The sequence below is a fragment of the Melozone crissalis genome, unplaced genomic scaffold (assembly GCF_028551555.1).
Source record: "Melozone crissalis strain CALT ecotype California unplaced genomic scaffold, PUWL_Pcris_2 ptg000042l_1, whole genome shotgun sequence".
Classification (NCBI taxonomy): Eukaryota; Metazoa; Chordata; class Aves; order Passeriformes; family Passerellidae; genus Melozone; species Melozone crissalis.
In genome coordinates, this window is record NW_026535820.1 from 31,218,143 (window position 1) to 31,746,605 (window position 528,463).

The 528,463-nt window shown below is 40.0% G+C and overlaps 7 protein-coding genes across 12 annotated transcripts; 4 read left to right on the top strand and 3 right to left on the bottom strand.

Annotated features, from left to right (window-relative positions):
• The first annotated feature begins 170,047 nt into the window (after nt 1–170,047).
• NR4A3 (nuclear receptor subfamily 4 group A member 3) lies at nt 170,048–201,387 on the top strand. The gene is made up of 8 exons (XM_054284594.1): nt 170,048–170,447; nt 172,912–173,061; nt 175,622–176,508; nt 178,711–178,840; nt 179,815–179,987; nt 185,266–185,465; nt 186,628–186,806; nt 196,177–201,387. The coding sequence occupies exons 3-8, from the start codon at nt 175,624–175,626 to the stop codon at nt 196,437–196,439; spliced, it is 1,830 nt and encodes a 609-aa protein (XP_054140569.1). The 5' UTR covers nt 170,048–170,447; nt 172,912–173,061; nt 175,622–175,623; the 3' UTR covers nt 196,440–201,387.
• A 26,218-nt stretch (nt 201,388–227,605) lies between these two features.
• On the top strand, nt 227,606–256,032 carry STX17 (syntaxin 17). Of its 2 annotated transcripts, none has more exons than XM_054284656.1 (8): nt 227,606–227,656; nt 233,106–233,287; nt 237,318–237,383; nt 243,526–243,745; nt 248,827–248,945; nt 249,028–249,078; nt 250,624–250,710; nt 251,395–256,032. In XM_054284656.1, the coding sequence occupies exons 2-8, from the start codon at nt 233,165–233,167 to the stop codon at nt 251,632–251,634; spliced, it is 906 nt and encodes a 301-aa protein (XP_054140631.1). In that variant the 5' UTR covers nt 227,606–227,656; nt 233,106–233,164; the 3' UTR covers nt 251,635–256,032. The 2 variants fall into 2 exon arrangements, with proteins under 2 accessions (XP_054140631.1, XP_054140632.1); XM_054284657.1 differs by lacking the exon at nt 227,606–227,656 and adding an exon at nt 227,783–227,853.
• Nucleotides 256,033–256,358: 326 nt separating this feature from the next.
• Nucleotides 256,359–303,861, bottom strand: ERP44 (endoplasmic reticulum protein 44). The gene is made up of 12 exons (XM_054284659.1): nt 303,654–303,861; nt 284,497–284,569; nt 282,661–282,700; nt 281,125–281,240; nt 272,125–272,309; nt 271,603–271,718; nt 267,736–267,793; nt 266,299–266,415; nt 262,631–262,742; nt 262,023–262,164; nt 259,001–259,103; nt 256,359–256,945 (listed from the first exon to the last, which is right to left on the bottom strand). The coding sequence occupies exons 1-12, from the start codon at nt 303,708–303,710 to the stop codon at nt 256,844–256,846; spliced, it is 1,221 nt and encodes a 406-aa protein (XP_054140634.1). The 5' UTR covers nt 303,711–303,861; the 3' UTR covers nt 256,359–256,843.
• Nucleotides 303,862–303,959: 98 nt separating this feature from the next.
• On the top strand, nt 303,960–386,788 carry INVS (inversin). 2 transcript variants are annotated; one of them, XM_054284895.1, is made up of 17 exons: nt 303,960–304,038; nt 307,558–307,727; nt 313,482–313,648; nt 339,921–340,094; nt 342,291–342,458; nt 350,567–350,747; nt 354,316–354,425; nt 358,891–359,062; nt 363,149–363,304; nt 364,766–364,995; nt 365,997–366,103; nt 369,118–369,330; nt 376,026–376,327; nt 377,635–378,442; nt 382,515–382,747; nt 383,726–383,806; nt 385,938–386,788. In XM_054284895.1, the coding sequence occupies exons 2-17, from the start codon at nt 307,622–307,624 to the stop codon at nt 386,051–386,053; spliced, it is 3,324 nt and encodes a 1,107-aa protein (XP_054140870.1). In that variant the 5' UTR covers nt 303,960–304,038; nt 307,558–307,621; the 3' UTR covers nt 386,054–386,788. The 2 variants fall into 2 exon arrangements, with proteins under 2 accessions (XP_054140870.1, XP_054140871.1); XM_054284896.1 differs by lacking the exons at nt 303,960–304,038; nt 307,558–307,727; nt 313,482–313,648; nt 339,921–340,094; nt 342,291–342,458 and adding an exon at nt 347,317–347,376.
• A 287-nt stretch (nt 386,789–387,075) lies between these two features.
• On the bottom strand, nt 387,076–441,211 carry TEX10 (testis expressed 10). 3 transcript variants are annotated; one of them, XM_054284706.1, is made up of 15 exons: nt 441,132–441,211; nt 438,302–438,490; nt 437,006–437,712; nt 431,294–431,537; nt 429,337–429,449; nt 428,238–428,476; nt 423,721–423,856; nt 420,741–420,916; nt 419,835–420,012; nt 404,620–404,708; nt 403,321–403,454; nt 391,785–391,865; nt 389,151–389,332; nt 387,981–388,191; nt 387,076–387,312 (listed from the first exon to the last, which is right to left on the bottom strand). In XM_054284706.1, exons 2-15 carry the CDS (start codon nt 438,479–438,481, stop codon nt 387,199–387,201), a joined length of 2,784 nt encoding a protein of 927 aa, XP_054140681.1. In that variant the 5' UTR covers nt 438,482–438,490; nt 441,132–441,211; the 3' UTR covers nt 387,076–387,198. The 3 variants fall into 3 exon arrangements, with proteins under 3 accessions (XP_054140681.1, XP_054140683.1, XP_054140680.1); XM_054284708.1 differs by lacking the exon at nt 441,132–441,211 and adding an exon at nt 439,002–439,077 and having other exon boundaries at nt 423,721–423,853; XM_054284705.1 differs by lacking the exon at nt 441,132–441,211 and adding an exon at nt 439,002–439,077.
• Nucleotides 441,212–443,819: 2,608 nt separating this feature from the next.
• Nucleotides 443,820–464,458, bottom strand: LOC128942685 (uncharacterized). The gene is made up of 18 exons (XM_054285293.1): nt 464,373–464,458; nt 463,618–463,693; nt 462,683–462,751; nt 462,181–462,211; nt 461,008–461,067; nt 460,381–460,440; nt 459,995–460,075; nt 459,299–459,435; nt 457,347–457,469; nt 455,861–455,903; nt 454,813–454,926; nt 454,343–454,457; nt 451,883–451,928; nt 451,531–451,590; nt 449,537–449,644; nt 448,421–448,517; nt 447,273–447,470; nt 443,820–446,459 (listed from the first exon to the last, which is right to left on the bottom strand). The coding sequence occupies exons 2-18, from the start codon at nt 463,666–463,668 to the stop codon at nt 446,368–446,370; spliced, it is 1,485 nt and encodes a 494-aa protein (XP_054141268.1). The 5' UTR covers nt 463,669–463,693; nt 464,373–464,458; the 3' UTR covers nt 443,820–446,367.
• Nucleotides 464,459–464,639: 181 nt separating this feature from the next.
• MSANTD3 (Myb/SANT DNA binding domain containing 3) lies at nt 464,640–476,982 on the top strand. Of its 2 annotated transcripts, none has more exons than XM_054284903.1 (3): nt 464,640–464,658; nt 470,848–471,293; nt 472,600–476,982. In XM_054284903.1, exons 2-3 carry the CDS (start codon nt 470,879–470,881, stop codon nt 473,007–473,009), a joined length of 825 nt encoding a protein of 274 aa, XP_054140878.1. In that variant the 5' UTR covers nt 464,640–464,658; nt 470,848–470,878; the 3' UTR covers nt 473,010–476,982. The 2 variants fall into 2 exon arrangements, with proteins under 2 accessions (XP_054140878.1, XP_054140877.1); XM_054284902.1 differs by lacking the exon at nt 464,640–464,658 and adding an exon at nt 465,299–465,437.
• Nucleotides 476,983–528,463: the final 51,481 nt, after the last annotated feature.

Genomic DNA, 528,463 nt, shown 5'->3' on the forward strand with positions numbered 1-528,463 from the left:
TTGGTAGTTAACAGACATTTTAAACATCTTCATTTCTTTAGAAACCTACAATGGAAATATTACGATAATTGTTGCACACATTATGTAACACTAGTTACATAAACCCAGAAATAATAGAGTAGCAACCAAGAGTAGTAGAGAATAAAACCAACTATGCTTTCTCTTTTTTTCCTTCCTTTTGGATAATGGGTGGTGCAGAAACATAAATAAAAATGCTCTTCAGAAACCTGAACATAAATAATTTTGCTAAATCTCCAAAGTCTTGGTAGGATTTTCTGTACTGCAGTCTTGTAACATTGATAGTGAAGTCAGTAGAATGGTATTAACTGCATTTAGAATACAGTAGTGATACCCCCATCTCATTTATGGTATCCATTTAGGATTTTTTATGGTATCCAGACCTCTCACTGTGAAATATTATGACTTAATAATTCTGCAGTCCACTTTAGTGCATTTCTTTTTGCACTAAAGAAAACAAGTAAGCAGTGTAAAATATGAAAAATATCAATGAGTTTTACAAATGCAATTATAACCAATGATGTGAATACATTGTATTTTTAGGTGAGAAGATGAACAAAACATTTGAAAATGTGATTGTCATTCAGATGTTAGATGGTTGAATACAATATTCTTTCCAGAAGCTGCTATTACTTGGTTTTGTTAAAAGCCCCTTTTACCTTTAATTCCTTAGTCATGATAATCCAGAGCTGGGAATTTAGGGCCGTGTAGCAAAGGTTGCTTCCAACTGACTTGATCTTTTGAAGTGGAAGGAGGAGTCAGCCTGGGATGCCATCAGCTACAGTGGGTGTCTGGGCCACATTTGTTTTAATTCAGCAGGAGAGATTGGGGGTGTGGGAAGGAAGGAAGGAAGGAAGGAAGGAAGGAAGGAAGGAAGGAAGGAAGGAAGGAAGGAAGGAAGGAAGGAAGGAAGGGAGGGAGGGAAGAGAAGAGGGGAAGAGGGGAAGGAGTAAGGAAGAAAATGGGGAGGGAATGAGGAATGGAAAGGAAAGGAAAACAAGGGAGGAAAGGAAGGGAAAGAAAGAAGGGAGGGAAATATCAAAGGAGATGGGCATAGGTAACAGACTGCAGCAGGAATGAAGTTTTCAACTTAGCAGCCACAACTGACAAAATGAACTTTTTCAGGCAGCCCCACAGTATGAAAATTAGACTACAGGTTGGAGCCAATAAGTCCAAGGAAGAATATGACAAATAAAGTACAGCTGCACTTCGTATTTGTAATAACACAGCTTAATTAGAAAGTGATTAGAAGGCATAATGGTTATCAAATGATGCTTATGCCGGAGATGCATTGCAACTCAGCTGCAAGTGCTATGAGACCCTTTGCTTCCGCACAAAAACCTAGATGAGATTCCTCTGTTACAGGCAAGCTGCCAGTTATTATTTTTTACTGTGGTAAAATGCTCAAAATTTCAGCACTGAAAACTTCCTTACTGTTCAGTGCATAAAATTATTCTGCTTTTATATATAGCATTGTATAAATCTCTTTGCTCCAGTCCGTGACTAATAATTCCACTTGAGTGCTTTCCAAGTAAGTTTTTGAAGCACTTTATTCTTTTTAGCAGGATCTTTGGGATTACTTGATTGCTGACCTTTTTGGTCCAACACCTGAAAACACTTGCAAACTCAGAACTCCTGACTGAGGTGCAATACAACTTTTATAATATATCCAGTATTGGCTTAACGATTTCATGTGACAGAAGCAAGGTTCATGTCTAGGTAAGTAGCTTCCAGGGGTCAACTGACCACGCCAAGAAGTAGGCACATAATTTCTAGCTTGATTTTCTACATTTACTTTCCAGAAATAGAAGTCTCATTTCTGCCATTTTCTTTGGTGTTCAACAGCTCTTTTCTGGCATGACTCTTCTTTTAAGTTTTTTCTTAATAGCATATTGCACCCATTACACTTATGTAGGTTTTCCAGACTTGTTGCTCTCTTCTGAACCCTTTCCTAAAGACAGGACTAGATAGGATTTTAGTGGCAGTTTCTTCAAGGCAGTACCACCTTCTATTTTTACTATGATATGAGGCTGCTCTGTTTCTGCATGGATCATCTGAGCAGACACAGCCCAGACATCCATATTGTTATAACTGCTGTAATAACTGGTCAGTGCCGGCTTCTGTTATTTTCTTCTAGTCTGTATCTGCAAAATGGACTTACACCACACTCACATTTTTGTCCAGATGAATGCACTGTAGCTACTCAAGACAGCCAATGTTTCACTGTGGTGAGTTCTCCCTGATGATTTTGATTACCCATTGGCAGGATTTGGATGAAAATAGCAGCAGTGATGCAGCCTGTGCAGGTGTTGGGAGCAACAAACTATATTTGCTGTATTCCAGAGGGTCCTTTACAGGACCACTTTTGTCCATCTATTCTTCTGATGGCTGCTAAGTGGCACTCACACATTTCACACCTAATTTCTTAAGTGGACAAAGGCAGTTGTTCACAAACTGAAAAACTTCTTATTTCTCAGTCTTTTTAATTAATTATTTAGTATTTTCCTGCATTAAAATCTTTAATAACCTTTAAAATATTTTTTAGACAGTCACATAAAAGAACATATTAGAAATAATTCCTCAACAGTCAGAGGGAATGCATCATGAGTGGCTCCTGCATGTTTACAGGAACTACCCATCAGACAGCAACCTGCAGCCAACAAACAGGTCAGCCTGTCACAAACAATATTAATTTATACGTTGCTGATGAATGTTTGTGATTCTCAAGCAATAGAACAGGTAATTTTTGTGCTAATGGATAATTGAACTAACCTTGCAACCTTCAGTACAGACTTAGTTTGAAGCAACCACATTCAGCTGGAACGAGAGTACTTAATGGAACAGACATTGCTGCTTCATAGCTCGCCCAGCCAAAATTGTCTTCTGCTTGAATTGGCCAGTGTGTATACCACAGAGATGCAATGCCAACTACCTTCTGGTGGAATCCCTAGAAAGGTTTTGCAAGATCTGAGAATGCACACAAGTTGCAGTGAAAGCAAAGTAACCATGAAGTCATTCTTGTAGCTAAAATACTGTGCAGTTTTACTGTACCTTTTTTAATGTTCCAAAGCATTAAGGAAATTCCAGCTTAAAACTCTCTGTAAACAGCCTGCCTGTCTGTGAGAGGGATAGTGTGGTGAATTTGACTTTCCACTGTTTATTACAGTGAAGAGTAAGAACAGTAAGTATAAGGTTATGCACCCTGGTAACTGGAGGCACCAGAAAGATGCAGAGGAACAAACCCATCAAAGAATATAGGGTGAGCTTGAGGGAATCACATGGGTGCAGCTGGACCTCCCCTATCTAATCCCATCAAGATTTCACACCTTCCTCTCCCGTCCCTGACCATGAATACTAAAACCGCTAGGAAAAATATTTGGTGTCAAGAATGGTTAGCAACTAAATAGAGCAGAAGTAGTTATTCAATATCATATGTGAATTAATTGGATCATATTGTAAACAAACTTGAGAAGTTTGCAGATTTTGTTTGTCTTCACTGTGTAACATGAACAAAAGCTCGTACATTGCAAAGAAATCACAAGGATACTTTCCTACAGCTTCATGCATCAGATAAACAATTGGTTTGGCATTTTCAAAGGAACTTAACTGGTTGCCATGCCTCTTCAATGTATCTGTATTAAAAATATACTTATCTATATTTATAATGTGTTAAATACTTTCATCTTTCATGTTACATTTGGATCTTTTCTCTGTGATATTGCCAATGTCAGAGAAGGATGGATTTCAGTAAACTGTCTGGTGCTCTTGGATGTAGATAAAATATATGTAACTGAAAATGAAATCTCAGATTTGTTTCATGAAGACAAGATGCATTTCAGTTTTAAATCTTAATGTTAATGCTATAGCAAAAAATGGATTATTTTTTCCCCAATGTCATAAAATACCAATGAATAAAGTGGTCAGTCTCCTTGCTCAGTTGACATAGCAAAGAGAGAGGGATCCTTCAGAAATATTGATAGGTCAAGAGTTTATATATGGAATTTACTTTTTAAAAAGAGACATATTTTTCTCTGTAGAAAATCATATTTCACTGCAGAAAATAACAGTTGGTTTCTATGCAGTTGCCTTGAGACTTGCTCTCATTATCTTCAATGGAGATGAATATGTATATCTGAGGAAATATTTTGGCCTTGAGAGAAAGAAAGAGGGAGCATTTGGACTTGAGTGTCTACATAACTCCAACTTTTCTTGGTACAGTTTAATCTACTGTGACTCTGGAGAGAAGTTGGCTTTTCTCACACTGAATACACAGCCCCAAAAGAGACTTTCATCTGGTGCTTGGTGTATGACAGAAATCATGGAATCAAAAGACTTTGTTCTCTAGAACATTGTCTGGTGGGTGGAAAGGTAGAAGAGAGATACTTTATCCTCAGTTTGTTGTTTATTTACAGTTTGGGGTTTTTTGAATGTCCTGAGCTAACAAGCTCTTTTCTGGTCACGTGTCAATTCTGCCTCCTCAGAGGGCTTAAGATTTCCAGTCTACTAGGGAAGGAAAGATGAAAAAGATAAAAAGAGTTATTTCTCAAGAATGCCCTCTCAATTATTTTTTGTTGATATGGCACTCAGCAGAAGATTCTCTGTAGCAAAGTGCTGCCTTCTTCACTCCTGTCCACTTTTCCAGTTAAAGCAATATTGCATCCAAACTCCTGCTTCACTTCTCAGCTAAATCTGCACCTATGTATCAGCAGTAAGTATAATTAAAAGAACAGGCAAATGTGTTGACTCTCTTCTCTTCGACATTTCTTTTTCAAATCTCTCTAGATAGTTTCCTCCCAGAAAGAGAGCGAGGAGTGTGTGCAAACACTTGTTCTTCACATCAAGCCTGACTGAACAATTTCTCTGCTATTCTGAGTTTCTGGTGAACTGAAAATTACCAGCTGTGCTGAATTGTGACAAACACTGTGTATGTGTATCTCTGTGTGTGGAAGAAAATATATAAACAGAAATTATCATATCTAATGGCAGCAAAATAGGTTTCACATTTATGACCCAATCTACCATTTTAATTCTATAAAATACAAATGCAGCTTTAATTTCTAACTAAAGCTTATTTCTTCAAGCCCTCACAGAAGACCATATCAAACTCTCATATATAGAGCACATGCAGAACAAGAATTTTCTAATGCCTTTCCTGGTTGAGGCATAGTCATTGAATAGGACAGCAACTACGTAAATGCAGTCATCATTGCACAGATTTAAAAAAGAAAATGAGATTGCACTAGGAAAGAAGACAGGTATTTTAGAGGTGTGCAGCATCCACTTCATACTTCAGGATGGCTGATCCACATCCAGATATACTCAAAGCTAATCAATATCAAGCTGATTTGCAATGACAATAGAAACTCATTGAACTGCAGTAACACATTTGCCACCCTTTGATGTCTATATTCTTTGCATTAGCATGGTAACAATCTAAGCTGTCTGTGTGTGTGCCACGTCACTCCCTCCATGTCAAAATAAACCACAGTAGCTATATAAAAAGTGTGGTCACAACCCAGCTAGCTAAATTCTTGCCAAAAATTGACTTCAATAGCTGTCTACAGAGTCTGCCACATTAGTGTTGGCCAACTCATACCATGTGTGCCTTTTAGGGTCATGGCTTTAAAAGAACAGCAGAATTGCTAAAATCTATCCATCTTTTCAGTTGGAACCCTCTCCATCCCTCATGAATTTTAGTCACACCTAATAGGAAGGAAATAGACAAAAGCCATCTGCACAGAGCACACCTAGAAGAAAGTAAATAATGCTTTCAGACTCTGAATGGGAGCACTTAGTGTTGGCAAAATTGGACTACCCAGACCGAGATGCATAGTTGCATCCTAAAAATAACATTTTTTAAATCACTTTCTATGAATTGCACTTACCTGAGAACCTGGGGGACAACAATTCTTCCTGGGTATTCAGTTAACTGAAACCCATACCTGATTTTCTCCAAGGACACTGTAAAAAATGCCACTTTTCTGAACATCATGGTCTGGCCAATCTGCTCCCTTGACTTGACTGCTGTGGCAGAAGGCATCTTCACAGAACCTTTTCAATCAAATATGGTCCCTCTTTCTCTAAAAGTTTGCAGTTCTGGGGAGGGATATGAGCAAGAACAGCAGAATTTAAAAGTCAAAGGCATGACTTTAATTTCATCATAATCATGACTATTTAACCACTACATCTGCACAGAAAAGTGCTACATTGTAAGTGCAGCAAGGCCACTACAGGTGGCCTGACAGGTGATCTGTGCTATTCAGGCACAGCAGCATTGCAGTGAGACTGTGGGAAACGAGACCCCTCCAATATTTAAGTGTGGAAACTGGGGGTTTTTGTTTTACCCAGCAGAGCTGGCAGGGACACAGACCAACACTATGCTCACAGGTCCAGCAGACTGCAGGAGAGGTGGATTGCCACAGAATTCATTCTGGTGGATTTAAGGGATACAGTCCTTAGGTCTCTTTCACAACCTCAGAATCTCAGGATTATGGGCTAGAAGGAGGTCACTGATGAGCTAAAAAATGAGACAACCTCTGATTGCCCCCACTGCCACTGCTGTTTGTTCTTCTCTGAGTATTTGCCATATCCACGCTTGCATGAAGATTTGCATGCAATGTCTGTGTGCCCAGGATTACCCTTATTCACACGGCATGAAGGTACAGTGCTCTGATCTGGCAAGATGAAGGGCAAACACTGCAGACCTGCATTTTGTGCAGAATGGATAAAGTAAGATAAGCTAAAGAAGATGCAAGTTGAAAAAGGAAAAGAAAAAAATGGTCCAGAAGGATCAGAAAGAAAAGGAATAACAAGAGACGGCAAAGAAGAGAAGGACCAAGAGTGGACAAAGAGAAGCAGCTGTAAAAGAAGTAAAAGCAGATGAAAACACCTAGGGAGACTGAAGTATCCAGCTCCAAAGATCTGGGCTATGACTGAACATGAGCTCATTTCACAGTAAACTCCAACAGCAGGAAACTCTGCATGCCCACGTGCAAGGGGAATGGTGGCGACATTGAAGTCAGTGGTGGCACTAGCTTTACTCACCCTCTGCGAGATGGGAGATGGCACAAGGCAAGGGGATGCAAACAGCTTCAGCAGAACACTTCCAGGAGAAGAGAAAGTGACTGGTAGAAAACTCCCCCATTCTCCATCTTCCGTCCATGAAGATTGATGAAGTTCTCTGCAGCTCTGTCCTCGTCTTTACAGTGAAAGAATCCTGCTAGCTTTCTCATAATGGCAGAAATAATTAAAAAGAGGATCAACTTCAGAAGAACATAAACACACACCAAAAGTCTGTCTCTTTAATGAAATCCCCTCCATACTTCACTGGCAGGCATTCTGCTAATCTAATACCTGTTAATTCTATTTCTAATTAGGGCTATAGCTTACCAGAGGCTGTTTTATACTTAATTTGTTGGGGTTTTATTATATGGCTCAACAGTCAGCCAACCACTGTATGCATCATGTGATCCTGGTTGAGATCTTTCAGGCATTACTGCACACTGAAGCCCTTGGAGAGAACGTGCCACTACAATTTGTGAGTCACGCGTTCCTGCTCTGCCTAGGTCTTGTCATGTGTGTGCTTGTCAGGATTCATCTCCATCTCCATTACCCCTGGGGCAGAAGTCATAGTTTGTTTCTGCTCACTTGTCTGATTTTTAGCAGATCATATTCCCATCTTCAGAACCTTAAGCAAGTGCCATCTTTGTAGAATTTAAGGTGGAATTCTAAGCGGTGATTTAATTCAACTCAAACACATCTTCTAATTGACAGGAAATATCCTTAGTTCAACCATTTTCCAAGGCTGATGTAGACTGCTGTATAAAGAAAAATAATTAAGGTAAAAGCATTCTTCACTGTTACCAAAATGAAAACTAATTTTCTTAGGTGTTTTTCTTGTAATTCTGTCCTTTTAAAAGTACTTTCTTTTAGGAGTTTGAAATGAAGATCTGAGGCAAATTTTAATTGTTTGAAACACATATCTGAGAGACACATCTTCATTAATCCAATTTTTGCCAAAAGGATTGCAATCAAGATATGAACCAGTTAAAGAATTAGCTGGGAAATTACAAGGAGAAAAATAAGAGCTCACAGAGAAGCGAAGTCCATGGGGCTTTATTGATCGGAACAGAATATAGGCCAATGAAGAAACATTTTATTAAGCCACTGGAAGCCAGCCCAGGGGACTGACCAAACTTTGATTTGCCTCTAGAACACCAGCTGCCAGGTAAATAAGGATATTAGAACATCATTGACTCCAAACTGGTGAGCAAAGAAGGTCACCAACAGCTGTTAAATAGTAAACCTCATCCTCCATCTCTGTGGGTGCCAGGAAGGACGACACTTAAAAGTTGTTCAGTCACACACTGAGAGTGAGGGTAGCGCTTGTTATGTCACCCTAAAAACCATATTGGTTCTAGAGAACCACTGTCCTTATCTGAATACACAATGGGCTTGACAGTCACACAAGCAATTCCCATGACTGGAAATTGCAGATCTTACAGAAACAACATAATGGAACTTCTTGCCTATCTCCAGACAGTAGAAAATAACCTCAGAAAAATCCTCCTTTCTCCACTATCCTCTGGTAGGGTTTTACTGGAAGAGGTGGAGAGTACAAATCAAGGTAACACTGGTTGTTGTAGAAAACCTTCAGAAACAGTATGTTAAATAAAAATAATAAACAAAATAATAAAGAATTTATAAATCCATATATAAGGATAACTAAGTCAGCCCATCTATCCATTAATCTAGTAACTTTAAAGATGTGACCTAACTCCAGCCTGCTCAAAAAAGCAGTTGTTCTGGATCTGGTTTTGTCTACAGAAGCATGGTTAGCCAGATGATCTTGTGTGGTATTTCAGTGGGAAAACTACAGAAATCAGAGCTCCTAGATTGGGAAGTTCATGGCAAAGTGAAACAACAAAGGAAGCTGGGCTTCTACCCTCTGTGTGTGTAGCTGAACAAGTCACAGCTGGCAACTCAGAAGTGCAGTCAAGCTACCTCCATGAGCTGTGGAAGATTAATTGTTCCAGATAGATCTGTAGAAGGGAAGATCTTGCATGGAAGTATAAAATAGAAAGGATAGATTTGCACAATGCATATTGAAATTATGCATATTGGTGTTACCCTGTGCTAGGCAAGCATAATAAACTTCTCTGAAAGACAATGAACACAAAATCATAGAATCATAAAATGGCCTGGGTTAGAAGGGACATTAAATGTCATCTAGTTTCAAGGCCTCTGCCATGGGCAGGGACACCTTCCACTAGACCAGGTTGCTCACAGCTCCATCTAACCTGGCCTTGAACACTTCCAGGGATGAGGCACCCACAATTTCTCTGGGCAACCTGTTCCAGTGCCTCACCACCCTCAGGGCAACAAATTTCTTCGTAAGATCTAATATAACCTACTCTCTTTCAGTTTGAAACTATTCCCCCTTGTCCTGCCACTACATGCTCATGTAAAAGGTCCTTCTCCATCTTTATTGTAGGCTTCCTTCAGGTACTGGAAGGCTGAAATTAGGTTGCCCCAAAGCATAGGAATGATGGTCATGTCCACGGGGAGTCTTCAGACAGAACAACTTGGATTCTTGACCAGTAAGTCTCTAGCCCAGGGACTGCTGGAGATAGGAAGGAAGGATGTAGCAAGGGAGGAGTCACTCCAGAAATGACCAGTTCCTTACTTCTTCTGCAGGATCTGCTGCTGGCTCGGATAAAAAGTGCTAGGCTGGACAGAACTTCTCCTCACACAGAGCAGCTCTTCTGCTCTCTGCTCACCTGTCACCACTGTTCCTTCCTGCTTTCAGCCCCGTTTCCATGCAGTGCTACCACCCCTGGACTCCTTAAGAAGGATTGCAAGCATCAAGGGACATTACTGCTGATGCGATCATCAATGACTGCTGCTGGAAATCCATGCAGAAATAGGTGCTGTGCACAGGGAAGCAGGCAGCAACAATACTCAGCTCTCCTTCCCTCTCTCCTTTCCTCCCCCTGTAATTGAAATTCAGGGACTGTGAGTCCCACTATCTCCTGTCAGGATAGTTCCATTCCTTGGGGAAGGGGTTAGCAATAGCAAGCCATGCCTTAGCAGCAGTGTGCCATCCCACATGTGTAAAAGCCAGTACGTGCAGGTGTACTCTGATTTTAGCCAAGATTTTTTGGATGTGCAGGAATGAGGGATAAGAGCAAATCCATGTGCACAGGCTGACCAAAATAGCAATGTTTTGCTTGATCTAATTTTGAGGCAAATTTTCCTCACAGAAGGGGCAGAGAAGTCAGATTGTGGAAACACCCCAATCCATTTAAGACAAGTCACAGCTGTGTACCTTTGAGGAGTGAGGCTTCCTGTAGTCTCAAGCATTTTGTAGTGACATCTGTATGCAAATCATCAGGCCAGGTCTGACAGCAGTAGCCAAACACATTCTCATGATCAGCAGACAAGTCCATAGTGCCAGGGCAGGTCCCATGTCAATCTAGGAGCAGGGGCCATGGCCAGGCATGACTGAAACACAGTTGGAGCCAGAGCAGAGCTCAGCAGAGACCGAGATGCAGTGGAGGCCCTGAGCAGAACATATGGGTTGAAGCCCTATGGGAGCTTGATGAGAGCAGCTAAGTTTCATTAATGCACTTAGGACCCTGACACAATTTTTCTAGGATATATGCAACAGGAGAGGTGAAAAAGTACCAAGGAACTTTGGACTGAGCTGAAGATGTTTATTTACTATTAGATATTTGTCTGTTGTTAGATATTTATTGTTGTTAGATGTTTATTATTACTGTTAGTTACTTACTATTGTTATATATTTAGCTGTTATTAAATACCTATAATTAGTGGATGTTTAGAATGGAGACTCGACAAGGTAAAGGCCTTGTCAAGCCTCTAAAGGAGGGAAATGATGTCTTAATCTTTAGCTTTCATATTTTTTAGATTCTGTACTGCCTTAGTGTATGACTCTGAACTTCATATAAAGTGTTAGCAAGTTCTCTTCACAGGGTAGTTAGACAAAACAATCCTTTTCCAGCCTGACAACCAAGGACACCATTGCAGGTTCAGGCCCAGAAGGTACAAATAACAGCAAATTGATAACGGCAATCTGGGAGGATGGGACTTCATAACCTGAAGGTGTAATTGGACAATTAACCCCAATATGTAAATGGACCAAAACTTGTATAACTGTGAAAACTTGTGACTGGTTGTCCACCTTGGGCAGAGCTGCGGCTGGACTCTTGTACTGCCCAAGGTGTATCCTTTAAAGGCGTTTTAATAAATACCCACTTTGGTCCTTTAACTCTGTCTAGCTTCTGTTCCAGGTCAGCCTCTTTAGGCATCAATTCACCCCACAAAATAAGAAATCCCAGCTGTTCCAGTGTGGTCCATGCCACAGGAGTGTCAGACAGAATCAGATGTGTCCTGTCTCATTGTTTTGCCCAGAACACTTGAAAAATAAGGAAGTAATGGTTAGCACCAGTCTGCAGTGACCATGCCCAAGAGAAGAGGCCCAAGAGAAGAGGCAGCCACCCAACTGACTTTTGCTTTCCTGACACCCAGAAAAGCCAGCAAGAAACAAACTCTAAAGGGAAGTTAGGAGGAATATTAAAGGCATTCAGTTGCAATAGATATTTAAAACAGTCATGATAAAATTTAGCACAAAGTACTACATTTTTAGTGTTTTCATAATATATGGTTTATATGCAAAATTACAGAGACCTACCTTTGGATTTCTCCATTTTTGCTGTTTTCAAATTCACTCATAGGATTCTGATCATTACTTTTTTTTAACTGAGTTTCTTCACAAGAATCAGATCTCATGGAAAGGAAGGCAGGAAGGCAGGAAGGCAGGCAGGAAGGCAGGCAGGAAGGCAGGCAGGCAGGCAGGAAGAAAGAAAAAGAAAGAAAGAAAGAAAGAAAGAAAGAAAGAAAGAAAGAAAGAAAGAAAGAAAGAAAGAAAGAAAGAAAGAAAGAAAGAAAGAAAGAAAGAAAGAAAGAAAGAAAGAAAGAAAGAAAGAAAAAGAAAGAAAGAAAGAAAGAAAGAAAGAAAGAAAGAAAGAAAGAAAGAAAGAAAGAAAGAAAGAAAGAAAGAAAGAAAGAAAGAAAGATTGGAGAAGTGCCATTTCATAGGAAAGCAGGTAAATTTTGACATACTGGTTGTAAAAGCTCTATTAGAAAAAGCAAAACCAGGAAAACAGAGGAGGGTTTAGGGGATACTTAAAAATACCAGTAAGTAAGATAATAATATCTTATATTTTCTTGAAATACATAGATCGAACTGTATTGAATAGCTTATGCCTCATCTGTAAGGCAGAACATCATCACAAATGTTTTGAATCTTGCACAAGATCAGAATGCAGATCATTGCTGGATTGACAACATTACCTGAGTGTTATCAGAGTTATTTAGTGTTAATACCTAAAACTACTAGAAGATAAATATTATAACTTTATTCAATTGCTCTTTCAGTAGCAGAGCAAGGACAGAGATAATAACAGGGCTATCTATTCGCCACATTTGTCAAAAGAGACGAGCAGACAGCTACTTTTTGAAATCTTCATGTATCAGGGAAGATACAAGTAATTCCTTTACTTTTTATATGTAGTATTTGCCAATAAAGGAATAATGTGAAAGATCATAATCTTTGGATGTTTCTTCAGGTTTCATCTCCAAACTTTTCTCCTTCCCTACTTCCAAAACATATTATAGAAAACATGGCTGGAAGTGTTCTCAAAAATCAGCTTAGTTCCTCCTTTTAACCCACATCCAGACATAACTGAGAAATACTTGCCTAAAACAACAGCAACTATCTCCCTAATGATGGAGATTTACAGCTTTCTCAGGCAATATAATGCAGTGCTAGGGTACCCTTTCATACTTCAGCCCTTGATTTGGCCATGAATCTCCTTTACTGCAGTTTAGGTCCATTGTCTTTTGTGTATGCATTGTGAATGCTCTGACAACGAGCTATTACTTCCCAGCAAGCACTTGCATACCAAAGGAATATTTCTCCTGCCTTCCTTTGGAGTTCTCTTTTTCAGACTAAATAAACCTAATTCTGCTTTTGTTTTCCTTGATGATCACAGTTTCCAGTTATTCTTTTTAATCTCTGCAGAGTATATCCATTTGGACCACATATTTTCTGAAGTATGGTATCCAAAACGCTATGGAACAATCCAGCTGAGACTTCCATTCATCCACATTTTGACATGTCCAGATGTTTTCTTTTGGCTTGATTTGATCTTGTGCAAGCTCTGTCAGTGTAAAAAGACATGAATATTTGGAAAAAAATTAAGGCACCAAATTAAAAACTGAAGGGTTAAAGCATATAGTACAGAAATTTGAGAGACCCAAACTGTGAGAATTTCATGATACTGTGATAAATACATGAATGTGCTCCAGCTACAGTCCTTGGAAGCCAACTCCAGGATTTGCAGGACCTTCTGTCATGGGGCACCTTGCAGCTTTCAGAGCTTCCTTCCCCCAAGAGCCTTCAGGCTTACAGCTTTGGGAAAGTTCAGACTCCACTGAGGTTTCCACTGAAGTACCCAAAATTTTGCAATATGCCTCTTGGATCTCCCTTGAACCAGAGTGATGAGTAACCTCCTTTGCCAGGAATCCAGCAACTCAGACAGGAATTCTATGGGACACCTGTGTCACAAAATAATGAAAAATACTTGTAAAATACTCTCAACTAAATAATAATTGATCAAACCCTATTTAATTGGAGAATTTCAGCCTAACTTTGAAGATGTACATTTGGCCTCAAAAGAGGCAATACACACAGATACATATATAGTTGCTCTTCAGAGATTTTCTTTCCCCAGCAGCCAGGTGTTGTCTTTGCCTCACTATGGTCATGGATGGGCACTGGGAAGTGAGAATGATTCATAATTCCATCCTGCCAACAGCATTGTGGCCCTAATTTTCTGAGTTTTCAAACATTGCAGGAAACCTAGCTGTAGTGAAAGTTAATATACTTATGACTACGTTGAACTGTCTCTCTATAAAATCCACTGCTGTTCAAAGTAGTGGAGTTCCACGCATCTTCCATGGTGGTTTTGAGCAAAGATAAAAAATCACTGAACTTCCAGTATCTTGTGTGCCGTGTCTTCCAGTCTTTTCTAAAATCTCTTTCCATAGCCCCAGACTCATTCCCCAGACAAGGATTAAAACCATTAAATGTACCTGTGTTAGATATAAAATATCCTTTAGTGAGCTATAGACCTGATTAGAAATAGAATTAGCAGGTATTAGCAGAATGCCTGCCACTGGTGAAGTATGGAGGGAATACCATTAAAGAGACAGACTTTTGGTGTGGTTTATGTTCCTCTGAAGTTGATTCCCTTTTTAATTAATTTTGCCACTATGAGAAAGCTGGCAGGGTTCTTTCACTGAAAAGACCAGGACAGAGATGCAGAGAGGTTCATCAGTCTTCATGGTGTTGCCCGATTGATAAATGACACAAAACTCGAATAAGTTTTGTGGGTGCTTTATTAAGGGCCCAGGGAGCTGGGGGGACTCACGTCCCAAAAAAACCCGAGCCCCCGATTTCACGTATGGGTGCTTCCCTCTTATACATGCGATTCACAACAAAGTCTCCAAGAAACAGTTTCCCTTGCCTAGTCACAGTCCCCTTGTGATACATTCCTTAGTTCACAAGCAAGATCATAAATCTTCTGCTTATCTTATTCTAAGAGCATTGTATGCTGCCTTCAGACAGGTTAGCATTCTTACTTTCCTGCACTAGTTTAATTATTTATTAAATTCCTAAGACTACCTGCTAGGTTACACACAAACCCAACACACACACTATCAACGGCTACAAAACTGCAAAACTGCTTTTAACAAACCAATTCACACACAACTCATAACTAAACTATAATTACACATTTTGCTAAATTTCATTTCTTTTCCAACAATGGGTGACAGATGGACAACAGAGGAGTTTTCTAACAGTCACTTTCTCTTCTCCTGGAAGTGTTCTGCTCAAGCTGTTTGCATCACCTTGCCTTGTGCCCTCTCCCACCTCCCAAAAAAGCTAGTGCCACCACTGATGTCACTGTCACCAGCATTCACATGGACACACAGAAATTACTGTGAAATGAGCTCCCACCCATCCTCATCCCAGGTCTCTGAGGCTGAGTATTTCTTCATTCATTTCCCTTCCCAAAATTTCATCTACACAAATCAATCTGATTCTCTGTAGAAATTTGATCTATAAAACTGTAAATTTTTTTTTTGTCTCCCAGCATCACAAGTTTTCCCTTCCTTTTGCCTCAAATTATTTTTGAAGACCTTCAAGGTCCAAGTGGAGTGAGACACTGAATTCTACAATTTGATTCCTGCAGACAGTAGTTCTGTCTTCTTTTCATTCTGTCTGCTAAACTAAAGATGCAAAAACTAGCAAGTTATATTGGGGCATTCTTCTACAAGAAGGTGGTTTCCTACAATACTTCCCATTTAAAGGTCTTTCAGACTCTTTTGACATTTTTTATGTGAATCAGATCCTTCAACTTCACTGCAGTTTCATTTGTCTTCTCCAAAACACGTGCTCAGAACATCATCTGATCCTGACTTTACCAACACCAGAAACCAGTATCTCCGTGTAGACATGACCTTCTAACCATGGCCTCCAGTCAGAGAACCAGACTAGGGAGATGGTGGCAAACAAAAGTGAGCACACCCCAACCATTAAGCAAAGCAAACTGAAACATACATCAACTGGACCTACACAATTGCATGTATTCCTCTCACAGCATAGAAGAAATTGTGCAGAGCAGTAGAAAGAACGAACAGTGGGCAAGTAGTTGATGCACAGGGAGGGGCAGTGTTGGGAATTAGATGAGCAAGGTGCTTTGATTCAGGCCTTTATCTACAGGCCTGTGGGAGATAGGGTACCACAAGACTGAGTAAGAAAGCACTGCCAGCCTTGAAATATGCAGGATAGGGCTTAGAATACCATTTTCCTCCCCAGTCAGCACAGTGCCAATGCAAATGTTTTCTTCCTTGGAAAAATAAACCATAGAGCTAGGTAGAGAAAAAAGAATATTCCAAACCCAAGTAACTCCTATTTTATTTTCTTTTTAATTTTTAAATTTTTTTTTAGATTTTATCCTTTTCCCTCCTGATTATATGACATTAAGGAGTTAAGATAGCACTTCTGCAAAATGCCTTAGTCTATTAGGTTCTTTGTAACCCAACATTTTACTGAAAATTATAATCCTGTCCATTGTTCCCATACTTGTACCAGAAAACATCAGTAGCCTCCAGAGCCTAGCTGACACAAGATGGGTTCTTGAATAGATCAATACTCAATGGAAACTGGTAGAAAGCAACAGCTATTGTCAAAAGGTGGCTGCAGTGTTCTGATAGATATCTAATGATTCAGTGCCAGCAATCTTTAGCAAATGTAGCTTAGACTGCCTATCAGTAAAGACATTGAGGCCAGACGGGCAAATTTTTAAACACCCCTTACCAATGCCACCTACTAACAGAGGAGAATTGATCACAGAGTCACTCCTCTCTTCCTTGTATATTATTGCCAAGAGAATACAAACCAATCCAAAAAGTCCAACAGGTATCACGATATGGATAAATTTCCATGCACACTACAGCTCTCACTTCAGAAGACAAAGTGCTTGGTTGAGGTCCAAGATCCATGCCAAGACCGATCTCCCTTCACAAGGGAGACAGGGTCATACATTGTTCATTTCTGTTCATTTCTTTGTTTCACTATCCTGTGGTAAAATCCTTGACCCAGTGAAGTCATTACAACCTTTGTCAAGGATTTTAATCTTGCCCTATATTAAGTGTCTACTTATAACTAAGGGAAGCTTTCTTGTGCAAGGACAGAGTGTTCTCAAAGTGCCATCTAAGGCTTAAATAATTCCCCAAAGAACTGGGAATCATCACAAATCTCATTACCTTCTTGTACAGGGCACATTGAATTTGCTCTCAGTAACATGAATAGCAACACATATTTTAAAACAAAACACATTTGAACATAATGAACATTAAAAACAAAAGTTATGGCAGTGAAGCCTTAGTAAAGCCAATGGTAATACCAGATAGTGCTGCAGCAAAAATCTTAATTAAAAATAGAATAAAATGAAATAAAGTACACTGCTCCATTTGTAAAAAGGCCAACCCCCCATTTAGGAAGGGCTTTTCATCTTAAACAAGCTACATGGAGCAGTGACTTTACAGTTGGCAAAGACTTTGAAGCAGCAAAACCCTGCTGCATGTGACGAGATGCAGGACAAAATGGTGATGCAAAAATAGAAGGATAAATATAACTAAATGTGCCATGCAGAACCCAGAAAGCTGAGGCAGGTGTTGTCATAGCTGTCAGCTTTCAGGTTCCTTCTTTCTTCAATTTTTTCAAATCATGTCTTGATTCTTCCATAAAAACCATGGAAAAGGACCAGATATGAGATTTTTTCATTCAAATCCTTAATTCCAAGTGTTTTGAAAAGCCATCAGTTGCATATCCTCTAAAATAACCCAAAAAACTGCAACCCAATAATCTTGATTTTTGTTTCAAAACTTTGTTTCTGAGAAATTAGGAAAGACAAGTTTTTGCAGAGGAAAAAAATAATAGTTTTAAAATATTAAAGCCTCAGATAAAACACATAAAATACAATTAATTTTATAAACATTAAAGTAAGAAGTACTTCTTCAAGTTACCCAGGAGAAATTACAAATTGAAAATACTGAGTTTGCACTTCTTAATGAAGTCTCAGAGGCAAAAGTATCCCAAGTTGTGTCACTTCTGTGACCTGGTCCCAAATGAGAAAATCCCCAGCACTGTGACACTGTTACAAAAATAGCCAACACTGGCAAGGGAGCATCAAGTGACTTCAGTAAAGGAGGGAAACACTGGCAAGCTCAGGCCTTGACCTCTAGCAGTGATATTCTTGTTTCAAGACTTGGAGGTCTACACACATATCCACCTATTTCTGTCGGAGTCTACCCTAGCTGCAATCTATCCCTGGGCAGAGAGCCAGTGCAGAATCTCTCCAGCACAGAATCCCCACTTGAGCCATGGGTTTAACTGGAACATAATGAAGGGAGTGGCTGAAAATAACCTGCCCTTACAAGGCAATCACATTTCAGGATTCCCAGGCCATAGGGAAAAAGTATCTGTAAACAGCAGGGTCTCTGGGTCCTGCCTTTCCCATCACCTTCTTCTCCTTGGAAAAGGAAACCTTGAGAAACTTCTGTGAAAGCAGCAGTCCCAATGTGGGAAAGAGAACTTTTAGTGGCTTTGTTCTCCCTTGAACTGCCCCTCTGTGGCCATGCCAACTGCAGGCGAGCAGTGGAGTGCACTTTTTCCCAGTTCTGTACAATGTGAGAGCAGGGGAATGTGTGCTCCAGGAGCCTCTTTGCAGACGGTGAGTTTTTTTCTGTATGCGTTCGTCTTTTCCGCTAGCTCGTAATCTGCCCCCTAGCTTCCCTGGGGCCAAGGGGAGCAGGATGATCTTTATATAGCTGTCCTCAGGGACTGGGTGAATCACAGAGTAGCATCTAATCCCTCTTGCACTCCGCAACTGTAAAACATCCCAGCTGAATTTCAAGCCAGGGAAAATAAGTTGCAGTTTTACGTACAAAAATCAGGGAGAGAGATCACAAGCACAGTTAGAGGAGTTATCAGTTTCCAACATAAAACTCAAACTGAAAAATTAAACAAAGGGAAAACAACCGGAGACCAGGAAGGGTGCAGAAACCACCTAGAAAGGCCAAGATACCATGCTCTTTATCTTGGCACTTAATTTTTCATAATTTTTTTAAAAATAATATTCAGTAGTCATTGGGTGAATCTATTGCAATTTTTTTTTTTTTTTTTTTTTTTTCAATTGAGAGGGCAAGGAGCCATGTTTTTGCAAAAGCTTGGCCACCATGTTTGGTATCTGAGCTGTATATCATGCACTGTTTGTCATTTCACGCCACTTAGAACAAATCCCAGCTGGCTGGAATCCTAGTCCTGTGGACTGTGAGTCATGGATATTAAGTGACCATCATGTGAGCTCCTGCATGCTGCTGCGTTTAGTGTGTGGCACTGTAAAGTTGTACAGTATCTTATCACAGAAGATCATCAGCATGCATACACAGTTTGAGCAGGAGCACTTTCATAACAACACAAATTATTCGTTTTAGCAAGAGGCAAGAAAGCTGAAGCAAAGGTACAACATTTATGTGATTTTTGGAAGACCAGTAAGAAACAGAAAATCACTTGCTGGTTCTGTAGCAGCAGATCTGGGGCAAGAATGGAAAAGGTACTGTCCATAGTAGAAGGCTTTGAAAGAACATTTAAAACTGCTTGAGGAAATCCTGTAGCAGGATTTTTGATGCATAATTATAGTCCTGTCCAGTCTCACCCAGGATATCCATTATCCTACCCAGGATAAGAAAATGAAGACAAGCATTTAAGTATTTGACTCATGGGAACCAGAACAAATTTTTTGATTGACTAAAACATCAGTCTCAATTCAGAATTTTAAAACAAGCAATGAGATCTTTTTCACTGATGTGATATGGACAATCCTTGAAGTGGATGGTTTTAGTCTAGCAGAAGCCCAAATCAGAAGATTTACTCAGCAACCCATTTTATGAAAATGAAATGCAGGAAATCTGTACTACAAATCAGACTGCAAAAAACTAAGTGCTAGGGGAAAACATTTTCAAAGGATGCCATTTCATACCTGGATTAGGTAAGTTTATTCCATCCTAGTTGTGAGCTGGGCAATTTTCTGCCATCGGTGATAAAATGAAAATCCATTTTAAACAACATACAGGAGAACCCAGTAAGAGTTGGATGTGAAAGCCCATTTCCATCTTCGTTAGCATGGCTAAGGCATTCAGGTTAGAGATTGCTGTTATCCAGTCCCCAGTGTGATCCAGTTCCTGCAGGCTCCTATGAGTTCACGTACTGCTATCAGAGGTTCTTAGGAGTCTCTAATGTTTCAGCTTTCAGTCCCGGCTCCAACAAAACTACTTCTCTTGCTGCTGGTTACAGCTTAGATCTGTTTTTCTGTCTTTGCATATGATTTTCTTCCTGGTAGCAGCTACCAGCTTCTTCCCACTATCCCAGCAGTTTCCCCTACCTTTGCTTATGTTTCTACCACGTCATAGCAGTGTAGTTAGCTCTCCTTAGGTCAGCACAGCCAGGCGTTCATAGCTTGCACTTTCTAACACTTTTCAAGCACTGAGTCTTTTAAAATGTATTATATTTCTTGAATTAAGCATCAAAAACATTGCACTTGAAGTCTGCTCACGGGCCAAAAGAGACAGTTAAAACTCACTACTGATTTTTTGTGCAGAAGCCCAGGATTTTAGAGAAATAAATATGACTTGAATCAAATGAGGAAAATTTATTCACATTGATCCAGACGTAATCAAAATCACCATTATAAGGACATCAGTAAGTTATATAAGAGGAAGATTAAAACTATTAATGCACTGAACTCAAGTTACTCTGACTGCCAGGGAGAAGTCAAACACTATGTTGGGAAGTGTTAATAAAAACAGCATGTTAAATTACACTATGTCACTACAGCTAGCTCCAATCTTCCTTTATTTTTTTCATTCCTTTGTTAATATAGGGGCAAAAATTAAAAATGCTGTTGAATTTGGAAGAGTTTAAGAGCAAACATCTTCAAATATGGAGAAGCTTTCATGGAAAGAGAAGAGGAAGCAGGGTTATTCACAGACATATGAATGGATATCAGATAAAACATAAATCAGTCCCATCAACCCACTGGGAAGATCAGGAAGTACTATAATAAAGCATTAACAAGGAGAAGACCAGATTAAAAATTAGAGAAATTTTCATAACTATGTGAAGGCAAAATAAACACAGATGCAAATGCAGAAACAAGGTGCCAGGAAAAGCTATCAAATTAACTTCACAGGGGATATTCAAGACATTGGTCTGTGGGGAGTCACTTCAGAATAATGAAATCAGAGCTTTCAAGATGCAAAGACATGAACTGGAGAATCCATTCACCACCATCTAACCCAAATAATCAGAAATAGCTCTGGTGAGCTAAACATTATGTTGTCACAAGTTGTCCTCGTTTATTACAACCTGGTTTTCTTGAAATGCGTGGAATGGACAAGTATGCTGACAATGGCCTCATAACCTGAATGTGACAGCAAGGCCAGACATGGGTATCTGACTAAAAGTCATTGCTATTTTTCCAGGTAAAATCTTTCTTTTCATTTAACCTGCTTTAGTGAAATAATTTCAGAACTGTCACTTGAAAGCATACTGAGATAAATTCTCAAGGAATTTTAATGACTAGATGTGCCTGCTTTGTTTCTAAGCAAAGATTAATGCTTTTGCATAAGGGTTGGAAAGCAGTTTTACAGTCAGAGGAAAACAGAAGTCCCCGCTGCTCCCTCAAAGAGAGCACAGGCCTGTCAGCCTGATTCTGGTGTTTGGAAATAGAAATATTTTCTTATTTTCTTTACACAACTGTGATAACAATCTGTAACCCAATGTACAACTAAAGTGTCTCCAGGAATTACACTGTTTGCAAGAATTGCATTTTAAACTTATTATAATAGTGTACTCAAGAGCTTGAAATTTCCATGCCCACGGGGCAATATAGCACAACATTTGTGATTTGATGTCACAAGCATGTAGACTTCAGCTTTACAAATACTCTCCAAGAAAACATTTAATTTTTCTCTCCGGGGAAAACATTAAACCCTACCTCAGAAAACTGTACAGAAGGAAGGAAATTTGGTTTGAGATGGCCATGTTTTGGCTTCCAGTCACCAAAATCAAATCTCCTCCCCATATGTATTCCAGATTTAGCTTCATAGCCCTGCTGCTCTGAACCTAAATAATAAAACTAGAACATATTTTACCCTTTATACTATGTTCCCATTTGTACCATTCCAGAGAGTTTTTCTTATTTTCCAGAATTCTGGAGGTCCACGATTACTTATGGTTTCTAAGGAAATATGGTTTAGATGATCACAATCTGCCCACTCATACATTTATCTTTCCTTCTTCTTTTGAAAAAACAGGGTATTTTTATTCACATTTGACTGGATGATGAAGATATTGAAGGTAAAGCACTTCTTTGGGTAAAGCAAAAAGAACCAAGCTGGATCTGCCAAAGGGATCCAGCCACTGTGTGGCCATGGATGGGAGCCAGCTGCCCAGTCTGCATGTGTGTATTGACAGGGCAACCAGCACCTTGCTTGGCTTTGCCCTTGTCACACCATGTGCTGCCACTCACCCATCTGGTTAGGTAAAATTTCCTTCACAAAGCTAGGACATCAGAAATTATCCACTAAAAACCTGCTTCCCTTTTTGGAGAGTCTTGTGGATCCCAGCCTCTGGAAGTACACTGCTGTGCAAGATAACACAGATCCCAGCACTGCTAGGATTGCACAAGGGATGAGCCCTCAGGATTGCCAGAACAGAGGCAGATATCCATAACTATCTAATATCCAGCATTACTTAGGTCCTGCACCAAGTGCTCACCCAGAGCACATGCAGGGGCATGGCTTCAGATCTCTGTTTCTCGGCCAGAATTCATCCTGGTGTGCTCAGCAAGGGACTGCTCAGCTTGGGCTGCAAGATCAAGATGTGAGTACCCCCAGAAGTGTCCTGCCCAGTGCTGGGCAGGTCAGCACCGTGGGAAGCCCACCCAGTGTTCTGTGTTGGCAAAGAGGCTGAACGGCGGCTTTGCTGCCTCAGCTGTCATGCTCTGTTTAAAGGGAGTTCGGGTGTGAATTGCCCCTGCTTCAAATGCATCCAGCTCATCATAACATCAATGCATACACAGAATTTATTTGTGCCTCATTCTAATCAGCCTCAGGTTGTGCTGGGGGAGGCTTAGACTGGATATTGGGAAAAACTTGTTCACTGAGAGGGGGGAACAGGCTGCACAGGGATGTGGTGGCATCATGGTCCCTGCAAGTGTTCAGGCATCATGTGTATATGGGCCTTAGGCAGATGATTTAGTTGTGGGCCTGACACTGTTAGACTGCTCCTTGGCCTTTTGCAACCAAAACAAGAGTAGGATTGTGTGATTCTATAGGATCTAGAAAGATTTAAATCAGTTGAGCAAACACGAACAGAGAGCATTTAGAGAACAAAATTCCAAAAGCATTAAAAGTGCTATCTAGCCAATCGTCTAATTAAAACAGCAAGATATTTATGTTCACATTTGCCCTGTTAGGTTACAAACCACTGCAATTCTCACGTTTTACACACATAACATTGAAACACTATCTGCAGTGTAGGTACCACACATGAACCCTACAAATTCAGAGGAGGAGAGTGGGCACTTAAGAGGACAAGAGCTGCCTAAGCAATTTCAGCCTCTGCCATGTGATGGGATCAGCTCCTTTCTGGGAAACTGGCAGCACATTAACACCATGCAGTGAATCTGGAGCTGGCTCTGGCATCCAGAGTGTAGGCACAGCCTTGGTCACAGGGCTCAGAGGAGAGGGGGAGCTGAGACTGACAGCTGCACTGCTGGGAGCTGAAGTGAGAAAGGCTAAAGGTGAGGGTCAAATTGCTGCAGGAGCAAGTGTCATGGTATCTGGTTTCAGCCAAGCAAACTACCTACCTGCACCTAACTCCCTTACATATCCAGCATGTTTGTTAACATACTCATTTCTATCTGCTTCACATACAAACATGCCTAAAAGACACCAAAGTCAAAGGATAGGAGGTAATTTTTTCAGTCAGGAGAACTGTGCAGAAAGCTTAACAGAGAGTGATTTGGAGATCCAAAGGATTAGTATCTAATTTAGCCAAGAAGAATGCCAAGAGATAATCCAGAGTGAGCTTTGTGGTGAAATAAAGTGTTTAACAAGAGCATCTTCAAGAATCTTGCTCTAAAAGTTATTGTGTTTCATTAAGGTAGGTGCTACATGTGTTTCATTAAGGTAGGGACTGAATGGGATGACCATTTCAGTGAAAGCAAGTTAACTCCATCAAGTTAAATGGGCAGGGTTAATGTGCTGGCCCTGGCTGAGCTGGAGCTCATTTCCCCACAGCAGCCCTCACCAAGCTCTGCTCTGCAAGGTGTTGATAACTCACGAGTGCTTTGGGTGCTGCTGAGCAGGGCTGGCACAGCAACATCCCTCTCTAACCTTCCCCCTCCATCCAAAGGCTGATCCTGGGAGGGAACACAGCTGGGCTAGCTGGTCCAAATTAACCAAATGGATATTCCATACCATACAATGTCAGCTCAGATATAAAAGCTAAGTAAAAGAGAAGGAAGGGGAGGCATTCCTTATTTACGATGTTTGCCTTATGGAGCAACCACTCCAAGTGCTGATGCCTTGCTTCCCAGAAGGTGGCCAGGCATCATTTGCTGATGAGAAGCAGAGGATAAAACTTTTTTTTTCTCTTTGATTGTGCACGCTCTAACTTCCACTTTTCCTTTGGTACACTGTCTTATCTCAACCTATGAGTTGTTTTCCATTTTATTTTCTATCTCCTGCCCAGCTGAGAATGGGGAATGATAGAGTGGTTTGGTGATCATCTGGCATCCCACCACAGGGAAGAAAGAGGAGAAAAAAGCAACCTTTATGATTTTTAAATTTTAATGACTAAGCCTGAGTTTTCTTCCCTGTGTATTTTAAAATATATTGTAAGAGAATTATGTACATTGCATAAATGTATGAGTCATGTAACCCTAACCTGACCTGACATTAGTGAGTTATGATTTTATATGGATATCACCAGTACATTCCTGACCAACAAATGTGGCAAATCCCTAAGCAGGGCCCCAAGGCACCTCATCATGTGAAATTGCTGCCCAACACACCTTCCAGAGTAGCCAAAGAGCAGCAGAATAGATTATGTCAGGAGCTATTCAGGTAGGTAACACTGGAAATATATGGAAGTGTCTTCTACTGTCTGGTGATAACCAGGAACGCGCTCTGACACGCAGCAAGGTGCCAGGGAGGCCCTGGGAGCAAGATACCCTGACAAGCTGACAAGAGACTCTGTGCAGAGAAGGATATTTACAAACGTCCCACCTTTGTGGTCCTGAGGAACTTGAGAGGAAAATCATCCCAAGGGGTCCAACTTAACAGCACAGCCTCAGTTACCATGTGAGAGATGGTGGTGAACAGAGGGGAGTCTGAACAGCCAAAACAAACACACCTGGTTTGTTCTGAGGAGCTTGGCCCAGGAAAAAAAATGGATTGTCCTTAGAGAAAGCTGTTGATAAATAAACAGAATCCAGCCATCGGTCTCACCATGAGCTTAAGTGCAAAGGCAGAAAAGGACACTGAAGTGAGAGATGTATCTGGCACACACCACGTGCCCCTGAGGCCGCCCCAGATAAATGAAAGGTACTCCAGACTGAGACACTCAGCTGAATTTCAATTCACATATCAACATCAGTGAAAGCAGATCAGATGCACAGACGGTGGGAGAGTTTCTGTGGCAGAACTGGATTGCAGCAGAGATGGAAACAACCAGGAATGAGGAGAAAAGAGGCCAACCACCACACAGTAGTACCATCACATCTGCCTTATATGTGATCTGAAAAAGGTGATTCCAGACTGGCTTATGGCTTTTTTCAGCTGTCTAGAAATGTGTATGAGTTGCTGTCCAGGGCTGCTGGCAGAAGGTTCTGCAGAGCAGCCTCTGTGAGGAGCAGCCAGGCTGCTTCAGTCAGACACAGCCCATTCCAGATGGCTCCAATGGCCCCACCACAGGGCATGGCTGAGCCCAGGAACCAGGATTGTGACACCTTGGGGAAGAAGGGGCCCCTTCAAAGATGAGCCATTCTGTGATTTTATAATTCTAATGCTAGGAAACAACTTTAACAAATATGAATTTAATATCAGTCATGAATGACAGTAGTTTCAGACAAGCTGAAGTGTGAATTGTGGAGTTTTGTGGGTCACATTTGGCCACAGCAATTCCCATGTATCAGGTGAAAGAAATAGTGCTGAGTGTATCCTAGACAATTAGGGAATGCATTTGAAGGCCATTTGTGACCATGTCTGTATCTAAGTTGTCTTCAGACTGAAATACAGAGGGGGTAACACAAATGAGTTACTAGAAAACTGCTAGAAACAAAGCTAACCACGGAGCTCTCCAAATAACGTTTTATTTTGCTTTTGGTCAACTTTATGTAGTCTCAGAGTAAAATTGTGTACTTACATATACTTATCTACATTTGTTTCAAATTCCCTTTCATATTCAACACAGATATTAATGCTTGTGGAATACACAAAGCTTAGGATGCTTCTTAGGTGACATGAGTGCCTTCTTACATCTAAATGCATACACATTTTGGAGAAAATTTCAGACAGAACTGCATAAAAATATTTCTAAGGTATAGAGAAACTTTCAGCACTTACATGTATTTACTGCACTCCCATGAGAAGCAGGAGTTCAAGACACACTAATGCTCCCATGGGAGAATGTAACACAACTGCGACACTTCTGTACAGAGGTAGGCAGCAAGCACAGTTGGCCTGCCAGTAAAATCCCAGTTTATGAGTTAAAATCCCTTGAGCAGGTATTGCCTATGAGGCCCTTTGCCAAGCCAAACAACAGCATCTGAAAGCTGTTATTTACATTCTGTGTGGGAAAGAAGGAGGATCACACAGAGGGAGGTTCCAACAAGAATGGGAAAGGAATAAAATTATTTGCAATGTTGAGTTGAAAAGTTGGAAAGGGAGAATATCACATAAATAGTTAAACATTTGTAATTACATTTGTGACAGTAAGGATGTTGTTTGACTTAAGTTGACTTGATTTCTTACCTAATGTATTTAACACAGTATAAAATTACACAAGGATTAAGAGAAATTAAATAGAATGGACAAAGCAAGCAACTATGCAAAGGATCATCACAGGTAAAAGCAATTACATGAGCTAGCTCAGGGATGTACAGATGATCTGGAAGGAGAGGGGAGTGTTTAGGTTCAGGAAGGTAACAGCTTCCCGGTGTCTTCCACATCCTGAGTTGTGACAGCTCTGCAACTTACACTTCTGCAGAGGAGAATAAAAGCATTCCTAAGTGTCCAGCCCAAAGCCATGACTCCACCCAGAGCTAAGAGGATTTTTGAGATTCTGGATTCAGGGACATCTAACAAGGCTGGGAATGAGGAAAGCAGTTAAATGTCAGAGGATAAAGGAATTGAGGCAGAAAGAGACAGATGTTTCTCTGGCACATGGCTAAACTGTCTGGTGGGAGACTTTGGCAAAAGCTCCTGGTCTGCATGTTCTTATGCTGTTGAGACGAACTGGGCTTTGTGTACAGTTACGTAAACAAACAAATGATCTCGAGACTTTCCAGCTTAGAACCCATTTTTCATCCAGATATACCCTCTTTCCTGCAAAGCCTCAGTGTTCAGTTTGCTATGAAACCAAAAAGGCAATGAGGCTATCATCCCCCAGGTTCACATAGTGAAGTAGCCCAGCAACAAGCAATGTAAAACCAAACTACACATTGCCCCGTCCATTAATCTGTGCCTTGTGTTTCTCTTTTAACAGTGATGAGCCACAGGGAAAACAAAGAGCTGTTCTTGTCAGATTTTGGACTAACACATTCCTATTTTAATCACAAGAAAATTAGATTGGAATTAACAAGGTTTGTGTTTTCAGATGATTTGGGAAATGCTTTAAATGACATTTCTTCATATATTTTTTCAGTTTCAGGACACAGTACGGAAGAATGCAAAATGAAAATAACAATAGTTGTCTTGCTATTTTGAACCGAAAGATACAATTCATTTGCAACCTGAAAGAAACCTCTGACCTTATTGGTGTCATTTTGTTGTACTCATACTAGAAAGGGTGGGGAATTCAAACAGATTAAAAATCTTCTAAATTCTGCTGCAAAAAGCTGGCTTGAAGAGAAGGTTTTCATAGGCAAACACATTTTCTTGATTTGCTTTCCATCCAACAGTGTTCTAAGGCCGAGGTTAATAGCAGCAAAATAGAGTGACTTGCAATAGAAATACTTAATGGTCCTGTAGCATATGTGATAACTACACAGCAGGGGCTCACAGGAGCTGGCTGACAAAAATTGCAGTGCTCTGCTAGGTTAATCTAATTAGAGCTCTTCCTTGCAGCTTCGATTGACAGTTTGGAAACCTGTAAACTTCTCTAAACATAGACAGCCTTCCATTTGCTGCAGTTCAAGAGAGGACCCTCTTATTGCACTCTTCCCTTGAACTGTTTCCATGGAATGCTGTCCATATTCAGAAAAATGTACAGGTTGCCAAACTGTCAACTAAAGCTGTAATGAATGGCTCTAATTACATTCAAGTAGCAGAGAGCATTGCCATTTTAATCAAATCTGAGCCTTGTGAGATATTTGGCACAAATACAAGAGAAAGCCTGAGGAAAACATTGCCAAAATGTTAGCAACCTTTTATTCTAAATTCTGCCTGTCGGAGAACTGAATACCAACTGCTTTGCAAAGGTTTTTGTTTTATGGGATTTTTTATTGTTGCCTATATGGTCTCATCATGAATTATTATCCTGTTCTCTAACAACAATGCAAAACAAAACAAAAACCACAGCCCCGCAATTTCAAGACTAAAAATGATGATCAAAAATTTCACTAATCAGTCAGCTACAATCACGTTGCCAGTCACAGAGGCAAGGGGGATCTAATAATGTCCTTTTACTCAGACAGTTTCTGCCAGTGCTCAGCTTCATGTTGTGTACAGCAAGAGATATACAAACAAACGGCTTTGTCAAATATCCTGTCAGATGCTGCCCCAGCCCCTTTCCAAATGGCACCACTTTATGTTCTGCAGCCCTTTATTACCCTAATAGTGTGAAAGAGTTATCCTTACCAGAGTCTGGTGGTCTTGATGTTCTGTCCCTTTTCACAAATCACAAATTTGGAACCAACTCCAAAGTTATAGCTTTTTGTTTATTGATTTATTTGTCACACCTTCAAGACCTCACAATGATTCAAATGTAAAGTATCAAAACTAGTTAGTGCCTGAAACAAAAAAGATAAGGAGTTATTCAATTATTCTTTAAGTTAAATGGACAAGAAGGAAAGCAAAATTTCTAGAATTGTACAAAATCTACACTGGAGGTTAAATGAAGGCAACAAAGGAACTCTCTTCTTTGTCTTCTTCTTCTTCTTCTTCTTCTTCTTCTTCTTCTTTTTCTTCTTCTTCTTCTTCTTCTTCTTCTTCTTCTTCTTCTTCTCCTTCTCCTTCTTCTCCTTCTCCCTCTCCTTCTCCTTCTTCTTCTTCTCCTTCTTCTTCTTCTCCTCCTTCTTCTTCCTCCAGAGGAATTAATTTGATAACATAAGGTTTTCAATTGCATTCCACTTCCCTCTCATGAAAGCATCTACAACAAGAGCATTATAGATGAAATGATAAAAGAGGAAGGATTCACATCTCAGATATTTTGTGTGTGCACAATCCTTCTCAGTCCACCACCATTCTTCATTTCAGGAGATGGCTTTCATTTATTTCACAAGGCATTTTGCTGGACTTGTCCTGCCAGTTGTCACACAGAAGTCCTGCTGCTTCATGTCCCAGCAGACAGGCAAATGCCAGCCATGCCTCACTGCTTACTGTTGCATTACTGGAGTGCTCTTCCTCCAGCTCCCCTCCCAGCAACAAAGATCCTCAGAAGAAGCCTTCTTCTAAGTCCCAAGAAGTTTCCTTATTCATATTTTTTCATTTGCATGACCTATGTTCACTCAGTATGGTTTTTAAATGGGCAAAACCTAAAAGAGGGGCAACCCAGGCCCTTTGCAACAATCTAAGAACTAATTTTGAAGCAGCCTTCAATACATCACTACTCAGCTTCCTGAATAGTGACAGGGGCTGTAGAGAGGTTATGGAAAGCCTCACATGATGTCCCTTGGTGACAGAGCTTAGCAGCCCTCAGGAAACAGCCTCTTGATTTCTAGACCTAATCTCTACTGCACGCGGAGTTGAATTATTAGAGTAGCAAATCAATGGGTTTTCTTTGCTTTTTGGTGAACTTGTTTCTAAAGAAGCATTCTTTACTTATCTTGAAGCTTTTTTTTTTCATGTGGTAAGAACTTTTGTGTCTTCTTGTATAAAGATAATTTTACTGTTATCTTTTTCTGGAAGCTGCATGTTTTGAAGCTGCTAGTGAATTACTTTTCAGGTGCATGGGATATATCATTGACAATTTCACTGTTGATGCAACTGAAATATCAGATTAGCTAATGTAAGGGGAAAAAGAGTTTTAAAAAAAATTTTAATGCTGGTTGTGTTCTCTATTCTTTAAATATATTCATTAAGTACATGCATAGGTCTTTCTGGCTTCAGCTAATAACAGATGTTTTAAACATGATGTAGAAGCTCCACACAGAAGGATATTTCTCTCCTATCAACTTCAGTTTGAAGCATGAAATATAATTATCCTTATATCATTATCTTAGCCTGCATAGTTCAAAGAAATAAGACACAATCTGGAAGTGTTTCTGTGCCAAAAAATGTGCTAGCCTTTTCTTCTTCGAAAATCTGAGTAGCAGCTAGGAGAGAGGAAAGAGAATCCTTCATTCGGGGTAATAAAAATGGGAGTGCTTTCTTTACTTGATGTTCCAACACAAAGCCCAGTGTCACAACTGTCCTTCCTTCACAGCTAAAGCCTGGGACAAGAGCATTCAAACTGCATGGAAGACACCTAAGTCAAAATAATTTGCTCTTCAGGCATGTTGAGTGCTTTCTGCAATTGATGCACCCCTGATGCCAAAGGACAGCACAGCCTTGGGAAACCAGAACCAAGTTTCCTGGGAGAAGTAATGTGCCCTGTTCTGTTCTATGTGCCCTAACACATATGTTCCATGTTACTCCAATGGAAAGCAGCAATGGCGGCAGTAGAAGAAGTAAAATAGGTCAGAAGTAGGACTACCAAGCAAAATAAGAGCTATTTTATACAAATACTTGGATTCTCTAAGTTTCCCCTGAAACCTTGATAAATCAAGGTGGAATCAGCTACTTTGTGTATTAGGAACACCATTTGCCTGATGGTTGAAAGGTACAGTGTGGACATTTACACAGGAGTTAATCACTGTAAATTGTTCTTAGAGTCAATGGGCATCTAGTCAGTCTAATTAACATAAAATAAGGAGACACTGTTCTTCACCTTAGGCAGATATTTAAGATATTTAAGTGGATCCCATGCTAATAGTTCTCATTGCTTTCCACTGCCAGCATGGATGACAGTTGTGCCTCCCCTGGCACAACCTGAGGCCATCTCCTCTTGTTCTCCTATTGCTTGTTACTTGGGGGAAGAGACCAGAGAACATGACAGTCAGAATGGACAAGAAGAAGCCAGAAGCTTCTGTTACAGCATAATGCGAAGATCCAAATGGTACAGGTTATTTACTCTAACAGGCAGCTGTTTTCCCAGAGTTTTATTGCTGGAGTGTCCAAGCTGGTATATCATAAGGTCCATTGTACAATCTACTGATGCCAGCCCTCTTCATTATACAGTGTATGCAAACCTTATGGCAGCTCCATTTAGGACTGATGCAGTGCCTGGGCAAGATGATGATGAGTCCATGGTGAAGCAACCCAATCCCAGAGAACTGCTGTGGAAATTTAGTGGTCCAAAGGATTTGCAGAAAGGATTGGTAATACATCAGTGTGTCTCATTATCCTTCCTAGAAGTCATTGCCAATGACTACTCCCAGTGTCAAAAGCCAGGAAGCCGTGAATGCTGCTCTGCCTGAGGTAATTTTTAAATAGAAAGTGGAGGTGAAGCATGGGCAAGGTTCCACCACTCCCAGCTCAGTGATAGGGTTTTTTGTTTCTTTCATTTTGTTTCACTATGTTTGTAGGTAACATTTGTAGACAATACAGCCTGTTATTCCAGATTTTCCAACATATTTGAACACTCAAGGATAGATCAAAGCATAGATGGCACTCACTGCAAAGTGTCTCAGATATATATTTATATATTTGGAACCTTAACATAGCTAATTATGATACCTAGCAGAAGCAGCATGACTCGGGTGGAGCAGGTTGCCCAGAGGCAGCAGCAGGGCATGTGTGACTCAGATGCCAACAGATGATACTCAGTTTCACATAGAGCTTATCATCATATTGCTGCCCTCTACTTTATGAACAGCATGGGTCAGCATCATACTTAGAATTCCAGGGGACCAGACTGGAGCTCCCACCACATTTCAAGCAGCAGATTTTACTTGAATGTTTCAAGAGTGAATTGTAACTCGTGAAGAATAAGCGCAGCTTCCTCAGTAAACCACAAGTTTGCTAAAGCACCTTCTCTTATTTTTCTCATAATATAACACACTGAATGATCATGAAAATAAAGTCATGGGATAGCACACAATTACCCAAGATGGAGTCTTAATGTGTATTTAGTTGGTACACAAAAGAAACTGGTTAATTTCTCTTGGTTAAAATTAAATTTATCAGTTAAACCACTCAAATGATGGCAAGAACTCAATGATCACGAGTGAACCATGTTATCCAGAAAATGAAATGCAGTTGTGGCATTTTCATCTCACTGCTGAAGTGAAAGTAATGGCAAGATATCAGCTATAGGCATAACCAGTTATATTGTATTGGAGGCTGACTAAGCAATCAGGAAAGGACTTCATGCTGCAACACTGAATGCATAAGAACTTGTAGAGAAGACTAAGAATGACTGTGGTGGTGATGAAAGTTGTGTCTTTGCATGTATCCTCATGTACACACACACTTTCCCTGTCTGATGGGCCATGTGGTTTGCCTCAAGATAAGAACACCAGGTGAGTATTTCAGGATGAGCTGTCTGGATAGATCCCCATCTCTGGAAGGGACATCTGCAGTGTATATCCAGCACAAAAATGGGAACACTCATTTCTGGATGGTAAGTAAAAAGCACTAAATCTGATCAAATAGGGAGATAGAATCCTAAAGTAGTTACATAGATGCTTGGTTGTCTTATAATTGCCAATCTGCAAGGCCAAAAACTTTAAACCTGTACATTTCTAGCTGGATCTTCTTATAATACAACCCTTAAAACATAAGTTGTTGATCAAAACTGAGACTAAATGGATCTAACCACACCTAGGCATGTCTGTGAAATTTAGAAAGCAAGGGGTCTCTGTGAAGCTTGTGACACAACGACCTACTAAAATCCTTTCTAATGCTTGATAGAGCTGTTATTTAGATACAGCAGGGGCACTAGTTAGATATAGTAGCAGCAAAAATCTAATCATAATCATCCCCAAAATCACTCAAGCCTGGCCAAGGGCCTTCTCTTTACTATTCTGCCACAGTGACAAGATCTTTTACATGAAGATTTTTCTGTGTTAAAGCCGATATTTCTGGAGATATTTAAAGTTGTGATAGAAGATTTGCTTTTAAGAAATTATGGACTAGCCAGCCTAAGATGCCTACAGATGAAATCTGCAAAGAATCATGGAAAGAGGTCTGAGCCAGTAGGATTTGGACTATAGCTAGACCTGAAAATGTTCTGTTCAGATTGCATTAAGATGTCCTTTGAAGTCTGGTCTATTCTGGGATTTTATTGCCATATCTTAACATATATTAACACATCTTACATAAATGAAAATACAAGTCATTGCCTTCACATGAAGATTTATGGTCATTAAGTCCTGGCAACCAGAATCACAAGCAACAATGAGCAATTGAAAAAATTGAAATGTTACAAAGGATATTATTTCTTTCCAATTGTATGATAACCAGAGATTCACTCATAGTCATTCAAAACCTTCTCAGAAGTATTTGTTCCCTTTTGACTGGCCCACACAACTCATCAGAAACTCTACAAAATGGACTTTTTATTCCTTGCCCCATCGCTTCCTGAAGCTGAAAGATCCCCAGGAAGGAGACAGAAAGTGACTGCTGCATGCAGTGATAGACCTTAGCCTTAATAAAGATCTTCATCATCTGAATCAATGATCTGATGCAGAGGCCAGTCAACTGATGAAATCAGTATTTTATGTATTTATATAATGTATTCAGTATTTCTTTTATTTATTTATATTATGTATTCAGTATTTGTATCAACTGCTAAATGAGTAATTCCCCCTTGAAGAACCCTAGGAGGACCACTTTCAACAGCCTGAGCTATTCCTCTTTTCAAAGTCACTCTTCTGAAAGGCACCACACACAACTTGTTTGTTGCAGCAGGGAAGGCTCCAATCTGCCAGGCCCTCCTTTGTTCCCCAAGATCTTCACAGCTCTTACCGAATCCCATGCTTTGCCATCGTGGCTACCGTGTGAAGTGGTGGGTTGATCAGGGCATTCACATATCTCTCTGGTGCCAGCACTTTGAACACAAACCATCTGGATGGACCTTCTGTTTGGCTTAGCCCAGACACAGGAAGCAGGAGGCTGAGCTAGAGGACGTGCCATGTAGGCCGCGCAACCAACAAAAACCGAGGAGGCTTGGGCATATCTGAGGAGAACTTCTTGATGGCAAGGCAAGATAAGTCTGTTTGGGAAGTAGTCCTGTTGCCAAAGTCACTTTTGGTGCTGACACTCTTATAATCACTCTCAGAGCAGAAAGTTCTGGGTATATAAATAAAAAGAATACGTGTGGCCTAATTCTCCTGGAACTTTCACCAAAGACACTGCCACTACCATCACGCATTATTTCACATTGATTAAAAGCATTAGAGGAGAATTAGACCCAAAAGCAGGGAGTGCGATAAATGCGTCAAAGTTTTTTGGGCACTGAATCTTTCAGTAGATACTACTAAGCAAATGTACAGCTCTTAGAAAATCAGTCAGAGAACAAAGCAAAAGTTTGCAGCTGGAAAAGACTGCAAAACCATGGAAAACCTTGGAAAACCATGGACTGCAGTACCACGGAAAAAGTGTAAATAGTATCAAATGGCACACTCTCCACGGATGGCGCTTCACCCATTTATGGTAGAAGAGGACTGGGCCCAGCAACTTGGTCTGTGTTCAGCTAAAGCTTCCTCTCACAAACTTTCAGCATTCCAGTTCTGCTGGTTCAAGAAACGTGATACTTCCCAACATGAAGGATTCATTGAAGTTAGAAGGCGGGACAGGAAACTTGTCTTTTCTTTCATTTGTTTCACCCAGTTGCATGCTTTGGTACTTTGCCCTGGAAAGACACATTTCATGAAAGAATTTTACAGATGCTCCTGCTGCTTAGAAGATCCTACAATTCATTTTGCTAGCAACAACCAAAAGTGACCAGCTCAATTTCCTACAAAGAGCTGGCAGCAGACACTCCAACAGCTACAGCCAATGCAGGGACCAACACAGATAAAATAACTGTCTTACTAAACATATTCTTTGATTGTAAAATGGGCAAATAAAAGTGAACTAGGGGAAAAAAAAAACCAGTTTTGACAAGAACTGTGCTCAAATTGGCAGATTTCAGAGAGAAAGACTATAATGCTACTTCACAAAATTCTGACTGATGTGATGATTTGTAGCTCCCATGCATATCAAGAGGCAGTTTAGGCATTTGTAGATTTATTTATTTATTTATAATATTATTATAATTATATTATATATAATATATTATATTTAGTCAGTTACAAATCACAGAGGAGCTTTCATCCATTAAAGAAAAAATTAAAGCAAGGGAGTGGAGTGACTGTAGCACAGGTATGGAAACAGAATCATGCCAAAGTGTGTTTTACTTTAATAGAACTCTCAAATTTGTCTTTGATGATAGTCTGATAAACAAGCATGGAAAACATGCACACACATCACATAGTTTGCCACAACAGGAGTAGACACAACTAGAGGCCTGTGTTCAAAGACACCAAAAGAACAAATCATTAGTTTGCACTCCACCAGTCTCTGCACAGATTTGCAGAGCTTTTTTTATATGTCTGGAGTCAAAATCCAGATTTAGCTTCATCTTAAAGGAGTCTAGGTGACACAATCCAAAACCTCCATAAAACTAAATCAACACGCATCAGCAGGACAAAGAGACTGCTTCTCCGAGTCAAATCATGTGTGTAGACAGAGACAGCACAGTTTGCACACAGAGTAGTTAATAATGGTTCACCATCAGCCTGAAGACAGCATTGAATGGAGATCTATGAAAGGCTCTTCTGGGTTTAAAAGTGTTTGGTATTTTCATTAGCATCTTATATGAAGAAACTGATTAGAGGATGCTTACATTAATTAGTCAATGACACAAAAGAGTGCTGGATGTCTACAAACTGGAGAATTGAGCTGAAAAAATAGTCTGAAATTCATGAAAGATACCAAATTTAATTAATTATCTTCATCATTATAGGACATGGACCTTCTGGGTTAGCACCAGTCCATTAACAATGAGTATAGGAAGACGGCGCATCAGAAGTTTGCCAGTTTTTGTCAGAAGTAAAACCACAGAGATTTCATAAGATCTGATGGCCATTTCTTTGGGCCTTATCTATGATAATCTATTTGAGGGGTTGGGTGGGGCCATGAAATGTATGAAGAATTCATTCATAAAATCCCTTACATGCTTGAAGCAGAGCTATTAACTAAAAAAAAAAGCAAATTATTTATTAATATCTAGCATGAAAATTTGAGTTCTAATGTGACAGTACAAATTCATATGTTGTGTTCACATTTAAGGAAAAAAGTGCAAGTGATCGTTCTTAAAAGCCAATTGCTTTCTGTTTAAATGGGGGCTTCCTTTGTGAACACTTTGGAATTTTCATGAGAAATAACAAGAACCTTTTTTTAGCAGGAACTATGAATGAACTTTTATATAAACAATGCCAGTTTCTTTGTGCATAATAATTTTTTTTTTCTTCATGCCCTAGCAGACAGTTTTGGTCTCAGCTTTGGTCAGGGTGGCTGCATAGTAGTTGTGTCCAGTCCTGGCCAGGGTATCCTGGTGATTTGCACCTTAACCCTCATGTCCTGAGTTGATTCTCTGGCTTGATCATGGACCTGCCTCACACTTTGACCCACAAAGGGCAGTGTCCAACCCTTGCAGGTGCATCCAAGCACAGACTGATCCCATCACTGACTCGCTGACCTGCTGCTGACCTGACCTGCTTGCTTGCCCTTGGGCCTTCCATGCCACTGGGGGCTTCTCTGGCAGTCTGGACTCTCTCTGGTCTGAAGGTGTTTGCATAAAACATGCTCCACTTGCCAGGTTCAGGTGCCTCTCCTTCCTGCTAAAACTTGTGATACTGTGTTTTTCCTGCTACTGGGGTTAAAACCACATCTATGGGCAGATTCAAAGAAGCAGGATGAAATCGTCATGGTCAGGTTGGGGAACATATAACAGAGCATCTTGACATTACAAAAAAAGCCAAGTCTGGTGAAAATGGAAGGTATGTTTCACATTTAAATTTCAGGCTTGGAACTATCATCCTCAGATGAGCATGAATTCCATTTTAAATGGTCTTTTCTTCAGAAGCTACATTTAACATGACCCAGACTTGTGATAGATATAACTATAGGTGTCTCCTAATTTTTCCTCAAGCTTCATTCTTGTCTCACAAGCCCCTGTGATGCAGGGTAGAAGGACTGCAGTATAGGAAAAAGACGACACTTTTGATAACTAAGTTATATATGTAGTGTAATTTGCCATTTGTTTACAGTCGATTTCGACATGGAAACCATCTGATCAGAAGAGAAATCTCCTAAACAAAACTAAACAAAATGAAGGACATTCAGTTAAACAGTGAAAAGGAGGGTGTTAGGAGGAAAATTGATGGCTCCTAAGGGGAATTTCCTCTCTGTATAAAGTAGTTGGCCAGATGAGAATGCAGATAAGTCAACAGCAATAGGTTCATCTCATTCCTATAGTTACATTTGCTATGAACAATGTAAGTTATGTTACCAGCTCTACATGGTGAATAAAAAAAACTGCCTGACATCCCCCTGTACCTGTTAATGCTGACAGGTCCATTGCATCCCCTGATTCCTTGTGTACTAATGCTGGGTAGACATGGATTCAATACACCATGGCATGGTGTCTGCCTAGCAAGTAGCTTGTAGGCTTCTTTGAACTGAAACCTCTGAAGGTTAAGAACGTCTGAGGAAAAAGTTATATCACACTACAGCATGTGATTTATTTCAGTGTGAAGTTTAGACACTTCTGTGAGTTGGTAGCAAGTAAGCAGAGGTTTTTTGGATTGCAGTTTTAAATTTGGGCACCTACTTCTTTTTCTGGATTGAATTCCAGGGCACTAGAAGGAGCGAAGGAAACAGACTCCATCAAGACCTCCCAGTCTGAACAGGAGACTTGCACTGCAGGTGCAGTGATATTTATTTAAATTTATTTAAATTCCATAAACTTTGGACAGTCTCCAGTTCTCAAGTTAGGATCTTTTATTTGATGTTGGTGGGCAGTTACAGCCAACAAGGATGACCCAAGATAAATCCTAAGCAAAAGAACACAAAAAGCCCTTCTGTGAAAATTGAAATCACTGGAGTTTTCTCTCTTCCCTGCCCCCTCAAAAGTTGTTGATTCATTGCCCTGAATCAAAGCATGTAATTCAAAACCAAGAAGTTAAATAGACATTGAATTAATTATTTGTGTAGGACAGCTTGCATCTAGAAATTATTGTAAAAATTTAGAGTACATTGCAAAAGGAGAAAATAGCTTTGTAAGAGGAAGACTTACTAAACTCACAAGCTAGTAAAAAATGTTGAATCAAACATTTCTCCTCTGCCCCATTAGCATTTATTTCTCCAGATTTTACTAATATGAAGTTCATCATTCTCCTTATGCAATAAAAGTCTGCACATTCAAAATGGACACTTTACTTATTGCTAGAAAACATTTAGTTAAAACTCTATCCTGAGACATGCCAGTGGAGTCTTCATGCATCAGTATTTGCCCAGGCAAAACTCATATTTGTTCATGCAAATGTCCAGCTAGGACACATAAATATTGATTTGTTTGCATAAGAAAGATATTTTTGCTGGCAAAAGTTTTTGAAACTGTGGCCTGACATCTAGGCCCAGACTATTTAATGGCCTTTGAAGACACAATGTTAGCAGGCAAAATTTTTTTGAAGTTCGCAAAAATATAACAAATTTGAAAAACATATGTTCAAATATTCAGGTTCAACCATTATGAATTTTGAATACAGCATTTCAGACAGAATAAGGTTTCACAGAAGGAAAGAGGGTCTCTATTTAAAGCAGGAGCCTGGGAAAATGAAGACATATGTTCAATTCCTGTTACTGCAATAAACTTTACTGACACTGGGCAAGTATCCTAATCATTCAGTCCCTTAGCGCCCAGCTGGAAAAAGCAGGAACACTGGTGCTTATTTTTCCTGTCTTGCTTCATTTGCCTTGAAGGTCTTGGAAACAGGATTGCTTCTGATTTTGTACAGTTAGTGCTTGCAGGAGCAGGGCCCAGATCTCAACTGGATGCTCCAGGAACCACAAAGAGCAGGACTGGACAGTGTGCAATTAAAAGGGTGAAAACTTTCAGTGTGGCATTTCTAAACACATTTCCTTAAGTGCTCCTTAGAAAAGGGGGAGGGAAATGTATTTCTTTTTTTTCTAATTTAAGTTTGAATTAATGAAAATATTCATACTGAAAAATAAATCAATACTTTAAGGATGCTATAAGTAAAATCCAAGTATTTAAAATTTAGGCAGCACTTCAGCAATTTTACTGAAAACAAGGCCAGCAAGTTAGCATTGAGAACTAAAACACTAACACCAATTTCTGCTGATACTCCTCAAACTAGTGGTAGGGAAAATTACTTTTTTTCACATGAAATTCTGGAAAGTTGTGTTAGATGGGGAAAGCAGGTACAGGTAGTTCTCTCTTTTGCAAAAATTTGCTCATGAAAATGGGCAAACACAGTGTGATGTAAGACAGAAAATGTCAAAGAATGTTGTTATCCCTTTGCAGCCAGGACTGAGTATTAATCACTTTCATGGATGCACACAGCCTTCCACAGCAAACCAGCAACCATGTGTCACTGGGAAGAAATACCACTTTTGTTCACAGTTTCAAATTTAATACTTGTAATTAAGCATCTTTGTCATTATTAAAAAAATTTACACAGTCTGAGGTCATGAATAGTATTTATTTTTTCAGTAAAGATGGGCTGTAAGAAAAAGAACATCAAACATCATGCAAATTGTCTTCAATTGTCACAGAACTGAAAGGTGGTTATAACTAGGGCAGCACAAACATCTGACTTATGCCATTTGACTATCAGCCACTGGCTATTTTTTTCCACAGTAAAATAGAAGAGTGAAAGCTGTTCCATTTCTGATCAAATGAAATTGTTAAGCTTGGGTGTGGTTTTTGTTTGTTGTGGGTTTATTTAATATTTTTATAATTTTTCATCTAGTTCACTATTAAATGTAATTAACTTCCAAGACTGAATTTTTTGAATAAAAAAATAATTTCTGTTTGGAAAGCATAAAGTTCATATCTTTTGAGTTAAAACAACCTAGGTTTAACAAATATTTTTATTTATTCTCTGTAGAAAGAAAGCAGTAAAAAGTGTTTCACTCCACTTAGCAACACTAGACATCTCTTGGTTCATGTTACTGGCATAGAAAAGATTTGCCAGCTTCCAGGAAACTCCTGAGACTTACTGCACACCATCAGTGTTAATACATATGGAAAAAAATTACAGCTGTTTGAAATCAAAGAAAATCTGGCCATACTCTACTTGAGGGTGATATAACTTCAAAATGACCAAGCCTCACTGAATTTCAGGATATACCTGGGCTAGCAATAATCTGTACTCACCTACAGGTAGCTTTGCAAATCTGCAAGACACAAAAATGAGTAAGAATTTGGTAACAAACAGCGTTTTCAGGTCGCTTCAGCTGCATGACTTTCACTGGAGTGAAGATCCATGCTCTACCCAGATGTGTTATCTCCTTGGGAGCAAAAAAAGGTGACTGAGAAACACACACATATTGCAGTGTGGGATCACCAGCATCCTCCATTTTGGCCAATGAAATGTTCCAGTGTATCTTTTGAGGTCCAAAAACTTCTCTCTAAGTAGTGGCATCTATATGAGCATTGCTGAGAAATCGTGGTGATAATGTACCTTTTTCTTTACAGCTCTGCTCTTTCCTGGCCTTCTTTATTAATATCATTATCAAAATAAGACCTAGATTTTGAGAAAAGAAAGGGATGTTTTCATTTTTCTATGCATACCCAGAAAACAAATCCTTGTTCCAATAAATTGAAAATCAGCTCCCATGGCTATTTCACTGCAGAACCAGAACAATTTTGAAACTGCTATTCAGCTTCCCACATGTAACTCCCCCCTAAATTATCCTGGTGAAAGCCCTGTTGATCTGTTTCCTTAGCAAGAGTCAACAAAGAGCTGAATTAAGTGATTCTCAAGTCCGCAAAAGCTTTTGAAGCAACCATATCATTCTTTTTCTTTCTTTCCCCCTTTTCCTTCCAAAAGGGGACAAGTAGCACCAGTCCTGAAACTTTGGGCAAATGATGGAAGCCTGATAGACCCCATACCAGGGAAAAAGTCCTGTGTGATAACACTCATCCCTTATTTCAGAGGGGTCATATTTTGCTTCCTATGGAAAGATCTGTGCCATTTCCAGCCAGATGTTACAGAAAAAAACCTCCAGGTTCCACATGTTTCTGGGAGTCTTCTACATGACTAGGTTATACCCTTAATTTATTTGTTCTTTTATAGGGCTTTCTCTCACACAGCAATTCCTATCATGCTACCCAGCACTTAGCATTGATCCCAGCCAAGCTCAGACATCCCTTGGGTGGAAATGCAGAGACAGAGCTGATGCATCAGTTTAATGGCACCCACATATCCTTCGTGTCATGAGGATCTCTGTGTAACCCCTTGGGAGCATCTCCCTGTCCCATTTTTGCTACAGGGCCATACAAAAGGTCAGAGACAGAGTCAGCAGGATGTGTCCTGAAGGGTCATCCTCTGATCTTAATTATTCTGATGTAGCTCCTTTGAGTTATAGGTACCATTTTTGCCTGTGAAAAGATGATCTAAGGTTTGCCCTGAACCCTGACTCTATAAATATGGCTTTCTTATTTCCCCTTTCTCTTTGTCTAACAGATGGCTTTACAGAACTTCAAACACCAAGGAAATTTGATGTGCTATAAAGAGTGGAACATCATAGAATTTACTTTCTTATTTTTTTACTGAGGAAGCAATATGAAGCCTAGTGCTAGCTAGCAATGTTCAAATACGATGATCTCTGAATCCCATGAATTGCAGTAACTCCGTGTGTCTGGTGAATGATGCAGAGCTTATTTTATCCACAATATAGGGGTCAACCACAGGGAATAGAATTTTTTAGAATATTTAAGAAAATTCTCACACAAGTGTATTAATAGCAGATGTATGAAAATATGCCACCAGGGAAAATAGAGATTGAAATATTGTTTAAATGTAATAGTACGTATATAGTAAATATAACAGCATACATTAACAGTTAAATATAATTTTAAAATTTTTTTGTCTTTTCAGTGAAAAAAATAGTAGATTATTAATTTCTGGTGATATCTTCTGAGATCAAAAGAAATCAAAAATATTTACCTGAGAAATAGCTCTTTTAAGAAATAAAAATAGATATATTCCTTCTTAGTGCATTAGACTGGCTAAAGCAGAGAGAGTATGTACGATTCTTTCACATGGACTTTACTGGTTCCTTCTTTGTTTCATGTACAAACTCATTGGCTTCAAATGCTTCCTTACAGCTGAATTCTAAGCTGAACTGTATCCATGTTATCCATGTTTCACTGTACTCAAGAAGTGCATGTCCCTGTATCTACAGCAAACATTCTTGGGCCACTGGTCATCCCCAGTCCCAAATCATGTGAGTCCTTTTTTCCAGAGTCTCTTCCCTCAGATTAATCTGGAATCATATCACAAAAAGCACTGAGAGTTTACAGTCAATTTACTAGTTTGCAGTAATTCAGAAATCTGATGGTTTGGTTGGTTCAGATAGACATCTGGAATGTGTACTAATCCATTGGATATTTTTTTATTTTTAAAAAGTTAAAAATTAATGGAAATGTAATTATAATATATCTGTTTGTGCACAGTGGTCCTACCAAAAAATTCACATTCAAACACTGACTGTTGTTACATCTGCAACAACAACTATTTCAAAAGAATTTTATGTAAAGATGTAGTGTGTGTTCTGTAGATGCCAACTGCCCACTAATTAATTGGATTTATCAAGAAGTTCTAACCTCCATACAGAGTAAGCGAAGTTCAAGGCCCAGAAAGAGAGAGAAAATCAAAAATAAATTAGAGCAAAAGAAATAAAATACTGCAAATATCTAAGACAGAAAACTCCATTCACTTTACCTTGTATGACCCTGTGGGGTCTGTTTTCCACATCTATTCATGACAAGTATATTCTAGGAACTTGCTTTGCAAAATAGCAAATTCAGTGAAAATTGTGAGCAGTTTTAGTGTGCAGATACTAGGCATACATGCAGGCAGCATGGTTCACAGATTTTCCTTAGCTGGATATAACCGCTGTCATCTTCTTCCTTTAGCTGGGTCTGCATCTAGGAGCAGAAATGTTATTAAATTCTCCATATCACATACTTAAAAAGAATAATTATCAGGGCTGACAGTGAAGCAGAAAGGGTGCTAGGCATCCTGGACCACTCTAACAACTTACCACAGTCACATTCTTCCTGCTGCAGGTATTTCACATGAAACCTCTCAGGCTTGGTTCCCTCTGTGTTATTCTTTTTTACTGTGGTGAGCCACACAGTTAAAAAATACATAAAAAGCCCACCACGAGATATTCAATCAACTTTTATTCTAACACCACAGCACTTCAGCCCACATAAATTATCAGATATCACTACTTAATCTTCATTAACCCTCCTGAAATCTTTATCAAAGATTTCTTTTTATGTACCAGCTGTCCTTCCTCACCAAAAAGTGGGTCTCAACATCAAGTATTTCTCACCCGTATTGTATGCGCTCATCATAAATCCTGATAAAAAATGTGTAGACCAAGAAACAGACGTGCAGCATTGCTTCTCCCCAGTGGTTGTTGGTGCCTAAATATGCTCATTAGAGAAATAGAAAATCATGCTTCTGCTGCACATCATACACAAGCCATTACTAGCAAGAAATGTTTCCAAGTATTACATTGTTTGATTTCTTGGTATTATCAGATTATTACTAAGCAAGCTTGCTCAGCATCCACTCATAGTTTTAGATTTATTTGGAGTTTCTTGCCACTTCAAGCACAACTTATAAACAGTCATTTATATCCTGTTTTTCATCTAATGAATGGTAAATTGACCACCAGCACAAATTAGAAGTCAATAAAGGCCACCTAAAACAAGGAGAGATTTTTGGAAGTACCATAACACCTTTCCTCTTCCTATTATAGCAATAATTATAATAATTACTTCCTATCTTATTGTGGCACAGAATCATAGAATCATTTAAGACTGTTAAGGTCATGAAGGCCAGCTGTTCATCCAGCACTGCCAAGTCCACAACTAAACCATGTCCCAGTGCCCCACCCACACCTTTCAATATTTCCAGGCATGGTGACCCACCACTTCCCTGGACAGCCTGTTCCAATGTCCAACAGCCCTTCCAGTGAATAAAGCTTTCATAATATCCATTCTAAATCTCTCCTGGTGCAACCTGAGGACATATTCTCTTGCCCCATCCCTTGTTACTTCAGAGAAGAGGCCAATAACCTCTTCATTACAACCTCCTTTTGGTCAGTTGTAGACTCTGAATTAGCATCACTTCATAACAAATTAGACAGAGATCTTATTCCCTTGTTACATCCTGCAAAGATAAAGTTTAGTACTTTTCCTGGGAATCCAAATTTTTCATTGTGACCACAGTACTCTCTTGAGCTATATCACCACATATCTTGCAAAATCATGTATTTCCATCTCTTATCAAGCAGTTGACAAACCAAAAATATTTAAGCCACTTGTTTTTCTGTATTACCTTCATATTTTCTAGCTAAAAACTCTGTGTAACTCTTAAGCATATATAAAACTGTAAAAATCAGATGGGATCTTGTGAGGTAAAAAGTTCCTGTACATAGTAAAATACTACTTTGGATCAATTGTATTTTTTTCAGAATTCCTGACATAGAAATAACTTAGACTTAATTTACACCTTCTTATGTTTTAATAGTTCATTTGAAATTTTGTTGTACTTTTCTTAGCTGGTTGCTTTCTTATGTTCTTTCAAAAAATATTGCTTCCACAAGTGGTTCTGCTGCCCAGAAAATGTCTCTGAATCTGTGTCTGTACCCACTTCACCACGATGATACTCATTAAAACTGTTTTCTTAATATGACTGTACATCTTATAGCTACAATACCAATGCTGTCTGTATACTTCAATAAATGCTTTTTTAAAGCCAACTCTAGGTGACCAACATCATTGTGTTCTTCACAATGTTCTTCTTCATCCTGCCTGTTTTGGGTTCTCTGTTTCAGCTGTGCCTTATCTCTTATTTTCACATCTTTAAAGGAGCTCTTTTCTCTCTTGCACAACAGTGGCCTGAATCACAACTGGGCTCCCTTAGGCTCTGTGTTAATCTGTTGTCTTAAGGCAGCTCATGGTTGATCTAGTAGGTAAAAATTCCATTTCTGAAGATTAACATATTCTTGCAAATGCCATTGTGAGTGCAGTGAGCTAATTATTCTGATTCCCATTGTAGGCACCTGTGTTACAGGTAGAGTTCTTTCTTATTTTCCTACTATAATGCCTTAGTGTAAGGATCATTTTAATGTCACTACTGAGAGCTGCTATGGGCTCCTTCAAGTTCTCTGTAGACTCAATTTGTGTTTCTTCAGTGAGAACAGACATGCCGGTAGCAAGTTTGCTCACTGCTTGTTTCAAAGACAGGAACTGCACCAGCAGATTTTTGTACTTAAGAGGTTCCAATTTTTTCCATTCTGCTGAGATTAGGATGTGCTTTAGAGATGGTTGCTCTACCTTATTTGGCTGAGATTTTTGCCTTTGATGAGATCAGGACATTCCACGTTCTCAGTCTGTTTTCTATACCTGGGTAATGTATCTGTATTATCATATATCAGTAATATTTATTTGGCTTTATATCAAAAGGAGATCAATATTCAGGCTTTGCCCAAAGACTGAGCTAAGACAACCAGATCCTCACTCTGGCCCATCCCCTCCAGCCTGTTCAGAGGGCTCTGCTTGCAGCAGAACATGTTTGGCATTGCTCCCAGGGCCGTGGGAACACACAAGAGCTGCCACCATGGCTGGAGGCTAATTTAGAGTAACAAACGGATTCAAGGAAGACCAAAGCAGCTCCCAAACAAGCGGCAGTCAGAGGCAGAGCTAAATTTATCATCAACACATTCTGTCCACTCACTGCTCATTCATGTCTAACGACTCTGTTTGTGAGCATAATTATGTTTTTCTGCAGTGGTTGTTTGAGAACATTTTTCTGACTATATCATGGAGCAACATTCTAACTAACCCAAAATAAAGCTTTTTTTTGTTTCTTTGTTTGTTTGTTTGAATAATTAAATCCCAGCTGAAAGATTTTGCTTCTCCAAGGAGGGCACAGAAAATCCTTTCCAATAGCCATGAAAAAATATTTTAAATCAGATTTGTTCCTAAGTCACAACATGCATAAAATCATTCTTAATATAGTTTTCTGGGATTTTTTTAGTACTAAAATGAACTTCAAAACAAATTCATGGTATCTATGAATGATAACTTACTGTAGCAGGAAACAAGCAGGGCACTTAAGTCCTTTGAAAAGCAGAACCATATTAATTTACTCTTTTTATTTATATCTGCTAAATCACTCTTAAGCCAGTCATTATTCCAAACCCCAGAATAATACTTTACTAGATATGCTGCAAGCCATTTAAAAAAAAAGTTGCAATATTAGAATGGAATATTTTTGGAAGGTAGTAAGTATAGCTCAGAAAGCCTGAAAACATACATTTGTTAACCTAAAAAACCAAAAAGGATGATTGGATACATCTGAATAAAAGAAAGCTGAAGTTTTAATTGGCCAATGAAATATCATAAGTAGCTAATGGGTGATGTCCCATTTAGTTTAACATTTGCTGTAGGAAAACTGACTCAAATCTTCTATATTCACATTAATATTAAAAAATCATAAATTGCTCATTGATATATTTTTAACGGATCTGTGGTCATGCTGTGTGAATTTCATGCACCAGATTATATTTGAAAATTTCTTGCAAGCCTACTGAAATTGGCAGGGCTACAGATGTCCTCAAGTTTGGAATACTGTTCCCCCATCGTGTCCCAATATATAACTTTAAACGTGAGAATCAAGTACAGAATTATTATTATGGAATACAATTAAAAGAAAATTCATCAGCAGGGCATACAGCCAACAACTCTCTTTCACTCTGCACTTGAGGGATTAGAGTCCTGTAAAATACTGGCTTGTTCAGTGGTGCAAATTGGACGCACCGAGCTCCTTCTGAAAACCAATGTCTGTTTTGAAACACTGGGCTTTTGTGAATCTCTCTCAAACTTTACCTGATCTCATTCTGGGTTATCCAGAAGAATATTTTCCCCTCCAAAGTCTCAGATGCCTGTGTGTCTTTGCTGCTCACCAGCACCAAAACTATCAACTCGTGTGCTTAAATGAAATGGGAATTTACAGAGAGCCAGGCAAGCACTGAAAGCTCACCCTTAGTTCACAACAACGAGAATTTGTGAAACATGCTGTGCAATGAAATTAATACATTTAGAGCCTGGGTTTTGATTGTGGCTATTTGAGACCATAAGAAAACACATGTATCAGATATTAGTCTTTTGACTTTGACATTCATGCTGCAATGGTGAGAGAAGAACATTACCCTCCAGACCCTGTTCACACCACCCTTGAAGCAAATGGCAACAGTCCAGCAGTCATAAAAGAGGCCAAGATGTGTCAAGAACATTTTTCAACTACATGATGACCTTTATGTTTTCTTTCACATGCTTCTCATTACAAAGCAATTAACAAAAGAAAGGGGGCTTCATGAAATGGTTGGAAAAGAACTTACAAATTAAATGGTAATTAAATACATAACAAGAAACTATCAATTCATGAAGAAAACAACAGACAGGATTAAATAGCACCAATGCCTTTAAATCACAGCCTCATAAAGTGTTAAAAATAAAAATAGAGTTCATAAACATATGTTTGAATTCAGGAGCAAGACTGCATCTGCAATGAGAGAGTTACTGGATGAGCAGACATTGTTTGAGCAAATTCAAATTTGCCTCAAGAACAATATTTGGGTACTAAAATTTAGGTTTACCACAAAACATTGTTTCTACAGCTTTTCTTCATGTGGCAGCACAAAACCTGTCAGAATAGTACCTGGTTTAAATATAAACCATATTGAAATCTGGAGAAGTAAGAAAAAGTAGTATGATGGGAAATAAAAAAAAAAACAAAGAAAGAAAAATAACTTTCTCCAAAATACCTCTAAAAATGACAACAGGCAAAAATCCTATATGTAATGAAAGACAGAGAGCAGGGAAAAAAACAGCATAAGACAAGGGAAAAGGAAATATGCATGTAGTACTTTGAAGCATATTGAAGTGGGTACTGATAGAGAAATAATAAAATTTTGTCACTTAATAGGATTTCAGCAGGCAAGTTTAGTGACATCCTAGGAAAAACAATGAAGGATTTCTCAAACAGAAAAGAAATAAAGCAAGCAATGGTGTGAAGGGCTACTAAACAAACCCACAATATTAAAAAAAGTTATTTAAAAAAAGCTTTCTCAGGAAAAGAAGAGAAAAAGAGAAAAAGACTCCATTAAAAAGATTGCATCTAAAAACCTTACAGCTGAAGAACACTGTAGCAGAGGACCAAGCTGCTGATATCTCAGAAGGTGCAGTGTTGGTAAATTGGAAAAAATGTGGAAATCCATCACAGGTACACATTCCTTGTAAGGAAATACTTCAGAAAAATGCTTGTAGTGAATAGGATACATTTCTAATTGAGTGTTAAGAGTTGCCCCAGAATTCAACTTTTTGTTGCTTTAAATGCTATCCATTTAAAAATAGATAGATAGATAGATAGATAGATAGATAGATAGATAGATAGATGTCAAATTTCAAAGAAAATCCTGAAAGGAAAACCCATTAGTGGGTTGAAGTGTAGCTCTGTAAGACAGCACTGAGGGGGAGTTTATGGACTTTATAGCAAGGGTCATGCCAGAAGCAACACTGGACACACAGGTGTAACAGAGCTACCTTTGTGCCCCTGGCTGTGTCATAGCAGCATGGAAAATTTTCTACATGCTAGAACATTCACCTTCTGTGCAGATGAAATCTATATGATTTTTTTTTTGTGTGTCATGACAGCATTTCTTCAGGAAAAATTGAAACAACTAACAGCTTTCCTAACTTTTGCACACCTCTGTTTTGGTGTGTATAAGATAATGATACAATATATGTCATTAAAAAAAATTAACTTATTGGACTTGAGGTTGCTGTATTCCTGAAGATTGAAATCAAACTCTTGAGAACAGGTGGCAGTGGAATCAATGTCTTTCTTTAAAAGCAGATTCACCTTTAGCTCAGTGTATCATTCTTGCTTCTTTTCAGATGCAAAGGTCTAGGACTACATCACCCACAGGGATGGGATTTGTTACAAATGGAATACTCATTTAGTTATCTTCCTATATTATGTATCTTACATATGAGTTGAGCAATTTTACCTCTTCTTATCAGAGCTTTACACATGAAAAAGGTCTTTCAATTTATATTTGATTGAAATTTTGCATATTAATCAAGCACTGTATGTGTTAGGTAATGTCCAGAACACAGTGTTTAGGCACATACTTGATTTTTGACATCCATTAGTGGCATCATTAAATTTGACTGGCTTCCTTAGTTATTAAATGTTACTGTGTACCAAGTTACCTGTTGAACTGGAGTCACAAAGATGTGCTTTATGAACAAAAACAGCACAAGATGAAGGTAGAATTCTCATTCTCTGTGGAATATAAGATTCCGTATCAGGTGAAAAAAAGAAGACCGAGAGTAAAATTTTTTCATTAAATCATTTCAGCTCTCTTCTCTATATGTTTGCTTTAACACATTAGATCTTTAAACTGTAACCTTGTTCTTTTCTTAAAATAAAAATTGCTTGCAAACATCTTTTTATGCTAAGGTTTAGGGAAACAACATTTTGCGCACACAGTTGCAAACCTTCATGCAACAGTATTTTAAGTGGGCATTGCAGAAGTTGATGGAGATCCACAATAAACATATTTTTATAGAGGGAAATGGCCACATGGCTTTCCAGGATGTGACCTAAAGAATATTGACAGTATTAGTTGTCATTGTTAATGAGTGTAATTGAGGTAAGAAAAAAGAACCAGTTACTACACATAATAAAGTATCAATTCCTTTATATAAAGCATTATAAGAATGCTTACATTGTGTTGCAAACCACCAAATATCTGCATTAGGAGAATAATAAATTTGCAGAGTAAACTTTTTAGGAAGTATGTAATGTAGAAATTTAAATTGCTGTGCAACTTTAACTGACTTTCATTGCGCTTTCATACAGCACTTGGTAAGAGAACTAATTAATTTTGTACCATCTTTCTTTGGGATTCCTACCTCAGTTCAAAACTGAGTCAGTCAGTAAGTGAAGAAATCTGCAACATTTTGCAATTCATTTTCCATAAGCTCACAAATGGGATTCATCACTGCAGCTTCTGCATGAAAGTTATTTGAAAATGTCGACTAATTTATGTTTGTAGCATTCCTGTGAAGACACAAGGTTGACTATCCCCAAGCTGTGGAGTTAGAGCAGAAACAAAGGGCAATTAAAGGCAAAAATATGGATGTCCATTTTGGAATGCCTTATAGTTGGGTTTTTAAGAGCTCTTAATGATATGCAGCATTTTATGTATCCAACATTAGGATCCCGTTGATTCTGTGCCATCAGCAGGCAAAAGTGTAAAGTGGTGCCGAACAACTTTTAAGAGATCATCCATAAAACAATTGATTTAGGGAATTCTCACATGTCTACAACAAATAAAATTCACTTATCTGAACAGCATCCAAAAAGGGACTTTTGTTTTCCAGCCTACTCCATGCCCCAGCGTCCTTGTGCATCCTCCAATTTCTGCAGCTAATGAAGGCAGCCTACAGAGAACTGCTCCTTGGCTGTGCAAGCCTTCTCCACTGAGGGCACAGACCATCCTAGGTAAAAACAGGGAGGGGAGCAAAGAATGGGCACAACATATAATTGGATACTCTTTCGTATTTCACAATGAAGAAGGAGATTTTATTTTTAATAATAATATTAACAACAATGTGATTTTGCTTAGAATTATGCTCTTGTGGAGCTTTGAGGCCTGTAAGAATACAATATGCTTAATTATCTTTGTAGGACTAGATTATGCTGTTAAACTATATTTTAAGGACAGTAATTCATTAATAAAACAAATGCTATATTAAACACATTTCAGAAATATCTCAACAGATAAGGTATGTTGTTGTCATAACCTGTAAAATAAATTAAGCACAGATTCTCTGTTATTGTACAGGAAAATAAGGGCTAGTTTACTTTCTTCTACTTACTCTTAAATTCCTAAATGGAAAATTTAGGTCCTTTCAATAATGACCCAACAAGTGGCTTCTGCCTTCTGGAAGGAAGAAGACTGATAGAATATACCTCTTCAGAATGTTTTTTTTTTAAACTACAATATAGTCTAATTATACTTTAAAACATTTAGGAGACTTTTTTGGATTGTACAAAAATAATAGACTTAATATATCAAAAATGTGATCTAGGATGATAAATGGTGATTTTATAAATCTTCCCTTCCCTTCCCTTTATTTTAAAAATAGGTTTTATATAGCTATTTTGGCTGATGGGAGCAAAAACTGGGTATTACTTACCAACACTATAGCTGCCTTTTCAAATCTACATTTAAGGATAGATTCTAGCATTTTTTTCACAGGTAGATTTTGCATACAGGAAGCAACTGAAAGCTTATGAGAGCAATATGTACTTCAAAAATGACTTTGCTCATCTAGCTGGTTAAATTAACGAGCAGAATGGATGGTAGAATCAAGAATAAGCCCCTTGATTTTAATTCATTTCCCTCATCATAGGTTAACACTGTGGTTTCTTCATAATTCACTTCTGAGCACATTCTTTTTGAGATCCACTTCAGGTCTGTAGTGCAGAATTAAAATTTCTTCATTATTCTCTTCTGGAGACTGTACAGCAGCTCTCCATTGAACAATTGCTCATGGCTGCTTTTCATACTGTTAGGTCAGGCTGTGACTTCTAGAATATGGTAACAAGAAATCAGCTTCCAAGGGCAAGAGGCAAAGGGGCTGTTTTAGCTATGTCCCCTCTATGGCTTGTATTGGGGTGGTAAGGGTACAGAAAAAGAGCACCAAAGGATCAAAAATAGCAAGACCAAGTGAGAATCCATTTCTATTTCTCCTTCTGCCTCTCCAACTGTGATGTTTTCTACTTTCTGATTACTTAAAAATGTCTAGAAAAGTTTTGGCTGCAAATGTACCATGCAGAAAATATTCTCATGGCAATACCAAATAAGCAGAAAATTTGGGCTACCTTGAGGAAAAAAGGTTGTGTGCTGGTATTACAGAAGCATCTTTTAACCAGTAAGCAGATAGCACGACCTTTGAGAGATCACTAAACATGAAGGTCTTAGATATCATTCTCACTTATCTGCTTTAAAGAGTAGAACTGCACTTTAATAAACAAAGTTTGAGTGTTTGTAATCCAGCAGAGGTCCACATATTTAAAATTTCCCCATGGGTAAAAGAACTATGTGGTTTGAGTACCAGATGAGTTGATCTGGAATATTTTATTATTCTTATCTAGCCTGGTGGTCTCTAGAAGACGACAATTCTATTTTCAGCTTGCTTTTTTCTTTCTTAATTTTCCCATAACCATTTAAATAAAAATTTCCATTAAATCATGCCTCACTGTTACTGAACGCAGTTCTGGGATTTAATGTTCCTTTATCTCAACAGTTGTATTCAGATATTTCTCTGCTGTCCCAGTTCTGCATGTTTATAAGTTTCCACATGAGCAGGAGTTATCTACATCTTCATATTGTTTCCTATCCTTGACAAAGCCTTAGACAGATTGCTGACAGATTGGTTCGGAGCCAACATGTAAGCAACAGTGCTAAATGGAGCAACAAACTCTCTATTACTTGCCTCTATCATAAATTTAAAAACCTTGTTGGTTTTGGGCTGCATATGTCACTGAACTCCTGACAGAGCAGTTACATTACAGGATTTAGTTAAAGTCACTTTTCTTAAAGAAGTCCTTAAGCCTAACCAGGAAGACAGTCCAGTCAGTTGTAGGCTCAGTTGTGAAGACTGAGGGGGTCCAGAGAATTTCTTTATTTGGGAAGAAAGAAGCCCTTTGGCTCTCTTTCTCTTAACTGTATTAAATGTTAAATTACCTCTGGGTGTACATTAAAAACAAAAGCAGGGTGGAGAAAAAAGCTCTTTTCGGGTACTATCTGAGTATTCTGTTTCTTAGCCTCCCCACTGTTTTGAGCAGGAGTCTAGAGCAATGACTGTGCAAATGTCAAGGAAATCCATAACCTTGCCTGTGCACCTAGGAAGGGAAAAAATGAATACAGGAATACTATGTGTCTGTCATAGCAGAAGGGAAAATGTGAAAGTAAAGGAAATATGAACAAAGAGCTCCTATCTGCTATACTCCTATCTTCAAAGAAACCAAATGTTATTGTAGGAAGGACAAAAAGGAAAATCTGGGGAACTGCAGGCTGGTCAGCCTCACATCAGTCCCTGTGAAGATTATGGAGCAACTAATTCTGGAAGCCTTTTCCAAACTCATGAAAGACAAGGTGATCAGAAGAAGTCCATGTGGCTTTACCTAGCGGAGCTCAAGCTTAACGAAGCAGATACCTTCCCACAATGAAATCACCTTGTCAGATAATGGGAAGAACAATGACTATTGTTTGCTTTAGCTTTATTAAGGCCTGTGGCACAGACTCCTATAACAATCTGGAAGGTGACATTGTATGGGTTTGGTAAAAGGACGGAGGGGGGGATTAAATGTGGTTGAACAGCCAAGCCCAGGGGGTCATGATCAATAGCACAAGGTGCAATTGGAGGCACCTCACTGGTGGTGTACCCCAGGGGTTAACAGGGAGGCCCAAATTGTTTAACCTCTACATTAAAAACCTTGACAATAAGGCAAAGTGAACCCTCAGCATGTTCAGAGATATAAAATTGAAGGAAGCGAACATTGGCACAGGGTGGAACTGGGCAGAGAGGAATATGAAAAGGGAAATGCAAAGTTCTGCCAATGCAGAGCAATAACCCCATGCACCAGCACACACTGAGTTTCTGAGGAACAGCTCCACAGAGCTTGGGATCCTGGGGGGATAACAAGTTGAAAGTTAACCAGCAATACACCATAGTGACAGAGATGACTGGCAGCATCAGGAAGAGCATTACTGAAGCAAATGAAGGGTCTTACCTTTTCTTTCTACCCAATACTGTTGAGGCCATGTCTGAAATACCAAGCCCAGTTCTGGGCTCCCCAGTACTGGAGAGATATGGGCTTACTGGAACAAACCCAGAGAAGGGCTGTGCAGGTGACTGAGGGACTGGATCACCTCATACAAGGAGAGCTGAGACTCTTCTGTCTGGAGAAGATTCAGGGGAGAATCTCATAAATGTGTGTAGATATCTGATGAGAGGTAATGAAGAAAACCAGGTTGTTCTCAGTAGTGCCCAATGACAGGACTCAAATATTCAAATATTGGTTTGGACATTTAGAAAAATCTTTTCAATAACTTAATACATTAAAAATCCCAATTTTTAAAAATATGTAAATAAATAAATCCAAAAATTTTTTCTACTCATTTAACTACATGTTTAATTTGTTTTGAAAACTGTAAAACTTTCCTTTTTAAACAATGAGAGATAGACTTCTGTCAGCTACTCTTCATGAAATTAGAATTTTCATTTTCTGGAAAGCACTGACACATTAAAATTTCACCTGTCCTAAACTGAAGCAAAGTAAATACTAGGACTATTTTTTAAATTCACCTAAGGCAAACTTAGATGAAAAGTTTTAATTCTGACTCTTTTTTCCCCCCAATTTATAATATTGAACACAATCCTGAATGAAATGTCTTCTAAAATGAAGCATCCAAATATTCTGTCATGACAAGATTATAAAAAAGTTATCAGAATGCTTTGTTTTGATTGAAAGCAAAACAAACAAAGTATAGTCAATCCTGACACATTCCCACATAACATTTACAACTGAACTAATTGGCATTTTCGGAAAAACATTCTGCTCAAAATTTCTGAGCCCCTCCAGTGACAAGTGTACAAAATCACTGCTCTGTCCCAGGCAACCCGCCACCCATGCACACATCCTGTTGCACTGACAAGATATCTATTGAGAATGCTGGCCTTTTTAAGGAGGAATTGCATTGCTGTGTTTGTATCACCAAGGCAGAATAAGGAGGAAAAGCAGGGAAATCATACTCAGAAGGATGTTTCAAATGGATAGGTTCTCCTTGTGCTTCCCCTGAGAAAGTCTTTGATCCATTGGTTTTGCTTCAGACCATACCTGGAAGAAGCATCTACTCCTTTTATGGGTCATTCAATATATTGCATGTTTACAAGAAAGAATTTGTATGTTTTTACTTCATAAAACTAACCTCGTTGGGAAAAAAAAATCCAAACCAAAATGCAGTTAATGGGGTTCTTTTAAAACATTATCTTTAAAAACGTTCCAAACCAGTCCCAAAGTGTTCTACCAGAGGGATTTGAATTAACCACTAAAGCTTGTTGGTTAATACCTGCCTTCAGTTAACCATGTTAAAGTATCAAACATGTTTTACCATGATTTTTATGATTTGGTGCTCTTGATTCTCAGAAGCACCTTAGCATTTGAAAGGTGATCTGCTTTTAAAATCTATTGTTGGTTTTGTTTTAGTCCTTTCAGATGTATTAAATTTTTTAAGTAGACAGTACTTCCCTCCTTTCTTCTTCATTCAACTCATCAGAGAATTTATAAGGACAGAAATTTTCTTTTTTTTCTCCCCACTTCCTTTGGTACAGTGACTTGCTGTAAAGATCTCTGCCTTTACCCTGAGACACAAAATTTCCTGCAAAGAATTCTTGAAAACTGAATGGTAAACACTCAAAGGGAATCTCTTTAACTGATTCACTTAGTAGTTGTCTGTGGTCTTAAATGCCTTGTTGATGGGAAGTTTTAGTTTTTTGTATGACTATGTCAGAAAGAAGAGTCTCAGAGGAGCAGTAAGACTGAGGATACCTATACATCATATATACCATTTACACACAGTGAACTGTAATGGGCACAAGCAGAAAACTTTAGTCACAACTGAACCCAAACAGAAAACTAAAGCAAAACATGTGTTATTTGGACTCAGTTATGTGTAATTTTGCATGAACTACATCAGTTTGTTCAAGCAGAAGGACATCTACAAATCTGCAGATCTGAACAGATATGACAGGAAGAACTGAATGTACACTGGTGACCACTATTCGTAAATATCCTGAATACAGTGAACACACATTTACAACTGAGATACAGGTTTCAGAAAATGCTGGGCATATGATCTTGCATCCCATTAAACAGAAACTTTTGACTTAATATTGACTTTTTAATGACAAGTAGCGAGATAGAAAACAAGAGTATTGACAAAAGAGCTTTTATTTTCCCCTGATGTCATCTGGTCATGTCACTCACTGCAGTTAAATCCAATCTCTAATTGCAACAAGCATTATGAACAACATTTGTTAATTTATTATGTGGTGCTATGCCAAGCCTGCATTTGAGTGCATACTACAGTATTTCTACATCTATAATTTTCTCTGTCTAAAGTCGTCTTCATATTGAAAGGGCTGGGCTTGTTAAAAGTGCGTGCATTTTTAATACATAATGTCCTTAAAAACATAAGCACAGACATTTTCTTGTCTGCATGCGTACCCTCATCTTTTATTATGTCTTAAAATTTCATCTATGGGAAGGGATAAAGTTTGAAAACACAGGGATCTTACACCTGTTGCTCCATTTACATGTGTGGAAGATGACTGCAAAATGCAAGCAAAACACATTATTGTGGATATGAAAATGTTTCACAGCCACATCGCACGAGTAGAGGCAAGTGTAGGAAATGACAGTAAATGAACCACTGCCTTTTGTTCTGCATCACTCACATATTGGGCACTATAAGTCATTATGAACTCATCAAGGCTGCCATATCTATGAAAGCCCCTGCCAAATCTGCAGCTCTTTTACACAACCAGACTCTTAGAAAGGACCAGAAATACAAATGAGAATGAGTCCATAATATTTTAGTGCTAAATAAAAGGATTGGATGCAAAAATGCATATCCAAGACCAGTAAAGACACAAAATATCTACCGGTTATATGAGATGTAGCTTTATTATGATTGTATGTCAGGAATATTGTTCTGAAATATAAAAACACAGGCTACCAGATGCTGAAGTGCACATGACTTTTTAATGTGTCTCTTTAATGCTGATAAACTAAAAACTGAGGCAGTGAATGTTTATATTTGCAATGATTGGTATCAGTCTAGTTTAGAAAATTCAGTTCCAGATTTTTTCCTCCATTTGCTCACATTTTTCTACTTGGATGCATTGCAAAATCCCCAATTAAATTCCATTTTATTAATCTTAGCTCAGGAGGTAGAAGATAATTTCAGTCTCAAAGTTCATTCACATACTTTGCACACACAAGGCTAAGAATTTGATTTTTGACACCAAAATGAGCTCTGATTTCTCATTCTTCTAATTCATTTTCTATGTGAATTATTCAAAAATGCTCAGGTGAAACACTATTAAACAACATGTAGTGACACCATTTATTAAAATTAAAAAGCAGTTTTCAATGCTTCTTAGGAGGTGGGGATCTCAACAGAATCCTTTCGAGTAGGGGTGCAGAAGTATGTGCATAAATGATGTTTAGGAGAGCCATTTCTTATAGAACATGAGTAACACAGATCCTAAAATATTTAAGTCAAAATGTTAACTTGAATATGTTAGAAAAGTAAGCATTTACAGAAAGTCTTTTACCACAAGTTACAACACAGTGGTGGCTATAAGGTGTAGTCTTTAGTGAGTTTTTTGCTGGCTCATAGTGTCAGACATGGCAATTCTGCTGAGGAAAAAAATAGCATGTATCTGGAAAATTATACACATATGCATATGAAAAGTTATAAAGTCTTTTAAAAGACCATGGCCTGTTTTTTCCTCTTTTGTGAAGTATGGGAGCTAAATAGTTTCAACTTCTTCATAATGGTTTTTACAATGAATAACCTATAGTTCTGTTGATTTTTCCAATATTGTCTCTTAAATCTCCCTTCTGCAATGCCACTACTACAGCTCAGTATAAGAAAAATTAAGGAAAAGGTTGAAATGATAATATCAGTATCTTCTGCAGCTCTTAGCAATATTTTCCTTTTCTGGAAAAGAAATTTTCCAATCACCTTATACTAGGTATACTTATAAAGTCCATACAGACAATATAACGTACATACAGGCAGAGACTGCAGGCACTTTTCCATAAGTAATTATTTCTTATTTCAATTTTCCTCACGCAGTAAATATTTCCATAACAAAGGAAATAAAACCTGAGAAAATATTTCATTAGGGCTTCATTATTTGACCAACTAATAGTAAATAAATGACTGTTGACAGATTTGTGTGAGTGCATTTTTCACCTGATGTCTTCTTTATCATTCCTGCTAAATACCATTTTTAATTTATTCTACACACATGAAACAAGGATGCAACCAATGCTCTCAGAAATACTTTTCAGTACCCTGTTGCTCCCATTAGTCTGTATCTTGGCATGAATTTTTAAAGGGTTCCTTATAATTTTAAACCCTATTCCTCCCATTCAACTTGAAAGGGATGCCTACGTTGCCAACAGTTAATATTCTCATAAATGTTTCTCATAAACATTCACTTCCTTGCTTTCAACTCAGCATTTCTGGGATCTTTTAAAATTATTTCTTCCTCATGTCTACTGTGATCTTGCAAGCTGTTAACAGACTAACTGTGGGCAGAAAGAAAGATCATCTTTGTCCGTGCAGCGTAAATTCTCCTGCGCCTTTCCTGGCACAGTTCCATTCAGCAGCTCCTTTGGCACACACTGTTCTCCCTCCTTACACCAGATCCTGATCTCCACCTCAACTGTCCTTCCCCTCGTGCCACATACATTTTATTTTCTTGGTATTTCTGATATGTGATTTCTTAATCCTTCAAGAAATAGGCATTAATTGAATGAAGCAATGATTTTTAAGCATGCATCCTTTAGTGAGTATATTCACACAAACATTTCCACAAAAATCAATAAAGACTTATGCACATTTGCACCTAAGGCTGCCCTACAGGCTGTTGAGCTGCTGATTTATCTTAGACAAACAAAACTGAATGAACTCAAAGGATCTTAGACCTCCCTTCACTTTGACTCTCAGTTCTGGGCATCTGTCTGGGTTAGTCTTCACCTCATTCTCCATGTGTTAAATCTTTTAAAACAAGCCGCTTTCCTGCCTTTCTACTACCTTATAATTGGCATTTACTTTTCATTTGCAGCAAGAAAAGCACTACACAGTTTCTTTAACTGCATTTAACACCGATCACTTCCCCTAGGCATGCAAGTTGCCACTTTTGTTGTCACCCTGAGCCCTTTCCTGTAGCACTGCTTTGGTTTTTGAGAAAGGTACCTGTGATGAAAAAGACAGAATTCCTTGACACAATTTCTCTTTCCTTTAAAAAGTCTTCAGTTTTCCTTGTCAAGAGCTCCTGTGCTTCAGATACCTCAACCCTCCTCCTCCCATTCTTGCTGTAGGTTGCAGTATTTCTTCAGTGACCTCTTTTCCTTGTTACCCTAGGGATGGTTGCCCAGGCTTTTCCAAACAGGGATATAATCATGTTCAGCTGTTTTTTGGTTTTCTTTGTTTAAGACCGTGTCCTCCCTCAAGTTAAAAAGTATCCATGAACATTAAACCAGCTCAGGCCTGACATACCCAGCTGACATACGCAGAATACAAAGATTTTGAGACTGCAAAAAGGCACTGTCATGCAAGTTTGGAGAGATATGTGGAGACATAGACTCAGAGGGAGTAAGTTCCTCTGGTGCTGCACCACGTGTGACTGCTCTGTGCCTCTGCAGTCCCACAGATACTGGGGCCAGCTGGGCAGCGCTGTCAGGTCACAATGAGGGAGGAGATGCCACCATGGGACCCTAAGCTCACAGTAGTTCCAAAGCAAGAGAGAGATGAGAAGAGCAGGGAAGAGGCATGAAGTGCTACCAGTCCATGCAGCACATATGGCATGTGAGGAACATGTTGGGAGCAGAGTAGGAATCTACAGCTGGCAGGATGCAGCACAGACAGCAGGACAGTGCTGTCCCTGGGCAGGTCCCTGCTCACTACCTCCTTCCAACCCAGGTATGCCACATTTCCTTTGGGAAAAGAGCTGCTGTCTAATGTTTTATTGCTTAGAAAGGATGGACAGTAGACTGTGACATTCTTGATTTTCCTTATTTTACTGTTCTCTGCTTTTACTTTGAAATTGGTATGTGCTTCCTTCTGCTGCTACGCTGAATCCATTACAATCTAAATTTTTCCTTTCTCCTTGGCTCTTACATGAGCCTTTCTACTGCTTCCCCCTGCTCAAAGCAGAGTCACTTACAGCAGTTTGCTCCCGGCTCTGTCCAGTTAGATTTTGAATTCCACCCAAGATGGAGATCCCACAAATTTACTGGGCAACTGCCAGAAATTGACCATCCCCACAGTAAAAAAAAGTGGTGTTTCTTGTATTACAATTTGTGCCATTGCTTCTTCTTTTACAGGGAACCACTGAGAAGAAGCTTCCCTGAACTTTTCATCATCAATCAGTTTTCTTTTTTGTAAGTACAAAATGCAGAGGAGTGCCTCCTTTTGTCATCTCCTTTACCACCTGGGTTAGAAAACTATCATTAGTGCACTCCACTGACCTCCTGGACCATTTGTGGTCATTTGTGCCCTTCTCTGTTGTCCCTGCAGAAGTTATTGTGGTGGCTGAAGTTCCCTTGTGAGCAACAGGGCCTGTGAACATGAGGCTTCTTCCTGAAGAAGTCGTCATCTTCTTCTTCCTTATAGGTACTTCTGGCAACTAGGAGAAGTGATTTCACTGGTCAGGATTTGCAGCAGACATGTCTGTGCAAGTTAATATGTTTAATATGTGTAAGTTATTATGTTTATGTGCTCCTGAGAATGGCCAGGAGGAGAAGTGGTTCTCCAGATCAGAAAGACAAAGGTAATGCACTGTGATGCATATGTATACCCATAATCATGAGGAAATGAAAACAAGGTCCGTGGATGAGAGTCTGATGCAAAAACAAACCCACACCAGAGAGAGAACTACAGAGGGCTGCATGTGTCAGCCCTTTGTGAGGTCTGTTCCAGACCCTTGGCTCTGGAGGAGAAGACAAAATGGGGAGGAGACAAAGGAGTGGGAATACAAGTGAAACCAAGGGCAGATAGATAGACATACCAAAAGATAAATGCTATGACCAATTTTTTTCCCACTGACATGGTGTCTCTGTCAGCAGTTAGCCTACAAGTGGAGTTTAGAATGAGCTCCTTTTACCATAAAATTGCCAAATATGCCTAATCTATCCCACTCATTTTAGCACCTTCAGAAATAGAGCAGATGTGGTGCATGCCCTGCAGGCCAAGGAAATTGTTCACATGTCATGTTTTGCTCAAGGATACAATTTGATTGTCAGTGATTTCTTATGCAAACATAAAAACATACAGAACATAATGGCTATTTTGTTGGAAGGCTGCAGTGGGTGAAGCAGTTTCTTCACAACCTGACATACTTGGCAAAAAATTTCAGCCACAAAATTTCAAAACACAAATCACAAGGGATTTCTCACCCGCAAAAAGCATTAGTGATGGTTTCTACAGCTGAACCATAGAATGGTTTGGGTTGGAAGGGACTTCAAAGACCATCAGGCCTCAAACATTTCCAGAGATGGGGCATCCACAGCTTCTCTGGGTGAACCAGTAAGGGCATTTTAGTGGCAACAAGCAGAGTACACTGTTTGTACACTGAGTGCACTTCTTAGAGAAACCTCCAGGTAGAGTAATTCTTACACGACCTTTCAAGGAAAGGGTAATAATAGTGAGTTCAAGTATTTTATGTGGGCCACATCATCCTCTTTGTTTTCATGGTCAAAGAACAAAATGCCTGAGATTACAGCTGCATTGTTCCATTTGGTGGACACATGACTAGTTGAACCATACAATGAATTACTCATGGCTTTATTTTTAGACCTTCATTTCAGGTACTCCTGCAACTATCCTTGTCTGTGGCACGACAGTGCATGGCACAGGGAGTCAGACCTCCAAAAATAGTAAGCATTATACATTTTTGGTGGGAGAACACATTGCAGAGCACTCACACTGTCACACCCAATATAATCCTGCCTCTTGCTGCTCCAGATACCATCTTTGACACCTCTGTTTGCTCCTAAAATGGAACCAAAACTATGGAATCAGCTTCTCTGTAAGAGCAACTCATAACTGGCAGAGGACAGTTAAAGCAGCCTTTAAATTATCAATGCACAGAAGAATCCCTTATTAACTCCTCCACAAATCTTCTTTTTTTTTTTATCCCTTTTCCCTGTAAGTAGATCTCTGTCTCAGTGATTGTTTCTGGATGACTGCAATCCTCAGATTTTCACTAACTACTTTTGGGTAACTAGAGAGATCATCTTTGGGCTAGGGTGTCCAAAAATGTCCTTAACAGTGGCACCTCAGTCACTTGGGAAATCAAAGACATTTGTGGCTTCATTCAAATATTTTCCTGGAAAAATATACTGCCTTTCTATCAGCTCTGGAAAGGAGTAATACATGATGTATGCCTTGCCATACCATCTGTGCAAACTTACCACAACATATAGCAGTTTTCACATCTGTAGTTCCAATTATTCATTTTAAAACAAATACATTTTCGGTTAAATCCAAAACTTCTGTTTTGTCCAATCAGAATTCTTTCCCTGGTAAGGCAAGGAATGCCTGCATGCCTAACCAAAACACGTAAGCAGTCCCACTCCTTTTCATGGGGATCTTTACATGTATGGGAGCTGGTACCTTGGTAACTGGAATTTGAGGGTCAAATTCTCTGCTAGTGTTGTCCTGTAAAAACCATGTCCTCCAATTCAGCTCCACTGATTTATATGCCCAAACTGCATAATGAAATTTAGCCAACTGGAAAGTGGAATATAAAAGCATGTCAGGCTTTACAGTAGAAAGCCTTGTAGCTAGCATTTGTTTGGACAAATAACAAGCCCTGAAGATGTTAGCTAGATTTCCTTAACAAGTAGTTTTATTAATGTCAATCCCCTGTATGGGGAACACTGCGTTAATCCCAGGAGTTTAAAAAGAAACAAAATTATACTTTTTTTTCATTTATAAATAAATGACTAAAATTAAGGTCACAATGACAGGATCAGCAAGTAGGTCCATGGTTCCCTCACAACCTGCAGCTCCCCACTGTACTTCTCTGTTCTTACAAAGCCTCAGGATCAAGAGCGTGAAAATGCAATTCCTCATTAGTTATCCAAGAAACTACTCAGCCTATGCCCAGGTAATTGTTTCAAGGAACATTATTTAGAAGTCAAAACAGCAACTGTCTTGAAAGACCTAGAGAGCTGAAGTCACCCTATGGCTTGCTTTCTGCTAGTTTCATTCAGCAGTGTTCTCTTTGTTCCCTTTGGCTCCATTTCTTGCTTATTTGTTTTCTGTTGTATAACTTTTGTCCAGTAAAGCTTCAGACTGACTAGAGCTCTGCAATGTCCACAGGAAGGTGGGGGGTAATGTTTTGACATGTTTTGGGCTGTGCCAGAAGTGCTGTGTGGAATGGTATTTGTGCTGGTGGCTCCCCACAGGTTAGGCACGAACGTAGACGGCTTGCCTTGTTGGTAAACCCATCCAGCCCTCACACGTTCTCCTTTTCCACAGGTGACTCCAATGTTTAATGTAACTCTAACGTAAAGAATAGCAGAGTTAGTTAAACAGAGATGAGTACCACTCCAAAACAAAATCTGTTTGTATTTATATTTAAAAACAGGAGGTGTATCCTCTAGCAGATATTCCAGTCTGCCTGGAAAGCGTATATGCGCTATTAAGGGAGGCTTACAAAGGCTTTGACGATTCCTATGGTAACCCAGTAGAAAGGCTGTTTCCATGGGGACTAGCCAAGCCTATAAAAACCTTCTGTCTTCATTAGAGTATCTCTGACACTGAATGCTTTAACAGTTACTGTTCTGGAATAGTTAACAACAATCTCTGCTCTGGGGAGAGAATAAATTCTTTCCTTCCGGTGGAAGTCCAGTTATTTTGTCAGCTTTCGGTAATACTCAACTGAATACCTGTCATGTATCAATATAAGGGACATAGTAAACAGTGGTATACACTTTAAAAAGCACTCTGATTTACCCTCCCCAGCATTACAGTATATGCACATTATGCATTTAGAAATGCAGTTAATTTAAGCATAAGGACAGAATAAATCATACTCTTTAAGTCTCACAAGCATTAAATATATCTGGGTGTCTGTGTAGTTGATTATCTGTCAAAGTAGTGTTCTGGTTCCCATTCAGATTCCCCTTCTCAGTCACTCACAACTCCTTCTAATATACTCTACCAAAACAAAACAAAACAAAATTATTTCTTTTGAATGTAAATCTTTCATGCTTGATCTCAGACAAATTTGCTTTTCTCCTTACTTTTTTCCTTTTCTTCTTTTTCTGTTCCTATAAACTCAACAGTTTTTGAGTTATGCAAGTAGAAATAAAGCTTTATTTCTTCCCTATGTTCTACACAAAATATTTATACATTCAGAACTCAAAAATGCCTGAAGGAACAAACTTAAAATTTCATCTCAGCAATGTCTCCATCATCATTAATATTGCCACCTCTTTCCTATATATTAATGTGACTAATTTCTATTTTCCATTCTCTTTTCCTTTAGTATAAGAGCATTTCTTAGTGCTCTCCCTCCCATGTCTCTGGAATATTATTCTGCATGTAAAGACATGCTGTCTAAGCTATAATATGCAGACCTCAGAGTAAATAAATCAAAGAAATATACACATTAAAATCTCTGAATAATTTTCAAAGAGTTTAAAAATATTCCCCAAATTTCCTTTTTCTTCAGATGCAGCCCCACATACGCCAGTGCAGTATGAGTTCTTCACTGGAATTTTAGAATCAGCTTAAGTAGACTAAAATTCTTTCTCTCTGTCTTAAAAAAAACAAATGTCTAGGTGCCCTTTATGACAATATTTGAGATCTTTCCTTAAAACGTCATAGCTATGGTCCCTTGCTGTTCATAAAAACCTTAATAAAGATTTTCTTCTCTATTTAATATATTTAATAATGGAAAGTTCTCTTCAGAGTAGGGATTCAGCATTTTTCAGGGAAAAATCCCAAAAACATGAGGACTTTTTTATGGCATAACTTTGTTCAACACTTTCAGATTTAAATTCAACAAAGAATTAAATATCAAAACACCCCTCCATTTTGGATGGATAATGACAGAGATGATGATTGATGCACCCAGCCAGGACCACTGTATCTCTGCTCATTTCATAAACTGTTGCTGAGCAGCATCCTCCAGCCTGGGAGGTTTAGAGAGCTCAAAGCCTTCATGTATCTGTCTCTGAGGCCAAGCCTAGCTCAGCCTCAGCAGTTGTACAGGCTTAGGTTCTTCAAACAAGACACTGCTTAGATTAATCTGTCACTCATGGAGCACATGTGACAAAGCCAAAAAGTAACATCACACTTCACAGCCTTGCTTTCTGTAAAGTTCCTTGGTTTCCCCCTTGAAGTTCAGAAACTGAAAATTGTTCTGATGTGGAAAGAAACTGAAAATTGTTCTGCCATCTCTCATATTTATGATTCTTTTCCATGTACTAGCATGCTCTGAAAAGCACCATACACACACCACCTGAAAGACACATATCTTGTCATTTGATCATAACTGCTTATTTTCCAATATGTGTTTAGACACATTGCCAAAGACAGTTTCTGAATTATACACTTGATTCCAAGTATCACTTGATTACAGATTGCAGGGTGTGAATGCACCTTCTGGCATGGTATAATCTGATGAAGTTCCTGGATCAGTCAGAGCACTTTGGGTCATGATGGTTTTCTTCCTCATGTTAATGCTGAGGTCTGACCTTGTCTTAACTACCCAAACTGAGAACAAAGCTTCACGTACTTACTTGAAGTCAGAGCAGCAACAGGGGGATAAAGAAGGCTTACCTACTTAATAACTTTCTGATTGAGGATATGCAGTGCCTTTTTGAAAATAAATGGTATCTGATTAGGAAAAATTAAATAAGAAAGAAAAAGAGGGAATACTATCTAACATATACCGTAATTCTAGTTTATGCCTCAGTCCATGTGAGGATCTAAGTTTTTAGAATTGCAATGGGATTAAAATCCAATTTCATGTGGGTGCCCTACTCACTGAATCTCTTTAGGCACACGGGCCCATAGATATATATTCTGTCCCTTAAGTTTACTTATTACTGAAATTGCTATATATTCATGGCTACTGCATATGCCAGCTGGACACATCACCAAATGCTTCCACATTCTGAAAAACCTGAGTCCTAACCTGTTGTGAAACAGGACACAATACTAGCCAGAATTCTGTGAACCCACAGTGCACTGCTGGGCAAGCAGATTCTATCTATCCCTGTCTCCCTGCCACCATAGTCTACATCTTCACAGGCATCAGAATTAAAAAGAAATTACACTCAATAGGCACCGTAACACCTGTCAATCTGAACAATGAAAGCAATTCTCTTCAGGATGACCTCTTCTAAGGAGAAGCCTTAAAATTACACAGCTTTTAAAATTCCAGTGTTTGCATGTTGCTCAGCTCAAACACTAACATTTAGACGGTGACAATATCACCAGCACCCCTTCAAGCAGAGCCCAGGGAATGCCCCTGAATCAGCAGTGTACGTGCCAGCTGGACAGAATAAGGTCACTTCTCTCCCTTACATCTCTTTCACAGCAAGAAATTGCTGAGAGGAGTAAGCCTCACTTGATGTTCTTGTAGTCAGGAAATCGTTGCCAATTATTGCAGCTGTGAAGGATCCCTGACGAGAGCAGGGATGGCTCCTGAAGCCAGTCCCATGGGGCACAGTGTGCAGACATCATAATACCGAGGGCCTGAGTGCTGTAAAGGGAGAAGCCTGGGTGATGAGCGAGCTCGTTCCTTCTGCGTGGTGAGACTTACAGTTCAGGATGATTCAGTTAGGGAGTATGTCAGCAGAGAGTTTTTAATCTTGTTAAAGAAAGCAGTCTTCCTTCCTATTGGATACCTACTGGCAGTCTCTAGAGAGATGACTTCTTCCCAGTGCTGCACAGGATCCCACTGCTTGCTGTGCTGGAAGGAATGTGTCAGAACTAATCTTACAATAACAAGTTGCACTAACTGCTGACATGAATCTTGGCACTGACGTAAGCCTGAGTTGTTTAATTAGTATTTATGAAAGATGAAGTGATACGGTTCTTCAAAAAACGGTTACATTCTGTTACCATAATCTGTTATCATAAACTGATATAAAGATTTCAACCAAACTGAGATTACTTGGGAAGGGGAACAGTTATCTACGGTTTAATAAAGCAGAAAAGGAATTTGGGGAGCACAGCATTATGAGGAAGTAAATACATAAGCTTTGGCCTCATTTCCTATCTAGCAGCTCATTTAAAAAAATAATTTTGAGTGAAAAACACAGCTTCTTATCATGAATGCATTCTGAAAAATAGGTGACCACCACAAATGTTTTAAATAGCAGGGATGTGTTAATTGATCACATTGGCAAAATCAGGATCAGAATTTAGTATCTCCCTAATTAAAAAAGAAACACTTCCATGATTCATAGAGCACTATTCAGAATGCAGAACCTCATGGGCAGCAAAACTTATAAAAATAAATCCAATTAGTGTTTGGTAGATTTCTTTAGATTGTTAATTAATGTTCAATTTCTATAGATTAATAATAACATACATATACACAGACACAGCATGTTCTTCCATCTTCAAAAAAGAAATCCATTAAGAAATTGTTATTAAAAATTTCCTGGGGATATTTTCAGGTGTTTTTCCACTGTGATAGCATTAGCTCATGATAAATTCTTCTCATAGCTCCAAAAGTGTTTCATTTCCCACAATCAGATTTCTTTCTCCCATTGCAAATCCAATGGGAAGTTGCTTGAATAAAAGGATACTCAGTAACATTCCTCTGTATTTTTCAAGCCAATTTGTGCATATCTCTAGGGAATGACCAGGGACTTAGGGCTACCCACAGGGGTGGGAAACATTTAAGCATGAATATTCAGCATGGTGATACTCCATGTTAGCATTTCTATGAATTTACATTGGGAATGAAACAAACAGCTCCCAAGTGTTGGACTAGCTCTTCCTTCAAAGCCCCTTCCCATACACATATTTAAGTTCAACAGAGGGCTGATGCAGGACTTGCAAAAGGAAGTCTGATGTTGTCAAGGTAAATTACTTTCTTTCCATGCCTCTCATTTTCCTTCCATACAGAGAGAGGGAAATCTGTGGTGTCTGGTTTTTAAAAGCCTCTTTCAGGAGACTTTCCTCGTGTCTTCACTACCGGGATCAGTCTCAGTTCTTTGCATTCAAGATTCTGCACAATTCGTAAAATATCTGTCTCTCTTGTCACCATTCTCCACATCTTTAGTGCTTTATTTAATTTATCATGTGCTGAATTTTGCTTCCAGATAAAGACTTTACATTCACCAAGAGACTGTTTTTGCTGCAATATGCGTCCACAATAAACAGTATATATACAACATTGTTTAGATCTTTATCCTAACTACATATCACAGGGTAAAGATCATAGAATATATTGAGTGGAAAGGGACCTTTAAAGACCATCTAGTTCAACTGCCTCAACATGAGCATGGACACCTCCTACTAGAGCAGGTTTCTCAGAGTCCCATCCAACGTGGCCTTGAACATCATATCTTGCTTTCCTCTGAAAGACCCTCTGCTTCCCTGAGTCTCTTTTATCCCATTACTGTGCAGTGGGTTTCTCAGTAAAAGTCACTATCTGCTCTGCAGCTTGCCTAGGTGGGCTGGAAACCACAATGCTCTTATGATTCATCTATTCTCCATCTTTTAGTCCAGATCCTTCCCTTTCATATACACACTCACATCAACACTGTCCACTTCACTCTTTCAACCTCTTCAGGGTGATCCCTAGCCTACTCAACCAGTCCAGCACTGTCCATTTCCATTCCTTTCAGTGACTTTAAAATGCCTCAGAGCCATATGGATACCTACACACTGTGGTGGTTTGACCAGGAAGAAGTGGGAATTCTGGGATGCTGTGGTCAAACCAATGGGTGCTTGGATTTTGATATTGGCACCTGATGTGGCCAGTGGGATCTGGACACACCTCCGAGAACACACAGGGGTTAAAAGCAGAGCTTCGGCCCTGAGCGGCTCTCTTTCTCTTGGGACTTCGAGGGACGGAGGTCGAGGTCGGAGTTCCCTTCCCTCGTCCAGCCGCTGCTGCTGGGCGGGGGAGGGGCAGCCATGTGGCAGGCCTGGGCCTGGACAGAGATGGGGGCTGAGGAGGCCCTTGAGGATGGAAGGGTGGAGGAGCCCCAAGAGACATCGGGCAGCCATTCCCCCCCCAGGAGAGAGAGAGGAGAACCTGCGACGACGAATGTGATAGCAGCCGGCCCAGGAGGAGAAAGGGGGGGGGGGGGGAATGCAGCGAGGGAGGAGATGCCGGCCAGCGAGTGTGGGAGCGCCGGAATTCTGGGACAGGCAGAGACTGAATTTTTAACCCCTTTCTTTCATGATTGGGACCTCGCAAAAATGCTGATCCTCCTCAGAGCTGAATAAGAAGAGAAATAAGAGATGAGATAACCAAGGACCTGGCCCGAAGGACGTGGAGAAGGCTTGCTGAGTGGAGAGAGAGATGATTGGAGTGGCCTTTTGGCTGGACTTTTCTTGTGTAGCCATAGACTCACCCAGTTTTATTCCTGTGACACAGAGACTGCATTTAGGGGGAGGCAGTGCCTCAGAACCAGGAGGGTTCATTGTGGGGATCCCTCGGCCCCAGGGGGTTGGAAAAAAATGGGGGGGACAGATGTCCCAAAGCAGAGACTGTGCCTTTTTGGAGTGAGACAAGGCATCCTTAAAAGACAACCCTAAAAGCAGCTCTGGTCCGTGCACAGTGGTGAGAGCACTGGGCATGGAAGGAAGATGTCACAAAATGGCAAAAGGACTTTCCGGGCGGTGCTGAGTGACATGGAAGCACACGAGGTTTCAGCGTGTTTCCAGGAGAAGCCTATGGTGCAAGAAAGACTCCTCTCCTCTTCATGGACTGAAGTTTGAATATCCTAAAGGGTGGTGCCAGACTGGGCAGTTGGTGATTTGGGGGGAATGTATTGGATTGGGAAATTTTGGTGGTGGGGAGGAGGAAAGTGTTTTTTGTAAGGTTTTCAATTTTTTTTTCCCTTAGAGGTTTTTTTCCTTCTTTTCTTGTAGTTTAGGTAATAAAGTTTTCTTTATGTTTAAGCTGGAGCCTGCTCTGCTTATTCCTGGTCACATCTCACAGCAGACACCAGGGAGAAGGTATTCTCATGGGGGCACTGGCTCTGTGCCAGGCCCAAACCATGACACACACACATATACATGTCTTAGATATGCCATTAGAGCACAACAGCGCACAGAGTTGAGTATGGCCCCTTTTTCTCTTTATTGAGATCTATGTGTACCTGAGGAATGAGATTCAGCTCTTTAGCTAGGAAGAGAACACCAAAGGGCTAAGGAGAGAACACCAATGGGCTAAGGAGAGAACACCTACATCAAGGTAGTGATGTGACACTCTTCCCTGCCACTTGCTGATAAACTGATACGGAGGGAAGAGGGACTAGCACTGAACATATCCCATCCAGATTTTCCTCACCAGAAGGCACGAAATGTTTAAGACAAATGCATAGAGGAAAAGCCTTCCATTGATCACTGAAAGAAACTATTGAGTGCAGCAGCATCAGTAGGCCTAGACACTATCTGTGTATATATGTAATTGTGCCCTGCACTATTTCTTCAGACTCTCTCCCATCTCTGATTCACAGAGGACAAAAATCCATCAGAGCCCTGAATTTTAAAACATTTTCTGGCATTTCAGGGATTTAGCTGTAGTATCTTGTTCAATCCAAAATGCTGAGGAAGAGACTGTAAGATGGCAGTGGACTAGCTAGAACCCCCTCTAGCTGTGGGGTTGGGAGCCTGTTTCACCAGTCTGACAGCCTTCCTCACCAGGACTCGGAGTGTCAAGAGCTTCTCAAAGTCCTCCTGGGTCGGTACAGCTTTCTGCCACCCCCAAACAGGCGGGTGGTTGTCAGGCACAATCTGGCCTGGACTGTTTTTCATTGTATAAAGTTGCTATGGTATCACCAATTAAAAATTCTAAAAAATAATCTGCATCTGTACAGCATGCTAAAATAACCTACCAAATGACACGTCCTTTCGTAGAAAGCGAGTCTACTAATTGCTGAGGGGCAGATTCCTCCACCCTTCCTCTCGCTGAACAGTGCCTTCAAGCTGCAAATACTCCCACTGCTTTCAGCATTTGCCAAGCCTAAGTTTTCCACAGAAACCATGAGTCAGGCTCCAAAAATCAGGAGACAAGCTTAAAAAATCATGAGATTTAATTACAGCAGGTGAAGCATTTTGCCTTGACGATGGATTTGGCAGAGTGGGCATTTAGCATAAGAGTCAACCTCGCAGCTAAAAGCAGGTGATCAGCAGCTTTAGCAGAGTGATCCCATCTGAAAATATGTGGTCTAACACTTCAAAGCTTTTTGTTAGTGTCTAGCAGGAGATTGTTAAAGCTTTTGTTAGTGATCTAGCAGGAAACTGAGATCTGTGTTTCCATAATGTTCATTTTCATCTTTCTCTCTTTTCCCTTTTTCTGACCCTTCACCTTATTTCCACATGCATTTCAGTAGATAGGTCATTGCAGGAAGAAGGTGAAAGTCAAGACTCAGGTAGAAAAGATGGTTTTGGCAGCCAGGGCTCTGATAAAGTCATGGATGACAGAGCTGGCCTGTGAAGACAGCACCAGGCTCCCTGGAAGAGTTGGGCTTACTGACCACAAGGTAGAATCTAGCAGTGACCTGGTAGACATGAGCAGCAGGCAGAGTGTCTGGTTTCACAAAACTTTGGTTTCCCCACAGTAACCCATGGGCTTAATACCAAAGACTTGAGATCAAATGACTTAAAGACTAAGCTTCAGACAGTGGTATGTGAGATCATGAACTCAAGACCTGTATTCCCTCTTCCATCTCACAAGCTCCTCTTTCATGGTCAAGAACTCAAGCTCATGTCCCCAGCTGAGCACCACAGACAGGTGCTGGGGCCCTGGGCACACCAACATGCCATACTGGCTCTGACTGACCTCTCTGGCCCTTCCCTCTTGGCTGGTGGCTCCATGTACCCCTCGCTGCTGCCCAAGCTGTGTCCTTTGGAAGGCTGGTCCTTAGCTGCCCTTCTGACCCTGGCATGCTGACTGGCCCTCCTCAGTGAGGAGCTCGGTGTTCATCCTCAGGGATGCCATTATGCTGCCCACCTCCAGGTCAGTTGTGTGATAGAACAGCTCATGTCATGCCATGGAGCCACCTGAATTTAACCCTGGGCTGGCCTCATGTTGGGAGTGCAAAGGAGGCTCTGTGGCAAACGTGGACAGCAGAGCTGAGGGCCATCACTCTTCCCCTGATGACAGGAACAAACGTGAGGGCAAGGGCTACATGCTGAACATGCAGACAAGTCAAAGGGCAGATTTAGACCTGGTCAGATCTGATGCAATGAGAACCTCCTGATTCACTTACTTGCTCCCACTGTCGTGAGCCTTTTCACATCCCTACCAGCAATTTCTTTCACGTATTACCAGCAAACTCTTATGCCTTCCACCGGAACAGTGAACTGGAAAATCATAGTGCACAAGAAAAAGAGACCTTGCCACATTCCCCCTTCAACTCAGAACTTTCATCCTCCCCACACAGAAAACACCTCAGAGATCTGCAGCATCATCTTGTCAATGAGGAACAACTTAGATTCCAGCAATTATCACCAAGAATTAATTTTATGAAGTCTGAAAGCAAAGCCCAGAGACAAGCCTGATCACATGAGTTTTACAAGGTTCTATTAATTGAAAATACATGCATTTATGTATGTTCATGTTAAAAGCTACTTATTAATTTGACTAATTAAATGCATATTTTATTTTCTAGGAGTTTATTACAGTTTGGCCGCAAACAGGCTGATAGTAGCATTTGCACAGAAGAATAAACAAGTTCAGAAAGTTGCAATTCTTGGAATTTGGCAAGAAAAACATGGATTTGTAAAGTCAAAAGATCAAAAAGCTGTTGATGGAAAAGAAAGACTTTGCTAACTTACAAAAAGAAAATATTAGTTCTTATATTTTTCAAAATGGGTGTTAGGAAGAGCTAAGTGAATAACTGTCTGTCTGGGTGCTGCAAGTGGGAACATGTCTAGATGCTATAAATTTAGAGATGAATAATCTTTCTTTATAACAAGTGTAAGAAAAAGTATAGAAAAGATGCTCCATCTCAAGAAAAGTCCATATAAGCGGAATCAGCTTCCCTATGAGGAAATAATTACAGCAAGCTGCAAAAATAGAAATAAAATCTCTGACGAATTGCTGGTGTATGAATTCCTGTTACAGTTTATTTATGCAGACAATATAGTGTCTGGGATGAAACAGCTCTGTTGGCAGAACAAGCATGAGCCACTGTATGTGGGCTCTCAGAGCACTGCATGGGAGTGTTTACTTCAGCTCTCCTGGAACCATGCAGAAGTGACGTTACCATGCTGGAGCCTGAAATTAGCAGTGATACCACCAGCACCAAGAGAGAGCTGAGTGTGTGGCTGACATCTTCGTCATCTGACAAAGAAAAAGAAGTAAAACAAAAACCAAACCCTAAACAAGCTAAGAGGATGTATTTGAAGTATTTGAAGCCTCTTCCTAAACAGATCTCACTGATCACAAAGAGAAGTTGCATTTTGCCACTGTGATCACTTACCTGCAGTGTTTTCTGCAGGACAGGGCAAATGACAACTACCTGCCTCTTCATGTTTGCATGTTTATATTGATTTACTTTTCTAAATAAGAGTTCAAATTGTACTGGATGTTGTCAGAAACCCCAGTGACCTCTGATCTAGAGGATAAATCTGAAATTAAAATGTATTTATTAAATATAACCAGCTTTATGTATGGAAGACATGCTAATCTATTCTGTGACAAGACACCATCAGCAGGCATTTTCGTAGCCCTATTGATGAGAACAGTCCCAAATGAAAAAGAGGAGGAAGTCCTTGTACAGGAGAGCCAGTGAAGCCGTGGCACACAATTGAAGGAGCAGGCCCTGGGGAGGCTGTCAGCACAGCCTGCTCTGGCTGCCCTGCATCACCCATCCCAGTGAGCTCTGTGTGCCCTCTCTGCACCTCTGGACTTGTGGATAGGAAGGGGTTAAGACCACCCTTGGAAGAAAAGCATGAACACCCACCCCAGGGAGACTATGGCAGCGAGAAAGCGACAGAGCAAAGAGGGACAGACAGACAAAGGGATGCTGTGAGAGCACAAAGAGCACTTCTGTGCTGTCCCTTCATGAGAGGAATTCCCCATCAGTCATCATGCAAGTTTTAGAAACCAATGGATCAGCACGAAGACCAAGCTCCAACTCATGGCCCACCTGTTTGGTCCAGCATCCCTTGAAGTAAATGCGGGAAGATCCATTGGCTTCAGGGAGAGAGGATCACACCCTGCCATCAGCTGTTTCCTCAGACACTAAGTTTCCTCAAAACCACGATTTTGTTTTGCCCTTAGTGTTCAGCTGTTGGGAGATTTTTCTGTGCTTCCCAGTAACATAAGCCAGTTCCATGCAAGGCCTGAGCATGGACAGAGGGCAGTCACTGCTGCGGTATCCAGAGGTGGGCTCAGCAGTGGTGCAGCTGGAGGAAGAGAGCTATCTAAACCATTTAAATCTTACAGGTTCATTGAGGTGATGTTTCATTCCCTTCTGCTGAAGTTGGTGGGAGCCTTCCCATTGATTGCATCCCAGGACTGGCCTTTGGGGTTTGCTCAGGCTATTTATCCCTATGAAATATATGGTTTGGTAAAGCGTATTCTAAGGGGCAGGTGACTGAAATAGGCACACCTGAGGAGAGCACATTTCACCTGCTCACAAATTGCCAGTGTTGAGCAGTACAGCAGAAAATTATCAAAAACGCATGCATTGAATTGAAGAGGAAGGAAGGAACAAGACGTGCAAACAAACATTCTGATGCAGAATGTATTATTCTGCCTCCAGATTCTACCAAACAAAAACAAGTGGAGGTGTCTCCTTTTTCTGAAAGGAAAAAGAAGAAAATAAAAAGAAAAATCAACAATAAAAACAAAAAAAACCCCAAAATTAACCAGAACCATGGGGAGGGATCATTTAATACATTTTCAAATTCAAACATTTTTATGGTCTTGGTTTAGCATCTCTATAAGTTTTCTGAGGACTGCTTTTATATGATACGAATTTCTGGTTGTAGCAACATGTGCCCTGGATATTATTTTTCTTTAAATACTCTGATTTGTCTTTGTTTGAAGATAGAAGGAATCTTTGCTTGGGTAAAACCTAGGATTTATATTCATCCTCAATTTATTGAGACTTAGAAAAAGATGAAAACATGCAGAACATTTTCTCTATCATAGGAAAATATAAGTTGCTGTGTTCTTCTCAAATTTATCTACATCTTTAAACAGTGTCCTCTCTAGTAAAGGAGGAAATTCTGAAACAATATCTTCCCTGGTAAAAGAGGAAATTCTTTGAGGCTATATACTATGGACATGCTGAAACAGATGTCAGTAACTATTGTAAAAGCTTTTTTCTACCTCTTGGAGATCCAAAACAGAACTATTTTTTGGAGAGTGAAAGATCTTTGTAGTATCTACAGTGAGCATAAAAGCAGTGGCAGATGACAGCATCAGCCCAAGCAGTTTGTGGAAATGAATGGGTAGAGTCTGTGAATGTTAAGTAATTATTCACAGTCATTTACAGTAAATTTGATGTAACTGCAGTCTAAAACCTATAAGAAGGAAAGATAAAGGTCACTTCTCAATCATCTAGGTGCCTATTTTCTTAGTTCTACGTATAGATATCTAATTACGTGCACACAAATAGATGGCAGCATTAAGATACTGTGCTTATTTCAGGATATCATGCAGAGATCCTTTTCAGGCACTTGACTACCGTTTCTTCTTCTCCAAGTGCTCCTACTGAGTGTCAGTACTGTTGAAACTACTCAGGGAGTTTTTAAAATTTCCAAATTCATCTATTTGTAAAGCATGGGATTTGGAATATATCCACTTTTGAGCCTTTTTGTCATGTATTGATTTTATGTATATATAGTCATTATGTATTAAAGAAAAATATATTTTTGTGTACATATCTATTATAAAAATTCATTTGACTCTGCAGTACTGCATTTGCTCTGTATTTTTCATGACGTTACAGATGTGTAGTCTTAATTTGTTTGCTTATTTTTAACAACATTCACTAACAGAAAAGGCTGGGGCATAATGAGCATGTGAAGTGCTGTGTCAAGCATAAGCCATTGCTTTTCACAATATGAGTACAGTGTTCCCTAAGGCATCGCTTGGTAAATTGCATTAGTATTAAAAACAATGCCTTCAGACAGGAAGACTGGATTGATCCCTTCTTTTTACTCTTATCCTTACCTTAAGAACCTGATCCATTTCCAAAGGGCTTACCTTAACCACTGAGTAGTTTCACATTTTTCTAAGACAATTGTTATAAATATGCAACAATTGACAGGGCCAGTAAGAGAAATTACAGATGTAGGTGTCAACTGGCAAGAGACAAAACAACAAGACCACAGCAAGCTATTTGGAAACCCATCCAGGTCGGACTGCTTTAGAGCATTTTAGGGTATTATAAGACACCACAGAATAAGAAGAATGTCAGCATGCCCTTTGTTAACAAAAGAGGGCCCAAGGGAATAGCTGACACTTTTCCCATTGCCTGTCCCAGCCCAAAACAGGTTGTGCATCTCATTATCTGAGTTGCACCCACTCTCTGAGACAAAAGGTTTGAAGCTGTCAGTACTGCTAAAACTGAGTGCATCATCCTACCTGTGGTGGATCCTTGGATCCTCCAAGTCACTCGCCTGCCCAGCAGGGGTTGGATGTTTCATGGTTCTATAAAGGGACTGCAATGATCTATTAAAAATTATCTATATGAATGAAATGATAAAAATTATCTATAAAGGGACTGCAATGATCTATTTGGAAATTGGAGAAATATAAAAGTCTTCAAGACTCTATGGAGACTGATTAAGGGACAGGCTCCTGTGCATTGGAAATAGCTCCAGATGACTTAAAGATTTACTGAAAAATTCCAAGAGTTGTGGACAATTTGTGAGATAACGGATGGCTGGTATAGTAACATTATTTGCACTTTCACAGATGCCTGTAGCATTACGCTCATACAGCAAAATCATAAGGACTAGAAAACTAGAAGGACCTTTTCACTTTCATCAAACCTTTTCAGTGATTCCAAAACACAGACCTTTTTCTTCCTGGAAGCGTAGAGTTATTTTACTTGACCCTAAAAGCTGAGATTTTGTTGCTGCATGCTGCCACACAGGGCAGTATAGGAAACAAGTCGATGCCTGGAGATAACAGTAAAGTAGTCACAATCCAGAGGTTTTTTCCCATCTTTTATTTTTAGATGACAGTGTAGTAAGTGGGAGAAATGGTGAAAAGGTGTAGGATGTAGCTGGGAGCTAAGGCCACACAGGCTGGAACAGTGGGGTGGTACAAAGCAGTTGAGGAGTGAAAATATTTCTTGGAAAGGTAATTTTAAGCACTGACCTTATGTAATACATGGAATGTGAGTAGGCGCTGAAGCCATCTAAAAGAATCTAGCACAAAACAGGAAAAAAGTACTTTTTTTTTCTTAAATAACTTTTCGTGTTTTAGGCATAGGAGTCTATCAAGATCAGAGCAATTTGAGGATGATGCTAGTTGCTCACTGTGAAAGGAGCAGAATGTTCTTTTAACAGGTATAAGGAAAATTTAGAAGGATCTGAGGGTCTGTCTATCCTTATGCAGAGGATAGACACTGCAGGGCTATGGCATAAATTAGACCAGAGATGAGGTTGTATACTCTTTTCTTCATGATTCATGCTTTCCTGCTAGCTGCATGTCCTACGAGATGTCTTGTCATCAGAGCCTTGTTTACTCCATTCATTTAGAGTTTCACAAAGTCCAGTCCAGTTGGCTGAAATTGGAGGTGTCCATGTAAAAAGGGTACAAACACTAAAGGCTTAGATATGAGCATAGATTAGCTATGGGCAACAATTCTGAGAACTATAAAAGGGAACACTGCATCACCGGATGAGCTCTGAATGGAACAAAAGGATTAGCTTAAACACATGCTCAAAATAGAAAATAATTTTAGCAATGTTGTTCAACTAGGAGGCTTTTTTTTCCCCCTCAGAACTGATCTGCAAGGGAAAAACTACAGCAAAGCAACTTCTCTTTGAGCTCTCAGGGCTAAATTCTCTTTCAGTACAAGTTCTACAAACTAATTTAAGAATCTCAAACAATGAGCTGGATGATTTGAAACAGTCACATTATCATGAGTATTGTGAATGTTGCCTTTTTGGTTGGAAAGCTTGCCAATTCACCTGCCATTCTCACGCTGCCCAGAGGCCTGGGTGGCCTCTCAAGCAATGACTAAGCCTTTGGGCAAAGTTCAGAATTTGGAGAAGTGAAAGCACAGTTTAACTGTGTGTATGCCTTTCCTTTTCAGAAGGCATGTCACAATCAAGGCTGTAAAAATCACATCCATTCCTTCATTTCTTGCTAGTGCTGATTTGGACAAGAAGACAACCATGGTTATGAAAGCAAATTACAGTCTGATATGATACAAGCTGCAGTTCAGAGTCCAGAACAAAAACATTGCCCAGTAGATTGACCATATTTCTCCTACAGAATCTTGTTTCACTGTTAGCCTGCTTCAGAAAAAGTCCCAGGCACATGCAACTAGGCAAAGCTTACTGGAGCTGCTGTATTTATCCTACATAGATACAGGACGCTAACCACTGGCTGCCAAATGTATGTAATGAACGCAACACCTGCTCCTATAACACACACAGGTTGGGGAATAACATTTGATATTGTTAATAAATAAAATAAGAATGCAATATAATTTTCTCTCACACCCATTTTGCCGTATTGTCTGTCTTTAGGAGATGGGCAAGTCTTCACAGCCTAATCCATTCATTTAAGCTAGTTAGAAACTCATCTTCCCTTTCCAGACTTTCAGTAGCTGTTGAAATATGGCTGAAAACTCTTTAATCAAGCCAAATAATTTCCATAAGAGGATACCTAGCAGCAGATGTGCATGTTACCAGCATGTGTTACCAGCACTTTGCCTGTGTTACTCAAGTACCTGGCAGTTCAACCAGCCTTTAGAAAGAGGAGAGCATTAATTGCTTTCAGCACCTCAATACAACTTCTTGGATAGCTTTTAAGATGACAGCAACTTGAATGGCTAAATGTGGGAAGTTTTCCTCTAAAAGCCCAGCATGCCTAGGACCAATGTTAAAAGATTAGAGGCTAGATTTCATGGATACTGAACATTGATCAGATTTTTTTCAAATCTCAGTAAATTCACATTTTGTTGCAGCCTTTGTCTGCAATTACTCAACTTAGTTCAGTTTGAAAGGATGTCTGAGAAGGCCCCACTAGGCCCCATTCAAATATTTTAGGTCAAAGAACTCCCTGAACTAGGGATGTAAATTCATCCTTTCCACTTTTTTTCAAGTAAAACTCAGTCCACCATCACTTCTGGTTTAGATAGAGTTTCCTCTTCTGATTTTACTCTTCACAGCAGCAGGAAGGATTTTAAAGCTGAGCTGTTTATAGCCTTAACCCATTGAATTACTTTCTGGTGAAGTGGTTGAAAAAGTCTTCCATTGGAAGAACAAGTGACAGTGTGCAAGTATTCCAAATCATAATGAATTCACCAATAAGTTTCTGGGTTTAAAAATGCTTTCCTTCACTTGTGTAGCACAAATGAAGTCAGTGGGGTTTCAAATTAAATAAAACTTGGCACTTCTTCTCAAAAAGCCATATTTTGTTTTGCTAGATCTGCATAACTCAAAATTGCTTAAGTGAAAGTTTCTTGCACATAAGAGAGATGAATTTAGCACAAGAAAGAAATTCAATCTTAATTTAAATCTCTAAGGCAAACAGGTGTTAGTCTGTGCAGAATTTGGCCCTCTGGGTCCTTTTATTCTACCTCTACATTTATGTTCTCTCTAAAACAATTGCGTAATTTCACCATTCACTCAAATATAAAATACAACCTGTCACTCTGAGACCAAGGCATGGATCTCCCATCTCTGAACAATGTCAGTCCCAATAAATGAAAGAAATAGAGAAAAAATGCAATGTCAAAATAGCACTGGAGAAAGCCATCTTCTTTTATTCTGATTTTTCAATTTTGCCTAAGATATGAAGAAAAGCATAGAAGTGTTGCAGATTTTTTTACTTACTGCTCAAATATATCTAGAAAAAAAAGCAATAAGGATTAGTCACCCTGTTATCATGCCTTTTGTTGTTATTTTATGATCTTGGAGTTCTCAAGTAAGAGAATGTTTGCAATGTTTGCAATTAGATCATCTTCTCTGAAAATTTTTATTTGTGTTTGCCTTAAAATAATGGGTTAAGAGTAATTCCAAGCTAGGTAAGTACTGACAATATATTTATTACTCAAGTATATGGAACATAAGTAAAGTTGTAGTACACAGGCACCCCAATTGAACCGCAGTTCTGTTCAAGTATTTAAAGCACTTTGGGCTGTTTTGACACTCCTGGGTTTCTTTTGAAGGAAACAAGCAGAAATCTTAGTTCTGGACCACACGAGTCTGGAGACGTGTAAGCATCTCCTGGAGGACAGCAGTAACCAAGGAGGCTCTCTGGCTGTCTCTGCGAAAAGATTGTGGGGAGCAGATGCTCAAACTCAAGGCTCCCCAGGGAGTTTGTCACAGCCACCAGTTATTACATTCAAAGAAGTGGGCTAAAAATAAATCTTATTTCTTTCCTGTCCTCTGGTTGAACATGAGAGCAAAATGGTCTATATGAAGAGCCAAAACCCCTCAAAATCACAAAAACCATTAACCTCATTCTCACTGCTGCGTCATTAAAGTACCATGTAGATATGAAGGAAGAGAGGGTATTCCTTGGCAAATATTTCGTTTTCTTTGTGAGTTCAAGGGAATACACTCCTTGCATGTTCTTGAAGTCCAGGGAAATGGGCTGGGATCTGGTGGGATTTGGCACACCAAAGAATTGACTTTGTTTCTGCCAGCGGCCAGCAGGAGACAATGTTGCAGTGTTAATAAACCACGATTAATTCCAATTCCTGAAAAACAGTGAGCTCTGCTGACTACCTAGCAATCCTCTAATGGTCAGTATAGAAATGTGAACAATATTTTTAAATCTTTAGAAAGGACTGAAGCATAGACAGCATTAAGGTGGGCCTTCTGGGGAGCTGTACTAATTTACCTTTCCTAGCACAGACCTAAGCAAATTACTTCAATTTTTGGAAGCCTTTCAGGAATTTGTAAGAATTATTTTGCAGAGCTGGCTTCTCTGGGTGCTCTGGTACCCCTGATGACACAAGGTTGCATCATCCTAAATGAAAGTTTTTGAAGATATTTTCAGACTAATTTTTTGAAAGAGATCAATTTACAAACTGCTTCATAGGGAGTTTTATCAGTTTGAACACAGAAAGAATTCTGATAGCCTGTTTATGTGCAGGGATGTGACAGATACACCCACACATAGTCTATGTACAGAGAGAAAGAGGGACAAAAACATAGGTGCTCTACCCTGGTGGTGGCTCTGTCATCACCTGAATGGTCCAATGGTTTTGCCAGACATTGATCCAGAAAACAGGTATACCAAAACAAAAATATTAATTCCTTGGTCTTCTAAGAACTTTAAGAAGAAGAATAGCCTCCATTTTTGGACTTCATAATACACAGTCCTTTGGATCCAACAAAATTGGATTTGATCCAGTGTCTTCATAACTTTTATGAGTCCAATATTTCTCCTTTTATTATCTGCACACAAGACAGGCCATGAAGAGAAACTAATGCACCACCTTATTCTCAGTTGTCCCTCTCTGCCATCCCCCTCTATCTGATGTTACAATGCTGAGACATGCTAGCAGTGGGAGTGGGAAGCCATGAGGTGACCTATCAGCAGTCCAAGTGAAAAAGCAGAGGAACAGAGGGAACAGCTAGACTTCAGGAAAAACTGTGTCATTTGACACTGCATGTTACTCTGTCAATTTGCCTTCCTGATTGTTTCCTTTCTTTTACAAACTGGTGTTTGTTATTCACTTGAATCATGCATGTCAAGGGAAAAATAGCACTGAACAACAGATGGGTCAATTTCATTTCTCAGGGTTTTTTTTTAGTTGGTGGGATGGGGACAGAGGTTCAAGCTCGTATTTCTTTAGTATTTCCTCAAATATAAGCCCAGCCCATAAAGTGGCAAATTAGGACTTATCAGGATAGTTGTAACTAAATGAAGAAAAGCTGCAAGGAGGACAAAGTAGCCTACATATTCTTTTCCTCCTTTTTTCCCCCAGTGAAAGTAGAATGCTGTCACATTCCTACTCTGAAGTCCGGGTCGGAATACCATGTTTCAGAGTTTGATAGAGAACAGCCATTAAATCAAAAATATGCTTAGAGAGTAAGACCTGTCAGGGGAAATGCTATCATGCACCCTTCAGGAAGATTCATCTTTCCTGTGATTGAGCATGTCTTTAATAAGAGTCTGGCTGCAGAAGAGGGACACTGGTGCAGCTATTCTTAGAGATCAGCCAACAGAACCAACAGGCTTGTATGTCATTCTTTATGGCTCAGGAGGGGTTTGGATGCTGAGCTTATCAGTTCTGACAGAGACTCTATGATCTGTGTCAATGTGAGGAGCATTCCTCCTGTATCTGAAGGCAAAGCAAAGGGGAAATGCAATGATGGTTAACTGCTGTTCACAGCTGAGCTGCAGGCACAGACACCAAGCTTTACCTTCAACAAGAGCCCAATGGTCGTAGGAAAGAGCAGGGCTGGTGTCTACAGAAATCTGCCTAAATTCCAAGATGTGTTGATTTCTTGGCTGTGGAACTTGGTTTTTTATGAAAAAGCAGGCAACAAACAACTCAGAGTGGGTTTAAAACACACAGTTGTTATTATTGGCTATGCCAAGACTAACCTTGAGAGTCCTTACACTTACACTATGGCAATGCCCAGCAGAAGCAGTTACAGAGCTTTTGGCTAAGTAGTGAGCAGTCAGTATTTCTGGATGACTACTTGCTACATTATAAAAATGTCAGCATAGTAGATATTTATTTGCAGAGAAAAATACTGTCATAAAGGGTCACTCTTAGCATCCAGGTGTCTGTACTTACATTGCAACAAAGGTTTTTGCTAGAAAAGAATTAATAGTTCATTTCTCTTTGTCCTGAATCATCAGTGACAAGCAATTTTGGAAAAGGATTCATACCTAGGGGACAAAAAATGACAACTCCTGATTGCCAGCATGATCCACATATCCTGCAAACTCTACAGTGAAAACAAATTTCAGTCTTCAGTGGATGCACTTTTCAAATCAATAGATCCCCTTACCTCTGACAGAAAGGGAGGAGATTTATCTATATAAAACTGTAAAATGTTGCACTGAACAGTAAGACATCCTCCATTAAAAGCAAATTGGACAATATTTGCATGGGCTACCATGAGTAAGGCTATGCAGAAAATGCTAATATTTGACCATGCATTTCATGTAGTAGTTACATGGGTATTGATCAATGCTAAGACTGCCTCAACTAGTTCTTCGATTGTTTAAAAGGATATTTTTGCTCTTGTCAATTAAGACAATTAGGGCTTTCTTCATAGACACTAACTTGCTAAGTTCATCTGTGCTAACTGCTCTGAGGACCAGTTTTGTCTTCTCTATTATATATATCTCCACCGTGCCCCAGGCTTTATTGATCTTTTTTTTTCAGGCTGACTAGCTATATCTTTATGGTATCTCCCTCTTTCTCCTTGTTCCTCATTGCCCAAGTTGCATTATGCACAATCCTTTCTTGGTACCTTATGAGTGATCCTTCGCTTTCTCACTGTGTGCCGAATGATACTACACTGAACCAAACATATCTGTCACTGTCATATTTTCTGGAAAAATCCCTTCACCAGGATTTCTTCTCCTGGGAAGCTGAGAAGGCTCAGAGAGGAATGAAAACAATAATTATCTGATTGCTTCTCCCTGTTTTGCTGCTCTGGAATGTGGTCTGGAGATTGTTTATCCAACAGGTGGTTGTTTGATTGGCTTCATGTGAATTGCTTTAACTTAATGACCAATCACCATCCAGCTATGTCGGGACTCGAAGCAGTCACGAGATTTCATTATCATTCTTTGTAACCTTCTGTCTGTATCCTTTCTCTATTCTTTAGTACAGTTTTAGTACAGCATTCTTTAATATAATATCGATCATAAAGTAATAAATTAGCCTTCTAAGAACATGGAGTCAGATTCTCAATTCCTCCTTCATCCTGGGGACACTGAAAATACCACACATATCCTCTGTTGGCTTTGCTGTGTCAGAGTTCTCATGATCAGGATATGTCGTGCTCCACAGCTGAGGCCCTTCACTTGGGTGGATTATCTGGACTCAACAAAGAGGATTTTGCCCTCTGTTCATTCAGACTCAAATGCCTGAGGATATAAACAGCTCATTGGTGAAACAACTTCCTACATCACAGCGGTACATGCTGCAAACCACTTCAAGGGATGAGAGGCGCAATTCTTCAGATAATCTTGCACAGTGATGGAAACATCACAGGATTTATTATGTATGCTATCAAGTGTTTTCCAGTTGGCTGCACGGTTGATAGCACAGTTGAGTTTTGTAACACTTCATAGTTCTTTTGTAAGTGTAGTAAGAGACTTAATCTGACTAAAAACCAACCAACTTAAAATGATCTGGATCCTATAAAATACTCTCCATAGCTGTTACTACTGTCTGGTCAACACTTCGAGATCTAACCTCATGTCACCCAAACAAGGAAGCTCCCAGGGAGTCAGGTCTGTTTTACAGCAGCAGGTTTAAGAAATGAGGAACATTTCTTCCCTGGCTGTATCAATAATTCCACAAGATACAGGAAGACCCTCAAGATGTTATCACAATTGCCCAGTTCAGTAACTGAATTCTGAACCACATCCCTCACTTACTTTTGATCCCAAATGTGGCACTACCCAGCAAAAAAATGTAGCCTGCCATTTTATTTATTATAAATTCTGCAGTCTTAACAGAAAATGAAAAGTTTCATCTCAGATAAGTAAAGATTCTTCATGTTTTATCTTCAGGTGACATTCTCCTTAAAGAAGCAATAAACAGAAAAGCAGTATTTACTGACTGAGGTTGAAAATTACATTGCTGGTGTCCACAGATATGTGTTAATCTATCATAGATAAAATCTGTCCCTTTTCCCCCCTTCTACTCTCTACAGGTCAGCCATAATAATTTCACTGCTTTTTAAGACCACAATTTGATTTCATGTATCTGATCGTCAGTTATTAGCTTCTGCATAAACTCTTTTTTGATGCACTGTACTGCACTAGAGATGAAACAAAGGTCGTGGGAGTAGTTCTGGGAAGACAGACAATAAATCCTGGTATGCAGAAAGTGATGCTCATGGTTAGAAGACAGCCATAGAAGTGATTTTCATGGTGTGGGCTAAGGAGATGGGAGAGTCATAGCTACTAATCTTTCTCTAGAAGGCACACTATTCAGTACCATAGGCAGACAGACAAGATGTCTTCAAGGGATTTTTTTTTTAACTCCCTTGAGATTTTTAGTTCTAGAACCACAGAAAGACCACAGAAAGAATTAAAGTGTTAGAAACTAAGGAAATAGTAACGTAAGCAAGAGTAACATAAGGAGCATATGGGACTGATCTCTAGCTAGTCATGGTCAGAAGAATAAGTTGCCTACAGAAGACAAAGGGGAGAAGGGGAGGAGAAGGGACAGAGAAGGAGAGAGTGGGAAAGTGGGAGAGAGACACTCTGTAGTTTGAGGAGAAGGTCTGAGATGCAAAAAATGGTATTCTGGGTGGACTATAGGACTCGTTGAGATGTTATAATCTGATGAGGAAGCTGAGAAATATATGCAGGACATTATTTTTTCCTAATTCTACTGGATAGATTCTATTCATAGAAGATTCTATGAATCTTCTATGCTTCTCACAATGAAAAATAATTGGATTCAGAACTTTCACATCGCTTGTCTGCTTCTTCCATAATACATATGAAAATACAAATGTAATCTTCAAACACCCAGGTGGGTTAGACAGATGAGAAAAAGTGAGAAATGAGAAAAATGAGAATTTTGTCTTGAAATTCTAAGAAAACTTGGTCTATGGATCATCAGTTCCATGCAAAAGTGATAGCCAGAGAGGAGCCATATCACAATGATCAAGGTAAGAGATTCCATGGTTGCCTTTTCCAAACACTAGGAGTTCAAGCAAACATGTCCAGCATGATGGCATTCAACCACAACTGCTTGTTGCTGTCATCTGGAGGGGTCTCTCCCAGGAACGTATGACACAATTGTCTGCATTTGGAACAGGAAGAGGAAGATGATCCTTCCTCTCTGCTCAGCACTGGTGAGGCCACGTCTGGAAACCTGCATCCAGCTCTGGGCTTCACAATACAGGAAAATACAGACTTACAATAGCAAGTACAGAAAAAGATAGAAAAGATGATTATGGGACTGGAGAAAAAGCTGAGACAGCTGCGACTATTAAGCCCAGAGAAGAGAAGGCTCAGGGGGGATCTTATCAAAGATATAAATATCTGATCAGAGGGATGATGAAGGAGCCAGATAGTTCTCACTATAGCCCAGGGATGGGACAAGAGCAATGGACATACAATTAAATACATAATTTCTATCTGAGCACCAGGAAACCCTTGTGACCTGGTGGCTTTTACCGATTGTTTGCTATAGATGAGGTATTAAAGTTAATTCCCAGCCAGGTGAAGACTTTTTCAGACAATGGCACATGCCTAGAGCATCCTTGTAGCACTGACTGCCTGGAAATACTCAGTTTTGCAAATCTAGCTTGACCAGCAGGGAAGAGCAATGTACCTAGCTCTCACCAGCTGCATGTGCCTGTGGAGGAAGAATAGAAGAGAATGTCTTGGAATGCTTGCTCTCAGTTTTTCTGCCTTTTGTTTCTTGGGACTTGATCTAAGTAATTTACTGCCCAGTGATAACTATTGTCCAGAAGTTAAGACCACAAAAATTACTAAACCCTCTACAAGGAGTTACAATTTTATTTATTCCTTATCATGAATGCCTAGCTTTACTACCCAAGATAATCAATTCCACAAGATGAGCACAATGTTGAGTTATAGCTGTTTCACACAAGGGTATTTTGACACAAACACGTTAAAAATTTGATTCAGAGCCTTTAGTACTGAAGGCATTAAATGAGTGGGACAGCCATTTGTTGCTGTTAATTATGAATTAATTATGAATGGATAATTAGAGCTGAACCCAGCATTCTTTGTATTGATTTTGTACTGAGCAGTATGACTAATTTAAGCCCATTGGGGTGGCTCTGCTGTCTTGCAAACACTTTTTGATATCTTGATTGTGGAACCACGTGCTCCCCTCAACTGCTGTACATATGCTGCTCCCACTGGATGGATGACGATGGAGATTCTGTCTATGCCCTGTCCAAGGAAAAGGTACAGAAACCAATGAAGGGATAAAAAAGAAGTGTGATAACATGTCATGCTACAGTCCTCATCACCAGGGGGAAAGAAACAGAGCACACTGGCTACTTTTCTGGAAAAGAAAATATTGTGGCAATGACTTCCCTCACACCTGTGCATGGATTTCCCAGGCTAGAGTTACTCCTCCTCTGGACTAGTACAAATATATAAGTATTAAAAAGAGTATTAATGACAGTGACCTGCTGCTAAAACACTAATGCAGTTTATAGGACAGATCAGCGTCATTCATTTCAGCAGGATGAAAATAGGGGCAGAGGAACTTGCTTAAGGTCTTCCAATATGCCAAGTGGTGGAGAAAGAAATAGAAGCTCTTCTCCCTGAATCTCAGCTTCGTGTTCTCTCTACTGCACCTCAAAAAGGATCCCTCCACATTTAGGAGAGATGTGCAAGAAGTAACTCAAAAAACTTAAAATAGCTATTAAAAAAAAATTGTGGCAGCAGGAGAAGAAACTCTTCTCTAAAGTCGATAACCAAACTGTCATTTCAGGTAAGGGAGACAGTAGATGGCAGTGTCCCCCAATACTTCCTAAGGAGACACAGTTCTCATACTCAATATCCCTGCTACAGAGCACAGACCCACACCCCAGCCAGTGACAGACGCCAGACAGGACAGACTTCACTCCCCACTGCAAGTTAAACCAGGCAATGTCTGGAGGAGTAGTGCTATGCAGGCTCCCAGCTCCTTTCTCCTTAGGAAAGCCTTGTAGCTCTCTTTCCCTGTCCTGCAAGTCAAGCTGCTATATCTGACATCTGACAGATGACAGTAGAAGATGATGACCACTCCTGGACTGAAGGAAACAGCGGTCAGTCAGCTCATCAAATAAGTTCCATAGCAATAAAGCATGACAGCTTTCCTTTCCTAAAGTCCTGACATCTGGCCTTCAAACACAAGGTACTAAAAAGCCAGGAAAAAGGTCCTAGGGCAGAACAGAGATCTGCCTACAAATTGTGTGTTTCCACTGGCTTCCTGTGTCACAATGAACAAGACAGTATGTCCCTCTGCATTCTTGTTCCTGTTGAAATGCAAAAATGTCTGCTTGGGGATATATAGTAAACATTAAAAAGATTCTGCTCTCTCAATCAACAAAAGAATTCAGAAAAAACTCCAATGACTCAAAGAATCAGATTTCTGTGACAGATACATAAATATCTGCTGAAGTCTTCTCACAGGAAATTGTCAAGATTATTCCATTACTGTTTATAAGACAACCACCATACACAAGTTCCTAAGAGAAATCTAGAAGAGATATAAAGAAAATAAATTTGGAAAGAAACAGCATTCTGTAATGTTTTTCCTAAAAACAGATCAAAACTGGGAACTGTTGTAGGGCAGGTACCTTTCAGATTTCTCTGACAGAAGATGAGCACAACAAGTGGAAAGGTCAAGAATTAATACATTGACTACTTCCAGTGTTGCTGGATATTCTGTTCCCTTGTAAAAATCAACATAATTCTGTCAACCACAATATTGGTATGTGCAAGTTCGTCATCTGACCTCTTTCTGAGCTTTGGTATTATCTTGGACTCTGAAGACTTTTATTAGAGGACTTTGCAGCAAAACAACCAGTGCAGAGCACAGCGATGTGAACTTTTAACACCAACCATCAGACTACAGCAGGACATAGACCTCACAACTGGCCCCGGGTTCAGGGTTAAAGAATAATGCCAAAAGAAGCCAACATGACAGGGTATGCCACCAGCATTTAAAATTAGCCTTAGTGAGTCATTCAGACATGTGCTAGAAGAGCAGATCCCAAACCATCCACATTCTTAGCCTTCTTCCTCTACAGCTCCAGAGCGACACCAAACTTTTAACTACAGCATCCCAGTGAGCTGGTTTAGATATACAAAAAGAGATATAAACAATAGTTTTAAATATACTCAGAACACACTCTGATACATGCCATGGTAGTGAAGGTCACAAGGGATCAGGTGGGGGAGACAAGAACTGATTTATAAATCAGTTTTGATCACTAGCTAATTGCAAAGTTCCTTCCAACATGTTGAGGGAAAATTTCCCTGTAGTTACAACAGCACAAGATGAGGCATTTCAAGACTTCTATAGGCAGGATGGGGGAAGATTCTCTTGCAGAAACTGCCAAACTGTTGGATTTGTAGCTATACAAACCTGGGTCCTCCCCAGGTCAGTGGGAGGACCTCTTCACACAGTGCATTTTGCTGCTTAGTTTTCAATGGTCCACTCAGTGGTGCTGTCATTGCTATGGGGAAGGGAGAGAAAAAAGAAAATAAGAGCCAGGCACCTGAAATTCCCTCACACGCTGATTTTAGAATTCTTACAATGTCTGAACTGATTATTCAGATCTTTCAAAAAATGAGAAAGATAGAGTTCCCTTTGTGCTCACAAAGATTGGTTTCTATGATTTTCTCCAAATGAATTCACTTGGTCATATATAGGAATCTGAAATTTTGTGCAGTTAAAAGTTTGCCTGGTTTGTGCGTCCAGAGCTAGAAGTTTCAAGGACTGAGAAACCACTCAGAAATAATCAGTGAAGGACGTAGAAGAAGAGGTTGTTCAGCTAGTTTAGGAAGACAACAAAGAGTATTTGTGTGTGGATCCCTAATTTTAGGGGTCTCCATGGTACACAGGTATCTTTTAAAAAGGCACTTTTCCAGAAGTGGAACGAGGCATGAATGGCAGAAGAAAGCTGTGTTGTCAGAGAAACTTGGAAAATAGACATTAAATTACCTTTGTTTAATGCTTTTAGACCTTCAAGGGCATATTATAGCTATCCTTCCTCTCAAGGCATGCTTCTGTCTTACAATCTCAGTACTATATACCAAGTCAAGAAGACCTTTACACACTTTTAGTAAAGAGCTGCCTGGGCCAGTCCTGCTTCTCTGCACTAGCCACACATACTGCAGCATACCACTCCTCCTGCACCCATTCTGAAATGTCCTCAACATACATTCTGTGGCTGTGATTTTAGCACCAACTTGATGAAAGAATAAGCTTTTCTCAAGGGCATCCATCATCAGCAGTCCCTCAGGAATGTGCTGGCAGGTGTTCGGCATCGCAGACCTTGCGTAACTCCACAAGATGAATTGCCAAGTAATGGCTTGGGCTGGGGTTCAAAAGTTGTTTCTGTTGGCACTTTCAGTTGTGCCACTGGTGACACTAAAGACAGGGAAAGGATCCAAATTTCAATATCTGGCAGATGTTGGCCAAGGATTTGAATAACAGAATTTACACACTTCTCAGACTGCTCAGTTTTCTTTAAGAAAAGCAAGCCTCAGGTTCAACTTGGTGTCACAGAAGCCAGTGACTTTGAAGACTATGAAACTGATAGGCAGTCTCTGAACACAGGGTGAAGCTTCAAAACAATCCACTGCTATAAATCCTTGCCTTCTAGATGTGCCTGTGTTTTCCTTCTCTCCCTGGGCCATCAGGAGAACACCTTGTCACTGTCCACTCCTCTAGGGGACGTGTGCCCAAGTGCCCCTCAGCCAGTGTGGAGCCCCGGCAGAGTCAGAGCAGCGCACGCGATGTGAGCACACGGGAGAGCTGCACCCTCCAGCCCTGTGCTTGCACCCAGCATACCTTGCCATCAGACCCCGTGTCACTTTCTGTCCCAGTCCATGTGCAGGCATGCTTGTGTTTCATGTCACATGTAATAAAGAATAATTTTAAGAGGCATTGTCCTATTCTGTAACAGCTGTGACATGCATACAGCTTGTAGAGCCTCTGGCTGCCAGCTTTCACAGAAGCCTGAATTGAACAGGGCTATGCCAATAATGGATATTTCTTTTAGTTCAGCAATCTAAGCAAACGAAAAACAAAGATTAGGTTATACTCTTATTAACCAGGATATAATTCTTCTGCTTCAATTCCCCTGCTTCCTTCAATAACAAAAGTATCACAGAGTCCTGGAATGAAATGAATTGGAAGGGACCACAAGGATCATCTAGTTCAACTCCTAAGTTTCTATCATATAAGTAGCTGTCATACTTCTTTCCCCCATAGGATAATGCCCTAGAATAACTGACTTCTAGATATTTCATACTTTTCAGTTATCTTTTAAAGAGACAATACACTCCTTGTTTTACTATACGATATGCCAGAAGATCTTGAAGAATGTAAATCACAATTTCAAACTACATTCCTCAAAATACATAAATAGAAAAATTAATCAAATAATTAGGTGATCTACTACTATGGCATCTTTCATTTCATCATTTGGTTCAAACAGCATCCAAAATTTGCTTTACTGGTCTTTTAAGGATCTAGGACAAACACATGTTGAGAAAAATAGTTTGGAGGTTTTCCCATCCTTTTTATCTATTCTCCTAACAAAATTTCAGGATTTACATTAATTGTTTTGCTTTACACTTTCATCCCTAATTAGCAATCTGAGCTATTTTAACAAGGAAACAGAAATTAATATTTGTAGTGCGTAATGTTCCAAAGGCCTCCCAAAAAATTAGTTTCACGTTTTATATGTTCTGGTGAAGCTACTGGCAGAAGCTGCCATCCTAGCTAAGGAGTCCACAACCCTCACAGGCAGGAGAGAGTAGGACTGGAGAATGAGAACAGCATGAGAGGGCAGTTAGGACACTTTCTGCCAGTTCCTGTTATGGGTGCATTCCACTAGAAGTGAAATGCAGGTGAAAACATTCATTATATATACATGTTATAATACATATACATATATATATACACTGCAGTAGCAGCGTGCATTCAACAACAGCCATGGCACTGTGCAATATAAAAGGACTTGACAAACCTCTCTGTCATCCCTACCTGACCCCTGACTCTCAGCAACAGCCTGGTACTACTCCTTGCAGAAGCACATATCCCACCACATGAGTCACAGCTGTACAAAACCCTGACAGGATTAATCTCCTGCAAGGTCTTCCATCTAGAAATCTCTGGAAATGTGAATCTCAAAGTGTTCTATTCCATGGGACCTATTAAAACTATACTAAGAGAAGTTACAGACAGGATCCTCAGGGTATAAAATATCCACCTCTCCCACATATTTATTATCACCAGCTTCTTTAAATCCTGGCAATATCCAAGACCTGGTGTTTCAGAACAAGAATTTTAACTTGATGGCTTGCCTATTTATCTATATTAAATTAAATCAAAGCTAAAGCTCAAAAAGAAATCTAAACATTTTGAAGAAGCTAATCTTTTTGGGTTTTTTCCTTTTTGTTTGATAATCACTATATTCTGTTGAATAACCAATGTATTTCCCAATATAGCTGCAAGGAATTTCACAATAGCATTCATTCATTTAAAAAACAGGAGAGAGTCAAAGCTCTTCTGTCTTACATCACTTTCAATGAATGCTTTAGAGCGAAATGGCAATCATGAGACCTCCAGCCTACACAAGGAGGAAGTGGTTTTGCAGGCTTGCCAGATTAAAGAGTGACATCACATTATCTTCGTCAATGCTGATTCCAGCTCTTCGATAATCAGGCAAACATGGAAAGTGCTGTTCTCGTATCACATGGGCAGACATCACTTTCCATTCATTAGTGGAGCTAGCACTGCCTGCCTCAGCAGAAGCCCTGCCTCCTCTAACGTAGGAAACTTGCAAAAGCTAAGAAAATGTGACAGAAAGAGCAGCCATCTCTACTCTTGGGCTGGCCTATTCAAGATGCACATTCCAAAGCCACTTGCCATTTGTTTATATCGCATATCATGGAAAATTGAAACCCTGTCCTTGTACAGAAGAGACTGTTACGTGCCATCACTTTCAAACAAGTGTTGCAATTTTTGTGTATAAGGGTGAAACCCTCTCAAAGATCCAGGTTTTCAAGTTGCTTATGGAACATGGACTTGTAAACAAGGACTTAAACCATGACAGAAAACATTATTGTGTGTGTAGTACCCCTTTCTGAAAATGTTCTAACACAAATTGCAGATCATGGGCATGATCCCACTGACTAAGAATTCAAGAAGGGCATCACAAAATTTTTGGTGACTATTATGTTTTTCTAGAGTGCCAGTAACTCCCAGACTTATACTTTGCTGTAAGAGTTATGCACTGAAACTTTGTTGAAATACAAGATAGCTTGGGTTCATAGCAAACACTCCAGAGGGTTTTCTGAGGTTATAAATTACACAATGTGTGGTTTCTGTTAACAGAAATTTGGGCTTAACCTGCAGCCTTCTTGAAGTGAAGAGGCAAGAATATCTTTCTATAGCACCTATATATAGTCCTAGCATATTACACAGCACAGCTGATACACGCTCCTGATCTGCCTGGAGAGGAAATTATCTGTCACATATGGTCTCAAAATTACATTCATTGCTGTCCTTTAGCTGAGACTTAATGCTCCTTCTCTACACAGAACACAGAGTAGAGATGTAGTTATTCAACACTTGTCAACAGAACTCCAAAGAACAGGCAAGATCTTTTAAAGCAGAACAGATGTGGTCTGTGCCCCAGGGACACTGTGTGGTCCAAGGCATCCCCATTGCAGAGCTCTTACACCTCCCACATAAGTCAATGTCCCACTGCAGAGCTCTGCAGAGCACCAGCAGCACAGACTGTAGCACAAGGCTTCCTTCAGAAGCCCAAGGGATTCATTCAAAGCACAGTACCAGACAGCAGCCAAGGTGAAGATGAGGCAACAAGCTTCTCTCTTCAGGTCCCTTGTGGGCATCTTCTTCATTCATTTCTACTCTTTGTTCTCAAAGGCTAGAAAACGAATTCCTCCTCATGTGGACTGGGAGAAGAGGACAGGCATGGAGATAGTAAAGGGAAAATCTTCAGCTGAGACTGGGTCTTGAGAGAGCATTAGGCTATGATGCCATTCCATCAACCCAGAGACACATTTTCTGTGGATTTATGCTTGTCTGAGTTTGGAATCCAATTAGGCAAGAGATGCAGATGAAGCTTTTCTCATGGCTAAGGCTTTTAAAAGGTTCTTCTTTTTGACATTCTGGTGTCCATGACGAGACCAGATGACCAAAGTCAACATCTCAATAAGAGCACACATAACATTGTTCTGTTGCGTGTAGCCTCATGATTTCTGCAGGGAAAATCTCTTTAGGACCCCAAACCTTTGCCTGTCTAAGAAGCTATAGAAAGATGAAAAGGAATGGAGAAAGGGGGAAAGCACACTGTAGGACAGGTGTCAGGCCTGAAATATTTCTACTTCATATCAAGAGTTTCCTTGATTGCTAGATGACTTGTAAAACAAACAAAAAAAACCCAAAACAAACAAAAAACCAAATCAAAAAAGCTAAACAAACAAACAAAAAACCAAACAAAACCCCTGAAGTGTTCAGTATTACTTTTTAAATGACAGGTTTAAAAACATAGCTCATCTAAACTCAGTTTATCCTCACTGTTAATCTCTGAGAACTCTGGGTAAGCTTAGAGGTGAAAGGACACCAAAGCTTATCAGACTAGAAGCAAGTTGTTCCCTGAAGTAAACTAAGTTCCCTTTTTCATTTGCACAGCTAAGTCATAAGTGGTAGAGAGAGAAATCTCCCAAGGCTGTCAGACCCAAAAGTGGTATCACACGACAACGCCCACAAGGTTAAATAAGCACCACTCTGATAAACGCTGGTCAAACAAAGGAAAGAATTACTGCTCCCTTTTTGAACTGGAAGCCCCAGTCAAGATTATAATCCCCAGATACTATGCCCCAAAAATAAAAATTTATAAAAAGAAAAAATACACAAGCGTACATTGGAAAAAATCAGCCAAGGAGGTCTGTCATTGGTACTGTTACATACATACTCATATAGTTCACCTGAACTGAAGCACTCTACAAATGAGTGCATCTCCTCAGGAGATTTCATTGTAAGAATGAAATTTCTCAGCTCTCAAGAGGCAGCAGACAGTAAATCATTCAGATCAGGAAACCTGGATAGCAAACAGCAAGTGCACTTTGTAGCAGAAATTCACTTCCTCAAAATAGTGACATCTACGCTGAATTTATAAAAATCCATTTTAGCCACTTCTCTTAATCTAGAATCTTGTGTTGATGATAGATGAAAATGCTCTCACCACAGATATTTCCTAACTGAAAAGGAATCAGGAAGTGATGCCCAGCTTCTTCTGTCATTCAAAGGTTTTGGTTAATAAGCGTCACATTAGATCCATTTGAAAAAGTTTTGCTTATAATCACGGGATGTTTACTTACTGCTTCTGTTATTACTCTCTACTTGGAATCTAAAGGTCTGACAGGAGAAGTAGGCCATTGTGCTACACGCTATACATACTACTGTCACAAGTGGATTCTTCTCTGAAAAACTTAGGTTCTGTCAGACATTCAGGTAGGTATTGATGGGGAAAGACGGGGCTGTGGACCTTAGGAGAGGTGATAGGGATGTGCAATTACACAAATTGGTTTTGCACAGCCTAGGTCTGAGCACAACTCCTCACGTAGAACAGTCAATAATGTGTACCCTGTGATGGCACATTATAGGCAGCTCAGATGCCAGGTGTGAACTCTTTTTTGTTAAAAACATAGCAAAGTAAAATGAAAATATCACAGAGGAAAAGTCAGTCTCATTTTCTTGAGGCTATGTGAGTAACGACAGGTGCCTTTTGGAATAGTTATAGCACACAATGGCTATAGTACTCAATGTCAAAGGATTTCTTGAGGGTGTTGTTTCTTTGTCCATACTGAAATCCTTCTCCCCAACGCTGCCAGTGCCAGAGTCTGTCAGATTCTACAGCTAGCATACCAAACACAACCCACCTAGACCCAGCCTGAGGCAAAGGCAGGGTTGTCTGTGAAGGTAGCCAAGCACTCAACCATAAAAAAAAAAAAAAAGTCACTTTTCCAGAGAGAAATGAAAGTTGGATCTTTTATCTGTTACCTATGGTCAACAAATAAAAAATTCTCTTCAGAAAATCCCTCATAAAATTCTCTTAGCTCACTGTTCTGTCACAAAAAGACAGGCACCCCCAAAATTTTGCCTGGCACAACACATTTTACTGCTCTGACAACAGAAGTGATAAAGAGAGAATCTGCAACCATAAGTATACATCAGAATCACATAGCAGCAAGAAAAGAAAACATAACTAAGAACAGTAAACAGAGCTTAACAAGAGCCCTCTGTTTTCAATCACGAAAGTAGTTAGGAAGTGAACCAGATTTAATCTCCTCCCTTCTTCTGTAAAAGGGTGGTAACTTCACTTGCTCTAAATGTTGGAGCTAGTCACAGAGATAGATAAAGTGCTACAGCAGGACTTTTCTTCTTCCACATTCCAGAAGAAGAATCTTAGCACACACCAGGTTTATCATTTGCACAGGACCAGACAAGGGAATGGAGAATGGTCAGTCCCTCGACATGTGGCTCACAGCAGCCCTCCAGCACAACCACTAAATTAGCAGTTCTCAGTGGCTTTCCTTCGGGCACAGGCCCTTTATCGCTGGGTTGAAAATATTCCCACTAAAAAAGCAAAGGGAAACCTCTGGGTTGTAACAGGAGCAGAAATATAAACATGGTTGTACACTTAGCAAAACTCATTAAGAAATATAGATCAAAGTTCCCAGCCAGAGTAAACTGCCTTCCAAAATAATCTTTGCAGCTGCCATGAAAACCACAGTAACCAATGGCCAAAGGCTCATCTCTTCTGCCTGACATGGAAGCCTAAAAAGAGAGGTGAAGGAAAGAGGGTGCAAAAGAAGTCCCTCTCAACCAGAGGGATTTGCACCCGAGGCTGCCTCCTGCTTCCTTACACCTGCCTCCTTACAAATCAGAAAGGCTATTGTGAACTGGGAACTGATAGCTGCTATCAGATCAGCATCTGTTTGGCACGGTCCAGCTCCTTGGTGTGTGAGGTGATCCTCAAATGAAAATTCATTTAGGAATTGCTACCACTTACAGCAAGACAAATTCTATTCTTGGTTCTACATATTTGAGAGGGAAATGTAGACAGTGTTAAACAGTCTATTCATCCATTAATTACACATACAATAAATTATGAAACACTGTGGGACTATGCATTTGGCCAAACAAACATGATGGGACTAGAGGACACAAAAGTAACATCTGAAAAAGACCATGGGGTGTTTGTCAATCCAGCTTCTCTAACCAGAATGAAATGCTGAAGATGCCCCTACTTGGTGCCCAGAGTTCACAGGTGGAAAAATCCCTACTTTTCTGGCAGGGACTGCAAAGATAATGCAGAACTTGCTAATCATCATGTTGCAGAGAGTTGAACTTCATTCCCACCCAGAACCTGGCAGGTGGAGAAGCAAGAGGAGGGAAATTAAAATGAGAGTCACCAGCTTCTCTGGAACACCAAGCAGCTTCAGAGCAATATCACTTCCACCTGCCCTACAGAGGCCAACCTTGTTCTCTGATGCAAGAGCACCTTGCTCTTAGCTGAGGGATGCTCTACCTTGCACAGGAAATGGTCATCAGGAAAAGAGGAAGCACAGACTCTCCACCTCTCTCCTCTGCTCCACAGTCCACAGAAAACTACCTTCAAAGACTTCTAGTTCCTTAAATGTGAGACTCCATCACCGAAGACACTCACTGACAGAGCAAAATAGGATTCGTGACCAGAGAATGTCACTCATATTTGGACATGTATGGAAGGGAGAGAGAGGATGATGAAAGAAGAGTGACAGAAATTGGGCAGAGCTCTGTGTTGGTATTATGTTCCATTATTTAATGTTCCTAGACTGTTTGTTCAGTTTAGGCTTCTTCCATGGATGAGGTTTTTTGACTTTTTAAGGACTGAAGTCATTAGATCTCCTGAATGCCACATTTGCTCAATCGCTGATCAGCTCCTTTCCTTGCTTGTGTTTTCTGGAAGGTCACACAGATACACTAAAATGGGGTCATTATGCCATATGCTTATTTACTATGTGTATGTTAGACCTTTTGTGTGCTATTTTTTGCTTGTTATCCATCATTATATGTATTTATCTTCAAGTAGCATATGGAGTAGTAGGATGGGGCATATATATGGAGTCAACAGATGGTGAGACTGTGTGTGATTAATATGTTCTCATAACTTTTTATTGTCTCTTGTTCTTATATGTTCTACTTTCAAGTGTCATTACTTTTGTCATCCCTGTTCTCATTTCTTTATTCTTGTGTGCTATTAAACAAAGACAAAAAAATTCAATGTCTGGGTTTGAGATTTGTCTTTTTAGTGTATAGTCTTTTTAGTGTATAAGGTGCTACATTTATTGAGGTGTTTCATAGGTTATTCAGGCCAACAGAGCCCATGTGTTCTGATCTCTTTATATAACTCACACACAGAATTTCATCCTGAACTTCTTGAGCTAAAGGAGTGTTGCTCCCAGCTACTGCAGGAACACCATCAATATTTTACTGTCTGTATTTCACATGGCAGTCATTCTGTAAAAGGATAAAAAATCCTTTAGAAAATTAAACAATAATTCATGCTGTTAATTGTAACTTAAATGCAGACAGAAGAGTGTACCTTGAGTTCAAACAACTTCTGGAGTCACTGCAGAAACCTGGCTAATTTCACATGCACACTGGGACCTGGGGCAGGGAAGCAATTTTGCACATGCTCTGGCCCCACATGTGACACCTCCCAGACAGTGAACAGCTTCACTCTGTTTCATTTTGACTGTCCTTGCTCAAGTAGCACAATGGTTCCTTATGGCACAGGAAGCAAAGGCGTGTTTTCCGACCCAGTGAATAGTTTTCAAGAAGCCTTTCACCTTTCCCTTATCTGAAGGGGTGGCCATGTTATCAAAAGTCTCAACTTAGCTCCATCGCCTTTCCATCCCAGCTTATTACTTTTTTTACATGGAAACTGTGTTTCCAATATTTGTTAAAATCATTCACTAATGTCTATTGATTTTTATTGCCGGTTTAAAATGTTGCTTGAACCCATGATGGTCTCTTCTCCCCTTAAGCCTCATGCATTCTTGAAACAAGGAAGGCTGTTTATCAAACTCTTCAGGAAAGGGCTTTTGCTCTTACAACAGCATGATCAGTTCAGGAATGTGCATGGCAATGAGTGCAAGCAAAAACTTCCATCTTGATCTATAAGTATACAAAGCTTCATGTCCTTGTTTATCTTTCATTTCATTATTCAATGAAATGTAAACTGACGTTGAGAAACTGCTGCTGTGCATGAGATTATGGTGAAAAATCTAAGCACAGGATGATAAGAACAACATACTTCCAGATACTGAACAGGAAAGGAACTGTAACTGTATGCACCCCTGATTTCCCTGAAATATTATTTCTATACGGTTTTTATGTTAGAGTTCTCTCCACATGCACCATGCCTGACACAATATTGTTTAGTAGCAAGCCACCAACTAGTAACAAATGAGTAAGCAGCTTGCAGTGATATATAGGTTGAAGTATATCATTAATAGCCTGTTATTCTCTCACTCAGAAAATTACTACCCAAGTCATAGGGGTTTTGCAAATATTAATAGTGTAGATTAGCAGAAAAACAAGACTCATTTTAATATGAGGTTCTGACGATTACAATTATTCTGTGAAGGTGATTCTATGCCTATTTATAACAAGGCACATCACAGATAATACCAGTGACCCAAGTTGAACACTAACACAATTTCAAACAGTCCCCCAGTAAAGACATCTCAACTATACCCTCTTCAGACCAAATAAAGAAGAAATATATGAGTTTCTTAATTGGCTTTTTTACCTGGACAGGGTGAACACAGACAGCAATCTTAGATGACTATCGATGACTGTCAATATTGTCAACAGCTATCAAAAGTTAAACTCTACTCTCAGGCAATCACCTGAGACAACAGCAATTAGTCATAGATCATTGAATGTTGGGGCTTTAATTTTGGAATGGTTTTGAAACTGTGTTGTGCTCATATTGATCACGATCTTTTGTTGTGTTTGAGTGGTGAAGGAGGATGTGTGGAGCAACACCGGCCTAGCTAGCTAAATGTGCAGGTGTGACCCAGAGTGTTGCATGGACGTTGATATTACACAGCACTGGTCAGCTTGAATAACCTTTGAATCAAACTGTCAGGCTTTGAGTGAAAACCAAACACCCACAAACTGAATGAGAGAAAGTGAAAAAGGCGACCAAAGACATGTCATCAGACTCAGTTCTCCTCATCTGTAACAGCCTGATGACAAACACTTGCTATTTCTTCATCTTTCTAGTAGACAAGGCCCTACTAAAATTAGAGGTGAATTTCACAGCAGATTTATAAATATGGATGACAGTGTGAAAGAACCATGAAATTTGAGTGTATGAGTTACTTGTTGGCTGGCTGATTGCTGTTCCTTCCTGGTGAGTACCAAGATAAAAAAATAAAAGAACAAACCAGTGAAAATGAAGATTTTAAATCCCTTGTTTGATTCAACTGGTTTAAGAAGAAAACATGCTTTGTGGAAATCCAGGAGATCGGTTACTGTCTTTGCTGACACCCCAGAAATATTAACATGTTTACTTCAGGGGACATCCTTGTTGAATCAGATAAAAGAAAATGAAGAAAGTACTAATTTTTAAGAACCCTGAATGCTTTTAATTGCTGAGGTTTTCCCAGCCAGAGTCTTCTGCATGTTCCCATTCAAGAAAGACTTGGCAATAGATCCAGATATATTGCAAATGTCTTTTAACTTCTGGAGGCTCAGGTAATATAAGCACAACCTGTTTATATTGAAGGATGAGTAGTGGTCTCAGATGAAGAAGTGAGGAGAAGAAAAAGACCATACAAATGGTATAAATGTGTGTTAATGATGTGCTGAAAATATGCTGTGATGATAACAGATGTTGCAGCTGTTACTTTCCATAAACACAAAGTACAGGCAACAGCAGGAGTGTGAGCTGGTATGGAAGGATGTTGAATTCAACTTCCTTGGAAATAAATTGCATTTACACCATTGTTTTCAAACTATTTGAGAATGCATGCTTTCATTGCTTATGTGTTCACTACAAATATTTTCCCTGTGAATAATTACGTGGCATCTTTTTGTTAAATAGCATCTGGTTACCTACACAAAAAGACCTGAATGCAGCATTTGAGTTCTGTGTCTGGAATTTTACTCTGTCAGGTATCCCGACATATGCTTCAGCTGACACATCTCCTTCTGATGCTGCAGCAAAAAAAGTACAAAGAGAAACAATGACTGTACATGCCTCATGCCAGTGTTCTACATATATTAAACATATAAACATATATTAAACAACTTTAAGGGCAGAATGTGTGGCACTGATCAATGGGCTCCAGTTTTGAAGGCTTCTTTACTGTCTGTGAATGGCACACTTCATTTTCTGGGACTTCATTTTTAACACTGCTTTCTATAGACAGCTTTGACTATCAACTACATAGCAGCAAGTACTGAAAAATAATAACTTGAATTTCTCAAAACTGTTGATTTTTCTTCCCAAAGATACCCACACCAAACACAGTCTGAGATTAGAAGACTCCTTTTCTGTGTTGTCCATAAGTTTTACCAGGAACATGGCACTGAAAGAAAAAGAAGACACAGTTTGAGTAGGCTAGCAGAAAGATAAAATAAAAAAATGTGGATTTTTTTTCAGAAATCAACTTTGATTTTGCACAGGATACATGTTGACAAAGAGGTACATGCACTGCACATTACATTTTAATGAGACCTCCTCACTGACCTTTAATCAAACCCCAGCTGAGCCCTTCTCTACACTCTTCCTTGATATCTGTACCAGTTTTCAAACTGGAAAATAGGGTATTTTTTTCTCTCCGCATATGCCCAGTTTGATTATTTCTCCACATTGGTTAGTTCTTTGAGTTTCTTTCTGTTCAAGACTTTAAATAGCCTCTTCTAAATACTTATTCATCAACTCTTTCAGATAGAATTGATTTCTGTTCCATGAATGCTCTGTTTTTGCAGAGGAGCACAAAGGTTTCCTGTTGTTGACAGCTGACAAGAAAGAATTCCTGTCAATCAGTTCTGTGCTCAAGATCAGGTAGAAAATTTCAGCTTTCTCTTCAGTACCATACACATTTTAGAATATAGGCTAATATGGTCTTTCCTTAGACAAACCATTTAGAAATAATTGCTTTTAAGTGCTGGACAGGATTGCAGGCTTGCTCACACTGATGTAATACAAAAACAAAGAAGCTCTCTTAGAGATCACATGGTCCAACCCAGGTTGCTTATGATCAGCTTATGACCCATTATCATTTCATGTCTTGACTCTGGCCTTCTTCTGGAGAAAGGAACAAGTCTTGTGGTTTCAGCTACAGAGAGGTTTTGGTTTGCAGCTTGCCTTGTCAGTGAAGGTCACCACCCTGCCTGGAGAGTGTACTTGAAGCCACAGAGTGAGGAGATCCACTTGCTGCCTCTCCACAGTCTCACAAGCACTCCTGTCATTTCCTCTTCAGACAGACCTTGAGCAGAGTCTCTTCACCCCAAGCAGCACTTGTCTCCATAGAATGTGTCCCTGTGTATTTGGAAACATATGTCCCACTGAGTTTCGTGGGAGTTTTGCAGTAATAAAGCACTGTTCACCATCAGGAAGTAGGACAGACACTTATGAAAGTGCTAGCATGAACAGGTTATGAATTATGACAAAGCACATTTGAAATAAAATCAAAATGTTTGCACAGTACAAGCAGCTTCAAATGAGAAAATAAACACCAAATTACATAGGGTATCTTGATTCCATTTGGAAAGACAGAAGTGTGGTGTTAAACAAGAAAATTAAAACATTTCCTTCTCTTATCTTAGCTTTGTCCTGGCATGAGAACAGAGCCTTGCATTTTCTAGACACTACTAGGAAACACATTCATAATGGTACTCAAATATAGCTATTACCATGTTTAAATATTTCCCTGCTGTTTATTACTTACACAGTCAGCTATAGCTGTTTCCAATTCAAGACAATTACGACATGCAGACGAAAAAGCTGAAGGGGAGGAGGGAAAAACTTTTGTTCCTAAACAGCTTACCTCTTCAAAAAAGAACAATGTTTACTGAGATAAATGAAGAGAGGGTGGTTGTTTTAGATCACTATGACTAATGTTAAGAAACAGCTGGTAAGGAATATTAGGTAATCACATACACAGGCTGCACATTGGGAACATTACGCTAACATACCTACTATAATTTTATTCCTTTCCCCACGCATTTATTCAAAGCTGCAGCTGTGATACTGGCTTTTGAGCACTAAAAACTATCAGGAAAAGCAGCATGAATCATCATCTTTTGCTTGTGTTATTTAACTTAGTCACTCAAGAGCAGTTCTTCCAAGAGAATAATAGAAAGAAAATGAGACATTTGAGAGATTTCTGGAGACTGTATTTCCTTTACCTTTCCTTTTACCTTTCCTTCACCTTTCCTTTTTCCTTTCCATTTTCCTTTCATTTTTCCTTCCTTTCTCTTCCCATCTCTCCCCTTTTTTGTTCTTTACTGGAGATAATCACTAGATTCTTCAATTAATTCAGAGTTCTAGCCACCACACAAGTGGTGAGTAATTCATTCAGATATATTTTGAAAATATCACTCAGGATCTCAGACATGCAGTGGGGTTCTGCAGTGAAGTATTTGTGATGGTCCCCATTTCTGAGGACTGACTGGGATTGACCTAAATTTTCAAGGCAGGTAGCACCTTTCAGATGGCAGCACATTTGTTCTACCATTTCACAACAAACCAGCGAGGAAGGAGAGAGACACAGCAAGGTTTATTCTGTGCTGATGGCAGATTCTGTTATATCCTCACTGCCTCTGTTCCCGATCCCTTTAGAACAAATTCTGACAAAGCAATTCCATCTCATGTCAAGATGTTTCTAGTGGCTTTGTGATTAAACACGCTATTGCTCATGAGGTCATCCATTTAACTTAGGCCAGATGACAATTAACTTTATATCCTACTGAAGGCAGCCCTGCAGCCCAAAGCAAGCTCCTCTTTGCTCAGTGCTCACCAGCCTGCTGCTTTTTTATCAAAACTGCCATTCCCTTGCAGTTTTATGCTTCTGTGAGCATGAGTAGGCCACAGAAGTCAATTCACTCAGAGAAGGGTCTCTACTGCTGCTGGGAAATGCAACTACACTCAAGGCCAAGAAATCACCCTAAAGGCAGGAAGGTTCCTGGAAAACTGGGTTAAGTGGACACGCCTGCAAACACCAGCAGGAACCATCCTAAGGACCACTGAGTACTTTTAGAGAGGCATAAGGAATTTACAGGACCAGCGCTTAAAGCTTCAGGTTATTTTGGATGCTCTGTGACACTGAGACCACAGTTCAAGCCATCCTTTCTGTCCACTGTATGGCAAGTAGAGCACTCCTGTCCTAGGTTTTCCCAGTCCTTTATACACACACACATGTGCAGGCAATATCTGCCGATGCTTTGGCATGTTGTCAGTAGCCTTTCAAGCCTCCCTCATCCATATCGCATTTCCCTAGCTAAGACTTTTCTTCTGGGTCACACGTTTGTTAATGCAAACTTACTGAGATTCTGAGAACAGCCTCATGCTGTTGCCACAACAAGATGTGGGAAAGGAAGCCATAAGGAATAAACATGGAGTGTCTTGCATAAAATGAATTGGTGGAAATAGGTCTACCTTACATTTTTAGAGGAAGACACAGAACAGAGCAAGACTTTATTGCTACACATCTGTACATGGCCAAACAGGGCAAGATCCAGCCAGTGACCTCTCTCCAATCTAAAAGTTCTAAAATATGGGAAGGATCAGCACAATTGCTCACCTTATATGTCTAGTTTTCAGCTTCTGTGTCCTCTCCTTGGCATCCAAATGATGGAATCAGTTTCTGTCCCCACAGGATTTAAGGCTGGTCCCTCTGAATTGAAATATATCATCTCCCAGAACTTACTCCTGAAGCTCTCCACTACACCATACAGCACTCCACAAGCACTCAGCAGAGCTAAGTAACAAAAAACCCATCAGGCTTATGGACAAAGATCATTAGGATTCCACCACCACTTACTTCATGCCACAATAAATACATGGATCTATAAAAGAACAAGGCCTTTCTCCTTTTCACCATCCTATCAGAGCCTTCCTTGGAGCTCATTTCCTTGGGAATTTCCAATCAGATCACATCCTTCTCCTGAAACACAACTCCCAAACTAACCATTTTTTTTCTAACCCAACCTGCCCATTAGAGCATCTTATCTGTCTCCAATATTTTTTCCCTGCATTTCCCCATTAATATGCTTTTTTTTTCTATCTCTGATATTTTTCCTTTAATTTAAAGACAAGACAGCCAGAATGGTTCGTTCTAAAAAAAAACCTCAATCCTTGACTCAAATGTTTTATATTTCAATCACTAATCATCAAAATTTAAGAGCTAACAATTGTCCTTCATCTGAAGGGATGTGACAGAATCTCACCTACAAAAATGAATGCCCATGGGCAAAAAAGGTATTTATGATACAAAAATATGTATAGCCAGAGTAAAAAAAGAACTTCATAACAACAACCAAACTCAGGCAGAAGTTTCTCAGATTATGCAGGTCAGTGTGGTAGGGATGTTCAAGAATACCCTGTATCTATTTCAGGAAATTCCTGCTCTGAAGTGTGCCAGTGGTACAGGAGAAGCCAGAAGTGGTTTCCAGCTGGCCCCTGCTCACTACCAGGCTCTCCCTTGATTCTACCTCTTCCAAGATGAGTGGCAGACAAACTCTGGAAGATTTATTTAGCTGAGTCAAAAATATCACTGTAGCTTGTGAATGCTTCTTTTCTGCACCTCCCTGCCACAGATTGCTACCCCAACAGAGCAGGCAGTGGTAGAGTACCTGGGTCTGCCTGTCAGTCCACTACCTAACGCAGTTTTATGAAATACTAGATAGTGACCTTGGGCAGCCAAGGAACTGATGTGAATCCTGCTTTGCTCCCTTTGCAGCAGAAGCAGTAATCCCTGGGAACTGACACAGCTGGGGACCAGCCATCCCTTAAAGCTCCACAGTTAAATCCACCAGTCAGTCCCCAAACCAAGTGGGCAGCTCCAAATATTCTCTGGCACAGTTCCCATCTATTGACCAGTGGATTCTTCTCAGATGGAAATGCATAAACCAGTTTGTAGCTCTCCCTTCTTCCCAGCAAAACCTGCTCCTGCAAAAATCACTATGGAGCCTTATGGGTACACTGACCTCCAAATGATAAGAAGTTTGCTCTCAAGAACCACTATTCCATCAGTCTACTGGGACATCATTTGAGAGCTCAGAGGATAAGCACAACATTCCTGAGTTCACTGCTCCTCTAAGTTGCCTCCCACCATCCTACAAGCCATTAAAGTCTGTCACAACAGTGACAAAAAAGACAGGAGAAGGGAGAATTCCTCCACAAAACTGTCAAGTTCTTTAACTTAGTGAAATTTTGAGAAGTTTGATAATTGATTTTAAAAAGTGGCAGAGAGGGAAAGCTAAGAACTTTGTTAAAGCTGAACACAAATCAAAACTCTAGTTAAATATTTTTTTTAAAAATTAATTTCAGTAAGTTTTTGCCAGAGGTGGCAGAATTCTGGATGGAGAAAGTTTATAAATTTTCCATGCATCTAGGCATATCAGCAAGCATAGTCACTGTGGGTGAGGGCAAGTAGTACTATATTCCAAGTCTTGAAAAATATGTCTGTTAGCCAACAAAGCTATAAATACTTAATTGCAAATAGCATTTATGAGCCTACAGGTGACCACAGACAGGGCTGTTTGATGACTCCCAACTAGGTCCTTTGGAGGGGAAAAACAATCATTCTTCTTCATCCACAGAGGAGAAATACTAATTTTCAAATGATCCATCGCAAACTCTAAAATCTTGTTATTCTGTCTAGTTTTGAGCAAACCAGAACAGAGATATCTCTGGCAATATTAACCATTAGAGATCCCAAATCAATTTGTGCCTAACTTTGTCTTGCTGCCACCACAATCTCCAGCTTTCTTCCCAAAAGTTTAGCAGGGTCTGCCAGGACAGTGTTGCCACATAGCAAACAGAAGTTTCACCCACCTGCACCCTCATCTTTACCATCATTTCCAGACAGGTGAAAGGTGCCTTGTTAGCAGTGAGATTTTCAAAGGACAAATTAATTTAAAGCTGACAGTTCTGTCTCACTATCTAAAACTACGATCTATCTGGACAGGTGCATAGTTCATCAGGAGGTATCAAGTGCATGTTCATGGACACCTCTTACCATTATAGACAGTCCCCATCCTAGAGACATGATCATTTACATAGCAAAAATCAAAACAATGCTGAAAAAGAAATCTCTTACAGTCATTGGTGATAATCTAGAGTGTTCCAAAGTGAAGGGCAGCCTCCCTGTTACTTGTCCCCCACCAGACCAGCTCTGTTTATTGGGGCCATTGGCTCTCAAACTGTGCCTTTTGGCTTGTTGGGAGGACAACACAGGGATGACAAAACTTGCCGAGGCTTCAGATTACAAAAGGTTTTATTTGCATCAACTCTACTGATTATTGCAATGGCTTCTGAGGTTAAAGAAAGAAAGCAATAGATTCATTCTAACAATGCAAAGCTGATTCTTCTACTCATATTTTTCTAAGTGTCACTCCTCTCAGGAGTATTTGCAGCACTCTTTTAATGAATCAGTGCTTTCCAAACATGGCACATTAATGAACCGTCTTAGTTTTAAGGGAATTATATTTAGCCAAAGTGAGGAACAGATGGTGATCAGAGGTCCTTCCCACTATCTCATATAGCTCCTGAAGTTCATTCCCACTATCTCATATAGTTCCTGAAGTTCATTCTACCAGCAGCATGAAAAAACAGGCCCAAAAGCTGCTACTGGGTTTCACCGCACAAAGTTTACACTGGCACCTGTGGATGTTGGCAGGAAGTCTTTAGGGGGATGCCAGTGCCCTCAGGCCTGGCACAGGCACAGTCATACCTTGATGCCTGATCTGACTCAGGTGTTCCCTGGCAGCCTAAGGAAAGCATGCTGCTCTCCCTCATTAGGGAAGCGGGTTTGTTGCATGTGCTACAGTGAGGACAAGAAGTTTGGTTCACGGGCCTAGTTTAGGCCACAATGATAAAGTACAAGACTTCACAACAGGTATTCCCCCACAGCACTAATCACAGCTTGCTACCTACTATATTCCCTTTTCTCCTTCTCACTCTCATTTGTTTCACCATTCTCATTCTCTCCCAAATAAACACCAACCACCCCTGCTTACTTCTCCTCCCACAGGCCCCAGTGTTATGACATAAACAGCCTGACACTCTAATCCAGGTGATTCTGCCATTCCTGATGGTATCAACTGCAGCTTTTGCCAAATTCTTGCTTTATTGCATCATGTTCAGGAATTTCTAATTTGAAGCCCAGTAATCTCTCTTCTGTTCAGGCCAGGACCTTGTCAGTTGCTTACCAAGACAGCTAAATATAATTGCTCTCCCTGGAGCAATACCAATTTTACAAAAACAAAACAAAAAAAAAACCAACAAAACAAACAAACAAACAAACAACAAAAAACCCCACCTCACAATCTTATATTTGCACAAATCTCATCAATAAGAATAGATTTAAATTGTCTTCTATTTTTAGTGATTCCTTGATAGCAAAAACTGATCCTACAAAGAACACTCTTAGATGCATTGTGCACCACTTCTATCTACTCGTGTCTCTTACTGAATGCATCTTCATTGAAACCACTTGCTCCTCTCTTGTTTTAAACTTGAACAGCTTGAATCTGCAATCAACCACCATGTAAAAGCATAAAGAAAATGGTTGGCTTAGAGGTAAGGAACCTTTTTTCTTCAAAAAGCTTAAGGTAATTTCTATAACAACATCACAGGCACAAACTTTTCTGTTACCATGAGCTTCCTGGTTCTTCTAGGTGAAACTTTTCCCCAGGATAACATTTTTCCTTGTTTGAAGCTAGAGGGAAAAATAAAGTGATTTGCCAAGAAACACCAGAAGATCATTGGCAGAGTCAGGAGGAGTGTACTGATTTTTATCGCCCTGCCTGATGTGCCCACAAGCCAGCAGAAGTCAACTCAAGCCTGTGTGCTTTCATTCTGTCTGACATAATAGTCCCATTCCCTAGGACTGGTATCTTCTTCTTTGTGGGATTACTGTCCTGGAAGGTCCAAAACAAATTCAGACTCCTAGCAGATATTACAGGACAAGTTCTTGAGTGCCAGTCAAGCAGGGCACCTTATATGAAGCCAATAAAGTGACCAACAAAGCACTTGATTTAGCTGCTCATCAACTGCACATACTTGTGGGTTTCTGTTGTGTGGGAAGCACACATTCAAAGCTGGTCATGTTCCTTTCTTCCTCTCATGTGATTCTGTGTGGATTTTTTAGCTGTAACAAGTACTGCAATTCAAGAAACATATATTGTGGTCTATTGCTTTATTAACTCATGAATACTAATGGAGAAAAAATCCCAACAAGTAAACGGAAGATAAGTCTCTCTCACAGCCAAAGACACATGTGCAAAGGATTTTTGTGCAGTTGTCATGGTTTAAGGATGGTAGTCCTCAATTCAGTGCCCTCACTGAGACTCTCCCAAACCACCCACTACTCTCTCACTCCCTCTTCTCTTGCCCCTTCTGCTGCAGCAGAAGGGAGTTGAGAACTGGAGGCAGAAAAGATGAAAATCGTGGGCTGAGATAAGAGCAATTTACTGGAAACAGCAATGAGATAAGAAATAAACGGTAACAGCAACAGTATTAATAACAAAATTATGCAAAAGAGAGAATGATTCACATGCAAAAATACTCACTGCAGACCCCAAGGCAATGAGCAATGCTGGATGGCTTCCCCTGTGACAGCTTTGTTCAATCATACTTTCCTGCCCTTACCTTAGGACTGCTGTTTTCACTGAAGTGATTTGGAGATTTCCAAACTGAAGAAAAGTATGAACACATTGATATCATGGAGGTCGACTGCAGAAATTCTTCTTGCCATGCCAAAACACCCTCTGGAACTTCCTCCTCGGACATTTAAGTGCCAGACAAGGCACTTACAACCTTCCATCACACTGGTCCAGCTTTTAGCAGAGATACATGACTCTCAGTGTCCAGAACAGGTCTTTTTGGTGCTGCAGCTAATTCAGATGTCTTTTCGTAAAACAGCAAGAAATAGTATGATAAGGTTCAGGCTAATGTCCAGCTTGCTGAAAAAGAATTAAACCACAGTTTTCACAGGAAGGTGAATTTGCCCTCAGCCTGCAATTCATTAGATCCCAGCCCTTGCCCTCACCCTTTTGCCTTGAGGGAGTAAGAAGAGGAGCCATCACTCCCGACAGTGACACAGCTCTGATTTGGAGAGCTTGAATGATGGTTTCCCAAAGTAGGGCTGAAAAACATCTTCACACCTAAAGCCTTCCCTTCCCTTACAGGATTATTTTTCTCTTTAAAGCAGTTTCCCATTATGGCAAAAACCAGACTACATGTAATGGCTGATAGTCCATTATTTGTACAGTCAGAAAACATCAGCTCTCAGGACCAGTGCTATTTTGAGGCCTATCGATAGAGTTATTACAGGAGAATAACCAACATCATTACTGCAGTCTAGACAGCAGTGGCTAGGCCTTAATTGCAATAAAGAAGTTGGATTTGAGTACCACAGCTCTAGAAGCTGATAATGAAAAAGAATCTGCCCAAAATAGGCCCAAAACCAATTCATTAGAAAATATAACCTATGAAGTTAATCTAGATATATTCAGTGTTGTCCCTGCACATCTAAATGAAGCCTCTGCACATGCCAATACAAGGAAGACAAGACCAGAACAAATAAATGCAATTTGTTTATGAGTAGAAGCTTTCTAAAGAGCAAAAATGTAATAGAACAAGCTTGAAACTACTACCATTTAATATGGATACCTATATGCAAGGTGCAGCTTAAAAATATGAGGTTTTTCATGATTAAAGGCCAGAGCAGCAGTACAGTTACCAGATATACATAAGGGATGCCATACTCTTGACAACATGGGTTTTAATTGCCTTGGAAATTGGGTCATCATCTTTCATGAGAGAAGACATAAAAGAGAAGGGAAATACTGTTTTTATTCCAATTGGCTCTCATTCAGCATTCTTGTTGCCTTCACTCTTATACTATCATATTAAATTTATTGAGATAAATCTACTAGTGAATGCCTTTTTATATATGTAAGTTCTTAAGGTACTTTTTAAAATCAATTTGCACATCCTTTCACTTGTTCAGCTCAAGTTAACATTAATATATAGCTTGGGCTTAACAGAAGAAATATTTCAAAAATTTCCATACCACCTGTTTTTAAAAGGAAAATATTCTCCAGAGTGTGTACTCAAGTCTGCAGAGAGTATATTAAAGTCAATGAATTTAGAAAAATAGAGAGAACAAGAGCTTAAAGATAGAGCCATACACAATTTCTTTACACAAGGCTTGTGCCACAGGTGTACTATCAACATGCTTGCCCTTCCACAGAACTCTTCAGCCAAAGGTTCCTTATCCAGACTTGGAAGCCCAGCCTGCCTCAAACATCTGTGGTTTCCTGAAAGGACAATGCTTTTTCCAGAGGAAGCAACTGGCTCAGTTCAAATTTTGTTTTGCTTGTTGTGGCTTTCATACAAATTCTGGGATTTGAAAGGTGAATGAAATGCTGGCTGTTTTTTCTGCTTCCATGTGAAGTGTATTTAAGAATTAGACTGTGATGCATGAATCAGTTGTCAATTCCTTTCCTAGATTACCCTTCAGAAAAAGTATGACATCATTAACTTCAGCACACAGAAGAGCAGGTTGTTATGATTTTTAAGTGTGTCATTAAAAAAACCTTTTAAGTAGTTATTTAGTCATTGAAAGCATCACTCCCATCCTCCTCATCCTTATAGAATTTTGAAGTCGCAATTAAGCAATCTTCGCCTAACACAGAAAACTAACTTCTAGTACTGAGGAAACTTCAAGATCCCTTCAACCACACAGTTAACACATTTTTCTTAAATTGACAGCAGAGATAATATTTTTGTGGAGTTATGCATCGGTAGTTCCAAATATTCAATCCTGATGAAAAATCTCCTGCAACTCTGGAACTCTTTTGGCCATTGAAGAAAGGTTACTATAAGCATGATTGCACTTTTCTTTTTAATCTGAGTAATAACTTATGTACAGCATACTTTGCTGTGCAAGGGGATCAGGAACCTGCCAGTGCTTCTGCAAAGTCAGTGTTAGATTTATGAGTATAAATATTATATGTTCTCAAAAGACAAATAATTTTCATACACTGTACATTTCCAAATTGCAATTATTCCAAATAAGTGCTTCTTTTTTTAATTAATCAATAGACAGAGGTTGTTTCCCCCCTCGAGGTTGTGTTAATGAACAGCTAGCAACATATCGATATTTTCACAGAGAAATTGTGAGATTGTTGCCAGAAACAAAGTATGTACCCTTTCCAACTTATTTGACTAAATTTTTTCTCATCTGAAAGAGAACACATTATTATAATGTACACAAAGTTGTAGTTCTATCAAGAAGTATTACTTGTGGATAAATCTTGGAAGAGAGGACATTTCAAATTTTGTGTCATATATGAATGGCTCTACACAGCACCAGTATTTCTACAGGAGAAGTTCCACACAGAAAACAAAGTTTAATCAAGAGGATATGTTTTAGCATCACTTTGCAAATATTTAATTCATGTGACAAACTAATGAAATATGGAAACTCCTTTAAAGGACAGAAAAAAGGGTCATCTTCGCCCCCCCCCCCCCCCCCGCCCCCCCAAAAAACCCAGCAGATTTTGTATTCCATTATTAAGCCTCCAAATTAAATCTGCACTCTCATGATGCAGTCAACATGTGATTAAAAAAATTAAAGTTATTAAAAGAAGCAGTTTATGAAAACCACTGTTCAGATGAGCCAAGACTAAACTTCCAGTTGGATAGGAACTGTGAGGCAGATTTGCTTAAAGTTTGCAGGAAGAACTTCCCTTGCTCCTAAAAAAATTGAAATACTTTTCAAGTAAAAAGCTAGGTTCTAGTGAAATGCAAACAAGAAGAGTTAATTTTTAATAATGGATATAAATCAAGTCCTTAGGTAAGAGAGAAATGAAATTTTTAAATGGTTTGCAACAAAAGGTCCCCTGATTCTCTTATTGTCCTGAAGTACTCCTTTCTTCTAGGCTTTCTGGCAGCCCAACAATCTTGGGCTTTTTCTTGAGGTTGGAGCTCAGCTCTCTGCAGTGCCCCTCCAGTCCCGAGAATCCCTTAGACCCAGTTATGTGTTTGCTCCCTGCTCTCCATAGCTATTTCCCTGCTCCTTGGACAGTTTTCAGTCTCAGACATCCCTCCTCTGCCCAACCAAGGTGTATAAAAGCTTTTTTCTCCTCCTCCCTCAAGATGATCTCCAGGAGTGACCTGCCCCTTTCTCAACAGGTCTATGCTTGAATCTGTCATTGTTTTTTTGTGAGGGACCAAAACATCACAGCAGCAGAGTAAAAATAAAACACCATCCATCACTGAGCTTCAGCCTAACTTCCACTTGTATCTCACTGCATAAAATTGATTGTTTTCAAGCACAAAACTAATCCACTAATCCATGTTGATAAAACACATTCATTGCCAAGACAGTGAAAAGAGGAGTCTCTATAAGGCCTTTCAAACCTCTGCGTTCAAAGAAATACTGCTGACTGCTGAAACACTGCCGACTGCCCACTGGCACAGTACAGAAAGCAGGAGATGAAAAGGGCTTTGCAAGAAAGAACTTTCTGAAGTAGTAGGGCTTTGGTCCACAGTTCTGGGCTGTTTGCCTTATTTGTTACAGTGCCCTGGGTTTGAAGATTTAGAAATGCCTACAAGAGAGTGCATTTCGATTTTCCATGGTTGACATCATATTATTCCATCCACAACATGCCAAGACAAGGACTAACATGTCTAGTCCATTAAAGATACAACAGAACATTTATTATTTCCTAAAGTTTAATCCAAATTTCTCAACATCGCCAGGGGTAAGAAAGTATCATAAAACCAGAAAACAATACCATGAGATACAACTAAGCCCTCAAGTTTTCTTCTGAGCATAGATACAATCTTAACTTCACAGGAAAAGGAAGAAAGTTGTGGAGATTTGTCACAAATCCAATCCCAGCTTTCTTTATTAAGTTGAAAGATGAATTGAGAATTAAAATACACTGCCAAAAGAAAGAGGGGAAAAGGGGGGGCTGTTGTTTCATTCTTCCCCACCATTTAGCCTTGTCACCAGCTGCAGCAGCATTTGATCATGCAGAAAAGACAGTGATCCTATTCTTCCACAAACATCGTCAGCAATTAACAGGAGAGTAAAACAGTAGAAAACTTTGATAATCTCCTTCTATCTGCAGGATAAATCAAAGTTCCCAAACTTCTCTGGAGCACTGAACCACTCCTGGAATCTTTTGGACCACCCATGTGGGACTTGTCACATGCTGGGGAGTTAGCAGTCATGTGAGGTCACGCAGCAAGGAAGAAACATTGCAGCAGAAGATAGTGATGGCAGACTCCAACATCCACCATAAGTATAACATCCTACAATGTTATATCATCCACCATAATGAAGTGTGACATCCATCATAATGAACAAACCACATCACTGGTTTGCTCATAAACATTGTATTTCCATGCAGTTTGCTGATCTGCTCCAGAAAACTTAACGTAGCCTTCCAAACCATCAGGGTATTAGAGGTGAAGTATTAAAAATCACCAAATTTCTACCCACTGCATTTTAGAAGTAATATCATACAGTGGACCTGTAAATGTGCTGTATATTATACCTAGCAATGATAGTGAGAACCAGGACTCAGGATACCCGAGCTTCATTCCAAATTTTGCCTCAGATACCTGTACCAGCAATTACTTAACTTATCTATGCATCATGTTCTTTGGAAAAACAGGCTGGACTGCATGGTATCTTCATCATACACCCATTCCTCCTACTGTGACTGGAGGAGACTTTTTGCTTTTCCAGGGTCATTGTGATGTAAGAAGTCCATCAAAGAAATAACAGAAATAATATCTCATAGGTGTATTCAAAATCATAAAATGTAGTGAAGCATTTTGAAGAGTGTGGATCTAAGTCATTTCAGTAATCCAAATATTACATATATTACATATATATACATATACATGCAGTTAGGATTATCCTTATGTACTACCAGTCTAGTCTGATGCAAATTCTTACATTATTTTTGGTTGCTGATAACTTTCCTAAATTAATGTTTTGACTCTTGGTATGTTGAGATCCCATAATTATTTCCACGACTCCAGCATAATTGAGAGAACTGGCTGATTTCTAATGCTTGCTAAGAAGCAACAAAATTTAGGGAGGGAAATGGTGCAGCTGTGCTACAGAAAGCAGGATACTACATAGCAGAGTATCTCCTATCATTTCAGTCACTATGTAAGCTTTCTGTCCCATCCTGATTGAATTTAATTAAAGTTCTTTCTTATAAGTGTAGCTCCCAGGTTTGGCCACTGCAAGAACAGCTTTGCCATTTTTAACTGATGCTGGCTTGCTTCAGAGAGTTCAAAATGCATCAGCCCAATCTTTCAGCCACACCAGTTACCCAGCACCCATCACAGTGACACTCAGGTTAAAACAGAATCAAATTATTCTGCTTTTCCTTTCAGAGCCCTCCATGGGATCTAAGCTCTCAGGTAAAGGAAAATTATTTTACACTGACACTTTCTTAAAAAGAGAAATTCACAGCCTCAGTAGTGACCTAAAGCATGCTGGCAAGCCAAGGAAAAGTTCTTGACTGACTTCTGAAGGTTGCCTGGAGAAGTCTCTGTCCCTACAGAAGAACTGCAAGGGGGACAGCAGGCATGCATCCAAGGATGCCCAGGGACTTTAGAGTGGTCAGAGGCAGCCTGCTGGCACACTAGAGTGGCCAGCTGCACATTGCCTGCAAGACAGCATTGTGTTCTGAGGGCAGCATCCTCATGGTCTCCTGCCAAAAGCCACGCAGACAGGCCTTCTCCAGGGACTCTGTCTTTAGACAGATTCCTCTAGCAGAAATGCCAAATGACCATGACTCCCTGTGACTTCAAGACTGAAGTCCCTTTCTGTCATGCCCTTTGTCATACTAAAGTTAAATATGACTTTTACAAACATGAATGTTCTGTACCTGTAATATAAAATTATCTATATTGCCAGTAGTACTGGAATAACTCACAAAGCTACGGGGCAAACATGTAAAAACAACCCTAATATTTTAGTTATCCCTTGTACTTCACAGTAAATCAGTATAATCTGTCTTTTATTAGGTTACTGGATGCTGTGGCAAGAAAAAATAAAACATATTTGGCTTTTAAGCACTTCAAAGTGAGTACTTTGAAGCCTCAGTAAGTGATAATCAAGAAAAATGGCTCTAACAACTTATGATAAATCTTCTCTACATATTTAAGCAGGATTACTTGTGAAACCTCAGAAATTAAAATTATTATATATAGCCTTACTTAAGACTTGAATTTAATAAAGCATATGATATTGGTTTTCAAAATCCTGTCTTTTGGAGCTCAGGTAGCTATAGCAATGCCATTCAAATGAGCTCTTCTGTGATAAGGAGAACTAATGAAAAATGGTCCCCTTCAACCCATAAAAGAGGCAAGAGATTGTATGCAATGTGGATAGTCCAAAGTTAGACTTTGCCCATTGCTGCCTAGTAAAGAATGGAGTGTGAGCTTTCTGCCCAGCCTTTCCTCAGCAGCACACAAACCTGAGACTCCTTCCTCCATGCAGCCCCTAATTTTTCACATAACTTAAAACAAAGATAGTAGTGTCAAAATGGCAGCTGGACAGACAATACCACAGCACAAGTCTCTTCCATAAACCTTGAAATCAGCTTAAAAATAATTTATTTTAAACAGTCCATTCAACTAGAATTACTACCAGAGATTTTAACATCATAAAAGTAATTTCAATTTTTACTGTGGTGTGATTCCATAATTTCTTGTTTAGTTATTAAAAGAAATAAAATAAAATTTCATGAAATCTCAAACCTCTTGGAAGATAGAAGAATTTTCTATAAACTTCAGCCTCTTGTTCGCCTTGTAAAATCCCGTTATTGAGCAAGAACAAATTCATTTCTCTATAACATTTATTTGTCTTTGAGCACAACTTTCTGATGATCACTGCTAGCCCATGGAATTCAGGTACTCGTGTATAAATACTTCTAAAGTGTAAGTTAATATTCATAACATGATTTAACATTTCTAGAAATTAAAAAAAAAAATTTAAAAGGGGTCCTAAGAAGGCAATGAGACTATGAATTCTAAGTAATAAATAATTTAGTTATTTGACATTTGGGGAATTTCAAGTTTACTGAAGTTTGCAAGAAACAAAGAAGCAATTGTTTTGCAAGTGTACATCTTTCCAAGTATTCTCCAAGTGTTTTCACACAACACAAGGGACATTTTTAGCTCTTCTGTCTGTCAAGCTTACACATCATAGACAAATATTATAACAGCAGTCTTGCATCTAAGAAAAACTGTTCTTGAAGATTACACTGAGTATGTATATAAAGAAGCTGAATTGGATGCCTAATGCTCACAGCTAATTGCTTTGGTTTTTAACACCTCTCATTTAACAATGGCATGTTTCCTTTCCATTCTTCAGGACTGGTAACAGAGCCTAGAGTTATGAGAAATACCTATCAAAAGTACTGAAAAAAGAAGCCCACCTATACCTTTCCAGACAGCTGATCCTTCTATTGAAGTATACTGGGGAAAAGATTTTATAAAATATTTTGAGCAGCACATAAAAATAACACTATAAAGTTACCACACTGGAACTAACACAATGCAGGTAGTCCCTTGGGGGAATCAGTCTACCTCATTTAGGAATTTATCTTGGTTTTTCCAGATCTTTAGATTAAAAATGTAGAAATTCAATATTTTTTTAACAGAGCCAAATTATAAATATCTGTAATACATGCTTTTTGACTAGAGGCCTTTATTTCAGGTCTTGCGTGACAGACTTTTCAAAAAGGAAGCACCTCATTTCAGCATTCATCAGACAACCGTGGTTGCTCACAAGGAGTTTTTGGATGCAGCATTTTCATTAGAACAGCAGCTAATAAATCCCACACCCCAAGCTTCAAGCTCTAACTGAATTACCAAATACATTCGAAAACTTCCTGCTGCAGGTAAGGCTAGGCACAACACCCAAGCAATCAATCTGAACAGAGCCTGTGCACATCTCATGTAATGAGATGGACATTGCAGAAATGCAATGGGCATTTCTGGAGACTGCCAAGGAGCCAACATGGATCCCTTTCCTGGAGAAGCTTCTCTCAGCTCAGGGAGAAAGAGAGACGATAGCATATGCATGTGACTGTAGACAGGAGAAGGCTTTTGTAGACAGACCTTTCCTCAGTCTGGCAGCAAGAACAGCAACACCATCCTGCAACATTCATCAGCCCATTGGCTTCCAGCAGACTGGAGGAGGGTTGAAAGAAAATAGATTTGCTTAATGCAAGGATTTCTTCACCAGGACAGGATAAAAATGGAAGTGTTTCTGCGCAAATATTTTCGGAATGTTCACTAACTTGAATTTGAATGGTAGGACTATATTAAACAAGGTATCAATAAAAGAACACTTCACTTAAAAATAAGACTTTCTGAGCACAGACATACTGTTTGAAATGTTTGGATGCCAGAATAGCTGAATACTGCATTCGCCACCCTGAGCCTTACAAAGCACAAAGGAGGAAACAAAACAATCCTAGAAAATTTAAAGAGGAAATGGAGGATATTCACCATTTTGCAGAAGACTACCCCAAAAGTTGTTTTGTGACAAAGTCCCATTTAAGAACTCAAAACAGTCATTAATAATAGGTCTTACAAAACTGACAGGCCATTTGTTGACACTGTCCAGCAATGCCTTTGATTCATAAATCATTTCCTTTATCAGTTCTGCTATGAGAAATTCCCAGATTTAACAACTGCAACATCTTCTGGGAGACTCTGAAGAAAGCAAAAGGCCACCAAGACAGCCATCAATTTCTGCTCTTCAGAATTAGGGAAAGTAGATTGGTTTTAACCCTCTTACTGTATTTTAACATAATTAATGTGCTTCTGTGATATGGAAATGAAAACATTCAAAACTATAAGTATTTAAGTAAATATTCAAATAGGAAACTCCTTATAGTGCCTACACTCTTCCAGAATGCATGTGTTCCCTTGTTCCTTCACCGTACAACTGTGTGATTTTCAGTGTTTGCAATTTAAATAACAACCAGTAGACATTACAAAAAGAATTTTAGCTGTTGTAAATGCTGGGCAAAACAAATTTGAAGTAATTTGCAGTTCTAGGAATGTCCCACCTATTGCATTTTCTCCACATTCAAAGGCAAGTTTTTGAGCTTACAAAAAGCCAAGAATGAATTGGCCCTAAGTATATATCCTTTTTCATGACAAGGAATGGCAGTTGTGAATAAAAACTGTATAGAATATTTTTTTTAAGAATTCATTATAACTAATATTTTATGTGATTCAGATTATTAGTGAAAACTGTTTATCCATCCCTCCTGCAGACAATGAATGCTTGGAGAGAAATTACAGTAGATTTTAACTTGTTCATAATACCTCTTTAGGATTCATCTATTGGAAAACAGAGGCCACAATTCTGGAGTGTTGAGTTAAATACCAAAATAAACTAGTTTCTTTCACATTGTAAGCCAGAAAATCAATATGTTGGGGGGTTTTACCAACAAATATCTGTGCCTGCTAAGAATGACAGTTCAAGTTCTTCCCACTTCCCTAACACATGTGGCTGATAGCAGTCTGAGAACAGTATCCCAAAAAACAGTGAGAGCAACATTTCACCCACATGTATGAGCCATCTGGATTTGGCAGGAGAAAATGTGGTGCTGTTTATACCAAAATGCCATGTAGCCACCTCAGCTAGACATTCTTGTGGAGTTTCAGGGGCAAGAGAAAGAGTAACAGGAACAACACTCCATGTTTCTTTTTGCCAGGTAAAACTGAGAGGTTAGGGCAATCAGTAGTAATTATGGTTGATAAGGGTTTTATTGGGTAATATGACAGCATTTTCCTCTACAGTGCAAACCAGAAATGTCCATTCTTTTGGAAAACTTTTTAATAGCAGCTATTTTTAATTAATTTTAAATACCTCTGAACAGACATAAAGGTTTCTTGCATATGTTATCTTAAACTAACCAGTAATTCGCAGACAACATTTGGTTTCAGGGTTGGAACAATCCTGTTAAAATTGAACTTTTGCACCTGAAACAGATGTGGACTTGTGCAACAAAATCAAAGCAGCACTTCTACCATCTAATACTTCATCTCTGGCAAATGGTTTTTCAGATTTTTCAGAAAGTTTATTTTATGTTGAAGCTGTATATTTATTTGTGGAGCTGCCACTCCACTTCTGAATTTTAGTGATGTGAAAAGAACACAGCCCAGGCAACATCTTAGGTTATCACAGAATTCAACAGAAAATTACCTAGCAATTCTTATATCTTGGCAGATTTGAGACTATCCTAAGCCAAATAGAACTTCAAATATCCACAAGAAAATATGACTGAGATACAGTTTATGTACCTATCCCCACTATGCTTAATCACTAGGATCTGGCAGAAAGTATTATCACCTAAATCCAGATTAAACAAGTTTGACTGGACATCTTGTGAAAATCTGAAATGATCTTGTGAAATTGGAGGATGATGGCAATGATGATGAGGATGATAACAATAACAATAATACCATCATCTACCACCACATTCATGACTAAAAATCCCATCACCTAGTTGATGTTGATATTATGAATCTTTTTAAGTTATAAAAAATGGATAATATTGCCTGGCTGATGAAGACATGTAAACTAATCCTAAAATGAAATAAGGATTTGAGATTTGAAATACAATCTAACCAGACTAAAGCTCCTGAAATAGCTATCTTGCTCCTTACCAAGTAACTTAAATGATTCTGTCCCAAACTTTCCTAACTTTTACATGTCAAAAATATTAGCCCTTACAGATGTCCTATCAAGACTGATATTATATGACTCCATAATTTTTTTCCTAGACTGTGCCCTCCATCAGGCAGTATCAACTATTCTTTCCATAAACAATGTATTGGTTTCTTAACCTACCTACTAGACTCACCTGTATAGGATGCCAATGCTTTGGAATAATCTCTCTTTTCTTCATTTAGCAAGGTCAAAAATTGATTTAAAAATTCACTGTGATATAAAACTCAAGGTTTGTATATAACTCCCTCTACAGCACTCTTTGTACAAACAGAGTATCAGTGGCTTCCAATAAGCAACACACATCAATCAACATTCTTTTAATTATTCTACAGCAGGCTGAATGATTTCAAGGATACTGCAAAATCCAGTTAACTACTCTAACATGAAACAGAATTAAGGCAAAATATAAAGGTCAAAACAAAGTCCTGCCTAGCCACCTTCTTAGCCTCTTTAGTAGGCCTCCTATTCACTCCTTACTTGTTGTGTATTGATTTCCAGTTGAAACTAAATATTTTGGAAGAATATAATTGCTGTGTTCCTGCTGGAGATGACTGGCTGTTTAGTTTATATTTCCATGCTTGGTTTCATAAACTCACAATTGTTCCCATTTGAAATCAGGTCAGTGTCAAACACCTTCCAAAAACATACAGTGAAATATTTGCCAAATATTGCTTGACATTATTGCAAAGACATTAGTGGTTATTTGGGTTAAGTTTCCATGCTGTGTGTGCCAGAACCAAAATGAACAATAAGTATACCATGTAAAGTAATGACAAAATTAAAATAATTTTGTGGCCAGCATCATTTGGTTACAGGATCAAAGCAAAAATATTACTGGATGCCAAAAGATAGAGTTCTTTCATCATAGCAGGACCATGAGCAATGAACAAATAAATGTGTTAGTGGAACAATCAAGGATGATCAAAATCTACACTGCTAAAAAAAAAAAACTTCAGAACCTCCCCACCCAGTGTTCACAATTACTTGTTAATGAAAAGTTCACAAAATAGAGTACTGGTTTTTGTTTTGTTTTCACAAACCTGATTGAATACAAAATTTTCTCAGTTGTTCTGGCATCCTTCTGTGGCTACAATCTGGAAGGAATAATCTTCCTCAGATACTTCCTTGAACTATCTCACTTTAAATGATAACACAGAACCCTTATGATAGTGTATAGTAGTTAGAGGTTTTGTTTCTTTGTCCAACTACTCTGTGAGAGACCAGTCCTCAACATCTGATTTCTAAATCGTTTCAAATCACCTGCTAATTTTTCCCCCTTTGCCCAGAACCTTGATAATCTTTCATTGAAAGCAAAGCTTTAAGGTGCTTGTCTGACATTTGATAAAATATTATACAGTTTACAATTGTACATATTTGGCTATTACACGATAATCCACTGAGATGAAGGAAATCCCTACCACCTGAGGGAATTACTCTGTTTTTCTTGTGCTCCCCTGGGTCTGACACAGATCACAGAAAGAAGGGTATGTACACACAGACCAGGGCAACCAATAGTCTTGATTCCATCCCCGCTTCATTTTCTACATGGCTTCATGCATTACAGGAGCCTGGCAGAGGGTGAGAGCAGATGTAAAGTTTAAGAAGCAGAAATTAAGACAGGTGAACTCATTTCCAGGCCTGACTCTTCTATAGATTTCACAGAAATTTCCAGATTTCCCTCCCTGCCCACAAGACAGAAATATTTTTCAGTCCTCAGTTTTTCGTGTGTCTTGTTTGTAGTGCTGACTTTCAGGGGTGTGATATGACCATGCCCTTTCTCAAGTGTGCATTCCTAAGCATGCTCACTAGCTCTGAAGAACAGAGCAGTGCTGGGAATTTTCATAGTGACAGACTTTATTCTAATTGCTAGCAGAAGTCTGTTATCTCATAAAAAGTCCTTTCTGACATATTTTCCTTGTCTTTAAAATAAAGATGATACAGCTAAAGGCTAAAGAAGAGATATTAAAGTTTTTTTGTTGCTTGGTTTTACCTATTCGTGCATTTAGTGAGACTGACTCTTGTGTAAAAGAAAAAAAAAGGGTATAATCATCATACAAGTGAGAGAGGTCCAAAATTAGTATTGCCCAGGAAACTGTGACTTCGTTTTTCCTTTAAGATCTTCACTTTGACACACTGACACTATTTCAACAGGTCAACTGTTTGCATAATCATAGATAAAGGTCAAGCATCAACAACCGCCGAAGTTGTTAGGGAATGACTCTATAACTAAATAAATAGTCGAAGCTTAGAGAAAAACAGAGGCAGTTTCTATTGATGAGGAAAGAAAACCACGCTGCTCCGGAAACCACGAACAGAACAAACTTAACTTATTTCCTACACAAAAATAATAAGGCAAGCACTTGGGGAAGTCAAAATAAATGAACCATGAAGGGATTACAGAATGCAAAACTATCACACTACCTGTGGAAAGGTGGCTAGAAATCAAGTGGCTGCTGGTTTTTCAAACTGAGAATTAGGGGCATTAATGAAAGTTAGCAAGACACAGGTTTGAAGAAATAAAAGGAGATGATTCTTCACATAACAGGTGGAATTTATCCAAATGTTCTTCTGCTATCAGCACCTAATTACCAGAAAAGCATAGACAAATTGGATTAAGTTCAAAGAAAAGCTGCAAAAATAATTAGGGGAGACTAAACTAAAAGAAAATACATGTATAGTGTTGATTAAATGACATAAAATTACAATTACATCTACAACAAATATTTAAAATGTGCAAACTCCACACTGGTCCATAAGCAGAATAATTTAGAGAGATACAAGATAGTACTACACAAATATCAAGGAAAAAATAAGTTATGAGCATTGAATTTCAACAGTACAAAAAACCATTTAATTGGTCTCTGAAATGAAACCATTACATATAATAGTAGATTAGATAAACTTTAGCATTGACAAACATTTGGGAATGATCCTGCACTGCAGTAGGCGAACTAGGGAATATAGTAAGAAGTTTCAAGGATTTTTGATCAGCAATTTAAAAAAAAAATCAAACCAAGTTGGTAATTTTTTCATTAAATGCCCATTTATTAAAATTATTTATCTTTGTTGATATTTCAGGTTGCATTATTTTAAGAATTTTGGGGGGTGGTGTATAAAGTACAGCAAGGGGTGTATATAGAGAGTATACAGAAAACTGTATCAATAATTTTTTCAATCCTTTCAAAATTTATGTTGGAAAATAATAAGTACTTAATCTGTGTCCTAACATGTCAAAATTCTGTCACTGTCATTTGCAGTTACAACTTTATTTCTAGATCTCTTCTTCCAGATGTGCTCTTTCCTTGTCCCATGCCTTTCTTTAGTCACTTACCTTTCTGTAGTTGCCCATTCCCTCCAAGTAGCAGCTGAGGGGCATTTTTTGACCAAAAATCCATTGCAACACCCCTACCAACAGGCACTCTGCAAGAGACAAGCAACTGTAGTCAGAAAGGTCTCTTTGCCTCTCTCCCTCCTCAGTATTCTGTCAGCAGGAGACAATAAAACAGCTCTTCACAGACAGGACCTCACCCACAATTCTCATAATTTGGCACTTCTCCACGTTCATCTATCAAAACCACTGAGACTGTGCCATTTTAGTGTCAGTCCTTAAGTCTTTGCAGCTTAATTATGGATTTTTGACAGCAGATGGTGGAGAACTCTCCAAGGCTTCAAAACCTCACCACAATTTTAAGTCTTTCACAAGAAGGCAAAATGAAGGTAAAGAGACCTAGTAAAGTTAAGTTCCTTTGCCAGTCACATCCCAGCTTCCTCAGGATTCAAAAAAACTTCTTCACAGAAACTTTCAGCAGCTGTATTCCCATGCACTCCTAAGCTAAACAGCACCATCCTGGCCATGCTCCCTCCAGGCTTCTTGTGCACCTCCTTGTTGGCAGAGCGAGACAAATTGAAAAAATCCTTGACTTAGGGCAAGCACTTCTTAGCAACAACTAAAACATCACCATGTTATCAACATTACTGTCCTACTAAATCCAAAATACAGCACTGCACCAACTACCACTGTACTAGGAGAAAATTACCCTTATCTCAGCTGAAACCAGGACAGTACCCACCCCTTATTCTATTCCATTTATGTCTGAAAGTCCCACGCTTTCCAATACACTATCACCTTTCCTGTGTTTTGCTAAATACACACAGATTCTGCCACAGGGGACATGTGAATTGGACTTCTGGATCTGTGGGTGGCTGCACATTGTTCAGGTCATAATAAATCATCTCTAGCATGGCTAATTTCCTCAGGTACTGGATACTTCTCTCCATGGCAGTACATTTTCCTGAGTGACATAAATATCTTCCTTGAAGGAATACTTTTCCTTCACCCTTGACAGGAGTTACTTCTAGAGGCTGAGGACTTGCATCGCTTTTCCAAGTGCCTTGCCAATGCCCCCTTCCCTAAAAAAATTATCCCAGCTGTTTGGCTTTCTTCCTCTCTAATTCCTCTCATCACCCCATCACCACGGCAGCCAGATGTGCTCATCTGATTGACAGCTAAATTACTTTGCATATGCTGGAGCTCAGTCAGGGATAGGGATGCAGTGGTTGCCTCCTTTTCTGCCTCTTCCTCAGGTTCTTGTGGTGGTTCTGCTTAGTTCTCCCTTTACTAAAAACAATGGCTCCATTTCTCCCCTGTGTGTAAGGCACAGGCTGCTGCTCTGGTTCAGCTGCAGTGCCTGTCCCAGGGGTTGGAACGGGATGTTGTTTTGTTGTCTGATCCAGAGACCTTTTCCTCCCCTTGAGGGTAATGAATATGGTCAGACAGGGCTTGGAAGGCCTCAGCCACAGCCCAGCACTTTGCTGTGATTCTTGTCTCTCTGGGTTTGCCCGGGTGACATCACATTTTTTCCAAATATTTTACTAGATTTTCCAGATCGTGCACTTGTTCAAGGATGAAGTTCTGAAACACTGGAAGTGCCCATAGCCTTTGGCACTTGCCCATACTCTCCCATATACCCTGCCACCAACAATTATCTGGCTTCAGGGCAGACCACTGGGTGATATTCTTAAAAAGTTTTTTGTTCTTAAACAAGACCTGGAACCCACTCAGGATACATGGCAAAACAATCATGCTGGTTTCATCATCCCAAATATATTCAAAATTCTCAAGAGCTGTTTTAATTAGCCTGGAGGAGAAGGGGAAGATGAAGGGATGTATCTCCACCATGGATTGGGTCTCCAAGAAGGAAAGATAAAAAGTACAACTATTAATTGTTTCTGATAGATTCTTCCAAAGTATAGAGATGATTGCAAGACTGAGCATAAATACCAGATCCATTTCAGAGCCAGCAATTCTACCATATCATAAACCAGAATTACAAAGTACAACACGACATCTTTGGTCCACTTCCCACGGGTGACAAACAGCACAGTGGGGAGCACCTACTGCAAGTCAGGTGTCACATAATGCAACTTTAAGAACAAGCAGACCAACTTTGAGAGAAAATGAATCAATGTTCTGACCAGTGACCATTAAACTGTAAAACCAACTTGTTCTAGCACATTCTGGTCAGATTTTTTGCTACCTCAACCCATCCTCCTTACCCTAAGTCAGGGAGTTTTCAGTGTCCCATGCTCTGCCAGTGAGCAGGCACACAAGAAGCAGGAGGGGAGCACAGCCAGGACTGCTGATCCAAACTAGCCAAAGGGACATAAACTAGGTTGGAGTTTGCTGGAAGGCACCAGTCACTAGCAGACACAGGCTGGGCAGCACTCAGGGGTTAGGGACCAATTGCACTGTGCATCATTCCTTGTTTCTCTTGGGCTTTATTTCTCTCTCCCTTCTTGTTGGGCACTTGGCATCTAGCCAGGGCCAAACCACAACAAGAAGCAAAAAGAAATACATTGGAGCAAGATATGGTTAAAAATGGAAGCACTTATTGTAATCCATGAACTAAACATAAACAAATTAAGCAGGCAATGACGTGGCTTCCAATTTTTAAACCTGAGGAGATTCCACAGGAAACCTTATCTCTAGTTTACAAAGAAGCTTTCTGCTGTTGAATATCATAAGAATCATTTTGGCTATGTACTTCTGAAATATGATAAGGAGCATTTGCAGACCATACAATCATTTAATGAATACACAAAGTACTAGCTTTTTCCAATGTACCAAAGTAGCAAAGTTGTATGATAAGATCATAATGGCAATAGTTCATCCATGAGTCTGGGTTTTACCTGCACAGACTGTTTAATATATTTAGTTTCTATGAAGAATTTGATAACAGTAAATCAACATTGTCATTATTTAATAACATGGCTGCATTCCATCCTGCCGGGTGGAAATAGTCAATTCTGACTTTCCAACACCTTAATTTCAGTGGTCAATTTATCAAATGGGCAGCACTAAATAAAAAACACCCAAATCAGAGCAAACCTAAAGGTCTAACATGATTTTGTTTGGTATGACAAATACGCAGTGATATATCTTTGCCATGCAAATTTATCCAGAACACACAGGGTGAAGAAAGCTGTGTTGTATCATGTTTACCATGCACACAGAGACTCCTATATCACAGAGGCAGAGCCACAGTGTGAAAGGGTAGTCTCCCAAAAGGTGGGTAAGAGCTTCCCAGAGGAGGCATTCCAGTGGTGCAGGGACAACAGCAGGGATCAGCAAAAGTGGAGTGCTGGCTGATCCGTGTAAAAGCACAGCTGGGATCAGCCAGCACTCCACAACAGAAGAAGGCCATAGCTAGGCTGAGGAATGCTCTCCTTGGGCAGGCAACACCCTCTGTTACTGCAATCTGGCTGGATCCTGACCCAAACAAGGGGCACTTCTGAAACACCTCGTGCTTAAGATGCTGTAATTTGTCCCATTACAAACATATCAGAAAAAGTGTTAACCCCAAAAATGCAAACAAGATGCTGCTGCATCCAAAACACTTAGGTACTCAGAATAGTGTCAGACAATTCAACAGGAATTTGGATATACCAGATATTTGGTTCTGCACATGACTACTTTTCACTACTTTTTACAACCTCACAACCAGAAAAAGGGCCTGAGAAAACACAGATCTTTTGTAAATACCTTGCATTGGCAGCAGGGGGATTGTTTCTTTTCTCTGCCTGACCACAGAAATAAAAATTAGTATTATGTCTGCACCAAAACTCCTCTCGGGCTGGTCTAGATCTAGCTAGTGCTTCCCTCTTCCCTTCTAAGGAAAAGACCCTGTTGCCACCTCTACCTGCCAAGAGAAATTGAAGAGGATGCTACTGCTTCAGAGAGGGAACATGGTTTCTGGGAAGTGCTGGAGCACAGATGCCTTCAGCATCAATGACAGGAGATCAGCACTCTTTTCTCACCCGAGCCAATTAGGGGTCACCTTCTGGGTTTCCATCTCACAATGCTCCCAGGCTTAACAGCACCATGCAGTTTTGCTGGATAAGGCTCAGATGCTCAGCCTTTGCAGGATCAAATCCATTACTTAAAATTGAATCCGGGTTACGAAGAACTAAATGGAAATAGTGTTGTTTCCCAGGACAGAGCAGATCTTTCACAATGTACTGGGGTGCATGTTTTTCGTCTCCACTCAGCTATGAACAATAGAAAACTCTCTGCTTTTATTAAAAACTTTGAGGGATTATTATTTTAGTTAAGCCTTTAAGAATTCATACCTATCTGGAAAGGGCAGATTGTGTAATGTGCTTCCTGTTTTCATCATAGCTGGATACTGCTTTTTGCTGTTGCCTGTTATTACCCAGTTAATATGAACTGCTAGAAGTTTATTTTTAGCTCATTTGAGCCTATTGTAAAGTCTGTTCAAGAACTTCCAACCAGAAAATGTAGCTCCTGCATCTAATGCCGAGTTTAGGAATATATTCTTATATCCTTTTAAACAGCCAAAACATAAAGTGAAAATAGATAATGAATAGTTGTTGAATATTAGCAATCTGTTCTACTCAAAGATTACATTTTATTTTCAAATTATACCCTTAATTTCTAAAGTAAGTATTTATTTGATAAAGAAGTCATGCTCCATTCATTTAATTGCCAATTAAAACAGCAGAGATGAATAAATATTTGCCAAAATGAGCAGAGGATTATTTTTATTTGAGGAAAAATATGTAATTATCTACACGTCTTGAAATTACAGAATTAAAAGCTCTGAAGTCTTCTGTGTCAGACACCATTTGTTTCATCTGTATCAAATCACATTCAGCACAAATGAAAAGTACTTAAGGATACTTTTAAAATGAGACTGAATGTAAACTCAGGAAAGGACATCCTTTTACAACAGTCTTTCAACCTCTCACAGGAAAATAATTTTAAAATATAATCATCATCATCATTACAATCAAAAAATATGTTAAGTAGGAAGAGATCGATCAGGATCATCAAGTCCAAGTCCTGGCCCTGCACAGGACATCCCAAGAGTCACACCCTGTGCCCCAGAGCACTGTGCAAACACTTCTTGTACTCTGTCAGGCTGGTGCTGTGACCACTTCCCTGGGGAGCCTCTTCCAGCACCCAATCACCCTCTGGGTGAAGAACCTTTTCTTGATATTCAACCTCCCCTGATATAAACTTCTTGATATAAACCTCCCCTGACACAACCCCAGGCCATTTTTTTGGATCCTGTCAATGGTCACCACAGAGAAAAGATCAGTGCCTGCCCCTCCTCTTCCCCTCATGAGCAAGCTATACACTGCAATGAGGTCTGTCCTCAGTCTCCTCTTCTCCTGAACAGCAGGCTGAACAGACCTGAGGTCACCTGAAGTGACCTCAGGCACTCCTCATACAGCCTCTCCTCGAGGCCCTTCACCATCTTCATTGCTCTCCTTTGGACACTCTCTAAAATTTCATATTTGATATTGTGGCACCCAGAACTGCCCCCAGCACTGGAGGTGAGGCTGCCCCAGTGCAGAGCAGATCAGGACAATCCTCTCCCTTGCCTGGCTGGTGATGCTGTGCCTGATGCCCCCCAGGACACACCTGGCCCTCCTGGCTGCCAGGGCACTGCTCAGATTCAACTTGCCATCAACCAGGTCCGTTTCCCCAGTACTGCTTTCCAGCAACTCAATCCTGAGTTTGTATATCCACAGCTGTCCCACTCCAGGTGCAGAATCTGGCACTTCCCCTTGCTGAGCTTCATACACTGGTGATTATCCAGCTCCCTAACTTGTCAAAGTCTCTCCTCCAATAACATCATCATCACACAAAATCACAGGGTAATTCAAGTTCGAGAAGATCTCAAGTCCAGTATCTTGCTTATAGCAGAACAACAAGTCTCATGGGTCCATTCAATCTGATTTCAAAGTCCTCAAGAGCGGGGAGTAGATAACCTCCTCTGGAAAACATATTCCAGTATCTTGAGTGTCTTTGATGTGAAAATGTTTCTCCTCAGCCATACTGTGAACCTCTCTTGTTTCAACTTCTGCTTGTTGACTGCCACTGCCCCAAATTGTGCCACTGAGATGTGCCGGGCTCTGTCTTTATGACCTCGGCCCATGTAGGGGGATGCTGCTATTAGGGGCCCCCAACACATTCCCCCCTTCTTAGGCTAAACAAACCCCACACTCACAGACTCTCTCCCCTGGGCAAGCGCTCCAGCCCCCAACTGTGGTCCTCCTCTAAACCCACACCAGTTTCCTTCTTGTTAGCAAGGGCCCCAAACTGAACACAGTGTCCAAATGTGGTCTAACAGGTGCTGAGCACACAGGAATCAGAATCACCACTTCCCTCCAGCCACTCACTCCACTCCCATTGCTACAGCCCAGGATGCTGTTGGCCTCCCTTGCTGCCAGGACACATGGCTGGATCCTGCTCAACCTGATGTCCATCAGACTTCCAGGCCCCTTCCACAGAGCTGCTCACTCTGTCACCAGCCTGTGGTCCTCGTGGGGTCCCTCCTTCCCTAGCACAGAGTTTGGCATTTGTCCTTGATGAATTTCTATAAACTTCATTATGACAGATAATTCCATGTATGATTCTTAAACAGAAGCTTAACATTTTCCTCCTTTCTGTTTTACTGTACTACTGCAGACTCATTTTACCACAATTTAGCTGAAAGAGAAGGATCACATAAGTCAGGATAAATGTAAAATCTGTTCAGAAAGGGAGATAAAGAAGTCTGTCCCATTTTTCATGCAGAATTTCTTTTTCACTGTTTCACTTGACATGTATATTTTACATTTGCTGTTGTAACTACTTTGTCTTTGACAGACCCAGAAGAATTACAGAAGCATCATACTAAAAAAAGCCCAAACTTTTTGTTTCTTGAGCTAGTCTGATAAGCCATGAGTCACAGTATTTTCTATGTGCATACACTCTCAACAATTTCAATATTATACCTTAGCTATGATTATCACTACGTTATTTACTTTAAGCCAATTTTATATTAATAGTAGTAAGTATTCTGCAGGAAAAGTGAACATTAGTTGGCAACAAATACTTTGAAAAGGATTTATAGGTGAAGGAGGCAAGTTTGACAAGTTAATTAACAGTAGTTTCTTTAAGTTTCAATTAATTGCATGTATCAGTGATACTAAAGGAATTTTTTGTTTTGTTGTAAAAATAATTTATTTCTGGCCATCTGCTGCCTGAGAAATTTCACAAAGAATAGTGCACTTTAAAAAATGATATAAATTACAAAACTTAATACAGGGTACAAGCCCTATAAGGATGCTTTTCTCTGTCCTTTCAAGAAGACTATAAGTGGCCAAATCAATACCAACTTTAAAATTTTTAAAAGGAAATCCAAAAGCTTCAAGAATTATCAAAGCTAGCTATTACAGGCTGTTGAACAAAGGACACATTTTCATTTTTAAAACTTTGAGGGCTTGGTTGGGGTTCTTTGCTACATATCACTAGCATTGTGATTTTTATTTTTTTTTTACTATTTATTGTCTTTTACTTAAGAAAATTCACCCTGGAGATAAAAATAAAATCAATAAACATTGTCATTACAAATCTTACAAGAAAATTAAGACAATTTGCAGTGAAAGCTACCTGTGTTTGTTTTTCTCTTTGAGTATCTATTCAATATTAGGTCTGCTTTCCTGCTCACCTTTCTTTACATCTCCCTCAAAAACAATTAAACATCAAAGACTTCATCATTAGGAATTACACAGCAAGTATTTGGTTTAATTAGAATATTCATAGTCCCCACATATAACAAAATGCATTTATGGTGGGCTGAACCTGCTCTGCTGCCAGATGCCCCCCCAGCAGCTGCCTTACTCCCCTTCCTCAGCAGGACAGGGGGAGAAAATTAGAAAGGATAAAGACAAGGAGGTCAGTCATCAACTACTGCCACAGGAAAACCAGGACACAGTAAGATGTGAGAAACAAAGACATAAGTAAAACCATCTACTCATCACTTCTGCCTTCTTCCCAGGCAGAAGTGGGACTTTACCCCTGACTCCTTTACCCCTGACTCATTTACCCTCTCCTCACCAAACAGTATAAGGGATGGGGAATGGGGTCTGTGGTCAGTCCATAACAGCTCCTCTCTGCTGCTCCTTCCTCCTCATGCTGTTTTCTCCTCCAGCCTGGGTCCTCTCCATGGGTTGCAGATCTTCATGGACTGTTCCATTTGGGCCCTTCACCTGTGCTACAGTTCCTTCAGGAAAAGACTGCTGCAGCATGAGGTCCTCCATGAGCTGCAGTGTGGATTTCTGCTCCCCATGGGCCACAGGGAGTCAAGCCTCCATCACCATGGTTTTTATCTAAGAACTGAAGGGGAGTCTCTGCTGGGACAACTGGACCACCTCCTCCCCTCCTGCTGCTCTTGCCTCATGGCTCTCAGGGCTGGTTCTCTCATATTATTCCTCACCCCTCACTGCCAGGCAGCATTTGCCATTTCTTACACACATTATTTCTGAAGCACCACCACCTTGACTGCCAAGGGCTCAGCCAAGGGCTGTGGTGGGGCCATTGGATTTGTCTGGAATGGGCTGTGGCCAGCAAAGGGCAGCCCTGGCTGCTTGCAGGGATGATCCCTGCATCATCCCGTCAGCACCTGGGCACCCACAGCTGGTACAGCACAGCCCAGACAAAACTAAACTCTTTGGTCACCCTCTGGTGCCCTATGGTGCATAGGGTGGCTGATTCATCCTGGTCATTCAGAGGGGTCTCTTTTCCCTTCTTCCCAGAGTAGCCTACCTCTAGGGGAGAATCTAGGACCATAAAGAACCAGTCTTGTCATGTCTGTCCTCACTTGTTACAGCCAGAAACATTCAACACCCGTTCTTCCACTGTCTCAGATTCAAACACTGATTCTCTCACATGAGCAGAGTGTGGGAACACACTTGCTCACCTGCAGAAGCTGTCTCCTGGTATTATTTTCCTCTACAGACAAGTCAAGCACATTGAAATTATACGGTTGAAGGCAGAATCTGTCTATCATGCCGCTGGTAGCAAGCCTTCTTCACAGAAGTATACCTAAGGATAAGAGTTTTGTACAGGGACCATAACACTGATTTAATGCCTTTGAAGCACACTGCAGGTTCATTTACTTATCAAACAAAACAATTTTTTTAATCTTACTGGAAAAATTATTTTAAAAATACAAGAAACACTTTAACTACAAGCAACTAACATAAGAAAGGTGAATTTTGACTTAACAGCACTCTGCCTATTTTAATTAATGAAATAAAAATGAGAAGTAAGGGAATATTTGAACTTAACCTTCTAAACCAGTGAGATTGTTTAGGGCAGAGGATAACCTGCCATGAGACGTCATATCACTGAAGCACTGTATTTGCAGGATGAGGAGACAAACAATTAAGGAAAACAGTGCGGCAGCCCAGGCAAGTTCTCTTCCAGCAGTGCAGAGGGAATCCTGGGTCATTTAAAGATAATTTTTCTCTGATATTCTGATGTGTAATCTGTTATGCCCAAATGTAACACCATGTTTCATTAGCCACAGAAAATACTTCCCACACTGGAATCAAATACAATGATGGAACAGCTTTAGATGTTCAGTAAATTGACAACTGTGCACCACAATTCTGGTACGTCAAAACCCAAACTACATAAAACTGCAATATTTATCTCCAAAACCATAACTGTCTAAACATTTACATCAAGTTTCTTCCATAAAACACACATTGAAAGTTTAGAAATGTTGACTGAATCATTTCCTGTGACTCAGTGATTTGCTATTGCATCTGTGCAGAACGCCAGGAGAGCTGGTTTTAGCTTGACAATTTTACAATTCAGTGGAATGTTAATGGCCTCTTAAATTTCATATGAAACAGCTACTTATCGTGTCCTTAATCTTTTATCAGATATTATCTAGAGTAAAAAAAAATCAAGGTAGATTATAACCATGGAGAGAAGAAGCAAGAAAATTCTCCCATGCAACCAAACTCAGATTAAAGATTAGCAAGACTGTGTGCCAGATATTTCCTGTGATTGATCGGATATCTAGAGAACCATTACACTGTTCCCCTGTCATATATTACACAGCACACATGACAAGAATGGGGAGGATGCTGCTGCAGATAAAAGTTGTCAAGTTTTGCTCATAATAGCAGCCAAAAGCCCTGGGGTCACCCTTAGAGCAGTCCATAGACATACAATCTGTGGCAACCATCTCTTCAAAGCCACAGTGAAATCTAACTAATCTAAAGGTGGTATGAAACAGGGCAAATCCCACACCTGTCCTTAAATCTCATGGGATATTTTCTGTGGCTTTGTAGAACCTCTACTTTTTTTAACAGGTTTCACATCCTCCATATTCCATAATCATAGAAATGAAAAGAACTCAGTGCATGTCTGTATAAAACTCTTACGATAAAAGTGAAACTGAATACCCACATTGTGCTGGCACATGGACAGAGTAAACAAACTGCAAAGGGAGAAGGAAGGAAAGAAAGAGCAAGAGATCCTTTTCCTTCCCCCCCACTCCTTCCAACCCTTCTACTTACTCCAAGTTTAAGTTTAAAGTAAGCTTTAAAAGTAGGTTAAAAAATATTGTCAACTTGATTTCTTCTCATTTACACTTGTCTATCAACACCTTTTCAAAGATACCCAGGTTTTAGAATGCACTGTTTGTTTGTATTAGCAGAAGCTCTTGCTGCACGATTGCTTAAAGCAGATAGGACGGAGCAAACCGTGGCTTTTGTTGAGCCTGCCTTTTAGAGCAAGTATCTTTGAGGCACAGCCTACTGAGAAGAACAGCTTTTCACAGGAAACAGAGAAACTACTGTGTGCTTGAGACAAATGGGATTTTCCCCAGGCAAGAGAGATGTAATAAACATCTCAATACTAAATTAGTAAAGAAATATGTAAGTTTGTGGGTTGATCTTTGCTTTTACAAAGACAAAGAATAAAAACATCCATGGCAAAGGACCTACAAGTTCCTCTAGAGCAGATTTCAGATATAAATAAAAAATTTAAATGAATTCTCTGATATATGCCTGCAAACCAGCCAGTGTGACAAGAATGTGAAAGGAACGGCAGAAACGCGGATCCCATTCATACAGTCACACCACACCAACAGACTAAAGCAGCAGAATTGTTGTAACACATCACACTCACATTCTTCCTTTTTCTCATGCTCCTAATGTTCCATGTGCACTTTATACCTGCTTTTCCCATTCTTCATCTTCAGTTAGTGTTCTGTGTTACCCCATGTTTGTTCCCCTGTTCCTGATATGAGGGTCTCTGACTCTGCAGGGCACACATTCACTGCCCCCACATCCAAGTGTTCTAGCACCTTCCCTCCAGTGGGGCTGCCTGCTCCTCATCCCTTCTTGCTGACAGCTGCTGCAGTGTCCACTGGTAATTATTAGTAACCATTTAAAGACAAAAACTCTAGAGTCTAGTCCCATCCAAAGTGCAAGCACAGTTTTGAGTTGGGGAGCAGGGGGAAAAGGAACCCTGAAATACCTGCATCAAAGTTGTATGCAAAACACCACCTAAAGCCAAGGTGAAGGTGCATGCCCAAAGGTCTGAGCTGGCTGCACAGATATGTTATTCTGAACACTTTTTAATAAATATCTCATTTTTTACTTAATGTCATGATAAACAGAAACACTCCCTGACAGACAAGCTAAAGCCTAAATGTAGGATCCTTGAACCACTAATGCTTATGCTTATACTTCTACTGCTGATCCTGCCAAAAAAAGGTCTAATTGTTTCTGCTTTTTATTTTTATTCAACTAACACAATTTTTAAAAGAACAAAGTACCTAGTGTAGCTGAATACTCCCAAATGTAAAATCTAGTTTTTCCCAAGTTTCTATTACAGAGAGAAAGGTCTTCGGTAAAGAAAATTCTACAGTCATCAGTGAAAGGAACAGGTTTGTTCTGGCCAACTGAGTGTTGAAGTTGTCAGTCATTCAAGTTGTCAGTTTGTCAGTGTGTTCACAGAAAACAAGAATTCAGACTTATGAAAATATATTACTTGACTTTGCTCTTCCTAGTGGGCCCTGAACCACATAAAATTCTCTCTGTCCTTAATTATTTTGTCTGAACTTAGGAGAATGATCCTATATTTAGCTGTTAGTGTATAATCCTCATGAGTCTCAGGCTAAAAATGTTGGTTGATATTTGACCTGCCTTTCCCTATTAGTCATTGTTTCTAAAGACCATTGCATTTATGCCCCATCTCTTCTTGCTGCAATCTGAATGTCCAGAGGAACAAAGGACTAGGTAAAGCAGTGAAGTTTACTCCACATTTTAAATTGCAGTTCCATATGTTTGACATTCAGTGTTTTGTTACTGTTTGGCTTATCTATTCTTCCCTTAGCTGGAGATTTTATTAGTGTTAAGTGATTCATGTGAAGAAAAACCTACAGAAGACATGGAACATATCTCATGAAACAAGAGAAGACCAACATCTAGGTCATGGAATTCAGCAAGTTCAGAAAAATTCAGGCATGTGAAGAGCTAAAAATGCAGTTTATCTATCAGTTCCTCATGCAAGTGAAAATAATGGAAAAATGGCATTTGCAAATTTTAGAAAGGAAAACTTTAATTTTAATTGAAAAATTTGCTTTAAGTGGCATAAAGCCACAGCATAAGTTCAATGGGTAGATAAAGCCAATAAATATCTCCTTGCAGCTGAAAATATGAAGTCTGTCCCTTTTCTTTTTTCTTTTCCTCCTTCTCACTTTCTGTGCCCCTCTCTTTCTTGGCCCCTTCAGAAGGCCACCGTAGTCCACTGTCCCATTTTGCAGCTGAAATTTCAGAAGACTGCCCACAACATAGATGACACAAATGGTTCTTTAATTTCAGTGAATTAAATAAGCTCCTGGAGAAATACAAGTGTCAGAGGAAGCACTAAGTAGATGATGGAAAAAGAAAGGGAGAGAAGGATAGAGGATCTCATCTTTTGGTAGTGGTGAGCTGGTGTGCCTGCTCATTCTGTCTCATCCCTTAAAAAGATCCTGCTTGAGCAGACATATCTGTGTCTTTGTACCACACATTCCACACCTGGTCTGGATCCACAATTTATCTCAGTGATGCACTAGCTATCCTGGAACTCCATCAAAAGTAGCTTATTTACTCAGGAATCAAACTTCCTCCTATGGCTTCAGAGCATTCCATTTTGCTTTTCAAGGTGTTTTGGCATGTACTCCGTAATTCAGTGGATCTGTTTTCAATAACAAGGACAGAAAACCTTCTGTCTACGGTTCAGGAGCTCTTTTTCTGACTTTAGAGTAACAAGAATAATCTGCACTTAGTCCCAAGACATCACCCTCTGAAGAAGCTTCTGTCCAATATTCATCCTTCATGGCTTCATGGTTGAGCAGATGCACAAAATTCTTCACTACCTCTCAGCTCAGAAAGGGTTCCACACTCAGCTCCATGTTTGCAAAAGAGATCTGGAAAAAATGTTCTTTGTCTGAAAGTTATTGTTCCTTGGGGGTGGTAGAGCATGCTCCTTCTGCAAGACAGAATAGACTCCAAGGCCCCCCATGGCACACAGCAGCTTCCAGGGAATCTGTGATAGGCCAATACCCCCCATAAGCCTCTAAACCATCCACAATCCCCAACAGCCACCACGTCAAATGACAATAGTGTAGAATCCCCAAAAGAGTTTCAGTCTTCTGACAATGAATTAGGAACTTTATTACAATAAGTAGACTAGAATTCCCCTTAAGAAGGCATTCCCAAAGTATGGTGCAGCAGGCCAGGCTAAATGCTCTAAGGCTGGCCAGCAAATTCTATGAAAACACTGTTTTCAAGAGTGTCTCTTTTAAAGGTTTGATGAGACAGCCCAGTGGTGGTACCAGAGAATGAGGCCAACAAGTATCCATCCATCAGAAACCTTGGCAACTACCAACCTAAACCACATTTCCCCTCGTCCTTCCACTTCTGGCAGTTTTCTCAGACCCCTTCTGCCTGCTACACCTCTACAGATTTAAAGCTCCAGCATGTGCACACCATTACCAGGATTCTCCTCCTCCATCAAGGCTCTGGCTCGTCTGAGGAGCAGCAGGTTCCAGAGCCACACCAATGCTCACCTTGATGACCACCCTGCAGATGTGGGTCACCCTGCCTAGAGAAAAAGTCCGCCTTTTCAGTTGTCTTGGGTATCAAAAGTCACCAAAGTGGGCTTCCTTCAAGAGACCTCTTGCTAGGGCTCCAGCATGACTAACCTTAGCCTTGGCAGCACACCACAGCTCAGTGAAGTTTACATACTTCTGTTGAAGGCAGTCACATACAGGCTGTCTAGAAATAATGATGTCAACAGGTATTGCCCAACATTTTTCCTACTTAGTTTTATTGCCACTAGATTGCCTGATTTCATCTTGCATAAGATTTCTGTGGTTAAGAAAGATAATGATGGATTTTTGACACCTACAAGTCTCCTGTCATTTACAAGAGGGCACTTGAAATTAAAGTGGTGGTGTTCCCTGCTGCTGACTACGCGGCATGCCGGACTATGTGACTGTCCTTTAACCAAGAGGAGCTCACACCAAACAATGTTGCCACAGATGTCTCTCCTCCCCTTTCTTACCAGGCTGCTCCCTCATGGAAGGAGTGACCAGGATGTTCTGCGCTTCAAACCACACTGTGGTTTCTGCAATGCCTGCATCATTACCTAAGAAACTGCTCTTAATCATGGCTATTCCTTCCAAGCACCAAAAGAGAAAAAATGCCTTTCCAAGACACATTCATTGTGGTTTTAGGATAGAAGAAGTGTTTCTACAAATTTGGATAAGCCAGTAATTGTGACACAGGTAGGCCATAGAAGTGCAGTGTCATTCAGCAGATGGTGCTCAGGCATGAGGGTACACCTCACAGTTGGTATTACTCTGACCTCTGCTCTCAACCCAGCCTTCACTTATGGACAAGCCCAAAAACTACTCCCATAAAGGTTATACTTCTTCCTACCACGTGATGCTGTATTTTCTACCCATTTCTGTACTGCAACCAATATGGGGAATCTTTATGTAGTTGATTCACTCATCAAAAGAAAAAATGGGATTATGGAATTACAAATGCCATGTGAGTTGTCTGACAGGATATATAGGATCTTCAATGTTCATTTTGGGTATTTTTTGAGATGGAGATACCACAGGTTATCTCATCTTTTTCGGGCAACAGTTACCATCAAATTTAGATGTAAGTCTGATGCCTGTCTCATGGTTTTACAAATTGCATAATACATGTCATTAACATCTCTAAAAAAAGTAACTTTCTAAAATCCTCTCCTGGATGTGCAGATGGAGACCATATCACCCTCTAATGTCTTCTTAGTCAATACAACACTTGAATCTGACCTTGACCATATCTCCAAGTATATCCTGTTTAGAAGCAGAACAAAGCAAAGCTGCTCCTCAAGTTAGTATTAGAATTTGTTTTGCTATTTCTCTGAGAATTACCACCATACCCAAGATTAGACTTGCTATCTACTACAGTTCCTCACTCATTAGAAATTTTGCCAGTGACACTTAACAAACTAGGAAAACAAGAGACAGATCTTGTATTGAGAAGATAAATCATTGAATGGGGTTTGAAACATCAAAAAGTTTTAGCTTTTCTTAACAGTTAGAGTTTTCTATCCTTTTCCTGTGCTTGGCACTACTATATTCACCTTTCTGCCTTTTCCTATACTTGCCAGGACATTTCTTTGCAGACAGACAGGAAAACTGTCATCAAGAAGCAAGAACAATGTGAAGTACTTGCCCTATATTCTGTGAATTGTCAATAACTTCAAAGAATGTCACTGTTGAAAACTGCTCCATTGGAGGTCCTGAACACCCTTTGAAACAGCCTCTTTCCCTAGCACAGCACAGGGAGTCCATATTCAAACTGTTTTGGTGATATTAGTCACATTAGAAGTGTTCATCAGTGTAGAAAACAGTAGAGAGCAGAGAAGCAGAAGTTGCATCTGTGTTGTAAAAACTGGGGAGAAATGTGTACATAATTTTTTTTTATCTGGAGGATATGATAGCTGTAACCAAAGGTGCAGGACAATCTCCAGCTGCAAGCAAGCAGAGCATGGTCAATATCATCAATATATCCCATGTGTGTATTTCTCCTCACTTACCAGACCCGTCATTACAAACCAAAACTACAATCAAAAGCTCCTCATTGTTTCAAAATCCCCTTCAACTAGGGGGCATGATACTATAAACCCTATCCACTAATCCCATCATCATAGTATTTGTCCTTTTTCCTTACCTTACAAATATTAAAGTACAGTTTCTTCTTTGTTTTGTTGTGTGCTACCTTAATAGCCTTTCATTTATGGCTGTGGATTTAATCTAAATATGTGACACAAAGACATGGACAGTTTTTATTGTACTAATACATTGGCCTTTGAAGCAAGATGTTGTGATTCAAAATAGTCTCTTTATATTAAAATTATTTTGAAATCCCCTTCTACCCCCAATGAGGTATAATCCTTTCAGCATGTGTTATGCAATATATGTATTTATGCATATCTCATGATGTTTTTGCCCTGTATTTTGAAAAGAAAAAAATATATAAATATTACTGAATCCAACAATACGCAAAATAAGAAAAATAGTCTGCAAACTACATTCATTCTGAAGTACACCATTCTCCTAGTCAATAGCCTTGAAGTGCCAAGACAACTCCATTTGCTGATGCTAAACAAGTAAATATACAATTGTCTTTACATAGTATGAAGCTTTCCTTTTCAGAACATTCGTGTTCCCCACAGGCTCCTGCCACAGATGTTGCAATAAGTCTGTCGGAGGTTACAACTAATTCAAGTTGTAAAATACTTCTCACTTCCGTCTCTGAGTCTCTCTTTACAAATTGCAAAACAAAACCAATACACAGTCAACCAAGGATTAATATCCCTTTTAAATATTTGTACTCAACATGTAAAAACAAATACCTATCCTATTTATTCTAATACATTTATTATGAGCAGTCTAGACTATTTAAAAATCCCTCTGACTTAACATTTTAAATTATTTACCTGTGCAGAGCAACATTACTGAGAAACCACAAAAATACTCAACTATATAACTTTTTTTGTTGTTTTTGTAGACACCTGCAGATCTCAGTAAAGGGTGTGATGTCTTAAGCAAAACTGTTAGGAGGAACAGAGATACCAATCTGACATTACACTGGCACAGCTTATAGCTAAAATACAACATTAATTAATACTAGTAATAATTGTGTTTGGAGAAGGGGAAATTGTATTCATTCTCCCATACCAACATAAATTGAAGCTGTAGCACTCTGAGTAAGAACAAGCTCTTCTGCATGCATGCATCCTCTTTCAGATCTAGCTGTGTAGAATGAAATTGCCACCCCTCCTGGTTGCTCCTCATAGCCCATCAGGTGCAGGTTACCATTTGCAGAGCCTCACTATCAAAAGAGCTCTACCTCACTCACATCACTCCAGTCTGCAGGTTATGAGCTGTTTTAATCAGACCTTCTAGATGGGCCTGTAGTCGATAACATAAGCATGCTTATTTCCATTACAGGATTTACCAAGGTGATTCTCTTCAGTAGCAAGATGGGTAATGAATGAAGAGATGGTATTTTAACATCTCCAGCAAGTCCAGCTATTTATGAAGTCAGCAGCTGGTTGTGGAGTGACTGTGCCTCAGAAGAAAACAATGCCTGCTGGGATCCAGCATTTAGCCACGCTCAGCCTTCAAGGCTTCCTCTCCATGGTGAACCTTTAAGGTCTGAAGATAGTGACTGATAACCTCATACCTACATACTTCCTCAAGGATAGGTAATAACCCCTGCCATAAATATACAGATACACATACACTGTTTGCATCACCCATGGAAATCTGGCTTCTGACTCCAACAGTGGTTCCATTTTAGAAGGACTGAAACACACCCTCATGTCCTCAGGTAATGGTCTGAAATATAAGAGAGTGCCTGTGAAAACTTGACTATTCCATTATTGTGCAATTTGATTATGGCAGCCCAGGAGGAAAGTGATGTCATTATGCCAACAGGTAAGAAATCATTCCGTTACATCAGTGATGCCTTTACCTAAAGGCAAAATTTCCATCATCTTCAGTTTTCAAGGTATTCAAAAAATATGTAGTCAAATTTCTCCAGTCAAATGTACAGCCCTGTTGTTTGGTTTGAAACGTTAGCAGCTTATATCATGTCATTTAAATTCTCTGCTGTGAGTCTAGAGAAATAGAAAATCACTAACACTGAAGTGTCAGCTCCAGAAGTGGAGAAGTTCACTAAGAGAAACTTTTTTTTTATAAGTTGCTCTGATACATCATTGCCATTGTGTTTTTAAACTAATGACTCTTCCCCATGGCATCTAATATCATGGCACTCGTTGCTATTGATAGCCAATCTTACTGAGAGCTTTTGAGAATGCTTTAGAGTATAGTGAAACACTACACTTCAAGGCCTTATACTTTGAGTTAAAAGAGATAGTTTTAACCAAGTCCTGTAGTAACAAAGCCAGTGACTGAAACAAGGTAAATTTCGACTGCAAGTGAGGAAGAAATATCTTGATCATGAGGGTGGTGAGGCCCTGGGATGGGTTGCCCAGAGAAGCTGCGGATGTCCCATCCCTGGAAGTGTTCAAAGTCAGAAGGGACGGTGTGGCCGAAGCTCTCTTCACAGAGAGCAGCAGGCACAACTCTCCCAGGCATTGTCCTGGGGAAGGATGTGAGAAGATCAGAGAAAAGAATGATACATTATTCTTATCTTGATTTGCTGCACCTGTTGTTGTGCACATGTGGAATGTGTTATGGAGATTTGTTTACCAAAGGGTGATTTCTTAATTGGACACAGGTGATGGTGTTTGGATCCAATTGACCTATCTGGTCAAAGCTGTATTGGACTGTCTGCATGGGCAATGAGTTTCTTAGAAGTACAATATAGTATAGTAAAATGAAGCAATTGATCATCCTTCTGGAATCATGGATTTAATGCTAATTATTGCCCAGCGGGGACCCATGCTATGATAGGACAGGGCTTCAAGCAACCTGATCTCATGAAGGATATACCTGCCCATGGGACAGGGGGTTGGACTAGATGGTCTTTAAAAGTCCCTTCTAACTCATATTGTTCTATAGTTCTGTAATTCCTTGATTCCATGAAAAGTAGAACACTTGTATTGGCATATTCTGGTGACTTTGTCCAGAGCATGAAGATCTTTCTGCACAGCTCTGCATAAGTAGTCAAATATTTTTTTAAGTAATAATTCTGTTGTTAAATTAACTGTTCTAACCCAAACTTATGGTAATGACATAAATCCTTAGTCACTGATGCAGAAAATGCTTTGAATGTTTGCCTTGAACATGTCAATGGTACCCAATGAACATCAGGTCACCCTTCAGCTCAAAATCATCAGATGAAAGACTGCAGTTAGGTTGCAGAGAAGATTGAATCAGTTCCTTGAAACCAAGGCCCCAAACCCTCATCTTTCTCCAAAATGTAAACATGCTCATGGCCACAAGAAAAAGTCATCATTGCATAGCTTAGGTCTACATTGTGATGAGAAGACACATAATGCCCAATGCACAGAACACACGAGATCATTCTACACGCTATGTTAAAAAATCTTCAGTTAATAAGTAATTGGAATTGTAATTGTGAATAAATCCACAGGCTGCTAAGTTTCAACAACTGCATATGCTTTAGGGTCAACAGCTTTTCCAATGTTATGGAATGACAAATATGTAAAAATAGATTTTGGTTTCATAATAATTCTGTATTTATAAAACTAAATTAGCATTGCATTTAAATATCCTTCTTTCCACAACTTCATAAATGTAGTTACCATTCCAAATCAGGCATGTGAAAATGACTTGCTGAAATTTTCTCCAAATTCCTGCCTTCTCCTTCTGGTGTTTCATCTTATACCCAAAATGTGTTAATGTGCCACCATTACTGATTAAAACATGAGATATTAACTAATAGAAGGTTGCTACTCCCCAGAGCACTGTTTTTCAGAAATGAGTCAGCAGGTATTTCAGAGACTGCTTTCATCTGAACTAAAGGGATTCTTCAAACTCTTTAAACTTTTCCTACACAATGCGGGTGGAATTAAAGTAATTTCAGCATTACGCTAATGTATGCATACCCTCAGGAAAAAGAAAAAAGGACTTGCCAGTTTGAATGCTATATGATACTGTTTTTCTCCTTTTAATTGGCTATTTGGTGAATTGAAACAATGACTGCAAGTGGTTCAATATACTTCATACATATCAAACATAAGGCTACAGTCTACTGTCATATTACAGTAGAAACATATATACATCAGTTTCTGCTGGAGAAATTTGGTTTCAATAAAATGTCTTTGATTATAGGCACAGAGAGTTATTTGTTCACTATTTCATTTTTTCCTCAAAAAGCTTTACTTAATTATACTTCAACAGGGTCCTTAAAACTTCAAACGTACTATGAAAAGTAGCTCTGTGGAAAAAGAAATTAGCTTCTTACCAGCTCTATTTTATTATATTTCAAATCCAGAACCATAACTTTTTATTCCACCATATGGATATCACAGCAAACAACAAACATATTACTGGAATATAACAATTACTGCTCCACAGCTGAGCAGCAGTAACTGACCCCACACATGCTTTTAACAAAATCAGATCCATTATTTTGAACACTGGTAAGGATATACACTATGCTCTTCTCACAGCCCCAACAATGCAGTTATCTTTGTCCAAAATAAAAATTCACTGTAAGACAGCAGTCTAGATTCTGCATTTCTTCCTGAACTATCAGCAAAACCATGTACCGAACTTCACTTCATGTATTTACTGAAGACTAAGTGTCTTCAGCACCACTAAAGGCCAACAGAAAAATTATGTGGCTCAATGTAGATCAATGCCTAAAATATTCTGCAATCTTTTTTACTGTGGACACAGAATAGAAATGTGTGGTGAATTTCATCTGATCCTCAGATCTCAGGCTACAGTAGGAAGTCTCATCCTACTGCTCTCTAGAGACCCAGCAAGTATGGAAACAAAAGATGCCTAGTTTACAGAATCCTTGTTTGATTGTAGGGGGAAGAGTAAGTTTTGCTATGAGGTGTTTGATATAGCTAAGTGGTAAGTTTATCTTACAGCAAAATACAGACTATGTTTTGGTAATTGAAAAGTATTTTTAAAATTTTGTTATCCACAAAGAAAACTACTCAAAGTGTCATCAGCACTTCCAGGACTGCACTGAATGAAAACACCAGTGAGAGATAGAGGCTCAACAACAATGCAGATCCATACATCCCTGGATTCCTGTGTGCACACCTCCACCTGTGGCAAAGAGAGAGCTTGTCTCACGTTTAGTCTATGTAAACTGGCCATCTTTTAAATGAACTCTCAGATTCAGCAATAGTGATTAAGGTTGTACAAATCAAGACAGGAAGAAACTTAGTGGGGGAGCTCCACCTAGCTGGCAAAATTTCTCAATTTGGCCCAGTTTAGTTTCACATGGTGAGCCTACTTCACCGGGCAAGTCGTTAGCACACAAAAGCTCCCTGCAGAAACCACAAAGCCACATGGGTACTTTCCAAATGCAGTCAAACATCACACTAATCAGGCATGAAAGTCCTGAAGCAGAAGGCCCCTTTTCCAGAGATCCTGTTTAGAAGCGAATCGGGGGAAAGCAATCCTGCTGAACACGCTCCTCCTCTACCTTCCTGTTCTCTTGGCTCCTACTCAGAACAGAGGGAAAAAGCAAAGGAGCAAGCAGACCAAAGAGAGAAAGTGTTAGAAACATGGATGCCAAGTGCCTACATCCAAGTGCACATCACAGCTTTGATCCTCTGCCCCTGTAGAAAGGACACAGCAAGTTCATAGTCCTTTGTGATTCAGATTTAAAAAAAACAAACAAACAAACAAAAAAACAGTGGAAGAATTGCAGAAAATTGATGAGCAAAGACAACTTTTACTAAAAAAAAAAAATTTACAGAGAAGTTCAAAATGCTGTGAGGTTAATAAGCATATTCCTTCTTCAACAAGCTGACTACCAGAATGAACTCTGGGAAAAGGAGTCTGGGTCTTTTCTCATGACCTCCCTACATTTTGGATTTATTGGTTGGTTTAAGCTGTGGGGGTTTTACCCTATTTTAATTACAATGTAGTGCAGTTACATTGTTGGAAGCTCTTTATAAGGCCAGTGGAGTTTGAACACTCGGCCAAAAATCTGGAGTCAGCTGAATCTTGTATTGTGACAGGTTAGGACAAAACCAAAGGTGTAGAAGTACTTTTCCCCAAATTGTAAACTATCATGTGTGTCACATAAGTTCAGTCTGTTTCAGTCTATGGAAATGACAGATACTGGACATGAAAGATCTTTAATGAGATCTTTCTCATTAATGAGTTTGTTTAAAGGATCCAACAAACCAAAGACCAGTATGTCTGATCTACTGACCAAACCAGTAGAGGTGTCTAGTAATTGACTAAATTCTGAGAAAAGGAAAGGAAAAGGAAATAGGTAATTTGTAATAGGAATAGGTAATTTGTTTTAACAATAAAGAATTCATGGAGTAATATTTGAACTGGTAAGCTTTCTTACCAGTTCATAACTTTCTTAGTATTGCAGAAAGGAAAACTTAAACAGATTCTATTGGTCCAGAATAACTAAATTTGATTGAATATATTGTAACAGAGTAGTAGAAGAGAATTATCTCAGTCAGGCACCAGAAATACAGCACTGATTACATGGATGATTGTGATTAGATTTATTGCTAATACAATATCTAAATATTGTCTATGAGGTGTAGAATATAAGCAGGCCTAAAGGGTAACAATATAAGCAGGTTGAGCTAGAAATCTACAGGTTTGCAGTCTTTGGCTTTGCAGAACACACAATAACAAAGCACCTGTAGAGCTACTTTATGATTTTATCTCCGCATGTGACCGTATCTTAGCAGTTTTACTCACCTGTCTAAAAGTGAATATATTCCTTATGAGATGATCCAGAGAGTTCCTCCTGGTATCTTGTCTTAGGACAAATCATATTGCCCATCAGAGACAATCACATGAGAGAAGGAGTACATCTGTGGGGTGAAGACTCATACATGGCCAGACCATCTTCCATAGCCAATCACATATATGCCAGCAAGTTACTTGAAAGAAAATCTCTAGTTAATGCATGAGTAAATGTGCCAAGCACGGTAGTGGCAAATTCAGCAACGTACTTGGCATAAACTGTTAGTGTCCATGCAGAGAAGGGGTTTGGAAGACTCATTTATTTATTTTATAAGCATTAGGAATCGAAATAAGTTATTTCAAATTCCAGAGACCCTCAAAGCATTAGTGAACTCACGTACCACAAAATCACCAAGAGAACTCTCACAGGCCTAAATTTGCTCTTCCTTCTACCACTGCACATTTTTCTGGGCCTTCCAATGGAAAAGTCAAAAATCAGTTGTCTGACAAAAATGGACAGGCCTCAGCAAAGACCTACATACAAGAGATAAGTGTGACATTATGTTTAAAGAAAAAAATAAATTCAATCCGGTAACTTGAAGAAATTACTCAAACCAGTACACATACACCAGATACTTTTTACTATTATTTTATGACTTAAAAACCACTTAGCATTGTCTGTTAATTATAAAAAGTACTTGCATGGAGCATCTTTGTTGCTTGTATATGGACTAAACTCCTCATTATCTACTTACTGTGCTTTTTTTGAAGATGGGAGTCTCAACACCAATTCTCAGAACTTGGTTGTAGGCAGTTTTAACCACAGACTCTCTTATTGCCTTCAGTCTGATTCAGGAGACATTTTCCATGGGGACAGCTTCCTGGTATTTTCTAACAGGTGCTGAGCAGGTAGGCACTAGAAAACACATATTCCAGCATTATCTCACTTGCTTCATACTGGTGTTCTTAAAAAAAAAAAAGAGGAAAAAGAACACACTGGTAAGAGTAGTTACTTCCAGTGTGAGTGATTAAATCTTGCAGACAATAAACAATAACTTTATAAGTTTCATTTTCTCTTTTTATTATTAGCCTATGGTCCAGGAAATGCATCTAACACACTATACACACATGCATTCACAAGACTGTCTTTGTTGCTAGGTTCTCCCCTGAGACCATGAAGTTAATATACTATACCCAGAAGGTCAGTAAAAAAAACTTTTTCATTCCTGTCTTGCATTTTAAAGGCTTAGGGATGTAAATGGGTACACTGACAATAAGATGCACCTTAGGCTATGTGGCTTTGGACCATCCCAGTGATCATCTTCCACAGCCAACAGAAAGCTTATAAAATTTTGATATTATAATCACCCATCAAACCAAAGTGTGACAGGTAACAAACCAGGCCATGGTCTTCTGTATGATTCCACATTGAATTTGATTCACTTCCATTTCCTTATATTCAGAAACAAAGCATTCCTTTTCTCAACTGTTACAGGCACACACCACATGCTGTGCACAAGATGCTTCCTCCACTACAGGTCACACTGGGGAGCATCACAGCAACTTTTCCTGATGTCAGGACTGAGTTCCCCACAACAGGCTGCAATTCCACCAACTCTGCCACCCCTGACAGTGGCCAACAGCTTCCCTTTGGGGAAAGCATAGTACCATTCCTGGCCAGAGCCAGTTCAAGGTTTTTCTGAACCAGAAGTGATATCACCACCTTCATTTGTGGAGTTTTTTCCCTTTAGAAGTACCTCCTCCTGCTCGTTTTTAAGCTTTCATCCTGAAGACTTAAATTGAATTTGTGGTTTATTAAAGGGAAAGAAATTGTTTTATGTGTGACCTCCATCCAATAGCTCTCTGTAAAGAGCTATCAACTCCTCTCCCCTGGAATCTATTATTTAAGGGAAAAAACATTTCTGTTCTTATATGAAAAGTATTCCATGATTCTCGTTTCTTTGCTGAGGTTGGATTTTTTTTTTTAATTCTACTCTACCTTCTTTTTGATAAAGTGGCTGAAAATGCATGCAATGTTGAAGATTTCCATGGATTCATACCCCAATTTGATGGAATTTTCTCTTTTTTTCCACTTTTCTTTTTTTTAACTTTTTGCTTTTCTACCTTTTCCTAAAATGGTTCTGCTTGCCTTTTTGACCCCTATTGCTAAAGCTAACATTTTCATATAACTATTCACAGTGAGTCCAGGACAATTTCTGAGTGTTAATAGACAAAACAGAGCACATCTCAGCACACATATAATTAGTGCACATGCATTATTTTACATTTATCAGTTCTGAATTTCCTCTGCCATTCTATCACTCAGTGGTACAAGAACTGCAAGATTTTCTGCACTAAAGCTGCTTTACAGCCAGCTTTAGGTTTGATGTCTCTGTAACCTTAGTCACTCCCCTCACTCTCCTCTTAAAAGATGTTTAAAATACTTCATTTAATGTTTAAAAGAAATTTTAATGTTTAAAAGTTTTTAAACATAAAAATTGCGCCAGATCAGTGATCCCCTAAGCACTCTGTGCAGTATTGACTAAAACCAAAGATGCTTACAGAATGGCATCAGAACACAACCCTGGAACACCTACCACTCCTGACTACTCCTGTCTGCATGCTGTGTTTATAGCTCTGGCTCGATTTTCCGCACTGCTGTCTCCCTGGCCCCAGAGAAACTCGTAGTGTTTGTCATGTCATCGGGTGTAGAATGTCAGAGCTTAGCCACACACTGTGCAAAGAACCACCTCCTCTTGTTCTGAACGTGACACCCACCAGCTTCCTCTGGCACCACTGACACTTGGGCTCTAATCACCCTCTAATGACACCCATTCTTTGGTGGACTTCCGGTTTTGAAGACTAAGCCATTTGTTAGCTATTTGTGAACTGATTCAGAGTTTCTTTAGGCTCCGGCTCAAAACTGAACTATCAAGCAAAAGGACAACAACAGTGAAATGGGCTATCAACATTGTCCAATGCTTTTTTGGAAAAAATTGTAGCAAGTATTTTCTTGTTGATATTTGATCTATAATTTAAATGTAAGCTGAAACAGATCAGTGAGGTTCTTGCCCCAAGAGCAGCTGCAACACTCCTGCAAACAGAGAGTTAATAAATTAGACTCTGGGATCTGGCATGTGAGAGAGACTGAGCTGCTTGTGTATGATGAGATCTGTGCATGCCTTTATGTATCATGGCCTTTTCTACTAGGGAGTAGATCTTCCCCAATTATTTGGTCTGCAACTTGCTTATTCTTCCATGGCAAAGCCAAGACAATTGGAGTAAGAGTTAATAAATTAGTTAATAAATTAGACTCTTGCATTTCAACAATATATAATACAACTGTAAATTTGAAGTATATTAAGAATAGATGTGCAGAGGAAAGAGGGAAGCAGAAAAAAATTAAACAAAAAATTTTAGAAACATTTTTCTGAGCTGTCTTTCTGCTTGACTTTCTATTGTCTCCTCTTCAATTGGGATTTTTCCTCACCCAAAAAACCCAAGCTTAAGTAACACTTTTACTGCTGGCCAGCCAAGTGAAAGTTGTGAGGGGTTGTGAGGAGTTGTGAGGTAGACTACCAAAAACTGCACAGGAGAGCGGACAAAATTTACCCTATTCTTACCCTATACTTTCATATACTTTGTTATTTGGGCTTTTAAAACAGAAACGGAAATCATCCTCATCTATGCCCTAGGGATTTTTCTTCCCCTGGTCATTGTGGAAAGGCGAGGTTGAAGCAAGTGAATTTTCACTTAATTCCGAGGACAGGGAGGTTTATAGTTGCTCTGATGTGTTCCAGGAATCAATCCCTCAGTTGTGGGCTAGCTGCAGAAGCAGTTTGTCTCTCCCATTCATTCCCCATTTCACCAACAAAGCCATTGTTCCAGAGGAATGCAGCTGTCATGAGCGGCCGTGACTGCAGAAGGTGCTCCCTCAGGCAGCCTGGGCTGCTGCCACCAAGCATTGTAAAGTGTAAGACCAAAACCAAAACCTTGAACTTGCCTCGGTGCTCAGCGGGGCTACAGTGCAATGAGAGAACTTCAGGGCAATATGCTTTCAGCAGCCTGTAATAGGGAGGAGATGAATGACTCCATTTTGCGTCAGCTTTGCAAATCTATACCATATGACTGGCTACTAAAAGTCAGTGGCCAACCCGAGCACAAGGATTTGTAGCTTCTAAAGTTATAGTGAAATTATGGAGGGGAGGGAGTGGTTCAGTACTTATACAAGTGACAGGCACAATCTGAATGCAGGAAACTGCTTAAATATAAATAAATCCTTACTGTGTGGAAAATCACGCTGCCAAAGGTCTGTGTCCACAAAGGAGACCGAGGAGCCCTGCAGAAACCAACTTTATTCAAATAATGGGAGAGTCCACTGGGCCATACCCCTGTGGGATCTCTTGAGTTGTTGGAGGACCCAGCCTCCTTTTATCCTAAACTCCTGTTGCCCACTGCCCTCCTCCTCTCCCCATTGGCTGAGGTACTAGGAAGGTACAGCCTTCCCAATCCTATTACTACATATCTCCCCTACCACATCTATCCCCACACCCATTCTTTCAGATCCTTGTTCTCAAGTCATTTGTAAAGACATACACACCCATTTGTCCTATCAGTACAATTATGCATCCATGAATCCGCTGAATCCCACACACTGTTTAGCCAAGAACTTACTTTAGCTTAGCATTTAACTCCTTTCTTCAGTTTTAAAAAACAATTAGGAGAGTTTTCAAAAAGGAAAGTGTTCATGTGAAAATGTACATCGAAGCTCAAATCTTTATATCTATACAATTATTATACCAGGATGCACAAACTGATTTTACAAGGGCAATTCAAGCATCATTCCAAAGTAGTGGTTAACAATCAGGTTTTGTCTACATTGTAAAATTTTGCAAAACACAACCCAAAATCAACCAAAATCTTTACTGGAGTTGCAGAACTTCAGTGTGACAATTCCCATATTTTTCTTCTGGGTCTCCCAATGCAACTTCTCCAGTCCATACAACCTTTAAGAGATCTTGCTCAGTATTTCCAAGACTTCCTTCATTCCATTCTTCCTGCTTTATCACTCCTAGCAAGTTCTATCAACGATTTTCAAATAATTTCTCTTGTACATCTACCCTTCCCCTACCCAACCATGTCCACCAATAATCAGCCCAATGTCCAAATGATCACAGCCAAGACCAATAATTTATATCCTCAATCACCCATTTTCTAGCTTTTCCCTCACCACTGACTGAGGTAATTCAAATGAAATTAGAACAACCTGCAGATGACTGCACTGGTTACCTTCCATTTTTTTTGGTAGAACTTCTTCCACAACTAAAGTGCAAGCAATTAATTAAGAGCATCATGCACTTCTTAAGTATCAAATTAATTCCCAGCAAGCAATAAACTGGCTCAAGCAGTTTATTTACTTCTGTAAATTATTTACTTCTGTAAATATTTATTTACTTCTGTATTTATTTACTTCTGTAAATAAATTACCAAGAATACATACAATATCAAATCACTTTGACACACAGAATTAAAAGGGCCAGCATGATAGCAACCAGTGTGCTTCACACAAAGAAATACCACACTTCCACTCCTCACACAGAGGGGATTAGTCCTTCTCCAAATCAGCTTGGAGGAACAGAAGATGGAAAGCAGTCACCAGTCCTCCGTGACTACTTGCTGCTCTTTGGCCCTAAAAGCCTTAAGAATATCACATCTCGGGCTTGAGTCTTCTTGCCAGAAGTTGCAGACCAAATAAGTGGGGAAGATCTACTCCCTAGTAGAAAAGGCCATGATACATAAAGGCATGCACAGATCTCATCATACATAGGCAGCTCTGTCTCCCTCACATACCAGATCCCAGAGCAGAACTCCTTACTAGTTTTGATTCATGACTGAAGTCAGTTCTGAGCGACAAAGTCAGTAGAAGAGTGCATAATGAAATACAAATGTCAAAAAAATGTTTAGAAAAATGCTGAATGTATTAAAGAAAAAGCCACACATGCTTTAGACATTAGCAGGTTTCATTAGCACTTCTCCCACAAGGAGACCAGCTTGGAAAAAAAAAGGTAAATAAAAGTTATTAAAACCCTAGAAAGTTAACATGAAATCTCTTCTTAATTTTACTACATAAATAAAAAAAATCAGTCAATTAGGGATATGTGAAGCAGGAAAGTCCAGAACTGGCCTACTGTGGAAGCAAGGAGACCCAAAACAGAGACTGGAAACTCTAGAGGTACAAGGCAGAAGAGAGATTAGAGTGAAAAGAAGAACAGAAAACATAGAAACCGAGAAGGCATTTTTACGTGTGACCACAAACATAAGCTGAAGGCTGACATTAACAAACCACATTATCTTGTGCTCGTCTGCTTATGACTTCCCACTCTATCCCATTTTTGCTTCTCATTAAATGCAAAACAAGGGAAGAAAGAAAACAATGCCACTTAAATCTTTTTTAGAACATGGAACCCTTGCATACAGCATTGTTACAATCATATTCAAGAAATGTACCAAGCCACACTTGTTTGTAATTCAGATACCAAACTGGATTTTAATATAATCATGCACGCTGTTATATTCCATCCAAATGTGTTTGTCTAAATTAATTTTCTTCACTTCAACAAATGAAACGTTTCTGGAAAAAAATCAACAAGAATTTGCTCAAAATAAAACTTTGCAAATCTGCTCCTAGACATATATCACAGAAGGAATAGAATGCCTTTCTTTTTTGTATTTAGAATATGTATCTGCCACATTAATTCTGTAAAACAGACTGGAGTGACTTCACTGATAAGTATCGCAGTCTACCTGAAGTTAGAAATCAAACCTTTAGAAAGAATAGATATTAAGAAAAAACCCAATAAATTCAAACCAAAAACAAAACAAAAAAAAAAAAATCAAACCAAACCAAACAAAAAGAAAACCACCAAGAATTTCATTTGAAGTACTCAAAGAATGTACAATATTGTCACATTAATATCTGATATTCTTATTTTAATATCTGACCAATTGTTGTTGCAAATACATTTTTACTGTTTACCATTTGCAATGAAAGAAACACTTCTGATTAGTCTGATCACAGCCAGCATCACTGTAGGGGATTGTTTACTCTCAACACTGAGCATTAAGAAGCATCCAAGCCAGAGTAGACAATTATAAAGGAGACGAGCTTTTTGCTTTATTACACTACAAGTATGACTTTGTGTCAAACTCACCTTTCTTTGCTTTTCCCTAAACTCTGTCTTTGTCCTGGTTGAATTTCTCTTCTATTGGAATGAACCACTACACTGGTAGAATTCTTGTCTGTGCACATGAACGCGAGAGTTGCCGTTTTTTTGTTTTGGGCTGAGCCCCACCAAGATCACCTCTGACTTCCCATTTTTTTTCTTCCTCCTTAATTCAAGACCTTGGGACCCACCATCAAAAACTGACATGATAAAGTTAGCTTTTCTTGGCCCACTCTCAACTATCTCAACTCTAGACTTTCTGCTGGAAGAGAGTTTACTGCACCAAAACACTTAAATTGCCCATCAGTAAAACACTTGAACCTCAAACAAAAAGCTCAAGATGAGTTTAATGGAAGCTTGCTAAGAGTGTTTTTTTGTCAAATACATCTAAAGATCACTTTTCACCCACCAGTGGTACACTGTATGACAGCTCTCACCAAAGTTCTCTTTGAAATTTCAGGGGAAATAGATCCTAAGCCAACACTTCCTGGAAAGAGAGTGCTGTGACTCGACTCCACCATTTTCAGAAAGGTTGGTTGAGAGCTTGTTCATAACTAGATCCTTGCCTCTAGACAGCTGCCAGTGGCTTGGAGTTCATAACTTGGGCATGGCTAGGTAATGGCAATGATACCATCTATCCCACTGATGATGTCACAGGCAATCTCTCCTATTGCAATGGTGGAATATGCCAAAAGAAATCCATCACAGATAACTGAGCTGTTCCTAGTTTAGCTCACCTGTGCAGCCGTCTCAGTGGAGGAAACTTCTCCTCCTTACAGATAAAGTAGCTGCAGAACCACTGAGCTTCTCTTCATGAATGTGATTACTGAAGTTAAACCATTTTGCTTGAGAACTGAAGCTGGCTTAGCATCAAAGATGATGGTAGAAGGCTGACGTAGTCTCTGCATGTTGTTCTAACAGACCATGTACCTCAGAGGAGGGCATACATCCAAAACTGTGAGATTTAAAAATGTTCACACTTGTCCAAGGAATTACTATGTCAAGTATGCCCTAGAAAGTTGACTAGCAATTAGGAATTACAAGTATCACTATTCAACACACTACTAGTTGTAAAGTTTTCACTTTATCTGCAGACAGAAATAAGTTTGTCTGCTCTATCACAGCTAGAAAACACATACAAAACTCCCCACATGCACAGAACTCAGTGGAAGCCCTAAATCACCAAAGTGGCTAATTCCACAAGTGAGAGAAATTGCTATTCTGAACTCCACTGATATAAAAGCAGAAGTCAAGAAAAACGTAACATCAAGTACTTTGTAATTAAAGCAAACATATCAAGTTTTAGATGTTAACCTACAAAAGGAAGCACAAAGAGGGCCAACAAACCACACACTAGAAAGCCATTAAAATGGCTGGATTTCCTGAGACCCCAAGCACTAGAAGAGCTCTATTAAGTAAATCCGCCATTTAAATTTTCTTTGTTGCTGCTTTGCAAAGACTCTCTGGAAGAAACACACACCTTGGTGCTAGCAGCAAGGGGTATGAGAGACAACTGTGATGCTCCTGTACTCAGAAACCTTACAATCAAAACTAGGTAATGATTTAATTTTGACACTATTCAGCAACAGACTAAGCATTAGAATTGAATTTCTTTTTACAGAACTGTTTTCCATTAGATTCTTCAGACAGGCCTATCTTTGAACCTAGCCCTACACACTTAGGATGCAAGTGAGACGGTCAGACAGGAAAGCCAAACACGCTGCCCGTGCCTACACTCTCACCCAAAGGGGTTACCTGGCATACAGCCCTGCTGTGGACAGACCCGGAGGTGTTACCAGCCAGGCTGACCTGAGGATTTGTGTACCCACCCCGAACCCCAGGTACCCCACATACTCACAGGAAAGCTGAGCCATGCCTAAAGTGACAGGAGGCATCTCCTTTTGAGCATCACTGCAATAGGTGCTATTGCCATGCAGTGCTGCCATCACAGACAGCCCTAGAAAACGAGTCCAAACCGCTGTCAGCAAGAGAGATCGCAGGAATCCTCCTTAGGGCGCCTCAGGCAGTATTAGTACAGTTCATCCAGCTGCTCGCTTATCCAACATCAACTCAAGAGCTGTGGGGGCGGTAACTCTGGCACAGGAAAGGCAGCAAATCGCTGGGGGAGAGTTGCATCTTCAGCCAGCACAGCTGCTTGCAAAATGAGTTATCTTGCTACATACACTCCTAGCCCCGAAGGGCCCAGTGCCTGCTGACACACAGAGACTGCTGACACACAGAGACCAGCCATCACAGCCACTTCTACACAGCAGACCACCAGCTAAAGAACTTGCCTAGGCTCTGAGAACATTCCCTTCTCTCCTGGACCAAAAGGGATCCAAAACAACCACTGCCTACCTCTTGGGAGATGGCTGCAGCTGAGCCTATCGAGACACCCGCTCTATAGCTGGGAATACATTGCCTATGTTTATAATAACCAGCTAAAATACACAGAGATTGCCTGTAACCCTGCCTGGGATCTCAGACTAGAGAGAGAACAGCAGCACTGAAGTTACTGCTCCTGCCATGTACTCCCATCTTAGCTGCACATGGACTCAGGCAGTCTGCAGAGTGACTCCTGAATTACTAACTCACGGCCAGCACTTGGGCACATAATGATTTGTGTGTCAGTGAAGACATGCTAAGAATATTGTGGCTGTTCAGCCTGGAAGAGAAAAGGTTGTGTGGAGACCTCATTGCAACTTTCCAGTACCTGAAGTGGGCCTACATGGAAGCCAGAGAAGGATTTTTTTATCAGGAGCTGTAGTGATAGGACAAGGAGTAATGGGTTCAAACTGAAATGAAGGGAATTTTGAGTTATATGTGTCAAACGAATTGTTTACTGTGAGGTTGTGAGAAACTGAAGCAAGTTGCTCAGGACGGACATGGATGCCCCATCCACGGCTGCGTTCACGGCCAGGTTGGATGTGGCAGCGAGTGGCCTGATCTGGTGGGAGATGTGCCTGCCCGTGGCAGTGGGGGTTTGAGGTGGTTGATTTTTAAGGTCCTTTTCCAACCCCTGGAACATTTCACAATGTGGAACTCTGAACAGGCTGCGAACTGCCACCGCTCAGGGCCCCTTACGCCGCCGGGCGAGAGGCGGAGGCAGAGACAGCAGCACCTGCTGCCCGAGCGCACTGCGGCCCTCACGGCGCAGTGGCCTGCCCTGCGTGCCCGGGCTGGGCCTGTGCGCACGCAGCCCAGAGCCCCCCGAGGGAGCGAGGCCGCCGGAACCGGCGGCTCCCACGGGAAGCGGCACCGGGAGCAGCAGCGGCGGCGCGCGCCCGCCACTGGCACCGGCCGCCGGAAGGTTATTTATAGCTTGGCTCGGATACGCGCTGACGTCACGGAGCGCACCGCCCCCGTGCGTCAGCGTAAGGCGTACGTAATGGGAACGTGACACACGCACGGCGCGCAGGAGCTATTTATAGTCGGGAGAAGGCGGAGAGGGGAAAGGGAAAAAAAATAAAAAAAAAAAAAAAGGAAAGGAAAGGGCCGTTTGTTGGCCGTCCGCACGCGCTGGTGGGGGGAGGGCGTGGGCGCCGTCAGGTGACAGGGCCAGGAGCGGGGGGAGCCGCGCGTGACGGGGGCGGGGAGGCGGCGGGCGCGAGGGGATTCCCCCTCCTCCCTCTCCCCCCGACCCGGGGAAACCCCCCCATGGAAAATAAAAAGTGTCAAAGTGGCGGTGCTCGGGTTTCCGGGAAGCGGAGCTGCGCCCGCCCGGCTCTGGCGGTGCCGCTCGGGAGCCGCCGCTCCTCCCGCCGCCTGCGTGGGACGAGCAGCCCCCCGGCAGCTCCCGAACGCCTTCCTGCCACCGCCATGGCCCAGCGTGGCGAGAGCGGGGCTGTCCCGCGGGGCCGGTGAGTCCCCTGGGGGAAGGGACCCCGAGCAGATCCCGCGCTGGGGACGCGCCGTTCCCCGGAGCTGGAGTTGTTCGCGGTGACAGTCCCGTCCCCTCCCAGCTCCCGAAAGTTGCAAAGAGGCTTTTCGGAGTTTTTCCCTGCGCCAAGGACAGACCCGAAAGGGATCTATCTGGAGTTTCTCTTACGAAGAGAGCCTGCGGGAGCTGGACCTGTTTGGTCTGGAGACGACCGAAGAGGGGCTCTCACTAATGCACGTAAATATCTCCAGGGCAGGTGATAAGAGCCTGGGGCCAGGCTCTTTTCAGCGGTGCCCATCAGCAAGACAAGAAGCAATAGCCATATGCTAAATCACAAGAAGTTTCCCATCAGCGTGAGGAACAACTTCCTGACACTGAGGGTGGCAGAGCGCTGGAACGGGCGGCCCGGGGAGATCGTGGAGTCCCCTTCTCTGGAGACGTTCCACACCCACCAGGACGCGCTCCAGTGTAACCTCCTCTAGGTGACCCTGCCTTGGCAGGGCCTTTGGACTCGGTGATCTCCAGCGCTCCCTTCCAGGCCGGGGCCGTCCCGGGTGTCCCGAGAAGCGGCGCGGGGACACCTGCTGGCGCCGCCACCGCCGTCACGCGGCGCTCAGCCGCGCGCGAGCGTCACGGGACCGGGCGCGCGTGCCGCCGCTGTCACCTGCCCGCGCCCCGCGGGGGACAGGCAGGCAGGGAGGGAGAGCCCCGAGGGAACGGGGAAATGGAGAGCTTCACCCCCACCCCAACCTCCGAGGCGGCCCCCGGTAAACGGTGGGAGAAAGGGGTTAAAGCAAATAGTCCCAGCTGGCGTCCTGCGGCCGCTTTTCCTGGGAACGAGCGCTCAACTTAATCCTGGCTGGGTTCCACCCCACGGCGTGGCAAAAGGCTGCGAACTCTTCGGGGAGGTGGGGGAGCGGCAGCGGCTCCGCCGGTGAGGGTTTAAACACAAACCCGAAAGCAGCGCGTGAGCAGAAATGAGGGATCAAGGGAGTTTAGTGGAGTGTGCTGGTGTGACACAAATCCTGCGGGTAACGCGGGGCCCCCCAGAAATGTTTGTAATACGGCAAAGCGATTAAAGAGCCAATCGGGACAGCTAGAAAGAAAGGAATCGTGAAATGGTACAATTTTTAATAAAAGCCTATTTATGAACCGCAGAGTAATCAGGGCTGGAAACGACCTCGGGGATCATCCAGTCCAACCTTCGACCAAGAAGGACTTTCCCGGGCACCAAGAGATATGTGCATATAGACAGAAGAAGATCCATTAAGAAGATCCATCCTAGGTGGAAAAATAGTAAATAGTAAAGGAGTTTGTTGGTGAGACAATCACCAACAATTGATGGGTTTTTTGATGATGCTATAGGAAAAGAGGAAATCCAAAGGCCTCCAGTGCTAGAAAGGACCCAACGGGGGGTTTCAAGTTCTTGTCATTATTTAAATACCATGCTAGGAACAGGTATAATGAATGGTAAAATTGTAAAGCTCAGTGATGTTACTTCTCTGTTGAAAGCATGATGTTATGGCTTAATGTAAGAGCAGCAGCATGGAAAATAAAGGGAATTGCCTAAACTCTGTAGGGTAGAAACACTGAAAATTTAACTGACTACTTCATCAGCAACAAAAACAATAAAACTGGAAAATATAATAGGAAAAGATATCTAATTTAGAACAGATGGCAGGGAGCTTTTTTCCCCCCTTGCATGGAACCACAACTGCGCAGAATGATCAGTGGGGAATTTTGGTAGGGTGAAAACACCACAGTTATTCTTGCACTCAGCACATGAAACTTTGGTGAATGGGAAGAGAAAAAGGGAATGAAATTTGCTTTTTAAATTGCCCAGAACTTCTAATTAGTTTCTATTGCCAATTTTAACTGCAACATGACAAAGCTTTTGCCTCATCATCCACAACGAATTTCTTATAAAAATACAAAACATATCCTAGTACAAAATAGGAGAATAATTCTCTTCATTAGTTCTCTTGCTGTGCAACATTCTGCTCTCTTCCTGTAAGGCAGAGTATTGAGATTGGCCCAAACTATGCAGGACAAGGTCTTTGCAAACACATTTGCTGGTTTTCTTCCTTGGGAACATGCAAAGGTCCTTTTACCAGAGAAACACATACAATCATAGAATGGTTTGGGTTGGAAGGGACCTCAAAGAGCATCTAGTTTCAAGCCCCCTGCCATGATCAGGGACACCTTCCACTAGATCAGGGCCCCATCCAACCCGGCTTTGAACACTGCTCAGGGATGGCTTATCTGTGCAGCAGTGAGCACCTCCACTGATTTTCAGTTCCACTTGGTGCTTCCCATTTGCCTTTGTGAAGCTCAAACACTCAGAGGAGGATTTCTTAAGCAAGCAGAAGACAAGGCATGGAATCTCTTTGCTGAGACATTCTCCCCCTCATTCTGTCATTGAGACACATAGGCTTTCTGTAACTGGATCTCTGCTCTGTGTGCCCCAGAAGCAGTGATGATTGTTCTCTAAGACTATTTAGATGTGTTTGACTTTCACTTCTTGTTACAATATTTCAAACTTTTTGCTATTTGAACCACACCATCATCTCATACATCTCATACAGGACTCCACCTGTAGGTTTTTGTGTAGTTTTTTGCGAACACACACTGATGTTTTGCTTGTTGAGCAGGGCTTACACTAAATTAAGGACTTTTCAGTTTCTCACATCAACCCACCAGTTGGACTGGACATGCAGAAGTTGTGAGGGGACATAACCAGGACAGCTGATCCCAGCTGACCCAAGGGACATTCCATACTATGTGGCATCATGCTGAGTACATAAAGCTGGGGGAAAGCTTGGGAACAGGCTGGGCACTGGTCAGCAGGTGGTGAGCAGTTGCACTGTGCATTGCTTGTTTTGTAAATTCTAACTAGTGGTGGTAGTAGTAGGAGGAATAAGACTTTCCCATCCATTTCTGTGGTATGAAACTGTCTTTATGCCAACCCGTTAATTTTACTTTTTTCCCCCAATTCTCTCCTCTGCTGCTGGATGGGGCGCGTAAGCCAGTGGCTGTGTGGTGCTTAGCTACCTGCCGGGTTAAACGGCGACATCTAAGCAGCACACCTGCACTCAGTGCACTTTGCTCCTTTTGTTCCTAAGTTTGTTTTGGCACTCCTCATTCCCACTATCTCCAGAGGGCTGCACAGAGGAGCACGTGTAACACAGCTCCGGGCATGGCATTCCCAGCCCGCTCTGGGCTGCAGCAGCCCCGACTTGCCAGTTTCATTCAAGTTTGGATTTCGTGATTTTCACAACCCCAAAGACTGGACGCTGAGCTCATCACCCTGCTCCTGGGGTTGGGCTGTAAGTTCAGGTGCATACACCACGACATATATTGCAGGGGGGTGGAAATGGAACTGATTTCATCAGCTCATTCTAGCAGCGTATTTCAGCTGATTCAGAGATGCCAGAAGGTTTAGACATGATTGAAGAAAGCTAATGCTTAAACTCTCTTAACCTGTGACGTGATACTAGTGCCCACTTCTGATCTTTAAGATGTGATAAGCTTGAAAGAAATAGTCCAAATACTCTCAGGTAAATGATTCATTTTTTTTTTATATAAGAGGGGAAAAAAGGAATTACTGTCATTGAGGGGTTTAAGGCCTTGTGCATTAATAAGAAATAAACAATAATAGTAATTAGTCTTCATTTCCGTGCCTTTATTTCCTAAACACTCTGTTGTAATTTTACAGATGGGGAAACAGAGCAGGTAGAAGTAAATGAAACTGTGCACATGTAAATGAAACTGAAAGGCACAAGCCAGGAGAGAGATGAAGCAAAAAGCAAACTTGGAAAGGCAGTTGCCCTGGCAGCTGGGATCTTTCACTTCTGTCCTCAAACCCCTCATCCTACTACAGCTGAAGAACTGCTACCCCTTGGGTCTTGGGAACAGGCAATTCAGATAGCACAGTAGTGACAAGACAAAGAAACAGACAGGGAAATAGTAGGAAACAGAGAAAATGCAGTCCAAGAAGAGGTAAGAGAGTAAATTAAATGCAATGCTGAATAATACAGAAAGATCCATAGGTTTGGAAATCATTAGGAGCAAAACAAACAGGGTAACCAGAAAGTCAGTGTAATAGAAAGCTGGTGAAATTTAGAAGATCTTAGAAAAAGTAAATAAGTAACAAGTTGTTGCTTTTGCCGAGCTATTCTTTATCAACACAAATAGAAAGTCTGCCAAAAAGGCAGTGCCTGTGCCCGCTGAACAAGCCTAAATCATTATCTGGTATAAACTGTTATTTTTTTTTACAACTATAGAGTTGCATTTGTTTAGTATTTCATGTGGTAAGTAAATAGACTCCTTCTTAGGAATAAAGATTGACAATCCAATCAAGAATTAAATGTAGAAATGAATGGCCCAAAAGGAAGCCAGAAAAATAACTGAAAAAAATAATAATTATAATTGCTATAATTTTATTAATTATTAGATAGAGGGGAAAATATTACATTTTGGGGGTTGTAACCAGTCCCATGGCCTTGATCTTTTATTAAAATCTATCTCTTTGTAATAAACATTACAGTCTGTGAGATCTTTGCCTAGGATAAGATAAGCTTGAGCCTTTTTCTTTTCTTACCCACTGTCTCCTTTTTCTTCAAGTGAGCACAATCAAGTAAGATTGTCCTTTTGAAAGTATCAAGGCCAATGCAAAATGTAGTTCTTTTGTATCCATTATAAGTCCATTTTAAAGCTGCTTCATTATTACACAATTAATGTACTTCATTTAAGATCCCTCTGAATGCTCCTTCATCTCCTTGTTTAATAATCTGCTGTGCTTGCATGTCTGAACCTTGTCTGGTCCTGGCTTCTCCCATTCCTAATCAGCTCTTATATTGGCAGTAGGAATTATACTGTCAACAGCCCCTCTGCTTAATATGATCACAGTTCAGTCTGTGGGCTTGTCTAAAAGGCAATCATTCCATTTGTTAATATGTGACCTCCTTTACTTTTAATTTGGATCTCCACAACCAAGGAAGAATTGTCTATTGTCTTGCAAGCCAGGCAAAGTGCACAGGCTGAGTCAGTCCAGGAATATTCAAGCCTCCCCATCTGTGGTATTGCAGAATTCCAGGGCAATTCCACCAGTTGGTGGAGCTTCTGTCTGGGAAAACAGAGCTATTGTGAACAAAGCATACTGTGCATATTTCTAACATTCATAAAAGACTGGGTTTGAATCATTTGAATCTTTCTCAAAATTTCTTCCTTTGGGGCAAAAAAATTCCAATGCATGGCCACAATCCAATTATAGTCATTTGGAAAATCTGAGCATAAACCATGCAACCATGTCTTTAACTAGTTGTGAAAAGAAAAGATAAATGTTTGACTGTAAAAATAGGACAGCAGGCTGGATTATATTGGGACTTCATTTGCTGAAGACTAGGACTTGGTTTTAGCAGGGCACGGCCTGCCAAATACACCACCAAAGACTAAGATAGGCCTTCCCCTCTTCCTCATCATGACCTCTCTATGACAAAGGCTCCTTTCAAGCAAAGGAGGCGGAACAAGTTCCTTTTTCAGTTTGGAAACCCAGCAGTGATAAACTGGATGTCCTGACAACCTTTTGTAGTATGCTACCTCTCATCTAGAAATGTGCTGGCCGAATGTTATAAGGCAGCTGAGGCAGAGCTGCTGTTCTAGGCTATCAAACTCTGCTAAGTGTCATTTTGACCAGGGTCATACCCTATTTTCAAGACTTTAAGTGACCTTGATCAGCACTAGAAGGTGTTACATTTATTTTCTGCACAACAGAATACCTCTGAAGGGCAGGATTCTGACTCAGACTTAAATCCAATGATGTTTTAGATGACAAGATTAAAAACTGCAGTGTTTTTTCTAGTACCCCATGCCCACAAATCCAGAAATCCAAATTAATCATTTAACCCTTCACATGATTGCAGGGTACAAAACAGACAAAGTTCAACACTGTGATAAGGGCTGTATCCCAAATCCCATCTCTCTGGAGCAAGGAGATGTAGCTTAGGACAGCTGGAAGTCTTAGGCTAGTATAACCCTACCTCACCTATGAGATTTTTCAAAGACAGCTGGAAGGAGGCAGGTGCTACTTTCTGTAGCTCTGACAATTACAGCACTCCCTAGAAACAGAAGATCTGTGATTCAGCTCCTTTCTTACCTTAAGAAGACTCAAATCCACACTGACCTTTATCTGAGAGAATGGCCTCGTCACCAGGTTATTGGTTGTCTAGGAAGGTATGGAGGGGATAAAGGAACTTTAACACAGAAATCATGCTCAGTCAGGCAAGAAAGTTCTCTTAAGGCCATGGCAGTATTTTTATACTATAGGTGTGTGATATAAAATAACATAAGCCCTCCTTGGAGCAGGAATGGATAGGATAGGCAGGTCTCCTCCATCCTAGCAGACAGCCTGAAGCACTAGACTACCCTGCTTGCACACAAATGTGAAAGTGGTTTCACCACTTCAAACAAGTGGTTGAGATACCACCCAGAATGATGCAGAGATTACAGCAATCTCCTGGGAGGTGGGGAATGTAGGTTAAGTTTCCTCATTCCCATTCTTGCGTCCCTGCCCCAGACAAACTTGGTGAATCTTAATGTCCTGTTTTCTGTGCTAGTGCTGGAGCTACTGAGCTACTGTGTAATTTGGGTGCACCAGCCAGCTCCTCTTTGGGGTTTCCCTAGAATGACATTTAGGTAGATGTTTTCTTCATCCTGAAGGAAGACAGGAAATTTTATTTAAAATAATGCCAGGGGATACTCTTTGCATAGGAAGTTAGACTAGATGCTGTTTCTGTGGTACTACTGAATCTATCATAGAATGCTCTGGGTTGGAATGGATCCTAAAGATCATCTAGTTCCAACCCCCCTGTCATAGGCAGGGAACCTTCCACTAGACCATGTTGCTCAGAGCCCCATCCAGCCTAGTCTTAAACACCTCCAGGGATAGGGAATTCATAACACCTCTGGGTAACCTCTTCCAGTGCCTCAGCATCCTCACAGTAAAGAATTTCTTCTTAATATCTAATCTAAACCCACCCTCCTTCAGCTTAAGGCCATTCTCTCTTGTTTTATCACTGTCCGATTTAGGTGCCTCTGGATAGGGCAGCCAGTCAGGATTTCAGAAGTTTGACTTGGATATCCTAACCCTAAAAACAGTGACATTTCATTGCCTTGGCCCCAGAAATCTGCAGCCTAAAGACTGGCCCTGGTCTTGGGGCAGCCAAGCAAATTCTGATAATGAGTTGTCATCAAGTTATTTGGCCATAAACGCAAACATGCGTGGGTACTGGAAGCGAATCCCTCATCCTCTCCACAGTGTCTGCTCCCACTGTAACCTTTGGTCTCCCCAGTTCTGGCAGCACCCAGCAAACGTCCCTCAACAACCTTCCCCACTTCCTTGAACTTTATTTCACCCAAGGCCTCCTTCATACTGCTGCAGGCTTCCTCCCGTTGTCGCAGTGCCTGGTTTTATTATTCCGAGTTATCCAATAAGCCCTGGCAATGACATCCTTCTGGCCCTCTCTCCTGCACCGCCGCCTCCAGCGAATCAAGCTATGTACACACCACTTGGACAATTTGACTACTGTTGTTCCTGTCCCCTTATCTCTCCCCCCGCCCCCGCCTCGGTGTTTATGCTTAATGGATTGGGAGTTCCTTGCGCCGTGAACTTCCTTTTCGCCTCATGGGAAGCACACGGAGTATAGTGAGTGACCTCTCATGTCATAAATAACTGCAGGACAGCAGACCATGCTCTCCCTAGAGGGAACCACTGCCTCGGTGAGCAAGTGCCCGGCTCCCTGCACAGCACCCGCATCTGCCCGAAGTACATAGCGCACTCAATGCCACTTTCTAATCATTTTCTCCAAACATCCCATTTCCTGTTCCTTAAATAGCACCTCAAAGATTATTTTAAAGGCTTTCAAAACACTCTTGCCGCCGGTTTTGGGTTTGGAGTGGGTTTTGTTGGTTGGAGTTTTTTTTTAGCCTTCTTGCATGACGATATTTTCACGTCGTGGGAGACAGGAACAGCTCGAGGAAGCTGCGAAGTTGCACGGAGTACCCGGGGGAGGAAAGGCGGGGGGGGCAACTCGGTTTCTAGGACAGTCCACCTGGCACCGACGTTTTGCTCTCGCACACGCTTTCAGCGCGGAGCTGCGAGTTTCGGGATGACTCTGGAACTTTGTAGCCCTCTCGGGGGTAGCCCGCCCGGAGCGGGGCGAGGGGCCCGCAGGAGGGCGGCGGCGCTCCGCGGAGTCCCTTTCCCAGCACAGAGGCCGAGATGCAAAGGAGAAATGACAGCATGGAAAACGGAGTATTTTTATCGGGGCCAGTGCCCGGGGTGAGGGGTGGGCGGAAAGTGCCACCCTCTCTGTCTCTCCTCCCTTGCCCTCAGCCGCCCACGCCGGCAGCGGCATCAAAGGGAATCTCCCTTGTCGCGCCGTGTCAGCACCGGGGATGGGCGCACCGGCCCGTCATGGCATTTTCGCTTCTCTCGGCGCTTACTCAACAGGCGGGAGGGGAGGGAGGGCTGGTTTGGAGGGGGGGCGGGGGGAGGACTCCCAACCAGCGCCGCTTCTGCCATGAGGTCACCGCGGCGCTATGCGCTGTGCCCGCCGCCGCCCCTGCTGCGCTCCGTTGCGTCAGGCAGGGGGTATCCCCGCCGCGGCGGACCGAGCGGGGCATCCCCGCCGCGGAAACACCCGCGCTGCTACGCGCGTCCCTGCCCGCCGGGCCGGGGGGTGAGCCTGCCTCCATCCCCTCCCCGCCTCCGCACCAGCAGCCCCCCGCGCAGGGGGCGCTCGGCCGCGGCTCGGCAATGTCAGCAGTGGTTCGCCGGGGGCCGGGCAGGGATGGCGTGCAATGCGATACGGAGGGAAGGCACCGCGCCGCACCGAGGGAATCGCGCCGAGCCGGCCACGCGGAGGGGAACTCCAGCCACAGCCACCAAGAGACTTTGGGTTTTTTTTTTTTTCAGGAGGAAGACGGGTCTGGCACCCCCCGCCAGCGTGCGATTGCAGCTTTACCCCTCCCCCCCGCCCCACCGTGGGGGCTACCGGGAGGATGGGTGTGCGCGCCGGGGTCCCCGTGCGCTGCCCCGCACTCCACCCCCTGCGCAGAGGAAGCCGGGCGGGGGCGTGGCCCCACGACAATGGGACTCGCCGGCGCTATAAATACCCGCCCGCATCTATATTTGGTTTGGCCGGATCACAACCGGGGGGGCCGGGAGAGGGGTGTCCCAAAAATAGCCCCGCGCTCCCGCCCGCCGCCGCTGCCGCCGCTCAATGGGCTCCGGCCCCGCCCCTCCCTCGCGCGCGATCCCGAGCGCCTCGCGCGGGGCCCGGCGGGGCTAAATTTAGCAACGCCGCTTGCGTCAATGACGCGGCCGCCGTGCGTCAGCCCCGCCGCGCCCCGCCCCTCGGAACGGGGCCCGCCGCGTCCTGTGCGTGGATTGGCCGCGGCGGCGGCACGAGGGCGGTGACGTGGGGGCGCGGGCTGGCCCCCGCCGGGGGCCGGCGGCGTCCGGAGGGGAAGCGCGGCCGCGCGGGGAGCCCGGCGGGTTCCCCCGCGGGGGGAGCGGGGTCTGGCAGCGCCGCGGCCCCGGAGGGAGGGAGCGAGGGAGGGAGCGGGGGACGCCCCGGCGCCCGGGGGAAAACGGCGCGCACCGCCTCGGGAAGGGGATCCCGGGCTCGGACGTGGCCGTCGCGCCGCCGGTCCGCGGCTTCCGCCGAGCCCTGCGCCAGCCCCGGCTTTGCCTCCCCGGGAAGGGAGCACGCTCCGCGGCGGTGCCGGCGGCGGGACGGTGGAGCGAGAGGCAAAGCGAAAGTGCCGCCGCTGCCGCCGGTCCCTCCTCCTCGGGGCAGCAGGCTCCTCGTCCGCCTCGGCTCCCGTCCGGCGGGAGGACTCGCTTGGCGGAGCCCCTCTGTGCGAAGCACAAGCCCAGCTCCGGCCCTCACGGCTGCAGTGACAGTCGCGGACGTCCCGGCCGCCGGCGGTGGATGTAAACACGGCACCGGGCACGGCGGCGGGCGCCTGCTGCCAGCGGAGACAGCGGGGGAGTCGTCCGCCGCCAGCCCGGTGCCCCAGGCAGACACACGGACACCGAAAGACACACGGACACAGACAGTCACAAGCAGGCGGCAGCCCGGACGCTTCTCCGGGCCGCTAGCTCTTGTGCCCGCTCTGTGAGCGGCACCTCCCGCAACCTGCTCCTTGCTCCTGCGCACTGCAAAGTTTCGAAAGAAAAGAAAAAGAGTGAAAAAAAGAAAAAAAAATGAAAAAAATGAAAAAAAAAAGTTGGAGAAGAGAAGATAATTCGGGAAAAAAAAAATAAAAAGCAAAAAGAAAAAACTTTTTAAAAATGAAAAATAAAAAAGTGAAAGAAACCTTTATTAATTAATCCTAAAAGTTCCACTGAGTAACCGAGCAAAGCTCTTTTCATTTGAGCCACTTCAGTAAAGATATAATAATTTTGTTATCATCACTATCTCAGTAATAATAATTATTGTTAATATTGTTATTATCAGCTTTGGGAGCCACTCGCCGGGCTGTGGCGGGCGGGCGGCCCCGAGGCGGCCGGCCGGCCGTGCCGTCCCGCTGCCGGCGGCTCGGCACGGCTCTGCCGGAGCTCCGCGCCGCTCCGCGCCTCTCGGCTGTGCACAGCTCAGCTCAGCTCGGCTCGGCTCGGCTCGGCTCGGCTCGGCGCGGTGCGGCGGGAGCGCGGCGCACACACTGGGGCGGGGGGGGGGGGTCAGTAGCGTCAGGCTCCCATGGCGTCACTATTGACGTTTCGCATTCCAGCCGCTCTATGGAGAGGCCGCTAGGGCTCCTCTCACATAAATGACGTTCAGAGAGAGGGAGCGGGAGAGCAGCGCAGAGAGGCGCCTCCGTCCCCTCTCTCCGGCGCAGGCACACGCGCACCCCGGGGCACTCGCACCGGGACGCGGGCACAGGTCCCGGCCCGGCTCCCGCCGCACACACACACAAAGGCACATCGCGGCGGCGGCCGCCGCTCGGCATCCCTTGCCCGCCCGCCTGCTCACTCCCTCCCTTCGCCCGGGGACGGGCTCCTGGCTCCTCAGGCTTTTTCAATCCTTTTCCATGCCTCGGGATAACGCACCCTCTGGACCTGCAGCTACCCGGAGTCTGAGGGATTTTGTGTCTCGGGTCCTGCCGCTGGACAGCGCCTACACACGCCTTTAAGGAAGCGGGCACCTACAAACTAGATGTAAAGACGGAACCTCCACAGCAACCGAGTACGTATGCGAGTGAACGGGAGCGGCTGAGGGAGAGGGACGGCGCGGCGTGTCCCCACTCCGTGAAAGTTGCGCCGCCGGGGTAGAGATGCTGGGGAGATGCCGGCGGCGAGCGATGCGGCTCAGCCGACGCGCTGCCGTGCCGGGTTCTCGCTGAAACTTTTCCCTCACCTTCCCCCCCTCCTCCCCCGTCCTCCCTGTGGATGTTCAATTGCCGCTCGTCTTCCGAGCGTCCCTGCCGCCTCGGCAACTCCTGCCGTGCGCGGGGCACTGCTGCTCCTCGCAAACGGGAGGGCTGTGGTTGAGCGGAGCGGGAGCCGGAGCCGGTGATACTAAGGTATTTCTGCTAGTTGTTGTCATGGAAATGATGCTGCCGGCGGCGGCGGGGAGTTTACAGCGCCGGTGATGAATGGCAGCAATTTGTCTCCCTCCTTTAGCCGCGCTTGGGAAATAGGTGGTTCTGTTTGCACAAGTTCAGCTGTCTAATAGGGACGGCGAGGCAGGTTGAGCTCATCTCACTTTGGGAGAGAGCAGCCCCCCTCGGCAGCCCAAAGAGCTCGCCCGAGAGGTAATTGCTGGAATGTGACATATTGTATTGAAATGAGACGGGATGTTTGCATGGCACGTCTGCCCGGCATCTGCTCCTCGGAAATGTGCACTTTTCCCTTCGGAGGTCAGAAGCGGTAACGAGGGGCCGCGGTGCCCCGGCACGGGCGGTACCGTGCGGGGAGGCTGGGCTGCGCCGCCGCTGCCCCGCTCCCTGCCCCCGCGGCGCCTCTCGCCTTTGCCTCCTCGCCTTAATAGCTGCGAAAGAAGTTTCAGTCTTGGAAAGAGGCGAGAAAGCGCGGGCGTTGGGTTGTGATATTATGTAGAGGGACGGTGATCGGGACAGCATTATCGCGATAGCCTGTCCCGGGCGGAGATGCCGCTCACCTTAGCGCGGCTAGTTAAGAACGCTGTCACTTAACTTGCAATTTTTGGATACGATGGGATCCGTGAGAGGATATTTCCCAGGGAAAGGGCGTAAAACACTGTTTTATGTAGGGGGATTAGTGTGTTGGGATAGGATTTTTTTTTCTCCAGGAAAAAAAAGTTTGGGAATGAATCGCTAACTTTTATCCAAGCCGCTTCACTCGATTACATTCTTCGCCCTATTTTTCTCTCCTCCGTGGAGACCGTTGTATGCTGGAGTCAAGCCCCGGTAAAAAACAATGGACTAAACCAGACCAGACGGTTTCTTCGGAGGTGAATCTCACGCGATCTCGTGGATATTTGCTGGAGTGACCGTGCGGCTCGGGGCGATCCCTCCCACTCCCCCCCCAAAAAAATCGCCAGCTAACCGGCGGTGGAAATCCAGCACGAAACTTTTTAATTGAATGGAGCTTCCCCCTCCGCAGTCCCTCCCGGGTAAATGAAGGTTTCGAAACTCGCCTGAAGAAGTCACAATCACAATGGAGTGTTTCACGGTTTCCTCCTCGTATTACAGGGTGGGGAGGGGTGTCACTCGGGGCTGAATGTAAAGTGCACGGAGGAAGAAAAGAGCTTTGACAAGGGTAGTTATTTCCTCCTAATTTACAGCCCTTACGGCCCTGCGCTCCTGGCTCGGGCGGCGGCAGCCCGGAGGGGTGCTGCGTGGTTAAAAGCGCAGCGAGTGTCTCTAGGTAACCGGCGGCTCGGGGGGGCAGAGAGGAGCCCTAGGGCGCTCCGCGCCGAGCGGGAAACGGCCTCGTAGGAGTTCGTAAGGGAACAAAACCCTCGGGAGAGAAAGGGATGAGCTGACAGGCGCTTAACACCCCAGGTGCTGGCGGGGGTTCAAAGGCGAGGGGCGCGGGGGAAGGCAAAAGAAAGACGAGGAGCGGGAGAAAGAGTCGCCGGGGAGCGGCTTCCGTGGGCAGGGGCAGGCGCGGCCGAGCATCCCCCGCGGAGCCCGGCTGGCAGCGCCCCGAGGGTCGGGGGGAGGCGGCTGGGCTGCGCTCCCTGCCCCGCGGCGGCGATGGTGGGCCCGGAGACACCGCTCAGGGTTGGCGGGGCCGGCAGGACACCCCTCGAGTCTGGCCGGTACCTTGCATAGAAACTCCCAGCCTGCTTTTCCCCTGTCTCTGCATCCCGAAAAGAGAAAGTTCTCACGGGGAAGTGGACGCTCGGGGATGCTGTCCCGCTTGTTGTAGTCACCCCGCCCGGAGTTCTCCTCTTGCCTTCTCCAGGCTCCTCTCCCGGAGAACAAACCGGCGGCTCCGTTGTCCCAACCCGGTGCTCTCTTGCCTTTTGTGCGATGAGGGAGCGGGAGCCGGCAGGAATGCGCACCCCGGCCGGCTCGCGGGGCGAGGCGGGGGCTTGGCGGGGGGACGATGCCCCCGCGTCCCCCCGAGGCGCCGCGCCGGGGGGAGGCGGGGGGCTCGCCTCCGCCCCGCCGGGCACCGCCGCCCCTGACTGTGCCTTGTCTCCCGCCGCCGCCGGCGGACAGAGCCCGGGTCGGAAGAGCGCCCCCCGCCCAGGCCAGGCCCCGGGCCCGCCTCCGCAGAGAGGTCCCAGCCGGCACCCACCCCGCCGCCGCCCGCCGCCGCCTCCGTCCGCACCTCCAGCCCCACCATTCAGCGCGCAAGATACCCACCAGGTAAGCGGCCGCTCCGGGAGAAGGGCGGGAGGAGGAGGGGAGGTCCTGGCGGGGCCCCCACCCTTCCCAAATCCCTTTGGCATCATCGGCCCCCGACGTCCCGGGGAGCTGAAATCCCGAAAGGATCAGAGCAGCGCGTGCCTTTCGCAGCGCTCTCGGCGATGCCGTGCCGGGGCACACGGCTTGCGAGCCCCTCGCCAAAGACTTGCCAGCTCCAAGGGGGGCTGCTTGCGGGTGCTAGTGTCCCTGTGAAGCGCCCCTGGAGCTAAAGTGGGCATCCTTTATCCACGTTCTCGCAAAGAAAGCAGAACACCATGGTAATAGCTCCCAATGTCCCTGCCCCGATGCTTTCAGCCATTCATTTAGGTTTTGATGACAGGTTGCTCGTTAATGCACCTCCTGTGGGGCCTTTTCTTTTCTTGTTTTAATATTGTTGGGTAAAGAAAAAAAATCCCAGGTTATTTACTTTGCGGGGGAATTAATACTGGTGCCCTAAGTGGAAAAGTAGGGGTTAGACTTAGACAAGTGCGCTGGCAAAAGGCGAGGTAGGAGGAGTCCCACAGAGCCAGGAGAGACCAGACCTTTAGGTTAGGGATATTTTTTCAGTCCTCCGGTCAGAGTTATTTTAGACTTCTGTTTTTCTACTCCACTTTGCACAGAATTCAGTGGCATGACACTGTTATGCTCAGAAAAATGCAGGAAAAAAAGGACATAATGATCTGTTCCCTTGAACTCCTGCTCATTTTCTGAGCTAGCAAAAAAGCATTTTTCCTTCAGAGAGCTGTGTATCAACACGTCCAGTTGTGACATTAGCTGTGAACTCACTCTGTTGTGTTCCTCTGTCAGTTCTCAGTGGAGGTGTGTGGAGAGAATTTCTTTCCCTTTTTATTTGATTAAGCACTGATCACTATGTTTTAACAGCCAGTCCTTAAACTAACAAATGATAATGATACGACTTGCCAGGAAATGTGTGTGCGTGGAATGGCATGGACAGAAATTGACAGGAAAAAAAAGGGACCAGCAGAATAATACATAAATAACATTGGGAGGCAAGGCTTAGGGGGGAGGGTTGTCCTGCCTCCTTCTTTAAGCTTTTGGATTTAAGGCAAAGAAGGTCTTAATTTCAGCACTATTTTTTTTTCTCAGATTTTAGTGTTTTCTCAAGAAGAAGAAAGATGTGAATGGTTTGTGACAGTGTGATAATTCGTAGTTTAAATATGATAGTGCTTAGTTTAAATATGTTTATCTGTAAAGCAGGCAGGAAAGAATTAAAAGTTGATTTAACACAAATTATTTGGATTCCTGCATGCCAGGAGTGAATATTTTTAAATTGTAAGTGAAAAGAGTTCTTAAAATAATGAGGAAAACCTCATTATTTCCAAGGCAGTTTTTTTTTTTTTTAACATGAATTATTTCTCAAGTGCTTCTGGAATATAAATTACCATGATTAAGAAGAGATGAACTGCACTTAATTTTGATATACATTTTATCCATATTTACTTTTCTCTTTATGAGAAAATTTATACTAATTGATGCATTTTATTCCTCTGCTGTGGAACCAAAATACACCACACACTTTTAGTTCAAGTTGCAAATATTGGTCTAGAATCTCACAGTGTTTAGTCAGGCAAACCTCAGTGAATTGCAGAATTGGGTCTATTACTTCCTGTGACCAGCAAATTACATGGCAGACTAGTAGAAAATGTAAAAGAAAATAACAATCAGATCTTTTTAGCCAGGCACTGTGTTGCTTTGACCATCCCAGCTATTAGTGAACCACATTAAGTTTCATGACTAATGAATAAAACCAACTGTATTACTGGCCTCAACCTTGCTTTCCCATAAAAAGAGAAATGCCACATATCTTTTATCCTACATTTTTGCAAATTGAAGGGGATGTCGTACCCTCCACTTTTTAAAGGAGAACATTCTACCAAAGATAAGCCTTAAAACTAATAATGAAACAGCAACCCTAAATTATTAGCTGACCAGAAATATTCTTCAAAGGTCCAGAGCTGAGTAAGCAAATTGATGTTTGCAAGTCCTGAGTAGAAAACCTTGTGATTTGAGTAATTCCTCTGACATGCGCTGCAGATGCTGCTTCTTTTAAAATAAATATAATTTTTAATATTATGCATTTGATAACCTCGTTAACCCTTCGTGAAAACTTTACAGCATGATTACATGCATAGAGAGAGGTAGATTTAGAGTCATAACTCTTCTCGTTGTGCTTATCTAATACTCATTGACACCTATGTATATTAAGCAGCAGATGTAGGGCAGCTTGAGATGGATTCTTCTCTCACTGACACTGGTATAATATAAACTGGTGAGTTTCTCCCTTGACTAGATGAGAGCAGACTCCTAGTACTGAATGCTTAGTCGCTCCCTGGTGCATATTTCTTGTTGAAAGCAAAAGGCTCAAGGCTAATTTAAATGTCCGAATGGGAGTTGGGTGCCTATGTGAGCTCTGGGAAAGCTCTAGGAAGGAAGTTTGTGGTGCCTGGGCTGCAGCCTGGTGCCCTGGGCCTGTTGTTGACGCGTCCCTTTGCCCTTGCAGATATGCCCTGTGTGCAAGCGCAGTATAGTCCTTCACCGCCCGGTTCGAATTATGCATCCCAGACCTACGCCTATGGCTCGGAGTACAGCTCAGACATCATGAACCCCGACTATGCCAAGCTGACCATGGACCTGAGCAGTACCGAAATCACTGCCACTGCCACCACCTCCCTTCCCAGCTTCAGCACCTTTATGGAGGGTTACTCTGGCAGCTACGAGCTCAAGCCTTCCTGCCTCTACCAAATGCAAACTGCCTCCTCTGGCCAGAGGCCCCTCATAAAGATGGAAGACACCCGGCTGTCCCCGTACCAGCCCTCACTGCCCCCGTCTACAGATGAGGGGATGCCCAGCACTTCCATGTACTTCAAGCAATCGCCACCCTCCACGCCCACCACGCCCGGCTTCCCTGCCCACCAGGCCCTGTGGGATGAGCCCCCGCTGCAGCCCACGCAGACCTGCCTGCCTCCCGGGCACCTGATGGACGCCGCCCCCATGAAGACCGTGCCTCCGCGCTTCCCTCTCTTCCACTTCAAGCACTCGCCTCCGCACACGCCGTCCGCGGCCGCCCACATGTGCTACGACCCGGCCTCGCTGAGCCTGCCCCTGGGCTCCGACAGGCCCGCCGCCAGCCAGGCTCCCATGGAGGGCCATTCCTACGGGCTTCACCTGGCCAAAAGACCAGCCACCTTAGCCTTCTCACCGCTCGGCCTCAACGCAGCCACCTCCAGCCTGATGGGGGAGAGCAGCGGCAGCGGCAGCAGCGGCCTCCCGTCCCCTCCCAGCCGGAGCTCTTCGTCCGGGGAAGGCACCTGCGCTGTCTGTGGAGATAATGCCGCCTGCCAGCACTACGGGGTGCGGACATGCGAGGGCTGCAAGGGCTTCTTCAAGGTGAGGGATCCATGCTCTGCTCCCCTGCCTGCTTGATCCCACCTCACTTCCCATCCCCTCTGTCCCCACATGCTCCTGGTCCCGACCTGGGGCTTCAGGGACATCGTGTGCTGAAAGTCAGGCCCCCAGAGCAGGGTGGGAGGGACGCCCAAAGTTTTTAAAGGACAAGAAAAGCCCTGTCTAGGATAAAAGGATCAGCCAGTCTCAGCTGAGAAGAGGCCATGGCAGTGATCTGGGGGAACCACCTCTGGTCTGCCAGCACTCCTCAACGAAACGTAGGTCACCCCAGTTTCAGCTATATATGGCATTTATTCTGTAGTGAAACTCATCTGGAGTACATTCAGCCTGGGTTTTACTCAGTCACCAATTCCAATCACACTTTGTTTTTAGGTGAGAAAAGAAACCCTGAAATTGTAAAGTTCACTTAATATTTTAGGTGGTGGCAGCAGTGCCCTTTGCTGTCCAGGGAAAATTGGCGTGAGGAGGAATGCAGGGTGGTCAGCACCAGGAAGAAACTGGTTTCACTCATGGGACAAACCCAAGCACTCCTGGTTGCTTTTGGTTGCTGCCTTGTCATTCCCCTTCAGCTCAGGAGCCCGGGGAGCCCTTCCCAGGGGAAAGCTGCCTGCAGAGCAGTGACTAAGCACTGCACGGGGTCCCGGTGCCTGCTCTGCAATGCTACTCTGCTGCTCTTTGCAGCTGAGTAGCAACACAAATAACTTACACACAGCAGTTTCTCAGCTGGAACTTTGCGCTTGTTTTTTCAAGAGTTGATTATACTCTTTAGATCTTAGGTTTGGGTGCTTTGTAATTTCCTTTCAGCAGAGTTTGAAGGTCCAGATTCCAGTATTAATTTCAGAAATAGCTTGTTTAAGGGAAGAGCTTGTGATTGACTTTTGGTAGGATGGTTCTGCGCAGCAAGTTTAAGATTTGAAACATTTGGGGTTGATTTTGTATATTTCTTCTTGCTAAGATAGCAGTTATGCCCTTATTCTGGTAAAAGATACAATGGGAACAAAACCAGTCCCAAAATATTTGGGGGGAGGGCTTATAACATTTTTTTTATTGTAGGTGGAATTGTCAGTGTTACTTAATAATAATCTTTTGACCACGTGGTAATACACACGTCTCCTATAAAACTAATTTGTTATTTAAATATAACTAGAAAAGGCAACACAAATAACATGGAAATAGCAGCTCTTTTTATCCCAAACCTGTCCCTGTGGAAATCAATAGCATATCCTTGAGTTGCAACAGCACCTAATTCTGCAAAATTAAACTGTTTTCAGCTCCAAATCACAATGAACAATATTTGCTGTATCTCATACATTCAGTACATTGAGGCTGTTATTTGATAACAAACACAAATTATGGAATAAAATTTATCCATTAATTTAATTGCAGTTAAAGATTTAATATTGAATGTTGAGTTGATCAATTTGTTCCTGGTGTCTTTTCTAGTAGTACCTTTTTGAATGTTATTTATTGATGTATCTCTGATTTTAAGCGTGGCAGCATGATATGTTTTTGCATTGATATTTGTTACATTCTTGCAACGCTTACCAGGTTTCTATACATTTTAATTTTGCTTTATTTTTTTTCAACATGACTTTAGAGTTAATTCAATTTACATAACTGTGTCATCATTCTGTCCTTTTTCTTCAGGTCAGGTTAACTTTCCCAGAGTATTTAGCCAAACATATTTTGTAGGGGTTGCTGGTGTTTTTATTTTTCTCCCTGATGATTTTAATGGCTAACCAAACCAGTTATTGTGGTATTTGACTAACAATAGTGATAGCAAGAGAAGTACATTGCAGATCATTTTGATTTTATTTTAATAAGGTCAGCAATAATCAAGGGAATGAACCAAGTAGAAAATTGTTCCCAAAGGGATATTAAAAGCGGAGATAATCTAATCCCCAAAGGTAGATGTGATGACCTGGTAATTTCAGATATGATTTTATCATTCAAAGTTGCCTGTCTCCAGAGACTTGCTTCAGAAAAATCCTAGATGATTTTCATTGTCAGCAGCTAGCACTAATAAAATTGTTTTTCCTGCAGGCTAGTGTGTTAGGAAATTAATTTTATCTAATTATATGAATTGCACTGTCACTTTTCATGTTGTAATTAAAACACATTTTGTCAGGTTCTAAGCTGCTCAAGAAACAATCGGTTTACTATTTTTGTGTTGCATTTTCGCAGAGAACAGTTCAGAAAAATGCAAAATATGTTTGTCTGGCAAATAAAAACTGCCCAGTGGACAAGAGACGTCGTAACAGATGCCAATACTGCCGGTTCCAGAAGTGTCTCAGTGTCGGCATGGTTAAAGAAGGTAAAGACTCTGGCTATTTATGATCCCAGAAAACTAAAATATTATGTTTTATGAATCTGTGTCTTTGTGTGTGTGTGTGTGTGTGTGTGTGTGTGTGAGAAAGCATGGATGTCTCTACAATAAATTTGACAGTGATGAGATTCATAACTTACCCCAAAATATGTGCATTTATTTAATAATGTATTGATTTTATGCTTTTCACCCCTATTATCATATTTAGACCATAGACCCCAGAGTTCAAGAACAGCAAGGTCACAAGAGGATAATTTGACAGTGGCCAAAATGTCTCCTTTATTAACTTTGAACATTGCTCGATAATGCTGTTGGCTTCCCCTTGTTCTCTCACTGGGGGCTGCACTGGATTGTGTGCATTTTGACATAGGATCTCGTTTCATTCCCATAAGCTGATTGTAAATTTGCAATTAATTTAAATGGAAACAGGATCAACACATTAGTCCCAATTCTGCAAATATTTAAGCATGTGAGTAATATTGTGTGAGCAGTCCCATTGCAAATACTGACATCGATAATATAACCTATATAGTGTGACCATATTTTTTCAAATGCTTTAAGAAAGCTGAAATTACTTTGAATGAATGCCTCTGCCATTTAAAAGGCACACTGCTAGTAGAAACATTAAAATCTGTGTTTCACATTCGGCTTGTTTTCAGCAGTGGAGTGTCACAGGCACAAGTGCAGGGGCACACTGACATGCTGCAAACAAAGCATGGACACAAGGAACACAGCTGGGCTCTCACTAAGCAGCTACATTGCTGCTTACGATCGTAGGTCTGACACAGTTCTGGTGCCATTTGTGTTCCTTTGCAATCAAGGGCATCAAGAGCACATGCTGAAACTGGAGAACACTTATTTTTACTGGTCTGGCCACCGTAAGGAAAGCGGGGTGTTCATTCTGATCCATCATTTGCTGGTACCTTCACAACTGATTCCCTTGGGATTTTTTTTTCACCTAGTTGTCCGTACCGACAGCCTGAAAGGGAGAAGAGGTCGGCTGCCTTCCAAACCAAAGAGCCCCTTACAGCAAGAACCCTCTCAGCCCTCCCCGCCCTCTCCTCCCATCAGCATGATGAATGCCCTCGTTCGAGCTTTAACCGACTCCACGCCCAGGGAGCTGGACTATTCAAGAGTATGTCTCACTTTCCTTTCCCCGTTTGCTTCCCGCACAGAAATGATTTGCGAGCTGCATTTCTCCTTACCAGCTGCTTTGCCAAAATGAAATTAAGTGTGAAATTTGGGTGAGGGTAGAAATCGTTCCAGCCAGTCGTTGTCTTTTCGTGATAGGTGGACAATGAGAGGAAAGGAAGTGCAGTAGATATTAGTGTTAGTAACTATTCATTGTGAGGATCTCAATCACAAAATGATCTAATAATCTGCAGTATATTCAGTGGCTGAGTTAAAGCAAAAATGCATGGATAAATAGAGCATTCTTCTTGCAAAAAGGCTGTGCCAAAACACAATCAATTATGATGTCATTGATTAACCAGGAGCAGTACTTGTAAGTGCAATATCTTTACTTCTGTTTTCTGAAGGCTAAAATTTAATAGCACTTCCCTAATATTCAGATAGAAGGGTTGCAGAGTATGACACTGGATAGGACCATTCCTGTGGAAATCAACGGGAATTTTACCATTATTTAAATGGGAATAGAGTATGCTTTGGATACCCCAGCCTAAATATTCCTTAAGTAAAACTCAGGTTTTTAAAACAAGCCTGTTAAAATTAAAACTCTGAAAAATCAGCAAAGCTTTACCAAAGATCATATATTTTTGTAACCTTGTTCTTTAATGTAGCATAGTCACAATTTAAATATTCATGGAATATTCTGAAAGCTGAAAAAAAAATTTCTGTAGTTATTAAAATACAGCATTGAAATGACTTGTTAAATACAATTTTTAGGCATGTTGATATAGGATAAGAAAAAAAACTACAGCTACGGAAAAACAAGATCAAATTCTTCCCCCTTAAAGAAATGTGATTAAATTTGAGATTGTTAAAAATAGCAGCTGTACTCAGACAATAACTCCACTGGCCATTTATCACTTGTTGCTAAGTAATATTTAATCCTAAAGCATATTTACTGCAATTATATAAAAATTACATTATGCTATTTTAGACTATGCTTATATATATAATTTAGCAATTTAAAGCATGCTGTAACGTATTTTCTTCAAACTAATCTGGAAGTATTAAATCATATTATTTTTCAAGTTATTATCAAGAATTTAGCTGTTCAGTGTCTGACAACCTACTATAGGGAGAATGCATTAGCCATATCTACGTGTACCTTAACTTACCCAGAATGTCTCAGGGATCGTTCTACAAATACCAAGGTGTGTGACGAGCTGTGCTCTTTGATAGAAATCTGCTGGGTTTCACAGAATTGCAGGAGTCCAGGGGCCATAGTTTGTATTTATTTATTGATACAAAGTTCTTTTGCATTTACAGAAAACTGAACAAAAATTATGTGCTTGTATGTGACTTTTTGCATTGTCCTGCAGTAATTATTTCTCTGTTAATGAAAACAACCCACAGATTTAATTGTTGAACAATTCTGTTGGACTTTACAGAGAGCATATGATTGACAGTAAATTAATTTAGTCTTGGTAGCTAAAAGATTAAGTATGATTATCTGTTAGGACATATTAATATCTAAGTTTTTCTTTACACTAAAATATATTATAGTCTGTTATGCCTGGCGGTGCTGAAATGACAAAAATATTCTGCAAGAAATAAGTAGATTCTTATTTTTTTCAAAGACCCTTATGCTTACTTTGAAAAGTTAGGGGAGGTCAAAAAACAAATGCTGTGTAAAGAGCAAGATAAACTGAATTTAATGAAACATATCATAAACATACTGCAATGCTAAAATATTCCTATGAAGAATAATAATCCTGTACCTATAAAGACTAACTTATGGGACATTCAGCTAGGCTGTGACCCTGCTGAGCACTACAAATGGGCAGATCTGGAAACCTGGCTTTGGAGTCAGCCCTGACACTTCTGCAGATACGACCTTAATGTTTAGCCTGGTCTTCATGTTTACAAGCTGTAATATCTTGACCATCCTAAAACTACTGATAAAAGTTTCAGAGAAAAGTGTGTATCCCTTCCCTCCAGAAAACCCTGTAGATACACACACTCACAGAGCAACCCAGGAAAAAAAACAAAACCAAAAATAAATTACATAAGCTACAAACTTTACACCAAAACATTGGAAACAGTTCTGTTCAGAACATGGCTGCTTTTCATCTCAGCACTGGTTTTAACTTACCAGTCCACAGCTGTGGTATATTTAGGTACTTGGTTTCAAAAGGCAATTGCCAAGGGCTGTAGTCTGGTCTCACACCTGTTTACTGGTACAATTCCCTGAGTTTATGCTTTTAAGGAAGTGAGATGAGAAACAGACCCTTGCCATTCATATTCATGCAGAGTAGGCACCCATGTAAATAGAAATGTTGCCTTTTCAGAGGGAGAGTGCAGCATTTAGGCAATAATCCCCCCCTTCCTGGGCCACAAAATTAGGCACATATCATGACTTTTGGAAAAATGAGTGTAGGCTTTCTTCTGTGCAGAGAAATTATTGTTAGGCTTTTGCAGCTGTAGCCGTCGATGAAGGACTGATGAAAGCAGGCAAAGGGCAGAGCTAAGTTGTGCTGTTGGGCTTCCCAACCTCAGGCTTTCCAAATCTCTTCAGATATAACATACAAATTAATGTTGGTTGCTACACATGCAACTCCCTCCCTAAGTAACAGTCATATTTCATTTAATTCCCAAAGGAGCTCCAAGGAAGGGAGGGGGGCAGAGCTTTGTCTGTTGTCTTTCTCCTGGTTTGCCTCCAGTTTGCATAGGGCAGGTTTAGAAAGGCAGATCGGAGGGAGCCCTTCCGTCCTGTGACGCCTCCTGACCAAGGGCAGGATTGCCAGCTGTCTTGGTCACAAGTTAGGTCAAATATCACTTCTTCTCCATGAAATAATCATGGAAAAAACCCACTACTGTGGTGCATGAAACAGAAACATACATATTGTTTATGGTTACTTCTATGCTCCTAAGCCTGTTACAAGTAAATTATATTTTAACAACTCTTTGTAAGTGCTAATACTTTATAGTGAGCAGTGATGTATTGCAGCAGCTGAAAATTGTACATTTCCATGTAATCTTTTACCTTTCTTCTAAAATTGTTCTCATGGGATAGACTATGCAAAAAAAAATACAGGTTATAATTTTTTAGATGCATTTGATTTGATTCAGTGCCCAGTGTGGGGTATACCACACTGTAGCAATCACAGTTACGTGACATAATGCAGCATTCACCTTCATTAGAAAATGTTAAAACTTTGCCTTACCTTTGCCAAAGGAATGTTTTATAAATATTGGGAACAAATTAACACCTGGCATAATTACTCTGAGTTGTGATGAGTTATATTTAGAATGAGCCCCTTCAGAATGGGTAGTACCTTTTCTCTTTTCCTTTTGTTTTCCTTCTTCTTTACTGCTCGGAGGATCAAGGATATATCTCAGCTTAGCAATACCTGTTGTGAGGCAGGAGTTTCCTTCAGCCTGTTTCGATTCCCTGTGTAGTAAGAGTCATGGTCAGCCCCTTTGTAGCAAAGCACATCTCCCAGTGCCAAAATGCAGACTTGTTGTGGTGTCTAGAGGGTCCAGAACATGCGTGGGGTCTGAAAAAGCAAATTGTCTTTGCCTGCTCATTAATTACCTGTGTGCATCTTGCTGCAGTCCAGTGCCAGGAGTAGGTGATTCTTGCTGCTTGAGTGTCCTCAACTGCTCCATTCAAGTGGGGGTCTGAACACATAAATATGATGCAGCATACAGATTCTACTGTTGCTCCCCGTCTTCTCTGTATTGTGGCCTCTACCTGCCTCAATGTCACAGGATCCTTTGGAGCAGCTGAGGCAAAATTTGTCTCTGTATGAACTTTATAAGAAGGATTGCACATGTTTCACCAGCTGGTTAGGGATGTGAGCTGGAAGGCACCGTGAGAGACTCATGCAGTTAGGGTTGGCTAAGCAGAACAGAGTCACTAAGAGCTAGTACCAGGAACCAGATACAGACAAAGGTCTCTAGGATTGCTGTGGTTCTCCCATCAGTCAGCAACTCTGTCCTTCATCCCTTACCTGCCAACAGCAATGAGCTCCAGCTAGGAGAGGCAGAGTACAGGACAGCTACCTGACAAGTTCTGCTTGCTGCCCCATCCCTTTGCCCTGCACAGAGGTGACTTTTGGGTGATACTTGCAGCCCACAGTTGTAATATGGTCCTCCCATGCTGCCAGACCACTGTTAGTGATGGGGAAGGAGTTTTTTCTGCTTCCACTCTGGCTTGGAGAGTTGCTGAAGTGGCCTTTAGGCTGATGGACTCAAGCCTAAATGCATGTGGGAAGTTGTTTCCAAAGAGCATGCAGGCTTCTTTTTGTAACCTTGTTCTTTCTTGGCCGTGGAGACTACCTCAGCCTTTCTTTGGCTGAACCCATACGAGAGAGAGTGGATATGAAGTCTCTCCCAGAAATAACCCAGCAGGTGTCTGATGATGAGGATGTTACTACAGTAAATGCCACATTATTCAGTACCTGCTCAGAAATCCAGCAGCACTTTCCAAGCACAGAATTGGACTAAGCCACAAAAGCTCCTGTTTTATTTTCTGCCAAGAAAGAGAGAGCAGTGTCAAAGGACTGACAGGGATCCACTGGTGATGAAGTAGGAGATAGTGGGGAGGGAGCTGTCAGAGGGTCACAGGGAAGCTGAGCAAGCTGAGACTGTCAAATGGTTGCCTGGAAGAGTTATGGCCACATAAGCAGGATAATAGGTTCTGCTGAACCTCAAATGCTTCAATTTGAAGGATAAGAGGTGATATGGGGCAGCTGGTTTACTTTGAACCAATTCTGTATTCAAATGAAGCAATGCTGCATGTGTCAGATAAAATGTGATTTATCTTATGTGTCTCTATGACTGTCAGATAAAATGCACTTGGTGAGGTTTTGGAAGAAATCTGCATTTCTGACATACTGAGACAAATTCATCAATGGGAAAAGTGTTTCATTGTAGTAAGCCAAATAATGTTCCTCTTCTAGTGTAATGCAAATTATCCTGCCCACCAGCTTTCTATTTCTGTTTACTAATAGCATATAGGTACTTGTAAAATGTGATATTATATTTTAGTTATAAATTTGAAATTACTTCTATACATATGTAAATATTTTTGTAATATCTATCTGAATAGCAAAATGCCTGTAGGTAACCAAATAAGTAGGTAGATGTAGACCTATTTTTATGTCTTTATAAATAATACCAGCTTTGCCACAGAAGGAAATGTTGTCGGGCAAATAATGCTGTATGTTTCACAGAATGCCCTTAAATGCATATAACCTTGCTTTCTGTGGCTTTCATTTTAGTACTGTTCCACTGATCAGGCTGCTGCAGGCACAGATGCAGAACATGTACAACAGTTCTATAATCTTCTGACTGCCTCCATTGACATAACTAGAGGCTGGGCAGAAAAAATCCCAGGATTTACTGACCTCCCAAAAGAAGATCAGACATTACTCATAGAATCAGCTTTTTTGGAGCTGTTTGTACTAAGACTCTCCATCAGGTAACTATTTGTTTAATTTCCTCTTAAGATGATGTGAAAAATGATCCATCTGAATGTTTTTAAGGAATAAATATGGCACTATCTTTGAACATTGTCATTTGTACCAATGACAAATGCAATGTCTGCATACAAAGGATATGGTGTTTAATTTGTTTTACACTGCAGGAAAAATCAAGAAGGTGATTTAAAAAGAGATCATAGGTGTCACTAATGTGCTTCTTTTATTTGATCTGTCCCATCTTCCTCCTACATAGTAATCAAAATTGATCCTCAGGTACTATTTGAGCAAGTCTGCTTTGTACTCATAAGTATGAAATATAGAAACACGCTTCAAGTATGATTTTTTTTTCTTTTCCCTTTTTCATCTGTTTTTGAAAGGGATGAAGAAGATTTAAAATCTTATTCAGATTGGTTTTCTTTTTAATACCAAGTTATTTAATAGAGTGAGGTGCTGTTTGTCACTCTAGCACTAGTTAAGACACTTTACCGATTTCACTTTCAGGAACTGGCAAAATTGCAGACTGGTGATTTCAGTTATGCCCATGTTTATTTAAGTTGAAAATGACCTTTTCATGTGTTTTTTCAACAAAAATATTGGTAATGGAGAGGGAATAAGAGGAGAGCTTGGCTGTAATTTCTCTCTTGCACACAGGTTTTCATATAGAAGAGTTTATGCAGTTATGCGTTTGTCCTGCATTAATGCGTGTGTTCTCCATTGTTTTTTCCTTGCCAATTTTTACAATCTGAAAAAAGCAGATGATACTAAGTAAATGCTGAGGGTTGCAGAACCTATCTTTTTATTAGTTTTGTATATCAAAATGCACTCACTTAGTATTCCTTTGGTTCAAACATACAGTATTTAATGCAAAATGTCTTCTCTGTTTATGCCTTTGGGCAGGACCAAAATCTTAACTAATTAGACAGTCTACACCACATGCTGCAGCTAACCTCAGGCTTATAACTCTACCAAGTAAGCAATCACAGAAGCTTGTTTGTTGTACTTTGGCCCCGAGGGAGAAACATATTGTCAAACGTGAATGCCCACATATGTCTCAGGATAATATGCCTTGGATTTTAAATGACAGACGCTTCAATACTGGTTATGCATTTTTCTGTAAAGTAGAAGATGCATTTATAATTTTTTCAATTGTTTTTATTTGAGGTCTGATACTGCTGAAGATAAGTTTGTATTCTGCAATGGACTCGTGCTTCATAGACTTCAGTGCCTTCGAGGATTTGGGGAGTGGCTCGACTCTATTAAAGACTTTTCCTTAAACTTAAAGAGCCTTAACCTTGATATCCCAGCCTTAGCAAGTCTATCAGCTCTAACTATGATTACAGGTAAGTGCTCCTTTGTTAATAGAAAGCTTCAGACTCTAGTGCTTTGATTCATAATAGATTCAAGCAATTTCAGTTAATTTAGCTATATTCAGGGTGAAGTGATTATGATTTTTAAGCATTAGCATGACCAAATTGAAATTGTGGATTAACATTAGGCTACCAGACACCCCTCTTAAAATATTGTCTAACTATTTCTTTGCAGCTTCATTGTTTTCTCAGAGTATCTCCAAAAAGCAAACTGCTTCCAAGCAAATTGTGTGGCTCCTGCAAAAATATTCAAGATACTTTGTGAAGTCCCAGAAAATTTCAATGAAATTACCAGAGTTAGGTCTTCTATGTAGGAATAGTAATATCAAGGCAGCTTGAGACCTAGAGGCCATACAGCTAGCAGAGCTCTTCTCTCAGCAAGATAGCTAGACCAGAATGAGTGCTCCATGAGGGCAGGCAGGCTGCATTTGGTAACCAGGCTAGCCTAGGTATTCCATGTACTGCTTTTCTGAGAGATGAAAATCAGAGAATAATGAGAAAAAAATCACATTTCACAGTTGTACAAAAGTTTTTGGGTGTGCATGTGACTGTATGACCCTTTCTGCCTGCTGGGGTGACCAGCAGGAAACTAATGTCAGAATCTGCCAAATTTGTCCAATAAGTACAAAACAGGGGAACATAACCTTTTAAAGTGTAATTTTTGCATTCCTGAAACAATAAAGCCCAGCATACCTTGGCCATCTTGTAATAGAAGAGTCATGGCTGATGGCAGCATAAGGAGTGAGGAGAAAGGGTGTCTGAGAACCACACAGCAGAATTTGGAGCAGAAGTCATCTCCACAAAGAGCCTCACACTCATATCAGAAAAACTGATAGTTTAACAGTGCAGCTGTGTCATCAGTGTGAGACAGGGCTTCAGTGTGCCCTGAGCTGGATCTTCCTAGGGATGATTATAAGCTCCACCTGGATAGATACTGATTTCCTTCTGCGTTTCAGACATCTACTACTTTGCAGGCAGTGGCCTCAACAACACCAGCTGTAGTCTTTATTTTACCTGGGATGAGAATGATGTCAGGGCAACCCTGAGATAAAACACTCAATGACAGATATAAAAAAATAGAATTGGCCAATTCCTGCTGACGTTTGTGGGGCCAAGATTTTGGGTTCAGAGTTTGCACAGTATGCTGTCTTCCTGCGTTTTGGTGAAGGGTTAGTGTATGTATGTATCTCTTTGTCTCTTAAGCATTTTCAGGGTTTTTATTAATTTTTGTTAATTTCTTCTGCAGTTGGAAAGGGTACTTTGAGATCCAGATTCCAATTTCTTTGATAAAACATTTAAGACCAGAATAACTCATTGGAGCTGCTTTACTCTGTATAAAAAAATTCCCAAAATGAGTGGTACGTGTAAGTCAGGAAGAACATTCCCAACTTTCTTTTTTTTCTGTTGTGTATATACATCCACTGGCAGATGTTCACACCTACTTACATATATGTACTATAAACACCTACATGTATGTGTATGTGTGTGCATATTTATATACATACATAATGTATTTATGTATGTATATGCATTTAGATAACTAAATCAAGGACAGGTGCTGTCCCTCTCTAGATATATTTACATACAGGCATACATGCTCATATATATAGCGCATATGAGTGATTTAGATTATTAACTATATATGAGATATGTCTTTTTTAGGTAGCTATAGGTAGTGTGTTGTTGATTATCCTCCTGGACACCAAGAGTATGCAGGCTGATGAACAGGATTCCCAGCAAGCTACGTGAATGTAGCAAAAGCAAATGTATAGGAGGAAAACTCACTGCCCTTACAAACCCACGTTCTGTTTTAACATGGTGATTTGTTCAGTTAAGCACTGCTTGCTTGGCCTTACATAAGGAGTCAGAGTTGTCCAGTGGCTGGCTCAGTTCACCCTAGGATAATTAGAAACAGGTTTTAATTGGATACGTCCCACATTTCTTTCTTTCCTTGATCACAACACTTCCAGGAGTTTGCCACATTGTGCTGTCTTCCCAAAGTTTCCAAACAAATGGAAGCAATTGTTGCCTTTAAAAGGAGACAGTTTCTGTGTATAGAAGCTTTAAGATTTTCGCTGTCAAGTTTCTCTTGATTTTCTCTTCTGTGTGAGATGGTGTTTAAAATTAATGTTGTTTTCTGCTTATTCTTTTATTTCGTGAGGCTGGTATATCTCTGCTGATTTGTTCTAAGGACAGCATGTATTTTCATGTGATCTAAATTAGACCAAAGCTCTAGTGACTTATATTCACAGGTTTCAGATATCCAAGGGCAGTTAGCTAACTCAGGGACTCAGCCAGAAATTTGGTCACCTGAAAACAGATAGCATTGTATAATGATGAACAATGTTAAAAATAAAACATGCAAGAGGAAATCAGGTGATTCTAGCTAGTGTATTGAAATTTTTTATTCAGGAAAACCTTGAGATTTGGCTCTGATGTGGCATCCCACAAGAAATGGCTTCTTGTCTCCTCCCTGCAGTTTGAGTTTGAGTATCACAAGCCATGTGATGGTTTTCAGCTAGTCACACCAAAAGAGAAAAAATAACAAAGAGAAAATTTGCAAAGATGAAACCTGAAGAAGTCTGAATTGTTGAACATTTTTAAACATCGTTTTGAGGCTTAGCTTAGATTTAGATGAGTGATTTAGGTGCCATTCTTTATCTCCAGGGAAGGCACCCTTTTCTCCTGTAATGGACTGTTGGAAGCAATGGGTAGTTGGCAAACTCTGCTTCAAGCCTTTTCTGTCAGTCAGATCAAGGAAGAACAACCTTTCCCAGGAACACAAGATATCCAAGTATTGACTACCACTGTCTTTTGTCTTAAGAGAACTTCATACATTGCATGGGGCCACAGAAGGGGTGTTGTGTCTGATGATTTGTGGATGAGCTGGTGGTCAGAGGGACACCCAAGGCCCTATCTCTGGTCTGATTCCAGCAGGAAGGGAATCTGACCATGGTTCTCCCATGTTCCAGGTAGATATCCGTGTCACTAGGCTTCAAAATAAGAAGTGAGAAAGCTTTCTTTTGTCAATCTAATTGTTTGCCTTTAGTAGCAACACTAAATGCTGCCTTGAGCAAAATTTTCTTGATTATCACACAAATTGCTTATGACTTGATGGCTTAACAAAAAAAAAAAAAAAAAAATTTACAACAGCCCTGTGATCTGTAGTAGTCATAGCGTGTTTTAACACTGTATAGCATCTTAGGTAGGATTGTATTCAAGAATTGTCTTTCCAGATAAAGAAAAATTTCTTCTGAGGATAATGAGCGGGTAATCCTACTTGATTTCACGAATGCTGTCCTTAGCCCAAACAAATATGTGCTCTTAGAAACCAAACCTTCTTATATACTACCAATCTTTGGCAGTTTTGAGGGAGAAGAGTAAGAGGAGTCACATATTCTTTCACATATTCTGTCTGTGTTCTTCAAGAGTGACAGGGAGAACTAATGTCTGTCTCCCAGTGAAGGAAGAGGGAATAAATGTAAAATTCAGTGTTGGAGACTAAAAGACATTCCACTGGTCCCAGTGTCCTAAGATCTATGAAGGCTGTTCCTTCATTTTGAGATGTCAAATTGTGTGCCCAGTAACAGCCCCAGTAGTTCCAGCAACGTTCAGTTAACCCTGCTGACTTGTTTGGAGCTGCAAAGCTCCATGTCCTATCCCAACCACAGCTGCAGATGACAGCATAGGATGCAGGGTTAAGAGCACGTAGGGTCATTTGTTCTTTTCAGTGTAGTTCCATACATTGTTTGCTTTGGGTAAAACTAAAGGTATGTACAATATTTTGCATTATAGATTCCATTGGAAAGTCCATATATTTTTGCTTTTTCTATCTCTTTTATGTGTCCTGGAAATCTGTGGTATGTTGCCTAGAAGGAAAAGCATTATGTCAGATTGCTGATGAGTTTTCAGGTCCTCTCAGATAAGACATCACCTTAAAAGAGCATCCAGAATGAAAGAAGTTGCATCTTGTGTACTGTGAAGGCTTGCAAGCAGTTAACTTAGAACTCTGTCATGCCAAAACACATCTTTTTACTGTAAGGTGTTCCTTTAGGATCTTCCTCTCTCTGTCTCTCTTCTCTTTTTCTACTTCCTTTAGTTGGTTTAGAAAAGCTGGACACAACTTCCTCCACACCAAATGATTGTTGCTCTAAACATAACCCAGAAGAAAGTAGGTGGGAAACAACACATGACACTCACCTCACATGCCTATGAAAGTAAAAAAAACTTAGGTCTGTCATCTTCTTCTTTGGATCACTTATTCTGTTGGTAGTTAGCATCTAATGAGCTAAAGAAGAGCACCAACATGGAAAGGAAATGCTGGTCTTGGGTCAAGTTCTGTTGTTAATTCCAAACAGATGATTTCTATGAGCTTAGTGTGTTCATGGATCACAAGTCTTCCTGCACAGTCACTCCATGATGGACTGGGCAGTGTTGAAGACAAAGCTTTGCAGAGTAGACTAGATACTAACTCAGCCTATGCTGGAAAATGCTTCTTAAACTTCCCAAATGACTTTTTGTTAGTTTTTTTCAGTCAGTGTGAAAATAGAAAGACTGAGAGTCCAGTACAGATCATCTGAATGGCACATTCTAATTCAGCCTCAAATTTTTGCCTGCTCTAGAACTGCTAGTGTTTTCTCTCTCTCATTCTCCTTGTTGATTATGTTTTCCTCTCTGCCCCTTCCTTTCTCTATCCACATCAAACCATTATTATTTTGCCCACTTGACACTCTCAGTGGGATGCTGCTGAGTACAGAGCATGCTACCCTCATTCAGCCAAGCTCTTTCAGCATATGTTTTATTTTAAGTGTGTTACAGACCAGCCCACAACCACTGTATATATTGGGCCTATTCACACTCCTAATGCTTTGTTAGACTGGCACCAGACCACTGAAGAATATTGTGAGGTTTCAATTAATTAGGAGTTTGTGTTTGTCTTCCTGCTGTTGGGCTTTCTGTTCCAGTTTACAAACACAATTTTTAGCACCATCAGTCATACCAAGAAACAGTGATGAGACCAGTGTGGCTAAAAAGGGTACGACTGCTGCAATGCCTTCTGAACATGACTTTGTCCAACCTCCCAATGGAATCGAGACTTACCTACTCTTCAGCAGCAGATATCCTTCAGTTCTCTTGCCAGGATATCCTCTGGAGTGGGTGCTTCATGTGCTGGGTCTACATACAAGCAGGTGGCAGACTGGAGGAGTGTAGGAGAGCTAGTTATAAAAAAAAAAACCCTCCAGATTGCATTGTCTGCCTTCCCCCTGCCACTTAGCTGAGGGAAATACTGTCAGCGTCAAAGTAAAGTACTCACTCCTCCTTTTTCACTCCCACCTCTTTATTGAGGCAAGAACTCTTTACTTCCACAGCAACCAGCAGTCTCTGTATTATATTGTGGTTTTCTTAAAAGAGGGAGCAAACTGTGGTGTTCTGTGTGGCCACTCATCTCACCTGACTTCAGGTACCTTGCACAGCTGATGGAGAATACAGGGCACCTCCAGAAGATGATTCATGCACCTAAAATTGTAATAATCTTCTAAAAATGCCCATCCTTACACTGATGTGAGGAGGAGTTTGAGAGGTCGGTGCACCAAGGCTGGGGACCCTTGTGAGGTGTCTGAGTTAGGCAGGATAAATGTGGGCCAGACTGCAACAGGAAAGGAGACTCTTGGATCAGCCAAGTTGCAATGTTGCTGTGTAACAGCGTGTGCGCGAGAAAGCTGTAGGCAACTGAGCTTTGTGCTTATTTGAGTTATAGAAGGGGAAGAGAAATGTGAAGGGGGAAGAGAAAATCACATAACTACATTGAAACCAAGAAAATCAAGAGGCTATTTTAAGCCTGCAGTGTTCATCTGTTGCATTTCTGGACACCTCAGAATTAACTGAGACTAAAAGTGATACCCCGTGACACAGAGTGCAGAGCCCAGGGTCTTTGAGGTACTCACACTCTTTGAGATGCATTTGCTCAGATAGTGTAAAGTGAGGAATTTGTAAAAGTAGTGCTCAGTCTGCCTGACCCTGGCATGATCTACCTAGGTCAGAGGTTAGGGTCTTTGCTTTCTTCCTGTTGAGTTTTTGCTGATCAATGTAATGATAGCACAAAACCACATTCAGCTTCCTGGGAAAAGGAAAAAGGTGTAAAAAACTTGCTGTTTTACCAGGATAAGCTAAGTTTGCAGAGCTTTAGAGGTAAGACTTTTGATGAGTCATTTTGACAGCATCTTTGCCATAAATCACCATTTTTCTTGCAAAAATCAATTATATCCTAAAACACAATCTTGGTTTGTTACAGGCTGAGAAATCCGGTGTTCACTTAACGCGTGCCTCTGTCATTATAAGAAAGTCCGACTACGATAATATTTACACATCTCCTCAATCAGTTAAAGAAAATCTATCTGTTTTGACCAGCTGTACTTCTTGGGCTAAATCTTGGCCTTATCATTCCCATGTGGATAAGAATATCCTGTGGAAGACAGTGAATGTTTAGAGGCCCTTGGTGTCAGTGCCACTGCCCACCCTTGCCACAGGGGCCTGGTGCTGCTCCCTCTAGGTTGTATAAGAAAGACTGTGGGTCTTTCTTTGTACACACAGAACTGGGCATTTGAAAAAGGCAAGAAAATGTGTTTCCTGTTGTTTGAGCCCTGTTCAATCTAAATCTTTGGGCAAATTAGGCCCCAGATGCCTCAAGTCTACCAAGGAGAGGGGCCTATTCTTAGATGCGTGTGGTCTTCAGAAAGTAGTTGTGTTCTACCACCGGAGACTGCAGTGGCAGTGCCAGTGCATGCAATGTCCTTCCACACAAATGGCTTTGCCTTTCTATGAATGCCTTAGGAGTTTAAGACTGAAACCCCTAGAGGCTGCTCCAGGCATGAGGGATTAACCCTTATGGAGATAGTGCAAGTAGTGAAGGCCATTGTGTGGCAATTCACTCAGGGGAGGACAATTTGGTTTATCAGGGACTGCTTTGATATTGTAGCACCAGACTTTAAGGACAGAGTATCTCTTAATTCTGAATTTCCACGATTTTGTTATGTAAGGTAAGGCTGCTAATATGATAATCTTTGCACACATAGTGTTTTGCCTCCTACATTTCATGGCTATTCACGAAAGACATGATTTTTTCATGAAACCTTCTGAACTTGTCAGTGGGAGACAAGCTGTTTAGTTCTGGCTGGAAATGCTAACAAAGTTGCTGCATGCTCCAGAGCCAGAGATAATTTTTCATACTCTGCAGCAAGGTACCCACCTACTGAGGCAGTGGTTTGAAAATGTGCTCTGGTAATTTGTAGTGAGGTTTTGGTTCCATTCTAGTATTGCAGCTCCCTACATCTATAAAAATATCTTCACTTACACAGCTAGGAAACAAAACAGATTAAAAGATGGGAACTCTTCAAAGATTGCAAGATTAATTTAATGTCCTGCAGATTCTCTCAGTAGGCTAGTGGTAAAAAAAAAAAAAAGCCCTACAGCTCTTCCAACATGTATAAAATATTTATCTGCCAAGATCTTTAATGGCAGAATCTGCCTAAGTATTTACTCTCAGTGACCTGTATAGTTAAGGCTTACATAATTACTCTATACACCATTTACTGGAAAGGCTTTAAATATTCATTGACTTCTCATGTTTTAATGTAAACAAGGCACTTAGAATGCCTAGGGTTTTTAATTCCTGCAAGGTGAAAACGATGTCTGAAGCAGATGTCACTGGTTGGATAAGTGTTGCTTTGAAACAACAGGGCAGATTGGCAGTACTTAAATGATAGAGCACAGTAAATTCTGGACAGAGATGTCCATGTCTGCACATCTCTGATTCTGATCCCAAACCAGTGTTATTCAGGAGCTAACTCTGCCTAAGTAAATACAGTTGGAAAAAAATGTGTAAAATGGGTGAATATCAGTGGAAAACCAGACCTTTGCATTTCTGACTGCCCTCATTGAGTCCTGTCTGTTTTATTGGTTTGTACAGAGTATCTAAGCCAAAACAGGTGGTGAGCAAGGAGTTTACATACACAGGCCTGGGCAAGGCACCACTGTGCTTGGTGCAGGCAATACTTCTGCTTCTGGAAGTAGAGAGAACTGTACTCTTTTCACTGTTCATTAGGGGACAGACAGAGGACATGTCTATTGCTTGCTCCTCCTGGCATGGAGGAACAAGACTTGGGGACAGTGGGCACAATGTGGCTGCTGGCTGCCAGGGATGGGAGAGAGGTCCAGGGAAGGAGATGACTTCAAAACCATCAAACACAAGAACTGCCACAATTTCTCCTTATTCACTGCTGTCATTGTTTTATATATCTAATTGACTTAATATAACCTGCATTTTCTTTGATTACTGTATCTGGCACCATTCTATTTCACATGTAAATTATTATGACTTTGCTGTGAAGCCATTTCTTACTTACCTGTGTGTTTCAAAGTCAGAGACAAATGAATGCACCACAAATTTGAGATTTTTTTCTGAATTTTTTTGTTCTGTTACTTTAGTTCATCCACTGAGCCTTGATAGCAAACAACATAGAATTCTTTCCCCAGTAAAAAGTCTGCTTTTAATGAATCACAAATCTGATTAATTCTACTTATGCTTAAAGAACTGTGAATGCATTTAACATCATTGTTGTATTTTAAAAAGATATTTGAATGGGAACAAACCCCAGCTCTCCTTCCTTTTAGGAGCACTGAGGTTTTTGTGATGGATAACATAGCAGCTGTTCAGGCATTGCTCACTCAAAGCAAAATAGTTAACTTCCAGGCTTCTTTTATCTTAGAGCTTTTAAAGATGAATAAACTAAAAAGCAGCAGCTGATCAAAATAACAAAGGGTAGTAAGGTGCCTTTAGTTTCTTATAAGAGTGTCTGCAAATTCCTGGTGGAATTCTAGGCTGGGCGCTGATGGAGCTAGCTAAGGATATTGATCGCCACTTGAATTCACTGAATAAATAATGGTTGCCATAGTTATTGAGCATTCACAACTGGTGGGGAAGCACGGAAATCTCCAAAACACCTCCTGTGATGGTTTTGCTGCAAAATCACCCAATTAATTCTGCCTCATATCATGAAAATTATGTCAGATACACAGGATGCTTGGAGTCCTTGTACGAGAATTTCAATCATAACTGAGCATCTCTGTCACCTGTTTTAGTAGATAAAGAGAAAAGGGCACTTGCCCTCTCTTATTTTGTGTGGCAGAAAGGTTAACTGGCTCCATGTAACCCCAGCTGTTCTGAGAAATCTACTGTCTCGGAGCACTTTTTGCTCTGAGTTCCAGAGTATGCACCTGGGTTACACCTAAGAAAATGCATTTGTGATAGGGATGCTGACGTGGTTTCTTTCCTCTGGCTTTGCAGAACGACATGGATTAAAAGAACCAAAGAAAGTGGAAGAGCTATGCAACAAGATCACAAGCAGTTTGAAAGATCACTTAACTTTCAGTTGCCAAAACAAAGGACAACCGCTCGAGTCTGCAGAGCCGAAGGTACTGGGTGTTCTGGCTGACTTGCGTTCTCTCTGCACACTGGGACTGCAGCGCATCTTTTACCTGAAACTGGAAGATTTGGTGCCAGCCCCTTCCATCGTCGACAGGCTGTTTCTGGACACCTTACCCTTCTGAGTCAAACCACCCTCCCGAGAGGCAAACGCCCGCCAGAGCAGGCAAACGGATCGTGACTTACAGCTAACATTTCTGCCCTCACCTAACAGAAAAGCCGCTCCGAGTCTAACATGAGGTCTTTTCTGGCGCTTTGTCCTTACAACCTGAGGCCTGAAACTTACTGGCTTACTGGTTTGGGGTTGTGTTCTTTGTTTTCTTTCGTGTGATTTGGGTTTTTTAAATGGCTAATATGGCACTTTTGGACAATGCTATCCCAGCAGCAGTAAAAGGTTAACATGACTGTTTTAAATCTGTTGTTTAACACCTCATGGTCTATGAGGAGTAAAATTGTAGAAGCTGTGTTTGAAAGAACAGCAAATTGTTGTTTGCAAGGGTAGTATGTGTTTTGTGAGGATACCTTTAGCATACTTCCTGCATCAAGGGCACATACATCAGCACAATCTAATCAAAATTTCACTTTTTTAGCAAAGTACATTCAATTAAACATTTCATACAAATCAAATATAGCAAAATGACAATGGCTGTTAGCTCCCATGTTCAAGTGCAATTTTTTAAAGTGCTGTCTTACTAAGTCTCGTTTATTAACTAATTTATTTTATTAGGAAAACAAACAGAAGAAATCAAGGGAGAAAATTACATGCACTAACTTACCTGACAGAGTTTTCCAAACTTGATTCCATGTAGCGTGACTTATTGACAAATGTATGTGGAAGACACGGGAGCAATTGTGGCTCAGTTGTTCCTTAGCTAAGGAAACCCGAGTAAGTAGTGATTGGAGCATACAGGGTCAGTATCAGGGATAGTTCAGTTCTAGACTTCTAACACTTCTAAGCAACTCGTTAGTAAACAGACAGAAGATGGTTTTCAAGAACAAGCAAGTCTTGTAAAATAGTATGAATGTAAGTGCTAGGAAGGATATAGTGGGCTGCGTTTAAACATTCCGTGTTCGTACTCCTTTTTGTATGTTTATACTGTTGATGCCATATTAATATGAGATAATTTGTTGCATAGTGTCTTTATTTGTATAAATGTTTGTATGCATGGTATATTGTAATGGCTTTGCCTGTATTTATTGCAATGACTGCCAGCTCATGGGAACCCTGTTACACATGATAACTAAATGGGGTGTTCACACTGACTCAGATACACCAGTTGGAAAACTATATACATATATATAATGTGTATGTATATATATGTATATACCTATATTTGTGTGCGTGTGTGTGTGCGCGTGTCTTTTTATTAACCATTTGTATATAAAATATCTGTCAAATCACAAGCAGAGTTATTTTACGGTTTATTTGCAGTGACTTCTAAGGCAGTACTGTTTAGCACTTTGATATTAAAATCTTGCTCATGTTTTGCTAAATTCAAATAATATTTAAAAAGTTCAGTTCTAAAAAACTTTATATGCACTGTATTAAGTCAAAATTTTGTTGGTCATTTTGCTAAAGAAATTTTTGAATGTCAACCTGATGTCACTGTATCTTTTGTTAGCTTTAAACATTCTAGCTTTTGTCTTTTTTTAAACTATGCTGTTTATATGGAAATTAAATTATACAATCAAACAGATGCCAAATGAATTGCCTAATTGCTGCAAAGGATAACCCAGATATCGAGTCACTGTATGGTTTTCAAAAAGTAATCTGGTATTTTATCACTTACTATGTTTGGATGTGCTTTTATGAAAAAATTATTCTTATATCAAGATTTATAGTAGTGTCAATAGGGAAACAGACTTCTAATCACTATAGTTAATATTTCTGGTTTACCTGCAGATAATATTTGGAGAAGTATTGCTTTTTGTATTGACTTTTAAGCTTATGTGCAAACATAATAGCATAATTAAATATCAGAGAAGCTAATGTTTCTTGTAGGTTGCTGTAACAAGCCTGACCAGCAAGACAAATATATTTTGACTGAATTTGCTTTTGTATATACTAAATATATATATATACATATATATATATATACACACTCACACACATGTGCGCATACAAGAACATACAGACATAAAATCCAAAAAAAGAATGTTTGCTTTTGCCTCCTTGTGTAAGACACAAGGTCCCTTGAGAAATTACTTTTACCTAAGGACAAATCCTGCCAGGTGCTGAGCACCACCCAGACAAGGGCTTGCAGGAGCTTTTTGCGAGCGTGCCCTTATCAAGGATTTTGAAGCAAATCAGCATAGTACAGTAAAATTGCTTTTTTGTTGAGCAAGGTTTATTTATTAAGTGGAATGTGAGTGGGAGGAAGCAGGTTAAGAGCCCCGTGTGAGATTTCACGTAGTCTGTGTCCTCCAGTCTTCCATAGACAGTCTTAGCTGTGATACTCTCCCAAATCCCATCATCTGTGGAATTGTCCTTCATGTCAACTTCAATACACTGATTCATCCTAGAGTACAACCGGTGACCTGTCACAGTGGTAAAAGAAAGAGTTAAAGCAGAATAAATCTACTACTATTCTTAGAGCTCTCTCAGTGTGAACATGCCTTTGTCTAGGCAGAATTCAGGAATATATCAGGTGTTAAGGGAGAGTGCCTTGCTTTTATTTCAGACAACAGTGTCTCAAGAGTTTCTTCACTCAGCTAACCACAGTACTTTCTTTCTTTCTTTTTTTTCTTTTTTTTCTTTTTTTTCTTTTTTTTTTTTTTTTTTTTTGTGGTGTTAACCTGTGGGTTGAAAGAAATGCTCATGTACATATACAATGTAAATTAAAATTATTAAATTGAATAACATTTTTTTCAGAGGCCCCATGTGTGTTGAATAAGTATGCTTAATTCTGTTAAAATCTGATGTGAATTTTTTATCATTTATAAAACATTAAAAAAATTGTCTACTTGAGTCTTAAAAGTGGAAAAATTGGTGAAGCATGCTTAAGAACACTGGCAATTTAATGGCTAGTCTTTTGATTAAAATAGCTTTTATATAAATACATGCCTGCAGTATCTGGTTATGCAATCTCAGTTAGATATTGAGAGCTGGATCATGGTTGTCCCAGAGGTTGAACCACATATAGACCAGAGCACAGAGACTATTCACCCCTCACTGTATTTCTCCTCCATGACAAAAAGGGATTGTAGTTGTTAATCCAGAGCTGATGAGGCTGCAGAGGAGGGAGTGGATGGCTACAGGGCTCATGGCACCAATGTCTGGCCAGGAAGAGGACAGAGCTCCCATCCCATATTCAGCCCCTGTGCATCAGTAAATCCTGCTAAGGCATCGCTCCAGCAGGCACCTGCATCATTTTCTTCCAATGCCCCTCCAGCTCCTTTCCTTACCGTGCCATTGCCTTGCAGGAGGGATGGCTTATCCCCTGCCAGACAAAACTGTTTGGCTACAAATGCATTTCCAACAAACGCAGTTTGGAGGGGCATCTGCTGCTATTCTGGGCATTGCCGTGAGTACGGATGGCTCCGGCAAAGCTCCGCGAGCGCTGTTCCGCAGGAGCTGCTCGGCTGGAGGCTACATCAAATGATGTGCTGTGCTGGGCTGCAGGATTGTTTTGTCACATTTCCTGTCCTGGAAATGTGACAAAACAAAAGGTTGTGCTAACTCTTCAAAATTATTTTCGAGGTTTTTTGTTGTTTTTTTTTTCTATGCCATATTTTTAAAATTTTAACTGTGAATCTTAAGATTGTTAATGATAATGACAGTAAGTTTTGCATATTAGCTCCCTCTTTAGCAAAATATGCAGATCTTGAGATCAAGCCACACCAAGGTCTGAACTTTCACCCTACAAGATGAAGTTTATCCTCACTAAACTTACAAGTATTTAATTTTGTAATTATTTTAGGGTCTTGTGTCCTTAGACTTGAGAACAGGCCTATATCCTGATCTAATCTGCAGTTCTGTCTTTATGTATGCCTTGTGTGCTTACACCTCTAAAACACATCAGCAGCAGAGGCCTTGCTAACAGATGTGATGCCCAAAAGTTGTTTTTGGCAGTGGAAGATTGGGCTGAGTCAGGAATATTATAGCAGGTTCCTCTAGTAACAGCCACCCTTGGACAAGAGACTGTCACAAAGGCACCCAAAATTGAGGAACTTTAACTAGAGGTGAGTCAAATCCCTTTCTACAGCTTTTCTACTTTTACTTTTTGCATTCAGGTTCATTTGTCCAATATACAAAGCTAAAAATTCAGTTATGTTGTAGAAAGGAGGGAGACAGAGTGGTTTAATTGTATAAAATTAAGTGTGGTTCTGGGAAAAATTGGCAACACCCTCTGAGGACACTGAAACATGTCTTTTGATTAATTATTTGTATTATAGCAACACCTAGAGGCCACAACAGAGATCAGGACCCCATTTTGCTACCTACTCTAATTAGCACCTCCAGTTCCCACCCACAAGAAGCTCCAGTCCAAACAGAAAAAATAAAATAGGAGAATGCCAACCCAAGGGCATTCAGCATCTCGGTCATAGAGTTGAGATTACAACCTTCTTTTTGCTGAGCTAGTGTCCAGTGAATGCTCTTACTTCATTTTCCTTTTCTTTCCATTATACTGCCACTGTGTCAAATTATAAAAACATGATAAAAGCATTGACAAATTCAAAATAACCCAGGTATTCAAACTGACTTTTTTTACCCTGCCTATGAAGTCATCCATGAGACTATTCAAAATCATGGTCAATCACATGTTTTGTCAACCAAACTAGACAGTATTTAGAAAAGAAATACTTATCTGTCCTTTATTAAATTAATGAAGTCAAACATTAGGAATATTGCAAGATATGGATTAAACAATAATTACTAATGGACAAAAAGGATTAACTTTTTTAAATGCCAAACTATTGATGTAGTAATTGAATAAATGGGGTGCCAGTTAATCAAATTCTTAGCAGCAGAGGACATATTTGAGAATTGTATTCCAGACCTGCGTTTGTGAGCATTACCAATGCGGTGATTTGTCAAATAAAAGTAAAAGAAACTTGTTTACCAAATGGAAACACTTATAGCAAATTTTATTCTGTTTTCTTTTTTAGCTTTAGTCACCTTTATGCCTATATTCATAATATGGAATGTTGTGGCTGTGTTTGATCACAGAAGGAGTTTAAATACATGAAATTGTTATATGGCTGTGAAAGTCAAATGAGATCAAGATTCTGACCTTACCCCACAAAATCTAGGATTTTCTGTATAAAGAAGCATGGGATTCCACCTTATGCTGGTTTTGGTTGGGATACAGTTAATTTTTGTCACAGTAGCTGATGTGGGGCTGTGCTCTGGATTTGTGCTAGAAGCAGTGTTGGTAACAAAGAGATTTTTTTGTTACTGCTGAGCAGAGCTTACGGAGAGCCAAGGCTCTTTTTGCTCCCCACCCTGCCAGTGATAAAAGCTGGGGGTACACAAGCACTTGGGAGGGGACACAGCCAAGGCAGTCTCCAACTGACCCAAGGGGTTTTCCATACCATGAGCATGATGTTCAGCAATAAAAACTGGGGAAAGAAGAAGGCAGGCGGGGACATTCGGAGTGGTGGCATTTGCCTTCCCAAGTCGCAAGCATGACAGAAACCTGTTGTCCTGGGGATGGCTGAACACCTGCATGCCCATGGGAAGGGATGAATTAATTCCTTGTTTTGCTTTGCTTGCATATGCAGCTTTTGCTTTCTCTATTGACCTGTCTTTATTATTGTGAGAAACCCAAGACTTTTCTCCCTTTGACTCTTCTGATTCTGTCTCCGAGCCCACCAGTGGAGACTGAGCAAGTGGCTGTTTGGGGCTGAGTTGCCTGCTGGGGTTAAAGCACAGCACAGATATAAATGATGTTCTGTATATGGCAAGAGCCTTATGTGTGTATAATGAAATTACTCAAGTAGTACAAGGTTCTGAAGTCATGCCAAAGATAAGACCATGGGGGAAAAAAAGCATTTTTTCCACATTGTTTAATATTTTCATTGAATCGTTGAAACATTTAGGTTGTAAAAGACTCTAAGATGGAGTCCAACAGTTAACTTAGCACTGCCAAATCCATGAAAAAGGCATGTCCCCAGGTGCCACATCTGCCTTTGAAATATCCCAGAGGCAGTGACACTATCACTCCTATGGACAGCCCATTTGAGTGCTTGACAATCCTTTCAGTGAATAAATTTTTCCTAATATCCAATCTATATCTTCCCTGTCATAACCTGAGGCCTTTTCCTCTTGTCCTGCCACTTGTTATCTGGGAGACTGATTCCCACCTGGCTACACCCTCCTTTCAGGCAGTTGTAGAGAGCAATGAGGTCACCCCTTGTTGTCACAGGCCCCCAGCTGGGTAATAGTTAGCATTGCCTCCATGATTGCAGAAGGCTGATCAATCACTTTATTATATTATATCATACTATACTATATTTCTTAAAAAACTCATCCCCTTGCAGACAGTCCTATACAGCATTGACCTAATTGGTCAATGAATCAAAACACCATCCAGTGTCCAATTAAGAAATCACCCTTTGGTAAACAAATTTCCATAAAACATTCCACATGTGCACAACCACAGGTGCAGCATGTGGAGATAAGAATTGTTTCTCATGATTTTCTCTGATCTTCTCACAGCCTTCCCCAGGACAATGCCTGGGAAAGTTATCTGTTGCTCTCTGTGGCCAGAGAGCTGCTGCCACAACCCCTGAGCCTCCTTTTCTCCCCAAACAATCCCAGCTCCCTCAGCCACTGGTTGAAGCATTTCCCACCCAGACCCTTCACCAGCTCCATTGCCTCCCTCTGGACTCACTCCAGCACCTCAATGTCATGCTTGTTCTGAGGAATCCAAACCCAGGGATTTGAGGTGCAGCCTTACCAGTGCCAAGTACGCAGGGATGATTCCCCCTCTGCTCCTGCTGGCCTCATATTCCTGACACAGGCCAGGAAGCCATTGGCCTCCTTGGCCACCTGGGCACACTCTGGCTCTTGCTCAGTCACTGTCACTCAGCACTCCCTTTTCCACCAGAAGCTTTCCAGCCCCTCTGCCCCCAGCCTCCGGCCTGGGGATGTTGTGACCCAAGGACAGGGTCTGGCACTTGTTGAAGCTCAGAGAGTTGCCTCAGCCCATCAATCCAGCCTGTCCATATCCCTCTGCAGAGCCTTTCCATAGATCAATATTCCCACCCAGTAGATTGATATTCCCACCCAACTTGGTGAGAGTCTGCAAATGCACAGAGGGTGCACTTGATCTCCTCATCCAGATCACTGATAAACCTATTAAACAGAACTGGCCTCAAGAGCGAGCCCTGGGAGCACCACTTGTGACCAGCCATCAGCTGGATGTTATTCACCACTACTCTCTGGGCCTGGCTGTACAGGCAGCTGTACATCCAGCAAAGAATACACCCATCCAAGACATGGGAAGCCAGTTTCTCCAGGAGAATGTTGTGGGAAATGGTGTCAAAGGCTTAACTGAAGTTTAGCTGGACAACATTTCTTTAATCCACTAAGGGAGTCACCTTGTCACAGAAGATCAGGTTGGTCAAGCCTTTCATAAACCCATGTTGGCTGGACCTGATCCCCCAGTGGTCCTGTATATGCCACTCGCTGGCACTCAGGATTACCAGCTCCATTTTAGATTGTTTATCAGTTTTCCTAAAAGGAACAGAGACCTCGGGGCTTATTTAGGTGGAATTTTGTCTCAAAGAAACAAATAAATAAATAAACTTGCTAAGTGACATTTAAAGAAAGAAATGGTTTAAAGAAGCTGGAATCACTCAAATAAGCCAAAGTCTTTAACTTGCTAAATAACATATTAAAAAAATCTCTTCATGAAACTTCCACAGTAGTCTGTGATAAAACATTAGTGTAGAATGAAAGTGAATTACAGAAATGCTTGATACTGAGTAAACTTTCAAATATAGCAGGCAGAAAACAGAAATTAATTTACCTTTCATGGGTTCTTATTATTTATCTTGCTGTGTTTCCTAATTAATTGACGATATTGATGTTTACATAGGGATTTGCTCCTTTCCAACTTTGCTTGATCCTGTGAAGAAGTCAGAATGCTGCATTTGTAGTATCACATTTATTGTCATGGCAACAGTCAGGGCTTTCACAAACACTAATTAGGGTTGGCAACTTGGAATGTTTTCAGTGCAATCCCATATAATTTTCCCTCTTTTATCCATTTCTCATTATACCTTACTTCAACAATTGACTTCTTCAGTCTGTGTACAGTTTTTTCCCACATGACCTCAGGATTCAGTTAATACCTCCTCTGATTTGCAGCCACCTTTCTTATACACTCTCACACACTCAGTTAAGAAGCAACTGCAGTCCTACCTGCATTTGTATTAAGCTCCATCTCTTCCACTTCAAATTAGTCCAAGTTTCAGTACAACCAGCTGGCTTCTACCTCAACATGTGCAAAAGTAGCAAGGAAAGGTGTGGAGGCTTAGCTGTTTCTTCCAAGATACTTTTAAAGGTAGATGCTAAATCTTACTCAAAGTGGACTACAAACCTTCTGTTCACAGAAGCCTAAGTTCTGTGAACATCCAAAAAATCATATTAAATAATTTAATTCAAGTACATCAAAAGCATTTATGGACACTTAATTTGTTATGCAATAATACAGAGAGCTGCGCCCATATGAGCCTCATGGCCTTTAACAAGGCCAAGTGCAAACTCTTGTGCCTGGGTCAATCCCAAACATGGATACAGGCTGGGTGATGAGCCAGCTGAGAGCAGCCCTGTGGAGAAGGACCCAGCAGGACTGCTGGATGAGACACTGAATGTGAGCCTGCAGTGCGTGCTCACAGCCCAGAAAGACAACAGTACTCTGGGATGCATCAAAAGGATGGCCAGCAGGTTAAGAGAGGTGATCTTCCACTCCCCTGGAATATTTGTTCAGGTTAGAGCCCCCAGCATAAGAAGGACATGGCCCTGCTCAAGTGAGGAGCCAGAATAGGCCCAGAAAGATGACTGGGGGCAGGAACACTTCCCCATGAGTTCCCCATGAGCTGGAACACTTCCCCATGAGTGCTGGCTGAGAGAACTGGGGTTCACATGCTAGACAGAAGGCCTCAGGAGACCCTGCTGTGGCCCTCCAGTACTTTAGGAAGGTCAAGAGAAAAGAGGTGGAGGGACTCCTTATCTGGGAGTGTAGTGATAGGACAAGGAACAATGGTTTAAAACTGATAGAGGATAAATTTATATTAGACATTAGGAAGAAATTCCTTATTCCAAAGTTTGTGTGACACTAGAACAGGTTGCCCAGAGAAGTTGTGGATGCCCCATCACTGGAGCTGTTCAAGGCCAGGTTGGATGGGGCTTTGAGCAATTTGGTCTAGTGGAAGGTGTCTCTGCCCATTGCAGGGAGTTTTGAATTGGATCATCTTTAAGGTCCCTTCCAACCCCAACCATTCTATGGCTCTATGACTAATCATGTATTATGGTCATCCAATTGAGTTAGCACCCAAAAGTCTTATCTCAAAAGTCTTATCAAGCCCTGTGTGGGCAGTGAACTTTTGAGCCTCTCAAAAAACAAAATGTATTCATTTGCTAATAAAGGAAGAAGGTAAATTTGTGATGGCATCACCAGAAGAGGGGAGGTTTTATTTCATTGTACATGCTCAGGGTAAGAATGAGAAGTGTCTACCATTCAAAGTAAAATATTCCCATTCTGCAGCTAGCTTGAGGACAAGTCCCAGCTGGTTGGCAAACTGTCTTCCCAATAAAAAAGACATCCAAACAAAACCAAGGAGAGAAAATCAAATTTGGAAAGGAATATGACAAATCAAATTGGTTAGAGTATATTTATACTCCAAGACACTACAAATTAGTAGATAGAAAGAGAAAATAATGGAACCACCTGAATAATTTTTGTTACAGATGAAATCATACAATTTATTTCTAAGACAGAAAGGATTTTTTACATTATTAATGGAAAATAGGTATTTGAAAAATAAATTCTGAGTCTGATCACCATCTTCTTTCCCTATGTGATGGGGTGGTAAAAAAACTTTAAATTCTGGAAAAATATCTCATAAAGTATGAAGGAATTGAGAGCTGGTCTTGATGGTAAATCACTGAATCTTTGTAGGAGGTTATAGTTGAAATGAGGGAAAAGTTACTATACTTTATAAGGATGTCTTATTCAAATAAACAGTACGATGTGTTAAAAAACCAAAAAAATTTAGATTGGACATTCAAGTCAAAAGTGAACCATTGGAAGGAGCTCTGTATTTCCACAGACGCTGAGAAAGCTGACATTAACATCTAAAGAATGCCTTTAACTGAAAAAAAGCCTTTTGCGTCAGAAGTTTATGTTTGCCTCCCTGTTTTTTGAGGAAAGACTGGACTGTGCCAGCTTGCCCGGTTTTTGACACTGCCTCCTGCTGCAGTTCACTGCAAAGATCAGTTTTAAAACCTAGTCCTAGTGCTTTTGAGAAATTTGAACCCAGAACCCTTCAGCCTTTGGGATCTTATTTTCATAACTTAACTTTGTTCCCCCTATCCTTAATTTCAAAAGGCATGGCAAAACTCATGACAGGGCTTTTTGCAAGCTTTGTGAACTGGGCCACAGTCAAGAATTTCCACACTGAATAATTTTATTACATGAAGTTTCCTGACTGCTGTACAGAGCTGTGCAATATTTAGCTTGCACATCTGCTTTTTGTCTGATTGCTAAAGGAAACTCTGGTAGACTGCTGGCCCTTTGAAATTAAGGAGTTGGGGAACAAATTTAAATCATGAAAATAAAATGCCAAAGCTGGAGGGCTCTGGGTTCAAATTTTACAGAAGCAACGATGATCTGTTTTAAACTGATCTCTTGAGGGAAGCACAGTGGAAAGTATTTCCATCCACTGGGCAAGCTGGCATGTTTCAGTCTTTTGGAAAGAGAATCAGGATCCATCACATGTTCAGCTGCACAGTTACACTCACTTTGGACCTAAGTTATAGCCTTCAGTGAAAGGTAAGTTAACAAGGATGGCTGAACCTGAGAAACTGAAAATACAGATAAAAATAGATAATATATAAATAAAAAATATATGTTATGAACTTAAATGAAATCTTCAAATTCTCTTATGAAATATGAGACTTTTTCAAAAAAGCTTGTTTTACTCCAGGCCTCCAAATCAGCCTCTCTTCCCATGAGATGGAGTTGTTAATGCAACACTAAAAGGTCCCTAGGCTTTCAGGGGCAGGGAAAATCCCCAAAATCTAATAAATATGGTGGTAAATACTATTTGGTGTTGGCATTCTCTACTTTTCCATATTACATTACTCTTGCAGCTCAAGGAAAGGCCTGGTTCTCTCTGGGCAATTGCATCATTTAGGCTGCAGCATTGCAGGTGTGGCCTGCACACAGCAGAACTACTGCCAGCAGCAGGGACACCAACACCCCACACTCACTGCTTCCCTCTGCAGTGCCTTCCCTTCCTTGGGCTGGGGCAGGGATCGTGTGAATGGGAGGAGAAACAGCAAGAAACTCATCTGGCTTAAAACTAACCTGGTTTTCCCAGACTGGGGTCTTGTCTGTGCTCTTCCTGTCCAGTTTCTGTCCGGTTCCTGGTGTAAGAAGGGCATGGACCTGTAAGAGAGGGTTTAGAGGAGAGCCATGAAAATGATCAAAGGGATGGAGCAACTGTCCTGTGAACAGAGGCTGAGAGAGCTGGGGTTGTTCAGCCTGGAGAAGAGAAGGCTCCACAGAGACCTGGTTGCAGGCTTTGGATGTAGAAAGGAGGCTTAGATGAAAAGCCACTTCCCATCCCTTGAAATGTTCAAGGCTAAGGTGGACGTGACTTTGAGAAGCCTGGTCTAGTGGAAGGTGCTCCTGCCCATTACAGGGATGTGGGACTGGATGATCTTTAAAGGTCTCATCTAATTCCAAGACATTTTGTGGTTCTGTGATTCCTGTTCTTTCCTTACAGGTCTGCAATAGTATTAATAGACGCTTATTGACACATTTGCTGTCAGGGTACTTTGGCTGAATTTTTAGATCTGCTGCACAGCCACAGCATCAAATAGAACTAAGAACAACCATGGGTACTTTTTGGGATCTTACTGCCATATATTATTTACACAGGAGTAGCCTGCCGAACTCCCAGTTGAAATAAGGGGCCCATTGTACCAAGTTCTCCTCACTTGCATAATTGGACACATCCACAGACACCTCCAGGTCCAAAGACATTTACAATAAATGAAAAGAGACAGAGGAAAAAATATTACAGTTGCTGTATGGAGAGAAATTTTATGGACAGCGGTATTTAGAGATCAGTTCTGTCATGTGGCAACTTTGGGAAAGTCAAGAAGTTAATCCAGATCCTACCATACTAGCCCATTGCTTTAAAAGATAAACCCTTCCTCTCTCATGCCATGAGTCAGCAGTCTTTTCCAAAGTGGTGCTTTCGGACTAGCAATCGTCAAATTGCTTGGGGAGACTCTAACTTGACATATTTAGTACGCTCTTCCCACATCCCTCACAGAAGCCCACAGATGTCAGCTTCAATCAGACTCAGCCAGGACTGCAAAACCCATCAGGTTTGCAGGGCTAGAAGGCATGTGAAGATGGCCTAAAAAGTAAATCCTCCCAAAATTACTGTGTTTTCTGCACTTAGAGAGAGAGAGAGAGATGAAGCTGCAATGGAGAGCATTTCTAACAGCCTGCCCTAAAATAAGAGTCTAGTTATTGGCTCCATATTGGTTTTAAACTTATAAATTTCTAGACCAGAGGAACACTTTGGAAGTGGACTACTGAGATGAGTCTCAAATCTGAGAATCAAATCTGTATTGTGAAAAGCTGTCACCATCAAGTCAGTGGAGCTCAAACCAGTCACAAAAACCTGCATGTCATAACATATAAAGCAAAGGATGTCACTGCAACTGTCTGTATATTTATTACAATCAGAATAGGTTGTAAAAAAAATTAAAATATCATATAAAGGGTTTGTTTTCAATACTGACTATTAGATGGGTGATTTATGACTGGATCATTTAAAAGATAGTAATTCAGTAGGGAAGCAAGAGGGAGAAAAAAAGCTTAAATCAAAACCCATATATTGTCAGAAAGCTGCAGCTGATCCACAATTGCAGAAGATTTTAATTTTATGGATTAAGACTACATAAGGAATCATGATAGTTCCAAGGGAAGGTCCATCTAACCCAGCATCCTGACAGTGCCAGGACAAACTAGAAATTTACTGTGCAGGCTGATCATGACTTTAGGATCACTGAAAACCTGACAGTCTACTTACTCATCAAGCACTGGTCTAAACAAAAGTTTAGACTTCTGTTTTTGTGAGCCCCTATCACTATAACAATTTTGAGCCCCAATATATACATATTTATGTATAAACTACATACATATATTTATTTCTTTATAAACTACATATCTATACTAGTGAAGTTCTGTATTTTTCCTGCATCTCACTAGACCATTGCCTTCACAGGCATTTTGCAGCCAATACAGACAATTTAAGATGGTAAAGACCTGCCTATTTGGCTACCTGTAATCACAACCCTCTCTCATCTGCTTCATGCACTTTGAATGAGATACCACTCAGACACAGAAAGGGACAAATTGTCCAAGCTTAAGAAACCCTGTTGCTTTAACATGCTAGCAACATGAATTTAATGTGGGAAATATTAATAGGAACTGGAAAATGTTCAAGAACATTCTACTGAGTATCAAAAAAAAGATGCAAATTTGCAAGTAGAAAAGAATTCATGCTGAGGAGGAAAAAATTTGTGAAATATAGAAGATGCAGAAGTTCTAGTCAAACACTAGCAATAAAGATTCAGAGGATGCAGAAAAAGGATAATGGCAGTTATTTGCAAATTTTAAAAAATGTACCCTGCTAAAAGCAGATATATCAGAAAAGATCAATGGGAAACATAGTTAGAAGGAACATGCAAGAAACAGACTAAAAAAATTCTGCACAAAATATTGGTCCATTGCTAGAAACAGGTATTACAATTTTGAGCACAGGCTCAGAAAAGACAGATGTGTTCATCACTATTTCTCTTCTCATTTCAGAAGGAAGCAGGAGGATAAATCTACCCAATAAAACACTGTAGATGGTCCAGAAAACCTGGCATCTAGAATGAATAAAAATATGATGCAGAGTCAGCTGCAATTACAGACATACAAATCAAGCAGCTTAGAGGGAAACACAGCACGAAAAACAGGAAAAACCTCAAAGACCTCTGACTTGCCAGTGTATTCCAAATATTTTAAAATAGCGGAGAGATAATACGGGAAAATACAAATGTATTACTCAGATGCTGAACCTGGACACATAATGAGAAGTTTCATTTAGAAGCCCACAACATAGAATTGAACACTTCAGGTGCATTTAACAATAATCAATATGATTACATGGAATGCAGGTTTTTTAAAACAAACCTTCTTTGTTTTATCTTCCACAACTTTATTTTTCACAGTTGACAATGACAACTGTCCTCATACAGTATATTCACGTGCCTGTACTTTACATCATTTATCCATGGATTTTAAACATCACATTATATGGAACTAAAAGGCTGTAACTCAGGAATTGGTTCCTATTAATTTATTAGTGAATTATTTTGTCATTGCTACAGTTTCCACTGATTAAATTTGCATAATAATTCATGTGTCCCATCATGGAGCATAAAAGCTGCAATGCAATTGAAGTGACAAATTATGCATCACAAGCAGCAACTAGTCACAGTTAACAACTCACAAGCATTGACAAATTTTTCCTTCTAAATCTTCAGGTGAGGTCTTTGAAAAATGAATATATCCTGAGGAATGAAGATCAGTTAGTGAATGATTTGTGAATAACAAACAAAAAGGCTAAATGGTCCCTCCAGTCCTAGTAACACTCATGCTGACACTGCATCACTGACACGGCCAGTTGCTCTATTTTTAGGAAACAGCAGAGCAATCTCATCACACACCACCTTGACAAAATTCTGTGCAAACCGACAAGACCCGATTTTCCTCTAGTGCAAGCTGCTGTCTCTATTAGTTTTGACAGAGCTATTCCAGTTTCACCAGCTCCAAATCTAGAGGAATAACATTGACAGCCACAATAGTAATAAAATATTATGGATTGCCTGTTTTCTGAAGGACACAGGTATATTAGCTTTTAATAGTTTTAATGGGCTTTGAGTACAGCTTTTGTATACAGTTATGCACCTTACTGTACATATTTACGTTTCTGTCCTGTTTCCCACTTGCTGCTCCAAGTTTTCTCTTATTTTGTTCCCATAAGGTTCTCTTCAGCAATTTTTCCCTGTGCTCCTTTGTCTTTCCAGTGGTTTCCCATCTAACTGAGCCCTCAACATTTTGCTTTGTTTCACTGCTAGTGGTCTGTACCAGTTAGCATACAGTGACATTTCTCTCCCCTGGGGTGATGTCACGATAACCTGCATCCTGTGTCACGACAAGTTTCCCTTTATGCCTGACACCTGCGCCTCAGACACGTGTAACTTTTTAACTTGCTGTTCTAATCTATCCTGTATCCAACTGTGGCAATCAATCTAGTCTTCCTCCCTGTTCAGGAACCGGGAGAGATCCATGGATCAGCTATGGCTTCTGTGAGGAGCAGCACCACTGTGCTTCAGAAGCACTTGGTACAAACTGCATTAGCTGTACTCCATTCTGAGCCCATGAAGACCCAGCTGTCCGGTCTCCATGTAAGCCTTGCTATTTTTAGTTTGTTGCCTCCTACATTTTACCTCTTGCAGATTTTCTGACATTTTATTTCATTTCCTTAGTGAAAACATATGGCAAACAGATGCCTAAGCAAGGCCTCAGGCACCCATCTCTTTTTCCAGACTTTTCAGAATATCTGGGAAAATTCTGAGGTTTACCCTGATATGCATCACACTTGCAATTTATTTCAAGCACTGCATTTTCAGTGACGGGCACACTAAATACCATCGACTTTGGGGATATGTCATTTCAAAATCAAATTTCTGTCTCTATTTTCTTTTTCCAGAGGCAGCTTTGAAAACCTAAAGGAACTAACCACCAGGTTTCAAGGTGGTCATAGTTGGTTACCAGTCAAGGGAAGCAAGGATGATCTAAAGAGCTTATTTCTCCTTCTCACATGCACATCTCAAAATTTAGAATCATTCCTCTACAAACATCAGTTTACCAGTCCCTCCCTAAACCTTAAGTCATGTTTTCCACACAATGGCTTGACCACAGCCTTGTCTGAGATAAAAGGGAAATGATCTGAAGACTTGAAAACATTAAATCTAGCTCTGGTTAAAAATTGCTGGTACCCTCTGAGGCTGGGATTTAGCTGTTTTGCATAGATTATGGGCATATTGAGCTTGGGCATCAGCCCTTGCTGTGGCCAAGGCATCTATTCCATGGGAGAGAGTGTCTTCAAACAACCAGGAAAATGGGCAAGTCTTCAGTAGAGCAATCCATCTCTGTCATGAACTTTTCCCCCTGGTACTTCTTCTCCCATTCCCACGCCTCACCCTCTGTTATACTATCCTAGGGCAATGCATTTCAAATTAATATTTCAATATGTTGAAATTATTTCTGAATTTTAATGGTGTATGAGTATTCTGAAGAAAGTTTATTTTGGTGAGGGGTCTATACGTGGATATCGGCTTTCTTTCTTAAGGTTGCTTTGTAATTAATAGCTCACATGGGGCCTGGAAGCCAAAACCAGCATATCTGTTTTACCTCTGCTGTGTCTCCTTCCCAGGATTCATTCATTCCCAAAACATGAACTACTGAGTGTAGAATTGATGATGTAATCGTGTTTAGAAGAGAGTACTGAGAGCCAAACGTGTGGAAGGTGCAGATTTACCCTTAAAACTGAATCTGCCTCCCAAACATGAAGATAGCCAAGGTGTGTCAAGATTTGCTCCAGATATCAGGCATCAGGATGTAGATTTATTCACAAAGTGCAAATGTTTAATTTAGAAGCTGTTTAAATGAACAGCCTCTTGAATTTATTGTCATACTTCCTTTTTTCCTTTCTCATTAATAATGCTGCTTTTTTTTGCACAAAGGATGAGAATGTTGCAATGCATTGTTTTCTGTATTGATATGCAGCAATCAAATAATGCTGAATAAAATGATTTTAACATTTCTAAGACATTCAGTGGAAGCTGATACAAAGGCTGGATGAAATTGCTCTAAAAGGCACAGCGCACAGAAAGATTGTAAACTCTGAGGCCACAGGGTCCTTCAGAAGTGGTTTACTGTAATTATGTTTCATATTTTATATCAAAATCACACAGGTGAAAAAAAAAAAAAAAAAAGCAGAACTTAATCAATGCCACCCTGGTTGTTGTATGTGATGTTTGTTTCTCTTCCAGATAATCTATATCAACCTAAAACATTCCTGATGAATGATGGACCCTTTTTTGTTGCTGAAGGAAGGGGTAGAGAAAATAATGGAACAGCAGCCAGCACAGGTGATTCCCAAGGGATGCTTACTTTTCCTATACCAACACATAATGTCCTTTACAGATAAAGGAGCCTTCTGCTCCAGCTTCTGCTGGTTGTACCAAGGAAGCGCTAAAGAACACAGAGAATTTCATCAGACCAGGTCAGGAGTTGGTCTGCTTGGAGGAAGTAAAGCTCTGTAGTCCTCCCAAAAGATGGCTTTTGAGTATCTAGGGAGCATCTTATTCCCCAAACTCCAGCTGGTTGGCTGCTTAGTTGTAGCAGGTGGTTAGTTGGGCAACAGCGACAGCAGCTGCCTGTACCGAGCTGAGACCGCCCAGCCAGCAGGACTGACGGGTGCTTTGGACTGTCCATCCTTTTGCACGGGAATGGGGCAGAAGACTCCCATGTGCAACCCCAGACATCTCTGCAGGTCTCCTTCTGTTCTGTGCCTGAGCCTCCCTGGTGCAGACTGTTGGACCATTTCCACAGCACTCTGTTGATAATGAGCTTCTTAATTTGCCTCAGCGCTCCTAGTCACCATTTCACTGTTAATCACCCAAAAGTGTGTGAGCAAAGCCTTTGGTAGCCTGTCCTTTGTGGCTGCAGGGCCGAGTACCACCCTGGCAGGGAGTGCCCACTCTGCTGGGAGTCCTTCCAGCCTGTGCCAGCTTCTGTTCCAGCGCTTCCCGCAGCGCCGCAGGGGCCATAGGAGAAATCTGACTGCAGAATTACGTGATTTCTGCTTTAATTAAATGAAACACTTGTATTCATGTCGGAAAGGTACAGACATTTCTTCCCCCCGGAATCACAGTTTTCAAAGGAAACTGATTGCCATCACATGCATTAAAAATGGTATTTAACGGTGACTTTATCAAATGTACTGAAATATCTACGTTACGTGCATAAACGTAACATGTTTCACCTGCTCTATCTAATCCAAAAGCTTCTTATTTTCTATCCACCCACTCGGGCACACAGTTATTCATTAGGCACAAAAATGAACTGCACACATTAAATATATTCAGATTATTGTAAAACTGCCTCCACCTTGCTACCAGAATTGCCAAGGTAAAAATATATATCTCTTTTTCAAAAGATAGATGGTGATAATATAGAAATGTTTCTACTTCCATAGCACCTATACTAATACAAGGAGTCAATTCTATTTAAAAATAAATTCACACTTGAACAGTTGCTGTACTCTATACATGTATTTCACACACTCAGAAAAAAAATTGTTAAAAAAGTTATGTAGCTGTAGTCAAGCATTTAGAAGTTAGGAAATAAGAGTGAAGAAGAATCTTATGTGCCTGAAGAAACTTTTTTTCCCCATTCCTGTATAAGCATCATGACATAGTCCACAATTACATGAAAATATGCTTTTTCACCACAGGAATCCATCTTGTTTAAGCCCAAGAACATCTTTTTTTCTCCAAATTGTATTACTTCAGCCACCTGTACCATGGATATCTATAATATTATTTAATGCCCCTTCTAGCCAGGTTTTCTAGGCAAACAAATCTTATGCTATGATTTGTCCCTCAGACCCCACTGGGTGGGCTCAACCAAATACTATGGAAAAGTGGAGGTTTTAAAGAAGAAATCTTTTCCATGTTTCAGGACAAACAAGGAAAAGAGAAAGCCCTACCAATACCTTCATCGAAGTAAAGGCTGAAGGTGAACCCGGCTCTGCTGCTGGAATTCAGGTGGCACAGCCCTGAGGTCCTGCACGTGTCTTGCTGCACCAGGGCCACCCACACCCCTGCTGTACCCCTCACTTGGCCTCTCTTTTCTAAGCATCTGTTTCTTTCAAAAATCTCATTTTAAAAAAAATCTCATTTAAAAAAAAAATTTAAAAAAATTTTTAACCCAAAATTTTTTAACCCAAAAAAAGTGTGCTACCTTATAGTTTGGGATGATGGGGATTACAATACAACCAGATTTACATCCAGAAATCTGGTTTCACTCTTTTCTTCTTTCCCTTGGTACTCCCATGGGCCTTAGCCTCTTGCTTTCATCTGGCTGATCATCTTTGGGCTCTATATTTCTCCCCCACCTTGCACACTCAGTTTGTCATCAAAACTCCCTCTCTGAGCTGACGTTTGAGCTGTGCTATTTAGGTTTGCAGCCCGGAAGTCTGCAGTAAAAAATCTACACTCAAGGCGTGTCAGGGCAATTTCAGTATTAGGTGATGAAATTCCCCTTCTTTCTAGTCACCTTTCAGTCAATGTTTCCAACAACTGCCCAGTCTCTCAAAACCTTCAGGGTAGCTAAGATGGAGCTGGGTCACGGACCATAGCAACAATGCCTATGTCAGAGAAAAAAAAAAAATTGATATAAAAAATCAGCACACTACCTGAGGGTTCATCAGCCATCTCTGCCAAACACAGATCTTGGACAACATATTGTAATTTTGCTAAAGATTGAGAGCATCTCAATAGAGATGTCTGCACATTGGCAGGAAATTGATTGATTCCCACTGTTCTTTTCATTCAGAGTCTGTTTCCATTTTCTCTCATAAGACAGAAGTGTAGCAGTAGAGGGTGGATAACCTCTGGTGTATTCACGGATGCCATGCAATACATATATACACATTATCACATTGATTTTCCTGTATGTGCCTTTACTGTCACTCCTCATTGCTGCTAATGATTAAATGAAGTAGCAGGCAGTGAAAAACTACAAGAGCTTTCAGTTTGGCACTATCTGTAACAGCAGCTAATCTGCTTCTGTCCATGAATATCCAACTCCTCTTCTAGGAATTACCATTTCCCTATTTTGTAAAGGTCCCAGTGTTGTCTTGTACAGAACAACTACCTTTATTTTGTCTCTCTCTTTCTCTTGTTTTTTTAACTCCTGATTTTTCAGTTTGTATCCACATGCACTTAGTGACAAATAACACTCTGCCTTAGCAGAAAATGTCTATTGAAGGGTTGCTGAGAGACTGGACATCAATCTAGAGAAGAAACACTACAAAAACTACAGAGCCCACCTGCAGTGTAAAGCAAAAAAGAATACCCAACCCAACCTAAATTCCAAAGTACACATCTATGCTGTATAATCATAAGAGATTTTGTTTGAGTTCCAATATATCAACATTGAAATAGGATATTTTTGCTTCTTAAATGAGTCAAATACTAGTGACTGAAATTAATTGCAAGATTCCCACTTGCTGTGATAAAATGTGACCATTACATGGGAAATTTAAATTGAAAAGTATGAGTTTTAAAGCATAACATCTGCATTCTTCATGCCTCATGCTAATTAAATGATATATTGTTAAAGAGTCAAACAGTTTTATATAGTTTGAATTTCTATTGTTTCCAGTTTGTTCTTTAAAATACAAACCCACAAAAGAATAGAACAAATGGATTAAATAAATACATTTCTATGATTACATCAATCAACATTTGACAATAAAATTTTAACTTTTCATACCATTTTCTTCTGAAATGTTACTATATCTTGCAGCTTGCCTGGTCTTTGGAAGTTGCTTCAAAAATGAGTGGATAGAACAAAACTACTGAAGACTCTACCCTGCTAAGAGTGGTGGTGAAATTGTATCTTTGACACTTCTTCCTGAACTTACAGTACTATGCTTGTTATGTATTTTTACAAATGCTTTTAGCACTGCTGTAGTGCTTCCTGGTCTGCTGTAGTGCAGCATAGACCCGGGGCATTGGGACAGCAGAAAAGAAGGAAAAGCTTTTGGGATGAGTCATCCATAGGGTAACAGAGTCGGAGAAGGAACAAGGACAGAGAGAAAAGACTAGTGGCAGAGTACTCTGAGGGTGGCTACGTAAAGAACAAGGCTATTAATAACAAGAAACACATGTAGGGTGTGGGCTGGAAGATGGCAGATCCCAGCATTCCAATCAGCAAGCTCATCCTACTGCTCCCTGAAAACCTCCTTCCTTATCCAAAGGATGCAGAGCCAAACTACCATCCCACTTATGTTCTTTCTTTGCAGAACTACCTGTGAAGGCAGACTTCCACAGGAAACACTAGTTGCTTCACTGCTCCTCCACTTCTATCTGCACGCAGCCTTTTTTCCTAGGAGCCACCACTGGTAGAGAGCTGGGTGTTGCATGGAGAGCATCAACTGGTGGGACAGCTTTTCATGCTCCATGCTTGCAATCCTGGAAAGAAAGTCATAGAGGACACAGGGCTACAGTGAGGAAGTTCATGAAAGACTAACTTGTTCTCCTGAAATGTATTTCAAAGGTACTCTTCAAATGGCAGAAATGTATGTGTTAACATAAATCTTACAGAGTAATTGGAGCCTAAAGCACTCTACAGGAATCTTGTTCACTGCATCTGAACATCAAGTTCTGCTGTGAGTCCATTAACCTGAACACAACTAGTCCCAGGAAATTTCTTTAGTTATCAGCTCTGAAACAGTCCTGAGAATCACAAGGCACTTTCAAATTCCCGGCAAATTTTCATCTGATTCACTAAAGAGCTAAGAACCATCTTTAGGAGAGCCAGACTCTAATTTGACAAAGCCCTAAGTCAGAGTCCCAAACCAGAAGTTTAACCCACACAGCCTTAGGTTAAAAACACACCAGTGCAAAATTTTAATGCCCACTCTATCTTGGTTCTTGAACTACTTTCCTCCCATATGTCTTCTAGACTTCCCAGACAAACAAATTAAATCTGAACTCATTCCCACCTTCACTGTAGTCCTTTTGCCATGCAGATCAGGTGTCTTCTTCTCTCATCCAAGAACTGCATCACTTCTGGCCTGCTTCTTGCAGCCCCCATACCTAGACATCCTCCACATCAAGTTTGCCCTGGCCTTATCTCTAAATTTTCCAATACTAAAAGTGAAGTTGTTGGCAGATTTCCCATTTGCTTCCAAGGCCTGATGCTGAGGACTGAAGGCAACTAATGAAGAGAACCTGATTGTTTTTTCACAAGAGAAATCAAGAAGAATAATAATTATGATCTCCTGAAGTACTGGATCCTCTCTCCTTCCAAATTTTTGGTCTATTGCTTGGGAAAATGATGACAACTATTTCTGTGGGGCCATAGTTCTGTTCTAGACATAGCAAGAGACTGGATAAGTCAATAATATGTATAGCAGTGGAGCAGTAAAACTCTCAATAAAATCCTAAGGTAATCAGAGACACATTAAAAATTACAATTGAGGGGACCAACTAAGAAACCCAAGAAACTACCTGCAAAAGAAAGGTAGCACTTGGCTCAACAGAAATGTTGTCTTGGTTTATTTGGAAGCTTGAGGTTCATAAAAGCTATTTTGCGTTGATCACCTCCATGCTGTTCACTTTGGGACTGCTGTCCAGCTCAGACTGACCCTCAGCAGGAAGCAGTCAGATAGACTGAAAACAAGATCCAATCATGTTCCAAGGCACATTGTGCAATCAATGTGCAATATTGCCAACACAGTCACACAACAATTAGAGTTCTTTTGTTTTCCCTGTGTTTTACTTGCCTGCAGCTGATGTGGAAGACAACCATTCATAAATCATCCAAGTCCATTCTGTGGGCAGTATTTGCCACCAAATATAAAACTGCTTATTTAACTCACCCTCTGTACCACCCCAGCTAAGCTTAGCCCCACCACCCCTAAGCTAAGGCCCCTCTTAAGCTTCTCTGAAATTCAGAGCTTTTGCACACAAAGAAATAATCTACATTCATAGTGCCCACAGAACTTTAATCCAATCTACTATATCCGAGATATGAAATAAAACCATTTTAGTCACAATTTAGTGTTTAACTCAAACTGTAATTTTACTATCTTTTAAATAGAACTTCAGATATTTAATTAAAAGTGGCCTTTATTACATGTTCCTGTTTTCCCTTTTAGTATTACAGAAAACTGCAGCAGGGAGAAAGCAATATTATCATGGCTTATCTAAATACTAAACAAAAATGTAAATATTCAGTATGATGTGCAGGAAATTAGTAGTAGCTTTAGCTCTAATGGGACTTGCACTGCTAACTCTCCACAGAGCTAGCTGAACGTGTATCCCAAAGTACTTACCAAGAAAACCAAATTTTCTACCACATTTTAAAGTAAAATAGGCTTCAGAGGCTTTTTTTCTCTGAGATAAATCTTTAAAGCAGGTTTGTCTCTACAAGACTGAACTTCAGGACTTCACAGTCTTACTGCCATACTAAAGGAAAATAGAGTAAGATTTAAAGATTATTTATAAAAATAATTCTTACTATAGAATTATTTTTAGAATAATTAGAATTATAGAATCAACTCTCTTTTCATATCTGTTTATGCAGGATCTTCAGTTTGTACTGTTACAGAAGTTGAGCACTTCACAGTTTTAGTGCATACATGGCACTGCAGTAGTATGAAGTAATGAAAAGATCTACCTGATTTCACAACTGAGTAGATAACCTTCAGCTTTGCATCTTTGATGCTAGATTATTGATTTTCTTTTTCAGTAAGTGTTGATGAGCACCTCTGCAATAAAACAGTCTATCAGGGAAGAAAGAAACAAGTCTGAAATGTGAACTTAAGCCATTTGTCTTATGCCATCATCCCTCTTCATGGCTTAGATACATCTATGACCTATGAGGAAGCAGGAGGCAGTGAAGGAGTCAATTGTGACTACCTTCTCATTTTGTGTCTTTCAGAGAAAAGAGTCTGTCTTCTGCTAGAAGCAAATTAAACTTTTCAAGATAATACCAGCAAGCATCACTGTAAAGATCCAGGTCATGAGGGCTCCCTTTGTTGCAAAGAATTTGATGATTCTGGAAAATGTGTAAGACTGAAATAATCAAAGCAGCACCGGGCCAAAGAAGTTTCTCATTTGAGAAAGTATTTTATGACATATTTTTATCTTGCTAAGATAATTTCTCAGTTACATTTAAAATTGTATACCACTTGCCATGTATTAGAAATGACAGATACCTTCTAGCAATAGATTTTGAACTATACCTCAGCCATTCCTTCCCTTCTGACTCAGCTTGACTTTCTTGTGAGTGGAAGTATTCCTCTGTAAAATTGCTTTATTCATTATGTTGCCCTGAATAATTTTCAGTGCAGCTGTGTAGCCCATTCCTAAGGTAAGGAGCCAACCATTTTGTTGGCCATTACTATTCAAAGTAAGACTTTGAAATTAGAATGAAGACTTGCAGTAAAACTTCTCAGACCTGGTTAAAAAAAAAAAAAAAAAAGACAGACATATCAAATGCTAGGCATTCTTAGTAGAGTAATAGGCAACAAAGTGGAAAATACAATTATAACCTTGCATAAATATGTATTTGCCCACAAAATGAATACTGTGTGCTGTGTGCAGCTCTGGTCCCTTCACCTCAAAAAAAAAAAAAAGCCAATAAGAAATGGAAAGCACCCAGAGAAAAACTACGAGGATGATCAAAGTTATTGAGTACATTGACCACAAGGAGTGGTTGAGACTAAGAAAAGGCAATGCAGAGCAGAAATGAGGTCATTGGAGCAATGAGTAGCAAGAGGAAGTTGGACAGCAATGAACTGTCAGAAGAATCAGCTTCTTTATACAGACAGCAGCAGACCTGCGAAAATCTTTGCCAAAGGAATTTTCTGCTCAAAAGAGCCTTGCTCTCTAGGGGAGATTAGCTGAGCATTTGGAAGAGAGACCCACTGAGATTACTGATAATCCAAACCAATTCTTGTTCAGGAAGCCCCCCCAAAAATGGTGAAGGCTGGGAGAATACGGAGGAGGAACTAGCACACACTCTTTCTTACTCTGACCTCACCGTGCACTTGCGGCCGCTGCTGGAGACAATCCAAGACTCTGTGGCACACAGGGCCTTTGAATCAGCAGTGTGATTAACAGCTCATTGTACTGACAGGTAAATTCCTGAGCAACGTGATGCCAACTCGATGGCCTTAAACTGTAGGAGGGTTGATCTAGATTAGATATTAGGAAGAGATTATTTTCTGTGAGGGTTGTGAGGCACTCAAACAGGTTGTCCGGAGAAGCTGTCGATGCCCCATCCCTGGAAGTGTTCATGACCATATTGGATGGAGCTCTAATCAACCTGCTGTAGTGAAAAGTTCCCTGGCCCCTTGTTTATTCACCTCTCAGCACAAGGAACCACTTTGGCAGAGCAGAACAATGTTTTTTTGGTTATCCCATAAGGTGGAAGACAGAAGGCAAAGACAACTCTAAAATCTTAAAAGTAAATATGTAACATCAAGTCAGTGGAAAAGGACCCTAAATGAATGTAAGAACTCTAAATTTTAATTTTTTTTTTCTCAAATTCCCTGAAGGTTTTATTGAACAGGCGGTTGCTCATGATCTGCACATTAGAGAAACAGCAGAATCAGAGACACATTCCTAACTAAGCAAGAAAAATTTAAAATTGATTTTAAAAAGACTTTAATATGAATTGATTATGAATGTAAGATGATGATATTTCACCTCTGGTTCTGCAGTTAGAAGACATCCTGAATCCTTCCTTCTTTGCTAAATAGTTTTAGAAAAAGAATGTTTTATGGTAGGTATCATGGATAAACTGGACGGATGAATGAATGTTTGTTCAGTTGATTTGCCATTTTCTATTTTCTATCCATGAATATAGTTAGTCTTTTTTTTTTTGCTTTTGACTCAGGAAGCATTGGAACCTTGACAAAGAATTAAATCGTCACTATGCTGATTTTTATGGAAATGTTACATTGCCTTGATTGGCACTAAGATTTGGTGGAGAATTTCTAAGGTCTTGAATAAAAACCCAAAGGAAATGAACCAACTTCCTTTAGTTGGTAAAACTGCCTTGTGTGGAAACTCCTTTTTTTTAATTGGAGTGAATTGTTGGGATTAAGCTTAAGATGATGCCAATATAATCCAGTATAACAAGAGACAAATGTGCACAAAAGACATTCCCACTCAGCTGAGTGAGCTCAACACTCTGAAACAAAAAGGTGCTGAGGTGATCTAACAAAAAAAACTGGGAGCATCCATAAACCATTGCTACAGCACATGCTGAAAGCTGATCAGTAGCTCTCTGTGGGAGAAATCCTCTTCAGTGGGAACAAAAAGACATTGGGAAGAAAACACCAAACATGGATTTTAATGAAATTCTAGTCATGGATAAGTTCCCAAGTATGGCCACAACCCCAGCAGCACATTTTTCAATGATTTACTTCCTTTGATTATGCCAGCAGTGGACAGCTAAGGCATTCCAGGCAAAGCGCTGCAGGTGCACATTCCCTAAGTCCCAGCTACACAAGCTCCCACCAGCTAGTGATGTTTGTTTCACCCTGCTCTGGTCTGAAGAGAAATCCTACTGCAGACCAGGCATTGTAGACAGTCTCAGTACCCACCATCCTCTTTGTGCAGGCTTTCCTGTGTGACCCTTGCAGGGGTAGATCTGTGGCAGGTACTACAAACCATTCCTGCATCAAGGTCACACTGTGAGACCTGTGAATATGCTGGGAAAGACCCAAATAGCCAGTGCAATCTTCTATGAATCTGCTATGCCCTAATTTCTTTCTCTCCTACTTTTCCACCCTATGCAGCATTACTGCTACTGCAAATATGTTAATGTATGATAAACCTCTTCCATTTCACTCCTATTTGAGAGCCTTAATTTTGCAGTAGTATACAAATGATTCTCAACCAAATCTTAGATGGTTTTGTCACAAAGTACATGGAAAGAAATTTGGATCAGAATTCTAGAAAATGTCAAAAACTATAGCATGACTTTTGCCAGCAGGACGAAACAGTTTACCCCCAAATTATTTCCCAGTATTTTGCTTACATCAAGAATATGGGTTTTTTAAATACTGCCACATATTCCAGCAAGAACATCCCTCAGTCAAGAATTATGGAAAGAGTTTGATTGTTTTTCCAAGGATGTATGTTAAAAGGGGATCTTGTTTCAAAGAAGCTCACGCTCCTGAAAGACTGTGAGAGAGAGCAGTGTTCACTGTCACACAGTAAGGGCTGTTTTCCATGACACAGTGGAAACTTTATGAATGGTTTTTGCCAGCACAAGGCGTTTGACACTGAAATCAGTGTATCTATAGCAATAATGTTGAAAAAGGCAACAGAATTTTGAAACGCTTTACTGGGAAAAGATACATCTTTGGGAACATAATGTAAGCATCTTGGAAGTTCTGTGTCTATTGAGTAACACCCACTGAAATATCCCCAGCATGAGTTATCTGAGAGTCTGTGCGTAAGGAGAGATTGCTGGGAATAGAGCTAAGCATGTTAAATTAATTGCCTATTTTGTACCCATGTATCAGAAAACTATGAATGAGCTCATGTGGAAAAAGAAATAGAAAATGCTGCAAGCTCTTCCTCAGTCAGATGTACAAAAATGTTCTGTGCCTTTCTAGGATTCCCTATTATTTTCTCATACATATTTACTGGTGGTACAGAACAGTTTGATAACTATATAGGGATGCACACAGTCATCAGATCTGTAAGAAACCACTCAGAATTGATCACTGACTTGCAATGAAAGTCTGAGTCTGTCTGTAATTCAGGAAGTTGAACTCCATCTACACTTTTTTTTTTTTTCCTGAGATATCTTTTGCCATCAGAGGTAGTATTTTCCCAGACCTGAAGGTGGAACTCTTGTTCCTTTGATGATCTCTACATGAGTGACATAGCATTTTGCATTGTCATTTTTAGCTTGAGGAGATTTGGACTTCTCTGAAGTCACTGCTGGGCAGTCTGGAAAGCAGCATTAGCCCTGGTAGAAGAACTGGATAGTCAGGCATGAACGTCATATTCACAATGAAATGTGCCAGGAGTTCTTCAGAAGATGCCTGTTAGAACTTACACACACACACACACACACACACACACACACACATCTTTCCTTTTGGAAATACTGTGATCCTGTTCCTTCTTTTGCTGCTATACAAGTAGACTTCTTGTTTTTTTTCTGGAGTCATCAAGTGTAAGGAAAGGATTGGCTGTGTATAACCTTGTGGTTGGGCCACATCCACATTGGACCAATGTATTCTGCTGTTTATGCTTGAACTACATTGGATCTTCGGAAAAAACCTCCATGTTTTTACTGACAATTTTGCACTGTTTTAAAACAGCTTCACAATTTGATCCTATAGCAAACTAGGATATGTCACATTTCTAGTCTCATTTTTAGTCTAGATTTGCTTTCAGAGTTTTGTAATTTTCTGAAAACCAACACTTCTCCTCAAATATCTCTAAGTACTACTTAGACAAGTACTACTATGCTTATGACAAAAGTACCTCCTCACCTGCATTGGATTATATTGTTTTTATATATATTATATATATCCATATATAACTCATGTTAATGCACATTTTCCACACCTTTCCTAACTTTCTTGTGGACTCTCTTCAGTGTTTAACATGCCTTTGAAGTGTTAATGCTCAAACTGAATGCATTTTTTTAATAATGGTTTCATCAGTTCTATAAGAAGGTGGAATATCCCTTCCAGTTGTATTTGATGTTCCTCTGGTTTTCTTCAGAGTATTAGCTATCAAAAGCTTTGTTCTGAGACCTCATGTTTAGCTGTTTATGTCCAGGTCCTCTTTAGCACTGTCTCATGCCAGTCACTCTCCCAGATTCCAGGTGTGCATTTAAGGCTTTATCTTGAATGCATGGCCTCCAGTTTGACTGGCTTCAGAGGAGTCTTTTTGCAGAAGAGCTTACAAAGCAATTCAAAGGAGTTTATCTAGGCAAATTGCTCTTATCTCTATTTATAAGAGCAAAGTAGTCATTTGGTATTTTTGTGTCAGTGATTTATAACAGCATCAGGCCAAGAATAACACCAAGACAGCCTAGCGACAAATCTTCACTTAGAATCACTCCTCTCAAGAACTGCCACCTGAATAATTTATTATTATCTTATTATCATTTATTATGAGGAAAGGCTGTGGGAACTGGTTATGTTGAGCCTTGAAAAGAGACAACTGCAAGGGGACCTCATCAATTTCTACAAGTATCAGGAGGGAGGGTGTCAAGAGGATGGAGCCCAGCTCTGCTTGGGAGTGCCAAGCAGCAGCACAAGAGGCAACAGGAGGAAACTGATGCACAGGGAGTGACACCTGAACACCAAGAAAAAATTATTTTCTGTGCTGCTGACCGAACACTGGAACAGGCTGCCCAGAGGTGTTGTGGAGTGTCCCTCACTGGAGATACTCAAGAACTATCTGGATGCAATCCTGTGCCATGTGCTGCAGGATAACCCTGCTTGAGCAGGGAGGTTTGACCAAATGACCCACTGTGGTCCCTCCCAACCTGACCCATTCTCTAATTCTATGATTCTGGGAGCTACATAGAATCTGCACTCCTCATTGTTTTTATGAGAATACCATACTGCTTCACACCAGATGGACGCTATTTCTTCATCATTACCACCTTTATTTACCAAAGTTAAATCCAAACACATTTAATCAAATATTTTTCATAAAAATATGTTGACTGGCATTTAATTATTGGCATTTAATGACGCTATCCAAGGTCAGCACTTCCACGATTCTGCTCCTACTCTGGGTCAAACTGTGAAACTGCTAGCCTGTGTCATCCTCCTTAACCTTCTAAAAATATATGTTCAATGCAAGCTTTTTATTTTTGGTACCCTGGCATTCCCCAGTATTCCATTGCCATTCCAGAAGCAGTACTGTGAACAACAGAACAAATGAAGCCATGGGATTCTGTTCATTTTGATTCTTCAGCCCCTAAATAGGCTTAATTATAACTAAAATTTATTCTCCATTACTCCTGTGAAAACCCTATCAAGCAGTCTGGAACTGTATCTACATAAAGTGGATGGCTAATATATACACACTGACCGGCTGCTTGTTGCTACAAGAATGTGTAAGAGCTGAGCTATTTGCTTACTATTCCTTTACTGAGGAAACAAATTTAGGTTTATTTCTTCAGTGACACATCAATATCCACAAAACTTACAGGACCATAACGACTTCCTCCAAATTAGATTGGAGCTGGCCAAAAAAGTCATGGAACAACAGATGAACAGATAACATAAATCTTGTTTAGAACATCACAATCAACATACATTCATATTTGTTACTCTGGAGATCTTTCTTAACTTTGTTTTACTGATGTTTAGCTAAAAAATGGTCCAATATTGACGTAACACAGTTGCTCTACAGATATTACCAGACAGTTTTACGCTTTGATTCAGATGTGATAAATTGATCAGAAGTGGTACCAGGTTGCCCTCGGAGGTTCTGCTCCACCTGTCCCAGAGGTGTGGGCACACTTACAGGGGCAGATGCTCTGGTGTCAGGGTAGGATCCAAGAATCGGTGCGTCAGGCACAAACAGATTACACTTATTTTCAAAATGTATTAGTGGAATGGCCTGAAGTTGTCAGGGGAGGTTTAGGCAGGATATCAAGAAAAGGTTCTGCACTCAGATGGTGTTTGGGCCCTCGAACAGGCTCCCCAGGGAAGCGCTCCCAGCACCAAGGCTGACAGAGCTCCAGGAGCGTCCGGACATCGCTCTCGGGCACATGGGTGCTCTTGGGGATGGATGGTCCTGTGCAGGGCCTGGAGCTGGACTCCATCACCCTTGTGGGTCTCTTCTAGCTAAGAACACTTTATGATTCTATGAAAAGCTCTTAAAATTTTGCCGGGAATCTTTGGGTCTCTTTTAGAAGAAAAAAATCAACTTTTCCCTCCCGACAAGCCTGATCCCAGACTCCCGGTATCCCCTCCGTGGCCAGGACAGCTTCTCTGCCTCCTTCTCTTCCTCCTCCTCCTCCCCGTCCCCTTCCCGCCCCCGGCCGGCGGTTCCCGAAGGGGAACAGCCCCGTGGAGGATGGCCCGGGGGCGGCGGAGGGGGTGTGCGTGTGGCGGGCGGGGGCTGGGCCGCGCCCCGCGGCGGAGGGGGAGCCCAGCGCCGGCTCCCGCCCAGCGTCCCGGGGCCGCCGCCGCCGCCCGCGCTCAGCGCCCGCCACACGGCCGCCCCATGGTGAGGGGGTGAGGGGCTGGGGGGCCGGGGGCGGGCGGGGGCGGAGGGAGCGGGGACCAGCGGGCAGCGGGGCTGGGGCGGCTCCGCTTTCGCTTTCGCTCCCCGTGCCAGCGAGGCGAAGGGAAGAGAAAGGCCGAGCAAGGGCCTGGCGAGCGCACGGTGAGCCCTGGGCTGGGCCCTGCCGAGCCACGGGGCCGGTGAGAGCCGCAGCGCGGAGCGAGCGCCGGGCTCCCCCCGCGACTCCCGGGGCCGGGCTCCCCCCGCGACTCCCGGCTCCGGGCCCTTGGCCAGGCCGCGGCGGCCGCCGCTGACCCCGGCCCTGCCCAGCCCGGCCCGGGGCCAGTGGCGGAGCGGCGGGGGCTCGTCCTGCGCCCGGCCCGGCCCGGCCCGGCCCGGCCCGGCGGAGGGGCTGGGGGTGCCCAGCCGGAGGTGCCCCCAGCAGCGGCCGGGCCCGAGGTTTCCCCGCGGTCGGGTTGTGGGGTAGTGATCGGGACAGAACATGTCACACCAGCTTGGGTGTCTTGTTTACTTACTCTTTGCAGCGTGACAAATTGTTAAGCCTGGCATTGCCCAGGCTTTTAAAACTGTAAGTCAGGAAAGAAAGAAGTAGTTTAGTCTGCTTGAAGCCTTTATGTAAGACTTGAAGGCTGTCTTTATTTTTTATGCTTTTCCTTTTTTCACACACGCCTTGCTTTTCCAGGGCATGGTACTGGCAGGGTAGGCCTCCAGAACCTGTTGATCTTAAGCTGCAGCAGGCGACGTTTAGGTTGGATATCAAGAAGAATTTCTTCATAAAGGTTAATTAGACATTGGAGTGGGCTGTCCAGAAAGGTGGTGGAGTCACTGTCCCTGGAGGTATTTGAGGAAAGACTGGCTGTGGCACTCAGTGCCGTGGTTAGTTGACAGGGTAGTGTTGATAGGTTGGAGCTGATGATTCCGAAGGTCTTTTCCAACCTAATTGATTGTATGGTTCTGGGGTGAGACCAGAGGTGTAGTTCTGTTAATAGTCAGAATTCAGTATTAGGGCTCTGATTGCAGGTTGAGCTGTTGTGGCCTCTCGTGGCAGGCGTCAGCCCACTGCAGACTCGCTCCACCGGTTCAGCTTTGTGCAAAAGGTGCTCATGTGTTAGTCATTAGGGATTTTCTGCCCTTCTGCAGCTGGCTTAAACATACAAATCCAAGACAAAATGCCTGTTGTCTGCTCTGATTTCTCAAAATGCAGTCACGTGCCCTTACCTTGCCTGGATCAAGTTTGTGTTGCCAGGTGATCCACAAGAGCACAGATCTACTGTGAGCCACAGCCTGACATGTACAGCTGCTGATTGTGGGTGTTCTGTGGGAGATCCCACACGTGTCTATTTCACTAAGCAGTTTCGTGTTACTTTGTGAACACGCTGGGGCTGGTGACTGTGCCTTATTTCAGCCTAACAAAGTTATTTTATTTTGATTCATTTTAGAGACAAAAAGTAAAAGATGTAATTTAGTCCCGAAGTGCAGTTTGTCTGTAGCCTACCGGAGGAGTGTGTTCCTCACTAACTACAGGCCTTGGCCAAGTGGGCAATAGCATCACTGCAATTGTGGGGCCAGTACCACTCTAGGAAATGTTTCAGGACATCCTGAAAGGGAGAAAGCTGTTGTACTTCCTTATATTCCAGTTAATTTTATTTACAGGAAAAACTTTTTGGCCTTTCAACCCTTATCAACAAGGCATTTATGCTGGAGGTACTTTTTGTAGTGGCAGTGGTTGTCTAAAGTGTTGTGAGCGAATTAAAATCAAATCAGTGAATTACATTGTATTTCCCTGGGCAAGCAGAACTCCTGAGGTCTGTTGTGTATTGTACTGGGTTTCAGGGGAGAACAATAAGCAGTTTAACGAAAGTTCATGAGTGTTAACAAGCAAAAGTTCATGAGTATTAACGTTTGAAGTGTGTTAGCAGCAATTTCTGAAATTCATAACAAGTAACGACTATGTTACCATACCTGGGAAGAATTTTACTTCTGTTTGACTGCAACTATGTGACTTGTGCTGCTGCAGCCTGCTTTGGATGTGTCTTTTTTATTTACCTAGTTGACTGAAAGTTATTCTGCATCTCAGTCTTGATCACTTCTGGGTTAGAGTTATTTCAGTCACTGATACTCAGATCCAAGGACAGAGGCACCTCCCCTCCCTAAGAAGCTGAAGCTGAGTGCAGTGTTTTCACTTGTCCATGGGCCAGGCAGGGCTGCTGCTCAGAGGGATCCTGACGGGATGGAGATATGGGCAGACAGAAACCTCAGAAATTCCGGCAGAGGCAATAAGAAAGCCTGCACCTAGAACAGGTTGGGAACACTTGATGGAGGGCAGCCTTACAGGAAAGGACCCTGGTGTTGTGGTGGTCAGGGGGCTGGAGCACATGGCATTCTAGGAGAAAGAGAGATGGGTTTGGTCAGCCTTAAGAGAAGGTGAAGGAAGGGGAGATCTTGCTCTTGTGGGTAGGAGCTGTAGAGCCGGGCTGCTCTTGGAGGTGTGTGACAGTGGGATGAGCAGCACTGGACATAAGCTGGTTTAGCTACAGGGAGGGTCTTCATGGTTGTGGTTTTGTTTGTTTGTTTGTTTTTAGCCTGGACAATAGTCAAACACTGAAGGAAGGGCTCTAGTGAGTGAGGAGTGTCCATCCATGGAGGTGTTAGAACTTCACTGGACAAGGGTCTGTGCAATGACATCTGATTCAGCTTGTACTGGATGGCATGTGAAAATCCCTGCCAACCTAAACTGTCCTGTTACTCTGTGATTACTGAAAGAACAGGCATTATTGCTTCAGAAATCAGTTGTTAAAATCATGTTTAGGAGAACATAAATCATGTAAACTATGGAAGGTTTCCTTGAAGTTGCGTCAGCAACAAGCAGAAATGCATAACGCCAATTTTATTTATTTAATGTTAATATTTTATGAATGTTAAAAAAAAAGTAAGACATTGCATTGATAATTTATGGCTTAGAATTTTTGTTGCAGAAGCTAGTATACTATTTGAAAGAAAATTAATCACGAGACCTGATGAGAATGTAAGGGGTTTTTATATTTCTTTCTTAGTTTTTCAAATTTGTTACACAGTGAATTTTAGGCAGCAGCGTCTTTAGAGTAGACACTGTCATGGAAGTTACTTTACTGTCAGGAAATTCTTAATGAGAAGAAAATTATTAGCCAGAGCTCTGCATGCAGCCAAGTCTTCAAAATTCAGATTTCAGATCATCTACCCAAGGCACGTGGCCATTGTTTACATCAACTCTGCTTTCACAGTGCTCCAGATTGTAAGTCATCTAAACTATCATTTTTGACTCTCATCAGTCTCCAGATGTCATGAAAGGTTAAGAACAAAGTTATGGTGAATTTAACTTAGTCTCTGTATTTCTTCTAATGGGCTGTGTGTTTCTGGGAGTTCATGTTGTGTTACACATTTGAAGAATTTGCATCAACACTTCTTCAAGATGATTCCGAATTAAGGAAAAGCATGACATGGCTATCAAATATCTTTAGGGAACCAATTTTTAATTAATTCTAGCTCATAAACTCATGGATTAGTGTATAAGCTGCCAGGAAATTAAATGTCTGTTTGAGGAGGAAGTACTGCAGTTTGGAGTATGATGCTTCTTATCTTTTGGACATTATAAAAAAAAATCAGTTCTAGACTCAGAATAGAGTTCAACTGTGATCTAGGAGTGCCTCTTTCACAAGTTAGGGACTATAGTGACCAAGGTACAATAGAATGTATTTTTTATCAGCTTGCATTTAAACTGCTGTTTTTGGAATGGTGAAAAGAGTGAATCAATGCAAAAGGTATAAAGTTCTTTTTGCAACCTGAAAAGTGTGAGGTCACCCATCCACTGCATGTTTATTTGAAGGTTATTATTAAATGCCTTGGGTTAGAAGGGAATTTGTAAAACCACTTGATAGTGTGTCTTTATAATTTGAAGTGGGTATGATTTAGCAATGACTGCAAAGTCAGTTGATGAAATAATTTCCTTTTGAGGTTCTGGAAAAAGAAAAGATGTGTCATTGAAACCTTAAAGATTGACTTCACCTAACTTGGTCTACTCTCAGTAAGCATTCAGCTTTCCACAGTTTTCAATTTCTTTGTTGATTGGGGTAGATCAAAGGAGGAGAGTCTCCTGTTAGCATTCTGTTCTTCTGAAAAATGCAGCATTGTTTTATTTGCAACCATCTTCCTCTCTGTACCAGAAGTGCTTTCCCTTTCTTGCTGGAGGACGCTTCCCACTTGGCTGCTTTGAGTTTGGAGCAGGTTTGTAGGTGTGCTCCCTGCAGCCTGCACAAGAGGGCTGGGGCTGAACACTGAGCAAAGACCCAGTGCCATCAGCTGGAGTCTGCCCCCATGTTCTCCTACCTGCAGGAATCACAGCTCTCACAAAAACACCAACACTCTCCCTCTGCGTTTTCACACCCTTGGCAGATGTGGGAAAAGTGATGTCTAATTTCACTGTTGATAATATGTGTGGCTGTGGGAAAAAGAGGAATGTTTTTTAACCTGTTAGTTCTGCCGTGCCTCACCTGTACCAGGAGGAATATGCTGGGTTAATTACTTTATATCAGTTTATTACTGAAAGAGAAAAATTGGGAAAGCTTTCTGATATGGTAGCTGATGTACTTCAGGTACTTCCATATAACCAAGTTAGCACGTGTCTTTTTACTGACACTTGTGACAAAACTTTCTCATACGTGTCTTCTTTCCCCTTGTGCGCATGCTGCATGATGGAATTCTTTTATGAATTCTTTTACTCCTATGCTCTATAGATAAATGTTATTGCATACAATACTACACATCTCACTTTCAGAGAATGAAACTCAAAAATTATGTTTTGCACCATGCAGGGAACAGAATTCAGGCTGCTTATGTGCCTACTGGTCCTGCAAATATTTCAGCAGCCTATTTATACCCCTTGTTAGGTGATGCCTTAGTTAGTCATTGTCAGCAGGGAACATATGCAATTTGGAGTGCAAATCTTCATTCAGGAGCTCTTAACATTTCCAGGAAATGGAATCCCAAAATTAATTATATTCTGGTGTGTTTTCAGGACACGTTTTACAAATTTTAGGATGATTCTGAATGAGAATTGGCAATATGTGAATTCTGATCAATCAAAGCATCTAATTGGAAGGTTTTTTCCAAACCTTTTTATGTATCATTATGCTGTAAAACATTTGCCTCTGCCTTAATTACTTAGCTGCTTTTTTTCTTCTTGTTAGTGTTAAGTTTTATGAAAAATTATCCCCAAAGCCTGGAAATAAGTAAAGATAATACATTTAAATGCAAACATCCAGATATTAATACTGCTTAATTTTGGTTTTGGGGGATATGTGGTTATCAGAAAGACAGGTTTATCTTATTTTGATTTCTTTAAAAAATGATTCAGGTTTAACTTTCTTGTTTAATTTTTTTTTTTGTTTGTTTTTAGGGGTTTTTACCTTGGTGAAGGTATATTGGACAACTGTTGACTTGAAAGCTGCTTTTAGGATGTCTGAAGATGAGGAAAAAGTTAAACTCCGCCGAATCGAACCTGCAATTCAGAAATTCATTAAAGTGGCAATTCCAACAGATTTGGAAAGGTTAAGAAAACACCAAATAAATATTGAGAAGGTTAGTGTTCACTTTTTACTAATGTAGTTATTTTTGCAGTATAGAAGCAGTCTCACTGAAAGATTATGTAGAGTTTTTGATGAGAGGTTGATAACAAAATGCTTTGATTCAAATTTGGCTAAAGATGAAAGTTCTGTATTTGTAATTGTGTGCACAAAGGCCTTTACATTTATAGTAAACACCAATATTAGCAGTAGTTTGGTTGAAATACTTGTATGATAGTTCACATATTATATATTTTACATGAATTTTAGCCATAATGAATGTGTTACAGTACTTTTGTGAGCTGTCATGGTGATTTTCTCTTCAATAGTTTTTGTAAAATTAACTTTCTCTCATGCAAGCCAAACATCCCTAGAGGTAAAAGGATAATTTTATAGAATCTGATTCTGTTTATTTTACAGGCTACTTTTAAGCAAAAATCACTAATTATGTCCAATTGCTTAGAGCAGCAACATTATTTACTTATGATGAAGCCAATATCTCTAACCTCATTTCATGAATATTGATTTAAACCTTAGGTTCCAGAGATAGTCCAAACAATTAATCTCCTAAATCACTGTTTGAAGAAACTATAAAATCAATATATAATGAAATTTGACCTTGAATATACCTTTCCAGAGGAAGTGGCTACCATAAATTCATCATCATTGCTTCTCAACTATATGAGAGTCCAACTTTCTATATGACCATTTTGGAAGACTTTAAAGTTATAGCCTTAAGAAATAAGTTCTCTGTAATTCTTCTTTTTTCCATGTTTTCCCTATGAAAATTCTTGTTTTCTACAGCACATTCCATGGATTAGATGGCCTTTCACTCCAAGAGGGAATAAAATTCATGTGTATCCAAAAGAGGTACAGATGTCTCTAAGTCTCTGTTAGATAACAGCAATTGACTTGGTAGTACATTGGTACTACACTTCCTGTACTTGGTAGTACAGGAAGGTGGAGATTTTGTTTGGCTTACTGCCCTAGACTCTGTTGGTGTTATGCAACAATCCTTTCCAAAAAAAAAAAGTGCTGTAAGACACTCTCTCTTGCTTTCAAGAGAGAAAAATTTCATTTCATTGTTTCAGTTTCATTTCTTGTACCTGTTTTAAAAGATGCTGTGTGAAACACTTTTTACCTTTGGCTGGGAACCATTGTTGTGGTGGGAATATATGTCAAGGTGACACAAAATGGGAAATGAGGGTATCTGAGTATTCCTGCAGTCTTATCTGAGTGTGGATGTTGGTGTAAGACATTTATTGAAGAGCTTTTAGCAGGAGATAGTATGACAAACTTCTGAGTTCTCTCCATGTCCACTGGATACTTTCAAGGAGAGGTGGAAAGGATCCAAAGCAGAAGCATGAAAGTTTCTTTCTAAAGAGGGCTCTCAAGAGAATATTCATAGAGCAAAAGAGATTAATTTCCTGAGTGTCTGAGAGTAACCTAATGTTTTATATTTTTGTTGTGGAATACAAACTATTTGGCTGTAGCACAATTATGATTAAATAGCACAGAAATATGGGACAATAGAGTGATTTGGGTTGGAAGAAAATCTTTAAAGATCATCTAGTCCAACCCCCTGCCATGGGGTGGGAACACATTTCATTACATCAGGTTGCTCAAAGCCCATCCAACCTAGGCCTTCCAGGCCTGGGGCATTCACAGCTTCTCTGGGCAACCTGTTCTACTTCCTCACCAGCCCCATCAGAAAAAAAATTCTTATGTCTAGTCTCAGCTTACCCTCTAAACATTTAAAACCATTGCCCCTTATGCAGTCACTACAGGCCTTAGTAAAACGTCTTTGTCTTTCTCCTAAACCCTCTTTCTTTATGGAAAGGCTGCAATAGGGTTTCTCTAGAGCCTTCTCCAAGCTGAACAATCCCAACTTTCTCAGCCTTTCTTCGCAGGAGAGCTGTTCCAGCCCTTGGACCATTTTTATGGCTCTCCCTGGACCTGACATGAGAGGTTAGGATTCCATAGCTGTTTTTACTTCCTGGACTTCCCTTAGTTTTACGTGTATTTGTTCAGGACAAGATCATAGAATGTTAAAGGGTTGGAATGGACCTTAGAGATCATCTAGTCTCAGCCCCACTGCCATGGGCAGGAGCACCTTCCACTAGGCCCAAGGCCTTACCCAAACAGGCTTTGAACACTGCCAGGGATGGGGCATCCACTACCTCCCTAGGCAACCTGTGTCTCACCACCTTCAGAGTAAGAAATTCCTTCCTAATCTCTAACCTAAATTTCCCCCCTTGCAGTTGGTACCCATTGCTCCTTGTCCTATCACTACAGCTCCTGGTGAAGTTTCCTTCTCTGGCTTTCTGGTAGGCCCCCTTCAGATACTGGAGGGCTGCAGTGAGGTCTCCATGCAACCTTCTCTCCTCCAGGCTGAACAGCCCCAGTTTCCACAATAAGTAATGTCAATGCCATCTCTTCTCAAGCTTTACTGTCCTTGAGGCCCCAGGGTGAGCACTGTCCAGGAGTGTGGCCTACTTTGTGTGGCATGACAAAGAGAAGTCAACAAGGAGGAATTCTCTGACCATGTGAATGTCAGTGTGTTAAGTCATTGGATTCTTTGGACTCGTCACTAGCATATTCTGAATTTTGAAGCAAAGCAGATGAATGTGCTGAGCATCTCTAGAAGAAATTATGAAGAGCAGTAAAGGTTTCCTGAGGAATTTTTCTTAACTGGTAACAGGATTTTTTACTGTTAGTTGTTTGGACAATGTATTACAGTCAGCTGAAGTCAAATAGGTGATTTTTCCCTAGAACCTCAGAAATTCCTGTTTCAGTACTCTTTGACTAAATTGGAAGATCTACTGTTGATACAGGGCTTTCTGTCCATTTTATTTTAAAGAACACTGGCAGTAATTTTAATGGCATAGCAATTTATTCAGATGTTATTATTACTCTGTTTCCTGGAAGAATGACGTTAATCTGACTTTGTTGAACACTAAACCTTTTATCTTCCATAGCACTACAAAGTCCTAACATGAAAGAACTTTCTGCTCTGAAAATAAGTAGTAACTTTAGATTTCTCCTTGTATTTTAGGAAACTGAGTAAAATGATGATGATAACTTATGATCTTTTTTGCTGTGGTATCTAAAATTATGAAAATAATTATGGAAAGATAGAAGCTATAGATAAAGTTTTTTATTGGTAGCAAAGGTTATTAAGAAATTGAGGAAATAAGTTTTACATAAAAATACCTTAGAAATCATGGTAAATATTTTGCCCTTTTATCTAAATAATTAAATAAATATTCTAATGTTATCCAATGTGGTAAATACATTCTTTGATAGTTTCAGCACACATTCCAGGAATCACAGCTTCTACTTTTCTTACTTTATTACTCTTTTTCATGCTGAAGTCTCTATATTATTTGTGTCAACTGCCTGTAGCAGGCACTGATTTGTTTGATTGATGGAAGGGTTGATATGTGATAATATGCAGTTCTTTTGCCAAACTTGCTCTCTGCTAATGTAATAGTTGGTCTGGTCTCTGTCCCATGGGAAGTACTGTATGGATAGTTTCCCACTAAAGTTAGTGGAGCCTCATGGAGGTGCCAGATCTGGCCTGATGGTTCTTCTAGCTGTGTTTGTAACTATATAGAAATGTTCAGTGTAAATGTAGGCAGCAGCATTGTGTAATGAATACCATTTCCCATGTCAGTAGTATCAGATACCTCGTTGTCCTGTATGACCAGTGCTGTTTGTCCACTATTCCACACCTTTCTCCTTCTTCTGCCATTTGTTCTACTGCCCACCAAGTGATTTATGCCACAGCAGTGTCAGGATGCAATATCACTTGGATGTTAAAAACTGATACAGAAACCCTGGTTGTCTGTAATTCAGTAAATACATTGTACAAAATTTTTCACAAATACATTGCTATTTATATCTCTAATTTTGCAGTGGAACTGTTTATGACTCAACTTTCAGTTTTGGAAAATTAAAGTGATAATTTACCAGAGGTGGCTTTTTTTCTGCATAGCCACTTGGTAAAAATAGCAATTCTGAGGAGTCCTTTTCCTCTGTTTTAGTATCAGAGATGCAGGCTCTGGGACAGACTGCATGAAGAGCACATCAACGCAGGACGAACAGTTCAGGTAAGGATATGAAAGTGGCGGTACTGCTGATGGGGTTGAATTACAGACCTAGTTCTGGTCACCTCAGGGATGGACCTTCAGGGAGACATACACTTCACAGGTGGGTTTGACAAGCAAGCACACAGTTTCACTTCATTTAAAAGTTAGGGATTTCCTAATTGTGTCCTATGAGGCAAAAACGGTCAGAAATGTTTCCGTGTTCTTGAAAAAGCAAAAGTTTGGAGACTGTGATCTTTTGCAAACTTTCCTCTTACGTTATTAAATTAGAAGACAGCTCTTGCAGTAAGGAATACTGCTAATTTTAAAGCATGATTTCAGACAGAGAACATCTGGACTACTAGTTTGGTGTGCACATCTGTTAGGTACATGGTATCATCAAGGAGGAAATACCAGCACATTTGTAAGCACAGGCATCATCTCAGTGACTTCATCCATAATCATCCATAACTCAGCACACAGGGAACTATACACTCTTTCTAAAAATACATAATGTCTTGATGAAAATGATGCAGAAACTCAGCCAAACATCAGCTAAATAGCATGCAGGCAAAGTAGACTATCAGTACAGAAGGACCACATCAAGGACCACATCTGCAGCACAGAGTTTGCTGAGGCAGATGTAGCACCTGGTGTCTGTAACAGCTGCATGCCAGTGTTCTAGGGACAGATGTGTGTTGGCCAGGAGAGGCATCTTGTGTGGGTTTCACAGGTGTGGTTCAGAGGAGGGACCTGTCTTTGCTGCTGTAAGCGACCTGCACTGCACGTGGACAAGCAGGATTTGCCAGCACAGGTGGCCTAGTCATAAACCATTGCTCACAATTCTAATGCTGTGAATTCCCATGTTTGTTTCAGTGTCTTACTGACTCTGTGGGAAATTAGAACAAACTAAAAATGAAAAAAAAAAAAAGCCACCACCAAAACCAGTTCACCTCAGAAAGAAGAACTTAATCCTGACTGAACAACAGAATTAGATAGGAGGCAGAGCTGGAGTTACATGTCTTTTTTGAAGAATAGAATATCACCCATACTTTTTCTTTAGTATAGGTGATATGATGTGCCACATAAAATCCAGTTAATATTCCTGCTCATTGGAGGTTTGAATATATTTTGATTTTTCACCGAGTACTTTTGAAATTTTAATACAAGTTTATTCTTCATATTCAAAGAGGCTTCCAAAGGTGGAAGTTCTGTTAAAACAACGTCATTTTAACAGGTGTGGTGTAGTAAGTATGGATTTGCTTATGTCTGTTCTCTAATCTGTTTTCATCTCTGAGTTGTGGGAAAGGCTTCTCTTGTAACTTTAAATTACCAGTATAATTTATTTAGCAAGACAAAAATCTATCAATAATTACAGAAAAAATAATTGTGTTGAAGATGTTATTTTTAGATATTTTAATTTTAATAAGAAAACTGCTTATATTTCTCTAGAAACATTTGTATTTGTCTTGAATCTAAAGCTTGCTGTTTTTACTTTCAAAGTCAATTTTGTTAGGTTTTATTTAACGCTTATTGCTTCTAGCTCTGGATACAGATCTAGATGCATTAAAGTGGTTCACATTCTGATACCCAGAGAGCAGAATAAGTATCTGGGTCCATGCAAGAAGAGCAGGCTGGCTCTTTGTTTTAATTAAATAGTTAGGAGTCTGGAGTACTCGATAATAAATTATATGACATGTAGAATGTGTTTGCCGTAAGCTGTTTAAATGTTTACTGATGGACTTGTGATCTGTTTGTTTGCAAAGAAATCAGATTAATTATTGTGATACCAAATGTTCTCTGCAGCACACACTTTGCTCTCAAAATTAGATGTTGTAAAAATACATTAGGAATCCCTAAGTCAATATTGACCCAAGGCATCCGCCACAGGTTTTAGACAAATATATGCACAGCCATTCTACATTTAATCCATGTGCACATAATTAGCCATTTTTCTGAATTTTCAGTTTACCCAGAATAATTACTTCTGTTGTAATTTTGATGATGGTCAAAATTATAATAGAAGTATAAATGAGTGTAAATCTGTTGCTCTGCCTTCAAGTGACTGGGTGACACATTAAAAACTTCTATAAAGGAAGGTGAAGAAAACAGATAAATCTTGCACAGGGCAGGAAGAGACCCTTTCAAGAATATTGAGAAAATAGCTCTTGTGTATCATGTATTAGTTTTTCTGAAGGTGCTCTTGTATATTTTCATTTTTAGGGACAATCCATGGACTTCTTAAAATGTTAGGGCCTGAATGAATTTGCAGTTTTCTAGGCTTTGTCTGCACACATGCTGACTGTACCACACAATTAATTACTTCAAGGTTTAAGCTAATTTCAATGAAATGGCAGTATTTTGTTGTAACATCTAAGGACTGCCCTGATCATTTTGGTGGTGAGAGGAAGAGAAAAGCCACAGGTACTAGAGAGGAAATAAGATATTAAACAAAAAAAAGAAAAAAAAAGAAAAATGCAGTGGATGAACAGTCTGGCTTTAGTCTGTATTCAGCCCACAAAAAGAGACTCTGTTCTGCAAAGCATATTTAGGCTGACATAGTCTCTCCATTGTATTACTCTAACCTGGAAAGCTGTTTGAAAAATGTTAATCTATTTTTTCTTTTTCACTTTTATGGTTTCTAGTTCAGCTGAAAATGGTTTACAAGTTAAAGGTGGTTTCTGATCTGCTCTTTTTTGCATAAATCTTCAAAGCTCAGGTTGTTGGCTCAAGATCCTGTATGGCTCAGGTCTTCTGTAACATTTCTAAAATGATCCTCTCTGACATACTGTGTAGATATGCTGTGAGGGCATGAGGACTAGTGTAGAAAACTTCATTTCTGCAGGAGGTTCTTTGTGGTTTCAGTGAAGGATCATATAAAATCAGAGCATTATTGCAGCCTGTGGCCATCTGCAGGGTAAAGATGTCCTTAAACTCAGAGTTCCTTTGACCTGGGCCAAGAATTTTTTAAGACTTGAGGGACACGGAGTAGAAGTGAACTGACTGATTGTGTGGTAGTGGTCCAGAAAAGCCAGATAACTTAGTGAGATATATAAGCAGGAGGGCAGTCAGTGTGGTCTCCCCTACAGTCTCTTCAGGCAGCAGTAATAGGATCCCAGGTACAATAGTCTGTTCAGTTTGGGCACCACACTTCCAGGGAAGGCATGAAGTGAATAGGGAGAGACCACTGCATGCAGTCAGAAATTGAGAGAACAGGACTTGTGGTAAAGATCAAGAAATCACTTATTTTGCCCAAAGAGCGTCCAAGAGCATCATGCTGTCTGTCTGCAAACATGGAGAGCATGGTTGCAAAGAGGACAGGGCTTGTCTTTCCCTATTTTGCACAGGCAGGATTAGAAATACCTGGTTTAAGCTGAGGCCAGAGAGATTTCTGTTAGACATAAGGAAATGGTATAGTATGCTGAATTCTGGCAGTGAGGTATGAAGAAGGTTGTAGCTCTTCATGCAGAAGTCCTTTTAAGACCAGATTAGATAAACAACTGACAGAAATAATGTAGGGACAGTGGATCATGCATTGAAGGGATAACTTCCCAAGGTTTTCACCAGTTCTATTTTCCTACAGTTTTTGTGAGAAAGCCATTTGAAACAAAGATTCTTGTTTGATTTTGGAAGTTAATGGACCAAAATTGCAGTTGTTATAAAGAAAAATTCTATGTCTTTTGGATTGAATTTGGAGAGTGCAAAACTTGGAAGTCTCCACAAATGAAAAGAGAATTTTTTATTACCTTCCTTGATAAATAATCTTGGTTTTAAAAGTGCAAACAGTTGAGATGAAAGTGATACACTTTCATGCTCTACCTAGAAATTAAACTCAGTGCCATTAAAATTATTATGAGAAGAAGTCAGAGTCATTTGCATATCCATAACATTTGTGATGTTACACCCTGGTGAGCTCCTGGGATGTGACTCCTCACAGCAGGACTGAACTTTCCTGCTAGGCTGAATCCATTCACCTTCTGTTTAATTGACAGTAAGTGGAACACAAGTCCTCCCTACAAAACCACAAAGGAAGAGCTCCTAAAATTAAATTTCACTAAATAGGCTAATATCATCATCTGATTCCTCCATCTTCTTGCTTAGAAATATTTCTCTTTGATTAGCAAGATAATAATGAGCAGTGGAAGTGAGGATCTGGTTTATTTATTATTTATTTATTTATTATTTATTATCTGGATCGTTGCTTAGGGTGAGTACTTCATACCTCTTTAAGCCTCTGTTCAGGATCTGTGCAAACTTCCATCAGCCAGTTGTGTTGGTCACTGCACAAACTTGTGATTTGCCCCAGCAGCAGCTGCCATGGTACAGATCCCAAGTAGAACTACATTTTAACTCAATTTCAACTGCAAAATTCTCCTTTTTCTTTAAAAGAACAAGGAGCTACTGTGGAACCGTTGTTATCTCACCCCAAACTCATTGTTGTCACTGTTTCAGTAGTTTTTGTTTATTTGACATGCCTCTTTTTTTTTTTTTCAATTGTTGCCAAAGACAGGATAATAGTAATAATTTTCTTTACTGAAATAAAACTGCATTATCAACCTCAGTCCCTTGCATATAGTTCTAGAAATTAGATGATTGAGTGTTGTGTTTTGATAGTCCCCATTTCGTTACTTCAATGAAATTCCAAGATTCCATAAACCAAGAATTTTGGCACATGGTGCAGCATGAAAATGGTGACGTTCTCCTTTTCTGGGTACATAGGGGCTCACTTGGGGGGAGATACCAGGAAGCAGGAGGCAGACTGAGATGAGGGATGGATGAGGAAAGTTACTGGCTACCATGTTTCTAATTCAACTCAGTGTCTTCCACAGTTGGGGGTATTTTTTGTCTCTCTTTCTTTTAATTGTCAATCAGTGGTTTTACCTGAGGTTAGTCTTGAATAATGCAGCCTGATTTGGCTAATAGTACTCTTAATTTAAGCATACAGCATAATCTAATCTAATCTTAGTAATTTGCCGCATGATTTTTACAAATCAATAGTTCTTTATTTGGAAGCTTGTGCAACAGGTTGTTGAATAATTTCCTTCCTTCTTCTCTAATTATGTTTTCTACTATTTTTTTATAAATACTAAAAGCAATTAATTCCACTAGTGTATATAAATAAAATTAGTTCCATCTAGATCTTGCTTTTCCAGATAGTCAGTTTTACTTCTCTAAGGCATGATCTGTACCTGATTTGTATTCTGGAAGAAAACCTTTCTATTTCTAACCACTCATTGGTGTCAATCCATTCTCTTGCTCTGTTGTGAGAAGAATATTCAAATTAATTGGTAAATAATGTGACAAAGAATAGAATTTATTGTGTCACTGTAAAGTAATGCAGAGAATATATTTTTATTAGTATTTTTTTATAATTAGATAAAAACTCTGTCCTAAAACAGTAAGTGGTGTAATTTAAACTGTAAATTTTGTCTTTGCATTTGTAGGAAAAGAAAATTTGTGTGTATTTTTAAAGCCCAGGCAATTAAAAGCTCCTTTATTTTTAATGCAGAAAGAATTTATCTCATGTGAAAGGCCTGTACACATACAGTTCTTGCTAGTTGTGAACAGTTTATATCTCCTCAGAAGGCTTGTAACTAAAGAAGTATTTACATGTCTTATTACATTTGATATTCCAATCAAATGTATTTTTGTTCATCTGAAAAAAAACATCAAATAAAAAAGTCGTCCTTCTCCTTTGTCCCTGAAGTTGTCTTCACAAAATGAAAGTTTTGGGATAGTTGGGGGTTATGAATGTATTGTGAGGTCCTGTGACCACCATAGTCGCTTATTATTTATAATTATTATTATTAAAAAAGCAAATTTTGAGAAGCACTCACTTACTTTATTAAGATATTATTGCAACTTGTTGCAACTTGTGTAAATATTTTGGCAAAGACTTAAATTGACCAGAGAAACAGAAATAACTTGAGCAATTGCACAATGAATTAATTAGTTAAATACTTTAATTAAAACCCAAAATAAACCAAACTGACTTGGAGAAGTGGATAAAGTACAAAAACAACAACCAGAAAAATTCAAAATAGTGGTGGTGATGGCTTCAAAAATGTTTCTCCCTTGATTATAAAGAGGATAGGTGCTTCCCAGGCACTGAAGGCATCTGGTGTTTTCACAGTCAGCTACAAAATAACTCTTAATGCTCTTGCAGCAGCTCCGTGCCAACATGCGAGAGATGGAGAAGTTGTGTTTGCGAGTGCGGCAGGAAGACATCCCAGTTCTGCAGAGAATGATAAATCCCATTAAAGAGGAAGCTTCAGTTGCCATTAAGGACTTCCTGCAGCTGCATTCTGAATCTGCAGAAGAACTTAAAAGGCAACTCAAAGGACAGGAGGATGCCTCTTTAACCAGATCTGCAACTCTAGGAGAAGGTAGTAGAATTTAATTTCTGTATTTATTGTATCTCTGTCGTATCCAGTATGCAGTTTCGCTGGCCAGATATAAATGAAGTAAACAAGTTGAAGAGTATTGTTAATGAAGAAGTAGATTTCTTTCCTTATACCACACTTTTACCAGCCCTGTGACTGAATTTTGATAAGCAGAAAATGCTTAAATACCTTAAAAAATTAAATATCTCTGGCCTTCTGTGGCAAAGGTCCTGGACCCCTGGATCTTGAAATAGTGGACTGTTCATAGGAAGCAGAATACTTTCATTTATGTTTCAAGGTAGCTTGGCTTCTTTTGTCCCCCCTGCAAATCACTTGATTGTGTGCAAGTAATAATTTTGGCCATTTTCATTGAATTGAAGAAATACCAGGAAGATTTTTATACGATAGACAGTGTAATACAGCATTGATGAAATATATGGAAAAAGAGAAGCAAGTTCCTAGGTAAGGAAGAACATCTCCTCCTTTAACATTTTAACTTGGTAACTGACAAGAAAGGAATATAAATCCATTTAAATAAAGGATTTTGAAAACATACCATGGATATGCTAGAAATCGGATATGTTTGCTGGTCTTCCATCCTTTCTGTATAAAATATCTTTTGATCTTTGTTCTACCATTCTGTCTTCAGGAGAAGTCTCTGTTATGCCCTGGTGCTGGCTAGTGCTCTGTCCTGATGATCTGTGAGAAGGTTGGTTCCATCAGGATTAAACCCTTCCCATATCTGTAATTTGATTGCTGCAGTAGCAGTATTACTTAAAATGATCTGAGCATTTCATGTGTCCTAAAATTGAAAGAGCATTCTCAGGCAGTAGCACTGTAGAAGAACCTGCTGTCAGATTTGATTTCATGACCATTCTTGTTGCTGCATGCAGAACTACAAGAACTCTTTTCAAGTGTGATTAACAAGCCAGTGAGCCTCGTGGTTGAGCAGGGAGAAAAAGAGAATTGACAACCGGGCTTGCTTTCAAGAATGTCATGTGCAGTAGTATCAGAAAACCTTGTGAACATGGAGATGAATCAGACACAATCCCTTCTTGGGTTAGAAGGGACCCTTGGACCATCATCTAGATTCCTGCCATAGACAGGGACACCTCCAACAGACCAGGCTGCTCAGATCCAGCCTGGCCTTGAACTCTTCCAGGGATGGGGGCATCCGCAGCTTCTCTGGGCAGCCTGTGGCAGTGCCTCACCACCCCCATTGTAAAAACTTCTCTCTTACAAGGCCAGCAGAATAAACTGAATTGGCTTCTGACATAAAAATCTCAACCTCTTGAACACCTTCAACATGTTGTAGTTAGTTGTTCAGTAGTTGGTTCTAATATCGTCATGATTTCAAAGTCTCTTCTCTTGCAGTCCTCTGGGACCACCTTATTCAAGTTCTCAAAAATATGCATGAAATTTCAAAGGCTGTTTTTTAAAAATGCTCTAGAGTGAATTTCATCAAACCTTCAGACCTAGCTCATCCAAATATCTTTAACCTGTTTTCTTTATGTTTCAGCCTCTTTCTTTCTTTCTTATTTAAATTAATTGCATCAAATACCTGCTTAAAGCCACCTTTTTATCTGGCAATGAACTTCCACATCCTTGGTCTTCCCCTAATTTCAAAAACATTCACAGGAACTTTCTTGCTACCATTTATGCCTCTTGGTAGTTGCAATATATTTATGCCCTGGTCTTCCGGATATTAACTTCCCATTCTTATATGTTAACTTGTACTCATATTATATGTCAAATTCTTGACGTCCAGGACATTGAAGAGCTCTTGTTGAAGCCATAAACTTCTTCCTCTGCATCAGGACAATTTGATGTCCTCTTCAGCACAGCCTGGTTTTAGTGTCTGCCAGCACTTCTGCAGTCCTTTCTTTTAGGAACTTCTTCCACATAATTTCTATTAATAGGTTTACCCAATTTGTTGACTTCTCTTGTGGAGAGCTCATTGTCTTTGATATTCAGTGATTCCCTTCATATATATTGGCCATTAATTTTAATCTCTTTGTGTGCTCTTCACTGTTATGATCAGAACTAAATTTAGGATATCTCTTCTCTTGGTGACTTTCTGCAGTTGTTCTCAGTTCATTCCAATATTTCATTGGAAAGGCTTTGTTCTGGCTTACTGCTTCTGTTTTTTACACAATTACATAGGTAGCAAATGAGAACTAGAGTTTAATTTCAAAGTACAAGACTGTTTCTGAAATACCTTTGAACTACAGAGGATATTGAGAATAACAGCACTTCAGAAGGACAAATAAATTTATTAGAATGATGAAGATGAGAAGAACAGGAGAAATATTACAGGAATGACAGGCATCTGCAAGTCTGCTCAGGAATGTGGAAATAATTCACCCCATTTAAAGTGAAACAGACAGACAGACAACTAAATACAATTAAATAGTTTTTTTTTTCAAGTTTGCCTGCCTGTGCAAGCAGCCCTGTTGAATTGCTAACCCAGCCACAGTGTATTGCCTATTCCTTTGTGCTTAGAGGCTGCAGTCCTGAAAGCACATCTTGGCTGTTGATCTTAATCAAAGGAAGTTCAATACGTGCCCGTTCTTTGTAGCACGTTGCTTCCCATCTGCTAGAGAAGGAAGGAGTTTACAAATTCAAATCTCCCATTTAGAAGGCATGTCAGTGATATGATACAGTCCCTTCCCCCATTCACCATCCTCAACTGAGGGCCAATAGAAATGGAATTTAATTGCATATTAAACAAATATTAACAAAAGGTGAGACTCCACTCTTAAAATTACTAAAATCTTTTAAGCGACATATTGGATCTTCCAGAGCATTAGATTTTTATCTTGAGTGTAATGAGGTGTAAGGCTCCTCTGTGAAATCTGCAGAGGTGTTTTGTGTTATTGTATTTCTGTGGAGATGCTGTATAAATGAACTGGTAGAGTCACTTCCATTCTCAATTCTATTAAAATTGGTTAGACTTGATAAAAAGTGAAGTAGTGAATATAAATTTCTTACTCATACTTTCAGCCCAAATGTGACCACCTCTTGCCCTTCCTGTTCTTTAGTTTTTTTAAAGCGAATAAAGAATTTTCATGAGGAATTTTTTCTCACTGATTTTTAGTTACTACAAAATGGTAACATGTAAACCTACTTACAGTTTTAATTTCTTTGGAATGTGTGTCATGCAAAACCTTGGTTTTACAACACTTTCAAGGATATGCTTTTCTACAGTAGGTCAGCATAGATTGTTAGGAACAGACCAGAGCAAGGTCTTGGGAGCAGGCAGCTTTGCTTAGTGAGATTTTTATTTTGCTTTTGAATTATGAATAATTTAATTTTAACCAACTTAGCATGCATGTGGTTGATTAGGGAAGAGTACACCTTTCTGGGCAGAAGAAACTTTATTTTGAAATAGGATTGTGTAGGATTGAAATGAAATAAAACCCTCAGAACCCGTGATAAATGTCAGAGTATGTGGCAGAACAGTTTTCTCAAAAAATGCACACATTTGGATATATAATTAATTGTATTGAAAGGGGAAAGGAATATTTTAGTACTGAGTATACAACATTAATTAATCTGAGGTTATTAATCAAAAATATGTTCAGGAAGAACAGGTGATGATTGTAGAGCATGAAGTGCCTTCCGTGTCTGGATTCTTAAAGGAAAAGGGGCAGAAATACTTAAAAAGAAAAACAAGCCCAAGTCAAGCCCCCAAATTGCTTAGTGCTTTCTTGTTACTCTTCTCACTTAATAATTTTGTGTAAATATCAATTTCATTCATGTTAGACTTCTACTGAGCTGAGAGTAGGAAGATTGGGTCCTTCATCTATTTTGAGATATTGGGATAAAAATGTTGAGAAATGGACAAATGTTATGAAAATGTATAATTTTTATTTTGTCTTAAATTAATTCCACGAATAAGCATGCACTGATTTTTTTAAGAATATGATTATATTTATTTGTTTTCCATTGGACATATCTGTTGTTGTAACAGTTATATAATATTATTATTGTACCTTGGCACAACCATTGCATCTAAAGATTTTAATACAATATTTACACTTTAGTATTGTTAGATGTATCTAACCAGCCTTCCCCATAATAAGCTTTCTCTTGGGACTGCCTTCCCAAGGAAGGTAACACCAGTGTCCTGCTGAAGGAGCGATCCCCCTTCAGAAGTTGAAGCTGTTGGAATTGAGATGATCTTTGCACTGTGTTTACATGTACACCTTCTCCAGTCTGCCTTCCAGACCCCCAAGCTCTTCCTAAGTCCTTGTATTGACAAGCCAGACTTGTTTGTTATTTTTCTTTCTTGCCCCTCAATTTGTTGTCCACAATTACAGGCATGTCCATGCCCTCTGCAGTGGCTCTGGAGTGACTGGAGGAGGGCTGTGTGAGCCTGTTCATGTATCTGCTCTCCCCAGTGCCACTCACTGTCTGTCATTCCCCATTTTTAACACCATACTTTGTCCAAATGCCTTCTGCATTCAGTCAGGTGATTTAGGGAGGAACACACTCGAGAATATCTCGTGTACAGCACTGAGCTGCAAATGTCTGCCATCCTTACAGTACCATTTACTCAAATGATCCAGCTTGGAATGCTGGGTACCACATTACTTGGGTTTCACTGCTTTTGCTTTGAAAGCTTTTTCCTCCAGCATCTTTTAGTTCTCAGTGGCTGAAAATCAAACCAGTAGCATAATAATCAATCATAAAATGAGTAACTGTCTGTTCAGTTTTGGGAGCACAGTGTTTTTATGTGTTGTACGTAAATGAAAAGTTTTTGTCCCAAGTCCAGTTTTCTCAGCCTGGTCGATACAAAATGAATTAAATGACCTTTAATTCAGGAGTATAATTTAGTATCATTTCAGGACTGGTTGTGAAAATGTGCTGATAGAAATGAATCTATTTCTTTGTCAATAACATACTTTTAAGAAACTGTGTAGTGCTGTAAGACATCTCCCTATATGATCATTTTTGGGGCTGTTGCTTGGCTTCAATCAGGTTAAGTATCAGCTTACCCTTGAGAAACTTCAGGAGCGAGAAATTCTGCACACCACCTGCATTCAGTGCATTTATTTATAAACATCATGTTTCTCTTTCAGAAACTTTATATAACACAGAAGTGAAGGATGGCTCCCAAAGTTTGATCCAGATCTACTCCCGCCTTCCGGAAATACCTCAGGAAGAAAATGCAGCTGAGTCCTGGGAAAGTTTAGAAGGGGTATGTTGGAACTCCCTCCCTGCCATGTTGGTGCTCATTGTTTTAGCAACTATCACAGAATAACATTTTTTTTTATTTGCAGGACTTGGTTGAGCTCAGCCAGTTGGTGACTGAGTTTTCTCTCTTAGTCTGTGTAAGTATTAATTCTGCATTCTGTCCTACAGTCTCCCACAAAAACAGGGTGCATGGGTAACTCCTAGGTGGGGTTGGGTGGGGACAAAAATGCTGAGGATGTATCTCTCCTGTGATTCAGGCTCTGCCAAGGTGACACTTTGAGGAGGCAGCAGTCTCCTCTTTCAGCACTAGTGCTGGGAGTTGCTCCCAAATTCTTGTCAGTGGAGCAGCTGTGATGTTCCTGCCAGTGCACATGGCCACGAGCTGAACCTCAGCAGAAGCTCTGCTGTGCTGATTGCAGACTTCTACCCAGGTCCTATTAGTTTTTACAATTTCTGATTGTAATGGTGGTGACAGCTCTTATTGCACAGGGTGCGTTTGTCAGGTTTCTTTTCTCACTTAATCAGGAGTGCTAGAAAAATCCTCACTGTTACCATGCCCTTTCTCTGCTCTCACCGCAGTGCCAAAATGTCGGTTCCCAATGTTAGCTCTTCCTGTGCCATAGGGAATTTAAATGCACAATTCTCATCTCCTAGGAGTTCTTAATCTCCTTGCTATTGGGTTAGTAGGGATAAATAACCTAGCTTTTATCTTTTCTGCTGAGTATGTGCTGCTTCATCTATACAAAAATACCCAAGTAAGAACCATTAGACTGGAGAGGAACTGCAAAAATGTTCATTCAGTATTCTAAAGGTTAAAGGCAGAGGTCCTGTTCCCAGGACTTACTGGATTTTGCACTTAACCATCATTAGATATAATAGCAAGCATTTAAGGTGGGTGGACTGCATTGTAGATGAATACCAGAGCTGGTGTACTCAGCAGTTTCTGACTTAGAAAGAGGCAAAAAGTTCAGAATGCCTTTTATTTTAAGCTGCACATCAGCCATCTCATTATTTTGTGACATAAACCAGCCTGTGTAGATTAGAATAAGAACAAACAAACCCACAAACCCCTTTATCTTCTGCTCCAGTGTTCCCTGGGAGAGACTGCAGGGGAACCTGACTGACTGCATTTGGAGAAAGGATGGAATGTTTTTGTAAAATCAAACAGTAAAATACAGAGCAACATCAAGTGTATTTTCTGTGCTGTCACTATTTCTGAAGTTATTGTTCTATAATGTCATAATTAAATACTTCTTAGATTTTTTGATACAGCTTTGTATATTGGAGTTAGTACTGATCTTATAAATGCCCTTTATAGAATTTTTTTGAACGTGAGACTCAGCAGGAAACAAAACAGGCTACTTTGGATTATTTTTCCTTTTGGACTGTGAATTCCTCTATCTATAGGAAAGATTTAGAAACCATTTTGAGTTGTTTTCTCTAACTGCAGCAAGACATTGTTTAATATCCACCCCATATTATTACTTAATAGTTTAGATTTTTTTGAAGTTAGTCTGTAGCTTCAGCAGAGTTGAGCAGATGCTAATCATGGAGCACCACTAAGGCTGCCGGGTGCAGATGAAAGCTGCTGTGGGGCCCTGATTACAGGCATTAAAATGGTGTGTATTGGCTCACTGCTGCTTCCCAGCAGGTTCCCTCACTCATAATTCCTTTGCATCTAGTCCCAGCAGGAGAAGATTGACAGGATTGAAGAACATGTCAACAGTGCTGCTGCGAATGTTGAAGAGGGAACCAAAAACTTGGGGAAGGTAGGGATCTGCTCCTGCTGGTGAATCAATGGTGCTCTGCCTCGCAGCCACCCTCTGTATTAACCCCATTGATCTGCCGTCTTTAATGCTGAGGGAACCAGCAATTAAGGAAATAAAGAAGAAATGACCCACAGGTAGCCGGGAAAAAAAAAAATCAATCTCTCTTGTAATTTTCTATCACATCCAGGCTGCTAGAAAATACAATTATTTAATTTGGGGGGGCCTTGGAAACACTATTCTGATGGTTACTTTGTTTTACCTGCAAAGACAAGTGCAGACAGTGACTGGCTCACAAGAATCATGTAAACATTAAACAAGAGCCTGATCATAACCTGTCATTGCCATCCTGTTCCATGTCAGTTGCTAAATAAACCCCAAAGCTGCAGTCAGAGCCATCACTGAAAAATCTGAGCATTTCCTCAGTTTCTGATTTGATTTAAGGATGGTGACCAGGTAACACCCAGTGTGCACAGTGGCTAGAACCACGTGAAAGGACTTGGTTCACAACTGCACACACAAGACAGGATTTTGAATTGGTGTTAGCATGTTCCGTCATACTTTTTTTAAATACTAATTTGTAAAGTTTATTTATCACTGAGCATTCATGTCATTGCCAAGAGCAGTGAGGGGAAAATGCACATCGCCACAGGCAAGAATTCTGACTTTTTTTTTTTTCCTTTACAGGCTGCAAAATACAAGCTGGCAGCTCTGCCTGTGGCAGGTGCAGTCATTGGTGGAGTGGTGGGGGGTCCTATTGGTCTCCTTGCAGGCTTCAAAGTAGCAGGAATTGCAGCTGCACTTGGCGGTGGGATTTTGGGCTTCACAGGTGGAAAATTGATACAAAGAAAAAAACAAAAAATGATAGAGCAGGTCTCTTCCAGCTGTCCAGAGCTTTCTCACCAAAGTGCCAAAAAATCCAGCTGAAGTATAGATTCATTATGGCCAGGAATAACAGTGTAGTAGCTGAGCTAATGACAGACTTGCAGCCTTATGCTTTATATACAAGGCTGAGTTGTGTGAATTTTGAGGACAGTTCTGCTCCTTGGGAGGGCTGAAAAAGTCGTGTCAGAATTTCTCTTTTCAGACACGGTGACATCAGTCTTTTGAAAATTATATGGATAACTTTTAATTACATAATTCTTAGGTAAGCTATATTCACAGCTGTAATAGTGGGTGACAGGTGCTTCATGCCAAATTTGCACAAAGTGTCTTGCAGACAATGCAAAGAGATACTTGGAAAATCCTAGTGCTTTCCCATGAATGCCATGAGAAGCTGGAGCTTTTATTGTAGTGCTCCAAAGAAAAGGAAATAAATGCCATCATTCTTTCACACTCATAGTATTTTAAATTTACCTTAATTTATCTGGATTCCCAAACTCTTCCAGTTATTCCCCAGGATATGACTGACTATGCCTGTTTAATAATACACAGGGAAGCACGTGCTGTTGTACAAAAAGGTGAGAATGTGAGTGAGCAAAGTGGAAAAAAGTTATGTATTTATCACATCAGCACTGGAAGCAGCTTCTCCCCTTTCCAGGCAAGGCAGTTGATTTGTAAACTCCCCACCTGGCTCAAAGTGTAATTGTGAATTGAACAGTCTAAGCAGCAACCCTGCAGCACTGCTACTGGAGGGTGATAATTTTCCATAGCTGTTCAGCTCCTTGGCTTGTGCTGAGAACACTCTACAGGATGAAGAGCCCAGCTCTGGCATTCTGCACCTGAAGCCTCCCACGTGGAAGCAGCACTTATTGCAGGATGTTGCCTTTGCTTCTCCTGGAGCCCAGAGCGCCCTGGTGGGAGAGCTGAACAGCTTCCCTGGAGGGCAGTGCTGCAGCCAGGCCCGCTCCCTCCACGGGCTGCTGTCCCTCAGGGCTGCTGTGAGGCCCGGGCCGGCAGAGGAGCAGTGAGGGAGGTCCCTTCACACCGGCAGTGCCAGCTGGCAGCCCCAGAGGTGGGGACAGGGCTGGAAATGTGAACCTGATAGAGCTTACGGCATAAACCACGCCTGTTTGGGCAGCTGCACTCCTGCATTGCTCTCCGGTGCCAAAACTTCTGCTTCCACCCACACTGCAGTGTAGCTGCTCAGCCTCTTCAAGATTTTGGGACATGCTGGGGAGCCTGTATGGGGTGAGATGCTGGCAGTTCTTTTGCTTGCTTTTTATAGTGGACACCTGTTATCTGACCCTCCTTAAGAAGCCTTTTGCTTCTGGAGCTTTGATTGTTAAATGCAAAAGTGTTAATGTGTTGTTATTGTTATATAATTGTACAATTGTCACATAATTTACTGTTCTGAACATGGTCCTACCTCCACCCTTTCAGGACACTTCCCACACTACTGCTGCTACTATTTGGGGGAACGGAAATTGAGGTTGGAAGCTGCTTTTTGAAGTTTTTAGATTTGTCAATTCATCCTGAGCTCTGCTTGAGTTGTTTTCTTAGATGCACAGTGAAGTCAGTATTGAGATAAGGCTCCCTAGCAGGGAACATGGTCCAGGGAAGTATACTATAGAAAGAGCTCCCTTTCAATAACCAGTACTTTGATATCATCACTGGAAATCACTGTCTGCTAATGACAGATGATGGGGTTTTGTGCCTAGAGACATTGTAAGCAACTGTTAGTTACAGCACAAATAACTTCTTCTAAGCAGTGCTTCCTTATTACTTTTAAAATACTGAAATTGCTATCAGCCAGAGCATTATGTCTATTTTAAGTAGGTCTGAGATTCAGGGAAACAATGTGTGCAAGAATAGTTTTCACAAGTAATTGCAGACATTGTCAAAACTGCATGTGTTAAAGCCTCAGTGCCTGCACTGGTAAAATCAGCTGGAGTGCAAAACATGACCTGAGTAATTCAGCTCATTTGCTTCTGACAGGCAAAAAGCCCTTTCCTTTCAATGCCTCTACTTCTGATGTAAACACAGTTAATGAGCTTGTAACAACTTCATAGCAAGGGTGTTCATTCCTTTGATATTTATTTTCTACATTTAAAGGAAGACACTAAGAAAAAAAGTGTTCTTAATCAAAAACTGGTTCATTTTTTGTATGATCTTCAAGTGTGCTCTCTGCTTTCCTGCTGTATGCTGTGAAACCTCGTGCATTTAAATGACAACAGCCACATCAGCAATGTTGTGGACTCCATCCTCTCCCCCCCAAACTGGAATAACGCCAGGACAATCTAAATTCATAAGACTGAATTCTGCCCCAGCTTATACAAATTCAGCTTGGTGTGCATTCATTTTATGAAATGTCTACTACAGAAACTATTCTTCCCCCTTGCATCCTTGTGGAAGCAATTTGAAATCATTGTGTACACACTAGATGTGGGAGACTGTTATTTAAGCTATGATATTTTAAAATAGGTGGATTATTTACATATGCAAAGAAACATCAGCATGTGAGTAACCAAACTAGCAATTAAATTGCTAGGCATGTTACTCAGAAGAATTGTAAGATATAAATAATTCTTTCAGATGAAATAAAAGTTTTTGCCTACGAGACTGGTTGGAGCATTTACTGAGAACACCAGGGTTTGTTTACTTTCAGCATCTAAAAGATTAATCCCTCCCAAATTTTACATTATTAAAATAATTGCACTACCAAGATACAAGAATCCTGTAATGAGTTCCCAAACACATACTTCAGCCATCAAAATATTTACATTGACTGAAATGAATAGAAGTTCCTAAAATGTCAGTAAATCCAGTAACTCATACACACACAGCGGCTCAGAAACGGACTCAAGTTCAGTGAAACACAGTTTGGAATGGTTTTGTTCCCTAAGGGGATAACACTAATATTTTTGACAGCTTCTCCTGGAAAAGCTGTAAGAAGTGTTAAAGGGAGTGGGAAGTTGAGCACCAAATGGTTAACACCACAGATGCAGATGTTCAGAGTGCAAGGGCTCAATTTGAAACACAACTTGGCTTTTGAGAAGCACTTGGCTTTCCCAGGTAAAGGCTCAAGTGCCCCTCAGCAGAATGGGCAAGCCCAGCTCAGCTTTAGCTGTGCAACCTCCTGCCTGCAAAGAGAAAAGGGACTCGAGCGCTGGTGCAGCTGGGTCAGTGGTCATCAAGAACTCAGGAGAATCAGGTCCAACTCCAATGAATGCACCAAAATTACTTGAGGATGAACTGTCATAAAACTGTTACATCTAACCCTCAGCCTAGTGCTGGGGATGCCAAAGCTCTGGGAGCAAGTCCTTACCCTCAAAAGCAAACTTGAATTAAGGAAGGGCAGAGGGGTCCCATCTCTTTCACTTCCTAGCTGAGAGCACCAGCCAGTGGACTGCTTGGGTGGATGATGATCAGCTCTCTTCAGAAAGAGAAGTTTAGATATCTTCCACCAAACAGCAATTATAAATCCCATTCCTCCAAGAATCTCAAGGAAAAATAGGAACCTCAGAGGGGTAAGGTAAGTACTTGCAGGTATCATGTAATAATTGACTAAAATTTCAGGTGCCGGAACTCCAGAAGTTGCATAATACAACCTGCAGATAATAAGTGCCAGCCTTAAAACCACACCCTGCTCACATCTTTTGATTTCAGCTGGAAGGCAGTATGACTCAGCTGCCAAAAATGCTTGATTTGTGATGAGATGGAGAATGGGGCAGGAGAAGACCTGGCTTTCAAGCATTTTATGTGCACTCCAAAATGCAGATTCACAAAACCAACAAAAAAGTATAGCTGTAAATAAAGCTTTGCAATATTGTTTTAGCTCCCAACTCTGCAGCTGCATAGTCAGCTGTAGCTTAGTGTAGTACCAGCAACTCTGTCCTCAGAAATGCTCCCTAGAAATCTGCTGAGCCTGGTGCTGCAGGGGCTTGAGTCAGGAGCCTGTCATGGGATCAACTTTTGCCACAGCTGCTCAGGACCATGTCACTGTGTCATGTCCTCTGTCAATAACTGAGCCAGTGGCATCAATCTGAGAGGCAAAATGGTCCTGAGCAGTGACTGCACAGGCTGGGGCACTTTCCTAAGTAAACCAGAACCCAGTGTTCCACCTGTGCAGAGAACAAACTTGCTTCCAAGGACACTGAGCCCTGGGGCCCAAGTCACAGACATACAGTCTGTGCCGTAAGGGTACAAATCCAGTAATCTCCAGCAATGCAGCACAAATCCAGAGATATTCTGTCCTCTCACAGTTACTGTATGTTTACCTCACCCAGCAGTTTGAAGGTTCATTGAGGAAAGCCCATAACAGAATGCCACAAGGAAAACGGTAATTCCTTCTTCAGAACAGAATTCAAAGAGTACACAATAAGTGAGGCACAAGCCAGGCAAAGAGTAACGGAAAATTTGCAATGGTTGTTTGAACAGTGTCTGCCAGGGAGGCAGCAAACAAACCCAAGATATCCAGAGACTAATGGTTACATACATACAGATAAAAATTTAGGACTGACAAACTCAGATACCAGTCCAGTCCTAGTCCTCTCTGATTCTGAAAGGTTTTTAACATTCCTGTCCCTTTACCACAACCTCGTGGGCAGCATAACAATCTGAGTTCCAGGAAATTGGAGCAGGTCAGTACAGCCCCTTCATTCAAAATACAGCCATTATCATCAGAACTTTTCCTCTCCTCACTTGGTATTTTAATATTCTGGATTGTTAAATTGCTTAGATATTTACAGCCAGTAAAGCACCACACAAGATTCTGTAAAACTTTAATTTATTCCCCTCCCAAGTATCCAGAATAGAAGACCCTCTTAAGTTGGAGAAAAATGTGACAAAGAAATAGATTACCAGGATAGCTGTTCACAGAAGAAGAAAAAGCACATACTACCAAGGTTACACAGAAAACAACCCAAAAGTCCTATTTAATGGGATAGTGCAAGTTAACAGCATGTCTCTGGCAAGGATACCTTCATTTGGATTATAAAAGTTTTACAGAGTTAGATCAAGAGTCTGGATGGGTCTCTGATATTTTACTATAGCATTAAGAATGTACTGTTTGAAAGATGCTGTACAGAATGACCCACCAAACAAATGTATTTACAAGCCTGGGGAGAAAAAAATTATTTTTCAGTTTATTCAAAATAAAAATACACATAGAATTATGAAAATATAGGTTTACTATTTCCACCACACAGAAGTCAATGCTGCTGTCTGAAAGGCTTGCAAGATTATTTCAAGTTTTTTAAAGTTCATCTTTTTCCCTCAATAAGGTGTACCTATGTTCACTGGGTGCCAGTTTCTGGAATGAGCTCTCTGGTGGGCTGCTTGCTAAATCCTGAATTGGCTGAAAAACAGAACAAACAGTAAAATTGTTTGTTAGACTAATAATCAGTCATCTCCATTGAATGAATTTATAGCATTATGGGAATGCAGAAATGTTGGGGGTTTTTTTGGAAGGTATGTTCAGAGTCCCAAGTAGGTGGAACATAGACACACATTAATTAAGCAATTCCAGTTAAGGATATTCCTTTTGCTGTAACATCTCAAGGGCAGTGCCCATCACATGAGTTTCTGTACAAGTCACACAGAAGTATTTCAAATGTACCCCACTGTGTATTTGCTTTAATCCACCACTGGCTTTGGGGACATTCTAGATTTACCTGCATGTGTTTTATGAGATATACCAGGGCAGAAGTGACTTCACTGCAAAAGCATTTTAAAATTGCTTTTCCATGGAAACTAAAAGAAAACACCCCATACAAAAATACATGCAATTCAAGGGGCATGGGTGACCCACGACAGCAGCCTCCAGTTTAGTGAGTGCCAATATTTATTTCCATTGCATCCACATCTTCCACAAGATGGCAGGATGCCATGCAGAGATGGCAAGGTAAACATCCCAGGTTTTGTGTGCATTTTTCAAGGCAGAAATGAGACAAGAGCGAGCCTGCAGCTCTGGTTCCTGTGCCCAGACGGGCAGGCAGCAGGATCCAGGGACTCCACAGGCTTCCTCCTTCCCTGGCCAAGCCTCCTCCTCAGGGCAAGTGCCTGGCCTATGCCTCAGTCCCGGCCCTCATTTCTGCCCCTCCTCCTGATGACCTGAATTCTGGTTGCTCAATGAATTTCTGAGAAACACAGGGAACTACAACTCAAATGAATTACTGCTGAGACAATTCAGCCCACGTGTTTTCACAGCCAGTCATGACAACATTCAAAAGCAGTCATTCTCTTGGCCAAGGCAAGCCCTCCAGGGCTTTCACACTTCTAAATCTTTTGAGCAGGGAAACAGGAGGCTGCACTCAATCGACTTAGAGCAGTGCCATCCTTACCACATTCCGCAGATGAGCAGGAAAAGGAGCCTGTAGCTATAAATAGTTTCTGTCCCTCAGCCATGGATTGGCCCAAGGCTCCCCAGCACAAGGGCACCAGGGCTCCTCTGGGACCAAGGTGGCTCTTTGAGCCCTGAACAACACCATGTATACCTTGAACAAAGTGTTTAAAAACAGTTCTTGCTTTGGAGGGTGCCCAAGCTAGAGAAAATGCTCCCTGACAGTTAAATTTGCACTTTTCAGCAGGACCCCAAGCTTGTGAGCTGAGTGGAGTATCAAGAAGATACAAAGGCTGATAGAGACACCATTAGAAGACTGCAGTGAGCAGAGGGAATTGAGACTGGTCATGTCCTTTCTTTTCTGACACTGAGGGCCTTCTGACTTTTGTCTGGAGAAGGATCTCGTAGTCGTGTTTTTGAAGAGATCCCAGAAGTGACTTCCAGGCATGTAATTACACAACATGACAAGGTTTGAGAAGAACCATGAGGAAATCAAACTGACAAGTGCAGCCTGTGAGCACTGCTAATGCTGTTTGTCAACCACATTAACAAAAGCAGTAATGCCTATTACTGCTCACCCATCCTTTCTTGATGCTCTAATAATTTCCCTCTGCTTATACTGGTAATATATAAAATATTCAATTGTTGTTTCCCATTAGAAGCACCCTCTAGTAGTGTGTTGTGTGGAAATAATGCAGCTATGATGGATTATCAGCTTTTGCACTGAAGTCACAGGAGAACCTAAGAGCAGCTCTGTGAAGTCAGAGTCATCCAGCCCAAGATCTCCTGTTTCAGTGGAGAAAAGAAATATTCTTATGCTCTTCCCTTATTCAAGGCAAAAAGTAGGCATATTACCCCTAATGCCTACTACCCCTGATACTCCCTTGCCTTTACCCAGAGAAGGTTGAGGAGCCAAGCAAAGGTGGTAATGTTATGCTTCTGTTAATAGATTTTCTCTTTCAAAAGACAGAAGTTAAAAGTACAAATATACCAGAAGGTACAGCTCTGACAAAGAGTAATAAAAAGGTCTTTACTAAATAGCCAAATGAAATGTATTTGCTGTAACCTTACCTGACCAGGTGCTACATCAGTTGGATCAGGGCCATGATGAAACTCTCTATGCAATTTTCCAGAATGCAAGTCTAGTACAAATTGCTTCAGTTTACCTGGAACTCTGGAACAGATTCAACAGAAACATCCACATGTTTATTACAAATTAAGTCCAAACACAGGAGATTTAAAGTGCACTGCTTAGAGTAGCCAACTCCTGTTTACCTAGCACACTATGCCTACTTTTAGGTGATTAATACAGGACAGGGAGCCACATGGTTTGCTAAGGTATCCCACAAGCTTCTTTTTCTTTCCACTGTCTCTTGAGAACACAGCAAGTATTTCATCTTTTCAATAACTCCCACAGAGCTGTACCAGCCAATAACTTCATTGTGAACTCCCTTCAGCTCCCCACTAACTGTAATGTAAGAGGGAACAGCAGGTTCCAAATGCACAGTTTACAGATACAAATGACACTTGGGGAGCACTATTGACAAAACATCTTTGAAAGGCTCTCTACTGCCTCAGCAACTGCACACACACCACAGATAAGCACTAAGAGGATATCAATGTAAATCTAATCTGAGATCATCTACTGTCACCCACAGCAAACGTGCTAAACTACAGCATCCAGTTTTATTTGTGAAATGTCAAGTTGACCAAAAATCTCAAAGGGAAGAGTTAATCTAGTAAGTATTAAAGATGAGATAAAAAACTAGTGTGGGCATTCCGCATGAAATCTAAAGGTAATGTGTGAATGGACACAGGTTTTGCAGGGAGTATTTCATGAAATTAATTACATGTAGGAAAGAGGAAGAAAGTGTGGTCAGACAAACTATCAGCAATATTTAAAATCATCAGAAAATGCTATGGATAAAATGCAGCAAATATTGATTCAGAGGGTATCATTACAGCAATGTCTGTAACCAATCAGTATTACACTGGTACTTTAAGAGGCCCCTTCCCATCCCAGATGAGATCATGAATTAGTACCAATGGAGAAAAAGGGGTTCATTCCAGCCTGGTTATAGGGACAGCAGACTTACTGCTCCCTGCTTTTCCTTGGGCTCCTGCCCCTGTTCTAGGGCAGACACATTGCTGGAGGCATTCTCCTCTCCTAATGCAGCAAGGGCACTTGGTGCCTGCAGCCTTGTGTAGCCCAGCCTGTTCTTGCTGAAGCTACAGCCCATCTGTTGGACACTCCCTGCTATCATTTCCAGCCTGGGACAGCAGGATGAGTAGGGCCAGGTGACCAACAGATGAGGATAAAATAGTGATGGTCTCATTTGCCTGCCAAGTGCCTATTCTCCAAAAAGACAATGAGCTCCCTAAGGAGAGAGGAAATCTTTTAGTAGCCCAGCTCTCAAAGTGCCACATCCAAACCCTGTTGGCTGCTGGCAGCACTGAGGTTACAAGAGACAGCCCGGAGCCAGTTTATCAGAGTCCAGAAGGTTACTGAAGTGGTAGATGAAAATCTCAGAATTAGGATTTTACTTGTTATTAAAAAATAAAACCACCATACAAAACCATCCAAGAAACAACAAAAACATCCAAACCACATATACACAAAAGAGTATCTTCCCAGGAGCTCCAAGCTCTTCCTGTTCCCAAACTGTGTTTTGCTATTTCTATGTATCAGCTAAATGTCCTAGAGTAAGGTTGAGTAATTATTTATCATTAGGCAACTGTCAACAATCCTGACATCTCTCTTTCAGCTTCATTTGTAAGTGACAACTGGTACACATCAAGCAAGTAGCTCTCATTATTCTGACAGTGTTTCACAGAAACTGAACATTTAAGAAACATAACATCAAAGTCTAAACTAAACATCTCTACTACCTCTCAGTGAGATGTAATTTGTTTTAGGGCTGTTTAAAAAATGCCAATAAAAGTAGAGGTTTTAAAATGCAAATATCCTATTTTTTTTTGCTGGGTTGTGCAGTGAATACAATCTTCTAATGAAACAGAAACACAGGGAGAAAAATAGTCACTTATCAAGAATTTCAACAGACATAGCTTCAGATTTGAAAAGCACTATTCAAGATACATCAGAGACAACATTTTATAGATAAGCCTGTGGAGAACTGCAGAAAGAAGCCAAGTTCAAACTCTCCTCCCAGATGTCAGTATCTCAGGTAGAAGAATGTCTCCTGGAACAGAAGAACTAAACATGATACTACATTGACACTGCATGCTAAGTCTGAATCCCTGGTTTTGACAAAAATGAAATACCCAGCCTAGACATCTAACCAGGAGTTAGCAGGCAGTGTATGTGCAGCTGCCTCCTTTGAGACAGAAACTGGAGGTTTTTTTAACACTCAACCAGAAGACAAAGACAGAGCACTTGTCTCAGGCTGCAAGTCCCTGAAGAGAACATTTACACATCTTCATTCCTTGACTGACCCATGCCGGACAGAACAGCTGCTCCCAAGGACAGAGCACCACAGTCAGGCTGAGGCAGTGAGGGTTATCCCAGCAGTATTTCACTAAGCACCCCAGTACTTTGCTGTAACATATTTTATCCAGATAAACATGCCAGTGATTGGCCATTTTCCAAGTTGCACAAGGAAAATTTCACAAATCCACACAACTATTTCTTTGCCAGCTTTCCAGGTGTAGACTAATGCAGGAAGGCTAGAACTGCACTGCAGGAAAACCCAAGCCAGCAGTCTGGGAATTATTACATGCTGCTTTTCACAGTAATCCCTGAATAACACAGTACTTCACATTCCATGAAGTATTTTTAATCTTTTATAGTTGAGATATCTAGATTGTTACTAAGAATGCCATGCCAGGCTTCAAATGCCTAACCATGGTGGAAAAGAATCTTCATAGGAGATTCTTTTCTTGCATAAAGTAATACAACTCCATTTAAACAATGATTTCATGTCAGCTCATCCTGCTATAAGGCTCTGACACTAAATTACACAGAGGCAGCCTTAGTGACACCAGATTTTCTCATCTTCCTACCACAGCACCGATTAAAGTATGAGCCTTTTCACTTGCTCTTTTCAAATAAAAATGCAGCAAGAAAAATACTTACGACAAGTCACTGAAGTCTGGAAAGACATACATGTGCCTGAAGCTATCAATGGCAATGACAGGGCAGTCTGCTGGAGTCTTCTGAATGTGGAGGAGTGGGTGCCTGAATTTGTCACAGTCAGCATGGAGGAAGTTTATTGTACCTTAACATTGTGAGCAGACAAAAACCCATGTCAGGATATTTTTATTACTATCATCTTGAAACCCATTTGAAACCACTTTCCTAAGTATTACAAAGGTGGAGATATTAGCTAGATACAACAGGCAAAACCTAAAAATAGGTCTGAATAAGCAACACCACCAAAAGAATAGCTTTTCTTAAAGTGGTATTTTTTTCCATATTACAAACTGAAGCTTTGTTTAATGCCCTCTCAAAACACATTAAGTCATTCAGACAAGAAGGATTTCTGAAAGTTACTTACTAATAAATTGTGCATCTATTTTAATAATTTCCAGAGGAGTTGGTCCTCACTGTCAAAAATGCATCAAGCCCTTCAGTCTCAAGAGCTTGAAAGCTACAATTCTGTTTGGCCTTTGCTTCCACTCCACTGAGTTGTCTGAAAAAAATTATACCAGTAAAATCAAGAAGTAGAGGGAACTACTACAAACCTTTTTCACCTATTAACTGCCGTGCAACCTCCTGCTGGAATTTCTCTAAACTCTCCAAGTCATCTTTCATGTGGAAAAGTATGAGAAAAGGAAGGCCTTCTTCTGTCAGTTCCTGCACAGAAAACAAAGGACAAACTAATTTCTTCCATTTCTTAAGGGCACCAAATTAAGTGATTCCACAATTTTCAAATTCAGCGAGAATTCCACTTTACAAAACAGGCAAAAGAGGAAGACCAAAGATGTAAACTGCTGACCCTTCTTCTGAGATACCCGAGTGATACAGTTAACCATGTTTCCTCCCTCTTATCATATACTACAGATAAAGGAGGAGAGTAAGTAATTATCAGCATTTTAGGAAGGGATACACTTTCATTGGAACACTTGTGCGAAAGAAATAACCTGATTCTGAGGAAACACAGCAGCTCCAGAGAAACCACAATAAGGCCTGAGCACCATGGTTGTTAAATGCTACAAAAAGCTGAGGGTGTACTCTAGAACCCAGTTCTAGCTTATTCACATAGTAAATTGGTGGTTTCTTAGCATAACACAAGAAGTGTCTTTGAATAATTCTATTCCCTCCTCACTAAAAGAGAGAAAAGCAGAAGCTAATGACACAGCCAGAGCAGTTATGATCAAGTGCTGCTCTCCTGCCAGGAACTGTGTCCTGACTGGTCATCCTTTGCTGGACAGGCAAACTTTAGCTCCTTGTATGAATCTATTCTTGCAGCCTTTTAAAGGCCTCTGCCCACAGAAAATACAGGATTGCCTTGAATAATTTATTCAGAATTTTCTTTTAATCAAACAAAACACAAACGCTTGCTCCAAAAGTGATTTTTGTCATCTCAACTCACTACAGCCTGATTGAAGAAATAATAATTTACCATCTAAGAAATGCCTACAGTTGTCTATCTTTCATTTCCACAAATGCATTTGTATAACAAGCAAGTGCTGCTATTGCTTTGATTCTAGCCTACATCAGCAGAAAAACTGTGCTTTTTGGGAAGGACAGCAGTGGCTTATTCTGCTACCAAATAGAAGGGTTTCTTCAGATATTTCCAATTTGCCGTAAGTTGAAGGAAAGACTTCCCCTGTCACTAGGCAGCCAGTTACACAGGGTTCATGAAATGACTCAACCAAGTCCATCAGGTAAGTTGAAGCATAGTTTTTTAAACAGAAGACTGCAGAGATCCCCATAACTTGAAATCCAAACTCTAAAACAACAACTAATCATATTTGCTGATTCTCATTTTTACACACACATTCAGCTGGGTCTCAGCCTCCTCTCCTACTACAGGATGGGAAAAAGTCTGTCTTGTACCACTATAATTATGGCTCCATTTCCCTCACTTCAGCAAGTGCATTTCCAGAGGGAGAACTCCTAAACAGCTTCATATTCTGGCTCTAAGGTGTTCTGTTGCTTGCAAGCAGCTAAAATGACAACCTCAGCAAGTTACAAGATCAATTCATCTCCAAACAGGCTTTAAGAACAGCTGGTGTGAACCTTGCTAATTTTAGCCCTTCTATAAGATACCTCCCTTTGTTTCCTGTGCTGTTCCAGCTTTCATACCATGTCTCACTGACCAGGCAGGACAAGTGGAAGCTCCCTCAAAAGGAGAGGGAGCTTCCCTACTGTGTTGTTTGGCACTGAGAAAATCAGAAGACTTTCCATTACATCTCAACTTCCCACATCACTTCTGTGTGCCTTTGAGGAACTTCTCACTGGTTCCAAACCTCACAGCTCAGCACCACCGTTGGATGACACAGGTTCACTGCAGTCATTTAACACAGAACTACACAGCCTGATTCCAGGTTAAACAGGGATTTCTTCTGAATGATATCCTGACACCAACAGCCTTTGCCAGTCAAGCACAGGAACTCAAATGGGCAGTCCTTGAGCAGAAAATCCTGCTTCAGAGCTCAATTACTGGGTGTTTAAAGTGTATTCTAGTGCCATCAATACAGTTTAACAGTCTTCATATTTTTGTCTTGTAATATTGTGCAGTATGCACAAAATGAGCCCATTTAAATAACTGTACAATCTCAGCATGCAGAAATATCTCAATTTTGGCATGTTTAAATTTGTTTGGGTACCAGCAACACTGAAATTTTGAAACAAACTTTGCCAGGCAAAATGTCACATTGCAATTGTAACTATCTGCCTAAGCAAACAGGAATCAAGGGTTAAGGGAACAACCAGAGAAGCCACAACAGAATGTGGTACAAGCTAACAGTGATGAACCTTGGCTTCCAAGGCTCAGAATCCTGTTTCACCATGGAAAAAGTACACTTGAGTATCTACCACACACTTCTAAAGATGTTAACATGTGACATCTTTTACATTTTGTGTTGCAAATGAAGAATTAAGATTTGTTAACTATCAGAGCTTTCCAACAAAAGCTGGCAGGATTGACTAGAAGGCCTAAGTAAAACCACCCTGTCCCTCCCTCTGCCATGAAACCTGAAGTGCTGCATGTGCCCAGAACAGCAAATTCAAGATAAAAAGAATTAAATGTGCAAACTGTGAATGAATCACAACTGATTCTCTGGTTTCTCATCCAGTATGGACAGTGTACCATTATTTGTGATAAACCTTGGCAGATTTTCTAACAGATTCTGTACCTACGTACAAATACTCCTTTTGAGATGCTACAACCTTGATAATTTTCTAAGGACTTTTTTTCACGTTATTTATTTTACAAAGAACAAAGTAAAATATGGAATTGGATATGAACAAAAGAAGAAGCTACAAAAGAAAACAAAAAAGCCTTGAAAGAAATAATAATGATGAGAAGAAAAGATGTTTAAAAACAAACTCCCAAATTCTACCTGACAAATTGCAGTCAAAAGAAGAAAAGCATGGGAAACAACACGTGAAACTAAAAAGATTAAGCTACCAGTGCTTTTACACAGATTGAAAATAAAAGCCCCACATGGTTTTCATTACCATTGCCAGAAGATTCCATGGTCAGCCACCATTTAATGTGCTTATTTATCTGATAATGCTTTGGAAGTGGTTAATACAGTAATATTTTTCTACCACTCACATTAACATCAGTGGGAGGGAGCTGGGGATGTTTAGCCTGGAGAAAAGGAGGCTCAGGGGAGACCCTGTTGCTCTCTACACCTGCCTGAAAGGAGGCTGTGGCCAGGTGGGGGCTGGCCTCTTCTCCCACGTAACAAGTGACAGGAGAAGAGGAGATGACCTCAGGTTGCACCAGGATAGGCTTAGATTGGATGTTGGGGAAAACTTCTCCATGGAAAGGGTTGTGAAGCACTGGAACAGCCTTCTCAGTGAAGTGGTAGAATCACCATTCCTGGAAGTGCTCAAAACCACGTGGATGTGGCACCTGGGGACAAGGCTTAGTGCTGAGGACAGTGGTGCTGGGTTAACTGCTGGACTCAATGATCTTAGAGGTCTTTCCCAACCTTAATAGTTCTGAAATGATAGCTGCTTACTTTGGTAGTGTATAAATCTACAACAGATCTGCCTCCAGTGAATTTCAGGAGTAACCAAAAGGCTCCTAAAGAATGAAAAGACATTATCTGACAGCCATTTTCTGTCTAAACCAAAATACACAAAGTTTTTTGATGTGGAATAGGGACCTTGAAAGAGGCATTTTGGTTTCAAGAAAGAAACCCCAAAAATAGAATAGCAGAAAAAGTCTTACCTCTCCATTTTCAAATGTGATTTCTCGAACTAGTGGTACACATTTATCTTGTGTCCATGCATAAATCAAATCAAAATTGGTTAGTGAGCCTAAATACACCATATCTGGAGCATTTTCCTGTTGAAAAGAAAAACACAGTAGGATGAGAAACAGTAAAAATGACATTGCTGCCTACAAAGATTAGCTACTCAACATAAAATTACAATATTCATACAAATATTTAAAACAAATCTTACACCAATATTCAACCTTGTGCATGCAAGATTTCTATTAAATGTGTGATAAAAGTACAAATGGAAAATAAATATTAAATATAATTTATGCAGTCAATTCCATTTTATAAGACAATTTATAAATAATGGGAGATACTCTGTTTCCAGATTAGGGATGCTTCAAGTAAAGGCTACTTAGATTTCTGCTAGGCTGAGAAAAAATCTCTCCATACCTACACTAAATGCAGATAAGTGAGCTGCTTCAGTGAATGCTGACAGTTACACAGACTCATCAAAACCCCCTCCTAATGTCCTACAGGACTTGAAACTGGTATTTTACATTTGCTTTGCCAAAGAGATATGAATAAATAATAATTTTCCTTTATTTGCTAGTAGCTTTAACTTGTAATTCAGTGCTAGCATCCTTTAATTTAATTACAATTTTGGTTAACGTGAAGTGAAGCATGACTTTGCAAGCTGCGGTCATGATTAAGCACACCTTAATTCAGAAATGCCATATAAATTAGCTAACTCCATAAATACTGTTGTTGGAAAAAAATAAAAATGCTTTCAAACTCCCTTCCCCCTCAGGTCCATTTGCATCTATTTTCTCTTTTGTAAGCAGTTCTTTTCATACAGTAAATTTGAGAAAGGAGCAGAGTTTTAGATAGTATGGCTCTATAAAGCAATTCTTGCAGGTTTTCTTCTGTACTGAATTTTCCTTCCAGTAAAACTATGTTTATGAGAGTTTGTTAACCCACAGTTAATTTTATTAATTTTTTTTTTTAATTAACAGAAGAGCTCTTAACTCTTGTGGACTAAGGCATACAAACAATTAAGTATAGACAGTCATAAAAATACACAGTAACTGTCACTTGCTTTGAAAAACATGAAGTGTACCAGCTTCACAGATTTTAAAGTTCTACAGAACACACATGATATGTTGACTGAATAAAAAAAAAAAAAAGAAAGATTAAATTTTTTGAATGGATATTTCAAACTATAGGTTTAGGTTCTGTGCATTAACTGTTAACATGTGAGACTGATCTTTTTCACTAACTCAGGAACACTAATTTCTATTATCCTATTCCTCACAATATTCAGTGATGGAATAAAACTAAGATCTGAGATGCAGTAACATACTGAATGATCTGAATACAGTCTCCATTTGTTTGTATTCACATATAACCACAAAAATCAAAATAAAATACATAGTTACACTTACCCCTGGTGGCTTGTAGATTACATTGTCTCCGCTAATTCTCTCTGCTTTTGAAATAGGCCTACAACAAACCAACCGGTCAGCATGTCTTGGTGCAGACAAATAAAATAACTGAGATACCAAAATTCATGTTTTAATGTTATATCCTTTCCTTACTTCTTTTTTTAACCCCTTCAAATTTTGAGAATTACAATCCTTAATTTTTAAAGTAAACTGTAAAGTGACTCCATAGAAACTTGGCCTGCCTGGATAAGAGGGCATTAAGGGACTCAGCAAGATGCATCCCTAAGATCAGAAGTCTGGACTAAAGGCAACAAAGTGACAAGTGATAAATGCCAGGACAATTTTGGGTAAAAACTATCAAAGAATTTAAGAAAAAATCTTGAGGAAGCAAAGAGGAAGGTGGATTCTTGTTTGCATTTACTCTTCCTATTCCACAGTTTACACTAAGAATTTACATTTCCTCTACCCTGACAGAGAAGGGCTTTGAGGTGTTCTGTAGGAAAAAGCAATGAGAAAATGGAGGGCAAGTGAGCCCCCAGTGTCCATTTTACCCTCAGAACACATCTAGAGAGAAGACACAGCATGCAGTTCCTGGCCACTGATGATACAGCAAGTGTACCTCTAAGATATACAATTCCTCCTTGCTATTCAGCTTACTACCTCACCTTGGTAAGTTCCTCTCTTGCCTTTAGAATATTTTACCCCAAATCACAGCAAAGTGCCCTGAAAGCTGCTGGTTTGTGCACCAAAATTATCATCTCTTATTCAAGTAAGTTGGAACAGCTGTGCATCCAATGAAGGAGATAGAGAAGTAAGAGAAGTCAAATTATCTGAATTTACTTCACTGCAAGATGAGCTACATCTTCCAGGGGGATCTGAACAATTTAAAGTGCCAAGAAAACTACAGATACCATAAGGCTGAACTCAAAGTACCTATGCTTTATTGATTTCTTTTGATCCAATTATCTTTTCTTATCACATACAAAAGGTGCCTTGCATCAGTTATGTTACACCACCAGTATTTGCATCAGTTTAGAGATGTGTATTTTAAAATGCATTTTTGTATTCCCAGCATGACTCTCCCCATAATGTGAAATGAGCCTTCCCAGTGACAATCATGACTGAAGTAAACCACTTGCATCCCAAATAAGCCTTCATGGAATAAGAAAATGAAGCCATGGAAGCCACCTGCACAATCACTGCTTGCTAAGCTGATGATAATCTATAATGAAATACATGCTCTAGGGTAACCCTGTGGTAGAGCCCAGAATGTCCTCTTCTGTGTTCTTCCACTCCAGTAGCTGCAGCTATGACTGATTTTTTTTTCAGATAACTGAAATAAACTGGGGACATGATGTGAAAATCCCAAATGCCTGAAGATACACCTTTTTAAAACAACTACTGAAATGGAAACACTTCAGTTTGCATTTTGTCTATTTTGAAGCACTAATGTACAAGGTGAATCTCTGGAAAGCACACAATCCCCCCACTCTCCCCTGCCATATTTACTTGCTAATGTAAAATTAAAACAGTTCCTAGATTTATCACTTTCTGCCATAAATTACTTATAGTCCATCATAGCCTTTTAAGATAAAAGTATTTTTTGCCTTTTTTTCCCCTGTTCAACATTCTCTTCCATGTTCAGAAACATTACAGATTCATTCCTCTCTATTTCTAAAATCTAACTCTAGCAATCTCTTAATTAGATTCTTCATGTATCTCCTCCTGCTTACAAGCCTTCTTTCAATAATCTTCTGTGGTCACTTCAGATCTTAACAGAACTGTAAGGACCAGTTAATTTAAGAACAGTTTTAAGCATCAAAATCATCTGCAACTAAATACTATTAACAGAGTTTTAAAATAAGCTATTACAAGTACCTAAAGACAGAATAATTTTGGCATAAAGGGACAGTTCTGCCTTGACAGAAGTTAGTCAAGCAACTATGTTCCTCCTGTCAAATTGATTGTTTTACTTTAGCTTAAGAGAAATTTGAACATGACTACTCATGTAACCTCCCCAAACCAAGTAGCTCTTGAACTCTGTCCATAGCAAAACCAAAAGTCCTTTCCAGGGGCTGTTAGGATGCTCAGTCAGAAGAGTTCAACTGATCAATGCCAGCTGCCCATGAAGAATTTTGCTATATATAATCTGAATAAAAAACACTGATCTGTAGCCAGCATCTCTCTTGGAAGTCTTTTCACATACAATTTTTAGGAAGTTGAAGGGCCTCAGCTACTGAGATATGAAAACATTTAGCTCCCAAGGCTGATGTTGGGAAGGCTGCACTTTAAAATACTAACAGCTCCAGGCTAGAATGGGAATGGGTGTCTGGAGATAAGAATAATTATAAACCTGCTGTGCAATCTGTATTTACACATGCAGGTTATCAATAATCAAACTGTGATGCATTCCACTATGTCTGCTTATTGCTTATATCTGGACAAAAAAATAAAAATAAACCCCCTATAGTACTTCTAGTACTTCAAGAACAGTGCCCAACAAATAAGTGCTAACACTGAATTGGTGGGAAACTGCTTCTCATTATGGGCAATTGACAAACTGCAAACCAAAGATGAACAGACTCAAAAAGCAGGAGAGTGAATGTTGAAAGTATTGCTACCTTACTAATAATTTTTTTAAAATTATATTTGAAAAGTTGAATGAGGGGCAAAAAATAATTTAAAATTCTAATAGCAACTCATAGCGGCTGTGCTGAGAACAAGGATGGATGCAGCCATCAGAAAACACTTGAGATAATGGCACTCACCAAGGATGAGACTGACAGACCTACAGACCACAGATTTACAAGTCATGGCCAGGGCTGCCACACAGTTGTAGCAGTACCTGACTGGGGACTGAAGGAAGGGAGAGCCACATGCAACCCTGCATTTTGCAAACACTCATACCCAGCCACAAACTATTCCTAGAGACATATTGGAAGAGGCATCAGGGACTGACAGCAGGTTTTTACACATGAAACATTTTCTACCTTGATACATCCTCTCAGTTTCTCTGCTATTCTCCACTACATCCAATTAAAAAAACTCCTGAGGCAACCCTGTGCAACATAAAATCTGGCATAAATCATGCAAATTCCTGATTTTACAACTGTGGGTAGACTGGAAACCACTACAATCACATTAATGCCCAATCACTTCAAATTGGGCAGTGCTGGCACTTGAAACACTGCAGAATGAATCTAGATTTTAATATGCTACTTAAAAAGTGAATCGCTTCCAATCTATTCTTCTTCCACTGAATATTTTGAAATATCACTGTAAATCTGTACAAGGAGAAATCCGAATTCCTGTAGATTTTTCTTCCAGACTTACACTGTGTAGCTCACCAATGCAATTTTCTAAGCTATTGCACTGTGCAGTGACATAAAACCTGCATGAAAAAGGCCCAGGCACAGAAATTAGGTATTTTGGAACAAGGTCTGCTCCCCTAACACCAAGAGGAAATGAGTAAGCAAATATATTCCCTAGAGAGAAAAGGAAAAGAAAAAAAAAAGACAGGGGGAAGAATGAAAAAAAAACCTCTCCCTCTAATAATGCAGGTTTTTGGGACACAAATATGTACCATTCCCCCACCCAAACCTCCTCAGGTACATTTAAACTATACTAACAAAGAATGGCAAAAAAGGAAAAAGGAAGGAAAAATTAAAAGTTTAATTTCACAGCAAACATTAAGGCTAGGAAGAGTTTTGTCCTTCTATCCCTTCAGTGTATTTATCCATTAAGGTTTAGTCTCTTCAGCTATGCCACACTGAAAATAATAAAGAAGTCTATTTAATAAAATTATATAGACCTCATTAACAGAATTTCAATAATGAAGTCATGAAATCAAGAAATTTCAAAACTTACCCAAAGGCAGAGAGGAACACACAATCATCATGCAAAATATTCGCTACTCTTTCAAAGGTTCTGTAATTATCAGAGTCCTTTTGCTCAAAGTACCCAACAATATTTCTTCTGCTGCGCTGTAAAAACAAAGGTTGAATTATAACTTCCATCAAATTATCAAAAACTGTCATTACTCCCTACAGATATTAAATAGAGAGATGCCATTCATTCAACAGTCAGTAAATGCAGAAATTATTTCCTTTTTGCCTTTCCAACATTCAGAAGAATCCTCGTGAGCATTTTTTTGGTGAGGAATATTAAAAGTACCTTGTCAAATACAACACATGATTCTTTTCAGATTTTTAAAAGCAAGATAAATAACTTAGCAGTGGAGTGAATGCAGCTCAAAGTGACTACACTAATTTTTAATACTGCAAGTGATCCAGTTTTCCATTCAGTTAAAAAAACCCCACAAGGTACTGAACATTCCAAGGCTCAACATCATAAAAAATCCCAGAGAAGGAATAAAATTGAAACACTTACATCAAGAGAACTGATTTCTTCCAAATCCTGGACCTCCCGAATAGGGTTACTCTTCTGCTGCCTGATGTAATCTGCTATTGCTGTCACAGATCTCTGGCCCCTGTATTCCCTCTTCATCATCATGCCATTCCTGAAGAGCTTCAGAGTTGGGTATTTGCTTATCCTGTACCTCTGAGCTATATCAGCTAAAAAGAAATTAAGAAAATGAAAGCAAAGCTCTACAAATACAGAAATATACTGAAGATGGTTTCTTATGCATGTACCTGTCTGCCTAGATGTGGAATCTCTGAATCAGCAGTTCAGTCCTTAAGCAACAAGAAGACAAAGCAAAAAAAAGACCCCTCAAAAAAACTCCCCACAAAAATAAAGCCCCCAAAACCCCCCAAAGCAAAACCCCCAAAACCCTTCACACCTATATTCCTCCCATGTACTGACTGTCATAAAAGGAAAAATTACCAAATCTGCGTTAAGCAAAGACTCAGCTTGGTCGTGTACACCCATTTAGTACACTTCCTACAAACAACTAGGAAGGCAAATTAAGGAGCATAACAAAAACAAGAGAATCTTCAAAGCTTGCCAATCTCAGTTAATTAACCCACTTGAGAAAAAATAAATCATCTATTTTTCTTCAAACTTAGGATTTTCATCTCAGTTGCAATGCTGGAAATATAACTGTCATGTCTAAAATGTTTGAGAATGTAAACGCTGTGCAAATTATTTTTTGAAGGCTGTGAAGGCCAGAAGACTGCTGTTCCAGTTCTGAGATGTTCAGGTTTTGAACAAACATAAAATTCCAGGTTTCTAGATTAAGGCAAACACCTCTCTGGTCAACCAGTATCATCATTCCCTCCAAGACAGGTCTTCATTCACATCTGTACATACAGTCCAGTCTTCTTCCAGACTTGGATCACACAAAGCTTCACACAACAAAGTAACAAAGTAATTGGCATTAATCTAGGATAAGAGCACTAGCTATTTTCACCTTTATCTAAGAGCTCAGTCATTTATTTATCCACAAGACTTACAAATGTAAAAGAATAAAACCAGAAAGAGGCCTTACAGGAAAATTAAAAGAGCAGCAAAGAAGAATGCTAAGTAGAAAAAATACAAGTTTCCCACAATTGTGCATCCTGTGCCCTTACAACCACTACTAAGGCACAAATGTGGTTCTTTACCACACCCCACCAGAGTTCTTAACATGCCCCTGTGTCCCTCTTCCACTTTGCTAAATCACTGGGACACAGCAAATTGCAATAGGAACTGCAGCTAGTTCCCAGCCACACATTGATGGGGAAGCTTACATGTAACCAGCAAGTGATTCATGCCACACTGAGCAGGATTCAGCTGCCTTAAGTTTTTACAGCAACCTTTGCTATGGTGTAGAAATTTGGTTTGTGCATCTCCAATATTCAGCAACTTCTTTAATCAAAGTTTTTAAGTATTTAATAGCTTTGAATGCTATTCCCCCTTTCAGATGTGGCTGAAGTCCAGCAAAGAACTCGACAATTTTATGAGGAAGAACTGAAGAAATGAGGCAACCAGATATACTTTGGGTTCTTAGGAAAGCAAGAATAAAAACAAACAATAAAGACAAAGTATGTAATGTTAGATACATTTCCAGAAGCACTTTCCTTTGGAATTTGCTTTGCTTAATTATTCCCTTCTGTTCACTCCTCCCCTGGAAATAAATCTAGAAAAAAATAAAATCTCATAGACCCTGTGAAAATTATTTATCTTCTTTTACAGAGTGGGATGCAGTTTACTTATATCTCTGGACCTAAACTCAACTAAATGCCCCCCAAATATGCCCACCTTCCTGAGCTACTTAACCATTTGAGGAGACTTGTTCCAGTCAACCACACCCACCACACTTCCCCTTCTTTTCTCTCTCAAGCAAAGACAGAGGTGGTGAATTCAGCAGACTGACCTATCCTTTGGAGACAGACGAGTTTCATTCAGTTGACAGAGAGAGGAAGGCATTGCAAGTGTGGCCTGAACACATATCCTTACTTTTCATGGACTCCTCACAAGTCACAGGGTACCCTTCAGGTCACCCGGATTAGCCCACAGCAGGTAGGCAACCAAATGGGGAACATGAGCACAGTACTGAATAAATGAGAACAAATCCACTCTGACAAAAACATCCCTTCTCAGCTATATATTTACCACAAAGCAGATTTACTTTCTATCTTACACTTACTCTTTTTTAAAGAGAATGGAGAAGTCTAAATTCCATGCTGCCTGGAGAACTCTCAGTGAAACCAACTGCTGCTACAACAATACTAATCCTATTTGCAGCTTTAGTTACTGAAAACAGTCTTTGTACAAATTGCACAGCTTAGATCAGTCTGAGAACTGAAAACAAAAAAACCTGAAAACAACACAATAAGAACCAGGTCTACTCCACAAAAATGTTCTCTAACATCTCCCAAGCAACTTCAAAGCTTCACCAGCTTAGCCCAGTTTCTAAAAAGCTTTGCATCACTATAAAACAGCACAGAATTCAGCCTATCAATTTTGACTAAGAGGCCTTGACTTGTTTCCTAAATATCCCAGAAGTGCATTTCTTAATGTACTAATTACAGATAAAATTAAGGTAAAACACTTTATGTCCTCAGTGAAGAGTACTTTTATTTCAAATGAATACAAATTTCTCCATGGAGGATGTCAATATATTCAACATTAATGAACATTAGATTAATAATGTTTTCTTCCCTTAAACTCTACCACATTTTATTTAAAGTACTTAAGAGCTGACTGCAGGAAGGTGGCAAGTACAGCAGGAGAGGAATCACTTAATATTTGCTTGGTAGAAGACAAACAACATCTGCAAGCCAGGCATTTCTGCCCCTCTCCCTGCTGACAGAAGGACCTTTGGTCTGACAGTACACATGAGCTGGTCCAACCTTGACAGGGTCTGACAAGGGACAAGGAGCACAACATGTCAAGGTTTCACAGAAACACACTGAGATCAGTGACTGCTCCTGTGACAGAGCTGCACAGCAAGAGAACACCAAACCTCACACTTCTTTGTCTCACCACATGGACTTCTCCCTCATGTTATTTTCACAGCTATAGAAGGATGCAAGGGTTGAAGAAGGGGCATTCAGGGGATCATGCAGGTTCTCCAAGATGGAGATTGCAGTACCTAAGGATGTGGATCTTCATCAAGGGCTGAAGTTGTGTAAAAATATTAATGGCAATAAATGCCCACTGTCCAAGCTGAATTCAAACATTATTTCATAAGTCAGTACCTGCATGATCTTCACAAATTACATTGAGATTCCATGAATGCTGATATTTGAACTAACACAGAGAAATGACACTCCTACACAAGTAAGTATTTGAAAACCATCTTTTTACAAAAAATAAAATGCAAGTACATGAAAAACTGTTTGAATTAATTCAAAAGTCAAATAGAGTAAACCTTAAATGCTTCATTAAGCCCTGGCACTTGATACAGGTAGAGTTAGCATAAGCAGTGCAACTACAAAATTATATTCCTTTTAAAATTGGAAATACACAATGCAAATACATGGAATATTGTTTGAGCTCATTCACAGATTGCATTAGTTATAGTAAATCCTAAATTAAATTTAAAAATATTTCCTGGCATTCCCACTGCCCGTTTTCTGATGAAAGGAGGTATTCGAAACAGACAGGGGCAACCTACCTAAAAAAAGTCTCCCAACTACAACTTTATGACTTTTTATTTTCTTCAGATATGAAGGTGTGTAAAAGGAATAAGCCTTGTGTTTGCATTTTGCTGAATTAATCATTAAATTATAAATCTAGTGTTTAGCAGAACAGTTTCACATTAATTATGATAGGAAGCTACTGACATACTTGATCATCCTCTTCTACAAAACAGAAACTGATCACAGCAATGACTGCTGGACTCAGATGATTCTCCTCCCCATTTTGCATGTTTACCTGTTGACATTTAATCATTTCCAAACTGCCCAGACTTTTTTCCACTATTCATTTTGCCAACTCCAACACAAATATCTTGCAGTCGCCCAGTTCTCTTTAGATATGACTGGTTGATACTTCTTCTGAGCAAACTCTGTCTTGCAACAGGGAAGGGACAGCAGCTCTTGTTTTGAAACAAACTTTTATGTGAAACCTGACATTTACACTCATGTTTTCTAAGAGTCTCCCATATCACCTTCTGAGCAAGATCCTCTAAGAAAGCAGGACTTGTGAGCTATCATTTGTGATCCGTATCTCTATCATATCTCTTGTACTGTCAGCCATTTCTCCAGAGTATCGTGTGTTCCTCTATTCAAAGGAATGACAAACCCCTTTTTTTGGGGTGTCAGGCTTTTCTCATGGTGTGTACATACATGAGCCAAGCCACAGCTCCAAGCAAGCACACAGCCAGTGACTTGTTTCTCAGAATGCTTCAGACTCCACCATTCTAGGTTACCACCACAAGACACTATCCAAAGTTCAGCTAGCCAGATGTCAGATTACATCACCAAGAATCTCAATTTCACTGCCACTAAGTTGAAATTAAATGAACCTGAATACAATGAACTTGAGTACAATGACTTAAGTGTTGAAAAATTGCACCAAGACTCACTACACATTGAAAAAGGCTCCCACCCACAATGTAGCTAAGAAGATCCTCCCCAGTGAAGGACTAGCAATATTTAAAAGGGTCACCATTAACTTAGTACACTGCTCTAATTTTTCAGGGCCATAATTCACACTATGACTAAACAAATATTTAGATTTTAAGTCTACAGGACTGGTTCTCAAAAAACATGTCCCGTAGGATTCAAACAATATTGCTAATTATCCTAAATGCCTACCTCATCATATAAGGCAGCACCTGTAGAATTCACATGCTGAACAGAGGACTATAACAGCCTGAAAAGTTATCTGAAAGAAAATCAGAGTTTCAAAACTCAAACCCTGTAAAAATAACTTCTGAAAATACTCAGTGACCCTTTTTCTAGAGGAGAGGGGAATGGTCTCTTCATGTTGTCTGAGGAAGAGCAAGCACAAACCCAAGCTACTGCATTTCCTAACTTGGTGTTACAATGATGGTGGTAGGAGTTGCAGCTACACATAGGGAGAGTTTGAATTTTCTGGATCTAACACTAATCTTTACTTTGTGTGTCAAATCATCTTAAGTCTTCCTTACCCTTCTGCAATATCTTCCATCTCAAAAATAACAAATCCTTTCAGCTGTATATTGGAAGCTGGAATGACCAAATGAGTATTTCTGCTAGCTCACTTGAGATCAGTCAACATCTTTTGAAGTCCCTCAGGCTACCCACTAGGGCACACTGCAGATGACAAATGAAATCTGTCTTTGATAGGTACCTTTTACTTTCATAATACACCATAAATTCTCCCCAGTTAAACTACTGCTCTTGTGACACTTGCAAGAAATCATAAGTCCTGCTGGAATACTCAGAAGCAGCAGAATTAGAAAGGAACTTGGGAAAGAATATAAACTAAGCATCCTACTCCAATGATTACTGGTGACTGGTATGATGGACCAAAACAGGTAGAAGGAAAGCAATCAATATTCTGTATCCAACTCAGGTAACAGCAAATTTAAACCACCCTCTGCTGCAAAGGAGCATTCACAACAGCCAGGCTGCTCTAAGCAGGGCCTCATCAGTAGGCATCCCATAATCTTCTTTGACAGACTAACAAAATCGCTCTCCCAAGGAGTGCCATCAACAACCTCTCCAAATCACTTACACTTTTTATTTTACCCAAAGATAACTCTCTCAGACTGAATATTTTTTCCCAAGCAAAGTGACAAGAATGCAATGAAATCCTCATGCTTGTTTAGAGTTTAATTTAGAGTTCCTTTATGAACTTCCAAATTTGTTATCATTCAATTCTTTTGCTTACCAAAGGCACAGTAGCAACACAATCTCATCTCTGCAGACTAACATTACCAACATGAGCACACATTGCAGGAACAGCCAGTCACAGGGAACAGCAGCTTACAAAATTTAGGGAAAATACCACTCCCAGACACATTTGGAGTGGAAAAACAGTTCCCTAAACAGTCTGTCCAGCAAAGCATCTCCTTACATACCCTCAGCGAGAAATTGATTTATGTTTGGAGGCACAAAGATGTACTATTTTAATTTAACTCAGAAACCAAAGGAAAACATGGTGCAGTAGAATCAAACCCCCAATATATATACTTCAATTGACAAGAATTTTGTACCACAGCTCCTAATGCTGAATTTAGAGAAACTGTCCAAAATATAAACTCCCCAGAGAAACATGACTTTAAGATTGCAATATCCACTCACAGAGAACAGAAACATAGGAAATCTATTGTACCAAGTGAGTGTCCAACACTGCTGCTTAACATAAATGATTAAAAACACTGAGACACAAGCAAAAAAAAACCAAATCACCCAAAAAAACCTCAAACAAACAAAAAACCCCAAACCATGAAGCAAAACCTTTCTAATAACATCTATGCAGTAAGATCTGTAATTTTATATGGAAGATCACTTTTACCAGGTATTATACTTGGATGAGAGGTGTCTAATATTTAAGACAGCTGAATTACTAAACTGAACATACCAAAATCATCAGAGATTTTAACAAGACACAATGTAGCAGAACTCGGACATTTTTGAGTTATAAAAGGATGTGGTCTTGGAAAAGCAGAGTACCTGCTTTAACTACCTCCTCCAGATTTACCTTTAGTGTATGTTGCACACCAGCTTAAACACAGCCTGGTGACTTTGCCTACACATTCCAGGTATAATTATCTTCTACAATATTACAAACTAGTGTAAAATATAACACATAGAGAGGCTTAATATAGTGTTAATATGTATATTTGTATTTTATCACATTAGGGACTATCACTTTCCAGAAAAACATATTTATATTGGCTATAAGAGCAGACAGAATGATGGCTTTGTCATTAGGCATCAAACATTTGGCAGTACATCAATAATTCTCTTTAATTTGCTTTACCCTCAGAAGCTGGTGTGAGCTGTTAGGCCCTGCAGTGTGCTTCAATAATAGTGCATTAAATAGAAAGTATCTATGCCTGAGTAACCATTCTGAAAGCTGTTTTTGAGTGGCCAGAAATCAGCTATTTGGATTCCCTACAGAGTCTTGGCCTCAAAAAGAACCAAATCATTTGTAATGCAAATAATCCACCATCTCTAGAACACCATTCTAACAGCAAATTACTAATGGTATGAAATCTACAGGCATAACAAACCACCAAAATATTGACATAAAACCTCTAGTGTTGCTAAAATATGTAAACACATACAAAAATATAAAGCTAGAGTAAAAAAATCCCAAACCACTAAGAATCTTGACAACAACATTCAGCAAAATACTACAGCAAAATACACAGGCCCAACCTTGATAATACAATAATATCTGCTTTCTTACTAAAAAGCTGCTATTGCAGCACGTTAAAATCCAAGTTAAAATACCTAAAACTTTAGGACATGCCAAATAATTGTGTGCCATAAAAAGTACCATTGTTTAAAACCCAGCATATAAATACTAGAAACTAGGAATGACATGCACAACTCTGTTGTTTCAATTCAAAAAGGCAATGTAAATTGCCTGTCATTAAAGGATTTTATTTTTAATTCTCACATTTTACATCTTCTGCAACAGCAGTCATGCTCATCTACTTAAATTAAAGACAAAAATAGTAAATACAGAGAACTAATGGCATTCCAGAAATATAAAGAAAAACCAAAACTCCTGGCTGCCTCCTACTACTTAGCCCACTACAAGTACTCCCAGGAGGGATGACAATCTCTCCTGTAGCATCTCCTCCTCTCAGCTCTCTGTAACAAGCACCAGTTACTTTAATTCAAAGAGCACATGAGAGGATTAAGCATTTCAAACTTTTAAAGCATTTCAAACACTTGGTGGGGGGCAAAAAAAGATTTCTTAACCACTGCTGCTAAGACATGTCTCATAGCTAAACACTGGGCATCCAGCAGCCCAGACTCTCTGAGTTATTCAAGCAACTGAAGCTACAGCAACCAAAGCAAGGACTGCAGCAGTTAATTTAAACCTCAACAATAAAACACAACAACCCAGGCTGATTCTACTATGGTCTTTAGTGAGAACTTTACAGAAAGTTTGTCGTCGTTATCTTGACATGAAAAGATGAGCCAATTTCCAGTGATGCTTGTCCTTACAAATTAACAGTTTTGTAAAGCCTAAATAGTATAACCAGTATCAATTAAACTGAATTTTTCTGTTAATACTCTTTGGGAATGATAAGCCACTGTTAAGAAATTATTCCTAGAAATGCTGGTCTCCAAGAAGCATAAAATAACACAGCTGATCCAACAGTGTAATAAAAATCCTGGTACTATCCATTTGCCTTTCAATGTGCAGCAGATGCTCCTCACATTTTACTTATTAAGGGATTAAAAAAGAACTTAAGGAATTAGTACCAGCATAAAGTAAGATATTGCATATAATTTTCATGTCTGGGCATGGGGAAAACCCAACCCAAACAGGGAACTGTTTGCTGGCACGTGTAACAACAGCAGAGCAAAGCTCTGATCCCTGCCTGGCTGTGTGAAAGGACACTTACAGCCTCCACCATGACTCCAAGGTGCAAGGAAGATCTGATCAGAACATATTCTCCATGCTAACAGTGGAAGGTTACCCCTTCCTCTTCTTGGTTGTGAAGACCTGCATCATTCGTTGCACTAGTGCTTCTCTGACATATGAATAAGCCAATTCAATTTATAATCACAGCCCTATTTCCCTCATTAAATGAGACAAGCTGAACTGATGAAAAAAAGGATGTTGATGGATGCAATGAGAAAGAAACACTGGAAATTGCCCTGACAAATTCAGAAGAGGAGGTTTGCTGATCTATTAAAAGCAACCCTGGGTTAATGATGGGCCATCTACAGCTACACTTTGCACAGCTATTTAGCATATTTTTCAACACAGTTACTAACTTGGTAGCAGGACAGCACAGAAAAACCTAAATCAAGATTTACTTACAATGCTGATCACAGTCTACTCTAGCAAACACCACTTGATTCTTATCTGGATACTCTTCTTTGATTACATTAGAAGCTTCCTCAAAAATAGGATGCAGCATTTGGCTGAAGCGGCACCTGTAAATACAACACAAAATCATGACTTCAAAATATCACCTTGAAATCTTTCAATTGATGACTACTGGAACATTTCAATTTTTGAAGGAAAAAGGAAAAAAAGAAAACAAAGAAAAGCCTTTGAAAAAGATCACATCTGTCTGTAATCATCCCAGTAATTGAGTGGATAAAAATCAGTTCAAAAGTAACTTGAATGAATCAGGTGCAGAAAAAAAGTAATTCTGAAAGAATACATAGTTCAAGATATGCTCCCCTGCTTTATCTCCCTAGGAAACACCATTAATCAATTAGAAGCCTTTAGGAAATACATTCTATTCAGAAAGTATGTTAATTTTTTTCTACCTGAATTACCCCATGGAAAGTGATTTTAAAAATGTAGTAAAAGTTGTTCCTTAGATTGTTGAGATTGAAATATTCACCAACACCTTCAAGAAATATCACAGGTAATTTTCTATGGGTCAACAATACAAGTTACAAGTATTATGTATTATATTATTGCTCAGGTTTGGCAGAATTTGAGCAGACTACCTTTACAGCAGCAAGAATAAAGAGAACCCTAAGGGTCCCTTCCTCCAGTAATGTCAGATTGTGATGGAAATTCTCTCATTTTGCCCACAGAAAAGGTGGTAGGATTGTAAAGATGCTTCAGTGGCTTTAGGCAGTTTATGGTAACAGTAGTGCACAAGCCCATTACAAATATGTAAATAAAATTATTTTATACTGTGTCCTTCCAAACATATGGCAGATTTTTAAACTGGAGATGCATAATGGCACTGTAGAAATTGTGAGAATGAGACTTGCAAGTAGACTTGCAATAAACCAGCCTGCACTGAAACCCACCTTCAACATAACAGTGACAGCCTGGGGATGCAGTTATGTCTGCAACAGCAAACATGTAAGTGAAGAGCAAGTCTTGCTCTCAAAATGCCAAGAGAGCTGAAGTCCACCTTCAGAAAAAACCTGACTCTGGGCAGCCCAGCTGTGTGCTACACATTGATGCAGCATGTATATGTTATATTCTACAATGGCTTCTTGTCTCCCATTCTTCTCCACCCTTAAAACAGAGAATTTCCGTGATCAAAACTGATCTGTTCTCACTCATAAATCAGGTTACATCACAGACTAGCAGTGTGCTATGTTGAGGGATTATTGCTGTATGTCTAAAAGTAATGATCATAATTAAAGCTGCAATGTTTTAAAACTATAGCCTATAACAATGTGAAAGAAGCAAGCATAGGGAGAAGCAATCGGGACGTAAACCCAGGAAAGAACTGGTTTGAAAGTAAGAGACTACTGTATTCTCAACTAGAAAACTACTGTAGAAAACTACTACTGTATTTTCAATTAGAAAGCCAAACATGATAGTTTTCAAAAGACAGAAGCTTAAATATAAAAAAAAAAAACAACTTGAATAACTTACCAATCAGCATAAAAATTAACTAAAGCAACATCTGCATTGTCTGAGAAGAAAGAAAAAGAAAAAGCCCAATGTCACATTGTGAGGCAAACTTCTCAGTTCTTTTATTCAAGATTATAAAAGTATGTGCAAAAAAACTACAAAAGCTAATATTTCTAGATAATTTAGCATAAAGCTTAGTCTGATTGCTAGAAAACTGCTGGGGTAAGTCTCATCTGAAAAATAATCAAAGGGGAAAAGATGGAAGAGGCCTTCAGTCAAGTGTTCTATTGACTTTATCGATATGTAAGACAAAAAAATGTAAATACTTAAGGCATACAAGACACACAAAGTAATTAAATGACATATGCAGCAAAAATTATTTCTGGATTTAAAATTAAGGCATTCCATCCAGAAATAGAACTCTAGTAGCTCTTAAGCACTAGCTCTATTATTCATAAGTGTTAAAAATCAGTTAAAAGCTGAAATCCCAACTATTTGGGGTAGAAGACTGAGGAACAGGCAACCTGTCTGTGCAACTTGCTCTGGTTTGTCCTTACTTGTCTTATTTAACCTGGACACTATGGGAAAAGGTTGCAAAGAAATTTTCAGTCCCCAAAACCAGAAAAATAATAAGGGACACTAAAAAAATGCAGTACTACACAAATACATGTAATGAAGCAATGAAGTAATGTTATTATGCTTTCCTTTTTACATATTAAGAAAAAATAATAAAATGGATAAATTTCTGGCCCAAAAATGACGTATTATCTTTATAGAATATAATAACTAACCATGCTTTAAATTAATTTTTAGTAGTAGTACTGACCTAGACATTTAAAAAATTGAAATACATGCTCTAACTACAGAATATCAGCCACAGCTTTATAAAGCAGAAATGCTGACAAAGCAGAAAATTGACAAAGCTACAGAGCAGTTACATGTGAAGATAAGGATGCTGAAAGCCTGGAAAAGACAACATGCTGATAAAGACAACTCTTGAGTAGGCTGGAGAACACCACAGTTTGATTACAATTATGGTGTTAAGATTTTTATTATCAGCAAGGGATGCCAGGGGTGAAGGGGTAAATAACAAGCACTGAAAAGTTAAGGGTCACCCCCAATGTATAAAGTATTTCTTGAAAGTAATGGGATGAATTTCAGAAGCACTCACACTTAGCATATATTCCCTTTTGTGAATTACAATGTATAAAATTATATAAAATGTATAAAATAATTTTACATTTTCCACTGTAGAAAAGGTATTTACAAACAGCTCTCATATCACAAAGCAATCTCACATCATAAGGCAGGTTCTAGTCCAGACATTATTAAAGATTTTTCACCCTGGATATATTTGAAACAATGCAATAACTTTTTCCTGCAAAGACAACCAGATACAGGCAAGTTGCATACTTTTCAGAGGGAAAGGTTTCAGACAAGAAACACATATCTGTTTAATTTAAAGATTCCCATTCTATGAGCCACCAGAATCAGGACAGTGCTTAACCTGGCAGAGCTAAACAAGCAAGATACTTAAGGCCCATAACCATGGGTTTCACTTGCTGCTATTATTTTGGGGGGAACTTTTAAAATGCCCTCTAGACTAGTTTTGGTTATGCAATCAAGCATTCCCTTCTGCAAACAAGATAACAATTATTTTCTTAAGGCACTTCAAATTCTCATTGCAATACATTACTTCAGACAGCTAATTTCAACCACAGGCATTTAATATTTCTAAGCCAATTGCAATTCATATATTCAAAGCTAGGCTATGAATATTCATTTAATACCACTGCAATGTTCACACAAATAAGTAACTGCAGACATACAAGGAAAAAAATTACTCAAAGTACTCACTTAAAATGTCATCTATATTTCCACTATCTAGACTTGTTATTTCACTTCTTGTTGGGTCAAAAAGCCAAGACACCTAAAAAGAGAAAGCAAACCAGTAAGGTATGTTTCAGCAGCGAAGTAGTAACTGATGTGTGATTTTTAAGTGTTGCAGTTCAAAAGCTGGAGAGAACAGTAAAAGAACTGTAATTCAGTCAATGCATTTCAGATGACGGCAGTACTACAAATATACAAATAAACTACCAATATAACGTGCTTTCACATTGAAAGAAAAATTAGTTTTTTTAAATACCATTCTGTATTATGTAGCCAGAACTGTTACAGGTAAATTTGCACTTTTAAGAGTAACTTATACTCATAACTTCACTCTGAAGAAAGAAATGAAACCCCATTTCAGTAACTTCACACAGGTGGGCACGTATGTTTTAGCCAGAGACAAGTAATTCATTCTGTCACTTAGAGGACTTGTCTGACAAAAAGTTTCTCATTAAGTAAAGCCTCAACTACCTGCATTTTTATTGCTGTTTTAGGAAACTATTTCAATACATCTGACTCGACTAGCTACAGTCTTTTATCTCCTTCTGTATTTCCACTTGACACTGCTTCAGTCCCAGCATGCAATAGACTCATCAGACTATAAAAACCAAGACACCACATCAGCCAAATCATTCAATTACAAAGAAACATTTATATTACTCTTAATGCAACTCTCATAGCAATACACAGTTTTATGGATGGACACTCATTTTCACTGCAACTGGCCCAGATATTTTTCTTTCTAAAACGCACTGAAAGAAATAGGAGGTACAGCTCTATCCCAGGTGAATTACAATTTATTTTTGCTTTGAGAGAGACAAGAGTGCAAATGTTTGAGTAGGATAATACAGATTCTTGTCTGGAACATGAATGTTTCCATCCTGAGTAAGCCAGTCAGAAAGTCATCACTTCTGTAAGCACAATCAGAGCTTGGACCAGATGCTCTGCTGTGATGCCTTCATGGCTTCAAGTGATGTATGGTTCCTCAGCTGACAGAGGCAACAGCAAAGGAAAAGGAAAGTTTTTGGAAGAGAAATGAGAAGATTGCACAGGTCAAGGAGTTGGGCAGAGATCAGAGATGCACACAGACATCCCACACTGAGATGCAGCAGCACACAACATACATGCAATTGATGATCCCAGAGACTTATTTACTTCTTGAGGTGCAAACAACATCTGCCTATGGCTCAAGAGGCACCAAGGAAAAACACAGCTAAAAGCATAAAGAGCATCCAAATAAAACCATACAGAGCAGCAGTATGGCAGGAACCAGTAATATAAGGTTCTCTGCATTTATAGAAGAGCTTGAGACCTATAGTAGGACCATGACTACAAAGAACAAGCCTCCAGGATATACCTGCCTTTGTTTACAATTTATCAAAAAACTCATTTAATGTCACACACCAAATTTTGTTACATTTATTACAAGTGTATATGAAATATTGGGAAAAAATTGCCAAACTGGATTCCTGCTTTCCTTAAGATCAGCTTCAAAGATGGTAGGAAACTACTGCAGTGAGACACTGTTAACAGCTCTAAAACTATCACTGCAAATCACACACAGGTGAGATTTGCAGCAATCTATCATTTTCAATTCTTTCTGATTCGTGGATCACTAATCAGGAAGATTACTAATGTGGATCACTAATCACTTCCCAGCGAAGATAGGGATCCTTTCGCATTTCCCATATGGAGGCCCTTGGGTAGCAGATAACTCTGTCTTGCACTACAGCCTGAAAACACACCAGCTGTTGGAACACAAAATATGTACCAGTGCTCCTCTCTTGGTAGTTGAATAAGATACCATTCTTAAATGCAAATCTAAGATTTGTGGTGGAGTTTGCACAGTCTTCCTGTGGCACTTCAACTGCTCAAGAGAAATGTCTAAACTGTGGCTCTGAGACAACTGCACAGAAACAAACTGAGCTGCTAAGTCCAGAGATTAAACAGGCAGTGTAACAACACAATCTGCCAAAAAACTACCTGATTAAGCAAGCTATGCAATGCACAAGTTCCAGCAGGCCAGTGCTCAGGGAGTTCCTCTGAAGATGCTGGCATTGCTGACTAGTGAGCAGCAAGAAGGTAGGATCTGCCTTTGGAGTAAGAAGCTACCTGTATGGACCCAGATCCACACTGGCCAAATTACAGCCAGAGAAGTAACAGCTGATGGCAACCCTTAGTGCAGACACCTCCCCATCACCCCTTGGTAGTGCCTGGGATCACAGGTTCCTGGTGTTGCTGGGGGGAGGTTCTGGCAGTAGAAGTTATGTTTGTAGTGAGTGATGGGTCAGGTCAGCATGTGCTGGCACAGGTTTTGCTTGTATGCATGTGCTGCTTGGTTGCAAATGTCAGGTTTGACCTAACTTGAGTACAATTGAAGCAGTAGCTACAATTAACAATAGTAGCTGAAATATTGCTCTAGACAATAATGGATTATTTCAACAATAGTTTTCTTGGCCATCATCTGATCCTACTGAAGGTGACTTTGCAAGTTCAATGTGCTAAGGCTTTAGCTGCCTTGCAAGGCCTCAAGGACCTCTGATCACCCTGAAGACCACAGAGCTACTTAACCTGCTTGTAATCTTGGACAAGGTTTGTTGAGAAAATCCACACAAGAGAAAATCCACACAAGCCTCTGGAAAGCAGGAGCTTTTCAGTTGCTGCACACAATCTCTGCATCACCATTCATACTCAAAAAGAATTTCCATTGTAGGTCTTGGCATAACTATTTTCACAGGAGCTCAGCAGTAGCACTTCATATTGTCTAAACAAACCAAATGGGTAAGATAACAATTTCTTAAAGCCTCCTGGCTTTTTCTAGTATAACTTTCCAGCAGCAAGACAAATCTTATCTAATAGGATTAGTTACACGTAAATTAAACATAACATAGATAAGTGTATTATTTGCAGTCAAGAAATAGGCTCTGTTACTTAGCAGATATACTTCAATGGATCAGGAACTGCAGTCATATTTGTAGATTGCCACAACACACTTTAAACACATTTTACTTGCAATGCAAATATTTAAGTGCACCATGAAAGCACAGGACTTACTAACCAATGAGATCCTCTTCTAGACTGTGCTATGTGCAGAAAAGAGGAATTAAAACTAATACTTCTTTATAGCACAAATAAATTTTGTGATTGCTTTCTTAACTCTTACTGTGGAAATGTGCATGGAAATGTGCAAGCTGCATGTACTAAGATATTAACACCAAAACAAATATTCCAAATATCTTCATGTATTGAAGGTGAAAAACAAATTAACCATATACACTATTGTCCATTTGTATTGCAGTAGTGGAAAAATACTGAGACTAAGACCACCTTCCCCCAAAAGCTGCACAAAACCTGAGATAATTGAAATACTTTTCTCACTAGAAGTATGAAAATTTCTGTTTCATCAAATATATTCATAATCACGTTCTCAAACATTTTATACTGACTAAATAACTGTGGGTGCCAAACTTCTAGTAATAAGTAGACAGACTCATGGAAAAAAAGCATTCCTTGAAGAAATGTCAATAAATATGCAAGACACACTCCAGGCTGAAGCCTTCATTAAGGTATAATGCCTGTAAGGGAGAAAATACCTCTTTTTGACCCAGTAATCTTGCTGTCCCATGGGATGCAAGAGGGTTTATGATATTACTAGCATTAATATTTATCATAAAGGAATACAAATTTGTATTTGAATTTCTAAGAAGCTACACTGTTTTGAGAATATTTTCTGACCTTTTTTGAGGCCTATGCTTGATACCCATGAGCAGAAAACACGACATTTCTGAGGAAATAATTTCTGAATATCAGCTACACACTTTATAACAGGTATTGAACATAAGTTCTGAAAAACATACTGGCTAAGGAAAGTATTCAGAATTTTCACTTTTAAATGCAAACTTTACATTCCACTGCTCATAGCAGGACATATGGATGATGGTTCATATTTGTATCTGAAGTGAAAAAAAAAAAAATTCAAACTGGCATTACAAGATAGCTACAAACTCATTGAAGAAAGCATCTTGGAAAAATAATTTAAAAAAAAATTGGTTACTGAAGTGCACCTGAAAACAACTCAACTTTCTGCACTTACATTGGATAAAATTAAGTATTTTTTTATTTCTATTTTTAAACATTCAAACTGAAAATCCGATGGTAAAAGTAAGTAGCTATGAAATAATAATGTTTAAAAAAATGGAGTAGAATATAACACCTAAAATACTTGAGTGAAGATGCTCAAGTTGGATGTTTATAATCTACTCAGAACATTTAACACTACAGAAAAATGACAAAACAAATGTAGACTGAAACAAGCGAATGCAGAAAGCTTTATGCACTTACAGAGTACATTGCTCAGGGGAAGAATCAGGAACTGAACAATGTGTTCACAAAGATAAAATTTAGCTCATATGAGGGAGGGAAGAAGAGGTGATGACATACACTTTTACTCTTCTGGTCCTCAGAAATACTGTCAAATAAAGCAGGAACATCATGGCTCAGGTTCCTGGGAGTTTCTGAAGATAACAGTGGTCATGCTTTTACTGGGAAGTTTAATTAGTACAGAAATCTTAGTGTTTCTGATCAAGATTTGGTCCTCACTTGAAGTCAGCCAATGGCTTAGAGAGCCAGTAGCAGTCACTTCTGAGGAGTAATTAGCTGAGATTTATTCTGATTGTTTAAAATGAAACATCTCAAAGCACTGCTGGAAAGTCACTATGGTCCTCCCAAACACACCATGCAATGCCACATGAGTATCCTTACACAAAACAAAATGCCTGGACAGAACCTATTCAACCCAACCCAACACTGAACCTCTGCCAGGTGTCACACCACTTTCCCAAAGAGGAAATAAAAGCACATCCAGTTTCAGCTCACCTTCTGCTAACAGTATTCCTGTTCAATTGCCATTCCACACATCCAATTAATAAAGCCTGCTGGTTACTCAAGAGATTTAAATCAACCTTTTATCAACATTTTACCAGCACCAGTTAGTGTTGTTATTTCTTTAATTGCTAACTGGAGAGACAGACCTATAGTTTTATGGTATTTCAAGTGCATTATACTTTACATGCCACTTTCTTGCAGAAGATTTTAACAGTTTAAATGTGCATAACCTTAAAATTGAAAGAAAAGGAAAAAAGAACCAGGTCTGTTGCATTCTAGTTCTTTATGCCTTGACTTTTTAATGCACATAATGAAGCAGAGGTCCTCATTTCCAAAGCAAACTATCTGTAGAATATAGAAAGTGTATTCACGAAGCATTATGATTTCAAATTAGTACTACACCTGCAAAGCAATCAACAAGAACAGCCTTCATTTTCACTTGCTAAACTTTTCATTTACCTTTTCCTCCTGCTGGGAAATCCTAAAGGCAGACAACTAAACCATCTTTCTCCCCTAACACAAAATCATTTTACATTTGGCAACCAGGTCTAGCCCACACCTAAGCCAGACTGGCATGTTGAAGTTACTACCTGAAGTCCAAGTCCCCCAGGACCCTGCTGCTGACTGTCAGCTCCTGAGTGCCTCTTTTTTTGTGCATGCTGCTGATCTGCTGCTGCTCTGAGGTCTGCATTAAACTCCTGGACAACAGGAAGCAGACGGGTTTACAGCCTGCTGTAGGATGATACAAATTGAAAGCAACCCCAGAAGACAGCAATGCCAAAGCTGGCTAGACATTGTAAGAGCCCCTGAATTTTGGCTTCAGAACCATCAATCAGGAACATCTTGCTGGCAGCATTCCCAGAAGCCCCATAATGAACCACAAAGTTCAGAGCAGAGAGAGGTAACAGTAAATAAAGAATGCTGAAGGAAAATAAAAAAAGAAGATTATTCACCCTCTCAGTGAGAGCAGTTCAACTCTTAGTTGTCACCACTTGATTTCAGACTGTGCCCAAATATTTTCATAACTTAGACTGACTGCTGCCATCCCTGGTGAATATGCAGGGTTTTATTTATTGGTAAGGTAAGCTGCTTTCATTGTAAGACTATGAGATAAAGATCTATTAGTTCAAAACATTAACTAACAATCCCTTCTCAATTACATTCAAGTTTTCAGAGCTATTTTTAAATGAGCAACAAGTAATTATTTCTTATAATTTTTCACTTAGGAACCGTATCTTAAATTCAGTCGGGAAAATTTAAAATGCTCAAAAGAAGCTACTTAAAACAGATTTAAAGATTGCAGTTACTAATGTTCAGGAGAACAGAACATGGATAATAAATATTTAGAAAGGTGAACTTACTTCTTCAGCCTTGATAGACAGTTCACTGTTAGGCTGTTTTAGCCAAACAGTGCTATAACAGCACAAAGCTAAGTAGAGACCATCCTATGAAAAAGAAGTCATGCAATTTTTTGTCTTCCACACATCTTCTTGTCTGCTCCCATTTTAAGTGTGCGGAAGGAATATTTAGAGTAGGTGCCTATCTTATTAATGCTGAAAAACTTACTTTGAAGTGAAACTATTGGAACAGAAAAATTATATTGATCTGACAGGCCAAATTAGGAAAAAGAACTCACAGCTAATGGTTACTAATACTGCACTTAGCACAAAAGCAAAGGAGTTGAAGGATTGTCCTGTTTGACTGGGAATGGTTCAGAGCTGCAGAGATCTCTCAATGGCCTGATACCACAGCAGCAAGGATTTCCAGAAAAATGGCTAAGTTAATCTCTCAACAGTTTGTGAACTATCATTAGAAGACACAAGATGTTCATTCAAAAAGTCCAGTGCAGAGATGAGAATTAAACACACTTATCACAACATGCAGTCCAATGCATTGCATTTTTTCCACAAAGCTATTAGTAGCAGAACCATGCACCCAAACACAATTCTAAAGCTTAAGTCTCTGAGCACAAACGTATGGATCATGGTCTTTTACAGAAATGTTTAAGCAAGGGTTCAAAAAAATGACATGAGGCATGTCTAAAAAAATGTCACTGAGATAAGACCTGTAATTTATTTCCAGCTGAATTATTTGTAACTTTCAGTTATTTCTCTTGGCCTTTAGGGAAAAGAGTAATCTCCAGTCAGGGCTATAATGCACTGGTTTCCTTGCCTTATACATCTACACAGAGAGAACACAGTCCATACACCTTTAAAAGATGTAAACAGATGTCTGAACATCTATATTAATTTGTGAATAATGTTCAGAGTGCTCCAAATCTTCACAACTAGGAATCTACCTTAAAGCCTGTTTCACAGATTTAAAACTACAAATTCAGCTCCCCAGGAAACTACTGAAAACTCTGAATCTTTAGGCATTTTATTTGCCAAGCTGCTTCTCTTAAACAAGCAGCTAGAATTCCCCTGAAAAAGAAAGGTCACATTTGTGCAGCCTTTTAGGAAAAAAACACCTCATGTTCTGATAACTCTTTCTTTTCCATTTTGCCAACTGCTCTGATTATTTGGCAACAACACAAGGATACACTTTCAAGCAGGAGTAACACATATAAAATACAAATGCAATCTCCAAAATGATTAGCACAAATTAAGCAGCTGTTGCTGTGTATGAGAGCCAGCACTCTTAAGTTCTTTAACTTGTTAAAGCATGATCCAGCAATATGAAATAAAGAGCAGCTTGGTCTTGTCAAGACTTTGGTAAGGCTGGCAGAGAAGAATAGTTTGATGCCCCTTTTCACTAAGTCAAGGAAAAAGGCCCTGTTCTCTATTTTGCCCACTGCAATTAAATGTAAAACCCCCTACCAAAAAAAATTTGTTGTAGACAGTTTAAATATTGGAGACTGTGTACTTTTAACTCCATTCCTCATTACAAAAAGCAACACATTACCCTGCTATTCATTATAACTATGGGCTTTCCTGTGCTCTTTATTGTAGTTTTTACACAGGGCCATTGAAGAACAAGAAATTAGCTTTTTTAAAATAATACAAATGTGTTTATGTTTTGTTCATTTTTGGATTGGTGATGAAAATGCATATTAAAATAAAACAAAAACTTCTACATCCTTCTATTGGATGAGTAGCTGTGGAATTCAGAATCTCTCCTTTAAAGCATAGATGAAGAAACCAAAAGTAGATGTAGTGTTTCCATAAGAATCTGTATTTCTTATGTCATATGAATGTTTGCTACCTTGGAATAATTTGAAGTATTGAATATATTAGTGGAAAACAGAATTTTCTATCCTTGCTGCCTGTGCACATTCTACTGCTTTAAAAATAAACACAATTTTTATTTTGAGATATTTTACTACATATTGAGTTTATTCTTCAATAAGACAAAACCAACTCTTTTTAAAGTGAAATGATCAACTTCAACACCTATGCACTTCTAGCTGCTTAGCTTTTTATTAATGACACAATCTAGTTACAATACTGAACACATTTTTACCCTTCTTCTCCAAAACATCAAGTTCTCCATATCTTTGCCTTATCAAGAAAGGTGGGAACTTCAGGCAAAGACAAACCTGTTCAGTTTTACCTTTCAGCTGGAACTTGTTTTAAGAGTGGGTATGAATTACTCACTGCTCAAATGCCAATATAATATGACTACCATAAATATACAGCAACCAGCCCTCCATGAGAAAAATATCCACACTGGACATGGCTCTAAACCATGCAGCTGAGGCACTGGTTAAGAGAAAAAAAATGCAGACAAAGCACCAAATAGACAAACAAAATACTTAAATGAAAAATACAGCTGGGTCATCTAGTCCACCCAAAGGGATGCAAAACATACTGGTTTAGCTTGCACTCTAAAGGGAATATAAGGGAAGACAAGTGGACAAGCCAGTTTCTGATAACACTGTTTAAATTGCATCATTTACCTTAGGGCAGCTGCTCATCTGTACTTCTGAATAATAAAATCCCTTTGAAAGCACAGAATCACAGCCATTGTGATTCAGCTCATCCTTGTTTGATGCTGAAGGTGATGATGGTTAGAACTAAACAATGGAGCAGGGCAGCAAACTATGGATGATTCTGTGGCAATTAGCAGTTCAACTTAAATTCTGACTCTCCCACTTTCACTATTACACAGTCACGTCATGCTCTGCAATCTCCACCACAACGAGCCCACATGTAACCACCCATTTACTAACTTCAGGTCCAGAGCTTTCAGCACCAATACTACCAACATCACTACGACTCTCCTTGTGCTACAGATTTTATTTTTCCTTCCGCATGACTGAGATGCCACTTTTCCTCAAATTACCTGCTAATACTGCAGCAAGAGGCTAAGGTATTGTTTATACAACTATCAAAAGACAGCTATAATAATTTGTGATGCAGCCACTCATAGTGTATGAAGTGTTTGCCCACACATTAAAACCACTGAGATTCAGTCCAGTGTTGTTCCTCCCTCTTCTTCTGAGAAATCAAAATGAGGAACACCTCAGAATGTCAAAATTACAAGCTTTCTAAAAGACAGTGGCATTTTGATAATCTCTGTTTATCATTCCCTTAACATCAGAACTCTGAACTTTAGACTAAATCCACTTAAAACATAATCTGAACTTACATTACTTTGGTTATTTTATTTCTTCATTCCAGGCATAATTGTGATGCACACTCCACAAACTTCCACTCTACACATGGAAACTGCCAATCATAGCATATTAAAGCTCTTGGGACATCCATTAGCTTGTCTCTAGCAAACAATTTTTAGGCTAGCATTTATTATTTGTTACCTTAAAATGACATATGAGTAGATAATGGAAAAAATCTTTCCAAATAGGTGGTGATTCTGTGTAATAGAAATACTACTCCACAGCTGCATTCTAATTGACAAGTTGGCATTGGAAAAATCTCCCAATTCAAATGAGGAGGTTAAAAAAAAATAAAATCTTTTTACAAATTAATCCATTGGCTTATCTTCTAGGGAAAAGCACTGATTAAAGCAATGCTACCTGAACCTGAAAAGAAAAATTCACCTTTGGGAACCACAGCTGCATGCACCTTGAAGAATGAGAGGCTTATTTCAGACTGTATTTCCTTTCTGTCCTAAACAGCTGCTAAGGTCCTGCACATATGCAGTCAATTTATCCTGGATTACTCTGGACAGCAGAAGAATAAATAATGCAGACGACCGGACACATACCACAGATATTTTGAAACGCACAAAAGGGAATCATACAGAGATTGGTCTACTTCTCTTCAAGGAATATTAGACCTGCCAGCTTCAAGCTGACTCCCGCAAAAACATCCAAGCAAGTATTCCAGACTGGTCCTAAAAATAGTATGAACACACTAACATGGTGCAGTGCTTGAACTGGGAGCAAGTTTCAGACACCCTGGCTCTGCAGTCAACCAGCTTCATGTAGCAATCTCACTGCTCTCAACAGGGAAGCCTGCTGCAACCAAAACTGCCACCAAAACCATCAATGAGGTATCATAGTTATTTAATGGTTTATTTAAAAATATTTATTCTCTACATAACACCAATTATATGTAGACATCTGCATTGATTTAGCAAATTCTGCTGGCCTATGTTGACAAAAAAAAATTCTAAAAAGGCCTCTCCCCCTTCAATTATACCTTTTTAACCAAAGCAGATTTAAATGCCATTCGAAGGTAATTCCTGAGAGGCCTGAACACTCGCTGAGCTCCCTTCACTAATTAACGGATCATTAGAAGGAAAGAACCCCTAACTGTTCACCCCCTGCACCACATACTGTCTTAATTACCTTTGTGAAGCAACCAATTTGTCTTTCGGTTTTTGTGTCCAAAATCCCAAGTGAATTGACTCAATAGGGAGAAGGAAAAAAATAAGGAAAAAAAGTTGTTTCATACACACGTTCATGAAAATTCATACTTTGCATGACTGGCAAAGAATCTAGGAGCTAAGTGTTTCTAGCAAGAGTTAAGAAAGGAGATTTCAGTAAATTACAAGAGTCAGAAGTGATAGACTGACTAAAGGAACAAAAAGCTTTTCTTGGGATTACAAATATGGATACATCACTGAAAAGCTTTCCCTTTGTGCAGCTTTTGAGAAAGTTAATTATATCATCACTTCATAATCACGACAGCTATGGGAAACAGCAAAACACTATCACAGCTGTTGTTTGCTTTTTCCAGACCATTGGAACAGGCACCTATTCCTTGCCTTTCAAAATACTTCCTTGCAGAGTTCCTAATGAACAAGTTCTCTCTGTGTTTATGCCCGATTGCCACACGAATCCAGTTGGAGACAAAATATAAGCTTTACTGCCAGTTATTTTACAACAGAGATTAGACTGCTCTTCTTCTCTCATTTTCACAAATTTATGAAAATAAAACCCAAAAAACCCTTGCAGACATTCATACTTTTTTTGGATGCACCTCAATGAAACACACAAGAAATAGGCAAGAATCACTGATGCCAAACAAGACAGAAGACAGGCTGGCTGCAAAAAAACATGCCAAGGAACCAGGTCATTTACTATCCTCCATTTCTAGAGTTCTATGTTCTGCTCGGGTTCCTGTTTCCGGAACATCATTTAGGATACAAAGGATAAAATCATTAAAAAAAGCTAAGCCACAGACCAGTATCCTGCTTTGGAACAATGTAGCAAACCACATACCTGAAATGTCTCTGTGAATTAACATAACCTTCATTTTGGTCCCAAAGTGAAGCAGCTGGGAGACTCCAACACGTAAAATGTGGAAAATTACATCTTGCAGGAAACAAGATTTTGGACGTCCTGTGTTTCACTTCATCGCCACTGCTAATGCAACTTTTACATATATGACTGGAGATCACACTAAATCCCATCTATAATCTACAACAATATTTATTTTTTACCTAAAAATATGTACCTCACAGGACCATTGAATAAAGTGACAAGACTTGAAGGCACTCGAGTCTTAATTCAGTTCACTCATAAACCGCGGCTGGGAAAGCCAAAAGGACCCACAAGAGCCTGCTGACCTTCAAGGAGAACCTCTTCAGAGCTCAAAACCAATCCACTCAACTGGGCAGAAAGCTGCCATGGCAGAAGACTTGCACAGGTTAACACAGAATTTCTGGATGATTTAAAAAAAAAAAAAAAAAAGAGGGAGCAAACAGAAGGTAGAGGTAAGAAAAATACTTGGTAGGAAGAGAGAAACACTGCTTGAGCTGGCAGCAGTCCAAGCTCAGCTGGAGTTGAGAGAGGGATGTCAAGGTAAGCTGGCAACAAAAGGAAGAGAGGAAGAAAATTGTAGGCTGCTGCTCAGCTAGCAGGAGACATAGAGGGGAAGTACACAGAAAAGGCTTAGACACTCAATGTTGTCTTTGGCTGATTTTATAGTGATGAGGTCTGAGCCCATAACAGAGTTCCAGGGAAAGAAGCATTACTCACATGAGAAGACCAAGTTAGAAAGCTCTTCTGCAACTGGGATGTATACAGAGACACAGACCCAGAACAAATGGTTTTTTGTCTGGATCACCAGGACAATCATGGAAACAAACTTTCCAGAAGTCACATCCATCCAGCATGTATTTGGAATAAGAAAATCAATCTGTTTTCTGTGGCAAGACATTTAGCTCTGTAAACAAGGAAAGAGTACTGGATGTTGTTTGCCTTGACTTTAGGAAGTTTCTAACATAGCACCTCAAAGGATCCTTAGACCTAAATTGTTGATGCATGCATTGAATAAGTGAACTATAAAGTGAGTGACACAGCAGCTGAACTGCTGAACTGAAAGGGCTGTAACCAAAGATACCATGTCCAAGTGGCCTCTAAAGAAGTTTCTCCAGAGCAACACTGGGTTTGAGATTTGTCAGTAGGAATGACCAGAAAGATGGAACAGAGCACCTCCTCAGCAATTCCCCAGGGATACAGGAACTGGGTGAAGTGCTTTCTAAGCTCAAGGGAATATCTGCTATTCAGAGGTACCTCAAATGCTGGAGAAGTGGCCTGACAGAAACCTTGCACAGTTCCACAAAGGCAAAGTCCTGTGCCTCTGTTGGAATAACAGGTTGGGAGCCAACCAGATGGATAACAGCTTTGCAGAAAAGGTCTTGGGGAGCAAGCTGAACAGGAGTTAGAAGCATGACCTTGAAGCAGAGACAACCACACACTGGGCTGTGTTAGCAAAAGTGTAGCCAGAAGACCACAGGAAGTGATTCTTTCCTTTCATCTGGCACTTGTGTGAGCACATCTGGAGGACTCTGCCCAGCTTTGGGACTACCTGTACAAGACATTAACATATGGAAATGAAGCCCAGCAGATGGCTGTGAAGGTGAGTAGTGACAGGAGACCAGGGTACACAAGGAGAGGCTGAGACAGCTGCATTTGTTCACACTTAAGGAAAAGTTATTACTGTTGCTACCAGCGACCTAATCAGAGGTTATAGAGAAGGCAGAGCCAGACTCTTCCTAAAGATGCAGTGACAGGACAACAGACAATGTAGACAATCCACACCTTCAGACAGACTTTTCAAAGAAAACTTGCAACAAAGTTTTGATTCAACACCAAATCAGGTGACCAGAGAAGTTGCAGAACCTCCATCCTTGGATTTCTGTAAGACAATTGGAAAAAAACCTGAGCAACTCCATCCAAGTTAGTCTTGCACTGAGCAGGGAGTAATACCAGATGACTTTAAGAAGTCCTTTAAAATTTAAATGATCAAACTTCTAGTGGCAATCAAAAAAAATCAGAACTCTACAACTTGATCCTATCAGGTAAACACAGTGAGACTCTTTAATACTCCTCTCCATCAAAGTTTTCTTGCTAAAGCCAGACATAGATCAAGAAACAAGGGAGGGAAGAAACCTAGAACATTTACCACAACAACAACAGATGAAAAGGAGATTTACTGTGTTCAGATGAAAAGGAGATTTACTGTGTTCAGCAGAAGCCTTGAGCTGCATCTATGATTACCAGTTATTTGCTGAAAGTATGCCCAGAGCACCTGCCTTCAGGTAGTCATGTGCATCCTCAATGCTTTCACCATCCCAACCACTACATGGTTTAAGGCACAGAGCACTGCACTTTGCATTTTGCTTAGTGCCACTGTAGAGAACATTTTATGTCCTATCAGCACCCATAGAGCAGATCTTGTGGATCACTACCATTAAAGGTCTATGTGCATGCAGGTGAAGGAGCTTCCAGGTTTTGGTTCTCTCACTTTCTTCACTAGAAGAAGCTCCAAGTCACATGTGCTTTTCTGGAAGACATAGTACTGGAACTTTGCACATGTTTTAATGGCATGAATGGCTCTTAGCTATAAAGGGTGTACTACCAGGGTAGTCAGTTTCTCAGTAGTAGCATATATAAAAATAGGAAAAATTATAGAATTCTCTCCCAATATGCCTTGTTGCTTTTTGCAAGGCACTTTTACCAAAGTGTGGAAACAGTGCTACAGCTGGCTTGGAAAAACACAGCATCCTCAACCAGCAGTGAAAAAAACATTCTGAGATAGTGTTATAGTATAGCAATAATTTTGCAGAATAACTCTTAACAATGTAAAAAGAAATACCTGAGAGACAGTGAATTTGAAAATAAAATTAAAGCTATTCAAACTTCTAAAATCTTAGCTATGAACTTATTTTAACTAGACAATATGAGCACTTGACGTTACTAAGAGTGTTGGAAAAGAAAATTGCATGTGTTTCTACCTATGGTTGGGATGCTCCTGATGAAGGAAGACATGTCAAGGAGAAAAGAAGGATAAAGGCAGAACACTCAAAAGGAAATTTGATCTCACCTCTTTTCCTAATTCTCTATAACACACTTCTCCTCCTCTACTTCTCCAGGAGCTTTCTCCAGTTTGGAGTTTTGGAAGAATATTCTTTAGGCTCTGATCTCTGCACCCTGTATTGCTTCTGCTTTCCTCCCCAAATGTTGCTTTGTTTCCTCCTCTAGACCACCAGAGAACTCACTCTCAAATGGAGTGGGGGGAATAATGAACGAGTTGCTGCTAATGCATCCAAACCCACTTAAAGCATTATTAAAGCACTTGGTTTTGAATTATCTTCAGACTCTCCTGAAGAGGTTTTGAAGAAGGTCTGGTATAAAATTTACAGTATATTTGTACACTTGCCTTATGCATGAGACAATTCCCTCCTCTTAAGCAAACAAAATATCTGGAAGCTATACAAGTGAGGCTTATAAAAGAGTCTGCAAGGTGAAAAATTTGTTCTCCTGAAAGCAGCATATAATCCTAAAGTCTTTCAAATTAAGTAGGTTTGATTAAACCATATAGTAATGCTGCTTTCTTGAGAAAGCAATACAAGGACCAGTCTCTTGCTTAGGAAAGCTGTCCTGCCAAAAAACCACAAAAAAACCCCAACCAAACAAAAACCAAAGCAGATTATGGAAGTGAACAGTAAAGATATCAAAGGAAAAAGCAAGGAGTGTGTCATCACAGCCACCAGCAACAGAATCTCTGAGATCTTAGTGTCAATAACTCATTTAGACATTTTCCAGCATTGTTAGAGTCTTCTGTTCCAAGAAACAGCTCAGTTTCTTCTCTCTTCCCTCGTGAGCACTCCAAACAGGAAACTTGCCTAGCATAGCACTAAGAATACAAGTTGTCTTCACAGGAATTCAAGACTCCTCTGCTTCCCCTCTCCAAAGAGGAATGCTCCTCAGCTATCTGCTATTTCATTTAGAAATCATGGCAGATGATGGAAAACTCAGAAGTCCTGTGCTACCCTTGAAGGGAACCCATTTCATTGTATAAGGCTCAGTGGCCTAAATTTTGCCTGTAATTACAATTTCTGACTCATGCTCATATTCAGAATTTTGAGCAGCAGTCTCAATTACAAATTTAGTTTTCTAATACAAATGCAGAGAGAGGCAAATGCACAGCTATATGGTCTAGACATAAAATTTACAGAGTTCAACTTCTCCTTGGGCAACCTACTACGCATTTAACACTAAGACAATTTTTATTTAATTTTACTGCCATTATTTGGGTACTTGGTGTCATGTTATCAAGACATGAAATGCAGTGGCAGTTAAACAAGAAACAAAAATATTACCCTACAGTATTTTTCCAGTTAGAAACTTCCCTCTTCATTTCCCTCACTATCTGTTGGTGGTTTCCTCCAGCCACAGTTTTGCTCAGGGGCACTGTGCCTGAGCCTCCCAGGGAAGCACTGAGCAATACAAGTGCCTCTCAAACACATGCAGAAGAAGCATGTGCAACAGTGTCTTGTTCTAGAATTTTCTTTAAAGGCAAAGTATACCCGACTGCAACTACAGGCAAACATACAGAATGATGGAGCAAAGCCAGAGAGCCACACCTTGCCTTAGGGGACAATGTGATGAGCCACTCTCCCATCAGCATTTATTCCGCTGTCTCGGATTCATCTTAAAGATGTGTCCTGCCCAGTATTAAGAAACATACCAACAAGGCAGACACATCTCACTCTCCAAGGGCCCCATGACATTCCTGTGCATCTCTTATTCTGGTCTTGCAAACAAACAGCTGTACAGGACCCTCTGCTGTCTGTGCTGTGCACTGCTCACCCCTCCTCTCAGCTCTTGAGGCAGGGGTCGTGCCAGCCTGCACCTCCCCTGTTCTTGCTCCGGATTCCTCCCAACTCCCAGCAGCCCAGTACAACGCTGAAAAGCTGGAAGGGCAGAGTTGTGCTGGGACTGCAGGTATCCCTTTGCACTGCAATCTCCCTCCTGTCAACCCAAACTTCAGTGACACCAGGGAAGAAGAATATTAGCACAGAAGAAGAATATGAGACACAAAGCCCTTTACAACTATACTGATCTGTCAAACTTTAGACAAGAGAATTTATTTTGATTTGACATTGTATCTTTTCTTCTTTTTTGCAGGATATTAAATTCCCATCTGGAAAAGAAATATGCTTTTCCAAAAGTCTGGAAAAGAATTCCTGATAACTTCATTGCTACTACTAAGCAAAACCAGCTTAGCAAGTTGTTTTCACAGCTACATATCAGCGTGTATTCTGTCTTACGAACCCCTGATGTAACACTAACAAATTCACTTATCCACAAAATATTCCATGCTCCAAGAGCCTCGGTCAGGTGGCACACCCTTTGGATGAGGAGCAGAAGGCCAAGTTGCGCTGTTAAGAGGCAGTCGGTAACAAGAAAAACAAAGTTACTGGAACTTCAAAGCTTATCTGATACATCTCAGGGACATCAGGGACACTGAGTATCACAAGAAAACAAACAACACGCAAAGTTTTTTCAAAGGAGGCTGCGGCCAGGTGAGGGGCGGCCTCTTTGAACAAGGCAAAGTTTTTTCAGCCCTTTTGAAGAAAGAGGATCCCTCCACACTCCTAGACTGGTTGGAACAACTTTTCCAAAACCTTTAAAAACCTACTAAAAGGAATGATTCATTGGCTTGATTCATGTAACTAGGCATCTTACAACACAGGACCATGGCTGATAAAATGACACTGAATAATTACACAGATAACATTGCATTTAATTTTATTTTTTTTTTAAAAAACAAACCTATGAACTGTATTCTTCTTAAAGTTTTATGTATTCTATTCTTTTAAACCACATTAGAAATGGGTTTAAATGACACATACACAAAGAAACAGCAGACAAAATACAGAGAAGTTGCAGATCAATAGTTGCAGCTATTTCCTGCTAGTTTTCTTTTTTGTTGGCAAACATAATTCTTATTGATGCATATTTAACTTGTATTGATCAACTCTGCCATGAAGAAAGAAAAACTCACTGACTTCCGCCCACTTCTTCAAATTTGTAGTTGTCTATTTAATGGACACATTCTATGGTGTCTTTGAACAGTACATGCTCCTTGGTTTTGCTCATTAGTCTGTACGTAAAACAAGAGTGAAAACCAATCTAGCACATAAGCAATATTGTTTTAATACACAGATGACTGAAAAGTATGAGGTTCCTAACTTCAGTCTCTCATATAGTCTTTTAGCATGCTATTGCCATCTATATATAAACATTTCAGAAGTGTTTTTTCAAACCCTAGCAATCATATGCATTTTCTAAATGACAGCAAGTTCATACTATTTTACCCAGAGCTTACCCAGCTAGAAGTGTATATCTCAAAGGGATAATGAATACTTGTACTGCTCATTACAGAAGTGTCCTCACATTCCTAACCAGTTCATCCATTCATTAGCAGCTATACTACTCAGTATACTTCCTTGGACTTGCAGAGTTCTATCTACCATTACCTCCAATTATTCTTTAGTTTTCTGGCCCATCTTATTCTTCCAAATATTTAAAATAGATTGACTAAAATCCTTAGTATCTTAAGAGAAAAATCCTACTAAAATTCATTCACACAAGTCCCTCTTAGTTCCGCAAGTCACTTATATTATGAAAGGTCCAGAATCTGATCCAATATATCTCTGGAAAAGTAAGAATGAATCAGCACAGCAGACTGGTTCCTCTTTCTTAAAAAAAAAAAAAAAAAAAAAAAAAAGAACTATAGGGCAAGTAAGTTATCTCCACAAAACACACACATCAATGATTGCATTTGTGTACTGGCAAAGCTGGAAGGTGGCTTAGGTCATGCATGTAATGCCAGCCTAAAAAAAGCCTAAGAAAAAAAATGCTGTAGTCTGTCAACTAAAGATCACAGAATCAATGAGGCTGGAAAGGGCCTCTGAGATAATCGAGCTCAACCTATGACCCGACACCGCCGTGTCAACTAGAGCACGGCACCAAGTGCCACATCCAGTCATTCCTGAACATCTCCAGGGACGGTGACTCCACCACCTCCGCGGGCAGCCCACTCCAGTGTCTAATGGCCCTTGCTGCGGAGAGATTCCTCCTCACGTCCCACCTACACCTCCCCTGGCGCAGTTGAGGACCACCGCGTCCTCCCGCCCTGGCAGAGGAGGCCGCACCCCCCGGCCACAGCCTCTTTCAGGGGGCTGCAGAGCCGCCCCCGTTACGGCCGTTCCCGCCGGCTCCGGCACCCGCGGAGCCGGGCCCAGGCCGCGCCGCCCGCCCGGACACTGCCCCGGGCCCGGGCCCTGCCGCGGCCCCACCCCGTGCGCGCAGCCTATCGGCCTCGGCCACACCGCCGGGCCCCGCCGCCGGGGCCGCTCCCTCCCTCCGGGCCTCCCTCCCGGCCTCTCTCCCTCCTTGCCGGCCGCCGGCACCTGCTGGGCGGGGGAGGGGAGCGAGAGAGGAGCCCCGAGCGGGGCCCGCCGGCCAGCCCAGCGCCGCCCTGCCCGAGCCGGCGCGGGGAAAGGAAGGGCAGCGGGGGGCCGGCGGCTTTTACCAGGAGGAGCAGGAGGCAGCCAGGGTCAGGCAGGAGCGGGAAGATGGCGGGTCTCATGGTAGATCGGGCGGCCGGGAGCGGGGAGGGGAGAAGCGCGGCTCCCACTCTCCGCGGCGGCGGCGGCGGTTCCTGCACTTCCCCCGTCGCCAGGAAACACCCGGGCAAGTTCCACCGCGGGGCCCGCGCTCCGCCGCGCGCTCCCGGGGCACGCCGGGAAGCGTAGTTCCGGGAAGGGGAGGGCAAGGAGGAGGAGGAGGAGGAAGGAAAGGGGAGAGAGAGAGAGAGGGGGAGCGGGAGAGGAGGCGTGGAACCCAGAGCGCACCGGGGCAGCCCGCGGGGCGGCGCCTGGAGGTGGCGGCGCGATGAGGAGAAGGGCGGGGTGGAGGTGAGTTGCGGGGCGCAGCTGCAGCGCCGAGCTGGGGAGAAGGGAGGGGAGGAAGGAAGGCGAGAGGGAGGCGGCCTGGGCGAGGCAGGGTTAACCCTTCCCGCCGTGGTGGCGCGGCTGTCCCGGGGCGTCGCACCCTCTTCCGCTCTGGATCGCTCCGTGCCAGCCCCCAGCGGCTGCCCGCGCTTCCTTTGGATCCCGCCTTGTGCCTTCAGCCGGGGCTGGGCACGCGGGTTCGGCGTGGGGAACAGGAGAAGGGGAGCTCAGGCACTGTGCTCCTTGTGGGATTCGTGTCCTCGGAGTTTGGGAGGAAACTTTGTGCTTGGAAGCCTGTGTGTGACGGGGCTGGGCGGGTTGGGAAACTTCAGCTCGCGTGGAGCGTCATCGTTGATGTTTATCCCTTGGCGCTTCCACAGATTTGCGCTTTCTGTCGCTTCCTCAGCTGTAAATGCTGAAAATGAAGAACACCCGAAGTTCAGGGCTCGGCTCTCTTCCAGTAAAACTTTGGACCTTGCAGAATACGTACACGCTCTGAGACCTTGCAGAGCTGTCTCAAAAATGACAGAAGACTGTGCTTTGCGTTTATCACATTTCCAGTATGCACACGAGTATAAGGAGGGGGATGGGTGTAACACCATTTAGAAGAAAATCCTTCACATCAGCCTTTTTCAAGTTAGGGCTCGCTTGGTTTCAAAGAAAGCCTGACAGGCTCAGACTGTGTGGCCCTGCAAAGATCTCGTGGCCTGTCAGTTTCATGAGCTGCAAACACTCTCGCACCCATAGATATACATACAAGTAATGTATCTCTTATTGTCTGAAATTGAAACTTGGCTTTTATCTCTTCTGCTATGACTACCTTAAGAACTTGTGCTCTTTGATCTGTAGAACGAACATCTTGTGCACTAACTCACATTTGAAAAATCTTTGATATTTTTTCAAAGCTGAGTCTTCACTTGAAACTATCAATAAAGTTTGATAGCATTAATGTGCTATCATGTTTTAATTTTAACAACATCATGTTTTGCTGAGTGGAAATGTGATGTAATTCTTGCTGTGTTATGCAAAGTAGACAAAATATTGTGCTTGGTATAAAATTTCACACACACCTTGAAGAGGCCTTGGTGTCCATTTGAGTGTTCCTTCATTTTAAGTGACTTGAGATGGCTAATATTTTTCTACATGTTAGCTTAAAGAAGAAAAGTGAATTATTTACTTGATTCCAAGAATATGATGCATATTACAGATATTGCCAATTATGTAGCATTTTATAAGCAGACCTTTTACTTATTTAATGGGTTTTTTATTGACTATGTCTCATTTTTTTTCTTAACGAGGATCTTTATCAAGTAAGTCTTCCAGCAGCATTCTGTTTGTTATGTATATGATATATATATATAATATATATATGTTATATATATAATCTGCTTGTTATATATATGAGAAAAATACCTGAGGAATGTTACAAGTTTTCCTTTTCAGAACTTCTCTGAGGCAGAATTAGCCCATTCAATGGAATCATAACACTTTAATAAGAATTGCTGTAGAGGTAATGGATTGCTTCTCTCACCTGTACAATTACTAACACTTTATGCAGAACTGTTGCTTTCATCAGGAAACTATTAACATTTTTTCATTATTAATTCTCTTCTGTATGCAGTCTGTTTTATGGAAAAATTATTGTTGATGTTATTGGGATGTTTCTGGTGCTTCACTGAGTTCTTTGCTATTTGCTGAATTTTGTGCTGCTGCCCCTAGATTTCTTTTATTTTAGTTTATTTGTTGAGAGGTAAAACGTGAAGGAAATGGAGGAACTAGATAGTAAGATCCCTGAGAAAATGCTTGTGAAGGTGCTGGGGTCCATCAGTACTGGTCACTTCTTGAGCATCACCTCCTAAGGGCACAGGGGCTGGCAATTCCAAAATGTCAGAGGTCAAGCACATGAGGTAGAAAGCTGGCTTGGCTTACCAGGCATCTTCTTTTGGAGCTAATGGAAAAAAACCAAGGTGTATGCCCAATAGAAGTAAGGTCAGGTGATGGAATCAGTTGATGGAATCTCTTTGGATTTCAGTAAAGCTTTCAGTACTGTCTCTCAATATCCTCCTGGACAAAATGTCCAATACACAACTGGATAAACAGGTCGTGTGATGGGTGAGAGACTGGCTCATGGGTTGGGCACAAAGGGTTACAGTGAATGGGGTGACATCAGACTGGGGACCTATCACTAGTGGGGCTCTGCAGGGCACCATCCTCAGCCCTGTGATTTTCAATTTCTTCATTATTGACTTGGATGTGCAACTGGAAGGGATGCTAAACAAGTTTGCAAATGATACAAAATTGGGAGGAGCTGTTATCTCCCTCTAGGGCAAAGAGGCTCTGTGGAGAGAGCTCAACAAGTCAGGGGACTGGGCAATCACCAACTGTGTGAGGTTTAATGAGGCAAAGTGTCAGATTCTGCACCTGAGTGCTTGGACAGACTGAGAGTGAGATGCTGGAAAGCAGTGCCATGGAAAGGGGTCAGTGAGAAATTGAACCTGAGTCAGCAGTGCCCTGGCAGCCAGGAGGGCCAGGTGTGTCCTGGGGGGCATCAGGCACAGCATCACCAGCCAGGCAAGGGAGGGGATTGTCCTGCTCTGCTCTGAGCTGGGGCAGCCTCACCTCCAGTGCTGGGGACAGTTTTGGGTGATGCAATATAAGAAGGATATTAAGCCATTAGAGAGTGTCCAGAGGAAGACTATAAAGATGGTGAAGGGCCTTGAGCAGCTGAGGTCCCTTGGTCTGTTCAGCCTGGAGAAGAGGGGACTGAGGGGAGACCTCATTGCAGTCACAACTTCCTTGTGAGGAGAGGACGAGGGCAGACACTCTTGTCTTCTCTGTGATCATCAGTGACAGGACCCGAGGGAATGGCTTGGAGTTGTGTCAAAGGAGGTTTAGGTTGGATATTAGGAAAAGGTTCTTCACCCAGCGCATGCTTGGGCCCTGGAACAGGCTCTCCATGCAAGTAGTCACAGCACCAGCCTGACAGGGTTCAAGAAGTGTTTAGACAGTGCTCTGGGGCACATGGGGTGACTCTTGGGCATGTTCAGTGCAGGGCCAGGAGCTGGACTTCAGTGGTCCCAGTGTGTCCATTCCAGTTCAGGATTCTGTGTTTCTCTATGCAGGACTATAATAAGTTGATACTTGATAACTAACTTTATTGGTTACTGAATTAAAGCAATGCATGACAACTCTCTGAAGAACAGTCTGTTTGATTTGCACAGAAACACTTTACAGACTTTGGCAAAGCTTATGGACTGAAGTTTGTGTTTAAGGCAATGAAACTACAATATATAGGTATATATTTCTTAATGCAGGCTTTTTTTCTGGTGGATTTTGGCTAGAGGTAGATTTAATTCACTGATAAAACCTGTGGTTTTTTCTGTTTTTAACAGAAGTTTATTCTCTTTAGCATTGTTTGAATAACGTTAATGACTCATCATGAAAATAATTCTATTATTAATGTGGTTTTGGGTTTTTTTCTAGAACTGAATATCTACAAAAAATGTTGGTGGCACAGATGTGACCTACAGTAATACCTTGAAAGAGTATGAATATTTCAGCAAACTGCCTCTTCAGTGGTTCCTCGTTAGCATCTGAAGTGCATGCTGCTGCTGTTAATGGAGATAAGAGTACCCTCCAAAAGCTAATAGCAGGTAAATGTTTTCACTGTAGATGCATTTGGATTACTTCAGAACTGAAGCTTTTTAGTTTCAGCTTACAGCTCTGATCTTTAAGGTACTTTTGATATCTTGGTTATATGTGCTTCTAGAATAAATGTTGCCCTGAAAAGATGACTGATTTTTCTTACTTTTTATTACCTGTTGCTTTTGATTGGTACTTCTTTGTGAAGTAAAATAGAAAATTGGTTAGTGATAGAACTCCTTTCAGGGAATTTGAAGTTCTGAAGAAGTGCTTTGTGCTGAAATACTTCAGCTTAATTTTTTTAATTGCTTTTTGGGAAATTTGATAAATGTGTTTCTACAGATAATTTATTATTGTTTCTGAAGTCTTGTCACTGTGTAGTATGTGTTAACAAAATGAGCCCAGCCTTATTTATTACTTTGATTCTGATAGACTGACAGTGTTTCTCAAAAGAAATTAAAAGTAATGAGAGTGTCTAGCCCTGTTGAATCTGAAGTAAAAAAAAAATGCACATCCATTAAAAAGCTCAGTATTTTGCCTTCCCTTACTCTTCAGGAATGGTATGGCATTCCAGGTTAATGGTTTTTAAAAACAGTATATATTCTAAGTTCCAAAACCAGTCTTGCATATATTTGGAAGGCTGCCATATTACAGGTGAAAACTTGGATTTTTCAGAGCTTCTGATTAAATGCAATTCCAGGTGATACTGAAGAAGCTCTATTTGCTCAGTGTTTTTTGGAAAATCCTATTCCCAGAGCTTAGCATGGGTTGAAGGACTGTGAAATAGTAAGAAGCACAGGCTGTATTTATGACACTTACTGTCACTTTTCATGTGTGTGAAGGATTTAATGATAACAGCATGAAACCAGCAGTCAGATGTCTTCTGCTGACCTGTGTTGAAGGCAAGGTGAAGACTTATGTTGATGTATTGTCCAAGCTGCACAGAAAGCAGTAAGGGGCTCTTCTTTACAAGATGTATCTAATTTTCTCAAAACATAACTAGAACTGATTTGACTCCACCAGGAGCACGTTTGAGGGAACTGACTTTATAGAAGCTGCACTTGTTGAAACAGTTTTTTTTTGTTGGGCCCTCAACTTTATTTTGTCATATAATGCTTCAAACATATACTGTTTGCCTTTAATGCTATCTATTTGCTCTTTTTAAAAACATTTTATAAACAGCAGATGATATGGAGGTACTTCTAGAAAACTGTGTGATTCAACTACAAAGTAGCTTTAAATATCCAAGTTTCTAAAAAACCCTTCTGCCTGCATGTGGAGGTGAAAAAAGTGTGGGCTTTCAAATTCTGAAGAAGCAACAAAGAGTGTTTGGTAACTTTAGTATGTTTTTGTTAAACTCAACGCCAAAAGACATATTTTTGGAAACATGAAAGAAATATTATTTCTTGTTGCTGGTACATCTTGTCAAACATACCACAAAACAGCCATTAGAACCAGATAAAGAAAATGCTCTTCTTTCAATGATGGTCATGCAGCAAGAATATAAAAATGCTGTTTTACTTTTGCATGGGAGAGAAAACTGCACAATCCTTATAGCATTTGCTGTACTAGCAAAATTTGGCTTTTCTGCTTTGCCATGTTTTGACAGGAAATGACACAGACCTTACTTTTTCCAGAACTGGACCAAAAAGAAAAAAATAAAAAAACCAACCCAAAATTTCACGTATTGCCTAGCAGAAGAAGAATGCATTAAAGTAATATTTTTAGCTGTTTACCAGTCAGTGTTTAAAATATAACTTGATGCCAGAAGCAAATTGAGCAATTGGTGCTTTTCACTGAATTTCATGACTGCACTCAGCAGCAGCAGCTAATTCAGGACAGTACTCCAGTGTTATGTCTGCTGGATTGCTTAAAAACACCTCTCTAATACAGCCAAGCTCTGTATCTTGGATACATAGCTAGAGGTGGATGCAGCAATGGACAGTCCTGACTTTCTCCTCCTTTCAGGGAGGACCCTTTATTCCCTAAATTCTTTATTGCTTTCCTCTTCATGCTTTCCCTGTTCAGTTATTAACAGAGGAGGGGCATAGAGGCTGGCCAAACGGTCTCTTGGAGCAGCCCCTCAAACCTCTTTGGTGATTTTTCCTTCTGCCATCTGTAGCTTGGTGGAGTGTGTGTGGCTGTATACAAACATAGATGCTTTATTTGCATATAATTAGAGTATGGATGAATTTTAAAGGACCAGGTGTTTGAAATAATACAGTGTGTTCTGGATAATGTGTTCCTTTTGACACCCTGTGCCAGAAAGAGGCACAGAAAGAATCGAAGGTAGGTAGAAAATTTATTTAGAGAAAGGAGGCTTTGTAACAAAGTATCTTTCTATGTTAACCACTGCTAATGCTTAATCACAGGACTTTGTAAAAAGCTTGTGGGTTAAATGCCATAAAGTACCTGCCGAGTGTTAATTGTATAACCAGTGTTCTAACAGAAATGTGCTAGCTGTTTGCATTGCATGAGTTGTCCTGTGCTGTATCGCGTTGTTTTAGAATTGTATGTTCTTGGGCTTTGGGGAATAATCCCAGTATTTTCTTTCCTGTGTTTTACACAACACTGGACATGTCTTTAATTAGCAATTCTTCAGTGTTAAAATCCATCTGTATGATTTTGATTCTAGGGAAAAAGCAAGCAAAAGTTAATTTTGTATTTGGAGGATCATTTTCCATTTTATGCTTTGGGAAGAGGCATCTAATTGTTTTAATTGTTTAAAAGAAGAAAATAATGATTATAATAATCATTATACTGAAGTGTCTGTTCAGTCCAGCTCCTCATTCTAAAGCCCTTATCATGCATTGCATGCATCCAAATGGTTCTAAATCTCTGATGTGATGTTTCATTGTAAATTTTAACTGAACTATGGGCTACAAATATGCAGTTGTGTGCTATTGTTTGATCCTACTCTCTCCTTCTCTCTTGCCTGTTCTACATTGTGAGAGGTAGGATAAACCTGAGGTACTGCAGCAGGCAAGATTCTTGCAAGTGACAAGAAATGGTCTGTCTTTTAATAATTAGGGAGAATTCACACCCTCCTGCTGCCCTTTCTCCTTTTCTCGTTTGAAAAATGCATAGAAATGTTAAGAGTCTGATATGACTGTTTGCATGGAGTGTGAGGAAGTGATGAAGTACGGTTATGAGAGTTAAATTTTGGACTTGGGCCCTGGATTCTGTTGTGATCGTGATCTCTGTTGTCAATAAGCTTATGGAATGCATATTCTGGTGAGCTGAGGACTTTTATTCTAAAAGGGAATGGATCTAAAATTTCTTTATTAGACAGGTATGTGAAGAGAATTTATTTTTGCCAAAGCACATTTTAGGTACACTATGTACCTAAATATGAATGTTTTGAAGGCTACCTGTGCTTTCTTGATTGCAGAAATGGCAATTTGCTGCAGCTGTGAGGTTCACAAGGTGCTGTGGCTAGTGACTTTCATCAGCTTAATCTCCCCTTAGCACCTGATGGTGATATAGTAGTTCCTAGCCCTTGTCCTGTCTCTTAGCCTGAGCACAAGATACCCTTTTAGGGAAATGCTCATAGGATTTTAATCATTCTAAGGGCCTTACAGAGCCCTGGTAAACAACAGGAGAAAACCTGATGCTAGCTGAAGATTGTTCCTTTACCTTCAAAAATAGTGCAGGAGCTTCAGGCAGATTACTGGCATCAAGTTTTGAGGCTCTTGCTTATTTTTCCCTCAGACTGTATGCAGTCATGGAAACTCCTTGTCATCAGCTACATCACTTTTTGGGAACTGAAAATGAACATAGATATCTGTTGCTCTCCTTAGTTATGTTGCATTTGAGTTTTAGGTCATTTTTGCTTGTGGTTAGCCTCTAAATCTTTTGTATGTGTGTGTGTATATATATATGTATATCCTCTGACATTCTGTAACAGAAGGGGAACTGGAATTTGAGAGAAAGGTGCTGGTTTTGGACACTGCTGATTTAAGAATCAACATTATCTGAGCATAAGCCCATGTGCTTGTGTCTTATTGGAAGAAATGAATGTTTGTGTATTTCTCTTAATATATTTGTTCAAGTCCCATCAGCTTCAAGCAATTTAAGACACTGTTGAGGTTATGTTAACACTTAGCAGTGAAATGTAGTGATTGGTCATTAAGTTAAAACAATTCACATGAAACCAATCAAACAACCACCTGTTGGATAAACAATCTCCAAACCACATTCCAAAGCAGCAAAACACAGGAGAAGCAAATGAGATAATATTGTTTTCCTTTTTCTCTGAGGCTTCTCAGCTTCTCAGGAGAAGAATCCTGGGCAAGGGGATTTTTCAGAAAATATGATGGTGACACCAGTAGAAGACTTCTTGTGGGATTTTTGGGGGATTGTTTGTTTGTTGTTTTGATTTTTTAGTCAACTGCTAGTGGCATCAAGATTAGTTGTAAAACCAGTGGGTTGTCAAGGTGAAGTCAGAGAAAACAAGTCCACAGGTGAAGAAAAAAAAGAATTTTTCTATATCTGCATCACAGAAAAGTTTGGAAATGTTCTTAAACTTTTTGCAGAGCAAAAAGACTTTTCTCAATGCAAATCACACTTTCAAGGCAAAAAAAAGTGTTACATAGTGAATCATGTGATTGACATGGTAATCACTCTACAGTTTTAAAGGAACTAAAAAATGTACTGAGTGAGTAAATTATTTCTCTAACTGGCAAGATCCTACTTGACAGTGTTTTTTGTAAGTGGCTTGATTGGTAGGGAATGAATTTTAATTCTTTATATTCCCCTTGATTCATATTTAATCTCCTTGATTCTTCTTCTGGATAAATCAATAGAAATTATAATTAAGAATAAAATTACTGGATATGTAGATAAGTATAATATGCTGAGGGAGAGCAAAGACTCTAAAGAAGCAGCATGCCTCTGCTGGAGTGCTTTTGAGGCATCAACAGTCAGGTGGACAAAGGAATAATTAAAAAGCAAAACTAACTTGCCTGTAAAATTCAATGCTCCTTGGGTAACTGTAGACAATGGTTCTCCTTTGAAGATCTGGAGAGTCTGGATGTGTGAGATAGTTGACAGCCATGAAGTTAAAGGTGCTTGCTTTTATGTGGTGGCATCATAGAAATACGAAACTTTATAGTGAAACGGCTTTCTTTGGAGGGTTTTTTGGACTGTGAGTAGGAATAGTGTTTTGACTTTTTTTAACAGGATCTGAGATTACTGCCTTTTTAACCTTATCAGTTCAATAAAGCTTGAGAACTATTTTAGTAGTGTCCATATTGTAAGGCACCCTGAAGTAAATGATGGTATTGATGTAATATTGATGTTTATGCTTTTAAAATAAATATTACTGTGAGTAGGCTTCAAAGTTTGTTTTAGCTACAGTGTTTACAGGTTTCAGGAGGTCTATTTGGCTTCTGTGCTGTTGATATTTTTTGAACTAATCTGTGCAGCTGGGATTGATGTAACTATTTGAAAATTATTTATAGTTGTGCCACTGCAGAATCTTACTGGTGGAAGGTGTATTCATGGAACTAATGTTTTCTGAATGTCCTTTTTTTCTGCAAATGTATTTTGAAATATTCTGTAACTGCCAAGTAAAAGTAGGACAGAATGTAATGACTTTGAGTTTATCACATACTCCAGTTTTTGTTCAGCCTAGTCACATTATAATGAGATACCTGCTGTTCATATTATAGTAAGATGACTTTTTAATTAAAAAGTACTGCTTTTAGCTAGATGCTGATATACTTCACTGGTTTAAATGGGTGCTTTGTTTTGGTTTTTTTCAGGAAACTCTGAGCTGAAAGATAAAGAGGACCAGTTTGGAAGAACTCCCCTTATGTACTGTGTGCTGGCTGACAGGCTGGACTGTGCAGAGGCGTTGCTGAAGGCTGGAGCTGATGTTAACAGAGCGGATCGCAGCCGAAGGACTGCTCTCCATCTTGCTGCACAAAAGGTAATTTCTGTCAAGTGCTCATGAAGTCAGGGCTTTCACCACAGCTGGGAGGTGGGCTGACCCTGGCTGGGCACCAGGCACTCACCAAAGTTGCTCTATCACTCCTCTTCTCAGCTGGACAGCAAAGAGAAAGTATAACAAAAGGCTCATGGGCTGAGATAAGGGCAGGGAGAGATCCCTCACCAGCTCCTGCCATGGGCAAAACAGGCTCAACTTAGGGAAATTGGTTTAATTTATTACCAGTCAAATCAGAGTAGCATAATGAGAAATAAACCCAAAATAAACCTTAAAATCATCTTTCCCACACCCTTCTTCCCGGGCTTAACTCCTGAATTCTCTACCTTACCCAGCAGCCAGTGGTGCAGGGGGATGCTGTCAGTTCATTACTGTCTGTTTTTTCCCTCTACAATCTGTCCAGTTACATTGTCCCCCTGAAGAAGTGCTAGAGGAAGTCTACAACAATAAAATAAAAGGCAATTGAAAGTATAACTTGGGAGCTGCAAGAAATTTTGAGTGTGGTTAGGCCTGCAGGAAGTATCTACAGTCTCTCCACAGGAGACTAAGCAGGCTGCTCATGGGGGAGGAAAGAAAAAAGGGAGTGGCTTTGGCTGCTAACCAAGACGTTTGAGTTCATAAACTGTGAAAAAGACCCCACAGAGAAGATTAGAAATTCAAACTGAAACAAAGAGCTTTTTATTACTATTTAAGTTTTTATAGTATGTTTAAAACCATAACTGCTCAAAAATTAGCATTTTTTTGTGGGTGTTACTGTCTTTTGGTACCATTTAGAGCACCTGCTATGATTTCCATAGCAAACCATTTCCATACATATCTTGTCACCTGTTCGTAATTGTTCACATATTTCAGATGTTTTAATACAATCTGCATTTCTTTATAATTTTATTTTAATTAGGTTTATGTAAAGGCAGCTATAGTATAGGCATGATATTCAGTAAGGAGCAGTTAGATAGAAAACCATCTTGGGAAGTCTATAATAAGGTGATATTCTCCAGGTACATTTGCATAGAAGTCCACAGGATCTTTGTGGTCTGTGTTACTGCATCCCTTACAGGGAATTAAAGTGTTGTAGGTTGTAGTTGACTTGAAATAGGCCAATTCACCTGCTTGGTTGCATACCATTACACTCTGATGACAATAATTCAGTCATAATCATAACCTTGTTTCCAGGATTAATTCTGTATTTCGAAGAGACCAACCAGCTTACTTGAGTGTTGTTGTTTCAAAGATAGGAATTTCATAAAAGCAGCAATGTCAGAGACTCAGAGACTTAAAAAATTGCTGTGACATACTTTACTGTATTCATGCAGGCATTCAGCTTTTATGATGTGATAGACACGTGACCATTTTAACCATATTAGAAACTTCAGTTTACAAATTATGTTTTCCCCAGATTTTAAAAATACATTTTAGCATATTAAACCATACAAATTCTTGTCTAAAACTTTGTCTGAATGTTCTTATTGTGGATATTTGTATCATAACAATTCAAGGCAAGAGGCGTTTTGCCTTGGCTAATATCCTCTAATTGCATGTGCCCTCCATTTCCTTATGCCTTGCTTCGATCCTGGAAGTGCAGATTGTAACATGGGATACTTGGACCATCTTAGATGGATTTTCAGTTGACAGTGCAAATGAAAAGGAAGGTAAAACAGCGTGAGATAGAGATTGTAGCAGTAGATTTCATGTACTTGCACAGTTACTGTGTAAGGTGCTAGATAGATGTGATGCACTCCCTAACATAAAGGGTCAGGAAGCAGCCCTTGCAAATGCTTTTTATTTGCCTCACTTAGCTGTCCTCTAAAATTCCTTTCTGTTTCTTCTGAGCAGTTACTTGCTATTGATGTCAGCTTATGAAATTAACATTTCATGTGTGTGAAATTTTGTCTGTAGTCTTTCCATATTAACATTTTTAGATCTACATTTCTGTCAGGAGTGTCTTCTGAAGAATATGGAAAATTAAAATTCAAAACAACCTAATGTTTCATGTGATTTTGGCTGTTTAAATAATGTTTTGCATTCTGCTTATATCTTGCTGGTACTTTTGGTTTATATTCCAATTTTTTTTCTACAAAAGTAAAATTTCTCAGTACAGCTGACTTTCAGATAGAAAAATAAAAATGCTGTGAGATCACCCATTTCTAAAGTTGTTTTGTCCTTGATGGTTAATCATGAATATACAAATTACCAGGGCCACTGTATGGTTTTTGTTGTGTTCAAACTTGTGAGTCAGTAGCTGTCCTGTGCTTCATCAAAACCAGGTTGACATGACTTTATAAATCCCTATTAATTGGTAGTCACAGGTATAAGCTGTTTAGAAGGGCAGTGCTTGAAGATTCAGATTCTTAAATTGTACTTGTGTTGCATCCTAATTTTCCTTTTCTTTGGAGAGAGAAGCTAAGTTACAGACCTTTACATGCAACCAGTGAAGAGGTAGGAAAGAAAAGACGCTTCTTTCTACACTAATGCTAACTAAAGCAGATGGAGGTAAAATTAAGGAAGATTTCCTGAGTCACAGCCTTCCTCTCTAAGTACCAGGATTACTTTTGCTGTTCTTTGCTGTCTCTTTGAAGGGCTTTTAGGAGACCTTGCTCATTAGATCACATCAGACAGGCATTCTGAGGGCTAGAATATTCTGTTGCCAGAATATTTGAGACTCCTTAGGTCATCATTCTACATTCATTTATGTGTCCCTTTGCACTTGTTCCTCTGAAACAGTCTTGCAGCTGATTTCACAAAAAGTGGTCTCTGCTGCCTTTCTTTAGGAACCTCAGAACTGTCTCAGAGGCAAAGAGTTTGTGAGAAAATGCTCTTCTAATGCCAAACAGAAGCAATGATTCAGCTGTTGTGAACTGAAGAGAGCTGAATGTCTTCATTTGTGTGTTTTCAAGATGGTGTCTCTCCCATTAGTAATCCTGGTTATCATAAAAACAATTGGTTTTGTGCTCTGCAGGATGAGGTGAGACTGCCCCCATTTTTCTGTCTGGAGATTTCACTGTAAGAGAACTGCCAGTTCATGTCTTTCAGTCTTAGTAAAATTGCTTGTGGGTTTTTAAATCTCTATAATAGAACAAATATTCAGAAATGTGGCATTGACCTGAATTCAGTCATAAATCATCAGAATTAGGTAAAATGGATTAGGACTTCAGTTGCTTTTCTTTTCAAGGATGGATTTCTGGTTGGTAGGACTTAAATGAACAACTGTAACACATCATGCCATTAACATTTGTAAAATTAGCTTCTGGCTCAACCTGTGTGAGTTGCAAACCTGGCTGTGCTGGGTGAGTGTGTGTATGCATACACCTGTGTACAAATCAGCTCTACATTATGTTTTATTCTTAACATCCACCTCTCTGCAAGTTTTCTGCTTCCACATGTTTGTCATTATTGCTGCATAAGGAGTTCATTCTGTAATAGCATTTCTTCCAGTCCTTCAAAATGCCAACAGTCAGATCCAGTGTTAAAAATGCAGATTGTTATTTGTTGTTAGTACAGAGTTCTTCTGAAATTATAGGTAAAGATTTTGGCACTATCCATATGGTCATATAAAACATTATCTGATGGATAGTTTAACAATAGTTCCTTAATCCTTTTTCTGTTCTCTAAGCCCTTCTGAAGTAGTTACTTTATTACTTGCAGTTGTGTAGTTGATCTCCTCCCAATATTGTGGTGCCCTCCAAGTGCCTTTGCTTTATTTCAGAAATGTCCTAGAAGACAGCTTTCAGAGCCATGGTTTGTTGAAATAGCTCTCTTTTGATTTGGGTGTCAATAAGCAGTACCAAAATTTTTGCACTTGCTATAAAAGCACTTCATAATCTCTAGCAAAACTATTTCTGATAGCATACCTAGGCAGACTGGCCAGTGCTTTTACATGTCCTTTCTGTTCCAAGGGTTTCAACACAGGTAGGAAGTGATCTGATGATTTTGGTACCTCTGTCTCGTGTTGTTTTAATAACCAGGCCATATTTACCAGTTAATGAGGAAACTCATGTCTCAGAACTCAGAGCTGCTGTGTCATCCTGGTCTTGCCATGCTTCATTCAAATGGTTTTTGTCACTGGACCGTGTCTACAAAGCAATAGTTTGGTGAAAAGCTGTCAGGTTCTCATCTCAACATCTGTTCTCATCTCAACAAAAGATTCTTATAATCTCTGTGTCTCAGATTTCACTAGTGATGTTCTGGACTATTTGCAAGAAGTAAGGCTTTGGATATCCACTTTCTACCCTTGTCACCTTTCTAAGACTAAGCATTCTCACACCTTTCTTTGCAAAAAGTTCCTGAAATTAATAAGGCATGGTCAGAAATTTTGGCTGTTCTATTAGAAATACTAATGATTTTTGAAAAACACCTGTGGTTATATATTGAAATTATTACCTTCGATGAGTGGGTGCTTCATGCTAATAAATATGTTCTTAATGGTTAGTCCTCTGTTTAGTGATGGGCATCCTTTGTATTACAGCTTTTAAGTTTTATACATCTTTTTTCTGGTCTGAAAAAGATTTTTAGCTTGAATAAAGAGATAGTTTAACTTTCTGTGTGCTTAAATGTAACAAGTATATCTTCTTTCAAGTGAAAATAATATAGTACAATGCAGTGTGAGATGATGGGCTGCGAATAATATCACGAAACTAAAAATTTATATTGCAGACATCTACATATGAGCTAGTCATGTAGATAACTTAAAAGTATTGCACTTGAGGGTGCAGTCACTCACCCTAAAGTGAGATGAGTACTCTAGGGCACACTGACTAGCTGATTCTTTCTTTTAGGCATCTGTCTGATGTAGGTTTTTGTATTGTCAATATTGTAATTGTGACGAATTAATCTCACCTAAGGCATACATTTTTTTCCAATTGTCCTTGATGTGATCTTTCATAGGATCTGTCTTTCTTTTATCAGCCTTATGATGGAGGGGATTCAGTCTTTGTAGGTAGAAGGCCATGTAAATTAAGTTGTTTGGTGTTTTTCCTTTTGGATTTTTTTCTGTTCCACTCCTTTGGTCTCTCTTTTCGAATGGACAGATCTCACAAGCAATTTTGAAAGGGTGCACACCTCTTAAAAAATAAGAAAAAGGGGCAGGTCAAGTCATTAACTTAATAAAATTTAAATTAAAAGCAGTCAAATATAAAAACCCTTAAAAATACAAACTCACCAGAAAATGATACAAATTATTGCAGGAGTGCACCTGCAAAGATTGCCATGGGAGTTTCAGAGGGTGGTTGTAACTTCCTGAACACGGATGTAATTTACTGGGAACTGAAACTGAGACTGATTGCAACAGAAGTAGAATCATTAGCATAATTTGTCAGTGATTTTGCACTGAGGAATTGTAGTACTATATGGGTACAGATTATTTAAGCTTGTAGAATTTAGATTATTGTGAAATAAACATGCTGTGGGGATTTGAGTAGTGGGATTACAGTTTAACAACAGGCATTCTTTTCCAGTTGCAGGCATTTTGCATTTGTAGCAATTTGCTTCTAGTGTTAAATTGCAACTTTTTGAAACACCCACATGTGGTACTTATGAATGGAAATGTTTCTGCATACCCAAAATACTTGTATATGTTTTGTCATTTATCTTTCATTAAGTAATTCCAGTTTAATTTGAGGTGTGTGGGGGAAAGCAGGCCTGCCTCTTTCAAAATTTCTCACAGGGGATCCTCACTTGTTAGCAATCTGCTTCTTTTGGGGAGTAATCTACCTGAATCTTTCTGAATACTTCAGGCACAGCCTTTTGTGTTCATAGAGATAGAAGAAAAAATGCAATTTTTTTTGTTGGTTTCTAATAATATGCACTTCAAATAATCTATCAGGATGCTTAAATGTCAGGAGGATATTAATTTTGGCTTCAGGAAGATTAATACAACCCCAGAGGGAAAATGTGACTTCAGTAGTGTTAAATATTGTGTAGCTTATAATATTTATTTGGTAACATGGTGGTTGATAAATAACAGTACATCCAGGATGCAGTTAGGAATTCTGTGTAAAGTAGGAGGATATATTTTAATGGTCTTTGATTTTTTTTTTAAACTAGAAAAAATGTACTGCTGAGTGTACATTGTTCCTGTGTACTCAGCAGTAACAGTAAAAGTAAAGTAAAAGCAGCCTGTGGCAAGCATTAGACATGGTAGAAAATTGGAAACACAAGGTAGTCTTTAGTTCACTTATTATATGAAAGTTTATTCTCAAGTCTTATCTAATGAGTACAGTCAGGTTAGTCCAAGAGCTGCAAAAAGAGAATTTTTTTTTCCTTTTCTTGAGCAGTGTTTGTATTAAAAACTCTTGAATTAACTTGCCTGGGAGCCAGTTTATACATTTTTCTCTCATTACCTTTTCCAAGATGTGTTTCCTGGAGCTGTGGTCTCTCAGATCTTTCATAAGGCTTTATTTGATCTGCATAAAAGACCACATGTGCTTCTAACTTTCTTTCCCAATCTATGTAATGAAAATAAATGATCATGTCAGAGACAATGGTGGCCAGTTCATGTTCTTGTTTTCCTCAGGCCAATAACCTTTTATGATGGTTCCCCCTTAACTGAGAGCTCATTAATGAGTAATATTAATTCTATGCATGTAGGTTCCTGAAATGTAAATAAGCTTTACATTAATTCTGTGGTATTTTCATGTGAACATACAATTTGATTAAATGTGAGAAATCTGAACACACCAGAGTGTGAAACAGGACTGTTTGCCTACCTGCCAGGAGAGGTGATTTTTTTAGCATGTGGGACTGTAGTTTCCTTTGTGATTAATTAAGCCACAGCCATGATACAAATGTTTTCTTTAGTTTCCTGAACAATGAGTTCTCTCTAGGGAATGTGGCCTGAAGTTGCTCAAGGGTGGAAGGCAGAGTAGTTCCTTGTGTGTGTTAGACTATAGATAAGCTGTCCTAGCTACCAAGGGGTTGGTACCATCCACAGCCTTCCCCTGAGCCCTTTTCACAGCTGTAGAACTGCTCACTGGCCACAGAAAATGAACTCTACAAAAGAACAATTAATTTCCTGCCTATTTAACACAAGGCCCCATGTCCCCAAATTATTTTTGCTATTGGTTGATACTACCATTGATCTGTGCTGCAAGCCCTATTGAAATGGTTAAAAATAGCTACAGGAAAAATTTAAGAAGAGAAAATTCGCATTGTTGCAGAGATCTGATTCCCAGTACATTCTCCTAGAAAGTTGTGCTGTCACTGCTGAGAATGAACAAAAGAACAGAGACTTTGCAAGGCTGGAATTTCTTAAATGAACAGTGACATAATGAAAAATATTCTCAAAACCATAGGTAAGAATTTTAGCATCCTATTTAAGTTCAGGAAGGATGGGAGCCCTTTTGCAATTGATGCTTTTCTGTGTGTGATAAATTGCTGCTGTGACTCTTTCAGGATCTTGTATGTATTTCCTAATTCTCCTTTTGAGTGTTCTTTAGATTTCATTAATACTTCCAATTGCCTCTGCTGTGTCTTGATTCAGAGTGAAATTTGGGCAGTACTTTGCAAGACTGATATGCTATTCTCATATATTCAAGCAGTACATTTTCAGCTTGCACACTTTGTCATGTCTTGTAACAAGGCAAAAACATGCACATTTATTGTTTCCTCATTAAGTGTTAAGCTGCTATAATCATATGGTACCCAACAATTTTCTGTCTCTACTGTCAAAATGTGGGTTAGAATCCAGCCAATTCTTTTCTCTGCAGAAGATAGAACTGTGGAAATACTGTTCTACATGTTAGGTTTCAGTTGCACAGCAGATACTAAGACATCTGAATCTGATTTCTCACTGGTTTTATGTTAGCATGAAACCATATTTTAAGACAAGGTTATGCAAAATGTTCACGTGCCAAAGTATTCTTTTGACTTGAAGTTCGAGATCAGAATTTCAGACTAACTGTAAGATCAAACTTGGTTTCTATACAAATTTCATTGATAAATATGGCATGAATGTCTAGAGTCAATGGCACTTGTAGAGTTGATTTTTAAATTATTTTAGTAGCAGTTGGTTACTAAGCTAACTTACTCTGGTAAAACATGTTTGAAAGTATTGCTGGCAATTTGTGGCTACCTCCTTGACTATAGCTGCTTTCCAGCAGATATTTTACCCATCAAAGGAGTTATTGCATGGCTAACCAGAAAACATAGCGTCTGTTAATGTTTGTGTTTAGGATTGGCTGGTAAAAGAAAACAAATAAAGCTGTCTGAGATGCTAAAATGAATTATTCTCTAAATATGACAGATTTGCTCTATAGCCTGCTGTAGACAGAATGGCTCTATCTACTTCCAGTTGGAATAGCAAAATGGTATTTTCCCTCATTTAGAGTAGTAGAAGTAAAAGCTGAAGGAGGATGGAGGATGTTTAAGGAGAGGGTTTGCAATAGGAGCATGTGTGGAGTATTTACCCCAATAGTCTACCCAGTAGTAGAGTATATTTGCATGGAAAGGGATGGACTGAGTGTGATGTGTTCCCTCTGACATGCATTTGAAATGTTGGTCTCCAGTTGCCTGGGACAGTTGTTGACTGGCAGCCATCATTGTGCTATCCAGTTTTTATTTTTGTAGTATCCAAGGATTTTATTTTAATTGTGCGGTTGTAAACACAGAAGAAAGAATAAATGCATCTTAGATTTTTGGGAAGATATGTGGATTAGTACTTGCTTTGTGTAAGGGATGTTCAGTATGATTCTCAAGGAGGCACGTCTGGAACACAGCTTGAAAAATACAATGGTGTACCATTTCTGATTTTGTCTTGTAATAGTGGAAAAGATTCTCACTTATCAAGAATTGTGATCATAAACCAAGTATAAATAAGGCTTGCAGTAGAAAAGTCCCAAGTGATAACAGGTACACAGCTCACTGGGCTAGTAAGTCTAAATTTCTTTTTTCTTTCGACTTCTTGCAGACAGACAGGAATACAGAAGATTGTTATTCCCCATTTCTTACTGTTTGAATCTGGAGAATAGTGTTGAGAATATCCTTCTGTAGTTTTATACAGGATATGTGTCAATGTTCATTAGTTCATTAGTGTAAATGTCTTAAAGACACTTACAGATTTTGCTAAGATTAGGTGTTAAGAACAGTAATTTTTCTTCACTATATGGCACCACCTAGTCCTCTAGCACAACATTGTTGTGTTTTGTTTGTTTTTTTTTTTTTTTTTTTTTAAATAAAGCAAATTGGGAGAATGATATGTGTTCCATTTCTCTTTAATCAAGGTATGTGTTAAGAAGAATGAGAGTCTGCTAAATAAGAACAAACCATAGCAGTGACTATAACCTGGGATAACTAGGAGGTTTGTAACATAAACAATAAAGGAGTTTTTGATCCTGGAAAACCTGAGCAGCTTCTGAGAATACTGTGTGCTCACTGTCACCAGCATAGGCATAAGTGCCTGTAAATGAGTGACAGCTTGGGAAGAGTTTGCTCCATCTTCCCTGGGGTGAGGGTTGGGTCAGGCCAGTTGCACCTCTGTAGGTCTCCTTTTCACAGGGGCTTCTGTGGGGCTCAGCATTAGGAATTGTGAACTGGTCTCCTGTTGGAAAGGACAAACGACTATTTGAAATGTGTAAAATGTAAATAAAACTGTATCTATTAAATATTCCTCTATGGAATTTGAAAATGACAATATTTGTCTCCTCTTTGCAGTGATTTATTATGTTTGGAGTACGTTTTAGAGTGGAATAGTAATAATTAATATTTATTCATAGAAATGTTGTATACTGTTTCAAATTTTATTTGTAGGTTTGCTTGAGTTTTGTGAGAGCCAACTTATCCAAATGTCCTGAAGTTCAAGTTTTCTTCAGGCTATAGTCATAAAGGATCTGTTTGCCAAACTACTTACTTAAATATCTATATTTTGTGCTGTATTGCCCATAAGTAAAGTGTTAAATCATCTATGTCTGGTTGAAACTATCAATAAATACGTATTCACCCCCAGAAATATTTTGTAAGCCTAAAAAGTTAAAACAATAAAATACTACTTTTTTTTACTGAATAGATCTTTTCATGGTGTTTATATTTCTTAAATTAATATTGTATTGCACTTGCATAGTAATTTCCTTTATCTTTGCAACCTGTATTTTGAGCAAGACTGTATTCCTCATTTAAAATAGAATAGCAGATATTCATGTTTCATGTCTTTAACTAAAACTTTAAGTTTTCATGTAATTTGATTTAATAATATTTTTCTGTTATTACTTTCAGAAGCATAGGAATCCTTTGCTGAAAAACACACTCCTTTTAGCATAGTTGAAGAACCAGTTAATTAATTTTGGCAGGGCAGTATCAATTGCTTTTTTACTGTTTAAGTAATTTGCATATTTTTATCCACATTATTTGTTTGGTTGCCTGATTTTAACGATATTCCTGTGGTTGTGGTGTTTTATTTTGGGGTTTTTTAATGTTCTCTTCTATCGTTTGCTGTAGCAAACAGCCTCAGTTTAGGGACTTTGCCTCCAATCTCACTGGTTTTGGATAGTACCACCCTGAGAATAATAAATGGTTTCAATTTGCCTCAGAGTGATGTGACTTGTGAGGTCCTGTGTCACTAGATACTGCATATTGTCCTAGAGAAAACAATTGAAGCAAATTTATAATGATAAATTCAAATTATTTAGTCCTGGTTTCTATCACTCTGCTGCAAAGAAAAAAAAAAGTGTAGATATTAAATGGAATAACGACTGTAACATCTCTCTGCCATCTAGCACAGTATTGGGATTCCTTTTTCCTTGCCTCAGTGTTTCCCAGCTCAAGCTTGGTTTGCTGGGGTTAATTTTCCCGGAGTGTGTGCCTGGGTTTTCGCGGAGCCCTGTACAAAGGGAGTCAGTACAGCCTAGTGGAGAGCAGAGTCATGAGCATTTGCATCTCTGGAATGTTTTTATTGACAAACGGTAGTCTGCTATTGACATTCGTGTCCCTTGATGATACTTCTATCCTAGCTTATCTTTGCTGGTCAAATGCCTTAATTGTTCTGGCCTTTAATTCAGTCAAAGTTGGTGCAGGAGTGGAAGAGAAAAGAGAAGGAGCAGGTCTAACAGAGCATCAAGCTTGAGCTGTGAAGCTGCTGGCAACGATCAACCTGTCATAATGTTATGATTTGTTCATTTTTATACCATTTATTAGCCTTTACTTGTTGTGCCATTTGGCCTCCAGGGCAGATAAAGTGCTGTCTAATTTGGTAGGTTTGCTTCTGTCAGAGTGGCCTCGACAGAGAAGGTGTTAGCTGTAGTGACAAATAATCAATAGCTGTCGTTGTCATGAGGAACGTGAGTAGTTGGGCCTTTCATCTGGAGGATTAGAGGTCTAATTGGATTGAGAATAGGGAGGGTGAGCTGTTGGGTAACCCTGTCAGCTATGTTAAGCTGTCAAATGTCAGCTTGCCTGAAAGGAAGAAGGAATGGTTAGCTTTCAGAAACAAGGAAGAAGACATATGAAAGCTTTTTAAAAAGTAACAGATAGAAAAGTAGAATAGGCTAATTTAGGCTTTAACCCTTTCTTGTTTAATTACATATCTTGCCAGTTAATGAGGATGCGTGGTGTGCGCTCTCTCGCTCTCTCTGAGACAGGCAGAATTTGTGTGAAACAGATTTGGCAGTGTTATACCAGATCAGACTGGTTTTATGTCTTGAGAAAAAGCCAGTTAACTACTCAGATAGGGAATATAAATGCAAAAGATTATGACGTGGGGGAAGAAAATATCCATTAATGGAAGGAATCACTTAATAGAAGCTGTAAGGAAATCAAATACTTTATTTTAATATTTTGTTGTAAAGATATGTTGATGCCAGTATATTTTTTGAGATATAAGCAGTTGTTTCAAAGTAAGTGGAGTAATTATTACAATCCATTCCTGCACTGGACTTCAAAATCATCAGTTGAATTTTGTCTGCATTTTCTTATTGTTGTTTTTGATCTTTGCTTTCTGTCTGTTTCTTGGAGAAAGATTTCTGTTGTTCTAAATATGATAAATTCAATGAAAGACCCATTATACATGTAGAACATGTAATTTTATGTCACAGATGTGCTAATATTTACCTTCCCAGAATAAATAATAGGACTACATTTTAATGAAGGATTTGCTTATAAAATTACTGAAATAGTGGTTTCTTTACTTGTAATCTTATTCTGCCACTTTCTTGTAAGCAAGTCTTAACTGTAACCATGCCAGTATTCCCTTTCTCTAAGTAACACATTTGCCTTGAGATCTGCAGTACTTGGCCATGGTTATCTGTATAACAGATCTGGGAATAGCAAGGTTTTTAGACAGTGGAATAAAGCTCTTTATTTTGCATCAGCTAATTTAACAAAAGACAATTGTATATTTTTCTTCTTCTTTTTTTTTTTAATGGACTTCTAGGTATTTCAAAACTCACAGATTTTTTTCTTATGTGTTTGGTCATTTATTCTGAAGTAGTGGTTTTACTATTGGTGTTTCAATTTGGATTGATTCCCCTGCTGCTCCCCTCTCTCCCCTGCAGCACTTATTGATGGTCATCTGGACTTGCAACATGGTTTTTACTGGTGGTCTGCTGTAAATACTTGCAAACCCATCTTTCATCTCAAGTTTATCTTCATAGATTAGTACAATAGTGTAAGCATTCCAGAGGCAGAAATCTTGAACAGATTGTCTGTTATCACATTTCAGTGGCGTTGTGTGTCAGGAATCATAGGGGTTTTATCCCTTTGAGATTAACTACCATGCTCTCAAACACCTATCTTTGTCTGAGAGCCTGAATTCATGTGTATTGAATAATTTTTGGGTTTGCAATTGCTTATCTAACATGTACTGTACCTCTGTCATTTATTTTCTGATAATCCAGTTCTCATGACTTATCTTTATCTGCTTTGTTTCATTGCTTCCCCAACTTGGACTTTATGATCTTGATATTTATTTTTGAGTCTGACTAACCTGATTTAAGCACATTTAACCTTCTGGTGTGAGCTACTGAATGGACAGATGAAGAAGTGACCTCATAGCCTACTCTCACAGCTTGAAGTGTGCTGAAGGTTGCTGAGCTACAGAAGTATTGTGCTACTGTGGCCTGGTTGGCTTCAGTATCCATAATATCCATGAAGCTGACCCAGCATTTCTGCACTGTGTGGTTGTCTGCAGTGTAGACACACTGTGGAAAAATGAGCAAGCCCAGGCCTATTTATTTATTTATTTTTTAAGTTATATATTTACCTTATTGAAAATCTGTCCTTTTCCCTGATTTTTTTTTGAAAGTTCCATCTTTTGTTTTATCCATTGTGATAAAAAGAGAGTCATAATTTGGTATCTTAATTTCTAGAGTTTTACCAAACACTTGGTGTGAAAATCCTTATCCAGTATTTTTTCCCAGACAACTTCCTTGCCATGACAGTGATCTGTGGTTTCCCCAATCTTTCCCATTTTTTTCTCTGGCTCAAATATCGTTATTGGTGATGTTTTCTTTCTCTCTTGCTCCAGCAATATCACAGCTGTTTTCATTAAAAAAACTGATTTATTTTCACTGTACAAACCACTCTCTCCCATTTTCAAACTTGATGTAATTTTACTTCTTTGCATCTCTATTTCACTTCTTGCTCTGGTAACTCCTCCTTTCCTCCACTTGGCTTTATGTATTTTGCTACCATGCCTTCTGTGCTTGAAATAATCCAAGGAGGATATTATCAGGCCCAGAATATATATTGTGTTATCATCCTTGTGCCTCTGTTGAGCAGTCTTGCTCTTGAGCACTTGAAATTTGAATATGAAATTTCATTAAAATAATAAGAAAATGAATGCCTCCAACTGCATTGATTTTCTAAAAGATTTTGCAAATATGGTTTAAGTGCAAACCATGGTGGCAGAACATTGAAGAGCTCTGCTTGTGTTGTGTTTCCCAGTGAAAAGGAACTAATTCTGCATAGCATATGGAATGATATCTTAAATATCTGTGCAGCCAGCTGGTAGAATTACTTTATTTTCATCTATTGAGTTCAGTGCATACTTTCGTAAGTAAAATTTGGAAAGGCTTCTGGACTCACCTATTGTTAGTTTTTCTGATCTTTGCTAAGGCCTCTTCCATAACAATAATTTTCCACGTTACTGTCAACAAATAAAATAATTTGTATTAATTTTTGAAGATTCTCAGTTAGCAAGAGTGAGTAGATAAAGCGATCCTGTTTTAAAAAAACACCTTAAATGAGTACTTAAGTCTGAAAAAGTATTGGTGCATAACTTCAACTCAGAGATTTTATTTCAAAGACCAACTAGAACTGAACATGATATAAATATGCCCAACAAAGACAAGTAATTTGTTCAGGCATGAGCAGTGCTTTTTCTGTAAGAGCATTGTTCCATATTGCTTGATATTTGGCTGTTTTAAGTTGACTTAATCATCCTGGTTTCAACTGCTGATTGTCTCCTACATACTGTTGTCAAACAGCTGCCTCCTCTCTCTCATTTTGCTTTGTTCAAAGGACAGGTGAAAATTTCTATCATTTGATCTTGAAGATAATGGTTCCATCTTAAAAATGGTATTTTCTTTTTAAACATGGTGCTTGCAGTAGTGGGAGAGTTACACTTGAGACCTGAATAGGATTCTTTTTGTTTCACTTATTGTTGTTTCTTGAGCATGTTTAGCATTGTGGCATCCCTCAGTGCACTAGGGACTTGTCCAGCTCTTCTCCCAGGACATTGATGTCTGCTGCCAAGTCTGTACCTTTAAAAGTACCTTTGCAGACAAAGACATTTCCCTGTCTGAGTGTCCTTTATAAAACATCATTCTTGCATTAATTGCCCCTCTGCAGCTGACCCCATGAGTGATCTTTAATGGTTATGAGAAGAAATATTGTTGTTGGGACTGAGAAACCACTTACTTGTTTGTGTCCAGATTTGGCACTGACAAATTAAAACAGAACTTCCACTATTATTAGCTCATCAGTTTGGTTTAGTCCCATTTTGTGGACTGTAGGGTGATTTCTGTTGGAATAAGGTGTCTTTTCCCAGCTATTCTGCAGTAAAAAGGGAAGATATTTGTTTTCACTGATTAGAAATGTTATTCTAACTTCAGGCAAATTTTTTTTGTGTTAAATGTACCCACATATGCTTCAATAAATGAAGTACCAGCAATAGATCATTTTGAAACAGGGCACCTTTCTGCTGAAATCTCCAGGAATCTTCTATCAGGTGTCTGACACATCCTTAATCTGATGCTCAGGCTTGTCATTTGAATCAATAGGATACCAGATAGGATGTCTTCAGCATGCAAGCCTACTGCTATAGGAGGTATTTGAAAAATAAATTCAGGTCTTATGGCCAGCCACAAACTCCAGGAGCACTAATCTTTCATTTGTCTCTCTCTTTGTCTGTAAACAGTTGGTTAAATTGTTGATTAAAGAGAATTAAGTGAATCACACTTAAGTCAAAATTGATATGTATGAACTGCATAAGCAAATTCTGTTGCTGCCTGAAAAGCAACAGCTAATGTCAGCATTTCATAAAATACAAAATTAATTCAACTAGTCTGTTAATATTCTAAATTTTCTTGTTTCTTTGTGGAGCGGTGTGGAGCTGTCTTTTGGTACACTTTTTTTTTTATTAATGAAGGATTAAGGAAGTATGCTACCAGTTTTTATTAATGAGGAATAATTTTATCTGAAATATTAACTGATTTATGTAATTAATATAATCTCTGTGTGTTCAGCCTTATGATGGGAACATTTAAACATAGAGTTATACACAAAGGATGTGTTTTTCAACATGGTCATATGGTGTGGATTTGGGAAGGCTTTGCAACACCAACCTTGAGCTGTTATTTTATCTGCCTCTAGTCCAAACAAAGAGAAATAAATCTAGTACTTTTGTTACTGCTAGGATGCAGTTTGAGTAGATTATGAAGGCTTTGATTTATCTACCAGTATTTAAATAGATTATGGCTTCATTTTGAATATCAAACATCACTGCAGTATCTATAGAAACTATTACATTTTGCCATATGTAAAAGTAGCCTGAAGTGTCTGAATAATTATTTAAATTAAGAGTAAACCTACCTTTATTGCTGGTTGTTTTCAATATGGATTGTCTGTCTACTTCTGTAACAGTTCTGGAGATTTCACTGTGGCTGGAGACCTTTTCTCGTCCAATAGAAATTGATAGGTAGATTTGCAATTATTTCACACAGCGGTTTGTTATAGGACTTAATATATTTGAAATATATTTAAATCACATAAAAGGCATGCTTTTATTTGCAGATAAAACAGCATAAATAATAACAAAAAATTCTGTGAAGCTGTGCTCAAAATTGAGCATATATGCAACGTTTTCACTTTGCAAGCATTGTTGCTTCCAGCAGTCTGTAAGGACATGACATGCACACAGAAGGGTGCAATTAAGAAGTACAAGGCAGTGGTGACACAGTACTAGTCAGAGTGATGCTTAGTAGTAATGGCAATTAGTTTGCTTCCAGAATGAAATAGCACTGCACAAAGGTAGGATAAAAAGACTTGGACTGGACTAATGGCTGTTATTTAGACTTGTTTTCAGGTAGAGTTCTGGGATGGATTATACTGTGATCTGTAACATTTTTATTAGATTTTTTAAAAGGCATACATCTGTTTCAGGGATATATTTTCTTTGTTTTCTTACAGTGCTCTTACTTCAAGCCATTAAGATTAAGAAAATGAATGTAGTAACTTATTTTCTAGTACTTTTATTTTTGGGGAGGAGGGAATCAGTACTTTCTGACAAATCTTTCAAATCACTATTTTTTGAAATAAAGTAATTTTTGAAAGCTTAGTGTTTGATTCTTTATGCAGAGGTGGGCAGTGATCCTGTAAATATGGATGATGCATCTCCGGCTTTGTTGTAAATCCCCAGAGATTGTGTGTTGTGGGTACTTCTGCCTGAGTGACTTCAAAAGAACACTACAGGAAAACAAGTTCAGAAACAGTGGAAGAGATCAACTGGAAATGAGAATGCTAATTGCATTTTCATCCTTGAAGTGTTTTTTTACATGAAAGCCACTAATTTCAATAGGTTGACCATAACATTTATTGCTGAGGAGCTGAGAACACTACAAAGGAGCAACATGTACACAGGCCATGGATAAACGAGGTCAAAGGCTGGAAGATACAAACACCTATTTTCTTTCAGCCTATGCTGGGAAACAGTTTTACCTTGGCTTTTACAGCACTGGTCCATTGTCTTCTCTCTTGTGTTCTTTAACTGTGTGCCAGTTGATAGTTCTATCTATTCCTATGGAAACCAAGAGAGTAAAGCCAATCTTGCAAGAGGCTTTAGGGAGAATTGCTTGTAGTTGAGACACTGCCTTGCTTTCAGTCAAAATGTCTGATAGTCAGAGCTGGCCTCAAGTCGTGCTGATGTTCTCTGCTGATGTATTGCCTAAGATGCTTTGCCAGACAGATGAGCATGTTCAGCTTGAAACTGGTAAATAAGGTTTCTGTTCAGCTGTCTGAGAGATTTTCTACAGTTGAGTGTTTTACTTTTGAGTCTAGAATGCTGCTAACAAAGTTGCTAAAAGGGTACTTCACGAGATTAAACCCAATGTCAAAAATCAGTGATGCTTTTGTCATGGTTGACTTGAAGGGCTTAGCAGAGCATTACATATTTAAATCCACCAGTGGTTTGTTAGATAGAAGGCATGGCATCATTCTTACCATCCAGAGGTAATAAAGAGTTTGCAGATCTTTTTTTTCAAAGCTATAGTCCAATGATGACTGCTAAGGGTTATGCCTAAAACAATAATCCTAAAGATTTTCTCTTACTTTAATTTTTCAGTTACTTTGTTAATCAAGGAGTTAACCTTTAGTTAGTGATAACCAGAGAGACAGCCTGATATTTTGATGGTAACTTTACTAGTTTTTACTAGAAACTGGGGTTCTAAGTAGGGGTTCTATGTTGACTTGGTTTTTTTTCAGGAACTGTTTAAAACAAATTTACTGATATTCAAGGAGTGTAAGAATGGTGCAGTCATATACAGTAAAGGGTAGCTTTTACAGGGCTTATAGCTGTTGTAACCAGGCAATATGAATTCAGTTTCAGTGTATTAGAAAACAAGAAGCTCTAGTATTTCATGCATAGGTAGGATTTCAAAACAAAAGTGCTAATTTATAAATCCAAATAATTCTTATTTGCAATTAAATTCATCAATCTACTTGCTAGCCTCTCTTAGTAGTTTTTCTTCTGAAGAATTCTTGTGAGATTTCTGGCAAGTAGTTAATAATATAAGTATATCAAAATACTCCTTTTGATGTATGGATTTCAGTTACTTTTGGAACAGATATCAAATTAGAAGTATGATGGAACAGATTCTGTTTTTCTAAGTGCTTAGTTTGTTTCCTGAAAAGCTACTGAAACTAGTAGGTGTTGGTGACAGAAGTCCATATCATTCCAAGTGGTTTCTGACATTCTTAGAATGTGCCTCTTCTCAAAGAGATGCTAGAAGATGAAACAACCTCTAAAGAAACCATGCGCACAGCGCCTTTCCTTTCCAAGGTCATTAAAATATTTGGGGTTTGAAAATTTGTTTATTTTGTGCAAAGTTTATTTGTAAGGTAAAGCATCTTCTCTTCAGCACCTCCTCACTGGAGAGAGAGTCAGCATGTTTGTGTATACAGTAGGATTATCTTCTGTAAGGTGGAGTAGATCAAAGAGCAGTTTCTACTCGGTGAAGGTAAGCAAGTTAAATTCAGTTGCCATTTTTGTTTTAAAGAGAAACCTCATGGATGTATTTGTCTTTCAGAGGCTTAGCTAGCAATTAAGGAGTTCACGTTTTTTGACTTCCACTGCTTCTTGAAAGCATCTGACAGCAAAGAACTGTTCTCAACTTTGGCTTTAGCATCTGTGCTAATCTGTTGGTGAAGCATGTTAATGCAGTGCCAAGTGGCTGATCTGTTCTGCCTGGGCTTTTAAGGCAAAATCTGAAATACTTTCACACTGTGCATGTTTTACCTCCATGAGTGTCTATGTTACAATATGATTTAGGATTTGTCAAGGTATAGATTTCTACTGGCTTTAGAAACTGATGGGCCACTATTAGAAAAGTACAGACGTTTTTGTATTTTAGGCGCAAGCAACGGTTAAGTCTTGACTCCAGCTTCTAAGGAGTGCTGGGTTTAAAAGGCTTAACTAACCTAATCTGACTATTAAAAGATCACAGCAATCTGTTTTGGGTTTTTTACATTTATTTACTTTGGACAGAATGTGCTTCTCTGGAAAAGGAGATCAGTGACCTGGTGTGCTAAATTTCAGTGTACATTAGCAGTTCTTAATCTTGGTCTAAAGCAAATGAAAAGTGTGCATGAGTGAATATGTATGCTATAGCTCTACTTTCTTAAATACTGTTTGAGAGTTTAAAAGAAAAATTAAAGAATTATTAATATTTAAGTACAATAATAATCTAATAGTTGTATAATCACTGCCTGTGTTATGATTGGTGTAGTATTAGAACAGGAGATGTTTTATCTTTGCAATTAATTTAACTGTAATAATTTTGTGCTGTTCTGTTTGTGAAAGAGTAAAAATAACAGAATTATATATTACATTCCTCTGAAGAGGATTTATTGATTGTTAAATAGTCTGTCTTTTCACAAAAGATTGCTAAGAAAATTTTGCTAAAATGTCTTACATAAGTGCTGCTTAATTAATAATGAATATATTTCAGCAATCAAAATTTAATAAGATAATAAATTATTAACCTATGGCAGAGATTGTGTAATTATCAGATCTCTGAAATCCTTTCTGCCATGGTTGGTGGACTTGCTGCGCTGCAGTCTTCAAACACACCCCTTTCAATAGGCTGACCTTTGTGCTCCTCATTTTGTGGAGCCTCTGTTGTACCACTTCCCTGCACACTTGCTGACCAGGCTTAGTTACTGCAGGGGCTGTGGTCAGGGGTTAATGCCTGATTTTTGGTAAATTTCATCTCATGAGTACAGAAACAGCAAGGAATAAGGTGCAAATGAATTTTAATCAATGAATAATTCTTTAGGAATTGAGACATTACAGAATTTATGGCATTCAATAACACTTTAAAATAGTGGTAAGTAATGTTTTAAGAAGGAAGTAGCTGAGAGAGGCAGCCTATTTGACCTCAGAAGCATATAAGAATTTGAAATTATATGGGGATAAATATGTATGCAGAAATAGAAAACTGGGTAAAATGAACACCTTCTGTCAACAGTAGGGTCTTTAAGAGTAACTGGATATTTAGTTAGCTCATTTCATAGATATAAATTCAATAAGTTGCCTTTTTAGGCCTGTACAAAAATATTAACTGTGATGCTAGATGGAAAATTGCAAGCTTAATTAGAAATTAGGACACAAAATGTAAGAGAATGGTGAATTATTATTTGATAATGAACTGAAAACAGATAGACCTGAAATATGAGCTATAAGATCAGAAGGCATGTGTTGGAATTCCTTGGTGGCTGCACTTGAATCTGATATTATTATTTTTCATGAGCAAACTTATAACCATGAGTAGTATTTTTTTGAAGGATACTAAAGAATGGCACAGTGTTAGGCATGCTTGTCAGTCAAAGAGAGGACAGCAGTGGCTAGGATATCAGAAGAAGAGGAATACTGAAGGTAATTGAAATTATTAGAAACATTATAGTTCAAAATGCAAGTCCCAGGGGGGGTGGGTAGAGGGGGGACAACAGACAACATACCTAATTATTTATTCTATGGATTATAAATTTATTATTTGAAACATGACTGAGAAGGATGTAATGTGCTAACTGTTTGGAGAACGTACTTAATTTAGGGGAGAAGTGCAGTTTTAGGTACATCTGACAAGATATATACACTATCAGTAGGCAAGTGTCATTGGGATTCAGTAGGGTACTTGCTTACTTGTGTTCAAAATAGAAGAGTTCCAACTAGAATAAGTGCAGAGAGCTGATGATTTTTTGAGGGCAGTGTAGGGTTTATCCTTTGTTACGGAGATAAAAATCCCAATGCTTGTTTAGATTTTAAAAGCCACACTGTATTTGCATGGGTAGAAGAATGAAATGCGTCCTTGTGTGTGTGTTGGCTTAAAAAAAACAGAAAATCCAAACAAGAAACAAAACCTGAAAGCCTGAGTCTGAAACAGAGAACTGGGAGGAGAAAATCCTGAACACTGTAATTCCACTTAAAAGAAATCACTGGGAATTTTTGAAAAGGATTAGATGTTCTTGCTCCCTATGGTGCTAGAGGATGGATTTACTAATCCAGAGGGTCAATTTCAACCTTCAGTTCTAATTTGTGGTTTATCTGTAAATATTTCTAAGGCTTTCTGTTCTGCTGCAAGTGTATGCCCTGACTGCATCTTCAGTGCTTATGACTGCCAGCAGTGAAAAGCCCTTGAAAACCACCTCCTTTGTAAGGGTTTGTGCTCTTTTGGTCTGTCTGTTCCCAGTGCTGGGAAAGCAGGTATGTCATTTTGGAGCAGAGCCAAAGTAGCATCTTCACGGTTTAACAGCTTGGCATTCTTTTTTATGACCCCTGCTGTTTTTACCAGGAGGTTGTACAGAGATGCTGGGCTGCTTTTTCCCCAGTTCCTCTAGCAACCCTTACAGTGTCCTAAATCTTCACAGGCCCATTGTAGGTATTCCAAAATTCAAGCCTAGTTGTACTGTAACCATTGTCAGCTCATGTGCTCTACATTGTAAATCATTACAGATCAGTCTTTCAAGTAATGTTAAGTACTTCGTGTGGATTAGAATTGTTACAGTTTTTGAAAATGTGGGCTCAGCAATTAATAGGGAAATAATCAATTTTTCTGTGTGCATTGTCCCCTTTTATCCCACTGATGATGAGGGGATGGCAGCCTAATTGTGGGTGTGCTTTTGATGTGCTTGTAGAGGTGCAAGATCCTCTGACTCTTAGCCTTATGTTGTACAGCTCAGTTTCTCCCCTTGTAAAAGATGTTGTGCTTGTTTATGTTGTGCTGTATTTATCTATGCAGTGTGTTTTTAAAACCTGAATATGAAAAGTTTTGTTTCAGAGATGTACCCACACTACAGGGTAGGAAAACTGGTTAGTCAGTGTAGAAGCACACAGCTTAATATAATGACCAAGTTAACTCACCAAGAAATAGTGGGATGAGAATGGAAATAAATTTTCATAGACCTCTGTTGCACATCAGCAGAACGTTTCTAGCTAGAACCCAGGTGTACTCTTCAAAGCAAGTTTGTATGCTTGTGAAACACTTAAAATTTGCTGTGAAAAGTACTTAACTTCTGAGGAAGTGTTTGAAATGGGCATGTGGCACTGGGTGACTCAGAGCAGGACTCTGTGGGCTGTACAGAGTGGAAAGATGTGAAATGTGAGGTGATGTTTTTTGTGCAGTGACAATACAACCAGTAGTTTCAGCATCAACCTGTGATTAGAATTAAAGCACCACTGAGCAGAGCTCATTTTTTCTTCAGCCTTTCACTTAGGTGACCATATGGGACAGCCTGACTCTGGCTGTTTGACAGATGCCCACCCAGCTGCTCTCTCACTACACTTCCTCAGCAAGCCAGGGAGAGGAAATAGGTTGAAAAAGCTGCTTTAGATTAATAAAGAAATAAGCACATTTTCTTCTAGATCCAGAAAACTAGGTAGAAAAATTTACCAGTGATTTTCCACTGAAACCTTTCCCTAGCAGCAGAATCATACTGAATATACTAGACAGCTTTTTTTTAATGACCCAACTTGCAATTTTGGGGATAATTTTTTCGAATTTAGAGATAATCTAAATTCTAGCAAACTCATTGGATCTGACTGAAATACTTCTTCCATAACTCTCTTCTCCATTAAAATGTTCAGAAAGTTTTTCTGACTGCTTAGCTTGGAGTCTAGAACTTTCTTTGAAGTTATTACTTGATAACAGAGCCATGGTTGCTTAATGAGCTGTCTCCCAAAAAATGTGTTCTACTAGTATCTGTTGCTGAATTTTTGAAATAGGAGAAGTATTTCTTCTGATTATGTTGAAGTCAGCTGTTCTCTGAAACTCTGGTAGTTTGCAGAGTCAAGTATTTTGATTTTCAAAAAATTTTAACAGAATCTAAAGGAATATTAAGAATTAGCATTGGAATGGTAAATTTTGGCTGCTAGGAACCAAGTTTTCTGTACAAGTATTTAATCCTGTTTGCTCATGATGTTTTCTGCTTATAGTAGAATAAATTTTGAGTCACTATCAATGGTAAGAGACCATGGACTGACTCAGAGAGCTTCATGCTGCCCAGCAATGTTTAGGCCAGTCAAGTGCATTATTTATGAGTAAAAACCTAGCCAGCTTAAAGACTTCTTATACACAAAAACTTTATAAAAAAGGAGGAATTGGCTTTTCACATTAAGCATTCCCTCCCTCCACCTAATAAGACCTAAACTACATCTGCCTTCAAGGCATGTTGATACATTCCATACTTATAAACTTAAGCAGCAATCAATTGAAGGTGGGAAATTTTTCCATTGTCATTAAAAAGTACAATATTGTTTTCTAACAAGTGAAAGGAAGACAGTAAAATTCATGGTATTACTAAAGAAAAGAACAGTAGTCAGAAGCAAAAGCACGAATAAGATAATTCAAATAAGTAATGTAAGTACAGGTGTTTTCTGTGGTAATCACTTGGAAGAAACAGAATCTTTTGTGTTTCAGAATGAAGGGATTTATTACAAATTCATTTGCTAAGGAGAGGGATTTTTTGGCTAAGCATGTAAGAGAATAATGTAGTAGTAACTGATGGAAAAATGTGTAATAGCAAATATAAAATACAGTATAGGGAGAGAAATTCTAATAATAAAAGGGCATATTTCCTTAGTTTTATGCATTATTTTAACTTTCAGTCTTCTTTACAGTGGAATTCATTCAAAAAGCAGAATGTACTTATAAATCTTCCAATAAGTACCCATCAACAAGACAAAAACAATTTTTTTTCTCTCATGGGTATGCATGCACTGTGTGCAGGAAATATTGAAAACTACAAATGTATTATCCTCTGTGACAGAGAAAAGCAGCTATATTTCTTCCAAGACTAATATTCTCTTAAGTTATTTAATATTTTTCTCCTCCCATTTAATTGCCAACCACATCATGATACAGTGAGACTTTTTTGCTAGTTTTAATTTTTCTTTTTAAATGAGTTTTCTAAATTTTTCCTCATATTTGCCTGTTCAGTGTAATGGTAAGAATGAGGAGTATTCTCATCCCTTGCTCCACCCCAAATTTATCATGAATTAATTCTGAGTGTGTTCTCTGTGGTTTAGGAGCTCTGCAGACATGACGCTGTTCTGCCCCTGTACTTCAGAGTATGCTTGTTATGTGTCTGTGTACTACAGGGACAAAATCCTGAGGTTGTGCTTTCCCTGACACCCAGCAGAAGAAAGAGGTGTATTTGGTCACTTCTCACTGGGAATGCTGTAGTAGCCATGCTGTCTCTGGCAAGAGAAGTTTGCATGTTCAGGCAGGTCTGTGGTAGGTTCTGTGGCAGTCTTTTCTTGTAAGCTGTCACTGATGAGCAAGGACTAGTAACAGTAAAAGGTAGAAGCAGGATGAAGTAATTTTGTCTGAGCTCATTTATGATTTGCTTTCCTTGATTTGTATTTTAAAATAAAATAGTGTAGCAGGAAAAAAAGTCGCATTCATTTATTTTGGCCGCACCTGGTGAAATCCATTCTGCATCTGTAAAGCTCAAGTCTTCCATTGCTATTAGACAGAAACAGAACAGTAATTTTTGTAAAGTATGCCCTTCCAGTGTTTATGGCTGCTTTGAAGAATGAAATCTGTATATTTTTTATGCCCTGGCACTGGGTACTGTGGAGGCCTCTGGAATCCTTTGGCCTGTCTCCATCCTACCATTCTGCTGACAAAAACACTTTGCAATTCCGAGCCTTATGAGATACCAAAGTGCCCCCGTTCATTAGCACTGCTTGCCCTTGTCTACTTGGTTGCTTTTTTTCATTGTTTTTCCAAAGACAGCCTAAGGGAACTAAGCTAACATGCAGAATTTGTAAAAGAATTGTAGCAGACTGAAGTATGTTAATTTGCATGTAGTTTCATAAGCAGAAGAATCCAAAGACATGACTTCTATTGATTTTTGTGTCACCTTTCCTGTGTACATTGTCTGATAAAGCTTCATCAAATGCTCCAGCTTTTCCCTGAGTGGGGGAGAATTCGTAGAATTTATCTTCTCTTTTGAGCTTTCTGTTTTCATTATAGTTACAGTTAATGATCTATATGGGAAATTGGCAAAAACTAGTATCTTGGGGAAAAATTGGAAGACAGTGAGCAAAATTAAGAGACAACACACTCCTTTCACTTTAGGAAAGGTTAAAAGTTATGAAAAGAGCTGAGGTGTTTAAATCATGATGACTGAAGACAGGTGCAGATGTTTTGCTTTAATGAGTTATTGCTCCAGTTGCTGGTCCTCGATTGCAACTTGACTGCTGAAGGTGATTTGATAAACCCATGGACTTCAGGAAGTGGAAGCATGAGAATGTTGTATGTAGCATCTCTCCTAGATGGAAAATAACTTTCAAGCAAGTCAAGGCTGCCTGTACTACTAAATCAGTACAGCTTCTTCATGATTGCATGTTCATGTCTTTAATTTTTCACTGGCTTCTTCAGTGATTTGAGAAATAAAACCAGATTGGGTTTTTTGGGATCCACCCTCATTTATTATATGATTCAATTTATATGAAAGAAGCATTCATCTGTTATTTCTTTTGAAGACATAGTGAAAACCTTGTGAAAGTCCTAGTGTGAAGTATTTTCAATGTGTTGTAAAGCTAGGTGTCCTATCCATTTATTGTATATACTATAGACCAAAACTCATGCAGTTCTCAATTTAAAAATGTAAGAAACAATCACTTCTGCATATATTTGCTGTGTATTCAGATAAGTAGATTTTATCTTTCTGAATCATTCCCGGTTATTTTTCTTACTTTCATTTTGAAAATTATGTTCTTTCTTTATGTTTAGTTTTATTCCTCATCTGATAACTGTTTACCTTGCTGAAACCAGCAGGTAATGATCTTATTTCGGTTTTTACATGATTTTTACTGAGGCTAAACAGTTAAGAAAATTATAATATTACAGAATTTTTCGTATTAATGAACCCTGTCTTATTCTGCTAATGGAATATAAATATCTAAAACCAAGTAGCATGAGAGACCTAAAAATGAAGAGTTCATGTTAACAAAAAAAATTTTCATTAGATGTTTTCAAAGCATATCTATATCTATATCTATGCATCATAATTTGCTTTGATAAACTGACATTAATTTCTGATATTTTTCTTTACCCAGGGAAATTACCGCTTCATGAAACTTTTGCTGGCTCGTAGAGGGAACTGGATGCAGAAGGACTTAGAGGATATGACACCATTGCATTTAACTACACGTCACAAAAGTCCAAAATGTTTAGCTTTGTTGTTAAAACATATGGCACCTGGAGAAGTGGATACCCAGGACAGAAACAAGGTAAAAGTACTGCTTATTGCAAGATAGCTGCTTATTTTAAGATTTGTAGCAACTTTAGGAATTGGTTTTACATCAAGCAGTTGCGTGCAAAAAATTATTTTTCATAAACTTTTTCTAGGTCTTCAAAGTAGAAATATTAATGTTTTCCTGATGTTAATGATGTCAAAGCTCTTTGCACTGGCTCTGCTGACCTTCTTCTTGAGAGTAGTTACAACAATAGAAGATTCAAAAACCATCCAAGTCTTTCTATAACATTGTGATTCTTGTTGGAGTCTGATAGCATGTGCTTATGTTGCTTTTCTGCCTTTGAAAAACCTCACACTTAGAATCTTGTAATGATAAGAGTCACTAGAAAACTGCCTATAATTACAGCAGTCATTCTGGAGGAGTCATGCTGACTTCATGACCATGCTAATTAATTAACAAAGGTATGCATAGACCAGCCAAAACCATTTAGCAACTTTGCCTGTTCAGCAGATTTCCGAGCCAGTATTTAAAGCATTGCCAGATTCCCCACAAAACATGGAGCACTTTTCTCCTGGTTCATGTCATGAGTAGTCGCAGTAGCAAAAATGGAATTCAGATTGGTGAAAGATGATCTCAGGCACAGAGTCCGACCTGTTGGGCATGTTGGGCACGTGGCTTTTTCAGTTTCCTTGCTGCAACTGTGCACATCAAAATTGTCAAATATAATTCCTGAACATGAGGGAGAACAAGTGTCCTTTACGTCTGTTTCCATGTCAGTAACTGACTGAAACTGGTTGTAGATGAGAGAAGTCAGTGAACCAAGGCTACCAAGGCTTTCTGGTATCCAAACCTTTCTGCTTGCATTGCAACTGTCACTTTCCAGGAATACTGGTCAGCTCCATTTAATAAATAACACTCATTAATTTAGTGCACATTTTTCCTGGTACAAGACTGGTGGCGCTTTGTGGAGCCCTTCTTCAGTGAGTGACAAGCAGAAAAAAAGGCTGTGCTATCTTATTGTTACCATGGTATTAAGCTAACAGCTGGCAGCAACAAACACAACAGGCTCCTTTTTGCCTTCTTCCTTCACAGAAAGTTAAGGATATGATGGTGAACTTACAAATTCCATGTCACTGCTTCAGGATGCTAATGCAGGGTATTGTACTTCAATACACAAATGTCCTGTAGGAGTTATTTCTCTGTTTCTAATCAAAGTGCCAGGTAATGTTTGGTAGGGGTGATGGGGTAAGAGAGGTGGGAAAAAAATTCATTCTTTATCTTATAACTGTGTTACTTGGCAGTTGGGAGAGGTGTGTCTGGTAAATGAAATACTTGTTAATATGCCAATGTTTTGCTGGTTAAGAAACCCCCACACACTGGTTTGCTTATGTAGTTAGGAACGTTGATAAGGACTGTGAAAAAGCTGTTGGCAGTCAGAAATTGGCAGTAGGAGCATGGATTGCCTTTTGAAGTTTTATTGGACTGCCATTGGGCATTAGATTCACTAATATTCAACCTCAGAATTCTGAGTTATCCCAGACAATAAAGTCAAAACCTTAGTTCAAGATGGATCTGAGTCCAGTGTCAGCGTACGGTGTCACCTTCCCCTAGTGGAGAGTAGTCTGCATCAATTTGTGTCATCCCAACAGAGTTTGAAATTTAAGAGGGACCACACTAATCACTGCATTTGTTCTATAGTGCAGCTCTGGGGCTGAGGCCTGGTTCAGGTCATCATTCTAGCTTGGATGTCATTGCTTAATACCAAGCACAGATATTTTCTCTGGGTGTGAACTGCTGCACCAAATAGCCATCAGGGCAGTGCTAAGTGGCATGCAGATTTTTCTCTTGCCATAGTCCAACAAATCTTCATAAAAAGCAGTCTCCTACCAGAGAGACTTATGTTCCAAGCATACGGGCTTCTCAGTTTGGATCCCATGTAAGGTGGTGCAGCTTAGACTTGACTCAGACCTCAGTAGGTGTGTGATGATCTGCCCTTACTGAAGTAAATGGGCCTTTATTCGGCTTTGTTTAAAGCCTATTTTCATAGGTTTTTCAGTTGTCAGCTACGCCAGGTACATTTTTGTCGGTTTTTTGTCAGTCCTCTTTCTTGAAGTGTAACAAATGCTTGTTTATTTGCCTGTTGTTTAAGGCTAGTTTTAGCCAACTTTAATTTTCATGTTTCAACAATTCTTCAACGTGTTGAAAAAGCTTGTGAAAATTGTATTGCAGCAAACTGCATTGCATTGGAGTGCCTACTACAATAACCCAGAGCACGTGAAACTTCTCATCAAACATGATTCAAATATTGGAATTCCTGATATTGAAGGAAAAATCCCACTTCACTGGGCAGCTAACAACAAGGACCCTAGTGCAATCCACACGGTGAAATGTATTCTGGTAAGAAAGTCTGCAATATATGTATATAACACTTTCTCTCCATACTACTTTATATTTTTTTATTCTCATAAGATTTCTCATTTTGGTCCACTGACTCTTTGAGAATGAAATAATTTGCTTTTCCTAACATCCAGAACTTTGTAAGAAATAATCCTAAATATTTTTGCTGTCTTGAAAAGAGTTTGTTTGATTTCTATGGGTGAATGTCTTTGCTTGAAGTCTTGGAAGGGGGAAGGAAAGACTTAAAAGTTTTCATGGATAAAATGGCCAGTCATATTGCTCATTTCAGCTGCATTTTGCACACTGATTTCTTTGTTATGTGTCTTTCCTTCATAATTTAAAAGTTTATATCTAGTTATCTGTCTACTGAAAATTTTAGTTTAATTTGGTTTCTCAGGTTAGGATTCTGGGAAATATTTGATCAATTGTCAGTCAGCCCACAGTCAATTTGCTGAGAGACTTTCTATGTGATTTTGTGTATGAATTTAATACTGTTTCCTTGATAGCATATTCTCTCTTTCTGCAATATTTGAGTTTATCTTCTGCAGTGACAGTTATTATGGGTACAATGAAATCATATGCTCAGCCTGATTTTTACCTTGATTTTAATTTAGTGAAAATTTCTCAGCTTCACTAACATGGAAAGATACAGAAGCCGCCTCAATTTAAATTTTCTGTCACCTTAGAACAATCTTTCTGTATCTTTGTTTTTCAGAAGTAGACACATGATTAGCTGGCAAGCTGAGAACTTAAATATGAAAATGAAAACTTTCTTTGCTTTTTTTCAAATCACACTGACAATCTTACAGTTACTGATACTTTTTTTACTATAATAAATAGTTTTAGAGAAGATTCCAGCATCAAAGAGATTGCATTTCTGTAATACTGCTCTTTATTCGATATATTTGTAATTCGTATCCAGCTGTGAAATAATTTATTACAAAGTTTTGTCACGAACTTTGAATTTGTATCTGCTTTTCTGCCACCCTGGAGAAGTAAACTTGCTGCAAAAAATATATGGATCTTTGTATTTAACTACAGACTTTTTCAAACATTAGGCAGTCAAAAGACAAATATTTTTAAGGCTGTGATGTATTGGGGCTCAGACAAGAGCCTCACACCCACACAGGCACTCACTCACCTGTCCTCTTTCAAGGCAGAGAAAGTAGAAGGAAGGCAAGAAGTCTTGTGGATGAAGATAATGCCAGCCCAGTATAGAAAGCAAGAGCTGCATGCAGAAAAGGAAATTTATTCACTCTTCCCATCAGCAGGCAGATGTCAGCCACTTCCGGCAAAATGCAAAAAAAATCTTCAGCTTGCTTATTTGTGCTTGGGGAAACAAATGGTGTAGCCATGAACATCCTTGCTGCCCTCCCCCTGTCTCTGGGGGTTTTTGCTTAGCATGATATTATATGGTATGATGTATTGTTTGGGTCAGTTTGTGTCAAATGTCCCAGCTGTGCCCTGTCCCAATCTCTTGGCCGCCCTCAGCCCATTCACTGGGGTAAGCAGGGCAGCAGGATGTGAAAAAGAGGAATCCACAATAGCCAAAACATGGTTGTGTTATCAACAGTTTTAATCACAAAGTCCAGTTGCTGCAAGGAAAATTAACTTCATCCCAGACGGTTGTACAACAAAATAGCAAACATACTTGTCTCTCTACTGAAAGTGTTCTCAAAGATTCTCTTAGGTAATCCAGAATCATGAGCGTCCAGGATTTTTGGAATACTTTTTTGGTTTGTTTGTGTTTGTAGTTTTGTTTTGTTTTTTTTTAATCTGACAATGAAAAGAATCAGAGAATAGTTTGAGTTGGTAGGAAACTTTTTAAGGTCATCTAGTTTAACCACCCTGCCATGGGCAGGGGCATCTTCAACTACATCAGGTGGCCGAGGGCCCTGTCCAGCCCTTTGAACTCTCCCAGGACTGGGGAATCCACAGCTTCTCTGGGCAACCTGTTCCAGTGCCTCCCCACCCTCACAGTAGAATTTCTTCCTAATATCAAGTCTAAACCTGCTCTCAGTTTGAAATCATTCCCTCTTGTCCTGTCACTCCATGCCATTATAAATAGCCCTTCTCCAGGTTTCTTGTAGGCCCCCTTTAGGTACTGGAAGGCTGCTGTAAAGTGTTCTGGAGCCTTCTCTTCTGCATGTGAGAACTCTCCCAGCCTTTCTGCATAGGAGAGGTGCTCCATCCTCTAATAATCTTGGTGGCCTCCTCTGGACTCACTCCAACAGTTTGATATCTTGCCTGTGCTGGGGACCCCAGAGCTGGATGAAGGACTCCAAGTGGAGTCTCAGGAGAGCAGAACAGAGGAGCAGAATCCTCACCCTCCACCTTCTGACCACACTGCTTTTGGTGCAGCCCAGGACATGTATGGCCTTCTGGGCCACAGGCACACGTCCAGCCTCTTGTCCTTTACCCAGCACCCCCAAGCCCTTCCTGGCAAGGCTGCTCTTGGCCTGTTCAGCCCCCAGCCTGTGATAGTGCTGGGCTTGCCCTGACCCCTTGCCTTGCACCTTGCACTCACCTTCATTGAACTTCATGAGTTTCCCATGGGCCAACTCCTACTTCTTGAGCTTGGCCAGGTCCCTCTGTATGGTATCCCATCCCTCAGCCTTGTCAGCTGCACCACCCAGCTTGGTGTCATCTGCAGACTTGCTGAGGGTGCACTCAGTCCCTTCACCTGTGTCATTAATGAATGCATTAAATCTCACTGGTCCCAGCACAGCCTCCTGAGGGGCATCATTGTTTTCCATTGGGACATTGACACAGTGACTACTCCTCTGGATGCAACTGTCCAACCAATCCCTTATCCATCAAACAGCCCACCCATCAAATCTCTCCAATTTGTGGACAAGGATATTGTGGGGGAATGCATCAAAGGCTTTGCAGCAGTCCAGAAAAATAACATCCATAGCCATTCCCATTCCACTGATGTAGTCACTCCATCATAGAAGGCCACTGGGTTGGTCAGGCAGGGCTTGGTGAGCACCAGGTCCAGTGACCACATTCCCTCTGTTGGGGCTGTCTGTCACCTGTCTTGAGAAGTTATCCTGCATTCATCCCAGGCATCTCCTAGATTCCCAATAGCTCACCGGGCTGCTTCTCTGCAAATGACAAGGTGGTTGAAGTTCCCCAGCAGGACAAGAGCCTCCAGCACAATCCCTCCTGCAGCTGGAGCAAGAAGGCTTTGTCAGGAGGCTCTCCTTGGTCAGGCAGCCTGTAGTAGACACTGACCACAGGGTTCCTTTATTGCCTTGGTCTCTGATTCCTGCCTACAGCCTTTCTACCTCCTCATGGCTGTTCTCCAGGGACAGCACGTTGCAATCTATCCATCTATTGTAGAAAGCAACCCCTTTGAACCTTTTTCCTGTCCTGTAGCCACACACCAGTCATGGATTCATCCCACCAAGTTGCAGTAGTGGCAACTAGGTCGTGGCTTTCTTTTGGTCGTTTCCAGCTCCTCATGTTTGTTGCTCATGCTGGGTGCAGAGGTTTAGAGGCCCTTTGGCTGGGCTGAAAAGCGTGTGTTCTTGATTTCATCCAGGCTTTTTTATGCATCAGCTTAATTGTTTATATTGCAATTAGTTACATCTATATGTGCTTAATAACAGAGTAAGTTAATAACAAGTTTAAATGAAAAAGTAATTTAGCTATGCTGTAAAGTTGATGATAGAGGAATGTTGTTATTAGGTAATCAATCTGTTGACTGAATTTTGTTGAGTATAAATACCTTTTTGTGCTGGTGGTAGTGCCCTGAGTTCAATTCTGTAGTAAAAGCTTCTCTCCAAATCAAAGTGTTTTTCTTACTTGTCTTGAAGTGACAGAGCTTCACAGCGCAGACACAGCAGAGCTCACAGTCTTCCCCTCCTTTCTTAGCTGCTTTTCCCCATATTACCCAGTTCCAAGGCTATTGTCTAAGCATCATGTTTGATTCTCAGTCCTCTCTAGGCCTTCCAACTTTACAGTTTTTCACATTCCATATTGTATTTCTAATGGATGTACTCATAGAGTGAAAGTTTCTGTAATCTTGTGTTTTAAGGTATAATTGCATTTTTAAATTTGCAAAAAACCACCATCTTGTGGTGATAGCAGTATAAAAGGCAAGTGTCCATGTCACTGTTGCTTCCCCATTTTTAATCGCATCCAACCAAACCATTTCTATTTGCTTTTTTTAAGCATCGTGCCATTGCCCAAACAGCAGTGAGGTATCAGTGTCTGCTTCCAGACTACCTTTGGTGCCTACTGGCCAAGTTATGAAAAACAACACTGCTATTGTTTCTCTCTCATTATTTTTAACACTGTGGAAGAATTCCCCAGAAAATTTTTTTTTCTCTAATATCCCACTTTGAATTCTCCAGCACTGCTTTACAAAAACTTGACAAGAGTTTAGCTGCTGGTTTTATTGAGACCACAGTCTATGGTACTGAAAAATACTGTCTTGTTTTTCTGTACTCTGCCCTCTGGGTGTGGCCAAATATTGTCTTCTGTTTATAAATTCTTAAAATTAAGGCTCATCTTTCTGTTTGGTATTTGTGTAGTACATAGTCCAATGGTATTGTCAAAATAAACAATTATGAAAAGAGCTGTGCTGAATGCTGAGAAAGTAGGTTGGGTGTGCAGGGGTGACAGCTGGGCACAAATCGGTTATATCTGATACTGAAATCCATGAAATACTGCCAAAACTGAACTCAACATATGTAGAAAGTAAACATGTGAAGTAGAGAGAAACTCTAATCTGGAGATCCTCTCATGGTCAACTTCCTTTTCCACCTTTCCAGATTGTGCTTGGTTACGTGAAAAACGTTGGGAAGATTTAAGGAGAAAAGAACAGCATAAGGTTCCATTATTATGATGGAAGCAACTGCTTAGTACCCTCTGTCTATTTTGTATCTCTTCTCTTTTTTTATTCTTCATGGTAAGAGACATGACATTTGTTTATACCACACTTTCCATTATTGCCTACAATTCCATTGTTCTAATTGCCACAGAAAAATGCTTAGCTTCTGTTTCTTCTCTGTATTGTGCTTAAAATATTAATACAGTATGACAGTTTAATTATAGCTAACCAAACCCACTTAAAATCTAAAGAAATTATACTTGTGAATGTAGGCAGAAACAGACTTAGAAAATTTTAATTTAGGTGGCCAAAAAATTCAAAACACATGAATACTTTTAGATTAGAATATAAATAGTGGCTTTGTCATTGGAGAATCTGTACCGTTTTGCATAAATAACACTTTTGAGTATGGGTATATTTCTTGGCAACATCAGTGATTTTAAGCCAGGAGTTTTAGGATTCATTTATTTAGGATGTTGTTGTGCTTCTGGAAGGCTTGAAAATTAGCTGTCAGGATTACATCAGCAAATTATGAGTGATTTGTTTTCTTGTTTGTCCATTTTGTTCAAACACATTTTCCTCTGGTGGACTTAGCATTTCAGTAATAACTTCTGTGCCTGTTATAATTCATGTTTAGCCACTCTTCAAAGTGATTCTCATAAAATGAATTTTTGCAGTAGGCTCTATGCTCCCCCTGCTGAGCTCTGTGAATAGACAAAAAGTAAGCATATTATCAGTTAGCTTTCTCTTCAGAAATATTTGAGTTAGGGAGCAACATACAAGCTTTCACTGTAGTGGTTCAGGTAAATGCTTTTGAATGCTTGTCAAAAGAACTGTTATGCAGGCTTTGATTATTGTGTTTTGTGCGTGTAATAATGTTAAGTTTGATTGCATTTTTAGTTGAGAGTCATATTTATCAATTTTGATGTTTTTAATAGTTTATGGTTATTGTACTGATGACTACATATATTAGTGAGCTCCAATGTGTTTTATGTTAATTTTTGACTCTAACAAAATATGGTTGATGCTACTGATACCTAATCTAAAACTGATGGTTTTTGTCTGAGATGGGGAGCTTAATTAGCATTTAATTAGCATTGGCAGATGTTATTACTCAGATACTGTACATCATCTTTGAAAAGGCATGCACAACAGGAGAGGTGCCTGAGGACTGGAGGAAAGCCAGTATCACTCCAGTGTTTTGACAAAGCCTGGAGAAGACTGAGAGGGGATCTTATCAATGACAAATACTTTAAGTGTGGATGTCAAGAGGATGGAGCCAGACACTTTTCAGTGGTGCTCAGCAACAGGAAAAGGGGCAATGGTACAAACTGAAACATGGAATTCCCATTTGGATATGAAGGAAGCATCTTTACTGAGATGAAAAGTGAGCATTGGAACAAGCTGCCTAGAGAGGTTGTGGAGTCTTCTTCTCAGGAGATATTTGAAACCTACCTGGGCTTAATTCTGTGCAACCTGCTGTGGTTGAACCTGCTGTAGTGGGGGGTTGGATTTGATGATCTCCAGAGATCCTTTCCAACACCAACCATTCTGTGATGCTGTGATTTGCATACAGTGTGCAATGTATGTAGCTCCTTAGATCTAGAAAACTTACATTAACCAAATATTAGGAGGTTTAACTTGGCACTGTAAGGAAGCAAACAGTAAGAAACAAAGAATTAGGGCATTGCAGAGTTGAAGTTACTACTGCTGTATTGAATTAGCCAGATTGCACTTAGAAAATATAGTGAAATATGACTCTAAATGTTTGGAGGGTTTTGAGGGTTTATTTATCCATTACATAGAAAATATAGATTGTACAACTTTGGGCAATTAGTATTTGCGTAGAAACCATAATTCTGGAATTTCCTTTTTTCTTCTTGACTTATTGTTCTCAATGTCAGATATTTGTTTTCCATGTAATAGTTACTACACATCAAGTAATGCAAATGCAAGTGATTCTGCAGCCAATTTGTGTACCTTGTGGAGCCAAAAGGAAAGATTGCAGTTAGTTTCATGAGAAAGGGGTCAGGAACTTGCTTTTACAGTTAAGAAGCTGCACTTACCACAATTCCTTGCTCCTCTTTCATAAATGTATTGTGATATAAAGTGTGACTCTGTATTTTCAGGAGGTTTGCTTTTCTCTCTTATCATGGGTTAAAATCCCCTCTAGTGTTGGAAGTTAAAAGTCTCAGGATTACATTCCCTTTTAATTCTGCATAGGGTTCCCATGATTTCACTGATTTGTTCTGAATTCTTGGAGATGGAAAAGCAGACTCACTCCCTCTGATTTACTTAAACTCTTGTTTTGACAATCTGCTTCAACTCTAGATGATGTGTCCTGCATCCTGAGGATGCAGATACAATGCTGTATTATTGTTTACCACTTTTTTTAGTAATACCTCTTTTTTTCAGAAAAGTGATGTTTAAAGTTTGTGTTTCATGGGCCTTTATGATATTTGCCATTTGAAGATCTCTCAGATGCTAAGATGATGTTCATTTTTATCTGTTCCGGTGTTCTGCCTGAAAAAGAGTCAGGGAGAGAAATCTGTATAGAAAAACATTTGACAGATGAAATTGTTCAAATACAAAACTATATAGCTAGAGACCTTATGTGAAAGTAATTTAGCATATTTTTAAGAAAAGGTGATGAAAAGTCAAGTTACATTTATTAATGCTTATGTTACATGATCAAGTGACTAATCATGAAACTTTAAAAGACGTTTTAATTCAAAATTAAGCCCATTAGAAGTAGATGCATTATTAGAAGTACTCTCTCACTTCTATCCTGTCAGCTAGAGACGTAAACCCCTCCTTTGGAAATACTTTAGGGGTATAAAACACTAGAAGAATATTATAGCAAAAGTCATAAAATTAACTTGTGCAAAAAGGGAAGTGTTGTTGGAGAAAATCTGAAGATAGAGATGTCATTTTCAACTTGTAAATCATGTAAGAATTTCTAGTTATTTTCATAAGAGCCAGAGTCAATCTTTTAATGATCTGTTTAAGGAACCGCATACACAGCAGACCGGTAGGACTATGGGGTATGTACCAGAAATCTGGTCTTGTACAATAATTAAGTATAAAAAAACATTCCATAAGAAATACTTGAAAGTACCCTATACTGTAACAAAAGCATTTGGTTGTGGACCTACTTTCTACTGAACAAGGACAGTGTATCTCTCTGAAAAAGCACCTGTAAAGGTTGTATAGGTTTTCTTTTAAATTTAAATATTCTTAGAATTTTGTTGTTTCTTTTATTTTTAAGGAAGCTGCACCTACAGAATCTCTGCTTAACTGGCAAGACTATGAAGGACGAACTCCTCTTCATTTCGCTGTTGCAGATGGGAATGTAGCAGTTGTGGATGTCCTGACCTCCTATGAAGGCTGCAATGTGACATCTTATGACAACTTGTTTCGAACTCCCCTCCACTGGGCAGCCTTACTTGGTAAACTGGACAGTGCTGAAGTCACTTAGTCATTAATTAACTGTACTGCTTAATCTTTCTCTTTGATTTTTATTTAATTCCAGCCTGGCAGTATGATAATTAATCTCTTAAAGCAAGAAGAGTTTCTGCTCAACCAGGATTAGAAGCTTGCGTGTAGACTGCTTATTTTAGCATCAGATTCTCCAAAGCATTGTACAATGCATCGCTTCAACAGGTTATATATGCTGATGATTTCAGAACAATTAGGGTGCATTGAGATCATTCTTGCATATTCAGCTTTGATCATATGTTAAAAAAACCAGATGCTCTGGAGCAGTGGTGTCTGAAGTGGGGTATGCACAGCCCAGCATGAAAGCAACACAATCTATGGGAGTGCATGAAGAAAATGCCAGAGTTCATTTTTTTATCTGAAAAGATAATTTGACTAATGTTTCATATAGATTTAAGCTAGTACCCTTGTTTGATCCATATGTAAGATGGTCACATGGGGTTTGCAGGGTGCCTGGGGAAGCTGAGCTGTTCCACAGTGCAGAGTGGTTGATGGTGGCATCATGAGTCTCATGCTCACTTTCAGCCTACTGTGATGTTCTGCAGTTCATGTCGGCCTGGTTAAGTGGATTTATGATTATATTATCTAGTTTTTATTAAACTACTCCTCACAAACTAAATAAGGGCTTAAGAAGATTCCCACAAAGAAAATGCAGATACTCTGATACTGCCAGCACAAGTAAACAACAAAAAATGGCAGAGTTGACACTTCTAGTATAAGCTCTTCATCAGACACGCTATGATAATCTAATCAGATCTGACAAGGAGTTTTATTTGTATAGAGTTCTTTTCTGTTTAGATTGTTACCCTGAGACTCAGACACTCTGTAAATTGTAACCTTGCATATGTGAATTTTGATTTGTGTTTACAAAAACTGGATCCTTGCAAAACAAGTTAAAACGTGATTAAATGTAAATAGTCTAAATGCAGAGAAACACAACCCCTAAAATGACAGACACAAAAATAATATGATTTAGAAAATTTACCTCCTATTTCCATTCAGGAGGAAAAAATAACCACTGGATAAAAGAATCTTCAAACAATCTCTCTCCCCTTTTAACTGGCTTCATCCCAATGATCCTTTGGGACACTGCAGACAAAGAATGCCAATATAAGAATCAGAATCAGATGTTCACTGGAGCAAGTTACTGCAACTCCAGTGGCAGTATACATGTAATTTGATTATGTTTATTAAAACAAAAAAGAGGGAAGGGTGTTCTCAAATTTGTATATATGTAGGGATATTGAATTTTAACAGAGAAATTGTGAAGCTTTTTAAGTGTCACAGGATCGGCTTTCCAAAGAAATAGTCATTATCACTTGGTTCTGTCCAAGAAGCAAAATTTATTGCATTTTGAAATTGATTGTATTTGAGGGAAGTTTTGTCTGTTGGAAAAATGGATTGTCTAATCATTGTAGAATAAAGGGGGAAGATGTGCCAAGCCCTCCAGACTATTTTGTGAACCTGATGAGGTCTCTAGGTGGCATATGCTCTTTGGGAATTTCTGATTAGTAAATCATGATTAATTTTCAGGGTTACAGTTTTAAGTTGAAGGTGATGTTCTATGTAGGTCTTAAAGAGAGTGAGATGTTACTATAGAGGTTAACAATAGGAGATTTAAAGCAGTGCAGGGAGGCTGCCACAACTTTTCTTAGATGTGATGGGTTGCAGGTGACTGCATCTTAAAGGCATTGCTGCTTCTCTTAGCTTTTCTTTTTGCATAGATAAAAGTCTTACCAGTTACATCTCTGCTAAATGAAAGTACAACAGTAATGACAGTTCTTGACCCCAAGAAATGAGTTTTAATCTTTACATTAATGGCCAAGTGAGATTCACCTTTGCACCCAATACAATTTTTTTTAACTCCTCAAGCCTCATTCTCATAGATAATTTAGCTAGACCATGTCCTCATTATGAAGTTAGGTTCCCTTTTTCTGGTTGTCTGTCCTGAAAGTTCAGGAATCTTTTTTGTCAGGCTCGGTACTCCTAAGGTTTTTCTGCTAGGATTTCACTCCAAAGCAACTTCTTCCAGTGAACCTCAATTTACTTCTTAGACTCTTCAGGTGGGAGTAGAATAGCAACATTATATCTCTTTTTTTTTTTTTTTTTCATTTTTGTTGTTGTTGTAGGAAGGGACAGAATAATGTGATGTTTTGTATCCTGCGTTCTCTTAATGGCTGGCAAGAAAGAAGAGCCTTCCTGTACACCCTAAGGCCCCTAGTAAGAAAAAATGCTCTCATAACTCTTCATCCTTTTTGACCCAAGTTACCATTTTCTCCCATTTCTGATACTTCTGTACGTATAAAGTGTCAAAGTGCCATTTCACAAAAGTGGGCTTGCCTAGTCCTCCATGTCTTAGGTTTTAAAGAGCTACCGAGCACAACTGTGTCACAGCTTCATTCTGGAACTGTTGGTGGTTTCATTAAAAATAATCTATTGCTAGCGGGAAGGTTTACCTACCTTTTTATTTATTCTGAAGTGATTCAAGACAACTGTGCAAAAGTAACAAGGGGCAAAATTGATTGCTTTTCTGACATATGAGGTACTGGAGGTTTTCACCTGTAAAATCAGAGTGGTTTCATAGTATTGCTTGAAATACCAAATCATTAAGATACTCTGTGAGCTGCATATGCTGACAGGAACAAGTATATGAACGGACTGGTTGACTTTAGTGGCAATATACTGTATTTGTCTTTGTTTTCCTGTCTGTGAAGTGAATATAAAGTTTACCCATCCTCCAAAAGTGTTGTGATTTTAATCTCAAAATATTTTGATCAGTTTTTCTGAAGGAGTTGTGTGTGAGCTTGTTTATAGCAGCTGGTAGTAGACTAGCCTCTGATTGTGCTATACATTCTTGGATGAAATTTTGGTTAAATAAAACCTGAGTGAAGAATTTACACTTGATTTCTGTAAAGCAGTGTGATGTGTGATGAAATTGTCAACATTGATTTAGCTTGTCTTTTAATGCAGATGGACAAATGCTCATCATCATCAGCCTATGCTCACTTTACTGTTTCTGACTGACCTGTCACTCAAATGCAGCATTTCAACTAAGTTGTTATAAGCTTTTTTGGAAATATTCAACCACTTCATTATGAAGTTAATATCATAGCTACTGGACCAGTTGCTGCTGGTTTCTTTATTTAGGGAAAAGCTCTAGTGATTTTGATTAAAAGAAATTTTGTATTTATAAGTCATTCTGATTTATAGACACTCCTCAAAAATGACAATACAGAGTAGGGCACTGGACCACTATTGGGAATAAAGTACATGCCAGACTTAATAGTTCAAATATCAAGTCTTATGTTTCTCTCTTACATTTAAACTATAATGGCTACAACAGAAATATGTGACTATTTGTGCAAGTCTGTTCATTTTATTATTCATTTTATTATGTTTTGTCTCAGTTTAGGTTTTTCATTTGTCAATGATGGGGTTTTTTTACCTTTTTCTTAAGTAAGCTTTTTAGTGACTTTAGGATTTGATACCAGTTTGTTTTTATTACATTATTTTTCTCAGGTCATGCACAGATTGTCCATCTCTTACTAGAAAGAAATAAGTTTGGAACTATCCCATCTGATAGTCAAGGTGCAACACCCCTACATTATGCAGCACAGAGCAACTTTGCTGTAAGTAGAACATACCCTAAATGTGAAGTAAACATATTTTGCTGAAATCTTTATAGTTTAGCAGAGTGTTTGAGTTGTTTTTGAAATCATATAAACACAGTGTTGTTGGCATGAGTTAATTCAGAGTTCTCCTATGTAATCTGATACCAATGTGGTTGATTTCAAACTATTAAAGATAGATGTACAAAAACTAACTTTCTTTACAAAAAAGGCCCTTTGAGCTGTATGTTTGCATCACAAAATACGATAGTCATTCAGTTACTTCAACAGAAAGCAGAATGGCACCTACTATTTCACAGTGCTTTCAGGTTTTAGGGCTCATTATAATGAAGTCTAAGCAGTTATGAGATATCTAGAGTAAGATGACCTGTAGGAATATTTGCACAGCTGCTGCAGGACCAGTCAAACCAGTCTTTGCATTCAAGAAGGTAATTAATTTATGAATATTTGGCATTATGAATGAACTGTTGTCTCATGAAGCACAGCTAAAGAGTTGAGTGCCTTTTGTCATAATTCTTCAGGAACACTGTATTTTTAAAATTTTTAGAAATATTTTTTAAACTTGGAAAACAAAGAACATTGGTTTCTCAGACAGCTTAATTTTTATACTTTGGTATAATAGGTAATTTTTTTTTTCCAGAGCAAGATCAGATACAGTACAGCCAAGTATAAAACTCAGCACTTCACTGATTGCCAGTCACAGATGTTGCAGAAGTAGTTCTCAAGCACTGGAAATTAAGAAAGCTTTTCTTAAGCTCCTTTTTCTCTCATAGTTTTCATACTCTCCCTTAATAGAAAGAGTTATTTAGTGTCTAATTAATGTAATAATTACATAGTCCACATTGCAACATTTTCTTAGCAGGGATAATAATTTGTGTCTTTCTTACATACCTACATGTTAACAAGGAAAAAAAAGAAGGAGAATTTAAATGCCCCTGAGAACAATTCAAGTTAACAAATCTAGAAATAGTATTGAAAGAGGGAACAGAACAATCAATAGTTTTGCTCCCAAATGAGTTTTGGGATGTTGGTGGCATTTTTCTGGAGATGGTCTTACTAAGACCATCAAAATGTTTTTTAAATTCAGACTTTTATTGAAACATATTTCTCTGTGTAATCTTCACTTTAGAGAATTTTTTGTTGATGCTGATTTTTGTTGATTTAGGGCTGTGTACAATTTGAGCCTAACACATTTAAAATATTTGTGTTGTAAAAGCCTTTCTTTCATGTTTGAGTTAAACTCATAGAAAAAAAATATTTACTAACTGGTGATTATCTCCACATTCTTTTATCTTGTTTTTTTTATTTTATTCTTTTCTATATTGATGTATTCCTAAAAAGATTTTTCATACTGGTTTTCTTTGCCTGGGCTTGATTCAGTTAAATGAAACATCTTCATTATGCTGCTGCCTTTTGATCCCATCAGCCAGCCAAATTGTGATATCATCTGTGTTTTAAGGGGAAGTGAAGTACATGGTGGAATCAGACATTCTTTTGTAATCTTCTGTACTTACAATGAATGTACTGTTTCCCATCTTACGTGAAAAATCACACAGGAGAGTTTCATTCAGATCTGCAAGCCTCTTTTAGCTGGTGATGTACTCAACAGCCCCTGCCTAAATTATGTCTGGAGTCTGTTTTCACCAATCCAGTTGTTTTTGAGCACCACTGTTTGCCTTTTTGTCTCCTTTACATGCATATCATCGAGTAATTCCCACCACTGCACTCCATATACATGGTCAAACTACTGAGTGGAGATACATTCATGTTTGTTCTGACAGTAGCATCTCTATGCTCATGGTTTGAGAGCCACATTGTTCTATTCAGTCTCCCTAGTTTTAGGTGTAGTTTTTCTCAGGTAAAATGTGATGTTTCTTAGTCCCTAACAAGAAGAAAGTTTGTATAATATGACATTTTTAGTTTTTTTGAAGAATGAAGAGATTTAGCCAGCACTTAATTTATGTGAAGCATTTGTTCCCTAAGACTAACTTATCTCCATTTACTGTAGACAGGAAAAGTTCTAGAAGAAAAGACATCACCCAATATAACACCCAAATTTAGATGTCTTGGGTATCCCAAGGAGGTCCCAAGAAACGCTGCTATTTAAAATTTTGAACTTCATGTGTGAAGGAAGATCAGAAAATCTATATTTCCAGATCACAGAATATTCTGAGTGGGAAGGGACCCACAAGGATCATCAATTCCAGCTCTTAAGTGAATGGCCCAAACAGGGATTGAACCCAGGTGTTATTAATACCACACTCTAACCAACTGAGCTAAGATGCTCCCTTCATATTGATTTTAGTATGCAGGACTAAATTTTTATTTCCTGAATTTTCCCAGAGGTGTTGAAAACAGTGTACTTTTCTTTCATGTATTTATACAGATTGATCTGTAAATGAAATGTGGATACCCCTGTCTTATTTTTAAATATTCAAAAATAATATGTAGTATTTTTCAGTTTCCTGATAGCACAGAATTATATGTTTCATGTTTAGCTCTCTCCTTTACTGTTATTTTTCAGATTTGTTGTTTTTTATGTTGTTTCCTCCACTTTTTTAGTAGTTTTAGAACACATGTAATCTTTCATATAATACATGTAGAAATAAATTGATTGATACTTCTATTTCCTGATTTGTTAGTTATCCTGGTGTAATTTAATTTTGTTTTGTTTTCAAGTTGTGGTAACTTCATTTTGGAAAATAATGCTTATAGTACTGTGGGATTTTCTTCTACTTTTTCCAATTAAAAAGCTGTAGGAAAGAAAGAGTCATTGAAGAAGCGTTGCTTTGCCAAAACTTAGCGGAAAAATAAAATATTTGTATTTTTTAGAATGTTTGCCTCAGCACTGAAGAAGTGCAGCCTTTGCAGTGCTTTTCACTCAGCAGGATTTCCAGCAGGGCAGAGCCCTGGGAGGGTGCTGAGTTTCTGGCCTAATGAGAGGCTGTTTGTGTCTGAGGTGTGGTGGTGGTCAGTGTGAGAACACGGAGATATAAACTCGTGCTGGGTTTGTGTGGAAAGCTTTGTGCTTCCATCTCTCCCTGCTTCTGGCTGGACCTTTTCACAATAAACTGCTAGTTCAGACCTAAGTTCACAAAGCTGTGAGGATCCTAGATCAGTAGCATAAGATAAATGAGACATTTCCTATTTCTTTAGAGGGATGAAATAGTAGGTAGTAGTGAAAAAACAAATCCAAATTGATCAATGGTACTTAAGCATTCAAACACTTTCATGATTAAAATAATTTAGTTCATTCTAGCCAGGAAATTCTTGTCCTGCCAAGAGTAGGGGGGTAGCTATTGAGGGGTCACACAGAGGAAAGGCTAAGATAGTATTAATAATAAAATATAAATACAAAATAATGAAATCTGGGTTTTTTTTCAGGTTTTTATTGGCTAGCCTACCAGTGACTCATATCAAATATTTCCCAGCTGTTACATACATGGCCTTTTAAGGCATTAGATAGAAAAGGGAAAATCTTCCTTTTTAGTAGTTTTCTAATAGTTGTGATTTTCTCTCCCTTCCTTTCCTGGGTGACTCATTAAGAATCTAGCAGCAGGTTAAACAGTGGGCTTGTTTGCTGACAGCTTAACACAAACACAGCATTTAAAGAAATAATTATTTTTTTCCTTAATTTGAAATTTTAGTTTAACAGTTACAGTGGAAAGGCTGGACTCAGGTGTAAAGATTTCCTTAATATTTACTGAAATATAGTATTTCAGTAATTAGTAACCTGATTATGTTATTAAACACGAGGAAGTACGTCTATGTTGACGGGTCCTTTTTTCTTAACAGTCAAAATATTAGAGAACAACAAAGCAAAATATTTGCATGTGCAATTGTATAATTGGAGAGAAAAAAAATATATTGGGAAAATATTTTGAAAGAACATTATTTTCAGGTTTAGGTTGGACATCAGAAGGAGTCCCATCACAGACAGGCTGATGGAATGTTGGAATGGGGTGCTCAGGGAAGTGGTGGAGTCCCTGTAGGTATTTAAGGAAAGATTGGATGTGGCACTCAGTGCCATGGTCTGGTTGACACAGTGGTATTGGGTCATAGGTTAGACTCAATGATCTCAGAGGTCTTTTCCAGCCTAAAGGATTCTGTAATTTTTTCATCACAGCATTACTGTCATGTATGGATAAACCCATGATATTTTTCCCATCGCTTTCTTCACAGAGACTACAGTGTCTTCTGCTTCCTTGTGTCGAACACATCATATTTGACACAAAAAAGAAAAAAGTGTTAAATGACACTGTTAAACTCATAGTTAAGGGTGCACTATGATCATTGGTGAGGGAAAAGGCATAGCAGAAGATGCAGTGTTCCTGTTGAGCAGTTACTCTTTATGAACATAAAAGGAAAAATGAATTGATTTGCTTCATAAACAGCTACATGAGACAATGGTTTCTTGTTGTTGCAGATTCCTTTTAATGTTAATTTCAACAGTATGTCTTTTCAGGAAACAGTTGAAGTATTTTTGAAGCATCCTTCTGTAAAAGATGACTCAGATCTTGAGGGAAGAACGTCCTTCATGTGGGCAGCTGGCAAAGGCAGTGATGATGTCATTAGGACTATGCTGACTTTAAAATTGGATATTGATATCAATATGACGGACAAATACGCCGGCACAGGTAAGATGCTTTACAGTAAAGAGCCACTGCATGTTTCCAATCTGTGTGATTTCCACCAAGTGGAAATATTGATAGAATCTGTATTAATGTTTTTCTGAATGTGTACTTCAATCCTGAAAACATTTCTGCATTATCGTAATTATACGTGTCAGTCAAGTCTTTGCCTTATTGTGGGAAAGAAACAAATCTTTTCTGCACAGATTGGAACAGTTAATTTGAAATGTAGAAAGAAGAAATGTACTGCAATGCTATTTAGTTAGCTCTGTAATCCTGTGAAAGGAAGAGCTGTTCTGTAATATGAAAAATAACATGAAACATAGTTGCATACAAAGCTCTTCCTGAAAATGCCTGTTCAAAAATTTATTTAACAGTACACAAATACTTAGAAACAATATGGAGCAAACTAACCACTGAAGTAGCTAAATTATCATGAAAATCATTCTATAGTTATTTTTAAAATTTTTAAAGATAGTGAAAAAAAGATTAGGTCTGTTGCACTTCTGTTGTGCAAACAAGAGATCAAACTTGATATCCCCCAAATTTATCATCTTGTTATCTGCCTGAAACAAAAGTAGGCAACACAGTGCTTCAGAATTCAAGTGTGCAAGTAATGAAATACAGAATTTCCTGTAGTAACTATGAATTTATCTCCTTTAGGGATTTTTTTTTTGGTGGAAATATTATACCTATGCAATGCTTTCAACAAAAACAGAATAACAGTTTTGACAGGTGAGAGAGACAGGTTTGAAGTGTTTATGTATTCAGTAGCGTTGGAAACTTAGGTAGAGTTGTATAGTATGCTGATGGCATCTGAGTGAAAAATCAGGAAAATATGGATATATTTGGTATAAATTTGGAGGGGTTTGATAGCAGGGATGCAGGGTAAACTGTGTGTAGAGAGATCAGGAACTACAATACCAGATACAGTCACAGAGTTAGAAGTGCAAAATATATATGTCAGGGTTGTGTTCAGGATTTGAAACTTAGTATGCATCAATATTGAATTTTTAAAGTTTCCTTTGATTATATGCTGGATCTTAACAAAAAGTAATTTGCAGTTAACATAAAATCTTGTTTAAATATCTAAATTATTGTTTTTCTTACAATGTAACACACACTAAATACATTGGTCTTTCCAAGTTGTGATAGTTTGAAATTTTTGAGTGTAGGAAATCGTGCAACAAATAAAATCTCAGTCTTCATGTTTGATTACAGTACAAACTAAATATTCTAAAAGTTTGGTGTTATTTCATCTTTTATCAGTCTCACCTACACTTGCTACTTCATGACAGTTCCCTTTCAAATAGCTCTCAGTATTTGCTTCAGACCTTAAGGTGCAGCAATGTTGTTGTTACTGTGCAAACCTCCTTACAAAGGGTTTTTTTTCTTTGCAGGCAGTAATCAGTAATCACATACTGTGTTTGTGAAATTACTCAGGTGTGGATTTCATGCTTGAATAATTCAGGTGGTTGGCTTTATTATCTTTCAGTCTTAAACCTTTCCTAGCGGTGATATGTAATCACCTTTTAATCTCGGTTTCCTTGGAGGGCTTTTAATCCAAGGAAATGAATGGATTTTCCATTTGCTTGGGAGTGCCGCAGTGTAGAGCTCAGGAGCAGCCTGGAAGTGGGGAGCTGTGCTGCCGAGCAGCCCGAGCTGCACCATTGTGCCAGCGAGCGCATAGCATGGGCTTTGTTGTAGCCAGCTCTGAACAGGAAAGGAAGCCCACCACTAAATCACTTTCTGATTTATTTTCTTAAATCATTCCCAAGTATTCGTGAGGGAGAAGCAGTGTTGCGTTGGGACAGGAAACTGTGCGCTGATAGAAAATAGCGCGCATGCCTCCGTGCCTGGGATACAGTTGCTGAGCAGAGTTCAAGGCTGTGTTTTTCTGACTTTTGTGTGCACACTCGGTTCAGCTCGGTTGTAATGTTGCGTTAACGCAGCCTTTTGCATTTACTCAAAAAGAGCAAGCTCTCCATTGAGCTCTGCTAGAACATCCAGACTCTGGGCATTGTGTAGGAGAATGACACCAAGGGAAAGGAATTTCCCTCCTCTCAGAGATCCGCGCTGCAGGAGCAGTACAGGGGCAGCTTTATAGCTCTGCCGTCACTGCGCACAATGGAGAGGGCTCTGTCTGTCGGCTGAACAAAGGGCCCATTGTCACCAGCTGGCTGAAGAATCTCTTCAGTCACCGTGACTCCATCACAGAAAATTTGGCTTACAAGAAAATATTGAGCACAAAGTGCGAAACAAGATGCCTGCGTCAGAATGAGTGATAGGGGGGAAGAACTGGCCAAGCTGACACAGCAGCTCTTTTTCTATTGTATTGTTACACACACCCCATGTATCATCTGATGGAGTGGTTTACTGCCTCTGGTTTCATAAGGAATTCAGGACAAAAACCAGAACCTAGAGTTTATTGTGAGGTCAGACCACGGAAAGCAGGCCCATCCAAATGTAGGAGCGGCAGGGATCTCATGGCTGTCCAATTCCTACTGGTAGCCACCCACTCGCAGGGGCTGCTGCTCAGGCGCTCCCTGCTCACCCGCGCAAGGAGCTCTGCTGCGCCTGCAGGCTGCTGCACTCGGACTTAAATCATGTCCTCTCAAAGGCACGATTTCCATTTTCACTCCTCACAGTGTCTCTGGCTCTGACCCCAGTGCTTAGCCCGTGTCACAATGTTACTGTCACTTATTTTGTGACTGTTTTAAGTCGCAAGACTGTTTTAACCCAGCACACCAGGTGGATTCGGGTCAATGACGGCATGAACAACCTGAGCATTTCAGTAGGGCCTGTGTAACAGGTTGTGCTGGGTTACTGTCTCATAATACTGGTTGTCTCATAATACTGCTGGCAAATACAAAAATGCTGGTTTTATATTCTGCCTGTGGTTCAAGAAGCTGCTCCTTCTAATGCTGGTCTTTGTGGTGTGTGTTTCTGTATAATGCCTCTGCTGGATCCTGACTCTCTCTTAACACTGAAGAAATGTGGACCTGTAGGTAGTGTTTACAGCCCCACATTTTGCTTACATGAGCAAGATTCGGTTCTCAGTAAGCATGAATGTTTCTGAAATTTCATGGGGAAATATGAATTCACTTTATTAAGTGAACACTTATAAACCACACAATTTTGTGGTTTTATTCTATATTATTTTGATTTAATTGTCTGTAATATATTCTACATTTAATTCAGCATGAGAATGTAGATTGTCTGATTTGACTGCTAACTGTTGGAAATAACCCAAAGCATTTTGAAGTCAAACTGTAAGTGGAGCCACCAGTACATGTGTTCATTGGTTTGAAATCTCATTGCTCTGTGCAGTTCTTCTTTCCTTCAAAAAGAGCCATGAACTGGTCATCCACAGCTCTCGCTGACAGTGCCTGCAGGATGCTGTGTTAGGCAATAGCAACTCCAGTTACAGGGCACCACATCTTTACCTGAGTTCTGAAGTATCTGAAGTAGCAGCATCTGGTTTTTCTGCAATCTTTTTCTTGAGGAAAACAGGGAGACAGAGATACTGTGCAAGATATGATGGTCTTGCTACATATTTCCGTATAAAATTTTCTCCAAGTAGTTCCGAAACAAAAGCAGGAGGCAAGGAGGAGTAGGAACAGCTGGGTGGTTTTCTGAAGTTAGTTTTAATTGAGACAACTTTGCTTACTTGAAAGAAAAAAGTCATTTTCAGGAAAGCGTTGAAGAAATAATGAAAGCTTTCTTTCACTGATGATGAGCAATCTCAGAAATGCCACAAAGCAGAGGCAGAAGTAAATCATGTTATGTTCCCTTTATCAGAAGCTGCTATTCTTCCACAAATCCTCACTATAAGCGAATCTTGGTGGTGTTAAATGTAAAATTTCTATTTGTGCAAGTTAGAAACATGTTTCAGGGCTGATAGTTTTTCTGCTTGTTGCTTGTATGGCAAGAAAGTGTTGTTACATCATCACTTCTTCAGTTTCTTGAGGTTGAAAAGTACTTTTTCCACCAAAGTTGTTGTAATTAGTTTTTATTTTGACTGTTCTAATTGTGGACCTCTAAAGCTCATGGTATTGTGGTTTCTTTTTCCCTACTCCTTTATTCTTCCAGCCTTACACGCTGCTGCCCTTTCTGGCCACGTCAGCACAGTGAAGCTGCTGCTGGAGCACAAGGCACAGGTGGATGCCCTGGATGTGATGAAACACACCCCACTCTTCAGAGCCTGTGAGATGGGTCACAAGGAGGTGATTCAAACACTCATCAAAGGTCAGCTCTCAGGGCTTTCCAAACCTGTTCAGGAGTTCTGCTGCTGCCTCCTGTGGGGACGGGAAATAAACAACTGAGCAGGAGGTGGGGTAGGAAATTGCTTCCCTAAAGCAGGTTTTGTTTGTAAATTCCCCTTGTGAATCTAAAAGATTATCAGGGTTGTGCAAAAATGGCTAGAAGTGTTAAATACAAAACTTCCATAACTGGGATTGTTCTTTTCAAAGCTCATTTCTGCCCAAGCCTTTGCAAGTACATTCTAGTCGCTCAAACCAACTCTTCCCCCAGCAAGTCCTTCCTTTCTTTTGTTTTTGTTTGGGTTTTTTTCCCCAGTAAATAAGACGAAATTAAGCTTTCTTCACTTTTGTGAAAAACCATTTTTAGGGTTCTTTGAAGACTTTTTGAGTGAGTCTTTTTTTTTTTTTTAATGTAGATAGATATCAAAAGTCCTAATCATTAATATTTTCTTCTGGTTGGTTTTTAAAAACAGTATTTTGTTTGTAGACAGAAGTAGGATTTAACAAAGTACACAGTTCTAGATAACTAAAATATCTGCTGAAGGGTAAGACGTGCAGTGAAAGAACAGTGGCATCTCAGATGCAAAATTCTGTCATTTTAGCTTCCCAGAAACATCTCCCTCCTGCTTCAGACATTATCTCACCTATGGATAAATGAAGTATCCAGGCTAAATTTTACAAGTTTTCTATCAACCAGCCTTTCTTACTGAAAAGTGTTTTTCCTTCCATGACCTGCTGGGCACGTTTTAACCTCCTGTTATTCTCTTCCCCCCCCCCCCATCCCCATGCCATTTAGCTTTTGTAGATGTAAGAAATTTGTCTATCAGAATCTCAATTGTGTTTAATTAAATATTTTATGATGTAGAGAGTCATTGTTGCTGGTTGGTTCAAGTTACTGTATTTGTGGAGTTTTACTTCTGTACAGAATTTTTACATCTTTCAATAACATATAGAGACATAAATTATTTGCATAAAAGAGTCCTAGCATGCTTGAATTTAAAAAATAAGCTTATTTTAAAAATTATTATTACATTGTGATTATTTTATCTTGTCTGCTTTAGAGATTTAAAGACATCTAATCTGAAATCTAATTTTTAGAAGCTATTTTGTTGTTAAGAAAGAAAGGTTCTACTGAAAATTCATAGACCTAAAGCAAATAAAATAGGTTTTTCATAGGCAATTGATAAGTCTGGATTTTCTAAAGCATATTAGAGGATAGTCAGAAGATGATAAAAAAGTTAGATGTCTGACCTTCTTTGAAACTGTTTCATTCCAAATGAATTTTGATTTAAGTTTTAGGATTTGAGTAACAAAATTGAAGTTGTTTTCTGAAATACTTCTCTAAATTGTCAGTTTATGAAACACGTTCTAGTTGTACATAAACTCACTCTTTTCTTAGCATTCAATGGTATTTTGTTTTTGTTCTCAAAAATGTATGTTTCTACAGGAGGAGCAAGAGTAGATTTGGTTGACCAGGATGGGCACTCACCCCTTCATTGGGCAGCCCTGGGAGGAAATGCTGACGTGTGCCAAATCCTGATAGAAAATAAAATCAACCCCAATGTGCAGGATTATGCAGGTAGAACACCTCTGCAGTGTGCAGCTTATGGAGGCTACATCAACTGCATGGTGGTGTTGCTGGAAAACAATGCAGATCCAAATATTCAGGATAAAGAGGTATGTTGTTGTTCTTCACTGAGGTATATCATTAACTTTAGAATAACCATAAATCAAAACATTTTTCTTTTCTTCAAAGTAATTCTCTTTTCCAGGACAGAGAAACATCTGTGCTGCTGTTTGTCACAAAAGGAAATGCATCCTGATGTCATTTTCCCTAAGCCTTCACTTCTAAAATTTCAAAAGAAAAGCAGTATTTGAATATATAGTATGAAGATTGGTATTCTTCCAGACCACTTTTGATTTTTCCTCATTGAAGTGTGATCATATGAGGAGTCATCTTAATGATCTGATTTCTTCTATAATTCCCTATTAACAGCTGATATGGGAATGTGATTTTAGTCTGTTCTCCAGAATAGAGAGAGAGAGCAAGTAAGAAAGTAAGGTACTGCAAGTGAGATTGCACAATAACTGCTTCAATTGCTTGTCCACATTAAGTACCCACATATGTATCACTCTTCCAGGTGAAAAAAAAAAAGAACCTGATTGGTTTATTTGTTCTTTTGTGCCATTATTCAGGCAGTAATTGAAATTAGGAGCCAGAATAATTGTGCAACCTATAACAGATTTCTTTGTTATATGACATAATTTCTCAGAAGTCAGTAGAACCTCGTCAGTCAAAAGAGCTTCACCCAATTTATTGAAGTTTTCTGTAGCTATTTGTCGTAGGGCATAGATAATTCCAGGTAATGGAAATGTGCTTTTCATTATGAGTTCTACAGAGCATGCTGTACATCTTTTGCAAAGAAAGCAACTATAAGGCTTTCAGTTGCTTTTCAGCTGTTTTAGATGAAAAAGCACTGGTGTTGAAATCTTGTTAAAAAAAATCCATTTTTTAAGTGTTGTGTTCTTTTTATTTTAACAAGGAAGTTTATTTAGAAGAACTGTTTGTTCTTCATGTCCAGAAAAGCATTGAATTACACTGTGATTTATGACTTTAATTGTGACATGGCAGAGTTTGGGGGTAATGTTTATTTTTGTTCTGTTCTATTGTTTTACAGGGCAGAACTGCCCTGCACTGGCTCTGTAACAACGGCTACCTTGATGCTATAAAGCTGCTGCTGGGCTTTGATGCTTTCCCCAATCACATGGAGAACAGTGAGGAGAGGTACTGCTTGTCTCAAGGCGTTATTTTGTAATTGTGCCAAGGTGCTGCCTTCTCTTTAAATGTTAAATGTTCTGATCCTGCAGGAGAATCCTCATCTTGTATCTCACAGGAGTGCTGTAACCCAGGGCTTCAGTGTAAGCAGCTTTTCTTCTGATGTGAAAGTTCCCTTCTTTAACTAAAACATTGCAACTTTTATACTTCTGAACCATCTTCCGGAAGTATTTATTCATTGTAGTCTTGTTACACATATTAAAGACCTGGTGGCTACCTGTATTCTAAAGGCCTGGTTTAAAAAAGAAAAAGTCTCCTATAATCATAAAGAGACAGCACATTTGCATCTCTTTTCTTTGTCTTTCATTGACATATAAATAATAGATTTTTAAAAGCGATTTGGGTTGTGGAGTTTGAATTAGTCACCTGACCATGAAGGTAATTACTATTAGCAGAAATTTCTAATGCCTTTTTTAGAGTAGATGACCTCCTCATAATTATAAGATTATGAACAGCATGGCCTATAAATTTGAATATTTCAGCATTTTAAATAACTTAAGGCTTTTGCAACCTCATATTTCAATTTGAGACTTCTGTACTTAACCCCATGTTTTAATTGCTTCCTTCCCCTATCATTTTTCTTTCATTCTCCACTCTAAAACACTCAGATCTCTCTTCCTTTTCTGTTCTTTTCTTATTTTTTCTTGAGAAACACAAATGAAAGTATAACTAGTTTCTAATTAAGTAGTGTCAAGGCTCTCTTTAGTAATTTTTGATAGAAAATTGAATAAACAGTTTTAATTAAATTACTTTTAATAAGATTAAAAGCCACAATTTTGCCAGATTGGAGACTGCTGTTATCCTTACTTTGTAGAAATGTACTCCTGATGCTCAAATGTCAAGAAAAGACCTTAGCTGTGGTTTATCACAGTCATTCAGATAGTATACATTTTTGTTTCCTTTCTGGAATTAATATACATTTAGTGTGTAAGTCTAGATTATTCAAAATACAACTAACAATATCCCAAATGTCTGCTGATAAGCACTAGTGCATGTTCAGAACAAAAGAGATCCCCAATATTTCCAGATGGATCAATCTTTAAATATAATTCTCCTAAAATACATATAAAAATTGCATGCTTGCATCTTATAAAAATATCTACAAACTTTGTGTCATTTTTAATAGATTGAAAGTTTGGAAAGTGGAAAATCAAGTTGAGTGTTGCAAGAGAGAGGAAACATAACCTCATGGATATGGTTCACCTGTAATTGGATGAAATTGGTTTTTAACCAGTAACAATTTCACTATGTAGTGGCTTTTTTCCCCCCAAATATTCCCATAGGAAAAAAGCTTCCCTTCTTTACTTTCTTAGAGTGTAGTATGAGATACCAGTTAAAATTCAAACAAAGTGCTTATAACTGAAAGATTAGAGAAGAGATAGAGCTGAGATTGCATCGAGAATTTTAAGGTCTCTGCTTGCTTGCCAGATATGTGATCAAGTGCTAATCTGGAGGGTATTGGGTTTGTTGTTCTTTGCAAATTTATTTTGTAATCCAGCTTAATGTCCTGGGTGCATCAAGCTGCTGCTTGACCACCTTCATATTAAATTGCCTATAACAGCTGATGGCTGATGTCTTCATGTGCTTTCCTGTGAAGCCAGCTTGATTTAAAAGCTATCTGCTTTAGAGAGAGCCAAAGGAAAAGGAAATTTACATCAGGCTTTGAACTGACACAAGAGATGTCAGTATGTACAGACACCACAGTGTGTTGTGTACAAATACAACAGTATGTTAGTGTCCAGTCGTAAAAACCCCTCATCAGATTTGATTGAAGCAATTTTTTTACTTTCAAAGGTAGCTTGGATGGAGTTAGAGAATCCACGTTTAAAAATATGGATCTTCATGACTGCTAAAGTAAACTTCATAAAGTTTACTTTAGTATCTTTTGTGTCTTTAAAGTATTCAAAATTAGGAATACTTTAAAAATCTGTTTTTCTGAAATAACGTTCCTTCTGAAGTTCTCATTTCTGGGTTATCCAAAATCTGTATCTCTTTAAATGCTATCAGCAGCACACCTTGACATCCAAATTTTCATGTTATGCCACTGTCTTTATTCCTGCAGACACTTCAGTTCAGATGCTGTTTATCCTTCCATCAAGCCATTGCTGTGTGGCAGGTCCAATTGTGCTTTCTGTCTGTTTTTCTTTGCTCACCAGCACTGTGTCCCAGCAAGTTACCATCAGCAAGATCCCTAATTTTCACAATCACATGCCTTGACACTTGCTATTGGCTAGTCCTATGTTACATGGTCTTGATTATGGTTTGTGACTGATAATTTTCAGTCACTGAATGTCTTTCCCTGAAGTTTCAGTGTTGGTGAGGGAGAGAGATTTTGCTCCCATTTAGACAGTGGGAAATTTAGGAATTATTTTGAAAAAAGCCTAGGCGTCTTTGTTAGCTACCATTAAAACCAAAGCAATTTAATATTTTTACACCTGTGTCCATTTGAAAATAGAATTAAGTTTTCCTAGTACCTTAAAGAAGATGCTATCCTTCTATATGGATCTAATCCTGCTGCTCTGTCAGTCATAGTGTCTTCAGTCAATGTTATAGAAGCTAAGCCAGATTTGACAGTAGCTTTCTAGAACTTAAATGCAAATGGACATAACACAAAAATGTTTTAACTTTTTATATTTCTATATGAAAACTTCAATAACACATTTTAAAGACTGCTTTCCTAAAGCAGTTAATGCTGTGGATGGGGCTTTGGGAGATTTAGTCCAAACACTTCAGGTTCCCCTCTTCCCCCTTCCATATTAGGAGACCAAAATAAGCTTTAAACATAACCATAGTGTGTAGTATGAATAGCAAAATAATGCCTAAAAAGATGAGAAAAACAGCCTACTGAAACAGTGCTTAATCTGTCTTCATGCTAGAAGTTGCTTTTTATGAAATGAGGATGAAGAAACATTATAGCTAGAATTCTAGATCAATAGTAATTGTTGTGGTTTTTATTTTTTTAGATATACTCCACTTGATTATGCCTTGCTTGGTGAGCACCACGAAGTGATTCAGTTCATGTTAGAACATGGGGCTCTGTCCATAGCTGCCATTCAGGATATTGCTGCTTTCAAAATCCAGGCTGTCTACAAAGGATACAAAGTTAGAAAGGCTTTTCAAGAGAGGAAGAATCTTCTAATGAAACATGAACAGCTGAGAAAAGATGCTGCTGCCAAGTAAGTCTGAGACTTGAAACCTACTCCAGCACATAGACATTTGTTGTAAGTTTGTATTTATCTATGCATGATTTTTTTCTGTTGCTCATCTGTTTTTGTTCCTCTTGGTAAAATTAATGAAACTAAAGGAAGCATATAACTTCCATATAACCATAGACAGATGGAAGTTATTTTCCATATAATCCCAGTTTAAATAACAAACTTCAAATAATATACCATAGCAAGGCAAAATACCAAAAGCTGAGGAAATAGCATGTTAGTGTCCATGAATCTTTGCCTGATATTCTGTATGATAAAATGACTTGGAAAACATTTTTCACTTTAGGTAGTGAAAAATCATTATTTGCCTGTTCTGTTTTGAACAGAAATTAATCACTAGTTGAGGAGAAAAACCCAAAAGCAAAACAGGGAAAGCCTGGTTTAGTAAGGCTTAACTCTATGTTTCTCTAGCAACCTGAATTCCTGGTTTCTATTTGAAACTTCATTTTGGGCCTTATTCTCTGCACTTAAATTTTCTGGTCTTGAATTAGAGAGATCCTATGAATTGGTTATATTGAATTACAGCTACCTAACATATGCAATTCAAATTGTTGTCAGCAAGATGTGTAGGTTCTGGCTGAGTTTCAGCCCAATTTAAATGTGGTGATGGTAGCACGGTGGTGGAGTTCTAAAATCAGAAGGTACATAAATGATTATCACAACACATTGCTTCCTTGGAGTTTATCCTTAAGATTCTTAGTATGAAATTAGCACCTGGTTCTCTTGAAGAAATCTGATTCTGAATGAAAAAACATAACAGTCTGAAAAGATTTCTGCATGATTTGGGAGTATTATTTTGATAAAAAGAGATCATATAAAAAAACCCCATGATATAATTATTGTACCTAGAGGTATTTTTGCTGCATCTGTGTATCACAAATTCAACTGCACTCCACTCTGTATCAAATTTGGAAGTTTGATGTTCTGCATAATTGGCCAGTCAGACCAGACCTTCATTGGGTGTAATTGCTGCTACTATAAAACAATTATTATTCCCCAGGAAGAGCCAAAGCTATAGAAACACCAGATAACTCATGTCTTGCTCACATCTCTACATTCTGAAGTTGTAACCTGTAGCTCTCCTACTGTTTGCCTTTTCTGCTGAAATCAGTGCAAGTCAAAACTATGCACGGAGAAGCTGCCTTGAAAAATATTTATTTTTAATGTGGAGAGCTCTGCTTATTGCTGTGTGGTTACAAGTGACCTTACCAAATGAGGTAGTTTTATCCTTTGTAATGACAGTCATTTTTAGAAGAATCTCTGATCCACCATGTAGAAGAGTAAATGGAAAAGAATTGCCTCATGGAAATTTGGGGGTATTTTTATAATGGTTTTCCTTTGTGAGTTTTTGATGTAGTTTCTGAAACTTACTTAGCTGTTGTTGATTTGTTTGAAAGCAATAGAAACAAATTCTGTGTACCAAATACCATAAAAAGAGAATTACAGTACAATTGGAGTGTACAAGCAAATCAGGTTGTCACATAACAAATTTTATTTAATTGCAGTTTTATGGTCTGTAATAAACTGAAGGGGACATTATGTTGTCATCATTCTACGTCCCCATCTGTGCATTCCACAGCTGAAATTGGCCAGGGTGTTCCTGCATACAGAAAACTATTATCCCTACTGGTGTTTAAAAATCTGCTCTCCAGATAAAAGGAGACATAATGTGGGGATCCAGAGTGATGGTGAACTCCTAGACTGAAGATACATCCCCTCTCCCCAGCTATGTCAGTGTAGATATTTAAACTTGCTTTGTAATATGTTACTTTAGAGAGTCTCTCTAAGAAAAATCACTCCTAAATCTACTTGGGTTTAGATAGTCTGTTCTGGTTTTTTTTTTTCCTTTTTGCAGTAACAAAAAGTCACGCAGCATCTCATACCTGTATTATTTTCTGGTAAAATTACATTCACTGTATTTAAAGCCTATGAAATATTTCTATACAAACATCATCTCCCATGTTTTTCCTATATCAAAGAAATTGTATTTTTTAAAATGCAGTTTGATGAAGGCCAAAACAACATGCACACTGTTATGTCAGTGAGCAAAGAGACACACCAGGGGACCAGTATGGGTAAGCTGGGAATCCTTGACAGAGCTCAGATGTAAAAATGCAGTTCACAGAAGGCAGAGGCTGGGACAGACTGCAAAAGCAGAGTGTAGATGCATTGCTTGGGCATGTACATGGTGCCAGAAACACCAACACTCAAATGGAGTTGAGACTTTAACGAAATGTTCCAGGTTGCAAAGTGAGTTTGTGTTTCTACATTAATAAAAGTAGTAATACATTAGTAAAAGGCTGAGCAAGGAATGTCTGGGCTTGTTGCTGAATGGTGCATTTAGTGACAACAGACTCAGGTGTGGCAGCAGCACTCAATGCCTTCTGTTCCTCAGCCTGCCAGAAGATCTCCCAGGCCTCTTTCCTCAGGGAATTGGTTCAAGGAGGAGCAGAACTGCCAGCTGTGAATAAAGATTAAGGCAGGCTTGAGAGAACCCAGCCCAGACAACTCTATGGGACCAGGCTGGCTGCATCCAAGGGTGCAGAAGGAACTAACTGATGCCCTTAAAAGGTCACTTTCCAATGTCCTTGAAAGATCACAGAGACCAGGGAGAGTCCCCTATGATGGGAGGAAAGAAAATGTTGCACCCAGCTTCAAAAAAAAATCTGGGGAACTGTAGCCTGGTTGGTGTTTCTGGTCTCTGGGAAACTTTTAACAGGGGAATCTGGGGCAAGAGATTTTGTCTGGAAATAGAGAAATTCTTTCACCCTTGGGACAATCAATCAGTAGAACAACCCAAAGAGGTTGTATGGTCTCTGCTCATAAAGGTTTTCAAGACATAATTGGATAAAAACCTGAGCCACCCAATCTGACCCTGTTTTGAGCAGCCTGTTAGCCTTGCTGACTTCCTGAGATCCCTTCCATACTTTAAAAAGAGGATTTTGGTTTTCTTGTTGCAAAACCAGATATTTAAGGAAATAATATTTACGTGTTTAAAACATATTCAGAGAAAACTAATTTCCAATGTATTGAATTTTGAAAGGGGTGCATAATTAATTCCTCATTTGTTCACCTTCCCTTTCAATTTCTCAGGATGAGTTCTTGAATCCATACTTCTGTTTTTCGTTCTGGCCAGTTAAAGGAAACTGATTGAGAATGTGGATATGAAAGGGAAATGGATGAAAGTGAGTAAGTAGCTGATGATGTTTAGGAAGAGAAAAGCAGGAGGAAAATAAGCAGTTCAATTAAACAGCCTTCAGTAGATTTAGAAAAATGTTCTCATGCCAAGAGAGTACAAGTAGATTATGAGGTTTTTCAGAAGACTGGTGGTTAGCCCTGCATGCTGAGAAAAGATAGGGGAGTGTGGCAACAGAGAAAATAATGAGCTCTTCAGCAACCTGAAAAGGGAAAGCACATATTGGAAATTTGATGTAATTACTAAAATTGACAGTAATAAGAACATACAATGATAAAGCTAAACAAGCTGAGGTGCTAAATAAGAACTGACAAAGGGTGTGAGGTAGGTATCACAAAAAACCATTGTAAACATACTCATTGGAAAAGGAAGAGTAAAGAAACAGTTGGTGTCCATGAGAGATGCTAAGTAGACTGAACTGTTCTGTGGGATTTTTTTTATACTTCAGAAAAAATTACATCAAACCAACTCAATTTTCTTTTGTGTCTGAATAACAAGTTTTGTGGCCATGGAGAAACAGTAGCTGTCATTCAGACTTGCCTGAATCCTTCATACTTCCTCATGGGAAATTTCTCATTTGTCTCCTTTAAACTAAAAGTGTATATTGATGAATGTTGCTTATAAATCCATCATGAATTTGTATTTTCATTTAAGAAGTAAATTTGAATTTGAAAATAGCACCAAGATGCAGAACATTGTAAGCACATTGAAGACTAAATTAGAAATCAGAATGGTGGTAAAATACACACAAGAAATGACTGAGGAAAAAATAGGTACTTGGGTAAGAACTAATGGACTGCTCTACACATTTGGGGACACTCATCAACATAGGAATGCTGGACAGAAAATAACTGTTGTCTTAACATTTTTGTTAAGGACTATGAGTTTAAAAGATAGTTATAGATCAGAATCTGAACACATCATGAGTCAGTGGTATCATTCTTTTGAAAATAATCCTCATGCTAGATTGTGTAGCAGGAGATGCTGTTTATACAAGATGAAATATAACTGCTCATAGTCCAGAGAAAGCTCTACCAGTAATAGGATCATACCTGGAGATCTATTTTCAGTTGAGATTTTTTAAGCAAGTTTTTGGGGGTTTTTTGCAAGGATAACTTTAAAAGCACTCTCCTTTAAAATATCCTTCAGCGTGTAGATAAAAAAGTTAAGTTTCTATTTTTAACAGAATAGAAAAGGTTGAATTCATTTTAGCAGAATCAAAAATTCAAAACATCTCTGTGTCTTCACAAATGTGCATGTAAGGCTGAAACTGTTCCTTTCCATCTGCTAAAGGCTCAGTTTTCATTCTTTCATTTTTGCAACAAAATGCAAGCTTATGACCATTCAGGACAAAATTGTGTTGCATTTACAATGGAAAATGTTGGCCTGACAGCTCTGTTCTACTGTTGAGCTGTAGCTGTCTAACTTGTGAGGCCAGATTTGGATCCTGTTGGAGGATCTGGCTTGCCAGAACCTCGAGAATGACTGGGAGCCCTGAAGTTAGAATCCTGTCTTCTTCCTTCATTTGTTCATGAAACCTGGCCTCTCAAATTGGACAACAGTAACACTTGGAAATTTTAATTTCAAAGAGATCCTTCACTGTAATACAAACTGAATTTCTGATTAAATAAAGCAAAACACAAGGGGAGGGTCATATGTATTCAGGAGCCTATTCAACTAAGCTGTACTGTGACAATTGTAATGATGCTTTATGAATAGGGAGCTTTGAAATCCCTTCCCTTTATTCTTTCTTCAGTTTAATCTGAAAAATTAGCACACAGATAAAACCTTTAAAGAAAAAAACAACCTTCTTTACTTTTTGTTTTCTGGTCCTGTCTCATTTCAATAACTTTACAACTGGTACTGGTTGCTGAAGTTATTGTTTTGAGTCGATCTGCCCATCAGAGGAGTGCGGGTCACTCCAGCTCCATTGTGTATCACACAGCCCATCTCACACTTCCTTTTCTAATACCCTGAATGGAGGACATCGGTAACAGGCTGCCCATTCTTGTGAAGAATAGAAAATTACTATTCTGTGAATAGCAAGATCTGATTTATCAGCTCAAATGGCACAGTAATGGCAGTGAGATCCATACTGTACACAGTCCCAACATCCCCGCATAGTCCGGTTGTGGAATGCCAATATTAATGGAAAGCAGCCACTTTTTTTTCATGCCAGAGGGAATACTGACTCCCAGGCTGCTAGGAGTGTGGTTTTTTAGATCAATTAGCAGCTTTTTCAGGTGCAAAGTTCAATCAGCTTCTCCTGCAGAGCAGAGTTGATAAGATAGCACTGACAGATAAAGTTGGGGCTGCCGGCTGGCAGCTCGCGCTGCGGTGACACGCGCTGGCAGTGACACCGCGCACAGGAGCCGGGGCTGGCGTGCTGCATAACTCACCTGTCACACGCCGTGCTGGGAGGTGATGTGGCAACAGTCTGCACACTGTGTTGGAGCACTGGAAGCAAGTTAAAATACCAGGCAGCTACATGATACGGCATTTACCGCCTGTCCGTTCCAACAGGGAAAGTGTCACTTCATCCAGCAGCCAGGGCTTCATTTATAAAAACGAGTTCAGTGGGAGTAGGGATGTAACATTTGCCGTGTGCTGGTGGGTTTATTCTGCTTGGTAGGAACAAGAATTTAAAAGATGAAGTGCAGTGACAATTCACTATATTTCAAAATGGGCTGCAAAATTTTATTCAATGGATGCACCTTTCCTGAGTTTGTCCAAAATTCTCTTTTATGGCTACTGCATTAAGACATGCATGACTTATTTAATTTTGGAAATCCAAATGTTGCCATTGTAATTGGCATACTATGTGCCCACAAGTTTTTAATTCACATCTCATATTATCAGTATTTGTCATTTAAATGACATATAATGTTTCTCTAAAATTAATTATCCACCAATGAAAAATACATAGCAGCAAGTTAGTACCAGTAGCTAGTTGGTTTATAATTCTCTGTACTAACTGACACATTTAAGTACGAAAAAATAAATTTCAAAGATATTGTGTCTTTTGTTAAATTTTTTTGCTTTTCAAAGACAGTGCATTGCATTACTACTCACATGAAAATATTGCTCATTAGTAATTGCAAACACAGGTATTAGTGTCGTGATTCTTTTTAAAATCCTGCTTTTAATTTTTAATAAAACCTCCTAAATTTAGTTGTTTTCAATAAGTGAGTGTTTTAAGATCAGTCAAAACAACTACAACCTGAATGGGCAGCTGGCTGACAGGGACTTAACCTTCATCAGGCTGTAGCTGCAAGTCAGTTGTTGTTTTGGATCAAGTCAAGACATTTCAGTGCAATATGTGTCCTTTTCTCACCAAAAAATGTCAAATCAAGGATTTGTTCTGGCAGCATCAGATTTTTAGAGAGGAGTGTGTTCAAGTTAGATACGTGCTCCCAAGATTTAATCTTCAAAATTCTTATGGTATGGGCTGTAATTGCAGGAAACGTGAAGAGGAAAGCAAGAGGAAAGAAGCCAAGCTGCACAAAGGGGTGCAGAACGTGGAACAAAGCAAGTTTCAGGTACAACAGCATCCCACAAATCGGGAGAAGGCCACCAGTGTCCCAAGGTTGCCCAGCAAAGCAGCTGACACACAGAGCAAGAGGCTTCTGTCCCTCAGTGCTTCACAGGTCCAGCCAGGGAGAAACAGCAGAGGGTCACCTAAAGCTGGTCATGACAAAGGGACCCCAAAGGAGACCTGCCTGTCAGCAGAGCCTCAGAGTGGAGGTCATAAGATCAGGCAAGGTTTGTGATCTTTTAAAATTGTGCTGTTTATCTGCTTTGTCCACTTCTTGGGGGTATTTTATGTTTAGCACCCATTTTGTCCTGTGATTTCATATTCTTTCATCACTTGAGCAATTTGTGCAGTAGGGTAGAGTTAGATACAGATTCTTTTACTCTGGGTGAAATAGTGAAAAGCACCCGTACAGTGTCTTATGGTGTCTGTAAAAATACCTAGAATATGTGAAGACAGGCTGTGGGCAATTGTTCTATTAGTTACACCATTCAGAGAAAATAAGATTAAAGATATTTGACATATCTGTGGTGCTCATGAAGAATGTAAATGGAGAAATGGTAACTCTGCTTTTTAAGCTGGATTTATCCTCTCAATCCAACTGGTGTGTGAAAGAATGCTGTGCCTTTGTTAGGTATGCATTGTCTTTTTGTTACTGAAGTGGTGCCAGGAAAGTTGGTGGAACAAGGATCAAACCATGAAGTTGTACAGTCAGTTCTCATTAGGTGTTTTAATAAATCCTCTTGTGACCAAAACCCTAATGGACTTCACTGGTCATTTTATTGGAATTACATATAAATTTAGACCCCTTGGGCTGTGAAAATTGTGATTCAGTTGTTGAGTGTTTTCTGATCTGATTATCAAAAAGGTATCCTGTAAAGATATTACAAATATAGCATAATTTCATCAGGTTTTGGATGATCCAGATGATTTTCTGGGATGAAAGTATATTACGAGATCTCTTTCTTTTCTTTTTCCCCTCCTACCTACCCTGTAACATCCTATCTGTTATGTTTCATCGTCTCTGATCTATTTTTCATTCTCCTGTTAATTTCCAAGCAGAATGGAAGGTGGATGGAAGATGGGAAATTTTCAGTTTTGTACTCCAGTCTGGCTTCCAGGTCACCCTCACCAGAGTATTTAGAAGCAGTGATAATACAGCAGCAAGGGAGAAATAGGAAGGAATTCATAATTTCATTCAGGGTGTCAGGGGAAGTACTGAGAAGCCAAGTGCATTGGGTTGTCAGTGGGTTATCCCGTGCCAGCATACAGCATGGATAGAGCAGGAGTTTTTCAGGCATCCAGCTCAAATGTAATGTTAGAAAGAAAACCATTTGTACAACATAAAGCAAATGAAGGTGTTTGGGACTCTACTGTGACAGGCAATCACGTCCTTCTGATTCTTCCTGCTTGCATTTTTTTGTTCATTTAAGTGAATCCAAGTCTGCCCCAAAGGTAACTGAGCAAAACAATCAGAGAATAAATCACATTTTGCTGGATCAGAGACTGAATTTGTTTTCAATTTCTCTGTCTAAAGATTCATTGAGGAAATACATCAAAAGCAAATCAAGCTGTGTCCATTTCCAGTGTGGCAAAGCAAACGAGGGAGCAAAAGTTGAAGTGAAACCTCAGGTTGCGGCTGCTGCGGAGGCGGACGGAGAGAAGCACAAGGAGCACGCTGTGGACACAACGGATGCCTGTGCTCGGAGGAGCAGGAGGCTTTCTGCTCCTGCCTGTAGGGCTGCCAGTGCTGGGGAGAAGCTGAAGGACCCAAGTCAGCCTCCCTCTGGCAGGAGGGACCACGGTGAAGGAAGGGCTGTGCTCTTCTGCGGTGTTGGTTGTACCGGCGGAACGGCGCAGAACTCAAAGCAGGGTGAAGCTTCCTCCAAAGGCAAAAGGCACCAGCAGAAAGCCAGAAATAAAGAGGTGAATGATAAGAGATGTTCACCAGCTGGTTCTAGCAGACCAGGAAGTGCCAAACCAGTGTTTGTAAGCAGCAGAAATGACAGCCTGCATGCTGTAGAACAAACTGTCAAAGTGGGAAACAATGAAATGGCAAAAAAGGCCTCTCCATTATTGTCTGCTGAGGCAGAGCCTACCAGGACTGTGCCAAGAAACCCAATAGCATGTTCTGCTTCTGATGACCCTTTGAACTTGGAAAAAGCAGGCATAATTGGATCCAGAAATGCAGATGACCAATTATGTTCTGTTCCATGGCAAAGTACAAATATTGAACTAATCCCTTTAGAGATTCGAATGCAGATCATAGAAAAGGAAAGAAAAAGGAAAGAGCTTTTTAGGAAGAAGAACTACGCTGCCACAGTCATACAGAGGACATGGAGAAGGTAAGATTACTGCTTCAGGGGCTAAAGAGTGGGATGCAAGTGGATGTAAATGAAACTAGGCTTGTTGGAAATTGCTTTATTTAGCTTAGAATGTTGCCAGTGCTAAACGAGGCAGTTAAAAATCTTTCTCTACAATAATCCTTCTCCACACAAGGGGAAGTGGGTTCCAGTGGTGTAGAATTACATTAGTAATTACATAAAAAGTGCAAGGTAAGTGATGACTTTAATAATCAGAGAAATCATTAAACTTCTATTTCAAGCTCTGATATTTCTTTAGAGAGTGCAAATCAGTATTTGCCTAGACCTGGAGTTCAGTGATGTACTTGAAATTGTGCTCTGACCTAACATTTAACCAGATAATCAAACCACAGAATGTTTGGGAGCTTTGAGTGTTCATTGACAAAACTTAAAGGTAGCTTGAGTACCTTGATTAATCAGGAACAACTGCTCTACAGAAGAATGCTTTCCAGAGCATTATCCTGCTTTCATGAATGTGTGAGTTTCAGCCTCAGAAATGCAGTCATTCTACAAGTACATGCTCCTTAATATTTAATTTCTTATCAAAACAGGCAGAAAGAGTATGTAAGGGAAGTATATAATATGCAAGTTATTCTTATTTCTTGTTTTTATTTAAACTTTCTTTGATTTTACTGGATGCAGACAACTATAAATTGCATATGTTTACTAATATTCTTTCCAGGTTTCTCACTAATTTAACAGTTTCTCTGAGGGACTCTGAGTTGAAGATGTCCCTGGCTATGGCAGGGAGGGTGGATGAGATGGTCTTTAAAAATCCCTTCCAACCTAAACCACTCTGTGGTTTGTGACTCCATGCCATATTCCTCTGAACTGTGAGGCAAAGCAGCCACTTTTTCTGCCAGGGTTCCACCACTTCTGCTCTCTCTGCTGCTTGCTCCTTGGCCTTCTTTTCTGATGTAGATCCCAAGTTCTTGTCTTATGGGTTCAAATCACTCAGATACCAAAAGCTAAAGGAAGCCAGGAGTAGGTTAGGAGAGTGTATCTGCAAGTGCTGCTGCTTCTGGCTCTGCTGTTCACTCAACACCAGTTTAAAATCCTCTGTTACAGAGGGGCTGGCACTTGCTGTGGCTCTAAGACAAAGCAGAACCTTGTGTAGTGAGTGCTTGTGCAAATTTCCCCACAAGAACTGGGATCCAAAGCCATGCATTCAGCTGCCTTACCTGCACAGAAATCTGCATTCCATTCACACTACAGATTTTGGATAGGCCTTTCCAAACTGTGCCCCTGCTGGAGCAGGGATGTGTGTGTTCTCTCCCAGAAGTGCACGCACTTACTAACCCTTTGCATTTTGGATATTGTGGAGATTAAAGATTTTTAAGTTACATTTGTTATTTAAATACTTAATATTGAAAAGTAAATATCTTTGCTCTGTTTGCAAGAACTCATAGAACACTAACAAAGATCTTAAATTCTGCAAGGCTGCAGGAGACATTCGTTGGGCAGCTCTTCCACAGTCCTGTGTTTGCTTTTCTTCCAAACTTGCACAAGGTAAAGAGCATGTACTAGTAGACAGCAGTAAAATTATACAATGTTATTGTATAGTTCAACATTAGAAACATGTAGAAGTACATGCTTGAGTTCTGGAATTTCTCTAAATTAGAACTAAATGCATTTGTCTCACTCTGCAAATTTTGTAGTTTTGATTTACTTATTGAAAGCAAACACAACAGCAGAGTGGTACTGGTCTAGTTAAGTGTATTATACTTGCCATTCTCAGGAGAATGTTTCAATTCCCAAATCTGCAAACTTTATAAAGGTACTTCTCAAAAGTGTATATTCTAAGGTGTGTGGCTTGCCAAAGGTTAATTGCTTATCCTGCTCAGTGAGGCTTGCAGATTCTGTGTCTGTGCTCTCTCCTGGGGGGCACCAGGGCCTGTACCATGCTTCAGGGCCCACAGGACGCCGACAGAACCTGGAATAAGTTGGGTTTTGTCACTGTTGTTCTCCCACTGGAGTCAAGCTGTATTTTTTAAATATATTATTGCTGTGTGCATACTCTGGCCAGCAGTGGTTTTTAAGATTAGAGCTTCTGTAACGAGGAGTGAGAACGCCACTTGTCAGCTTTGTTGTTCTGCACGTGGATACGCCACTTTTCTTTAATGTGCAGTAGTTTTGTTGACTCAGCATCAGGTATATTTTAAGGCACCATGTCAGATTCATGTTGTATCAAACTTGGTCCATTCTCCTTTTTTCTCACTAGGATCAGAATGATCTGTTAGGAGAGAGTGGAGTTAAAACAATGTAGAGCACTTGCTGTACAGATAACTGCCTACATCTTTCAGTGTCAGAACCTCACAGTCATTTTCTTGTTGCTAAAAACTACCAGAAGTTGTCTGCAAACTTGAGATCACAGCTGGGTGCAAAGGTGCAGTGACTGTGAATGGGTCATTTCACATATCAGCAAAGGCATCTGGCAGTAATTACTGAATTCCAAGAGAGTAGCTTAGTATTCTTTTCTGCTCCAGTATAAAACAGTCCCCCAATTGTTTTTCCTGCAGTTAAGTATTCACTTAACCCATCCTTAGCTCAAGTTATGTTACCAAGTCACTGCAACTGTTCTCTCTCTCCACTTTCTTTTCCTCTCTTACCCTGTTGAAAAGTTAAAAGTGGCATATTATTTAAGAAGACTGTATAATTTTTTCCCTCTGTCTCAATAATACTCCTGTTCTGAATTCATACCATGCTTCACAACTTGCAGGCCCTGACAAGGTGCAGTTGCTGTCTGTATTTATGTACTTCAATGAGCTGCGTAACAGTACATGCCTAAATTCTGAAACTTCACTAAATTAAGATTAAATACATTTGTCTCACCCAGCAAATTTCACAGAGGTAATTTACTAAGCTTATTGGAATTTTAAAATTATTTGGGCTGTAATGGAGCATATCATCCTCCTTTGGCATTCTATTGTGCTTTTATGTACTCATTTTTTGTATACGGCTGCTGCTTTGTTTGAATTATGTAGCTCATTGGCTTAGAACATATATTTAAACAATTTGTATTTGGCTTGTTGTCTTTTGTTTTAATTTAGAACTTGTTGCAGAGGGAGCAACAGAAAAAATCACCTCCTCCTCTCTCCTTCCTCCTTTGCTTTACCAGGCATCCAGCAGAAGCCTTTTTGAATGCCAGAGGGGATGATGATCGATGTGTTTTGGCCTGTTACCAAACACTTATAATTAATATTTTACAAGTGTTACTCAATGCTCATTTGTGACAGGTTTGTACTGGGAGGATTCAGAGTTAATTGCTAAGGCAGTTAATTGACTTGTGAGCGTGAAACGCCGATATCCGATTGAACGCTTGCGTCCGATTCCAGCGGAAAAATCCCCAAACAGCTCCTTGCTGCCGGTGCCATTTGCCACCAGAGTGTGAGGGACACACAATCTGCTGCTGCCACTCACAGAGGGATGTGACTGTGGGCAAGATCAAAGCAGCTGGGGCAAGCTTGGGTCATGAGACAGGGAGCCTTTCAAGGGAAGGGAAAGAACACAGATTGCTGAAAGCAAGGTGAGGGGAGCATCTTCAGAGGAGGGGTGGAGAGCAGCTCAGCTTTGTGCAGAGGAAATGTGCAGTGGAACCCACAGGAGGCAGATTTGGTTTGTCTCCTGCGCTGATTGACTGAGGACATGAGGTGCTAAGGCACACAAGAAAGTTTGGTGTTACTAAGCTGTGAATACGGTGAAAAAGAGGAAGTGGTGCTGATTATACTGTTATCATAAATATTTATAGTTTTGTCTTCTGATGATTTTCTGTTTATAAAGCAGCTGATCAGCTGATGTTGAAGCACTGTAACTTTTGATACCTGCAATGCCAGATCTTTACTAACTGTGTGAAATAATGGATGCATCCAAAATTGAACCCAACTCCTACTTTTTCTTCTGAACAAACATTTCTCATCCAAGTGACTTAGCACATCAGTGGGAGTTCTGTTTTCCCAGTTACTCATGTAATCCACCATGTGAACTGATGCGTGGAAAGCACGGAAGTTAAAACAGGTCACCTAAAACAAGTGCTCTTCTCTCTTCTGCTCTCTAGTTACCAGCTCAGACAGGAGTTGTTTCAGCTCCTGAGTGCGAAGCGGCTCTGCAAGGAAGATGAAGACAAATGGAGACAGGAGGCAGCTGCCTTCTTCATTCAGGTTGCTTGGAAGAAGCAGCTGAACCACAGCCCCCTGAAATCAGTTCCTTCATGTAAAAATCAGAAGTCTGTAAACAAAACCAGTTCAGCCATAAAAACCAGCAAGCAGTCCATCCTAAAGCAGATATATGGTAATTTTCTTTTCACTATAATTTATTTGTATAACTATGCTTTTATTTTTATGATAGAATGTATTAATCTATGCACTTCTTACCTAATTGTTAAGAATTTTAGCTATTTATAAAAATTAGTCTCAGGTGTTCTGGGCAATTGTATTTCTGTTTCAGATTAAATAAACCAAACAACTCAGTGATTTAAAATGGCTGCAGCTAAAGCTGTTTGAATCCCCACACAGCATTGTTTCAGCACAGGTCTTGAGCAATCAAATAATTCTGTTGCCAGAGCTGCTCACATATATCAATGTGGAAAGAGAACAGAGCAGTTAAGCTGGGGATAGCTGGCTGTATCCATGCAGAGTGGCTGTCTGGATCATGGTTTGATTTTTTAAAGCATTGTTTTAAACTTTTTGTTTGTTTGTTTTGTACTGTTTTAAAATATTTTCATACGAAGAATATGTTCCATGTTGATAACTTTCCTGTATGAAGATGTGATCTTTATGGCAAGAGCAAGATTGTCTTTTACAATTCTGCATTGCTTTGCACTGTGTCTGAATGTGCACATGCAAAGGAATGCATCTGCAAGAAAAGGTAAAGTCTTGCTTCTAGACCTTGAGTTCCTTTACAGTGTGGATCACTGATGGAGTAAGGATATGCTAACCTTATGTACTTTAACAGGTGGTAAGTCACTTCTAGCATGGCTCTGTAGCTTTGAGAATCAAAAAGGATAAAATAAATAAAGCTAATAAATTTATTTTCCTTATTTTTTTATAGCAACTTTTTTTTATATATAGCAAGATGTATTTTAACATTAGTTTGATCTCAGTTGTAGTTGTCACGATTTTCTGTTATATAGAATGTCTCATGAGTTTCCCCATAAAAAATGAGAAATTTTTAGGATAAAATAATGCTGTAGCTTACTGAAATAGTTTGCAGCTATGCACAACCACATGTCCATGTGATAATCACAGAGCTGTTCATTGTTTGTTAAAGGGCGTTCTCAAGAAGGCAAAGTGTGTCAGTCAGCAAGATCTCCTTCCAAGCTGAAACTTTCTGATGTGCAGCTGGTCTCAGGTAGGTCACATCCATTTTAAGAATACATTGATGTTCATATACCTGAGATTGCTTTCTCCTTAGATAAGAAATCAATCTGCTTAAGGACTGGGCTGTCTTATCAAAATGTGCAACTACTGCCAAACTGTTGTGATTGCACACTCCTTCTTTCATCACTTTTGGGCTTAACTGAGCACTGCACTTCTATCCTTGAGTGATTTGGATGAAAAACTTCTTTACTAAATGACATTTGTCAGACTTTTTAAAGTGTATTATGGATTTACTTGGGGTTGGGAGTTGTGGTGCTTCAACATCACAGCATGCGGTGACAAATGTCGGTGCTTCACCACGTGAAGGTTTAGTTCTCCACTGGGCATTTGGTGTTCCTGGCTGTGCCACACCTCAGTCAGAGAGGCCACATCTAGATGGGAGCACAGCAACTGCTTCAAGGAGTCAGAAGTTCAGGTAATTTGTAAAGGAAAGTAAAATGCATTTTTCAAGTAGCTTAACACAACTCTGAAGTCCGAAGGAAATCTGACTGGACCTATCCTTGAGTTTGTTAAATTGAAGGTGAATTTCTGCCTCGCTAAGAAGAGACAGAGACCTTTTTCTTTCACTGTCTGGGAACTGTTTTAATTAAGAAGCATGACCAGACAGGTGTTTGATTGCCACTTCTTCACGCAGATATGAATCTGAATTTCAAAAGAGCTTTTAGCTCTTTTCGTTTAACTTTTCAGGACAACAGATCTCCCTGTCTTCTGAAATAAAAAGGCTTTCTCTTGAGGCTGGAGTGGCCTTTGCTTTCATAACTTGGTGACGAACAGGTTAGTGATAGGAACTCTGCCCAGTTCCTTTAGAACACTACCTACTTTTATTCACCTAATAGGAGCTCAGGGAACTTTAGCCCTTACTTAAAAGACAATAACATGTTTTTCATCTGCCTGCCTTTGTGCATGACAACATTACGTTTGTTGGAAAAGTTCAGAGCTGTCAGTGGCTAATGCCAGATACTCCGTTTCTGACGTAGGTGCCTGGAGTAGGTCAGAATGGACTGCTCAGTTTCACTCTTCCCTTGCAGCAGGTACATCTGGGAAGGTGAAGGCTGACTGTCAGCCCGAGTTTTCATGTTCACAGAGCTCGTGGAAGAAGCGTGCAGTGACAAATCTGTAATGGAGACTGACACCCAACTCAGTCAAACACTTTGCAAGGGGGATATGCAAAGAGTGTGCAAAGGAAATGTTCAGTAAAGGGGGACAGGTAGAAAAGGGATGGGTTATACAGGCATGGGGTAAGTGCTTTGGAATATTCTGGCAAATAGGCCCCTTAAGATTGTTACCATTAAAATATTTCGGAACTTGAAATCTTTTTCTAGTTTGGCTTTCTAAAATTAAATAGATTCTTTTGTCAATTCAGCCGGTGGCACTTAAAAGAGGTGCTCTGCAGAACCAGACAGTCTGGTTCTTTGCTTCCCTGTGGACATTAAAGTGTGTTCAGAGTTGCAGAGGAGCAGGTTTTGCAACTCTTGGCATTAGAAAGACACCCTTAAGATGTGCTGAGTTCACACCCTCAATGAAACATTTGGATCTGCACTTGGGCTGACCCTTTATCCCATTCCAGCTTGGAATAAAGCATTGAAATGTTTGCAGCTAATCTTTACAAACCATGGGAAGGAAAACACGTGTATTATTTGTAGCACGTTACAGGAAATAAAAAAACATTGCATGAGCAATTCTGAGTACTCACTTTAGCCCCTGGACTAGTTTCCCTGACTTTCTAGAAAGAGCCCACTGCCTACCTCATGTTGCTAAAGATTGCTTAACACAATCTCTTTCTGCTCTTCAGCAAATTCAGCCAGGAGTATGTAGTGTTAGTCTGGAGCCCTACATTCATTTATGGGGGTGACCCTCACTGTGCCCATGAGAGGCTGCTGCAGTCCCACAGGCAGCAGCAGCAGCATCAGTGTTCCACACAACTGTACCCAGTGCTGCAGAGACCAAACTCCACTGGGAGACAATCACCAGCGAGATGCCAGGAAAAAGGCATTTTCTGCTCCCAGCAGATTTGCTGCTTATGAAATCTAGAACACAGTGTAGATGAAGCTGCTTTTCACCCACTAGGGTTACTCATCAAAACTGTTTTGTTTTTTTTACAGTGAGCAACTTACAGTGTGTTAATTTGTTGGAGAACATGGGAAAATCAAGGCAATTTTCATACAACATGAGACCAACCACTGCTGCAAAACCAAAAAATACAAGACTAAAGCATTAAGCAAAACAGTGTTTGGAATTTAAAATCCATTCTGGTACAGCTGTTATCTTTCATAATGTATAAGCCATCTATGAGGTATTAAACTTGAACATTTTCAGTTTTGTATTATCACAGCATTACATGCCAAGCAGACTGCTAAAGAGCTGGACTCATTTTGTGTACAAACTGTTTTTTAAATGCAACTGTTAATTTTTTTATCAACACAGGATGAAATCTGAATTGCATTTGAAGACAGAAAATGAAGCCCTAAGCCCAGTATTGCAATAACACTGCAGAGGCAATCAAATCTTTCCATTGCAAAAAGTAGGAATTTTGAATGTGTTCATCAAACAGCGTTTCAAAAAAGAGGGAAACTGTACTAAAGACACTACAGTTCTGAGAGACCAATGTTCAATTTTTACCTCAAGTTCATTAAATTAATTCCAAAATCCAAGCAGGAATGGAAGAACATTCTTCATGCTCCACTTCTCTACTAAAGAAACAATTGTTCCTTAGCTAACTATGGATTTGGAAGGAAGTGTAGACATGTTGACATAAAACACTACAAAAATTACTTTCACAACCTATGGAAGCTATTAGGGCTGTGTTTTCTACCCTTTGAAATTATCACCAATTTTTAAATAACTCTTTTTCTATGTGCATTAAATAGAGAAGCAAGAAAAGATGGGCCCAACTGTAGAGGAAAAAAAAAAGTTCTTGTAAAGCTTTAGAGCTGCCACAGTGTACAGTAGTTACCTTGCACAAAGTATTTAAAAATATGAACTCAGCAAAAATAAAATATGTTACTCTAAAGCATATTGTTTTCTAATTTTTTTCTACTTGATACTACACAATTCTATTGTTTTTTTAAATAATGTGATGTTTCAAAATAATAGATGAGCAGAGTCAGTTGAAGTCTGTTTCTCTGTAAGCTCTTCAGCAACAAGAAAACTTCAACACCCCTCACTGTGGTCACCACATTTTACTAAAACACTTTCCAGTAAAATCTACTTGCTTGAAGAAAAAAAAGGGCAACAGAGGTATTGCAGTTCTCTGTAAAATTTTTATTGTTTCACTTACAAAAAAATTGACAAGCTTTGTTCCAACATCTTCCATTCAAAACTAAATAGAAGTAAATGCTTTACAATAAATGCAGTTCGACCTCTTCAATATACTGAGTTTATAGGGCCAGGTGTCTGGGGATGAGAGGCAAGGTAGATGTTGAAACAGTAATGGAGGTCTGTGAGCCACTGCTCCTGAACTTCACCGCTCTTCAGTGTCTAGAAAGGAGAAAAAAGGTAAAACTCAAGCACTTGCAAAACTTGGCTTTGTTTCTACAGGTAATCAGGTGCACTGTTAAAGGTACAAGACAGCCATGTTCCCCTGCACACAGTGACACTGTTTTCTCTTTTACACATTTCACACGGTGTGTCTGTTAAAGCCCAAATAATAAAGTGTTACAGCTGGGTACACTAAGTCATTGCATTACCAAGTGTGTGAGTTAGCACCAGATGTGCTTTCCTTACTCTTAATTAGAATGGCTCACTTACTTTGCAATTCTGCAATTCATAGGCAATTAAAATGCAAATGAGCATGATGCTACCAGTGCAGGAGAGTGCCCCAGCCCAGTCTAAGGAGAACTGCTACCAACAGACCAGACCAGACCAGGAATTCCCTCTTCCCAGGATTATGTAGGTGGCTTAAAAAACCCAACAAATACAATACAACCCACCCACGGGGGAACAGCACAAGAATTAATTGTGGCATTTTCAACACTAAAGAGAAGCAAACCCCTCCTAACCTGCAGGTTAGAGAACCTCACCATAATGTCTTACATCTGCTTTCACCAGCACTGTTTGCAAACAGCTCTTCCTGACTGTTTGCAATGATTGGTAAAGATAAACATGACATACACATGGTGTCTGGGAAACAAGAGGAAGTTTCATACCATGATGTCCTTGATGATCTGCTGCACCAGGAACTCGTTAGTGATCATGTGGCTCCTGAGCTGCCCGTGCTGCATGAGCAGGCGCAGCAGCTGAGCCACCACGGGCAGCTCCTCCCGGCAGATCCTGCTCACCTGCAGGCTTTGCAGCATCAGCCTCAGCAGCCGTGGCAGGAGTGCTAATGCAGAGATGCATGATCTCCACAGCATGTCCCTGAGGGGAAAGGGAATCAAAACTGAAATGATTGAGGACACACATTTCAAGGATGCTCCTGTGAACTGGCTGCATGGCTGTACAAGGAAAGCTGCTTCTGTGGATCCAATCACACCAGCTGCATTCACCAGAATTAGTGGCAACGCAGAAAATCTGTACCAGAAAATGCCAAACTTGAAAATATTCCAGAATTTTGTATAATACTGGAAAAACATGAAGGCCCTGCCCTGGAAGCTGTAAATGTTGCTTAATCTCTCATGCAGTGCAATTTCTGCTTCATGCAGCTGCAAAGAGGTTTTTGTTTCAGTCACTTTTCAGGTACACCTTAATCTTTGTTTAAGATTCATAAGAAGCTAAATAATGGACTCAGCTATTTGTGATTTGCAAATCATTAAATACAGTAAGAGAAAAAGGACTTGGGCTTTGAATTTTCAGAAAGCTTTCAACAAGTTTTCTGTATATGGAAAAGTCTGACCTGTTTAAAGACACTCCTGCATTTCAGGTGGATTTATTTGAACTTGTTATCTGTAGCTTTTGGGTTTTTTAAGTCAAATGGCTTTGCAGTCTATGTAATGATGCCTGAGAAGTTTTAAACCTGAAACATCAGATCAGTTAAGAGTACAGATTCATAAAGCCAAATCCTTTCCATGGTGCTTTTCAATGTATCTAATGAAGCTAAGGTTAAAGATTAAGGTATAAATATCCAACTTTACAAAATCAGGATGGTTTTGACATCCAAGTAGAACAATTTGAGATGAAACCTTCTTCAGTTACTGTTTTAAGTAATTCCTAGTAACTCTGCAGATATTTTTCTTATATCTAAGTACTGGTTTGAAGTAAGCAAAAGAGAGACAGGAAAAAAACCTCTGAAGGGAGGGGGGTGGTATCCTTTCATTTCACATCTCTAAATACTTGTGGCTGCAAAGATAGAGACAAGATGGTAAGAAGAGCAGCTTTACCTTTTCTGTAAATGTTCTGCATCCTCTCTGTCTATAGTTAGCAGAAAGTACAGAAGACTGTAACAACAAGAGGCCAAGAACCTGTGCAGGTTTTCACTTATGATGCAAGCTTGATCCAAGAGCTTATTTATGGCACATAGAACAGATCCAGCTGTGCTATCAGGTATTACAACCAATCCAACCTGTATTAAAACAAGACCAAAAAAACCAAAAAATCAACAACCCAAATTCATCACTTAATACAGAAGATTTTTTGCTGGGATACAAGCAAACCTAGAGCTTTCCTGTGGTGACATGTATTACTTTGTTTCTGTTCAAACTCTACAGACCAGTGCATTTTTTCAAATCCCTGCTTTCCCAATAAATTGCCACCCATACCGACAGAAGGTTAAATTGCAATCTTCATTCCATGCCTTCTAAGCAAACACTCATCTCAAACACATTTGCAAAACACAGCACTGCTTTGAGCCTTGCTCTGAATGACAGTGCAGGCACAAACAATCTTGTGGGCAGAACAGGTCTTTCCTTTTAACCATATATCATGGGACTGGGGAGGCCTTCTGAGTCTTGAAATGGCAGTGAGCAGTCACTGAGGTAGAAGGAAACTCTGATTTATGCTACAGAAAGGAAAGCTTCTACTGGATTGTCACCAGGGTGAGTCTCCTTTGAAGCCCAACAGGAGCTTTATGAACTGAGGTTAATCAAAGCTAATGAAATATATGGTGAGCCCAAAGTGGGGTGATGCTCTGCTGTTGTTAAAGAGAGAACATCATCTTGAGTAAGGATTTTATAGGCATGATAAATAATTTAGAAAAAATTCTTGGTTTTTGTAGAGGCAGTGAGTTAGAAAGCAGTTTAAATTTTGAAGTACTATGCAGTAAGTACCCTAGATTTTTGTCTTGTAAAGCCATAAAAAAAATCATGCACTGCTAGTGTGGCACCATTTACCTTTAAAGAACTATTTAAGGAATTTGAGAGTAGTCTAATTTGCTCACCTGCAAGTACACTGTTTTAAGCTGACAGAAGGAACTGGTTCACTTAACAAGGTCAGCTGTTTCTTTCAGAAATGCTTAGAAAAAAGATCAATAAAGTACAAGCTACAGAAATGTGAAATGTGTTTCATTCATACCATTACTTGTGAGAGGTAAGAGATACAGAACAACTATGAGTTGTAATTTTAAATCCTTCCAGCCTAAACACACTGGGTGTATTTCAAGGCCACGAGCACAGATTGCTGTCCCAGGCTGACCTGTGCCACTCAGGTGCAGAGGCAAGAGGAGGATGATGATGGTCTTTTGCCTGACAAAAGGTGGGACTGCAGCTGTCACCAGGACCCTGCTGAATACTACAGGACACTGAGGCACCAAACAATTAAAATGAGTAACATTCTTCCTGATCAACTGTAAGTAAGACATAATGGCAGAGATCTAGATGGATAAAAAGAACCATCAAGACCAGCTGAGCCAACACTACTGATGGAATGTGTGCTGGTCAGCCAGTCTGAAAGATGACAGGAACAGAGACATTTCAATTTATCCAAGTCCAGTGGATGAGGCTACTCAGATAAGTTCTCATATAGGATGTTGCCTCCTCTGTGGTGGCTTTGCTCCCTGAGAGGTGTCAGCAGCCAGTTGGAGACCTTGGGCAGCAGTCTTGACAACCATAACAAGCCACTTTTAATGGTTTGCTCTCAAAGGGACAGGGCAGTAGAACATAGAAGCCTTTTTAAAAGTTGATTTAAGTCAGCATCCACCCCTAAAAATGCAGATTATAGTTATAGGTAAGCTACTCCCTATGGAAGCTTTGGTGTAGTAACTTCTCAGTCTGACTCCAAGCACGGAATGGCAGACACTGGGTAGATCACAGAACAGCCTGACAGCAGGGCAGGAGCAGACCTTGTGGTCCTCCCTCTCATCAGGCAGCATCACAGGGAACTGCAGATTCTGTCCCTGACCATTCTGTTACCCAGCTCTGGCTCTGTCATCCCCATCCTCAGCTCAGCATGTTCAGCATTAGAAGACAGGCTGCAAAACCCACAGAATGGGTCAGCTGGGACCACAGTGGTCATCTGGCCCAACCTCCCTGCCCTGCTCAAGCAGAGGGGTCATCCCACAGCACAGGATTGTGTCCATATAGTTCCTGAGTATCTCCAGTGAGGGAGACTCCACATCATCTGTGGGCAATCTGTTCAGGGCACAGTCAACCTCACAGTAAAGAAGTTCTTCCTTGTGTTCAAGTGGAGCTTCCTGAGCATCAGTTTCTGCCTGTTGCCTCTTGTCCTATTGCTCAGCACCACAAAGAACCTGGCATCCATCATCTTGGCATTCTTTAGCTCATCTAAAGCTGCTGGCTACTCTTTTGAAAAGCAAACCAAACCAAGAAGTGTTTTATTTATGGACAAACTGTTTTGAAGACAAAGTCAAGTATTCACAAATCTGAGCAAAATTACCCATATAAGTTTAGACACCAACAGTTATCATGTATTTTTCAAACTCGCCCAAATCTTGTTTAAAGCTTTTTCAAGTGCTGAAATGATATGTTAAATACACAGGATAAGTAGATTTGAGGATTAATGAGACTGTTAGCAAATTTATCACAAGAAAGTTTTAATGTAGAAGACAAAATGGTACTTACCAGATATTTACAAATGCCAGTCTGGAGAATGTCAAAACACTGACTTTGTGAAGGTATAGTGGACAAGCTGTGGCAGATCACCTGTTTTAATAAAACAAAGTTATATTTAAGCACTCCAAATGCAACCAGCAATCACTCACTGTGCAGTCATACTTTGCTGACAGACCTAAATCCAAAGAACCTACAGGGACATGCAGCAGCTTTGTCTCAAAGTACCGATTGTTCCAGTGTAGAAGAGTAGCATTGTCAACATAAATTCTCAGTGCTTAAAGAGATGATGGTCTACACCATTAGGTTTTTTGGGAAAGACTCTCTGCATTCTATCTGTGTGATAGAGGGTCAAAAAATATTCTATCAAGCCAGACTGCCACACCAAGCCTCCAAATGCCTTTCCTCAGAGCTGAAGGATTTCAGAAAACAACCTCCAAAATAGCTGTATCAAGCATGAAACAGAGGGGTCACAGTGAAACAGAAAGTAATACAACAAAGAAGACTGTAGCAAAGATCCATTTTCAACATATTTTCCTCTTCAGTGCCAAAAATGTTACGGTCAAAACTGATACAAAATGTAATACTACAATGGAAAATCTTGTTCTATAAACTGCATAAAACTTTCTGATGCTTGTATAACCAGGCACTAGCAAACTACCATGAAATGTTCTATGTCTCCTGAATAGGGTAAAGAAACCAGAGCTCCAGTAGAACTGCTGGTAAGCTGTACTGCAATCCTCAGTAGATGGTTTTCTCTGTTCCTCTTTTCTTTCCCTCTATTCCAATGATTCACAACCTAGTTGGAGAGCCTGGATGCCCTCTCTGTTCACATTCACTGCTTATCTCACCAGAGTGGCAAGTAAAGGCTCTGGAGAAGCCACCATGCACAGCACAAGTGCATTATCAGACCATGAGCAGGTGTGATGTCCTGCTAAGGACAAGGAGGACGGAAGAACCAATAGGTGAGGAATGGAATCTTCCCTTTGTGCTTAAGGGAATCAGAGAACAGCAAGATCAGATGTATGAAAGAATTCAAGTCCGTGAGTCCATGAGTTTTACAAGTATCTTGACTAAGCAAAACACATTCCTCTAAGATGCCTCATGACTCAAAATCTAAAGAGAACTTGCACAGGAGGATCTGACCTGAGGGATTCAATTCTGTGATACTGTTTTGGTTTTGAGACTTCAGCTGAATCAGACAGGTCAAGACACCCAAACGAGATAATGACGAAATAGAACATTTCAACTGTGTTGTGTCAAAAATAACAGTCCACAACATTTGCAGCTGGAGGATGGGAAAGAACCATTAGCTCAAGGTCCTGTGGTATGAAAACTCAGCCTCAAGTAATGTGGATGCCAGTGCTGGTTTAATCAGAAATGGCCAAGAAGCACCATTTGTGGTGACACAGAAGTGCACTCAGCTTTTTCCAAAATTACATGCCACACCTGTTTTTAGCCCTGCTTATGCCAGCCAAATTCAGGAGATCCTTAACACATCTGCCTAGTGGCACATAACATTGTTGGGCTGTCAGGACATTGCTCATGTTAATCAGTATCACAGGTGTAGTGCAAGTGTTTTGTTTGACTAGCAGGACTCTTTAAAAGACCATTTCATAGATACTCTTGCACTGAATACCTTTACTGTACATTTATTTTATAATGAAACAATATTATTAAAACTGAGTACACCATCCTAAATATAGTAGGGCTTTTGTCCACTGCAATTTGAAAGTGATAAAATATTAAGTACTCTGGAATATTCCCAAGAAATCCCCTCAAAACATCTGTGTTATTAGTAGTGTCAAGGAATAAAGTGAAGCTGCAACAGAGGTTATTACTGGGGACTGTCATGTCAGGGACAAACTGTGTCACCAATCTGACCTGGTATTTTAATGAGCAGCACTTACACAAAAGGTAAAGCTGCACTGATGAAATCTGTTGGGTGACAGCTCCTAGCTGAGAAACCCTGCCAAGGCAGGAGGACTGGACTAACCTATGGAAAAGATCACACAGGTTTGATGAGTAACAGCTACAGGAAAAATTCCGTGAAAAAAGTGGTGGGTCATGTGCCTGGAGACTGATAAAAACTTGTGTGTGCAGCTATGAGTTTTATCAGTTGGAAATGAGGAGGAAATTCTGTAACAGCTGACCACAAGTGGTTGTAATACAACCACAAAATGGGCAAATGTTACTCCAGGATGTAAAAATAAAGATAATCCCAACAGAAGTGCTCAGACAGAATAAGGATCATTTCTCCAATACTACTCTGTAAGATCTCACTTAGAATTAGACTATTTCTGACATACTGTGCAAAGTAGGAGCCACTCATTTTCAGGAACGGCAAATTCAAACCAAACAGACAGAAAAATTGCACAGAGATCCTGTCTTACCAGTAGCAAGGCAAAGAACTGAACCTGCCTGGACTGGCAAAGTGACACCTAAGAAGGGACCTTACTGTCACTTACAAAGTGGTGGAAAATGCTGCACCAAAACAAATGTAACCAAACAACAGCTAAACAATGATCATGGCTGGCTGGGAACAGAGATGAGATGGAAATTGGGAAGGATGATTACGAAAGGAGAAAATGCAGGAGACATTTGTTGCTCATAGGGCAGAGCTTGGGCACTTTACAAAGGGGTTTGCCATGAGTTTGTGAGCACCAGACACAGTCTGCCAGAGAGATCTCTTGTGATTCAGTCCAGATCCACAAATTAAAGACCTTGAAGGCAAATCCACCAGGCCCACCCAACAAAAATACAGTTTCATTATTATTTCACCCTCAGGACTATGTCCCTGGAAAAAGCCCACCATCCACTGAGGCTCTTCTGAGAGGAGAACTGACAAGGAAAACAGGCACTACTGGACAGCAGCATAATTCCTTAGAAGGGCTGTGGTAAAGTGCAGGTTGATTTTTCAATCTTTTAGTTCTTTCTGACCCTCACAACAGCACCACCATTCCTTACATCACTTCTGTTTTCCTACAATTAAGTGGGAGAGACGATTCTTTTCAATTCCATAAATTAAATCCTGCTTGAAATGGCTTTCATACCAAATGCCTGTTATAAAAAGTGTAACTGAAACATTTTTAGACATGGAAATGAAAGGAAAAAGAAAACTTAATTATCACATGAAAATTAGTATTTTCCCTGACAATTTATTTTCCTTAGGCAAGGTTTTGCATGATTTTTAATTTCCATAATAAAATGTCACAGCTGATTCATTACATTACATTTGATTAACATTTATCACATTTTTGGCACATTCATAGATTGATTTTGGACCAAAGCCAGAGTAGTTTTGTTTCACAGCAATCCTGAAATGGATGGACTGAGAACAGGCATTTTTGATCAGGGAGGGGTGGGTTTTTTCTTTTTGAGGCAAGTATTTTGTAACAGGTTTGGCTTAGACATTTCATTGGGGCATTTTTTCTTTTCTTTTTGATTTTGCTTGAATATTCACTTGAATAAATTAACCTAAAGAAAAGAATTCTCTTAAACACGGGGATTATCTGTTATCATTATGCAGCAAATGCTCCAGGCCCTGTAATCCACTGGCAGATTTTCAAACCAAACCCTATTGATCAGACAAGCCACACAGCTGCAGCAGCAGGTTCCCTTCTGGTGCTTGGGGAAGTCTTTGCTACAGGGGCCTCCTTGCTGCCACACTGAAGACAAACTCCAACAGCAGCCAACCACAAAAAACCAACAAAAAAAACCCACCACAAAACAAAACAATCAACGCCAAACAAGCAAATAAAAACTAAAAGCTGAAAAGGCCCCTCAGAAGCACAGCCTGACCCAGGTTGTTTGGAGATCCTGGCACCATGGAGTATTTTACTTCAACTGGATGAGTTAAAAGCATTTTTGCCACTGGCAGCCCCCCTGACTGACAATGCAATCCCACACAGGCTTTTCACAGCTCTAATGCAGAATCAGAGGAATTCATCAGTTTCATGTTGTTCATCTCTAAGATGCTCTTGCCTCCAGAAGACAGAGTTGGGATGAGCCAAGGAAGCCCAGGCTCAGGGTGAGCCCTCATGGAACAGGAACAAGCACACCTGGTGAACCGACACTAATGTTTTGTTCATTACTGAACTGCTCCCACTCCCTCAATGCTTCCTGTGACACAACAGAATCCTGATTCAAAGTCTCAAAGAAACTACTAATAATCAGCAACTGTCCAGAGAAAATTTTTGTATTATTTCAAGTTGAGTCATGCTGCAAAGTAGTCTTTTATCAAAGAAAAATACTCACCTTCCTCTGAAGACACACACAAGCAGGAGCACAGAGAGGAACCCAAGCAAGAAGGAATGATAATGGATGGAGTATTTTAGCATGCCACTGTGTGGAGTCAGACTAAGGGCAGTTCAGACTCTCTGAGAAATGATTTTATTAAAAAAAGAAAGTTGGCACACACCACATACTATAACCTAAGGTGAACTTAAAAATACATTTTTCAACTCCCATTGACATGGACCTCAGACATGGATAACTAAAATGTAACAGGCTGTTCTGCAGTGAATTCCCCAGCCCTTGTGAAATGCCTGTTTGGAGCAGGACTGTATCCAGTGTAACATGTTAGTGCAGAGCATAGAAAACGAGAAGTTTTCAGGTGATGGGGCAGGCAATGAAGCTTGGCTTCTGAAGCTTGGCCAGCTCCCCCGAAGCACTCTCACTTATCAGACACTGTACTCCCCTGACAGGTGCTGCTTCTCCTTCTGAAATAAATTGATTTGACAGGGCAATATTAACAGTGCCCTGAGTTGTTGAGAAAGCTGCGTACAACAAGAGATCTTTGTTCATCTGCCTTGGGTAAGCTCACAGGGGTGGATATGAAAGATATTCCTGATTCACTGACTCCAGAAAAAAAAAAAAAACAAAACCTAACAAAATCCCATAAAAACCTCCACATGAAAACCCTACACACTCACAATAAAACAAACAAAACCTAAGTTAAAAAAAGAAACTGCCAAAAAGAGGAACAGAGTCTGCAGGAGAACAATACACAGGTGAGCAACAAGGGGAAAAAACCACACTATTTGGCTAATTTTACATTCAGGGTAGCAAACTGGGAATGCAAAAACTTATTTAAGAATTATGAATGTTTAAGAACATATATGATGTCCCATATACTGATAGAGACTTGGTATTTCCAAAGACTTAGGAGAATTATGACACACAGTTCATGTCCTGGTCACAGTGTAACTGCAGCACACAAACTCATTGCATGTGCTAACTGTGATGCCTGCCTGGCTGCAGGCTCCTTGGCTGTGACACAGGGTCTGGTACAAAATCTATACCTGAGAATCAATTAAACTAAGTGAAGTTATCTATATTTGCCACTGGACACAAATACCTGAATGGCAAGCACCACAGCTCACCTGCTGTGCAACAACTGGATCAAGTGTGGGTACCAGCAAGATTTGGTGCTCCCAGGCAGGGAGGGCTAGAGACAATCACCCTGGTTCTCTGAGTGAGGGGCATTTCTGAAAACACTGCTATCAGCAAAGCCAGGGCTTGAGCTCAACAGCCACTGTGCTATCCAAGGGTAGACAAAGCCACACCTGAAGAACAACACAGGTTGGGGTCTCTATTCAGAGCCATCTTACTAACAAAATTCAAAGAAAGGACACCACAAAACAGCTTTTGTTTCATCTTCTTGCAGCCATAAATATGCCCTTCTTTCATGGCTCTGCAGCTTCCTCACAGCTATGAAATGTCACTACAGCCAATTGCTCCTCCTCTGGATGCCTCCTTGTCAGACTACATGCAGGACAGTCAAAGGAACACCTGATGTTAAGTATCCAAATTCACCTGCCTGCCTCTTCTACAAACAAAAGGACTTGAAAGCAGAAAACCCAACACTTAGCTCTTGTTCCACAAAGTCTGTCTTTCTAAACTTAGGTTAGGTATCACAAGCCAGGATTTGAATATAAAGCACAGTACCTGTGGCATTGTAAATTCATGCTAGTTATGAGCAGTACCACTGCAGTGAGCTCCCAGCTCCCAGGTGTTACAAGATATGCTGGAAGTATATGATGCAGGTACAATGGAGCACTGGCCTGAAGATCAGCTCTGGTTTTCTCCAAGTTTGTGTTTTACTGGTTGTGTTTTACCCGTGGGAGCTGGTTTTGGTGCTTTTTTGTTTGCTTTAAGTTTTACATCTTATGAAAGAGACCTTTGAAAAACAGCTTTATTAATTTTAGGAGGCATTCCTTTTACCTAAATTCCTTCCCTTCTCTTTCTCTGGACTTTGCACTACTTTCCAAGAAAATAATTATTTTCATCTCTAAACATTAAAGCTGGGATAGGATGTAGCTTTACTAAAGGCTAATGGGCTTATACAGAATTTTTTGTCTTCTTTAAAGAAGGTTAAAATTGTACTATATTCCTTGTTTAGAAGGAATTTTATTTAGAGGGAAGTTTATTTACCCTCAGCTGCCTTTTCTCCCTGATGTAACTTTGACCTGTAAATCTCAATAAAGACAACAGGCTGAAATCTTTCAGGAACTTCAATTCAAAAATCTAAATTGTAAAAAATTTTTAGGACTTTTTAAAAGCATTAATCTCTGCTTCAAATTAAGCTACAGCACTCCAATACCACCATTTACTTCTCAAGACAAACATCCTTGCAGGGCTTTTAATTTATATCCACTGACTTGCTACCTTTATTGATTAGCTGTAATTTTTTCATAACACATCTGTGCAGATCCAGCCTTCCCAACTGTATTTCACTTACAAGACAGAACAGGCTTGGACACAGATTAGTGTATTACACTACATGCATCTCCAAGTTTTTGAATTCAAGTCTGCTTTTAAAAGCAGCTGACCTTCCCTAGTGTTTGCTCTTAAACATTTTAAACAATTGGTTGAATATTTTCTTTCTTCGAGTCAGCTGTGGGCTCGATACAGCTCTGGAATCTCGACTTCAAGCAAAGCCTCAAATTATCATTTGCTTTCCCCCTCTGAAATGTTCGACCGTCACAAACATCAAATATTACAACAGAAATTACCATGTATACACTGTTACCTTGTTAAACTCTTCATTTCTCTGGGCACTTTTTCATTCCATCCTGGCAGAGCAATTCAATTACAGGGGAGTGAACAATATCACTGACAAACACTATGGGCACAGTTAAAATGAGCCAAGGCTGAAGCTCTTCCCTCGGGCTGCAACCATTTATTCTGGAGTCCCATTTATTTCAGCTACAGGGGGGTGATTTTAAATAATTAGCTTCAACAAGACAGAAGTAATTTTAAGCAGAAGTTCCTCCAGAAAAAGAACCAAAGTTCCCACATTTAACATCTCTTTTAGACAAATCATGAAGACTAACCTTTAAATGCTGCTTTGCATAGCTCTAAAGAGACACTTTTCTGAAGCATTGCTTCTTAACTGAAAATCACCACTATTTAAAAGTTTCAAAAAAAAAGAACATGGTTTCAGATTGTCACAATTCCAATTCCAAACCACTCTCTAGTCAAAAGAAAAGCAAATTACAAACAATATCCCTCTGAAAACAGGTTTTGTTAAAAACTACCTAAAAGCATTACTTCCTATCACAAGTGTATTTGTTATTGTTATCCACAATTGCATAGTTATCCACAAGTGCATTTGTTATTGTTATCCTACCAAGTGCCCTGGCTATAATAACATCCCAGAAGTCCAAACTGCTGTTTGAAAATGCCTCAAGTTATTCTTTTCCTTTCCAGAAGTTGCCCTTTCTCCAGAGGCACACTGCTTTTTCTCCCAAATCTCTGACAGGCATACGTTATACATGGAATTCCCTCTTCCAGCTCTTTACCCATAGAAACACACATCACCCACTGCACAGCTATGGACAGGAAGGTGGGACTGCCTTTCCCTGCAGTGGGAATCAAAGCTGAGCAGTGAGCAGTAAGGCCAACAAGCTGTGGCCTCCAGATTCCCACCTGGGACCCTTCCTCAGTCCCACCACCCCTGCTGCTGCTGCCTCACAACCCCAACACTCCACTGGCCAAGAGACAGCCCGTGCAGGCTGGGTGCTGCCAAGCAGGATGCTGGAACAGAGTTATAGCCCACCCTGCTCTAATCTAGAGCTTTTTCTCTTCCACCTGCTTATTTTCATAGAACTTATGGGGAATTAGTATTTGCAATTTTATTCCTTTCAGCAGAGAGCTAAAAACTAAAACTGGTTTAGCTAAAACTAGAGGTGGAAGAAATGAAAGAAGACAGTGGAAGGACTAACAGGAATCTGATCACTAATCTCACTTATTGATAGGAAACCAGGCCATCAAATTCTGATTACATCAGAGTTCTTTATTTATTTTCACCCACATTAAACTACTTTTCCATTGACAGGAAATCCTGAATTACAACTACATAATAAGAACTCTTAAACAAACAATTCTCAACACAGAGTAGAGGCCTGATCTGCAGCCAAGGAGCACTGTTCTCATTTAGCAGGTATTTAAAATTACTACAAACATTTTGCCTAACATTACAGCATCACCATTGTCTTTCCTTATCCAGCAAGGGAACAAATGAAAGGTTAGCATTCAGAAGCTCTGCACTATACCAAATTCCACCAAAAGCACGACTAATTCAAGCCAGGGTTTATTATTTCCTGTAGTACTTCTCTATCTAAATAAAGCAATTTGCTGCTACAGCTAAAAATATTTTGACTCCAAAATTCTATCACACCTTGAACTACTTCCACTTGGAAGAAGGCAGCCTCCAAACTCACCTCCCTGACACTCAATGTACACGGAACCCTCATATCACACTGTGCTGCCAGACACCCTAGGAGAGCCTCGTCATTTCCTGGCAGTTTCCTTCTCCCCAGAGCCTGCAACACTGGGCTTTGCTTTCCTGGCTGGGATTTTTTTGTTGTTGCTGTTTAGGGGTTTTTTTTCCCCCCCTTTTGAGAGCAGATTAGCTCGTTCAGTGCCTAGTGAAAACTACTTATCTTCTAAAAGTACTCCTGTGCACCTTGTGGCAAATCCCAAATGCAAAGGTTTTTAACAAGCTTGCCTTTGTCTTTTTTTTTTCCTTCTTTACTTCCTTGGTTTTAAAAATTTGTCCAGACTCCAACTCCCAATGTTTTAATGGACTACAGTCCCCAGAATTTTTTTTTTTTTTCAGAAACTGAGCATTCTATACTATATTGGTCAACATGTTTGAGGTTGGAGAACCGTACCCATACAAGGAAAAGATAAAACCCCTAAAACTTAAAGAACACAGTGCTGTATTAGATATTTAAACACAGAGAAAAAAGTAATCTAAAAGTTGAAGAGCTTCAACATGGTTTTGTTTATGTATCATTTACCATATCTGAAATCAAAACCAGATGAATGAGAAATGAATGTAATTCTGCAATTCATAAAAGGAAGAGGTTGCCTCAGTACCAATGATCACTTCTCATTGTAACACAACCAGATATGCCACCATTATTACCACATCAGAGACAAGATTATCTTATGTTTTCTCCATTATGAAAGCAAACTACTGAAGAGGTGCCCCTACTTTTTTGTTCCCAAAATTCCATGGGGGAAAAAAACTAGCAAACCTGGGGGGAACACCCCAAACAGCACTGCAGTACCTGGCAGGCCTTTAGTGGGGGCAGTTTGACTTTTAGATCAAATATAAGTGTAACAAACCTACCAAATAAAAGAAAACAAACCCTTACTCATACTGTGAATTCCATTTTGTCTAGAAAGCAAAAATAACAAAGAGATTTGTTCATGGTGAAACAAAAAGATCTGTTTTGTTTCAGGAGCTTTCAAATAATCACAGAATCCCTAGGGTTGAAAGGAATACCCTCAAGTTCCTCTAATCCAAGGCTCCTGCTCAAGTGGAGCCACCTGGTGCAAGTCACCCTGCGCTGTGTCCAGCCTGGTTTTGAGTACATCCATAGAGGGGAACCAGAATGTCTCTAGGCTACTCATTCCAGTATTTGACCACCCTCACTGGGAAAATGCAACAGTTCAGAACTCTCTTTGGTTAAGACCCTACAAAATCAGGTGGGTCTAGAAGCTCTCATCCCTCTTCACACAGATATTGATGTATGGGATGATTTTTGCTCCTATTCTTTTATAACATAGTCTCCAGAATAGACATTGGGCTGACACATAAGTGCAGAAGTAGTGCAGTGCTCCACAGGATGTCCAAATCTTTCATTAGTAACCAAGGATATCCAGCTCTTTGCTTACTGACCACCATCCCCTAGTAACAACCTGGAAGAGCACCTTGTCTCTTTCCTGAGAAAAGGTACTTCAAGAAAAGTGAGTCTCAAGTTTCTGAAGATACTGACTCTCCTTTACAGCACCAAAACACTGAACATTGTGGCAGGAAAGACTCAAACTCGCTACCAGGAAACAAAGGCACAAAAAAGAAATCAAACTACTTCACTGTTTCCTTTGTGAAAACAGTCCTATTTCACTGACAACTTTGAAAGATTTATGGAATAGAAGCAAAAAGAGGAAGGAGAAAACATTAAAGGTGACATTTTTAGAAACAGGTAAGGTGTACATAAATCCTTCAGGTGCTGTATGGGATTATGTTACCTCTGAGAAACAAACAGTTGCTCTGTGCATTCACAGAAGCAACAGGAAAGAGAGTATTCTGATCCCTCCATACTGGGGAAAGGTATTTTGTTGAGAAAACACTTCATTACTGTCCAGAAGAGACAAAGCAAAACAAATGAGAAAATTCAACTGCTCCACAGGCTGAATGACTGAAGGCAGGACACCTAAAAATGCGTGTGAGTCATGCTACCAAACAACAGCCCTGCTTAAAATACTTTCTAATACATAGCAGCACACATTCCATCTGTATCTCAGACTAGCATCAATTTCAGAACATTATCATTTAAACACTGTGAAGTAGAAAACATCTACTATATTGCTTTCTTGAATGAAAAAAAAACAAAACTAAAACCTTCTGTTTCACTCTTCGTTCTGAATTCAGGACTACAACTTCATAAATACTGTCAAATTGGCATGTCACTACAACATGATTTCACACCTCCAAGTAGTTTCTGGTGAGCTGAACAATAAAAAGAGCTGATGCACAAAGACAGCTAATGTACCTCTTTCGAATAAAATCTGGTGGCTCAAATCCCTTTTAGAACTCACAGACAAATTAAGTTTTCAGCTCTTATGATGTTAGGTACTGAATTCAGAGTGAAGTTTCTAAACCCAGCATATTTTGGTTAACTAATCAGGAATTATTCAAAATAATGACTAAAGTCAACTTAATATTGCTTGAAAGTTCAAATCTTATTCAATGCAAGTGCTTCTTAATTAATAATGGCACTTATTCCCCATGAAAACTCTTGGGGAAAACTCTTGACTTGGCATACTACGTGTCTAAACATTTAACTTTTAAAGCAGCTTCCTTCAAAATATTATCTGATGGCTGCAGAAAAATGTTGGTTGTTTGACAGCTTTTCTATTTTTCATTCTTTTGTCAACTCAAATCACGACAGGATTTAGCCATCTGTGGAAAAGGGATGGAGAGCACTCAGAGTTTGTATGCTGTCATTTAGAATTAGGGTTGATGTATTACCTCTGTCACAGCCCAGTGGTGTAAAAACTGGTCCAGATCAGTTAGGTAAAGACGGATAGGTGAAAGCTGTGTCTGGCTAATGTGTGGTTTTCCTCTAATGCCCTGGAGACTAGTCAGCTCCTCTCTGGAAAACCCTGGGGAAGAAGAAGCAGTACAACAGTATCACAAAACAAGCCAAACAGCGTTCTACTTCAACAGCATCATTGACAAACACTGTCTTTTACATTATGTCAACATAACATTTTTTTCTTAAAAGCTCTTGCTTGGTTTAATAAACTAAGTATACTAAAGTACAAATTTTGACTTTTAAAAGAAAACAAAAATATTTTCAAAGCTCAATAGTACTATAATGTGATATAAAAAACACCTTAAGAGGTCTGTGTCATGCTATTTTCAATATATGTATCTCTACAAAAACAAAAAATGGATATAATGCAAACTACTTCATGTATTCCCAATAACTTAGTAATAAATAATATAGCCTCAGGTATTAAAAAAAATCATTTGGCTTATTATTTCTAGATAGGTATTAGATGTCTTAGTAAAACAGGATGACCACTCCACAAGAGTGACTTGGGCTTTGCTTTCATTTTCTCTGCTATCAGTTCAGCACTCTTTCTACCATTTTAGCAACAAAAAGGTAATTTTTGAAAACAAAGTATCTGAACATTATAAAAAAACTGAGGTGATAAAGAAAACACACTATTTTTTACCACAGCAAAAGTCAGTGGGAGTTACTTCTCAGCAGTATTACGCCATTTTAACCACTGTAACTTCCCAAAGTTGCATCACCACAGAATGCAACTATTTTTACAGCTGAGTAAGAATAGAGTAGCAGAAGTAGCTCTGCTCACACGCTGACCTTGGCCAGCTCACTTGAACGTACTTTGATTACTTTACTCTGATGGAATGTTTTTAAGAGCGTAAGCACGTTCACAGGAAATCCCAGAGGCACTCATTTATATTGTTATGAGCTAATAAAAGGCATTTACTTCAAGCTAGGAAAAAAAAATCTTGTTTATATATATGCTAAATTTAAGTTTTTCTCATACTTTCCTGAAAAAGTTGCTAGAATGAAGGAAAAGTATGCAAATACTCAGCCCAAATGGAAAAGTGTAAAAGCAGAGTGTCAAAAATCAGATCAAGAAAATAAAATCTCATATCAAAAATATGTAACAAGATTAGAATTACTTTCAGGAAGTACTTACTAAACCATTTACTCTAAATTAAATTCAGTAACTGACTATCAAAACAAATTTCATTTTGTTAATTCTGAATTATTACATTCATATGGATTACCTATAAGGGTTGAAAACAAGAAGCTGAAATAGTCCACATCATTCACTGAATTATCCTGCACTTGGCACTTCCAGCCTGCAAAGGATGATCTACACAAAACCAATAGCAGACAGTTTATTAGAAACCATATAGTTAAGAATTCATAACCTACCTGCACAATACAATCAATTAGCATGCCTAAATTGTTACAGTTTTAGCATTCCTGTTTCTAATTGTTCTTAGAATAGCACTTTAAATAGCTCAAAACAAGAACTGGCTCTTTTAAAGACAAGGCATACTCAACTTTGTATCCCTGCATGGCTTTAGGTTGCTAAGATGATTACATTAACTGAGATAGCAACTTTTCATTAATACTGGTATAATCTTCAGTACAGTGATGACACCATAAATGAAGCTAATTTTATTTCCCTAACTTGGTAAAAGTTTTTATATTACAAATGCTGGGCTATATTTTTCATCATATCCACTACTTTTTATACACAAACAACAAACCCCACTGAAAGCAGTCTCAGCACCTCTTTCAGAACTGCTGAAGCTATTAAACACAGCTTAGTTAAAAAGTTGGTTGGAGATTTAGAACACAAAAAGGAGCAATAGCAAAACCCGTTATCAAAGCTGTCTGACACTTTCCATCTCAAGGGCAATCTGGAACAAGTGGAGCACCAGCCTGCAAGTTAGAAGGCAGTGCTTGTGGAAACTCGAAGCAAACAGACACCAGGGACCACCTAATGGCAGAGTCTGGCCCATGTGGCAGTGCTGAACGTCGAGGAAGCCAGGAGCTGGGAACAAGGACATCTCACACGTGTTTTCCTCACAAGGCTGCAGCTCAAACCCACATCACATTATGCAAAAATGCATATTATTCAAATTGCCTTGTATGCTGCTTTTGGCACTGGCACTGCAGACTATGGATCTTTGCTATAAGAGATTGCTGCTTGCCACTCTTACAATCTTGTGAAATTTCAAAGCTTCTGAATGCAACTTTCCAAGCCAACTATCTGCCTAAGATCACTTTTTTTCCTAATTTCTCTGTGCCAACAGCCAAAATGGCTTAGCTCATGGGTAACAAAATTCTGGAAAGCTTGTTACACAGGAATTTTTTACAGCTCCGTGCTTTGGGAACAAAAATATCAAATTTGGAATACTTTTGTGCCAGGCATATACATTTTGCCACCCACAAAAATCCATCCATAACATTTCAGCATCCACAAAAATGACAGCTAGAATATGCACGTGTCTGGAGTTGCTCAAAAAGAAAGGAGAAAAACCCTGGAGTTTCAGAATTTCTTTAAATTAAAGAAAATATTCAGGATTCCATCAGACTACCATGTAGGATATAGTTAATTCTAGGGAGACAAAAATCATAAGTGAGAGAGCACCAAGGTTTTATTCAATAAAGCTCCTCCTTCACATTGAATTGTGAATGCCTGGCAGTAGGGAGCTGCCATATTCCAGGTGAGGCAGCACAGGCAGCTCTGCTTGCTCCCCTCTGGCTCCCAGCACACCTTTGGTCCTGCCCTGAGTTCTGGTTCATTACCTCCTTTTCTTAACCCACAGTCTCTCCATCTCTCCCCAGACCCAAGGCTGCTACTTGGCTGCCAAGTTCTCCCAGGACAAATCCCTTGGCCATGGCCAATGGTCTCCAAGGAGAATGTTGAATTTTTTATATCCTTCCAAGGAGGTCCCAGTCCCATTCATTACAGCATGGAAGAGACTTCACACATACTCAACTAAACCAGCAAGAGCTCTTGCCATTACTTCCCTACATAAGGTGGATATTCACACAGGAATCAGATCCATACACCAGAAAACAGACTGAAATCCATCTCCTGTTCAGGACAGCAGAAGAATGTCCCTAAATCTGATGCAGAAGAGCCATGATTCTGACTTGAGGTCACTCTTTTTTACCAAAATAAGCCTTGAGGAGCATGGAGAGAGATTCAAGGGAGTTTAGGACTTGCTAGACTAGACACAGAAATTCAAACTGTGATGCAACCACTGAGCAAAAAGGTGGGAATGCAAGAGGCTGGGGGAGATAACAGATGAGAAGCTGCAAAGGCAATCAGACAAATGTGAAAATAAATAAATCTTGGGTAGGAAAAGAGAAAGAAAGAACATGTAATAAGCCCCAATTCAGGAAGTAGGGATTTGCATGATAAATCTTGTTAGAATCTGGTTTAAAAGAATCAAATAAAAAATATTTTTCCATATTGGAAAAATTCCATTTCCATATGCAACAGTTAGCAGATGCTTTGAATTCCTTACAATAGGACTAGTGCACACAAGAATTTTACATAGCCTCCAGAAGAGACTGGACAAAAACTCAAGATTCACTGCAGGTTAGCAAGCAGAAGCTGCAAGAGGTTCAGGAGAGGCCTAGACAGGAAAAGTAATTCCATAGCTCATTGCTAAACATCTGGAAATCAAACAGTTCATCAGTTTTGTTTTCCCACGCATCTACGAGCCCACAAACAGGACAAGCATGTTAATCATCCTAAGAGAAAGGCTAAGGGCCACTGATACAGACCCAAGGGGAAGCAGAGAGAATCCCTGCAGTTCTGCCCTGGGAACATGGAGGCAGCATAAGGAACAAACCCTTGATAGAGCTATTAAATGGTTTAATTTAAGATTCATGTCTACAAGCAGAGCTACACTGAGTCACACACACACAAAATCAAGATTCCCCAAATTCAGCTCAGTCTGCTTTTTTAGAAAGTGAAAGCTATTACATGCACAGAAGCAGCCTCAGTGTTAAAAGAGCAATAAGGTTAAAAATAATCTAGCATTAAATTTAGAAAGTGACAGAGAAGGTTGCCTCTGATCTTCAACTTGGCCTCTCTGTGCAGACACCTCAGAGTATGATAATATTACGTGTCATATTTTCTCTGAAAAAAAAAAATTGAAGATCTCGGTCTCATTCAAGTAATGGATGAATGGATCAATCAGGATTACACCATGAGGGACAACAGTCTGACCTGTCCCTGCCCTATTCATTGCATCATCTATAATGAGCACAGCATATGAGGCATAATTAAAAAGATAGAAGAAAATATTAGCTCACAATTTCAGGTAGGTTATACAAGATGTGAGATTACTTCTTGAAATTGTAGAACAAAACTCAGTGGTAACACATTTTTTCAAGCATCATCAGATTAATTTTTTTTAACTTTCAGGACAGAATAAGCTCACATAATTTATAACGGAAGCTTCTCTCATCCCTTTTTTTCAGCTAGTTATCCACAGTCCTGCAACAGCTCAACAGTGACTAAAAGATTATGTCACTATAAAATGCCACTAACAGCTGTGGAGATATACAAGTTTCAAGCATTTCTAAGAGTAGCACCCATATGATCTCTACTCCTCTACTTGAATTTACAGTGAATTGGAGGTCATTTTTTTGTTTTCAAGACAGAGGATGCTCTGAAAAATCAGAGCCCAAATGTTTCATACTGAAATCCTAAAGTTATCAGGTACTTCTACGTACTTCTGCCAACACCTTTTCCTTCCCTCAGTTCCTCATCTTTAAACTGGGAAAAACATCACCTTCCCATCTCCTGCAGCTGTGAAAATTACTTAAACACAACAAAAGACTTCCCTGGGTGGGGACAGGGGAGGGAATCCCTTTGTTTTCCAAGTGGAACCTAATACAATAGAGAAAACATGGAGCCTTCTATTGAAACAGGGCCAAACTGTAACATGAAGTAAATGCTCCTTCAGTGCTCATGTACTCCATACAGAAAGCAGGATGAAAAAAAAATAGGAAATCATGTAATTGAAACACCTCATGAGAATCTCACAATAAATTAAGACCAAAACCAATGTCTTTCCAGTAATACAAACAGAGCAGCATTACATCACAGAAGTTTGTCTAAATACAAGTCTAACCAGCTGTCAGCACCTCAATTACCTTAGAACCCCAGTGCCTATAATGTAGACACTTGTTAAAGCTGCTCAATTTTGAAGTTCAGATTAAAGGAAATAAAAAATAACAAGAGAGATTCCATTCTAGAACAGATGTTGATGTACTACAAGTACATTGAAATTATTTTTTAAATCTCAGTTTAATATATTAAGAATAATTGGGGACTGTATGCACGTTTAAAATAAGTTTTCAATATGCTCGTAAATTACATGTCAGACATCTGACTAAAAATGATCTGCTTTATATGTGGAAGAGAGGTAATAAACATATTATAACTTCTCTTTTTTGTATAAATTATTACCAACAATGGGAACCTGTTATCAAACTACATATGAGTGAGACCTCTCCAGTCATGTAGCCCAAACCCACATTAACTATGATGAATTACATCTTGTAATTTCCATAAGGTCACCTGCCCTCAGTGGGAACCTCTCTTTTGAGGTTTTGAATTGCACCTTTAGGTAACCTCCTCTGTACACCAAATGGTATTAAAAGAAAAGCTGAATCTAATTAACTTAAAAATTACTGCCTCTCTTGTCATTAGCAGAGCAAATATTTCTCAGTCAAAGCAAGTGTGCAGTGCATTTCTTTTATCACTTGCTGCAAACTTTTAACTCCCGATGGACTTCACTACTTTAGTTTATGCTGCTGTTACTTTCAGGTTGGCTGTATCACACAGCTGCAAAATAACAACTGCAGTTTGTGCATAAGTTGTTATTCCTCAACTGCAGACTACTATCTCTCTGTGCCTCCTGACCTGAACTACATAATTGATTTATGCTTCAGGTTTAAGGTGTTGATTTTGGCTTATACAGGCACAAGGAGTCTTTGGGTAATTTAGAGGTCTCTAGTAGAAGAACTCTGATGAGCCTTGCTGCATTCATTTTAAAAATTATCCTTCCACTTGTCCTCTTATAAAACACACTGCACAAACTCCAGCACAGACAGCAATTCACCTGTCTAGCTCTTGCTAAGTTTTCCTTAGGATTTGGATTGGGGTTGGGTTTTGATTTTATGGTTTTTAGCAATAAAATTGAAAAAAAAAGTGTCACTAATTTCAATCCCAAGTTCAGTCTCCAAGTATTTTTAAAGTAAAATATAAAAAAGCAAATGCAAGATTCACAGTTCTTCTGAGGCATTGATACTATCACCCTTTTGTTCATAAATCTGAGCGTTGTAACATTCGAGAAGTGCAAGGTGAAGGGTTTGTGTTTTCTGTTCAAGGAAAATAAAATTCAATTCCTTCACCTTCCAGGAAAATGCTCCCAGCACCATCACTGGAGATACCTAGTGCAGAGCATTCCCAAAGCTTTCCAGAATTATTTGAACATTGGCAAGACAACAGCCTGAGATACACAACTTGTACTGTACTAAATGATCCTATTTCAAATTGATTTTATCAACCACTGATCAAGATTTAAACCAAGCCCTCCCACAACTGTTTTTTTAATTCTATGTTGTAAAGTCGTTGTAAAAGGAGTTTCCTCTCTATTTTTTCACTGATAGTTCTGTTCCACACAGAACATTTAAACAGTCAAAGGCATAATCAGTAGCTGATTCATTCATTTCCTGAAAAAACCTAACTCCATTCTAGGCCTCAACTCTTTGAAAATTCAATAAAATTTAATAAAATTATTAAGTACAAATCCTCCAAATAGTTCAATGACTAAGTCACTGTGTAAGGAAACAGGAAATCAATCTCCCCTTCAGATGAAGGCAGTGAACACAAAATTTCTGCAATCTCAGCAACTGCTTTAACCACCAAGATACTATTATTAATTTATTATTAAATTGTCCTTCAAACACATCAGGAGCAGAAAACTTCCTGAGATTCTATACACCCAGCAGACAAGCACTGCATGAGGATGGCAATCGAGCATGGAAAGACTCTAGGACAGTGGCTACAGGAACTCTGCCCATCTCTGATCCCCAGAGAAGAAACTGTTCTGGTTCCCATCCCAGAACAACTCCTCAGGATAACCTGTTGTAACTTCAAGCAGCTGCACAAAATATTACGGAACCCCAAGAACCAGAAAGGAATTATCAGGATGAGATGGCATTCACCATGGAAAAGAACTCCAGGGGAAGGCAAGAATGAACTGAACAAGCAGCCATGAGCAATCTGATACCTGAGAACTTCCCCGACACCTGCAAGAGTATGGAGTGACAAATGCCAGGGTGTTTTCGGGGTTTTTTTTAGTTGTTTTTTTTTGGGAAGAGTATTTTGCTTAACACCTGTGTCATGCTTGGGAACAGACCAAATGGTTTCTGAAAAACATTTTTCCATGATGCATCTCTTAGAAATCTTGTTAATGGTAGCTGCACATGAATACGAAAGACACTATAACACTTAGGAAAAAAGTCCAAGAAATCTAAGCAGCCTCAGGGTAGGAACAAAGGTCCTTATACCAAGAGATAATTGGTTTAAAGGCAGGAGATGGTAGGTAGGAGTGATCAGCACATACAGCAGAAGACAGACATCACTGGACATCACTGGTGACTATCAAGGTACAACCCAGAAAGAGATAACAGAAGTCCACAAGCCTTCACATTATTTGTATACAAAAGTAGTTAGAAATCTAAGCTAATCAAGGCTACCCTGCCTTTTTTGTCTCTTGACAAAGCAATTTGGTCACTTTATCTACCCAACAGTGGAAATGACACAGCAACACCTCCCACGTTTTGTTGTTCTGCAACTCATCAGGATACAGTAGAGCAGCTCTTTTGGCATATCCAGGAGTTCAGTTAAGGCCTTGGAAATATGAGAAGCTTCTTCCCCAGTAGCCAAAATAATCACACTGCAACCAAGGATCATAAAGAATTGTTTCCACTGCATGAAACAGGCCTGAGTTTTCCTTCACAACCCAGGGCCACAGATATGTAGAACAGCACTCCTTTACCACTTGTGAATCTTCCATTGTCATCAACCAGAAATTGCACTGAGAAAAAAAGTCTTTGCTGATACACAGAGAAGTGTAGAGAAAAGGCTTCCTTGTTTCTTTTGGCTTCCAATTTTTATGACCTGTGCTACCTGTGACCTCCCAACATCAGCCCAGAGTTTATCTATCAACACAGAACTGTTCAGCTACTGATCAGTACCCATCACAAGTGGGAGACTTCCACACAGATACTGCAGCATCCTTCCCCTAGCTCTAGAGGACCCATTCAAATCCTTCAGCACAGTGCTCAGGGGTCACTGTCTGAGCCCAGAAACAGTGCTCTGCTGATAAAACCACATTGGGACAACACTGTACATGTGTGTCTCCTAGCCAGCCTTCTCACAGGACTCTTATGGACTCTGCAAGTCTTACAGCCAGCCAGCTGTGTATTGACAGCTGCACTGTCTGACTGCCATTTAAAATAGTGCTTCATGTTAAAACACCTGTCAAATATGAGGTAATGGATCACTTATGGAATTAGCTATGAGCATGGAAATGTTACAATACATCCCAAACACTTCCATAGTATCATCGTCAGGATCTGTGTGTATAAACAACAAAACACACTGAAAAGAGCAAAATTATATGCAAGTACCACATCAGGACTGTTGCACCTTTATGGAAGAAAAATATACAACATTTTCTCCCAGTGTACTTGCACTTCTGTAAAACGTGTTCTTTTAAAACATTAAAAAGCCCTGTGCCAATATTTATCTCAGCTTTGGCACAGTTTACTCCTGTTCAGCTTTAATGAAAAATAATTTCTGTCAGATTGAAATGCAACTGCAATAAAGTATAAACTCATGTCCCTGCATCAACTTAATCAAATCAGTTTTGAGTTCTACTGCTAATGAGGATGAACACTCTCAGTTTTCATATCAGTTCTGAAAAAGACAGGAAACCATGCCTGTAAAAATTATGTTGAAATTGCGAAATAGAAAAAGGAGAAAAAAATAAAAAATTGAATCTTTGAACACTTCTCCAACCATATACCCATCTCATCATTCAGACCAACTCAGCTCCAGATAGTACAGGGCCTGAATGTAAGCTCCAAGAACAAGTGAGGGGTTTTTATCTTCATTTTCCTCCAACAGGTTACCATGTATAGCCACTGATTTGTTAGTGTGAGTTTTTTGTTTTAACTTTCATTATCTCTTTTGAAGGATCAAGTCTTTCCATTTGAAAATGCGGCAAAATACAACAAACATCTGAAAGGAATTACCAGGGATTTGAGGAAAAATATGAAGCCTATTTTAAGAAAACAACAATTTAAGCTATGCATTGTTAAAAGTAAGCCTGTCAGCTGCTCATTTGCTCCAGAGCTGCAGAGGTTGTCTGAAGCAAAGCACTGCTTTCACATTATAAATGAGAGCACAAATCAGAAGAAACATTCACTAATGAGCAAACGGCATTTACTGACGGCGGCAATTGTAGCGCAGCAACACAATTCTTTTCCCTTTGATTAGGAACCTCACACTACAACCAACCTGGGGAAAAATTTAAGGGCTATGTCCTTCAGTACAAGCTTGGACTTCTCCCTCTTTCTAGTCCTAGACATTTACAAAACAGTGAGCAAAAAAAAGGAAATTTGCTGACCAGATGTGGATGAAGGAATGCAGAGTAACCCACCCCGGGGTCTGATTCTCAAGAACTACAGATCTTTTCTCATCTTTCAGCAAGGAAAACAGATCATTTTTTTCACCCTTCATCCTCAGTAGCACCCCAACAGGGAAAAGCCAGCATTTTGAAAGCATAAATGTTTAGTTTATTCAATACTGCCTTAAGCACTTTTGTTACTATTTTAATACTTTTCTCCTTAACTTTTGTTTCTAAATGGAGGGGTGTAAGCATCCAGCCAGAAAAAGGCACTTCAGTGAACACAGACCTTACTATTGTTGCATTTTTCCTAGCAACTCATTCACAACTACTATGCTCTCTATAAATGTATGATTTTTGACCTATTCCCCAAGAGGTACTGAGCTGACTTTCCATTATATACCATTTGTATATAAAAACAGAGTTTCCTCTTTGTTTTGTGTTATTTATTTAATATGAAGTTAGCTTATTTTGGCAAAACTTTAATTTTATTGATGTCTTTTTGAAATAAATATACCGTTCTGGAATGTTTTCTACACTACTTACATGAGAATTACTGAATTCAGTTGCTCTATCAGTACTGCTAATCACAATAATGGGTTACAATATCCTCTCCAAGTTCTCTCCTGGTTGCAAACACTTCAGGGGAATGTGCTATTTTTCTTTTTCTTGACTACAATTATGCATTCAATAATTCTTTAATCAAGTAGTGTAGAAGGTCTTCATTAGCTACATTTTGCATTCTCACTGTGCCTCCTCATGCTGTACTGGCAAAGGCTGAAGATAAAATAACTAGGGAGGCTAAATAAAGAAAAACTAGCATTTAATTACAATGGAAATACACACAAAGAACTCTATTATAACCCTAAAACATTTTTGAGTAATGTATCTGAAGACACAGGTTTTTACACCTCGCAGCAAACAAATGTTAAAATGTCCATCTCAGCTCTTTCTAAGCACCAGATTCCAGAGGATAGCAGGAACCAACAGGCGTGCCTGGATGCTTGATGAGACACCAGCTGAGCTCCCTCATTATTGTCTGGAAAGCAGCAGAATATTTTAAAGGCACTACCTCTTAAGAGTTCATTTACAGTTACGTCACGCAGAATGCAAGTTACCCCAGGGTTATCTCAAACCTATGAAAACTTGGAACTCCCACACAATTTATGCCAGAGAGCACTCAGCTTTCATTTATGTGGTCCTCACCCTGCCCCTTTGCTACAGCAACAGAAACAACACTTGGCGAGACCCCAGCAGGGAAAGAGTCCCAAAAGAATAGGAAATGGCTGTTTGAAGCCATTGGAGATCTCATTTATGGACACTCTACTTCAAGAGAGAACTGCCATAAATTAACTCCCATTGTTTTTTATCTAGACAGTGAAATATGATCTGTCCAACTCTCTATTACAGTGAAATAATTTCCAGACACATTGTTCCAATGGATAAAAAGTTGTAAAACAACCATAACTATTATGCATAAATAAGGCACATAAATAAATCACATTTCAGTTTCCTTATTTGTACTTCAAGGAATGAGGGGAGGCAGCAAAATTTTCCCATAAAGTCAGCAATCTAACTTCCTGATATATATATATTTGGTCACAATACCATAATCTGCATTTTTGATCCATAATTCACAGAACTGAACACGTAACAGAACGTACGCAGATTATGTTAATCATCTTAAACACAGCACCATATACAAAAGGGAAGGAAAAAAGATAATTCTGTTTGCAAGAGTATCTGACACTTAATCACCACAAAATCACTGAGTGGCAACAAAAAACATTGAGCCTGACAAATGGGTTTCTCTGCAACTGCACCAGTATGGAGTTTGGTACAGCAGACCACTTTTTCAGGGAAACAAAGTAATCTACCTTATACAAGAAGGTACATTTACAAAATTTAATACATTTCCACATTTGACAAAAATACTTGCCTCAAAGTCAGTCTTCCAGAAAGTGCTCAAAGCATAAGCTCATGCTTTACTGGCTCTTTAAAACCATTTTGAAGTAGCCCTTCTGCCCAATTGCAGAAAGCAGGCATAGGGAGAATACGCCAAATTTTTTTTCCAGTTCTGCTTCTGATACTGCTAAAGTTTATTATCTTAGTCCATATCAGACCATCAACAATTTACATATTTCTTTACTTCCTGGAGAGAACTGTCTACCTGTCCATACCCATGGCCTCAAGGAATTATCTGAACTCCACTTTCAAGCCAAAGATCCACTCATGCCAAATACTGTATATTCCAAACCAACACTCAAACCCTTTACCTTCAACTAGCATTGAACTACTATTTGCTTATTTAATAGTTGTTCCAATAAATTATAAATGAAAAATAAATACTGGAATTAACTCTTCTAGAAATGTGGCACACTGCATCAAAATGAATTGCTTATCTCAATATATCAAAACAGTACCACCTAAAAGATCACAAAAAAATCCATCCAGTAGATTAGATGCAAAACACTTTCTAAAATACTACCCTGACCCTTCTATTTTTCTTCATAAATGTAAGCTTATCAGAGGCTTAAATCAGAGAACTCATCTCCTGTCAAGAAGCTGCTCTCTCTCATTTCTCAGGCAGAAGTGACAGACCGTTCACTCACGTCGCTCCACACCCTTCCTCACCTGTATGACTTATACCCAAAACCCTGGCATGCTTCCATCTCTCAGAACTCCACCTGCCTGGATTTATTGAAGCTACTTACATCTCAGATCCCATACAGTAGGCACAGGGCAGGCACTTGAGGAGAACAGCAGGGAAATTCAGCCACTACAAGATCTTCTGATCCTCAGTTTCGCCTGAAACTCACCAGCTGTAGCCATCCCAGTGACCTCAACACCAGCAGTGTCTGTTCACTGGCACAGAGATCATGACCAATTAGTGCAAACCTGGCCATGTTCATAGCAGCATCCAAAATGGGGTGGCTGCATTTCAGCTCTGTTTTCAGAACAGTCCTTGGTCTGTGCCAGCTTCAGTGAATGTAGACCAAAAGCACTACAGAAACCATTCTAATAATTTAACAGTATAGGTAACCAACCTCCCAGGGGCTCACAAACCTTCCCAATCTATATGGAAATACTGCCAACATCATTTTGATTCTCAGCACACAACAGCTCACTTAATGGGCTCCTGCACACCACTTGGGTATTCACTTCACCATTGAAAAAATAAAAAGTGAAACTATTACATATTTTCAAAATTCACTTCTAATAAACAACAAAAAAAAAAAGGTCTGAAAGGTAACACACAACAATTATAACTTAATGTTACCACCTGATATCATCACAGGCTTTGAACTGTCTGGATACACTTACTGTTAGTTTTATAGCTTGCACACAAAAAAACCTATGAGTTCCTTCAGTTTCTAATGATTGTTCAGGGAATAACTGCAAGTTTTATGATGATCCATAGGTACTCTCAGTGAATCCACCATAACATAAGCTGGTCTGTGACAAATGAATACACACAGCTCCATACGAGCACTCTCGGATGCAAGTAAAACAGCCATCCTATGCCAGTCAAAATAGCACGGGAATAAAGGCTGTTGAGGAAATTAAGAACAAGTACCAAACCCTCTGACGCTCCTGAATATATTCTATTCGAAGCCTGATTGATAAGCAGATTCCATAGGAGAAGAGAAATTCAGGGAGAGTCCCCGCTCAGCCCAGGGAACGGGAATGCACCGGAAGAGAAACAGCGCCATCTACTGCCAGCAACGGGGTACTCGTCAAGGACGGCTCCCCGTGGATATGGGACAGCTCCTCCGTCCAAGTCACAATCTAAAAGTTTAGATTGTTCTCACTGGAACCAGGCTGTGGCACAGAAATATGGAATTAAAAAAGTTTTTTATAATACCATTCGTTTGACAAACTTGAAAGTGTAACTCTTAGTATCATAAGAGCTGTAAATGATGACCAGGAGTTACCCAGTCTCTCTACTTCCTTTAAGGCTTTACCTTCCACCATCCATGTCCAACCCGACCGCCTGATATTAAGTATTTCCACTGAAGTATATTTGTGTCCCCTTGCTACACAACCCATTCCAGTATGTATCTCTGCTTCCGTAACATTTTGCTAGCACTCATACCAAGCACTCTCTTGTTTAATCCTGCTAAAACTGCACTCTCCCATTCCGTTTCAACAGTCTCGTACACAGCTGACTCTGACTTCTCCCCAGCCTTATCTACCTAAAATGACCATTTGTCAGTCACTCCCCACTACCACAACTGACAGACTATCATTCTTTGCTCTTCTGGAGAATCCAGTCTGTCCATGTCATTATCTAAAAATGAGCCACAAAACTGATACAACAGTTGGGCTTGGTCTTTCTGATAAAACACAGAAAATTGGTTCATTTGTCCTGTATGCAATAACGGGTTATGAAGCTCATAAAGCCCAGTTAAGGTTCATACCTAGAAAATCTACTATTGTTTCCTAGACAATGCAACTTATTTTCCAATGAAAAAGAAGTATCAGACTCTTCTGTTCTTGAAAAGAACAGAAATATTTACTTATCTCCCTATCTTTGCATTTTTAAGGAGACCAAGCAACTTTTTTTGGACAACTCCCTCAGCCAAAAACATTTCTATCATTCTTGGTTCCCTAAGACACCCTAGATGAGTCTTTTAGGATAAAATGTTTACTGCCATGATCACTGGAAAAATAATAAAAAAAAACCACTTAAAAAAAAAAGAGTAAAAGGAGCCTTATCAAATAAAACCAATGCTCAATCAAGAGCAATCTCTCTTTTTCAAGTTTCATCAAAACTTGCAAGCTTCCAGAAATGAGGACTGTCAGGAATTACCAATAATAAAAAACTGCACCATTGTAAGTACATCAGTACATTTTTCTTTCAATTAGTGATTTCAGATAGACTTCTTGATCTGGTTGACTATCTCCAGTCTTTGAATCCAAAGTAAGTTTAAAACGTGTTTCAAATGCCATAAATTTAAATCAAAATACTTCCTTTGCATCTCTGAAAACAAAGAATTTACTCCTCCTCTGCTCTCAGAATGTAACCTGCTTCTGGTAAGAACACTGCCTTCCATCTGCCACTTGCATTTTCTGCCAAAAGGATCAAATGCCCACAACCCACCTGCACCATTAATGTTTTAGAAAACAGGCAACCCATTACTACAACAATCTCCCACAATGAAAATCCACTAGGACCTAACAACAAATTAAGCACCTGAGCACTTATTACTCACTGAAGTTCTTACAATGACTGAATTGGTTACACTTTGCCACTGAGCTTCCAGTATATGGCAGACAATTTTTCATTTTTCAAAATAAAATCTGATGCCCAGCTTCCCAAAACTAGACAGAATTTCACTTTTACAGCAGCAATGCATTACAAATATAGGATAAAAATTTCACCATTATTGCTTCTTATGTTAGTCACCTTATCCACATGTTACACAGCTAATACAAATAGGTCTGTATTTGACAGTACATTGTGTTGTGTTGTATTTTAATTCAAAATGTTTCAGATCCAAAAAGCATCAAGAATCACTTTAAGCATAATTCATATAAGCTTAATTCCTGCTTGCTTATCCAAGGTTCCACAATATTGATCAAAAATGTATTTTTCCCAGAAGCAGCAAAGCAAAACACCCTTGTGAAATCTCAGCAAGCCCTGCACTCACTTCAATGGAACAGCAGCTTTGCTCCCTGACTTCACAAGCAAACCTACCCTCTTTCAAGCCAGGACAAAAAAAAACCCAAGAGCATTAATAATTTCAAACAAGGCACTTGCCTAGCAACTATAAATTGGCCATTTAGGTGTGGTAACTGGAGAAAAAGTGAGCTGAAAGAAAGCAGAACATGAGAAAAACTGATTGGCTGTTTTTCACTATCAGCTGTGTCAAGTTGAAGCATTCACAAGGAAAGCTGCAATTAGTGGCAGAACAAAGACCACTGGTGATGATGTTCTGGGTAGAAGGTGCTCAATACCATGCAGCCTTACAGATTTTGTAACAGAGAGGCTAAAGCTGCTTTGCATCCTTACTGAAAGGACCTAGGTAGTAAAAGCACTAATGTTTGTATTTCAAGATGAAAATTCTTGACAGACTGTTGGAGAATTTTGCTCAGAGATGGCTTAAAAGGCAGCTGTGAGGAGCAAATTCTCACAGCCTGTTTCTGTAAACAGCTAAGTTCTCAAGCCTGTCTTCAATAACATGGAGGCCTTGAGAACTTTCATAACAGGGTGAGAAAATAAATCTTGGATTCAACAACAAATGACAGGTATTGAAAACAAAGGGAGGGGTTAGTGTTTGCTCTGTAGCCTATCGTGAGCTCGAGTTTTGCAATATGTATGATCTTAATAAACACGGTTATAAAAACGTGCCTTTTGGATCAATAAATCTGGAGTTTGATGCTGACCAACAAGGATGGGTCGTCTCCCTTCGCTTTCAACAACAGACTTCATGAATATATACAAAGACATTAAAATAATATGGACAGATGAATATAGCACTTAAAATCATGGCTTAGTGGTGGACTTGGCAGTACTGGATTAGCGGTTGGACTTGGTCTTAAAGGTCTTTTCCAACCTAAACAGCAGAATGATTTTCTCAACGGGTATCATAGAAAATCGGGCAGTGGAAAGACAGTCAGAGCAACGGGCCAAGCACACCATCAGTCCCCGCACATTATACTGATTTCCTGTGCGCTGATCCCCAAGTTCAGGGCTCATGACTGACTCTCCCCACCCGGGGCCGTTTGGCCAGAGCCAACCCGGAGCGCGGTACCTCATGTGCAGGATGCCGATGAGGGTGGCGGCGAGCTCGGAGGACATCCTGCCCATGATGCAGCAGCGGCTGAGGCAGGCGAGCAGGCTGGCGGGCAGGCAGGGCAGGAAGTACACCAGCTGCACCAGGCGCCGCTGCGCCTCGGCCGGCAGCAGCACCAGCGTGCCCTCGAGCGGATCTGCGGCACACAGCGCACGGTCAGCCCCAGTCACCCACCAAGCACCCCGCTACCCACTGACTGAGGGTGTTCTAACCATATAACCATTATAACCAGGGGAAAAATGGAGAAAAACATAAGGCAACACTAGCCTAGAAAATAGGCTTGGAGAAGAATATCTTGCTCTCTACAATTAACTTAAAAGAGGTTGCTGCCAGGTGAGGGTAAGTCAGCCTCTTCTTCCAGGTAACAAGCGATAGGATGAGAGGAAATTGCTTTAAGTTGTACCAGGGGAGGTTTGGCTTGGGTATTAGAAAAAATGTATTCACTGAAAGGGTAGTGGATCAAGCTGTCCAGGGAAGTGATGGTATTACCATCCCTGAAGTGTTCAAAAAACATGTGGCATCTGGGGATGTGGTTTAGTGGTGGACTTAGCAGTGCTGGGTTACCAGTCAGACCTTAGAGGTATTTTTCAACCCAAATGATTCCATGATTCTCACTCAAAAACAAAAATTTCCAGTCTATCATATTTAAGTCCTACTAACTTGAAGAAAAGATCTCAATCTTTTTACCCTCTAGTAAATGACACACATAGTTCATTTTAACCTTTAAGAAACTGAACCAATCTGCAATCCTGTCCCCCATCTAGTCTTTAGGTTCACCAAGGAAACAACAGGATTTTCTACCTACTGCAACCTGCCTGCCAGGTGAGGGACAAAATTCCTCATGCTGTAGTGTCAAAGTCTTACCATATATTCGAGCAGCAGTGGCTTGTAAACTTTGCAACAATTCCTTGTTTGAACGAGAAGCAGCGGAATGAATGATATCAATGAGCTGATTGGAAAGCTCAGGGTTCCTCAAGCCAAGCAGAGCCAGTTGCTGAGGTAAGCCAGCCAACCAACGAGACAGAACTTTACTTCGACTCCTAAAGAAAGAGGGAAAAATCAGTTGCAGAAAAAGAAGATAAAACAACAGAAACCCACGCAAATTTATCTTCCCAGTCTTGACTAAGTTGATTTTCTTTCTCCTTTCTAGCTCAAACTGAAACAACAGTATGGACTAATTCTATCTTTCAGAGCCTACAATTTCTATGTCACCCTGGCTTATCAAATCAAGCATCATTTAGAAACCAAAAGCATTTCATCAGCTTTTTACTGAAGTGATGATCACAAGAAAAAAAGCTGTCAAGTGCAAATCAAGAAGTTTAAAGTAGGTCTTTGAAGATGTCAACAAGAGCAGCATGATGATGGATACAGATTATTGCACTCACAAAGACCTGTCACCAAAAACTTTTCAAGGAAATTAAGTACCTATGACACAAGAGAGAAGGGTCTTGCATAGAGATGAAATGCTCAACAGCAGGAAAAGCCTGGAAAACAGACTATTGAAGTGGATGAGTTGGAGGTGGGGGTCAGTTCTCAAATCACTTGACATGGAAACAGTGGCTGGGATTAAAAGATTTGATTCGTCTTCCACAGAAAGAAGCAGATGCTGGTATCAAATGAAGCTAGAAGGAGCCAGGATTAAACAAACAAAAGTAAGCTGGGTCTTGGCATAGCTGAGCTTGGTCACTCCCTGCCAGAGGATGCTGCAGTTGCTCTTGATTTAGACTGGTCCAAGGAATGATGAGGAAAGCTCATGATATAGATACCCACTGACCCTTACCAGTACATAAATGCATATGTGCACACACACACTACATATGCATATATATACACAGTGCACAGTATGTGTGCAGTGACTGGGGTGAAGATAAACTAAAACCTCAAGAGAAAACTTAACCATGTAATAAACCAGTCAATTTGGGGTTTTTTTCCACAAGACAGCAACAGGCCAAAAGCTCCTACTTTATCCTTTCAATCAGACATATCTAAGAAATAAACACATTCACAAAAAAATTTTAAAAATGCTCCAATGTGAATTCTGTTCTTCTTACACCATTCTTGACAAGCTTCTGAGAAAAAAATAAATTCAAAGAATGAGGAAAACACTTAGAGGAGGGAACTACAGCGGAGGGAAGGAGCTACTGAACAGCCCACATTTTGAAGAAATTAAAAAATCCCACTTGTCCCTAAACGAAAGAAATGGAATAATGCAGTATACAAATATTATGCTGTCTTCAAATGTCTTGTCAGACATAAGTGCAGTCATACTTTTTTGCAAAGAAATTTTCAGATTTTGTTCATCTGTTACTAAAAAATGTCACAGATCCATGTAGCAGACTAAGAGGAACAGCAGCAAAACTACTGCTATTTGGGATGTCTAAAGATAGAAAGTTAAAGCTTTCCAGATGGTCATATGATCATATGAAATGAATTAGATGCTCAAGACTTTCAGGTAAGTACAGAGAACAGTGGTTATGTAACCTCAGGGAAATTAATTAGTATGAAGATCTCTTTTTCACTCTGTGTGAAAAAAAGGAGAAAACTGGGATATTCCCAAGTGTCTTTCCCTGTCTTTCATATTCCCTATACTTTTTATAATTTTCAGAGCATAGCACTAGATTATTTCTGGCTGTAGATCTAATTACATGTACTCAGGCATTACTACAACAGAAGATGTAACAAAGCAAAGAAGTTGCAGAAGGGAACAATTTTCCCAAAACTTGACTGTGTTAGTAGATGCCACAACTTCTGAGAGATCTGAGGTTTGATTTTTTTTTTAGTGGCAGAAACAGATCACATCCCCCAGAAAGTCAACTGTGTCCTGGGCTGTACCAAAACCAGTGTGGGCAAAAGGTCAAGGAGGGGATTCTGTTTCTCTAGTCTGCTCGGGTGAGATCCCACCTGGAGTCCTGCATCCAGCTCTGGGTGCCCAGAAATAAGAAGCTATCGGAGCAAGTCCAAGGAGGCCATCAAGATCATCAGAGGTCTACAGCACCTCTCATATGAAGACAGGCTGAGAGAGCTGCTGTTGCTCAGCCTGGAGAAGAGAAGGTCTTCCCAAAGCCTTAGAGATGCTTTACTGTACCTGGAAAGGACCTGCAGTTCCCAAACGAGCCAGGACTGACACACAGACACCAACATACGTTTTTGTCTTTAAGATTTTTATGTCCTGGAACTAGATGACTGGCTGAAAAATACATTCTAGAAAAGTTAAGATTTGGAGACAATCTGGACACATCTGATTAATAAAAACTGCTGCAACAGCATTATACAGAGAAAATAATCTCCTCATACTGACTGTATCTGAAGCAAGTCAGGTATCTAAAAGCTGCCCATGATCGAATAGATCCTACGATGAACCAGGAGCCCAGAAAGACAAGAACACTTTCTTAAACCCAGTCCCTTTGGAACCATACCTCCAAAACAGAGTATTTTTCTTGAAGAAAGTCAGGCTACACAGCCACTATCAGAACACCAAGAAAGGCACTAAGTGACAAGCTCATGACCTCAGGCTGAAGTGATGGAAATGCTCCACGGCTACAGCTGCATGTGGATCTTGACACATCCACTGACTGCCAGAGTCAGTAACAATAAGCTTGGAGCAGTGTACTTCAAGTTAAAATTTAAGTCATTAACATCTATCTAGTACCTATGCTAAGACAGACAACTAAGCTGGTACATCTCCATTTCACAGAGTACACAAACTTTCAAATTCCACTGACACAGTGTCAAAACAGATTCAGAATGAAGTTTTATGACAGCTACACATGAATTCAGTATTCTCACTCCCAAAATAAATACACTATTTTGAAATTAAAAACAATATGCCTTTTTTTTTTCTTACCTGATTCTTTGTGTCCTCAAATCTTCTTTTTGGTAAACTCTACTAAAAAATTTCAAAAGCAATGTACGAACTGGAAAGAGCAGATTCCTTTGCTGGTACAGTGTATACACTGCTTTTATCAAGGGTTCCGTTGCTACTGGGAAAAAAAATCGGAAGAAATACTTTTTAATCTTCTGATTTCAAACATGCACACACACAGAGAGCTGGGATCTTTATCTACAACTGTTTACACTGTAGTCCAGAGAGAAGTACCAAAATATTTTGAAGTAACTTCTAGATTGACTTCTAAACCACTGAAACAACACTTCTTGTGCAGCTTGGGAAAGAAACAGAAAAGAAACAAAGAAAAAAGAAAGAGAAGAAACACAAAAGAATAGAGACAACATGCAAGTGAAAACTTCAGAACTTCCTGAAGACAGGTTGCAAGGTAGCTGAAAAGCAATTAATTCCTGCTTTTCACAGCTATCTTCCAATCCTTTTCCCCTAGTGCAGTAATTTCAGACTAATGTTCTCATTTACCTCTGCTCCCCAAAACCTCACTGTCACAGTGCCTTCAGTTCTCTCTGCACTATCCCTTTCTCCCTGCCACACACTCATCAGCTCTCCCTGTCTCTGAACCAGCTGGCTCCAAGTGACACTTGCTAATTAACCAGAACACAAATACCTCAAGAGGCAGCTGGCAAGACACTACAAGAACTGCTAATTCCCCTGCAACCTCTCCTGCCCTGAAGTTCTCATCAACCATGTTTTATGACCAGACCTAACACAAAATTTCAAAGCTTTACCACTCTAACCAAATTGGATAAAATTAGCCAGCAAACACAGAACTTACTGTAATAGACTGAAAAAGAGACCAAACATATTCTTTGGAAACCAAACTAAACCACAGCATGGAAAAATTAACAAAGCATGGAAAAATACCTGAATTCAGAGGAGACAAGCCTAGAAAAATAGGAAAGCATCTGAAAATTTAAGCAATACATGAAAGGTATGAGGCCTGACTCAGTTTGTCACAGAAGAGCTTGTGGTCCCAAGAATTCAATCCAATTAAGGCATACTTAGGTAGCAGCAATCACTTAATTATCTTCATAAACCACAGACAGAAACATCTGTCTTTTCATCCAGATACACAGATCAGTCTTAGTAAGTTATGTGTGCAAAACCAGACAAAATATTGTGCTCCACACTGAACAGAGCAACTTCTGCCCACAGAGACAGACAAGAATGCTCCTTTCTAAAAATGATTATGGATCCAGCCAGGGGCCAGTCTTGGTCTGCAAAACTCTTACTCAACTTCAAGTTACCGTATAAGGATTCTCACTACAAAGCACATTACAAAAATCACCTGAAATAGCATGGTCACATGCCAGCATGAAGCAGGAGCCATTTAGAAGTTAAAATCTACCATATTTTTCAACAGAAAAATAAAATCCATTCTAATAATTCATGTAACTAAGATACATAATATTAAATTATTTTCAATGCATCAGAAGTGTCAGCTTACTCAATACACATATTCTTCAGGTGAAGATTCATCTTGGACTGCATCTTTTAAACAGAACATTGGCTTATTCTTAAATGACTAACAATTACAACTTTATGTAGTTTATAGCTAATTGATAAACTGTTCACTGAAAAAATATAAAAATAACTAAGTATTCTAAGTGAGTAGAATTTTCACTTCCCTAAAACTCTGTGGCATTTTAAGTAAAACAGGTCCTACTGTTTGAATTGCTTCATGTGAACTGGAGAAGTTCAAAAATGGAAGCAATTTTAAAAGATACTCTTAAAAAGTAATACTTTAAAAAGTTCACATCATACAGATGTTCAAAACACAACTGAAGAACTCATGAGGTTTTAAAATACTTCTGTTTTAACTGGCACATGTCAAGCCTCCTTCTGAAGTGACTGAGTGTGCTCCCTTTTGTTGCATGAAGAAAATTTATTAAAAACACAACTAGCAGGCAAGCTCCTGTTGAAGTCATACCTGAGAAATGAAAAAAAGGAGCAGACCTCCTAACTACAGACAGATCCCAAGTTTGATCTTAAGTGATGTTGATAAATCTTCAGAAAACGCAGCTACAAGCTCTTCTACACATTCACAGAAAAAGGAGATATCTGGTGTTTCACCCCAGCATAAATCTCTACTCAAAACAGGCAATCCAGAAAAATGGAACCATGCTTGTGCAGGATAATGCACAGGATGTTCCCTATAGTTTTATTTAATCTCTTTTTCATTAGCTCTTTTGGTTTTTCTACATAAACTTCCCATTTTTTGATTTCTATTGTGATCTTAACTTTTTTTTTTTTTTTACTGTAATGGCTCATTTTTCACTTTACATTGTCTTCTAAATAACACATACCCTTTCTAGGCTTTAATCTCCATGTCAAATTGTTTTCAACAAATCAAGAGTTAATTTTTTTTCTATGTGCCATCTTCTGCAGTCCCATCTGACACAACAGAGTTCAAAATTTCTAAAGTGTTATCAAAAAACCAATCAAGGACAGAACGTTTATCTTCCACACAATCACATAATAAGAGTGGGAATGAATGACTCTGAGCTCATTTGAAACAGGATCAGCTAGATCTGGCTGCTCACAACTATGTCCAGATGGCTTCTGAGTATATCCAAGAATGGAGACTCCACTATCACTACGGGCAACCTGTGCCTTGGTCATCTTTACAGTGAAAAGGGTCCTCCTCCTGCTCAGACAGCATCTCCTGTGCTTCAGTTTGCGACCGCTGCTTATCCTGTCACTGGACACCACAGGAAAGAGCCTGGCTCCCTCTTCTTGGCTCGCCTCCTTCCAGTATTTACATACACTGATGAGATGCTTCCCAAATCTTCTCATCTCCAGTTGACTCAGCCTTTCCTCACAGGTGAGGTGCTCCACTGTCTTCGCCATCTTCACAGCCTTTGCTGGACTCTCACCTGTATGTCCATCCCACTCTTCTACCGGGGAGTGCCAAACTGGACACACTGCACCAGGAGTGGCCACACCAGTGCAGAGTAGAGGGGCAGGATTACCTCCCTCAACCTGCTGTCAACACTCCTAATGCAGCCCAGGACCCCACTGGGCTTCTTTGTCACAAGGGCCCATTGCTGGCTTCACCTGGATCCCTGGTCCTTTACTGCCAAGCTGCTTCCACCTGGTTGTCCCCCAGCAGCTACAGGTGCATGGGATTGTTCCTCTCCAGGTGCAGGGCTTTGCACCTCTCCTTGTTGAAATCTTCCTGTTGCTCCAGTATGTCAAGGCTCTATCTCCTCTACAGCTGGTAGATTAATTACAATCTGACACCTAGTCAGGTTTTCAGTACTGCACAAGGATTATCTTGAAGGGGTGAGATAAACCACCCACATGAACAGACACAGCTTTGTGAGGTAACTAATTTCACACTGAACTTCTACAGGATCAGCAGAAAAGTATTAAATTGTCCACTGTTAGGTAGAAGTTTGGCAAAGTTAAAAAAAAAAAATCAGTATTTCATTACAAAGAAAGCCTGAAATATCTAACAGTCTAACAACTACTTGGAAGCTACTTTCCTGCGTAGCAACTCCTCTGCTTTATCCCAGGTGGTGCAACAGGCTCTGACTTTGGATTATTATTTTCCTTTAACAGAAAGCTAAATTTGAAGTGCAGATAGGAATGAGCAGTTATTACCTTTGTCACCAGGGACATGGGAATAGACAGACTCCCAATTAAAATGGATTTGGCAGGAAATATAACTAACTGCCAAAATGTATTTGAGGGACATTTGACATCTTTTCATTTTACAACTCTAGCAATTGTATCTGTTGCTAAGGGCTTTTCTTTAAACTACTTGGATATGGAATTCATTTCTATCACATTGGTAAAACATAAAACACTGCTGTCACTTTTCTGGTTACTGATAAAGTCCTTTCTTGAAGTTCTATATATCCAAGGTCTCATTTGGAATACAACCAAGTAGCACTTGAAATGAAAGAAAAAAAGGCAAGCTAAAATATTAGACTGGTCCTGCGAGTCATAACTGGAAATGTTTTGTCTTGGAAAAGAATTCAAATCAAACACCTTGAAAAATACTCAACAGCAGCTTCCATCAAAAGTATCTTGGCATTTCACATCACCACATAACTAAAATGGTCATCTGACAGTACTTGAGAGAGTCTATCAGCTATGTTAATGACTTTAAATAAGGACTGGTACATTAAAGTATCATGCCCCTCTACAGCCTAGTAGCTACTTTTTCAATATAAAGCTAATCTTCCATTTATAAGATTATCTTAAGAAGCAAAACCAGAAAATAGGTACAAATATATTCAAACTTTGGATATCAACAGTATGAATCTAAAAGCATTCTAAAACAAAGTCTCTTATGCTACATGCAAGGATATCACCATGAAATTCATTTTACCTCTATGACAAAATGCATTTTGATGTAACAACTGAGAACATAAAGCGCAGCGTTAAAATGCTGAACCAACTCAAAGCTTTATCAGTGCATAATTTTGCTTTCCAGAAACTACTCATCTTACCCTTGTTTTGCTGTATTTGCATTAGTCTCCAAGTCACCCCAAGCAATCTGTTCACTTGCTTGCTATTCAGCTTGCTGCCATCCTGAAGAGTGTCTGTCACAAATTTCCTTATCATGTCCAGCCAGCCAGAGTCTGTCTGAAGTGTTGAAGCACTTGCTAATGAAACCATTATGTCACACAAGGTTAAATTCAGTAAAAGATGGTCGATGTTGTTTGAGGATTTCATACAGTTCCTGTTGCTAAGGAGAGGAGGGGGGAGAACAGAAAGATTTCAAAAAATTATTTTTGAAATAAAAATGGGCACCAGCTGATACCCTTGTACATATACCACTGTTATACATAGACTGCAAAGGTGCAGAATGATTTCAGAACTAACTTAGCGTGAATTTAGTCTCACATCTGGGAGCTGAGAATGGAGACAACTTACTACTAAAACATTGTGTTCCACACTGAACAGAGCAACCTCTGCCCACAGAGACAAACAAGAATGCTCCTTTCTAAAAATGATTCTGGATCCAGTTGCTACTGGCCTGTAGCAAAACAGAATTGGTGCATCTGTTCTGACAGCTCAATAGTGAAGAAATGTGTTTGGCTTCTGCTCCAGTACTGCTCTGCCACAGTGTGCCCATCTTCCCTCCAAGCTGTCCTCACTCAGTCCCATAATACAACTAGAGAAGACTATATGGAGGTGAAAAGAATGTTTGAACTATGTTTAATGTAATTCAGCAGTCAGCTGAAGAAAACACGCAGAAATATGAAACCAGTCAGCCTAAAACAATCACCATTTAGCAATATGCAAATTCCAGATCAAGAGTTGAATAAAATGCTTTTATTTCCCTAAGGTAGCACTTAATTTTCTACTGGATGCTATTCAGACAACTTCCTATATAATACTTTTACAAAGAACAACTTAAAACATCTCAATTTGAAGCAGTGCACTCTTCCTATAACTGCATCTCCACAGATCTTCAAGAAATATGCAATAAAAAGTTTTATTTTCCATCATTAAAAACTTAATATTTGATAAAGCATGTGGATCACATTGTCTCACTTCTCTTATGAAATTAAAAGCTGGTAATGACATTGATTTTACTCTTACCTTTTGCATGGATCTTTCTTTTTGTGTTTCACTGTATCTTGTAAAGAATAAGGAAAATGACGCATGAAGTGGTGCTTGAAATCAACAAGGTAATTCATTCGAAGCCATAGTTCCTGTTAACAAAAGCAGATGATAGACAGGAAACATGGTAGCAAATGAAATAAATCCAGACAATTATGTCTCCAAATTCACTACTGGAATCAATGAAACTAGGAACTTTAGCTTCTGATTCCAAGTTGTTTATGCATCTTTACTTTCAAGTGCTGTGCATGAAGGTCCACAAAACAAGGGAGTATAACAAGATGCTCTAAGTCAAGGTTGGGCAACAACATGCTGCTAACTGAACCACTTTATTTTTTAGCACATATTTACGTGGATATATGCAATACTAATCTGAGTTACAGATCTGAATGAAAGTACTTTTATACCAATTTATCAGGGTCCTTAAAATCAGAGTGGACTTAAAACATATTCTGATACCTCTTTGCAGGTTAGCAGACAGTCACCATTCCACAAAGTGTCCAGCAGAACTCACCACTAAAAAGCCTGCATTGCTATCAAATTGATCAGGCAGAAACATCTTTTCGATATTTGACTATTAAGAGCAGAGAATGGCCATTAAACTATTTCAAAGATCAATAGCTTTCCACCAAGCATATTCAGAGTGGTTTTCCACAGTGATTGTAATAGCCACTTTGGCCTGTAAGCCCAAGGGCTATTAAATAAGCAAAGCTTTCATTTTCAAACTGAGCCGTTTGAATGCATTTTGTATATAATGGTAACTATAAAGACAAAACAAACCATTCATCTAAAATGGAATTTGCTCCACAAAAAAACCAAGCTGTATGAACCTCAGATTTTTTTCTCCCCACGAACAACTTAAGGTCATAATCCAACTGTGTGTACCCAAACCACTTTATATCTTGACAGAGGAGTGTGCCATTCACATGACCAAAATACAGGCACCCTATGGCTAAGGGCAGCAGTTCTCCAGGATCCTTCAGAAAAAGGCTAGGGACAGAAGGCTGCCACAGGAATTTTCCAGGTCAAGTGCCTGCTTTTTGCCCACTTCCAAGAGGGCCTCTAGAAAAGATGAAGAAGAAAGAAGAGGAACAGTGTGCTTTGCTCAGCTGGGATTCAGTACACTGAATCCATCCCTCAAAGCTGGATACGTTTGGTAACTTTGGTTTAATGTAATGATTCCACAAATGTTTTCCAGTAATTACCCTGTGTGTAGCTTTTCATTTAGCAAAGGGACCTACAGTCCTATACACAGGTTAAACCAAGAGCTGTCAAGACCTTTCTTCCAACTACTCAATAGCCAAATTTTCCAATTTGCAAATTTTTTGGAAAAGCGGCAAAAGTTAGCAAAACAAGTAATTCAGTTATCTAAGTAAAATACAGAGAAAATAACCTGGGGAAAAAAAAATCAACTTCAGAGGATACTTTGTAAAATCCTTTTTCATCCAATGTCTTATGATCCTACCAAACATGACACAGCAACACAGATTGCACCAAGCAATTACAGGATCTCAGACCACCATTATCTTCTACCTTTCCAAACATTTAGTTTGTTCACTCCCCCAAGAAATTTTTCAACACACAAAAACAAGGAATCTTTAAACAACTCCATTCTATACTTTGTTCCAGTTTATATTCTAGAGGTTATCTGGGAGACAAATATCTGCTCCTCTTTTCTATTACCATTTCCAGTTTCAAAACCTTTGTGCTGCAGTCAAGGAGGATTCCTGAAGACTTTTTACTGAACTCATGGCTCAGTTCAACAGATTCTTTTCTACAGTAAGAGGCAACAAAATCCAGATTCAAAATCTACTCAACACCTAGGCTTTTTCTCTCTTAACAAAGCGCCTTCAGTACTTCAAATCACCAAACCACTAGTTTTTTATCCAAACAAAATGAACTGTCATCATTATGCCATGGATCATTTCCCCCTTACCATTTTGTATGTTTCATCATGTCGCTTTGTGAGTTTCCACAATAAATGTATTATGCTAAGAACTTGCTGCATGAGCTGCTGAGATTCTGATTCCAAAAGGTTTCCAAGAATGGGAGCTGATTGTGCAGGAGATGCTTCAATCCAGCACTCAATCAGTAATGGAATTATTATCTCAATAAAACCTTTTAAGTTTTCAGCCGAGGACAGGCCTTTTTCTGCACTGTCCATTACACTTGTCAGAGACCTAAACAACAAAAGCAAAAGAGCATAAAAAGATAAAGATCACACCTTTCAAAACAAGATTACAGTAATACCACTTTCCTGATTTCTAAATAATGGGAAAAGTTACTTTTTTAAACACATTAAATATTTGCTGGCTTTCTTGCTAGATATTTCAGTATGGAAAAAAAGGGAGTTCAAACCATCTACAACAAACCTGCTCCCAAGACTCCCTGCAAGTTTGTGTGCTTCTTAAACAACTTCTTAGATTTCAGTATTTCTTTCCCCACTGTTACATGTAAAGTCTATGAAATGGAGAAATACAATATGCATTATCCTATCACCTTCAACCAATGGTAAGGAATTAATTATATTCAGCAAAACAAAATAATAAAAAACCCCGTTTAAGCTCATTAAAGCAAAATAACGAAGCTGACTACAAGGTGTTGTCAAATGCATGAGGTTTATTACAGTTAATAACCATCTCCAACCATAATAAACACAATGTTTTTCATATCAAATGTGGAAAAAAATGTTCCTGTAAAAATATACCTTTGGTTCCCACCTGATGGTTAGCTACTGTGCTCTGAAAGGCAACTTAACAGAAAATTATCTGATAATGAAGTTAAAAAAATTTAAAAACTAAGATACAGTTTAAATTGATACAATATCTCCCAGAAATCAAAAAAAGGAACTCTTATTCTCCCCCTACTCAAAAAATACCTTGTGTCTCTGAAAGGATAATCAGCAGTTATGACCCAACACTGCTACCGGATAAATTCAAGCAATTTGAAAAGAAGATTCTTTAAATGAACTAAAACCCTGAATAAATCCTGTTAATTTTAACAAGTACAGATTCCTTAAAAAAAGGCAACAACAGTTTCAATCGATCATTTGTAAAATTGTTTTCCATTGTGATTTTGTTTCCTAATTCATGGCAGGGAATTCCTGTCGTAATTCTAATCTCCTAACATACATAAGATTAGCACACTTAACCTCCTGCTAAACTCCCATTTATTTCAGTAATGATCTCCAAGTCATTTTTCTTTACATATACACTCAAAATAGGAACTGGAAAACTTTCAACAGACCTGCAGAAGTTTTGTTGACAAGTATTTTAATTTCATATTGAAGATGTAAAGCAGTTTTCCCTAGTCACTTCTAAATTATCCAATTAGTTATATCTTCTATTAGTTCTATCCTTCTAGCTACATGTTGTTGCCATCATCTATAGTACAAATCATAATAATTTTATTCTGCCATTTCTCTCTAGTTGATATCAGGGCATCAAGAAAATTTCTAAACCAAAACCCAGGTATCAATGACATGCAAAAGGAAGAAGGAATTAAACAAAGTGTGAGACAAATACAAGCTATTTTTCAATGAAGGCAAGATGGGGGGGAGAATTTAGATCACCACCACAAAATAAAAGGGATAAGTGGAAACATAACTGATCATAAGAAGAAAAATTGCTTTACTTTTACTTAGAATTATCAAACATGTTAAAATTTTATAAAGCTTAGCTTTAACTGCAGCCACCAACATATCCAATAAATATAATTTGCTCTATTTGTTTGGTTTTTTTGCCTTATTTCCTTTCTGTAGCACAGGCACTGCAATAGACACCAGCTTCTTTAAGACTAGAAAGAGTTTATGAATGGTTCTTTTACACTTTTTAATTCTCAGTTACCTCAAATACAGCAGACAAATCCCATCTTCCAGTTACAATCACAATGAATTCTAGCCTGTTGATGCCAAGACTATAGTCTCATTGAAAAAGTCAGGTTGTCCTGTAAATGCTATGCTGTTACAGGATTATACCCTCAGATGAGTCTGAAATTTAAGTAATTGGCTGGAATAGTTCTGAAGTAGTAGTCTTTAGTAATTTCTTTTCCAAAAAATACCTGATATTACAGCAGAACTCTGGAATTCCAGCAATTTATTTAAGGAACACAAAAATCTCCCAATTAAAAAGTGACTAGTGCATGAAACCTGAGGAGCTGGTAATCCACACTGGAAGATTTCTACAGAAGTGTAACACACAACTATTTCAGTACTTTTCTGAAACAAGGAATGGGAAAAGGAAGAATTAATGCCAAAAGGGGTACTGCTCCCAGCTGCTGAAAGCATTGGGGTAAGAATACTTAGCACAGCTTTCACGTACCCCTGCAGAAGAAGCCCCTATCTCTCAAGATAAGACTCCTCCACATATTCAAGGTTAACAATAAAAGTGTAAAATACATTTTAGGTGCCAGATGATGACAAAGTATTATAGCAATCTGTCCAGCAGATATCCTTAACAATACATGTTCACTTGAGCTGGGCAGGTTTGATGGCAATTGCACTGTCACACATCTGCTATCACTACTCTTGAGTGGTAGGGTGACTTTTAGAAACACTGCAAAGCATACCACCTTTATATCAGAATGAAATACTATTGAAGGGAGCTACAAGGTATTTGTGTACCCCCTAAGCTGCCATTTTTCTTTAAAATGCCAATATTTTTATACAGCAGGACCAAACAAACAAAAATTGTGTAAATATCTGCCATTTGAGAGTAAGAAGACAACAGAAATTCAGCAAAGGGAAGTCAAGGAAGCATAAAAGAAATAGAAAATAAGGAAATAACTTGCTGTTCTTTTAAAACAGGAAAAGTCTTTGGAAGTTAAGTTTTTATGGCTTGCAGTTTAAGCCAGGTTACTTGTCCTCCTTTTCTGTGTGCACTGCCAAATGCAGCAAACACACAGCACACCAAGTGAACTGCATTCTCCTTTTCTCTTTGATGCACATGTACATATTTATTGGCTATGCTTCATCTTCCATTTCAGTTTCTCAAGTCATTTTTGCTTTTCTCTGCAGCTTCATATTGAACTCTCTCTGCAGAATCTGAAGCTCAACTGTTTCTCTTCCAGTCAAAAAAAAAAATCCCACGCCTTGGTACCACCACATATGAGTTGTGAAGGCTTTCTGTTTTTCCACACCTGAAATGAGTTTGATGCAAAAAGCAGCACAGTCAGCACATAATGCAGAGAATATATTCTAACAATTTTCTAATACACTGTATTTTTTAATTTATACACGGTAGGGAGATCTACCACACAACAGAAGGTAACAGTCTTGAGATTTGCATCATTGAATCATCGAGCATTCCAAGCTCAGAATCTATCCTTTTTATTACACAATAATACTGCAAACTGATTCAGAAACTCTCATTCCATTATCACTAGGTTATCATTGATATGTCAGCCCTGTCCAATGAGCTTGCAAGATTAAATAGATGCAGGAAATTCAAAAATTTAGTATGCTATTAGTATGCTGTTTGGAAAAACAAAGTTGAAACTTGTTTGCAGTATTAGTGACAAGACTACCAACACACACACACTCTGCAAATAATTACTTATGGTTTGGTCACCTCATTATCCTTAGCTAGTCACAGACTTGACTATTTGACTTGAAACACACACACAGAGTAGTGCACCTCTTATTACAAATAATTTCTGTCCTTGCAGTAGTGGCCATAGCAGAGGCCTGGGAATGGCCATAAAAGGCAACAATTGGGATTGTAAGTAACAGAATTAAACACCTTGAGATTATTGGGAATTATTTCAGTGGCCAATACAAAAACCATCACCACAACGATTGGAACTTCACACATAGCCACTAAAACAAGCTGTACCCTTGTGAAAAACAAATACACCAAAAATACGCACAAATGCAATAAAATGAGAACATTTTAGTACCTTCAGCAGATGATCTTTCCCTCTCTATTCTTCTGTTCTGCTGCCATCAGCTTGCTTTGCCAATCTCGCCTTGGATTCTAGCCATGTTTCCTTCTATTCTTCTGGCTCCTCCTCATGCTTGCAAACATCTTTTTGTAAGTATTTATAACCAGAAGCACATCACGATGTTCCACCAAAATCTAGCTCCTCAGAAAAGCGGAATCCAATTCAGGTGACACCAGATGTAAAGTTTATTTTCCTAGACCTTGGATACAATGCATCTTCAGCTATTACACGGCCTGGTACATCACACACTGCATATCACCCAGGGCACAACACAAGCATCCTCTGACACACAGTGGTGCACAACTGTGCGCTTCTGACTGCATAGGACTGTTCTGTGCTCAGCACTGAACCCTTTCCCTGCCTCAAGGGGGCATCACCAGCCTAGTCGGTGATGTTCAGTTGTGATTTTAGCTGCCAGCTAAAATTTTACCTGCAGCAGATACTGCTGGTCATGACTGAACCCTTATGCTGACAACCACTTTTAGGAGAAAAAGCTGACCTTCTTACTGAGCTTAGTATGTTTCCTGTACCTACCATAAGTAATATACTACCTCCAAAGAGGAAGCCTAGGAGAGCAGCAATGGATGTCTCTCCCTGACAAAGATAGAAAACACCTGCCAATTCAGGTCAACCTGGGTATTTCAGAGAGAACACCTCTTCTTCTGTCCTCCATTCCTTCAAAGATATATGATGGACATAGTAATGGAGTAGGCCGTGGGTTTAATCCCCCTTTTTGCCACCGACTTCCTAGATGAATTTGGTATAACTGCTTTACACCTCTTATTTTGTCTACTCCAGCAGTAAAACAAGGATTGTAGTTTTTCTTCAAACCACCTAGGTATCTACAGAGAACAGAGCTATGTAACAGCTAAACTGCTTCCATTTTTTAAGACACCATTCCAGATCTCCTGTCAGCAGGTATGTAACATCCATAGTAATGCATCTGAGGATGCCAATGTTCAAAAAGCACCATAAAGTGAGGTGGGAGGTTCACCTCTAGTGGGTGAATCAGAGAGGAGAAGAGAAATCAAAACAGCTGTTTGTTTGTCCCTTAACTTCAGCTCACATCTGTTTAGAGTACTACTGAAACCCACACAAACCTTTCTGTGACTAAGCACACTAAGCTCCCTTTCATATTCATCGGCATGTCTCAGCCGAGACATCTTTCATCCACAGTGAATATATAAACTGGTGAAGTGATTAAAATATCTAGAATTGGAAAGTCAGCAGAACTTCATATCACCAGACACATCCCATCCTGCTGTCCTTTTTAAAGGGAGCTACAGTCAAAGATAACAGATTCCTGAGCTTATGACAGACTCTTGAAGGTAAAAGCACAAAATTTCAGTAAAATTCATTATCACAAACAAGCTTACATTTCACACAAAGAAATTTGCCTACTTGTCCCTAGGTCTGTTAGACATCCTGCAAGAAGTGACTGTCAGTTTGCATTCCAAAAATATCCCAACAGAGCTGGTAATCCAAAATTATCATTAATAGCATAAAACAAAGACTTTATAATGGAAAGGTCCTTGCTATACACGTAACACAGTTATCTGCTGAGTATTTCTGTATTTTCAAGCCTCTGCAGTAAGACTACAAATTCCACTAAGTGTTCTAAAATATGGCTAAGGGACAATCCCACAAAAAAATTAAATTGCGATCACACAGTTGGCATTAATTCCCAAACTAGTTAACATTTTCTCACCTCAGTCTAAATGATGAGTTGATCTTTGGTCGTAAGCCACCATTTTCAAACAGTTGTATAGGTTGCTGATTATTTGCATGGAGCTTCCAACTAATGCATACTGGGTTCCTCACAGAATGAGAGTTGTCCTTCTGCTCTTGAAGCCCTTCATCCTCTGTATCACTGGATCCATCTACCACTGCCTGGAGAAACTTCTTGAGCCTGGTCAGTACGTTCAACCTCCACTGCTGAGAAGTTACTCTGCGATTTGGGTTAACAGAGAGCATCCACGAAAGTTTGTCCCTGCTTTTCAGTCTTTTTGAGAGTTGCTGGTGAGAAATAAGCTCTACAAAATTCTTCAACAATATAATGCTGCGGTCTGTAAGAAGAGCTGGGTATGCTTCCAATAAAACGTCCAAGACTTTCAATGAATCTTCCTGAATTCCCTCACTGATATGAGTCATGGCACTAGAGAGATGGGCACTTACCAAAGGGAAAAATGGAGCAATCTGTTCCGCTCTTATTTTTGAAGCCAAGAACTGCAGCAGGTGAACAGCTGCTCCTCTGACACTGGAATCTTTGTCTGTAAACACAGCTGCCACCTCGCTTATTATACTGGAAAGGTGTGCATCAATTACAAAGGGATACTGAGACAGGAGTTCTTTGAGTCCGAGAAGTGCATTATGCTTAACCCCAGGACTATAGTGATGCATCTGTGAGAGCAGATCCTATAAGGAAGCAAACATATACACTTGCCATCATTATTATTTTAACTGTTCAAACTTCCCCCATGTATTTTCTGCACATTTTCCCTAAACAATTAAAAATACACAATATTCTTATGATGTACTGCTGTTCATAACAGCAAAATGGGTTTAGAACGAACATGGTATGCATTTTATAGCACAACAATTAACAAATAATCAGAATTCAGTGATAGGAAAAACAAGATATAATTGTCCTTAGGTCTGTCTCATTCTTAAATTTATGCACAACCCTACTGTCTCAACAGAGGGATGACCAAAGGAAAGTCCTCTCACTCTTGTTCTCAAAAGCAGAACTACAAAACCTCAGCCTGAATAGCTTTCCTGTTTAAGCACAGAGCTGCAAGAGACAGAAGATGGCACAAAGAAAGTAAAACAAATCCAACCCCCAGAGAAATACAAGACTGTTTAAACACGAGGTTGCATTCAGATAGTCTGCTGCATTTATCTATTTTTTTATAAATGATTTTTTCCCAAATTCCAGTAAACATAGTCAACCTAGACAAAAGGCAAGCAATTTTCTGTCATTTCAGAATGCAGTATCACAGCATACCTTTATGTTAAGTTTTCTATTTTGTGTAGGAAGCACTCCATCTTCTTTAAGCTGCTCAGGAATTTGTATGGCCTTTGTTTTGAAGGTAGTATCAGTTGCATTCTCTAGTTTAGGCTTTTTTTTCCCAACTTTGAATTTCACTTTCTGGAAATCCTCCTGGCGTTTCCTTTTTTTAGTCATTCTGATTCTCTGCAAAAAGAGAATTTAATCTGATTAAACACAAAACCAAAGTAGTTTTTCCACCAAAGAGCAGCAACCTCCTAACAACAGCTACTGTTTTCATTCTTTTGTCTATGCATAACTGAGTGTCCACTCCTGAGACAAGATGCTAGACTAAACACACATGCAGACTGATTCCATGCAGCTGCTCTATCAGCATCCAGAAAACATTCTGCTGCTCCTTTGGCCCTCTTTGCTTTGACAACTACTTTATCATAAAGCATCCAGATATCTGCATCTGCCACTGCTTTACCAAGAGTTAAGTTGCTGATTTGGTTTTGTTTTAAAAAGTTCCTGCCAACAAAACAACTTTTTACATGCTCAGTTCTTGTCAAGCCAAGGAGCTCAGCGAACCGTTCCCTTTCAGGTGCACATTGCTCACCAAGCCCATCACTCACAGCACACAGCCTGCACATGGACACTCACAGGTTTAAACAGGCCTCCACCCATAAAAGGACACAAAACACCTAAGGAATCTTACACTGAAAATACCAGGCTGTGCATTTAAATATAACTAGAAGCAGGGGGAAAGAAGAGGACAAATGGGCAACTACGGACTGAAAAAAAAGGAAAACAAAAACATCTTTAATAGGACATAAGAAATGAGATATCTGAGCCACTGTACTTGTAAGCTGTACAAACATACTGGAATAGAGGTACAATAACCAAAATAAATTAAAACTCCCGTAAGTTTCTGAATAGCTTTTTGGTTTTTTTCTGTTTTGATACTGAAGTACACATCTACCAACTTAAAAAAAACATGAACACACTGAAAAGGCCCCAACAAACACTACACCACAGATTTATTTAATCCTCTCAAAAAAACCCTAACAAGCCACCATCCACTTTCCCCACAAAAAAAAACCTGAATCAAGAAAAACCCAAGCCAAAAACCCCAACAATACAACTGACTAAACCCAGAAATTTCTAAAGAAGATATCCAAATAATGATTCTCTTCTGGTGGATGTGATCATCATTCCTACAGCCGATTTGCCCAATAGACTTCAAGCTGAAATTTGTGCTGTACTAGAGTATTTCATATATACATTAACAGGATAATCATTAAAGAATGTTTTAAAACAAACCATAATTTTTTATTATTTTATAAAAATTTAAACAACTGATTACATCAACAATTGACTGCAATTTAATTTTGCTTTTCACACACTAGGTTAAAAAATCATATGCAAGACCACTTTAACTGAAGTACAAATTTGGCACAAGTAAGCTATGAACTGAAAAGGTTTTAAAAAACTTGGAGCCTGGTGCCAAAAGAAAAAGGTCCTTTAGTGTCTATATAACAACAACTATAACAACCATGGCTTTATAAACGTTTGATTTTTACCATATGCATCTTTTTAGGAAAGAGTTACAAGAATTTCACCACTTGATATATAGAAACAGCTAGAAGCTTTTGGCACAGAAGTTATTTCCACTTACAAGGTTTGCTTTTACAAGAGTAGATGTCTGGCTTCCAGTCAGCATAAAAACTTCACAATACAGGTGTGCACACAACTGAACAGAGCAATTGAGTTCTTTTAAAGGAGCAGGCTTGTAAAATATCCTTTCTCCTGCTAAAAGCAGCACAGTTTACCTCACAATAAATATTCTGGGAATAACTGGTAATCTAAGCCTATCCATTTCCAATTCATAAGCACCACACTATACCAAAGGATAAAATCCTTACAAAATATAAGGATATAAGCTCCACAGTGGCTACATAATAAGACATCAGACAAAACTGTCTACAGCTGATGAAATTATGTAACCATTTCAATGAAGCTTCTTGCTGAAACAACTGCATTTTACAAGGAGAGACTGTGAGAGCTGGGCCTTTTTAGTCTGGAGAAGACTGAGAGGGAATTCCATTATTGCATTTTAATTTCTCCAAGATGGGTGCCAATAGGATGGTGCCAGAGTGTTTTCCGTGGTGCCCAGCAACAGGATGAGGAGCAACAGCCATACGCCAAAAAAAAAAAAATTCCACCTCAGCATGAAGAAGAAATTCTTTACTTTAAGGGTACAAGAGCACTGGAACAGGCTGCCCAGGAAGGTGTCTGGAGACAATCCAACCCACCTGGATGCATTCCTATGTCACCTGCTCTAGGTTATAGTGCCTTGGCAGGCGGACTGGACTAAATGATCTCCAGAAGTCCCTTCCAACCCTAACGAATCTGTGATTCTGTGTATTTTCACCTGGCCCTCCTCCAGAGAGACTGAGCACCTTACAGTTCAGCACTAACACGGTTTTACAATCCAAAACATTAAAACAACGTCCAATCGATGCAGGGTTCCTTGAACATAAAGCAGCATACGTCGCTTTTCAGACACCACTTCTAATGTCACTCAGGCACCCTCACCTTAGGCTCAGAAAAAATACTCGGTTACAGGTAGGACCTGATGATCTTGGAGCTCTTTTCCAACCAAATGATTCTGGTTTCACTCCCTCACAGCTCTCAAGCAGCATCGCTCGGGAACCTCACAACCATGCTCAGTCAGGAAAATCCTGAGAAACCCGAAGGCAAGGCACACGCCCTACCCGACTCCTCCGATCAGATACGCATTTCCCCGCGGGCGAGCTCTCTCCCGGCACGGCACAGCGATACTTACAGGCGATCACCTCCGCGCGGCTCCCGCGCCGCCAGCGCATCCCCCGCCGCCGCCGCCGGGACCGCACCGCGCCGCCCGAGCCCGCGCCGCGCCCGCCGTACCCGAGCGCCGGAGCGGCCGTTCCTCCCGCGGCTCTAGGCGGTCACGCTGCCTTCCTCGCCGTCCCGGGACATCCTTCGGCTCGCTCCCCGAACGCCGCTTCCCTCCGCCCCGCTGCAGCCGCTCTGCGAGGCGTTCAAATAAAGGCGCGTCAGTGCCGGCCCGGCGCCGGGGAGGCCGCGCGTTCGGCCCCGGGGAGCGCCGGGCGAGGCGGGAACGGCGGCGAGAAGAAGCCGCCAGGGGAGGTAGGGCAGGGGCGGCGGCGCGCGGCGGCGCGCGGCGGAGCCGATGCCGCCGGTTTCCCCGGGAGCGGCACCCGGCCCGCGCCGCCGCGGCTCCCGCTTTTCCCGCCGCCTCCCTGGCGCAGGAACGTGAGGGAGGGCGGGTCGCACAAAAGGCGGGCGGCCCTTGGCGCAGGGGCCGGGCGAGCGCGGTGAGCCCCGCCGGCAGGGCCGGACCGAGAGGGACCGCGCCTGGCTCGGGATCCCGATCCCGCTCCCCGTCCGCCTCCTCCCGCCCGGCCCGCGCGCGGCCGCTCGCTCCCTCACTCACCAACCACGCGCGCGGCAGCGCCAGCCCCGCTTCCGCCCCCGCCGAGAGCCTGCCCGGAAGCGGCCGCCCACGTGAGCGGCGCCGCCAGTGCCCGCCCCGCGAGCCGGGGGCACGCGCGCTTCCGCCGCGGCCGCGCGCGCTGGCGCCCCCTGCAGGAGGGGCGGCCCCGGGGGTGCCCCCTCCGTGAGGGGAACGGGAGGGGCGGGAACTGATCGCTCCTCTGTGGTGACCGGCGACAGGACCCGAGGGAATGGCCCCAGGTTGTGTCAGGGGAGGTTTGGGTTTGTGAAAAATGCGTATTTTATGATTGGCTTTTTGTGACCGTGTTTACAGGGGTCCGAGGATGAGGGAAGAGACGAGGTTCTGACTCCATGTTTCAGAAGGCTTGATTTATTATTTTATTATAAAAATTATATCAAAACTATACTAAAATAATAGAAGAAAGAATTTCATCAGAAGACTAGCTAAGAATAGAAAAAGAAAGAATGATAACAAAGGTTTGTGTCTCGGACAGAGACTCCAAGCCAGCTGACTGCGATTGGCCATTAATTAGAAACAACCCCATGAGACCAATCACAGATGCACCTGTTGCATTCCACAGCAGCAGGTAACCATTGTTTACATTTTGTTCCTGAGGCCTCTCAGCTTCTCAGGAGAAAAAATCCTAAGGAAAGGATTTTTCAGAAAATATGTCTGTGACAGGTTTTGGCAAATATTAAAAAATGAATATTATATGTGTTGTGTTAGAAAGTAATGCTGTGTTAATTCTCTTAAGTTGTGTGTTAAATATAGTTTTAGGTTATAAAAAGTGTTAAAATAGAAACTATGCTATGTAGGATACTTTTTTAAAGAAAGGACTTGCAGCAAGATAGCAGCCACAGGACACCTAAATCTTTCAGAGAAAAAGAATTTATTGCACTCTTACCAGAAGAAACTAACTTCTTCCCACCTTGGAGGCACTGTTAGGATTCAGGGGAAGAAGCTGACACTGACCAGACAGAATCCTGTGTTTGAATGGAATTTATGCATCACGTATGAGGTGTATGAACATGCAACAGGCTGTTGTTTCTAAGGGTTAATCCTTTGTTAACGTGTGTCCTTTTTCAGGCTTGTGCTGCCCAGAAAAAGGTACCTGGGCGTCCATAATTCTTTGTGTCTACTGTCTCATATTGTCCTAATCCAAATTGTCCAAATTATTATTACTCTAATTGTATTACTATTTTTATAACCATTTTATTACTATTAAACTTTTAAAAACAAGTGATTGGCATTTTTCACAGGTTGGATATTAGGAAAAGGTTCTTCACGCCGAGGGTGGCAGGGCTCTGGAACAGGATTCCTAGGGAAGTGATCACAGTGCCAAGCCTGAGTCCAAGGTGTGTTTGTACAAGGCTCTCAAGCACATGGTGTGGCTCTTGGGGTGTCCAGTGCAGGATATATCCCCAGCCAGGAGCTGAACTTGGTGATTTCCGTGGGTCCCTTCCACCTTGGTTTACTCTGGGGTTCTGTGAAGATGAACTCCCCTCCCCTGAAGCATGGCTGCTCAGGCACCACAGCAGAAAGAAGAATGCATTAATAATAACCAGTACCCAGATAAGCACAAGTCCTGTGAGGAGCAGCTGAGGGAGCTGGGGTTATTTAACCTGGAGAAAAGGAGGCTCAGGGGGGACCCTATCCCCCTCTACAACCACCTGAGAGTGTAGCCAGGTGTGGGTCGGCCTCTTCTCCGAGGCAATCAGCAACCGGATGAGAGGACACGGTCTTAAGATGTGTCAGGGGTAGTTTAGGTTGGACATTGGGAGGAATTTCTCTACTGAAAAGCATTGAACATTGGAATGGACTGCCCAGGAAGGTGATGGAGTCCCCACCCCTGCAGGTATTTAAGGAAAGAGAGGAGTGCCACAGTTTAGTAGACATGATGGTGTTGGGTCATGGGTTAGGCTTGATCTGAGACCTTTTCCAACCTAATTGATTCTGTGATTCTTCCAGTGAAGGCACTGCAGAGTCAGCACTACAATTTGAAGTTATTGTTATTATTTCACACACACAAGGTTATTATTTCACATATAAACCACGAGGCATGCTGCAGGCTTTTGTACATGCATACCCAGATAAAGCTTGCTGCTCCAAAGGGGTAATGAATTTCTATATCAGAAAGAGAGCACGAAACCCTGGGAGACCCAGGAAGCAACAAACAAGGAGGATGTTCCACACCTGTCTACAACAAGGTCTCAATTCACAGGAGACAGTAACTCTGCAGTTGCAAGCTCTAAACTTCTCATTTCCTGCCAATTAACCTGTGAACACCCTTCTCCCTTCCCCTTTGTGCCTTCTGTGAGGAGTAGGAGTTCTGCAGCTTTTTGTTAAAAATTATTTCCTTGCAGCTCTCTGGTCTCAGTAAAATATGTAAAAACCGAGATGAAGCTTTACAGAAAATTAATTTTCTCTTGATTTAATTTTTGTTATTGCTTAACTTCTAATTTTATTAATTCTCTAGTTACCTCAGAAGTCTGCCTTGCTGTTATTGTGAGAAACCCAAAAAATATAATATTAAATCCCACCAACAGCATTGATTAAATATTAACAGTAAATATAATCATTCTTTTTCTTCCTTATTTTGCAGTACTGGCACAAGTAAAACATTAAAATGTATTTTGGAACAAATATACAGTTTTCCATTAGTATAAGAATACACCAAGCCATCACAAAACAGAGACAGATAAAAGAACAAAATAATACAATGCTTCTTCAGCCTCTATTTGCACCTGGTAAGAAAGGAAAAAATAAAAATAATTGTACAGCTGGATGGACTATGTTGGATTGTGTTTTTTGAAAACATTTCCAGAAGCATTCACTTGCTGACTCTTATCCAGTTCAGGCTTCTCAGCTGTCTTTCAGAGGCACAGCAGCACTCTGCAGGATGCCATTCAACCATTTTATGTCAGTGCATTACAGATTTAGGGGTCTCTCCTTTTTCAGCATGCTCCTCCTGTACCCAAGCAAAAAAATTACCTCAAATCCAAGTTATTTCAACTTTATTGTAACTTTATTTCCACTTGAAATGATTCCACAGTAAGAGGAAAAAGAAGCTGTCTCAGAGATGGCCATTTACAACAGCTGAATATTCTGATTTTGTTATTTTAATACAAGATTGTTCTGCATCTTGAAAACAAACAGGAAAAAGATGTTTCTATTTTTATTTTCAGAATTCAGAATTTTTGCTGATTAAGTTCACCTCCATTAAGCAGGCATTAAAATTGTTCCTATACAGAGTAAATGAACTGTAAGAACTCTGGTTCCATCTCTGCCTCTGATAAGAACAGATTTAGATGCATTCCAGAAATTCCTCAGAGTTTCTTTAAAACACAGTGTTTTAATTTTTCTGTGAACTGTTTTCCTTCCTGGGTCCATTCACATAATAAAACTCATAAATTTTGTTGCTGCTTTCTTTGTTACCTTAGTTTTACTGCATCTTGCATTCCATGGTACGAAGATGTGAAACCATCAGGATGAGAATTCTCAAATTCCATCCAGATCTCAAAAAAAAATGTAAGTTAACACTAAAAAGTTCATATGCCATCTGGCCCCAGCATGTCTAAGTTACATCAGTATTTGGCTGCAAAGCTGAAGAGCTTTAATTAGAACCACTGCACTGAATGCTACCCAGCATCACAAGCAGGAATTGAATTTTAATCACTTTAAAAAAATTTTTTTTCCCAAGCAAACTAATCTATAACCATTCAAAACATTTTTTCACCCTCCTACAAAAGTAGAAGTCATTAATATATAGACATGTACACTCAGTCAGAACCAGAACTACTTTAGTTGGAAAAATACTCATGTTAAAAGAGCCTGAAGGACAGGGTAAGCCAGCTTTCATTTCATTCTCATACTGGCAGGATAAAAGACAAAAGATACTCTTGCCACCACATCAGTGCCTCTAAGCCAGAGCCTGCTTATATTTCCTGTTGGGAAATATCTCTAAATTTGCAAACTTCTACTAACATTGCTGAGCTTCTATGCTCCTTAAATCAGCTATAATCCAGGCACTTCTCATCTCAGCAAGAGACTGACAGCGCTGACTTTTCATTAGTATTTTTAATCTTATTAAGAAAAAGATATGGAGACTTGTTCATAACCCTTATATGGGAAAGAGTTTTTATTACAAAGGCTTTTTAGTCAGTCCCAGCAGCCACAGGGAATAACTTCCAAGCATTTGTTGTAGGAGGAGTTTGTACTGCTGAGTGCAGTAGTTCATTCTGCTGATAATTCTTTGTAAAAGAACCAACATTAAGAAAAGTTCAGACTGTCAATGTATTTAATAATACTGAAGAAAGCAAGTTATCTGTTTTAAAAAGCTGTCTTAACACTAAAAGAATGAGCATGAGCTTTACAACCTTTCCACAATATAGAACTTTCAGCTAAATGAACTGAAAAATAAATAACAAGAACATCAACAGCAAGTTATTAATTTAATATAAAAAAGCACTGTACAAAACTTAAATGTAAAACAAAATAACTCCATGAGGTCAAATGAAGTAAAGCAACAAACTTAGAGAAAGTAAACATTGCTGCATTATCTCTATTAAGTACCATGGCACTGTGTGCTGCCATTGCTTGGTCCCCTCAGAGTTCCACTTTCAGTCAGGATCCTTATAACATTTGGTATATCGATTCCTTAGTTAAAGGCAAACAAACAAACAAAATCAAAAAACAAGCAATTTTATGATAAAATTCATTTAAAAATACAGGTTATACTGAAACATTCAGATGCTGAGATGAGTTTTGGATCTTTCCTTATTAAAAGAAAAATACCTTAATGGAGAACAATAAGAATGTGCCTGGAAACTGTTAGCTTTCCTACAATGTACTCATCTTTAGGGTTCATTTTTTAACCTTTGTGAGGTTACACACTCTGAGAAGCTTAGAAACATACACAGGAAGCTTCTGAAGAGAGAGCAGGAGTTGACTGAAGACATGGGAAGGTTTAATAGCTGACACTTATTAGAAAGTTGTATGCAAAAGGGAGACTACTTGTCTCTGATTCATTATTATTTCTATGTTACTGTGCAAATACACTTCTTTCAGGAACTGGTAAATAAAAAAATTCTTCACTGTTGTATTCACAAAACTAGCATTTCTCCACTTACAGCTCAGAGAAGATTCTAATTCTTTAATAACAATATATTTGGTTTTAGTTCACTGTCTCTTGCCATGCAAATGTTACTATGCAAAAATGAGAGAAGAATTTTTAAAAAATCAGCAATTACTAATGCCTGTATGGGAAAGCAGTTATTCTGAATTACCATTCCTAAACTGGATCCTGCAAAAGTTAGAGGGTGGGAAAAAAGAATTCTCTTCAACTCTCCCTAATACCTCAAAGTTCTTTGACCCATATAAGTCCTCAATATTTCCCAGAGCTAATAAATGATGTTATGTATATGTTTATATATGTACACATGTGTGTGTGTACATGTGTATGTAAATTACCTCTGAAAGCTGGATTTGATGCTGCTATTTTGTGTAGGGTGTCAGTAACTTCCTCAGCATTCATGTTTCTTACACTCTTCAAAAATTCAGTTGTGATGTTGTTCTCATATGCTGTTTCCAAAGAGCCACTTGAAAAGTTCTGGGCTCCATCTTCATTGGCTGGTAAGAACTGCTTAGCTGACCAGCTGCTTGAGTAGTCTAAAGAAGGGAAATATTGTTTTTCAGTAAAAGAGGATTCTGAAGAGCCTTCATCACCTTATTTCTCTAAACAGGGCTTTTTCACACCTGACTTTGCTGCATTTTCAAACCACCAAGAGTCAGGAATGCTGTCCAGTTACAGAAAAATCCTGGAGAAACAACGGTGGGGAAGTAGGTGAAAGCTATTTCCATTACACTTACAAAAACAGAATAAAAGTCTCAAATCTCACATATTCAAAGTCACTGCAATTTTTGGTATTACCATTGTAAAAATTAAGGTTTTCAAAAGCTAAACTTTCTAGAAAAACTAGAAAATTGACACAGTACAGAAAAAAAAAATCACACAGAATAACTTCCCTAGTATTCCAGGAATCTTGGCTTTCGAAGCATAGGGTTGTACTTCCTAAGTTTAAGAAACAGCCATTTGTTTCTATCAGAAGAAAATGACCTCCAAGAAATCCAGGATTGTTTGAAAAAATTAATCAGAAATACTGAGCCCAAGTAGCTGAAGTATGCAGGTATTAAAGAGAATTATTCATCCTCTGCCACATAACTTTCTACTAACATCTTGATTTGACTAAACCTGCAGGAAACATCTCCTCCATCAAGAAGGGAAAAAAAATATTGGGGGAAAAAAAAGCCAAAGATACTTTGAAAGTCTCCTTAGAAACAGGTGTCTTTGAACACAGAGGACAGGATAGTCAGAGTTGGTACTAACTCAATTTCTCCCCAAATCCTACAGTTAAGTAGGATCAGTGTGTTTTAATTGTCTTCTAATATTAGTAGAGAATGGGGGAAACCCCCCAAACTATTCATTTATGCTACTTGACTCTGGCTTTATTGTGCTCTTAACCACTGCTTTGGAAAAGCAGGAAGAAAGGCTTACTATCATTTATGCAACATTTAATATTAAGATTAAACTATATTAAAGACTGCAAAGCCAACATTACCAGTGTCAGAGTCACTAATATCTGCTGAAATTGGGCCAGGCTGTTCTGTGGAATATTCTAGTGCTGCTTCTCCATTATATCCAGCATTTAGGTGGTCCTGTGAGTTTAAAAAAAATAAAAATAATTAAAATCTCATCAGGACAACCTCTTGGAACAATGAACTACTACATTTTTAATGATCACAAACCAAATAAAAGACCAGTATTTCTGCAACCAAATCTGAAAAATCACATATTTCTTTGCAAATCATAGGGCTAATAACTTCTCTGTACACACTGCCCATCATATTTCTCTATGTCTGAAAAACCTCTGTCTTAGGCAAAGAAGTGATACTCATTGAGCCTAATTCTCAACTTGTCAGATTTCAAAAGGAAGCATTTTACACTCAAAATAGAAGATTTAGCTAAAAAAAAATTACCAGTTGAAAGATCACAGCTTAGAATACTAACAAGGCCTAATGTAGGAAAACATTTTGGTCCTCCACACCTTGTAGGTTGACAGTTATTTTAGTTAGAACTTCATTATTTTGTAACAATGTCAGCAGCCTCAGAAAAGTATTCAAAACACCTCCATATGTACTGCTTATGTAAAGACAAGTCAGTCAGAAGTAATAGCAGAGAGGGGAAAAATTGGGTTTCTAATAATGGAAGAAGAATGAGACATTAGAAAGAACAGTCCAAAGAGTAGGACCAGAAGTTGTATAAGAAAAAAAAAATCACATCACTGATGCATGGTGAATAAAGTGAAGTCTGGGAACAGAAACAGGATACAGAACAGGAGTGTTATGCAAGTCAGTAGAGATGAGAAAAGCTTAAGTCAGAATTAAAAATGGGCAAAAGTAGCAGAAAAACATGGGAAATAAGTGACAAGATGATTTTTACCTTCTATCAACAATAAAAAATAAGCAAGCACTGTTGAACAAAAATTTAGACTTGTCAACAGAAAAGCTAAAATTTTACCCTATCATCACTACCAAAATTTCTGTATTTAACGAGCAAAACTTACAATACAGTCTTCACAGTATTTTTGTTTTATTGTATCATCGCTAAAAATAAAAATGCACAATCACAGGAATCTAAAGGTTTGTAGAACAAACCAAAACTAAATCCACATTACTTTGTTTGATGCAGCCTGCTGACGGTATTCCACCAGTGCATTTGTGAGAGTCTGTGTAACTTTCAGGATAAATGAAGCATCATCTTCATTCAGTATCTCAAAACTTTGCTAGGGGAAGAAGAAGCAAAACAACACACCATAAAACATTTTTCCTCAGAAAACCTGAAGTATCAAAATTTGTAAACAAACCTGCAGGAACCTCATTTTCTCTGTGTCTCTACCCTTCTGTCAGACTTGGATGGAATTACAAAGCAAATACAGTTTTTATTTTTAATCCCATAAACTGGGGGAAGGAAGGTAGAATGAAAGAGAAATCTAAGAGAAGGAAGATGCAGCTCTGCAACACAATCATTTGAAAAGGAATAAAACAAAAATATGCCTGAAAATATATAGAAGATAATGCTTTTCCTTAAGTATTTTGATCTCTTGCCAAGATGCCTGCATACAAATGAATGTGTACACCTTCCCTGAGGCAACATAGTCATAACCAATTTCTCTAGAATGTAGCAAAAAGCCAGAATGCTACTGAATTTAAATGTACATGCTACCTTGCCTTACATTAACCTTATTTTTTCCTAAAAGTCTACAGAAAAAGCAATCTTGAAGCTGTGAAGCTGTACTAGGGAAGCAAGTTCCAGCACCAACAGCACTCACAGAGAGGGCTACATTTGTCATCCTCTTGTCTACACCAAGGAAGTTCTGCTGAAAACACATTCTTGGGGACAAAGCAAAAAACTCCAGGTGTGTCCTAACAGTTCAAAGTCTTCTGGATTAGAAACAAGCACCTTTAAACACACCAGACAATGGAAAATAAGTAATAGAAACTTAGCATTAAGTTCATATGAGACAGCGTAACAGGGACTGTATTACATTTTTACCACTAATAATGGGTAAACCACCTGTCTCCTGGTTTACCCAAGTTATATTTAAGGAAGATCTCAAAACCTATCTGGAAAAAGAAGAGTAAATTATGGCCACAATGCAGCTTTTGAAAAAATTACATTAGATGAAAAAATAAACTATTTCCACACTTTGCAAAACAGAATAGTGTTCCAATCACATTCTCAATTGTCCTCTTTTCTTCTCAGAGGACAATCATACTAAGAAAGAAGATGCCTCAAAACAAATTCAAGTTTATTGACAAGGTGTAATCTCTCTACCTAGTAATTTCCTATAAAACAAGAGGATAAAACCATTTTATGATAGTCAATAGTGCCTAAATTACCATGCAGTACACCAGTCAAGCAACTACCAGTAAGGATTTCCATTTCAGTGCTTTTATGGAAATCACCATTTCTGTATGCAAGATCACAACAGCTGTTGATACATCTAATAACTGGAAAAGGACAGTTTTCCACTGTTACTGAGAGTATCATTGCTGTGCATGTGTACCTAATACACATTTTCAACAACTGAACAGAATTCCAGTGTACTGACACTTACTTTAGAGAGGCACATTTTGTAGTTATGGGGGAGCCCTGTTTTAAATACACAACTTGCATTTTATTTCTTAAAAATCCCTTCTTTCCTTTCTCTGTATCTCTGATATTTGTCTTCATTCTGCTTCTTTCTGTTACTGAACTTCAGATTTCCAAATTCCTCATTTGAAAATTATAAACCAGTTATAGAAACAAAAGAGAAATAAAGTTTAAAAAGGTCATATTACCTAAACATGTAGTTAAGGAGTGAAGCTAAGATACAGTTGAAAAAATGAATTTTCAATGCAAGTAATTCCTCTGACAGTAAACCAATATTTTGGCAAAAGCAATGTCTAGAAACTTGAAAATTAATAGACACATTATAAATTCAGTGACATTCATTTTATTCTGAATCCTGCCTTCTGGCAAAATGGTTATCTGTTAGATTACAAGACTGCCTACATTCTGCCTTTCATTGCTTGCTACATTTTAGACTTAGCAAACCAGTGATTTCATTTCTTAGTTTTTTAATTTTTCTTCCAAAAAATATCTTGCAATGTAGGATTTAACACTCACCAAATAACCCAACAGTTCTTCTTGACTAGTAAATTCTTCAGGATCTGCTGTAAGTTCTTGCTGCTTAACATAAAAAGAGGTCCTTAGATCTATTATATGCAGCACATACAAATAAACAATAATAACTATGGTTACTCTACAATACAAATTGCTTGTGCTGTTATGAAATGTGTACATAGGTTTCCATAAAAAAGTATGAAAAAATCTTGTTGTTAATAGTTTTGCCTTAGTAACTTTGTAGCTAATTTATTTGGAATAATATTGAGTAAGCAAACACCATTGCCAATCATATACTAATTAATCCCCCAAATATTTGGAAAGTGGAGTAACCCATTAACAGAAAAATATTCACCTGAGCTTCTGTGTTTTCTTCCTCTGATTGTTTATTGGTCTCACACCTTAAAATAGAATAAATAAAACATTCAGTTGGCTGATCCAGCAAAAATGTGTAGGCAACCAATAACTGTTAATCAGTTTAAATTCCTGCCACACTACTACTACAGTAGTTCTGATACACTCTGAAAGAAAGGTCACATATTATTTCCTCAGAGCAATCCCAGTCATCCCAGTCATCCCAGATCATCATAAAAATTATGTATGCTGTGTGGGTTTGTTTTAGTGTGGTGATCTAGCACATAAGCTCTAAAACACAGAGTTAATATAAAAGCTTGGCATTGGTGGTAATAGCTCTAAGATTTTTGTACACATTGCAGCGAGACAAGGCTCCTAATTACAGCTGGATTTTTATCAGCACTTCAAAAACTAGCCTTTAAAAAATTCAGCTATAAAAAATGAGTGGTTTATAATGCAGTCACCAAATAATGGGCATAAAAATATTCATATGGCAAAACATTCCTGTGCCATGTTTGTGCTGTTCTGCCATTACCACTACTACAGATACATTCCAACCCTTCGCAAGCCCAGGAACCAGGGCTGAGAGTGGCTGGTTTCTTAAATTAACCAAAAGCATATGACTGCCAAGCCTAAGCCCTCTTCTGCCTTGAAATGTTTCTTAGGAATCAAAAGTTTAGTAAAAGCAGATGATGATAAAATAATTTATATCGTCAGATGACTCTTTGTTCAGAAACTTAACTACAAAGAAATGAGGAGTCATAGAAATTCTCAGACAGGTACTGCAAAATCTTTAAGTGGAAACAAGCTATCAGTGAGGATCTGATCTTAGTTCTTTTAAGACACTATATATTGAGTTCATATCTTCTCAGCAGTCTCACAAACATAAATAAATAAGTAGTAAAGGAACAAGCTGAAGCCCTAGTTTAGTAACTAACTTCCAAGTCTGTCTCTCACTGCAACACCTGGCTGTTTATAGTCACCCAGAATCCATCTGAGCCAGATTAAAAGAAAAACATTAAGTGATATTCCAAAGGAAGCTGTTCTTAAAATTTAAAAGCACAAGACTGCACAATGAAGATCAGTACCAGGCAAAAATAGTCCTCAGCATCTCCAGATGTGGATAGCTGAGCTTTTACTCATTTCCTAATCTTCAAGTTTTCACAGACTGGTTCCAATTCAGAACTGTTATTTATTTGAAAGCCAATAAGTAAACACAAAGATTCATAAACCTGGACTTGAATCCAGTTTCAACTCATTGTTTTCTGTCCCAGACACATTTTCAGAAAAATCCTTTCCTTAGGATTTTTTCTCCTGAGAAGCTGAGAGGCCTCAGGAACAAAATGTAAACAATGGTTACCTGCTGCTGTGTAATGCAACAGGTGGAGCTGTGATTGGTCTCATGTGGTTGTTTCTAATTAATGGCCAATCACAGTCCAGCTGGCTCGGACTCTCTGTCTGAGCCACAAGCCTTTGTTATCATTCTTTCTTTTTCTATTCTTAGCTAGCCTTCTGATGAAATCCTTGCTTCTATCCTTTTAGTATAGTTTTAATATAATATATGTAATAAAATAATAAATCAAGCCTTCAGAAACATGGAGTCAGATCCTCATCTCTTCCCTCATCCTAAGACCCCTGCAAACACTGTCACAGTTTTCCATAATGGTTTGTTCCACAGAGAGGCAAGTCTGAAAAAATGTACTTCAGGAACATGAAGATTTCTTCTTTAACAATGAACAAGCAAAAGCTGTTAGCCCTCCATGTCTGGGAGAGATACTACTAGTTTAAAGTTAGAACACATTCCAAGGGAATGCCATTAAGAAAAAAACCAAGTAACTAACTTGGAACAAAAGTCCTGTGTCTGGCTTGATGCCTGTATATCCCTTCCCAAATGCCCTCCTGTGGCTCCTGGTGCTGCAGGAAGATGACCAATGCTGGAGATGTCCTCCTCACACAAAGGCTGACAGTTACTCAGCTCACAACTCTGTTACTAATAAGATGCTCACAAGCAGCAAGCACAGTTTCACCATTTTAGAACACAGCTGCTCCTTTGAAACACTTATTCTCCTTTGTAAAGGAGAAACCCCAACTGTTTCAACTACTACTGATTGTCTTTCCCTTCCAAAATCAGTTCACATACCACTTTAACTATCTGACATGAACCTGTGACAGAGGCAGTTTTAAACCCTGAGGAGACATATTTTGGAACATTTTGAGCGGCACATGACAACTATATCTTAAGGATAATAGTTAAATACAAGAGCCAGCTGCACCCAGAGCAAAGTCTGAGGTCACTTTACATACACCAGGTTTTCTGTCAATTACAGAAGTTTAAGGCTCAGCACAATTTCAGAAGACATGGATTTTACTATGCAAATCCAATACAGACAATTGTCATGCACAACATTTTCCTTTAAGTTAATTTAAATGGGTTTGAAGGTGGTGAATTTTTTTCTTTTACCATTCTGAGTCATTGTCTTTGCTGCTTTCAATAGCATTATTAGGTTCAACTTTTTCATCTGGTTTTCCCTGTTCTTCCTGCCTTTCTTCATTCTCCTCCTGAACATTATTTTCATCTAAAACAATAAAAAGGTATATTAAGTGATGTTTTTCCAGTGCTTAATTTAAAAAATATTCTAAACAAAGAATACTTCTAAAGACAACATCAATAAAGTCTAAAGGTGGAAATAAGGTATCTTATGAAGAAGTAAAATAAAAATTGAGCCTAAAAATCAGTAGAAGTAGAATGTTTTCTTCACAAACACTGGGATTATTCCTTCCTTTGCCACAGACCCCAAGGCCATCCACACAACTGTGCAAATTCACCTTTCTAACTCTGTGGAAGGCATGAACAGGCACATGTAGTAGTACATAATTGATGCACTGGTGAAAGTTAAAAAAAACAATAAAAGAAATAATTTTTCTTCTTACCTTGCATAGTCTCTGTCAGTTCCCCATCTTTATTATCTGTTTTTTCTGCATCACTAAGGGGTGCATCCACATGCTGAACTTTAGCTTTTGAAGGGCTGTCCTCTGCACTGTGAGCTAAACAAACATGCTTGAAATGTAGCACAATGGACATTATTTTGATAGAGGGGGGTTCTACTACTGCACTTCAATTTCACCTAGCTCTGTTTCTAGGCAATAGTACTTACAAACACCAAGAATAATTTTATAAGCATTATTATGTGACACCATATTAAATATGAACTACAAGTCAGCAACCAAGTTTAAAGTATTTTATAGCCTGGTTATAATTACATGCTTGCATCTCCTAAAAAATGTAAATACTATAATGTAGTAGAATGCTACAATGTCACATGCAAAGTAAGACACATTAACCAACAGGTTACAGTCAAGAAATCTAATTTGAATAGGACTCAGCTTATTTCAGACCACTTTTCTAGATTCAAAATGGCTATTTTTCTCTTCAGAGTACAACACTGGTAATTTAGATGATCTCATTACTTCTACTGAGTTATTTTAAGGTACCACTTACATGCTAATATACATTAAAATTAAGTACATTGGTTTTAATTCAAATCTTTATTTTTCAGATAATGCAAATCATAGCAAAGTTTTGCCATTTCCTCAAGTGGCATTCAGTGATACTGTCTGTCCACCTGGACAACACTGTACCTACAATGAGTTTTAAAACATTAACTGAGTGGGGAAATCTGAGAGATACCACATTCCTACAATTTTGTGAGTATCAATAGCTAGTAAAACAAAGTTTTCTTTATATATATAAGCTTTTCTTAATATATATAAGCTTTCTTTATATATATATAGCTGTGCTTCAAGAATTCTGTGTGGATTCCTATACTGTAAATTAACTACTAGCACAGAGCCCCAACCTGTCCTTTTGTCCAGTTCACCAAAATGCTGGTGTGTACTGCAGAGACTACCCTGGTCTGATTTATATCAAAGGAGGACCAAATTAGAAATTGATAACTTGCACCCCACTGAGCACACTTACATTCTTGCCATTTCCTTCTCATTTTTGGAACACCTATAACAACCTAAAAATAAAACCCATTTATGTTAGTTATTTTGTGGATAAAATTATTTCATAGATATTTCATCAGCACTAATTTGTATTTTTCTAGGAATATATGACCAGTAGTGTAAAATATGTGTGTGTAAATCCTTCAATTAATATTCAAAAAGTTAGTTACTTGGACATTTATTTACCACAAATAAATTTCTTCTAGAGCTTAGAAAAAAAAAAGAAAATTAAACAGCTCGTTTCAGAAGATATAGGAATAAAATTAAACCAGGTTACACACACTTTGTTTAAAAGTTCCTTACATCAAAAATGGATTGCTATGGAGGTAAATAAACTACCTAGAAAAAGAAAAAGGTCTACAAAATACAGATGGAAGTAAACATTTTCATATCCATGAACATAAATCTCAAGTAAAATAAACAATCTCAAGTCAAGAAGAAATTCAAGTAAGTCAAATGAAAATGTTGCTGCCAACAGTCAGTTGATTTTCTTTTTAAGCAGAGGTTAAAAATGAAGGACAGACAGAATGGATTTGATAATCTGAAATCTCTCCCTTCTACGGCATTCATTCTTGACTTGATCTTCCAATATTTTCATACTTGTTTTTTTATCAGAAAAGGGTAGGATCAGAGCAGGCTCTAATCCTTGAACCTAAGTGTGATAGCATCACACAGAATGGGCAGGACACTGCCAGCTTTAACACAGGAACCTTGGGAGCTCCACTTTGGAAGGAGACATCTATGCACATGAAGTAGCATTAGCTAGGGATCCTGTCAGGAAACAAGTTGATGGAGAAAACAAATTTAATGTGTACCACAAAGAACTGTGAGCAACTCTTTAAGCTTGTCATGAACCAGCTGGTGGTAAGGTGAACCTCAAGAAGAAACTTCAGCAATATACAGTCCACATAAAGGTATTATAAATACCACTGCAGTGTAAGTATCAACAGAGAGCAATATGAAGATGTCTCCACATGAATATGTTTCTAAGGGTGCAGCTCCCTAAGAGTTTAAGTTTATGGCACTTCTGTGATGCCACAGCACTGCTGATTATTTCATGTCAACCTGCAAATTCCCACACTTTCATCTGTACTATGAGAAATTTTACCTGGCTTCCCTGAGAATTGCCACAAGCTGCTTACAAAGCAGAAACTACTCAGAAAAATTATAAAGGCAGTTTCCTAGCAACAAAAAACCAACTTATTTTACACACATACACAGAGCTGTGAATTGACTAAATATTAGTATATATATTCTGTGTTATTTGTGCACTCAGACAGAGAAATTTTGTCCAGAATAATCCTGGAAGAATTATTAAAATTACAAAAAGCACCTGTAAAAAGGTTTAAAAAGTAAGATTTTCCCACCTTCCAAAGCAAATCTGTCCACCATAAGGGAAATTACTTTTTTTTTCTTTATTAAATATAAACCTTCTGGAATTCTTAAGAGAAATGTACCTGTATTTGTTTTCTTCCTTCTTTCTTCTCAATTGTTAATCCAATTTGCCTAACTCTTTTGTTTAGTTCAGAGCCTTTACCCTTGACTTCATCAGATTGTGCTATCTCTGGATAATGTTGTCTCTAGAAAATAAATGCAAGTCTTTAAGTCACACAACTCCTTCCAGATCTGGCACAGTTAATAATCATGGGAGATAAATCAACTTCTACATATACATAGTAGAACTTATTAAAATAGTTATGTACAGAATAATTTAGGGAATTGAAGCCAAATCTTCAGCCCAAAACAGGGTTGACACTGAATGCTGAGCTGCTTGTGTCAGGCTTTGCTGCTTGGGTCTAAAAACCTCTGGAGAGAGAGATTTCCCCTTTCTCTGGACAACCTGCTCCAATGCTTGACTGCCCTCACAGCAAAAACTTCTTTATGTCATGTAGGAAAATGCCCTGCTTGAATTTATGTTCCTGCCAAGAAGCTCCAAAAAGGGTCTGGTTCTGCCTTCTTAATGACCTCCTCTGAAGTACTGGAGGGTTACTCTCTGACACTTTTTCTTCTCCAGCCAGAAGAAACCCAATTACCTCAACTTCTCTTCATAGTACAAGCGTGCTTCAGCCCCTGACCATCTTGGCAGTTCTCCACTGGACTAGCTCAATTTCATAAATAGCCTCCTTTCTGTAGTAGCACAAAACTGAACACAATACCCTGGATATGGCCTAGCAAGGATCAAGAACAGGGGAATAATCACTTCCTTTGATCTACTGGCTGTACCCTTGTTAGTAGAGCTCAGCTTGACACCAAGCTACACTACTTATCTTGAGCTTGTTATCCACCAGGCTCCTTTTTCAGCAGAGCAAATTCCAGTCATTTAGTTTCCTGTCTTTTCTGCTACCCAGGGTAATCCAGCTCAGGTGCACAACTTAAAAGTTATCCTTCATGACTTATTATATTTTTATAGTATTTAAGAATTTAGGAGAGATGCAGTTAACAAGTCTAAGATTCAGAATTGCAGGAAACAGTTCCAAGTAAGCAGGAAATGCAATAGCTGAGAACATCAAAACTCAGCATGTACATCTGAATGAATGAATGACCAGAAACAGCATGGTGTTTATGAAAGACATTACTGCAGTTTCATAGCAGCACACCCAACATTAGGCCTAAAGCTGCCCCAAAATACTATGTGAACTCAGCTGTCTGTTATTATAGAGTCACTCAACTGACTTTAAGAAGTGTTCAACATAATACCAGTTTTGAGAGACTTTTATGGGGAGCATCAAAATACTTTGCAGAATATTGCTCTCTCAGTTTTGTTAAAGCCCATCCTAAGCCAATATACTCAAGTAAACATTCAGAGGCTGGAGAGCCTAATTTCTCTAAACATATTGAAAATGATAACACGTTTGAATGTTTGGGTGCTGACATGAACCTCAAGAGCTTTATCATAAAACAAGCAACAGAACAGACATTTCTTGTCCAGCCTCAAAACAGAATAGGAGTTGGGTTTTCCCCCCCACTGACTCCAAGTCACTCTATCTAATAATCTAATATGTATCACATTGTCTAATATGCATCATGTTCATTTATAAATACATTCCTTTCAAAGCATCTGAAAGATTGAATAGCTTCTTCATCGATACTGTTCTCCGACATAATACAAAAATCAGTCAAACATCTATTTCTAGCCCATTTTAGCTATACATTTCATTGTTGATTGACCAAAACAAAATAAACTAATACTGAGTTTAGTTTATTCTATTTCAGACAGCAATGGACAGACATACACATTACTGATCAGAAGAATTTTAAGTATATTCATCACACCTGCACAATTGCAATACCAAGATTTTCACAGAAGCTTATGTAAAACTTTAGATTTTTATTTTTTAAAAATCAAAATTTGACTAACTAATTCTCCCCTTTAATCATTGCATTACAACAAACAAACAAAAGAACTTACCAAGTATGCCAGTCTGTGCTTGGAACCACAAACATGCATGAACATGTTACTCAGTCCTGTTTTACAGTAACATAGTTGACATTCATAGAGAAAAGGAACATTGTCTTTTGTTCGGTATTCTATTATGTAATTAAGTCCTGTATTGAAAAAGAAAACCAAACAAATTAGGAAATTTCATGTTTGCTGGAACAAATCATCAGTGCTGGTTGCAAAGGAGCTGATCTTAAAGCCCTGACATATAAGGAAAAGATTACTACTGCATGTCAAGTACATCAATGAAGACTTTTGGAACCATCAGGTATTTTATCTTTTGGGTGTCTAGACTTAGAACACCAAAGGTATAAAATTGATATTTTTAGGATGTCTTATGCTTACCACATAGTACTCAACAATTTATTTTAGAGCCACACTGATCTCTTAAATTAAAGTTCATTTTTGTCATATCACTTTAGATTGTGTCTAGAGAATATTGTCAACATGAGGTATCCATGAGGTATCTAATCAAATATGTTCCAGGTCAAATCCAATGATTTTGTCACTGTAATTTGTCACTTCCATACCATACTATTGGGTACTCAGCACAACCATAAGGAGATTTTGTAACACATTACCTGATTTTACATTTTAAAAAACTGATCTGTACTCTTTAAGGTAAATACCACAAAACCAAACAATTACAGTATTAAAAGCCCTCACCAAGTGCAGGTTCTGATTCTTTACATGTATTAAGCTGGTCTTCTAGTGTCTGTCCATGAAACTTCTCTGGCTCAAGTGGCGCTGTAAGAAATTCACATACAAGTGAATCTCTGCTCATACGTGGTCCCACATCACAAATTAAGTCAGTTAATATGAAACATTATTTCCCTCAATCTTATTTCCACTCTTTCCACAGCATTTGAATTGCAAAAATTAGGTATTATTACAAAATATTACTGCAGATTGAAAGTACAATGATCAGAAATGAATTCCCAATGACCTGCTAAGATCTAGACATCACTTGTAATGTTGTATCTCAAAATTTTTTATTTCTTCCACTTTTTTTTTTTCAGGGAGGTGTGGGGAGAGGCATTAAACATTCTTACCAAAATCAGAAAGTTTCGCAGGTGTTTTCATTTTCTTCCCTAAGCAACTTTCTGTTTTAACTAAAAAAAAAAAAAAAAAAAAAAAGAAAAAGAAGAAAACAAAAGTAAGAATCTGAAAGAAGTGGAAATAAAATTGTTAGTACAGTTGAAAGGACAATTTGGTAAAATAACTGACTACTTTAGAAAAACCTCTTTGAGCTTTTGCTGATAAGAGAAAACTAAACTATGTTTAGTTTTGAATGTGCTAAGAGATTTTCTTCACAGATTCACAGATGATTTTGAGTTGGAAGGGACCCACAAGGATCACTGAGTTGTGTACAAGTCCCTGCTTGGGGAGTTGGTCCCCACGTACATGGTCCCACATCATAAATTAGGCCAGTTATCATGAAACATTGTCCCCCCCAATCTTATTTCTGCTCTTTTTAAAGCATTTGTATTGCAAAAATAAAGTATTACTACAAAATATTACTGCAGACTGAAAGTACAATGAACAGAAATTAACTCCCAATGACCTAATAAGATCTGGACATCACGTGTAATATTATGCCTCAAAATTTTTTATTTCTTTCACTTCTTTTTTTTGGGGGGGGGGAGGGAGGTCTGGGGGAAGATGTTAAACATTCTTACCAAAATCAGGAAGTTTCACAGTTGTTTTCAATTTCTTTCCTAAGGAACCTTCTGTTTTAACTAAAAAAAAAAAAAAAAAGAAAGAAAACAAAAGAATCCCACAGAAGTGGAAATAAAATTGTTAGTATAAAAAGTAATTTGGTAAAAAAACTGACTACTTGAAAAAAACTCTGACCTTCTGTTGACATGAGAAAACAGCTATGTTTAAGTTAAGTTTTGAACATGCTAAGAGATTTTTTTCACAGATTCACAGACTGTTCTGAGTTGGAAGGGACCCACAAGGATCATCGAGTCCTGTTCAAGGAATGAACCCTTGACCCTGGTGTCATTAGCACCATGCTCCAAAAGATGGACAAAAAACATTCACACTAAACAACAACAAAGTTATTTCAAGTCAGGCAATTCACTGAAGCAGGCAGAGAGGAAGATCAATCAAGTTCAATGTCTCTAAACATTTGAGGGCACCCAGGAATTTCAGGATATTTATTTCAGCAAGCATACAGCTGCTAAATATTTCATCACTTAAATTTCCATTACAGTCCAAACAAAAATTCTCAGATCAGGTAGGTCCAATGACTATGTCTGACTTGAACAACAACTTTCAAACAGAATTCTAGGAGCAGTGAACTGTAGAAACCTGAAAAAACATTTTGGTGCATCATGAAACCAAGTTAGGAGAACAACTGCAAATGTAGTTAGACCTTCACTCCTTCTGGAACTAGACCAGTTCATCAAGACCCAGAGGAGGTTTAACGATTTATAAATTTATTAAAAGTATTAAAAATATCTTTATTAGCTGAAGCAAATTAAACCCCTTTCAAAAACAAATGTAAAGTATATACAGTATTTCTACATGCTTTAAGAAGCATAGGTTTTTAAATTATATTTAAACTTTTGAAGGTCTCTAATGTCTTGAATTCTTTAGGGTTTCTCAAAAATTTAATGTAGGTGATTTTTAGTCTTCTAGCTAGTGCTTGTTAATCAACTTTGCATACCTCTTGCTCAAATTACTGATTGATTAGGTAGCTATATCATAAAAAAGCACAGGATAGGTCTTTAAGAACAAGTCTTGAGAAAGTCTTGTTTTTCATTTGTTTCATAAACAACTACATTGGGCTAGGGAGAAAGATGTGGGTACAGGACACAGCAGGAAGCAAAAAATCTTGCACTTACTCATGCCATGAGTTTTCAGTGCTTCTTCAACCTAAATTACCAAGTTATCAACCAAAAAATAAGAAAGGCACTTAAGAGTCAAAAACCAACAATGCATAATTTTCATTATATATAAGTTCAATTAATACCAACAGCATAGACTATCTCAGGTGAACAATTACATGAAAATTAAAAAAGAAAAACATCTCTTTTTCTTCTGGAGATTGTCTATGATTTAAGCAATTCCATTTTCCCTTTATTAACAGCCATGTATTCTCATGTATTGTCTTTACTAGACATAAAGTTGTAACATTTTCTGACAGGACTAACGTACAAAACCACGTTCTCCTTTATCATTGTAGAGAAGACAGTAAGTTAGCAAAACTAATTAAATATCTGTTAAAACTAGTTAAATACCTGAAATTGTATGTTTCACAATAAAAACTAGATTTCAAACCCCATAATGTATTGCTAAATAAATTGGTAAAATCTGACAAAAGGCACATTCAAAAGCTGATCTTACCGTCCTGTGTTTTGCTCCAAGGAAATGAGTCTGCAAGTTTAATGCAGAAGAACACCAGATTTTGCAAATCTAGATGAAAGAGAAGAATTTCTAGCATTGCACACAGACCAAGACAAATAAAATACCACTCGTATCAAAACAGATCTACTATCAAATTGTTGGTATAGCTTAAGTTCTACAAAAGTACTAGCACTTCAAAGATAAACTAGAGCAATAAACTAGACAAATTCCTGAAACTGAATTTTTTAAGGCTTCAAGACCACTAAAACAGAGTGAAATGAACCAGAGTCTCCACATCATGTAAGAATTGCAGATGCTCCAGAACTCTGCCACTATCTCATAACACTTTCTGTGTGGGCATGCGTGGATAAGTGAAGGCAGATCCAAGAACTTCCTCACACACTCTAGAGAAGGGAGAGCCACAGGCAGGGCATTAATTGTGACAAGCCATGACACCTGCCGGAGGTGAGCCTGTTCCCCTCAGTGCTGCATCCACACTTACTCTGATCAGCTCAGGGCCTGCCTTGCTCCCTTTGGAAAACTTCCCTAACACAGCTGGCTTATGCCTGGGCCAGCTCAGAACGGGAGCAGATTAGCTTAAATTCACATCAATGAACAGCAGCAGCCCAAATATTTTCTTCTCCTCTAAAAATCCCAGTGTGCTTTAAAAAAACAGCAATAAACCTGACAACTAGGGAAATCAGGATTTTTTGTTCTGAACAGGATCTACACTTAATCACCCACTAAAAACAATGCTTTTATTTAGAAACATAATATTATTCACTTTAATAAGCGATTCTTAACACACAGCCAAGTCAAACATGACAAAGTCACCAAAACAAGTTCAGGTCCAGGGCTATTTACCAAGCTTGCTCAAGAGAAAAAAAATAACATTCACACTTGGTTTAGGTACAACTTCTAAAATGAATACTTACATTGCAGTAAAAGGGGTTTATTTGCTTCTTTATTTCACTTTCAGGGTCCATATTCAGTCTTTAGATGATAAAAAAACTCTAGGAAAATTGCAGAAAGATTGCAGACTGTTGTTTGAGCTTCACAAAATTATTTACATTTTTGTTCCGTCTATATGAGGGTTGGGTACATTCCAGCTTTATTTTGCGTCTCGCCTTGAGTTATATTCAACCTTTAACTTCCCAGGCTAATGATCCTATTTTCAACTCGAGAGCAAAACTACAGCATGGAAAGAAACAATTGTTCTCCGCGAGCTTCACTCGGGAAATATTAACGTCACCAAAAGATGACGCAGAACAAAAACTAATGAAACAAAAACTAATGAAACATAAACAAATCCGGGGCATTTCAAGCTTCCCCCTTCTTTCCTGGGATAGGAGTGCCCGCACGGGCTGGGACAGATGACACAGACATTGGGAACGGCCAGCCCGCAGTGCCGGGGGTGTGCCTGGGGAACAGGCGGCACAGGCGGGGTTCGGCAAGGAGGACACGCTCCCACCCGGCCCGCGGCGGCCAAGGAAAGGGGGAGGAAGTAAAGGAGGGAGGGAGGGAATGGAACGAAGGAAGGGAAGCAGGAAGGCCCCGAAGCTCCGAACCGCACGCCAGGAGCGGCGCAGGCGGCAGAGCGCCTTTCCCGGCACTTCCAGTCCCGCCGGGGCGGACACAGACGCTGCTCCCGCCGGAGCCGGCAGAGCGCCGGGCCGCCGCTGCCCACAACTCACCGGCGGGCCGGGCAGCGTCCGGAGCCCGGAGGAGCTGAGGGCGCTCCCTGGTGCCGCACCGGCACCTGCCACCGACCCGCTCGCGATGAGGCACGGAGGGGTGGCGGGAGCCCGGCCGGGCCGGGCACGGCACTGCGCGGTGCCGGCGGGCGGGGACGGGAACGGGATCGGGATCGGGAACGGGAGCGGGAGCGGGGCGGCCGCGGCAGCTCCCGGCTCTTCCCGCGGCCGCCGCTGGGGGCGCTGGCGCGCAGGCGCGTGGGCCGCCGGGCGCTGTCGGAGGTAAAGCCCGAGCTGGGTCCGCGGCCGCCGCACCGGGGCGGGGATTGGGGAATCCTCGCTCCGCTCCGGGGCCCCGGGATCGGGATGCGGATGGGCACGCCGCGCTAGGGACGTGCGTCCCGGGAACTCGGGCTGTGTCCGGTGCAGGAGGAGCTGCCCACCCCCTTCCTGGTGGCCGCCGGGTGTTCGCACGCCGCTCCCCACAACACACATACGCGCATTGCCCGCGGCCGCCTCCGACAGCTCCGCCGCACCTGCGGGCGCGGGATCGCCCGGGCTGGATGTCCCCGCGGCACACGGCGGTGTCCCGGCGGAACACAGCGGTGTCCCCGTGGCACAGCAGTGTCCCCCGCGGGAGAGGCCGGCGCCGCGGCGGGCGGGAATCCAGCGCGGGGTTTGCGGGGAGCTGGAGGGAGCGGTGTCGGCGGCCTGCGGGCGGGGAGCTGAGGGAGGCGGGGAAGCAGGGAGGGAGGGAAGGAGGGAGGCGAGAGGCGCTTTGTTACGAGGAGCCGCGGGGCCGCAGGGTGGGGTTGTCGCCGCCGCCGGCGCTGGTCCCCGCGGGCGCTGGGTGACGGCGGCCGAGCCCCCCCCGCCGCCGCGGCTGATGCGCCCGCACCGCGCCGCAGCCCCCGCGCCCGCCCGGCGGGGAGCGGCCGCCTTTGTGCAGCCCGGACCCGCTCTCCGTCCTCCTGCAGGCAGAAGAGGAGCTAGCGAGGAGATTAGAAAAAGCCCACCAAGCTCGAGTTAATGTTTGAGAAGTTCGGGTGCGGGAGAGTCTGGTAGGATTCCTGTATTGTGCCTATTTTTGGTGGATTTCAGGCAGTCGTTCGGAATAACAACCTGCGTCCATTACCTTGCTTGCGGGAAGTGCTTTGGATGTCCTCCATAGGTAGCGGGATGACCCGCTTAAAATCTGTGTGTATCTATAGTGTAATATGGTACCGGCACATATATATATTAATACATTTCCGTGTATAACTATATAAAATGTGACAGGAAACGTTTGGGTAAAGTACTGTGAATTTTACTAATAGATGATCTTGTTTGTTTGCTGGATGATCCATGATAACTATTTATTTTGTATTAAAGCGTAGGGGGCAAGCACCCGAGGAGGTGGGATTTTTAAAAATCTGGTTAAAACACATTGTCTGTATAGATCTCATTCATATTTGCAATGTGCTCTTAATTACCTAGTGATTTCAAGTCTCAAGGTAGGCAGGGTCAGGCCTGGAACACTGATGGAAGCTTGGTGAGGAAAACCAAGGAAACATTTGAGGAAGAAGAACACTGTTTACTGCTGCTTCTGTCATTCAAATGAAATACAAACCTGTTGTGACTAGTTTGGGTCATTGCATTTCCATGCCTTTCTTTCGTCCTCAAGCACTGGATGAAAAGGACAGAATTATGTTTGGTTTCCAGTGTTGTTAATTACTGGCTATGTTTAGAGCTTCACCTGCAATTGAAGTTAGAGATATACATTTTATTTTTATCAATCTTTGAATATTTCTGGTAGTAATTCTGTTGGCATTGGTCAGTGCACTTCATTTTCACCCCATAAGTTATCACAGTTTGCTAACAAACTCTTTTCTTTGGATTTGGTTAGTGTAATCTTTTTAACATTTGGGATAAGTCTTCCACCATAACTTTTTCTCTGCATTTTCTTGTGCCTAAAAATCATTTCATGGACTACAAATGCTCACACATGCCAACTTAAACCAATTTTTTTCCCCTTTTATTGTGCTTCTTTGCAACTGATTGGAGCTTGGGTGTCTGTTTAGATGTGTGCAAGCAAAATAATGCATTTGTGTGACATATTTATGGACAGATGTGCTTTTCCTAACTTCTGTAATTTTTTTTTCAAGCTATTCTTCGAGCAGATCACATCACATTTCTTACAGCCTTTAAAAGAAGAATGCTGCACAACATTTCACAGTAAAGATGAGGAGCTGAGAGATACTTCTGTTATCTTAAAGCTATAGAGGTTTGTGTGAGAGGACAAATGCTTAGGACACTGCTTTAAGGCAAGTTGTGAATTGAGTCCTACCAGGAGAAGATATTTAGGATAAAAGGCTTTCCTGCTGCATGTGTCTTGGAGCCTAGGCACCTGTAAGAGTGGGAGAAGCTTTCCAGTCTTTGTTTCTTAGAATTTACTCTGCAGCTGTCCTCTTGTGCCCACACAAATCAATCCAGTTTACGAGATGAGCTATGCACAATAAACTACTTTTATTTCAGCACAGATCCTGCTAAAATATATCCCAGGCATATGTCCTGGAAGGACTGTTTAGCCTCAAAATGGAAATTCTGTGGGCTTGTGAGTCCTTTCTCATATTCTGCAGAGGAGCCAGTGGGCTGCAAGAAGGTGAATAATATACAGGGAAGGTGAATAATATAAAAAGAAAAAAGAGGTGAATATAAATACATGGTGGCGTTCTGACACAACTTCTTGCTATTCTAACTTGTCCTGACATCTCAGAGAGCTTTTTTCTTCACCTCATTGCAAATGGGCTTTAATACATTGAAGAAAGTAGGTTAAGCATGTAAGATCTTGAGAAGAGTCTTCCAAAACTCTTTTCTTCTATGTATTAGACTGCCCACACCAGTTCTTGAGTCCCTTTACGCATCCTAGATCATAATCGTGGGTTCTTCACAGAAAGAAAGGACACAAGTGCAATGTGTCTGTTTGGGAAACAATTACTAGGAATGTGATTAGTGGAAGGAAAGCCCAATATATTCTTCTCAGAGTAGGACTTATCTTTCCATTCTTTAATGTTTAGAATTTGAACTTACAGCTGGGGATCTCAGAAGCTCCAACAGTAAAAATAATAGAAGTAAATGATAGTGTGGTATGAAAATTATACTTAAATTTGCTCCATCTATGAAAGATGAGCTTTTATTCTAGTACATAATGTTTTAATATATCAGAAGTCATATTTGTAAATGTTTTAGATATTTAGTGACATCAGCTGATCACTGATTTACTGACCCAGCTGATGGCTAGTCTGTGGAGCTAGATATTTAGCACCTGGGATCCTAGTAACATTGTTTAACTTTTTGAATGTACTCTCCAAAGTTCTGAAAATCCTGGTTTTCTAAATAAAGGGATTTTCTATACATAAACATGTAGTGATTTTTTTTTCATTTGAGGCTCTCTCACCTTTTCAAAACTAGAAGTAAGATTTCCATGTATCAGCAGATGGTAGAATCAGTCCTTTCTGATCACATGGAGTGATCCTGGCTTTTCAGGATCATAAGGTATTGGGCCTCACAACTTGCTGATGGGACTGCATTGCATCCCATTCCTTGGTGGAATTGAGATACAGAACCAATATTTAGTCCCAAGAATTTCATTTCAGCATCTGTCCAAAGCAACTGAATGGTTTGGAGTGGTGCAATAAGTATGGAAGTAAAATGGATTAGTAGATACACTATTCCATTCTAGGTCTATTTTATCTTACATGTTTTCAGAGTGGTTTCATGAAGTGAACTTGCCAGTTTTCAGTATCTTTGCTAGGATGTCAATTTCCTAACTACTTTTTTTTTTTTTTCTCCTAATTTGTGTTTTATTTGAGGAATTCCTGAAGCAGCTGTACACCTCTATTAGACCTATATATTGTAATGACTGGTATGCAATGAAAGAAGTTTCTTTACTTACACCTAGTTTGTTCTTTGGGTTTATAGCTGTTTAAGAATTCCTGTCACCAATGTGGGGGGTGACTTAAGTTTTCACAGGCCATAAAAAATAACTTGACACAGTGTGACAGAGGAAATACTGGATCAAAAAACTGTCTTCCTTAAACTCAGCCACCCAACTCTCTTCCTTCTTCCTCCTTTTGCTTTCATGTAAAATAAACTAGCTCTTCTATGAGCAGTAGCACTATTGCATTTTGTTTTCCTATGGATCTTTCCCTTAGTCCCCTAGATCCTGTTTGCTGCAAAAACTTCAGCTCTCCCATGTCCTTGTGGCACCAGGATTTGGTAAGAGAGAGCAGAACTGTGACTATGCAGGACCCACATAGGTGCCCAGAAATAACCCAGACAAGCACTGACAGAAGGTACAAACCAAGTGTTTGCTCCTTTTTCAGAAGGGGTACAACTTAGCTGCTGGCTTGACCTACACTGTTACTGGCTTCTGTTCACTTTGCTTCAGTTTTGCTATTCCAGGCTTTTTTCCACTGTGTTCCCTGTTCTTTGACTCCTTTGTTTTGCTGGCATCATGGTTTAACCCCAGCCAGCAACCAAGTACTGTGCAGCTGCTTGCTCACCCCTTGCCCCCAGTGGGATGGGGAGGAGAATCAGAAAAAAAAGTAAAACTTGTGGGTTGAGATAAGAACAGCTTAATAATTGAAACAACATAAAATATAGTAACAATAATAATACTTGTAGTGGAAAAGAGAGAGTGGGAGATAAAGAGAGAGAAAGAGAGGAAGAAAACTCAAGAGAAAAAAATGATGCACAATACAATTGCTCACCGCCTGCAGGTCTCGGCCAACTCCCTCCTCATTTATACACTGAAAGTGACATTTTATGGTATGGAATATCCCTTTAGCCAGTTTGGATCAGCTGCCTTGGCTGTGCTCCTTCAGAGCTTCTTGTGCACCTGCTCTCTGGCAGAGCATGGGGAACTGAACATTCTTGACTTGGAATAAGCACCACTGAGCATCAACTAAAACATCCATGTGTTATCAGCGTTATTCTCTCTAAATCCAAAATCCAGCACTGTACCAGCCTCCAGGAAGAAAATGAGCTCTGTCCCTGCTGAAACCAGGACAGCTGGGCTTTGTCTAATTTTATGGGCTACTCAAGAGAGCCACTGTTTTTATGTCAGGCTTAGGTTTTCATTGCGATATGATCTTGTCTGTTAGCTTTCTTTATAAATATAAGTAGTTACCTTTACTGAAAGAGATGGGAATAACTAAGTACTAAGATGTTTGGAGGAAAGGATGGAACAAAGTCCTAGTGCAGTGGAGTTAAGGAAAAATATGTTGAGAAGAGGAAACCTGATGGTGATATCTAGTGCACCATCAAGGAACGTTATGAGAAAAGTAGTAGAAACAATAGGCAAAAGACTAGAAATTTCATTTTGGGAGAGTCCTAGACTGTTGGGAATATGAAGCAATTGTCTTATAAATGTATCACTGGGTTTAATGATTAAAAACAAAAGAAATGAGAGCTAGGCAGCATTTCTGCCCAAAATCTAAAAGTAATTTGGGCTACACAGTTACAGCAGAAAAGAAGGGGGAGAAAAGTGTGAAAAGATAGAAGTAGCAAAAATAAAATATATTTCACAGCCATATGTTGTTAACTCTTTCCTATTGACTACGTAAGTGCTGGGCTTCAGAAGCGAGGTGGTTGCTGACATGGTGTAAGTGTATAGCAGAGGCTGTGTTAAGGCCAAAACCCTTTTCAGCCTGTTTGCTGGCTCCTGAGTGACCAGCAGCACAAGTACAAGGAAGTATCACAAGTGCAGGGCCAGCAGTCAAGGTTGAAGGACCTGTGCCTTCCACGTGGTTGGTTTCTGTTGTTATTTCTTGCCTCCTTGCAACTCTTGCTGCCTCTCCATATTGTAATACAGGTCAGGATCCTGATGCCTGTTGGGTATCAGCCTGGAAGGCATGGAGTATGGGGGAGAACAGAGCTGACAGGTCTTTAAAAGGACAACTTCTTGCTATCATTGCTCATACATCTTTGAAATATTGGAGAGAGATGGGAGAAATTATTATGCACAATCAGCAAGGAGAGAAGAGGATATTTTCTATACCAAAAAAATAAAAAACCCAAGCATACTGAAGGTGGCTTCAGACCTAAACCTGGAGCTAGCGAGGGCTGAGTTTTGAAATTTGTTCCTAGCTTGAGGGCTTGGAAAACTTTCTGGGAGTGAAAAAGCACAATGAACAGGAAAACAAGATATTAAAAGCAAGATACTAAGTAAATACTGTGTATTATGTATCCAGTCAAATTGTAACAAAGACAACTGTTCATTATAGTATACTGCTGGCACTGTGTATCCACCGAAGTGGCAACACAAACCAGCATGTAATTGTATTTTATCTTACCTGATCATTCCATTATGTACTCTAGAACTATTCACAAGCTATTCTAGAAAACATAATTGATCACAATCCTGATACTGCAATCAGTTTTAACTTATGTTTGGTTTTTTTCCTTTTTTTTTCATTGTTGTTTTTGTAGGAATTTTGGCTTCTTGGAGAAACAGTAGAAAATGCAAAACGAAATAATAAAGCCTGCTAAGTACTTCTCAGAAGTGGAGAAGAGTGTGCTGCTTGCATTAGTTGAAAAATACAAATACGTGCTGGAATGTAAAAAAAGCGATGCAAGAACTATTGCTCTGAAACAACGCACCTGGCAAGCCCTGGCTCATGAATATAACTCACAGCCCAGTGTATCACTGCGAGACTTCAAACAGTTAAAGAAATGCTGGGAAAATATCAAGGCACGGACAAAAAAGATAATGGCACATGAGAGGCGGGAGAAGGTAAAAAGAAGTATTAGTCCACTTATAAATACTCACATCGTAGGGAAGGAGAAGATTGGAAGCATAATGCCTGAGCAAATGTACTTTTTGCAGAGCCCACCAGAAGAAGACTCTGAATATCAGCCTGATGCTTCTAGTCAAGGTATAAATGTTGCTGTAATGATGCAAGTAATATTGCTTTGTATGTGATTTTGCCAGTGATTCTTTTTCAAATCTCTCCACTTAGCTGTGACTGCTGGATATAAAAAGTAATTTCAGAGCTATGATATTACAGGCTGTGTGTATTTCCCAAGGCCTACAGAAGTTAAACGGGTGTGAGGTTTTTTACAGATTTTTTTCATCTGTTTTTGACATATCTGCTGCTCTGTGGCAAGCATCACAGTTGCTATCATGCTGGCTTTCCAGAGCACAGTCCCAAGGATATCGTTATAATTTTTAAAGTATCATTTTGCTGGTTTAAAAAAAAACAAACAAAAACTACCAGCAGCAAATTGATACACAATTGCCTGCTGCAAGAGTTCCCAGTGGTCTTTCCTCCTTTGTTTCCAAGAACTAAAAAGAGTATGTGGAGCCACATTTCATGCTGCAGTCCACACTGGAGAATGGCCTTTCTGAAAAAGTTAAATTCTGCATTCTTCTTTGTTTGGCAAACATACTCAGAAGGAATAATTCAATACCAGGAGGGAGGGTGGCTACAAGTTTCTTGCAAATTTTATTATGTCTCACACAGGATCTCACACAGAAGACTGTCCTTGCTCAAAAGACAACAGCAGCTACATTGTTAGATAACATTCTTAGAATGTCTCTTTCATAATTGTATTTACCATAATTAGTCATTGGGATTTGGATAGGAATGTATTTTGAGACCCTCATTTGCAGTGATAACTATTCTGTTCCCTGCATAGTCTCTTTTATTTCAGAAGAAATGGTAGAGCCTTCTCAAAGTTAGAATAATGTGATTTTTTCCTAAAAATATACACTCCTGTATTTACAACATCTGCAGCAGAGATAAGGAAAGAATAAAAAGTGCTCTTCCTACTATTCCCTCAATCTTTTGATATTCATGTTGACACAGCTTCACCTGACACTCAGACCTTTCAGAAAATATTGCAAGTCACATATAGATTTAGCTTAAATGGCTGCATTAAGGTTTAGCTCCAGGCTCAGCCACCTAAATTTAGGTGTCCACTTACAAGTGTCTGCAATCACTTTAGTCCTTTAAACTCCCACTGTAGCCTTGGAAGTCTTTCAACAGAGCCCCAAGTGGTTCTGTTCAGCCCATTATGCCCTTAGTGTTCTGCAGCAGAACTGCATTATGTAGTGGCTGCTGTGCTTTGCTACTGGAGCACAAGTTTTATATGCACATGTCAGTAACTTATATTATCACATTTCTGTTTCTTGAAGGAAGAAAAGAATACTATAACACTTTTTCTTCTTTTTGTTTGCAGAGTCATTTGTTGTGTCCAACAGAGAACTTTGTGATGAAGACAAAGAGCTGGTACACTTTCCAGTGTGTGAAGGCACCTCCCAGCCTGAGCCTTCGTGTTCTGATGTCAGAATAGCAGCAGATAAGAACTACAGAAGTAAAGCATCTCAGGAAAGTGCTCTGAAAAAGATGCATGAGGAAGAACATCATCAGCAAATGTCGATTTTGCAACTGCAGTTAATCCAAATGAATGAAGTTCATGTGGCAAAGATTCAGCAAATAGAAAGAGAGTGTGAGATGGCTGAAGAAGAACACAGGATAAAAATGGAAGTGCTAAATAAAAAGAAAATGTATTGGGAGAGAAAACTGCAGACCATTACAAAAGAATGGCCTGTATCATCCTATAACAGACCCTTTCCTAATTCACCTTAGAACATAGAAGGGCAGAGAGTCAGTCTGATTTAGCACATTTATGAGTAACACGCACTGGAAAGAGGGTTTCCTACTGTGAATGTACAGTGACAGGATAGGTGCCTGGCTGATAGTGAACACACTATGACTCTTAATGTTTAGGGAAACAGTGGTATAGTTCACCAAGAGGAGAACTATTGTTTATTTGTAGGTAGTTCTGATTTGTGTAACTCACACACATGCACAGTGTTCTAAAATGTGAACATATTTTTTCCTCTCAGAACACCCTTGATCCTTGTGAAGTTTAAGGTACTCTGGGTATTCTTACATTGGGAGTTCTTAAGAAAACTTAACAGCTTTAAACATCAGGCTGTAGTGTTTGTATGATTTCTATCTCTTCCTATCTGCCATTTCCCACATGAAGGCAAGGGTTGGAGTTGCTCTCTGCTGTTGAGACAAAAGGTGATGGACAGCTATTAGTTGGAACATTATGCTGAAGCTTAGGGAAAATAAGATGGTTAATACAGTCCATAACTTATTTTTCATAGAAGATGTGAAAATGAAGGATGTAGCAAGAGGGCCACTGTAGTAACAGCCCTCTCCTGAAGAACAGTAATGGCTGGCTGACTGAGAGGATGGTTGTGGAATGGCCCTCCAGTTGTTCGAGCCTTGACACTTGTGAAGTCAAAAAGAAGGTGACATCTTCCTCAAAAACCATTGTGCTTTTTCTTTTATTTCTAGGCCCATCTTGTATTGAAGTAGAATACCCCAACAGGAGGCTCAAATGCTGCTTCCAGCACTGTGTGCTGTTCTCCTGAAGTCATTCTGAGGGGAAGAGCTTTTTAAGAATTCACAAAGCTCTCAAAATGCAGTGAGCCAGCCAGTCCATTGGCAAAGTCTCCCTCTATTTTCCTATGCAATACTTGATGGTGTAGCAGCTAGCTTGATTATTTCTCCTTAGCTAGAGGAAAAGACTAAGACTCACCCTCTTTTCCTTCTCGTAGGGTGGAAAGCAGTTCAAGGGAATCATTCCTGTCTTGAAGCACTGTTCTGTTTTGTTTTGTTCTGTCCTGTGTGTTATGGTGGTGTGTTTCTTGCCTTTGCTGTCAGTGAGGGGTGATGGACATGATTTGTATGAAGGCATTCACATGAAAGTCCCCACAGATTTTGGATGTCCAGAATGATAGATAGTAGGAAAGCACAAATGAAAATAATCTTTACTCTGGCAATCATTTATTCTAGTGGGGCAAGAGTTAAGAAAATGTGAAACGCAGAACCCCACAAGGATTCATAAGAACTTCTGGTGTTTGAAAACCTGTTTTACAGGAAGGTGTACAACCATCATTTGAAGCAGTGAGAAAAATGAACAAAACCATAAATTTTCATTGAAAAATCTGAGTATCACATTATTCAATAAAGTATTTTCAGATCATGACTCCTGAGGGCAAGTCCATACTGTGAGCATGTGTTCAAAGTGGAGTATATTACAAGGCATACATTCCCAGCTACACTCCTATCTCTTTCCCTGGATATCCTTTCTGGTGGAGTGAGTTCCTTTTGGTTTTGTTTTGGATTGAGTAGGGTTCTGTGTGTGTGTGTGTGTGTGTGTGTGTGTGTGTATGGTTTTTTTGACCTGCTTTCACTGCTGGTGATTCATCTTTGTTAGCACTGCCATTATCAACCACAGGACTCGCTGTGGTTAACAGTGTGGTACCTGTGCTACTTCCTTAAATGTGCTAAAACCAGCAATCACAATGGGAGCTGTTTATAACAACTCATTTCATATGACAGAGAAAAAAAATATGCTGGGCTGCTGCAAGATTAAAAAATAGGGCCTGGGTGAAATCTGAAGACAGATCTTTTTGACCACAAACTCAATATTCTTATAAATTGGCTGTGTGAAGAAAGTGCGGGAATTCCAAAGAAGGATGTTGCTATGGGCACTTCTATTTTTCTGCTGAATGAAAACACTTTGGAAGGTATAATAACAGTAGAGGCAAAAGAAAAGTAAACAGAAGTAAGGACCTTGTTCTGAGATTGCATTCTGTGGTCTGGAAGATGAGTCAGTTTGACTGGTTGTGACAATTGTTCAGGCACCATCCAGAAAAAAAGGATAGGGAAGACATTTGTCTTAACCAATTAATATACTTGTCTTCACCTTCTGCGCTCATTCTAAGTGAAAGTAAATTAAAACCAGGTGTTAGAAGGTAATGAATGGAGACAATTTCATCCCTGTGAAGAGGGCAAGAATAGAGACAATCCAGGTCTAGATAGCCCTGTGAAAATGATGAAATAGAGAGGATCTCACAACATGTGAGACAAGGGTAGCTTGAACTCCTGGAAGTTATATAATTGGTCGTGAAAGATTGTTTTATTTTTATATTTAAAAATCCTTTAAAATAAGCATGTTTTCGAACTGTGCTAAGTGGATAATGCCTTGCTTCTTGGTATATTTTCTTATTCTGACACCAAAAGTTATAGTTCTTAGGCCAAACAATAGACCCTTTTAATTCAGGTTCTATTTACAAGAAAGCAGATCATAAGAGAAATATTAGAAAGAGCCAAGATAAAGGTATGAAAGAAGTAATGATCATTACATGCATAGGGGAAGAATGGGAATGTTACACCTAACATAAATTATACAAGATGGTTTTGTGGTACGGACAATAGATCGTGCACAGGTGACACAGGCTCTTGCTCTCCCATTTGTAGTTGAGTGTTGGTTGATGTAAAATTGGGTGACAAACATAGAAAAAGGTAAAAGATCAACAGGAGGAAGTAATGTATCTCCTTGCCATACTTTGGCTTTATAAAGTGATCAATGTGATGGAATTGAAATTGCTTGAGAAATTACTTTTGCCTTTACTGTTGTTGCAATTGCTCCCTCTGGTAGTAGAGTTTATCTTTACTTGTGTTTGACATTTCTTATATGTAATACAGCCATCTCAGACAGTATGTCCATTTGTTTCTCTCTCCTTTTTTCTAGCTTACAGCATTCAAATACTTTCACATAATTGTGTTTTCCTGTTAACCATTTGGCCAAGGAATAGATGCATATTCTCCAGGTTTTTCCACAGATAGAATACAGCAGTATTTTAAGAAGAATATGCCTGTTCTTTTTTGGATTTGCTATAAAACTTTTTGTCAGGAATGAACTTAAAAGATGCACAGGACAAAATGATCCCTTCTTAACTCCATACAAAAGCATGTGTACCACATACATGGTGGCCATTGTTCTCAGCCTCTGTATTCTTATGAAGGAAAACAAGGGCCTTCTAGACAAGGTGTGATAAATTCCTTTATGGTCCCCAAATTAATATGAACCTAGCTCCAGGTGCTGTCTTTCCTTGAAGGTAATCTAATTTCTTGCCTAGTATAAATTTTTCATGTATTGATTTTTTTTTTCCTCCTGCATTTTTTCCTTATGTTTCTGTTCACTGTTAGTTTTTTAACCAGCAATATGAGCAGGGGGTTTAATTCAGATACATGTGTTTTCCTTTTTCCTTTCTCTTGCCCAGACTGCCTGTATCACAGCATTTAAACATGAATGGGTTCTCACCTTCCCTTTCCACAGAAAGCATGGTTAGTTACCCTTTCCACACAGCTGCCAGTACATTCTGGATTCTGCACGCAGGCTAGGACACATATTTGAGGATTTTGAGGAGAGGTTAGGACTAAGAAATGAAGAGGAGTACTTCCTCCATTCCAGCTCCGTGTAATTTGGGAGGACAGTCTGTGACATGATGTCCTTCTTCAGGACCAGAGCTAATGCAGATGCTGAAGCTGTGTAGTTGGTTTTCATTCTTCCTAAATCCTTGGGGTTCTGCAGAAGTTAGGTTTGAGGTTTCCTGGTTAAAATCTTCCTTCTTCCTTGGTAGTTGAGGAGTCTCAGTGGAAGCCTTTCACAGCTTCCTCAAATGAAATTTCTTACCTTGACAAACAACCTATCCTGACATCTATTCTACTTCTTTCAATGCCCAGGCTGCTTTATCACCAGAGCTGCTTGCCACAGATCCTCTCTCTGAAGCTCCTTCCTACACTGCAGAGATGTGTTTAGGCAGGGCTGAAAACACAGCCCTCCCCAGGCACTGCTCAGAGAAGTGATCCTTACAGAGCAGGTGCACCTGGTGTTGCTGAGCTCAGCCCTCTGACTTTGGGCTCAGCACTCAGACTTTGAACTATTGCTACTCAGTGTTGCAATTTTCTTATTGTAGCCCTGTGGCCAGAGAAAGACGAGTGGCTGAGGGCTGGCTTTTCTGAGCATATAATGCACCTGAGGATGTTGTGCTGAATTTTGTTTAATGAGCATTCATCTCTGTACCAAATTTTAGCAGTCTCCCAAGTATTTGTATGATTGCATAGGTATTTTCAATGATCTTTTGCATTTTTTTTTCTGGTTGTAGTTACAGTAGCTTTTATGTGTCCTTTTCCTTCCTTTTTCTTCCCCACTTGCATTATAATGTTCCAGTTTTGTTCTGAATCTCTGTGGTTACAGTCTGTACAACCACACATTCATGTAGTATCATGTAGCATCATGTTTTCAGGTACTTTTCTCATTATGACATTGAAATAATAAACTGCTACAGATTTGTATTTTGCTACTCTGTGGGTAGAGGAATTACATGTAAATCTTAAAATAACATCTAACTGATTTTTTTTCCAGACAAGTCCCACACAGGTAGTCCTGTGATTTCATATTTTGAGCTACCTTGCTAGTTTTAAAAGTCTGATGTACCTTAGTTGCTTTCATAAGAGAATTACTTGTCTTCCCACTTTATTTTTCTGTTTCTTCTCAAGATATTTGACTCTATATTCACTCATCATCACTCTCCCTGAATTTTGTTCATTTGATAAAAAGAAAGATGACCATTGGTTGCCATCTATAAAAACAGGATAATATGTTTTCCAGTGAAAGCTAGCAGTAGCCTCTGTTTCTGGTATCACAGACTGACTTCTGTGCTGATGATCAGCTTGATTCTCTGATATCTAAGGTGCACATAGAAATGTGGACAGATTGCTGGACCTAAAACTAGAGCTATAAAATAGAAATGTACTAGCTGAGGCTCTGAAAATTTTACTGTTCTGATGGTGAAGGGATTAGGCATCTGACAACACCATCAGTCACGTTAAAAACAAATTAAAAACTTGCAAAGTCAAAAAGAAAAATAAAAAAAGACTGGTTTTCAGAATGAGTCAAAGTGAAGACAGCTTTTAGCTGTCTCAAGAGGTAATGTTGTCACACATGTCAAACAATTTCCCCTCATGGTCTTCACTTCTCTTTCCTTTGAGACTCTGGACACCTCTATCATAGCATTCATAAGTGCCTGACAATAAGAAAAGTAGCTACTTTCAAGTAGGAATCCCACCAGAGTTATTAGACCTCACTCTTTGTAAAACTGCTGTTGGAAAGTTTTCCAAGACTACATTATCCAGACACACATGCACTGTGGAAAGCCACGTGAAATCTGTCCAGCACATAGTCTGCAAATGGCATAGGATACACAGCAAGGAGCAGGAAAAAGTCGTCCACTCCATGGCTGTGGGTTGTAAAACTATTGTATTCAGGAGAGTGTGTGGATGAATCTCATCAGACGGTCAACCTCTCTAAGAAGGAATCAAGAAGTATTTTTGCCAAACCTTCTAATCTGTCAAAACAGCCACACAAAAAATGTAAAAGGAACAAAAAAAAATTAAGCACTCAAATTGCTAGAAACAATCTGTTCCCTTCTTGATGAAGAGCTGGCAAGATACAAAGCCTACACTAGACATATATGTATTTAGGGAAACAAGTCTCTGTTTTAACAGAAATAAGTCAAGATAGATTTGTAGATTGTCCTTAATTTATTTAGGTGAGTTTTTAAAATGTTGATTAAGATTGTTTGTTTCTCTTTTGTTGTTCAGTCCAGCTTCAGAGTAGTTGTGTGCTTCAGTCTCTAACCAACTGTTAGAGCACCTCATTAATCAAATATGTTTGCCAAGAGAATTTAAGTGGGTTTGTATTCAGCAGAACTTGAGATTAATTGTATTCCACAAATCTTCAGATATTCATTCTCAGCTATAAGAGGCTGTTCTTGAAGAGACCAGAACCTGAAACTGAAATTATATGCCTATTTAGTGGTAATTTATTTTTTATATGGCACTTACAAGTTGCCATATGAGCTGCTCAAGCTCTGCCCATTGTTTGGTCATGTAGAGATGCCTTTTCTTTTCTTTGAGTTATGCCCTGAAATTATGTACTAAGCCATGAATGGACCAGCTGAATTGCCCATATAAATTCCTGCCACACATTCAGTGTCATGCAATTATGTGGGGAGGGGAGGAATCTTGCTTCTGTTAAATCGTGGAGTTTTGAAATTTGACCTGTTACTCTCACCAAAGCTTTGCCAAAAATCGTTTTGTTCTGTTAGACACCTACGTGGTCCCACTGATCACTCCTTCAGCCCAGTGAACTGCTTGGCTTTAGAACTATTTGAATTCCAATCCCATGGACTGTAGGAAGTCTGAATTGACACACACAACACAAATTCCATTTATCTGAAAAAAGGTTTTATAAATACTGAGATTCTGAAAAGTGCAAATTAGGGAGGTGATGTGATGAATTTGGTATTTAAACCAGGGCAGAAATTTTGGCAGGCTGGGAGGTATCACTGCTGACCTAATAGAGAGGTTCAACCTGTGCTTTGGGAACAATAATATCCAATACAAATATTGCCTTACCTCCAACTTTTATGTCTCAAATGAAGCATAATGAGAAGTCCTTGCCAAATAAAGCAACGGTGGTTTCCAAAATGCACTTAATTTGCTTCCAATTGCTGGCCTGCAGGAGGGCTCTGAGGCTGAAATGGACGCTAAGTTGCACTCTGTTGGTGGCTGAGAGCATAAGAAATCTTACCCTGCTGATTTTATGCTCTTTACCTCAAATGCAATACTCCTGCTGGGATATGCTTGGCCACACGGTGGTGCCAGTTCAACCATGGCAAGGTGCTCACATTCTCAAGTTGTCCGGCATCTTTTCCAGTTACCAAATCAGCGGTGGTGGATGTATTTGAATAAAAAAAAAAAATAGGCGTTTTTAGCCAGTAAGGCCAACCATCACTGCTAACTGTATCACTGAGGTGCCTTCTAAAACTGGTAAGGTGGCAAATTTAAAGGTATAATAAATAAATGATCACAACAGTGCTTTGTCTCAGCCAGTTAAAGCACTGTCTTATGGGGTAAATCTTGCTTTTACTCCTCTAGTAGACTGATAAATAAGTTGCCTACTTCCAGTTTATATTTCCACAATCCCACTGAAGCCAGCAAATTTCTCTACACCATGCCATGGCCTCAGTAGATATGTGTTGATCTCTGCTCTCAATCTGGTCCAAATGCCACCAGCTCTACTTCTGTAAATCCAGTGCAAGTGTGCTGTCAGGGAGCCAGGCTGAGAACATCAGGTGTGGGACAAGACTGGCTTAAACTTAGGCCCTTCTCTTACACCCAGCATAGACACAAGTGGCTGAAGCCCCACAGCACAGCAAATTTAATCCCATATCCTGCCACAGCTTCAAACACAAGTAAGGGCATAGGACAGCTGTGGGCAACTTTAGTGATGCAGAAAACTGGCTTTGGGTGGTAAACAATTGGTTTTTTAAATTGTTGTACATTAAAATGTTCCAAATCATGGGGCAACTTAAAATTATGCCTTGTCAGTGTTCAATTACCAAGCGCAATAAATTAACACAACTTCAGTCTGGCAGGTGCAGTTTTCTGTCAGCATTCTTAAATAATATAAAAAAATAAAGCCAACTGCTTTAATCCATGCCCACTTAAATATATACATAAATTCAACCAAATAAACATATTACATATAAACCAATTACATTTTTTGTAATATTTCGTATTCTCAGCTACATGTGAACTTTTGCATTTGTTTATACTTTCCACTTTTTCTCAAAAGTTTAAGGTTAAATGGTGAGAGATCTGATCTTCATTTTCTTGAGGCTATAACATTTTACAACAGTAGCTGAAGAAAAAGTTCTGGCAATCAGTAATTGCAAATACAGTGATATTCCAGTCTGTCCTGCTTCCCACGGACCTAAAGGCATAGCCCTACTCGTGGCCTTCTTTTTGTGGTTGTGTTTCTGAATTTCCAGTCACAAGCTGCCCAAGCTGTTCTACCATCGAGCAGCACTCATGTGTACAGGGCTTGTTCTTCAGAGGTGCTGGCCTGCTGGGTTTTTGACTGATTGGCATTGCTGAGGAAGAACCTCTTGCTTCCAGAAATTCGTGCAGTTTAACAGCATTATTTTTACAGTACCAGAGAAGAGGAAATACTTTAAGAGATAATATGTTTTCAAATGTCTTATGGACGTCTCTGCTAGTGCTACCACCTTGTGATGATACATTAATGGTGGCCTGTCCTGGATTGCCAAGCAAATTCTATTCCATTTGCCATCTGTATGGCAGTTGTCTTCTAAGTGGGCACTTTTCTTTATCTCTTCCACAACCACTCCTCCCTCCGAGGAGACATCTGCTGATAACAGGCTATTGGATGTCACTGCGTGACTGATAAGAACTAGAGCATCCCAGAGCATCCTCCGCCCAGAGGGAGGAGCCAAGCATTGCTACCCAGATATAATCTTGAGATTCTGGAACACAGCCTGGCTTCCTCCACTGGATTTCCCAGAGGAACAGCTGCCTCTTCCACTGGATCTTCAGAGGAAGACTACACCTTTCTACAGGACCCCTGCTCCAACAGAACCACACCTGACACTCCAGGAGGACTGCAACCACAATTCCAATTGGACTGCTACCAACACCCTGACCCACAGGGTGTCGGGTTCTGTTCTGACTCTGTCAGTGTTGTTTAGTTCACTGCATTGTTTATTTTATCTTTTTAAATTTTCTTCCCTAGTAAAGAACTGTTATTTCCTGCTCCCATGTTTTTTGCCCGAGAGCCCCTTAATTTAAAATTTAAAGCAATTTGGAGGGAAGGGATTTACATTTTCCACTTCAGGGGGGGCTCCTGCCTTCCTTAGCAGGCACCTGTCTTTTGAAACCAAGACATGGCCATATTTTGAGAAGTTTTATCTCTCCAAGTTGAAAAAGAAACTTTCACTTGAATTTTGCAGTGACCAAGGGTAGTATTTGAGGTTGAGTCATGTATTTCTTTCTCCACCATCACTTTATCTTATCCAGCAGAATCTTCCCGTTTTGCATGTATATTCCACTAGTGCTGAATTTGCACCTGAATTTGTTTGATTAAGGATACTGCAGAGATCCTCTGAAAACCTCTGAAAGTGGTTATCTTTCCATGTGTGCTCAGGAGGCTCAGGATCACTGCAGTCCAAATGCAGAGGCATTAAAAATTGGATCTCTAAAATACTGCCATCATAGGAGCTTGAGAATCTCAAGAGGAAACCTGAATCTAGGCACTTTTCATTGTCTTTTTGTATAAATGGTCAAATAATTAGGAAACCACTGTTTCTTTACATGGTGTTGTATGGGACCTTGAATTCCATTGTATTTTAACAATATGTAAAATTACACTTTTTCATGCCTGTTCTTACGATCAGCAAGCACCTGAAACAGAATGAGCACTTAAGTACTGGACTGTTTGCCATAAGATACTTGAGCATGTATCACTCCTTCTGATACTAAGTATTTTAATGGAGTATTAGATGGTATCTCTTGTGGTCTTTGCCCTTTAGTAGCAACAGTTTTTTCTGGGGTTTGCTTTTTAAATTGTGCTAAAACTATACACCATTAAGATCTTTTTAGCCAAGTGGTAGCCACTAGGTTGATCTGATTTTCCTAGCATGGTGTCAGCTCAGTCATCTCACCTGTTGTAAAGTGTTGTTTTAGTATTTTAGTGCCTCAGACACCACCAGAGCTGGTTCTGGAGTGCGTGGAAGTAGTTTCTGTAATTGCACCTTTAAACAAATTTTATTTGTACTGCTGTTTGGTTTTTTTTTATTAATAAAAATTACCCATATTATAGTTTGAAGGATCTGTAAGGATCTCATAGTATGTCTGAGTCCTTAGAAATGTGATGAATGTAATTTTCATTATCTTTATTGTGTAGCTAATATTCATAGCAAATTCTTTGTTTTCCCTACAGAAACAGTGAGTAAAAGGAGAAAAAGTAGGACCCTCAAGTACATATATTCTCATGGCTTCAACAAGAAGTACCATTGGGGGAAGAAATTTGATAATTGTTTTAGCCAGGGGAATGTACTGTATGTTTGACACTCCAGGCATATGTAATAAGGATGACTAACTGTACATTTTAGTGCCTTGTTTCTTGTACAATGTTTAATCATAAATTACTAAACATAAATAATTATGAATTTCTGAGAAAACATATCTAAATATTGCCAATAGAAACTGTATATTCACAGAGGAGTCAATAAATCATCATCTATTGTTACACATTAATTAGATGAGATTTTTAGTCTCCATTCTTTCAGAGTTGTTTTCAAATAATGTCATTTAATTTACACACAACTGTGCTATTTTTGTCTCTTAAACTAAACTCCACTCAACAGCATGGAACAGAGCAACTTTCTTAGTTGCACTGCCAGATTTAGTGGGAGAAAGTGCTGCTCGTGGGGCCTGTTGTACATATTCACCACAGAACTTTATGTTTGGTTTGATTAAGTGCTGATACCGTCATAGATTCCTCTCACTGTAGACCTGTTGGCTGACCAGGTTTGAATTCGAGTCAAGCAGCAGCAGTTTGCTTCTGGACAGTCTGTGTCAGGCACAGCTGGGCAATGAAAAGAATTGGTTCCTACTAAGAGCACCTTCATAATCTCAGTTCAAAGACCATGTAGAAATCCAGGAAACTAAACCATGCTGTGATACATGCAAGAAAGCCAAGGTCTGTGCCACCCATGAGCAGCAGGATGAACAGTGGGGTTTGAAAACCCACAAGGCTGAGTCCTTAGAAGGAAGGAGAGGAGAAGGAGAGCAGTAAGTGGATAAGGATAACCTGACCTTTCTCCCTGCTTTTACAGGTTTCCTGCACAGGCAATATGTGCTGAAAGCTATGCTGGCATGGGGCAGTTTTCCAATGGTGTCTTGTCTGTGCCACATGTAGAACCTGATAATGAGTATTCCAATGCCCATCCCAGAGGAGCTGGGATTCAGCTGTAGGGAGACATGGATTCATGTACATAAGACTATGCAAAAGCTGTTCTGGGTTAGGCCACAACTCCATCTAATCTAGTGTCCTACGTACAAAAGGGGATTTTAGCATCTGCCCTGTATATTGTTAAAATAAATGTGAGTGTACAATATTTCACAGCATGCACTGCTCCATGAGGTAGAGTGTCTGTGAGACCTTAGTGGAATTTTGTATATGATGATCTTCACTGGATTTTTCTTGTAGAAATCTGTTCAAGATATTTCTGAACTTGTGTAAACTATAAGTAACAATGTGTTCCAAATATAACCAAGGTTTAAGAAATACTTTTCATGATCAGCTCTAAAGCTGCCATTTAGCTTGCTGGCCTCTCTCTCCATATATAACCTTGAGTTAGGAGGTCAGAGATCTTCAATCTGGTTCAAATAAGATAAGGGCTAATAATATTAATAGGTCATTTAATCTTTTTCTCTTACAGAAACACAAGGCTGGCTTTTAATTGATCCAGAAAAAGAACAGCAATTCTCTTCCAGTGCATTTGATCAGAAGACCACAAATATTTTCCTGAGATATGAAAGAAAAGAGCAAGTATAGAATAATTATATAGAGGAGTAAGGACAGAACTTCACTTTGATAGTTTTCAAGCAGACACTCTTCACTTAAAACAGTTTGCAGTTTTTCTTTTCCAACTCTTCTTTGCTGACTCATTTTCAGTAAGAGAAGGAATAGTTCCACTAAGTTAAAAAAACCTTCTTGCTAGATGATTGCTTTTGGCCAGCAGAGTTCTCCTCAAATCATTTCATCTTAAAAAAGATTTCCAGAATGTGACCACAGAACAGCAAAAGACAGGTTTGAAGGTTTCTGTCTACAACCTTTATCTTGCCACTTTGGATTCCTGAACAGAAGGAACCAAGTTTGTGGCTGGTGAAACCATCAAACTCAACAGTTTTTCCTTGTAATAAAATCTACAAGATTCAGCACAGTAGGCCATAATCAGGATTTTTTTTCCAGATAATTTGAATGTTCCGCGACAAAGGTAAAACTATGAACTGAAGGACCTCATATGACAAATGGTTATAAAGCTGGCCGGTTCCCTGACGTGACTCACTACCACACTACTAGCAAAACACTTTAATTTCTAAACCAGCTGGGTTGAGAGGTTTCGCAGTTCATCTTCGTAGTGACAAAGTGAAGAAAACAACACAAGCAGAGTTCACTTCAAAGTGGAAATAAATGAACTTGTTGGCATAGAGCATTGTTTATCAAACAGAAGGAAATGAAAATTGATAGTAATAAATACAGACAAGAAGCCAATGAGGTTCATCAGTAGTAAATAGTAGGAAAAGAAGTCTTGACCAGCAGTCCTAAATACAAGAAGAGAGTTTCTGAGGTATACAAGACAGAGGCCAACATCACTTAAAATTTTAAACTGTATGTTCCTATTAGTATATGCCAGTGGTAAATTGTTACTGATACAAAAAAGGAAAATATTGAAAGTATTAGTACCTTATGTATTTAGAAAGCAGTGAGATATTGTTTCATGGGTCATGGCTTTCTTGTCGTATGAGGATGGCTGAGAATCCCATAGTCCTTTCTACAAAAAGAGAACACTCAATTTCTTCTAGAGGGAAAGACCAGACTTGGACAGTTGGGGTTTTTTCATTAAAATGTGCAGGACACTTGTCCCAAAAGTCCAAGGAATAATGGCTGACCATTAGTGCTCAACTGGTACTCAGCTTGAAAGACTGGGAAAATTCTGAAACCTTGAGGCCCATTGGTGGCTGCTGGTTGAAAAAAGGGTCATGAGGGAAAGATGTGTGTAATTAGTGTCCCTTCTACAGAAAAAACCCACAACCTTATCAAATAAATCTGGTTTTGTTCTTAGGCAAAGTCAGAATTATTATTTAGAAAAGGTAACAGCACTGATAAAAATCACATGAGTATTGATAAACTCCTTGCTTCGGTCTAGCATGACTTATGGAAAAGAAACAGTCTATATTAAATGGCCTTTAATCTACTTAGCTGATAGGCATAAAAACACTTGAAAAGCAGTTCTTGATCAAAGATTTCTCTAGAGCTGTTCCACAAGCATTAGTAGCAGGAATAATATTGAAGGAAATGCGTAAATCATCATTGTCATTTACAGCTGGCACCAACATTCCCAAGAAAGAGGGGACTGGGCAGGGCATATTCATGATACAGCCTGGCTTGTTCTGTGAGATGGGCTGGCTTACAAAGGCATCTCAAAGCAAAGACAAAACTCTGAATTTGGAACTGACGTGCAGAGGCCACAGGGAAAAGCCTACACTCAGTGCCAGTAGTGTTTCTGAATCACTGGGGCAGGCATCTAACAGGGGCTCCTAAGGGCTTGCACCAGCAGAAAGGATTAAAAAGAGACATAAGGGTTGGATGGTGGTAAGACATTGAAGTGCTGCCTTCCCACGTAGCCTTGGGGAGTGCAACAACAAAATATTGTTGGACCTCACACCTACATTTCACACCGATGTTGAAACAGAACAGGTGAGGGTGCTGATGGGAGCTCTCAATGCCATGGGTGAGAGAGGATGTCTTATACCAGCCATCGTAATGGGAGTCGTCATTTGGGGTTGTAAATTGGAATTTGGTGAACTAGTATGAGCTGACTGCATAATAAATCCCCTCAGGAATAAAAAGATCGCTGAACGGCTTTTTAATTAGGGGGGAGGAAAAGAAGAGGAGGTCTAGCAGAGTAATCCTGAGAATGAGAAGTGACGGGCAGCCAACCTGCCTCGCAGGTAACTGGGGCTGCTCCTCGTCCCGATGCCGTTCCGCCGAGATCAGGTGCCTTTCCAGGAGATGCGGTAACTCGACCCAGAGGCAGCGGGCGGCAGAAGAAGAAACTCCAGAGCCCGGTCCCCCGCCCTGCCCGCTCCCTCCAGCGGGCGGCAGCCGCGGGCCGGGGCCGCGGGAGCTCCCGGCGGGAAGGCGGCTCCTCCCGAGGAGCAGGAGCATCCCCGGCCCGCCGCTCTCCCGGGACGCCTGCGAGCCCCGAGCGGGAAAGCTGCTCCGTGCGAGCGGCTCCAGGGGCGCCGCCGGGACTGGGGATCCCCCGGGCATCCCGGCACCCACCGAGCTCTCCCCGGAGAGGGGCTCCAAGGATGCTGCGCAAGGGTCGGCGATGCCGCTGCCACGGACGGGGCTGGTTTAAAATTTATCTCCTCCTCTGTGTTGGAAACCAAGGCAGCATCTCTATTTCGTTTCGGGGCGAGCCGGTGAGGGGCTGGTTTACACTAAGAGATGATCAATCACTTCCCTGGAGAAATCAGTGTTGCACGCTGCCTATAAATAGCCTGCTGTACTTTGCTTGCAAGCTGAGTAAGAGCGAGCAAGGCTTTCCACATCCTTTGGCTACTTCCACTCCACTAAATTCTAGGCTTTTGTGGGTTTAATACAAAACCAGAACAAGGGAAACACATTGCAGGTGAGATCCTCCAATTTTTCAGTCTGTGGAATTGTTCCCATTGATACTGGGCTCCAGGAAATCCTCCAGAAGGGTCAGGCCAGGATCCTAACCCGCAGGAGATTTTGGCAGCCTACTCTTTGCTTCCTACTCAGAAATTCCCTAATTTTCCATCTGTCTGGTGTGTTCTTTGCATGGCCCGGTAGGGAAATTCTTGAAAGTCTTCAAAGTATTTGTTTTGGGCCAGGTTATGTCTACTCTAAGAAAAAAGGTTTTATTTCAGTGATGGTAGTTGCTGTCCTATAAAATATTAGTTAGGGCAAGCTGTGAGCATCTGCTATGCCAAAGTAGGTCTTATTAAAAAACTCTAGTTCTTTCATATAGGTTTTTCCTCATCAGGCCAACATATATGAGAAATACCAGGTACTAGCTATCATGTTTTAAAATCACACCATTTTGCCAATCCAGGCAAAGCCTCAGGGAAATTCTCCCAGATTTTGTTTATCCACATAGTGCATAAAACTTTTAACCACTCCATTTGCCTGAGGCCACATGGGGGTTACACACTGCACATAAGCATAGGGAACATGCCGTAGCCTTAGGCAATCTGAATTGTTGAAAAAATTGTATGTAAACAGTTATAAACAAGTTTTCAAGATCTCTTTTAAATAAGCAATAAACTAATCCTTGTCATAGACAGATAGGCTCCCATGTCTCAGCTGTATAAGAGCAAATTGCGTAAGACTGTGCCTGAAATACCTCAGTTTAAAAGCACCATCATTGTGTTCATGTGAAAATGAAAACAAAGACAACCAAATACTGAGGAGGCTGATCAGCACAGATAACACTAAAGTACACACAAAATAACCAAAGTCCCCAGTTCTTGGTAGCATTCCTGTTTGGGTTGGGTTTTCAGAGAAAGCTTACCTGTTCCTGCCCACTCAACTCCTAGGTGCTCTTGCTACAAATGTCCTAAATAGAACCAGTTTCAATCACTGTTCATAGACCCAGGAAATTAAATTATATGCAGAGAACTCAGCCATGAGTAACTTTTTCCCATTCTCAAGCTGAGAGCTAAACAAAAGAGCTCTAGACTACACATTTTTTGACCCAAGGAAAGAGGCCCTGGAAAAATAAAAATTGCAACAACATATAAACTTGGAAAACCTGCTTGACTAATAGGAAAAAAAGACATCTCGACAATCATCCTGACCCAATCTAAATTTCAGCACTGCATGGTTGGTAAGACAGCCACTAGCAGCTGTCCCAGCTGGTAGCTGCACCCTGCTCCCAGCTTATCATTTTGTCCTGGAAGTGTCCTGGTGAGCTGGGAGTTAGTATTCAGGCACCAGCAGTGTTCCTGCTCTAGGCAGCAGCCTCAGCGCTGCCCACCAGAGCCACTGCTGCCTGCAAGTCATGGCTCTATTGCCCATGCCAGCCACTGCAGTCCTGGCAGCTGTCATGGTTTGACACTGGCCTAACACCAGGCACCCATGAAAAGTCATTTGCTCACCCCTCTTGCTCTCAGCTGGGCAGAGGACAAAGAAAAAAATTAACAAAGGTCTCATGAGTTGAGGATTGGGAGAAAACACTCTAAGGGCAAAACAAGTTCAAATTTACAGGTATAAAGTAAATTTATTATCAACAGAGTCAGAGGAGTAATAATGAGATAATGAGAAGTAAAGTAAGCCTTTGAAACACCTTTTTTCCCCCCAGCTCCTCCCTTGTTCCCACCAACAGCACAGGGAGACAGGGTTTGGGGGGTTTGGTCAGTTTGTCACTGGAGATCTTCCTCTGTTCACTCAGGAAGAGGAGTCTTTTCTCTGCTATGCTGTGGGATCCCTCGCATGGGCAAACAGTCTTCCCAAATTGCTGTGACATGGGTCACTCATCTGAAAAATGCAGTCCTCTAAAGATAAGCTGCTCTAGTTTGGAAGAAAGGGCCTCTAGAAGGAGCATCTACCTCTGGAAGCAGGGGCCCTCTCTCTCTATTCAGGTCTGCCACTGGATCACATCTTTCTCTGGCATCCACCTGCTCCAGTGTGAGCACTTTTCCCATGGGCTGTGAGTGGATCTCTGCATCCCCCATGGATTTCAAGCAGTACAAGGGGACAGTTTGTTGTACCATAGTCTTCGCCACAGCTTGCAGAGAAATCTTGGCTCCTACACTCAGAGCACCTCCTCTCCCTCTTTTTCCCACTGACCTTGGTGCCGCCATGTTGTTGTCCCTCATGCGTCCTCTTTGACTAGAAGAAAAACTGCTGCTAGTAGGTACCATTGCCAACAAGCTCCACTAATTCAAAGATTCCTGGAGGATCCTGCAGCACTAAGAAGTGGATCTCATCTAGGTTCCACATCAGGGAATCTCTCCTCATGCTTCCGCTGGCGGCCAGGCGGCCCCGCAACCACCCTGTGGGCAGTGGCAGCCATCACAGTGCTGGTGCTGTTTAAGGCCTCTTCTCGTGTGGGGTGCTGGGAAGGAGAAGCCACTGCTGCTGCTGCCACCTCTGCCCTTCTGCCCGTGGGGTGGCTGTCTGAGGGTGGCCAAGCAGGCATGGCTAGCTGTGGGTCGCACCGAGATGGCGGTGGCCACAGAGGATCAGGGCTGTGGGCTGTGCTGGGATGGCCCCAGCAGTGGCACATTGCCACCCCTGGAGAAAAACTGCACATCCCCTGTTTTGATTTTCTTCTTAAATATGTCATCACAGAGGCATTACCAACCTCTCAAATTGGGACATCAGCACGGCCATCTTCAGAGGCATCAGAGATTGGCTCTGTCGGACAAGGTGGAAGCTTCTAGAAGCTTCTCACAGAAGTTACTTCTGCAGCCCTCATCTACTACCAAAAACCAGGCCATGCCAAATCAACACAGCAGCCCACTGTCCTTTTTGCCTCCCCAGCCTCTTCAGCTGTCTGGGGACCCAATGATGCCACATTGTAGACCCAATGGTGACACAAGTTTATTTTGTTAGGAGGTAAATGAATGGCAAATAAGATCCACATTTAATGCCTATAAGCATTAGAAAAGAAAGACATACTATTATTTTATTTTATTTTATTTTATTTTATTTTATTTTATTTTATTTTATCCCCACTCTCTTTCCCATCTTGGTTGCCCAGAGTTCCTTTATCTCAAGCATCAAAGCCTCATAGGCTTCTTCTCACTCTTCTCTTAGCCCTCTATCACTGAATACAAATTTAGTTCTGCAGACCTTTATTTTCATGGGATAGCTGTAATCCAAAAGCTACAAAGAGGCATCAACCCAGATACACTCCACTCTAGTCAGCAGCTGGCACAGCTTTTCTGATGGAGGGAAGAAGCCTGAGAGATGCTTGTACACCTCATGAGGGAGCCTTTTCGGTGGTCTCTGGCCACTGGGATCTCTTTGGAAATGGCACAATCAAACCTGCAGAGCTCATAAATGCAGAAATAATTTTTGTGTTCTGATATATTTATAATATGCAAAAATATCAAGGAGGTTTCTATAAATGAGTGAGACTTCAAGGAGTAAATAGTAAGCTATGTAAGCAGAGTAAACTGAATGAATAACAAACTGTTCTCTGCTTCCAGTCACTTCAGGGAAAAATGGAAGACTGCAATGGGTGGTAAAGATGAACCTGTGGACTCCTGCTGTCCAGGCACTTACACAAACTACATGGAGTCAAATCTACAGATATTATCAGTTCCTTCTTTTCAGCAGAAGAACTATCTACGAGTTCTTTGGTTTCAACTCCCCCTCCTTCCCCAATTTTTGTTTTTAATAAAGAGTATTTGTGCCAAGACTGAAAAATGTGACAGATCTCTATCTCAAGTTCTAGAAGAGTGGAAACTTGATATTTATTGTATTACTGAAGAAAGAGAATGTAAACAAGTAACTAAAGACCACTGTCTGTCTGGGTAAGTCTGGAGTGCTCCTGCTAGCCAGTTTACTGCTGTCCACAAATTTATACTATCCTTGTCAGCAGAATAGACAAGCTGTTTCTGGGCTACATTGTCAGATGAACATCTATTAGCTTGAGTCCATTTGGCTCGTTATCTTTGGCAAAAATCCCAATATTTCCTGAGCATCTTATGTCACTACCTAGTGCTTATCTAAATCCAGGAAGGCTTATTAGATCACTGCTCAACCAGGTAGCAGCATGCAGCATCTCCTGGATGTGAGGCTTTGGGGTTAGTGTCATGGCAGGATAAAGGAACTATGGTCAACACAGCAATCAGTAGAGGAGACAAGGAAGGTAAGACACTGTGAGAGAACTTGTGTCAGCTTTTGTTGCACAATATTTAGTAGCTTCAGAAAGTGTTCTACCACTGGGACATTCCTCAGTGGTGAGTATCTGGGATGTGGCAGAGCTGGGTCAGTTCAGCAGGGGCCCATTAGCTCTGGATCTGTGCAAGTCTACCGGACCCATGCTGACACAAGGATAACTCCTTAGGTTCTCCCTCCTGCTCTCAAGTCCCTCACTGTCCAGGAAGCTTACTTGTCAATGTTCAGGCCCTGGTAAGTCCTCAGAGGTGTTTTGGTTCTGACATCGTGCCCAAGCTGATGAGGCTTTCTGAGATCCACAGCTGTTGGAAACACAGTTGATGCAAACAGTCAGATCCTGCAGGATCTGTGAGTCTGAGCTCTGTGCTTTATTAAAATGCTAATGCTAATAACAGATGAGCTCTTTCCTAAAAGTTTTACAGCCATGACCACTAGCAGAAGGTCCGAACCAGCTCTGCTCTTCCTTCCATCTCTTGGCATGTATCAGTACCCTTACCCAAAGACTGCACCACTTGTCTAAGCAGGAAGCATGAGGACACTTCCCATGCCACCAAGAAAACTGGAGTCATGATTTTCAAAACCTACATGAACTATATTCCTCACAGGATTGTCCCAGTTCTCCTCCTTTCCACCAGATATCAATGTAGCTTCACTGCTCTGTCGGCATCTTCAATTTATGGTTCTGAAATTATTGACTCCACACTTTCTTTCCAGACAACATTTTTATCTGTCCTGCAAGCCTGATAGCAATTTCTGCACCTGAGAGGTCTGTCAGACACACAGAGGTGTCAAACCTACAAATACAATTAAAGGGTTCGTTGTCTGTCCTGGGGACCTGGGGTGATTCCTGGAGGAAGGATTGCGAAGGACTCATGTCCAGAATAGCACCAAGCTTCACCCTCTTTTCTACACTGACACATCAGCAAAGCTATTGCAAACCAAGGCTCTCTGACTCTTTGACCACTGTACACAGAATTACTGTTGTGCTGTTGATAATACCTATGTTTTCATGATAAATTCCTTGCCTTTAGGTTTACAGAGTGTGTCAACAGTGCTACTAATAAACAGGAGACAGAGATCAGGCACCAGATGAACTGAATGCACTCAAAAGTGAGAATGGTGTATATCATATTGGATACCACAAAAACCACAGGAGAAATGTACTAAGGGAAAGACTGACGCACTTGTCACAGAAATACCCCACATATCTCTGTCTCTGAATTTCCATTCCTTCTGAGTAGTAAGAAAGCCAGGATTCATTGACTTTGAACTTGGACAGAAAAATAAGCAGCGTGACTCATCAAAGGATTGGTTTGTCCTTTCTTGTAGTAGAGTTTTGTGTGACCAAAGGAGATCCAGACAAAATGGGTAGAAAATAGGTAGAAATTCTGCATTCTGACATGATGCTGATTACTATCTAATTCCTCCTTAGCCAAATATTCTTTAGAGAATATACAAGTTATACTTAACTGAAATAAAAGGACACTTTTAAACTATGATTCTGCCAATAATTTATTGTAGTGACAGAAAAAAATTGACTTTGAGTGAGTATTGTAAATTTTAAGCAAGTTTTATTGTGTCTTTTTCACAAAATTGTAAATCACAGCAGATCACAGAGAGGCTGAGGAGGAAAAATGACCTCTGGAGGTTGTCCAAGCCAAGCCCCCTGCTCAACCAGGGTCACCCCGACACTCATACCTAGGACTATTTTCAGATGCCTCCTGAATATCTCTAAGGAGATACATGCCACAGCTTCTCTGAGCCACTTGTGACAGTGCTCAGTCACGTTTACTGTTAAAAAGTATTTCTTGATGTTTAGAGGGAACCTTTCTGTTGTAGTGTGGTCGTTAAGTTCATTTAATTCCTCCCCCATTTTATGTATCTGCTCCCTCCCCATTTTGTGTAAAATGGTTCTGCCCTCCTCAGTTTTCCCGCCACAGCCCTGCCAGTTCTATTGTCAATCTGTTAGGTTATATAATTCCTCCTCCCCTTTTTCCCTTATATGTATGCTTTTTCTCCTCCCTGGGCCAAGTCAATCACCCCCCCACACTCCACCTAGCATTCCAGAAGCTTCTCCTCTTTGGGGGTTGTGGTTGGCTGTGGTCCCAGGACCCCTCCCATACCTGGTACCTATTGGGCTCTCCACTATGTCATTTGTGTTAAGTTCATCCCCTCTTCTCCCCCCAGTGGTCTTCTGTAAACCCCTCCCGGGTCCACTCCTTCCTTTTATAACCCCTAAGCACCCATTGTTCTTGGTCATTCGCTGGGACATCGTGGGCTTCTCAATAAACCAAGTTTAGCCCCCCCGGCAAGTGTCCAGCTCCTTCCTTCTCGTCGTTTAGCAGCAATCCAGTCCGCAACCAGCACAGCCCAAGGCCTTACGACGCCGAGGGGTGCTGGCAGACCATGCAGCGAGGTGTCAGCCTTAACCTCAGCTAGCCGGACTCTGACCTTCTCTGCTCTAGAAGGCTAAACACACGTCGCTGCACCTTTCGTGTTTCAGATGGTGCCCATTGCCTCTGGTTCTAGCACTGGATACCAATGAAGAGAGCCTGGTTATTCTTTGCAGCACCTCTTCAGGTAATTATATACATTGATAAGATTCTCCCTTTTGCATATATATATCTTAATTTGTTTGCTCTGCAGTATACTCTTTATTATCTAAATATAACCAAATAAATCAAATTGAAAAGCTGGCAAAGCTAATATCAGCACAAAGTCCACAGAGCATGCAGGAATGGTCATTAGCTATGATCAAAATGGTGTGATGATGACCCATTTCTGCTTTAAAAAGACTTGGTTTTAACTCAAATTGTAGACTGGAAAAGAGTAAAGAACAGATTCAGAAAATGAATCTTCAGTGCATGGAAGTTCTGCTGGCAAGTGGCTTGTAGCAGTTGCCTTGTTCTTCGTGCATAGCAGGAATGCTCTGCTCCCCATGGGACAAGCCTGAAGGCTGGGATGAAGGAGGCCCAGTAGAGATGAAAAGCAGCACAGTCCGTGCCTCAAACCCTCTCCGCTGGCTATGAGGACAGCGGGGGATGACTTCTGGAACAACACCACTCACATTCTTTCCACACTGTCTGTCAGGGCTGGACTAGAAGATAAGAGGGATGTGAAGAGAGCACTCAAAGCCTTAGCGGTGGGTGACTCAGAAAGGACAGCATTCCAGTTGGCATGCAAGAGGGACTGCTGGGGATGCTTCCTCTTTGCTTTGTCTCACTGCAGTGGGAGGGGACCTTCTTGGGACTAGCAGAGAAACAGCCCACTCCTTTTCCTATACAAAGATCTGAGCCATCTCTCCTTCCTCCACAGATGATCACAAGAGGCAAGTCAGCCACTGGACAGGAAAAGAGCTCTTTTCTATCAATGATTTCAGTTTCTACATGGCACAGGCTTTTGTGAAGAGTTTAGGAAAGATGGAACATGTCATACACCAGAAAAAACACCAAAACACAGAGGTCAGTTGAGGAGCAAGACCCGTAGAGATGCTGGTAGCAGCTTGCAGGTTTCAACAGCTGGTTAAGGTGTGTCTCTGCAATCTGCTCAAGGACAGATCTCATGCTGTAGCTACACTTTGAAAACAGGCAGTAAGAATGTATTAGAAGTCTTACAGGTCTGCCTTTTGCCATGCAGAGTGAATATCTCCCACTTCTGCTTCCCCCTCCCAACATCATTAGTGAAGGTAAGGCTACCAGTGGCAGCACTGAGAAGTACCAGTTCCAGCCACAGTCTTTCTCCATACTGGGAAATGGAGCCTTGAAGGTGGAAAGCTTCCAAATTACTGCAGAACATCACCAGAAATCACCATTGCTTAATTTTTCCCTCCTGCTGAGACTTGTCATTCTTTAATTTGTGGGGAATACTATTGCACAAGGCTGGCACTGCTAAGGCTAGAAAATGTCCTGACTATGACTGCCACCAGTGACACAATCTGCAAAGCTCTTCATTCAAATATGGCTAAGGGTATTCCAGTGCAGGTCCCCTATCCTAAACAGCTTTACCAGGCTGTTTTAATTAATCTTGTCATGCTTTGGTGTATTAGCCCCTCATATAAGGAATAAGCAAGAATTAACACAAAGCAATGAGCAACTTGGGGCTGTCTCATTCTAAAGAAGCTGTTGTATCTTACCTTGAAGAGTCTTTTTATGGGAAAAAAATTCATAGGTTATTTTGGAAAGCTCTCTATAACCTTTGAAGAATGAGAAATGACATACAGAGTTGAGTTCTGCTTTGGGACAAACATGTACTTTGCCTTCTCTCCAAATATTTGAATGTAGCGAAAAAGACTTTTTAGAAGTCTGCAAAGTATCCACTGGGTAACTATATAAGCATTTATTACAGACAGATAGGAGCACCTAATTTCTGTATTGATTAGGTTTTTTGGAATCTTTGTGTTCCCCAGCCCACATATTCTCCAGGAAAATAGAAGTAAACTGCTTTGCTGCTCACATCTTACCTACCTTTCCACTGAAAAAATGAGCCATGCTGGATGAGCATCAACCTAGCCTGGTCCAGCCATGTGGGAGTGCTGGTTTCAGGTAAAAGGCTACTGGTGAACTGAATCAATGCCTAGTTTTAAATGCAAGTTCACCCAAAAATGAACCCAAGTAGGCAGCAAGAATGATGAGAACTATAGAAATAATGTTGTCTGGAAAAAGACAGAAGACCGGGGTTTTTTCCTGTTTTTTTTTTTTCTCTTTTCTATAAGAAACGTAAGTCCTACATTAGGACTTAGAATGGAATGGTGATTACTTGTATTTACTGAGAAAAGGACCAGAATAAATGCACTTGCTTTGCAGAAAACAATAATGGGAAAGCTTTTAATAGGTTATTGAAGCACTCCTTGCAGTCAGTCTGTCATACAACTGGCAGTGTCTCAGTGCAGAGGTTCACCCTAGAGAGGATAATCTCATTAAAACTGTGCACCTCACCTGTATCCAGGGGATGGGCACTCCCACGGCAGATGTAGGGGTTAAGGATGGCCTTACAGGAAATAGCTCTACTCACTTGTCCCCTAAACAGTTTTGATTACTTTCTTCCCAAACCATTCTCCCTTGCTCTTCTCCATGCTTTCACTGCTTTAATCCTTCTCTTCCCTGCCCACCCAGAGAAGAAGATGGATGATGAATTGTAAGAAGAGCAGGAACTCCCTGCAGGCAGAAGTAATGCATGCTAAGGAGCAGGACTTCAGGGGGTGGCTGCACGCTTCCATCTGCAGCAGAGGAGGTTTGAGTGTGAAATGAAGCCATCTCCTCACCGACGTTCACAGCTGAGCAAAACAAGCACGGCACATGAAACGACATAATCACAGATTGCTCTTTTCAGATCTGTAGAGTACTCCTGCTTCTGTGTTTGAGGCTTTGGTAGTTATATGCCAACTACATCCATCTCCCCACCACATATTATGATTTCCCAGCAAAAGGAATGCACAGGAAAGAGGACATGGCTAGTTTCCTGTCCATGGTCTGTTAATATTGGAAGAAAAGGAGGCAAGGAGTATCTCCTTTTCCTAGCTGGAGTACCTGTAGAGGAACAACTGGTAGATGTGTAGAAGGTGGATCAGATTCTACTTTCAAGAGCAGGTAAAAAGGTGCTTAGGAGACTGGAGTTCCCTCCAATGGAGTTCCATTACTTTCCATTACAAACCCAACTATTAGATAAGCTCCTACCTGAAATTATTTCCCCAAATAAAAAAATGAAAGTTCAGTAACACAGCATAGCCACCCTTGTCATCCAGTCAATTTTAAATGATTCAGACTGGTTGTCTGTGCTGAATAGAGGCCTCCTTCCCTTCTTCTCTACTCATTTTCCCCGTCTGACTCTACATGATGCCCATGGAACTTTGATCACCATGATGACTCTTCTTAACGGAACATAACATGATATTTCTCTAAAAAAAGGTAACTTCAATGACTGTAATCAACAGCAACCTTTTCCTCCAATACAAGTTAAGTCCACATCAAATAGGACATTTGCAGCAGGCCAGGTAAACTAAGCTGAAGTTTACTCAGTTTCATTTTGTATGCTAGTCTGGACAAAATCATGATGAACAGGGAGATTCACTTATGAAACACCAGCCAAGGAGGAGAAAGAGGAAACCAACCTTTTGAAAAACAGCATCAGGAAGCAAACAGGACCCACAATTACACTTATGGCATCTCTATAACCCCTCAAGCCATGCAAGAATGGTTTCCTCAAGAAATGTAGTGTTACTATTTCCAAGAACTTCCCAGTCAGTTAGCTCCCTGCAGGCAAGAGCCAGCCCAATAACTTTGGCCAAAGGCATGAACTTCCTGTTCCTGCTAAGCCATCTGCTACCCCATCACACAGACAGCTTCCACTTTCCTCTCCTTTACAGTACCCAGTGTCGAGAAGCCATTACCCGACAACTCAGACTAATGTTAGATTACAAAAACTAGAGTTACTCCATAAAAGACATACCTATACTTTTTTGTCTAGAGAGCTCTTCAATTTCTCCCCTCTACTCTGTCACCAGCGAGGTCAGACAGTGTATCCAGTTTATCTTGCAAAATCTACGTGTCCTGTTTTTCAAAGGAAAGCTTTAAAAACAAGTGTGGACAAAAAAGGCAAAACACCTCATGTCACTTGCAGCAAACTCAATAAAAAATTCAAAATTTTTTCTCTCATCCTTTTTTCACAGGATTGCAGAAAGCTAAAAAACCCAAAAACCCCCAAAACAAACAAATAAAACCAAAAACCCCAACCCCAAAACAAAACAAAACAAAAAAATCACAAAAGCTAACGTAACTGACTATTTTTCCTTCTTCATATTCACCAGTAGCTGTTCATCTCAAAATAGGGCATATACTCTGGGAATAGGAGACATTTTAGCATGCCTAGCTTAGTCTGCCATTTGAGCACACTTGAGATCAAGTGCCATGCTGTGGTACAGCACTGCCACCCACGGCACCCACAATTTGCCTGCAGTACAACCTCAAGAGGGAGACTTACCTAAACTACTAACCTAAACCACTTGTGCCTCCTCTACTTTTCTTAGCCAAACTTAGAAGTATTCAACATCTATTTGGGGTCTTCTGCCACAAATCAAAGCAGGCTAAAAGGGAGATTAAAATTTTAAACCATGCTTAGCATTTTTTCACATTTAAGGAGAGACAGGTTTCTCACCAGCATCCTATGTGATACCACCTTCAAGACAGGAATACAAACCTAAGTCCTACAAATATCCTGCTAGATTTCATTTCAGTTCTTTTCAAGAATACTAAAGCATTTCTATTGAGCAGAGCACACTAAAAACCTCAGGTTGGAGCTTGTTTGTAGACACCAGCTGGCTACAGGGCTACAGCTGCTACAGCATTTCAGAGAACACCCCATTTTAATACACATTTCTGGTCACTTGAATTTGCACCCAAAGTAGACATAGGCTCCACAGCAGTCATCATAACGGAGCTCTGGCAGAGCTGCACTTGACCATATAAAAACTGAGTGCTTTAATTACATTAGGTTGAAAACTTCAATCACCCAATGACTGAACAAACCCAACTATTAGGTAAATTCCTACCTGAAATTATTTCCCTGAATCCTAAAGGGAAGAGTACCTAAAGGTACTCTCAAATGTTGGGGCGGGGTGGGGGAAACCCACTGATTTCTACCACCTTTCTCTCAAGAGCTACTTTCAAAATGTAAAATTTTCAAGGCAAGTTATGAAATCCATACTGTACATAAGGACAAAGGTAAGATTCAGAAATGCGCAATTGAGGAGGATTATTCCTTCTGAAAACTCCTGGCTTTTAAGTTGACTCGCTTGTATCACAACACCCTTTTTGTAAAATACCAGGCAGAAAAATGTTTAAGCACTCCCAGATTCCAATGATCAAATGAAAACAGGAAAGAAAGCAACAAAGTGCAATTCAGACACAACAGCATATGTAGTATTCCACTTTTTAGTTCAATTCAGCCAAATCTGGGAATCACAAGAAACCATGAGATGGCATATTTCCTGTTCAAATAACTGGTGACACGACACAACATAAATTAATTATAAATAATTATCTGTCAAAAAATAGAAATCTCAAACGGAATTGTACAAATTACTGTACTGAAATTTCTAGGAGTGTATTTCCCCCAAAGGTTCCACAGAATAGCACTACAACTAGAAAAAAGATTTAAGCCAACATTGTTCACTGTCCCTCACTAAGTCCTTATAAATTGCAAGAATCTGAATAACATTAGCAGGTCCTGCTGGAGCAGGAGAGGAAGAGGGAAATGGGATGCACCCTGTCATTTTACCTATTGGTCAGAAATCTGTTTCTCTTAGTTCAATTGCTTAGAGCACATGAAAAGCACAAATTGCTGTGACAATACCATAACTACTCACCACAATTTTTTTCTAGTATTAGCTTCTTTCACTAAGAACATAAAACAAAACCAGAGTTTGTATGTGACTTTCTGTCCTTAAATATACAGGATGAGCTTCTCGAGGGCAGAGGTGAAGAATAGCATAAGCAAAAGTTCTGAAAGTTCAAAACTATCAACAAGTTTGCAAAAAAAGCATTATTATGTGTTTCTCACCACCAATATAAATCTGTGACCATAGTATTATGTTCTGCTTCACCAAACAAATTTATATATATATATGCCTTTTTGCCAAGCAATAGTTAACTGTGAAAGGAAGTGGATTCAATTTCCAGACGTACATACCAAAATGCTTAAGATGTCTTTGAACCTCTTACTCCCAAACCAGGAAAACTAATCTGCACATCTGGACACTCAAAAGCAAGCAAAGGCTTTCCATTTGGAAAAAAAAAGTGGCATATAGAGGAGATTTAAAGAGAGTTCTTGAGGAAAGACAGTGCAAGAAAGCTATCAGAATCCTGGTGAATGGTAGATGAGCTTCCCACACCAGTGACTCTGACAGTAGTCCTGATGTAGGACTGTAGTCCAAGCCCTATGAAAGACACAGGGAGCCAGATACAACCTCTTGTCCCATTATGTCCCTGTCTAAGAGTCCAGCACTAGATCCCACTGCTGCCCAAGGTGATCTCTTGTTTCAGAGGGATATGCAAACCTGCTCCATCCACAGGGGCAATCACAGGAGTCTAGTCAAGGACTGGCCAGCCATTTGTAAAGGCCTGCTGTTCTGCAGCTGCCTCTTGCTTCAAGGCGAGGCACCACCTGCTGCTTCATGGGAAGAATGGGAGGGCTGGAGGGAGAAATGTGAAAAGTGGTGACGGCACCACTCAGTGTTGTGGTTCCACTGTAACTTTGTGGTATGGCCAAGCTGCACAATCTAGGAGTCAACAGGCACACACTGGCTAATCCTTCTGGAGTTTCTCAGCTGGTTCTGGTCATCCCACACAACAGATGCCTGCCCCGGGATAAAGTGATGATGCAGACAATCCTGTATGGACAGATAAACCGGCACCCTTGGTGATATTGACACCGTAATGCTTATTTAAGACTGAAGATATGATGTTACAGCATAAAATGATGATCAAGGATTTGAAAGTGGCCAACAACACCACTTGAGGCAAACAGCACTCTTGGCAAGACTCCTCTCATGTCTCCCAGCTCTGAAATTGGACAGGATTGTTGGCGTGGTACACTCATTCAGATCCACACTTTTAGGCATGGCCAACAGAGGAGATGTTGATGACAGACAGCAAGTGCCAAGAAACAAGATTGACGATTTCTCCTGAAAGAGTGCACCAGATAGCTGACGCCTGACAAGGCTTTGCAGGAATGGGAGATGGCACACTATCCTCCTGCTCCAGCATCAGCCAGCTTCCTTCCCCTGAGAACACTTGTCCTGTCGGCAACATTTCAGGAAGATAGTAAAAACTGCTCTCTGCCTGGGGTTGGTATGCTGATTTCAAAACCCAAATGAGCCAGAAGGCTTTCCTTAGGATTCCCTAAGGAAAAGACTATATGTTCCTTATTTCATTCTGTTTTATTACTAGAATATCAGAATTAGCACCCTAGTGAAAATGACTGAATGTGGACACTTGCACATTCTTCTGTGTGTGCAATTTCTGTCTGTTTTTATTCTGGTTTGTCTCCTTTACTTCTGGAGAGTAAAAGTCTGCCTCTTACAAGCTTAGAAAACAAGATAGCAATCCTCCCTCAGCTCTAGTGGTGAGAATCTGGGAAAGCAAGGGACAAAGCCAGAACGGCCAGAGCTGGAGAAATAAGTGTAAAGGTCTAGTGCCATCCAGTTCAGCTGACCTGCCACACCAAAACTCTAACACTTCATTGCCTTTGAGACAATTTCAGGATACTCAACATGAAACTTGCTAGTACCAAGCATCCTGTATTTACAAAGGATGTCAAAATTTGTCCCCAATATCTAAAGTGTCCACTAAAGAGTTAAGGCAATTCCATAATTAATTGTATTAAGTGTGTTTTATAATTAACCATAAAATCTATAAGTATTTAATATCTAAAGGGAAAACCTACCTTATTCCCCCTTCATTCCCTGGAATCAATCAAATCACTCCCTGCATCTCCCCTGCATTACCTTTCTAACCTAGCCATTGCTTCTGTTGTAGGACTATGTACTCGGCTTTTGTGGTCCATCATTCTGTGATCAGCCCCATCACAGAAACTCTCAAGACCAGAGCACTGCACAGGGTAAGGATTTGTTTTCTACAAAATACCTTTTGGATCACAAAGGAATTATGGACCTCACAAAAAGTTTATGAGTTTTCAGTACATATAATTTCAGAATATTTTTTGATAGTACAGTTATTTATCGCTGTCTCAAGTCGCCCATAAATCAGTGGAGAAGATGGCAAAGGAACACTGAAACAGCACTTTGGTTGTATTTTTCCATGGAGCCTTATGGCTGTTAAAAATGCCAGTTGATACAGAGTAACATGGCATATTGCAAAGCTGAGGAGCCAAACCCCATGAGAACTGGTGTAAGGCCCCAAACAACTTGCTTGGTGAGGTCCTTGACAGGGCTCACGGTTGCTCACATACTCTGAGTTAGACACACGGGAGAAATACTGACAAGATATCCTCAAGAGATCAAAACAACCTTAAAGACTTTACTGGCAACTTCAGAAAATCGAGAAACTTTGGCAAAAGGTTTAGTGCAACATTCAATTAACATACAACACCTCTCAAAGAGTTAATTTGGTCCATGCAAATTAAAGAACTCTGAGCCCATTCAATTTTAAGTCACTCAAAAGTTCCAAGAAGAGGGAATTAGAAGAGTAAGAAAGAGAAAGAAAGACAAAAAAGATACAGAAAAGTAAACATACAGCTACCAGCTCCTGGATTCCAGCAGTGTTCAGATAGAAATTCCAAGAGGAGGTAGGGTCAAGATGTGATTACCTCATGTTCAGTCTTAAATACTCATTGGCCTTCCTATTTCCTTCCTATCTTCTAAGCTACAGTATTTCCAAACCCAATTTCTATCAGCATGTAAGTGTTTAAACCACTACTAGGTTGTTGTGGTTTAACCCCAGCTGGCAGCTGAGTCCCACACAGCTCCTCACTCATTCCCTGCCTCCAGCAGGATGGGGAGGAGGATGAGAAAAAAAGCATAAAACTTTTGAGTTAAAAATAGTTTGATAATGTAAACAAAAACCCAGAAAAATAATACTACTATTGATGATTATAGTAATAATATAAATAATGAGAGAGGGGAAAAAAAGCCAATAAAAACATGAATTACAAGAATTGACAAACACCTGTCTCAATTTTCCCCTTTCCTGAGGGAGCAAAGTGCTTTTAGATCTAAAAATTGGGTTGCTGTCCTCTTACAACAGCCCTGAGCAATGCAGTCTACTCCACTAACTTCATTTTGTTTGTAAAATAATCTCAACTTCTCCCTTTCCCCTAATTTGAGCTTTTACTGTTAGCACAGTGCATAATATCTGCACTTTTGGTAACACTTATATTTTAGGAAAAAACCATGCCCAAAAAATACCTACTGCCAAACTAGCATCTGGGGGAAAATGAGACCATCTGGTATTCCCCACCAAGATTTCTACTTTATGGTAGGATAGGCAAGAAGCTGTTGCTTATGCAGAGCTCTCATACAGTTGTACAATCCCTCTATTTCTCAGAATCCTCTGTGAGGAACCTGGTAAGTCCAGGTGCTCAAACTGGGCATCAAATGACAGCTTACAGTAGTCAACATTTCAAATACAACAAAAATACAAAAATGTCCTCCCATCTACCTTCCCCTTCGTCACTCTATGCATGTACACAAGCACACACCATTTGTAAGTGCTGCTCTGACAGTTTGAAATTCATAAGGACATCCAGAGCACGAGCAAACAATTGCTCCACATCTCTGTCTTCCTCAGCATGTCAGCTGTACCCTATCCTCAGTTTCTGAGCTGCTGCCCTTTGGGAGGGTGCAGTTTAAGGCTGCTCCAAGTATCTCAGGAAGCTCTCCACAGAACTGAGAACTGAGCTAAGGACATCCCTGACCAGCACCACCTTTTTGCTCATCCACATCACAGCTGGCACTTGTTACCATATCACTCTGCTTCATATGACAGAGGCTCCTTTAGGAGACAGCTTCATTTGCCCTTCTCAGGTAGTCTCTTGTTGAGGGCTGTAGAGAGGGAGCAGGCTAGGAGGCACAGAGATGGAGCACTGTGGGATCTGTTCGTGCCAGCCACACTCGCTCCTTATGCCTGCACTCTCCAAGTGAGCTGTGTGCAGGGATGAGGTGCACTGGTGTAGCTTCATATCAGATCCATGAGCTTTTACCTCATAGAATAAATACCCTCTATCCTATGCAGGACTCAGAAAAAGATCAGGATGATTCCCCTCTTCAATGTGGTTGGTTTTGTTCCCTTTGATTTGAGCTTAGCCTCTTTAGCAGTCCTAATCCACTACTGGAAAAGCTCCAGAAGAGTCTGATGAATGTGCAATTCCCACTTTATCAGTCAATGCACCAGACAGAGGAAGGCAGCAGGCAATTTTCTGAAGAGAATATGGTTGCCATACTGTCATAACTCAGAGCACAAGGTCAAAGGAAGAAGCATTTGGTGTTCCTCTGTTATTGCATCTCTCAAGATGAAACATTTTGGATGCTTACCAGAGGAAGTGCTACACACAGTCATGAAAGCTCATGGGCTGTGTAACACATCATATTCTTCATATATGTGTCAATAAAAATGTTCTCAACTCTGAGCCCTCTACAGCTATAAACAAAATCCACTGTACTAATACAGTGATACTTCCTCTGTACCTAAATCCAAAGTTCCATAACAACTTTTCTGACAGCATGACTTCTAATTCAGTTACAGAGCTGTGTAGTAAGCATGTTTTCTATTCACTGGAAGACATTATTAAAAATACTTATTTATAATAATATATGTATTTTCTAAATGTGTTTTCCTTTGAGCTTTAAAGTCTAGGTTTTGGATTGCATGCACCCCAAATTTCCGTAACAGTGTGGAAAGAAAGCATATTAGTGTCTTTCAAGTTAGACATCTGTTTAGAATGTTTTGTGGCCAGGCTGAGTCTTAAATCAATTTGGTTATAAAAACAAATACTTTTTACAATATTAAAATTAAAAATGAGGATGACTTATTGCTTGTTTTTAGCAATTGACTCGTCTGAGGGAAGATGACCATGTGGAATGAACTGACTTAAAAATACAATGACACAATGCAGTCATTTATTGATTTTTTTATAAGCAATAATGACTTGTAAGGGCTCTGCTCTGCCTGTTGGTTTAGCACTCTCTTTTAATACATAGGGAAATCAAGTTTGTTTAGCTGGCTGTATGATTTCTTACAATAAATGAATAATATGACAAAGCATACTTAACATCTCATGATTTGCTGTTATAAATATTTTCTTAAAATTTCCTTTCTGCTTATTTCCATTAGGAAAATAGATTTTAGAATTCTAAACATTTTTTTCTCCAGTCTCTACATGCCTGAATTAAATGCTTCTCCTTGCATTTGACTGCAATTCACAGCTTCATATGGACTTCTATGTAAGATAGGTCAGGGGAATTGGTGGAAACAGAACTGGAGCAGACAAAAGCCAGAGAAAGATGCAAAAGGTATCTTGTTATAAGCACTCGTTTGTCTTTTGAGCTCTCTGCATTTAAGACACTTTGTTTTTCTTTTTCATCTCCTTTTTTCTGGTGGCTTGTAAAGGTGCTTTTGTGCTCCAGGCACCCATTACACTTTCTGTGCTAGACACCAGGTCTTACCCCCACTAAAGTCAACTTTCCCCTTGGTGGAGAAGTGAAAACAAAAGTTTCAATTTCAAGGTCACTGTCACTTTCAGAGTGATGCTATCTGAGACCTCAGCTCTGCTGCTGCTCCAGGCACCAGAGAGCAGCAGTTTCAGCCTTTTCCCCCAAGGCTCCCAGACAGGCTTCTTGCTTTGCAAGTAAGGAGTGGTCCCTGCATTAAGGCAGCAGCTACACAGCAAACAAAGTTCTCTTTTTCACTCTGCAGCATTCAGAAGCCTTCAAGGAAACATCAGCCTCAACAACCTGCAGCCTTCTAAGGAGTAGGAAATATAAGCAAAAGTAGCTCGGACAATGAAATTTTTGTTGCTATGTAACACACTCGGCTGAGGTTAATAAAGACAATCCTCAGAAGTATGTAAGTTTAAAGAGCTATACCAGCTAAGCACAACATGGAAAATTAAAAAAAATTGAGCAAAAAAAAAAAAAAAGAAAAAGAAAAGCCAAAGAAAACCTAAACAAAATATCTGGTCAAAATATCTGGTCATGAGGATGCTTTTTTAGCTGTGATTTCACTTCTCCTGCATTTCTAATGATCACTTGATTAAATTGGGAGTTAAATCCAGAGTGAGGACAGCTTGCAGTTTAACAAGAATGTTATCCAAACATCTCATATGCCTTTTCCTTCCCCTTGAAATAGCATCATTCTGAAACACTATTCAAAGAAAAAAAGTTAATTTGAAATTGTTTGAAATTGCTAGCTCTGGCAATCTGGAGAGTGAGTGTATTTCAATCACTTTGTACTTTCAGAGTTTATAAAAGCAGTATGGAAGGAGCAAGAAGCAACCAGTACTGCTTCATGAGGAAATGCTTGTGTTTATGAGAATATTAAGAATGTCTGTCTCTTTTTTTAAATATGTGTGTTAGTTAAAGGATCAAAAAGAAAATTACCTTGGCTTCCAGCTCTCTGCTAGTTTCCTTCCTTCCCAATAGTCTAAAAATAATGGGGAATATTAAAAAATAAGAAAAAGAATACAGATGAGAAACTGGCTAGAGTCAAAAAGCTGCAACACTAGAGATAAAATGGATGTTGTGAGTATGTAGGTGCTTGAAATAATGCCGACCATAAGAAGACAGATGAAGACTGAAGTCAATAATAATTTTCCAGAGATGAAATGGGATTGTGTGAGAAATTGACGGCAGGTGGTCTTGAAAATGAAGGTGTGGATGAGTTTAAGTTCAGTGTTCACATCAGCCTTTTGGATGAACACACATTTTCAAGCAAGAGTTTGAGAGAAAGAAGACTGATGTTTCAAAGATGCCTGCTTTGAAACCGCAGTCAGGAAAGTTTTATTAAGTGAGTGAAGCAGCTAAAGTCTCTGGTGTTATAGACTACCAGTGAGTCTCATGTATGGTCAGACTGGGGATTTTCCTTAATGACTCTTCCACATTCCCTGCAGGAAGGAGCAAAGGAGGAGTAAGGAGAGCACTGACCCGCTGCATCTATGGTAAGTGATGGAACTTACTGTTCCATTTACAGTTCCATTTTAAAAATAGATGCTGGGCAAGTAAGCAATTAAAATTCAAGAAGGAAAACAGAAGTATCTGGCGGTTGTTCAGTAAGCCTAACTTGTATAAAAATGATCTGCACATAGCTGGTGTAAGTATAAACAGTCAGCAGCATGAGATTATGAAAAACAATTTTTGCCTGGCAAGTGTAATTACTTTTAACAAAAAGTAAAATCCAGGAGTGAAGAGAACACATAAACACAAAAATCCAGGGAGTGAAGAGAACAGAGCACAAATATTCTCTCTGGGCTTGGTCATTCAGCTGTACGCGGGATAATCTCCCACAAAGCATCTGAACCATCGTCTTTGGACATATCACTGCAGACAGGTGCAAAAGAGCCCAAATTCCAAGCTGGACATATGCTAGCTTGGGGCCCCAGTCTCAGTCAAACAAGCTCGGGAAGAGATTTGTTAGAGTGACCTGAATACCATGTGGTGACACCATTTCTAATTCAAAGCTGGTTCATGTGTGGTCAATGATCTCTGATGTGTCTTCACGCACCAAGACACCTCCCAGCTCCCCAGCTCTCCTCTGTGGCGCTGAGTTCACCAGGAGGAGCAATGAACAATAGCAATCCCATGACCGTCTCATCCTTATCCGGCACTTTCTGGGTTCCATCCCCCCACTCCCCAATTGTCTTCTGGATAAATCACTCCCTGTCAATGGCCTGGCAGCAGAAGCACCATTGTTCCATCTAGTGGAGAGCTATTCAGTGTTGATGGCCTTTGATTTCTCTTTCCAAACATAAGCCTTGACTCTGCCAGATAGGATTTTGCTGGTATGGTTATGCTGGCAAATCCTCCTAACATAAGCACAGTCTGTAGTCCCCGAAGATTTATTGTGGCCCAAGTAGACTAACTTGCATTCAATCCTGTGAAAATAATAAGTGCAGAAAATACCAAAGACACTCAGAAAAGTCTAATATAAAATATATGCACTAATTTACAGCGAAGGTCGCAATCGTAAATTGCATTTGGAGGAAGAGTAAATAACGACATTCATAGTTTGGCACAGACATGCTGCCAGTGTGTCACATCCTGATGGATTGGGGATATGTCTGTGTCAAACTATGAATTCCATTTTTGCTTTCTGAATGCCATTTACAATTGCAACTGTCCATGTGGATTATTGCATCTATTTTTATAGCCAAGGCTCTGTCTGGGAAGACATAACAGAGCAATCAACAACACTGGCTGGTTCTATTTTGCTGGAACAATAGTGTTCCTGTGAGCTGGGCTCTTCCATCTTTATGCACAGGACAGGAGGGCTGGGGCCTGGGCTTCCCCTCATCTTGGACAACTTGGGCAACAGAGAAATAGAAGTTTATTATGTGGGTCCATTTGTCAAAATGCAGCTTCCCTGCTAAAACCAAGATGTGAGCAGTCAAGCCAAAGACTTAATAGTGGTTATGAGGTCAGGTGGTAGGATACTCCAGAGAGACAGCTCTGAAGAATAAATCAGTGCTCAGGCACTGCATTTTTATTCAGTCTGTACCACAAGCAACCTGAGAGTAGAGCTTCATATGGATGAAACATCTATTAGCTCATTCAGACTGGATGAAAGAGAGCATTTTACAGTGAGGGTTGTGAAACCCTGGAACATGTCATCCAGAGAGGTGGTAGGTGCCCCATCCGTGGAAATGTTCAAGGTCTGTTTGGATGGGCAGCGTGATCCAGCTGAAGATGCTTGCAGGTGTATTGGACCAGATGATCTTTAAAGACCCTTTCCAGCCCAAAGTATTCTATGATTAGCAAAAGCAGAATTCTTTGCTTTCCTGTATTACACATATAGGAAAGAATTCCACCCCCTCCCATATTCCTGCCACCTATACCTTGATAATTGACCTTTCCTAGGGGACAGCCTGTGTACATAGGTCACAGACAGCTGAGGCACTGTGTCCGGGGTGAGGGCAGTGGGTGACCTGCCACTGCACCCTCATCTGGGGGGACACCTCGGCAATCCAGGTCTGAGGAGCAGCAGACAGTTTGTCCCCACAGCAATCAGTCCCAGGTGTCTGCTGTGGCTTCAAAGTTTGGATCTCCTTGCTAAGGACTGGTACCTCACTGAGGAGAGGACTGCTTTGCACTTTGTTACCTTGAATTTTCTGCATCAGCCTGCTCTGATTTTGTCTGTCCTCCCCTTAAGCCTCCCGTACAAGTGCCGCTTTAGGTACTTACCGAACTACAGCATCTAGGGCCGCTCACCGAAGGCCTGGCCGCTGGACCGGGATCCCTTGCCCTTTCCAGTACAAACCAGAAATCCGTCGGCAAAACATTCTGGGGAAATAAAGCAAACACTGCTATGAAGAAGAATGAAATGATCCCAGCTGCTACTCGGCTTCCAGGAGAAGCCGGTACATGCGGTGCTGTGCTGAAGGCACCGGTGATGCCGAGGGAGCCGTGCTGATGCCGCGGGAGCCGCGGAGCACGATAAGCGCCGCGACCCCGGGGCCGGGCGGAGCGGCAGCCGCGGAGCAGGGGCACCGCTGCGGGGGACACTGAGGCCGTTCCAGGCATCTGCCAGGCGGGGAAGGACCCGCACGGCGCTTTTCCCTTTAAACTTTCCGGGAGAGCCGTGCTGCGGGCGGCACGGGCAGGTGCAGCGCCCCGCGGGCAGCCGGCTCCGGCTCCTCCGGGCTGCCCCGCGAATCTCACGGCGGCAGCGGCGCCGAACGCGGCGGTCCCGCCTGGCGGATCCCGGCCCCGCTCCCGCTCCCCGGGCCGGGGAGCCGCCGGGATCCGCCGCAGCAGCGCCCTCTGTCGGCGGCGGGCGCGGCGGGCGCGGATCGCGTGCGAGCGGGCAGCGCGGCTCGCCCGTCCCTCGGCCGCCCGCCCGCCACCTGGATCACGAGGGACGCGGCGCCCGAGCATCCTCCCCACCCCCGGCCCCTCCGGCCCGCTCCCGCCGCTCGCTCCGCACCTCCGCCCCGCGCCGCGGCCGGGGGCTGCCCTCGCCCGGAAAAACTTTGCACCCCCGGGTCGTGGCGGGGACCGTGGGGTAAGTGGCTGCATCCCGAGGGCTCGCGGCGGGCAGGACAGGCTTCAGCCCGGGCTGTGCGGGGAAACCGGGGGCTGTCGGCTCCGGCTGCCTCGCCCTCGCTGTCCCGAGGTGCCGGCGGTCCCTCTGCCCGTGTCGGCGGCGCTGGGACCGCAGCCCCGCAGGACGCGCCGCGCTTCTCCCGGCCGGGCGCCGGTGGCGGTTCGAGGCTCCAGGCGAGAGCCCCGGGGGTGCCGGTGCCCGCCGACGCTCGGATGGGGGATGCCCAAGCGGTGCTTCTCTGTCCCGAGGGCTGAAACCGGGACGGCGGAGGTGTCCGCCGCGACACCTTGGCCACATCCTTTGCACTGTGGCTTCGAGAGACATTTCGAGGGGAAAACAAGTGAACTAAAGTTTCACATTGCCTCTTCCGAGCCCCAGGTGCGCTCGCTTGGAACTGGACAAGGGTGGGTTTGCCTTAGGGTCAGCCAGTACTTGACTTGGAAATAATTTTGAGCGTTTTATAACTTCTGCGCTACGGGTTCTTGCTGTGTTTCAGTTTGACATACCAAAGGGCGAAAAAGCAGTAAGGAAAAGACTCTGGTGCTTTTTCTGACTTCGTGTTACTTTGTTTAGCAAACAAGAATTTTGTACGCCTTTGGGTGAAGCTGTAGTTTTTCGTCTTTTTAAAAGAGTAATTTAAATAGCACAAAAACCAAGTTGTATCATGTAAAAAACTTTTTTTCCTGAAGACAGACAGAAACAATGTTTGTGCGTCATTTAGTGAGTTTCTAGGAGATGGACTATTTAACCAGGAAAATAAAAAGGGAAAAAAAATCATCCAGAAAAAAACCTGGAGTATGCTTGATGTTTGGTAGTTGGAGATTTTAATAAGACAACAAGGACTTAATTCAAATAAAACCGAATTATCTGGTTGTGTTCAGAAGTAGTCTGTTGAGAAGGATGTTGATGCACATATGTTTGTGTACTAGATAAAATAAAACAGTCCTCTTTTATGAATACGTAGAGAGCATTATGATTCAGGGCTAAGACTAAAAAATTTCATTTAAGTGAGAGACTTTATGACTGACAAGATCAAATTCACTGGCAAGACACTCGGTTAATTTGCAACCAAGAGCAAGAATTTATTTCCGTGAAAAACAAAGTACCTCATACTGTAGATATTAAGATCCAGAAAGAGTTTCCAGTTAAGGTTTTGATGGTGACTTTAACACTGTTGCTCCTGCATCCCCTGCCAGAGCACAGGCTGAGACAGTCCTCACTTTTCACTGCCACATCTGCCGCGTCTGTGTCCGTATATATTTGTGACAAACTATTATTTTTGCCATAGTTGACCATAAAAGTATGTTCGGGCGTTCTTCAGTGTTGAGGAGAAGATTAAGATTTTAGGGGTTGTGTTGGGCAGGTGTGTAAATACCTCCAGCCCCCAGGTCTGGAAGCACAAGGCTGCACAGTCTGGAGGGTGAAGGTGTGCGGAGGGGACTGTTTTGGGAAGAGTGGTGGGGAACGCACACTCGTATGTGGAAAAGCTGGGTTGTTGTCGCTTCAGGACTTTAATTTCAACTGAGCTGTGGGAGGGGGGATGTATATTATTACCTCAGCCTCCCCTTGATTCAGATTTCTGCTCAGGAATTGTAAGGAGGATATGCAATTTTAGGCCCTGCTTGCAGTGCGAGTGCTTACAAAAACCAGCCAGCCAGTGTAATATTGATTCATCGGTTTCAGTGTATAAACAGATTTAAACTCCAGCGAGGAGGATTTATTACTCAGAAATTATTTTTTCCGTTAGATTTTCCTTTCTGTAGGTATATCCAAAAATATAGTAAACATGCTTTCAGTATCAGGAACTGCTTGTGCGTAGTTAAACGAGACTAGAGAACTCAATACAGTCTGTCGTGTGTTTAAGGGGTTTGATCCAATCGCAGACCCTGCTGAACATGGGGGCTCTGCTATTGAATTATCAAAGTCTGGTGCCAAATCTTTCCTTAATATTCCTGGTAATTACTGCTGACTCATGCTGACATGTGAGTTCAATTAGCCCCAACTGGAATGTAAAGGATGTGGGAGTGTCTCTTTGTGCCCAGAGACAGCTAGGACAAAGCAGATTTTGGAGGAAAATTCAAGGAATTGCCAAGTTTGGGTAGGAAGTGTCAGCCAGGACTTTTTAAAACTTCTTTTAATGTTTGAATAACCATTAAATTTGAAGCCTAGGAAGGGGATGTTGGATAACATGGACTTGTCTTCACTATGGAATAACTTTAGTCCTAACTCAGACATTACTTCTAATTTGAGTCATGTCCACACACACAAGCTCATTGCTGAAGAGTGTTGATGTTTTCAATTTGAGTTGGCTTACCCATGAGGACTAAGCTATAGCTCAGATAACCACAACTCATCAGCTGCTAACCCAATCTGCCTGAGTGGCACAAGTGGGATTCTGCTCAACCCTTCCTGCCCCCACTTGAAGGGGGTTAACTGGAGAGCAGGAAGCTCCAGCCTGCGTCCCTGGTGCAGGGATATTTGGGATATATCCCTGGCAAAGGGATATATCCCTGGCAAAGGGATATTTGCCAGTATGAGCATTCCCACACAATTACTGCCTAAGCGCCGTGTTTGTGACAGGTCACTGGTGGTGGACACTGTCACCACATGGCCATGACAAAGCGGGACAGGAGGAATCTGCAGCAGTCCAGCAGTTTCTGGTGCTCGGAACAGGGCACTGCTGCAACAAGGTATGAGAAGCAAACACAGATTTCATAGGATTCACAGCGTGACTTGGTTGGAAGAGACCTTAAAGATCATCCAGTCCAACCTATGCCCCAACACCTCAACTAAACCATGACAACTAGCAACAGATTTCTTTGCCCCAGAAGTTAATTTCCTGTCAGTTACCAGCTGGTGCAAAAGGTTATTTATATGTCGGAGATACATGTCAACATATAAATATAAATATAAATATAAATATGAATATAAATATAAATATAAATATAAATATAAATATAAATATATCCAGCCATACTTGGCTAGTAGAAGTGGGAGCTGCTCCTGCTTTTGAGAGAAACAGTTTCATTGTTGGCCCTGCATGCAAATTGCCACTAGGAAACTGCAGATCACAGTTTCTACAAATGTTTTGAGGTCAAAGCAAAGAAGGTGGACACGATGGCAAATATGCAGCCTAGTGTGTACCAATTAGGCCTTTTTTTTTTTTTTTTTTCAAGAGGAAGGTGATCTTTCTGGGTCTGCGTGAAGAATAAAAAGTTTCAAGGTGCTTTGCAAGGAATTTGACTGAGAGTCAGGAACCAGATGAACATCTTGAGACAGAAATGCTTTAGGAGTATGTCTCTGTCTGTCCAGAGCTCCCACAGAGCTGTTCACAGTCATGTTGGATTTAATTCTATTTACCTTCAGAGTCTTGAACTTTGAGATTTCGGTAGCAAGTCCTGTCTGTGTGGTACTGCTGTCAACATATCAAATATGTCATAGGTAACTACAAAACTCAAACTGATGGATTTACAGGGTTGCACAGGTGGGGTGGAAAAAATTATACCAGCACAATGCCAACTAAATGCACCCCAAATAGTTAGGAATCCCCAGGGTTCCCTGTGCCAGTGTGAATGCCAACTAAATGCACCCCAAATAGTTAGGAATCCCCAGGGTTCCCTGTGCCAGTGTGTGATACAACTATTTCAGCTCAGATTAGGTAGAAGCTGTTCACTCAAGTGCAACCCTCAGGTTCACAGGTGTGCAGCTACAATCACAAGGGACCCAGTGTATATCTTTTACCTTGAAACCCTATTCTGAATCCTATTCTTTTCCTCTGAGAGGTTCCATCTGGTGTGCAGAGACAGGGCAAGTGCAGGATGGCTGTGTAAAATTGTGCAAAGTGGCAGTGCTTAGCTGTCTATGTCAGTGGAAGGTCTTCACTATGAGCATTTGTGAACAAGGCACTTATTCTGTACCCAGGTACTTGTGGCATGACCATACTGTCCTTGCTTTTGAATTAAGGCTGCATCTGCAGGCAACACAAATAATTTGCATGATGTGATCCATATGAAGCTAGGGCTGGAAGACATGGTGTTTGCAATTGTGTTTGTTCTGTGACTGCAGGGCTGCCTGGTGCACCGGAGCTATTGCTCTGTACTCAACAGAAATATCTGTGCATTCACTAAATATGTTAGATATTTATTCCTTACTCTTTAACTGCGTTGGTATTGATGCACAATGGTGGTCATTTCAGTATGTTTAGCTTGCTGAAAACATATGCTCACATAAAATCAAGTTTTGTTGTTAGTACCGTAGAAAACTACTATTAAGAGAGTTTCTCCCTCTTTTATAACATTTCAGCTGAAACAGAGTGAAGTTGAATGTGTGGCAGTTTTGGGGTCATTGTCTCTCTTTCCTGGCTGCTCTTTGCTACATTTAGTAGGGTACAGATCCCTGGGAGTCATGATGCTAAGTAATCTCTTGAACTTTTTTCTTCACTGAAATTTCAAATATTATGTTCTCACCTTACACTCAGGACAGCATTGTTTGGAAAGCAGCTCTTCTTGGCCTCCTTGTCTCTCACAGGGATTTGCTTCTCCAAAATGTTTTTTTCTGATATCTGAGAACTCCTTGTGCACTTGTCAGACTGAGTCTCCCTCTCCTTGTCCTAAAATGAGGAATCATTCTACAACCATTGTGCTTTCTTCTTGTTTCAGTCCATTTATAGAGAAGCAAAATTTGATTAGGTTGTTTTGTGGGCAAGTAGTATAGGCATTAGAGATTTTGGAGGGGTATACTGACAGGATTACCATTCAGGCTGGTACCCCACAGGATCTGTCAGACTGTTCCCTATTTCATGAACGTCTCAAATGAGGGGCCAGAGCATGTGGGCATTCAGCCTGCAGAGGTCACCAAACAGGTTTCAGGCACTCTGGAAGATAAAAAGTTAAATTCAGAGTGATTTTTGACAGTCACAACCTCCAGAAAACCAACCAGGATATGAGTCTATAAGGTTTAGTGCAAAGGTTTTATCTTTAGTCAGTAATAAATCATGTACTCAAATATAGCATGGGGAATGGCTAAGGAGAAAAAGATGTGGAAATGTGGTGGTTCACAAACTAAACGTGAGTCAGTAGCATTGCATTGTTGTAAAAATGGTGTGTAATGATAGAAATGTTTTTTCTGAGGTAAATGAATCTTTTTGTCTCGTTCAGATCAGGTGGGTCCTTAGCTAGATTATTGCACTCATTTGGGAGCAGGGTCTCGAGAAAAAGTTGCAGATAGAATTAAGAGTCCAGAGGAGAGCAAAAGGGATTATCAGATGTGTAAAAACATCACTTACAAAAACAGATTAGAATAATTGTTTAGTCTAGAGACAAGAAAAGTAAAGGGAAAGAAGTAAAATATCATCAGAAATGTAGTATTAGCTGTGAACTTAGTTGAATTTAAACTGTAATTTAGGTTCATGTCAATTAGGGCAGGAAATTATGATGAAATTTTAATTTATGTTGTGTTGTAAGGAAAATTTAGTTTAAGATGCTTAGGAAAAAAATTGTGGTAGTTAAGTGCTAGAATAAAATCTCTGGGGTACTCATAGAAACTGTACTTCTTCAATATAAGCATCACTGGGGAGTGGTTCAACAGCTGTGTTGTTACAGCTATGATGGCCTAAGCCTGTAAAAGACTAGAAAGATGTGGCACTTTTTTATTAAATCAATTGATTTAGCTAGAAAAAACAGACAAGTCTTTCATGCTCACAAGCCATTTCTCTGATATGCAACCTCTGAATGGTTTTGGTACAGCTGCTTCTGTATGAAGCAGGGAATGATGTTCTGTACAGTCTCTTGAGGGTCTTTTCAGTCCCATTTGCAATGATTAACAAAATCTTTCTGTCTTGGGGTAGATGGGTGGTAAGGGGCTGGGGAGGGAAGGCAGGCTATAAAAGCAGATGAAAGAGCTCTCTCCTACCCTGTAATTGGGGAGATTCCCTGTGATTTTCACTCCATGAAAAATGCCTGTTTATTACTTTTCAGGAGTGCATGTGAATCAGTAAATCTTATACTAGCTTCTCTATAAGTGTCAGGTGGTTTTGGATAGAAACAAATGCTTTACAACAGGTGATATTGTGATAGATGTGATGTAATAAAATGTTTGCTTTTTAATCTTAGAGACAAATACAATTCTGGGAGTTTTGAAGGCAAGAGGTCAAATTTCCCCCCCATCTATTGCCCTAAAAATATAAAGTGAAATACTTGTAGTCGTGATCTGTTTATGAAAATTAATGTTTTAAAATATAAAAATGCATTATCAAAACTTAAATGAGCATATAGAAAGCAACACTGCTAGGATTATTAATGAAAATTAATTTTTATGTATTGGCTAACACATTTAAGTAACAGTAAATAAGTAATATTAGAAGAGGCAGAAACAGATATAAGTAATATTAGAAGAAAGTAGTAGTGTAGGTAACTTGAAAACGTATTTAAACATATTTTTGTCTCTGGACACATGTCTCTATAACAGTAAAAGTATTTACAATAAAAAGTTCCAGAAATTGTCAAGTAAAAAATGAAAAAGGGAGGCATATCCATGGATCTCAAAACCATAATGGGAATATTTTGCTTACAAATGAGAAATTTGTGTTTCTGGAGAGGAAAACATTGAATCATAGATCACAGAGTGGTTTGGGTTGGAAGGGACCTTAAAGATTATAATTCTTACCTCACTGCCATAGACAGGGAAACCTTCAGCTAGTTGCTCAGGGCCTCATTCAACCTGAACCTGAACACTTCCAGGAATGAGGCACCTTCAACTTCTCCAGGCAACCTGTGCCAGTGTCTCAGCACCCTCACTGTAAAGAATTTATCCTTAACAATTCATCTAAACTTGCCTTCACTTTGAAGTCATTGCTCCTTGTCTTGTCACTGCATGGCCTTGTGAAAATTCCCTCTCCAAGTTTCTTGTAGGCTCTCCTTAGGTACTGGAAGGCTTTTGTAAGGTCTCCCTGGAGCCAAGTGCTTCTCTCCAGGGCTGCCCTCAATCCATTTTCTGCCCAGCCTGGGCTTGGAGCTGCCTGACCCATGTGCAGGACCTTGCACTTGGCCTTGTTGGCTTTGTGATGTTTGCATGGGCCTTATACATTGGTAATGAAGGACCTGCAGTGTATTTTAGTACTTATCCAAACCAAGGTGATGGAGTAGTGCCTTGTCAGCACAGCAGACAAAACTAGACAGCCAGTCAATCAACCAGTATTACTTGTTTAGCTGTATTTACATTAAAAATATTAGCTACATCAGCTTTTATTTTTACTTTTGTTTTCAGATTCAGTATTTGAAAAAACAGGAACTTTTGAGTTTCCATTCTGATTTTCATGTACTCCATTAAACTGAAGACTTGCAAGAATTGAGCAAAAGCTTGACAACTCACACGGCAGCCTGGCTCTTGGTGTGTTTTTCCAATCTGTGACCTGCTTCTTCCAAACTAAGTGGTTTTTACAATGGTGGCACAAACATTTTAAAACACTGAACTTCAACAGTAATAATAATAACAATGCCAAATTAAGCATCAAGATAACATAACTTTCAGAGTTCCAGGAGAGAATACTTCATGTTTAGTTGTAATTTTTCTCTGCATTCCCATTTTCCATCTCAAGCTTTGAGAAAAACACCTTTTTTCCCCTCCCTGAAAGGTTGGGGTTTATTTCTGTTGTTGGTGTTTTGTTTTACCTTTGGATCTTCAGATATCTAAGCTTTGCTGAACCTCTCTTGTGGGGCTATTGTAAGTTCATCCTCAGTTGCTCTTTTTCTTCCACTGAATAACTGAGTAGGAACAACACAGAAGAGCAAAGCCTGGAGAAGAATAGGATTGCATCTCCCCAAAAAGCTGCTTTTATATTTAGGTGTATTACTGGTTTTTCTGCCTTCCTAGTCCTACATACATTTCATAATGTTTAGAGCAGTGTCCATTTCGTTGGCCTTAGATCCAGGTCTCTTTTGCTTCTTTTCTTTGGAAGAATGCTATTCTGTGTTATCCTGGTGTCACACAGGCTCCTCTGAGGACAGGCTGTGTCTCTGAGCCAAAGATGGCCACTTTTGTCTCTTTCCACACTGTCTCTAGGGATGTAGAAAAAGTGCAAATATATGATACCAATGAATTATACATGATCTATATATATATATGGAAAAATAGATATTCAAAAGAGATGAGCTGTCACATATTTTTCTCCTGTAGTGCATTGGAGTACAACTAAAATCTTTTAAGAAGCCTTTTATAGAAAAAAATAGAGAGATCAGGACAATGAGAGTACAGTTATGGTGTAGGATAGACTTTTTCTAAAGACTTGGAACTGGATCTTGGCCCACTTGCAGAAGAGCATCGCCATCTTACTGGCTACTGTGGAGAGTCTTCCTGAATTTGATAAGCAATTCTTTCCTGATGAAACTCCCATTTAAGTTCCATTTTGGCTTTACAGTAGAAAACTCCTGGAAATGCTTGCTGGTGATTCTGTCCTGTCTCATCTACTCAATCCTCTAACTTACCCATAGCCTCCATTTGTGTAACTCAGGGTCTCCCATCACGCTGTTTGCATTTATTCCAAAATTGCACTGCTGTGGTGGGTTGACCCTGGGTGGATGCCAGGCCCACCAAAAGCATTCTATCACTCCTTTCCTCAGCTGGCCAGGGGAGAGAAAACATTATAAAGGCTTGTGAGCTGAGATAAGCGCTGCAGGAAATCACTCATTGATTATCATCATGGGCAAAACAGACTCACCTTGGGGAAATTAATTTATTACAAATCAAAATCAGACCAGGCTGTTGAGAAGTAAAACAAATCTTAAAAATATCTTCCACTCACCCCTCCCTTCTTTCCAGCTGTACCTCCTTTCTCTCAGTGGTGCAGGGAGACAGGGAATGGGGTTATGGTCAGTTCACCACATGTTTCTCCACTGCTCAGAGAGAGGAATCTTCCTCTGCTCCAAGGTGGGGTTCTTCCCACAGGAGACAGTTCTTAAGGAACTTCTTCAGCCTGAATCTTTCCCACAGGCTACAGTTCTTCACACACTGCTCCAGTGTGGGTCCCTTCCCACAGAGTGCAGTTGTTCAGGGACACCTTGCTCCAGCACAGATCCCCCACAAACCATGAGGGACTTTCACTGGACACACTCCCTCCATGGGTCTGCAGGTCCCTGCCATGAGCCAGCTCCAACACAGGGTCACAGCCTCCTGTCAGGCATCCCCTTGCTCTGGTCTGTGTCTTCTCCATGGGCTGCAGGTGGATCTCTGCATCCCTGTGGATCTCCATGAGCAGCAGGGACACAACTGCCTGGTACAGTGGCTGTACCACAGACTACAGGAGAATCTCAGCTCTGGCACCTGGAACACCTCCTCTCCCTTCTTCACTGACTTTGATGTCTGCAGAGTTGTTCCTCTTGCATACTCTTACTCCCCTTTTCTCTGAGCACAATTTATTCTGCACAATACCTTTTTGTTCCTTCTTAAATATGTTATCACAGAGACACTATTGCCATTTCTGATTGGCTTTGCCTTGGCCTGTGCTGGGTCCACCCTGGAGTAGCCTGGCATTGGCTCTGTTGGACATGGGGGAAGCTTCCAGCATCTTCTCATGGAAACCACTCCTGTAGCTCCTCTGCTACCAAAACCTGGCCACACAAACTCAATACAACCACACTTCCAGTCAAGCCTTGTGGATGGATGCAGGATGATAAGTATTCTTATCAAAGATCCTTGTTCTAGTACTTTAAAGAGAGCCCCAAAACCTCAGACAGTTGAAGTGTGATGAAATGACAAGCTGGGTATTAAAACAGAGGTGGTTGAGAGAATAACATCAGGAATGCCAGTGAACTCACAAGAGGGTTTGGAGGACCAGTTCTTAATTATATTTGCAATCTGTGGCTAGTTCTGTAACTCCAAGTAACATGTCTAATTTACCCCATCGCAGCTGTGTGGGTGCTGGAGCATATACCACCTTATGGAGGAAGAGGGAGTGGGGCATGAGGATAAAACAACCCAATAGGCAGTCAGTGCACAGCCACACATGTCTTGTGAAAAAACGTGACACAAGCAATTCAAAGGGATATTGTTATCCTCTTTTATCTAAGGATATTAATCCTTCACTTAAAATTGAAGACAAGTTAATGAACTGCATAAACTTGAATAACTAATTAGCTCTAGAAGCCTTATCATGGCAGCACAGAGCTAAATCTGGGCAGAACCTGTCTGACAAATTATATATACAGTTAACAAACATGCTTGAGTTGTTCTCTGTACTGAGCTCTGTGTTGCCAGCATAAAGCTGCTCCCAAAGCTTGAACCTAGCTATGGGTGGAAGACAGATGAGCTGAGGCCTTGCTACCATTCATGATAGGAATATTTCATTGACCTATCTTACTGGTTTTAGTCAGATTTGCTATGGAAATGATGCTTATGCTTTCATGACATCTGCTTTTCTTGTGACCTGTTAGTCAGGTTCCAGCAAACAGAGCAGAGGGACAAAGATCTCAAAGATATTATGTTCCTGAGAGTTTAAAAGTGAAACATGATACACTAATATCCCTACTGAGGGAGAGATTGCAATGCAAGATTGACTGTCTTGTTAGACATCAAATAATCCATCTGGTTCAGACAATATCCTAAATGCCCCAGCTGTAGAAAAACTTTTCATTGCTCCTCATGCCTTCCTATGAAAAGTCCAGCTGCTGTGGCAACCTTAGATTTTCCTCAGGTCTGTGGTATAGACAATGGAAGACCAAAGTCAAGCCTCGTAGAAAGAGATACCACTCTACTACAAAGTATTGCACCAGACATATTCCCAATATTAATTTTTTTGGTGTGTTTTTATATGTGCTACCATGTGTATCCTTCCTCAAGTGACAGAGTGCATGTTAGAAGTTCTAAAAACAGCTGTATTTTTCAAACATCACTTAAAAAAACCCATCAAAACTGCATCTAAGCTTTTTTAAGAAGTTATTTATTTACATCCTCAAAGCTCAAAAGAAGCGTCCTTGAACTTAATTTCAGGCTTTCTTATATAAACATAAAAAGAAAGAAAGGCTGATGAGACAATTCAGTCCCCTGATAAATTTGTTTGTGATGGAAGAATAATGATTGAAATTATTGTTTTGCTAAAGAAGAAGAGTGTAGCTACATATCCATTCTGTAGCAAAGGGCTGCTCTGTTTTAAAGTCAAGCACTTGCAAATTAGGAAACCTAGGAGTAAACATAAATTCATAAAACACTTAGATTGAAAAATACCTCTAAGAACATCAAGTCCAGCTGTTAAATTCCTCACTTGTGTGGACAGGAACTAAACTTTATCTCATACTAAAGCAGAAGTTGTGTATTTTGTTTCTATTATCCTCATTAACCTCATAGTCCCTGTACTGTTCAAATCCTGTGTAAAAAAAGTGCTATTGATTTTGTTACAGACTCTTCAGTGGCAATTGTTACTTTAGTATTTAGGTACATCAAAGCCACCACTGAGTTAATCTTTATTATGCTGCTGAGACATCTGGACTTATTAGAAGTGATAAACCTGAAATACTTATTCTCATTTGCTCTATGCCAGGCCCTCAGGAGATGATTTTCCAGGAGACACAGCCTTTGGTTCACGTTCACTCAGAGCTCAGTGCTGGCTGACTCCAGCTGCAGTACCGAGTGCTCAATGTTTTTAGAACAGACCAAGGCTCCCAGAAAGTGAGGGCTGGTGCCTCTGATGTCCCAGGCTGCAGGTGTGTGCCTTGCATCCTGCAGCCCTAATTCCTACAGCCCCTGCGGAGCACCGATTGCCTCCCTCAGCTCTCCAAGTGGGGCAGGAGTCTGGCTCCCGGTGCTCCGACTGTCTGCCCTAAGGCAGGCAGTGAAGGCAAAGGAACCCACAAGAGACCTGGAAGGGAGACTGCAGTAGGAAGGTGCTGGCCACCTTATTTCTGGCAAACCCCCAAATTTTCAATGGTTACTTGGAATTCTTAATAGTAATACAAAAGCAGTGCTCCTTAATGCTCCTTTTCTGGAGTGTTTCAGAGCACAGCATCTCTTTTCAGGTCTTAGGGGGGCTGAAAGTCAGAACCACAAGCCTTCTGCTATCCCTCCCTGCCTTGTCCCAGTCCGCTTCAGTCTTTCCCGTGGCTGACTCCTTGTTCCCATGCCTTATATTTGGAATCCTTTGTAGCACCAGGATGGGGAGGGACAGCAAGAGGGAAGGTGTGGTGCTGCCTTTGCTGCTCGGGGGGGAGCCCTGTGAAGCACACAGGGATGCATGTGCACAGTGCAGATGCCTGTGGGAGGAATGGAGGGGGTTTCGTGGGCTCAGCTCAGGCAGAAGCTGTAGATAACTGTCAGACTACAACAAGTCTGCTGAGCACACGCAAGCTGGATTTTTTCCTAGAAGCTCCAAACGTAGCCAAATCTGTGCACATTTTTTTCAAAGGAAATGAAAGAGAGATTTTATGTGTGTTTGTCAGACTACATATGATCCCTGATACTTGTAGAACACCCTCTCTAAATCAAGCATTAGATACTTTTTTTTAGTCTTCTGAAAGCTCCTCATGTTTGAGATTTAACCCACTGCTCTTTTACTGGGGAAATAATTGAGGTAGAAAAGGAAATTTTAGGGCCATAAAAAAACACTGTGATCTTGCTTCAATCTCACATAAAACTGGACCATTGGACATCCTTCAACAAATTCTTACCACACAGGTCCATTAGTTTTGTTAAGAAAAACTAATCCTCTACAGGCTTCGGTAAATTTTTTTGATAGTCATTTAACTGTTATTTGGATTTAATTAGCCTCAAGTTCAGTAAATTGGATCTTGCTAGAAATGTTTGTTTCTTGTCACGAAATGTTTGTTTCCTACGTAATGCAGTTACTTATTGTACGGAAGTTCTCTGTTGCTGTTCTTCATGATAACCCAAACAGTTTGCGCTCCTGCACTCTGACTGTGGGGCTCAGTTTAACAATCCTTATTCATTCTTTGCTCCAGTTATTCTTTAAGTGGGGTAATTTCAGCTAGAAATTTGCTATTTACAAGGACATATCCAAAACTGTTACCGTACTTTCTCCTAAGACATGGCCACTCATTAGAAGCACAAAACTTGGCACAAATGTGCTAATCACAATTAATTTAGTGAGAGCAGGCAGGTAGATTTCTGTCCTGTTGATGAGCCATCATGACTGGAAGCCTTTTTCCAGAGCTGACCCTTCCAAGGTGGAAACACATAATCCTGAGAAAAGCCAAGCCACTCTCCAGCCCCATCCCCTTCCTGCTGTGCTGGTGGAACTGCAGCACGGTGCTGTGGCATGGCAGGGATGTGCACACACACAACCTTCCCACTTGCAGGCTGCCTCTTCAATAGCTGTGCCTCTTTGAAGCTGTGGTCTGCACAGCCCTTTCTTGTAGTTCAGGCACTGAATGCATGGTATGTGATTACATTTGGGCAGGAAATGATTCATAAAATTTAGTGAAAGGAGAGATCATTGGATAATGTAATCTGACCTCCGATAGCTACCAAAGATTTTTTTTCTTCTGAGTATGCCTGTGTTCAACTCAACTGTTTCTATTTAATTTAAGTATAGCTTCTCTTAGGATAAAGTGCATATTACAAAAAAAGCATCTAACACTGGTTTCAAGACAACAGGATCCATTAAATTCTTTGTACCTTGTTCCAGTGTTTAAATGCTCATGATGTTACAGATTAATGCTTTATTTCTTATTTGGATGTATCTGGGTTCAGCTTCACTTTCTAAGTGCTTGCTGTGTTTCAGATTAAAATAATTCAGTACTCATATCTTCCCCTGGAAGTACTTCACTTTACTCAAATCACTTAAATAATTTTTCTATGCAAATAAATTTCTTCAGCCTGCAAGTATTTATTTTAGCTTCTTTCTTCACTCTTACCAGTTTCTAACATTACTTGAAGAACACTTACATGCAAACTGTACACACTGTTCCAGCATCAGTCTTATCATATCTTTAAGCAGATGTAAACCTTTAACCCACTTCACTTAGGTTAGCATCTGCATCAGCTCCCTTTGTAGCAGCTCCTCCCTGGCAGCTCAAACTGATTGTATTAATTTTTCCCTTTGATCCCTAATTCCTTTCAAGAATCACTCACATTTCAGGATGCAGTCCCTATTCAGTATCAATGATGTGCATTCCTTATTCTGAGATGCAAGTGTTTGCATTTGACTGTATTAAAATACATTGTGAATAAAGAAAAACAGCCTACTGGACACTCCAGGTTGCTGTTTTACTGTGTCTTCAGCATTATTTATCAAACTTCTAAATTTTTTTAACTTTCTAAATGTTATTGCCAATGAGTTTGTATTGAACCTCAATGTCTGTAAGGTCTTTGTAAAACTTCCTCTATTTAGTAGTGATTTCTCTATGACTACTTTTCTTTTTATTATGTCACTTGACAGATTATTTACTCATGGAAACTGTGCACTGTAATGCTTTGTTGGGGCTATTTAAAAGCAGAATGTTGTGCTGCTAACTTAAGTTACTAATACAAGTGAACTCCTCTGTCAGCTAGATGTGAAGTCTTCTCAGTGAATTAGTTTCACTCCAAAGAGCATGATATTCCATAGAATTGTGCTAAGTGATGTAATTCATCTTTCTTATCAGCTTTTCTGGTATTTTGCTTGGGATGGGTGTCAGTCTTGTCATCCAGGGGATAGCTGGATCATTATGTTTCCCTTCTCTGAATATTATCATATAGCAGCTGTCTTTCAGTCCTTCAGTGTTCCCCAGAGATTTGTTGTGACTTTATGTCAGTAGTGATTACAAGCATCTAACAGAAGGAAACTATTATGGTCCACATCTACCCTTTTCTAGCAATTCTGATCCTTTTGGTCCCTGCTCTCCTCCTGCTGAAGCTCCTCAATCTTGTAGGCCCCCTTTCCTTCTGCTGGAGTAGTGGTGGAAGATTGCTTCTTTGGGTCTGTTTTCATCCTACCTCAGGCACGCAGAGACAACGTGAGGGCTCTCAAGCATTACAGGGGGAAAGCCAAGAGCACAACTGTTCTGAGCAGCTGAGTGCTGTCCACCCAAGTTCTTACTGCTTTTCATCCACATGAGATGGGTGGGCTGGCAGGGGAAGGAGCCCCCAGCCTCATTCAGTGGTGGTGATGGGCTGTTCTGTCCTAGGGGTGGAGAGAAGAGCTCACAGGAGATCAGAAGAAAACACAGTCCAGGTAGGACTGTGAATACATGCTCTTCTCCAGTTTCTAAAACAGATGTTTTCAAGGTTTATGGATCTTTGCAACTCAACAAATTCAAGTGCTGTTTTCAGACATATTTTTAGGACCATGAACCTTCTGACTCTGTCTTCATTCCTGTCCCCACGCATTCTCAGACTCATTTTAACCACATGCCACTACTGGCATTAGTGGTAGTGGCAGAAGCACCTCTTGGTTGTGTGTGTATCTAGGATATTGGTGCTCAGTTGCTGGGACAGTGCTTCATACCATGTTGCTGTGGTAACCCTTTGTTCTAATTCTGCAGAAAGTTCTTGTAGAAAAACTGAAGAGTGCATGGCTAATTCTTGTTTGATGGGACTGTATGAGTCTCCTTTTCAGAAAATAAAACCGTTGAGCACTCTTACCTTTTATGCAGTTCTAACATAAAGCCATCTCCATCTAATTAGAACCACATACACTTTTTAGAATTATTTTCATCATAATATTCTTGTAAATGGCACACTATCTTTTGTCTTTAGCGCTGCAATTTGTGACTTTTCCTTTGGGCTTTATCTTTCCTAACTAGCATTTTGCACTCCATAAATTCTAGCTCATATTGTTTGCTATTTATTTCCTGGTTTTCAGTTTGAATACTGAGGTCTTTTTAGTTATTTTTATTTGCTGTCACATATTAATCAACTGATCCAGAATGGGTTTTAAAACAAAGTCACCCTTTTGGGAAATTGAATGAACTCTTAGCTTTCAGTTTTCAGTTGAATTATGCTGTTCAAGTCTTTCTCCTCCTTCTAACTTTGCTCATGAAGGCAAGAGAAGGGAAGTCTAGCATGTGACACTGTTTTGAAACATGAACTATGAGTCATAGATTCACAATATGGACAGGAAGGACTCAGAACACAAAAGTATTACAATATTGTGTTAGGTTTGCATGGCAAGGATTTGGTAGTGGGGGTCTACAGGAGTGACTTCTGTGAGAAACTGCTGGAAGCTCCCCCTGAGTCCAGCAGGTCCAGGACAGACCTGGCTGGGTCTGAGTCCATCAGGAATGATGGCAACATTTTTGGGATAAGGTGTTTACGAAGGGGGAAAAGAGCCTGCACAACTGCAACTGCAGTCTGAGAGAGGAGTGAGAAGATGTGAGAGCAGCAGCCTTGCAGACATCAGGGGTAGTGAAGGAGGAGTGGTGGGAGGAGGTGCTCCAGACACAAGAGCAGACTCCCCTGCAGACCACGGTGCAGCCCATGGTGAGGCAGCTGTGTCCCTGCAGCCCAGGGAGGAGCCCATTCCAGAGCAGGGGGATGCCTGAAGGGGGCTGTGACCCCATGGCAAGCCTGTGCTGGAGAAGGGTCCTGGCAGGACTTGTGGACCCATGGAGAGAGGAGCCCACACTGGAGCAGGTTTGCTGGCAGGGCTTGTGATCCCAAGGAGCACCCATGCTCAGGCAGCCTGTTCCTGAAGGACTGGGCCAGCGTTGGGGCAGTTTGTGAGGAACTGCAGCCCGTGGGAAGAACTCATGTTGGAGAAGTTCGTGGGAGAGTGTGGGGAGTCCTCTCCCTGAGGGGGAAGGAGTGGCAGAGACAGAGTGATGAGCTGACCACAGCCTCCATTCCCCATCCCCTTGTGCTGCTGCAGGGGGAGGAGGTAGAGAAAATGAAGTGAAGTTGAGCCTTGGAAGAAAGGAAGGGTTGTGGGGAAGATATTTTTGAGATTTGGGTTTATTTCTCATTACCCTGCTCTTATTTGATTGGTAATAAATTAAACTAATTTCCCCAAGTTCAGTCTGTTTTGTCAGTAAGTGCTGAGTGATCTCTCCCTTTCCTTATCTCGACCCATGAGCCTTTTGTTGTATTTTCTCCCCCTTGACCTGCTGAGGAGGGCAGTGGTAGAGTGGGTTTGGTGGGTACCTTGTATCTAGACAGTGTCAATCCACCACAAATACAAAGAAAATATATTTTAATGTAAGGTTTCAGAAGAAACTGCAGTTCTTTTGGCATGTCCACACCATTTTAGCTTCCAGTTGAAGGAGGAAACCTGTTAGGGTAGATGTAATCTTAAAAACTGGCAGACTGTTAAAAAGAAAGAACTTGAAGATTAAACCTATTTAACAAGGTCTTCAAAGGTGGCAAGAAGGCTTAATCTAGGCAAAGGCTGTGACATAATCTTAACCTGCAGCAGTATTTATTGCACAGTATCATATGCCTCATCAACTTTGGACAGGCAGTTCACCCATCTGATGTCACAGGAAATTATTCCAGTAATAGTGGAAAATATGGCCCTGTTTCTGGAAGAGCCTAATTCCTGACAGTGCACCAAGTGGAGAATGATTAGTGTTTCCACCATAACCTGCATTTGAGAGAAGGCAATTAGTCTGATCTCTATATTATGCATCATTTTAGAATGAATTCTCAGAAAGAAAGAACAAATAACAGCTGTAGTTAGTTGGAGTAAAAAGGGAACGAAGATTCAAATAATTTTGCCAAAGTAACCTGCTAGCTGTGTATTGACACAGTAACTGGTTTCCCAGATGAGGGAAACACAGTATACCTAAAGAACCTCAAGTTAGCAAAGGATGCTGTGCTTGCATGTATGAAATACATTTTAGATTTTGCTTAATAAACTGGGCTCAATTCTGTTCTCCTAAAATGATAGGAAGAAAAAAAACAGTTTGTAACATGAGAGGGAAATAAAAGAGTTTGAATTGTCCCAGAATAGAAAAATGAAG

Bases quoted from the DNA above. Each gene is read 5' to 3' on its own strand.
- NR4A3 (XM_054284594.1), top strand. From the start codon at position 175,624: ATGCCCTGTGTGCAAGCGCAGTATAGTCCTTCACCGCCCGGTTCGAAT. The intron at 178,841-179,814 runs GTAAAGACTCTG...TTTTTCACCTAG, and splicing joins TGTCGGCATGGTTAAAGAAG to TTGTCCGTACCGACAGCCTG. The intron at 185,466-186,627 runs GTAACTATTTGT...TTTTTATTTGAG, and splicing joins GTACTAAGACTCTCCATCAG to GTCTGATACTGCTGAAGATA.
- STX17 (XM_054284656.1), top strand. From the start codon at position 233,165: ATGTCTGAAGATGAGGAAAAAGTTAAACTCCGCCGAATCGAACCTGCA. The intron at 237,384-243,525 runs GTAAGGATATGA...ATGCTCTTGCAG, and splicing joins ACGCAGGACGAACAGTTCAG to CAGCTCCGTGCCAACATGCG. The intron at 248,946-249,027 runs GTATGTTGGAAC...TTTTATTTGCAG, and splicing joins CCTGGGAAAGTTTAGAAGGG to GACTTGGTTGAGCTCAGCCA.
- ERP44 (XM_054284659.1), bottom strand. From the start codon at position 303,710: ATGAGACCCGCCATCTTCCCGCTCCTGCCTGACCCTGGCTGCCTCCTG. The intron at 272,310-281,124 runs GTAAGTAAATCT...ATTTCTTTTTAG, and splicing joins AGTAGACTGTGATCAGCATT to CTGATATAGCTCAGAGGTAC. The intron at 259,104-262,022 runs GTAAGTATTTTT...AATCTGTTCCAG, and splicing joins CCAGACTTCAGTGACTTGTC to AGTTCCAGGTAAACTGAAGC.
- INVS (XM_054284895.1), top strand. From the start codon at position 307,622: ATGAATATTTCAGCAAACTGCCTCTTCAGTGGTTCCTCGTTAGCATCT. The intron at 382,748-383,725 runs GTAATTTTCTTT...TGTTTGTTAAAG, and splicing joins CATCCTAAAGCAGATATATG to GGCGTTCTCAAGAAGGCAAA. The intron at 383,807-385,937 runs GTAGGTCACATC...TTTTTTTTACAG, and splicing joins TGATGTGCAGCTGGTCTCAG to TGAGCAACTTACAGTGTGTT.
- TEX10 (XM_054284706.1), bottom strand. From the start codon at position 438,481: ATGACTAAAAAAAGGAAACGCCAGGAGGATTTCCAGAAAGTGAAATTC. The intron at 428,477-429,336 runs GTAAGAGTAAAA...TCCTCTCCTTAG, and splicing joins AAGAAAGATCCATGCAAAAG to CAACAGGAACTGTATGAAAT. The intron at 391,866-403,320 runs GTAATACATCAA...TTATTAAAACAG, and splicing joins ACCACTGGGCTGTGACAGAG to GTGATCTGCCACAGCTTGTC.
- LOC128942685 (XM_054285293.1), bottom strand. From the start codon at position 463,668: ATGGACCCTGAAAGTGAAATAAAGAAGCAAATAAACCCCTTTTACTGC. The intron at 462,212-462,682 runs GTAAGATCAGCT...TTGGTAATTTAG, and splicing joins TTGGAGCAAAACACAGGACG to GTTGAAGAAGCACTGAAAAC. The intron at 451,591-451,882 runs GTGAATATTTTT...TATGTTAAGCAG, and splicing joins AAGAAAACACAGAAGCTCAG to CAAGAACTTACAGCAGATCC.
- MSANTD3 (XM_054284903.1), top strand. From the start codon at position 470,879: ATGCAAAACGAAATAATAAAGCCTGCTAAGTACTTCTCAGAAGTGGAG. The intron at 471,294-472,599 runs GTATAAATGTTG...TTTTGTTTGCAG, and splicing joins GCCTGATGCTTCTAGTCAAG to AGTCATTTGTTGTGTCCAAC.